Below are 576,716 nucleotides of genomic sequence, written 5' to 3'. Positions count from 1 at the left end.
GCATTTCTGTGGTCTGTAGTTGTTCTCCTCCTAGCGCTTTCTTATCTCAAATAATCATCAGGGAGGCTGTTGAGCAGGTGTGTCCCGGGCTCCAGAGGCAGCTCCAGAGGCAGCGCCACGGGGTGACTGTGCCCCACTTTGGAGAATCATAAAGATGGTTCTCTCCCCTCCCCCAAATTTGGGAAGGACTTGTGCTTTGGAGGGGTGTCGGTTGCTGGTCACCTGAACAGAAAAAAACGTTTTCACTACAGCTACCAGAATCCTTTGAGTCTAATTAGACACACCTGCTCAACAGCCTCCCTGATGATTATTTGAGATAAGAAAGCGCTAGGAGGAGAACAACTACAGACCACAGAACTGCAGCTGAGGGATTTAACCCTGTTATTACTGAGTACCTGATTTGCAGCAAGGGATCTAACCCTGTTATTACTGAGTACCTGATTTGCAGCAGAAGGGATCTAACCCTGTGAATATTTGTCCATTTTGGGATTTGACCCAGCTACTTATTATATTTTTTGCAACAGGTTCAATTGACCAGGACCGGGAGTGCGCGCCTCACCCACCTTCTTTTTTGTACTACATACTGGATCAAGTCTGAGTCCCCCACTGCCTTCAGAATTCCGCGAATACGGATATTATTACGTCTGGACCTGTTTTCAGCATCCTCCTGCCTGTTTTGTACTTGTTCCATTTGCTGTTCCAGTTCCTGTACCCTATGCGCCAGGATGTCATGTTCATGGCCCTGCTCCGTTAGCACTGTTTCGACCTCATCGATCCTCTTTTCTGCTGCCAGGACTCCCTTGTTGAGGTCCGAAATGGATTTAGCCAGGTTACTTGCGCTCTCCTTGATATCCTTCTTAAGTTCCTGCAGCATTTCTAAGAGATCCGATTTCCTGATAGGTGGGTCTTCCAAAGTTTCAGGTCCCTTTGCAGGAGGGTGATGTACCTGAGCTAATGCTTGTACCTGGTTGCGTTTTTCTGAGTCCGATGTTTGAAACATCGTCTTGATGTCGCCAGACCCCTGTCCTTTGGATTTCGCAGTTTATCTGGACATCGCAATCTGTATCCCTGAGGTGATTCGCCTCAGTGCTGAGTCAAAACAGCGGGTCTCTTGTCTCCTTACCTCCGTCGCTTCCCGATCAGGGGTGTCTTGAGGTACTATTTCATTAGAGCAGCCATCACGATCGACTCCAGGGTTCTCTGCCTGCGCCTGCCAGAATCTTCCTTGCTTTCTTTGCTTGCTGTCAGGACCGGAATGGGCTCCCAGTGGGGTCCCGGTGATACGAACTTCCGGTGTTCTTAGGTGACCGGGATCCTCTCCAGCTGGAGTATTTATTCCTCCAGCGTGGGGGTATTGGAGCAAACCTCCTTTCATGGGCCTCTGCATCCGGAGTTAACGCAGCTCCTCCTCCCCCCTTCGCGGGTCCGCTCCAAAGTCACTGGACTGGACGTGTATTAACAAACCCCCGCGTGCAGGGCTATACTCGTCCAGCAGATCCTCCCGCTCCTCCTCACCTTCAGTGCAGGACATGTATTTTGGGGCTGCTAAGTGTGTAAAGTTCTACGATCCCTCTCCGCCATGCCACAGTTGTATTCCCGCAAGTCTCGAGGCGTCGGGTGGGGGGAGGGGACCAACTGTCAATGCGCGGCTTTATCAACCCCCGTATTTCGATTATTTTTGCCTTTTCGCCTTTTCACGGGGCGCGTTGCTGCTGTTGGTACCTCTGCAGAGCCATCAGGTCGTTCGGTGTGGTCTGATGATTATATCCCGAACGCCAGGTAGTTACAGGTCCGTCAGCGCTGAAGCGCCTTTCCGTCCGCCATCTTTGTTGCGTGAGGTGTCCGCATCGGAAAGTTCAAATAACTTCTTTAGCAGTGGTTCAAATGCGTTCCGCTCTGACACATCTGCTCTCCTCGGTTTCCGACGTCGGTCAATAGATTCTGGTGGCCCGCATGTTTAATTTTAAGGGTATTAGGGGTTTGAGAAGGGATTGGGACCGGGAGCTCAACGAAGAGGCATCCTACGGCGTCCTCGGCTGGCCACGCCCCCCAAGTTACATCATTTCTACAAACATTTCTATAGTTGCATTGAAACCCATGTTAGGAATGTTCCAAAGAGGAGGGGAGGTAAGGGAGAGTAAACAGAGAGAACAAGAACAAAAACAAAATATAAATAACAATTGAACCCCTACTGTCATATATCGCATGCAACTCTAATTAGAATCCAATACCCTCTTGGCCTCTTGATGGCTTGATTGCCTTAACAGAAACACTAAAATGGGGACTCCAGGTCAAGTCTGTCCACGGCCATACCTGGAAAGCACAAATATATATAGGACAACTAAGGGGCCGGGATAAGCAAGCTTCTTTAGGTGAAAGGCAAGACAGACATTTTTATTTAATACATAATGTTATCAACATTGATCAGTTTGCACATCTCACAATTGGAGGTGAATAAATTCCATTCACATCCACAAACACGTTTGTAAAATAAATGTATTAGTTCTAAAAACTCCCATATGGATTGTAAAAATCTCATAATATGTATCAAAATTAGAATAAATGCATAAAACACAAGATACAATAAACTTAATGATTCATATTAACATTCACAGTGCATAATAATTCATAATAACATTCACAATGCATAATGCAACAAACTCAAAACCACTTGCATCACTGACTACTCCATCCGTACTACACTCGTTCAAATTCACCAAACTAAACACACCTTGATTACAATAATTGTCAAAAAAACACAAATGTAAAATTTAAACCACAAACATTAGCAAAATTAACATATTCTAGCCAGTAACAAACAACAAAGTACTGCTAAATATAAAGTTTCCAATAACTCGAAAACTTGACTTGTCACATTAATTCATCACTGTTCATGACAATAATCAAAAGTCCAACATGTTTCTTTCCATCTTAATTATTAAACTTTTTTTGTGGAAATTCATCAGGGATATAGAAGGTCTGAAGTCATCAGAGCGGAATGAAACTAGATTCTTGCAATATACTGAATACAACTGCCTTTGCCTGACACCTAAATAAGAAAGCAAGAGTTACTGATCTCATACCAAATACCATTAATGGGTTCAGTATATATCTACTACGCTCTATAAATGAGCAAGCAGCAAAAGGCCATAAAACCCTACAAAACACACATTCACCTTAAAGTGGTCACTAGAATCGGTGATCGGACCAACAGAGCACAGAACTATATAAATTTTGTTCTCGCCCAATGTACTGTATAAAAGAGTGAAATAAGCTAACCCTAAGAATGGCGTAAAGCATAACTCTGTGTAATAACCAATTACACCAATAACTAGGTCCCACTCGAGATGTTAGAGTAGAACAGTAAAATCTGATAAAATGGACAGAAACTGCCTACTTCCTAATATTATGGTATTTGAAAGTAGACAGACACCAGAAATTCGTTCATCAAATGAAGCAATCAGAACTGCCAATACGGACCCTATGATAATGGTCATCCTTACCCATATATCAGAATAAAAAACGTACGTTATATAAAGCTGTTCTAAATGCGCAGATATGTAAGTAGTTAGAAATGCCACTTACACTACTGCAAAGCGAATGCTGGTCAATCGGCTGTTATTGATAGTCGCTTGGAGTTTCCCACACACAAGCGATGTTAACAGTGAAAATACACCCTGCGAATTGCCTTAACAACCACCTGATAGTGCCATGCTTGGTAACATGCCTTTAAACAAAAGTGTCACCTGTTTTTGTGATGGTCCACTCTAATTGCCCTAATACCACTGTTCCAGATCAACTGTGGTCTGGCTCTCTCACCACCATCACCAATAACCTCTATGTATAATAAGTGCGCTGCTGATTATTTTAAAAGATAATCATTCACCTAAAGTGTAAGCTTAAACATTCCTTACCTACAAAGAGCAGATCATCGCTCCAAATGCTAGATCATTTGCTCAATTGTACCTTGGCTTGTTTGCTAGGCCACCCGATAACAAGTGCAAAATGATGTGGACATACTGTTAGTCTCATTCCCCCAAACTAGGTATTTGACTATATGACCCATGGACGCCTTTCCACTTACCTCATTGGGTAAGAAGAGCTGCTCGAATTGGTGCTGTGTTCAGGAGGATTTGAATCTTGGGTTGCCTTGTTACTGGAAGTAAAATGCCTGTCCTGGCAAAGATTACTATACTGACGGTTTGATACATTTCATGTTTTTGTAAGTACCATGATAAGTCATTCCTGATGGAAAGTAAATAAAAAATATTTAGACTAAATGATTTATTCCCAACTCCAAATAAAATGCGGTGTCATGATAGGCAAACTGCATATAATTAAAGGCACATAGTGGTAAAACGGGCTGGGAAGGGGGAAAATGTAAGGAGGGATATTGCCTCACCTGATATCAATTATAAGGGACCTCTTTCCGGCTCCCCCACACAGCGTTCTTTGTGGCAGCTGGCGGCCACCATATTGAAATCCTCTCTTATACTGGATACAAATTACTGCCGGCAACGTGTGATGTCAAGCGTTCTAAGACGCAACGCGTCTATAACCCTATGTAAGCAGATCCCTGAAGCTGAGACACTTGTCATGAATGCTGTTTAATGGTTATATGCCATCCTAAAATTATGCAAGGGACTGCGAATGTTAGTCCGCATTTCCAAAATTACTTATTCCATAAGCCACATCCTCTCTCCATTAGGACACCTCTCTTTCCGCTGGAGGGGAAAATTGTTTGTGGTTTGCTGCGCTCAAATAAACATATAATGCCAAGGGGACTGTGGCCTCTCGGTCTCCTTTGTCCTTTCTAAATAACAATGATTGATACAGATTCCTTATCTGACTGAATCTTATGTTGGACTAAAAAGGTAGGTTTTGTCAATGGCAGTGAGAGCACCTTGACAAAAGGGATCTCCATCAACTATCCCACATTACACCCTAATTGGTTTATGTCTCACTTGACACATATTTAACATTTAAAAACCTCGTAACCATGTTATTTACCTTCTTGGCAATGGGCTCTACATCAATACCATACCCCCATTCCAGATTCTAATATTTGACATTAACTTCAACCAATTAGGTGAACTATTCAATGACACACAATTTTACATACATTCAGAGGAAGATTCCCATTTCATGGTCTGTGTTTAATCCTTTTGTTACAGGCCGATATTTACAAATCATCATTGCTTCCATTTGCCTTAATCGTTTCTCTCTGTCTCCTCCTCTCAAATCCAGATGAGCAAGGCTTAGTCCTACAAATCTGATTCCCACCTTATCGCCCAATTGGTGCTTCAACAGCCAATGTACCGAAGGTGTTAATCTGGGATCATCATTTCTTAATATGTGTAAATGTTCTCTGATCCTTATTCTGATTTATGTTATTGTGCTGCCTATATACACCAATCCACATAAATAAATAATTGCATACACTGCATATTTTGACTTACAATTGATAAAATCCGAGATTTCAAACGGTTCCTTTAAATTCATGAAAATGTTCTTTGTCTCCTTCCCATATTGGCACACACTGCACATACCACATTTGAAAAACCCTGTTTGTTTATGCTTAAGCCAAGTTTTAGCTTTTTCTATAGATTTCAAAAAAGATGGGCTACCCGCTGTTTTAATTGTCAGTGCCCTTGTATAAACAAAGTAGGATTCTTATCAATATATTCTGATAACTCTGAGGCAAGTGATAGTGTATGCCAATGTTTTTTGGACAATTTGTAAACAGTATGGCTGTCCTTCGAGTACTTGGTGATCATTTTTACCCTTTTATCAGTGCTGTTTTTATTTTTGTGTATGTATGACCAAGAAGAGCCGCAGAGGGGCAGGAGGGAGGGTTTGCATGTGAATCCATGCCAGACCCATGCTGCAGAGCAATAGTTAAATGTAAGTAACTTGTTCCTTCTCCAGCATGGGGTCTGGCATGGATTCACATGCTCCTGAATAAAGAATACATAGCAGTACAACATTACACAACCACAGGAGGTGGCAAGGGTCAACAAAAGCAAATACTCTCACCTCCGAAACAGGCTCCCCTTCAAGCGAACAGGTCGGGTAGCACTGCTTGGCCGTCTCTGGACTCCTCTCTGGAATCCCTGTTGATGCAGTAGAATCTTGTGAAGGTGTGTGTGGACCTCCACGTAGCAGCCCTACAGGGACACACCAGACAGAAACACTGTCGTTGCAACGATCACGCTGGTGGAATGGGCTCTCGGACGGCTGAGCAGCGGTCAGTTTGCCAACCGGTGACAGTGATGCAGCCGGAGAGCCACCTGGAGATGAAAGCCTTGGACAAGGCCTTCCCATGGTTCACAGAACCAAAGTTCACGAATAGTTGATGTGTCTTCCATAAAGTCTTCGTGCGTGCCACATAGAACTTCAGCACACAAGCCACATTCAGCAAGTGCAAAGTCTTTTCTGCCGGCGACAAAGGTTTGGGAAAAACCACAGGTAACACCAAAGGGTCGTTGAGGTGGAATTCCGACAGAACCTTTGGCATGAAGGAGGGGTGTGTCTGCAGCACCACCCTCGTGTCGTGAAAAGTCAGATAAGGCTGTTTGCAGGAAAGGGCCTGGATCTCACCTACCCTCCTGGCAGAGGTGAGGGCCACAACAAAAGCCGTCTTCCACGAAAGGAACTTGAGAGGGGCCTGATGCATGAGCTTGAAGGGAGCCCCCATGAGCCTCATCAGCACCACGTTGAGTTGCCACGCCGGGGCAGGGGCCTTCACTGGCGGGAACGATCGCAACAGTCATTTGAGGAACTCCTTGACTATACGGTGGGACCAAAGAGAAGACCTGGTGTAGCGGGAGATAGCCACCATATGCACCTTGATAGAGGAGTGTGACAGCCCAGCCTTGGCAAAGGACAACAAGTACGGAAGAATCTGCGGAGTCGAGACACTCAGAGGGTTGATCTTCTGCGTCTGGCACCACATTGTGAAACGTTTCCACTTGTGCACGTAGCATTGAAGAGTGGACGACGCTCTGGCCCTGACAAGGACCTCCCTGCAGTCTGTCAGCAGCTCGTACCTTCCGAACTCTAAGACTGCAGGAGCCAAGACTTCAGGTTCAGCGATCCGGGGCAGTGGTGTAGAATTGTGCCTCCTTCTCTGGCGAGTAGATTCACAACCACCGGCAGCTTGACCAGGGGCGACGCTGGCATGCCAAGAAGATCCGGGTACCAAATTTGTCTTAGCCACGCCGGGAGTGACCAGGACAATCTTGCATCGGCACCGTTTGAGTTGATTGATGACTCGCAGCAGGAGGCAATGGGGGGGAACACGTACAAGAGCAGGCCTTCCCACGGGATGGAAAACGCATCCTGCAAGCTCCTCGGCTGGTGGAGCCTGCTGACGAATCTCTGGCATTTGGAATTTGTCATTGTCACTAACAGATCGATCTGGGGTCTGCCGCATTTGAGGAAGAGGCTGTCCACCTGGTCCTGTTCTCACTCATGGCAAGAGCGCAGCTCCCTCTGAGGGAGTCAGTGTTGGTGTTCCTGACTCCCGCCAGGTGAAAAGGGATGAGGAACATCTCTTGGGCGATGGCCAAGTGCCACAAGTCCTGCGCCTCTCTGGAGAGTGCCGGGAATCTGGTACTGTTACGCTCACCTGGTATCCACGGGGACGCCACACGATATTGGATGGAGGTTTTAGCGCTATCCCGGACCCCTCTCTGCTTGGTTATGTGCCAGATGTTGGGTAGCACCTAAAACAGGAGAATGGAGTGTTAAGATACTGGTTCTGTGATGGGAGGACTCCCACCTCCCTCTGGTACAAATCCCCTCCCTTAGGGTTTTTGCTCACCTTAGGTTTTTGTGCGTTGAACTCTCCATCAGGCGTCTCTATGCAGGGGCGCGTGGTGGGTGCGGGCGTTTTTGTGGACCTAGTTGCTTCACTGGTCCGTGTGCCCTTATGTCGGGTGCAGACAGGCTGTGACTCCGACTCTGCTTGCTGTCTTCCAGGTGAGTTATAATGTCTTTTCCGTCTTTATTCTGTCTCTTTCTTTCCCTCCGTTTTCTCTGTCTTCTCGGCATCTTGCTCCTCTACGCTGTTCCATAACAATGTCTCTTTTGTTTTCACAGGGATGGTTGCGATCTCGGAGTTGCCGCGCCGATGGCGAAGACCACGGTGAGTTATTGATGCACGGAGCGCTGCACTGTTTATTGGTGTTAATTGCTAACCTGTGTTCTCATCTCTTCTTTGTACAGGTTGCGGTTATGTTCCGGAGTGATGAGCGATCGAAGCGCTGCTTGCCCAGGTAAGTGCTTTATTAATGCTGACCTTGTTCCTTCTCCCTTGCAGGTTGCAGTGAAAACCGGAGATGGGCGAGGTAAGAGAAGCGCAGGGTGCTGCCAGGGCTCGCTGCTTGCCCAGGTAAGAATTGTTATTAATGCTGTCCTTGTTTCTTTACCTTTGCCGGTTGCGGCGAACTCCGGAGATGGGCGAGGTAAGCAAAGCGAAGGATGGTTTCAAGGCCGGTTACTTCACAGGTAAGTGTTCTTGCTTGCTAATGCTGTTCTTGTTCTTCCAGGTTATTAATGGAATCCGGATCTAGGGCTTCAGGATCGGGCCGCCAGAGAAGCAGATGAGCAGGAGCTGGACACAGTGAGCATTACCCTGCAGGTGTGCAGAATAACGTGAAGTGTGTTCTGCAGTTTGGGTGTGGTTTAAATAGCGCAGGTAAAGTAGTTCCAGGCCAAGTAGTTCCAGGCCCAGCCACACCCAAACCACTAGACCGCATGACTTGGTTCTAAATAACTGAGCTGTGTAATAGGCCTCCATGTTGGATTAAGGACCAATACTGGTATTACTTTATTCCAGATAATGAGCCTGGCACCAAAGGCACCAGGACTGACTCCATGTATGTTTCTGATGCAGTTTTAAGGCCCTTGGGGCCCAGTGTGAAGGGCTTTAGCCCCACTGCTGCCAGGGGGCTGTTATACCTGAGGGGGTCAGGGGCATGGCTCGTGACAGGTACCCCCTTGCTTCCTGATGTAGAACATTGTGGTGGTATTGTCTGTGAAGCCCCTCACCACCTTGCTCTTGAGGGATGGAAGAAATTACTTGAGGGCCCAGAACACTACCCGCAGCTCCAGGACATTGATGTGGAGATCCCTCTCCTCCGGTAGTGGAGATGTCTGGTGTGCGCTTCCCAGCCCTCCAGGGAAGCGTCTGTGGTAACCGTCTCCTGGTATGGGTTGCTTTGGAAATCCGTGCCCCTGGTAATGTTGGAGCACATGCCCCACCACCTTATCGCTCGACGGAACTCCTCATTGAGAACAATCTTGTCTGCGAAGCTTCGGGACACCTGGATTCACAGAGCGTCCAGTAATTGCTGAAGGGGTCGCATCTGCAACCTGCAGAGTCAGATCAGGTAAATTCATGACGACATCATGCCGAGCAGCGACTTGATGGTCCGCACCGTGGTGGTCTTCAGTCCCAACAGCCTTTGCACCTTGCCCAGCATTGCCACTATCCTGTCTTTCGAGGAGGCTGCCAGGCAGGAGACTGTGTTCAGCCTGGCCTCCAGGAATAGCGCGCCCTGCAATGATATCAAGCAGGATTCTGGATAATTGACGGAGAATCTCAGATACGTCAGCAGCCCGACGGTCCTCTTTGTGTGTTTGATGCCTACTTCCCTGAACTTGGCGCGGATGTGCCAGTCGTCAAGGTACGGGTACACATGCATGCCTTGTAGACACAGATGGGCCGCCACTGGCACCAGGCACTTTGTGAACACCCTGGGCGCCGACTTCAGTCCCAAGGGAAGGGCCTTGAACTGGTAGTGCCTTCCACGTACCACGAAGCGCAGGAACTTCCGATGCTTCTCATGGATATGGAAGTATGCCTCCTCCAGATCCACCAACAAGAAGTCTCCTTCTTCCAGTTGGCCGAGCACGTGCTGCAACGTGACCATCCAGAATTTTTGGGACTTGAGGTGTTTGTTGAGGCGCTGCAGGTCTAGATTGGGCCTCCAGCCCCCGGTCTTCTTCTTTACTAAGAAGTATCTGGAGTCCCGGAGTCGCTTTGGAAAAAGTTCTATCACCCCCTTTTTTAGTATGGTCCGTACTTCCTGCAGGAGCTGAGAGATGTGCTGCTCTTGCCGGGCCACCGGTGGTATCCGCAGACACTTCTACTGGAACTCTAGAGTGTGTCTGTGGGCGAGAGCATCTAGCACCCATCGGTAGGTGGAGATCTTTTCCCCCTTTCGCTGACAAAGCCCGCCAGCCGGCATCCACTAGGGTGCAAGGGTGGGGGCCCGAAGTCCCGGCGGCGGTTGATGAGGCGGCATAGGGTGCCATTTTCTCTTCTTTGCCGGCAGCGGGCCTGTTGCCGGGGGTGCCATCGGCATCCTCTTCTGGATCTCCGACACCAGTGTATGCAGAGTTGAAAGGATGTCCAGCGATATGTCCCTGGAAGTTGTCGAGGGGGGGGTTGGGCTTGCTGGGCCCAGCGCCTATGTCATCACCGGCATTCCTGCCATCAGCGTCGTCGTCCCCCTCGGCGTTGCTGCCGCCATCATCGTTGGCGTTTCAGATGTCGTCGTCATTCCCCGTGTCCTCCATGACCGTGTGAATGGACACCAGGCCCTCCTCATCCGAGGAAGAAATATCCGTGCCCCGGAGCAAGGTTGAGGCCTCCCACTCCTCCCCCCCTTTTGCAATCTGAGGGGTCTGTCTCAGGCTTAGGGATGGCATCCTCTTCTCTGGCGTTTTCTCCACCGGCTTGGCCAAGGCCTACTGCCCTGAACCGGGTCACCCCCTTTCGCCTTCGAGAGGGTGGGCGCTACCAGCTCACCCGACGGAAACAGACTTGTAGTGCTTGGCCTTGTCTTGGGCCCCCATGGATGGAGCGTCCTCAATGGACTAAGAAGCCCGCTCCCTGGTCCGGCCAGTCCTGGGTGAGGTATGCCCCTCCTTGCTGCATGGGGTAGAGGCCTTGGCATTGAGCAACGCCGCCAATCTACTATGAGGATCCTTGATGGTGCGCTTGGAAAACCCAAGGCACATTTCACAATCCTCTTCCTTGTGGTACAGATGGAGACAGTAGAGGCACTGGGAGTGTTCCTCAATCCGCAGCTGGAGCAGAGCTTGAAGAGGGAGCCTCCCTTCCTTCTACTCCACCAACATGGTCCAGTGCGCGGTGTAGGCCTGATGGCCTTCTGGAATTTTTGATGGAACTCTCAACGATTCTTGGCCTTGAGGCGTGTTGAAAGACGCAGACAAACCCTGCTTGCCAGTCAAAGGAACGAAAGAGCACAGAGGCTCTATTTGACAAAAATAGGAACTTTTTATTGAAAAAGCGCAAAAACGTACAAAAGCTCTCTGAGCAAAATACGAGGATGCTCAACACTTGAATGTGCAGTAAAAATTTGAAGATGGCTGCCAGAGGAGGGGCTTAGGGAGAGGGCAGTCATTGGCTGTGGACAGTATGACCCAGAGCTCAGTGATTGGTCTATAGGAGAAAGACAGTTTGTAAGTGAAAATGAAACTGTTTTTTCTTTTACCGAGGATTCCTCTCCTGACGATGGGGAATATTCATGAGCATGCAAATCCATGCCAGACCCCATGCTGGAGAACTGGAAGAATATCTGAGAGATTGTGAGGTGTTAAAATCCAGGTTTAAGGTGAGAGGCTATAATGAAGTTACCATGATTTAAGCCAGTAAGAAAGGATTGGAAACTGCTAGAGGTGAGCTATTGAAACCAAGGAGAAAAATAAAAACAATAATGACAAAAGGGTAAAAATGATCAAGTACTAGAAGGACACCGACAATTAGAACAGCGGTTGCCCATCTTTTTTGAAACCTATAGAAAAAGCTAAAACTTGGTTTAAGGATAAACTAACAGGGTTTTTCAAATGTGATATGTGCAGTATGTGCCAATATGGGAAGGAGACAAAGAACATTTTCATGAATTTAAAGGAACCGTTTGAAATCTCAGATTTTATTAATTGTAAGTCAAAATATGCACTGTATGCATTATTTATGTACGTGGATTGGTGTATGTAGGCAGTAAAATAAGATAAATCAGAATAAGGATCAGAGAACATTTGCACATATTAAGAAATGATGAACCCAGATTACCACTTTCGGTACATTGGCAGTCGAAGCACCAGTTGGACGATAAAGCGGAAATCAGATTTGTAGGACTAAGCCTTGCTCATCCGGATTTGAGAGGAGTAGACAGAGACATTATTAAGGCAAATGGAAGCAAGGATGATTTGCAAATATCGGACTGTAACAAAAGGATTAAATACAGACCATGAAATGGGAATCTTCCTCTGAATGTATGTAAAATTGAGTGTCATTGAATTGTTCACCTAATTGGTTGAAGTTAATGTCAAGTATTAGAATCTGGAGTGGGGTATGTTACTGATGTAGAACCCATTGCCAAGAAGGTAAATAACATGGTTACAAGGTTTTCCAATGTTAAATATGTGTCCAGTGAGACGTATACCAATTAGGGTGTAACGTGGGATAGTTGATGGAGATCGCTCTCACCGCCATTGACAAAACCTACCTTTTTAGTCCAACATAAGATTCAGTGACAATTGTTATTTAGAAAGGACAAATGAGACAGACAGGCCACAATCACCTTGGGTTTATTTGTTGAATTGAGCACGGCAAACCGCACAAATTTTTACCCTTGAGCGCAATGAAAGGTGTTCTAATGGAGAGAGGATAAGGCTTATGGAACAGGTATTTTCGGAAATGAGGACTAATATTCACAGTCCCTTGCATCATTTTAGGATGCAATATAACTATTAAACAGCATTCCTAACAAGTGTCTCAGCTTCAGGGATCTGTTTACATACGGTTATAGATGCGTCACACGTTAGAACACTTGACATTACACGTTGCCGGCAGTAATTTGTATCCAGTATAAGAGAGGATTTCGGTATAGCCGCTGCCAGCTGCCACGAGGAACGCCATGGGGGGAGGCTGAAAAAGGTCCCTTATAATTGATATTAGGTGAGGAAAGATTCCTCCGTACTTTTTCCGCCTTCCCAGCCCGTTTTACCACTATGTGCCTTTAATTATATGCAGTTTCCCTATGATGACACCACAAATGATTGGATTTGGGGTTGGGAAGAACTCATTTAGTCTAAATATTTTTCATTTAATTTCCATCAGGAATGACTTATCATGGTACTTACAAAAATATGAATGGAATCACACCGTCAGTATAGTAACCTTTGCCAGGTCAGGCATTTTACTTCCAAGGCCAGTAACAAGGCAACCCAAGATTCAAATCCTCCTGAACACAGCACCACTTCGAGCAGCTCTTCTTACCCACTGGGGTAAGTGGAAAGGCGTCCATGAGTCACATAGTGAAATACCTAGTTTGGGGGAATGAGATTAACAGTATGTCCACATCATTTTGCACTTGTGATCAGGTGGACTAGCAAACAAGCCAAGGTACAATTGAGCAAATGATCTAGCATTTGGAGCGATGATCTGCTCTTTGTAGGTAAGGAATGTAAAAACTTACACTTTAGGTGAATGATTATCTTTTAAAATAATCAGCAGTGCACTTATTATACATAGAGGTTATTGGTGATGGTGGTGAGAGAGCCAGACCACAGTTGATCTGGAACAGTGGTATTAGGGCAATTAGAGTGGACCATCACAAAAACAGGTGGTACTTTTGTTTAAAGGCATGTTACAAGCATGGCACTATCAGGTGGTTGTTAAGGCAATTTAATCCATTAAGAGGCCAAGAGGGCACTGCATTCTAATTAGAGTTGCATGCGATATATGAGTGTAGGGGTTCAACAGAACTCATTGTTATATATATTTTGTTTGTGTTCTTGTTCATCCTTTTTTCAATGCAACTATGGAAATGTTAGTAGAAATGATGTAAGTTAGCCCTGATGAAAACCTTTGAAAGGTTGAAACATGTGTTGGCTTTTTTTCTGTGTTAAGTTAAAAGTAATATGCTATTATCTTTTCTGTGGCAAAATAAAACCAAAAAGAGAAAGAAATGTAACACTAATTGTGTGTTGGAACAAAACTATGTTCTGTGGTAAACTATTTTTTTTCAATTGAAGTGAATATGTGGTTATGGCGCTGTATGTGGATCTTTCAGAGTTTACTTTCAGATACATCTGAAGACCATGGAAATGACAGTGCCACAGCGTACCCATTCCAATAACAAGGCAGATGAAATAAAACAATTACAAATTATATTTATCTAGGTATACGTCTTGCGCTAGAGAGGTTTGTACACCTCCCACTGTCCTGCACTATGGTCATATGACTGGACCTCCCTATATATCCGAAATTAACCTGTGAGCCACAATTGGTGATGCCCATTGGCCAGCTCATTCCACTGCATTCATACCTACAAGTAACTGCATAACGACTGTAAGATATGTACTCTGAAACAGTCCTCAAGTCAGTCCTGCTTGCACCGGGGTAATTTGTGTCATTTAAGATATTTGCTCCTAGGTAGGGGGTGGGGGAGGCGGGGGCACATGTACGATATTTGCGCTGGGACCTTTGATCTTGGCAAGGGTGAACTGCGGGTACTTGAACTTAAGTAGCATCTTCTGTGAAATTAGCTATCTGATGGGTCCTGCCCCATGATAGCGGTCCATTATGAAGACAACTAAAATCTGTGCTTAAAGGTGTGCTATGGGTAGGAACTGATTCTTCACTGCACCGGTTAACGGTGGTCTGGACAGATGCCATCTAGCAAACTGCAGGTATAATGGAATGAAGCCTCACCACTGCCCCACCATTAACATGGTTCATGATAATTGCACTTGATATTCGCTGCAATACTTCAAATGCCTTTTGGCTTCCAGACCAGGGGTAAGAGGTTCAAGTTGCAAGCTTACTAACCAGACCTAAAATGTTACTAGCCACCTGTTGAGAAGATATACGCCCGACACTCAGGATGATTGAAGGCGAGTTTATTTATTCATCGGAAGACCCCCACAGCGCAGGGCGTGCCCACACCGGTTTCTCTTCAACCAATCTCCTGTGTTGTTCTTGAATCCCCATGGGGAACTCCAGAACGACATGGGAGACTAAATCACAACATCTCCCTTCTGGACAATGCACAAGAGAAAACAGAACAACAAAACGGGGGAAGAGAGCAGAGAGGTGGGGGGGGGGCAGGGTTGTGGCAGTGAAGTAGGTGGAAGTATGAATGTATACATCCGTCAATAGTATATACTGTCACACTTGAAATTGGTAAAGATCTTCCTGGTCCTCAGAGGCATCCTTTTGGCGGGGTTATTATCATATGCCGAATGTGATTCTATTTCACGTTTCAGTGATCCAGATTCAGGAACAAGACGTGCGCCCTCAGAGGAACATACCACATCGTCAAAGGACCATCTTCTTTAATCATCCAAGGTAACACACTTCCTATCCACCTTTTCCACCACCTGGGCATCTGTAATTTTGGACAGGCCTTTCAGGACTTCCTTGGGTTCCTTCACGCTCACCCATTCTCCTACTTCAACTCACTTGCACCCTTGACACGGTCATAATACTCTTTATACTTCCTCTGCCTTTCTCTCTCTCTGTTGAGTACGTCCACAATATCGATCTTTTTGATATTATTTAGGGATAACCATGGCTCAGTCTGTTGCATGGCAACCTTCCCCTCATCATAACAAACGGCTCCACATGTGTTGTGGAATGGGGAGTCATTCGATAGGCCCCGAGAGCCTCCTTAAGTGTGTCTTTGCATGGCAGGTCATTTGCAACTGCTCACTGAATTATGCTTTTAACAAATCGGTTAATGCGCTCCACTAGGCGTCCATTCGCAATGTACGCGGATACAGCAATGTGAGTCTGTGATCAATTCCTTGATCTTTCAGAAAAGAATGCATCTGTACAGAAACAAACTGAACTCAATTGTCGGTTACTATCTCCTGTGGGTCTCCTTCTCTGTTGAAAACATCTTCCAAAAGCCTTGCAATTTTTGTTGACGTTACAGTGTTCTCTATTGCGCCCCATTCAACCTATTTGGAAGTATAGTCTATTAGCACCATTATGTCAATCCTGTGTTTTCTTACCGTCCGGCAATGTCTATGGCTAGTTTTTTACAAACGAAGTCTGGACCTACACTTGTTATAATGGTGAAATTTGACTTTTCTTACTTTTGTCACTATGGTCACATGCTTGGCAGTTCGACAACGTCGCTTAGCATAACAGGCCACCAATATGTCTTCTTTTGGTGAGATTTGTTCCTATGTGGGCTTCATGCACCAGATTTAGAATCTTCTCCCTCAGGAAGGTCGGGGGAATGATGCAGTTCCCCCAGAATATACACAGCGCATTCTCTGCAATTTCGTCTTGTATCTGGGAGTACTGGTTGAGACTAGTACTGGTTTCCTACTCTGTCCCACCATTCATGAATAGCTTGTCATGATAGTTTCTGTTCAGGGTCATATGTGGATGCCTTGATCCATTCTCCTTTTGAAATTCCTAGCTCAATGTGTGCAATGATGCACTCTCCGTCAATTTCCTTTCGTTCCTGTACCTATTTATTCCATGGTAACCTCGAAAAGCAGTCTGCTATTATGTTCCCTCTACCTGTTGTATAGAAGACTTTTATGTTGCACTGCATTATGTCAAGAATCCATCTACGTATACTTTGGGAGGCTAGATGCAGGTTTTTAGAGTTCAGAATATGGATTAAAGGTTGGTGATCAGTTTCTACAAATACAGGTAAGCCCCATAGCAAAGTTCTAAAGTGCTCCAAAATCCAATTCACCCCCAGTGCCTCCTTTTCGATCATGGAATAGTTCAACTTTGCTGATTCTAAAACTTGTGAGGCAAAGGCAATGGGTATTATACCCTTATCTTGTATTTGCTCGAGTGATCCGCTTAGCCCTATATTGTTGGCATCTACTGTAATGATATTGGAGGCAGTCGTGCCAAACATCTTCAGGGTTGGAGCCTCATTTATTACTCTTAAAATGTTAATGTTCTCTAGCTCCATTTGGCACTCCTTTGACCATAAGAATCTTGTTGACTTTTTCATCACTACTCTCATGTGCTGGGCCCTACAAATTTGGAGTAATACTCCGCCAGGCCCAGGAAACTGCGCAACTGGTCTTTGTTGTTAGGAGCCGGCATGTTAGATATGGTTTCTACTAAATCTCTCTTTGGTTTGATCCCCTCTGAATTGCTGATATGTCCTAGATATGTCACTTCCTTTACTTTTAATTTGCACTTGTCAATCCTCAGTGTGAGCCTTTTCTCTTGTATTACTCGTAGGACACCCAATAATTTGGCATCATGTTCATCTTTCGTTAGTGTCACTATATGGTTATCGCCTTGGAAGTAATATACTCCCTCTGGGCCCCCAAACAGTTGTTGCATCAGTCTTTGAAAGACTGCTGCAGTCGATGCTAGACCAAACAGCATGCACCGGTATCTAAATGCACCTAAAGGTGTGACAAACTATGTTAAACGTTTTGAATCTTCGTCCAACATTATCTGGTGGCATGCTGATGACCAGTCCAGTGTAGTAAAGTACCTAGCTGGTTTCAAAGTTACTAACATTTCATTTATTTTCGGCAGGGGATGCTCATCTATCGAGATACTGACATTTAGGTTCTTGAGATGTACACACATTCTTATAGAATTGTCACTATAGAGGATAACTACTCTGAGGATTCAATGGGCTCAATGATGTTCTGTTTGCACAATTTTGGCAACTCCTTTTTTTTAAAGCATCATTCTTGCCAATGGGAATGTTTCTTACCATATGTGTGACTGGTTTGGCACCTCTCTTCTGCACAATTCTATGTTTGAAACCTTTGAGCATTCCAATTCTCTTGTTAAACACAAGGGGGAATGATTTGGCCAAACCTTCCTTGGAGCGAAAGTCTTAGTTTGTTATGCACAGGCTTGGGGTCACCTCGCCTGGGTGTATTTATTAATAGTTACTCACATAGTCCCCTTTCCCCATACTGCATGGGACGTCCCTCACTAGGGACAGAAGACAGAACCTTTTTCACAAGAAAAACCTTCTTCGCCTTTAAATTTAGTGGCGCGCAGGGGTGCGGCCCTGGGAGCATGCGCTCCCCTGACTCCGCCCACCGGCACCACTCCTCAGTCCCCATTGACGCGTCGACAATATTAACATTGCCTAATGACACCCGTGATATTAGGGGGGAGGATGGTAGGACGTATGGAGGAAAGGGTACTATGGACTAGGAGTACGTTAGTTACTACGGTGGGTAACTATTAATTACTCCTACGTCCCATACCCTTTCCTCCATACTGCATGGGCGATTACAACTGAATGTAGCCCCAGGGTGGAGAGGTGACCCTCTTTAAGAAAACAAGTTTCTTAGAACCACCTGTCCGAAAGCCGCATCTGACTTAGAGCCGGCGTCCAAACAGTAGTGCTTGCAGAAAGACAAAGGGGTGGCCCAGGTGGCCACCTTGCTGATGACCTGCCACGGAACCTGTCTCTGGAATGTGACGCCCGTGGCCTTGGCTTTGACAGCGTGGGCATGCATGTTAGCTGGAAGTAGTTTGTACTGCCCCTCATAGGTCTCTTTGATGGCCGAAGCCATCCACCTTCCTATAGAGGCCTTGACACCCCCGAAGGTGATAAATAGAGCATCCGACTTGTGGAAGCTCTTGGTCCTGTCCAGATAGAATTTCAGAGCGCGTCTGACATCCAGACAGTGCAAGACCCTTTGAGCATTGTCCTTAGGATCAGCGAAAGACATAGGTAACACTATCTCTTCATTTAGATGGAACAAAGAGACTACTTTAGGTAGGAACGCAGGGTGTGTTCTCAGGACCACCTTATCTTTGTGAAAAGTAGTGTAGGGTTCTGAAGCCACCAGTGCCTGTATCTCGCTGACTCTGTGAGCTGAGGTGAGAACCACCAACAGAGCTGTTTTAATAGTGACCAGTCTGATTTCCGCAGTGCGCCCAACACTACATTAAGATCCCACACCGGGTGTGGCTTCTTGATGAGCTTGGTGAGGCCCGCCAGATGTCACTTTACCACCGGGTTGGAGGAGAAGACCTCTTCCTCCGAATTCCTGTAGGCGCCAATGGCTGCCAAGTAGGTGCGGCATGTGTCAATTTGCACCCCTTAGTGAGCAAGGTGTGCAGAGAAGGAGACCACCTCGTCTAATGTGCAAGCAAAGGGGTTGATAGTCTGCCCAGTCACAGAACCCAGTCCATTTACTCTTGTACTGGCTCCTAGTAGCCTTGCTCCTAGCACCCCAAATGATGTCCAGGTTAGCCTGAGACAGGCTCATGTGTTTCAGTGTGACCTGCTCAGGAACCGCGCTGCAAGGGCTAATTTCTATGGAGCGGGGTGGATGACCCTGCCCCCCTGCTGCAAAAGAAGGTGATCTGGGCCCAGCTGCAGGTGAATGGGGGGGGCCTGTCCGAGAGGCTGAGGAGCTCCGAGAACCATGGTCTAGCCGGCCACCACGGAGCTATCAGAATAACGCGGATGTGACATGATTCCCTTATCTTGCAGATCACCCTGTGGACCAGGGTTGTGGGAGGGAATGCATGCACTGTCATGCCGTTCCATTGTATCTGGACTGCATCGCCCAGGGTGCCAGGACCCAGCCCCTGCCAGGACGCGAACTGCGAACTGCTGGCACTTCCTGTTGGCCCAGGAGGCAAGGAAATCCACCTGAGGATGCCCCCATCTGCTGAAGATCCTGAGCAGGACCTGATCGTTCAATTGCCTTTCGTAATTGTCCGCTGCCAGTTTGCTGAGCCTGTCCGCTTCCAGGTTGGCCTCCCCCGGGAGGTGGATGGCCATCAGGTAGATGTTGTTCTCCAGGGCCCATTCCCACATGCCGACCGCTAGGCTGCACAACAGAGGGGACCTGGTGCCACCCTGCTTGTTGACATAGTACATGCTGGTGGAGTTGTCTGTTTGGATGAACGAGAGGAAAGCTTTGAGAGCTAGCCAGATAGCCTTCAGCTCCAGCTATTTCATGTGAGACTATGAGACTCCTGCTCCTGCTGGGACCAGACTCCATGGACACTGTGGCGGTCCAGGGTGGCCCCCAGCCTTCCAGGGAGGAATACGTGGTGATGGTGACCTGAGGGACCGGCTATCGGAAGGCCTTGCCCATCCTCAGGTTGCAGTCCCTGGACCATCATGTGAGGTCCGGGTGGAGAAAAGGAAGAATGCTGACAAGCTCTGCTTGAGAGCCCAGCTTCTGACTCCATGAGGCTATGACATGCAGCTGCAATTTCCTCATCTGCAGCTGAGACTTCTTGAGGTTGATAGAAAATCCCAACTCATGGAGAGTGGTCATAAGAGCAGAGAAAGTGTGATGCACCACCTCCGGAGATCTCGCCCTGATGATTCAGTTGTCCAGATATGGGTAGAAGGGTTGTCCCTGAGCGCTGAGGACGGCCGCCACTGCATTCATTAGTCTGGTAAACACCCTGGGGGCTGAGTTGAGGCTGAAGGGTAGAACCTTGTATTGGAAATGGCAACCCATGATCCTGAACCGGAGAAAGGATCGATGAGGCTGCCAAATAGGGACGTGTAGATAAGTGTCCTTCAGATCCAGGGAGCACATCCAGTCTTCCCTGTACAGTATCTCTGCTATGAGTGCTGGCGTAACCATCTTGAATTTTTGAAGAGGGAGAGAGAGGTTGAGGGTGGAGAGGTCCAACACAACTCTCAAGCCAGACTGGTTCTTCTGTTGTATGACAAGAATCCTGGAGTAGAAGTCCAAGCCTTGTTGGGAGGCTGGGACTTCTTCCACTGCCTGGCTCTTGACCAGCGACTGAATTTCCGGCAACGGTTGCTGTCCCAATCTTTGGGAGTGGAGGGGATGAGGGGGGAGGAGGGAGGAATCAGTAGACCGTACCCCATGGGCACTACGGATAGGATCCAGGGGTCCGCAAACTTCGGACACCAAAACTGTGCGTGAAGGGCAAGCCTGCCCCCCACCCGAGACACGTGGGCCCTAAGGGGCACATCATGCCTTCTTTACCTCTGAGGCTGTTGCAGAGGAGGGGGACTGAAAGAAGCCCTTGCTCTCCCCATTTTGTTGTTTGCGCCGGTGCTGACTCAGAGAACAGTCAGGCTGGCTAGACCTCTGTTCTTGGAAGCCGCAGAACCCGCCGAACGCCCGCCCCTTATCGAAGCGTTGATGCGACTGGTTGTACGCCTTGGCCGTGGCCTTCGTAAGGATAATGATTTTGCGGTTTGGGAACTGTTTTTCTCTTTATCTAGCTCCTCATTAGTGGTGGAGTGAAAGAGGTCACCACCCTAGAATGGAATGTCCAGTATGCGTTCCTGGACGTCTGGGTTGAATTTAGTAGCCCAAAGCCAGGCAGTCCTTCTCATGTCCGTGGCGAATCATATGGCCCAGCCAGAGGTGTAATGTGGGCCACAGTGGACTCCATGATGTTTTGTTCCACCAATTTAGCCTATGCCAGTCCCACCTTGAAACGTGCCTGGCTTTGCACTGGAAGTTCTGGAAGGAAGTTGGCTATTTCCGGCCAAAGCCTCTGGTTAACGGCTGCCAGCATGGCATCCGCGTTAGATTGATGAATCTGCAGTGAGGCGTTGGAATAAAGCTTCTTTACGTAAGCCTCCAAGATCTTCTACTTCTTGCCGAAACAGCGCAGAGGTCGAGATGGCCAAGGACAACTGAGGCTTTGAGTAGAGTGACCCCGCAGCTATCACGGAAGAGTTCGGTTGGGGATGTGCCGACAGCAAGAGAGGATCCCCCTCCATTTGCCTATATTTGGCGTTGAGGTGCCGATTGATAGGCTGGGCTGAGTGGGGCTTAAGCCGCCCATTGTTGGTCAAGGCGGCAACGTCCTTCTGCATCAGGATCCCCATTCTAGCCATGGAGCATAGAGTGAGGACCTTGGGCAGGACCCCCGCCTCTGGTTGTTTGACCTCGGGTTGAGGTAGCGCCAAGTACTCTGCCAAACCTGCGAGCCGTTCATGGAAGGCCTTGGCTGGCGACAGCATGTCAGGGTCCTCTTCCTCGTCAGTGCCCACCAGCGTGTCCGGCTGGTCCGGAGCGGGTGGAGTGCTGGGTGCCGAGGGCTGTGGTGTGGGGACCGGAGCCAGAGGCTGGTGTTGAACCGCCTGAACAGTGGGAGGCAGGGGAGCCAGAATCGAAGGAGCTGGCAAGGCCAGCAGGGGCTGCGCAGAGGCCTCCAGCGCTAGATCCATAGGAGGAATGACTATAGGCACAGGCGGAGTGGCCGGAGGGAGCATGTCCCTGATCACATACCGAAGGATGGCCCCCATCTGAGGAGATCACATGAGAGTGAGGAACTTTTCAAAGAACCTGTCCTCCCAGGCCAGTGGGTTGGCAGGTGATGTTGATGGGATAGCGGGCGGCTGCTGGGGCCGGTGCGTTCTCTGTCTAGCCGGTTGTGGAGTAAACCTGCCCTTGTAACTCATTCTCCCACCTGCTCCGCTCCAAGGGGTGGTATCGGACTAACTGCCATTTTGTCTGGCACGGTGGCCATCTTGCCGAGCTGCTTGCCAAATGCCAAAGTCGTGATGCTTGGCTCACTGGGCCCGGCCTCTTGGCGGTGGAGCATGAGACCTACCCTGCACCTCAGGACGGGGCCTGGTAGGCGTGTTACCCTCGTCAGTATCGCCGGTAGTGCTGCGTGCAGGCACCCCCTTGGACATCTGGCCGGTAGTAGGCCATCGCCCCTCAGGTGTACATCCGGTAAAAGAACCTTGCGGTCCCTCAGCACTGTCTCCAGAAGGATCTAATGACCCCTTGGCCTGATGGCCGTTAGCTGAGATGGCCTCGGTACCAGTGCTGGTGCGAGAACCTGGAAGGTTCCTCCCGCTCGGGCATTTCTTTGGTAAGGAGTCACACTTGCAGGCTGCGATGGAAAAAAGCATCCCTACCTTGGGCCTTGACTTATGTCTGACAGAGGTGACTTCTCGAAGAGTTCCCTCGACCGAGCTAGCCTGTTCTTTAGAGCATGCAGTGTATATGATATGATATGGCATTTATAAAGCACCTATACACAAGTAATAATAATAATAATAATAATAATAATTTGACATTTATATAGCGCTACAAACCCTCAGGTATCTGAGCGCTGCTTATTATTACCCACGGTGTGTGGTGCTCATTTATCGACCTCGGAAGGATGAAAGGCTGAGTTTGGCCCCACCGGGATTCGAACCTGCGTTAGCAGATACTGCACCAATGTCAAAGCAAGCGCTCTACTCGCTGTGCCACTTGACCGGCTGTTTCAAGGTGCGACGTTTAAGCGTGTTTCATGCGGTACAACCCTCCCAGCCTTGGTCGGGATAAGGCAGTGGAGGGAAAGAGCGTGGGGATCAGTCGTAGGGAAGAGCCCCTCGCAGGCTGGACACCTGCTGAAGCCTGTGTTAAGACGGATTTCTGAACTCTGTCCTGGAGGGGCAGAGGTTCAGAAGGCCAGCCTAGTTTCTTGGAACAGGGTAACCTCTGGACAAGCCAGACCAATCAGGGTAGCGATCGCGGCAGTCAAGACTAGGTCTCAAGAGGGGTGAGGGTGACTGAAAGCCCGCAATGAGCACACAAAGCAAGGACACTTACAAATTACTCCAAGCAGGTGTTATATTAAAAATATATACACATTTATTACAAGGCCTTTGTAACATTGACCGTAGCGAGAAATCACCATAAAACTCAAGTAAACCAACACATACCAAACCAATACAATATATATACAAATGCAAACGAGTCTAACGAGTTAGACGCACGAAATGTGTAGACCACCTAAATGGGGAGGAAAACAGGCAGTGCGAATAATAATTAGACCCAGTCCGCCTTCAGAGGCACCTAACTAAAAGGAAGTCTAAGCCCTACGAAGAGTGGAGCCTTGTGCTCAAAAGTACCTGCACACGCTGGTGCCAATGGGCAAAAAGGGGAGTTTCTTCGAGGGAATCAGGCAGTTTAGTTCGGTGAACAAATGAAGATGAACAGAGCTCCGCGACTCAAGCGCAGCCTCCACTGTGGGCAGAAGCAGAGCGCGAGTACGGAAAGGCGTGCTGTTAGACACAGCGGGGAAAAGCTATGGGCTACTGCAGGAGGGCGATCAGTTCCTAGCGATGCTACTCACCGGTCCCCGATGCAGGCAGACCCAGGCTTCTCTGCGTCAGTTTCGGTGCTGGCAGGTTCAGATACGAGCAGGGGACGTCTCGGCGTCGTGTAGATTCCGCAGCAGCAGAAGTTGAGTTGAGGACGTCCCAAACGCAGTGAACCCGCACAGTTTGTTACCACAGCAGGGCAACGGAGCGGCCGTGTGTATTTCAGCCAAATGTACACTACTCACTTCAGACCTGGGAATTCCAAGTGTACGAATCGTGTGAGAGTGACAAGGACTCGTAATACAACACAACCTGACGGCGGTTACAGAGCAAGACTCCTGGGTAGGCTGGTCAGTCTGCTGGATGGCCCAGAGACACTTCCGAAGGCTTATGTGCAGGAGATGGTGAAGATGCCGAGAATAGTTGTTCTCACTATTCCAAGGGTCGAAGTACCAGTACAGGCCTTCTCGTTCGATCAGAGGTAGAAAGGGTTTCACCAAGCGACAGCAGTGCAGAGGAGCAGTCCTTCAGCGGGTCACCAGCGATTCCTCGGTTCAGCCTCGTGGTTGCAGGATACTTGGCTCCTGTATTCCTTTGTTCGTGAGAACTCAGGAGATCGACATGGTAGTGGTGTATCCAGCCCCCTCTTATCCACGGTTCCCTTTGCGCCAAAACGGAGGGGACCCAATGGGAGACCTGCTCACAAAACACTCACACCATACGTGGACCTATCACGGACCACGGAGGTCCCAAGCATTCACACCACCCCAGACTCTCTGGCACCCAGGATGTGTATTGGGACCAGACATCCCAGCCCACATCCTGGAGGCACACACAAGGCGTGTAGAAGCCCGTGGAAGCATCTGTGTTTCACGGGAAAGTACATGCCCAAATAAGGAAGGCCCTGGGGCGGCTCGACCTGGGGAAGGTGAAGGGGGCAAGACGGTCAACGGACAGGACAACGAGCCTCGTGGTCTGGCCATTTTGGGAGCCAGGCCACCATTTTGGGCTAAGCGCAAGAAACGCGCTTAAACGCCAAAAGGAGCTCAAAAACACAAAGAAACGATTGCTGCCACCAGTCCCGTCCATGATTCACTTGCACCGTTCGTTATCAATCCAAAGAGAGTATCTATGGCCTGTAGAAGGCTAGAGACCCAAGAGAGCAGTAACTTAGCTTACAGTGCCCTCTTGTGTCATGTTGCGCGAAAGCTGCAACATGATAAAGAAACTACGGAAAACAACGTTTCCCGGTACTGACTGTCTTAAGGGCATGTCAGTTTCCCCGTAAGAATGGAGCGAAAGCCCAGAGGAGTGCAGCAGAAGGCTGCACTTCTCTGGCAAAGTCTAGATCCTGGTGAAAACAACAGCAAAAAGTTTAGGGGTTGCCACATGGAAGGAAAATTACCCACAATTAAGAAATCTTTCCTAACAGCCTGCTGATGTCGATATGTGCCAGGGAAGAGCATGGCGACAGAGGACCGAGTACCCGATTTTCTTTTTTTTGTATAAATCTTTTTATTATTTAAAAGAAACATACATGAACCATACTCACATACATAGACTTCCTTTCAGATGACAATTTGGATGGAGATGCCCGCACCCCTGCCTACAATCAACAGGACTGCGCTCCCCAATGTACCCACCCCATAGTTCCATTAGCTCCTTTCTTCCCACTTACCCCATATTGTGGAGACTTTCACTGGGCACCTGTGTGCCGTGTATATGCGATGTTCCACTGAGGCACATGTGTCCATATCCACCATCCATTGGAACAGTGCTGGGCTTTCAGGAGAGCCCCACAGATGAGGCAATCTTCCACTTGATCAGTCCAGCTGCTGTGTAAATAAATAGCTTTTCCCATTTGTTAGCGGTATGCTCGTCAGGTATGCCCAGCAGTCATAGCTTAGGGACCAGTGGCACCTCTCTCCCCAGTACTTATGCTAACTTATTGCAGCATCGCTGCCAGTACCCTTGAATTTGAGGACATCCCCATATAATGTGTATGAAGGTTCCCTCCCCTTCCTGGCATCTCAAATTGTTTGGACTGGAGGCCCGCTCCCGGATGTACAGTGCCACGCTAGGATAATACACTCTGTGCAGTATTTTGAGCTGTATTAAGCACATTCTAGAAGCGATTGCTATTTCCCTGGGATGCATCAGTGCTAGAAACCAATCCTCCGGGTCAATGGGGCCCACATAAGCTTCCCATTTCTGTTTTAAGGTGGCCAGATCTGAGGTGGCAAAAGCCATTATGGCATTATATAGTGTGGATGTAACCTTGCTGGGTACCCTTTCCATCAAGAGATTACGTTCTATAGGAGTAAATTGTGGTATAGTCGCAAATGAGGTCATACACTTGTGCAGTCATGGGTGATTTGTGTATAATGGTAGTGTTCCGTCGCCGGGAGGCTGTGTCTTTGCCGGAGTGACTCAAAAGATATCAGATCGTTCTCTGCGAGAACATCCTCGACCACCAATATATGAGCTTCGGCCCATCTCGGCCATATCGGCAGTTTATTCAGTTCGCTTAGGTTGCTACTATTCCATAGAGGCTGCACCTGGGTCACTTTGTGGTCCCAGCCAATGTGTTTATGTGCTCTCTTCCAGACCATAGTGATGTGCGCAGCTGTCATTTGCGGGGGTGGTTTAGTGAGAGGTTGATAGAGTATCGCTGAGGGTGAGGTGTTTGGCCGACTCTGTACCTCAGCTTTAATATGAGGTAGTTCCCGGTTACCATGGAGGATGTCGTTAATGACTGACATTTGGCTCGCCCAGTAATACATTTGTATATGTGGTAAGCCTATGCCTCCCTCCCAGACCGATCGTTGGAGTGTGCTGAGAGCAATACGTGGGTGTCCCCCACCCCATATGAGATCCCCGAGTAGGCAGTCTTTCTGGTGGAACTCTGAATCTGAGATCCAGAGTGGGGCGTTCTGGAGAACATATAGAAACCGGGGCAATGCTTGCATTTTAAATAGGGCCGCTCTGCCCAGCAGCGTCAGGGGGAGATGCCTCCAATGCCTAACATCGCCAGCGAGTCGGTCTAACACTGGGTATAGATTGCGAGGCGTGTACTGTGTGAGATCTCCTAATATCTGAATGCCTAAGTATCGAAAGCATTCACATTCAAACTGATGACCGAGTACCTGATTGATAAAAAGAAGATAAAAAGACAGAAGAAAGTATCCGGGGAAGAGCGCGTGATATTACAAGGCTGAAGCCAAACCCAGGAGTGCCGGTGAAATCGGCCTGTTCCCGCCGATGCAGAAAAAGGTGACTGGGGGGCAGAGTCATAGGGAGCGCATGCTCCCAGTGCCACTCCCCGCACACCTCTAAATTTAAAGGGGACAACATTTTTTTCTGGTGAAAAAGATTCTGTCTACCGTCCCTAAGGAGGGACACCCCATGCAGTATGGAGGAAAGGTGACAGGACGTAGGTGCATGATGGGATGGCAGGAACAAGCAGCCCTCCAGACCACTGGCAAACCATTTTCAGCTGCATACAATCTGCAGTAGGTTTCCCTGTCTTTGAATTTTAGGTGGACCCACTTGTATCCGATGAGGTTAATGAGGCTCTTGCCATATCCCGTGGCTCTGACATTTGTAATCCTCAGGTCTCTTAGTTGTCCTTTCAGTTATTTTTCATATGCGAGAACATCCACCATTGTGTACAGCGATCCTGTATCTACAATGATTTCTAGTGGTATGGTATCGAGTTTCATGCATTCCCATGGTCCATCCTAATTACTAGAGTTTACAGTAAGGATTTGAACAGAATCTCCTTCCTCACAGTTTTAGATGTTCAACAAGCTGCTGGGACTGCCTATTTTTTGTAGGGCTCTGATGGTGGAGCTTTTTGGGCCACCCGTTTCTTCTGGGATTCTAATGTGGGAACCGATTCTGTCCTTCCTCTGTTTCTTCTGCATACTCTCCCATAATGTCATATGTTCCCACATTTAAAGCCCTCTCTTGTCACTGCTGGGCACTCTTTCCCTCCATTAAAGTGTCTGTTGCGCCCGCTCCTACCACATCTCCATGGTGTGCGAGTGTTTAGAGCAATAGTATTGCGAGTTATCTCTTTCTTTCCTTTATCTGGTCATATGGATTTGATTCATGTTGATGCCATAGACATCGTCTTTATTAATGCTACCATGGCATCTTCGCATTCTTCATCATCTTCCACTTGCACCTTTTTAATTTCTGTTGTGTCTTATTTATGTTGGACAGCTTTCATGCACTTATCACCCAACTTCATTGTCCTCACAATCTCGATCGCCTGGTCCAACATTGGATCTTTGGCTTGCGACAGCATTTGCTGGATGTGTGGATCTGTGGTGAGTAGCACCATGCATCAGCGACTCCTGTATATCTGCATGTTACCGAGAGTCCCCTTAGAGCTGCAATGTATGGGTCTACTGTCTCTCCTTTATTCTGCTTCCTGGTGAATAAGTGATACTCTCACAAACCACGTTAGTTTTGTTTACAACATTTTTTTCTAGTTAAGCTAGAGCAGTTTCATAATGGCTGCTTGTACTGGAACTGCGTGAGTCACTTACGCCATCGTTGTTCAACACATCGGGAGAGTAGGGAAAATTCTCAGAGCTTCTGCTGCAATGCAGTTCAGCAAGGTGGTTTCTTTAAGGTCATCATTGAATTTAGCACCCCAATGGCTCTTATTTATACCTGGAAAGAGTCTATCCATTGTTTCTATGGTGTGGCGGGACTGCCTGGGTTGATGAGGAACGGCCATGGGGCAGGTACATTCTGCATCGTCGGTTATGGTTGTTGTTTGTTGTGAGTATGCCACTGAGAGTAAGTCACACATTTTGTACGTTTGCTACTTTCAGTTTATTTAATCTTGTGTGCCTCCCTTTGCTTCTGTAATTGGCTGTTCTAAATGTAGTCTACTCCAAATGATTGTCCTTCTTTTAGCCTTTTTATCTCCTCCTTTTTGTTGTATGGTGCAATTCCTTCCCTTTGTTTATGAGCCCAGTGTGAGTTAGAAGGACAGATTACTGGGACGGAAAAGCTGCACGAACACTTGATCGGTTGCGATGCATGTTGCCATTACTACCAGCCAAACAAAAATGGCCACCACACGATGATGCCATAAGGTCCTTTTCTCGTGCTTTACCTATGCGTTGCATGCAAGCATCCTGTCGCTTTATTTGATGCGTGCTGCGTCGTGTGTGATCCTTAGACCGCTGCTGTTCCCCCTCTTTGACGATATGCACATGCCTGATTGGGCTGGTGCTCATTGTAGCGGGCTGGAGACTACTTCTTGTGGCACATTGGTTGCCACGCAAATAAACCGGGTGACATTGCTGGTTGCAGGTGCCTGGGGGACCTCCTTACTCCAAGCTGGATCTTGTTGTCAAAATGTTGAGAAGATATGCACCAGACACTTCGGATTATTGAAGGTGAGTTTATTTATTTATAGGAAGACCACAGGGCATCCCCACACCGGTTTCACTTCAACTGCTCTCCTTTGTCGTTCTCGAATCCCTGTGGGGAGCTCCAGAACGACACGGGAGACTAAATCACACCGTCACCTCAATTTTACACAAACAGCAAACCATTTCTTACTTGGCAAAGTCAATCATCACTAGCCAACGGCTAGAAGCAAGTGAACATGTTGCACTTTGGTCTCTGCACCCAGAATTAACCCACTCATTCGACTCTCCATCATCAGCAGAGGTTGATTGAACACATCACCCCCTTACTGAGGCAAACTACCACCACTAGAACTAGACAACTCTCCCGCCATCTTCTATAAAGGTTCCAGGGAATTCTATTGTTTGGGGGGAAGTGTATCACCAGTCTGGATACACACCAAGAGTGCCCTTTGCACCTAGAAAGAGGGCTAAGAATGTACACTAGCCATGCATAATTGACTCTTGGTGAGCAAGAAATGGTGTGATGTACGTATATGTAGAATTACGACGAGTGACTCTATGCCAGGTTAGTGGCTAGCAACTAGAAATATTGCCCCTTCCCTAGAAATATCAGGAGACCCTTCTGCTCCATAACATTGTTTTATGTGTAGTGCAATGAAAGATGCCCTTGTTAAATTTAAGACTGCATGTGGCCTCAGCAGCACATCAGGCTTCCAGTAATCAATATGTTCTTTGTTGGTAATAGCTGCTAATGCAAAAAAAGGTATTCCTGTGAGCAGCCCCTTTAGAATTAATTTCTCACTTGGTACTTAGTACTCACTTGGGGGCACATTTACATAGTCTTTTGGAACAGATGTAGAACAGAATGCTACAAATGTTTCTCATACACAATATTGCCTTCTAGCGCTGTGCTTTTAATAGTATCAACAATTTTATTAACAAACTTTAATAGAATATACTCCCTTATAGTGTCACATGTTCACAATTATGCAGTTTTCTTACTTGCACCTGACAAATTAAAAACCATACAAAATAAGTTACATACTTATAACAACCAAATAAATATTTGTCATCAGTTGCTGTACTTTCTTATGACATGCACGTAAAACAGGTGGAAAGTCCAATTTGGAAAGAAAATCTGTTTTAAGAAACATTCTGGAAAGATACATATATTTAAATATCTAAACTTTTCATATCAGACTAATGTAGGATGCTATATTTGCATTGATTCCCCGAAGAATTGTAAACATGTGACACTTTCCATAGAATTAGGTTAGTATTCTCTATTGAGAAAAATAATACTAACCAAGTAATAGTCTTTATGGCTTGTATCTGCTTAGAGTCACATTCTATGCTTAGCCGCCATCATGAAGTATTGCATATTTTTGTTCAAATTCGAAAATCTGGGCATCAACAGGGGCATGCCTATCATGCTATCCCTATATTACATATACAGGGACCCACAATCCTATGTTCCCCGATTGTTTTCCTACCCTGAACGAATATATATGACATACATTACTTACCATAATCGTATTTCTGATGCTTGTATCGGATTAGATTCACATGTTGTGCATAGGCCTACATCTAGTGGTAGGTGCAGAGTATTGCATCTTGTTTACAAAAAGGGAAGTCAACTGGGCTTGCTTGTAATACTATCTCTGTGTAACATGTATTGTGCCCATGATCCTTCACGCGTTGAGGCCCCTCTGATTGTTTTGTTTCTGACAAGAGAGAGCATGAATCGTATGCACCTTCAACACCAAGCGGGAGGAAGGGCAGGTGCTTGTGAATCTAAGCAGATACAAGCATCAGAAATACAATTACGGTAAGTAATGAAAGTCTTCAGAGGCTTGTGTATCTACTTCGAATAACATGCTGCGCATAGATTAGCAAGCATTACCCAGAGATGGTGGTGGCTTGTTTCAAGGTACAGCGGCAAAACGTTGTCTTAGCACCACTTGAGCCACCTGTGGGTCAGTCTTAGACATGTGAATCTAAGAAGTAGTGTTGTGTAAAAGTGTGAATGGAACTCCAAGTAGCTTGCTGTAAATGACATCTAAAAGTACATTTGCAATGAAAGCTAATTATCCCCTGTGCCTCTAGTAGAATGAGCTCTTTGCAAAAAGGGTACAATTTATTTTGAAAGTGAACAACATTTGTACGCATTTCACAATCCATTTTTAAATGGCCAATTTAGAGGCAGGATCCCCTTCTCTTCCGGTGGCAATGGAAACAAAGAATTAATCAGTTCACCATAGTGGTTTTGTTTTATTGAGGTAATACATGATCCCGCTCCTTACATCCAGTGTATTCAGTTCTATGCTGAATCTGTGGGATTTCGGGGAAAAAGGGTGGAAGTTCCATATACTGGTTGACATTAATTTAGTAGAGAAACGTGGAGGTGGATGTATGCACAAAATCACTTTGTCCTTATGGATGGAGAGAAATGGGGCTTGAACTGAGAGAGCCTGCGTTTCACTTACTCTCTTTATAGATGTAAATGCCACGAGAAAAGCAAGTGAGACACTTCAGACTGGTTTCATGCATTGGCTCAATTAGGGCCCTTAAGTTTATTAAAACAGCATTCAAGTCCCATCCAGGAGTTGGATTAGAAACTTTACTTTGAGAGGTGTGTAAGTAGAAAGAGCAGCTAGAATTACTCTTAGCGAATTAAAGACTAGCCCTGAATCTAATAGGTAAAGAAGGTGTAGAACAATGTGAGAAGGTGTGCAGTCAATAAGATTGGTGCTACGTGATTTAAACCAAATCATTAAACGTTTCCATTTGTTGATATAGCAGTGTCTGGTATTAGGTTTACGTGTCTCTTTAAGAATGTCCATGCACCTTTGAGGCCTATTTAAATGTCCAAACTATGACTTCAGGAGGCAAGCTGCTGAATTCAGTGTCTGAGGACCTGGATGTAGTGTTGATCCCCAATTCTGGACAGCATGTTGTAAGTGCATGGCTTTTTGACTGGAGGACAAAGACATTGGCCCTCATTACAACACCGGCACTAAACCATGGGGCTATCAGCACCATGGTTGGTGCCGGTGTTGTAAGGAGTCCGCCATGGTGAAATGGGGAAATACCGCCGCATTCCAAGGTTTTGTCTGGGGATACGTGGAGACGAACTTTGGGTATTGCACATTCTCCAGTGTTGCGAAGAGATCCATCTGTGGATGAGCCCAGTTTGAGAGGATGCTGTGAAAAAGGTCTGCATTCAACTTCCATTTGTGTTCTACAGGAAGTTGCAGGTTTCTGCTGAGCACATCTGCCAGAAAAGTGGGTTCCCCTGGAACATGTTTAGACAGGAGGAACAGCTTGTGTTTCAGCACCTAATTCCATGTGTTTTGGGCTAATTTATTATGTTAATGGGTCTTGCACTGCACACTGTCACCACTTGCGTGGTCTCTTGGTGCTCTGGCAGATCTGCAATGGGAGGGGTTTGGGGCTTTGTTACTAGGGTTAAGATGGAGAAGCTCAAGAGAGCTTTGATGTGCTGTTGGCAGCTTCAGTTCGGAGAAACTGGTCACTGAGAGTTGGTGCGTTTTCATTCTGTAGCCGTCATGTGATGTTGAGGCCTGGTTGTGTTTAGTTCAGAGTTTGAGGGCAAGTATGCAGAATGGGGAGTTTTTAGTATGATAGTAGCAATACATTTCCTACCCCCCCAAACACCCAACTGCATTACATTGCTTACCCCTTCCCACCCCCAACACTCCATCCAAGTGTGACCCATTAGTGTTCCCAGCATCCATCTAAGTGTGGTACATTTGCTATCCACAACAATCCATCTAAGTGTGGTACATTTGGACAGACCTGGTGAGTGTGTCACACCCTGTTTGTTTAAACAAAACATGGCTGTTGTGCTGTCTGATAGGGCTAGAACTGTATTCCCTTGTAGCTGATCTTGGAAGGCTTGGAGAGCTTTGAACACTGCTAGAAGCTCAAACAGGTTGATGTACTTGTTTGCATGGAACTGAGTCCATGGCGATGTGCTCCCCATCCGATAGGGAATCATCTGTGGTAAGAGTGGCCTCTACTGCAGGTGTGGTGAATGATTTCCCTTTTCAGAAGGCTCTCCCTTGACCACCACCCCAGGGACAGTATGAGAGACTGCTTGAGACGATTGTCTTTCAAATCTCTATTCAACACATTCACGGGCGTCAGGCACTAGGTAGATGCAGGTAGCCATCATTCCAAGCAGGCGCATGGTCTTGCGTACAATTATCGGACAGCCAACTACATATTGTGGGACCTGAAATAGCATGTTTGGACTCCCTCATTGGAGGGAAAGACAAGACCATCTTCTGTTAAAATTAAAGCACCAAGGAATTGTTTTACTTAAATGGGCACGAGACTTGATTTTGTTTTCTCGTTGATTGAGAACCCCAGATGCTACAGTAGGTTGATTGCATCTTTTTTTATTTATTTTTTAGAAGCACTTGGGAGGGTTGCCTGCAATTAGACAGTCATCTAGATAAGGATACACTGGAATGGATTTTCTGCAAAGGTGGGCCGCCATCACCACTAGAACTTAGCCCTTGGTGCCAAGGTAAATATTTTGAATTGACAGTGGATGTTTCCCACTTTGAACCTGAGGCATTTCCTGTGTGCTGGCAACATTGAAATATGAAAGTATGCATCTTACATATCCAATGTTGCCATGTAATCCCCCTGCTTGAGAAGAGTGATTACTTCCTGCAGTCATCATCCTGAATATTTGTGGCTTAACATACTTGTTTGCAGGATATAGACCTAACACAGTTCTATCGCTCCATTTTGATGTAATGTGGCAACCTGCGCTTGAGCTGGTGTTCTTGTGACATCCTTCTGGTCATTGGCGTGTGGAATAAAATGAGATCCCTGGATTGTTATCATTAGAAGAATCATAAGACCCTCTGGTAGAGAACCATTGTTTAGTATTATCCCCTTTAGGAATCCAGTTATTCATGCATCCTGTTTAGCGTTTCAGTTTTGAGTAGTAGATTATTGAAGTAGACACTATCCACATTATTAAACTGCCGCCTTGGTAGGCATTTGCAATTTCCTTATAGATTGACATGTTATGTATTTGAAGAGAGAAATAGGCCCTGTTATATGAAGGGTTTGCTTAGTTATGTTATGACAGAAAGAGATGCTTTTAGGATGGTATGTTATGCATTATAGTGCTCCATTAGGAGAGAAACATGCTAGACACTTTGCCATTTGCAATAGAGTGACACTTGCACCATATTTTAAAGTGCCATGTAGTGTTTTAGAGACACGGTATATTTGCAGCATTGGCAGTTAAAGAATGATTTGCTATGCATTTATGTTTGCATTAGAAATAGCGCTTAGGCTGAGAGAAACGTATTGTTTGCACTACACACACAGGCATATTTGAAATGCCATGAAGAGCCATTTAGTATGATGGCATTGTTATGCTTTGTAGAGACACATTTAGAGATATGTTTGACATGTATGTTTGTTGAGTATGCACTTAGAATGAGTTTGCATTATGTAGTTAGCGCTTGCATTGTGAGATAAATAGTAAACGCTAGGAAGCATTTAGCGTGAGGCATTTGAATCCATTTTGATGGAGACACACAGAAGTTGCCTGCGCCACTGGGCACAGCGCGAAGATTGTTATGGAACAGTGTAGCAGGAATTTGTAAACATTTGCTTAGCAGACAGATAACACAAACCCTTGTCCGAAAAGGGAGGCTAATCAGCTTGAGCTCTTAGCTTCACAGAGACAACACAAGGGTAGGGGCGATAAAGAGAGCGACATGGAGAGATGAGAGAGAGGTGCTTTTCACACAAGGAGTTGCTTTGAAAACGGGGACTAAGAGAGTATTTCGTAATGCAGACAGAGCCAACAGTGGAAGTGAACGGAGAAATAGGGAATTAGATGGTGTTTTTCGCACCAGACACGGAAGCCCAAGGCAGAGAGATACGATGTTCAATGTCACTTTGACACTCTTTGACACAGGACATGCCGTGAAAGTACACACAAGCAGACTGGCAGGCATTGTTAATGCTGACACGAAGGGAACAGACATTCTTAGTACAGAATGTATGTAACCATAGAAATAGGTACGTCATTGGAAACTATATCCAGAGCTGGAGAGAAAGGAGAGTGGCGAGTTCGAGGTAGTTGCTGTAGTTCGAGGTAGTTGCTGAGAGTCTGATGGAGGATGCAGCTAGAAACTGATGGAGTTCATTCGAGCTAGCTGCTGATGGAGTTTGGATGGAGAATGCAATACTGAGAATGAGAGAGAGCTTGTCAGAACTTGGCAGAAGCAGTTGTGTGACAAGATCTTGGGGGCCTGCCACGGCTGACTGACTGATTGAAGAGAGTATCGGGAAGAGGAGAGACCTGGCTTGACAAATACAGAGCTGGAGACAGAGAGATACACAAGCAAATGGAAAGTATGGCTCATGGCTAGACAAACTGATTGATTACATTTTGAAGGGGTAACTTTGCTGATGGGTTGGAGAGGACATGACATCTGAAGGGGAGGTGCCCGAGCCAAATGAGTGGGGATAGAATGGTGTGCCATGGAGTTTGGGAAAGGGGAGATCAGACAGGGATAGTCTTAAAGAGAGTGAGTGTGAAGCATGGTGAGGATTGGTGTGGATTGAAGAGAGGTTTGATTCTGTATGAAGGAGAGGATTGTTGGATGTTTGACGCTTGTACGAAAGGCTTGTATTTTAGACTGCATTAGAAACACATGCATTAGGAACCTGAAAGGCTTATAGTTATTGCATGGTAAATTTGCACCAGAAGTACAAAAGGTGCAAATTCGATCTTGGCTAGAGTTTTAGCATTGCCTGAATTATGCTTTGGTGTGCCCAAATAAATGTATTCCATTATTATAAATGAATCGATTCATGTGTTGTTCTTTGTGTCTTGTTATTTGTGTCCACAGTAGTAAGATAGGAGTATGTTGGTATTGTGTTGGTATTATTTGTTCTGTACAACATGGGTATGTTCCTAGAAGTAATCTAGGAGTAGCACAGTGGAGGTTGGGGGGGTATAGGCGCTACATACACCTCCCCTAGGGGATTGTTAGTGATTGTCTGAGACCGGAGCATGCTTGCCCAGTGGGCGGCGAGACGATGATAGGGCTTTATTTTGCAGACTAACAAATGGAGGGGACACCCAGATCTTCACTAAATGCTGACTGATGAGATGGGATTGCAGCTGGCTTGTTGATCCACTTATCGGGTTTTGCGGCAGTCGAAGTTTGAACATCATGTGCAACTGTGTTTTGTTTTTTGTTTTTTTCTGTTAGTTCGTCGTGGGAATAGATTTTTTTTTTGTTGTTTCATGTTTTGTCTATCTTGGGGATGTTATGAAGTTAGAGCATGCTGTCCACAATTTTGTTCATCGTAGGAAGGGGAACATAATTGTCTGACTGTCCTTTGAATTGCCGGAATTGGTTGATATTAGTTGACATTTGGTTGACATTGACCAAGAGCAGTATTTCATGACTGGCAATGTTTTAGGAATAAATGTACATTGATTCACCGAGCGAGAGAAACAGTTTTTTTCTTGAAGGTGCTTGTGGTACACTATTTGGAAATCCGCTGGGAATGACACTTTTTGGTGAGATCTGAACTAGGTTTTGGTTTCCAGTTGGATGAAAATTTGTGGCACATTTTTTGGCAAGGTTGCCATAGACTAGATCCATTAGTTTTAGGAGAAAGTCTTGGGAACTTATTTTAAAAAAAAAAGATTTTTGAAACTGCAGTATGAGCATATTTCTTAGTGACCTGAAGGCAATGAGAAATCGGCTTAGAAGTATGCTTGAGGCCTGGGGAGAAATTTCACCGGCACCAACCATATGAGCAGTAACTGGGAAAATGTCCCAGCAGCAGCTGCAGAAATATGTCGTACCCATTGAAAAATTAATTGAAATGGGCAGGAACAGAGTTCCTATATTGTTCATGGGAGAGAGAGTTACCTCAGAATAATGCATAGAGGAGTGCCTATGACATTGTTGGCAGTAGCAGTGTTTTTGGCCTACGTTTTCGAGTGAAAAAAATATTGTCTAATGACATAAATATTTTGATAGCATTTAAGAAAAACGTTGATAAAGAGAATTGCGTTGAAACTGGGTGTTTTTAGATTTTGGATTGTTTGATTTTCGGAGTTTTGTATGAGTGCATGGGAAAGGATGTTTGTTGACATTAGAGATTGCGCGGAACTGGCACACTGTTTATTTGAAGCTGGAAGCAGTGTATTGTAGAATGAAGTTTGAATGTGAAATGTATTGTATGTGAAAGAGGCTGTATGAATGAAACTGTTTTGATTTTTCAACATGGAATTATTCAACGTTGTGAATACTTAATGATGAAAAATAGGGGAGGGTGTGGCTAGAATAAATGTTAGGCCTGTATGGCTATTGAGCTTTGTAAATTAGTGAGCCAGAGACAAGAAGGTAAGGTAACCAATAGTATTTTATTCTTACAGCACACCAATGGTTATATGGTTGGGTACAACCGGTCTTCTCCTTAGCCAATTAACTTCAGTTAAAGTTCATAGCGCAAAACAAATAAAGGGTCTTTCAGACTGCTCGAAACAACAAACTCAAGGATTGCACTATTGCTTGTCCACAATTGAAGTTCGTAAAGTTCAACTCAAATATGTATTATTCCAACTAATTGCAGTTCATAACGTGGAGAACACAGGAATGGCAGCCTTTCCTTGTTCGAAAACAGCCGTTTGTACCTTGAAAATTCCTGGAGTAAAATCCTCTTCTTAAAGCATCATGTATTCAGGACTGGAGCGTTTTTGCTCCACACGCCTGTATGGTTCAGAGCTTTCTTGTCCAAGCTCTGCTGCAGGCTTCCGGAGCCAGCCATTCATCACTGGCCTCGGGCTGGAATTCAGTAAATAAACAAAGTTTCCTTTTTACGCTGTTGTGACTCAGGCGTCTTCATCTGCTGTGCAGTCGGATTTTGACTACAGGAACGGTAAGGGACACTCCAGTGCGACTTCCTTTTCCCTCTAATACGCCCACTGAAATGGGGTACTGGCCTCGTACCGTTCAGAGTCCACTCTGTCAGCCCCCTTCCACTCCTGCAAAACGAGAGACACGTTGAGCTGTCTTCTGATGCTCCCCAGCAATTAGCGTTGGGCGTTCCCAGCCATGGGCTCCTTACACCTGAGGCTAATTCACCTCCTCCCAGCTTCAACTTCACGGGGTTAGCCTTGTATTTAACCCCCGACTGCCCGGAAACCCCCATTATATGGAAACGTGCTTTTTCGTCTTCCTTGTCTGATTTCTATTCCCATTTTCTGGCTTTTGTTTTGATTATGTATCCGTTGGGGCATTCTGGGATAGGTAGCGTGTGTCTTTTCTCTCGTGTCTCTTAGATTTGTTTTGTCCGGTGTGATAGTTGATTGGTGGAGCATTCTGGGACATGTAGTCTGGGTTTTTAATTGTTCCTGCATGTCTCTTAAACTTGTCATTATATGGTCCGGTGTGATATTAGACTCATACCCCTCCGTCTTGTTTTGTTCCGTATTGGCCGCTACTGTTTCCCCATCACATACTCCCCCCAAAGACTCATGCCGTTCGGGCATGTCAATGGCTCTGGATAGATAGTCCGCCAACAATTGATACCTTCCAGGTTTGTGAACTGTTATGAAGCGGTATGGTTGCAAAGTCAAAAATCACCATAGGACTCTATGGTTGGAGTCTTTCTGTGTTGCCAACCATTTCAGTGGAGCGTGATCAGTAAAGAGGGTGAACCGCTTTCCCAATAGGTAATACCTTAGTGTCTCTACTGCCCACTTAATTGCTAGGCATTCCTTTTCAAGAGTAGAGTACGGGATCTCATGTGGAAGTAGTTTCCTGCTGATGAAAGCTATAGGACATAGGTCTTGTTCGGTACCCTGTGATAGTACTGCTCCCAAACCACATCCTGAGGCATCTGTTTGCAAATAGAACTCTTTGGCAAAGTTAGGACAATGTAGAACGGGTTTGGAGGAAATCATTTTTATTAACGTTTGAAAAGCCTGTTTTGCCTCAGGGACGGTTTGTTTTCAGAGCGTCCGTAAGGGTGGCTGCTATGGTTGAGAAATGAGGCAGGAACCTCCTGTAGTACCCCACGAACCCTAGAAAGGCTCGAATTTCTTTTCTTGTTTCAGGCATTCTCAACTTTTGCATGGCTTGAATTTTGTCCATCAATGGGGTTACAATACCACCCCCAACCTCATAGCCCAGATATTTGGTGGTTTGGGTAGCCAGTTTTGATTTTTTTGGGTTAATGTGTAAACCGGCCTCTTTTAACGCCTGTATTACTTGGGTTAAATGAGACAAATGTTCATTCCACGTTTTACTGAAAATTATAATGTCATCTAGATATGCAGCTGCATATTGTTCATGAGGTCTCAGTATTTTATCCATTAATGCCTGGAAAGTAGCTGGAGCCGCATGTAGCCCAAAGGGCAAAACCGTGAATTGGAACAGGCCCTGGGGTGTGGCAAGCGTTGTTTTCTCCTGGTCAGCAGGTTCGAGGGGAATCTGCCAATAGCCTTTTGTCAAGTCTAGGGTACTCAAGTATGTGACCGAACCAAGTCTTTCTATGAGCTCATCAATTCTGGGCATTGGATACGCTTCATACCTCGAAATGGCATTCAGCTGCCTAAAGTCCATACAGAACCTGGTGGAGCCGTCTGGTTTTGGCACTAAAACGACTGGAGAACACCTGGCGCTTTTTGAGGGTACAATGGTTCCTAGTGCCAGCATCTCTTCTATTTCCTTGGCGATCTCCCCTCGTTTTGCCTCTGGAATTCGGTACGGTCTAAGGCGTACCGTTTTCCCTTCCTCCGTGGGTATGGCATGGGTTGCCAAATGAGTTCGCCCTTTTATACCAGAAAAGGTTTTGGCTACTGGGTTCAATGTAGCAAATAATTCTGAGCTTTGGTTCTCATTCATTTGTTCCCCCAATTGCACATCCTGTAGGCTACTAGTCTGGTTTGGGACCATTTGTTCTGGGACGGACATATCTGATAAGGTTGAACACAGCACACTTTGGGTTCCTTCTTTCCACAGCTTGAGTAGATTGATGTGGTAATTTTGATATTTGTTTTTCCGTTCGGGTTGTTCCACCTCATAGTTTACTGGTCCCAATATTTTGGTTACCTGATAAGGCCCGTGCCATTGGGCCAGCATCTTGTTTGTGTGGGTATGCAGTAGTACCAGTACCTTGTCACCTATCTTCAAGGATCTGGGTCTGCTTCCTTGGTCATAATACTTTTCTTGCCTTTCTTGTGCTCTACCCAGGTTTTCTTGAGCGTAGTCCCTAGGTTTCCCCAATTGCTCCCTCAGGTCGTGAACATAGTCTGTGAGGGATGTTTCTTCTTGTTGTTCCCAATCGTCCTTTAGCAATCCCAGCACCGACTTGGGTTGTCTCCCGAATAACAGCTCAAACGGGGAGTACCCTGTGGACGATTGGGGTGTATCCCTTAGAACCATTAGCACCCATGGCAAAACCCGTTCCCACCCCAATCCATTAGGGCTGGTGGCTCTCTTTATCATCTGTTTAATGGTCATGTTATATCTTTTCACCAAACCATCTGTCTGTGGGTGGTTCACAGAGGTTTTTAGGTGAAGTAATCCTAGGGTTTTGCACACTTCCTTCATTACAACTGACATGAAATTGCTCCCTTGGTCTGTCACGATCTAAATGGGTATTCAAACTCTAGCAAAGAAGGGTAATAGTACATCGCACACCTGTTTAGCTGAGGTTCCTCTTAAAGGGAACGCCTCAGGGTATCTGGTGGCGTAATCCACTATTACTAAGAGGAACCTAAATGCTTGACTAGAGGGTTCTAGTGGCCCTACTATGTCCATTCCTATCCTCTGAAATGGCTCCTTGATCAGGGGCATTCATTGCATGGGTACTCGGGCTGGTGTGTGGTTGCTCGTTTTCTGACATATGACATACTCCTGGCAATATTTTGCTATATCCGTGTATATCCCAGGCCAGTAGAAGTTCTGTAACACCCGTTTCCCCGTCATGTTTTCTGCTAAGTGACCTCCTGTGGAATGATCATGTGCTAGCTGAATCAGTGTCTTCCGATATGACTGGGGAACCAACAGTTGTTCCTTTTCTTCGTTATTTGTTCCTCGGGTCACCCTATAATATAGCCCTTGTTTCTCCTTGAAGTATGGAGTGGTAGATGGGGTTTCCCTTTTGTTTAAGGCTTGTTTACAGGCTCGTTTTAGGGTTTTGTCTAGACCGGATTCAGTCCGGAAGGATGGCAGATGATCCCCCACTCGCCAGTCTATGAGGGCAATATCCTCTTCTTTTTCCCCATTCTGTTTATTCTTCCTTTTCTGGTTCTTGGTGGGTTTTCTCGGTTTGTGAAAAAGGGGCTTCCTTTAACCATTGATCAAACTCAGGAATGTCTGTCCCTACAAGGATGGGAGCGGGAAGGGTAGGGATAATGGCCACTTTAACCGGTAGTTCCTTCCCCTGTAACCCTAATACCACTTCTTTTGTTGGGTACCCTTTAATATCCCCATGTACACATTTAATGTCAATAGATCTCACCTGTCCTGGATCTGGTTCGCTCACATGTGGTTGTATGGCTGTCTGTCGACTTCCGCTATCCATCATGGCTTGTTGTGGATGTCCATCCACTGTTACCTCTATCACATAGGGCAGCTTCTTCCGATTTCCATGCTGTTGTAAGGTCCCTATTTCCATGGGTTAGGTCTTGTTTCTCTTGGCACAAAACCGGGCAATGTGCCCCCATTCCCCACATTTAAAGCATTGGGGCGTCTGTCCTTTCATTAGGCTGGAGCCGTTATTGGTTTTCAGTTCAGGTCTTGTTCTCTGCGCCGGGGCGCCTACCCGGTTGTTACCGCGCAAGGAGGGAAGATCATGGTGGTGCCTTGCTGGTATCGTTGTAACATTGCGAGGGGTTCCAGCTTTTTGGTAGGCCGTGGCCACATCAATAGCTTCAGACAGGGTCAAGCGGTGATGTTGCTTAACCCACCTCTGGATGGGCCCTGGTAAGTCTTCAATGAACTGCTCAAGCATTATCTTCTCTTGTATTTGCCCAATTGTGGCTGTATTGGTTTGAAACCATTTCTCTGTTAGGTCTTGTACTCTGTAAAACAGCTGCCTTGGGTTTTCGCCGTTTTTTAGTCGGGTTTCCCGGAATTGGAGTCTATATGACTCATCGTCCATTCCTAGTCTCTCCAGTACGGACTTCTTGATGTCGGCATATGGGGTGTCCTCGTTAGGATTGGCCGCCTGATAGGCTCCTTGCATCACTCCAGTGAGAAGGGGCGCCAGAAAGAAAAACCATCGGTCCTGGGGCCATTGTGCTGGTCGAGCTATTCGTTCAAAATTTACAAAGAAGAAACTGGGATCATCTCCCACCTGGTATTTTTGAAGCACAGTAGGGGGTATGGCTGGATGTGACCTGTGTGCCGCTACTGAATCCCCCAGAATCCTCAGGGCTTCCCTGCCCTGCTCTTGGGCTGCAGTTTGTACTTGTAGAGCCTGTTGCAGGGCTTGTCGGTCTGCTTGGGCCTGATGACCTTGCACCTGCACTAGTTGTTGTAACTGTTGTTGCCCCTCAGCCAATGCCTTTATGACTGCCTCCATGGTTTAGGGTAGACTTGTCTCTGTGAATCCCACCGCTGCCACCACTGTAAAGTAGTGAGCCAGAGACAAGAAGGTAAGGTAACCAATAGTATTTTATTCTTACAGCACACCAATGGTTATATGGTTGGGTACAACCGGTCTTCTCCTTGGCCAATTAACTTCAGTTAAAGTTCATAGCGCAAAACAAATAAAGGGTCATTCAGGCTGCTCGAAACAACAAACTCAAGGATTGCACTATTGCTTGTCCACAATTGAAGTTCGTAAAGTTCAACTCAAATAAGTATTATTCCAACTAATTGCAGTTCATAACGTGGAGAACACAGGAATGACAGCCTTTCTTTGTTCGAAAACAGCTGTTTGTACCTTGAAAATTCCTGGAATAAAATCCTCTTCTTAAAGCATCATGTATTCAGGACTTGAGCGCTTTTGCTCCACACGCCTGAATGGTTCAGAGCTTTCTTGTCCAAGCTCTGCTGCAGGTTAACTGTGCCAGCCGTTCCACACTGGCCTCGGGCTGGAATTCAGTAAATAAACACATTTTCCTTTTTACGCTGTGGTGACTCAGGCGTCTTCATATGCTGTGCAGTCGGATTTTGACTACAGGACCGGTATGGGACACTCCGGTGCGACTTTTCCCTCTAATACGCCCACCGATATGGGGTACTGGCCTCGTACCATTCAGAGTCCACTCTGCCAGCCTCCTTCCACTCCTGCAAAACAAGAGACAAGTTGAGGTGTCTTCTGATGCTTTTAACCCCGGTGTGTCTCCTCCCCAGCAATTAGCGTTGGGCGTTCCCAGCCCTGGGCTCCTTACACCTGAGGCTAATTCACCTCCTCCCAGCTTCAACTTCACGGAGTTAGCCTTGTATTTAACCCCCGACTGCCCGGAACCCCCATTATATGGAAACGTGCTTTTTCGTCTTCCTTGTCTGATTTCTATTCCCATTTTCTGGTTTTTGTTTTGATTATGTATCCGTTGGGGCATTATGGGATAGGTAGCTTGTGTCTTTTCTCTCGTGTCTCTTAGATTTGTTTTGTCCGGTGTGATAGTTGATTGGTGGAGCATTCTGGGACATGTAGTCTGGGTTTTTAATTGTTCTCGCGTGTCTCTTAAACTTGTCATTATATGGTCCGGTGTGATATTAGACTCATACCGCTCCCTCTGGTTTTGTTCCGTATTGGCCGCTACTGTTTCCCCATCACAAGCTTTGACATGGAAGTGACACAGACATGGAAATGTAGGATGTGGAATGGAATTGAATGAGAAATATAGTGTGACAGTTTTTAATGTGTAGCATTTCTTTTGAAGCATGTGAAATTATTTGTTTTGTTTTGAGAAGTAAATAGATGGCATTTCAGGAGTCATGCATTAAGCATGCATGCATTGAGCAGCATGGAGAGGCAGGCATAGTTAATTAGATGCATTGACACATTGATAGAACTAATTGCAGACACAGAGGGAACTAGCATTGATGTCTTTTGAGAGACATGGAAAGGACTAGCAATGTGCACTTCAATGCTGTCACACCGCTTCCTACTAAGCCAAAGACACGCCCCTCCGCTTCTACCACTAAGCCAAAGACACGCCCCTCCGCTTCTACCACTAAGCCAAAGACACGCCCCTCCGCTTCCACCAGCGCCCCCCAGCACACACGCATAGATTCATGCACAGCATTACCCACTCACGTTTCACACAACAGGGCACGGCGTGACATGTTTGGCGGAGCTGGCGTTTATCGCCCTTCACGGCGGTGGCAAACCAAGTGGAGACTCCTTCAATCCAGGAACTCGCTTCCTTCGCGGAGACCAGTGCTGCCCAGCACGTCACGGATCATGTGACTCTTAGTTGCCTAGCAACGCTACAACACTTTCGGTTCACTTCCACGTGATACCGTCACGTGCGTTACTTCCAGGGATAAAAAGAGTTCGGAAACCGAAGGCGTTGCTTCACAGCTGTTTCATCTAGGATCACGTGACGCTCTCTCTTCGCTCTACGGACCTGTTCTATTGCCGACCTACGCTTGCTCCACGGATTGTCTCTGCTTAGCCCTTCTATGACTCTGGAACTTTGGATTGCCTATTGCCAACTTACGCTTTCTCCACGAATTGTTCTTGCTTAACCCTTCGCTGACTCTGGAACTTTGGATTGCCTGTTGCCGACCTACGCTTGTTACACGGATTGTCCTTGCTTAACCCTTCTTGGCTCCGGAACATTTAACACCCGTTTTCTGACCTCGGACTGCCTGGAATTCTCTACGGATCACGTGTTTTCACTAGGACCTCAGTCCTACAATAGGTGGTTACCTGCTATACCTTACAGCCTCGTCCAGCTACAGGCTGAAGGTTCACGCCTCTTTCAAGTCCTCACAGGTATTCCAGTGTTTTGATATTTACATACGAGAATATTGTGTCTTGCTTTCCTGCTTACATAACCACTGTACCTTGCCTTACAGCGCTCAAGGGGTTCTTCCGGCTGTCCCGCCTCCTGGTTTGGGGACTTCCACCTGTGGCCTTAATAATCACGCTGATAGTGTTTCTGGTGTTGTCAGGGTGTTTCTTGGGGACAGAGGGGTTGTTTATACTCTACACGACCAACGAACTTCGTAACAAATGCACAATAAGAAATGCTGTTTTATTTTTTGGCTTTGAAACCACCTGAAACTGATTTAGACTGATGCTTGCACTTTTGTTTTCCTTGCATGAAATGTGGAGACACCTTGACCAGACCGAGATTGCACAGACCGAGATCGCATTGATGACCAGACCAAGAAAAGCAGTGAAGCTTTGTCTCTTGAGTGAAAGAGATTGGGCATTGATCGATGGTGCTTTGAAACTTGCACTTTGCACTCACATTTAACGCTGGCTGGCTGGTCCCTCATTTGAAGAGCATGGGACTAGCATAGCATGGAACTGGCATGGCATGAGCTGGAATACTGGCAACAGCATGACTTGGCGAGGAAAAAGAGAATTTGAAGCTGGAGTTTGGCCTATGCCAAGGGCCAATGTGCATGGAATTGCACTGGAGAGTAACCACCTGCAATGTCTTGCAAACACTCTGAATGAGTGCACCTGTGCTTTTGTTTGCACCCGCCTTTGTTCCCCAAATTTGGGAATGGAGGCCTAGGGAAAAGGGAGCGTATGCATCAATTTGCATCAATTGAAAGTTCTGACACACGGTTTTCCCGGTGCTACCTGTGGAAAGGGCATGTGTTGATCACCCCATGGGGACGAGTGGGGCACACATGGTACAGACATTTGATGCTTGCTCCTGTCTTTTTGGAGCTCTGTGCAAAATCTCATTCAGCTTGCTGCCATTCATTAAGCAGGCCAGCCTGAATTGGCTTGTACACATTTCTGCTATTTTAGCATTGATGGGCTTGAACACTTTGCCGCTTCATGTTTGTTGGCGTTTGTTGCTGTGGAGAACTTTGCTACCTGAACTTTTGCTGAACACACTGATATGCTCATAGTGAACACATTATCCGATTTGTGAACACTTGCTTCGTTGACACTTCATCTTTGTTGACATTCCTTGGCTGAACCTTTTTCATTAGAACTAGATTTGTGCTGACATGAAACTGCGCATATGTGAGGACACAGATACCTCATGAGTGACCTGGAAATACCTTGGACTGGAATATAGAAACTGAATTGGCCTATATGACCAATACTTTGAATGTATACACTGATATGTATGCATTGATCAATGGAATGTTTGGCTATTGACATATGTACTGACCTTTGATACCTGTGAAAGGGATTGTCATATTTTGGGCTTGAAACATTGAGATGGAAACACCTGTATCTGCAGCACTTATGCATTGATTCTATGCATTGCATTTTCGTTTTGAAATTTCTGCTTGTAGAGACACTTTCACACCTTTGGCTTGTAGACACTTTTTGACTTCTGACTTTTGGCTTAACTTTTGACCTTTGACATTTGGCTATGCTGTTCGGATTTCTGACACATTTGCAGTTATGCATTTGATATGTTAGCTTGCCAATCATAGAGTGAAATGCTTGCATTTTGGTAGCAAAAAGGGTTTTTTGCATCATGAGAAGAATGCTTTTTCCCTTTCGCAATTTGCTTGGTAGACTGCCACTATTGCTATGTGATGTATGACATATGTTAGACATTGTTATGTTATGATTTATCTAACGATAAAAGGAAAGAATTGTGGAATGAAATGAGATGCTTGGATTGTTATCATTAGAAGAATCATAAGACCCTTTGGTAGAGAACCATTGTTTAGTATTATCCCCTTTAGGAATCCAGTTATTCATGCATCCTTCTCTAACTACTTCTCCATTGACTATCCTGCTCTCCTCACTAAATCTGGTAGGAAAAAGTTTAAAAAGGACATCCTGGTCTCCAACCCAGGCCTCCCTATCGTTGACACCTACACTAGCGCCTCCTCCAAGTAAACTCTCACTGACATCCTCTTTTTCGTGCCTTCGCCTGACCTATGGACCCTTCATATGGTCTCTGTGCACTCTCCTTTCTCCTCTTCTCCCATTAATGGTGGCACCCATTGGGATGTCCTCTTGGCCCCCTTCCGCTCCTCCAAGGCCATCATTAATGTCTACGCTAATGGGACCGTCTTGGTCCAAGGCCCTCAGGCCAACCTTCACCTCTTTGATAGACGCTTCCCACGCCTCATCAATTTCCCTTCCTCTCCTGCTGTCCCCCCTCCACTGTCCTCGGCTACCTTGCCTCCACCCTCCCTCCCTGCCCCCTCTCGTGCTCCTTCTTCACCTCTGCAGGGCGTACCTCTGATCTGTACCCCTCCCCGGAAGTCCTTCAAGGTTGGCAACCTTCTCCACATTGCCAAACTCTTGCTCTGCCATCAAACATTCCTCTGACATCTGTCGCCTTCTTGAGGAACTGGACCTGGACGTCCTTGGTCTCACTGAGACATGGTTCATGGACAGCTCTATCACCAGCTTTGACACACTCCTACCTGACGGTTACAAGATCCACTCCGTGCCCAGGCCCAACCGTGCTGGGGGGGTGTGGCCCTCATCTTCCCCGAGTGGATTCCTGCCACTGTCTCTCCTACGCAGACCTACTCCTCTTTTGAATGCCTTGTCTGCCGACTCTGTCTCTCTCCTAGCCATTCCCTTACCGTGGCTACTATCTATCGGCCACCTGGTCAAATTTCCTCCTTCCTCTCTGAGTGGGCGGACCTCTCCTCACTCCTGTCCTCAACCAATCAACTCCTCTTTCTTGGAGACTTCAACATCCACCTGGATGCCTCCTGTCCCCCCTCTGGACTTTTTCGCGACCTCTGCGACTCTCTCTCACTCTCTATTCTCCCGTCTGGGCCGACCCATTCGGCAGGGCGCACCCTTGATCCTTGATGCTCTGATCCCTTCTGACCTTCCCCTCTCTGTCCCTCTCTCCATTCCTCTCTCCTGGAGTGATCACTTTCTCCTAACCTCCTACCTCACCTTCCCTACCCCACAGGCAAAGCCACCCTCATCACTGCCACCCTCCTTCTCGGTCATCCGACCCATGAAGTGCGTGTCAGTTGAGGCTTTCGCTGCCACCTTCTCGTCCTCCCTCCCCCTTCGGCTGACTCCCACACTGACACAGCCCTCTCCACGCTCCACTCTACTATATCTGATACTCTTGATATCCTTGCCCCTGTCATGAGAATCCGCCTGAAGCCCAAAGCCAAATGTAAGTCCTGGTATGATTCGGATCTTGTCACCCTAAAATGCAAGTGCAGGGTGGCAGAGAGGAAATGGCGTGCTTCATGTTCATCCTCTGACAAACTGGCCTGCCGCCTGCTCCAGAGGCAATACCGGCTCTCCGTTCTCACCAAGAAGAGAGCCCTTATCCAAGCCTGCAACTCTGCGGCATCTAACAATTCGACTGAACTCTTTAAAATCTGCAAGGAGCTAGCCAACCCTGCTGCAGTCTCTACCTCTCCTGTCCCCTCCCAGGTCCTCTGCACGGCACTGGCCTCTCACTTCATCTCTAAAACTCGGGATATCCTGTCCTCACTCTCCTCCTATCACCTCCCTCCCTCTATTCCCTGCTCTTCCTCTGGCCCTTTTGCAGCCACCCCCCTCCCTCCTTCTCCGCCTTTCCCCTTTTCTCCGCTGACGAGGTTTCCAGACAAGTCCGATCTATGAAAGTCTTGTCAAAACAGGTTCACCCCTGTTCCTCCAAAACTATCAAGGACCACATTGACTCCCTGGCTCCTGCCCTGGCTGACTTCTGCAACCACTCCTTTGCCTCTGGAGTCTTCCCATACCCCCTTAAGCACTCCCTTGTGCACCCTCTTCTTAAGAAACCCTTTTCCGACCCCTCCTGCCCAGCTAACTATCGCCCAATCTCCATCACTCCCTTCCTGGGCAAGCTCTTGGAGAAACTGGCCATCTCCCAGCTTAATCTCCATGCTGAATCTGTTGGTAGTCTTCATGACCATCAGTCTGTCTTCAGAGCTGCCAGAAGCACAGAAACTGCTCTCCTGAACATCCGTGAGGACCTGCTCTCGAACCTTGACTCCAACATTCTGTGTGATCTCATTTTGCTTGATCTCTTTTCTGCCTTTGATACCGTCAACCATACCATCCTGCTCAACCGTCTCCGTGATAACCTGGGTATCACTGGTCAGGCTCTGGCGTGGCTGACCTCTTTCCTCTCCAATCGACCTGCCCAGGTCCAACTGGGGTCCTTCCTCTCTGACATCTTTTTCTCTACCTGTGGTGTCCCCCAGGGATCTAACTTCTCTCCCTGGCTGTTCAACCAGTGTCTGGGACTCCTTGCCCACCGCATCGCCGCTCTCTGCCCCAACTTTCAGTGCTATGCGGATGATACCCAGCTCATTTTCAGGCTACCCTCGGCCTCCTCCTCTCCTTCCCTCATCTCTGACTGTCTGTCTGCTATCCAGGAATGGTGTGCCGCCAATGACCTCTGCCTTAATGCCAGTAAGACTGAGATTCTACTCATCGGCACACCCACTCCCTCCTTCCCTTCAGCTCTCTGGCCGGCCTCACTTGGCCCTCTTCCTGCTCCTACCAGCAAGGCAAAGAACCTCGGGGTTATTTTCGACTCCACACTTTCCTTCTCTCCTCACATATCTGACGAATCTAAGAAGTCACACTACCAGCTGCACCTCCTCAGAGGCATTCTTCCTTTCCTCTCCTTCCCCCAGAAGCTCACTGCCTCCCGAGCCCTGGTTCTCTCGAAGCTGGACTACTGTAACAGCCTCTATCTAAATCTGCCTGCCTCTACTCTCCGCCCTCTGCAACTTATCCAGAACAGGACTGCGAGACTTGTCCTTGGCCTCAAGCCCAGGGACCGTATCTCTCCAGGACAGAAATCTCTACACTGGCTCCCAGTGGCTGCGAGGATTAAGTTCAAAACCCTCTGCATTGTCCACAAGGCCTTCTGGGGCCTGGGGCCTGGGGCCTAAATACCTTCATCTCTCTCTTCCTAAATATCTTCCTTCTCAAGCTCTTCGCTCATCCGTCTCCAACTCCCTCAGAGTCAGCCGCTTCTCCAAGCAACGAGTTGGGGGTAGATCTCTCTCCTCGGCAGGGGCCTCCCTCTGGAAGAACCTTCCTGCCTCCCTGAAACTTGAGGAGAACGATCTCCGGTTCCGGAAGCACTTCAAAACGTTCCTCTTTGCTTCTGCTTTCTCTCCCCTTCTCCCCTGCTAAATTCTTGACTGAAACTGCACTGAATCTGCAATTGGGCCACTCTCACCTATCTCGGTCCTCGGCCCAGCCACTCTCCACCTGCACTGCCTCCCTGGCAACCCCTGCACTGCGGGACTGTCTCTGTATCCCTATGTCATGCCTGCGCCATGGGTGCATACATTTGCGATCAATATGGACGTTTTTTTCCATTTGCGAGACTTTGGTGCTTTTCTATTTTTCCCAACAAACTACACTTACCACAATGCACTTGGCTATAACCATCTTTTCCTGGCCATTCCTATTTGCCATATTCGGAACTACAATCCCCAGAAGCCCTAGGGATCTGCTCTCCTTCCACCAGCTCAGGAACAGAGAGGGAGGAGGCCGATTGTCTGCAGGTGTGCAGATCCAGGTGCAACCAATTAGCCTGCCTCTGTGCTGGGCTGGGCGGTATAAAAGCTGCTACCTGCAGGAGCTCAGTCTCTTGCATTAAGTGTCCTTCCAGCACCTTTTTGCTTCGAGCTACGGATCTTGTATGCGGTTCCTCCTTACTCCGGCTTTGGATCCAGTGCCCTGCCGGGCTCTCTTCATTTCAGTTGATCACGCTCTGCTGCTTTCCAGCCTCCGCCCTTGCCCTGCCGGGCTCTCTGCTTTGCAGCCGATCACGCTCAGCTGCTACCTTCCGCCCTGGTCTTCCAGGCGCCTGCCCTGCAGCCTGCCTCACTCCGGCTGCCTACAGCCCTTGTCCTCTGGGCCCCCTGCTCTGCAGCCTGCCTCACTCCGGCTGCCTACAGCCCTTGTCCTCTGGACTCCCTACCTTGCAGTTTACAGTCCTCTGCAGCCTTCTACAGTCAGCGGCCCTGCTCCTCTGAGCTTACTCCTTGCTGCCGGTCCTTCTGGCTCCTTGCCGCGCAGCCCGCTTCCCTCCGGCTGCCAACAGCCCTTGTCCTCGGGGCTTCCTACCTTGCAGCCGATCACGATCTGCTGCTTACTAACTACAGCCTTTGTCCGCTGGGTTCTCAGCCTAGCAGCCCTCTAAAGTCCTCTGCAGCCTTCTACGGTCAGTGGCCCTGCCCCCCAGGGCTCACTCCTTCACTGCCCTAAGCCCTTTCCCTCTGGGCTCCCTACCTTACAGCCCTGCTCCTGTGGGCTTGCTCATTGCTTTCCTGCTCCTCTGAACTCTCAACCTTGTTCCCTACTGTCCTCTGCTATCCAATCCTGTTATAAGACTTTCCCTTCATTTCCTTCTGCTAGTTTGCCATCAACTTCCTTTTCCTGGATTTGTCTGTAAGTATCTTCTTTTGTACTGTTTGTAGACCCTTTTGTACAGAGCTTGTCTGTTGGTTTCCATCAGGCAACCTCTGCCCCTTCCCTTGTCTCGTTTCTAAGTTACAGACACCCTTAGCTGTTGTTCCAAGCCATGAGCAAACAGCCTGGGCCTCTGTTATAGCAAACTGTGCAGAAGGCTAGAGTTTTTTTCCTAAGGTCCGTGGAATACTCTTTTCCTATATCTGCATACACCCCTACAGGGAATCCATTCTGTTCTACCTTATTCCTTGCTACACTTGCCTACTCTTCGTTCTCATTACTTTCGCTGTGTGTGTACTTATCTGTCCACCTTACTTCGGCACAACCACCCAAACCCTTCCTGGGTGTCCTGTGCCTCTCTTTACAGGGTGTCATCCCGTGACACCCTACAGCCCCCCTTCCCAGCACTTGTCTGCACTTGCCACCAGCTGGCCCTATTATTTATTTGTTACTCTACTTCCCTGTACTGCACTTTCCACCCTCCCTTTCCCCTTGCACTTTTCCTTTCCCTCCACCCATGCACTTGCGCGATCTGAATGACACTTGGCCTAGTAGGATTGTTGTCTGTCTTCCCTTTGTTCCCCCCTCCCTGCCTCGTCGCGCCTTGAAACACTTGTATATAGGCGCGTTACAAATGCCATATCATAGCTATTCAGGTTTGAGTAGTACATTATTGAAGTAGACACTATCCACATTATAGACTGCCGCCTTTGTATGCATTTGCAATTTGCCTATAGATTGACATGTTATGCATTTGAAGAGAGAAATAGGCCCTGTTATATGAAGGGTTTGCTTAGTTATGTTATGACAGAAAGAGATGCTTTTAGAATGATATGTTATGCATTATAGTGCTCCATTAGGAGAGAAACATGCTAGACACTTTGCCATTTACAATAGAATGACACTTGCACCATGTTTTAAAGTTCCATATAGTGTTTTAGAGACACAGTGTATTTGCAGCATTGACAGTTAGAGAATGATTTGCTATGCATTTATGTTTGCATTAGAAATAGCGCTCAGGCTGGGAGAAATATATTGTTTGCACTACACACACAGGCATATTTGAAATGACACGAAGAGCCATTTAGTATGATGGCATGGTTATGCTTTGTAGAGATATGTTTGACATGTATGTATGTTGCGTATGCACTTAGAATGAGTTTGCATTATGTAGTTAGCGCTTGCATTGTGAGAGAAATCGTAAACGCTAGGAAGCATTTAGCACGAGGCATTTGAATCTATTTTGATGGAGACACACAGATGTTGCCTGCACCACTGGGCACAGCGCGAAGATTGTTATGGAACAGTGTACCAGGAATTTGTAAACATTTGCTTGGCAGACAGATAACGCAAACCCTTGTCCGAGAAGGGAGGCTAATCAGCTTGAGCTCTGAGCTTCGCAGAGACAACACGAGGGTAGGGGACATGAAGAGAGCGACATGAAGAGATGAGAGAGAGGTGCTTTTCACACAAGGAGTTGCTTTGAAAACGGGGACAAAGAGAGTATTTCGTAATGCAGACAGAGCCAACAGTGGAAGAGAATGGAGAAATAGGGAATTAGATGGTGTTTTTCGCACCAGACACGGAAGGCCAAGGCAGAGATACAATGTTCAATGTCACTTTGACACTCTTGGACACCGGACATGCCGTGAAAGTACACGCAAGCAGACTGGCAGGCATTGTTAATGCTGACATGAAGGGAATAGACATTCTTAGTACAGAATGTATCTAACCATAGAAATGGGTGCGTCATTGGAAACTATAACCAGAGCTGGAGAGAAAGGAGAGTGGCTAGTTCGAGGTAGTTGCTGTAGTTCGAGGTAGTTGCTGAGAGTCTGATGGAGGATGCAGCTAGAAACTGATGGAGTTCATTCGAGCTAGCTGCTGATGGAGTTTGGATGGAGAATGCAATCCTGAGAATGAGAGAGAGCTTGTCAGAACTTGGCAGAAGCAGTCGTGTGACCAGATCTTGGGGGCCTGCTACTGCTGACTGACTGAAGAGAGTAGCGGGAAGAGGAGAGACCTGGCTTGACAAATAAAGAGCTGGAGACAGAGAGATACACAAGCAAATGGGAAGTATGGTTCATGGCTAGACAAACTGATTGATTACATTTTGAACGGATAACTTTGCTGATGGGTTGGAGAGGACATGACATCTGAAGGGGAGGTGCCCGAGCTAAATGAGTGGTGACAGAATGGTTTGCCATGGAGTTTGGGGGGGATGTCCATCCCTGTCCCCCCCCCCGAATTATGCCCATGATTAGAATGCAACACCATCTAGTTGTTGATCAGACACTCACACAAACAGTTTTGAGTTTGGGAAAGGGGAGATCAGACAGGGATTGTCTTAAAGAGAGTGAGTGTGAAGCATGGTGTAGATTGGAGAGAGGTTTGATTCTGTATGAAGGAGAGGATTGTTGGATGTTTGACGCTTGCACAATAGGCTTGTATTTTAGACTGCATTAGAAACACATGCATTAGGAACCTGAAAGGCTTATAGTTATTGCATGGTAAATTTGCACCAGAAGTATAAAAGGTGCAAATTCGATCTTGGCTAGAGTTTTAGCATTGCCTGAATTATGCTTTGGTGTGCCCAAATAAATGTATTCCATTGTTATAAATGAATCGATTCATGTGTTGTTCTTTGTGTCTTGTTATTTGTGTTCACAGTAGTAAGATAGGAGCATGTTGGTATTGTGTTGGTATTATTTGTTCTGTACAACATGGGTATGTTTCTAGAAGTAATCTAGGAGTAACAGTGCACAAGGGGCTTGAGACATGGAGGTTGGGGGGGGGGGGTTAGGCGCCACATACACCTCCCCTAGGGGATTGTTAGAGATTGTCTGAGACCGGAGCATGCTTGCCCAGTGGGGGGCGAGACGATGATAGGGCTTTATTTTGCAGACTAACAGGTGGATGGCAATGCTGTGTTTGTAGAAATTCTATTGACTAACCGTTTGCTACGTTAGTTAACACCCACTGAACCAAGGTTATTTCCTCCCATGCGTGGGTGAATGGTGTAATTCAACCTCCCATTGGAGGTGCAGGGGAGGGAACCCTGGTGTGCAAGTCATTTATTGGCGGAGATAGGTAGCCTCTGGAGGCTGAACTGCTACCTCTACCTTTGTTTTGCCTGAACCCTCAGCACCGTGTGACGAATACCACAGGTAAGAACTTGAGGCGAAATCTGATTGAGCGGGTCTGGAGAAGGCTTGAGAACGAAACAAACAGCAGGTGTTGAACACTCTGCATTGAACATTTGGTTTATTGGAGATTTGTCTCAAGATCTTTATGCATCATGTTCTTTTTTGGCTGTCTCTAAAGCTTCATCTTCAGCCTTTCCAAATAAGACTAATTCTACAATCAGTTTATTAGAGTGGTTTGTGTTGCTGGTTTGAATCCAGAATTACAGAGCCATGAGTGTCTAACAAAAGTACCTTCTCCAAGGATTCTGCCTGCTGTCTCAACATTCAAGGGTATTATTATTATTTTTTAAATATTGTGCGTAACTGGTCTACCCTCTTTAATAATGTTTTGTAACTGAGGCCTTGTGGGCTCAGGGACATAACCCAGATTGTTTTGAAGTAACCCCCCATTAAACATTGTTGTAGCTTGCCAAAAGGGCAGTATTATTAGCAATGCGTGTTGAGTAGGTGGCTGAGGCAGTGACTCTCTTCCTTAAATCATAAAGTTGTTTTCACTCTATCTGGAGGTGCGTCTGCATTAGTTAATGGTGTCCCAACACCTTTTCAAGTGGTAGTAACTACTAGTGAGTTGTGTGTCAGATGGCCTCAACTATACAGAGGGTCAGCTGGTGCAGGTTTAAACATCTTCTCTACTCGAGGGATAAACACCCATGTGAGGTATGGTGTGAGTAGGGAAGGTGCAATGTTCTTCTTAATTGAATTTAATAAGGGAATAGACTGGCTAACAGCCTTCTTGTCTTTCAAAATGTCTTACACAAAAATCAGGATCTGAAACTGTTTCCAGAGTTTGAATATGGAAGTGTTCCGCTGCTTTCTTTTTCATTTTTTTTTTTACTCAGACTATTAAAGAGAAGCTGATCTATTGGAGATCAGTCACCAGGCTGATCTACAGTATCATTGTTCCCAAATATTTCTGGCTCATCATCATGAGTGAAAGTGGCTGGCCAAGCACCCTGATCAGTGTCCCCCTTGGCATGTTCTTTGATCTTGCTGATAATATAGCTCACCCTGGTCTTCCTTAAATGTATTAGATGTGTCTTCAGTAACATCAATAAAAGAATGTACAGGAGAGTGGTGAAATCTGGGATATTTGGGAGATGGTTCACCCTCTTCCAAAAGAAGGGTTTAATTAGGTTTTTCACCATAAAGGTGACAAACTTAGACACCTTGGGCCTCATTACGAATCAGGCGTTAAGGGGTTAACGGCGCCGTAAACAGCACCGACCCTTAACGCCTGATTCCGAGGTCCCTTTGCGCCATGGTGAGTTTAACGCCTGCTTTCTGCAGGCGTTAAAATCCATGGCGCTAAGGGACCATGGTGCTAATTACGCCACCGTAAATTACGGTGGCGTAATTAGCGCCTTCCCCACTCCCATTATGCCCTATGGGGCAAAAATTGGAATGGGGAAGGGTAAAATGGGAAATGGGCATTTACCGCCCCACTCACCTTGGAATGGGGCGGTAAATCCGCCATCCACCATGGTGTAAAAGTAGTTTACACCATGGTGGTAAGGACCCAGGCGGTAACTTACCGCCTGGGTGGTAATGAGGCCCCTTGTCCATTATAAGTTCAAATCTCTTCTTGGACCATGTACGTGTCCTTAGGGTTTCAGGAAGTGGAAACACAATGTTCTCTGGGTCTACAGTTTTCTTACAATGCAGGGAACTGGACAATGTTTCAGTAACTTTCGTATAATCAGAAGAAGTTACTTGTGTAATAACAGGAGAACTAGAAGCTTAGTGTGTTTTTCACCTCACATTTCGACTTAGAATGATGTTTCTCGGATCGGAGAAAAGATCAATGACGGTTTCTGTGTGGCAACATGCATTTCCTTTGTCTTAAAGCCATGCACTGAGCGCAACTGCAAAAGCACAGAGCTTCTAACGCAGAGGTTAAACAGCATACAGATGTTTCGACAAAAGTGTAGTTGCTGTTGAAACTTCTTATGATCCCAAAGGCTGGCTTCAGGTTGTGTGCTTATTTGTTTGCATGTGTGTGCCTTTGTCACCAGAGGACTTCCCTGTAAGCAGCAGGGACATAAGGAAAATGCTTTGGCATTGCTTGGCCCACTCTTGCTTGTGTATCTGCACAACAGTGTTGTCTAAATGTACGTACTGAACTCCATGTTGCAGCCTGAAATATTTCTCAGCAGGGCCTTAGCAATGAAAGCAGAAGCTATGATATGATATGACCGTTTATTTATATAGCGCCTATACACAATGTGTTTCAAAGTGCTTCAAGGCTATGGAGGGAACAAGGGAAAATACAATGACATTCTTACAGGCCATAAACAGTAAGAATGCGAAATTAACTATCATACTCGGCCTGACGACATTTCAGATAGTGCAAGAGCTAAGACATAGATAAGGAAGAAAGGGGTAGAGTGGGAAGGAAATGGAAACAGACAGGCGACTACCATACTAGACCTTACAACATTTCTGGTAGAGACAGAGAAAACAAAAGGTGAGAGAGAGCGGTGCAGAAAGGGAGGGGAGGAATAAAACAAGCGACTATCGTACTAGGCCTGATGACATTTAAGATAGTGTTGGAGGGGGCAGGTGGAGGAAAAACACAAGTAAGGCGGAGGGGGGAGGATACAGACGAGGGTACTAAGTCCAGGGACAATTCTGATAGAGTAAGTGCATAGAAGAAAGTAAGGGGAGGAGGGGAGCAGATAAGAAAAGGGGGAAAATGAGAGGAGGAGAGATCAGAGAGTAAGCAGTCAAAAAGAGTGCAGAAGCAAGAGGGGAGTGTGAATACAATTGCAGAAGTCAGTAGTAACACATAATGTTGCAAGCCTGGATACAAGATGAAGATGGGAACAGCATGATTCAGGGCCACCATGAGAAAAGGTGACGCACTGTGAATCAATGAAGTCCATAAAAGAAAAAATCCAGCATTGGCCACAAGACGACGATGGCGAAACCAGAATGTAAGAATTTATCAGGACAGACTCCTGCAGAAGTAGGCTGGAGGGGGTGGCAGGGTAGAAGAATCAAGCAAAACAGGCAACACCTGTGTGCGAGAAGGGGGGCACAAGGGAACATCACAGCGGGACCATAGGGGTGGGGATGGCCTGTGGGGACAGAGGGAGTAAACACATATTGGTGCCTGCTTAACTGCAGTCTGAGCAGCGGTTTGGGTCCTGGATCCTCCTGGTCCAAACAGGAATTGCCCTTTTCTTTGTCTGCCCTTCGCTTTGGACGCCCAGGTGAGACATGCCCTTGATCTAAGAGTTAAGAGCAGGAAGGAAGAGGCAGGGCTAAGAAGGTGGGTGGTGCTTAGGCCAGGTGACCTAAATCCACTTGCACCTGCTCCCCATCTGCAAAGGAAATGAGGCTGGAGAGCTCCTTAAGTAGGGAAAAAGAGCAGCAACCAGATGGGTGGGGTTTGCTAACTGGCAAAAAAGAGCAGCAACCAGGAAGGAACCAAGTGGGCGAGGCTTCGGCCAGGTGACCAAGATCCACTTGCACCTGCTCGCCATCTGCAAAGGAAAAAAGAGGCAGTTTGCTTTATATGTTAGCGAACAGCAATTGGGTACACTTGACAATCCATCTCCATAGTGGCCTTAGTTACGTGGTCCGGCTGTCCCTGTTGTGCACCAAAGAATGTACTTGATTTCCTCTGTTTTATTAAGGTAGAGCATTACTGCTAAACAAAAACTGTGATGGCTGGAAGGTTTAAAATGAATCTTTTTTTTATTTATAGCAAGGCAGGTCAGGTTACAAGAATCATTGCATGGCAACATTGCATATCAATAGTAGGTCTACAAATCTGCATCTCCCCCCCCCTTATTTCAGCTTCCTCTGGCCATAGCCTCAGCCCACCGCCCAAGCCTGGTGTGTGTCCCCTTGATCACTCAGAGCCCATCGGGTGTTGATCGGTTTGAATGTCAGTGTGGGGAATCGTTGATCATAGTCCAGTACTGGGGCCCAAATGTTCCGGAAGAGGTACAGGGCCCCCGCTCTCGCCGCGGTGACCTTCTCGGCGATCAAGATGTCCCAGAGTTTCCCCCACCAGTGAGTCATGCAGGGACCATCCAGGGACTTCCAGAATCGGGCCAGCACCGTCTTGCCCGCTATGAGGCATTGCGTTAGAAGCTTTGCCCTGTTTCCAGAGTGGGGACAGGTAATCTGTTCGATGGTCGAGAGACACCTGGTCCAAAATTGCTGGATCTTGGGGCAGGCCCACCACATGTGAAAAAAAGGGCCTGGCTGAGCGCAGCCCCTCCAGCAGGAGGGATCCACTTGTGGATTTATGTGGTGAAGTCTGAGGGGGGGGGGGGGGGGGTAGTACCATCGCAGGGTGAGTTTGTAGGCACATTCCTTATTGGTGACGCAGGAGGAAGAAGAGTGGGTGCGGGTCCATATATCTACCCACGTTTGGTCATCAATCGGATGACCTAGGTCTGCCTCCCACTGGGCCATATATCGAGTTTTTGTCACCAGAAAGTCCCCCATGAAGCGTCTGTATATGGTCGAGGTCCTGCCTCTGGCTGGCAAGACTCTGAGGGTTAGCTCAAGGAGCGTCGGGGGCGGGTGGCCGCCTGGAGGGTCTGAGGATGGGAGCACCAGTGGCGGAGCTGGCAGTATGTAAATCTATCCCCCTCCTGGAGCCGGAAGACCTCTTTGCATTGTTCAAAGGTAAGGGGTTTATTCCCAAAATATAGCTGTTCCAGAGTTTCGTGGCCCCCATCTATATCCAATTTTGGAAGTTACGGGGATGGGCCCCCAGAGAGAAATTTGGATTATGAAAGATCGGTGAGAGAGGGCTTTGGCCTCTCGGGATTCCCTTCCGTTTCAAGGCCCAGCCCCAGAAGTTTAGGGTATGTTTCGTCATCCGCATAATATTTTTCCAGTGTTCCCTGAGGGGAGGCTGGATGTGTGGGAGGAACTGGAGGGGGAGCGGAAGTTGAGCTTGTTCTAGTTCCACCCATCTGGGGCGGGCTGTGCTTGTTTGCCAGGCGTGGATGTGTGCTAACTGTGCCGCTGCCCTGAAAGCCTGTAGATCGGGAACCCCCAGGCCTCCAAGCATGGCATTACCAATCGGGGTCCTGTGGGGGATCCTGGCCTTCTTGCCCCTCCATATAAACTTTGGCATTTTGCTCTGTAGGTCTTGAAGGGCCGGAGTCGGAATGGGAACGGAGAGGGAGGAGCAGGCGTAGAGGAATCTCGGAAGCAAGGTCATTTTGGTAGCTGTGATCCGGCCCATTAATGAGATGTCTTGCGTGGTCCAGTGCTTCAGGTCTCCCTCTAGTCCACGAAATAATCTGGGGAAGTTCACCTGGTAGGTGTCCTTCGGGTTCGCTGGAATGTGAACTCCCAGATAAGGGATGGACTGATCCCGTCACTTAATTGGACACAGTCTAGGCAGCGCCTCCCTTTCCTCCGGTCGGAGGCCGACTCCCAGGGCCACTGATTTGGCAAAATTGACAGTGAAGCTGGTGACCTCCCCAAAGTTCTTTATTTCGGCTAGGGCATGCTTTGCTGAGGTGCTAGCTTCTGAGAGCATTAACAGTACATCGTCCGCGTATAGGGCAATTTTATGTTGAGATGGGCCCACCTGCGGGCCCTTGATAAGTTCATTCTGCCTGATCCTCTGGGCGAATGGTTCCATTGTGAGGGCGAAGAGAAGGGGAGACAGCGGACAGCCTTGTCTTGTCCCGCAGAACATGGGGATCGGGGCTGAGAGGGCACCATTGATCCTCAGGATGGGGGCCTTATAGTTGGCTAGGAGCATGGACCAGAACATCGGGACGAACCCAAAAGTTTCCAGGATATATTCCATGAATGACCAGTCAACTCTGTCGAAGGCTTTGGTTGCATCCAGGGCCATTAGGGCGAGACCCTGGGAGTTTCGGTGGGAAATGTCTATCAGGTTCAGGGTCCGCCAGATATTGTCCCCCAAAGATTGGTGGAGGATGAAGCCCGTTTGTTCGGAGTGGATAATGTCCAGGAGTATGAGTGATAACCGATTAGCCAGGATCTTAGAGTACAGGTTGACGTCAATATTCAGTAGGGCGATGGGTCTGTACGAGGCTGGGTCTCTCGGGTTCTTCCCTGGCTTAGGAAGGAGGACCGTCACAGAACCCGACCCCTTGAATGAATTGAAAAGAGATACCATGTGGGGGATAAGTTGGGGTTTGAATATTTTATAAAACCTAGGAGAGAACTCATCTGGGCCAGGGGCCCGCGATTTGAGAGCCTGGATAGCTTCGTTGACCTCGTTGTCGGTTATTGGAGCCTCCAGCTGCTCTCGCGTGGAGTTGGGGAGGTGTGGCAGGGCGGCCTTTCGCAGGTATGCTTTTTGTTTGGATCGATCACGTGGAGGTGCTGTCATGACCTGGGTTAGGTGGTCCGTAGCTAATTGTAGTTTCATCAGCTCCGAGTAGTGAATCACCTCCTGTGGGTCTCGGAGCACTGCAATGGTGTTGGTGCATCTCATTTTGGCCAGCATGGCCACCAGAAGCTTGTTAGCCTTGTTGTTTTTGGCGTAATAGAATTGTCTGGTCTTAGCCAATATGTGCGCAGTATGCTCAGCGTAGTGGGCCTCCAATTTCTTTCGGGCTGATCGGAGAGCTCGTTGAGATCTGGGGGCCAGCCACTTTTGTTTTGGGCTTCCTCAGCTGACCGCAGGTCTTACTCCAGGGCTTGCCGGATGTGTCTCCGGTCTCGGTGGAATGCTACCCCTTGGGCTATCAGGGCTCCCCGAACCACAGCTTTCATTGAATCCCAGTTGTTAGCAGGGGAGGTATCTGAGACTGGGTTCTCCTCAAAGAAGTTCCTGATGGTGGTAGCAATTTTGTCCCTGATTGACATGTCGTTAAGGATCGGGTCGTACAGCGTCCATCTGCGTGGGGCGTTAGCGTTGGGGCTCTGGATGCGAAGTTCCAGTACTATCGGAGCATGGTCCGATAAGATCCATGGGCCTATGGATACTTCATTGGTGAAAGCGAGAGTTTGGGGGGAGGACAGGAGGAGGTCAATTCTGGAGAGTGTCCGATGGATGAAGGAGTAGTCTTTCTCTGTGGGGTGAAGCACCCACCGCGTATCCACCACCTCCAGGCCAGGGTTCTGAAGAGGCGCAGGAGGCTGAGGGCCTGTGCGAAATCACCAGGGGTGGGGGGGTGTGATTTGTCTCTGGTGGGGTCTGGTACCCCATTGAAGTCCCCTCCTATTATTGTTTGGCCTTCTACAAAGCCCGAGAGGGAGGAGCCCAATGAGTCATAAAAGGTCGCCAGCCCCGAGTTGGGTGCATATACAGATACAAAGGTGTAGAGGTCCCCTAGCAGGAGGCATTTGACGGCCACGAAGCGGCCCTCTGGGCACATCATGGAGTCCAAAATCTGGGGATGTAGGTCCTTCCGGACCAGGATCGCCGTTCCCCCCTTCTTGGTGTCTCCCGAGGCAAAAAACTGGTGTGGATAGGCGCTGGATCGAAGACGACCAAAGTCAGCCGGGAGGAGATGAGTTTCCTGGAGTAGCGCCACCCCAGCCTCCTCATCTTGTAATTTCTGAAGGATTGATTTACGCTTAGGGGGGGAGTTAGGCGCATTAATGTTTCACGAGAGGCATCTCAGCGTCTGACACTCCAGGGTCGGGGATCTGGTTACTCCCTGCTCGGGGGGTGGGGGGAGATACCAGGCTGTCCATTAGTTGCCATCATAGGGGTGATTTGGAAGCGACCTGTGCTGCACTTGCGGTTTTAACAAAGGCCCCCAACAGGAGGCCAACTTTTTAACTGGCGGGGTGGGTAACATTGTGGGTGTAGCCCCACCCCTGGCCAACAGGGCCAATTGAGACTGAAGGAATACCATGTGTATCCAAGGACTTTAAAATGGAACGGACCTTGGAACGGGCATAAACCGTGGATGAAGCCCCCCGCACTGGGGGATCGTAGATCTGTGCAGGGCCAAAGCCGATGCTTTTAGATTGGCCATGAGGGCGATGGGCGCCTGGGCAGATGAAGCGGTGGCGGAAATTTGACATAGCTCAGGCTCCAATTACCTCCTCCTGTTGTTTCGGGAGTCCCTGGCCCACGAAGATCGCCTGGGTTGAGGGGGAGGAGGGGCTGACTTAGGGCTTTCCGATGCTTCCGGGCTCGGCGAGGTGGCTCCCTCGGGGGAGGCCTGGTGCATGATCTTAGTGGCATCTTCCAAGTGGGAAATTTTCCGGAGAGAGCCATTGAAGGAGAATTGCAGTGCCGTGGGGAAGAGCCATCTGTACTTGATTTGTCGCTCCTGGAGAAAGAGGGCCAGGGGTTGGGGAGCCCTTCTTCTTTGTAGAGTCAGAAGGGAGAGATCCTGGTAAATCTGAATAGGGAGGCCTTGGAAGGAGAGCTCATCACGAGAGCGGCTGATGGCGGAGATGGCTTCTTTCGTGGAGAAGTAGTGGACTCTTGTGATGACATCTGGAGGTAGGTCCGAGTCCACTCCTCAGCGCGGGTGCAGTCTGTGGGTCCGATCCAGCAAGAGCTGGGATTTGTCTAGTTGTGGGAGGAGGGCCTGGAAGAAGTCTCCTATGTAATCTGGCAGATTTTTGTCAAGAACTGAGGATGGAACTCCCCGGAGCCAGAGATTGTTACGGCGTGCTCTGTTTTTCAAGTCCTCTTGTTTGAATTCGAGGATTTCACACTTGTCTTGGAGAGCTCTTTCTGCTTGCTGGATATCTCCCAATGTGGTTGCCTGGTCTTGGGAGCGGTCCTCCACCTCACCCAGCCTCTGCTTAACCTCGGCCACCCTGTGATCAGTTTGCTCCAGTTGTGATGTGGTGGTGAGCTCTGACATACAGGACTGGAACCCGGCTTTAATGTCTGCCATAAAAGCCAATAGGTCGCCCCTGGTGGCTGTGGTGTCTCCCCCCCTCTTGGGAGGTCGGTAGGGTAGGCTTAACAAGTTCAGGTTTATTTCCCCTGTCTGGAGCGGTGAGCATGATGGCAATGTCTGCGTTTTTGGTTGTTTTCGTCTACTTGGACATGGTGGCGGACCGTGGGGTGGAGGAGGAGCTGAAAAAGTCTATCACGCGTTCAAACACCAAGGTGCCGGGTTGAGAGACAAGGATGCTGGTCCTAGGGTCGGCCAAAGCACGACAGCTTAGTGTGGAGCTTTGTGCGGAGGACAAGTCCCCTCGGTCTGGTGGAGGGCGGAGGTAAGGTACGCAGGTCTCAGGAGGCAAACAGATTGCCCAGCACCCACTTGGATCTGGCCTGAAGAAGGAGCGTGAACAAAGCAGTGGGCCGGGGCACCCCAGGAAGTGAGCAGCCACCTCTGGAAATGTTCTGAAGCTGGGGGAAATTCCCTATCCAGAGACAGGGGTTGCCAAGACAGGGTGCCCTAGTATGGGGGGGTCAGCTCAGCATTGCCTAGGGCCGTGAGCGGGAGCATCGGGCTGGGGCTCCAGGCGGGCGGTCTTGTTGCTTAGTAGGTCCAGCTACCCCCAGGAAGTGGCATGAGAGGCTGAAGGCCCAAGACAGCGGGATGAGTAGGCCGTGGGGCCAGGGAGAGGGGTGTGCGGGTCCCCCACGACGGCCAGGCAGGGACCGCCCTGCGTATGGGAGCCCAGCCTCAAGTCCACAGATGGAGAAGATGGTGGGAAGGGGCCTCCAGGTCCCAGGCCAGGGAGGAGGCGTCTGGTGATGGCATGGGCCGGGGTGCCCCAAGAATGCAGCGTATGGGGTCCAGGACAGTTGAAAGACACCCTCCGGTGTGGATCAAATAGCGAGGAGCGGAGATTGGAGCGTGTTCTGGGACCCCGCCGGGGGAGTGTGGGGGCAGCCCCGCCATTAAGAGATGATGCGCGCCTTGCGGGCTCCTATGAAGAAGCCCAGGAAAGATGTGAGGTGGGCCCCCAACCCGAGCCTCATCCCCCAGCAGCCCCTACCTGGCAGGCACCGTCCGTGCTGTTGTCCGCTCCGGCGCTGGAAGCGAGGTGCTGCGTCCCGCGGGGTCGCGGCGAAGCGTCCGCTTCGGGGAGGTCGTGGGAGGGAGAGCCAGGGGGCCAGCTGCATGGTTCCTCCACCCCGGATTCAGGAGCCCCAGCGGGCCGAGTCGCTGCTGGGGGTGGCTTCAGGCACCGTCACCCACACCTCTGGAGCTGGGGGAGAGGCGCGGCCGCCATTTTAGATGATCCGGCACTGGAGTCGGCCCATAGGACCGAGGCGAATAACTTTGCTTCTGGAGAGCGTTACGCTCCCCACTTCGGCCCATAGGTGCCCCAAGCGTTCCGACGCCCTAGGGATCAGTTGGGCTCCGGCACAGGTGGGTGGGACCGCATTAATGACCAAGTTGTGGCGGGCTTCACACGGCAGGTCTCAAGGGAGCAGCCACATCGATGGTGCTCAAGCCACGCCCCCTTTCAAAATGAATCTTAACCTTTGCCATTGCTCTGGGTAACCCTCGAGACCATTGTTGTTTGCCTGCCAAGCCATTACAAAAGAGGAAAGACCATATGCAAATCAGGCTTGGTTCCACCCCAAAAGTGCCAGCCCAGCCTGAACTGCTTGGTCACATCTCTTCTGCACAAGAACACAAGCATCCCCAGGCATGTTTCAGCCTCACTGGGCATCTGTTAAGAGTAGTGTGGGCCTCTAGGCCCAGCAGGCTATTGTCACCCCGAGTGAGACAAGTATGCTCAGACATGGGTCCTGCGACTAGAGACCCAGGCTTCACCTCACTGATAACACCCAATGAGCGAGAAACATGTCTTGGAATGCTTGTGTCTTGTGCAAAAGGGATGTGGCCTAACTATTCAGGATTGACTGCCCCAAGGAAGGAAGTTGTAAGTGTAATAGTTTGTGTACAACCTTGTATTAGAGTGGAGTCTATGGGGTGTAAGGGTCTTTTCACAACCTCCCTCCCACTTTGTACATTCTGCATGAAGGGAATCTATTGCTCATCCCATCGCAGGAGAAGTCCCCTTGTCTTTCCTCTGATGACAGCGGGAAGAAGCCATTGGATGACACATACAGACGCCATTTTGTGCCTCCCCAAACTCCATCTTTTTACTAGGCCGCACAATGATTTCCAAAAGCCATCTCTCCCAGCGTTCAGCACCGCACACAGACAGCCCAGACACCCCCACCACCTCCTCCCCTGTCTGGGCTGCACAAGCTCCTTTCCTACGAAAGTACAGCCATGTATAGTTGCAAATCGCCTGTCTCCTTCTCCTTCCTCTGAGCTCATTGCCCTGTGTGTGACCGGGGCAGATATTTACTAGTGTACTCATCCATCTCCACAAACCTGTATGTGCCCTCTTAACCCCCACCTTCGTACCCACCACTCACCGAATCCAGACCCCTCTGTCCCTTTGATTCTGATACACATCTGACCCCCTGGAATGACCAGAACAAGCACACACCAGTCTTCAGTCTCCCCTGCACCATATATCCCATGAAGAAACAACACCTATTAATCTGTGTCATGAGGCACCAAGCAGATCAATCCCCTTTGTGTTGGGCACTGGGATTAAAGAACTATGTTTTACTGTTCCTAGAGGGCAAAGTATAAGCTGGATATATAGTTGTTAGCTGAACTTTATAGCACCTCCACTAAATGTTAGAGTTTAATGTGATTAGTTGTTTCTAGCCTTTCTTTTCTCTATGTTGTCAGAATAAAGAGATTAATTAGATCTGTGCCCGACGCCTCTGTTATGTTATGTGGATTTATAAAGCGCAGCGTACGCGAAAGGCATCTTGGCACCAGGAGGTAGCAGGTGAAAAAAAAAAAAAAAAGAAAAGATGAGTCTTCAGAGCACGTCTGAAAGCCAGATGATTAGCAGTAGCACGGAGAGCCCAAGGAAGTTGGTTCCATGCTTTGGCTGCGGCCACCGAGAAGGCGCGGCCTCCAGTTCAAGTGCATTTGATGCGAGCAACCAGAAAGAGTAGCGCAGTCTGGGAGCGCAGAGGGTGGTTAGGCACATAGTGGATAAACTTCTCCTGCAAATATTCAGCTCCAGCCTTATAGAAGGCCCGGTGAGCAAGGCACATAGATTTAAATAGGATCCGTTGTTCAATAGGGAGCCATTGTAGCTGTCGCAGGAGGGGGGGGGGGCATATGCGAGCGTGCTGGTGGGCGCAATATTGCGTGTCCAACAGCATGAAGCATGTGGATCCGATTGAGCAGATAGTGTGGTTGGCCGAAGTACAGCGAGTTACAATAATCCACTGTACTGAGAACCAGTGCTCCAACCACTGGAGAATGAACATGGCCCAGGATTAAAGGGAGGACCTTTCTCAAAGTCTGCAGTTTGAAATGGCCGGCTTTGCAGATAGCGCACACTTGCTCAGTTATCATCAGAGAAGATGAGAACTTAACTCCCAGATTTCTCACCGTAAGAGAAGGGCGAGGGATAGGGCCAACAGACGTGGGCCAGAACTCCACAGTCCAGTAGTTAAGGGGGTGTTTGTCCCTACCACCAAGACTTCTGTTTTACTACCATTAAGCTTGAGAAAGTTGGTAGCCATCCACGCACCTAAATCTTGAAGACAGTTCCTAAGACGGGCTGCAGTGTCAGACCAAGAGAGGTCCAGACATACCAAAATCTGCGTGTCATCTGCGTAGGAATAAAATTGAAAACCGTGAGATAGAATGAGAAGAAGCAGTGGGCGGATGTAGATATTAAAAAGAATGGGCGTAAGAGCCGACCCTTGTGGAACTCCATAGAACAGTGTGACTGATTTCGAACAGTAAGGAGGCAGAAAGACCGATTGGTCCAAAAATCTTCAGCACCTGGCCCCTAATGCTGCGTCCGACAAACAGGATATAAGTGTAGAATGATCAACCGTGTCGATTGCAGCCGAGAGGTCAAATAAAAGCAAGACTCCCACCCCACCCTGATCAACTAGCAGGTGAGGTCATCGAATACAGAGTTGAGAACTGATTCAGTGCCTCTCCCAGGATGGAATCCAGATTGAAAAATATCAAAGTAGCCAGAGGATTCCATATAAGATGAAAGGAGGGGAGAGACCTATGCCTCTAACGTTTTCATCATAGATGGGAGAAGGGAGATGGGACGAAAATTTGCCAGGACAGCAGAGTCCAGAGAGGGCTTCTTCAGGAGCAGAAGCACTCAAGCGTGTTTCAGAAAGTCAGGTATGAGCCCCTCTTGAAAGGATGCATTAATGGCTGTTGTGATTTCAGTAATAATATCAGCGGAGATTGCTTTGAGCATGTCTAAAGGGATGGCATCAGCAGGAGATGGCTTTCGAAATATTCTGTTCAGAGACCACAGGAAAAGAGACCCAAGAAGCAGTGGGAGTAGGGGGTCAGGGAAGGATTTGTTTTTTACTGAAGCATCCAGTTTGACTTTGATGTCTTCACATATGACGATAATATTGGAATGGAAAAAGGAGGAAAGATTTACACAGAGCTTGTGAAGGCTCAATAGCCAGAGTTGGACGAAATAGATAGAGATTGCACTAACTCAAAAAGCACCTTAGGCTTATTGACAGCGTCCTGCTTTTTTTTTGCAGCTAGAATGGCTTTTTGATAAGTTGTTAGAGCACAGTAAAAGATTACTTTTGTATCCTTCGGATAGCTGGCCCTCCAATTACGTTCAGCTTGGCGGCATCTAAGTTTGAGTGCTCTGAGCTCATCCGAAAACCAAGGTTCGGACACATGGGCTCTTTCCTTACGAAGCTTGGCCGGCGCAAGTTGGTCAGCAACGGCCAGGAAGGACACACCCAAGTTCTGCAGCGTGCAAGAATTAGGCGGAGCAGAGCGAGAAAAAAGTGCAGCTGATAGTGATATGATATTTTATTTCTATCGCGCTCGTAAACAAGTGTTTCAGAGCACGACAGGCAAGGGAGGGGAACAGGGGAGAACAAAACAGCGATCTTACTAGGCCCAGTGACATTGAGAATGCACAAGTGCATGGGAGTGGGTGGAGGGAAAAGTGCATGGAAAGGGGGAGAAGTGGAAAGTGCGAAGCAGAGGAGAAACAGATAAATAACAATAAATAAATAATAAAGGCAACAAATAGTTTTAGTGCAGCCACCAATTTGCAAGTGCTAGGTTTAAGGCAGCAGACAGGGTAGGTCTGATAAGTGCGGGAAGAAAAAGGGGGGGCTGTATGGGTACAGATACAGAGCCCAGTACAAGGGGTGGCCCGGAGGCAGTGCGGGAGGGTGGCAGGGTGAGCAGGTACCTGGGCCCGGAGGACAGAGGGTGGCCAGGTGCACAGTGCCAAGAGAGAACAGATCAGCAGAGGAGAAGGGGAGCGAAGGCAGAAGAAAAGAGGAAGGTCTTGAGGTGCTTCCGGAACCGGAGATGGTTCTCCTCAAGTTTTACAGTGGCAGGGAGGCTGTTCCAGAGGGAGGTCCCAGCCGAAGACAGAGATCTACCCCCAGCTTGTTTCTTTGAAAAACGACTGACCCTGAGGTAGTTGGCGGTAGAGGAGTGAAGAGCTCGAGAGGGGAGGTATTTGCGGAGGGATAGCTGAAGGTATTTTGGACCCAGGCCCCAGAAAGCTTTGTGGACAATGCAGAGGGTTTTGAATTTAATCCTTGCATCCACTCAGAGCCAATGGAGAGATTTCAGAGCTGGAGAGATCCGATCCCAGGGCTTGAGGCCAAGGACAAGTCTCGCAGTCCTGTTCTGGATTAGTTGCAGAGGGGGGAGATTAAAAGCAGTTAGATTGAGAAAGAGGCTGTTAGAATAGTCCAAGCTAGAGAGAACTAGAGCTTGGGATACCATGAGTGTCAGTAGCGCTCTTGCCCTCGTAGTGTAGCCGAGGAATTCTTCTTGCCAATCTACCAAACTAGTCAGTACAATGAACAACCAGAACAATTGATTGGCGGAAAGATGGAATGCCAATGAAGAATCCAGAACCGCATGGAACAGGATACTGGAACGGGATGTCTTCTCAAGGTGTACAGGCAAGAAACCCTAGACAGCTGCAATAAGTGCAATAATCACACAGATGCGACTCTATGCCAAAAATGCAGACATCAAAATAGAAACCAACCACTAACCTGTGCGGTTCTTCAGAATCTCCGAATCTCCGAATATCCCCAAGCAGGAATAAGAATTAAGGTAGTGGCAAACCCAAAACTAAAGGACCAGGAAATCAATCCAGAAATGAAGGCAAAGCAAGAAGCAGGGTGAAGATCCAAGCTGAATGTCCAAAGAGCAAAATCTAACCCGACGGCACGAGGACGCCTAAAGGTACATTAAAGGCAGTCTCTAGTCCGTGTACCAAAGGTGCAGAGTTCCAATGCAGGAGAAAAAACGGTAAGCGGGAGACAGTACAAATGAGTAGCAGGGCAGGTCCGTGGACGGTCCGAGGTCGAAAAGCAGGGCTGGCAGCAAAAGTACAAAGGAGTAAGCAATGCAGGTCCGTGGACGATCCGAGGTCGATGAGCAGGACTGGCAGCAAAAGTACAAAGGAGTAAGCTATGCAGGTCCGTGGACGATCCGAGGTCGATGAGCAGGACTGGCAGCAAAGGTACAAAGGAGTAAGCAAGGCAGGTCCGAAGGCAATCCCAGGTCAAGAAACAGGAAAACAAGGCAAAAGGGACAAGAACCTGGATACGAGAGAAAGCAAGCCGCTAGAATATAAGATTCAGAAGCACCGGCAAAACGCACAGGCGTGGCTTAAATAATAGTCACATGATCACTATACGTCTTTCAACGTGTACGGGGAAAAGTGAAAGACGTGAGAGGACGCCATCGTCTCCATGCCAACTTCCAAGCTCCCGGCAGACGAGGTCTTAAAGGGACCGTAACCACCGTTCGTCAGCAAATACGAGAACCACAAGTATTAGGTCTCGTGGAAGCCGTGGAAGCCGGATAATTACGGCGTCCTAACACTGATGATTTCTGCCGATACTTGACAGTTTCCTTCCCCAAAGAGGCCCCCACAGTCCGAGATTTCCAAAAACGGGACAACAAAACCGGGGCATGTATGTTCTCATATGGTTCCCAGGTGCGATCCACCGGACCATAACCCTTCCAGTCAACATAGTAGAGTCTTTTACCGTTCCGAACCTTGATGTCCAAGATCGCTGAAACCTCATACTCCACAGCACCCCGAACCCTGACAGGTGGAGGATGGGAGGGAAGACTGGTATCAAGACGGCATGGTTTGATCAAAGACACGTGGAATACTGGGTGAAGTTTCCACGAACGTGGGAGAACCAAACGCACCACTGCCGGGTTAATGACATGCGATATAGCATATGGCCCGACAAAACGTGGAAGCAACTTCCTCTGACCAGGCAGGCGTAAGTTGCGTGTAGATAACCACACGTTCATGCCTGGGAGATACACCGTAGCGGGGGTACGATGCCGGTCTGCATAAAACCTGGTCCTGTTCTGAGCCTCCAACAACTGTCTTTTAACCTGGACATGGGTGCCGGAAATGTCCCTAACACAGGCAAGGGCAGCAGGGTTGTGAGCCGGCAGTTCAGGGGCAAGAGGCAAGGAACGTGGATGTTGTCCATAAAGGGCAAAGAAAGGAGAAACCTGTGTAGCAGTGTGGAGCGAATTATTTTCGGCAAATTCGGCCATAGACAGTACCGAAAGCCAATCGTCCTGACGCTCAAAGATGAGACATCTTATATACTGTTTCATAGTAGCATTCAGATGTTCGGTCTGCCCATCCGTCTGAGGATGATAAGCACTTGAAAACCGAGCTTCAATACCTAAAGCAGCCGACAAGGCTCTCCAAAAGCGTGAAGTAAACTAAGGACCGCGGTCGGAGATGATTATAGAAGGAAGACCGAACAACCTAAATACATTCCGCAGAAAGAGATCTGCCAGTTTAGGAGCAGTAAGGATCCCTTGACAAGGTACAAATAGTGCCATTTTGGTAAAATAGTCGATGACCACCCAAATAGTATCAAAACCTTCCACCACAGGTAGTTCCACAACGAAATCCATGGAAATGGAGGACCAAGGGCGATCTGGAAGAGGCATAGGTTGTAGCAAACCCACAGGTTTGCCATGTGATGTCTTACACTGAGCACAAACCGAACATGTATTTATGTAATCAGTAACATCCTGCAATAAAGATGGCCACCAACACCATCTTTTTAGTAGATCAACCGTCTTCCTAATACCTGTATGAGCAGCCAGAGATGAATCGTGGCACCATTGTATAGCAGTACGTCGCGTCCCTAGAGTAGGCAGGAATATTTTACCCTGGTTATAGGGCAATGAATTTATGATCTCCAGTCTGTATTTGGCTACTTCTGGCGGATCGTTTCGAAGCCATTCCTGTATACAGGACTTAAGTGAAGGACGTAAAGAGCAACCACACACCACCTGAGTGGGTAACAAAGGTACACCAGTGGCGTGAGAGGATTTGGCGGGTCCATGTAGACGAGAGAGAGCATCCGCTTTAGAATTCTGAGGACCAGGACGATAGGAAATAGTGAAATCAAACATTGAAAAGAATTCATGCCAACGAGCATGCCGTGCAGTGGTGCATTTCACTGAGTGAAGAGCCAAGAGATTCCTATGATCCGTGAACACCTGAACAGGCACTTGAGAACCCAACAAATGATGCCTCCAAACCAAGAAGGCGTCCCTGATAGCCAACAATTCGCGCTCCGTGATAGTATAATTCCTTTCATAAGGCGTTAACTTTCTGGAATGAAAGGCTACTGGATGTAAACCTGCATCATCTGTGCAATGTTGGGACAGGATAGCACCAAAGCAACATCCGAAGCATCAGCCTCGACTATGAACGGTTGGGTTGGGTCCGGATGCTGGAGCACCGGTGCTGAGGTGAAGGCGGACTTCAGAGAATCAAACGCCTGTTGAGCCTCCCCATTCCAATGGAAAGATCTCTTAGAGCTAGTCAGAGCCGTAAGGGGACAGACAATGGCTGAAAAGTCTGGAACAAAACGTCAATAAAAATTTGCAAAACCTAAAAAGGATTGCAACGCCTTCAGATTGTTGGGAACCGGCCAATCCAGAATAGCAGAGACCTTAGATCTGCTCATCTTGACTCCTTTGTTGGTGATGTTAAAGCCAAGGAACTCGACCTCTTGTACGTGGAAGAGACACTTTTCCAGTTTAGCATATAAATGATTGTCCCGCAGACGTTGTAAGACTCTACTGACATGAACAACATGGGTTTCATGGTTGGGGGAGTAAATCAGAATGTCATCTAGATAAACAATCAGATATTGATCCAACATGTCATGAAAGACTTCATTTATGAAGAACTGGAAAGTGGCGGGGGCGTTACTTAGACCAAAGGGCATTACAGTGTATTTGTATAGACCGTATTTAGTTTTAAAGGCGGTCTTCCATTCATCCCCTTCACGTATGCGTACAAGGTTGTACGCCCCACGTAAGTCTAACTTGGAAAAGACCTTGGCCGAGCCGAGCTGATCAAGCAAGACGGATATCAGAGGAATCGGGTATTGGTTCCTGACCGTGACAGCATTCAAGGCCCGATAGTCGATACAAGGGCGAAGGTCTCCCTCCTTCTTTGGAACAAAAAACAGAGGGGAAGCTGCCGGAGAACGCGAAGGCCGAATGAAGCCGGATTTTAAAGATTTGTCAATGTATTCCTTAAGGATGACATCCTCCTTGGGTGTTAACGAATAAATCCTACCAGATGGTGTCTTGGCCCCAGGAACCAATTCTATAGGACAATCAAAAGGCCTGTGGGGTGGAAGGATTTCTGCCCCACTTGCGTCAAAGACATCCCGATATTCTCGATACTCTGAGGGTAATTGAGTGTTAAGAACAGCCCCTATCGTGGAGGCGGAATCCACGAGAGCATGGCTTGGGCTAGAGGTTTTCTGAACTGATGTCAAACAGAACTGGTCACAATGTTCTGAAAGGAAGTTCACTTCCCCCGACTGCCAATCCACCACGGGGTTGTGTAGTTTCAACCAAGGAAGCCCCAGGATAACTTTAAGCTGTGGGGCGGCAATCAGGTCAAAGGAGATCTCTTCAGTATGCCCACATTCCGTCCTCATGACCAAAGTAGCAGTACGCTCAGTCACTAGACCAGAAACCAGAGTTGAGCCATCGACCGCATTCACGACCTCGGGGCAGTCTTTGGAAACAATCTGTATACCCAGCTCTCGAGCATAATCACCGTCAATATAGTTCCCCGTGGCACCTGAATCCAAAACAACTGGAATCACCCGCCTACCGAGGGAGGTGGAATTAAGAGTGACGGATAAACAGTAAGGTGTAGACATGAGGGGGCTGCTGCAAGAACCACCCGGCAACTGAACCCCTTCTATTGCCGGGCTTTCGCGTTTCCCTGTTTCTTAACAGGTTTCTTAGTACATGATCGTAGTAAATGATCTGATGACCCACAATAGAAACAAAGGCCGTTCTTTTTCCTGTGTTCCCTTGTTTCTGCTGACAACGGTCCCTGCAATGCTCCGATTTGCATTGGTTCTGAGGACCCGGTGGCAGGATTTGACGTGGCAGTCGTAAGAGGAGGAAGCGGTCTCCGTTCCCCCCTTCTCTCTGCTTGTCTAGAGTCAATTTGGAGTACTAAGTCAACCAATTCAGAGAACGCTGTAGGGATTACCGGTACCGTGGATAGAGTATCTTTAAGGGAATCAGACAACCCTTTGTAAAATAAGGATGCCTTCTTCTCCTCTGGCCAATTAGTTTCGGCACCCAATTGATTAAACTTGGCTAAGTAAGCCAACAGGGTAGAAGTTCCCTGCTGTAGGGCCAATAACTGTAAATCGGTTGCTTGCGTAGCATACCGCGTATCAAAAACCTGACTCATAGCCTCAATCAACGCGTCACAATTGTACAAGAGGTGACTGTCCTCTTCCAATAGTGGATTGGCCCATGCCGCCGCCGTACCACCCAAGTGTGACAATAAGAAGGCCGCTTTAGTGGTTGAATCTGGAAACGAGGCTGACCTACATAGAAAGTGTAACCTACACTGGTTAAGGAAGGTTCGATAGGCCTTAGGGTCACCTAGAAACCGCTCTGGTGGAGCCAAGGGAAACTGAGCAGTCATGTACACTGGCCCAGTGTCAGAACGGGCAGGAGATAGCCCAGAACCCGATGCCACAGCGGGCGAAGGCGCCCCAGCACCGGTGGGCTGAAAACCAGCCTGTAGCTCATCAATGCGTCTTTCGTTGGCAGCATGGGCATTAGCCATTTCACTGCGTAGATCCGCCACCAATTGCATGATGGCTGTCAAAGACTCATTGGCATCCATTTATATAGAAGGCTTCTGAATATGTCAGTAGCGCTCTTGCCCTCGTAGTGTAGCCGAGGAATTCTTCTCGCCAATCTACCGAACTAGTCAGTACAATGAACAACCAGAACAATTGATTGGCGGAAAGATGGAATGCCAATGAAGAATCCAGAACCGCATGGAACAGGATACTGGAACGGGATGTCTTCTCAAGGTGTACAGGCAAGACCCCCAGACAGCTGCAATAAGAGCAATAATCACACAGATGTGACTCTATGCCAAAAATGCAGACATCAAAATAGAAACCAACCACTAACCTGTGCGGTTCTTCAGAATCTCCGAATCTCCGAATATCCCCAAGCAGGAATAAAAAGTAAGGTAGTGGCAAACCCAAAACTAAAGGACCAGGAAATCAATCCAGAAATGAAGGCAAAGCAAGAAGCAGGGTGAAGATCCAAGCTGAATGTCCAAAGAGCAAAATCTAACCCGACGGCACGAGGACGCCTAAAGGTACATTAAAGGCAGTCTCTAGTCCGTGTACCAAAGGTGCAGAGTTCCAATGCAGGAGAAAAAACGGTAAGCGGGAGACAGTACAAATGAGTAGCAATGCAGGTCCGTGGACGATCCGAGGTCGATGAGCAGGACTGGCAGCAAAAGTACAAAGTAGTAAGCTATGCAGGTCCGTGGACGATCCGAGGTCGATGAGCAGGACTGGCAGCAAAAGTACAAAGGAGTAAGCTATGCAGGTCCGTGGACGATCCGAGGTCGATGAGCAGGACTGGCAGCAAAGGTACAAAGGAGTAAGCAAGGCAGGTCCGAAGGCAATCCCAGGTCGAGAAACAGGAAAACAAGGCAAAAGGGACAAGAACCTGGATACGAGAGAAAGCAAGCCGCTAGAATACAAGATTCAGAAGCACCGGCAAAACGCAAAGGCGTGGCTTAAATAATAGTCATGATCACTATACGTCTTTCAACGTGTACGGGGAAAAGTGAAAGACGTGAGAGGACGCCATCGTCTCCATGCCAACTTCCAAGCTCCCGGCAGACGAGGTCTTAAAGGGACCGTAACCACCGTTCGTCGGCAAATACGAGAACCACAAGTATTAGGTCTCGTGGAAGCCGGATAATTACGGCGTCCTAACACTGATGATTTCTGCCGATACTTGACAATGAGCTTCTGGGGGAAGGAGAGGAAAGGCAGAGTACCTCTGAGGAGGTGCAGTTGGAAATTCAACTTTTTAGAGACCTCAGAGATGTGGGCGGAGAAGGAAAGGGTGGAGTCAAAGATGACCCAGAGGTTCTTAGCCTCGTAGGTGGGGGCAGGAGGAGGGCCATGGGAGGCTGGCCAGAGAGTGAGGGGGAAAGGATGATGAAGGTGTGCCGATGAGGAGGATCTCCGTCTTGCTGGCATTCAGACAAAGATCATTGGCGGCACACCAATCTTGAATGGCAGTTAGGCAATCAGAGAGGGAGAGATGGCAGAGGGCAGCCTGAAAATGAGTTGAGTGTCATCAGCGTAGCACTGGAAATTTGAGCAGAAAGTGGCAATGCAGTGGGCGAGAGTTGCCAGGCATTGATTGAAAAGCCAGGGCGAGAGGTTAGACCCCTGGGGAACACCACAGGTAGAGAGGAAGATAGATGAAAGGAAGGACCCAAGTTGGACCTGGGAGGGTCGATCTGAGACGAAAGAGGTCAGCCAATCCAGAGCCTGATCAGTGATACCCAGGTTTTCACAGAGACGGTTGAGCAGGATGTTATGTTTGACCGTGTCGAAGGCAGAAGAGAGATCGAGGAGGATGAGGACAGAGGGAATGTTAGAGTCAAGGTTGGAGATCAGATCTTCATGGATGTTCAGGAGAGCAGTTTCCGTGCTTCTGGCAGCTCTGAAGCCAGACTGGTGATCATGGAGACAGCCAACAGAATTAGAATGACGGTTAAGATGAGAGATTGCCAACTTTTCCAGAAGTTTGTCAAGAAAGGGAGTAATGGAAATTGGGCAATAGTTAGCTGGACAAGGATCAGCTGTGGGTTTCTTGAGAAGAGGATGCACAAAGGCATGCTTCAGAGGGGAGGGGAAGGATCCAGAGGCAAAGGAGCAGTTGCAACAAATCAGCAAGGGCCAGAGCGAGGGTGTCAATGTGGTCCTTGATAGTTTTAGAGGAACAGGGATGAACCTGTTTTGATGAGGCTTTCATAGATCGGACTTGTCTAGCGACCTCGTCAGGGGAGAAAAGAGGAAAGGACAAGAAGGATGGTGGGGGATGGAGGGTGGCTAAAGGAGGGTCAGCAAGCACAGATGGGGAGGGGAGTGGAGGGGTGTGGGTGAAGAGGGTGGAAAGGATGTCCTAGGTTTTTTAATGAAGTGAGAGGCAAGGGCATTGCAAAGAGCCTGGGAGGCAACAGGCGGGGTAGAGACTGCAGCAGGGTTGGCCAGCTCCTTGCAGATTTTAAAAGAGTTTGGCCAGGTTCTTAGATGCCGCAGAGACACGAGCTTGAATGTTGACTCTCTTCTTGGTGAGGATAGAGAGTCGGTATTGCCTTCGTAGCAGGCGACAGGCCAGTTTGTCAGAGGATGAACAGGAAGTCCTCCATTTGCTCTCAGCCGTCCCTACACTTACGTTTAAGTGTAGCTAGGTCAGAGTCATACCAGGAATTGCACTTGGTTTTGGACTTCCAACAGATCCTCATGACAGGGGCAAGAGCATCAAGCATATCAGAAATTGAAGAGTAGAGCAGAGACAGAGCTGTGTCAGGATGTGAGACAGCCAAAGGTGGAGGGGGGGGAGAAAGTGGCGGCAAAAGCCTCAAATGAGACACGCTTCATGAGCCGGATGTCCGAGAAGGTAGGTGGCAGTGTTGGGGTAGGCCAGGCTTGGGGGGAAGACAGGGAGAGATGAGCGGAGAGGAGGGAGTGATCGCTCCAGGAGAGAGGAGTGGTCAGAAGGATGGAGAGGGGGAGGTCAGAGGAGATCCAAGACATTGAGTGTGTGCCCTGCAGAGTGAGTCGTGCCAGGGGGGAGGATGGAGAGGGAGTCGCAGAGGTCACGGAAGAGTACAGAGGAGGAGCAAGGAGAGTCTAAATGTATATTGAGATCACTGAGGAGGAGTTGTGTGGTAGAGGCCAGGAGGGAGGAGCAGAGGTCTGCCCACTCAGAGAGAAATGAGGTGATTTGACCAGGAGGCCGGTACATGGTAACCACAGTAAGAGAATGGGTAGGCGAGAGATAAAGCCTACAGACAAGGCACTCAAAAGAGGAGTCTGAGTGGGAATGATAGAGGCAGGAATCCACTCAGGAAAGATCAGGGCAACCCCCGCCCCACCGGACCGGGAGGATCTGGGTGCTGAGAGGATCTTGTAGCCATCAGGAAGGAGAGTGTCAAAGCTTGTGACAGATTTGGCCGTGAACCATGTCTCAGTAAGACCAAGGACATCAAGGTCTAGTTCTTCAAGGAGGTGGTAGATGTCAGAGGAGTGTTTGACAGCAAAGCGAGAGTTGAGAGTGGCAATATGAAGAATAGTGTAGAGAGATCGACCTTGCACCAGTTCCTTTTCAAGGTGGGCAGTTTAAGAGGGCGACGAACAGGGCTGCGAAGAACCACAATGAAGGAAATCAAGTAGTGGTCAGACCAAAGTACAGGACAAGAGGAAGTGATAGCAATGAGTGACTTGGGAGCACAAATAAAATCAAGTAAATTGCCCAACTGATGAGCGGGCGCTTGAATGAATTGAGGATGATTAAGATCACTCATAAGAGAAAGAAAGAGTTCTACCTGGGTCGCCAAAGTGGAGTTGGCAGGCAGAATTGAAGTCTTCTAACATCCATAGATTAGGGTGGTCGACTTGGAGAGCCGATACCAAGTCAGGGAAGTCAGAATAGAACGTGGCATCCGACCCAGGTGGGCGATATATCAATAGGACAGTTACGTGTCGTTGAGGACGATACAGATATAGTGGCAAGAAGACATTCCATCTTCAGTGAGTGTACTGGTAGCAAATAGGAAATATTAAGGGAGTCTTTATGTATAATTCCCACAACCCAAAACGTTCCCCTACAATTTTAATCTGACCCTTCTCCCATCAGTCTTTCCCTCCTTTAATTCTTCCTGCAATCGATACTCACGTGTCCGTGGTGGTCCGAGAGCCTCCGTTTGCCTCTGACCTTCATCCCTCCCAGATGAGCCCAGCTGTGAGAAGCAACAGCTCTGCACCAGCCAATCAAGCTGCACCATCTCGGTATGGCCCATACTGCAACTTTGTAGTGGACCAATCACCATGTACTATTCATCATCTATATTGTTTGTCACGGATGACAAGAGTTGTTTATAAAATGTGTTTCTGTATTGTTGGCAGAACACTCTCAGAGCAGCAGAGTCCTCTGCATGCATCTTTTACCTGATATAAACTTTGTTCAACTTGCAATCTATCTCCTGGTCTCATTCCCTACTGGGGTGTGTCCATTTATTCTGAGTTTGGGATCTGCGTTTGGTGAATGACCACCTTCATTTGGTGACCCCTTACACGTGATTGATCCGGGAAGACCCCTTTACTCTGCTGCAAGATCTGGGGCACTCCCATCAAGACCACCGCTCCAGATCAGGTTCTGTGGGTTCCGTCTTTGCAAATACCCAACTGCTCGCCAGAGAGGGCGACTGCTTGGTTGGGGGAGGCACCCCAATTGTAGATATACCACAAACAGAGGCTCCCGGGCCACCACGGACATGCGAGTATCAATTGCAGGAAGAATTAAAGGAGGGAAAACTGGTGGGAGAAGGGTCAGATTAAAATTGTAAGGGAATGTATTATGGGTTGGATTGGTTGTGAGTGAGATTGAGTGATTGTTGACTAAGGTTTCTTTTTCTTCTTTGTATGGCCATTAGGTTTTTATATAAGTTGATGAAATAAGAGGCGGTACTGGAACCTAGCTCCGAAAGGGGGTGGAAGGCGGTGCCGCATAGTACTGTCTCTACCAGTGCAGGAATATAAGTGAGGAAAAAGAAATACTTAAGAGTCTTGTATATTGAATAGACTCAGTAAATAGCAGCAATTCTTTCTTTTGGTAGCGATAAACGATTTTTAGAGGCCAGCCAGAAGGGGCCAGGGTGAGGTGAATGAAGGGGAAAATATAGCATTCTTGCAAGAGGGTATAAAGGGTTAGCATAAATACATGTTTCACGTTTTTCGTTGTCCGTATGGTGCGTCAGTTTGTCAAGTCAACTTGTCAATTGGTTTATGTTCTACATATGAAGTGATCAAAGCAATATAAGCCACAAGAAAAATGTTTTGAAATGCAATTTGAAAGGTTGATGCTAGAGATATCAAATTATTGCAGTATCGACTGTGGAGACTGACACAAGCACCCAGACAGAGGGAAGAAATCATGGGAGCAGATACACCACATCTGCCAACACCTCCCCTTGTATAGCGAGAAAATAAAAAAATATCATGGGCAGCGGCTAACAGAGTTTAAGGGGGAAGGGTCATCTCATATATGGCCAGAAGGAGGGTCTTTTGATATGGTGGTGTTGGACCTTGTGGCAACACACTTAATGGCCAAATATAAAGGAAAGCAGCTCCAAAATAGAAGGGAAGTATTGGATCTCTGGCGGATGTTTGAAGAAATGTCTCCTGCAAATAATAAGGAAAAGGAGTCACCACCTGTAGTGGTCACAAATCCGGAGGGAGGGGGAAAGAAGGAAGGAGAGGAACCAAAAAAGCTCTACCCATTGCTGACAAAACCCGCCGAGGGATATTTTGACCCGCTATTTCTACCCCAACCAAGTGCACCCACTATGCCGGGAGTAGCCACCTCCCCCTTATGACCCTAAAGGTTTATATGGCCCAACAGACACACCCCCGACCCACATAGGATGTGTATGGGAGGACTGGTCCAGGAGACCCCCTACCATGCCTCTTCTCCCCCAGTAAGGTTCATGGCTCGCCGGGTGTCCTTCCTGCCACCAGGGCCCAGGTGGTGGGTGGGGCACTGGCAGAAGACATTGACCAAACCTGTTCAATTTAGCTAGGCCCTAGAAACCATTTTGTATAATAAAAATGGCTTGAGCCCTGCGCACCGCCGCACGGCCCCCACCCTTGGAGAGAATCACTCATCCCTGTGGCCACAGCTTCCTGGCAGATCCGCTAAGAGCCCGTTCCCACGAACAGACAGACATGAGCTAGTGTTAGATACCAACACTAACATTTCACCTTCCGCAGTGTATCGCTGTTTCCAGCATGACCCGGCCAGCAGGGCCTGGGTGGAAAAGAACTGTACAATGGTCCCCTGACAAAAGCAAAGTCCCCAAATACTAATGAGCAAACCACCTGTGATGAAAGCGTTCTCCCCACAACCTCTCTGACTAAAAACCTGTAAAATATATGAAAATGGCAGGATGGGTGCCCATATGACATTAGGGATGAAGCACCCACATCCCTGTAGCTATGTGCAAATGGTAAAAGCGTCCCGGTGGTTTTTCATGTTATGTGTGTTATCGAGAAGACTGCACCCCACGGTCCCGCGCCAAAACTGAACTAATGCTGCTAGAGTGCAAAGGAAGACAAATGCAACCATACTGAGGGCTCATGTAAGGGGTGCACGAAAATGCACCATATGTGTGTCTGAGCCCACTATGTGCCACTGCCGCCAGTCTCAGTGGCGGGTTGTTCCCGCGTGCTCCACCAACCTTACTACTACCTCACTTACCGCGCATGTATAAACATATAACAAAATGTTGTAGTTGTTAAAAACGTAGTGTACAAGTAATGTGCTCAAATTGGCCATATGGATGGCACTAGCAATGTCAAAAACGTGAGCTTTGAAAAGACTCACTGAGTACTGTATATTATATGAATGTTTATGTCTCTTCCATCTAAAGTCTGCAATACACGAGGAAAATACCTTTGTGAGCACATGCAAAGCCATTCCCCCTTCCTCCCAGTGAAGCCTGCCAGACGAAAAAGCAGAGGCCTGTGCCGCGCTGCTCCACCTCCCCCAATTCGGCTGGAGCCGCTTCAAGCATTCGCATTCCCCCGCAGCACCCAAGGCCACGGCCTGCCACCTGACTTATTTACAACCCAGCAGTAAACCCCGGCCTTAAAACACAGATCCAAAGGCGCCCTTTCTTAGACTCCACGACCCGCCGGCTCACCTTAGGGTAATGGCCCCTGTAAAATTAGGACACCCAATATTATGGCAACATTACAAGAACACATCCATAATGACTTCTAACAAGACATGATGACACAGACCGCCTGTCCCATGCCCCGAGACCTAACCCCACGACCTCTGATACCCGGTCAATAGGATGACAGTAACCATGTATTGACGAATCGCCAACAGACCCCACTCCAGGTGCATTCCTCCTGTGTTGCATTAACCTGTAGAATAACCTATTGGAAGATTTACCAGGGAAGATAATATTGCAATGTTGAATGATTGCGGTGTGCGTGGCCCTAGGGCAGGAAGTCAGGAAAGACATTCATCTCCGACACTGATCACGGTTGGCACAACAACACCGTCCGGATGAGCCCAGCTGACCTGCCAGGCCCAGCCCAACCCACGAGGGTAACCAGTGACGTCCTCCAGCCGCGGCAAACCACATCGCAGCAGCACCTATAGCTAGTCGTCGCCACCCAATCCCCACAAACTCGTGCCCCCTATAGCATGTAGGTTCTTATGATGTTTTTTGTAAATATATACGCCTGTCTTTGCTATTGTCAGACAGAGCGCTCTCGGAGCTTGCAGAGTCCTTTGCATGGCCTATTTTGATTGATAAAATCCCATTTTAGCTCACCCGCACTTTGTCCTGGCCTTATTCCCATCCCGGGGAGAGTCCATTATTGTCTCTCATTGTGGGGAGGATCGTGCTATCTGGGGACGCTTGTCTTCAGTGGTGACCCCGAAAGCGTGATTTTAACTTCTCTCCTAATAAATATATATATATATATATCCCTACCGTCCCCTTTGGCACGAAAATCTCCGGTCGAAAAGGGATATGCACGGTGCGCCGGCTCCGGGAGGCTGCCCGCCAACGGCGACTGGTACGCTCAGAAGTGCGCACTCACCAGAGAGGGTACGGGATCCCGGTTGAAAAATCCCCTTTGAGTACCGCTCGCCGGAGCCGGGGCTGACCGTTGAGCAAACGGCAACACTGCCTGGACGGACCCAGTTTCGGAGACTCTCGGTTCAAGACTGGCACGTGAGTATTGAGTGCGAGAGACCTTAAAGGGAGCATGGGAGGAAATATAGGACGGGGAACGAGGCTGGTTGGAAGGGGGGCACTTTGGGTCTACTAAAGACCATCCTAAACTTTCTTTGCTTTTTCTTTGCACATGGCCATTAGGACTAAGAGGTGAACAGAGATAAAGAGACGGGAACCTAGCTCCGCAAGGGGGTGGAAGGCGGCGCCGCATAGTGCTATCTTGACTAGTACTGGGAATATATGAAGAAGTGGAATATGAGATAAAGGTGTCTGGTAAAGAAAGACACGGAAAACACATTAGTGACTGCTACTATTTCTATTTTCTCTCTGGGTTTACGGGTAAATCAAAGTGGGTTAGTACAAACAAAGATATAATGTAAGTAGAAAAATAATTTTACTCCAAAATTAGTAGACAAATATATATATATCAGACTAAGACGGACAGGGACCGTTGGCAAGGGAGGACAAACTGGGCTGTGAATAGAGTGCTGTTTATGAGTGTGTATGCATCGTATATGTTAGAACATGTTTGATATGATAAGTATGTAAGGGTGGTCAGGAATACGCAATTGTGGTACGGTTACGGTGTGACCAGGAGAAATATCAGAAAGAAGAGTAATGTAGTAAAGCGAGTGTTCATTTCGTTGATCTGCTGGGTTCAATTGTCACAGTTATTGATGGTTTGCTCTTGTACGTGCCCCCTACAGAGTATAGAATAGAGGCTGTGTGCAGCCATTCTCATACTGTACAGGTGGCGGGAAAACACGCCCATGCGCAATAAGACATAAGTACGAGAGTTCATATGGTGACACGTCCATAGTAAGAGAGAGACAGACACACAGAGAGGTACACTAGCGTCCAGCAAGTACGAAGTATGGGGGCAGAAACACCCTTATCACATATTTGTAAGAGCCTACCGGGGTACGCAGAACGGATTAAGAAATATCATGATCAGTGGATCACAGAGTTTAAGGGAGAAGGGTTACCTCAGATATGGCCAGAAGGGGGGTCATTTGACAAAAGCGTCTTAGATATGGTAGCCACATGCATTTGTTTGAAATATAAGGGGAAGCAACTGCACAATAGGAGGGAAATATTAGACCTATGGAGACTGTTTGAAGAAATACCCCCTCCTAAGAAAAGGGAATCAGATACTGACCTACCATCTACTACTGACAACCCATTGCTGATACCAAAAGATGACAAGGTACTTTCAGAAGAGAAGCCCCCGATTGAGGTAACTAGGTTGTACCCAATGCTAAATAAGCCAGTGCCCGCAGAAGGATATAGCGACCCAACTTATGTACCCCCAACGACAACCACTATCACTCAAGGGCCAACTGCACCACAACCATACGAGAGTCATAGAGAACGAGAGCAGGTAAGTACTCTGAGGGTGGATATAGAGAAATTGACAGGGGATCTAGAATCCAGACTCTCTATAGCCAAAGATGAGCTCTCGAGAATTAAAAGTATATGTGAGCGGACTGCAATCAGCACCGCTAGATCAGAGCCTGCATCAGGAGCGCAGAGTGAGAATAGGACATTTGGAGAAGGATGGAAAAAAGGAGAGATACTGTTTAGGATAGAAGAAGAACCAACACGGATAATTGAACTAGAGGGAAGAGAGGGGTGTACTGGTGACGAGGTGAGGACCACAGGAGGCAGAGAGGAGCTATTGTGTGATATAGGGGACGACTTAGAAGAAGGTGAAAGGCTAAGTGTGGCAATGGGAGGGGGAAGCGAGGAGTTGGATGGCGCATGCTCAATGAGAACGATGGACGAGGAGTGGACAGGGCGACTAAGGAACAGATTGGGAAAAATGGCACCATTAGGAAAATCAGGAGTAAAGATGAGTGCAGATACAACGACAAAGGGGAAGCTACAACTCCCATTGATACATAGAGGAGGAGGGAGACCGAATTACATACCCTGGGCTCAGATGGATAAGGCCAATTTGTTAAAATGATTGCCCCCGCTATCAGGAGGGGCAAGCAAGTGGATATATGCCTTTGAGAAACACACAGCCGGGGTACCTCTAGCAATAGGCGACGTGAAGAGTTTGCTAGTATCAGCAGTTGGGGATCAAGCTGACAGAGTATGGGTAAAAGCTGGCTTCCCAGGAGTGACGTTAGACTGCGATCGTCATGATGGCGCCTCTTTCAATACAGTACGTGCCAGGGTGTGGGATGCCTTGCGGGAAACGTTCCCAGATACCCCAGATTTACAGTCGGTAATGCAATGTACAATGAATGACGGGGAAGATGCTATGGATTACATTTTTCGAGTCCAAGAGATGTGGAGAACCGAAATGGGCACGCCCTGGTATCAGTCAACATCATTATTCTATTTTATAATAAAGAGGGGGCTCCCAAAAGAGGTGCAAAAAGCACTGCACAAAATAGCAGGTATTGAAGCAAAAGGTTGGCCCGAAATTCAGAGCATAGTAGTTCACCACTGCAAACGAATAAGGGAAAGGGAAAAGGAGGTGGCACAGAGGAGATTGGCAGACGAAGCGAAACTAGTACAAACAAAGCTGGTGAAGGTCGCCGCAGCAGTAGCCGCGCTTCCACACAGTAGGGAGGGAGATGAAGAGGAGGAGGGGCTGGTAGCAATACAGGGGAGGATGGCAATGAATTGGGCAGGAGTAGGATCACGGCAGTGGAACGAGCAGGAGCAGAGTGGAGGTCCGCAGTGGCAAGAGTGGGCCCCTCGAGGGGGACGAGGTGGGTACAGGGGTCGAAGAGGGGGTGGACAAGGGTATGGGGGAATGGGAGCAACCGGATGGCAGGGTCCCAGGGGTGCACAAGGAAGTTGTTGGAACTGCGGGAGGTGGGGGCACTTTTCAAGAGAATGCAGGAGTAGACCAAACAACGGGTTCCCGGAGGTAGAACACTATGGCCATCCTCATCCGGGGAGCCCATATGGTCTCCCAATGGGACAACAACAAAGGGACCCAGGGCAGGGGTACCCTGAGCAACGGCAGGGACACCAATACAGAACACAGAATCACCCACAGAACAATGACACTATGCACTACACTCCAGGCAACCCTTTCACGACAACAGCAAATGGAGCCCCAGCACCAGCCCCCTATAGTGGGGTATCAGTAGTTTCAGGGAGCGTGTTCAACCAGGGGGGGGAAATGAGACACCCCGCATAGGACAGCCCACAGAGAACACTTGCGTGTCCTGTCTTATCTACCACCTACGATGCAGCAGAGGAACTATTGGTAGGGGCGCAGATAGGAGACAAGCAGTTCATATTCATGCTGGATTCGGGAGCGGAGAAATCATGTATTAGGGAGGGCCGGTTTCCGTTATCTAACCGGAAGTTAGAGACGCAGGGGTTCTCTAGGGCTGTAATTGAAGTTCCTTATACAGAAGCTTTGGATGTGACAGTGGGGGGTAAAACTGTAAAAACACCCTTACTGTACTACGAGCAATCGCCAATAAACCTGCTAGGGAGGGACCTTCTTAGCAAGCTTAACATGACAATATCATTCACAGAAAGAGGAATAGTGTGTTCAACACCAGGAATATGCCCATTACGTGTAATGCTGGTAAGTACAGGCTCAAACAGCGGCTCCGGAAATACGTGGCCTGCCAGTGGATGAAAGGATGTTTATTGAAGGTTTGAAAATACTGGGCCAAGTATTTCCTGAGCTAAAAAGGCTGGATTGGAGAATACCCGTGGAATTCATCTTCCGCCCAATAGTGCGCCCAGACATAACACCAGGGTCAGTGGTATCATTAGACTTGCATGCTGTACAGGTGTCAGCGAAAAGGATTGCGGTAATTGGGATGGACAAAGATGGATGTGAATGGCGCACTGTACTGTGCGTCAACGCCAATATTGCCCTACGAGACTTATCTGATGAGGATCTTTTCTCCGATTCAGACAATGATGGCGAAATAATAATGGAAATAGCAATGCCCTGTGACATTTTGATTGAAGCTAGGCAAATTCCCGTTCAGTTGATGGCGGTAGTGGGAACACCACTGTCATTTTTTGATGATGACATGCGACTGGTGTCAAAAAATGTGTGGACCACGGGCCCCCATGATGTGGGATTTTTGCACGGAGTGACGCCAGTGGTCATAAAACTCAAACAAGGGGCAACCCTGCCCCGAGTAAAGCAATATCCATTATCCCGTGAGGCGGAGGAAGGAATAAAAGAGACAATAAATGCATTGTTAGCTCAGGGAATAATAGTGCCCTCAAACTCACAATGCAACACCTGCATCTACCCGATTAAAAAAGCAAAGGGAGGGGCTTGGAGGATGTTCCAGGATTTACGTCCCTTAAATGACGTCATACAGAAAGAGTTCCCTTTGGTCCCGAACCCTGCTTCAATATTATGCAGTATCCCAAAAACGGCATCACATTTCACAGTGGTCGATTTGAAAAACGCATTCTTTTCCATCCCCTTGGCAGAAGAAAGCAGATACCTGACAGCATTCACGTTTGGGGGGAAGAGATACGAACATTGTAGACTACCACAGGCGTACTGTGAGAGCCCAAGCATCTTCAACCGCATTCTACACGAAGACCTCGGTAATTTATCGGTTGAAAGCACCATCATTCAGTATGTAGACGATCTGCTCATATGTGCGCAGAAACATGCAGGGAAGACTCAGTGACACTCCTGTCACTGTTGGCAAACAAGGGATACAAAGTGGACAAGGAAAAGCTACAATACTGTCAGGAAGAGGTCTTCTACTTAGGGCAGCTGATATCGAAAGACGGAAAGAGAATAATCCCTGACAGGGTAGAAGCAATAAGATCAGTAAGAGAACCCACAACAGTGAAGGAGATGCAGAAATTCTTGGGAATGTGCAATTATTGCAGAGCATGGATATTAGATTATGCAGCCTGCACGAGACCATTACTGCAAGCACTCAAGGAGGCACAACACGAGAACAGGAAAATAGAATAGTCAGAAGAGATGAGTGGCTCATTCAAGTCACTAAAAGAATTGATTTCGAGTGCTCCGGTACTCGCCAACCCTGATTATGAACGCAGGTTTTTCCTATTTTCACATTGTAAGGGAAAACTCATGACGGCTGTACTGACACAAAAGACTTCTCTAGGACACAAACCGTTGGCTTACTATAGTGGCACCTTGGATGCGGTGATGCAAGGACATTTCGCGTGCGAGCAATCTCTCGCCGCCGCCGCGTTCGCCATTGAAAAAAGTGCCACAAATGTAATGGGATGCCCTGTCGCATTGTTTGTGGAACACTCATTATTTGCAATACTTGAGAGGTCTAAAAGTACACTGATGTCATGATGCCCGCTCCCGGGGAGCCGGTTCAAGCCCTGCATCCCCTAAAGCGGACATCCAGTCCCCAAGGAAAGACCCAGCAACCCCATGTAGGGGCCCTTTGGATTATGGGAGTGCTTGGGTGCACTTACCTGATGCAGACCATGCTGCAGGATCCCGGCCTCCTTGAGGCCTGAAGGGAGCTACTTTACCTGTGGGACTAATTTACCATCCGGGCATGGTCGGGGAAGGATACATACCTGATTGGAGGAAGGATACATACCTGGAACTTCTTCCAAGGCTATTTAAACCCCACCCGAACAGCCACACGTGCTTCGCGTTGTTCTGCATCTAGCAGCTGGACGCTCACCGTGTCTGCTCTTGCATCCTGACTTCTGCCACGCCTGCCAGCATCCTGGATCACCTGCAAAGGAAGAGAAGAAGAGAACAGAAGAAGGAAAAGTCCTTACCTGCTAAATCCGCATCCCAGAGACATCTCGCCGACCATCCTGAAAAGGAAGACTTTTATTTAAAAGCTCATCGCGACGATCGCTGCAGCGCCGCTTTCCACTCACCTTTACAGGGAGCCTCCATGTTCAGCAGCGACCACCCGGATTCGCAGTCACGCCCCAGCACCTAGGGAGAAAAAGGCAAGAACAAAAGGTGAGAGAGAGAAGGGAATAAGGAAATCTAAATCTCAATGTTAAGACTTACCTGTTGATTCATTCCCTCTGCATTTCGGGTCTGCGCCGCATCCTGGCATTTCCAGAGCCAGGGAAAAAGGAAATCAGCATTAATGAACGAATAAAAAGACATTACCAAAAAACGCTCATTAAAGACTTATCTGATTTCTACAAGGATTTCACCTCTCATCTCGGGTCGGTGCCTGTTCCATGGCATTCCGTACCCCGGCCCCTATGGGGAAAAAGACACTAGCATTAGTACATTAATGCACAAGGGGAACCTCTTATCAAAAAACTTACCTGGAAGCCAAGCAAGTTTGGTTCTCACCAATCCGAAAATCCAGTGAAGTAACTGGATACCAACGCGCCCCTGCATCAGAAGCAGGATGGAGAGCTCGTCCTTCCAGACCCTAAGGTGAGACGCTACGGGGAATCACAGAAGGGTTTCGAGGAGGATGAGAGGGGAAAGTGGGAGGCCGATTGCATTACCCCACAGACAGTTAATCCCCTATTTTCGCCTACAGAAGGATACTTCTGCGAGCCAGACAAGCCAGATTTGGGGGCCCGGTCCAGACCGTCTTCCGAACCCTGCGCATCACCTTAGAAGAGGTCACAGCAACCCAGACTAGACCAGCACCTCCGTGGGAGCCAGGTGAGCGTCACAGAAAGCGAAGCCTTCCTACAAATTCCCACCCAGGCGCTATGGAAACTTCTGAGACTGATCAGTTGGCCCAATTACTGGGGGAATTACGGGCCGAAGTACATGCCGCTCGTCAAGAGACTAATGCCCTCAGGAGGGAATTAATAATATCAAAGGAAAGAACTGATGACCTGGCCAGACAGCTTCTGCAAGGTCAAGCTGGGCAAACTCCTCTACCCGGTTCCGGAGGGAACCCCGCTCCTGTGGTTTCCAGTAACCCTGTGCAGATTAATCTACCCGGAAACATGCCGCTGGCCCCACCCGAACGCTTTGCTGGGGACCCCAAACGATTCGCCGTATTCATGAATCAGTGTCGTTTGCACTTCCTATGCAAACCTGGGGCCTTCCCTAATGATCAGACCAAGGTAGCCTTTGTATTGTCATATCTCAGGGGCTGCGCTGCCGATTGGTCAGTTCCACTGGTTACTCAAGATGACCCGATTCTCCGTGATTTTCAAGGGTTTCAAGCAAGCATGGAAAGGTTATTTGCTCGACACTCTCAGGGGCAGGCTCTGGATGATGAACTTCTATCCCTGCGACAGGGCAATCAGGACCTCCTATCCTATATTGCAACCTTTAATACACTAATTGTGGAAACAGGATGGCCAGAGGATAAAAGAGTCACGTTGTTTTATCGAGGCCTACGCGGAGAACTTAAAGATGTCTTGGCCCAAGTTGTAAATCCGCCCCAAGAATGCACAGAGTATATAGACTTAGTGGTCCGATTGGATCACAGACTTCAAAACAGAAAAGCAGATCGGTCCAGGTTTGAGACCCGGGTGTTGGTCAAGACCCATGCTAATCCCAAGGGATTTGATGTCTGAGCCTATGCAAATTGGAGGGGTTAAATGACCCTTAACTCAAAAGGAACGTGAAAGGAGGCAGCAGTTAAAATTATGTCTTTATTGTGGGAATTCTGGACACTTTCTACGAGATTGCCCGGCAAAACCGCCCCGAAAGGCGGTAGGAGCCGCTGATAAAAACCATGAAGACTCTGTTTCGGGAAACGACTCCGCCCGACAAGCGTAGGGGTCCGCTTGCCGAGCTTGAAAACTAACTCTCAGACCTCGCATTTCATTGTGCAATTAAGGCATACATCGATAGTGGGGCTATTGGAAACTATGTGGATCGTGAATTGGTCTCTAGGATTATACTTCCCTCTCCGTCCAAAAACCAGCAAAGATGTCATCACCACAGTCGATGGAACTGAAATTGCCTCTGGACCGGTAACACATTCCACTACTGAGGTGACTCTTATTGGTCCCGACGGCCATCGGGAGGGTGTTGTGTTTGATGTAATCAAGGCTCCACAGTTTCAGGGTATTCTTGGAATCCCTTGGTTAGAGACACATAATCCTCAAATTGATTGGCGAGCTAAGAGAATAACCTTCCCAGATTGTACACAAACCTGCTACCCAAAAAACCTGAAGATTAATCTAGAATCTGTAACCTCTGCCTCCATGCAACTACCTCCGGAATACCTAGACTTTCAGGACGTCTTCTAAAAGGAACAGGCCAACACGTTACCTCCTCACAGATCGTACGATTGCCAAATCGATCTGGTGCCCGGTGCACAACCCCCTTGTAGCAGAATTTATGCCCTTACCGAACCTGAGAACCTGCATTTGAGACAATATTTGGATCAATACCTAGCTAATGGTTTTATTCGCCCGTCAAAGTCCCCGGCATCCTCGGCTTTGTTCTTCGTGCCCAAAAAAGAAGGTGACCTTAGAACTTGTATCGATTACCGCGCATTGAATCAGATAACGGTTAAAAACCGTTATCCTCTGCCTCTGATCCCTGAACTCCTTGACCAGGTGAAGGACGCTTGCATATACACCAAGTTAGATCTCCGGGGGGGCTTATCATCTGGTACGAGTTAAAGAAGGCGACGAATGGAATACTGCCTTCCGTACTAAATACGGATTATTCGAGTACCAGGTGATGCCTTTCGGATTGTGTAACGCGCCGGCTGCCTTCCAATACTTCATGAATGATGTCCTTCGGGAACTCATCGATGTTTGTGTGGTCGTATATATCGATGACATTCTGGTGTACTCCTCTTCGGAATCTGATCACAGAAAACACGTCAGAGCAGTACTTGAAAAACTACGCCAACACAAACTATTTGCTAAATTGGAGAAATGTGTTTTCCATACCACAGAAGTCGAGTTTCTAGGTTTCATCCTGACACCCAAAGGAGTCCGAATGGACTCAAGAAAAGTGGATGCCATCCTCAAATGGCCATCACCTAGCTCTGTAAAAGGGGTTCAAAGTATGCTCGGCTTTGCCAATTTCTATCGCAGGTTTATCCCGGAATTTTCACGCGTGGTACAACCTATTACTGCACTCTTGAGGAAAAATAAACGTTTTGAATGGTCTGAAGAAGCCGAGCAGGCCTTTCAGGATTTAAAAGCTAAGTTTACCTCCGCACCTATATTGAAACACCTGCGTCCAGATCTCCCTGATGTCGTCGAGACTGACGCATCCAACCTAGCCATGGGAGCTGTCCTGTCCCAAAGAGATCCCGAAACCAACCAACTGCATCCCGTAGCATTTTGGTCCAGAAAATTTTCAGCACCCGAGGTTAATTATGCAATCACTGACAAAGAACTGTTAGCCATTAAGTCCGCTTTTAAAGCCTGGCGGCATTATCTGCTTGGCGCTCGACATACCATCACAGTGATCACTGATCACCGGAATTTACAGTATTTGAAAACCACCAAGGCTCAGTCATCACGGCAGCTCCGATGGGCTTTGTTTTTCGCTGAATTTGATTTCGTGATTACCTATCGACCTGGCTGCAAGAATGGCAAAGCAGACGCTTTATCCCGAATTGGAATGGGAGAATCTGATACAAACTCAGAACCAGTACCAATAATTCCCGAACAGAGGATTCTAGGCATGACTTCGTTACAGACGCTAGAAGACATTCAAGCCAGAGTGAAACAACTCCTGGACCCTACAACCTTACAGGATTGGATACAAAAGGGATCAGACTTTACCATAGATAATGGTTTACCTTATTTCCGAGGACACTTATTCCTGCCACATAAGGAATTACACGAACAAGTTATTTCCGGTTATCATGATACATTAATAGAGGGACACCCCAGTATTGCCAAGACAGAGGAAAAGGTGAAACGACAATTTTGGTGGCCCTCTTGGCGAAAAGATGTTAAATCTTTTGTGATGTCCTGTGGTGTTTGCGCCCAAAATAAAAGTCAAAAGAAAAGTCCAGCCGGTCTCCTTCAACCTCTAGACATACCGCCAGCACCCTGGCACACCCTATCAATGGACTTTATTACAGACCTGCCTCCTTGTTCGGGGTACAATACTATTCTGGTAATTGTGGATTTGTTTTCCAAAATGGCCCACTTTATTCCTTTGAAAGGTTTACCTTCAGCTTCTGTCCTAGCCAAAGAATTCCTCGAAAATATTGTTCGGCTACATGGATTCCCATCTGTACTAATCTCTGACCGGGGAAGCCAATTCATTTCCCACTTCTGGCGCAAATGTTGTCAAATGGCGCAGATCGACGTAAGATTATCGACCAGTCACCACCCTCAGACCGATGGTCAGACCGAGAGGACAAATCAGACCCTTGAGCAGTACTTACGGTGTATGTTACAGCAATCTGAAAGCAACTGGAAAGACATTCTTTGGATAGCCGAATACGCATATAATAATTCGGTACACTCTGGAACTGGCCACAGTCCTTTTTATACTTTGTTTGGGCATCACCCTCAAACCTTGATTCACCTCAGAACCTCGGAATGCCTGCAGTAGAACATCTGCATTCTACAATTACCCAAGCCTTCAAAGAGGCAACTATGCATTTACAACAAGCCAAGAGAAAATACAAGGAGAATGCTGATCTACATCGGAGTGAAGCACCTCAGTATCAGATTGGGGATCAAGTGTGGTTAGCTACCAGACATTTACCCCTCAAAGGGCCTCGAACTTTTAACCCGAAATATCTGGGACCTTATTCTATTACGGCAATAATTAACCCAGTGGCTGTTAAACTTGATTTACCAGCTAGTATGCGAATTCACCCTGTTTTTCATGTGTCACTTCTGAAACCAGTGGTACCCGGAACCCGACTACTCAAACCTCCAGAACCTATTCTAATAGATGGGGAGCCCTTATTCGAATTGAAGAACATTTTAGACTCAAAAATGTTTAGGTCAAAACTGTTCTACCTAATTGATTGGAAGGGGTACGGACCTCAGGAGAGGTCGTGGGAACCCAGCGACCATGTGCATGCACCCCGATTAGTCAGGAAATTCCACCGACTCTTCCCAGACAAACCAAAACCCCCGGAGGGAACAACCTTGGGAGGGGCCTGGGGGGGTGGGGGGGGAGAGGGGAGTGCTGTCATGATGCCCGCTCCCGGGGAGCCGGTTCAAGCCCTGCGTCCCCAAAAGCGGACATCCAGTCCCCAAGGAAAGACCCAGCAACCCCATGTAGGGGCCCTTTGGACAGTATCCTGGCGCCTATGGCGCCAGGCTCATAAAAGACATCAGTCCTGGCGCCATAGGCGCCAGGCTCATTATGGGAGTGCTTGGGTGCACTTACCTGATACAGACCATGCTGCAGGATCCCAGCCTCCTTGAGGCCTGAAGGGAACTCCTTTACCTGTGAGACTAATTTACCATCCGGACGTGGTCGGGGAAGGATACATACCTGATTGGAGGAAGGATACATACCTGGAACTTCTTCCAAGGCTATTTAAACCCCACCCGAACAGCCACACGTGCTTCGCGTTGTTCTGCATCTAGCAGCTGGACGCTCACCGTCTGCTCCTGCATCCTGACTTCTGCCACGCCTGCCAGCATCCTGGATCACCTGCAAAGGAAGAGAAGAAGAGAACAGAAGAAGGAAAAGTCCTTACCTGCTAAATCCGTATCCCGGAGACATCTCGCCGACAATCCTGAAAAGGAAGACTTATTTAAAAGCTCATTGCGACGATCGCTGCAGCGCCGCTTTCCACTCACCTTTACAGGGCGCCTCCATGTTCAGCAGCGACCATCCGGATTCGCAGTCACGCCCCAGCACCTAGGGAGAAAAAGGCAAGAACAAAAGGTGAGAGAGAGAAGGGAATAAGGAAAGCTAAATCTCCATGTTAAGACTTACCTGTTGATTCATTCCCTCTTCATTTCGGGTCCGCGCCGCATCCTGGCATTTCCAGACCCCGGCCCCTAAGGGGAAAAAGGAAATCAGCGTTAATGAATGAATAAAAAGACATTACCAAAAAACGCTCATTAAAGACTTACCTGATTTCTACAAGGATTTCACCTCTCACCTCGGGTCGGTGCCTGTTCCCCGGCATTCCGTACCCCGGCCCCTATGGGAAAAAAGACACTAGCATTAGTACATTAATGCATGGACACAAGGGGAACCTCTTATCAAAAAACGTACCTGGAAGCCAAGCAAGTTTGGTTCTCACCAATCCGAAAATCCAGTGAAGTAACTGGATACCAACGCGCCCCTGCATCAGAAGCAGGATGGAGAGCTCGTCCTTCCAGACCCTAAGGTGAGACGCTACAGGGAATCACAGAAGGGTTTTGAGGAGGGTGAGAGGGGAAAGTGGGAGGCCAATTGCATTACCCCGCAGACAGTTAATCCCCTATTTTTGCCTACAGAAGGATACTTCTGCGAGCCAGACAAGCCAGATTTGGGGGCCCGTTCCAGACCGTCTTCCAAACCCTGCGCATCACCTTAGAAGAGGTCACAGCAACCCAGACTAGACCAGCGCCTCCGTGGGAGCCAGGTGAGCATCACAACTGACCACACAGCGAACAACTGCCTATGAGATAATATTGTCTAGCGCCAATATCAATGTGATACGATGCAGAACAGTGAATCCGGCAACATTCATTACAGAAGCATGCACACTGGAGGACATGCAGGAACACAACTGTGCAATTTACACAGGGGGAAAGAGGGGAGGACACGGTGGTGTGCGAGAATGCCCTGAGCGAGGGGGAGGTGTACTTTGTGGATGGGTCAGCATCAATTGACATGGACACGGGAGAGAGACATGTGGGGATGACGGTGGTGAGATTAGAAGATGGTGAGTATGAGACACTAGTGCAGTATCGCCTTCCATCCCATTTCTCAGCACAGGCAGCGGAACTCATTGCATTAATAGAAGCACTACACGCAGCTAAAGGGTGTGCAGTAACAATATACACAGATTCAGCTTACATGACGACCTCAGTACATGGGGGTCTGGCAAGATAGGGGCGGAGGGGGTTTCGAAGAGCAGATGGGACTCCAGTGCAGCATGCAGAATTGCTGAAGGAATTAATTGAGGCCCTAAAAGACCCAACAGTGGTAGCAATAGTGAAGTGCCAAGCACACACGTTCAACACAGACGTTGTGTCTTTGGGGAACGTGGCAGCGGACGCTGCTGCCAAGGAAGCTTCATATTTTGAAAAACATGAAACAGGTGAGTACATGCTGCAGCACAAGACAAACGAAGAGCTCCCAGAAGGATACAATGTGATGCCCATATCACAAATACTAGAGTTGCAGGAAGGAGCAAGTGGCGATGAAAAGATGATGTGGGTAAAAACAAGGGTGCAGCCAATCAGCAACAGACTTACTCTGGCGACAAAATAACTCAGGAAAAGTGGTAATTCCAGTAAAGCTGTTAGAAATAGCGTTTCAACAATTACACTTCCTAGCACACAACACGAAACAACACATTGCAGCAGAGATACAAGAGGAGTGGTTCGTGCCCTGTCTTCAGGAGCACATATCTAGATTGACAATGGAGTGCACAACATGCCAGATATACAACTCTGGAATGACATTACGTACACTCAGGGGAACAATTCCAAAACCAATTGGGCCTTTCAGAGAGCTACACATTGACTACGCAGACATGGGAGAAAGGTGTAATGGGGCACGCTACATGATTGTGGTTGTATGCCCGTTTTCGAGGTGGGTGGAAGCAGGCCCATGTGCACGACCTGATGCTAAAAGTGCTGCAAAGTTCCTAGTAAGGGAAGTATTCCAACGCTGGGGAATTTGTGACGTAGTTCACTCAGACAACGGCACTCACTTTGTGAACGAGCTCTTCAAAGAAGTAACAACACTATTGCGAATAAAACATAAATTGTGCTCGATTTATCATCCTAAAGTAATGGCGTGGTAGAAAAGATGAATGGCCTGTTAAAAGGAAGATTATCAAAATTGTGCTTCTCATTAAAGAAGAACTGGATTTACTGTTTGCCCCTTGCGCTGTTTGAGCTGAGAAATCAGCCAAGCAAGGACCACCATTTGTCCCAGCACGAAATAGTGACCGGGAGACGAATGCACACAGCACACTCCCCACGGCGCCAACACTCAGACGCGCACAGAAGCGCTGCGATATTGGGAGATGAGTTCACAGACTACCTGAAAAAGCTAACTAGGGCACCGCGCGCAATATCAAAGCAGCTCTCCCCACCATTCACAAGGGAAGAAGGGAACACAACGGAGTCCCTTACGGAACCTGAAACACCGGTACAACTGATGCCGGGAGAATTCATTTATGTCTGGAGCTTTGTGCGCCGGTGGAATGCACCACGGTTCCACGGACCATACGAAGTGGTATTTTGTACTCCTACGGCTGTAAAAGTGAAGGGCCTTAAGTACTGGATACATTTGACGGATGTACGAAGGGCATATAATAGCGCGCGGGAGGAGTGGATGAGGGGGCACAGACAACAGCAAGCAATAAAAATGAAAATAATGAGTGAATGTGAACAGGTGTGCGACGGAAATGCACCTGATTGAGAAAATTGATGACAAGAAAAGTACATTTAAGGGTATCTATAAAGATGAAAAGATTGATAAAAAAAATGTGAACTTATATGTAAATAATAATGTGATACAAATGTGTAGTGTCTGCTCCCTTGTCGGTACATCCCCAACCCCACTCCCCTACCCACTTCCATTCCCCTTCCATGATATCTTGGCACTGGTAGTGCCAACAAAATGTTTACATGCATGCACTTAATGCACTTTTATATCTCAAACAGGACCTACCATGGCAACTAACGGGCAGCCTGCAACGGATAGATTTATTAGATATAGAGAATTGTTAGCTGAGAGATGTAGTTATTCGTATGAGTGTGGATTGTCAATATGCATTACATTATTTTTTACAATGATGTTTGGCCTGGTTACGTATTGGTTCATAACGTTCATCTCTATCGAGATGAACGAGGGGGGATGGATTAACGGGACTAATGTGACAAATGAAACAGCAATTGTAAATACTAAAGAAGGTGATTTTTTGGTATGGGATGGAACTAAACTGGTATGGGGATATTACACGACGCCATCCAATGTTGCTATCTCGCATAATGAAGGTCTGCCAAAGGTATCTAATTACAATGCCCACAGTCTAAATGATCGTAACCCCTCTGCTATATCCTGGTTATATAACACCCCTACCAGCAGGCCCACTCCCGTAACAAAAAACACACTGCCAGAGAGCATAAAGAAGGAGAATGAAGAAATGACAGCGAGATATGAAATACTGTATGATAATTGGGCAAAGGGGGGGGAGGTAGAAAGGGGAGCCCACGCTGTCCATCGCCCATGAGGCCGGGAGATACCTTAGAAAAAGGAATAACAGACAGAGAAGGGAGGCGGGGAGGAGGAAATATGATGAATATTATGGGTTAGGATTAGACAAAATGGAAGACCCACGTCATCCCCACCAGACAAATAAATGGTATGCGGACATGAGTGCAACGGCTAAGCAAACAACAAATGAGAGCTGTTATGTCTGCTCCCTCATTCCCCATGCTTCAGGTACACCTAAAGTATTGTTACCGAAAGAGTTGCCTATTGTCGATGCCCAGTGTCTCCTTCATCTCATTTTGTGCAGAATTAAGAACACCTTCCAGGCACATGAGGTAACTATCAGGATGCTGCAGAACGAAAAGACCTGTTACCCAAAGGCAGTAGGAGTGGTCTGTTTGGAGGAGCCATTTTTTATAATACAAGGGACACTTTTTTCGGACAACAAGTGGAAGGACGAAGAAATAATGTGCAAGGCTGAAGCACTGCGGGGTGTGGCACCAGAAAAACTGCAATGGATAGAAGAGGCATGCACACCCGTAGGGAAGGAGCACATCTCAAAATTGACTTGGGTAACGGCCATCGAGAAACCCTTCAAGCTGCAGAAAGAAATAAACTATGAACTGTGTTTCAAGGGGGACGGGAGAACCACCATGGGGGCAAACAAGAACTGTAACAAGACCCTCACCATCCCAGATATGAGAAAAGGGACAGCGGCCCTGATGGATACCTATTGGGTATGTGGCAACCAAGCATACCTGCCCCTCCCACAATCCTGGGGAGGCAGCTGTTCATTGGCCACCCTGCACTCCGCGCTAATGGTGATACCAGAAAGCCACATTGATGCGGGCAAGGAGATGCGAGGAAAATCTCAACAGAGTGGGGCCCCACCAACTGCAGAATCACAAGTATATGTCCTGTCCTCCGGAAACAAGGAAGGGGCGCTGTCCCGAAACAGACGGTCATCGAACTACATATCCAAAGCGTCATCAGAACTGCTGGCACAGATCCCGGATAGATATCGATTATTCAGCTCTGCAGAAACGTTCTTCGCCTCACTCATCCCAAGCATCCAGGCGCGAGCAAACGCAAAGTGGCTCCAGATCACACGTTGGGAACTGATCCAATTGGCATATGATACTGAAGAAGGGTTTAACGTAATAAAAGTAGAACTACGAGCACTGCGGCTAATGACCATGCAGAACAGGTATGTCTTGGACCTGTTGACAGCAATGGATGGAGGTGTTTGCCGAAAAATTGGAAGTGCCTGCTGCACTTTCGTACCTTCTGAAGACGCAGATAACGGCTCCCTGTCCCATGTGATCGAAGCAGTACATAGCCTAGGAGAAAGAATGAGAATGGAAGGAGGAACAGAAGAAAGTACATGGTTCGACAATATCTTCTCCTGGGTCCCATCATGGCTGGGAATGACTGTCAAGTTTTTGATGCCAGCTGTAGTGTTCCTCCTTTTCATTTTCTGCCCATGTCAGGTGGGTCTTCGATGTTGTGCCAACGCAGTACCGAATGGTGCAATGATGATGGTGACAATGGGCAACGCTCGCGGTACAATAGAAACTATGCAGGAAGCACAGGTACAAACGGGTACAGATTACATGTCAAGATTCCAGATGGTGCCCATGTACCACGACAAGGACATAGTAGACAAGTTATGGCACACTACAATCAAAGAGCCCCGGGTACTCGAATGGTATGAGGAAGTGTGGGTGGACCTAGAAGGGGATAGCGGTTGTATATACCTGACCTGTACCCCAGATGAATATGCTAGGAGAGGTGAAAGCTTGCGAGGGGTGTGCAGGGCATGGATGCCCATAAAAGGCACCCCTGCATGGGATGACGCTATAGCTGACGAGGAAGAAAGCAGGAGGTTGGAGGATTTAAAGTATTCGTTACCTAAGTAACGAAAGGGGGGAAATGTATGGGAGGACTGGTCCAGGAGACCCCCCTCCCATGCCTCTTCTCCCCCAGTAAGGTTCATGGCTCGCCGGGTGTCCTTCCTGCCACCAGGGCCCAGGTGGTGGGTGGGGCACTGGCAGAAGACATTGACCAAACCTGTTCAATTTAGCTAGGCCCTAGAAACCATTTTGTATAGTAAAAATGGCTTGAGCCTTGCACACCGCCGCACGGCCCCCACCCTTGGAGAGAATCACTCATCCCTGTGGCCACAGCTCCCTGGCAGATCCGCTAAGAGCCCGTTCCCACGAACAGACGGACATGAGCTAGTGTTAGATACCAACACTGTAACATTTCACCTTCCGCAGTGTATCGTTGTTTCCAGCATGACCCGGCCAGCAAAGTCCCCAAATACTAATGAGCAAACCACCTGTGATGAAAGCGATCTCCCCACAACCTCTCTGACTACAAACCTGTAAAATATATGAAAATGGCAGGATGGGTGCCCATATGACATTTGGGATGAAGCACCCACATCCCTGTAGCTATGTGCAAATGGTAAAAGCGTCCTGGTGGTTTTTCATGTTATGTGTGTTATCGAGAAGACTGCACCCCACGGTCCCCCGCCAAAACTGAACTAATGCTGCTAGAGTGCAAAGGAAGACAAATGCAACCATACTGAGGGCTCATGTAAGGGGTGCACGAAAATGCACCATATGTGTGTCTGAGCCCACTATGTGCCACTGCCGCCAGTCTCAGTGGCGGGTTGTTCCCGCGTGCTCCACCAACCTTACTACTACCTCACTTACCGCGCATATATAAACATATAACAAAATGTTGTAGTTGTTAAAAACGTAGTGTACAAGTAATGTGCTCAAATTGGCCATATGGATGGCACTAGCAATGTCAAAAACGTGAGCTTTGGAAAGACTCAATGAGTACTGTATATTATATGAATGTTTATGTCTCTTCCATCTAAAGTCTGCAACACACGAGGAAAATACCTTTGTGAGCACATGCAAGGCCATTCCCCCTTCCTCCCAGTGAAGCCTGCCAGACGAAAAAGCAGAGGCCTGTGCCGCGCTGCTCCACCTCCCCCAATTCGGCTGGAGCCGCTTCAAGCATTCACATTCCCCCGCAGCACCCAAGGCCACAGCCTGCCACCTGACTTATTTACAACCCAGCAGTAAACCCCGGCCTTAAAACACAGATCCAAAGGCGCCCTTTCTTAGACTCCACGACCCGCCGGCTCATCTTAGGGTAATGGCCCCTGTAAAATTAGGACACCCAATATTATGGCAACATTACAAGAACACATCCATAATGACTTCTAACAAGACATGATGACACAGACCGCCTGTCCCATGCCCCGAGACCTAACCCCACGACCTCTGATACCCGGTCAATAGGATGACGGTAACCATGTATTGACGAATCGCCAACAGACCCCACTCCAGGTGCATTCCTCCTGTGTTGCATTAACCTGTAGAATAACCTATTGGAAGATTTACCAGGGAAGATAATATTGCAATGTTGAATGACTGCGGTGTGCGTGGCCCTAGGGCAGAAAGTCAGGAAAGACATTCATCTCTGACACTGATCACAGTTGGCACAACAACACCGTCCGGATGAGCCCAGCTGACCTGCCAGGCCCAGCCCAACCCACGAGGGTAACCAGTGACGTCCTCCAGCCGCGGCAAACCACATCGCAGCAGCCCCTATAGCTAGTCGTCGCCACCCAATCCCCACAAACTTGTGCCCCCTATAGCATGTAGGTTCTTATGACTTTTTTGTAAATATATACGCCTGTCTTTGCTATTGTCAGACAGAGCGCTCTCGGAGTTTGCAGAGTCCTTTGCATGCCCTATTTTGAGAGTCCATTATTGTCTCTCATTGTGGGGAGGATCGTGCTATCTGGGGACGCTTGCCTTCAGATGCATCACTCAAAACGTAGAAGACCAAATGGCCAATACCCAAGCGGAGTTGTCCCGACTAAGAACCCTGTGTGAAGGTACACTACCGCTGCCAGGTGGAGGGCAGACACCGCCGCCACCACCATCAAAACACTCCTCAAATAATGAATGGAAGTCCAGGGACTTTCTCTTCCGCATTGATAGTACCCCGGTTAAAATAGTACGAGTAGAGCAGGGAAGTGAGCAAGTAAGTACAGGGCAAGGTAGCGTGACATCTGACATGGAAGAAGAATGTTGGAGCAATATTGATGAGTATGAGGAAGGAGCGACAGGAGGGGGTCTGCAAGTACAATGGCAAACACCACAGGTGGGAGGGGATGAAGAAGGATGGCAAGGAAGGCTCAGGAACAGGATAGGGAGAATGACGCTGACAAAGAAAAAAGGAACAAAGGTAAGTAAAGGCAGGGGAAGAACAAATCTACAGAGGCCCCTCATCCATAAAGGGCAGGAAGGCCTCACTACGTGCCTTGGGCGCTGATGGATAAAACCAATTTGTTGAAAGCAGTACTCCCATTTTCTGGGTGTGTGGGAAAATGGATATATGCCTTTGAGAAAAACACTGCAGGGGTCCAATTAGCCACAGGGGATATCAAGAGCTTGCTGGTATCTGCAGTGGGTGATCAAGCAGACGGGGTGTGGGTTAAGGCAGGGGTCCCGGGAGTAACAATGGACTGTGACCGGCATGGTGGGGCGTCATTTAATAACGTGAGAGCACAGGTGTGGGATGCACTGCTGCGAACCTTCTCTGACACCGCCGATTTACACTCAGTGATGCAATGCATAAAGGGGGACGAGGAAGATGCTGCGCAGTTCATTCTTCAGGTGTAGGATATGTGGAGAGCGGAGACGGGCACGGCCTGGGACCAGTCAACCTCCCTCTTTTACTTCATTATCAAGAGAGGCCTCCCGAAGGAGGTACAGAAGGCCCTTAATAAAATTGCTGGGATAGAAGCCAAAGGTTGGCCAGAAATACAAAGCATTATAGTGCATCATTGTAGGAGGATAAAAGAAAGGGAGAAAGAAATTGCACAGATAAGACTGGCAGACGAAGCCAAACTTGTACAAAATAAGCTGGTGAAGGTTGCGGCAGTAATAGCCGCACTACCCCCAGAAAGGCAGGGAAACGAGGAGGAGGGGCCGACAGCGCTCCAGGCTAGGAGGGCAGCCACATGGCCAGTAAACAGTCAGGAACAATGGGCTGGCGAAGAGCAGTATGGAGGGCCCCAGTGGCAAAGAAGACCTGGAAACGGAAGAGATGGCTACCGGGGACAGAGAGGTGGGTACGGAGGACAAGGGCCCAGAGGAGGGGGGACAGGGAGCATATGTTGGTCATGTGGGAGGTGGGGCCATTTTGCAAGGGAATGTCATGTTCGTCCCATGGCATATTTTCCAAATGCACAGAGATTCAATAATGAACAGCAATATGGTAATCATCACCCAGGCAGTCCGTATGGGCTGCCCATGGGGGGTTATGGACAAGAGGAACAGACTGACACCCGGTTCACACAAGGGCCCAGAGCGCCACCACAGGGCACACAACGATTAACACGCCAAAGTCAAATGGGGAACATGCACAATAATCCTTTCGCCATCAACACAAACGGTGCACCAGTGCCATTTCAGGGAACAGCTATGGTTGGGGATAATGTATTCTCTTTTCCAGGGACAAACGCACACCCAGACTAGGACAGCCCACAGAGAGCAATTGGGTGTCCAATCATATAAACTACCCTACATCCAGACGAGGAACCACTGGTGGGGGCAGAGATAGGAGACAGACAGTTCATCTTCATGGTGGACTCAGGAGCGGAAAAATCATGTCTAATGGAAGGCAGATTTCCGCTGTCGGGCAAAAATGTAGAAACAAGTCATTCTCTGGGGCTGTGGTCGTGGTTCCATACACTAAAGATTTGGATGTAAAGATAGGGGGGAAGCAGTGCATGCACCCATATTGTACCGCGAAGACTCTCCGGTAAATTTGCTGGGGAGAGATCTCCTTAGTAAGCTTAACATGACAATTTCCTTTACTGAAAGGGCCATAATATGCTCCACCCCAGAAATATGCCCCCTCCGGGCAATGCTGTTGATTAACACAATAGCAAATGAAGTAGCTGTCCAAGGGGTGCCCACTAATGCAGACATGTTTGTGTGTGGGATACAGGTCCTGGCCAGAGTGGTGCCCGAAATAATACGAAAGGATTGGAGAGTACACTCTGACTTTGTTTTCTGCCCTGTAGCTGTCTCTGAAATATTACCAGGCACTATCCTCTTATTAGATCTGCAGGGAGTACAAGTATCAGCTGGACGTATTGTGGCAACAGGTCTGGACAGGCACGGATGTGAGTGGCGAACAGTATAACGCATAGACCCAAACATAGCGTTGCATGATCTAACAGACGAGGATCTGTTCACTGACAATGACAATGGAAATATGCATGCCATTTGATATAATGATCCAAAACAGGTGAGTAACGAACCCCCTCATGGCCATTGTCAGTGAACCAGCGTCATTTTTTGATGAGGATAGGCAGCAGGTACCCACAAATTTATGGACCACCAACCCCCATGATGTAGGGCACTTGCAAGAGGTAACCCCAGTAAAAAGTAAACTTAAACCTGGTGTGGTGCTACCTGGGTGAGACAATATCCCCTGTCAAGAGAAGCAGAGGAGGGAATAAAAGAAACAATGCATGCACTTTTTCAGCAGGGTATCATTGAGCCATCAGATTCTCCTCGCAATACGGCGATTTATTTGATTAAGGAAGGGAGGGACCTGGAGGATGGTGCAGGATTTACACCCACTTAATTACATCATACAGTAGGAGTTTCCCCTTGTCCCAAATCAAGCATCCATTTTGTGCAGCATCCCAAAGAAAGCCACACATTTCACAATACCTGACTGCATTTACCCTCGGAGGGAAAAGATATGAACATTGCAGATTACCACAGGGATACTGTGAGAGCCCAAACATTTTTAACAGAATATTGCATAAAGACCTTGGCAATATTGATGTTAAAAGCACAGTAATACAATACGTAATACAAGCTTTTGATTTGCAGTGAGAATAAGGAACAGTGCAGAGCAGACTCGATAACATTACTGAATTTGTTGGCACACGGGTACGGGGTGGACAGAAGGAAGTTGCAGTACTGCCTAGCGGAAGTACTGTATCTGGGACAACTAATATCCAAAGATGGCAAAATAATAATCCCAGAGAGTGCAGCAGAAGTACGGGCAGTGGCTAGCCCCCACACAGTGAAGGACATGCAAAAGTTTCTCGGCATCTGTAATTATTGCCGAGCATGGATACTTGATTATGCGGCATGTACGAGGCCCCTACTACAAGCACTGAAGGAATCACAAAGAGATAGCACAGCTATCACATGGACACCAGACATGCACACAGCATTTACAACACTAAAATAACTTATTTCTACAGCTCCCGTTCTAGCGACCCCAGATTATGACCGGGAGTTCTTCCTGTTTTTACACTGTAATGGGACACTCATGGACAGCTGTCTTGACATAGAAGACATCCTTAGGGCACAAGCCATTGGCCTATTATTGCAGCACCCTTGACTCCGTGATGCAAGGGCACTTTGCGTGTGAACAAGCTCTTGCAGCCACCGCCTTTGCGATTGAAAAAAGTGCAACCCTAGTAATGGGGTGCTCGGTCACACTGTTTGTTGAACACTCCTTGTTTGCAATTCTAGAACAGTCTAAATCTACACTTACGACACAAAGAGCAACATCTTAAGAAATAATACTTTCTAGCTCTAACATTCACATAGTACGCTGCAAAACAGTAAATCCAGCCACATTCATCACTGAGCAATGTTTGGTAGAAGCCATGCAAAATCATGATTGTGCGACATACAAGGGGGAAGGAGACGACATTCCCAAAGCAAGTGAGAACGCCCTAGAGGAGGGTGAAGTGTACTTTTTGGGTGAGTCAGCATCTGTTTGCCCAGAAACAGGTGAAAAGCATGTGGGTGCAGCAGTAGTAAGACTGGAGGAAGGGGAGTATGAGGTCATCGTACAAATGCATTACTCAGCACAAGCAGCAGAACTTGTAGCACTAATTGAAGCAATGCATGCAGCAAAAGGATGTGCAGTAACTATTTATTCAAATTCGGCATATGCAACCACAACAGTACATGCCGGATTGTTCAGGTGGAGGAGAAGAGGTTTCAGAAGGGCAGACGGATCCCTAGTACAACATGCAGAACTTTTAAATGAACTGATAGAAGCTCTAGCAAAACCATCAGCAGTGGCTTTGGTAAAATGCCAAGCACATACCAATAACAGTGACATAATATACTGGGAAACGCGGCAGCAGACGCTGCTGCAAAGCAAGCAGCATACTTCCGAAAGCCCCAAACAGAGCATTTGCTTAAGGGTAGCATGAAAGAGGAAAAAGAAGTAGGGTATAATTCACTGCTCATCGCACAAATAATCGAACTACAGAAAAAGGGCCCCAATGGAAGAACAAGAGATGTGGTCAAAGAGGGGTTGTATACAATTGCCCACTGATCTCCTTTGGAGGCAAGAAACAGGAATTGTAGTAATGCCTGTGGAATTATTACAGCTTGCATTCCAACAACTACATTTTCCAGCGCACACAAGAAAACAACACATAGCTGCTGACATCCAAGAACAGTGGTTTGTCCCAAATCTCCAAGAACACCTTGCTAAAATGACAATTGAATGTGTAACTTGTCAGGCATACAACTCTGGGATGACCCTCAGGACACTGTCCCGCCCCATCAGACCTTTTCGTGAGCTGCACATTGACTAGGCAGACATGGGAGAAATGTGCAATGGAGCTAGATACTTGATAGTGGTGGTCTGTCCCTTTGCGAGCTGGGTGGAAGCAGGACCCTGTGCCCACTCAGATGCGAAATGCGGGGCAAAATATTTGGTGAGAGAAGTGTTCCCGCATTGGGGCATTTGTGATGTTATACGCTCTGATAATGGAATGCACTTCGTTAATGACATCTTTAAAGAAGTAATGTAGGTGTAAAACGCAAACTATGTTCTATTTACCACACGCAAACGGGGTGGTCAAGAAAATCAACAGCCTCCTTAAAAGCAGATTGTCAAAGTTATGCCACACCCTCAAAAAGAATTGGGTATATTGCCTGCCCTTAGCATTATTTCAATTACAAACACAACCAAGCAAGGACCACCACTTGTCCCTGCACAAAATAGTAACCGGAAGACGCATACAAACACTGCTATCCCCAATAAGAAGAGCATCAGGCTGCCACAACCCTAGGGGAGAAATTCAAGGAGTACTTGACACAGCTTACACGGGTGGCGAGGAGCATAGCTAAACAAGTAGACCCACCCTTCACTAGGGAAGGCGAGACTGACACAAGTACTAGAGCAACAGACAGCTCCATGACACAGTTAATGCCCGGGGAGTTGTTCTATGTGCAGAGTTTTGGGAGGAGATGGAATTCTCCAAGATTTCACAGCCCTTATGAGGTGATATATTGCACACCTTCTGCAGTGAAGGTTAAGGGCCTGAAATATTGGGTACACCTCTCTCACATTATTGAAAGCCCATGGCAGCGTGACAATAGAAGAACAGTCCAATGCACAGGAAATGGCAGTTCCCTAAAGAGAATAAATGGGTGATGACAAAATATTTGAAAATCACAAAGAATGTGATACCTGTGTAAATAAAAGAATGAATAATTGATTAAAATGTACAAAATTGAATAATAATTATGTTATTCTCGCTCTCTTTCTATGAAATTATATGTTTTTTATAACTGAAAATGCACTTATTTCACTCTGTAGGTACACACATGGCAGAAAGGAGGGCCCTCAATGACAACGCGACAGAGATAGTTAGCAGTAGGGGCAATGTTAGTGCCACTAGAGCTTACTCGTACGAATGTGGCCTCTATTTACGGCCATTGTATTTTCCACGCTATTGTTATGTTTAGGTCTTTATTGGGGCATATCTTATTTTAGGTGACATAAAAGAATTGGGGGTTGGGGGAAAACTGGTGCAAGAGGGAACACAGTTAATATGGGGTGGTGTGAAATTGATGTAGGCCCACAATACCTCAACAAATCTCACCTCACTGCACACAAATCGCACAATCAAAGCCTCTCAGTCTGAGTATTCAACAATTAATAGTGATGAGAATGTATTACATGTTTATAACGAGAACCAACCAATTTCTGATGCATTAACGCTGTTATACGCTCACCCACAGACAACCTTTGAACCTCCTCAAATGAAAACCACATCCACTAGCCCTCAAACACCCACCCCATGTACCCATCCTATCACACAGAATTGGCAACATACTTATGATCAGAGATTAATTTAGGCATTTTCCCTATCCGCTATAAAGAATTATGAAGCAACGCAATGGTCTAGGAGGGAGTAACAGAAGGAAAAGGGAAACGGAACAAAAAAGATGATGCATATGATGGCATGGCCTAGGACTGAATGCAGTAGAAGACCCCCGTCACCCAAATCAGTCTAACAAATGGTACTCTGACATGAGCACCATGGGTAAACCAGCAGCAAATGAAAGTTGATATGTGTGTTCCCTGATACCTCACGCATCAGGAACACGTAAAGTCCTAATACCCCAGGAAAACCCCATATCAGATGCCCAGTGTCTCGTTCATCTTGCACTTTGTAGAATTCAAAGTACCTTCCAGGCACACACAGTACCGTTACAACTGCTTCAGAACGAGAAAACCTGTCACAGCAAGCCTCAAGGAGTACTTTGCGTCAAGGAACCATTTTTTGTCATTAAAGGGACAATGTTTGCAGAAAACAGATGGCAAGAGGAAACGGTGATGTGCAGGGCAGAAGCACCATGGGGGTTGTCAGAAGAAACATGTCAATGGGTTGAAAGAACATGCACTCAAACATGGTCCCAGCACATTTCCAAACTGACATGGGTGACAGCTCTCGAAAAGCCAATCAAGACCAAACGCGAAGTACAATACAGACTTTGTTTCCACTGAGAAGGGAAGGTGCCCATGGGCTCAAACAAACATTGCAACAAAACGCTTATCCTCCCCGACATGAAAAAAGGACAAGCTGCATTGATGGACAATTATTGGTTATGTGGCAAGCAGGCTTACTTGCACCGCCCGCCGTCATGGAGGGGTACTTGTGCCCTGGATACGCTGCATTCGACCCCGAAAGTGATTCCGGAGAGCCACGTCCAGGGGGAGAGGGTGCCCACCAGAATGTCCCTGGTACCCCAGTCAACAACCGAAGAACCCCCCACATATGATGTGCTGTCGGAGGACAGGCTACAAGACAGAGTGTCACGCAAAAGAAGAGCATCAAACTACATCTCTAAAGACTCTTCCAATCTTGTGCCACAGATACCGGACCAGTTTAAGTTGTTTAACTCAGCAGAGACATTTTTTGCATCACTCATACCAAGCATCCAGGCACGCGCCAACGCCAAACGGTTGCAGATTGTGAGGTGGGAGCTGATTCAGCTAGCAAACGACACTGAAGAAGGGTTCAACATCATCAAGGTAGAACTCAGAGCCCTGCGGTTGATGACAATGCAAAACTGCTACATCTTGGACCTCCTCACAGCAATTGGGGGCAGTGTTTGCCGAAAAATCAAGAGTGCATGTTGCACATTCATGCCTTCTGCAGATGCTGACAACGGGACATTATCACATGCGATAGCTGCAGTACACAACCTCTGAGAAAGAATGAAGGAGGGAGGGCGCTGTGCATTCAAGCGACTCGTTCGATGCCATGTTTGATTGGGTAACATCCTGTTTCTGGTATGCAATGAATCTGCTGGTCCCCATCATAGAATTTTTGCTGCTGATTTTTTGTGTGTGCCAGGTAGGGGTTCAATGTTGTGCAGAATCTATGCCTAGTAGTGCAATGATGATGGTGACAGTGGGCAACCCAACAAAGGTACCTCATGATGTGAAAGATGCACAAGTACTAACCGGGGATAACCAAGAGCCCAAATACTGCATGACAGCAGTATACAACACAGAGGATAGAGTGGATAACTTGTGGCACACAACCATCAAGAGCCCCCATGAACTAGAATGGTAGAAGGAGGTGTGGTTGGATTTAGCTGGGGATGGTGGGTGCATATACATGACCTGCACTCCTGATGAATATGTAAGAAGGGGTCAGAGCCTAGGATCTGTGTGTAGGGCGTGGATACCAATAAAGGGAACTCGAGCCTGGGATGAAGCACTAATGGAGGCAGAAGAATGTAGGCGCATGAATAGCCAAGGGTATTTGTTACTTTAGGAGTAATGAAAGGGGGAATGTAAGATGAAAGGGGGAATGTAAGGGAGGAAGGGTCTTTTCACCCGCCCCCTTGTAAATTCTGCATGAAAGGAATCTATTGCTCATCCCATCGTGGGGAGACGTCCCCTTGTCTTTCCTCGGATGACAGCGGGAAGAAGCCATTGGATGATACATACAGACTCCATTTTGTGCCACCCCAAACTCCATCTTTTTACTAGGCCACACAATGATTTCCAAAAGCCATCTCTCCCATCGTTCAGCCCCACCACCCCCTCCCCTGTCTGCGCCGCACAAGCTCCTTTCCCACAGAAGTACAGCCGTGTATTGTTGCAAATCGCCTGCATCTTTATCCTTCCTCTGAGCTCATTGCCCTGTGTGTGCCATGGCAGATTTTGACTAGTGTACTCATCCATCTCCACAAACCTGTATGTGCCCTCTTAACCCCCACCTTTGCATCCACCACTCACCAATTCCAGACTCCTCTATCCCTTTGATTCGATACACATCTGACCCCCTGGAATGACCAGAGCAAGCACCCACCACAGTCTTAAGTCTCCCCTGCACCATATATCCCATGAAGAAACACCACCTATTAATCTGTGTCATGAGGCACCAAGCAGATCAAACCCTTTCGTGGTGGGCGCAGGGATTAAGGCACTATGGTTTACTGTTCCTCGAGGGCAAAGTATAAGCTGGATATATAGTTGTTAGCTTAACTTTATAGCACCTCCTCTAAATTTCAGAGTTGAATGTGATTAGTTGTTTCTAGCCTTTTCTCTATGTTGTCGGGAAAAAGAGATTAGATGATCTGTGCCCGAAGCCTCTGACCGTCACCCCTCCCAGATGAGCCCAGCTGACCCACGTGCTGCGAGAAGCAACAGCTCTGCACCAGCTAATCAAGCTGCACCATCCCAGTATGGCCCATACTGCAACTTTGTAGTGGACCAATGACCATGTAATATTCATCACCTATATTGTTTGTCACAGATGACAAAAGTTGTTCATAAAATGTGTTGTTTCTGTATTGTTGGCAGAGTGCTCTCAGAGCAGCAGAGTCCTCTGCATGCATCTTTTACCTGATATAAACATTGTTCAACTTGCAATCTATCTCCTGTTCTCATTCCATACTGGGGTGTGTCCATTTATTCTGAGCTTGGGATCTGTGTTTGGGGAATGACCACCTTCAGGGATGGAGCATGGAGTGTAAGCAAGTGTCTGACCAGTTCATCTTGCATCCCCTAGTTACCTTTTCTCTGTATGCAGAGATGGGGCCTTTTAGGTTCTGTATACAATTACTAAAGAGACGTCCCCGAATGCACAGGACCCAGGGAGCTAAACAGTAGTACCAGAAGTGCCCCTGGCATACAATTTCATCTCAACCTATCATTTATGTTAAAAAAAGTAAGAGATGTCTGCATTTCTATTTATTAAGTGGAATTTTCACACTGAATAGATCATTTGTACAAAAACATTTATTCAATAAACATCTTTTAATTTATCAATGAATATTTTAAATCTCATAAGAAAAACAAAGTAAACTGAAGTATGAGCGAGAAAACAAATCAATGTCAAACATAAGCAAAGAGGTCCCAGGATATAATGGAAACAAGGTTCCTGACAATAATTAAGTAAATAACCAGGGTCCATGTCCGAACGTGCTATGGATTCTGATTTTGTGAAACTGTTTTCAAATGTTAATAGTGGACCATTTGAGTATAGGCTTGAACAGAGAATGTCCAAAATATATTGAGGCGTTACCTAATAGAAATATAGTTAGGCAGAACTAATTAAATTCAATAACACCTCAGTATTGGTCCTAGAGGGTGGAATAATGGGTATACCAAGACATGAACACCCCTATGTGGGGAGGCTGCTATTGAAGCCACAAAATATTATGTTCACTTGTGTTAGCCTGGAAGTGATTACATATAACTTTATGAAATCTTATAATAGGATCCATTTTTTTGAACCTACTCTTTTATGGGAAGTTTTAATCAATTTTGATGAAATGACTATCCCATTATAAATTTGATATGTATGTATCTAGTCATTGAATTTTAAAGTATTGAATGATTATGTGGTGTATATACAAGGCCGATTTTAGCTGGAAGTAGATTATAAATAAAAAATAAATAGCCCCTTAGGCCATGGAGCCCGGTTATTTAGACACTAAATTTGTGTAAACATACAGGAGATAGTTACTCCTTTGTTAATGCATCTACAAACCGTGTATGAATTACAGGGCACAGTAAGTCACAAATAAACTTTGTTATTGTCAGGAACCTTGTTTTCATTATATCCTGGAACTTCATTGCTCCATTTTATTTTTGAGCATAGAAATTGGTCTTTTATTGTCTATGTTTGTAGCACTACAAATGATTTGGGAAATCAGTATGTTGGTTTCTAAATTAGGAATTCACTGTTAATTCTGCAGTAGGCCATATTTATGACATTGTTTTCGCTCTCATAGTTCACTTTGTTTTTTCTTTTGAAATGAAAAGTAAAATTTAGAGAAATGAAAAGATGTTTATTGAATAAATGTTCTACTAATAAACTATTCAGTGTGAAAATGGCACTTCATAAACAGAAATTAATCTTACCTTTTTCGACCATAAATGATAGGTTGAAATGAAATGCCAGGGGCACTTCAGGTACTACAGCCTTTCAAGTTCTGGTATGGTGTGAAAAAGCTGGTTCTAATCAGAAGTTCAAATGGTGGCCAAAATAGGAACCACCTTTTGTTTTAACACCATTGGTATATTCACGAGGTATATAGTATCATGATTTTTTTAAAAAATATTACTGTGATCTGTTCAAATGGAATGATGGATTAAACTCTTTTTTACTGATAAAAGAAGATTGATGGTTTCTTTATCTGATATTTATTCTTATCCTACTACACAGGGGTATGGAATCTGTTCTATACATTTTGGAATGTTTTATTAGGGGAATTATTCCTTGAAGGTCGTTAAGCAACCCTCTAGTCTCCACTTTTGGTATTGGCATTTTGTATGGCAGCATTGCTGTGAGACGTATGGCAACAATTTTCTAGTGCTAACTGGGGCTCACTGACCACCGACGTTGCTGTTCTAGGTCTGGTGGCTGCGGGAAGATTTTCAGAAGGGTCTCTTTTGAACATCTCATTATGTAGAGGAGTGCAGCATCTCTATGTATATATTGCGGCCCTATCGTATACCTTTTCTAATCAAGTATTCCCGATGAGAATGATGCAGCTACAATAGTTAGAGGAACGGACCTGTGAGGGGGGCGTTTGCTTTAAATTGGCCACCTGGGAAACCGAGTGAATGTAACGAACCTCAACCGGCCGGCGTACTCAACAAACGAAACAAAGATGCCACCATAAGTAAGTGAGCTGGATTGTAGTATCTTCCAGGTACACAGCCGATTTTAACTATGTTTACCAACGCCGTTTACTATTTACTAACGGAACTTCCACCTCGGTTTACTCTCCAGACAAGCACCTTTAACAGGCAGCCACGCCTCCGATGAGTGGCTTAGACAGCGAGGCTGCTTGACAAATGAGAACAGTACACAGAATAAGTCGACCGTGTTTGAATTTAAGTGACAGAAATAACAGCAATAAAACCTAAAGACAGCTGTACAATACATTTAAGATTTTACAGTTGGGTGAGTGAACACAGTTGCACTGATTAACGTTGCTGTCTAATTTAAGAATTTATACTCTTTTTTTTTTTTGCTAAATGAAATGCAGTAAATAGCCTAATTAAGTAAGGCTTGAAAAACGGGTAATAAAAGCCAGATTTTTCTGTATTGTAGACCCTTTGGTAGTCGGTGAAGACAGACATGAAAGGCTACGGAAAAGTTACTTGGAACTCGAAATGTCAATTTACATGACAAGAAACAAGTTTAGAGAGAATTTTGATGTTTATATACCTTTCCAGATTTGTATTAACAATGTGAATATTTTAGGGGGTGTTCCCCTGATGAAACTCCAATTTAACTGTTTTGAATGAGTATGAAAGGGAGCGAAACATGTCGGGATTTTTAGAAAGTGACTGAGTGAATTAAGCCACATGAGGTTGCCCGAGATACCAAACAGTTCTAATCAGAAGTTCAAATGGTGGGCAAAATAGGAATCACCTTTTGTTTTAACCACTGTTATATTCACGAGGTATATAGTATCATGAATGTTTTTAAAAAAAATATTATTGTGATCTGTTGAAATGGAATGATGGATTAAACTCTTTTTTACTGATAAAAGAAGATTGATGGTTTCTTTATCTGATATTTATTCTTATCCTACTACACAGGGGTTTTCAATACTTGACCTATAGGAATCTGTTGTATAGATTTTGGAATGTTTTATTAGAGGGATTATTCCTTCTAGGTCGTTAAACAACCCTCTAGTCTCCACTCTTGGTATTAGCGAAAAAAATGTCCACTGTGGGATGTCCCCATCTTTGCAAAATCTGTTGAAGTGTGATTTTTTTGAGGCATTGCTTAGGTAATCCGCCATAGAGTAATCCCCTCTTCTGATCCACCAGTTCCATATGTTCTGTGCCAGAAGCGATATAACTACAAAGTATGTTCCCCTGCTCATACACAGCAGTGTAGCGTTAACGAACACTGTGTAATTGTCTGAGAAGATAATACCATCTTGATGGTCAGGCATACAAACAAGTTTGCTTCTACCTTTCCCCTCAAACCACGCTCCCTGGTGTGCTAGTTCAGCAGTGCAAAGCCTTCCTCTGCCCCATCCTAGCAGTGATGCATCTATAGTGCTATTTGTACTGGAGGTTGTCTGAATTGCCTTCCTTTTAAAAGGTTTTGTTTTGCCCACCACAGCAGAGCACTTACATTCTCCTTTGTTACAACCACTAGATTAGGGTTGTCAACTGCAGGCTTCAAGGACCGGAATCCTGATGGGTTTTCAGGATATTGCTTAATATACATGAGAAGGAATAAGTTACTTACCTATAACTATTGCTCTCCAGCATGGGTCTGGCATGGATTCACATGCTCTTGAATATTCCCTGTCATCAGGCCAGGAATCCTCAGTAACAGAAAAAACTGTTCACTTTCACACACAAAATGTATTTCTCCTATAAACTAATCAATGCACTCTGGGTCATACTGCCCCCAGCCAATGGCTGCCCTCTCCCTAAGCCCCTGCTCTGACAGCCATCTTTAGAATTAGTAAGCACGTAAAGAGGCAGTATGATCAAGAAGAGCCGTAGAGGGGCAGGAGTGAGGGTTAACATGTGAATCCATGCCAGACCCATGCTGGAGAGCAATAGTTATAGGTAAGTAACTTATTCCTTCTCCAGCCTGTGGCCTGGCATGGATTCACATGCTCATGAATAAAGAATACATAGCAGTACAACATTAAACAAACACAGGAGGTGGCATGGCTCAACAGAAGCAATTACTCTTACCTCCGGAACAGGCTCACCTTCAAGCAAAGAGGTTGCGTAGCACTGCTTGACCGACCCTGAACTCCTCTCTGGAATCCCTGTTAATGCAGTGGAATCTTGTGAAGGTGTGCGAGTCACGACCCTTACCCCAGACTCCCCCCCCCAAGCCCACTTGCCAGGTAAGGTCAGGGTTCACGACTCCATCAAGGCCTTGGAGGCCTTGCATCCACTCCCAAGACTCTCTTGGAGTCAGTCCTGGCACCTCTGGAGCCAGACTCATATTCATTATGGAGAACATGCTTGAAGGGGGACTACTTTTCATTAAGCCTGCAGTTAACATGGAGGCATTCGCATAGCTTGGTTCCTAAGAACTAGGCTATGCGGTGTAGTGTTTTGGGTGTGGTGGCCTGGGACTACTTTACCAGGCAACAGAGCACGCTTTGCGTTACTTTGCAGACTGCAACGTGACGCTCACCGTGTCCTGTAATACCCGCGAGCCTCAGAGCAACGAGCCTGCAGAGGAGACAAAAGGAACATCTTTAACCAAATCTTACCTGCAATCGCCATCCTGTCGTCCGCTCTCCAGTAAACAGCTTCTTCTGGGCTCCGCACACCTACCGGAACGAAGCGACCTGAAAAGGAAAAGGAGAAAGACAACATTAGAAAAGACATATTCCCGGCATCGCTTAAGCCCCAAACATTATAGGAAGCTTACCTGGCTTTTCTCCTTACGGCTGGCATCGCTCCGGAGTTCCTCATCCGCTGAAAAAGGACGGCGACGTGTAAGGAAAAGAGGAAACACAGGTTAGCAAGGCAAGACAAAAGCAGCACAGCGCATTACTTACCGCATTACAGCGCGCATCCCGCGCCATCATTACCGGCGGTGCTCAACCAACCAGTACACCACGCCGAAGCTCCCACACACCTAGGGAGAAAGAAAGGACATTGTTAATCACAAAAGAAAGGCAGGCAAGAACAATCCGCGCTATACAAAAACGGCTGCAATATGACCTACCTTAAAGACACTTGAACGGGCACTTGCCAGTGAAGTAACTCGGTCGCCCACGTCCACTGAAGACTACGCACCCTTCTAAGAAGGCAGGACGGAGAGCACGCCTAATACAGCAACAAGGTGAGCAGAGGGCCTAAGGGGCTGAAGCCAAAAGGGTGTGGTGGGGGGATACTTACCTGAGTCGGCCAGTTTTCAACCCAGCCCTCCTGTGTCCTCAGGCTAGACCTCCTCCGAAAACACAATCCGGAAATTGGTAGAAGGTTGCGGAAACCAGCTGAATGGCTCCCCCGTGGATACCAGGTGAGCGTAACAGTGCGTGGACCTCCATGTAGCAACCCTGGAGATGTCCAGCAGGTGCACACCAGACAAGCACGCCGTAGTCAGAGCAATCGCTCTGGTGGAATGGGCTCTCGGACAGCCGGGCAGTGGTCAGTTTTCCAGCCGATGACAGTGCATGATGCAGGCAGAGAGCCACCTTGAGACTGAAGCCTTGGCCAAGGCATTCCCATGGGTCACAGTAGCAAAATTCACAAACAGTTGGGAAGTCTTCAGAAAACTCTTTATGCATGACACACAGAACTTCAGAGCCCGAGCAACGTCCAGAGAGTGCAAGGTCCTTTCAGCCAGTGACAAAGGTTTCAGAAAGAACAGGCTCGTCGAGATGGAATGCCAACAGAACCTTTGGCATGAAGGAGGGGTGAGTTTAGAGCACCACCCTTGATTCGTGAAAAGTCAGATGAACAAGTTACTTAGCCCTAGTAAGATTCTTTCAATTGGATGTTCCTCCACATATTCCTCACCTTATGATATTTATCTCTCCAGCTTTGCTGCTTCAGAACTGTGGGCAGTGTCGTCAAGTCGATGTCCCTCAAGGGCCTCTGTTCGACGTCACCATCAGTATAGGTAGCACACGCAGCACCCGTTGGCTTGAGTTCCGTTCTCTCCCCCCTTCTGAAGAGGCATTACCAGGCGTACCCTAGACCATAGGCTGCCAGAAAGCGTAAAGTGTAAGCACACATAAATTGTACAGCAGGTTAGGCTGGGAGGGGCGATGAGGAATACATGGGAGGAACATCCAGTCGGAAGAACATTACCAGGGGGTCAGTAACTTGTTGTTCGAATGGACTGTGTCCTCCCACATATTCCTCATTTTATGATAGACTCCCAAAGCAGTAATAATTTGGAGGTGGGAGTACCAATTAAATTTAGATATAATCATAGACTGAACGATGGCTTTTGCAAAATGTCCCCCCTGACTAGACAATGAATCCCGACAGTAATTTCTTATAAACGTATGGATAGACGACCAAGTGGCTGCTGAATAAATGTCATTGTTTGGGACACCTCTTTGAAGAGCAGCAGAGATTGCCATGCCCCTTGTGGAATGTGCCCTTAGGCCTTCCAGCAGGTCCTTGCCCAATAACCTGTAGCAATAACCAGCAAAATTCATCTGGCTAGTGTTTGTTTATTAACCCCATGGCCCAATTTGGGACCAGTATAGCCAATAAATAGTCATCTTGACAAAATGTACCCATTCTGGAAATATAAAAACTGAGAACCCTTTTTGGGTCCAGTCTATGTAGCCTCTCATACTCCTTTCCTGGATGAGGAGGTGGATAAAAGGTTGGTACGGTAATTTTTTGTGACAAGTGTATAAGTTTGTCTTTATGAAACACTGTATGAGGTGGTTTGCAAGAAAGAGGCTGCAACTCACTTACCCTGCCGGCTGACATTGAAATAAGCAAAACGGTTTTTAATGTCAAGAATCTTAAAGGACATGATGTGCCACACTCAGGATTCTGATCTTTAGCTTGCATCGCATCTAGATAGAAATGTGATTGTTAGCATGTGCCACACTCTGGATTCTGACCTTTAGCTTGCGTCATATCGAGATAGAAATGTGATTGTTAGCATGAGCCACACTCGTATGGAATTCTGAACTTTCGCTTGCGTCGCATCTAGATAGAAATGCGATTGTTAGCATGTGCCACACTCGGGATTCTTAACTTTATCTTGCGTTGCATCTAGATAGGAAAGTGATTGTTAGCATACAACAAACTTAGAATTCTGAACTTTAGCTTGCGCCGCATCTGGATAGAAATGTGAATCTCAGCATGTACCACACCTAGATGGAATCCCATAATTACAAAGACAGCAATGCCAACTAACCAACTTACTAACAATTTCATCCCTCTGCATACACCTCTCAAACTCTTACCAAACACAACCACAAGCCTTTAAACGCAGCAATCCGCACAAACTTCACAACACTGCAACAACAAAACAAACCACACATAGACTTGCACAACAGCACATGACGACTACCGACCGTAAAACACCCCAAGTCCAGCCAACGGACTCACTGGGCTGAGGCTGCCAGCAGCACATCACTGCTCTCTTGCACTTTTCCAGCTTATTCCCACTAACCCACCCCCCTCCTCCCTTTTTCAGAACGCGAGAGCGCCAAGGGACCACTCCGGTGGTGATAGTGCGCGGTACAGATATCCTTTAACATGTGTAAGGGCTCAAAGGGAATACATGTTAAAAACTTTAACACAAGATTGAGGTCCACATGCAGGTACATTGAATGGAACTGGTGGGTATACATTAGTAAGGCCTTTTAAGAATTGGACAATCAGAGGGATTAAAATATGAATCCTCCTCTGAGGAGCCCTTGAAAATGGAAAGCGCGGCTAGGTAACCCTTTATAGTTGCTAAATGTAACAGAAAGGAAAGCACCGTAGGTGTGTCACATAGAAAAGGATCCACATTCTTATCCATGCACCAGTTGCTGAACTTGTTCTAACGGCACAAAGATTTGGTTGCTGGCCTTGTGGCCGAAAGCAAAATCTCCATTTACGTCATCCGGGAGGTCCCAATCCATGTATCTCAGCCTTTCAGAAACCAAGCATGAAGGCTGAGTATCTTGACCTCTGGACGGAGAACCCAACCTTCCTCTTGCGAGAGAAGATCCTCCCTTTGTGGAAGACGTATTGGGGGGCAGATGGACAAGTACAGAAGGTCCGGGTACCACATCCTCCTGGCCCAATCTGGAGCAACTAGGACAATGGATTTCCCAAACGTTCTCAACCTCCTGATCACATGAGGCATGACGGGGACTGGAGGAAACTCAATACAGGAGTGGAAAATCCCAGTCCACCACAAACATCTCCTAGAGCTCCTCTTGGGGGAAATTCCATGAAGCAATACTGTTGCACTTCTCATTGACACACCGGTCGCAAACAGATCCACTTGAGGGGTTCCTCAAAGACTGAAGATCTCTTGAAGGACTTCCTGAGCTAGTTCCCACTAGTGTGAACCTGGATATTACTGAGCAGGCCCTGGCCTGGCTGACCTCTTTTCTCTCGGATCGACCCTCCCAGGTCCAACTTGTGTCCTTCCTATCATCTATCTCCCTCTCTACCTGTGGTGTTCCCCAGGGGTCTAACCTCTGGCCCTGGCTTTTCAACCAATACTTGGCAACTCTGGCCCACTGCATTTCCATCTTCTGCTCAAATTTCCAGTGCTATGCTGATGACACTCAACTCATTTCAGGCTGCCTTTGGCCACCTCCTCTTCCGCTCTCATTTCCAATTGCCTAACTGCCATTCAAGATTGGTGTGACGCCAATGATCTTTGTCTGAATGCCATGATCTTTGTCGTCTTTGACTCCATGCTTTCCTTCTACGCCCACATCTGTCTCTAAAAAGTCAAACTTGCTACTACACCTCCTCAGAGGTACTCTGCCCTTCCTCTCCTTCCCCCAAAAGCTCACTATCTCCCAAGCTCTGGTTCTCTCTAGGTTGGACTATTGTAACAGTCTCTTTCCAATCTACCTGCCTCTGCTCTCCGCCCTCTGCAACTAATCCAGAACAGGACTGCGAGACTTGTCCTTGGCCTCAAGCCCTAGGATCGGATCTCTCCCGTCTGAAATCACTCAATTGGCTCCCATTGGATGCAAGGATTAAATTCAAAACCCTCTGCATTGTCCACAAAGCTTTCTGGGGCCTGGGTCCAAAATACCTATCCCTCCGCAAATACCTCCCCTCGCAAGCCCTTTGCTCCTCTACCTCAAACTCCCTCAGGGTCAGCTGTTTTTCAAATAAAATTACTGGTTGCACTACCACTATTGCCTCTTATTTATTTTATTATTATTTATTCTGTTTCTCTTTTGCTGCACATTTTCCACTTCTCCCCACTTCTGTGCACTTCTTTCCCCTCCCTCTCTCGCGTTCTCAATGTCACTGGGCCTAGTAAGATCGTTTCTTTGGTTCTCCCCTGCTGCCCTCCCTTGTCGCGCTCTGAAACACCTGTGTATGAGCGCAATATAAATAAAATAATTCAATGCTCTGCCTGCTCAGAGCGTCCGCCACCATGTTCTGCTCTCCAGCTCGGTGAACTGCAGACCGAGAGATTCCTTCTTGTATTGCCCAGAACCAGAGCTGCATTGCCTCTCTACACAGTGGTAGTGACCCCATACCTCCTCTCTTGTTGAGGTAGTACATGGCCACCATGTTGTCTGTCATTATCAGGACATTCTTTCCCCGTACAGAGGGCAGGAAGGCTTTCAGCGCTAGTCTGGTCGCCCTCAGCTCCTGGTTTAGACTCCGATGGAGACCAATGACCGCTGATTGTCAGATCGTTGGTGTGGGCTCCCTCACCCCGTGAGTGAGGCGTCCATCACTACCATTATCTCTGGCCATGGTTGCCAAAAAGATTCTCCCTGGAGAATATTGTCTTTACAAGCCCACCACAAAAGGTCCTGAGCAACTCTGCAGAGAACTTGCAGGTGGACTGACATCTTGCCTGAAAACTTTGACCACCGAGTCCTGAGAGCCCACTGGAGGGATCTCATTCTCAGGCGAGCCTCTGGCACCAGGAAAATGCAGGATGCCATGGGACCAAGCAACCTCAGAATATCGAAAGGCTGGAAGATACTGAGGAAGTATCCAGGACTGCTCCAATAAATTGGAGTCTTTGGGATGGTATCATGTGGGATATCTTGAAAGTGAGGGTGAAGCCCAGTCTGTGGAAGAAGTGGCAGGTTACAGAGATTTTCCTGTACTTGCTCGGGTGAACAAGCCCTGATCAGCCAAGCGTCCAAGTAGGAGTAGATGTGAATTCCCCCCGCCTCCTGCCCCTCTCGCGAGACTCACAGCCACCACCGCCATCAACTTGGTGAAGACCCTCAGGGCAGGTCAGCCCAAATGGCAGAACTCGAAACTGAAAATCAGGACCACCAATTGCGAACCTCAGGTACTTTCTGTGCTCGAGATGGATTGGCACATGAAAGTAAGCACCCTGAAGGTCCAATGATACCAACCAGCCTTGGAGTTGGAGAGCCTGAAGGGTCTGAGAAAGGGTAACCATCTTGAACCTGTCCTTCCTGAGGAACTTGTTCAAGTTTCTTAAATCCAAGATGGGTCTCAATACTACATCCTTTTTGGGGATTAGAAAATACAGGCAGTACCAACCCTTGTTCCTCTCCGCTACGGGTACATGTTCTATTGCACCTTTCTCAAGCAGGGTAAAAATTTCCTGCACAAGGAGCTAATCTGGAATTTTGACAGTTGTTTCCCGGTGGATGATCCTGAGGCCTTTTTTGAAAAGAAAGGCAGTAAGCTTGGGCCACAGTTTCCAATGCCCAAGCATCTGAAGTAATGCCCCCCCTCCATTCGTTCCGATACTGAGAAAATCTGCCTCCCACCGGGGTCTTGTGGGTCAAGGCCTGAGAGTAGTTTAGAGGCAGCTGAAGGTAAAGTTGCTGCTGCTTGGGTTGACATTGCACCTCTCCCTCATCCACCACGAGGGAATCTTCTCTGACCCCTTTGACCAGCTTGTCTTCCAAGGGAGGAGAAGATTCGAAAGGACTTATCCCTCCAAGAAGATGAGCCTGAATAGGGTTGTTGATACCGTCTAATGGTGGCGCTAAGGGATTTAGCCGCTGCCAACGCCTTCAAGGTCTGCAGCTTCTCCAAACTCTCATCTGCCTTGCTGCCAAACAGCCACGAGGTATCAAAGGGCATGTTGAGTAGTCTTGCCTGCACATCTGTTGCAGGCCCAGACTTCAACCACGCAAATCTGCGTAATACTGTACTAGTAGCCATGGATCAGCTGATGCTGTCTGCAGTAGCCAAACCGGACAGGAGACATTCACTCATTGCCTCCTGACAATCGTTAATGATTGCCAGGAAGCAGTCTCTTTCTTCACCTTCCGGGATGTGTTCAGCCGCCATAGCAACATAGTCCCCACAGGGTAAACATAAATCTAGACAATGGACAAGTCACATTAGTGGATTTCAAAGCCATACGACCCGCATTGACAACATTTCGCGCCCAGGCATCTACTCTCATGTCATCCCCGTCAGGAAGGATGGAAGGGTAAGCTGACTGCCTGGTAGACGTAGCCACCTGAACCACCTAGCTTCCAGGTGTGTGATGCTTGGTAAGATATTCCGGGTCACTGCTGGAAGGTCTGTACTTCATTGCAAAGTTTTTATTTACTGCAGCCGCAGTTTCCGGGATCTCCCAATTAGCAAACACTCTTTTCTGTAGTGCCACGTGGAAAGGTCAAATTGGGTCTATGAGGACCCTACTCAAGATGTCAGTCATATCATCTCGGTCGAACGATGGAGTAGGCCTACTCCATCCCATAATTTCAATAGCCTTCCCCATATGTTTTCGGTACAATGAGTTAGCATGCTCAGAGGGGCCAGGCCTGCCAAATTCTAACTCTGATGAGGTATCCAAACCACTAGCTGACTGGAGATTATCATACAAATCTCTTAGCCTGGACTCGTCAGATAGAAGTTCCTCTGGCACTTGGGGGGTGGGAGGGTGCCAAACTGAGACCAAAAGGTATTTTATATGAGGAAGATCAACCCTCTCATGACAATACATGTATGTATGGTGACAATGTATTGTGGAACCTAGTCCTCTCTCCCACTATACAGGACTCTCAAACCTAGGTATTGAGCGGAATTGCGAATGCAGGTTACGAGACATATAACCCACCAACCAATAAGGTCAAATTTCTGCATGCTTAACTCATAAAACCCCACACAATCACCTCTCACACAGAAAACGGCACACGCTTCACCATACTGCAACAACAAACACATAAGCCGCACCAATAGCACATGAGGACTGACATTGATCCAATACTCGCACCCAAGCTCAGCTCACATTGAAAACCAAACTGAAGCTGCCAACAGGACACCATTTCTCTCACTGTCCTACTCCCTCCCTACCTTACTAACTTCGAAGAGATTTCTTTTCAACTTCCCTTCGTCATCCTTATGCAGAGTGACTGGGGCATGGCTCTTGCTTTTCATTTGAGGGGGGTCAAGGCCACATTCTCGAAGATTCATATCATCTCACTACGATATGCATCCCACTTAGCAGGGGAATCAGATTTCATAGGACACGCGATAACCTCAGTCGAGGAATCACTGAAGGTGATCTATGATGCCCCTTCTTGGCCTTCTTACAGGAAGACTAAGAATGGCACGATCGACTCCTCGATCAGGACCTTTTTTTGATTTTTTCCATCAGAAAGAATCCCTCGACTCATCTCTCCCTCTTCGAAGGCTACTTCAACGCTAACCTCCCCACCACCAGTTTACCTCTACGCTACCTGAGAGCCTTCTTGGTCATCGCCTGACAGACGCCAGTCGGTGCCATAGTGCCCGGGGCCCCTACACCACAGACACACGCGATGGGGGTTAGTGATCGACATTTTCGACCTGCAGTCCTGGCACTTTTGGAAACCCGACATGGGTGGCGATGGAGTCCACGAAGAAGACATTTTCAAATGAAAATCTTTCACTGAAGCACACCGTAATTCGTTCGAAGCATTAGCTCGGAAAAACAGAACTGAAGCCAACAAGCACTGCGTGCACTTATACTGATGGCGATGTCGACCATAGGTTTGAGGGATATCAGCTCAACAACACTGCACACACCGCCCTCCGTCGAAAATCTTTTCCTAAGCAGCAAAGCTGGAGTCATAAGATGAGGAATATGTGGGAGGACACAATCCATTCAAAATGGTGGTTTGCATGATAGGGCCTGGATCTCCCGCAACCTCCTGGCAGAGGTGATGGCCACGAGGAAAGCCATTTTCCATGAGAGGGGCCTGATGCATAGGCTTGAAAGTGGCTCCCATGAGCCTCGTCAGCACCACATTGAGTTCCAACGCCGGGGAAGGAGCCTTCACCGGCAGGAAGGATCGAAACAGTACTTTGAGGAATTCCTTGACAAGACAGTGGGACCAGAGAAGATCGTCCTGGTGTAGCAGGAGATAGCCGCCAGATGAACCTTGATAGAGGCTCGCCAGCCCCGCCTTGGCCAAGTAAGTAAGGAATAATCTGTGGGGCCGTGATCTTCTGCGACCGCCACCACGAAACGTTTCCACTTGTGACCGTAGCACTTAACAGTCGAAGCTCTGGCCTTGGCAAGGACCTCCCTGCAATCCGTTGGCAACTCATAGCCTCCAAACTCTAGGGCTGCAGGAGCCAAGCCCTCAGGCTCGGCGATCCCGGGTCATGATGCATGATTGCACCTCCTTCTCTGGTTAGCAGATCCACAACCAATGGCAGCTTGACCATAAGCAATGCTGAAAGGCTGAAAAGGTCCAGGTACCTCGGCCACGCCAGGGTAACGAGTATTATCCTGCAACAGCACTGAGTTGATGGATAACTCGCAGCAGGAGAGGCAGTCGGAGGTTTGGGGGGAAACCCATACAGGAACAGGCCATTCCAGGGGAAGGAGAACACGTCCCCCATGCTACTCGGCTGGTGGAACCTGCTGGCAAATTTCTGGCATTTGGAGTTCGCCGCCATCGCAAACAGATCGCGTTGGGGTCTACCCCACTTGATCACGATGCTGTCCACCATGTCCTGGCGCAGTTCCCACTTCTGGCAGGAGCACAACTCCCTGCTGAGGGATTCAGCAACGGTGTTCTTGACTCCCACCAGGTGAAAGGGTATGAGGAAGTTCTCCTGGTCGACGGCCCAGTGCCACAGGGTTTTGCAACTCTGGAGAGCCTTGGGGATAGAGTATCCACCTGCTTCCCGATGTAGAACATTGTGGTGGTGGTGTTGTTGTCCATGAAGACCACCACCACCTTGCCCTTTAGGGATGGACGGAAAGACTTGAGGGCCCAGAACATTGCTCACAGCTCCAGGATATTGATGTGGAGATCCTTCTCCTCCGGCACCGAAAGGCCTCTGGCATGTAGACATCCGGTGTGGGCTCCCTAGCCCTCCGGGGAAGTGTCTGTGGTGACCGTCTCCTGGTAAGGGTGGGGGAGGAGGTTTGGCATATATGCCCCACCATCTTATCGCTCGATGGAACTCCTCATCAAGGGGGATCTTGTCCGTGAAGCTTCCCGACACTTGTATCCAGCGGGCATCCAGGAAATCCTGAAGAGGATGCATCCACATTCTGCAGAGTCGAATTAGGGAGATGAACAACAACATCATGCCGAGCAGCAACTTGATGGTCTGCACTGTGGCAGTCTTCAGTGACAACAGCCGTTGCCACTTTCCCAGCACGGCTGCTATCCTCTCCACCAAGGGCAACGCTAGGCAGGCAACCGTGTTGAGCCTGGCTCCCAGGAATAGAACGTTTCGCGACAGCGTCAAGCAGGACTTTGGATAGAGGTACCCCAGCTCTGTCAGTAGCTGGACAGACCTTTCCGTGTGTTCGACGGCTACCTCTCTTGACTGGGCCCGGATGAGCCAATCATCCAGGTACATGTGTATCCCTCGTAGACAGGCCACCACTGGTGCCAGGCACTTTGTAAACACCCTGGACACCGACTTTAAACCGAAAGGGAGGGCATTGAATAGGTATCGTCTTCCCTGCACTAAGAATCGTAGGAACTTTCGATGTTTCCTGTGAATGGGGATGTGGAAGTAGGCGTCCTCCAGATCCAGCGACGTCAAGAAGTCTCCTTCCGCCATTTGGCTGAGCATGTGCTGCAATTCTGAATTTTTGGGACTTGATGAACTTAAGACGCTACAGGTTTAGGGTCAGTCGTTTCTCCAAGCAACAAGTTGGTGGTAGATCTCTTTCTTCGGCTGGTGCCTCCATCTTGAACAGCCTCCCTGCCTCCCTTAAACTTGAAGAGAACCATCTCTGGTTCCAGAAGCACCTCAAAACCTTTCTTTTTGCTTCTGCTTTTTTTCCTCCTCTCCTCTGGCTGTAACCGGAATTGCACTGGCTACCTGGACACCCTCTGATCTGGGGCCCAGGTCCCTCCCCCGCCGGCGGCACACACCTGTACTGCCCACCTGGCAACCCCCACACTTGGGGACTGTTTCTGTATCCCTACAGTCCCCCCTAACAGCCCTTGACACCTGTTGTCTGCACTTACCCACGCACTTGCCACATGCTGGCCGTTACTTTATCTATTCTCATGTACTGCACTGTCCCTGCCCATTCCCACGCACTTGTGCGATCTGAATGACACCTGGCCTAGTAGGATCATTGTCTGTCCTTCCTTTGTTCCTCTCCCTTGCCTCGTCGCACCTTGAAACACTTGTGTATAGGCGCAATATAAATGCCATGTCATATCAGAGCACTCTCAAAGGACTTACAAGCCCGGTCCTCGAACCGGCCAATCCAGGGTTGGGCATGACCCCGCTTGGAGCCGGAGGTCTTGGCGCTGGGCCACCCCACCAGTCTACTGTGACAAAAGGCAGATTTCACAATCTCCTTCACTGTGATCCGGGTGAAGACAGTAGAGGCACTGAAGGCTTTTGTCCTCCACAAAAACATCCTGAAGTCTGCATCAAGAGCAGAGCTTGAAAAGGGAGCTTCCTTCTTCTTTCTCTTCTGACATGGGTAGGTGCTGAGTAGGTCCTGATGGCCTTCTGGAAACATCTATGAAACTCAACAATCCTTGCATGTGTGGGGCGATGAAATTCGCAAACTGCTCGTCAGCCTAGGGAGAGAAGAGCACACGGACACGACATAAATGTTACTTTTTCTCGAAAAAGCACAAAAAACCATTGAATGGCTCATGGAGCAACACTCGGGAACTCCCAACACTTGAACGTGCTGTAAAAATCTAATGATGGCTGCCAGAGGAGAGGCTTAGGGAGAGAGCAGTCATTGGCTGGGGGCAGTATGACCCAGAGTACAGTGATTGGTTAAGAGGAGAAGAACAAGTTACTCTCTTACCTGGTAACGTTCGTTCGATGGGATGGTTCGATGACGTATTCCATATCTATGACAGCAATCACCACAGCTGTGCTGCTTCGGAAAATCTTTCTGCGTCCTGCGTCGATGACGTCGATACGCCGCCCCCGAGGACCTGCTCCGTCGGCCGACATCACTGGATGTTATAAGTAGGACGCATGACGCCCGTAACCTCAGTTGTAGTTTTTTCCCAGGACGTGTGGCACCAGTCTTCTGACAGTCTGACCACACAAAGCCTTGCAGAAACGTAAGCTGCAATTGCATAAGAAATTCTGTAGCGGGGAAGGCAGGGAGGGAGCGACATGGAATACGTCGTCGGACCATCCCATCGAAAGAACGTTACCAGGTAAGAGAGTAACTTGTTCTTCGAGGGGATTGGGTCCTCCGACGTATTCCATATCTATGACAGACTCCCAAAGCAGTACCAATGCAAGGAGGTGGGAAAATAATTTAGAATACAGAAATTTAGAATGCCCAATCAAATTGCGGAGCAAAGGACCGCCTTGCCAAAGGCCAGATCCTGCCCACGGATGGAATCGAGGGAGTAGTGACGTACAAAAGTATGGACCGAAGCCCAGGTGGCTGCATCACAGATGTTATGAATAGGAACACCCCTCTGTAGGGCAGTAGAGACAGCCATACCCCTGGTAGAATGGGGCTGCAAGCCGACCGGTGGGTCCTTACCCGCCAAGCGGTAACATTCAGAATATGCCAGAATAATCCAGCGAGACAAAGTCTGCTTAGTCACAGCTTGTCCCAAACACTGTCCAGCGTAACCAATGAAGAGTTGTTCATCCACTCTGACCCGGGACATGCGTGAAATATAAAAGCTTAAAGTTCTCCTAGGATCGAGCCTATGGAGCCTCTCCTCTTCCTTAGCAGGATGCGGAGGAGGATAAAATAACCTTCTGGCCTAAATGAAATTCCGAAACCACCTTCGGAAGAAAGGAAGGACGAACTCTAAGACAACCCTGTCCTTCTGAAATACAGTGAAGGGTGGCTTAACTGAAAGTGCCTGTAACTCACTCACTCTGCGAGCGGAAGTGACCGCAACCAAAAATACAGTTTTAAGAGTTAACAGTCTCAAAGGGCACGAATGCATAGGCTCAAACGGAGCACCCATCAGAAACTTGAGGACAAGGTTCAAATCCCAACCGGGCACCTGGAAAGGTGACGGAGGGAACACATTAGTGAGCCCTTTCAGAAACTGATAAATTAAAGGGATTTTAAAATAAGAACACTCTTCAGACGAGCGCTTAAATATGGACAGCGCCACCAGGTAACCTTTAACGGTACCCACTTGCAAGCCCCTGTGGGCTAAAGAAAGCAAAAAAGACAGAACCACAGGAATGTCACATGAAAACGGATCCACATTCTTAACCCTGCACCAGTCGCAGAACTTTCTCCAACGGCAATGGTACAGGGACTTTGTTGCGGGCCTTCTGGCCGAAAGCAACACCTCCATCACGTCTTCAGGGAGGTCCCAATCCTTATACCTCTAACCTTTCGGAAACCAAGCGTGAAGGTTGAGGGATCTGACCTCTGGATGGAGAACCTGACCCCCCCCCCCCCATCCCGTGAGAGCAGATCGTCTCGGTAGGGAAGCCGATGTGGAGGGCAGATGGACAAGTCGAGAAGGTCCGGGTACCACGTCCTCCGGGCCTATGCCGGAGCAACGAGGATCGGGAACCGAACCTTCGTAACCTCTGCAACACTTGCGGGATGACGGGGACTGGAGGAAACGCGTACAGCAGTGGGAATGACCACTCCACCACAAATGCGTCTCCTAAGGCTCCTCTTAGAGGAAATTCCAGCGAGCAGAATCTTTTGCACTTCCGGTTGACACTGGAGGCGAAGAGATCCACTTGAGGGGTCCCCCAAAGGGCAAAGATCTCCAGGAGAATCTCCTGAGCCAACTCCCACTCGTGAGAGATCGCGCTCTGCCTGCTCAGAGCGTCCGCCGTCTCATTTTCGTCTCCGGCTAGATGAACTGCCGAGATCGAAACTTCCTGCTGGATTGCCCAGAACCAGAGCTGCATCGCCTCCCTGCACAGAGTAAGTGACCCTGCCCCCCCCACCCCTTTTTGTTGAGGTAGTGCATGGCCACTGTGTTGTCCGTCAGGATCAGGACATTCGTTCCTCGCACAGTCGGCAGAAAAGCCTTCAGGGCAAGCCTGACGGCCCTCGGCTCCAACAGATTGATATGGAGTCTGGACTCCGACAGAGGCCAACGACCGCTGACGGTCAACTTGTTGGCATGAGCTCCCCATCCCGTGCGAGATGCGTCCGTCACAATCGTCACCTCCGGCCAGGGTAGCCAAAATGGAGCCCCCTTCATCAGATTGCCTTCGACGGCCCACCACAGACGGCACCTGAACAGGGTCCGACATCCTGCCGGAGGACTGAGACCACTGGAGCTTGAGTGCCCATCGCAAAGATCTCATCCGCAACCTGGCCTCCGGCACCAGAAGAATGCAGGATGCCATGAGGGCGAGCAATCTCAAGAACTCGAATGCTGGGAGACTCTGGGCATGCTGAAACTTGTGCACCATCTGCTGAATGTGATGAGCCCTCACCTGGGAAGGAAAACACTGCCCCAGGGACGTGTCGAGCACTGCTCCGATGTACTGGAGCCTTTGAGTAGGCGTCAAGTGGGACTTCTTTAAGTTGAGGGAGAAGCCCAGCTTGTGGAGGGAGTAGCAGGTGACGGACAGATGATCCAGGACTTGCTCGGGAGAGCGCGCCCTGATCAACCAATAGTCCAGGTAGGGGTAGACGTGAATCCCCCCTTTCCTGAGATGCGCTGCCACCACTACCATCAGCTTGGTGAAGACGGAAGACGGAGGTCAATCCGAACGGCAGGACCCGAAACTGAAAGTGCGAGTCACCAACCGCGAACCTCAGGTACTTCTTGTGCTGTGGATGGACCGGCACATGAAAATAAGCGTCCTTGAGGTCGAGAGACACCAACCAGTCCTGAAGTTGAAATGCCTGGAGGACTTGAGAAAGAGTAACCATCTCGAACTTGTCCTTCCCGAGGAGTTTGTTCAAACCGCGCAAGTCCATGATGGGTCCCAATCCCCAGTCTTTATTGGAAATCAAAAAATAAGGGGACTAGCATCCCTTGTTCCTCTCCGCTACAGGCACCAGTTCTATGGCGCCTTTCTCCAGCAGGGCTTGAACCTCCTGCACAAGGAGCGGATACGGTCGCTGCAACAAGAGATTCCCTGGTGGATTGTCGGGAGGCCTCTGCCGAAAGGGAAGACAGTAGCCGTGCGCTCTGATCTCCAGAACCCACACATCTGAAGTAATGGCACACCATTCGACAAGATGCTGCGCCAGCCTTCCCCCAACCGGCGAACCATGGGACATGGCCTCATGACGGAGCTGAAGCGGCTACGGCGTTGCCCGAGGGCAAAGAGGCAACTGCCCAAGCGGCCTTGGCACCTCGAGTACCCTGCTTTCCACCTCTGGCACTCCTACGGTGGCCCCTTTGACTGGCAGCTCCTCTTGCTTTACCAAAGGATGAGTAATACGAAAGGAACCTCCCCTCCATTTCTTTCCCCTAGGACGAAAAGGCAGAGGTTGGCGAACTGCAGCACCCAACGACTTCGCTGCACCTTTGGAGGTCTGCAACCTCTCAAGGCTCTCGTCATCCTTGCTGCCAAAAAGATGTTCATCATCAAAGGGCATGTTGAGGAGCCAGGCCTGCACATCAGGAGCAAACCCCGACTTCCGCAACCAAGCAAACCTGCGTATTACGGCGCTCGCCGCCATGGACCGGCTGACGCAATCTGCCATGTCCAAACCTGACTGAACGGCCTCACACATGGCATCCTTGCCATCCTGGACCATAGCAAGAAAACCATCCCGCTCGTCCCCTTCGGGAATATGTTGAGCCGCTAAGGAAACACAGTTCCACGGAGTGTGTGTGAAACGTGACAAGGCACATACGGAGTTGGCCGCCTGAAGAGCCATACCCCCTGAAGAAAACACTCTTCGCCCAACCATCAAAACGCTTGTCGTCCCGATCAGGAGGGATGGTAGGATACGACGCCTGCTTTACTGGGGCCGTAGCCGCCTGCACCACCAAACTCTCCGGAGTGGGGTGCTTGGTCAAGTAGCAGGGGTCGCTACTGGCTGGGCGGTATTTTTGCAGCAAAGACTTGCCCACTGCCGGAAGACTCTCTAGAGCAGTCCAAGCCGCCGCCACCCTCCTCTGTAGAGTCATATGGAACGGCGGTACCGGGTCAGTTGGTGGACCTTGGTCGAGGATATCCGTGAGGTCATCCTGAAGAAAATCCCCTGGGGGAGCAGACCACCCCAAGTACTCGGTGACCCTAGACATAAGGCGCCCGTATGAGGAGTCGGCATGGGTGCCAGGCTTAGGCCTACAAAACTCCACCTCCGGAGGTGTCCAGACCACTGGCGTTGTGCAGGGACTGACTTAGGTCCTCAATCTGGCTATGGCCCGAGAGAATCTCATCTGGCACCGTATCAGGAACCATGCCATCATCAGAGCCCTCATCCACCTCCGAAATGTACTCAAGCTGGCAGTAAGTGGGCACGGAATGGGGAACAAAGCCATGCTTGACCTTGGCCAGAGCCTTTCTAGGGGGTTCCACTGTGCCCCGGGGTACCCCCGTCGAAACAGCCTCAAAAGGCGTCGAGTGAATCGGCATCGACGCGAACGGGGCGCCGACGGCATCAACACAGGCCTCCAGGGCTCAGCCCCGAGAGTGTCCCTCGACAACCTGGGCGCTGATGGCGTTGACGTCTTCCTCGGAGGGGAGCCTCGGGAGAGTCCCTCGACGACCTAGGCGCCACAGGCGTCGACGTCTTCCTTGAAGACATCACAGGCTCACACTGTCTCGAGCGCATCGAAGACCGGGACCTGGAACGGGCATGACTAGAACGATTGCCCTTGTCCGAGCGGGACCGCTCCCGCGAATCGTGCCAACCACCCGAGCCCGAAGGCGTACGAGCAGTGTCTCTAGTCCGATCACGACCGACCCCACTCGGAGGCGCGGACGGACCAGTGCCCTGCGATTCGAGACTCGCTAGCGTTTTCTTACCGAAGGAAGCCCATGCCTCTGGCGTTGCATGCTTGGTGGGATAAGTGACCCGCCGACGGGCGGAGTCCTCGGATGAGGACGGGGAAGGCGACCGATGACGGCGCTTCCGGGAGTGCCTCGAAGAGGCAGAGGAGTGGCGGGACCGAGACCCACTGGACTTCCGACGACGATGCAGTGAGTCACCCCTCGAATCGTCCGTCGAAAGCCCCACGGACCTCGACTTCCAGGGCTTGGACACCTTACCGGCCGACAGTTTCTTCTTGCGCTCCCGCAAGGCTTTGGACGTAAGCGACTGGCAGTCGACACAATCATCCGTGTCATGGGCCTCCCCGAGGCACCAGAGGTAGACATCGTGCGAGTCTGTCACCGACATCTTGGACCCGCAGTCCCCGCACTTCTTGAAGCCCAGACGCGGGGTGGAAGAACAAGTAGACATCTCGAAGGACTTTTACTCCACAAACGAACAGGTTCGAAGAACCGAAAGAATAGAAACTCCAAATAGTCGAGGAGCGCCGAGATCTCCGAAGCTAACACGTTTGCGGAAAAAATGAAACTGAGGCTACGGGCGTTGTGCGTCCTACTTATAACATCCAGTGACGTCGGCCATCGGAGGAGGTCCTCGAGGGCGGCGTATCGACGCAGGACACCGAAAGATTTTCCGAAGCAGCACAGCTCTGGTGATTACTGTCATAGATATGCAATACGTCGGAGGACCCAATCCCCTCGAAATACAGTTTGTAAGTGAAACTTTTTTCTTTTACTAAGGACTCCCAGCCTGATGGGGAATAATCATGAGCAGGTGAATCCATGCCACCCCCATGCTGTAGAAAAGTGTTTACATTTAGAATTGTATGCCAGTCCAGATCATGCCTATCAAGGGTTATCCAGTCTATCCACCACGTTCATGGCATTTGATGCCCGAGTTGGACAACCATGCACTAAGAATCGTAGGAACTTTCGATGTTTCCTGGGGATGTGGAAGTAGGCATCCTCCAGATCCAGCGACATCAAGAAGTCTCCTTCCTCCAGTTGGCTGAGCATGTTCTGCAACGTAACCATTCTGAATTTTTGGGACTTGATGAACTTAAGACACTACAGGTCTAGGATGGGCCTCCAGCCCCCCAATCTTCTCTCTGACCAAGAAGGTTCTGGAGTAGACTCAGGAGCCATTTTGGACCTAGCTCTATCGCCCCTTTCTTTAGCATGGCCTGTACCCTAAAGCAGAAGCCAAGGGATGTGCTGCTCCTGCTGGTTCACCAGGGGGATCCACTGACACACTTATGCTGAAACTCCAAGGTATGTCCATAGGCAAGAGCGTCCAGCAGTCATCTGTAGGTGGAGATCTTTTCCCACTCGCTGACAAACCCAGTTAGCCGTCCTCCCACCGAGGTGCATGGATGGGGGCCCAGACGTCCTGGCCAGTCCTGCATCGGCACCTGCGTTCGACCTTGGGGGGCGACGACGGCACTGACTACCTCCACCGAAAGTCTTGGAACAGCCTTAGTAGGCCTCCTGTGTCGTGGACCAGGAGGGTTGACGGTACGATGAGGAGCTTCCACAAAAACCTTTTGTCGATCTGCCCATTTGCCGCCAGAGGCGCGAAAGATGGAGCGTTGCTGCTAGAGTACTCTGGGCACATGCAGTCTCCATCTTGATGGCCTGCAAGGATTTGTCAACGGCCTTCCCAAAGAGGTTATCCCTGTCGAAGGGCATGTCCAGCACCCTCATCTGGACCTCCTTACAGAAATTGGTGGCCTTCAGCCAGCCTCAACGACCAAGAGACACCGTTCCCCATCCGTCCGAAACCTGTGTCGGTTATGTCCAGGACCACCGTGATGGAATGGTCCAAAGCCACTCCCCCTACCCTGGAGGAGTGCGATCGCCGCCACCCGCTTGTCCAGAATTGGGGCCAGTTTGTAACACAGTTCCCTGTCATACCAGGCTAGGATCGAGAGTGCGTTGGCTGCCTGGACGGTCAATGCCGCATAGTAGATCACCTTTCTCCCCATGGCGTCCAACTTCTTCCCCTCACTATCCGGGGGGATGGAGGACAGTGAGTTAGACAATATCTTCCTCGCAGCCACAGACAGAGTCCAGTGACAGTTGGGACCATAGGCACTTGGGTGTGGACTCCGGCACCCAGTACTTTTTCCCTAGCCTGTCCTGCTTGCCCAGGGCTGGATTCTTCAATAGTGCCAGGACTTCCTCCCAAACGTCATTCAGGAGAGGCACTGCCATGATGGTCTTCCTTTTTGCCTTGCGCCGCTGGTAGAGGAAAACTTCCTTCTTCGTCTCAGTTGTCAGCTGGAAGAGCTTGGACGCTCTGGTGATCATGGCATGGAATTACCACACCTCATCCGGTGAGGATGCCCTTGGCTGCGGCAACCCAACCGATGTGACAATGTCATCATCAGTAATGGCCTTGTCCGTCCCCCTGTCTGGGTCCTTCCATGGGGCAGGGGAGGTCACCTGGCACAGGTGTGGTCGTTGATCCAGAGTCGTCAGATGGTGTTTTCGCCAGAAGCTCATCCAGGGGCGGGGGTCACACAAACATGTGTGAAGTCTAAAGGTTTTCAAGCGATACACCTCTTGGCAGAGTTGGAGCAGTAGGCCTACTAGGTTCCACGCCGTCGTCCCACACATCCGCATGGACTCCTGGTCCTCCTTGTCCGAGGAAGAAAATACTGTGTCTTGGGTTACAGCCCGAGGCTTCCTCACCCCTCCCCCTCCTCTCCCCCTTTTTTTGTTGCATCCTGAGAGGTCAGAGCCAGGCTCAGCGATGGCATCCTCTTGTCCAGTGTTTTCACTGCCTCAGTGGTAGGCATTCCCTGGGCGCAGTCAGGGCTACTTTCACTGGGTCCCCTTTGGCTTTCGTGAGAGGAGCCGCCACCATCTCGATCATCAGCAACAGTTATTGCACCACTCGGCCTTCTTGGGCAGGCCACCTTTTCTTCCACCCTAGGCTTCTTGGGCCTCTCCCACAGTTCAGCCAGGTTCAGCAATTTCCAGTTTTGAGCAGCTGGATCGATGGCTGGAGATGGAGGCAGATGGTGAGGTAGATCGTGCCCGGACCATCGAGGCACCCCGCTTGTACAGCAACCTGTTCCCACCTACAAGGCTAAAGACCTGTGTCATCTTCGACTCCACACTTTCCTTCTCTCCTTACATCTCTGACGTCTCTAAGAAGTCAGACTTCCAGCTGCACCTCCGCAGAGGTATTCTTCCTTTCCTCTCCTTCCCCCCAGAAGCTCACTGTCTCCAGAGCTCTGGTCCTCTCTAGGCTGGACTATTGCAACAGCCTCTTTCTAAATCTGCCTGCTTCTACTCTCTGCCCTCTGCAACTTATCCAGAACAGAACTGCGAGACTTGTCCTTGGCCTCAAGCCCAGGGATCGTATCTCTCCAGGACTGAAATCTCTGCACTGGCTTCCAGTGGCTGCAAGGATTAAGTTCAAACCCTCTGCATCCTCCACAAGGCCTTCTAGGGCCTGGTGCCTCAATACCTTCAACTCTCTCTTCCTAAATTTCTTCCTTCTCAAGCTCTTTGCTCATCCACCTCCAACTCCCTCAGGGTCAGTCGCTTCTCCAAGCAATGAGTTGGTGGCAGACCTCTTTCTTCGGCTGGTGCCTCCCTCTTGAACAGCCTCCCTGCCTCCCTTAAACTTGAGGAGAACCATCTCTGGTTCCGGAAGCACCTCAAAACCTTTGTTTTTGCTTCTGCTTTTTCTCCTCTCCTCTGCTGACCTCCTGGCTGTAACCGGAATTGCACTGGCTACCTGGACGCCCTCTGATCTGGGGCCCAGGTCCCTCCCCCGCCAGAGGCACACACCTGTACTGCCCACCTGGCAACCCCCGCACTTGGGGACTGTTTCTGTATCCCTACAGTCCCCCTATCAGCCCTTGGCACCTGTTCTGTTGTCTTCACTTACCCACGCACTTGCCACATGCTGCCCGTTACTTTATCTATTCTCATGTACTGCACTGTCTCTGCCTCTTCCCACACACTTGTGCGATCTGAATGACACCTGGCCTAGTAGGATCATTGTCTGCCCTCCCTTTCTTCCTCTTCCTTGCCTCGTCGCACCTTGAAACACTTGTGTATAGGCGCAATATAAATGCCAGATCATATCAGACTTGCGTTGCTTGGCCTCATCTTGCGCCCTCAAAGGACTTACAAGCCTGCTTCTCGAACCGGCCAGTCCTGGGTTGGGCATGACCCTGCTTGGAGCCGGAGGCCTTGGCGCTGGGCCACCCCACCAGTCTGTGGAAAAAAGGCAGATTTCACAATCTCCTTCTCTGTGATCCGGTTGAAGACAGTAGAGGCACTGAAGGTGTTGTCCTCCACAAAAACATTCTGAAGTCCGCATCAGGAGCAGAGCTTGAAAAGGGAGCTTCCCTCTTCTGACATGGGCAGGTGCCGAGTAGGCCTGATGGCCTTCTGGAAAAGTTTATGAAACTCAACAATCCTTGCACTTGTGGGGCGATGAAATTCGCAAACTGCTTTGTCAGCCTATGGAGAGAAGAGCACACTGATGCAACATAAATGTTCCTTTTTCTCGAAAAAGCCCAAAAAAACATTGAATGGCTCATGGAGCAACACCCAAGGACTCCCAAAACTTGAACGTGCTGCCAAAATCTAAAGATGGCTGCCAGAGGAGAGGCTTAGGGAGAGAGCAGTCATTGGCTGGGGGCAGTATGACCCAGAGTACAGTGATTGGTTAAGAGGAGAAATACAGTTTGTAAGTGAAACCTTTTTCTTTTACCAAGGGCTCCCAGCCTGATAGGGAATAATCATGAGCAGGTGAATCCATGCCACCCCCATGCTGTAGAAAAGTGCTTACATTTAGAATTGTATGCCAGTCCAGATCATGCCTATCAAGGGTTCTCCACCATGTTTATGGCATTTGGTGCCCGAGTTGGACAACCCTGCACTAGATTGTCCCGATCGCCAGTTACCCGAGCCCACTGACCTGAGAGCCATTGCTGTATTGTGCACACATTTAGGCATTCATGATTGGATGATATTATACCAAGCATTTTCTTCATTTTTCTTACAGATAGCTTTTTCCCACCTGATGTTTTCACATACTTTTTTAATAGCCTTAAGCTTAGCACTGGTCTTTATTTTCTATTCCCCAAAAAGAATGAGTCCATTCCTTTTTTACCAATGTTGACGTACAGGTTCAAATGGCATTCTTTTGTTGGAAGGCCTCAATTTCCTTCTGCAGTTCCAGGTGTTCTTTTGGCATTTTCCTGCCTTGTGGAGGTAGACTGGATAGAGCATCAAACTATGAAGTACCGTTTGGTCACTGCATCCAACACCCACTAGTCTGATATTAGTCCTCCCATGCATGGGTGGATATTAGTCCTCACATGCATGGGTGAAATGTTTTATGGGTCCAATTGGAGATGAAAGAGGGGCCCGGAATCTTCAAGTCATTGCTTTGGCGCAGAGGATTAGTCTCGATTGTCCCCTTTGGTTACCTCTGCATGTGTTTCAGGAAGGCAAAGAGTATGATATCCTGGTTTTGACACCCGAATACCAACTTGCTCAGAGCTTGTGCCTGGCTAGTTGTGCATATGTCCAGGAACAAAAGGACCATTTGCTGAGAACCCACCCTTTGAAATGTTCTCTACGAGACTTGTCCCAGAGGATGTCCATGGGGGACATGAGGCTCTTCAAAAAGTGAGTATGGTGACTGATTTCATCAGAACATGCATTTGCAATATATGCTAATGTAGCATCTCGGTGGCCAGGACAATTTGTTCCTCAGGGTAGAGCTCAGCATAAACACGTTTGAATACCACTGGTCTAAAGGTGTCATGATCCCTTTTTTCTCTTTCTGGAACCTCATCTTCTGCCACCCCAAATAGGCAAGTTTCCTCTAGTGGCTTGTCTAAAAGAGAAGTCCACATCTTTGGTTTGACATCAGTACTCATTAGCCATGCATGTCAACAACAGCTGCTCTGGTTATTTGACAACCTGCTGTAGAGGAGCAGGTAGCTGCAGTCTCACTGGGCACCATTCCTTCACCAGTTATACAGCAATGGTTAGAGAAGGGAATAGTTTCTTACCTGTAACTCCATTTCTCCAGCATTGGTATCTTTTATGGATTCACATGCTTAGAATATTCCCCGTCGTCAGACTGGGACCCCTCGGTACACATATATAGCCTTTTCCTATAGGTAAACTTCTGACACTTTTGTGTCCTATCTATGTCCTTTTAGGACCCGCCTACGCATGCTCCATAGGCCGTCCCAGTATAAGAGACCCGCTCCCGCGGCTCCCCTTCAGATTTCGGCCCCTCCAAAGTAGGAAGGGTTAAAGTTATCAAGCAAATACATTGCATTCCGGGGAGGTTGGCGGGCGCATGTGAATCCATGAAAGGTACCAATGCTGGAGAAATGGAGTTACAGGTAAGTAACTACTCCCTTCTCCAGCATTGGATCTTTCATGGATTCACATGCTTAGAATAGAATGTATAGCAGTAACATCTGAAACGGCGGTGAGAATGTAATATACCCTCACCATAATACACAATGCATATGTACAGCATAGGAATAAGTTAACTCATATAACCTTACCCACATAAAGTATACTGTCATCAAAAGGTAGAAAACCGACTCTCCACAGCGTGGAGCTTACCTTACTGAAACAGATGGCGCAGGACATGTCTTCCAATCTGCACCTCGTCCGCATGCTGCCTGGCAAGGCAGTAGTGGCGGGTAAACGTGTGGGGGACTGACCATGCCGCAGCCTGGCATATGTCTGTCAGCGAAATTCCTGCCCATAATGCTGCTGAGGAGGACGTTGCTCTTGTAGAATGGGCTCTAGGATGCCCTTGCAGCGGCCTTCCGGCCTTGGAGTGGCAAAACTCAATCGTCGATGAGACCCATCGAGCCAATCCTTGTTTAGAGATTGCTTTACCCCTCGTCGACGGACCATATGCGATGAACAATTGTCGAGTAGACCTGAGTTCCTGAGTACGATGTAGGTAAAATTTCAGAGCCCTCTTAACGTCCAAGGTATGAAGAGCTTTTTCTGCTGCCGATGATGGGGTCGCGAAGAAAGTAGGGAGAACAATGGACGAGTGTTTGTGATACACTGTCGGAACTTTTGGGGCAAATGTAGGATTAGTTGCCAGGATCACCTTGTCCTTAAAGAATCTCAAGTATGGCGGGTCTACGACCAGCGCTTGCAGTTCCGAGATTCTCCTAGCTGATGTGATAGCAATTAAGAATGCCAACTTCCACAACATGAATTTCATGTCCGACGTGGCCATAGGCTCAAAGGGCGGTTTCATTAAGCCTGCCAACACTGTGTTGAGACTCCAAGTTGGAGGGAAACGTTTCACCGGGGGAAAAGTTTGAAATAAACCCTTCATGAAGTGTTTCACCAGTCTGTCGCTGAATAGAGGAGACGACTGTCTCTTCCTCGTGAACCTTGAGATGGCCGCCAGGTGCACCTTTATCGATGTGAAGGATAAACCACTCTCCGCCAAGAGAAGCAGGTAAGGTAGAACTTGTTCCGGCGTTACCGTCAACGGTTGTAGGCCTTGCTGTCCTCGACACCATTCACAGAACCTCCGCCACTTATAGGTGTAAGATTTGTTGGTAGAAGGGGCTCGAGCCGCCTGCAGAATTTTTTGACAATCCTCCGAAACGTCTAAAGCGCCGAACTCCGAAAAGTCAGGAGCCAGGCTGCAAGGTTGAGACTGTCCGGGTCGTGATGCCACACCGTGCCTTTGTCCCGGGACAGTAGGTTCGGGACTCTCGGAAACGCTATTGGATGTTCCAGCGACAGGTGAAGCAGGTCGGAGAACCACGGTTGCCGCGGCCAATACGGTGCCACTAGAATTACCCAGCAACTGTATCTGTGTATCCATTGTACTGTCCTCCGTATGAGGGGGAACGGAGGAAAAGCATAAAGGAACAGGTCTGTCCATGGGAAGGAGAATGCCTCCCCCATGGAGCCCTCCTGAGGCCATCCACTTGCGAATTGCTCGCATTTCTTGTCCTTGGTTGCGAAAGCGTCCAGAGGGGGGGGTGACCCCATTTCTCGAACACTTTCATCAGCTGAGTTGTGTCCATTTCCCATTCGTGTATCTGGGCCATGCTTCTGCTGAGGGAATCTGCTTGCGAATTCCTCACTCCCGGGAGATGGTGAGCCACGATGGAAATCCCGTGCTTCAATTCCCAATGCCATGTTTTCTGGGCCTCTATGGAAAGAGTTCTTGATCGCGTCCCTCCTTGTTTTCTCAAATAAAACATGGCCGTCGTATTGTCGGTCAGTACTCGTGATCCCTTGATGTGTGGTAGGAATGCCTTCAAGGCCCATCGTACTGCTCTGAGCTCTAACACGTTAATGTGTAGGGGTGACTCCGTTGGAGACCAGCGACCCTGCGTTTGAAGAGTACCCATGTGAGCTCCCCATCCGGTTAGGGACGCATCCGTGACTATGGTTCGCTGAAACTCCGGTTCCTGTAGGGGTACACCGTTGTTCAGATTGTGGGAACTCTGCCACCACTGAAGGGTCCGAAACAGCTTGTCGTCGATGGTTATCTTGTCTGACCACGATCCTTGGGCCTGCGTCCATCGGTCCGCGAGGAATTCCTGGACTGGCCTCATGAATAGGCGACAGTTTGCCACCAGATGGATGCAGGACGCCATGGCCCCTAGGACCGAAACGTATTTCCTCACTGAGAGCCTGGTGGTTTGTCGTAGTCGGCTCGCCAGCCGATTGAGTTTTGAGGTTCTGTCGAGAGAAGGCTTCACTAGCCCCAACTGGGTCTCAAACGGTGCCCCCAGGAACACCAACGTTCTTGATGGCCGCAGAGAGGATTTCTCGAAGTTTATGGCAAATCCCAGCTGTTGCAGAAGCTGCATGGTGGCTTGCAAACTTGTGTTGGTCGACGCTGGGGAGGATCCCCTTACCAGCCAGTCGGGAAGAACCGTGAACTGGTAGTGAGTCCGCCCTATTACAAATCTCAGGAATTTCCTGTGTTTCTGACACATTGGAATATGGAAGTACGCGTCCTGTAAATCCAGGGACGCTAGAAAATCCCCTTCTTGAACGGCACGGATCACTTCCTGCAGTGTGAGCATTTTGAAATTAAGGCTCTTTAAAGACTTGTTGAGATTGCGTAAGTCTAAAATGGGACGCCATTTGCCGTTCGGCTTTTTTACGATGAAGTATCTTGAGTAGACTCCTTGACCTCTCTGTGATGTTGGAACTAATTCTATCACGCCCTTTGCTAACATGTGTTACCTCTTGTTGCAGTATCCTCAGATGGGAATGAGCGGTGAACGCAGGTGGAATGTGCGGAGGGCTGTGCTTGAATTGTAGAGAGTGCCCGTTCCTTACAGTGTCCAGCACCCATGATCCGTCGTTATTCGTTCCCATTCGGCGACATATGCAGACACTCTTCCCCCCCAGAACAGTGTGTTGACTGTCACTGCTGATCTTTATTTTGTTTGTCTCTCGACGACGACGGATAGGATGGTCTCTTCCTGGACGTCTGGAAGTTCCGGCGTCGGTTTGCCGTTTGGGAAGCACGCCTGTATCCCTGGGAGGGGTAAGCCGACCTGCCAAAGGATCTGTCTCCAGACGCAGAGAATCTGGAATTACCTGAAGCCCCTCTAAAGGGACGAAAAGACTTGTAGCTTCGGCCACTCTGGAGGGCACCCAATGAACGTGCCGTGTCCGAGTCCTCTTTCATTCCCTTTAGGGCCTCGTCTACCTTCTATCCGAATAGAAGGTCTCCCTCAAAAGGCATATCTAATACTTTGTATTGTACCTCTGGTCTGAAGTAGGTACACTTGAGACATGACTGTCGTAATACGACCCCATTATTGACTTGCTTGAAGCCTGACTCAGCGAGGTAGACCGCGATGTTTATTGCGTGATTGGAGGCTTCCTCCCCCTCTCGGACAAGTAACATCGCTGCCTTCCTATGCTCTTCCGGAAGATGATCCAGCAACGGCGCTAGCCTGTGCCACATCTCTCTGTCGTATCTGGCTACAATAGCCAGAGAGTTTGCGGCCTTTACTGTGGTTGCTCCCACGGATAGCACTTTTTTTCCAAAGGCATCCTGGCGTCTTGCTTCGTTTTCAGGCAGAGTCATGCACTTGTGCTGGGCCTTCGCCTTCCTCGCCGCCGCTGCCGCCGACACCACCGAATCTGGCGTTGGTTGGGAGGATAAACACTTGGGGGTAGACTCTGGAGCCTTAAACTTTTTCTTGCGGCGTCCTTTCACTGCTGGCTCCGAAAAAGGGTGACGCATTGTCTGCAACCCCTCCTTCCACACATGGTCTAGTATTGGTATTGAGAACACAGACCTCCTTCTCTTACCCATGTGGTCGAACAAAAAAACAGTCCTTTTTCTGTTCTTCCTGGGACAAACCAAATTCCTTACACGCCTTCTCCATCATAGAATGGAATGATGCTATGTCGTCCGGAGGGGACAGGTGAGCTGGGCTTCTTGGGGTTTCTAACTCCACCTCTGACTCCCAGGTGGACCCCTGGAGGGGGATGATGAGATATCCGACATGGCTCCCCTGTCAGATTCCGACTCTGGCAGCTCACCTTCCTCTTGGGGTGCCAGTGTTGAGATTGGTGTGCGTAAGTGCGTCGGTGGACGAGACGGGCCCGGCTCGTCGACGGGTGACACTGGCAGGTTTACCTGAGGTAGTCTCTGGTCCAACGACTGTTCCAAAGACTGAAGCGTGGACAGAATTTCCAACGACGAAACAGATTGAGGATTGAGAAGAGGGGCAGATACCGGTATACCGGATCCCCTCGTCGACAACTTGTCAACCACTCGTAGCCCGAGGTCTGCCGGGCCAGCTACTCTTCCGCTCTCGTCCTCCCCCGAGTACAGCGACACAGCCTGTTCTTGCAATAAAGTATCCGGGGGGATCGGATCAAAAACTTCAGGCCTCCAGGCTTCCTGTAGAATCCCCGTTGACGGGGTCACCGTCGCAGTCGGTGGGACGGTGGATACCACATGCGTCAGTGGCAGGGTGGAGGCCGATGACTGGACCGCCGTCGACGACGGTGACTTAGCAGGTGGTTTAGGCGGTCCCGCCTTTTCCACACTTCGCCTGCCTTTACTCGACTCTCGACTCGAGGTCGATCTATGGTGATCGCCCGAGGAGGATTTCGGCATTTCCTTGTCATACTTTTTTGATGAAGATGACTATTTTTTTGACGAGGATTCTCTAGCTGAATGACTCAGAGATGATTCTTTTTCCGTCGGTCGAGATTTCTTCGCCGGTGGTTCCGACGAGGCAGCGCGCTGTGATGTTTTCGCCGACTGTGTGGAGCCTACCTCCGAAGGGGGGTATGCCCCCGCTCCATCATTGAGCCATGCCACCAGCCGTCAGTTTCGGTCTTTGAGGGTCTTTTGAGAAAACCCTTTGCATATGTCGCAGTTATCAGCCGAATGATGAGGGTGGAGGCAGTATATACAATCCATATGTCCGTCCCCCTCGTAAACTTTTTTCAATCCGCACGTCGCGCATGGACGGAACAGCGCTTTTCCTGACATGGAGGAAAAATTTTCTCAAACTCCAATTCCAGTAGACAACCTTGTACAAAATAGAAAGACAACGCGAGGAGATCCCACTACTTTGGAGACGGTTGAAATCTGAAGGGGAGCCGCGGGGGCGGGCCTCTTATACTGGATTCAATGCTGGAGAATAGTAGTAAATGAGAGACGCCCCCCCCCCCACGTGTCATTCCCACACCGCAGCAAGTGTACGAGGGATGTTATGCACTCAAGACAGCCGTACAGAATGTACCCTCACATTGAACCAATGGAAGGATGCCAGCAAACACCTATGGACCTAAAGGGCCGTGAAGTGATATCTGATGAGAGCAGAGTGAGGTCATGAAAAAATATGAACCCATGTTAAAGCAAAATGAAAATACTTAAGAGTAACAACGCAACTAAAGCACGAACTGATGCATGTACTCCAAAGCTAAATTAATCAGATTACAAATATGAAGTTACTGATCAGTAACTGTAAATACACAATAACACAAGGTAGAAGGGAAACACATAGAAGCTTGCTACAAAAAAGGTATACAACGTGGCTAGGAAGGCCATGGTAGGAAAATGGACGCCGATTCACGTCTGATACAACCAAGCTAACCCATACAGACCAAGGCAGCAAGATCAGGAGATGCAGAAGAATAGTTCCGTGTGCAGAACCAAGTCAAGGTCGGTCCAGAATAAAAGATGCTATTTCAAGGAATAAAGCACAGAGGACAATGGGAGTTACATGGATAAGCTTGGTTAGAGTTTGAGAGGGATGAAATTGTTATTGGATTGGTTAGTTGGCATTGCTGTCCTTGCAATTATTTCTAGGTGTGATGCCTGCTATCATTCACTATTCCATCTGAGTGTGGTGCTCGTTAATTTTCAATATTCTGTCTGTGTGAGGCAGGCTAGTGATCACGATTCCATTCTAGTGTTGCACTTGTCATCATTTACAATTTAATTTAAGTGTTCTAGCATTCACATTTCTGTCTAGATGCGACACAGGCTAAGGTTAAGAAATTACAACTGGGTGATTACAAGTGAGTGTAGCCCTAGGGTGGAGAGGAGACCCTCCTTAAGCAAACAGGTTTCTCAAAACCACCTGACCGAAAGCTGCGTCTGACATAGAAGCAACATCCAGACAGCAGGGCTTGCAAAAAGCCAAGGGGGTGGCCACCCTACTGATGACCTGCCACGGAACATGGCGTTGGAACGCAATAGCCATGCTCTTGGCCCTGGTAGCATGAGCATGCAAATTAGCCAGAACTGGCTTGTGCTGCCCCTTGTAGGTCTCCATGATGGCCGCAACCATCCACCTAGAGATGGAGGCCTTGGAAGCCCAATAACCTGGCCTTGCACCTCCGAAAGTGACAAAAAGGGCATCCGACTTGCAGAAATCCTTGGTCCTGTCCAAGTAAAACTTCAGAGCACGTCTGACATTGAGGCGATGCAACATTCTGAGGTTCATCCCTGGGATCAGAGAAGAGAGTAGGTAAAACAATCTCCTCATTAAGGTGGAAGGCAGATGAGACCTTGGGTAGGAAAGCAGAGTGCATCCGGAGGACCACCTTAACTCTTGTGAAAAGTGGTGTAGGGCTCAGAGGCCCCGATCTTGCTGACCCTGCGCGCTGTCTTGCACTCGGAGTGTGCCGAAAAGGAGAGGACATCATCCAAAGAGCACTTGAGAGGGTCAATCTCCTTAGAGCTGGCCCAATGACAGAATCTAGACCATTTGCTCTTGTATTGGCTCCTGGTAGCTTTGCTTCTGGCACCCTGTATGATCTCCAGGTTAGCGTGCAATAGGTTCAAGTGTTTCAGAGTGACTTGCTCTGCAACCACACCTTGAGGGCTAGCTTGCGAGGAACAGGGTGGAGGACCCGGTTTGCCCCCCCCCCCTGCTGTCACAGGAGCAGAGCTGGGCCCAGCAGTAGGGAGGCCTGTCTGATAGGCTGAGAAACTCAGAGACCCATGGGCTCGCCAGCCACCAGGGCACTATCAAAATGATGCTGAGGTGGCACCATTGTTTTATCCTGCAGATCACCTTGTGGACCAGGGCGTGGGCAAGAAGGTGTACGCCCTCATGTAGTTCCACTGTAGCTGTAGGAATCGCCCAGGGAGCCGGGGCCCTGCCAGGAGGCAAACTGCTGGCATTTCTTGTTGACATGGGAGGCAAACAGATCCACTTGGGGGTGCCCCCCATCTGCGGAAGATTTCCTCCAGTACCAGGTTGTTCAATTGCCACTCATAACTGTCAGCCGAGTCCGTCCACCTCCAGGTTGGCTTCCCCCACTAGGTGGACAGTAATGAGGTAGATGTTCTCCAGGGCCCACTCCCACATGCTGATTGCGAGGTTGCAAAGTGGAGGGGGATCTGGTACCACCCTGCTTGTTCACATAGTACATGCTAGTGGAGTTGTCCATCTGGATAAGTACTGTCTTGCCCTCTATGAGAGGGAGGAAGGCTTTGAGGGCCAGCCATACAGCCTTCAACTCTAGCCAGTTGATGTGGGACTCCTGTCCCTGCCAGGTCCAGACTCCATGGACGCTGTGGTTGTCCAGAGTGGCTCCCCAGCCCTCAAGGAAGGAGTCAGTCGTGACCGGAGGGAGAGGCTGCCGGAAGGGCTTGCCCCCGCCATAGGTTGAAGTCCGTGGATCACCAGAGGAGGTCCAGGTGGAGAGACATGGGAATGTCCACAGGCTCAGACTGTGAGCCACTCTCCCTATTCCAGGAAGCTGCTAAGTGCAGCTGCAGCCTCATCCTGAGGATCGCGTGGGGGATGGCCAGGAGGACTGTCGCCATAATGCCCAGTAGGTGTTGGTACCACCAGGCCGAAGTCACAGTCCTGGAGAGGAAGTGAGTAGTAGCTCTTTTGATGGCCATGATCTTGTCCTCTGAGGGGAAACACCATATCGGAGACGGTCTCCCAGATGAGGCACAGGAATGTCAGCTTCTGTGTGGGTTGCAGCTGAGACTTCTTGAGATTGATAGTAAACCCCAGGTCGTACAGTGTATTCATAAGCACAGAGGAGGTGTGAAGAACCGCCTCCAGAGATGAGGCAGTGATGAGCCAGTCATCGAGGTATGGGTAGATGTGGTGGCCCTGGGCCCGGAGGAGAGCCGCTACTGCATTCCTCAGTCTGGTGAATACCCTGGTGGCTGAGTTGAGGCCGAAGGGTAGAACCTTGTACTGGAAATGGCAGCCCATGATCCCAAAGCACAGAAAGGACTGATCAGGCTGCCAAATCGGGACATGTAGATGAGCGTCCTTCAGATCCGGTCTCCCCCGTTCAGTGTCTCTGCAATGAGAGCTGGAGTAACCATCTTGAATTTTTGTAGAGGTTAGGGTGGAAAGGTCAAACAACTTAAGCCAGCCTGGTTGTTCTTATGTATGGCGAAAATCCTAGAATAGAAGCCCAATCCTCTCTGGGAGGCTGGTACTTCTTCCACTGCCTGGCTCTCAACAAAGGACCGGACTTCTGCCAACAGTTTCTGTCCCAATCTGTGAGGGAGGGAATGGTAGGTGGTTCCCCCGTGGAGACTACAGATAGGATCCAGGGGTCCACAGAATGTTGGTGCCAAAAATTGCACGCAAGAGGCAAGCCTGCCTCCCTATACCCCTCCACCCTCCATCCCCCCCCCCCCCAGAGACGCATGGACCCGAAGGGAGGTGTCATGCCCCCCTCACTTTTGTTGTTTCCTCCGGTGCTGACTCTGGAAAAGTCAGGTTGCCTGGACCTTTGTTCTTGGAAGCCTTGGAACCATCCTGGCGCCCACCCCGGGCATGGCCTTTGTAAGATAGACTTAGCAGTCTGTGAGCTGTCCTTTTTTTAATCTAATTCTTCTTCCATAGAGGAATGAAGGAAGACATTACTTACCTGTAGCTGTTGTTCTCCAGCATGGGTCTGGCATGGATTCACATGCTCATGAATATTCCCCGTCAGGCTGGAAATCCTCAATAAATAAAAGAAGAAAAAAAAATACGTTTCAGTTTTTTCTCCTAAAAACCAATCAGTGAGCTCTGGGGGTCATACTTCTCCCAGCCAATGACTGCCCTCTACAGAAGCCCCTCCCTCTGGCAGCCATCTTCAGATTCGGTAGCACGTAAAGTGGCAGTAAGACCAAGAGAAGGTAGGCAGGAGGCTTTGCATGTGAATCCATGCCAGACCCATGCTGGAGAACAACAGTTACAGGTAAGTAACTTGTCCCTTCTCCAGCACGGGGCCTGGCATGGACTCACATGCTCACAAATACATAGCAGTTCACACATGCACAACCACAGGGGGTGGCACTCAACATAAGCATCTCTTACCTCCTCACCAGGCTCACCTTCAAGCAAACAGGGTGAGCAGCACTGCCTGGCCGAGACTGGACTCCTCCCTGTCGACACAGTAGAATCTCATGAAGGTGTGCGTCGACCTCCACATAGCAGCCCTGCAGATGTCCAGCAGGGGCACACCAGACAGGAACACTGTAGTTGCAGCGATCGCTCTGGTTGAATGGGCTCTCTGATAGCCAGGCAACAGTCAGTTCCCCCAACCCATAACAATGGGTGATACAGCCAGAGAGCCATCTGGAAATGGAAGCCTTGGAGATGGCCTTCCCATGGTTCACATGGCCAAAGTTCACAAAAAGTTGTGACATCTTCCGGAAACTCTGTACGGTCCACGTAGAACTTCAGCACTCTAGCCACATTCAGCAAGTGCAAACTCCTCTCGACCGTCGACAAAGGCATCGGAAAAAAAACACAGGCAAAACTAAGGGCTCGTTTAGATGAAAGTCCGACAGCATCTTGGGCATGAAATAGGGGTGCATCCGCAGCACCACCCTCGTGTCATGAAATGTAAAATAAGGTGGCTTACAGGCCAGGGCCTGAATCTCACCCACTCATCATGCAGATGCGATTGCCGCAAGGAATGCGGTCTTCCACGACAAGAACTTCAGTGGAACTGTCTGCATAGGTTCGAATGAGCCTAATTAGCACCACATTGAGTTGCCACACCAGGGCTGGAGCCTTCACCGGCAGGAACAAAACAATCCCTTGACAAACTCCTTAACCAGATGGTGAGCCCAGAACAACTGTCCCGGAAATCTGGTGTAACGGGAGATGGCTGCCAGATGAACTTTGATGGAAGCATGGGCCAGGCCTGCTTTGGCTAACAGGAAATACTGCAGCACCTGCGGAGCCTTGACTCGTAGAGGGTCGACCTTCTGGTGTTCGCCGTTGAAAATGGGGGAATTCACCATCTGCGGAACAGGTGAACCACTTGGTCCTGCCAAAGCTCCCACTCATGGCCAGAGCACAGCCCCCTGCTGAGCGAGTCAGCAAATGTTCTTCACTCCTGCCAGATGAAATCGTATGAGGAACATCCCTAGGCAACAGCCCAATGCCATAGATCCTGCGCTTCCTTGGAGTGCCAGGGACCTGGTGCCCCCCACTTCCTGATGTAAAAAACATTGTGGTGGTATTGTCCGTGAAGACCCGCACCACCTTGCCCTTCAGGGACAGAAGGCAAGACTTGAGTGCCCAAAACACTGCCCACAGCTCCAACACATTGATGTGCAACATTTTCTCCTCTGGTAGCCACAGGCCTCTTGCGTGAAGACTTCCAGTATGAGTGCCCCATCCTTCCAGTGAGGAGTCTGCCGTGACCATCTCCTGGTGCGGTGGGGCCTGGAAATCCACGCCTCCGGACAGATGAGCGTGAATTCCCCACCACTGTATCGCTCGACAGAAGCTCTCGTCGAGTGTGATCTTGTCCTCAAAGCTTCCCAACACTTGTATCCAACTGGCGTCAAGGAACTCCTGCAGGGGACACATCTGTAGCCTGCACAGCCAAATGAGGTAGATGCATGATGACCACATGCCGAGCAGAGACTTGATGGACCTCACCGAGGCGATCTTCAGGACCAACAGACATTGTACCTTGTCCAAGATGGCCGTTATCCTCTCCTCCGACAGAGACGCCAGGCACGATACTGTGTTGAGTCTGGATCCCAAAAACAATTGCAGGACGTGCCAAGTTCACCAAGATCCCCAGATCCGTCAGGAGGCAAACAGACCTCACCGTGTGGTTGACGGCGATCTCCTTCGAGCTGGCCCGGGTGAGCCAGTCATCCAAATAAGGGTAGACGTGAATCCCTGTAGCCGCAGCTGCACCGCCACTGGCACCAGGCACTTGAAGACCCTTGGTGCCCACTTCAATCTGAAGGGAAGGGCCTTGAATTGGCAGTGCTTCCCTTGAACCACAGGAACTTGCGCTGCCCCTTGTGGCAGTATGCATCCTCCAAGTACAGCAATAGGAAGTCCCTCTTCCAGCTGTGAGTACGTGCTGAAGAGTGACCATGCAGACTTTTTGTGACTTGATGCATTTGTTTAGTCGACAAAGGTCGAGGATGGGCCTCCAGCCCCCAGTCTTCTTTTTGACGAAGTACCTTGGAGCGGCCCCTGTGGTTCTCCTGGGTCGAAGAAAAGGGTGGCTGGCGGTAAGAAGAGGAGCCCCTGCCAAACCCCTTGTAGGATCCTGGGGACTTTCTGCCTGAGGTCCGAAATGACTGCTTTCGCTGCTGAAGAGAGCCCAAAGCAGGCGCTGTCTCTGTGTCTGTCTTTATGGCTTGTAGACTCATGCTCAGCCTTCCCGAACAAATTGTCCCCGTCGAAGGGCATGTCCGGCATCTTCGACTGAAAGTCCTACTGGAGGTTGGTGGCCTTGAGCCAGCCGCGACAACGAAGGCAAATGCTGTTGCCCATTTGGCAGAACCCTGCATCGAGGATGTCCGTGGCCACCGTGATGGCGTGGTCCGACGCCACCTCACCTTCCTGTAGAATATCTAGCACTTCCAACCTCTTGCGGTCAGGGAAGAAGTCCAGGATGCGAGCAATCTTGAACCACAACTCGCGGTTGTAACAAGCCACTATGCAGACAGCGTTGGTGGTCTTGACGGTAGTCGCAGCAGAATAGATGACCCGTCATCACATGGCATCTAACTTCTTGCCCTCACTGTCCGGATGGGTGGATGCCGGCGAGGCTAAACCAATATTTGTGTTGCCTAGCGCACACCTAGGTTTAAGGTTTTTTTACAGGATTTGTTGAAAATTTACGGGGTGCCGGGGAGAATAACAACCTTGACACTGGGTTGTTTTAACCTATGTAAATCCAACAGATTGTCCACAAGATTGTGGAACTCTCCCGTCCCCTGCACACCCTTTATACTGTAGAAACAGTCAATATTTCTATACAATGGTAATATTCAGTTTCTTTCAGAAAAAAGAAGAAATTAATGAGAGAGGCTAATTCATGACACTATTATAATAAAACAGAATGATGGGGACCATCGGTTTTAATTGAATTTTAAATTAATTGTTATAGATATGAATTTCAATTCATTCATCATCCAGTCTTTGTAAACATAATAACATAAATGTGTTCATTTTGAAGTTACATTCAATATTATAATACAAGGGCATACAAGGTACTCATCACACTTTCTATACAATAGGCTTTTCACATGGTATATCCACAGAAAGTAATGATGAATATTTTCTCGACGCGTTTCGGGGTGTCCCCTTCTTCAGGAATTGATAGCCCTCTTCATTGCCGTTAATCTTTGTTTCGTCTATAATGTATGATACAATGATCAAATTTTAGATTCTCACTGATAACTGTCATTTAACTCTTGGGAGAAATTTTTAATAATAATCACCTGGATGTTCAATGTGGAATATCCTAACTGGATTTATTATCAATAGCAATATCAGCCCAATAATGGTTATTCAACCTGTAGATGTGATAAAAAGACAATAGGGAAAGCTCAATTAAAAACGGGATCTTAATTCATGAAGGAAAATCTAGTCATGTAATATCTAAGAAAAAATATTACCTTTCGGTATTTCTGTAAAAAGCTACTACATCCATGGAATGGGTCGCTGTGGTATGTAGAGAGTCCTCAGGTACGGAGGTAGTGCAGTAATGGGCGATTCCTCCACTCGTGTCTGTAAAAACACGTATATATACTATATTAGATACACGAAAACAATGGGGTGGGATCATTCTGTGGAGAGTATTCTGTGAAGGCCTCTAGGCTCATGATATGCAATTGGGGAGCTGTTTACAAAGGATTCTCTTACCTCCTTCCTGAGAAGATGGCCGGTGCTGTAGCTCGAACCGTTCTACACGGTTTTCGCTAAAGATGGCCACTATTTACATTATGACGTCATCACGTCGAAGCGTGACGACGTCACTATGTTTAGAACGTCAGCGTGTGACGGGAAAACAGACGTCATACGGACATATTTTAGAAAACAATGTGTAATTAACCAATAGTATATAGGTGTATATCTATACTGGTGCAGGGAGTTTGAGTCAAATGAAATAAAGGTGAAAAGAGTCGAAAGATAAATGTGAGGAGTGTCTCATGTAACTTCTGGGAAATCTATTGTTTACCACGGACAAAAGTTAATCGAATATTGGACATCCGTGTGTTTACTATTTCAAGAGAAGCATGCTCACATTCTATGGTCTGTAACTTAATACATCCTATGTCAGTAAAAAATCATCCTAAGTGAACTGAACAAATTCAAAAATGTATTTAACAGCAATTGATATTGTATCCACACTGGGTTTCTGGTTGGGTCAGGGGAAACAGTATTTAGTTACAAAAATGAGGCTAAACTGTAATCTTCGTTCATCCCATTGGGAGCTAGACTGTTTAGTCTCTCTATCCAGAAGATTTCCCTCTGGTTCATACGTCTGGCATGATTGCCACCTCTTGGGGCTCTGTTCACAATTTCCAAAATCACAACCTTTAGTTGAGAAATATTATGTTTCTTTATGGAAAAATGTCTTGCTACAGGTGAGTTAACACTGTTGGTACGTATGTTACTTTTGTGTTCATTCCAGCGCTCCTTGGCTTTCCTTTGTGTCTGTCCAACATAGTAAATGCCGCATGGGCAGCTTAAACCATAAATGATTGATTTCGTGTCACAAGTGGCAAAATCCTTTAGTGGGATTTTTTGGCCATTTGATGGGTGTCTTACATAGCTTCCCTTCATTATGTTGTTACAATTGCCACAACTGAGACAGGCAAACGTACCTATTTTCCTCTTGGTGAGGGTTCTTTGATTGTCCACTCTCGGTCTTTCTGCTTTAACTAGGCTATCCCTGAAGTTCCGACCCCTCTTGTAGGCGATTATGGGTGGTTCAGGAAATAGTCTCTTTAGTTGTGGATCCAATTTGATTATACCCCAGTTCTTCTTGATCATCCTTGTTATGTGATGACTCTGTGCTGAATATCTTAAAGCGTAGAGAAATGGGATCTCCTTAGATCTATTTCTTGATATACGGAGGTCTTTCCTCTCCAATGTGAGTGTTTTTTCTTCTGCTTTCTTGATGATAGACTCTGGATAGCCTCTTTCCTTGTATCTTTGTGTCATCAATAGGTTTTCATTCCTCAGGGTGTCAGTTGTTGAGATAATTCTCTTTAGTCTAAGGAATTGACTGTAGGGCAAATTATTCTTTAAATGCGTCGGATGATGGCTCCTGAAGTGTAACGTGTTGTTAACATCGGTGGGTTTGTGATAAATATTGGTGATTATCCCATCTTCCCCAATCTCTAGTTCAACGTCCAAAAAATGTAGTTTAGGGGTTCCAATTTCCATCGTGAATTTGATTCTGTCGTGGCCTGAATTGATGTATTTTAGGAATTCCTCTAGTTCGTGATGTTGTCCTCTCCAAATGACGAAAACATCGTCAATGTATCTTTTCCAGGTGATGATTTTTTTGCTAAATTTTGTTGGTATCAAAATCCTCACATTTATCTTTCGACTCTTTTCACCTTTATTTCATTTGACTCAAACTCCCTGCACCAGTATAGATATACACCTATATACTATTGGTTAATTACACATTGTTTTCTAAAATATGTCCGTATGACGTCTGTTTTCCCGTCACACGCTGACGTTCTAAACATAGTGACGTCGTCACGCTTCGACGTGATGACGTCATAATGTAAATAGTGGCCATCTTTAGCGAAAACCGTGTAGAACGGTTCGAGCTACAGCACCGGCCATCTTCTCAGGAAGGAGGTAAGAGAATCCTTTGTAAACAGCTCCCCAATTGCATATCATGAGCCTAGAGGCCTTCACAGAATACTCTCCACAGAATGATCCCACCCCATTGTTTTCGTGTATCTAATATAGTATATATACGTGTTTTTACAGACACGAGTGGAGGAATCGCCCATTACTGCACTACCTCCGTACCTGAGGACTCTCTACATACCACAGCGACCCATTCCATGGATGTAGTAGCTTTTTACAGAAATACCGAAAGGTAATATTTTTTCTTAGATATTACATGACTAGATTTTCCTTCATGAATTAAGATCCCGTTTTTAATTGAGCTTTCCCTATTGTCTTTTTATCACATCTACAGGTTGAATAACCATTATTGGGCTGATATTGCTATTGATAATAAATCCAGTTAGGATATTCCACATTGAACATCCAGGTGATTATTATTAAAAATTTCTCCCAAGAGTTAAATGACAGTTATCAGTGAGAATCTAAAATTTGATCATTGTATCATACATTATAGACGAAACAAAGATTAACGGCAATGAAGAGGGCTATCAATTCCTGAAGAAGGGGACACCCCGAAACGCGTCGAGAAAATATTCATCATTACTTTCTGTGGATATACCATGTGAAAAGCCTATTGTATAGAAAGTGTGATGAGTACCTTGTATGCCCTTGTATTATAATATTGAATGTAACTTCAAAATGAACACATTTATGTTATTATGTTTACAAAGACTGGATGATGAATGAATTGAAATTCATATCTATAACAATTAATTTAAAATTCAATTAAAACCGATGGTCCCCATCATTCTGTTTTATTATAATAGTGTCATGAATTAGCCTCTCTCATTAATTTCTTCTTTTTTCTGAAAGAAACTGAATATTACCATTGTATAGAAATATTGACTGTTTCTACAGTATAAAGGGTGTGCAGGGGGCGAGGCTAAACCACCCAAGGACTTCTTCCTGGCTGCCGCAGACACCAGAGTCCGGAAAAGGCTTGGCCTGTAAGCACTTGGGCGCGGAGTCCAGCATCCTGTACTACTTCTCAAGGCGATCCCTCTTCGCCAGGGCAATGGAAGGGTTCTTCGAGAGAGACAAACCCTCATCCCAAATGTCATCCAGGAGTCAGACCGGGAGGATGGTCTTCCTCTTCGCCTCCCAGTGCGGATATAGGAAGCCCTCCTCCTCCAAAGTAAACTGAAAAAGTTCTGACAATCTGGAGATCATCAAGTGGAACGAGCCAATCTCATCCTGCGGTGAAGATCTGGGCGGCGGAGACAGGCGGTCCCCTAACCTGCAGTCGTCCTTGCCAGTCGTTGGCGTGTCCAAGTCCAGGGGGAGGGTATGACGGGGCAAGGAGGTGGAGGGTGCACCCTCTTATTGGCCAGGGATCCCGTCAGTTTAATAGGCATCCTTGTCTGAATCTCAGAGACCAACGTATGTAGTGCCGAGAGGACGTCCACCGAAAGGCCTCTAGGAGGTACCCAAAGTGTGGGTGGCAGCTGAGGTGCAGGTGGAATAAGTCGCTGGGGCACCAGCTGTGAGCCCAGGCCCCAGTTACCCTGCTGCTCTTCCTCGACGGTGTCCTCACCATCGTCACCTTCCTCAGTGCGCTCGTCATAGGGCCTGCTCTCTACATTACCCTTCCTCCTGGACGGTTTGGAGACCAGTGAGCTCGTCCTCAGAGAAGACACCTGTACCCTGGAGGGCCACTGCCCCCACCTCCCCCCCCCCTTCTTTGCATCCAGCGTTGAAGATGACGGGCATCCTCTACTCCAGGGTCTTCTCTATGGGCCGGAATACAGCCTCCCTCCTGGGAGGAAGGGACACCTTGGTCTTAGGGGTCACGTCCTGCGGTACCATCTTGGTGGCTCTCGCCAGAGATTCCACCACCCCCTCAATGGAAGGCTGGGTCTTCGCCAGGTGCACCTGAGCCTTTTCCTGGTTGGTCAGACTTCCTCTTGGCCGAAGATCCTGAGCGTTGACTGGTGACAGAGGCAGGAGACATTGAACGCGCCCTGGCCACTGAGGAGCCTGTCACAACAGCGCTCCCGGTGGCAATGGACTCTCGGTGCTTAGCCTTCTGTTGGACCCCCGCAGGAGGGGTGCCCTCAAATGTCTTAGAAGTCCGCTCAGCCTTCTTGGAACTGTGAGAGGCATGCTGCTGGGACCCACTCCGAGCAGAGGCCTTGGCAAGCCTTCATCATGCAAGGGACCATCTCCTGGCAAAACGCACATTCTTCCTCCTTGTGCTTCGGGTACAGACAGTAAAGGCATTCGGAATGCTTGTCTGAAAAGACATTTCATGAGCCGCAGCTGGAGCAGTTCTTGAACAAGGGAGCTGAATCCTTTTCCTCCAACATGGTCCACGCGGCATAGGCCTGAAAGAATCTTCTGGAATCTTCCACAAAGAAACTCAATGAAATGCACCCTTGAGGGACACTGAATAATTCAAAAACAGGTCCCCGTTAATCGGATACGTTGAGCGATGGGGCAAAAGGGTCGATTGAATGAAAAATAGTGAAACACTTTCAAAAAGCAAAACACACAGTAAAAGCTTGAGCGCTAAACACAAGGACTCCCAACACTTGAACGTGCGGTAAAAATCTGAAGATGGCTGCCAGAAGAGGGGCTTATGTAGAGGGCAGTCATTGGCTGGGGGCAGCATGGCCCAGAGCTCAGTGATTGGTTGTTAGGATAACGACAGTTCAGAAATAACTGATTTTTTTTTTCCTTTACCAAGGATTCCCAGCCTGATGGGGAATATTCATTATCATGCAAATCCATGCCTGACCCCATGCTGGAGAAGAGGTCACTGCCCTCAAATAGGTGGTCCAATATGCGTTCCTGGACGTCTGGGTTGAACTTTGTAGCCCAGAGTCAGGCCATCCTTCTCATGTCTGTGGCGATGCAGATGGCCCAGCCAGAGGCATCGATATGGGCCACTGAGGACTCCATGATGTCAGATGCTACCAGCCTGGCTTCTCCTAGTCCTGCTTTGAAGCAAGCCTGGCTTTGGGGGCGGGAGTTCCAGGAGGAAGTCCACGATTTCCCACCAGAGCCTTTGGTTATTAACTGCCAGCATGGCATCGGTGTTGGCCTGACACAGGTGCAGGGAGGCATTGGAGTACAGCTCTTTCCCCATACACCTCCAAGATCTTCTCCTTGCCTAGCAGCGCCAAGGACGAGGTGGCCGAGGATGACTGAGGCTTAGAATAGCGTAAAGCTGCAGCAATCACCGAGGAGTGTGGCTGAGGATGAGCCGAAAGCAAGAATGTATCCCCCTTTAGAGGCCTGTACTTGGCATCGGTTGACAGGTTGGGCCGAGTGCAGCTTGAGCCACCACTTCTTGGCAAGGGCAACAATGTTCTTCTGCATCGGTCTTGGAAGGGGGGGGGGGGTGGGGGAGGCCTTAGCACGAGGCCTTCTGCCAGGCCCCCTCCTCGGGCTGCTCAACCTCAGGCTGAGGAAGGCCCAAGTATTCTGCCAGGGACGCAAGGCATTTATGGAAGGCCTTCACTGACAATGGTGTGTCAGGGTGGTCCTCCTCGTCTGTGTCAACCTGAGTGTTCAGAGGATCCAGAACTGGTGGAGGGGTACTGGGTGCCATGGGCTGCAGTGTGGGAAACAGAGCCTGTGGAACTGCCAGTGGCACGGGGGCCAGAGCAGGCACCAGTAAAGGAAGGACTGGGGTCTGAGGCACTGGAGCCATTGGAGGAATGACTAAGGGTACCAGTCGGGTGACCTGCGGGAGCATGTCCCTGATAGCATCCCAAAAGGATATATCCCATCTGGGGCATTTGCATCAGCGCCAGAAACCTTTCAAAGAACCAGTCTTCGGAGGCTGAGGAGGTGGCAAAAGCCAACTGTTGGCCAATTAAAAGTACACAGAATTCATGAGAGGGGTTAAGCAAGTCTCTAGGGGCCAAGAGAAGGAAGTGCATCCAGCATAATTAAATCAAATAGAAAATAAAAGGAAGAAATGGACAAATTTGTGGTCTGCTAACATAATTTCAGAGAACAGAACAAGGGATATTCCTTAGGTCTCAGACAAAGATGGTGTGCTTAGAATCCCTTGAATGTTCCAGGCCAGTGAGCAGTCAACAAGTAAACTACAAAAGGAAGACTTTGGCTTACTGCCTACTGATGAGGTGATGGACTAATTGGGGAGTAGTCAGACAGGAATCTAACACCTATTTCGCTTATGTGCTGCTTAGAGTCAAAAGTGCAAGGTTGGAATAGTATGCCAATCAGTGGGTTTGAGGGACAACCTAACAAATGTTGCAAAGACCAACCCACTTATAATCAGTATGTATGTAGAGGGTTGTGAAGGTTAGCAAGTGCCACACTTCATAGAATTGTGAAAATGAGCTGTGCCAGACCCAGGCAGAATTGTGAATAATAGCAACTGACCCTTAAGACCGTCACATCTAGATAGTGCGTTGAAAGTTTACTGAGTTGTCTACCTCTTAAAGACTGTCATAGCTAGATATTGCGCCCAAGAGATAGTGTTGCATACCATCCTCTTAGCCTATCAAATCTAGACAGTGCACTGATTTTACTGCATTATATTCTGCCTCTTAAAACGGAATCTAGATAGTGCGCTGAAAGTGTACTGAATTGAATTCTACCTTTAAGGCTGTCACATTGAGATTGTGTGCTCAAAGTTAGTTTACTGAGTTCTATTCTATCTAAGACAGTCGCAGCTACATAGTGCACTCAAAGATTACTGTGTTGTACTCCGCCTCTTAAGGCGGTGTCACCTCTAGAAAGTGCACTGAAAGCTTACAGAGTTGCATTCTACCTCTTCGGACAGTGTCACATCTAGATAGTGTGCTCAAAGATTACTGGAAAGTTTAATGAGTAGTATTCTACTGTGACTGTCACATCTAGATGGTACGCTCAATGATTCCTTTGTTGTACTCTGCCTCTTAAGACTATGTCACAGCTAGATATTGTACCCAAGTGATAGTGTTGCATTCCACCCTCTTAGCCCATCTCAAATTTAGATAGTTGCACTGAAAGTTTACTGTGTCGAATTCTACCTAGTAAGACTCACATCTAGATGGTGACCCCGTCTCGCAAGTATCCACCTCTCCAGATCCCTAGAACCCCCCACTCCCTCCAACACCATCCTCACTCAGTCCCCACCCCCACACTAGCACCCTCCTTCTCAAGCCACCCCTCACCCCCCCCATCATTCCTTTCCCCAACTACATGCATAGAAATCTCTCTTCCACCTCACTTCTGCATAACACCACTTGCCCAATCGCCTACCACCACCCGGCATCCAACTCTAAAATCAGAGCCACACTGCCACGCCAACCACCTCCCTCCTCGGAAGCCCACTACCCCCACCTTCCCACCCAGACCCATCACTCCCCTCTCCCATCGCTTCTGAACTCCCAATACATCACGCCACCCCACTCCCCCCTGCTTCTGAGAACTCCCAATACACCACGCTGATAGGCCCTGAAGACCCTCGCGCATGGAAACATGGCACAATCACCATACATTAACTGATACGTCAGACACGAGGTTCAATTCCCAAAATCTAGGGTTTATTGCAAAGCAAATAGTCAGTCGGCCGACTGGATCTCACGTCTCGCAACATGCGTCACCCAGACCTCGTGAGACGCAAGAGCGTGAGCATTCTACAACATATATACAAAAGGACCAGCATACAATCAGTTTGTGACACATCAAAACCGCAAGGGTTCGGTGATTGACAATTATGACCCCTTCTAAGACGTTTCTTTGTTAATCTATATTGGTTGATTTAGCAATAGTTGAAGTTTGCAAGGCACAGACAGGATTCTTTGTTACAGGGAACATAACGCTCTTGTTCAGTGGGCAATCTGTGTTCGTAGGAGAGACAAATTCCAAAGCATGCTATCTTCTAGTTTCTACTTGTTGGCTAGGGGTCAGCTTGATCTAAGAGGGCCCAGAAAGGGGGAGGGAGGAGAATAAAATTCATGCCCTTAAGGGCCTGTTTCTACAGTTTCAGGGAGACCACCTGGCTTGGTGATTAAATGCCTCTCTGCTCACCTTCAAGGACGTGAGGGAGGAAAACAATGCATTTCTGTCTGGGCTGGTCTCTCAACATGTAACTTGTGGCCTTGCTCTGTGCAGGAGCACAACAAAATTAAATTATTTTTTGCAAAGCATTTGAACAGAAAAGCAAGAGAAAGCAAAATGGCGGATTCTGTGGGCACAAAATACACGCTCTATGGTTATGCTGATGATTCTGTAACTGGCAATGCTGGGAATATGATGCGATTGGTTTTCGGCCAACATAATATACCATCTATTCTATGGTAGGGTATTTTCTAGACTAACGCCACCACCCCTCCCGCCCCCTATCAAGCACTAAAATCAGAGCTGCACTCTGACACGCCAAATATCTCCCTCCCCTGAACGCCATTTGCCCTTCCCCACCCAAACTCCCCCCCTCCACTGAACCCCATTCCCCTCCCTCTAACCGCTATTGAAAACCCCAATACCCCTCTTCATGACACCCCTAATCATACTCCCAAGCCAGATAAGCCCGCTGGCACTCTAAATAGCTCAAACCCCCATCTTCCACCAACCAGCAGTCATCCCTCCCCTCCTTCCCCCATACCTCAAGTCCCTAACCCACCACAGAACTCAAACAATCTCCCTCACAACCTCAACACCTGCCAACAACCCCCCACCATATCCCATCCTCTCTAAAAGCAGCACATCTCACCCTCACGAGAGCAGTACCTGCATCGCCTTCACCTCATGCCTACTGCACAAAAACCCTTGCAGTAGAAAACGAGCCTTGTCCCCCTCCATGACCGTCTACTCATCACCACTTCTACCTCTACCCAACCTCTCCCTCCCCATTACTCCACTGCCCTGCTTCCACCCCCTCTTTTGACTTCTCTCCCTGCACATCGGACTCCCCAAATCCTTCCAGATTCACTCAAGACTCCCCAAGCCCACTGACCTGTCCACTTGCCCACCCCTCTTAATCTCTACCCACATCCCTCACATCCTCCTACGCCAGCCTACTCTTCCCAACCTCAACCAACTTGCCTCCACCCATCGTCACCCAGAGCCCACCAACATCCTACCTCACCTCTACCCCCTTTCCCTGCCTCATTGACCCCGAGCACCCCACCCCTCCCGCCCCCCACTCACCCAACAACCTCCATGACCACACCCCACTCCAAAGTCAAGTGCATCCTTTTTAATGCCCACTCTGTAGCGAAAAACAAGACACATCTTCGACCTCTCTGACAAACCTATCACGGAAACTTGGTTCTCCGGCGACATTGCACATTAGGCATTCCGCCCTTATACTCCCTCATTCCACTCAAGAGGAGGCGTCATGGCAGTCCTCTTCAAATCAATTCTCCATCTCACTTGTTGATTCTCAGACATGTATTCCATCATGCAAATCCCTTCAAACTCTCACTTCGTCCAACTTTCTCCCACAGCTTCCTAATCATTTACAGACCTCCTGGTTACGACCGACATTTCACAACCAACCTCTGACTCTGTAGCCACCATTCAAGTAAATCACCCCTCCCTGACTCTCCTAGGAGACTTCAATACCTGGTTGGACATTCACACCAACCCCATGACCCATTCACTGGTTGACAGTCTTGATGCGCTCAACCCCTCCCTTCATATGAACAGTCCAACCCATTCTAAAGGGCACACCCTAGATGCCATCTTCAGCTCCCATGACCTGAAACATCTAGTCCCCCTCGTTACCAATTATCTGGTCCAACCACTTCGTGTCCAACCACTTCGTCATCCCTTTCTCTATCCTCTCCCCTGCAACAGCCCCCACCACTCAACCCACCGCACCCACCCCCTTCACCACAAATGATGGAACCAAAGATCGTCCCTGACCTAGCCAAAGCCCGACCCCCTCCAATAACCCCCAGCCCCAACAGATCCTTAACCAGACTCCGACTCATGGCTCAATGATTCACTAAATCTTCTCACCCTTCTTCCTCACACCTCGGACCATTTCCCAAATGGTTTACTCTCGAACTGAGTAAGGCCAAAAAAGAAAATCTCTGGAACGCAAATGGCGAGCAGAAAAATAAAATAAAAAAAAAAACTCAGCAGATCCACTTTCGCCTTACACCATTGCAACTACAAAGCAGAAATCCAGAAAGCCAAAAAAAAGCCTACTACAACAATCGGATTCTCAACTGTGGAAACCGCAGCAAAGAACTACACAGAATCATATCAGAATTAGTCAACCCCACTTGCACCGCTTCCCGAACAGCCCCATCACAATCGCTCTGCGACTCTTTCCCTCCACTTCTACACCACCACTCTCGCCAGGACGAAATCCCTTAAACTGTCTCATTGCCCTGCCCCAAATACTGACCAATCCAACAACCCACCCCTGCAGCCGCCTCAGCCCCCTCCTTACCCACCTTTGACTCCTTCAAACCAATCGCCAGAGAAGAATTTCTTGACCTATCTGCTACCAAACCATCTGGTTCCCCCTAGACCCCGGCTCAGTCCTCAAAGAGATACTCATCCACTTGTGCAAGAGAGCATGCAAGAACCATTCTAAATGACTCCCTCAACTCTGGACTCTTTGCCAAAGCCTTACAAATTGCACATGTCAAGCCTCTTCTGAAGAAAAACATCCCTTGACCCCAAAAACTACAGACCTATCTGCAACACCAGATTACTTGCAAAACTCATCGACCAAACAGCATTCCCCCAACTAAAGGTCTTTGTCCAATCCAACCACCTCCTCAACATCACCCAATCAGGCTTCAGACCACCATATGGAACAGAAACAACTCTGGCCTCAATCTGGGACGATCTTAAGGTCACTGCAGGATGTACTGCACTAATTCTCCAAACTGTCTGCAGCCTTCAACACGATTAACCACTCAATCTTCCTGGACCGTCTCCACTCCCTTGGAATCCGTGAAACTGCTTTCAAATGGATCATCTCCCTCAACAGTAAGGAACCAACCCTCTCCCCTTTTGTCTCAGCTGCTCTCAGACATGCACCTTGCTGTACTCCATCAGCTCTCCTATTCAACCTCTATAGGTCCACCCTTCCTGGAATCATCCACCTGCACAATATCTTGTGCTACAACTACACTACAAATCGTCCTTAAAATCCACAACTCTGACTCAACTCCCAGCCAGACCTCACAGCCTGCCTCCTAGATCTCAACCATTGGATGACTATAAACCACCTACTCTTAAACCCCACTAAAACCCAAATCATAGCGTGTGGCAACACTGAGCTTCTACCTCGCCCACTTCCTTGGCCCCCTTCCATGGGCCATCACCCCCACCTCCTCTATCACAGTAAAAAAAAAACCTTGGATGCACTATGGACTCTAGCCTCTCCCGACAGGTCAACAACAGATCAAAATGTTGTCACTACTATCTCAAAATTCTCAGGCACATTTTTCCCTACCTCACCTTCCCGAACAGACTTGCCGCTGTTATGCCTATATAGTCGAGACTGGACTACGCCAACTCGCTTTACCTAGGAGTCCTGGCATACCTCCTTAATAAACACCAAAGAGCGCAAACCGCTGCTGCTAAACTGCTCCTCGCCCTGGGTCCAAGAGACCACAGCTCTCAGAACCCTCCATTGGCTCCCAGTTGGACGAAGGGCCACTTTCAAAACCCTGTGCATCACTTATCGTGCAGTGCACAAGACCGGTCCGCTATACCTGCAAGATAAGTTAAAACCTTATCTCCCACCCTGCATCCTAAAATCAAGCTCTGTCCTCCTTTTAGTGATCCCAACCACTAACTCAGTCAGGGTTAGAGGATCCTCTTTCTCAGCATTGGCACCAACTCTGGAACTCACTTCCACCACACATCCGACACACCCAAGACAATGACATTACACATACTAAAAACATGGCTCTTTCCAAAACACCAACAACCTTAAAGATGCATCTGCTCTCCCAACAACCCAATGACTAAATACACAATGGCACTCCCAACCTTGTCTTCAATGAATACGCCAACTGATTTGGCTACAGACAACCGTAAATGAACACTGTACAATGATCTTTGATCCTACCCACAGGATGAGATGGTTGAAGTGGATCGATGAAATTGATTGAATGGCTCGACGCATGTAGAACTGGAATGAATGGAAGGCATGTATATGGACGAAACGGATGAGATGAAACTGATGGGATAGAATCAAGCAAATGGATTGGATGGACGGCATAATGCATGCAGAATGAATGGAACATATGTCTATGTAATTGATAGAGGGAATGTATGTATATGGAATTGGACGAAATGGATGGAATGGAAGTGATGGAAGACATCGGACGAATGGATAGAATGAAGAAATGGAAGAAACGGATGGATTCAGTGATGGACTGGATGGAATTACCCTACCCTCTAGTTCCCGTGTGTGCCCACCATGCTTGTTATATCCCTATGTCCCTTCCTATCGCTGTAAGCCCAGCCCCCTGTCGCTGTGTCCGTGTGTCGCTGTGTACTCTGTCTCGTCACCCATGCCGTTGCTATTTATCCGTATACCCCCCTCCTGTCACCGTAAAACCAACCCACTGTCAGTGTCCATGTGTTCCTACCATCCTGTTCACGTGCCTGGCTCGGGCGCTTTAATGATGAACCATCATATCACTATGCCTACTCTTATACACCATCACACCTAGAACAAACCTGATAAATTCAGCTTAGCTGTTCACAAACACTACCCGACGAACATCTCATCACCCTAATAAAACGCAGCTATTCCATGACATTCCGGCCTAGCTGCTCACATAGCCGTCCTTCAGGTCTAATGCAGCCAAACCCAGTCTGGATGTCCACCCACCAGACTGCAAACACATATCTTCACCACACCTAACACTAGGATGCAGCTACCATCCGACAATTACATTGGCTGCACACAACAGGTGCGCCCACTCACCTAGGACACCATCTCTAACCTGAACTGCAGTTCCCAAGAGCGTTCAACCTACCAGCGCTTTGAGGTCATACCAAGGATATAGAGCGCTATATAAATGCCAAGTAACTTAACAGGTAGTTCAAGGAGTGCCCTGCAGTTAAGGGGTAGCCAATGATGCAGTCATTTTATATATTCTATAAGTAGATGATCCCTTAACCAATCCTTCCCCTCGATAGGTTTTGTATTTTGCCAAATAGAATGTCAGATGACACATTGCGGTGCAAGACCTCCGGGTAATGTTTGCAAGTGTGCATGCATATCAGAAGTCTGCCAGTTGACCGTACTTGATTAAATTGAGAATAAATTAGTGTTTTGCCATATTCTAGTAATCTGTTCAGTTATTTGGTCTGTGATGTTTATTTGTAATTCCATCTACCACACAAGACGCTTCACTATTACCCACAGACACTGCTATTTCAACGGTGTCTAGACTATCATTTATAATAACGTTTGCAGGAGTCCCCTGATGAATTACAAGGAGCTTTCTGTAAAATCAGAGATCTTCTTGGCCAAGTCCTCGTTGTGATCACATTTCAAGTGGGTAACATTAGCAATCATATATATATATATATATATACACACACACACATATATACACACACATATACACACACCTATTCTTGTTCCAGGACCGACTATGGTAATAGTAACTGGTTAATTTGCAGAGCAGAAGTTACAAATGTGTCGAGGACAGATTGTTCCTTGATGTACATGAGATCTGTTGGCGAGTGTCTCTCCGCCCTTTGGTTTACTGCCTTAGTCGTGGCTGGTTTGAGCAAATATGGGTGGATTCATCTTTGCGGCAAGAAGAGGAATCCAGAGACACCCGCTACATAAAGGTTGTCTAAAGTCTACATCACAAATAGATTCCTCAGCAAGTATCCCAAAGCAATGTACTGCATCCGGTGACTAGGTCTGTATAAAGAACATGTCTTCAGTAGGGGATGACCACACTGATGGTTCCTCCTTGTCCGGAGAAGCCCTTCTGAAATAATCTGGATCCACATCTGAATCAGTGATCTTGTCGAACTCCAGCTCAGAACGTGTCCTCTTGAGCTAGCCTGGTCCTGGAATCTCATTGAAATTCACCTTGAGGTAGAGAAAACCCTTCCCGATCGGTTGCATGGTTTTCCATTAAGACAGCCTTTTTAGACAGTCTCCAATATCCTTCATGGAATATTCTGACACAGATGGGCACCCTCAGACAATGCCAATGTAATTTGCCTCTGTCAAAATGTTTGATGTACACTACCCCTGTCCTCATTCTCCCAATCCTCCAGATTCAGAGAAGTCAACATTTACTGCATCGATTGCCTGTGGGTACCCTTTTCCTTGCTTGTGTATGCATGCTTTTCCTTCTGTGTTGAGGACGATTGCCCTTGACATTTGAGTTGTAGTGTTGCTCCATTTGTGTTGATGACAGCATCTGCTTTTTTTCTCTACTTCCATCCTGTTTGTGCTTGTGTTATAAACATCCACTCCATCACTAGGGCACTTGTCAACCCGTTTCAGCAAGCCGTTTGAGCCGAGGATTGGATGTGAGGCTTTCCCTACCTGTGCCTGTTGGGGGTCAGAACCAACCACCACACTTGATACCTGGACCTCTAGCTCTGAGGCGTATGTTACCCAATGTTATCTGCACTCAGACATGGGCTTACATTTTTACCACGCCTGAAGCTAGCATCTGCATTCTCAGGGCTAAACTACTATTTCACACCATAGTGTATCATGACAGGGGAACTTGGAATTGCACCATGGGCAGAACTTACATTGTATTCTCTGCAAGGGGATCCAGGTTGACACAACATGTATATCTCCCACCGCTTTCCCGCATGTACACCAACAGTGTAATAGCCACTCTTCCGATTTTAGGCTGAAAGTGGCAGTGAAATGCCACTCCAACTAAAGGTTCTGCAAACAAATGGCAGGTGATGGGGTGTTTGACAATCTGAGGAAATCAGCAGGTGAAGGATTGTGCTAAGTATATGTAGGATACGGATAGTGTGACAGGAAAGCCACCGTCGACTCCCAGTTTTTCAAATTTAAACAATCTATAAAATCCTTCGAGACAACCACTACGGGGACACATACAGACCTTAACAGTAAAGGTAATTAATCAAAACAAAGTTAAGTGATTCAAAAAAGTTCAACAAGACGAAAATCTTGGTCTGCTTAAATGCAAAACATTTATTGGGAGTGTTGTACAAAAAACGTTTCCAGTCAATATGTACTTTACAAATCATTGATAGACATTTGGCATGCATATTGGTCTCAAAATAAAAACATTGAAATGATAAAAGTCTAGATTTTCAAGGTTTTAAAAAGCTCAGTGCGAACATCGCAAGCTGTTTTATGTTTCATCCACTTTTGTTCGTAGGTTTAATTTTAAAAACCTACATTTTAAAAACTGCCATACAAAAGCTCTTCTACAGTAGAATAAACTGGTTTACAGTCATGGTAACCACTGTATATATAGAAAATCAGCTACAATATAACTTGATAAAAAATTACATTAAAATGAAAGTGTTGGTTAAGAAAACAGATCAAATAAGGTAACAATCCTACAACATGTAGCCAAGATTCACCTGGAATGGCTTATTGCTTTATAGTTCATTCCAACTGCTTTTTCAGCCAACAAACAAGTTCTCATGACCAATCATGAGATGAATGGCTCATGTCAAGGGCACATAACTTTAGGCCAGTAGAGCATGGGTGCACAATTGCTATGGTACATTTGGCCCTGAAGCCGATCAAGTCCCATACATTGGGCCAAATTATCAATGCAAATATGCAGGTGGTGGGGAATCGGTTCACAAAGAGTTTAAAAAAACATGCTTTTAAGGTGACATTATTACTTTTTCATTGCAACACATTATAGCTAGCCCTTTTAAAAATGCACATGACGCAAAGATAAAAACTGTACCACTGAGGCTTAACACACCCGATATGACAGACTTAGTGACTTGATTGAGTCAGGCAGCACTACATCATTAAACTAATTTGACTTGGAGGGCCATAAATATGCTCCTAAAGGGCTGCATTTGACCAAAGGGCTGCGTGTTATGTACCATGGTAGTAGGTGGTCATGAAATTATGCAAATTACCTGCACCCATTAATTATGCTAATGCACTGCAGGTTACTTTGTATATTGAACAGACTACATTGGGCAGTCTAAAAATACTACAGCTTGCCAAAAGTAAATGATTTTATTCTGTGCTACCATTGTTGGCAATATGAACACCAGAAACCAATATATTCAAATTAATTCTAAAACCATGTGGTTAAATCTAATAAAAACACGGGGAATTGAAAATTGTTGCATTTGCACATTTTGGAAGGACCAATTTTTACAGTTAGCCATAGCTAACTTTTCACAGCTTCGTTTTTGTGGCAATTTAAGCTAGGTTATAGTAGGTGCTCTTGAAAGTAACTGATTTGTGCTGGCTTTTTCAGGAGAGCACATTATACCTAAGCAATTACATGCAAAAATGTATACAGACCTAAAATAGGAAGCCTAAAGCCAAGCATGTGAGGGGAAATAAGAATTGTTTCCCAGGCTTTTTAAAACGTGATATGGTTCATTTTAGTCCCATTACTATATTATTTTTATCTTACAATCTTGCATTCACTTTTATCCACCACCTGGTTTTCCTGTAAAATCAGCAATCTGTAATACATTAATCTAAAGCCTTCACAATGCATCTCAAATGAAAAGGCCATTAAAAGCGCAGAGGTGTTATCAAAACGGAATATTCAGTGACATTGTCCTTGGCAGCAAGGCATGCAAATGCTGAACATTTAATTTAACGCACGTTGAAGGATTTGTGTACTAAAAATGCAGTAGTGAAAGGACCCACAAAAACTCAAATATTACTTTTCTTTCTGGCAAATACGGCATCACCCAAATAGTGTGCGAGTGACTATTTGGTTTGAAATATGGCTCAAATTATTTACATCGTCAATAATTACAAAATGGCAGCTCAAACAAGCTTTTTTCAGAGGTCACTACTGAAAACCGAAAAACTTAGCCAACTTAATGCAAAAAGGGGACCAGTTGCTTAAGATTTAGATCCAGACGAGGCACTCAGATTTAACCAAGACACAGCTTCATCTAGGATTCATGCGTTTGAAGCACGGTTAGCCTGAAAGTACAGCTGGTATCCAAAATGCAGGCAAGACTTCTGAAATGACTATTTACAGAGTCCGACCAAACTGGCACTTTATTCTGCTCAAAACACGAGCCACTTAACCAATGCTTCTGTGCCTATTTTAGTACACCGGTCTTCCTGCCTCTAGAAAAGTGATTTGCATTCAGTTTCCAGACCGGAGTGATTTATGATGCACATAAGGCGCATCGGCTTGAGACGATTCCAGGATACTTAATACACGACTGAATCAAATATAAATACGGGCTTGCAAATATCACGTCTGCATTTCATGATACAGCTGTATGCAACCCGGCAACGTTTTTTAAACTTTCCTTTTATGCAGGGCTCAAAATGTGTCTGTGGCTATCGATACTCCTGGCAAGTAATACATTGTTTGCTGTACGTGTAGAATTGAAGTGGCGAGTGCCTATTGCTGGCTAGTAGCTGGCAACGTGAAATATTTCACCCTGCTCATATGCAAAAACCATTCTGCTAAGTCTGCTCTGAATCAGAAGGCATCCGAACATAACGGTTAGGTAAATAATCCCGATTTAAGACTACCCACGTGGTTCAGATTAGGGTTCCATAATCAAGGAACACCAGAAAAACAGTTTTACGGAAATCAGGCGACTTGCCAGGCCAATACAAAAAAAATAATTTCGTTTGTTCATCCTGAAAATAGGAAGCCCCTGCAACCAACATGCTGCCACCAAGGTTTAAAGAACCTTGATCATTCCCATGTTAAACCTCCGAACATAATGAACAGCATTGAAGCTTTTGTTGAAGGGATTTATTTTATGTTATTGGTTTCTTTAAAATATTCTATATTCTCAGACAACAAAATGCCCACACGCCACTAATCAATGGCAAATAAAATGGTGTGCTGCGTGCATGATGACTGGCACTCCAGCCAGGGGGCAAAAGATTAAACAGGATTATATCACGCAGATTTACATTTACCACTGATCACATGACTTCAAGGAGGCTCAAAAACATTTGTTCACAGTTTAAAATTACCCAGTGTGTAATTGCTACATAAACCTCTCCAGCAGGAGCTCACAATATGTAGTCATTTGAGAGAGATTAAAACGCTAAACCAGTTCAGGGCTCAATGGAGATCAGCGATAAATCAGCAGGCAACCAAAACAGCCAGACCTTTCCTGAGCTTCAATGTGTACCTGCGTTTGCAAATGACAGTTCAACATTAACAAAACTAAAAGAGCAGCCATAACATTTCTAGACCGCAACAAAGCAGCTTACAATAATTCTAGGCCGTAAATTGACAAATTGTTTCATACAAAGTTTATGAAGCATTAAAACTGAAAAGAAATAACTGCAAAACCCACTTGCTAAGCTGAAAACCACCACTACATAAACAAGGGTGTAAAGCATTAGAACGTTTTCCCAGATTATCCTTTGCTGCAAAATATGCTTTATGCGTCAGTGGAAGCCTATTTTTAGTTAAGCAAGCAGCCTATTCACTTTCTTTCAAATGACCATGTTTGGCACGTTTGATTTTTAGATTCTCGACCACACCAGGTAACAAATCTAAAGACTGGATTCCAAAATTAGAAAAATCTGGAAGGACCCCGATTGACTAGTTCCATTCATGTGGTACAAAAAACAAAAAAAAGAATTATCCTGCAAGACTAAACTTAACTTCAGCCTCCACTACTCAATCTGAACAGGAGCAGGCTACGAAAAAAAGTTTTAGCAGCAGAACATTGGTTAATAGTTTTAAATAAGTAGGGTTAATTGTGAAAAACGTTACATCCTCAATGTGAATTAGTGCACTCAAACCAAAAAAAGAACTCACGTATTACCATTGCTTCTGACCAGGACGTGTTGCTTTAGGATAATGTGCCCTTGTGCCCCCACTAAACGCTTAGGCATTTAGGATTTTAATGAAAACGTAGGTGCTGGACTCGGTGCACTGAAAAGTGATGTGCTTCAAAGCATGTTAGTTTCCATACGTTGCCCAAGAACATGCTCATTATGGGTGAGAAAGGTACATTGCTCCCACTTAGATGATGCTTGGATTCTGCAGATATTACCACAGTGCCTAACATGATTGTGCTTTCCAAGTTAACCTTACAATGGGAACTCGTCACTTGTTTGAATCTCATTCCTGCACTTAACATGTCCTGTGAATATTTAACAGATGTTAAGGAAAGATCCAACTCAGTTGCAAACTGTTAAACCAGAGTGTCAAGCACCTAAAAAATGTAAAATGCACATCACGTGATCCTTAGAAGCAATGTAGTGTAGCTTTGCTTAAATGGCCTTTGCACATGTCTTGAGTGACCAAACAATTGGTGACGGGTGGTAGAAGAGAGGTGGCGCAATACCAGGTTCAGAAATTGGAAATCTGCAGTGGTTTAGCACAAGAAATTACAAACCATTTTGCTACTAAAAATAACCTAGCCAACTATCCTTTCAACTTAAATCCTAAAAAGCTCTGAAGAGCACGTTTCATTTCTCCAGTAGAAACAATGTTAACGATGCATCACCTCCATCAGAGTTTGCATGGCAAAAGTGGAGTTAGACAGGAGTACAAGTCTTGCTGCATTATTGCAGAAAAAGTAGCATTTCAGGGACCAACTATGTTTGTATAAAATTATGCAAAGTATTTTTCAAGTTTGATTGCAATACTTTTGTATTGTTCTCCAAGTGGTTCGAGAAACTGCAGATCAAAACATCTAAGATTCAGATAAAGTTGGTGCTTCATGGGGCACAGCTGGAGGTTACGATTGAGCCAATACACATATTCTACCAACTCCAGTGAGCCAGTTTAAATGCTAGAATAAGCTGTGGGCAATATAAGAGCCAACAGAATCAAAAACAATGTTTCATTACCTTTAAAAACTAAAATGATGCAGTACTTCGCAAAGCAAATTTAGTTTACTTGTAGAATAGAAAACGTTAAAAATAGGATATAAATATATTCTTACATGTGATGTTTTAACATGGTTAGCGGGAAAAACTTCTGTACAGCAATTGAAAGGTGAATTATAAAAATAGCAACCCAATCACAACAGCTGCAATTTGGGAAACAATTACATGTCTGAGAATTTCAATAGGCTATAATTTACAAATAGCATGATTATACAAGACACTGAACAATTTACCTAAACAGGTGAAAATGACAGTCCACACAAATGGCCACTCATTTATAAAACACTAATCATTTGGGTGGAGTTTTACCTGGTAATCTCTACTTAGCACCATTGACATTCCTGAATATTCGGCATCCATTTTTGACCCGTTACTTTCAGCACCCTACTTGCATTTCAGCAAGTTACTTTTCAAAATGGACTAGATGAGATCTGGGAGCCTAACATTTTAGAGTAAACATTTCAAAAAGCCACCCAAGACGACATAAGCAACTACCCAAACATACTTTAAACAGTGCGTAATGAGGAGGGCAGACTTGCTATTGAGAGCTCAAGTACAAATGGTATCATGGACCCCACTCACATATTGAGACAGGTGTTGAACAGGTGGTTCAGAGGAAATTACAATTAAAACTGTCGGCAGAAGTCTTCAAAATGTTGCAGTAAAAGGAGCTAAAAGGAGTTAAAAAGTTCAATGGGCCTGCTCAGGTGTCAAACTGGAGTAGGTACAAGAGTGGGTGAAAAGTAGCTTGATAAACCCTACTGTATTTAGTTACTTTAAAGCATGGTCATGCCCATTACACTTCACAGCACTGGATACAGTGGGTAGGCAGAGGCTAACACCCCAGTTCATTGCAGTAATGTTTTACGACCGCTTATATACATTTGGGACAACACTTAAACAAAAAAGTATGCCAAACTTCTATGCTTTGTTGGGAAGACTACCCTTTAGTTTGTTTCCCCCAACAATTGTCATACTGACTCAGTATCGCTACAAAGGCAAGAAAGGAGCCGAATGAAGTGGCAAGTCACTGTTCTGTGTATTATATTTAGCAATGCATATTAACAGGTTCCTGGTTTTCCCAATGATACAATTAGTGTTTTATTTTAGTTGCAAATATTCCTTGCATTGAAATCAATTTTGGATTCAATTCAGTTTAATATCAGAATAGTCATTAAGATATAGCACAACTGTCGCAAACCAAGGTTTGAGAGCTAGCACTGAGAACCTATCATGATAATGGTGTGAGCCCCATGTTTACACTGCTGTCAAAGATCCAAATGTATATAAAAAAAACCAAAATAAAAGTGGTGTAAAAAGACAAAAGAAAAAACAGTTCGTAGAGATCTATTTTCGCTGGCTAAGCACGTGGATGCTCAAAGCAATATAAATGAAGCCAGCAACGAGGATTCTGCTCCATGAAATCGTGCTCCTTTCTTTCCTCGAAAAACTATTTTTAGAACAGTGTCAATAAAAATGATTCATCATCCAATAGTGTTTTCTGGAGGATTGAAGGACGAGCGTTTAAAAGCTGGCAGTTTCCTTGAATTAAAACTTTTTTTTACAAAAATGTAACACGAGTAAAATTATAAAGGAGACATACAAAAATAGTTCAGTGGCTCCAGCGGAGAAAAATGCAAACAAATCAAAGTCCTCCAAAATGTCATTGAAAATTTCTTTACATCACAAAACAGCCTCTCGATGTTGTCCGGGGATCACCCTAAAAATAAAAGATACAAGTCCTCATTAGAACATGGACTTCAATCAAATAGATTTCAATGTAATCCAGCAGGCAAACTAAGCACCAATAGCATTACAAAACACCCACTTCTGCATTTTCAATGCACTTCAATTAACAGTGCAGTAACTAAGGCAAAGGAACCTTATTTGCCTACAGACACTTACAGATTAAATAAAGGTAAATCCATACGACACTGAGCAGGACAGCTTCCCGCTGGTGAAGCATAGAGCTTGACAATATCCAAGAGCTTTTAAGCCTCCAGGAATAGGTACCTGCACTTAAAAGTTAAACTGGACAATGCCCCCAAATAACGTTTAGCCCTATGGGCTAAAGGGATACAAGGCGGAATATAATCCAAAAGGTGGATGTGCTTAGTCCGCAAGAGATTTCTAGGGGAGCTCAGATGTGGCTTGGTGCATTGGGGGAAATCTACATTAGTCACATTTTCTTAATACAATTTACTAAGGAGGAACCAGCCCTGCTCAATTCAAGATTGAGGGGAGAACCTGGAATCAGAGTGCTTCGACGTTATTGGCAAGCACGCCAATGCGTGTTCAATGTCAAGTGATTTTCTATACTCTGGCCTGGTGGGCAGATTTATAGAAGGCCAACCTATATTGTGACAGGGGAGATGTAGCCAAACCAGTTCAAGGTAGCAGTGACGAGGGTCTAGGCTAAGTCTCAATTGCTGAGTATGTGAGGGGTCCACAATGAGTACACACAATGGGAAACCCAGATTACACTTAAACAGCATATGACAATGCATTACTTACCGTAAAAGCATTTCTGATGGTTGTATCTGCTTAGATTCACATGCTGTGCATAGGTCCGACATCCAGTGGTCACTGCGGAGTATTGCATTTTGTTTTTCGTAGTCGAAAAGGGGACCGTCGACAAGGCGTGTCTGTAACACTATCCCTATAGTGACGTGTGTTGTACCCACAATCCCTCACACGTCGAGGTCCCTCTGTTTGTATTTTTCTGCCCTGAGGGAGCCTTCTAGACGTGAGCGAGTACAGAAAAGAGAAATATAGGAAAGGATGTCTATGTTCCTTCCATCCGAGCGGTGAGGAACGGCGGGCACATGTGAATCTAAGCAGATACAACCATCAGAAATGCTTTTACGGTAAGTAATGCATTGTCTTCTGATGTTTGTTAATCTGCTTAGAATCACATGCTGTGCATAGACTAGCGAGCAGTACCCGGAGTTGGCGGTGGGTTATGGGAAGGAACAGTAGAGAAAAGATGTCTTAATACTGCCTGTCCCACCTGTGAGTCAGATCTAGTGTGCATCTAGACAGTAGTGTTTTGTAAAGGTGTGCACAGAACTCCAGGTAGCCGCTTTGCAGATGGACTCAAGGGGAACATTTGCAATGAATGCTATGGAAGCCCCAGTGCCTCGAGTGGAATGTGCTCTTGGCTTGAAGGGTAGTTCTCTCTTAGCAAGAGTGTAACAGAGAGTGATGCATTGAACAATCCATCTAGATATAGTGGACTTAGAGACCGCATCTCCTTCTCTTCCTGCTGCCACCGAGACAAAGAACTGATTAGTCTTTCTCAGTGTTCTGGTTCTTTCCATGTAGAACATGACCGCTCTGCGTACATCTAGTGTATGCAGACTTTTTTCTCCCAAGCTGGAAGGGTTTTGAAAGAACGTTGGTAGTTCTATAGATTGGTTTACATGGAATTTCGAGATGAATTTCGGTGCAAACCTTGGGTGTGTGCGAAGAACCACCTTATCCTTGTGAACTGTTACGAAGGGGTCTAGTACAGAAAGAGCCTGTAGTTCACTTACTCTCCTAATGGAGGTGATAGCTATTAGGAAAGCAGTCTTAAAAGTGAGGTATTTAAGAGTTGCCTTGTGCATGGGTTCGAAAGGAGTGCCCATGAGTCTAGAAAGTACCACGTTTAAGTCCCATCCGGGAGCTGGGTTAGCTATCGGGGGGTGTATTCTCTTTACCCCTTCCATGAAGGCCTTGATAACTGGTATCTTCCACCACGACACTAAGTTGGGAAGTGGTGTATGCAGAAAGTGCCGCTAGGTGGACTTTAATGGAATTAAACACTAGACCTGAATCCAGTAAATGGGTCAAGTACAGAATAATGCTAGTGGCAGAGCAGTCAACCGGGTTGATGTTCTTACTTCTACACCAGATGACAAATCTTTTCCACTTGCTAGAATAGCAGTGGCGAGTATTAGGTTTTCTGGCTTCCCTGAGGATGTCCATACATCTCTGAGGGAGATGTAAATGTCCAAATTCTATGATCTCAGGAGCCAGGCTGCTAAGTTCATGGTCTGAGGGCATGGATGCAGTGTCCTGCCCTTGTCTTGTGACAGCATGTTGTACGGGCAGGGAAGTTTCATTGGGGGAGATGGGGACATCTCAATCAAGTGAGCGAACCATGGCTGCGGGGCCACTAGTATCATGGTAACCTGCTCCTGGTGCATCTTGTTCACCACTTTGTTGAGGGGAGTCGGGGGAAAGGCGTGAACAAATTTCCCTGACCATTGAATCAACAGACCGTTCCCCTTGGACTGGTTCTGGGGGTACCTGGAGGCGTAACTTCGGCATTGTGAGTTCTCCAGGGCTGCGAACAGGTCTATTTCTGGGAATCCCCATTACGTGAAGACGTCTGAGACTATGTCTTCGTGCAATTGCCATTCGTACTCTTTGGGCAGGGGGAAGTCTCTGCTGAGTTTGTCTGCTAGCAGATTGAGTTCCCCTGGTACATGTTGTGATAGTGGAGAGCCCACTTCCATATATTCTGGGACAGCTTGGACAGTCCTGGAGAGTGAGTGCCCCCTTGCTTGTTGAGATAGTACATGGCTGTGGTGCTTTCTGTGAGGACCATCACTGTCTTTCCTTGTAAGTGTTCCTGAAAGGCTTTCAGCGCTTTGAACACTGCTAGTAGTTCCAGCAAGTTTATATGCTTGGATGCTAAGCTCGGAGTCCACACTCCGTGAGCAGTCTGATGGGATAGGTGAGCCCCCCCCATCCTGTAAGGGATGCGTCTGTGGTTAGAGTGGCTTCCACTGCGGGTGTGGCAAGTTTTCCCTAATAACAGGTTTTCCTTTGTCCACCACCGTAGCGAGAGAACCAAGGCCTGCGAGACCACCACTAGATCGTCCCCATTGTCCGCTGGCCTGACACCACTGGCTGTAGAGCCACTCTTGCATTGGGCGCAGGCGCGCGTGAGGTACCAAATAAATACATGACGCCATCATCCCTAGCAAGCGCATTGCTTTGCGTACCGTCACCTCTCGCCCTGCCACATAATGGGGGATCTGAAACAGCATGTGTTGGACCCTCTCGTTGGAGGGGAAGACAAGGTCGTCCTTTGTTTGAATTAGAGCCCCTAGGAATTGTTTGATTTGGCTGGGGTCTAAGCTGGACTTCTTTTCGTTGATGGAGAAGCCCACTTGGGACAAAAGGTCTACGGTCTTTTGGGTATTGGAGAAGCATGTTTCGTAGGAATCCCCTGTTATGAGCCAGTCGTCGAGGTAAGGGTAAACCGGGATGGATAATCTGTGCAGGTGGACCGCTGCCACTGCCAGTACTTTCGTGAATACCCTTGGTGCAGATGCTATCCCGAAGGGTAGTACTCTGAACTGGTAGTGTTTGTTCTCTATCTTGAACCTGAGGTATTTTCTGTGCGCTGGCAACATTAAAATATGAAAGTATGCATCTTTCATGTCTAGTGTTGTCATGTAATCCCCTTGTGATAAGTGGGATTACTTCCTGCAAGGTCACCATACGAAACTTTTGGGGTTTGACAAACTTGTTCGCTGGCCGCAGATCTAATACAGGGCGCATGGTTAAATCCTTTTTGGGTACAAGGAAGTACACTGAATAAATACCTTCTGTTACCTGAGATAGGGGGACAGCCTCTATAGCTTCTTTTTTCAGTAGCTCTTCTACTTCTTGAAGAAGAATAGTGAGGTGTTCCGGTGTCATGCGTCGGTTCCGTGGGGGTCTGTATTTCGGGGAACCGTTGAATTCGATGCAGTATCCGTGGGCTATGGTGGATAATACCCAGCGGTCTGACGTTATTCCCTCCCATGCTGAAAGGAACGATGTTAGCCGGCCCCCGCCCGGTGATGCATGGGAGGGGACCCGAATCTTCGGGTCATTTGTTGGTATTGGGTGTAGGGCCTTTGGAGCTGGAGCCGCGACCTCTTCCTTTGCCACGACGTTGGCCTCTTTGACTGAACTGGGTGCTTTGGTTAGAGGGCCAGTTGGTAGAGTAAAATTGATGTTGGCTTTGCTGCTGGCGTTGGCCACGAAAGGAGCGTCTATTGCCATAGCTGCGTCTGTTAGGTGGCCTAGAAATTTGGTCAAGAGTCTTGATGGTATCAAACTCTTTCTTCGCATGTTCTAGTGCCTCATCAACTGCTTTCCCAAACAGATGTGTTTGTTCTATGGGCTTATTTATCAGGGAAGCCTGGGTTTCCGGCTTAAATCTCGAATTGCGCAGCCAGACATGGCGTTTGAGAAGTATTCCCTGAACCAGGGAACGGCCAGCCGTCTCTGCGGCACCTAAGGAGTTTTTTACGATGCCCTGGTTTACAAGAGTTCCCTCTGAGATTATAGCTAGCAGGCGTGAACGCAGGGGTTCTGGTGCGTCCTCTGCTTCGCTGCGCAGCTTGCTCCACTGTGCATCTGCGTAGCTAGCTAGTAGGGAATTGTTATTTGCAATCCTAGTAGAGAAGGCGGCGGAGGTCGTGATTCTCTTCCCAAGTGCGTAGAGCTTCTTGCCCTCTTTGTCAGGTGGTGCCTCACTAGTGGATAGTGGTACCACCGCTCTTTTTCTTGTATTAGTAACTACAAGGGAGTCCGGAATAGAATGTCCCCTGATGTGCAAAGTGTCAGAGGACGAAGGGCTGAAGAGCTTTTCTATCCGAGGGTTGACCCCTCTGACTAAAGCCGGATTGGAAAGGGAAGGAGTTATTCTTCTCCTTATAGAAGCCAGGAGCGGAATAGACTGACTGACCGGGGCTTTTTCTTTAATAACTTTTTCTACAAAGTCTATGTCCGGAAGAGTCTCCCCGGTGTCTATTTCAAAATGCGCTGCTTCCTTGCGCAATAGTGCATTAAGTGAAGGTTGGACATCTATGGGGGAGGTGTTTCCAATAGGTGAGTCCTTGGGAGGAGAAGGGTGAAAGACATCAGGGTCTGAGTGCACTGATGGGGATTGCCAAGGCTGCACTGATGGGGAGTGCCAGGGCTGTGAGGTAGCTGTATCTTCTTCAAAAGCTCCTGCACTAGTGTAAGGGTCTTCTTCAAACCTCTCTTCCTCATCTTCTTCCTCTCCACCTAAACGCTCATCTTCCTGGAGGTATTGCTCCTCTTCAGTGAGGTCATATGCGTCTGTAGAAGGGGGAAACAGCCTAGGAATCTTGACCCTAGGGTCAACCTGGGTCCATTCTCTTGGTCTTTTGGGTGTGGGTGGGTTTTGGCTACCCAAAAACCTTTCCATTTTTTCCATACAAGAATGGAGTCTTTCAAGGGTCTCATGGGGAACCCCTGAATAGTCTAGAGGGGGGAAATCAGTGTTTTCACCTTCCAAACGCTTAGAACGCTCCCACAACGTCGATGAAAGGTTTCCGTCGCCCTCAGAAAAGCCCTCCGGTAGTTCAGAAGTGCCTTTAGATGAAGGGGGCAGTTCCTGGCTACTCTTGTGCTTTTTCGGCGTTTCTATATCTTTTGGTGCGGTATTCGACGTCTTTCGTCGTCCGCTTACGTTTGTTCTCGGAAACAATTCTCGCCAGGCTCTCGACGACGAGTTCGTCAGTCGAGGGTTCTGGAGTCGGCGTTGCCTGCGTTACGCGTTGTTTCTCGACGGCCGCTCTATGGAGCGTTACGTCGGATGTTTGAGGTAGCGCCCGTGTTAGACGAAAGCCCAATCGCTGGTCGCGGCTGCGTTTGCGGGTGGGGCTTGAGACCCTTACGGTCTGAGGTCGACGCCGGAGTGACCTGCGTCCCCTTTGGCGCTGATGGATCCTTCGTCCTCGACGAAGAGCCGTGGGTTGTGTGCTTAGGCCTATGGGGTCTGTGTGCGTCCTTGTCGCCGGGGTGTTCATCCCCATAAGCAGGGCGTGAGCCGAGCCAGTCGGGGCCGGACGTTGAGGAGCGCGAGCGCTCCTTCTGGGGGTTAATGACTTCCGAAACGGACGTCGAGTTATCACCCTCCTCGTCACTTTCTGTAACAGCAGCGGCGGGTGAGGAAACTGACTTCGACATAGCGTAGTCCGCCCACCTCTTAACTCTCCGTTCTTTAAGAGTTCTTGGTTTCAAGAGCTTACAGGCCGCGCAGCTGTCCTCTTTATGATCGAGGGGCAAGCAACGATTACAGAGCTTGCGTTTGTCCTTCCAAGTGTATTTGCCCCTACAGCGTGGGCAAAACTTAAAAGGTGTCCTCTCCATAGCTGAGGCAATAAAAACTGGTGATAACCCCAAGGGAAAGATAGGGGAGAAAGAAAGACATTCTCGACGAGAAGAGAAAAGTTCAAAACCCCACTCTCCCTACTGTATGTTGGCCGGCGAGGCCTGGCCACGTGTTCGGCACCGCCGAAGGATCTCCTCCGTCTCTTCCCCTCCGTCGAAAACTTGCTCGGCGGAGAAACAGCTTCACAGCTAACGTCGAGGGGAGGGATCTTTAACAATAAGTATATATTAAGGACCGAGGTCCGTAGTAAGTGTTTTGCGATGTCTCTCTAGGAGCTCCGCGTAAGGCGACCATAAGCTGGGCAGAAAAAAAACAATCTGAGGGACCTCGACGCGTGAGGGATTGTGGGTACAACGCACGTCACTATAGGGATAGTGTTACAGACACGCCTTGTCGACGTCCCCTTTTCGACTACGAAAAACAAAATGCAATACTCCGCAGTGACCACTGGATGTCGGACCTATGCACAGCATGTGATTCTAAGCAGATTAACAAACATCAGAAATAAAGTTATTTATAGCCAAAGACTATGTAAAATGACAGGTAGAAATATCACAACACTAATAGATTACATATATGCAGTCACTGGTTGAGGGCATAATACAAATCAAACCCCTGTAAAATAAAGTAACGATTTTCTTAAACTCCAAATTAGTTAACCCTAACTTCAAAAGTCCTTAAGTTGTCTGGGGCCTTATGCCCACAAGTTCAGGAAAGTTTGACAGCTTGTGAAGCTGCTAAAAAAAAAAATTAAGGTAGGGTCTCTGGGGTCCAGTGAACAATTACAAGGGTTAGAGGACAAAGTAGTCTAATAGGAGTGTCCCCAACTTTCGGAATGCTTGTGCCAGCAAGCTATGGTAAAATCAAAGTACATTAAAAGTTTTGTAAAAGTTAGGAAAACTTGGAGCGTTTAGGGGCAACTGTAACTTAGCCCCATACTCCGATTCTTCCCCAGTCTTGGCAGGTCAATGGAAGGAGGGTCTGAGGTTGCTTTTCCCACTTTCAGTCGCAGTCCTCGATTCGCAAGGGTTGCAGGTTCGGCTGAAGAATGCAGCAAAACTCGATGCAGGACCCCTCTCAGGACTGGACTTGGGCCAGGTACGCCATTTGACAGTGGTCAGTCACTGCAGCATGGCGACGCAAATGACCTCACTTGTCACGGTCAGACTTTCCCTCCTATGTAGAGTTCACTTGAAGCTAGAACTGTGGAATTTCGGGGAGGTCAAGTCTCATCGGACAAGCCAAGGATCCCCAAGTTCTGAGTCATAACTCGGAACGGCGACAGCATGGTAGCTTAAACTCTGAGCTGGTCAGACACAGGACGGTCCCAGGAAACATCCGAAGGCTGTTCTTTGCAGGGTACCAAACAGTCATCAGGAATGGATGTTGCCTCCACTAAAAGGATTGCAGCTCCTTTGCAGGACAGCTGAAGATCACAATCAAGATAGGGCTCCACCAGAAAAGCAGTAGAAGTTTGACACCAGGCCTCCTTCAGACAGGTCTCTGTTGACTTCACGGGTCTCACAGCTGGACAGGAGTCTTGGCTCCTTCAGATTACATCAGGATCTCTAGAATGGGTAGGGGTTTCCTTATCCAAAAAGCCAGGTAAGAGCCGAAACTACCACTAGCCAAAAGCAGGACTAGCCACACCCCAGAAGTGGTCCAATCAAGACCACTGGTGGGAACACTGATGCATAACACCCGGACACAAACTAGTTTGTGAATTGGGACCAGACAGTCCCAGCCCACATCCTGGCAGCAAAAACAGCCCTCCAAAAGCTTTTGCTTTCCCAGGCACTGGAAGTAAATAAACAATTTCCTGGCCGCATAGGCCAGGAAGGCGGCTAAAGAACAAGTGAAAAACAATGTGTTTGGACATTAGCCACAGTTATTCGCCAAATGCAGTAAGGGTAAAACCCAAGCACCCGGATTATTTTTTTTTTTGAAAAAGGTAAAAAGTCACTGCTGCAACCAGCTTGTACATTTAGCACACCTAGCGTAACAACATTAGTGTTAGTCTACAGCAAAAGAAGTGGACCCCATTGTACCACATTATCACAAGACTAAGGGAAACAATGTTTCCCAGTAGTGACCATTTGAAGAACATGTTAGTTTCCCCATAAGATGAGCAAGAGACGATGTACTGAAGCCGCTGGGTAGGTGGTCAATTGGGACATCAAGTTGAGGGAGAATCCCAGCCTGTGAGGGGAGTGGCAGGTGACCGAGATGATCCAGGACTTGCTCGGGAGAGCGTGCCCTGATCAACCAATCGTCCAGGTAGGGGTACATGTGAATCCCCCCTCCTTTCCTGAGATACGCTGCCAGCACCATTAGCTTGGTGAAGACCCCCGGGGTGGAGGTGAATCCCAACGGCAGGATCCGAAACTGAAAGTGAGAGTCGCCGACTGCGAACCTCAGGTACTGCTTGTGCTTGGGATGAATCGGCACATGAAAGTAAACGTCCTTGAGGTCGAGAGACACCAACCAATCCTGAAGTTGAAGGGCCTGGAGGACTTGTGTAACCATCTCGAACTTGTCCTTCATGAGGAGCTTGTTCAAACCACGCAAGTCCATGATGGGTCTCAATTCCTCCCCCCCCCCCCCCCCAGTCTTTTTTCAGGATCAAAAAATATGGGTAATACCATCCCTTGTTCCTCTCTGCTACAGGCACCAGTTCTATGGCGCCTTTCTCCAGCAGGAATTTGATTTCCTGCGCAAGGAGCGGATCCAGACTCTTCAAAGAGATTCCCTGGTGGATTGTCGTGAGGCCTCTGCCGAAAAGGAAGACGGTAGCTGTGGGCTATGATCTCCAGAACCTACACATCTGAAGTAATGGCACGCCATTCTACAAGATGCTGCGCCAGCCTTCCCCCAATCGGCGAACAATGGGATATGGCCTCATGACTGAGTTGAAGCGGCTGCCGCAGTGCCTCAGGGCAAAGAGGCAATTGCTTGAGCTGACTTGGCTCCTCGAGTACCCTATTTTCCACCTCTGGTACTCCTACGTTGGCCCCTTTGACTGGCCGCTCCCCTCGATCTACCAAAGGACGAGCAGTATCAAAAGGAACCTCCCCTCCATTGCTGTCCCCTAGGACGAAAAGGCGGAGGTTGGCGAACTGCAGTGCTGAACGACTTCCCTGCAGCCTTTGAGGTCTGCAACCTCTCAAGGCTCTCGCCAGCCTTGCTGCCAAAAAGACGGACACCATCAAAGGGCATGTTGAGAAGCCGGGCTTGTACGTCAGGAGCAAACCCGACTTCCGCAGCCATGACATCTGCGCACCACGGTGCGCGCCGCCATGGACCGGCTGACAGTCTGCCATGTCCAGACCCGACTGAACGGATTCACACATGGCATCCTTGCCATCCTGAACAATGGCAAGAAAACCATCCTGTTCCTCCCCTTCAGGAATATGTTCAGCCGCCAAAGAGACAATTCCACAGAGTGAGTGAAATGTGCTAAAGCACACATGAGTAGCTGCCTGTAAAGCCATACCCCCGGAAGAAAACACTTTCTTCGCCCAGCCATCAAAATGTTTGTCGTCCCTATCGGGAGAGATGGTAGTGTACGACGCCCGCTTTGCCGGGGCCGTAGCCACCTGCACCACCAAACTCTCTGGAGTGGGGTTTGGTCAAGTAGCAGGGGTCACTACTGGCTGGACGGTATTTTTTTGGCAACTACATGCTCACTTCTGTGAGACTCTAGAGCAGTCCAAGCCGCCTCTATCCTGCTCAGTAAAGCCATATGAAATGGCAGCACTGGGTGGACACTGGTCAAGGATACCCGTCAGGTCATCCTGCAGACAATCCACTGGAGTACTCCGTCACCCTCGACATGAGGCGCCTGTACGAAGATTCAGCATGTGAACCAGGCTCGGGCCTGCCAAACTCAACCTCCAGGGAGGCATCAAAACCACTGGCGTTGTACAAAGACTGACGCAGGTCTTCCAACTGGCTATGACCAGATAGCAGGTCGTTAGGAACCTCTTCAGGTACCAAACCTTCCTCAGATCCCTCATCCACCTCAGCTATAATCCAGAGGCTGGAATAAATCCCTGGATGAGGGCACAAAAAAGGTTCAAATACAGGCCTCTGACTTCTTCAGGGCCTTCCTCAGTTTTCCCACTGATGCACGGGGTACCTCTGGTAAAGCATCCACAAAAGGCGTGGAGGGCTTCGACGGAATCTGCGCCGATGGCTTCAACATAGGCCTCGAGGGCAGTTCCCCAAGCATGTCCTTCAATGGCCTTGGCGCCGATGGCAAGGACTTCCTTGGAGGCGCAACCTCGAGAGTCCCTCGACGGACATGGCGCCGATGACTTCTTAGAAGACCTCACAGGTTCCGCCAGTCTCAAGGGCTGGGACCTGGAGCGGGCATGGCAGGAGCGCTCCACCTTGTCCTATCAGGACCACGACCACCGGCCGGCACGAGCGGAATCATCCCTTGACTAACTCCTTGACCAATTGGTGCAACCTCAAGGACGGTCGTCCAGGGGGATCTGGTGTAGCGGGAGATAGCATCCAGATGAAACATGGAGGCGTGGGCCAGTCCCAATTTCGCCAACGACAGCAAATATGGACGTACCCGAGGATCTTTGACCCTAAGTGGGTCAATCTTCTGGGAACAACACCAAATAGCAAATCTCTTCCACTTGAGTCCGTAGCATTTCAAAGTAGACTATGCTCTAGGCTTGACGAGAACTTCCTTGCAGAATGCCAGGAGATCATAGCCACCGAATTATAGTGCTGCAGGAGCCAGCCCTTCAGGCTCAGAGACCCTGGTGAAGAATGGAGTCTCCTCCCGGGCAGGAAGATCTGTGACCACTGCAGCTTGACTGGTGGTGCCGCTGAAATACTAAGGTCTCGTTACCAGATCTGCCCCAGCCACGCCGGTACGACGAGGATCATCCGGTACAGACACCGTTTGAGTAGACGGATGACTCGAAGCAGCAATGCATACAGAAAGAGGCCTTCCCGAAGGAATTGGAATGTATCCCCATGTGCCCCCTGCTGGCAAACCTGCAGCACTTTGCGTTTGTCGCCGTCACAAACAAGTCGATCTGGGCATTGCCCCATTTTCTGAATAGATTCTCCACTAGGTCCTGCCAAAGCTTCCGCTCGTGGCACAAGTGAAATTCCCTGCTCAGTCGGCGGCCGTGTTCCCGACTCCTCCCAGATGAAACTGAACGAGGAACATCCCTGACCGACGGCCCAAGTCCTACGGTTCTTTGTGGAGTGCCGGGGGCCTGGTGCCCCCCTGCTATCTGATAACATTGTGGTGGTATCGTCTGGGAAGACCCACACCACTTTGCCCTTGAGGGACAGCAGGAACGATTTTAGGGCCCAAACCACCGCCCGTAGCTCCAGCGTGATGTTGTGCAAGGTTTTTTCCTCCGGCAGCCACAGGCCTCTGGCGTGAAGACTTACGGTGTGGGCTCCTCATCCTTCCAGGGAGGCATCTGTCGTTAGTCTCCTGATGTGGTAAGGCCTGGAAAACCACGCCTCGGTCAGATGAGAATACAAGCCCCACCATCTTATCGCCAGACGGAACCCCTCGTCAAGAGCGATCTTGTCCTGGAAGCTTCTGGACACCTGAATCCAATGGGCGTCGAGGAACTCCTGAAGTGGCCGCATCCATAGCCTGCAGAGTCTGATGAGATAGATGCAGGACATCATGCTGAGCAGAGACTTGATGGCCCTCACTGTGGCGAACTTCAGAGCGAGCAGCCGTTGCACCTTGCCCGGGATGGCAGCCACTCTCCTCCGATGGGGACGCCAGGCATGACACTTTTGAGCTGTTTTAGGATCCCAGGAACAGCGCGTCCTGCGATGGTCTCAAGCAGGACTCTGCATAATTCACTGAGAACCCCAGATCAGTCAGTAGGCCGACGGTCCTTGCCGTGTGGTCGACTGTGATGCTCCTTGTTAGGCAAGATTGTATGCAGTACCCTTAGGGTGCACTACAACAACCCTGACCACCTGGCAGTAGTAACCCAACCTTTGGTACAAGTCTGTACTACACAGGTTGGTAATGTGGCCCAATAGCCAGACTTATCTCAAAAGGGGTCAATGTGAGCTGTAGAGGAGTTGGAGGTTCACAGTGATAAGTATTCAAGCAGACACAGCGTTTCTTGATAAAACAATTATTAATTTACCAGTCAGTTCAACAAGTTACTCTTACCTGTAACGTTCTTTCGATGGGATGGTCCGACGAGGTATTCCATATCTATGACAGTAATCACCGCAGCACAGCTGTGGTGATTACTGTCAGATATGGAATACGTCAGAGGACCCAATCCCCTCGAAAATATAAGCCTTCTTCAGAAGGGAGCACTGTAAAACACCACATAAATATACGTCAAAATTACACAATCTTAGTTCAAAATCAGTAAATACCCATTTGGTATGGCATACAGCAGAGACCTACACCCACAGGTGCTAGGGTGCTGTTGACATTAATGTATTACTGTTGGCATTCAGAATTAGTAAGAGCATGCAAGATACCAAAAATATTTAAGCAGGCAATACTTTCAGATGCCCCATAAGTCAGTTTAAAACAGGCTGAGCCAAAGTCAATAGTCTATATGGTCTGAAGCACTTTGAAGATGGGTAGAAGAGTCTTTGCACAATGTTTCAGAAGTCTTTGAAGAGAAAGATGAATCAATGTAGGGACACAAGCCGTTACACTTGCGAGTGGTAGAAGATGCAAGCAACTCTAGTAAGACGCAAGTTTAGACTTTGTACAGTACCTTTCAAATGAAGAAAAGATGCAGCAGAGGACTTGTTCCTGTGCAGCTCTCAGTCGGGGGGGACAAGAGTGAGGACGTGGGGGGGTTTGTGGGGGGGACACCTGTACTGCACTGCACTGGGACTGTCAAAACTCGCAATTGGCAAACTTCACTTTCAGCGTTTCAGCTCCTTGCAAATGGCAACACTGTGGTTCCTGGCTGCCGAGATGGACCTTCCTTGCTTCTGGGTTCCTGCACTCTTGAGGGGGCTCGTGCAATCCTGCTTCCTGTGAGTCGGGAGGATCTTCCTGGAGCTCTTGACCAACTTACACACTAACTGGTGTTCCTCTCCCTGGCTCTACGGTTTCCAGCAGCAACTCTGGAAATTCAACCAGCTCCGAGGTGGATGTCCAGGTGGCTTACTTTGAAGTTGATTGGTCCCAAACTCAAGGGGAGAAGTCGCCCTTGCAGGGGCTTCTCTGTCGATGTGAACTTGGCGTTTCGGCACTGCTCAGGTCTTCACTGGGCAAACCGGTCCAGGAGTTGCAGAAGGTGTCTTGTGCAAGTTCTTCTTCGGTTCCTTCATCCAGTGGTTGACTGCCTTCCAAGCCAAAAGACTTGCCTTTTATTTATTTAAATTTTTTATTCCATTTGGTTTAATCAGAATTTAAAACCTTTACAAAATTGACAAAATGAGTAATAAAACAGTAAAACTAAAACAAATCATTAAAACATCCAACAGAAAACAGTCATTGAGTAAGATCCAATATGTAAAAAAGAATATTTGATAATTCTGAATTGTTAAAAAAATAAAGTTAGAACTTTGATACAACATAAGGAAAAAATGTATCAATACAAATAAGTATTAAGTATAGCCTAAAGCAACAACAACATTTTCTGACAAATTCAATATTTTTCGATAATGCCTAAAATTAAGATTTGTAAATCGCATAGCGGCCCGGGGGCATCGAGTTGCTATCACAGAGGGTTTGCTTAACATACATAAATGAGTCAAAAAACATCACAGCAAATTGACAATGGGTGCATATATAAAGCGATGGAAGGTGTGGTAGTCAGTTACAGCAACAGGCGGTGGTGAGGTGGCTAATTGAACTATTTAGTTTTTAGCAGTTTGCGGAAGACTTGATGATTCTTCATTTCTGAGTGCAGTGGGAAGAGCGTTCCAATTCTAGGGGGCAAGATGTTGGAAGCTGGATCCTCCAGCTTTTGTTCATTTGAAGGTGGGGACATAGATCTGGTTCGAGAGATGTGTTCTGGTGGGTCTAGCTGTAGGGTTGCGGGTGATCCTTTCTAAGAGGTAGGGAGGTGTGAGATGACAGGCACTTGTGGGTGATTGCCATTGCTTTGAAGAGGATGTGTTCTCCGATAGGGTAGCCAATGCGCCTCTAACCTGGCCTGTGAGACGTGTTCCCTTTTGGGAATGCGCAATGCTGCTCCAAGTGTACCGTTTTGTTTTATTTGGAGCTTTGAGGTTTTTTGCTGATGTGCCAATGAAGAGTACGTTGCCGTAGTCTAACTTAGTGCCTACTGTGGCTCTGGCAATTGACAAGCGATTTTTGATCGATAGGAATGGCTTAACTGCATTCATCTTTGTGGGGAGGGCTGCAGAGGAGGCTATGGAACTGACCTGGCGTGCTATGGAACTGACCTGGCGTGTTAGGAGTTGAGGTATACCCCTAGGATTTTTACTGATGAGGATGCAGCAATGCAGGTATTGTCTTAAATATAATGTGCTGTATTGAGATGAGTGTTTTAGTGCCTACCACAAGGATCTCTGTTTTGTCTCCATTAAGACAAAGACCATAGGCTGCTATCCATGTTTGGATGGCTGTGTAGATTTTGATTAGCGCGGCAACGTCTTGTTTGTATATGCCGGTTAGGGGGAGAAGGACTTTGGCATCGTCAGCATAGTTAGTGTAGGCTAGGTCATGCCGATCCAGGTCATTAAAAAGGGGGAAGGGTAAAGAAACTGTACGGGGTAGGTGCAGTGCATGAACCTTGTGAGACTGCAGTGTATGGTGGTGGGAGGGGCGCATGGAGAGTCAGAAAATGCAGAGTTCCTTTGAGGAAGGAGTCAATCCACGCTGTGGCTTGGAGAGAAGTGGGCAGTATTTGTTAATTGCATGCCGAGGATATGATTAACAAGGTCACAGGCAGCGACAGATCTAGCAGAAGTGCTGGTTTGCCTTTGTCCATGATGTCGCTCAATTGGATTTTAAGATCAAGGAGGGCAGATTCAGTCCCATGGCCTGGGCGGAAGCCCGATTGCCTTTTGCCTAGGATTTTGTTTTCTTCCAGGAATGCTGGATTTGAGTGTAGGCCACTTTGTCCAGAATTTTAAGCAGGAATGGGACGGTGGTTATGAGCCTGTAGTTGGCCATTTCAGGGTCTAGAGGGTTTTAGAGGGCAAACCCATGCTTCTTTTAGACGGTCAGGAACTGTGTTGGTTTTGAAGGATGCATTGCTGAATGTTTTTAGAAAGGGGGCAAGGGTTTCTGAGCAGTCCTTGATTAGTTTGGCTGGGCAAGCATCACCTTTGCAGTCCGATGGCTTAATTATTGTTCAAGTCTATGACTTCTGTTTCAGAGACCTCCCTAAAAGAGAATGGTGTTATATTATCAGAAGTGCCTTTGGTATCAAGGCAGGGAGCTGGACGAGTGTTTGGAGAGGATTTTGTGATGCTCATTTATTTTCTTTTGCAGTAGCTCAATTTTGTTTAACAGAGCTGTCTATATGCTGGTACACCATGCTTTGTCTTTAACGATCTCCTGAGATTTGGTGGCTGGAGTGGATAGTTCTTTGAAGATGGCAAAGACTTAAGACTCGGGGGTGGTGTTTATGATTCGTTCGTTATAGAAGGATTTGGCTTTTAATATTGCTAGGGTCTTGTAGGAGGATAAGGTGGAATCCTGTGGGGAGCCTAGCCATTTGTTTAGAGCTTTGCGTTTTTGGGTGCGCAGTTCTTTCAATTCAGCAGAGAACCAAATATTGCAGCGTTTGATTTTTTTTGTGGCTTTTTTTACTTTGTAATGGTGCGATGGTGTCGACCGCCATGGTCAGGGTGGCTTTGTAGCTGTCCGCCAGTACCGACGGGTATGGGGGAGGTTGGTAAATTGAGTGTTAGTGAGTTTAGGTGGGGGAGGATTCTTTCTTTGGTAAGGTTCCGCGCACTTCTGGCTAATGCAGGTGGAATAGGGCTGAGATTTTTAGAAGCGTTTGCACTAGTCGGTATGTAAAAGTGATCAGACCAGGGGGTGCGAGTGTTGGAGCCAACATCTATACCACAGTTGTGGTCTACAAGCCAGTCAAGGGTGAGCCCTTTGCAATGGGTGGGTGTGGACATTTTATGGAGGAAGCAGATTTCCTGTAGGGCCAGGGCGGTTGGTCTTTCTGAAGTCGCAGATTGAAGTTACCTAAAAGAACAGTTTAAGGATTTGAGGTTTTCACCTAAGAGATGGACGAGGTTATCATGGAAGTCAGCTATAGGACCTGGTGGTCGGTATGCTAGATGGGTGACAGTGGTGTTGGGGGGAGATGGAGATCTTGGCAGTGAGGGAGTCTGTGTTGTCCCCGAGGTTGGAGGGGATTTGCCCAACTTCTAGGCAGTCTGACTAGGAGGGTGACTCCACCCCTTTGGATGTGTGCCTGTCTTGTCTAAGGATAGAATGTCCATGTGGGAGGGCTAGCAGCTTCCTGGAGCCAGGTCCGACTGCTAGGCTGTCAAGGTCGACATTGGTGATTAGGTCGTGGTTTTCCATGGCATGCGCTCGGAGGGATCTGGCATTAATCAGTGGTTTGCTTTTAGCAGGATGGGTGGGTGGGACGTGCAGGTGGTGAGCAGGTTCTGGGAGACAGATGTGGTTAGGGACATGGTATTACAGTGAAGGCGGGCGCCTAGTCTGGCGTTTCTTTTTTCAACAATATATTTTATTAAGCATTTCAACAAAGGCATACATGTACAATGACATCAACATGGTATTTAGTTAAGCAATTAGTTATTAAGCTGGGTCATCAACCCGCGTCACAGTCCACTACAGGATAGTGGACATTGAGGGGGATTGCTCCACTTCACTGCATCTCTGTATATTGTTTTTGGTTACCTCTACATCTCACCTCCATCTGTGTTATAGTACGGGTTGCTTTGCAGCCAGCATGTTAGTGGGGGTCTTCTGGTGAGAGCTGGGTATCTTTGAGTAGTCCACAAGTGGTGCCCACGTGTTTAGGAATGAGGTCAGATTCCCCGAGAGAATCACTAATCTTTTCCGCCACTATGATTTCCCAACATTTAGACCCCGAGAGCGGTGTAGGGGGACCCACCCTCTGCATTCTTCCGGGCCATAGCAATATTTAGTCTGGCGTTTAAGCTGAGGGGGCATGGAATCAGTGGAGTTTGGGGAGGCAAAGCGAGTGGTCCATTCAATAGGGGATATGTGATGAGCGCTGACGGCACTGTGTGTGCCAGTCCTCAGTGTTAGTTTTGAAGTGACAGGCAGTGAGGAATTCGGTGGGTGCTAGTGAGGGAGGCAGGGAGCCCGCCATGGTGAGCGTAGCTCTCCGTGGGGGTGCATCGTGGCTAGGTGAAGCAGGGCTAGTGTATGCAGAGTGAGCGGTTAGAGCGTGTGCAGTACAGCTTTCATGGGGCTCAGGTACAAAATGCAATTATCGAGCAGGGTGCAGCAAGTATGGGTAGTGCAAACAATAGTGCTCAAGTACAAAGATGCCTTTTTTTAGAGCAGCGTGGAGCAGGTATGGGTATGTAGTTTAGATACATGGGGCGCATGATTACACTGCAGACTGCAGCAGGGCAAACTGGTGTAGTTTAGAATGGACCAGTACGTCACAGGCGTGCAGCGGCTGCAGTACTTTGATGCCTGCTTTTGCAGCGTGGCACTAAGCTAGCAATGCGAATGCAAATGGTTGTAGGTGGGAGCAAAGTACGAAGAAAATCTTTTAGAAGCGTCGTGGTATGATTACGTTCGAGGTGGGGTGAGTGGTCGTGCAGCAGTACTAGGATGGGGCAAAGTACTCACAAGATGCAGGGTGGAGGTGATCCGACGGTTGACACATCCGACGCGGACATGCGCAGACAGGCAGCACCCTTTGTGTGCGTCCTTCGTGTGGCGCCGGCTCATGCCTTCTGGTGATGGAAGAGGGTGGCAGCCTATGGGCTTAGTGCTTGTTGCTTAGCGATGGGTAAACAGTGGCCATTTTAGGGTGGTCCTTGTGGGGAATGGCGGGCGGGGAGATGTTACAGCCACTTTGGGTGGGCTGATGGCATGAAGTAGCACTGTGGCATCAAGGTGGTAGCAGGGTAGGCAGCATATGTTTACCAAGAATAGAGGGAGGCACATAGCTCGATGATCGGTTGCAAGAGACTCGCGCAGGGGCTCCCGCAGGGCTCCAGTAGCAGTTGCGGGGGGCCCTCCTGATGGTGCAGGGGGAGGGCGCAGGCAGGCATACAGTTCAGTTCTCCCTTTCATTCTACTCTAGCTGTTACTCACCCAGCAGGGTGGCTGTCCTTACTGGACAGTCAGCAAATCAGAGTGCATTTGGGTTTCCCAGGAGACTAAGCACACAGAGTTTCATCTCCCTCACTTCCTGCCTACCCCAGACACCCTGGAGCCAGAGGTGGGCTTCATTCGTGAATCTCGCCAAAGGCAAAACGAACAAAGGGACCAAACCTGGTTTGGCGCGCAGGGTAAATCTCAAGGACCTTTCCACAAAGAAATGGCAAAAAAGAACCATTTGGCAAAAATGGCCCCTTTGGGTACTTTACTGCAGCGCAGTAAATGCACACTACGGTAGTAAAAACAAAACCACTGCCACCAGCCATACAGTGAGGAAATGGTAACAAAAAGGTTACAGGAGAACCTAGACAAAGGGGATACTAGGTAACCCCTCCAGCACCCTATCGTAAGATAGTGTGTGCTGGGTCTAGAAAGTTACAAATGTAAGTAAAGTCAATTTCACTTTACTGCTCTGGGAAACCGGGAAGTCTTAGATTTCCCAAGGTTGAACTGTCACTGCACTAAAAGTGCTGTGACACAATGTAAAAGATGATACCTATTCAGTTTGTCAGACTCTACAACCAAAAGAAACAGTACAAATAAATAAATCACATTAAAATACGAGCGTGGGAAAAGGGGTCTCCAAAGTAGAGGGAATTGGCACATTTCTGAGAATTCTCTCCAGGGAGGTGTCAGTCGTCGCAGTTTCCTGATGTGCCGGGGTCTGGAAGGCCCCACCAACAGATCGCTTAGCGGAAAGTCTCATTGAGTGAGATCCGTCTTCGGAGCTGCCCGCCGCTTGCATCCAACGGGCATCGAGGAACCCCTGCCGAATCCTTTGGAGGCACCTCGCTTGCCCCCGGAGTTCCGTAAGGACGACCGTCGTTGAACACCCAAGGCCCAAGCCATCTTGGTGTCCCCTTTGTTCCCGTCGAAGGGCATGTCCAGAACCCTGGTCTGCACGTCTGGCGGAAGTTGGTGGCCTTGAGGCAATCGTGCTGGCGAAGGCAAACGCCTTTCCCCATCTGACGAAAGCCGGTGTCGGCGATGTCCGTGGCCACCGTAATGGCGTGGTCCGGCACCACTTCGCCTTCCTGTAGGATTTCCAGGGCCTCAGCCCTCTTGTTGCCTGGGATGAAGTACAGCAAGGGAGCGATTTTGAACCACAGCTTCCTGTCGTAGCGTGCCACGATCGCGAAGGCATTGGCTGCTTTAATCGGCGTTACCGTCAAGATGACCGGTCCCATGGCATCCAGCTTCTTCTCCTAGTCATCCGGCGGGGATGTTGAAGTTGAAGCAGTCGCCCCAGCCGCTTTCTTCTTGGCCGCCGTAGACCACTGAATACAGGGACGGTTGTGCCCTGGGGCCCATAGGGGTGGAGTCTGGTAACCGGTACTTCTCATACCGGTCTCTTAGCAGGAGCCGTGGACGGGTTCTTCAGGAGTGCCAGCCCCTCGCCCCAGGTGTCACCCAGTAATGGACTGAGAGGACAGTCTTCCTCTTGGCCTCCTGCCATTGCTAGAGCAAACCTTCCTTCTATTCTTCAGGGCAGAGCCTGAAGAGCTCAGATGCCCTGGCGATCAAGGCGTGGAAGGAGCCAATTTCGTCAGGGGGCGGGGAGGTGGCAAAGGGAGGTCCATTCAGTCACCACCATCGTCGTCGTCCGTCCCCGTTCCAGTCTCATCCCTCGGGGGAGGGGACGGGGTGAAGGCTGGAAGGGGGAGGAGGATGGACTCTTCTCCGCTTGTTAGGCGGGCTCCCCGACAGACTAGGCCCTGCTGGGTCGTCAGTGGGGGGTAAGGGCATCCTGGTCCTTATATCCGTGCACAGGTTCTGTATAGCCATCGAGATAGCTCCTGAATTGTCCTGTGGTACGGCACTGGCTGCAACAGGACCGATGGTTGGGGCATGGGGTCCTCCGCGGCCCCATCTTCCTAGTCAGCTCCCCGTTGATGATCTCGTCGGCCTTGTCAGGATCCTTCCCATGGGCCCTGGATTCCTCGAACTTCTTGTCCAGGATCCTTTGGATGCTCGCCAACCCACCCCCCGAGGTGGTATCTGTCATTCATGGCTACCGTGCACCCCGCCTCTTTCTCCTGCTGGTGTTTCATGGGGGCCATCTCTATGGGCAGAAAAGATACCCTCTGGGGTGGCAGGGAAACTCTAGCCCCTGAAGTCGTCTCCACTGGGGAAGCCTCTGTAGGTTTCACCAGGGCCGCCACGACTCCCTCAATCGAGGCCTTAGCTGGGTGAATCAGGGCCTTCATGACCTTGTCCATGCCTGAGGCCTTCACCCGGGTTCTCCGACTTACTCTTCACCGAGCCAGAGCGTTGGCTCGTTGTTGATGGTGTCGGCGATCATGCGCCCTGCATGGCAGCCGAGGAGCCCGACCCATCGGCGCCTGCGGACTCAGTGCTTAGCCTTTTGTTGCTCCCCTGTCGCCGGAGCGCCCAAAAAGGTCTTAGAAGACCGCTCGGATTTCTCCTCAACCACTGCTGGGCTCTTCCCCTACAGCCAGTTGGTGAGTCGAATACGACGATCCTTCATTGTCCGTTCGGACATGTTCTTACAAAACGCAGTCCTTCTCCACGTGCGATTTGTCGTGAAGGCAGTAGAGGCACCGAGAGCGCTCATCCTCAAAGACGTTCTGGAGTCGGCATCCAGGGCAGCTCCTTAACAGCTTGGATCCAACAGGCATGCTTCCTTTGTCCTGGGCCATGTCCATGCGGGGTAGGCCTCAAAGATCTTCTGGAATCCTCCGATAAGTGGAAAACACGATGAAAAGATGCCCTTGAGGGGGCGTAGAAAATTCCGAAAACGGGTCCCCGTTGATCAGAAGTAGAGTCGGTGGAGCTTGAGGCTCCACTGACTGAAAATATAAGAGTTAACTTTGAAAAAAAAAAACGCAAAACGCAGTAAAAGCACGAGAGCTACAGCACAAGGACTCCCAACACTTGAACCTGCGGTAAAAATCTGAAGATGGCTGCCAGAGGAGGGACTTCGGTAGAGGGCAGTCATTGGCTGGGGGCAGTACAACCCAGAGACCAGTGATTGGTTACTAGTAGAAAGGTAGTTCAGAAACAAAACAAACAGATTTTTTCTTTACCGAGGATTCCCAGCCTGACGGAATATTCATGAGCATGTCAATCCATGCCAGACCCCATGCTGGAGAAATAAGATAAGTAAAATAAAGACGGCCAGCTGGTGGCAAGTGTATGGTAAGTGCAGACATAAGTGCTGTTAGGGGGGCTGTAGAGATATAGAAACAGTCCCAAGGTGCAGGGGTTGCCAGGGAGGCAGTGCAGGTGGGCAACTGGCGGGCTTGGGCCCCGAGATCAGAAAGGGTGGCCAGTTAACCAGTGCAGTTTCGGTCAGGAATTCAACAGGGGAGAGAAGGAGAAAGCAGAAGCAAAGGATTGTTTTGAGGCGCTTGCGGAACCGGAGATAGTTCTCCTCAAGTTTCAGGGAGGCAGGAAGGCTGTTCCAGAGGGAGGCCCCTGCCGAAGAGATCTACCACCTCGTTGCTTGGAGAAGCAACTGACCCTGAGGGAGTTGAGGCGGATGACTGAAGAGCTTGAGAAGGAAGGTATTTAGGAAGGGTTGAAGCTATTGCGGCCCGAGGCCCCAGCAGGCCTTGTGGACAACGCAGAGGGTTTTGAACTTAATCCTTGCAGCCACTTGGAGCCAGTGCAGAGATTTCAGTCCTCGAGTGATACGATCCTGGGGCTTGAGGCCAAGGACAAGGACAAGTCTTGCAGTCCTGTTCTGGATAAGTTGCAGCGGGCGGAGAGTAGAGGCAGGCACATTTAGATAGAGTGTTACAATAGTCCAGCCTAGAGAGAACCAGGGCTCTGGAGACCGTGAGCTTCTGGGGAAGGAGAGGAAAGGAAGAATAACTGAGGAGGTGCTGTGACTTCTTAGAGACGTCAGATGTGAGGAGAGAAGGAAAGTGTGGAGTCGAAGATAACCAGGGTTTTTTTGCCTAGCAAGTGGGATCGGGAAGAGGGCCAAGAGAGGTCGACCAGAGAGCTGCAGGGAAGGAGGGAGTGGGTGTGCAGATGAGTAGAATCTCAGTCTTACTGGCATTAAGGCAGAGGTCATTGGCAGCACACCACCCCCGGATGGCAGTCAGAGATGAGGGAAGGAGAAGAGGAGACTGACGGTAACCTTAAAATGAGCTGGGTATCATCCACATAGCACTGAAAGTTGGGGCAGAGTGGTGATGCGGTGGGCAAGGAGTGCAGGTATTGGTTTAACAGCCAGTGAGAGGTTAGATCCCTGGTGGACACCACAGGTAGAGAAAAAGATATCTGAGAATAAGGACACAAGTTGGACCTTGGAGGGTCGGTCTGAGAGGAAAGTCGTCAGCCAGGCCAGAGCCTGACCAGTGACACCCAGGTTATCATGGAGACGGTTGAGCAGGATGGCATGGTTGACAGTGTCAAAGGTAGAAGAGAGATCAAGCAAGATGAGAACACACGGGGTGTTAGAGTCAAGGTTGGAGAGCAGGTCTTCACGGATGTTCATGAGAGCAGCTTCCGCGTTTCATGTGTTAGACAGCACCCTCAGTGCAGCAACACAGGGAAGACTTTCTAGGCTGTCGTAAGGTTTAAATACCTTCTCTGGGATAAACTACCGTTTCCCAGAGAATGTAAAGTTAAATTGACTTCTAGTCTTTATAAATTCCTAGACCCAGCACACACCATCTTACAATGGAGTGCTGAAGGGGTTACCTAGTATCCTCTATGTCTAGAAACTCATGTAGCAGTCAAATGCTATCCTTTCCTATCGAAATGGCTGGTGGCAGTGGTTTAACAATGGTAGCTTAAAATCATGGGAGCCATGTTTTTCAAGATGGCGTCTGAGCCCCCTTTGTTCAAACAGGTCCCGGTCTTTTTCACCATTTCTATTTGGAAAGGACCTTCCAGAGTTTGTCTCTGCATGCCAAACTAAGTTTGGTACCTTTGTTCCTATGCCTTTGGCAGGTTTCAGGACTGAAGGCTGACTCTGGCGCCAGAGTGTCTGGGGTGGGCAGGAAGTGAGGGAGGTGCCCGTAACTCCCTGTGCTTAGTCTCCTAGGAGACCCAAATGCACTCTGGCGTGATTGGCTGTCTGGCAAGGACAGCCACCCTACTGGGTGAGTGACAGCTAGGCTGGAATGAGAAAACGGTTTTAAAAGGCAAGTCTCTTGGACTGAAAAGCACAGTCGACCACTGGAACTTAAGAACTGAAGACGAGCTCGAAGGATGGCTGCCGCAACTACTGGACCGTTGGTTTGCTCAGTGGAGCCCTGGTGCAGGTCTGAAGCCAAGTTCACCTTGACAGAGAAGCCCCTTCAACAACATCTTCCTTTGAGTTGGTGGGAGCAATCAACTCGTAAGCCACCTGGATACCATTCTCAGAGCTTGTTAGGATTTACCAGGGAGAAGGACACCAGCTTGTGTGCTTGAGGAACAGCAACCAGAATCTAAGATTTGGCAGCTTTGTGATCCATCCCTATGAAGTGCCGGAGTCCAGACGTCCTCCCTCTTGTCCCCACAACTGAGGCGCAGGAACAGCGAGATCTGCCAGGCACAGAAGTCTTCAGATGCATCTTTTTCTTCAATATAAAGGTACTGTGAAAACCCGACCGAGATAACTTATCACTCACCGCAAAAGTTTGTGGAACTTTTCAAACTTGCAGGCCTTGTCAGCTTGTGACCAGACATATGAACCTTTCTTCCGTAAACTACTTCTAAGAACCGTGACAGACTTTTCCGTTTTAAATACCAGAACCGTTTTTACTTATACAGGACACTAGTCTTGTGACTTTGGCCTATCTATTGCATTGAATCAACTCCTCTGGTGAACTCAAACTATTTGCACTGTTTTAAAGTAACTAATATTAGTTTTATCAACGTATGCCTTTTTGCTCCTACTTGAATGCTATTTTGCTCAGACTTCAAGGGAGCTCAACTGCTTATTAATCAGTATTGTAGTATAATTTTGTGCGATATTGGTTGCCTCCTTTAGTGAATGCTTTCTAAATGATTGTGTAAGAATGCATTACCGTAAAAGCATTTGATGGTTGTATCTGCCTAGATTCACATGCTGTGCATAGTCCGACATCCAGTGGTCACTGCAGACGATGGCATTTTGTTTTACATAGTTGAAAATTGGACGTAGACAAGGCGTGTCTGTAACACTATCCCTATAGTGACGTGCCGTGTACCCTCAATCCCTCACGCGTCGAGGTCCCTCTATTTTATCTGCCCTGAGGGAGCCTATTAGATGTGAGTACAGAAAAGAGAAAGGTAAGGGTGTCCATGTTCCTTCCATCCGAGCGGGGAGGAAGGGTGGGCGCATGTGAATCTAAGCAGATACAACCATCAGCAATGCTTTTACGGCAAGTAATGCATTGTCTTCTGATGTTTGTGAATCTGCCAAGAATCACATGCTGTGCATAGACTAGCAAGCAGTACCCGGAGTAGGTGGTGGGCTGTGCGAAGGAACAGTAGAAAATAGAGGTCTTAACACTGCTTGCCCCACCTGGGAATCAGATCTAGAGTGGGCATCTAGACAGTAGTGTTTTGTAAAGGTGTACAGAACTCCAGGTTGCCGCTTTTCAAATGGACTCCAGAGGGACATTTGCAATGAATCCTATGGAAGCCCCAGTGCCTCGAGTAGAATGTGCTCTTGGCTTGAATGGTAGTTCTCTAGCAAGAGAGAAACAGTGATGCATTGGACAATCCATCTAGCTAAAGTGGATTTTGAAACTGCATCTCCTTCTCTTCCTGCTGCCACCGAGACAAAGAACTGATTAGTCTTTCTCAGGAGGTCTAGTTCTTTCCATGTAAAAGAAGACAGCCCGGCATACATCTAGTGTATGCAGGCTCTTTTCTCCCAAACTTGAAGGGTTCTGAAAGAATGTTGTTAGTTCTATTGATTGGTTGACATGGAATTTAGAAAAGAATCTGTGTGCAAACCTAGGATGTGTGCGTAGAACCATCTTATCCTTGTGACAAAGGGGTCTAGTATAGAGAGCGCTTGTAGTTAACTCTCTCTCCTAATGGAGGTGATCGCTATTAAGAAAGCAGTTTTAAGAGTGAGGTTCTTAAGGGATGCTTTGTGCATGGGTTTAAAGGGTGATCCCATAAACCTGGTAAGTACTACATTTAGGTCGCATCCGGGAGCTGGGTTAGCTATAGGAGGGTGTATTCTCTTTACTCCCTCCATGAAGGCCTTAATAACTGGGACTTTCCACCAGGACACTGTTGAGAAGTGGTGTATGCGGAAAGTGCAGCTAGATGAACTTTAATGGAATTTAAGACCAGACCCGAGTCTAATAAGTGAATCAGGTAAAGAACAAGCTGTGTGGGAGAGCAGTCAACTGGGTTGATGTTCTCATCTCTGCGCCAGATGACAAATCTTTTCCATTTGCTGGAATAGCAGTAACGAGTGTTAGGTTTTCTAGCCTCCTTAAGGTCCATGCATCTTTGGAGGGAGTTGTAAATGTACAAATTCTATGACCTCAGGAGCCAGGCTGCCAAGTTCAGGGTCTGTGGGCATGGGTGTAGTGTTCTGCCCTTGTCCTGTGACAGTATGTTATAGGGGCAGGGGAGTTTCACTGGAGGAGATAGAGACATTTGCATCAAGTGAGCGAACCATGGCTGCCGGGCCCACATAGGGGCCACTAGTATCATGGTAACTGGTTCAGGGTGCATCTTGTGCACTATCTTGTTGAGAAGGGGAGTCGGGGGGGGGGGGGGGGGGGGGGAAGCGTAAACAAATTTCCCTGACCATGGTATTGATAACCGTTCCCCTTGGATTGGTTCTGGGGGTACCTGGAGGTCTAATCTTGGCATTCGGAGTTCTTCAGAGTTGCGAACAGATCTATTTCTGGGAATCCCCATTGTGTGAAGACAATGTCTTCTTGTAACCGCCATTCGTACTCTGCGGGCAGAGGGAAGTCTCTGCTGAGTTTGTCTGCCAGCAGATGGAGTTCCCCTGGTACATGTGACAACAGGAACATGTGTTTGACAGCCCACTTCCAGATGTTCTGGGACAGCTTGGACAGTCCTGGCGAGTGAGTGCCCCCTTGCTTATTCAGATATTACATGGCTGTGGTGCTGTCCGAGGACCATCACTGTCTTCCCTTGCAGGTGTGCCTGGAAAGCCTTCAGTGCTTTGAAGACCGCTAGCAGTTCCAGCAAGTTTATGTGTTTGGACGCTACGCTTGGAGTCCAAACTGTGTGCAGTCTGATGGGATAGGTGAGCCCCCTATCCTGTGAGGGCTGCGTCTGTGGCCTCCACTACGGGGTGGCTAATGGTTTCCCGGTTAGAAGGTTTTCGTTCGACCACCACCGTAGCGAGAGAACCAAGGCCTGCAAGACCACCAATAGATCGTCCCATTGTCCGCTGGCCTGACACCATTGGCTGTTGAGCCACTCTTGCATTGGGCGCATGCGCAGCCGAGCATGGGGTACCAAATATATACATGATGCCATCATTCCTAGCAAACGCATTGCTTTGCGCACCGCCACCTCTTGACCGGCCACATATTGAGGGATCTGAAACAGCATATTTTTGACCCTCTCGTTGGAGGGAGAAGACCTTTGTTCAAATTAGAGCCCATAGGAATGGTTTGATCTGGCTGGGGTCTAGGCTGGACAACTTCTCGTTGATGGAGAAGCCCAGTTGGAACAAAAGGTCTCAGTCTTTTGGGTATTTGAGAAGCATGTTCCGTAAGAATCCCCTGTTATGAGCCTATCGTCGAGGTAAGGGTATACTGGGATGGACAACCTGCGCAGGTGGGCCGCTGCCAGTACTTTCGTGAATACCCTCGGCGCTGACGCTATGCTGAAGGGTAGCACTCTGAACTGGTAGTGTTTGCCCTCTATCATGAACCTGAGGTATTTTCTGTGCGCTGGCAACATTAAAATATGAAAGTATGCATCTTTCACGTCCAGTGTGGTCATGTAATCTCACTGCGAAAGTAGGGGGATTATTTCCTGTAGGGTCACCATGCAAAATTTGAGGTTTGACAAATTTGTTCGCTGGGCGCATATCTAGTACAGGGCACATGGTTAAGTTCTTTTTGGGTACAAGGAAGTACACTGAATAAATACCTTCAGTTACCTGTGACAGAGGCACAACCCCCTATTGCTCCTTTTAGTAGCAGGAGTTCTACTTCTTGAAGAAGAATGGCGAGGTGTTCCGATGACAGGCGTCGTCCCCTTAGGGGTCTGTACTTTGAGGACCGACTGAATTCTATACAGTACCCGTGGGCTATAGTTGACAATACCCATTGGTCTGATGTTATTCCCTCCCATGCTGGTAGGAAAGATGTTAACCGGCCCCGACCGGTGATGCATGGGAGGGGACCCGGATCTTTGGGTCATTTGGTGTTGGTAGCTGGGGACCCTCTGGAAGTGCAGCCCAGACTTCTGCCCTTGCCACGGCGCTGTCCTCTTTGCGTGTACTGGCCACTGGTTCCCTGAGTAGAGGACCAGTTGCCTGTAGTGTACTGCTGTTGCTGCGGTTGTTGGCGTTGCCCTTGAAAAAAGCGTGTTGCCAAATCCTTGCTTATTGGGAGGACTTGAGATTTGGTCTAAGGTCTTGAGGGTGTCTAACTAGTCCGTTGCAGTCTCCAGTGCAGCGTCTACTGCCTTCCCAAAGAGGTTAGACTATTGGTTTGTTAATGAGCGACGCCTGTGTTTCTGGCTTAAAACCTGAATTGGGAGCCAGACATGACGCTTCAGAGGAATTCCCTGCACTAAGGAACGGCCAGCCGTTTCTGCAGCATGAAGAGCGTTTTTAACCTCTAGTTAAAACTCTAGTTAACCAGAGTTCCTTCCGTTACTGTGGCCAATAAGCAAGTTCTTAAGGGCTCAGGAACCTCGAGGTCTTGCCGTAATTTTCCCTATTGGGCATCAGCATAACTTGCCAGTAGTGTAGTATTGGCAATTCAGGTTGAAAAAGCTGCTGAGGCTGTAATTCTTTTACCCAGGTCATAGAGCTTCTTTCTTTCCTTTTCTGGGGGTGCTTCACTGGTTGACAGCAGAACCCCCACTCTTTTCCTTGTGGTAGTTACCACCAAGGAGTCCGGAATTGAGTGACCCCTAATGTATAATGGGTCTGACAGAGGGAATAAACAATTTTTTCAATTCTGGGATTGACCCCTCTTACCAGTGCAGGTGTGGACAGCAACGGAGTAATTAGACTCTTAACTGAGGCGAGGAGGGTAATGGTTTGACTAGTGGGAGGTTTTTCTTTAATGATCTTTTCCACAAAATCAGTATCAGAGGTAATTTCGCCAGTTTCAATCTCAAAATGCGCTGCTGCCTTTCCAAGTAGCGCATTGAGGTGGATTGATCATCTATTGGTGATGTATTCCTGACCGGTGTGGTCTGAGGAGAGGGAAGGTTTAAGAAGTCAGGGTCTGTAGAGACTGTTGGTGACTGCCAGGGCTGTGAGCCACCTTCATCATTCCTCGAAGCCCCCCCACCCCCTGTCAGTGTTTTCCTCAAAACCTCATTCTGTTCCTAGGTTTTGTTGGTCTAAACTATTTAAGAACTCATCTTCCTGGAAGTGAGTCTTCTTCAGTGAGGTCATAAGTATTCATGTCCTCTTGGAGGGGGTTAAATAACCTAGGATATTAAGCCCTAGGGTCCTCCTGAAGCGCCTCCCTTGGTCTCTTAGGCGTTTTATTTTCAGGAGTGGACATAAATCTGTCCAGCTTGTCCATACATGACCGGAATCTCTCAACAGTCCAGTATGGTAAACAAGAACAGTCTGGAGGCGAAAAAGGAGGTCCCTCTGCCTCCACACATCTAGGTCTGTCCCATAATGTCGAGGATAAAGGTCCCTTCGCCTTCTGAGAAACCTTCTCGCAGGCTAGGGCCTTTCGACGGCGGGAGCGGTCCCAGTCTTCCTTTCGGCATCCTCTGCGCTTCCCTGGCCTTGTGAGCGGTTTTCGGCCGTGTCACTCGCCGTCCGTTTCTGGCCGTCCTTGGAAACTATACGCGCCAAGCTCTCGACGATTAGTTTATCCATCGAGGGTTCGTCTGGCGTCGTGCTGGGCAGTGCCGAGTCTTTTTCGGCGACGATGCGCTCTTATGCGGCGCGTCGCCTGATGTTTTGGTGGTAGCGCCCTTGTCTGCAGGTAGCCCAGTTACTAGTCGCAGTTGCAGGGAGGGCTTGCAACCCTGTCGGCAGGTAGCCCAGTTGCTAGTCGCGGTTGCAGGGAGGGCTTGCAACCCTTGTGGTCAGTGGAGGTCGCCGGTAGGCCCGCCATCTCCGTTGGCGCTAGGGCTGTCTTCGAAGACGTGCCGTGGGTTGTGTGCTTATGTTTGTGTTTTCTGTGTTCGTCAGTGTCGCCGAGGAGTTAGGGCGTGTGCAGAGCTTGTCGTGGCCGGGGACAGACGAGGAGCGGGACCGCTCCCTAGAAAGGTCTACAACCTCCGGCGCGGAAGTTGGGTTATCACTATCCTCATCACTCTGCGGCGGCGGGTGAGGAATCTGACCTAGACATAGCGTAGGTTGCCCACCTTTTGACCCTGCGGTCCATTGAAAGCCATAGGCTTAAGAAGCTTACAGGCCGCACAGTCCTCTTTGTGGTCGAGGGGCAAGCAACAGTTACACCGTTTGTGCTCGTCTTTCCAAATGAATCGCAGCGTGGGCAAAATCTAAAGGGAGTCCTCTCCATAGCTGAGGATACAGTTAAACGTGATAACGACCCCGAAGGAAAGGGAGTGTAAATAGAAAGGCATTCTCAGACAGAAGAAATGTCCCACGACCCCACTCTCCATACGGTCTTAGGCTGGCGAGGCCAGGCCACATGTTCAGCAGCGCCGAAGGATCTCCTCCGTCGAAGTCACCGCCGCCGAAGTTCTTATTCGGCGGTGAAACAGCTTGTCAGCTACGTCGTCGGAGATTTCTAATATACATGTTCTTAAATAACGACCAAAGGGTTGAGTAAATGTCTTTGCAATTTCTCTCGAGGAGCTCCACGTAAAGGCGACCAATATCTAGGCGGAAAAACAATCCGAGGGACCTCGACGTGTGAGGGATTGTGGGTACAATGCACGTCACTATAGGGATAGTGTTAGACACGCCTCGTCGACGTCCCCTTTTAGACTACGAAAAACAAAATGCAATACTCCGCAGTGACCACTGGATGTCAGACTACGCACAGCATGTGATTCTAAGCAGAACATCAGAAATTGCTTTACCAACAAACCTTGAGTACAGTACTGCTAGCTCACATTCCCTCTCGAGATAATCCTGGCTGCTCAGCTCGCTACCAAAAACTGTGGTACATACTTATACCAAAGGTTGGTTTTGTTTACACCTGTAGTCCTAGTTGTGTGTAGTGGTCCCAGCGGGTACTGCATACAAACTTTGCCTAGCACCATCCCATTGGAACGAGGATCTGCCTCCTAGCTGGAAGCAATTGCAACTTCCTCTGCACCCACACCCCCAGAAACCAGACCAACGGCAGAAGCAGCCAGAGCGATTCAAAGCACTCTAGTGGTGCCAGTGGCATGGTGACAGTACATCAGAAAAAGTTTCCAATTTCCCATAGTGCTTTAGTCTGGAACTGTGTTCATCCGCTTGGCTTTACCAAAAATTGCTGAGGAGACATGCAAGACTTCCTATCCTCCCATTTAGGGAGGTACCTGGAAGTTTAAATGTTAAGGCACTAGGCCTAGTTTCCTGGAAGGGAATGACGTTATAGGGGGTCTTCTAACGAGCTAGTTAAATGGTTACCGTGTCTAATACATTTTTTTGGTTAATTTTGTAGCTATGCAAGGACAGAGTAACCTCTACATAAAACACCTTACAGTACAATAAACGAGAACAGTTGTGACAAATGAAATACTAGGCAGCCGCTAAGATGCTCCTGTCTCACCAATGGCACTAAGAGTACTATTCAGCCTGGGAATATTTATGAAAGGGGTGCCACTTAGGCGGCCCACATGCTCTATCTGGCACCTATTTTCTTAACGCAGCAAATCTTTGATATTTGCTCTGGTCCTGTCCCTTAAAGGACAAAAATGTTTAAAAAATTCCAGAGATGAGAAATGTGACATTAGATTTGCAGTTCAAAGCCCAGAGATTTTACAGATGAAACAGAGTAGGGAATAGTGGCTGAGGACGCAAAGGAGATCATTTCATTTTGGCGAGTTGATGGCTCCGATTGTTCAGATGGTGGACATCCTCCAGGAGGGATGCCTCATGCTGTGTCCCCTCCGTTCAGATACTTCATACCATCCCAGATACCAGACCTGCCAGATGTTCCATGCAGATTTTCAACATGGGAGATATGAACCAAGCCAACACAGGGTCACAAACTGGTGGTCAGAGGTATGATGTGGAGGGATAACAGATGCAAGCTCATGTAGGAGTACAGTCTTGGAGATGGAACATTAGTTACTAGAAAAATCAAAATCTGGCCTTTTAATTTAAGGAATCAGATTAAGACATGGCTTTCATTGCTGACATCAGGTTCACAAAATCTAATTCAGAAAGGCCTTGAAAGTATAAGGAACCGATGAAGGGCTAACAATAGTTGGGAATTAAAAATCAATTATGTTTTGAATGCTTACAAAGTAAGAATTAAAAAGGTTTCCTTGATGAGTAGTAAAGGAAAGTGCCCCAAGAAGGGAAGGATTTTTACAGTGTTGGATTACCTTCAATAGTTCTCTGGGGAGACTTGATGCATTGGCAATGTGAATCTGAAAATAAGAGGATTCACCATCAATTGTGTTATATTAAACAGACTAAAGTTGAAGCAATGAATTACAGGAGGTTTTATGCCAGCGTTTCAATGCATTGAATACATTCTGCCTAAATTGCAACAAATGCCACGTAGAATGGCGAGATTCGCTTGCACTGAAGGTGCAAGCATATAAATCACAAAGAAGAAAGGAGTGACCTTCAGAATTTTTTTTTGCAGAAGACTTCATGAGAGGTCAATAAGTATCAGCCAAAGCAAGCAAGACCAAATCAATGATTGTGTTGTGCAAGCAAAAAAAAAAACAAGGCATGCACGTTGCAAAGGGAAAGTAATATCAAAGTGATCCAACCAGTTGAAAGAAATGAGTTGCATGTAAATTATAGCCTCAGTTGATAATCCAATGCAAAGTATTTCCTTGATGAGCAGCAGAACATACTTGCAATCAAACTTTAATGCTACATCTACCCAATTCTTCAAATATAAGCTTGTAGCTTAGATATTGTCAAGTAATGGCCTGAAGGAAGAAATTATACTAATCTTAATTTTCATCTAAATTTGGTTTTACTGAAATTCCCTCAGAGGCATGCAGCTTTCATGTTCACACACTGGATCAATGGTGATAATGTAGAGCGCACAACTCTGCACCCAATTTTAGTGCAAATATATGCTAGCCCATCAAGCCCTGCTGTTTTTCCATTTTAGATAGCCAAACCAGCTGATTTAAATTCAGCATAGGGTGTAGCGTAAGATTTTCATAGCAATGGTAAATCTTCCTGACCTGTGTCACCCCCAGAACGTTTTGCTTTACTGGTGGATTTCCTTATACATCCGAGTGGGAAACCTTTTTCCACACAATCCTTTACTCTTTTTATAGGCAACATGTTTTAGTATTGCCAAAACATTGTCAAAGAGGATAGGTGCCTGTTGCTGGGTTGCCCTAGGGGCTCCCCTTTTAACTTTCTCTGGTTAACCTTGACAGAACTACAGTTCAAGGGTAGAAAGGATCTTTGGTTCTCTTTTACATTTTATTTGGCGAAACCAGCACACCCCACCTTATATATTGCAAGATGCAATGTATCCTCTTTCACACAAAAACGAACAATTCTGTCACATAGACAAGCTTACCTTCAATGGCTGGTGGCTGCGATACCCTTTACTACTTCAGTGCACCTTTATCGCGGGCTGTGTTCACTGCTGCAGTAAAGGCACCCAAGGGTGCTCATTTTACCAAATTGGTCCAGTCTTGTTTTTTTCGCCATTCATGTTTCTTGTCCTTCCTTCCCCCGACATCAAAGACGGGAAATTCCTGTGTGATTATTATCTTTGGCGCGAGTCGCCTGGACTCCCCACCCAGTCTCAAGGCAGGCAGTGAGGGACGTCCAAAACTCTGCAGCCCTTTGTCTTCCTCCTGGCCTGAATGGGGACAAATCCCAGTGGGGGGCTGAAAATATTCTGAACCAGGAAGCTGAAGACAAGTCGACCACTGGAACCAAAGCCGAAGCGGATGAAGGACGATGGGCAATTCCGATGTTCATTGTCACCAATCTCCTCTTGGATGGTGTGGATGGAAACAATGTCTTCATCGTACGAAGAAATATCCGTGCACTGTAGCTCTTCCACACCTTTCCCCCCCCTCTCTGGGTACTAAGGGGTCTGCTTCGGGCTAAGGTCTGGCATTTTCCTCTCCAGTCTTCTCCACTGGTTTGGCCGAAGCCTCCCCTGCCTGGGAGTAAGAGCCAACCTGACCGCCACCAAGGTATCCTGCACCGGGTCAGCCCTTTTTGCTGTCGAGAGGGCTGCAGCAACCAGTTCGATAGAAGAGGTTTTATGGCCTGATGACCTGGGCCATGGCTGGCAGGACAGACACCTTGTCCTGCTTGGCTTTCTCCAGTTTCTCACAACTTCCCCGGGGTAGCTGACTCTCTTCGACGAAGAGCTGGAGTGATGGCTGGAGATTGAGGCTGATGGAGACGATTAATGCGCCCTGACCGTCGCAGGACCCGCTTGCGCTGCGACTCGACGGAAGCAGCCTTGCAGTGCTTGGTCTAGTCTTGGGCCCCCACGGATGGAGCGCCCTCAAAGGACTTAGAAGCCTGGTCTGGCTGGCTCCGGATGAGGCATGCCCCAGTGGATCACATGGGTAGAGGGCCTGGTTTTGAGCCACGTCGCTAGTCGGACGTGCTGATCCTTCATGCGCTTGGAGAAGCCACGGCAGATATTGCAATCCTCTTTGTGCGTCAGGTGAAAATACAGGCACTGGGAATGCTTGTACGTGAAAACATTCCACAACTGGAGCTGGTGCAGAGCTTTCAGAAGGAAGCCCTGTCATCCTCAGACATGATCCAGCGTGGTATAGGCCCGATTGCCTTCGGGAAACTTCCAAGAAGAAAACACTTGTTAAAATTGCCTTTAAGGGGCGATTAAAGAGGCCGAAAAACAGATCCCTGTTAAATCGGATGAACAAACGATGGAGCACACATGCTCAACCGAACAAAAAAGGGTTTTCCTAGCCAAAAAAATGGATAAAATGCAGAAAGCTCTAAGAGTTAAACATGATGACTCCCAACACAAAAGTGCAGTAAAAATCTGAAGATGGCTGCCAGAGGAGGGGCTTAGTGAGAGGGCAGTCATTGGCTGGCCAGTAGCTACCCAGAGCTGCTCAGTGGTTGGTTTATAGGAGAAAGTATTGCATCTTGATTTTTGAAAGTCGAAAAGGGGACGTCGACATAGGCGTGTCTAATACTATCCCTATAGTGATGTGTAGTGTACCCAAAATCCCTCACGCGTCTAGGTCCCTCTAGTATTCCCGGCCGGACAGAACATTCATGAGCATGTGGATCTATGGTAGACCACATGCTGGAGAACTGATTTATTTATCTGGGCCTACTTGTATATAAATAAACTATTTATTTTTACAAGTTTCTCTTTGGACCATTTGTATTACAATTTCATGTATACTGATTCTACAGCCCGCTCCCTCCTAAAATAAGCCTGGCTGCTTGGTCAACGCTACCCTGAAATAAGGTGGTACAGCCTTATACTAGGAGTGGAGTCTTTTACTGCCTCAGTTGAATGGTTTTACTTAGCCCTTAGTTGGACTTCAGAAAAATTGACATTGGTGTAAGGCAAAATTACAGCACAATAAACATTTCAAGTAGAACTATTGCTATCAAAGATAAAACTTGTTCAACCATTCAAAACTTAATGCCTCGTTTTTCAATTGTCTTGGCATGATCTCTTTACATCTTTACCTTTCCGATATTAAAGTCTTTAAATATAGTTTGGGTGTTTTAATTACATAAACTTGGCCAGCTGGCAGCTTTCAAAACCATGTGGGTTATAGTTCCAATATTCTGCACACATCCCCCAATTTAGTTATCCTACCCTCCAATTATTTTGGGAGTCCTACTGGTAATCCTGTTGATTCCCTGCCCAGGCTCCAGAGTGTCTGAAGGAAGGAAACTAGGGCGGAGGAAACTCTGCAGACCTTTGTCTTCCAGCCAGAGTTTGAGAATCTTGTTCAAACTGGGCAGCTTGCGGTCCTGATGGGATTGCCAACCCCCAACACAACCCTCCCCCTAGACGCACCCTCTCCCCCAGTTTGAATGTTGCAAGGTTCTTGATTGGCTGGGTTTCTGCATAAAAGTCAGATGCTGGAAGCTGAGGAGTAGTTTGCCGACCACTGGAACCAAAACCGAAAAGGAAGGAACAAGTTACTTACCTGCAACTATTGTTCTCCAGCATGAGTCTGGCATTGATTCACATGAATATTCCCAGACAGGCCGGGAATACTCGGTAAAAGAAAAGTTTCACTTATAAACTATTTCTCCTCTAAAGCAGTCAAAGTACTCTGGGTCATACTGCCCCCAGCCAATGACTGCCTTCTCCCCAAGCCCCCTCTTGCAGCCATCTTCATATCTGGTAGCACCTATAGTGGCAGTAGGACCAGGGTCTGCATGTGAATCCATGCCAGACCCATGCCGGAGAACAACAGCTACAACTAACATGTTCCTTCTCCAGCATGGGAGTCTGGCATGGATGGATTCACATGCTCATGAATAATGAATACACGGCAGTACAACATTACACAACCACAGGCGGTGGCAAGGCTCAACAGAAGCAATTACTCTTACCTCCGCCAACAGGCTCACTGTCAAGCGAACAGGTTGCGTTGCACTGCTTGGCTGACTCGGGACTCCACCCTGGAGATGCAGCAGAATCTTGTGAAGGTGTGGGTAAACCTTCACGTAGCAGCCCTGCAGAAGTCCAGGAGGGACACCAGACAGGAACGCAGTGGTTGCAGCGATCGCTCTGGTGGAATGCAATTGAAAGGCCGGGCAGCAGTTGGTTCACCAACCGATGAGTGCGTGATGCAGCCGGAACGCCACTGTGAGATGGAAGCCTTGGACCATCACATGGTTCATAGGACCAAAGTTCATGAACAGTACTCGTGCCACGCAGAACTTTTGAGCACGAGCAACGTCTAATGAGTGCAAAGTCATTTCCGCCGGCAACAAAGGTTTCGGAAAGAACACAGGCAAAGGCAAAGGCTCATGAGGTGGTGTTCCGACTGAATCTTTGCATAAAAGAGGGCAGCACCACCTTCGATTCGTAAAAAAGTCAACTATGGCTGTGCAGGAAAGGGCCTGGATCTCACCTACCCTCCTGGCAGCGGTCATGGCCACAAGGAAAGCAGTTTGAGAGGAACGAGAGGGGCCTGATGCATAGGCTCGAAGGCCCCCGCCCCATGAGCCTCGTCAGCACCATGTTGAGTTCCCACACCAGGGCAGGAGGCTTCACTGGCAGGATCGAAACAGTCCTTTGAGGAACTGTTTGACGAGACTATGGAACCAAAAAGATCGTCCTGGAGGTCTGGTGTAGCGGGAGATAGCTGCCAGATGCATCTTGGAGGCATGCACCAGCTGCGCCTTGGCCAAGAACAGGTATGGAAAAATCTGTGGGGCTGTAACCCTCAGAGGGTTGATCTTCTGCGCACGGCACCATGTAGCGAAGTGCTTCCACAAGTTGACGCTCTGGCCTTGGCAGGCCGCTGGCAACTTGTACCCTCTGAACTCTAGGGCTGCAGGAGCCAAGCCTTCTCGTTAAGTGATCCCGGGGCAGGATTGCGCCACCTCCTCTGGGGAGCAAATCCACAACCACTGGCAGCTTGACCAGAGGAGATGTTGCCAGGCTGGGAAGGTCCTGGTACCAAATTCTGCCACAGCCATGCCGGGGCGACCAGGATCATTCTGCTTCTGCACTGTTTGAGTTGATCGATTACTAGCAGCAGAAGAGGCAATGGAGGGACAGAGTATAGGACCATGCCTTCCCGGCCTTCCCAGAGGAAGGTGCACATGTCCCCCATGCTCCTCGGCTGTGGTTAGTCGCTGCAAACAGATCAATCTGGGGTCTGCCCCACTTGAGGAAGATGTGGTCCACCTGGTCCTGTCCAAGTTACCACTCGTGGAGCGCAATGGTGTTCGACTTCCGCCAGGTTAAAGGGGAAGAGGAACATCTCTTGGGCGATGGCCCAGTGCTACAAGTCCTGTGCCTCTCTGGTGCACGCACTTCCGGAGGTAGAACATTGTGGTGTTGTCCATGAAGATCACCACCACTTTGACCTTGAGGGACGGAAGGAAAAACTTGAAGGACCAGAACACTGCCCACAGCTTCAGGATCATGTGGAGATCCCTTCCATCCAGCAGCCACAGGTCTCTGGCGTGGAGACATCTGGTGTGTGTGCTCCCCATCCCTCCAGGAAAGTGTCAGAGGTGATGCACAACAACATCATGCCGAGCAGCAACATGATTGTCTGCAGCGGTCTTCAGTGCCAACACACATTTTACCATGCCGAGCAAGGCTGCTATCCTTTTCCGAGGGAGCAGCCAGGCAGGAGACAGTGTTCTGCAATGGTTATCAAGCAGGTCTTTGAATAGTTGATGGAAAACTGCAGATCCGTCAGCATCCAAACAGTCGCCTTCGTGTGGTCTACGGCTGTCTGCCTTGACTTTGCCCGGATGAGCCAGTCAAGGTATGGTTACACGTGAATTCCTTAGAGAGTTAAACGGGCCACCACGGGCACCAGGGACTAGGTAGACATCCTGGGCACTGGCTTCAGTCCGAAGGGGAGGGCCTTGAATTGGAAGCATCTTGCCTGTACCATGAAGCGCAGGAACTTCCAATGCTTCTCATGAATGTGGAAGTATGTGTCCTCCAGATCCAGCAACATCATGAAGTCTCCTTCCTCCAGTTGGCTGGGCACGTGCTGCAACACGACCATCCTTACTTTTTTGAACTTGAGGTATTTGTTGTGATGCTGCAGGTCTAGAATGGGCCTACAGACCCCGGTTTTCTTCCTTACCAAGACGTATTTGGAGTAGACCGGAACCCCAGATTGGAACCAGCTCCATCTGCCCTTTTCTTATTATGGGCGTACTTCCTGCAGGAGCAGAGGGATGTGCTGCTCCTGCCGGGCCACCGGAGGCATCAACGGACACTTTTGCTGTAACTTTAGTGTGTCAGTGGGTGAGAGCATCCAGCCTCCATCTGTGAGTGGAGATCTTCAGCTCGCTGATGAAGTCCGCCAGCCAGACTCCCACCGGGATGCATGGGTCCGGGCTAGACGTTTTGGCCAGCTGTCTTGCTTTGGTGCCTGCGTGCCACCTTGGGGGTGACAAAGTTGGCCACCTCCACCGAAAACCTTGGCACATCCTCTGTAGGTTTCCTGGTTCGTGGACCGGGAGGGTTGATGGTACGGAAAGGACCCTCTGCCAAACCCTTTCAAGATCAGCTGGACTTCCTGCCGGAGGCGTGAAAGGAAAAGCAGTGTTGCTGAAAAACGCCCAGGGCACGGGCCATCTCCGTGTCAGTATTAATGGCGACTTGTTGACGGTTTTCCCTAATAGGTTTGCTGTCAAAGGGCATGTCCAGCATCGCCTGGACCTCTTGGCAGAAGTAGGTTGCTTTCAGCCAGCCACAACAGAGGCAGACCAGCCCCCCCCCGCCCCCCATCTGTTGGAACACTGTCCGCGATGTCCAGGGCCACTGGTCTGATGCCACTCCCACCTCCCCTTCCTGGAGGATGGAGATCACCTCAATCCAGAATCGGTGCATCATATACCACAGTTCACCGTCGTACATGGCTAGGATTAAGTGCGTTGGCCGCCTTGACTGGATGACGCAGAGTAGTGTAGATCACCTTTCTTCCCATGGCATCCAACTTCTTCCCCTCGCTATCAGGTATGGAGGATGCAGACAAGGGGGTTAGACAGTTTCTTCGTCGATGTTGCCGAAACCACTGAGCCCAGGGAAGGCTGCCATCGTAGGCACTTGGGTGCGGGACTCTTCACATGGTACTTTTTCTCCAGCCTAAAAGTCGTCCAGCAGAGGTACCGCCATGGTCTTCCTATTGGCCCCGCACTGTTGGTAGAGAATATCTTCCTTCTTGGTCTCTTCTGGCGTCCCTTGACATGGAATGACCCCACCTCATCTGGCGGAGAAGCCCACCCTTGGCTCCAGCAAACTGCCACCGTGGGCGATGTAGCCCATAGTCGCAGTGTCCCTGGGGGCAGGGAGGGAACATGTGGCGCATGTGTGAAGGTTGATGCGTAGGGTTGCGCTTCCTCTTGTCGGCAGTTGATCCGGGACCGTTGTCTGCATATTTTTAGGGATTTTGACACTAGGGTGTGTAGGGTCGAAAAAAGGATGTCCAGCGATGCATCTCAGAGGGGGTTGGAGCGGTAGGCCTACTGGGCCCTGTGAAGTCGCCACCATTTCTGCCGTCCTCTCCATCGGCACTACCACCGTCATAATCCCTTATGTCGTTCTGGATCATGTGTCTGGACACCTGTCCTCGTCTGAGAAAGAAATACCCATGCCCTTGAGTACGGTCTGTCCCGCAGCCCCTTCCCTCCCACTTTTTTGCATCCTGAGGGGACGGGTTCAGGCTTGGGAATGGCATCCTCTTTTCCAGTGATTTCTCCACCAGTAAAGGCCGAGGACACCACTGGAAAACTCCAGGGCACGGACATTTCTTCATCCGAGGAGGATATCCTTTACATCCGTGGGTGCTGGGCCCAGTGACCCTGTTCCCCAGGTTCTCCTAGGGATTTGTAGCGGGATATCCTCTCGGCATGCCACACGCAGGGGAGATTGCCAACACCCCTAGTGACCCCGCTGACACTGGGGCAGCCACCAGCTAATAGGCGACACTACTCCATTCCAACCGTTGCTACTTTTATTTATGTATTTAAATAAACCATTTATATTTAAAATACATAGTGTTTGTGGTTATTTGGACCACTTGCATTGCAATTTCTTTGTACTGATTTTACAGCCCTCTCCCCCTCGTAAAATGAGCCTGGCTGCTCCGTCTACGCTACCCTAAACTCAGGTGGTACATCCTTATACTAAGTGGAGTCCTGTACTGCCTCAGTTGAATGGTTTTACTAAGCCCTTGTTGGACTTCAGAAAACCTGTACCAACAGCCACTTGTCCAGTTGCCAAAAACATTTGTACATTTGTCAGGGCCTAACCATTAGTCATAGCCAATCCTATTATACTAAATATCAGATCATGAGCAAACTCTAGATAGAGGTTGCTCATTAAGTGTAAGGCTCTTTGCTATAAGGAATGCCAAGTATATACAAAAGTCTTATCACCAGTCTGGAGGGGGGGGTGGGGGGGGGGAAATCAAAGACATAGCCCCTATTCAACCTACCTTCACCATACAGCCACAAAAGGTCTCGATTTATCTGTTAAATTGTATGGCATGGTGCAACTTCAAAAATCACAAGTACACCTTGGGTTGCTCTGCAGCAGATTTTCCAAAAGGTATGAAAATTGCCCCTAAACATTATGCAAAGGCAATATTATTTGCAGTAGAACATGGTGATTGAAAAGTAGCCAAGGCTCCTTAAGAGGGTCTTCCACATATATCAATAGCAAATGAGGGAACGTTATAACAAAGGGACACTACATTGAAGTGAAAGCTACAAATAAACCATTTTCTGAAAAAAATTGTGGAAGCTGCAGTACATTTCAGCAAGCTGTTTTTGGATCAATTAGTTGCCAACTTAGTTTTGGGTGTCAGATCTTTACTCCGGCAGAAACCCTCAGACTGCTAGTGCATCAATGGGGTCAATGCTGATGCAAATTCATCAATGAGGGGGGAATCCCCCCACACAATCAGCATGGGCTGACCTACCTGCTGGTGAAAGAGGTCCTCATCACCGAACTCTGCTTCATCATCTTCATCCTCTTCTCCATTCTCAGTGGCTTTTGATACACTTCTTACTGCAACTTCCTAAACAGGGAGATGCATTTTTAACAATGCATTACACACCTTTTAAACACTGCTGGCAGAACATTACTTGTTTGGTGGTGTGCATTTAAAAAAGTGACTCAACAGGACCACTACTGTGTACAGTCCACCTTTTTCCATACTCTGAGTTCAGTCTATGGATCACTACATAAGCCATTTTTTCACCACTAAAATATATTTCTTTGGCTGGATCATGCAGCAAATGCCATCCAGTTTGGGCCCACTCTCCAACAGCCAACCCTTTTCATACGCCTAGACCGTACCAGACTAAGCTTTTAGAGGAGAAGATTTGGGAGCTACAAGTACTGTGGTCACTAGTAGCCTACCCCCTACCGCCAGCCACACACTCTTTGGAGGGAGACTACCAAGCAAGAGAACAGGGGGCAGGGGGAGGGGACATTGCTTGGAATCCATGTGGCTATGACATGACCACTTTAGATATCCTACCTGTGGAAAGCCACTGAAGTAATCTTTGTTCTTAGAGTGGGTTTTGAAGGTCCTTGTGAGGAAACTGCTGAGATGCAAACCAGCAAATGAACAATGGTCCCCACTGGATTAGAATCACATTTGGGGGTAGGTGGGGCCACTTTGAGGGTCCTCCAATTACCATTTTTGCCGTCTTCCCTGGTTTAACTTTTTTGTGGCTAGAAGGAAGTCTACTGAATTCCCCTGGTCAAATCAACACTTTCAGCTAGAGTGCCTTGAGTAGCCCATTTGGCTACCAGGACAGAAGTGCTTTTTAGCACCCCATTTTGGTCCCAGGATTAATCTGTCACATTAGTGTGATGTGAAGTAATGGTGGAAGATGTAATTTAGTTTTTGCTTAATCTGGGGGTCTAGTCAGGTTTACTAAATTGGTAGCCCAAGGCAGTAGCCACTCTGATACTAATGTATTTAAGCCCTTTTGCCACAGCTACTTTATTGGCAAACTAATGTGCTCCTCTGGTGCCCCCTTTGCTGCACATGCGAGGTAGAACCTGCCTTGTTTTTACCCATAACCACAGTAGACTTGTTGGATTCAACACACGCCCTACAAACAAACATTTTGGGAACTTAGAAAAAGGAATCCCTGCAAATCACTGCCATTGGTTACCATGGATAGTTTGCATCTATTACGGCTGTTAAAATGATATTATAGGACCTGCATTGGGACAGGACTATTGTACATTTTGAAGTAATTATAGTATGCATGTTTGAGTCATTTGCACCCTTTAGGTAATGAGCGCTTGGTACTCATGTTTGGATTCTCCATATTCACGGGTATCTGAGGTAGTAAGAACACTTCACACATGCTGGGCAGTTTGATCCCCTGACAAAAAGCATGTATGACAATGCATTACTTACCATAAAAGCATTTCTGATGGTTGTATCTGCTTAGATTCACATGCTGTGCATAGGTCCGACATTCAGTGGTCACTGCGGAGTATTGCATTTTGTTTTTCGTAGTCCAAAAGGGACATCGACAAGGCGTGTCTGAAATACTATCCCTATAGTGACGTGCATTGTACCCACAATCCCTCACGCGTCGAGGTCCCTCTGTTTGTATTTTTCTGCCCCGAGGGAGCCTTCTAGACGTGAGCGAGTACAGAAAAGAGATAAAAGGAAGTCTATGTTCCTTCCATCCGAGCGGGGAGGAAGGGTGGGCGCATGTGAATCTAAGCAGATACAACCATCAGAAATGCTTTTACGGTAAGTAATGCATTGTCTTCTGATGTTTGTTAATCTGCTTAGAATCACATGCTGTGCATAGACTAGCGAGCAGTACCCGGAGTTGGCGGTGGGTTATGAGAAGGAACAGTAGAGAAAAGATGTCTTAATACTGCCTGTCCCACCTGGGAGTCAGATCTCGAGTGTGCATCTAGACAGTGTTTTGTAAAGGTGTGCACAGAACTCCAGGTAGCCGCTTTGCAGATGGACTCAAGGGGAACATTTGCAATGAATGCTATGGACGCCCCCGTGCCTCGAGTAGTGTGCTCTTGGCTTAAAGGGCAGTTCTCTCTTAGCAAGAGTATAGCAGAGAGTGATGCATTGAACAATCCATCTAGAAATAGTGGACTTTGAAACTGCATCCCCTTCTCTTCCTGCTGCCACCGAGACGAAGAACTGATTAGTCTTCCTCAGTGGTCTGGTTCTTTCCATGTAGAACATGGCCGCTCTGCGCACATCTAGTGTGTGCAGAGTTTTTTCTCCTAAGTTGGAAGGATTTTGAAAGAACGTTGGCAGTTCTAGACTGGTTTACGTGGAATTTCGAGATGAATTTCGGAGCAAACCTTGGGTGCGTGCGTAGAACCACCTTATCTCTGAACTGTAACGAAGGGGTCTAGAACAGAAAGAGCCTGTAGTTCACTTCCTCTCCTGATGGAGGTGATAGCTATTAGAAAAGCAGTCTTAAGAGTGAGGTGTTTAAGAGATGCTTTGTGCATGGGTTCGAATGGTGAGCCCATGAGTCTGGTAAGTACCACGTTAAGGTCCCATCCGGGAGCTGGGTTAACTATCAGGGGGTGTATTCTCTTTACTCCCTCCATGAAGGCCTTTATAACAGGGATCTTCCACCACGACACTGAGTTGGGAAGTGGTGTATGCAGAAAGTGCCGCTAGGTGGACTTTAATGGAATTGAACACTAGACCTGAATCCAATAAGTGGGTCAGGTATAGAACAATATGTGTGGGAGAGCAGTCAATCGGGTTGATGTTTTTTCCCCTGCACCAGATGACAAATCTCTTCCACTTGCTAGAATAGCAGTGGCGAGCGTTAGGTTTTCTGGCTTCCCTGAGGATGTCCATGCATCTCTGCGGGAGCTGTAGATCTCCGAATTCTATGATCTCAGGAGCCAAGCTGCTAAGTTCATGTTCTGGGGGCATGGATGCAGAGTCCTGCCCTTGTCTTGTGACAGCATGTTGTAAGGGCAGGGGCGTTTCACTGGGGGAGATAGAGGCATCTCCATCAAGTGAGCGAACCATGGCTGTCGGGCCCACATTGGGGCCACCAGTATCATGGTCACTTGTTCCTGGTGCATCTTGTGCACCACCTTGTTCAGAAGGGGAGTCGGGGGGGAAAAGCGTAAACAAATTTCCCTGACCATTGCATCGACAGACCGTTCCCCTTGGATTGGTTCTGGGGGTACCTGGAGGCGTAACTTTGGCATTGTGAGTTCTCCAGGGTTGCGAACAGGTCTATTTCTGGGAATCCCCATTGTGTGAAGACGTCGAAGACGATGTCTTTGTGCAGTCGCCATTCGTACTCTTCGGGCAGGGGGAAATCTCTGCTGAGTTTGTCTGCCAGCAGATTGAGTTCCCCTGGTACATGTTGTGACAGTAGGAACATGTTTTGTTTGAGAGCCCACTTCCATATATTTTGGGCCAGTTTGGACAGTCCTGGAGAGTGGGTGGCCCCCTGCTTGTTGATGTAGTACATGGCTGTGGTGCTGTCTGCAAGGACCAACACAGTCTTGCATTGTAGGTGTTCCTGGAAGGCTTTTAGCGCCTTGAACACAGCTAGTAGCTCCAGTAGATTTATGTGTTTGGATGCTACGTTCGGAGTCCACACTCCGTGAGCAGTCTGATGGGATAGGTGAGCCCCCCATCCTGTGAGGGATGCGTCTGTGGTTAGAGTGGCTTCCGCCGCGGGTGTGGCAAAGGGTTTCCCTCTTTCCAGGTTTTCCTTTGTCCACCACCGTAGCGAGAGAACCAAGGCCTGCGAGACCACCACTAGATCATCCCATAGTCCGCTAGCCTGACACCACTGGCTGTTGAGCCACTCTTGCATAGGGCGCAGGCGCGCGCGAGGTACCAAATAAATACACAACGCCATCATGCCTAGCAAGCGCATTGCTTTGCGTACCGTCACCTCTCGACCGGTCACATATTGAGGGATCTGAAACAGCATGTTTTGGACCCTCTCGTTGGAGGGGAAGACGAGGCCGTCCTTTGTTTGAATTAGAGCCCCTAGGAATTGTTTGATTTGGCTGGGGTCTAGGCTGGACTTCTTTTCGTTGATGGAGAAGCCCAACTGGAACAAAAGATCTACAGTCTTTTGGGTATTGGAGAAGCATGTTTCGTAAGAATCTCCTGTTATGAGCCAGTCGTCGAGATAAGGGTAAACTGGGATGGACAACCTGCGCAGGTGGGCCGCTGCCACTGCCAGTACCTTCGTGAATACCCTTGGTGCCGATGCTATGCCGAAGGGTAGCACTCTGAACTGGTAGTGTTTGCCCTCTATCATGAACCTGAGGTATCTTCTGTGCACTGGCAACATTAAAATATGAAAGTATGCATCTTTCATGTCCAATGTTGTCATGTAATCTCCCTGTGATAGCAGTGGGATCACTTCCTGTAAGGTCACCATACGAAACTTCTGGGGTTTGATAAACTTGTTCGCTGGGCGCAGATCTAATACAGGGCGCATGGTTAGATCCTTTTTGGGTACAAGGAAGTACACTGAATAAATACCTTCCGTTACCTGAGATAGAGGCACGACCTCTATGGCTCCTTTTTCCAGCAGTTGTTGTACTTCTTGGAGAAGGATGGCAAGGTGTTGGTGTCATGCGTCGTCCCCTCGGGGGTCTGAATGTTGGGGAACCGTTGAATTCGATGCAGTATCCGTGGGCTACGGTGGAAAGTACCCAGCGGTCTGACGTTATTCCCTCCCATGCTGGAAGAAAGGATGTTATCCGGCCCCCGACCGGTGTTGCATGGGAGGGGACGCGAATCTTCGCGTCACTTGGTGTTATTGGGGGCTTGGGAGCCTCTGGGGGTGGACCCCCGACCTCTCCCTTTGCCACGGCGATGGCCTCTTGGGCTGTACTGCCCACTATTGGTCTGGTAATTGGTGGCAGGGTACTGTTGCTGCTGATTCTGCTGTTGGCGTTGACCACGAAAAAAGCGTTTGTTGCCGTAGCCGCGTCTGGTAGTGGGCTTAGAGATCTGGTCAAGAGTTTTGATAGTATCGAACTCTTTTTTAGCCATCTCCAGAGCCTCATCCACCGCTTTCCCGAAGAGGTTTGAGTCTTCAACAGGTTTATTTATTAAAGACGCCTGTGTCTCCGGTTTGAACCCTGAGTTGCGCAGCCATACATGTCGTTTTAGGATTATTCCCTGAACCAGGGAACGTCCCGCTGTCTCTGCAGCATCCAGAGTTCTCTTTACAATACTCTGGTTGACCTGGGTTCCTTCGCCAATAGTTGATAGCAGGCGTGTACGTAGTGGTTCCGGCGCTTCTTCGGCGTCTTTGCGCAGTTTGGCCCACTGCGCGTCTGCATAGCTAGCTAGCAAAGAATTGTTGTTCGCAATTCTTGCCGAAAAGGCAGCAGAGGATGTGACTCTCTTTGCAAGGGCATATAACCTCTTGCCCTCCTTGTCAGGTGGTGCCTCGCTGGTGGACAGCGGCACCCCTGCCCTCTTCCTTGTATTAGTTACTACAAGGGAATCCGGAATGGAATGTCCCCTGATGTACAGCGGGTCTGAGGGTGAAGGAGTGAAAAGTTTTTCAATTCTTGGATTAACTCCTCTGATTAGTGCGGGTGTGGATAGCAAAGGGATGATTCTTCTCTTCACTGAAGCGAGGAGGGGAATGGTCTGGCTGACCGCGGGTTTCTCCTTAATTACTCTTTCCACAAAGTCTATTTCAGGCGAGATCTCCCCAGTGTCCAGTTCGAAATGTGCTGCTGCTCTGCGCAACAGGGCATCGAATGTGGGCTGATCGTCAATGGGAGACGTGTTTCTAACAGGTGAATTGTCAGGAGGATTTAGGTTCAGGACATCAGTGTCCGAATATACTGATGGGGATTGCGAGGGATGAGAAGGTCCTCCCTTCTGGATTTTCTCCGAAGCCTTCTCCTACCATGTCTGGGCTGTCTTCCAGACCTTCCTCCTGGTTCTGTCCCTCTTCATCGTCCACAAATTCATCCTCCTCCTCCAAGTATTGTTCCTCACCAGTGAGGTCATACACATTATGGAAATCTGAGGCTGTGTCCTGCTGGGGATTGAATAGTCTCGGATATTTGGCCCTGGGGTCTTCCTGATGCCCTTCTCTTGTTCTCTTGGGAGTAGGAGGGTTCTGGGTCTTCATAAACCTCTCCATGCAGAGATGGAGCCTTTCCATGGTTTCATGGGGTACCCCTGAGCGGTCTAGCGGGGGAAAATTAGTGTCATCTAGCTGAAAACGGCTCGACCTCTCCCATAACGTCGAGGAAAGTGTCCCGTCGCCTTCCGGTGTGCTGGGATTCCCCCCGACTGAAGGGGGTAGTCCCTGTCTTTCTTCTGGCTTTTTCGGCGTGTCTTTCGACCTTTGCGTAGCGCTCGATGTGTCTTTCGGCGTACGCTTCTGGGCGTCGGCTACAACGATCCTCGCCAAGCTCTCTGCGACTCGTTTGTCAGCGGAGGGCTGTGGTTTCGACGTTACGGGCGTCGATCGTTCTACGGCGGCGTGCGCTCTCTGCTGGTGCGCTCCGGCCGATGGTTTGGGGGCGGCGCCCTTATTTGCCGAAAGCCCAGTCGCTGGTCGCGGCTGCGAGAGGGGCTTCGAAACTGAACGGTCCGAGGAGGCCGCCGGTGGAACCTGCGCCTCCTTGGGCGCTGATGGTTTCTTCGACGAAGAAGAGCCATGGGTTGTGTGCTTATGTGTGGTATCGTGTGCGTCAGTGTCGCCGGGGTGTTCATCCCCATAAGCAGGGCGTGAGCCGAGCCCGTCGGGGCCGGGGACAGACGACGAAGAGCGCAAACGCTCTTTAGAGGGGTCTACGACTTCCGTAGCGGAGGTCGTGTTATCACGTTCCTCGTCACTGTTGGTGGTAGCAGCGGCGGGTGAAGAATCGACCTTCGACATAGCGTAGGCCGCCCACCTCTTGACCCTACGGTCTTTTAGAGTCTTTGGCTTAAGAAGCCGACAAGCCGTGCAACCCTCCTCTTTGTGATCGAGGGGCAAGCAGCGGTTACACCGTGAATGCTTGTCCTTCCAAGTAAACTTGCCCTTGCAAAGCGGGCAAAACCTAAAGGGTGTCCTCTCCATAGCCGAGGCAATAAATTGTGATAACGACCCCAAGGGAAAGGAAGGGGAAAAGGAAAGGCATTCTCAGAAAAGAACCAGAGATGTCCCACGACACAACTCTGCCAACTGTTTTTAGCCTGCGAGGCCAGGCCACGTGTTCGGCAACGCCGAAGGATCTCCTCAACTCGTCCCCTCCGTCGAAGATCTTGCTCGGCGGAGACAGCTTCACAACTGCGTCGAGGGAGGGATCGATGTGTTATATATTAAATAGGAAAACGACCAAAGGTCGAGGAGATGAAATCTGCAATGTCTCTCGAGGAGCTCCGCGTAAAGGTGACCAGTAGCTGGGCGGAAAAAAAACAATCTGAGGGACCTCGACGCGTGAGGGATTGTGGGTACAAGGCACGTCACTATAGGGATAGTATTTCAGACACGCCTTGTCGACGTCCCTTTTCGACTACGAAAAACAAAATGCAATACTCCGCAGTGACCACTGGATGTCGGACCTATGCACAGCATGTGATTCTAAGCAGATTAACAAACATCAGAAACTAACTAACTCTGCTGTGTATACTAACTCTGCTGTGTATACTAACTCTGCTGTGTATTCTTCCACCAGGTAGTTACTCAATGTAGTGTAAGGCTCTGTGGTACGGGTCCTCAGGCAGGCTTTTACAAATTCTCAACAATCCCACTAGATCAGAGTTCTTACATAAGAACTGATTTACCAGTACGGTCGGTAAAATGAAGTTACCAAAAGCAAAATTCATATTTGGTCCAATGCCGACACCCCAAAGGAAGCCATGCAGTCAAAAAACATTTAACTGCAGTTTATTTGTAGTGTCAATTAAAAGTTTCAAATAGGTATAGTACATGCAGATTATACTGGTCCTTCACAAAAGCTCTGCGCTAGTGCGAGTGGGCTAGTACATTTGACGTGCACAGCTTAGGCACAACTCCCTGACTCAAGTATTACTAGTGAACTTAAGCCCAGTCTCTCCAAATGGTAGCAGTGCCAGCGGCACAGGTCTAGCACAATGGAGTAGATGCCAAATAAGAGAAGGCACACACAATTACTATAAATATGTATAGAAAGGAAAGTCAAAGAATGCTTCGTTGTAAAAGGATCACAATGTAGTTGGGGATCATTTTTGCGAGCTCTTTAGAGGAAAAATCCTTACTGAAAGAAGGACCAAGTTACTTACCTGCAACTTGTTGTCCAGCATGGATTCACATGCTCATGAATATTCCCGGTCCGGCCGGGAATACTGTTAAAAAGAAGTTTCACTTTCACACAAGCCAATCACTGTACTCTGGGTTATACTGCCCCCAGCCAATGACTGCCCTCTCCCCAAGCCCCTCTGGCAGCCATGTTCAGATTTGGTAAGCATGTACAGTGGCAGTATGACCAAGAAGAGCTGCAGAAGGGTAGGATGGAGGGTTTGCATGAGTATCCATGCAAGACCTACACTGGAGGATAGTAACGTGTCCCCTCTCCAGCATTGGGTCTGGCATTGATTCACATGCTCATGAATGCCATACAACATTAAACATGGGAGATGGCAAGACCCTGGACTCTCTGGAATCCCAGTCTGCAGTAGAACCCCGTGAAGATGTTTGTGTATAGCTCCACACATTAGCCCTGCAGATGTCCAGCAGGGGCACACCAGACCGGAACGCCATTGTCGCAGCGATTGCTCTGGCGGAAAGTGCTCTCTAATGGCCGGGCAGAGGTTGGCCAACCATTGACTGATACGGAGAGCCACCTGCAGATTGAAGCCTTGGACAAGGCCTTCCCATGGTTCAAAGGACCAAATTTCAAACAGTTGAAATGTCTTCTGAAAACTCTTCGTGCACACCACAAGCAATGTCCAGCTAGTGCAAGGCCCTTTCAGCCGGTGACTAAAGCTTCGGAAAAAACACACATGCAACACCAAAGGCTTGAGGTGGAATTCCGACAAACTTTGGCATGAAGGAGCACCAGCATAGTCATGGAAAGTAATAGGCTGTTTGTTGGCAGGATGGGACTGGACCTCACCCACCCTCCTGGCAGAGGTGATGGCCACAAGGAAAGCTTTTTACACAAGAGAAACGAGAAGTGCCTGATGCCTAAGCTCGAAGGGGGTTGCCACGAGCCTAGTGAGCACCACGTTGAGTTCCATGACGGGGCAGGAGCCTTCACCGGCAGGAAAGAGCGAAAGAAACAAGTTACTTACCTGTAACTGTTCTCCAGCATGGGTCTGGCATGGATTCACAGTCTGGCTGGGAATCCTTGGTAAAGAAAAAAAGTTTCATTTCTGAACTGTCTCCTAACAACCAATCACTGAGCTCTGGGTCATACTGCCCCCAGTCAATGACTGCCCACTACCCAAAACCCTCCTTTGGCAGCCATATATAGATTTGGAAGCACGTAAAGTGGCAGTAGGACTAAGAAGAGCCGTAGAGGGGTAGCACATGAATTCATGCTGGAGAACAGGTAAATAAGTTGTTTTTCAGTATGGGGTCTGGCATGGATTCACATGCCCAACCACAGGAGGTGGCAAGGCTCAAAATGAGCATCTCCTACACCCTCACCAGGCTCACCTTCAAGCGAACAGGTTGCACAGCACAGTCACCTCAATGTAGCAGCCCTGCAGAGGTCAGCAGGGGCACACCAGACAGGAACGCTGAGAGCCACCTGGAAATGGAAGCCTTGGAGAGGGCCTTCCCATGGTTCACAGGACCAAAGTTCACAAAGAGCTGAGAGGTTCTCTCGAAACTTTTGTGCGGGCCACATAAAACTTCAGCGCTCTAGCCACATCCAGCGAGTGCAAAGTCCTTTCAGCCGGTGACAAAGGCGTCAGAAAAAACACAGGTAACACCAAGGGCTCGTTTCGATGAGTGACGGTACCTCGGGCATGAAGGAGGGTTGCGTTCGCAGCACCACCCTTGTCTCGTGGAAAGTCAACTAAGGTGGTTTACAGGAGAGGCGCCTGGAAATGCACACCTCCGGTCAGATGAGCGCGCACACCCCACCATCTCATCACCCAACTGACCCTCGTCGAGAGCGATCTTGTCCTGGAAGCTGCGACACTTTAATCCAACGGGCGTCTAGGAACCCCTGCAGTGGCTGCATCTGTAGCCTGAAGAGTCGCAGAGACTTTATGGCCCTCATTGTGGCGATCTTCAGAGCGAACAGCCGTTGCACCTTGCCCAGGAGGAGAGTGTGGCGGCCATCCAACAGTGACGCCAGCTATTACACTGTTGAACCGGGATCCCAGGAACAGCACTCCCTCCGATGGAGTCAATCAGTACTTTGCATAATTCAGAGAACCCCAGATCCATCAATAGACGGACAGTCCTCGACTTGTGGTAGACGGCAATGCTCCTTGAGCTGGCCTGGATGAGCCAGTCCAACTAAGGGTAGACGTGGATCCCTTGCAGTCGCAGATGTGCGCCACCGGCACCAGGCACTTTAAGACCCTTGGCGCCAACTTCAATCTGAAGGGAAGGGCCCTGAATTGGTAATGCTTCCCCTGGACGACAAAGTGCAGAAACTTGCAGTGTCCCTTGTGACTTGGGATGTGGAAGTACGCATCCTCTAGGGCCAACGACAACAAAGTTTCCCTCTTCCAGCTGTCCAAGCATGCGTTGAGTGACGATTCGGAACTGTCGTCTGAGGTCGAGAATGGGCCTCCAGCCCACTATCTTCTTGCTCACGAGGAAGTACCTTGAGTACACTACAGAGCTGCAGGGACGAGCTCCATAGCCCCTTTCTTTAGAATGGCCTGAACCTCCAGCAGCAGCTGGGGAGGTAGGTTTCCTGACAGGCCACTGATGGTATTTGGGGACACTTCTGTTGAAACACCAGGGTGTGTGTGGGTGCGATCGTCTAGCACCTAATAGTTAGCAGAGATGGTCTTCCACATGCCGACATTCACCAGCCAGCCTTCCACCGGGGTGCACGGGTGTGGGCCCAACATCATGGCCTGTTCATTCTTGCTTGGATGTCGACGTCCTCCGAAAGCGTTGGTCTTGGTCTCCTAGGCCGACGAGCAGGAGGGTACGAAGAGGAACTCCTGCTGTAACCCTTGGAAGAACAGGGAGACCTGCCTCCTGGGGATCAAAAGGACAGCCATCGCTGCTGTAGCGTGCCCAGGGCACGTGCCGTCTCCACCTTGATGGCCTGTAGAGACTAATCTACAGCCCCCCCCGAAGTGATTGTCAAAGGAGATGTCCAAAACCCCCGTCTGAACATCCTGTCGAAAGTTGGTGGCTTTGGGCCAGCCACGACGAAGGCAAATGCTGTTGCCCATCTGGCGGAATCCTGTGTCGGCGATATCTGGCCACCGTGATGGCATGGTCCGATGCCACCTCGCCTTCTTGCAGTATCTCCAGGGCCTCCGACCTCTTGTCTGGGAGGAAGTCCAGAAGGGGAGCGAGCTTGAACCACAGCTCCCGGTCGTATCGTGCCACGATAGAGGGCGTTGGCGGCCTTGATGGTCGTCACTGCAGAGTAGATAACACGTCGTCCCATAGCATCCAACTTCTTTCCATCGCTGTCTGGAGGGGTGGTTGCAGAGACCAGTGGTGACAGTTGGGCATGCGAGCACTTGTGCACAGAGTCTGACACCCTGTATTTCTTCTGAGAAAAGCCTTCGTCACAAATGTCATCCAGGAGTGGGACTGAAAGGATGGTCTATCTTCACCCCTCGGCGCTGGTACAAGAAGTCGTCCTCCAGCACGAGCTGGAAGAGCTCCGAAGCTCTGGAGATGATTGCATGTAACATGCCTACCTCGCCCGGCAGGGAGGATCTGGACAGCAGCGACCGGATGTCCCCTATCCCACTGTCTGTGCCCGTCATGCCAGGATCTGTCATCCCTTGGGAGAGGAGAGGGCAGCAAAGGGTGGCAAGGAGGCAGTGGGTGCCGCAGGCAGGGCCATCGACGGAACCAGCATCATCCTCTGCATCTCGGATACCAGAGTATGTCGAGTAGAGTAATGTCCAGAGGTCTCTAGGGGGCTGCTGAGGCAGAGGTGGAATAGGAAGCTGGGGCGCAGTAAGAGAGCCCTCGCCGCCCTCCGTCACCTTCGATGGTGTCATCTTCATCGCCCTCACCTCATCGTAGGGCGTGACCCCGACGTTTCCCTTGTCGCCTTCATCCTGGATGGTCTGAAGGTAACTAGCTCCTCAGAGGAGATATCTGTGCCCTGGAGGACCTCCGTGCCCCCCCCCCACCTTTCTTCGCATCGAGGTGGAAGACGGAGCCTCAACCGAGTGTACCTGGGCCTTGACGGTCAGGACCGGACCCATGTCCTGCTTGGGTGGGGAGTGGGGGGGTGGAGCAGGCTGGCTTTGGACTTCTCCTAGGTCGTTTCCGGGGCCACCTTGAGTTTGCCCGGATGGTCTGACTTCCTCTTGGACGAAGATCCTAAGCGTTGACTGAAGTCGCTGGAGACTGACACGCCCTGGCCGCAGGAGCTCCTGGTTCTTAGCCTTTTGTTGGACCCCTGCAGGAGGGGCGCCCTCAAAGGACTTGGAAGCCTGCTCAGCATTCCTGGATCCAGGGGAGGCATACTCCTGGGACCCACCCAGTGCAGAGGCCTTGGCCTGTAGCCACTTCAGCCGGCTACGCCAATCCTTCATTGTGAGAGTCGAGAATTCACGGCAAAATCCACAATCTTCATTCTTGTGCGTCGGGTACGGGCAGTAAAGGCACAGGGAACATTTATCATCCCTATAAACGTTCCGCAGTCAGTACAAAGCTTGAAAAGGTGGGTGAATCCTTCTCATCCACCATGCTCCACGCAGTGTAGGCCTTGAAGAATCTTCTGGAATCCCCCATGAAGAAACTCGAAATTCGCACTTGAGGGGTGTAGAATAATCAAAAAACTGATTAGTCAGAAGGTTGATCGATGGCGCACAGGTGCTCGATTGCCCAAAAAATAGAGTAAAAGTCTTCCAAAAACCAAAAAACACTGTAAAAGCTCGAGAGCCAAGCACGGGGACCCTCACCACGAACGTGCTGTAAAAATCTGAAGATGACTGCCAGAGGAGAAGCTTAGGTAGAGGGCAGTATGACCCAGAGCACAGTGACTGGTTGTTAGGAGAAAGTTCAGAAATAAAAGATTTGTCTTCTTTTACAGACGATTCCCAGTCTGACTGGGAATATTCACGAGCATGTGAATCCATGCCAGACCCCATGTTGGAGAACACTAACAAATTATTGAATATTTCTGTAGATTCCCGTCTTGGAATTATTGGAGATCAATTGCCAAAGTAAGGAACAAGGTGAATCCCTAGTTTCTCAACACTGGCTGGCACTACCGCCAACAGCGTGGTGAAGACCCTCATGGCGGAGGTAAACCCGAAAAGGGTAATTGGTGTTCTCTATAACAAACCTCAGGCACTTCGTGTGCTTGGATGGATCAGCACATGGAAGTAAGCGACACTAACCAACCCTGAATTTCTAGGGCCTGCAGGATCTGCCAGTGTGTTACAGTCTTGAACTTGTTCTTCCCTTGAAGCGCCCTCATGGGTCACTGATCTCAGTCCTTTGGGACCAAAAAATAGTGAGTACAACCCCATTAGTTTCCTTGTAGAGGAAACCTCTGAGGAGCAGTGCTGTGGAGCAGGTGATCTGGGCGGAGGTGGTAAGGCTCAGGAGGGTGCTTCAAAAAAGGGATGCAGTAAGCCCGAGACTACCTGAAACACATCTAAAGTAATGCGCACAATTATTGCAAATGGTGTGACAGACGCCCCCCCCCCAGTGTACCATGGCGGAAGACTAACAAGGTTTTGCAACAGAGGATGCACTGCAACCTCTGGAAGTTCAAGGGAATAGTCTGACCTTGGTGGGCAGCGGATTGCTTGCCTTGGTCCACAATAGTAACAAATTGTTTTGCCCTTCCAACGGGTTGGATGTTGTGCAGGTTGCTTATTGCCTACCGTAAAGACTTTTCCGCAGCCTTGGAAGCCTGTAATTTTTCAAGGGCCAAAAAGGTGTGTACCATCAAAAAGGCATGTCAAGCAGTTTTGCTTGGATGCAGATTGTGAGCCAAGCAAATATTTGCACAACTTAACTCGTTATAGATCTTCTGACAGTTAGTCATGTCCCATTTGAAGGGACTGGCACATGGCTTCTTTTCCATCTTCCACAATGTAAAGGAAGCCTTTTCTCATTTCCCCTTCAGGGGTGTTCTCTACCGCTTGAGCCATTACAGACCATAAATTAGCGTGTGCTCACACAGCCTTTAGCGCCATGACGCCAGAGGCAAAAACCTTTTTAGCCAGGGAGTCATAACATTGGTCATTCCTGTTGGGGGTGGGGTGAGAAGAGGGATAGCGTCATCTTTGTTGCAAAGAGTTGCAGCCGGTACTACCAGACTCATGCTGGTGGTCTGTAAGGAATTCTGTATAAAACAAGGCTGGTCTGCATTTCTTATTAAATCTGTGGCCAACTGTCCCAGAGGAGGAAGACTTCCATAGCTCAATGAGGGGATTTTTGATGGCATTGTGCAAGGGAAGGACAGTTGTGCCCTTGCCTAGAAGGTCTGTCAATTCACATTCAGAGAGGTCACTGGCTGGGGAGTTCCAATTGAAGGCAGTCACCTTTGCCATCATTCTCCTAGAATCGGCTCGAGGATCTCCTTGTGGGAATTCCACCTCAGGTGTCCAAGCCCCTTGCGTCGTGCAGGGCAGAGGCTAGATCAGATGGCCTTTTTCCCCCCTCCTGAAACTCATGCTGAGGAAGACCCAACGGCTCAAACCCAAAAGGGAGCTGGGTCATCAGCATCGAAAAGGTCCTGGAAAGAGGATATAAAATCCCTTCTACACTTGGAGTAAATCTAGTCAAGGGATCTTCGACAGTCTACAAATGCATTTTTTTTACGGTGGTGCACCAAACCGTATCAGCCTCCGGTGGCATCTACAGTCCTCGAATCAAGGATTTCACCGATCTCAGGATGTTTGGTGCACAATGTGGTTGCTGAACAGTCGTTGCCGGCTTTGTCGGGTGCGGTCACAATTTTCTTTTTCCTCCAGAGTAAGAGAACAAATAGGCCGGCTTTCTCAAAGTCCTGCATCATGTAGATGCAAAATTCATTCCACTTCTGTTGAGGTGGATTTAAATGGGAAACATACCAGTCTTTCTGGAGAAGTCTGGACGAATGCCTCCTTTTCTTTGATGAACAGGAACGATGGGAGTCGCTCCTAGAGGGAGATCTTTTACAGTGCTAATTCAACCGTTCATTTTTCCGTTCTCTGGCAATTTATTGGCCGGGGAGATTTTGCGCCTCAGATGCCTTAGTTACTTACCTGTAACTGTATTTCTCCAGCATTGGTATCTTTCATAGATTCAGATGCTTGAATATTCCCCGCCAGACTGGGAATACGAGGATTCCCAGTCTGACGGGGAATATTCAAGCATCTGAATCCATGAAAGATACCAATGCTGGAGATAATTGGCGACCAACAACCCAGGGCCAATTTGGAGGGTCGCCGTTAAGGCTTTAGGTGACAAATTGACACGAGACGCAGTCTGCCACAATTTTTGCCGGTACCGAGAGGATCAGTGATTGACATTTTAGTGCTGCAATCATGGCAGTAGACTAAGAAATATATGAATTAAAAAAAAAATCAAAGGACTTTTTTGAAAGTGTGCTAGAGTTTCACCCTGGTTAATTTCCAGAGTAGAGTCCTGAGAATGCAGGAAAAAAAAACCAATAGGTCATGGGGCAATGAGCACGCCATTTGTACTGGAATCGACATCACACCCAGTCACGAAGATAACTCAATGACCACTGATGCCAGAGCGTACAGCGTCCCCTGCTTGAATTCGAGAGATGCAAAGCGGGAGAAGTTATCCAAGATGAGGAATCCATGGAAGGACAATGCATAAGATCGGTTGGGGAGTAAAGTGGCGGGAGAAGTCTCCAGATTTAAACAAGTCTAAAAGAACTTCAGGGAGAAATGATAGCCAAGTATGTAGCACTTGTGGAAAACTAAGGCCAACAGTGTTTGCCAACTTAACAGGCAGAAGTGCTGGCAAAGAATTCCTTTTTCAAAGAAATTAGAATAATATCTGCCGTGATCTCAGGCTATACACAGAAGGTGGGAAGACAACATTAATGCCCAAAAGATGAGGGGCCATGCAGACAAGAGGCCTTATACGTGCCTCAACAGGAGACGCTTTAGCAGAGGTAGCACTTGGGGTATAGTTTGCCCAGGCCCGAGGCACACAACCAGTTTGGCTCACACAAGAGTTGAGGGTAGTGGCATGGCCAAGGAAGCGGCGGTTGCAATCACCAGGAAGCCATGCATCTAAACTAGGGATGAGGAAGATGCCAGTTCTACATTAGTGTTAACATCTGTATGCAGAATACTCAGGACAGGCAGAGATGTGTGCTCTGGGCAAACTACTAAGTGAATGGGTGGTAGGAAAGGAGGAGGGGCACAGGTGGAAATCTTTTGCAAACTTCCACCATGACCTAGACCAGGAGTTTTTGTCAATGGCTCTGAAACTGCAGCACCAACACTCTTTCCACTGCATTCTACATTGTTGACTGATGTGCTTGACAAAGCGAGGCCTAGGCTGCACAACAGAATAGTACACATTGAACCTTGGTGACGGCACATTATCCGCATTTGCCTCTGGTACTAAGCAGATATACTCCGTTTTATTAGATTTCCACCCCTTTACTGAGAAACTGAAACCTGCCAGGTTTTAGCCTTTTGTAAGCAGCCTTGGAATGTCTTGTTTTAGTCATTCACAGGAAGCCTCGGGGGTGGCTCTACTGGTCCCAGTCATAAACCAGTCTGTCACTGTGCCAGAATACACAGAAAGCAGTTTCCTTGCCTGGCACAGCTTTTTCTGGTCAATGATATCCTATAGGTGCTATGAGAAGGCAGAGTGAAATTATCTTCCTCCCCATCTGGAGGTACCATGGGAGAGTGCCAACAGACTGGATGGGCAGGGAGGGCTCTCCAGTGCAGTGATAAACATTCCAAAGGACGTGAGGGACCACCACAGGCACCATTCACTGCAGCATGCACTCAGTATCCATTATTTGGTTTCATAGGTGTTCAATTAACCAGTGCCTCGAAGGTCAAGCACCAAGTGCTTCGCAAAGGACACGTCACCTAAAACCCAATAAATGTGCACTCTCACTAGGCTAGTGATAATGGAGGGTTGGTGAGTAAGACCTGGTGTGCTGTGTAGAATTGAGGTGGCTTTAAATCGCGAGCTAGTAGCATGCAACTTTCCATTTTTCACCCTGCCAATATCATAAGTTATCCAATTGGAGGAAATTGTAGGGAAGGTCCACAAGTCCCAGAGTCTGCTTCTGTAATTTCTTAGCTGTGTTCAGATGGGGCAGACCATCTATCTCAGCTTGTTCAAAGACCTCCCCAGGCATATTTCTGGTTAGCCAGAACCACGCCGAATTGCCTAGAACATTTACTGGAGCTCATTATCCAGTGATTTTAGTGAAAACAAAATGATATCATTAAAAACAACAACAAAAACGAATTTCATAAAGAAGATTTGGGGTAAGGGGTTCTATATCTGGTGGGTAGGGGGTATTTAACATGGAGCTTGGGGGACATCGCCCAAAAAAAATTATACCTTCAAGGTTATTTTGGGTTAAAGTTTAATGCTTCATTTTTTGCATTCATTAAAATATCTGGGCTTCAAATGCTTAATTTAGACTCATTCCAATGCCATGCAGGTGTTTTGACCTCCTCCACCATTGCATTACCACCCTCTCCAAAACACTTTGCCAAGCACATTTGAATGTAGAAGAGGGAATGTTGCAAAATCAAGGGTCCAGGAGAAAATCAGGTTTGAACGGAATGCACATTCTAGCAGCTGCCATTCAAGTACATTTAGTTATTTCAGCACCCACAGCAGAGCCTAAAGCAGTAAAAGGGATTGGAAACAAGTCCTGGTGTTTTTGGGGCAGGGAGGTGAATTCCATACGAGAAAAGCACATGCAGAGAAGGGACCCTAACTGAAGAACACCAAGTGCCAGAGCCTGAATAATAGAATAGAAGCCAATGCCATGAGAATGGCAAAGGCACTTGGTCGACATCCTTCCTAAGAGATCATCCCATATATCCAACCATGAAATCCTTTATTGGAAATTGTCCGAGGGTGGCACATTAGTCACTCCCACCAGCATAACTCCAGCAGAGAAAACAGAAATCAAAATACACAAGTTAATAGGAAAGCATGCCTAGAAATTTGGCAAAGCTGGTAAACCAAATATGTATCAGACCACTATTTCAGACTCCTCAATGAAACAGCCAAACCAACAGACAAATATTGCATAGGTCACCCTGCCCTTTCCAAGCTCTGGGGAGGACAATTGGCAGACATTGGGTTCTGGCAAATTTAACTCTTGCAATTAAAATACATTTCATATAGTTAATCTGAACGCAGTACCTCTCCATCAGCATTGACCAGATATGTCCGGATACTGGATCCTGTTCCCCAGCTGCTTTGGCCCTTCCACAAAAGGACTGACGGTGGGCTATGGGTAACTCCTGAATCTGCACCATAAATCTGAGGAGTAAAACCAAATGAGTGATTGTTAATTGTACAGTAAATAAATTACAATCTAACAGAAATTTAGATTGCTGGAAAATGGAGATAAAGTTACTCCAGGTTCACAGATCGTCCGAAACATCCCTAAAAGGAAAAAGTATGAACCATGAATGAGAAACTGACAAATGTTACTTACCAGTAATAGTCAGACTTTAATCTGCTTAGAAAAACATGCTCTCTATAGTCCACCATCCAGTGGTTGGCACAGAGTAACCGGGCTTTAACAGGGGCGTTCCCTATCCTGCTCCTACATGTGCAGGTACAGTCATTTGTAAGGGTTGTGTATGAAATTGTATATTATGTATGGCATGCATTGCAATTGTAATTGATAGAATCACATGCTCTGCATATGGTCCAACATTTAGTGGTAATCACGGACTATCGTATCTGTCTTTCGAAGATCGAAAATGGATGTCAACCTGGTTGTGACTATGCCTAATATGACATGTAGTGTACCCAAAATCCTTCATGGTTGATGTCCCCACCAGTTTATTTCTGCCTTTCTGGTCAGTCACTTAATGCAGAGCTAGTCTATCAAGTTTATATTGCTATTGCATCTTGACGTTTTAACTGGCAAACATCTTCTAAGGCCGTTTGACTGCTCGACATCCTCAACAGCTGTTCCCGTTTCGCCATTTCTACACTCTTTTCTTGGCCCTCAGGCCTAGCTTCACAGTGGGGGCACATTTCTTAAGCCCCCCCCCTTCCACTTCTGTCTGGGTGCCTATTCTCTACAATGGAGCCAACAGTTTTTAAATTTTGCCTGAAACAGCAAATTCTCCTGGAAGGCCACCTAAGAGTACTATTGGTGCCTCTTGACAAGTGGCGCTGCAAGGCATGTAAACTTAGCAAAAAACCCCGAAAGACAGGTGCACCAAGCGGTGGGAGGCCTAGGCCATGCAAGCTGAGAGTCACTCCTGCTGTTGCCTCAGACGAGGAGTCTATTGTCAGCCACAGCTCCAACTCAGACGCTGTACACACCTGTGGAGTCTTCCAGAGCGTCCTTCCCCGGCCCGGATAAGCATGCCGAACAGCAGTGCGATGGGAGTGCACATCCCCAGAGACAAGCACACACCATACTATGAAACCTGGGGGTTGTGTGTTTAGGTTTAGCTCTGACTCGAAGACAGTCACCTGCCAAACGTTGACGCTTACTGAACCTCGCGGTTCAGAGCCTGCTGTGTTCCCGCCATCGTGGCCTGCTCATGGCCCCAAGACTTCAACTCTACTGGGTGCCTCCCATAAATCTTTGGCCCTTGGTGCGATAGCATCGAAAGATGTGCCAAAAACTGGCCCCCCTTTCCAAAACACTTCCTTAGCTTCCGGAGAAGCGCTCTAATGCCCATTCTCTGAGCTCTGGCCCTATTCTCCAGCCTTGCCCCCAGTAGCAGGATCCTGTTACAGTAACTCCATCCTTTCCTCCCCCACATGAATCATCTTCCTTTGTGTGATTAGGGAGAAATTTGAGGCCTGAATGGAGATTGTCTGAATTATCAACTTTTCAGACAAATTTGAGGACGTTCAAGAGGCATCTGCATATAGATACTTGCCCTATATCTCGCATGCCCCCCACTCTGAAGGTGCAGTTTTCATCCCCTGCCCTAGATATCTACCCATGAGTATCTTCAAAGAAGACCAGTATGATCTAGATGAGGACATAAAGTCCCAGCTCAAGTACCAATAACTGGGCCCCTGCTGATGAGGTGCCCAATACCCCGGCCAATGAACCTGACCCAGACAATATTTTCTTGGATGCTCCTCCCGTCATTCAGCCCCAGGACTCTTTGCCCATTGACACATTTTATTCAACACCCTCCTAAGGAAGGCTGCTGACCATTTCAAGATTGTAACCCAGGAAGCACCAGCACTACCAGACAGATTTCGTTGAGGATAGCTTCAAAGTAAAAGTTCCTGTCAGGCTATTACTCTTCTGAACTCTGAAGAAGCACCTTCCGCTCCGCCCCCCCCCTCTTTACTTACACCCTCACTCAAGTGGACCACCTGTTAGGGAGAATTCTCATTTCCGAGCCAACTTGGAGACCCCAGGCTCTTTTGCTGGACTTTAGGACTTCTTCATTTTAACCCTTGAGAGCCCTTCTCACTCATGTGTTTTGACCCCGATTTGGATTAGGTGTTTTTGTTTTTGGAGTCTGACAAACTGCATAGGCATCAACTTTTTGTATGGTGACAGCACCTTCAGAACAGACGGAGAAATCCTTTAGATTTCTCATAAGGTAATAAGGTTAAAATACCTTTCCTTGTGTGAACGAATGTTCCCAAGCATAGTAAAGTGTAATGGACTTACCTTTTCCCTTTGTAGGTCGAGCACGCCCCCATCTTATGTAGAGTACTGGGGGGTTACTTAGTAGCCCCTTTTCCTACCTACTATCTAACTTTTGTATGTTACCGTCACTACTTTAAACGGCTGGTGGCAGTTTAATCTTCCTAACATCGTGCTTTTCTTCCGCAGGCTGAAACCTCAGCTGCAGTATAGCACCCATGGGTGACCATTGTGTCAAAATGGCCCAGTCTTTTTTCACCATTTTGTTTGCAAGGTCTTTTTTGGGTTTTACTCCGCGTGCCAAGTCAGGTTTCAGCCCTGTTAGTTTTGCCTTTGGCAGGCTTCAGTACCGATACCCGCACCTGGCTCCAGTGTATCTGGAAGGGCAGGAAGCGAGGGAGGGTCCGAATCTCCACGGTCCTTTGTCTTTAGGAATACCTGAATGCACCCAGTCCGCTGAAAGGACAGCCACCCTGCAGTTTGACAGCTAGGCTGTGCATGAATGGGAGAAACCTGCTTAAAAGGTGAGGGTTTTGGGATCGATGACAGTCGACCACTGGGAAGACTAACCCGAAGAAACCGTGAATGAAGCTTGCTGGATTCTCCTGGACAGTTGAACTGCCCGGTGAAGCCCTGCTGCTGTGCTGAAACGGTTTCTATTGACGAGATTTTCCGGAAGGGACGACTTCCCTTGGGTTAGTGGACCCAACTAATCCCGAGACGAACTCCAATGGACCATCTTCCCTGACTGGCTGTACTTTGCTGCTGTAGAAAGTGGGTGCCAGTGGTCAAGAAATCCATTGAGTGCAACTGTGATCCAGCCAAAAATCGCCAAGAGCCTCTGCAGGACCCTCCAGAAACAGGACGACCAGAGCTCTAGTCTCCTCACCAGAGTGCAGGACTCAAGGAGTGAAGGAAACCCAACCGGTAGCCAAGATCTGCAGTGGTGCTGTTTACCAAGCGCTGAAACCACTAAATGCCACTGATCCGAAAGAGAGCCCGTAGCTGCTGCTGACCGCCGAATTGCTGTTGCAGGAGTCGCCAGGCATCCTCCCTTTTGTCCCCACGAGGCCCTGGAACCAAGGATCTGCATCGCTGCAACCAGACAGAAGCCAGCTGGACCACTTCTAACCAAAAGGTACTGTTGTGACTTAGGGTACTTGCCTCTGTGTCGCTAGCTTTGCTCTTAGTTGAGATTTGCAGTAGCTACCATGCTAGTGTGGATTTCAGCTCTACCCATTTCAGCTGTACCCATTACAAGTGTAACAGCTTGTGACCAGACAGTGATTTTTCTTAAACAAACTTTGTGCAAGACTTACTATCTAAGAAGTGCCTCAGCTCAATAGACTTTGCTCCAGTTGACTTTAGCTGTCCTGTCTCCCTGCAGACTCTTCTAATCAATTTGACTGATACTTACTGTCCCTCATAAGTGATACATTGGTTTTAAACTAAACATGCAGGGAAAGGTTTTTATATAGACTTCATTGGAAGATACATGCTCTGAGAACCACCAACCTTTTTGCTTTCTCGAACCTTTCCTTTCTACAAACCTCAATCTACAAAGTGTACTAGTGATATATAAATGCCATTGCTGTACTGGTTAGTGAAGTTGCCTCCGGGTGAAGTGTGTAAGCATCTTTAAAGAGTATCTACTAGCTTTGCGTTGATTCTGGAAAAGTATTTAAGTATATTTGATTGTTACATACATTGCCCTTTAAAGCATGCTTATTTAAAAAGTACTGTCAAATAATTATTTAGTACAAAAACATTAAGTACATACTTGGCTACTTGTATTGGGGGATTCCATTGCTACAGCTCGAGCTCACATTAAACCCTTTTGAGATAAGCCTGGATGCTCAGACACTACCAACTTTTGTAGTACAGGCCTATACCAAAAGGCGGGTTACGTAATAACATGCAGATAAATGTGTAGTCTCGGTTAGGGAGAGTTCTCAGAAATGTGCTAATTCCCTCTACCTTAGAGACCCCCAGCAACTTTGCTGGATTTTTAGGACTTGATTTTTTTTTACCTGGAAAGCGAGACCCCATTCCCCCCCCCCCAATGTGTCACACAGCACCTTCAGTGTAGTGACACAGGCAAGTCTTTCAGATTCCTCAAAGATTTAAATACTTTCTCTGCGATAAACTGTTTCCCAGAGCAGTAAAGTGAAATTGACTTTACTAACATTTAACTTCCTAGACCTAGCAAACACTATCTTCCAATAGAGTGCTGGAGGGGTTATAGTATCCCTTTGTGTAGCTTCTCATGTAACATTTTTATGTTACCCTTTCTTCACTGAATGGCTGGTGGCACTGGTTTACTTTTTACTACCATTATCAGATTTTACTGCGGGCTGTGTTTGCAGCCACTGTAAAGCACCCATGGGTGCCATTAGTCATAATGGCCGGGTTTTTTGGCGCCATTTCTTTGTGGAAAGGTCCTTCTTGAGATTTACTCTGCCCGCCAAACCAGTTTGGTCCCTTTGTTCATTTTGCCTTTGGCAGGTTTCACAAGTGAAGCCCACCTCTGGCTCCAGGGTGTCTGGCGGGGGCCGGAAGCAAGAGAGGTGCCCGAAACTCCCTGTGCTTAGTCTCCTAGGAGACAGGAATGCACTCTTAAGTGATTGGCCGGCTGGCTGTCAGGCAAGGACAGCAACCCAGCTGAGTGAGCTAGGCAGAAATGAATGGGAGAGGACTGAATAAAAGGCAAGGCTTTTTGGCTCGGAAGGTAGTCGACACTGGACGAAGGAAGAGGCGCCTGCTGCAACTCCTGAACTGTTGGTTTGCCCGGTGAAGCCCTGCTGCTGTGCTGAAACTCCAAATTCATATCGACTGAAGCCCCTGCAAGGACGACTTCTCCCTTTGAGTTGGACCAATCAACTCCAGTAAGCCACCTGGATATCCTCTAAGCGGGGGAGTTGCCACTGCAGTCACTGCTGGAACCGGATAGCCAGGGAGAGGAGTTTGTGTGCGTTGCTTTTAAGCTGGCCAAGAGCTCCAGGAAGATCCTCCGGACTCCCAAGAAGCAGGACTGACCGAGCTTGAGCCCCAAAATGCAAGGAAAGCGCATCGACAGCCAGGAACCGCCATGTTGCTATATTGCCACTTGTTTTGAAGATTGCCGGTTACAAGTAGTGACCGCCCCATTGCAGTGCAAGAGTCCCCAGAAGTCCTCCCTCTTGTCCCCATAACTGAGGCACAGTGAGATCTGCAGAGCTGCACAGGAACAGGTACTGTGAAGTCTAATAGAAATTACCTCTTGTTGTGTAGCCACTTGTCCTCGTTGGAGACTTGCTTGCAGCTACTTCACAAGCCTAATCAGATTGTGGCCCTATTTTGATTTTCTTCTATTCTACAAATACTTTAGACATTGGAAAAGACTTTCTAGTTACCTGCAAGAAGGGCTTCAGTTACCTTAACTTTTGCCAACTTAACATTTGCTGGTCTGGCTCCCTGAATGACTTCTGCTTGTGATCTGCCTCCCTTCCAGGAAAGGGTTAACTGACTTTGCACAAGTACTTCATACTTATGAATAGCTGAATACTTGTTTTATTCTGAACTCTCCTCTCTAACACTACTCCAAGAATATTCTAAATGCAACAGTGATATATGAATGCCAACAGCACCCTAGCTATTGAAGTCACCTGAGGGTGTAGGTAGTGCCTGCGTATCATCCCAAATGGGTATTTGCTGATTTAGATAAGTGTATTTTTGAAGTGTGTTGCTTTATACTGCTCCCTTCTGAAGGCTTATTTTAACTGACGATACACACTAGGTTTCTTGATTAAACAGTTTAAGAGTTTTTGAATACTTGTCACTGTGAATCTGTAACTCCCCTACAGCTCACATTGACCCCTCTTGAGATAAGCCAGGCTACTCGACCACACTACCAACCTGTGTAGTACAGACTTATAGCAAAGGTTGGGTTCCTATTGTCAGGAGGTCGGGTTGTTTTAGTGCACCCAAAGGGTACTGCATACAATCGTGCCTAACACCAGGTAGGGGTAAATGTGGATCCCTGTAGTCTGAGATGGGACGCCACCAGCACCAAGCACTTGAAGACTCCGGGCGCTGACTTCAGCCCGACTGGCAAGGCCTTGAAATGATGCTGCTTCCGTTTCCCCTGAACGACAACGCACAGAAACTTGAAATGTCCTTTGTGTATGGGGATGTGGAAGTATGCACCCTCCAGATCAAACTAGAATAGAAAGTCCCTCTACTCCAGCTGGCTGAGCACGTGCTGCAACGTGACCAATTCTGAACTTAACGTATTTGTTGAGCGGTCATAGGTCAAGGATGGGCCTCCAGCCCCAGGTCTCCTTTTGTACGAGGAAGTAACTCGAGTAAAGTCTGGAGCCCTGCAGTCACCGTGGAACCAGCTTCATCACCCCTTTCAGTAACATGGCCTGAATCCCCAGCAGCAGCTGAGGGACATGGTTTTCCTTTTGGGACACCAGTGGTATTTGCGGATACTTCGTTGGAATGCTAAGGTGTGTCTGTGGGCAAGAGCACCCAGCACCCATCTGTCGGTGGAGATACTCTCCCAAACGCTGACGAGGGTCGCCAGCCGGCCACCCACCGGGGTGCACAGGTGTTGGCCCAACGTCCTTGACGGTTCAATCTTGCTTGGAGGTAGACTGGCTGCCTTGCGGACCCCGGCGATGTCCTCCCCTGAAGGCCTTGGAGTGACCTCTAATGGCTTCCTGAGTGCAGGAATGGTAGGGCTGACCGCACGACGAGCCCCTCTACCCCCTGAAAACCTTCGAAGAGCGGATAGACTTCCCTCCTCAGGAACGAAAGGACAGTAGTCGTTGCTGTTGGGTGCCCAAGGCATGCTCAGTTTCCGCCTTGATGGCCTGGAGAGATTCATCCACAGCCTTCCCTAACAGGTTGTCCCCATCAAAGGGCATGTCCAAAACCCTTGTCTGGACCGCCTGTCTAAAGATGGTGGCCTTGAGCCATCCACGACAGCAAAGACAAGCTCTGTTTCCCATGTGCTGGAAACCTGTGAGCGCGATGTCCAGGGCCACTGAAGGATCCCCAAAGCCTCAACCCGCTTATCATTGGGGAGGAAGTCCAGCAGTGGGGCCAGCTTAAACCAAAGTTCCCAGCTTGGCCACAATCGCAAGATTTGGCAGCCATGACAGTCATCGCTGAGTAGATCACCTTCCTACCCATCAAATCCAACTTCATCCCCTCGCTGTCTGGAGGGGTGGATGAAGGGGAGGAAGTATAGCCAGATGATTTCTTCCTGGTGGCTGCCAAGACCACCGAGTCTGGCGACGGTTGAGACCGTAAGCACTTGGGCACAGTCAAGCACCCTATACTACTCCAATCGGTCCCTCTTCGCTGGGGCTGGAGGTGTTCATCAGCAGAGCCAGCCCTTCGTTCCAAACATCGTCCAGGAGCGGCACCAAGGGGATGGTCTTCGCCTTAGCCCCCCTGCGTTGATATAAGCTGGAAGAGCTCTGATGCTCGGGCAATCACCACATGGAAAGATCCAACATCCTGCGGAGAGGCTCGGGGCATGTGTAGGGTCGAGAGGCTGTCCAGTGAATGTCTAGGTGGAATCAGCGTTGTTGGCGAGCTGGGATCTGGGACCTGGTCATCCTGGGGCCCCTAGTTGTTGCCTCCATCGATGGGAACCGTCATCGGCCCCCGTCGTGGGGTGAGTCTACAGCATTTTCCTAGTCATTGCCCTCCTGGGCAGTGTGGATGGAAACCATCTAGTCTGCAGCCGAAGAAATGTCTACCTTGGAGGCCCTCGACGCCACTGCCCCCGCACCTCCCCCCTTTTCAGGTCCAGAGGGGTCAGTCTCGGGCTGAGGTCCGGCTTCCACTTCTCTGGGGGGCTCTCAGCAGGCATGCTCCTAGCCTCCCTCCTGGGAGGAAGCGGTTCCGCCCCTACAACCTTCAAGAGACCACCACCACCACCACGAGGTAGGGCAACTGTTTTGTATGGGGCACCTGGGCCTTCACAGAAAGCCTAGCCTTTGGCCAGTTTGGCCTTTTCCTTCCTGGCCGTATCAGACCCCTTGTCTCCCTTGTCCCTCTCCGTCGTGGGTGTGTTGGATACCTCCCGGGGCTAGTTAACTTCCTCTTGGATGACGATACAGAGTGGTGGATGGAGACTAAGGCCGATTGCGCCCGGACCGTCGCTGGACCTGCTGCACCAGCGATGCTGACAGAAGAGGACTCGCAGTGCTTGGCCTTGTGTTGGGCCCCCACAGGTGGGGTGTCCTCAAAGGACTTAGCAGCCTGCTAAGGTTTTCCGGATCTGGGAGATGCATGCCCCTGGGTGGCAACTGGGGTAGAGAGGCCTTGGACTGCAACGACACTTCAAACGTAGTTGTTGATCCTTCAACATGTGCTTCGAGAAGTCACAGCAAAACACACAATCCTCCTCGGGTGCAAGCAGTACAGGGAATGCTTGTCCATGTACGCAAACCACAGTTGAGCAGAGCTTGAAGAGGGAAGCGCCACCCTTCTCGTCCGACATGATCCACGCAGTGTAGGCCTGAATAATCTTGGAAGCCTCCAAGAAGAACACAGCCCTTGAGGGGTGATGAAAAAAAAAACAGGTCCCAGTTAGTCAGATGGAACACATGGGCTCGATTGACCGACAGAGTTCAACTCTAAAAAACGCAGCAAAAAGCTTGAAGAGCAAAGTACGAGGACTCCCAACACTTGAACGTGCGGTAAAAATCTGAAGATTATCTTCAGAGAAGGGGCTTGGGTAGAGGGCAGTCATTAGCTGGGGCAGTATGACTCAGAGCTCAGTGATGGTTTATTGGAGAAAGACAGTTTGGAAACAAACTTTTTTTCTGTTACCGCAAACCCAGCCCCAGCCATGCCAGACCCCATGCTGGATAAGTGGAAAGTGCTGAGCAAAGGACTACAAGTAAATAAATAAAAAGCAACAGTGGTAGTGCAGCCAGCAAGTGTAAAGTGCTAGGTTAAAAGCAACAGACAAGGTGAGTCTCATAAGTGCAGAAAAAGAAAGTTGGGGGGGGGGGGCAGGCGGGCTGTGCAGTCTGTAGTGTTACAGATACAGACCCCAGTGCAAGGGATTGCCAGGATGCAGTGCGGGTGGTTAGCAGGGTGAGCATGTACCTGGGCCTGAAAGTCAGAGATAACCAGGTGCACGATGCAGAGACAGACCAGATCAGCAGGGGAGAGGAGGAGTGAAGGCAGAAGCAAAGAGGAAGGTCTTAAGGTGCTTCCAGAACCGGAGACGATTCTCTTCAAGTTTGAGTTGTAGGGCTGTTCCAGAGGGAGGCCTCAGCCAAAGGCAGATCTACCCACAGCTCATTTCAGCAAAAAAGTTTTCTACGAAAGTCTGCCCAAATAAACTGGCTGCCCTTGGGCTCTTTAAAAGCTCTTTAGCGCTCAAATAGGTCATGCTTTTCATTTACAGTACTTTGAGGAACCCATGAAAACTTGCTTCTTAACCAATACATGGAATGGGACTACATTTTAAACCTGCATCACAAAGATGTTACATGTACACATGCTGAACATAAATGAAAGTGTACTTTGATAGTCTGCCTCAATATCAAGCTTGATATTAGAATGAAATTAGAGTAAAAGCTAGTGATTGTGCCCAACAACAACTTAATAGGGACAATCACATTCTCACCTAGTCAGAGGTTTGCAGCATTTGAGACGGCAATAAATTGGAGACAAAACATTAAAAACCTGTGGTTTGAACATACAATTGCTACATACATATTTGAAGTGGAAAAAAGCTAGCCTCCTAATCACTCAATTAACTAAAATTAGAGGGGAAAACACCATACCTTCACAGTCTGTCCAGCCTTTAGGGTATATTTGGGAGTAAATTTGTAAGCCATCTCTTCACCATCTCCAATCTGTCGCTTTAATCTCCAGTTACCCAGCGATTGATCCTAAAAAAACATGTATGCAGGTTACACCGATTCCAATTAACATTCTGGTGCATAAGATACAGGAATTGAAAGTTCCTAATGGAGTCTACCCCACACTGTTAATTGAGCAACTTTCAAATACAACAAAAGTTTCTCTTAAACAACTTGAGGCAATTCTGGTCGTTTAGGCTTAAAGGAAAGGTTCGGTCAAAAATATTATTGCCCAGAAAAATGGCCAATAATAAAAAATATCTAAAAAATATATTTTTTAAAGTCCGTATGTAAAGTATTGAGCAAATGGATGGCGCCTGTGCTTGCCTTTGCGGCACTAATGAAGCAAAAGCCAGCCAGCTGTAGTAAACAAAAGCTACCACTGGGTGGCTTTTGCTTCATTGGTACCGGATTCAGAGGACGGAGACCAGAGACTACAGGCAGGAAAGCTTTTTTTTTTTAAATAAGCACCAGCTGTGTTTTTTTTCCTAAGTTTTCCGCAGCTTTAAAAACGTATTTATGTTTGCGGTAGCTCCAAGCTGAAGCGACCGCAAACAAAGATACGTTGTGTTTAAAAACGCTGCAGTTTTTCTTTCCAAGTTTCCCGCGCTCCTCCGAGCCAGAGGAGCCCGAGAAACTAGAAAAACCTGCAGCGTTTTTGAATCACAACCGCGTTGCGTTTCTGCCTGCCGTGGCTCCCACCGGAGACCCAGAGGGAAAGCCAGGCAGGCAGAACAATGCAGGCGTTTTGAAATGCTTCTCACTGCAGCAGCTTTCGCTGGGAGTCTCCTGCCTTCATTTTACGTTTTCTGTGCTTCCCTGGGCTTGGGGAGCATAGGAAACTAAAATGAAAGTGAAGGCAGCCTCCTCAGCTCTGCTCTGGCTGCAGTAAGCAAAAGCTCCCAGTAGGGGGCTTTTGCGGCTTGTTTAGTGCTGCAAAGAGAGCTGAGGAGGCTGCCTGAAATCACAAAATGGATGCTCCCATGTAAACACTTTGAGCCTCGTTTTCTCAGTGTTTACTACATAGGACCTTCCATTCAAAATCTGCCTAAACTATGTTTTAGACTATTGCCAACCATTTTAGCAATTCATATTTGACCAAACCAGTCCAAAAAAAAAAACTGCAGGGAATAGCATGTCTTTGTTGGAAGGCTTAACACCAACAATTACCCAATGACATGAATAAACCTTTCATAGTCATGGTTGGCAATGTAATGCCTCCCCCTCTTATTTTCTCCAATAAGTACTCTAGTCTGGGACTAAAGCCTGAAAAAAACGCTTTTGGAAGACTGCTATGGAATGTGGTGTGGCTGTTGAGACTTTCTACACAACACTTCCCCATAAATAGGCCAAGAAAAATGGAGCAAAACAAGCACCAAAGGCGACCGTTTTGGCTTGGCTAGGCATGGGATCTGCATTTGGCAGGCACTTCCATAATAGTACCCCCCCCCCCGGCCATAAGAGGTCAAAAGCTGCCAAATGACGGTAGTACCTGGGCACATTCTGCAAATTCTCAAATGCCCATCTAATGACCATACAAGATGGACAGGAATTTTAATAGGCCCAGGTATTATCACCATTTGGATTTCAGTGAGGAATGGATGCCGTTTATAAACCATATGGCTGAAGAGACACGTAGTACAGTTCTATCAACGATAGATTAATTTAGTGCCTTTCAGGAAGTAGAGCTAGACTGAACCATAGGTGTGGGGGTATATTTTGGGCAGGGCACGTTGTGGGTGGGAATGGCCACTAAGGCCATCATGGGTAGGTAAACCTACAGGTTGTGTCTCATCTTGATAAGGCGTCAGTTTCAATGCCACATAACAGCAAGAACCAAATAGAGCTACTTTGATATTTAAACAAATAGGATTCAGTTGAGAAAAGCCATAACACCATGCAATGATCTAAAACCCAGCCAAGTCATTTTCCTTTTAGCCATGGACATTTGAAATTGCACGAGTTCCCATTTAAGAGTGATTTTGTTTAAATGACGACAAATACATAAAGGCATTTTGCTTGTCCTCAGCAAACAAGCAACTTGTGAAATCTGATTCATGCATTCAAACAATCCTAGCCTCTTCATGCATATTGCAAACTTCTAATGCACTGTTATTGCAGGGCAAAAAAAAAGATAGGTGTGGCTTATGTCAACATACTTGGAAACAGCATAAAATAGGTTGGACAGATTTAGTTAACTTATTCACTATTCCAGTTCACATCCCTCTACTACACATCCACGAGCAGTACAATTACCTTGTCAGAGTTATTCTTAAGTTCAACATATTTTCCCTCAAGATCTATTTCTTCAATGCTGATGCTGCCAACAGCCTTTGCCTGTTGAGACATATGAAAACTACTGCTGCTACCGCTCGCACCAGTGCCACTCATGCTAGTTGCAGAGAATGTGGCTTCACCAGCCCCAATGCCACTCCCTGAATGGAGGCCACTTCCTGTATGTTCTTCCATCTCCACACGTTTCCTTTTGGTCCGGGAAGAACGAACAGCAGTTGAGCTGCTGCTGCTTGAGGTCGCTCGGGAGACAGTGACCCGCGAAGAAGGGCTTGGCGACAGTTTCAGCCTGAAAGAAAATCATTTTTAATAAGATATAAGACGGTGGCTGAATTAAAGTTACTGCATGTTTTAGTATACCGTTTAACAAAATGGTGCTGAAGGTTAAGTAGCTGCATTAAGATGAATTTTCAGAACCAGCCCTGTGGGACGTTTTTCTGAGGCCACCCTAGCTAGTGAACAGGACGCTTTGGCCCATCAAGGTAGGATGGAGTAATAAGGCAAGACTTTAGGATCAACAAGGTCGTGCAATTGTTCTCGCTCCCTGGACCCCTGCCCACTTGCTTCCTGGTGCCCGTTGATCCCCAACCTCCCATTCAACCCTCCACCATTGTGATTGGGCCTCCAGAACCCTTTTAAGATCACTCAGGGCAGCCAATGTCCAGTGTTTGCCTGGGAAGCTGGCCACCATCAACCAGAAGCAACTGACAAGTTAGTACATTACTGTATTCCATTATAGCCCTACCACTATTGCCTTACATAAAATAGTACACCCTTGTCAGCTAGGAAGTAACTTTATCAAGCTTTGTTTCGAATTTAGGCTTTCCTCCCAGCTCAAGTGTCTCAAGTTTAGAAGTCTCCATTTACTGGATTCTAGTTGCATCTCCATTGCTCTGCTCCTATCTAGATGCTTTGCTTGGTGCGTTGCATAAAAGTCTGCATTTCCACAGCTATATATCTTGAATCGAAGTAATTTTGCCTGCTTTCACCGCATAGCTAAGGAACAAGTTTCTTACCTGTAACTGTTCTCCAGCATGGGTCTGGCATGGATTCACATGCTCATGAATATTCTCAGTCAGGCTGGTTTGGTTAAGAAAAAAAAAAGTTTCACTTCTGAACTGTTTTCTAATAACCAATCACTGTGCTCAGGGTCATAGTGCCCCCAGCCAATGACTGCCCTCTACCTAAACCCCTCTGGCAGCCATCTTCAGATTTGGTAGCACGTAAAGTAGCAGTAGGCCCAAAAGAGCCGCAGAGTGTTAGGCAGAAACCTGTGCAGTTCCCTCAGGGACCACTGCAAAAAGTTTAGGACTACAGGAGTTAACAGTAAACCCAATTGGTAGCAGTCTGCACCACCCAGATTTACCTGGTAGCTGTGGCTGAGCAGTCAGACTTCTCTCAAGAAGAGTTAGGCAGTACACAATAGGGCAGGTAAACACAGTAGAACAAGCAAACACTGACCAGAGCTTTGGTGTAAAAGATATATAATTTATTTTAAAAACACATCTATAGAAACACACTGGCACTAATATCAAGCAAGTTCAAAAACAGTCACTAAAGTATATACACTCCCTTAAAAGAATAGACAAGTCTTAAGTAAAGCGCCACTTAACGCAGATGGCACTCTAATAATTCGGTTACAAAGGGAGAGAAAGGCAGAGCATAAATTGAAACAGATCCCAACACTTTCAAAAGAACACAGCAAGAGAGGAAGGCAGAATCAAACTGAAGTTCAGAAAGCCGGATATACTTTGAGCATCAGAACGAAATGCGTCCAAGGTCCCACGGTTGAAAAGCGCAAAAAAGTCTCGAAAAGGTTTAGAAAGAAGTTGGACCAAAAGAAAGGGACCAGTTAGATGGTCAATAGGCCAGTCTAGAAGGTTAAGGATTTACTGTCAACTTGTAGCAATCTATAGGAAGGGAGGCCAGGCGAACAGTACCTTGAACTGGTGAGAACACTCAGGCGAAAAAGGAAAGCAAACTGGTTGTCCCCACCAGCTCAAGGGGAAGAGACTCTCCGGCAAGATCTCCTCCTCTGTCGTCGGGAAGTGGCGAGACGGTTCAACAGGGCTCCACCGGTGGTGTCGTTGCAGGTCGGCTCAGCTTCTCCCTCTTCGGATCTTTCAGGTCCTGTGGCGACTTCTGAAGTTCCAGTCCTAAAAGCCCTGCTTTTATGCAAGAAACCCCCATTCATTCAGCCTAGCAATCAAACATGCTTGGGCCAATCACACAAGAGTGCGACTAGAGTTGCCAAGGCAACTCAGTCCAGGGTGCCTAAACCCCCTCCCACACCCCCTGTGGTACCCAGACAGAGTGGCACCACTTTTGGAAGCTTCTGTGGAGAAGCCCCCCAAAAAGTGGAACAAAGGGCTCGACTTGGGTTGGAGTCACAGAAGAGAACACAAACGCCATTTTATAATCGAGTTCTGGCAAAAAATACCACCCGGTGAATTAATATTAAATAACCCGACGGTATGTTCGAGGCTATAGGAATTAAACAATAAGTTGGTAGCCTCGAACAATGGCAAGATCCCATAGAGATATATTCACGGTCGAATATAAAAATAGTATCCACTGCCACCAGCCAAAACGCGATCAGGGTGGACGGAGACGTGCCCCCTAGAACAACAGACCACGGGCAATCGAATTGCCCCGACCAGTACATCCACAATATGATGGTTTGTACTGGTTTCTGTTCATAATTTGAGACTAGCAAAGCCAATGGTGACTTTACATGCCTTGGGAGACAGTCAGTCCCAGGGTATGGAGTCTATGGTGGGGTGTCACTATGACACCCCTGCTTCACGGCACAGAGGGTGCTGTGTAACATAGTAAAAACACATGAGACCCTATGGAGTAAAAGACCCCATAGCCCATAAAACACATTAACAGTCAAAGGAACCCCTCAAATCATGTCCAAGAGTGTGAGGAAAAGAGTCACTCTTGGCAGGAGAAAAAAAAAAAACAACTCCAGAAATCCAGCACAGCTGCTGGGGGACTCACTAGGTTAGGAAATTCAGCCTAAACAGAGAATTCTCCCTAACACAGAGGGGTAGGCGGGAGGGTTTGCATGTGAATCGATGCAGCAAGTGCAAAGTCCTCTTTGCCGGCGACAAAGGCAACGGAAACACCACGGGCAACACCAAGGGCTTGTTTAGATGAAAGTCCGACGGCGCCTTGGGCATAAAGGAGGGGTGCGTCCACAGCACCAACCTTGTATCGTGAAATGTCAAATAAGGTGGCTTACAGGACAGGGCCTGAATCTCACCCACTCGTCGGTCGTGCAGATGTAATGGCCACGAGGAACGCGGTCTTCCACAACAAAAACCTCATTGGAACGGTCTGCATAGGTTTGAATGGAGGGTGCATGAGCCTAGTCAGCACCACATGGAATTCCACCGCCAGGGCTGGAGCCTTCACCGGCAGGTACAAACGGAACAGTTCTTTAATAAACTCCTTAACCAGATGGTGCGACCACAGCGACAACCGTCCCGGCAATGTGGTGTAGCAGAAGATAGCCGCCAAATGAACTTTGATGGAAGCATGGGCCAGTCCAGCCTTGGCCAATGACAACAAATATGGCACCACCTGTGGAGCCGTGACCCATAGAGGGTCAATCTGTGCACAGCACAGAACGGCAAACTTCTTCCATTTATGTCTAGCATTTCAGCGTGGACGATGCCCTGGCCTTGGCAAGCACATCCGTGCAGTTCCGCCAGAAGGTCGTAACCCCCAAATTATAATGCTGCAGGAGCCAGGCCTTCAGGTTCAGCGATCCTGGGTCATGGTGCAGGATTGCACCTCTGTCCATGGCGTGAAGATGTACACCCACCGGAAGCTGGACTGGAGTGGCCACTGACATATCAACAGGGTCCAGGTACCATACCGGCCTCGGCCACACCGGTGCGACGAGGATCATTCTGCACTGGGACTGTCGCATACAGAAACAGGGGAATGCAAATGTGCCCCCCCCCATGCTCCCCACTTGTGGAAACCTGCTCTGGCACTTGGTGTTCGTCGCTGTCGCAAATAGATAGATCTGGGGATTGCCCCAACTGCGGAACAGGTGATCCACTTGGTCCTGCCGAAGCTGCCACTTGTGGCAAGAGCGCTGCTCCCTGCTGAGCGAGTCGGCGACTCTTCACTCCTGCCAGATGAGGAACATCCAGTGGGCAACGGGCCAGTGCCACAGGTCCTGCACTTCCGTGGAGAGCGCCGGGGATCTGGTGTCCCCCTGCTTCCTGATGTAAAACATGGTGCGGTTACTGTCCGTGAAGACCCGTACCACTTTGGCCCCAAGGGATGGAAGGAAAGAGGGCCCAAAACATGTCCCGCAGTTCCAACATGTTGATGTGCAACGTCTTCTCCGGTAGCCACAGGCCTCTCGGGTGAAGACTTAGTGTCCGTCGTTACTGTCTCCTGGCGAGTAGGGGCCTGAAAATCTACACCTCCGGACAGATGTGCGCCAACTCCAACCACCGAATCACTCGACGGAATCTCTCGTAGAGTATTCTTGTCCTCGAAGCTTCCTGATACTTGTATCCAACGGGCGTCGAGCAGCTCCTGCAGCTGACGCATCTGTAGTCTGCACAGCCAAATGGCGAGCAGGGACGTGATGGACCTCACCCTTGTGATCTTCAGGGCAAACAGTTGTACTTTGCCCAAGATGGCCGCTATCCGCCATCTTATCAGATGAGATGCCAGGAACGACACTGTTGAGCCGGGATCCCAGAAACTGCCCATCTGGCAATGGAATCAAGCAGGACTTTGCATAGTTGAACGAGCATCCCCTTCGAGCTGGCCCGGATGAGCCAGTCGTCCAGATAAGGATAGACATGAATCCCTGTAGTCGCAGCTGCGCCGCCAGGTACTTGAAGACCCTTGGCACAGACTTCAATCCGAAGGGTAGTACTTCCCTTGCAACACGAAGCGCAGGAACTTTGTGTCCTTTTTGAATGGGGATGTGGAAATATGCATCCTCCAAGTCAGACGAGAGGAAGCCCCCCCCCCCCCCTTCACTTCCCCCTCTTTTCCAGCTGTCTGAGCACGTGCTGAAGAGTAACCATGCAGAATTTCTGGGACTGGATGTACTTGTTTCTTCGACGAAGGGCCTCCAGCCCCCTTTCTGACGAGAAAGTACCTTGAGTAAACCCCGGTGCCTCTTCGGGACGAGCTTGATCGCCCCCTTTAACACAGCCCGTGCCTCCAGCAGCAGCAGACGGATGTGGTTTTCCTGACGGGCCACTGGTGGTATCCTTGGACACTTCCGTTGGAACTTTAGGGTGCGTCTGTGGGCAAGAGCGTCCAGCACCCAACGGTCGGTGGAGATGGTCTTCCACATGCTGACAAGTTCGCCAGCCGGCCTCATCAGGGTGCACAGGTGGAGGCCCGACTCCATGGCCGGTTCAATCTTGTTTCAATGTCGAAGTGCCGCCTTGGCGGCGACGTCCGCCTCCAGACTTGGCGCAGCCCCTGTAGGTCTCCTTGGCCGATGAGCTGGGGTCTGACGGTAGGACGAGACACCTCCACATCCCTTAAGAGGAACTTTGGGATTTCCTTCCAGAAGTCCAAAAGGACGGCCGCCGTTGAAGGGTGCCCAGGGCACAAGCGGTCTGTCCGCTTTGATGGCCGAGAGACTCGTCCACAGTCGTTCCAAACAAATTGTCCCCGTAGGGCATGTCCAACACCTTCAACTGAACATCCTGGTGGAAATTCGTGGCCCTCAGCCAGCCTACCCGAAGGCAAACTGTTGCCCATCTGACAGAATCCTGTGTTGGCAATGTCAGTGGCCACTAATGGCATTATCTGAAGCCACCTCGCCTGCCTCTAGAATCTCCAACGCCTCAGCCCGCTTGTTGGGAAGGAAGTCCAGAAGAGGGCCATCTTGAACCAAAGTTCCCTGTCGTAACACGCCACAATGGCGAGTGTTGGCGGCCTTGATGGTCATTGCCGCCACTGAGATCACTTTTTGCCCGATGGCATCAAACTTCTTCCCCTCACCTTCCAGGGGGTTGGGATGCTGCCGAATGTCCACTGAGATATCCCCAGGTGGCTGCTGGGGTGGAGGCGACGGGGACCAGGGCGTTGGCGGTTTAGGCTGATAAAGCTCTGTAGTCATCGCCATGTGGTCACTCGTAGTCAACACCCTTGTTGGGATCTCCCCCCCCCCCACCCCCCAATAGGGCCTGAGCATCTCCCCTCCTAGAGGACCGGGAGGCTGGTGAGCTCTTCCTTCTGAGGAAATGTCCGTGCCCTGTAGGGCTACCACCCCCCCCCTCCCTTTCTGCGACCAGGGGGAGACAGTTTCGGTGAAATGATGGGCATCACCTTCTCCGGAGTCTTCTCGATGGGCTGGAAAGGAGACTCCCTCCTGGCAGGCAGGGATACCCTCACTTTAGGGGCCGTGCCCTGCGAATCTGCCTCAGCGGCCTTCGTAAGGGACACCGCCACTACTTCGATGGAAGTGTGGGTCTTTGATGTACCTTCGGCTTAGAGGGAGGGTTGTGACCCCGCTCCCCCCCTTGGGTCTTCTCCAAAGGTTTGCCCGGATGGTACGACTTCCTCTTTGAAGAGCCTGGGCACTGGCCCGTGGTCGATGGTGCCGTAGACGGTGAACTCGCCCTGGCCGCCGAGGAGCCAGTCGCAACGGCGCTCCCAGAGGCAGTGGACTCACGGTGCTTAGCCTTATGTTGGGGTCCCTATGAGGGAGTGCTCTCAAAGGTCTTAGAAGACCGCTCTGATGTCTTCTGTGCAGCGGAGGCATGCTGCCAGAACTCACCCAGAGCAGGGGCCTTGGCCTGCAGCCACTCATTGAGGCGCTTGCATCGGTCAGCCCGCGTGCGCTGCACCATCTCCCGACAAGCCACGCAGTCCTCTGCATGCGCCTGGTCCGAATGCAGGCAGTAGAGGCACAGGGAATGGCCATAGTCTGAAAAGACGTTCCGTAGGTTGCAGCCGGGGCAAACCTTAGACGCAGAGTCCTTCTCTTCCACCATATCCACGTGGTGTAGGCCCCAAAGAAGCTTCTGGAAACCTCCAAGAAGAAACTGGATGCAAATCTGCCCACGAGGGGCGCTGAAGAATCTGAAAACAGGTCCCGTTAATCTGAAAGTTAATTGGTGGTGCATGAGGCTCGATTGACCGAAAAAAAATAAGAGTAAAACTGAGTAAAAGCTAGAGAGCTATAGCACGAGGACTCTCAACACTTGAACATGTGGTAAAAATCTGAAGATGGCTGCCAGAGGAGGGGCTTAGGTAGAGGACAGTCATTGGCTGGAGGCAGTATGACCCAGAGACCATTGATTGGTTGTTAAGAGAGTTCAGAAGTGAAACTGAAACCGATTCTCTTTACCAAGGATTCCTGACTGGGAATATTCATGAGCATGTGAATCCATGCCAGACCCCATGCTGGAGAATGGCAATATTAGTTAAAACTCTAAACACTGGGAAAATATCTGCTGCCATCAGACCTTCTTGGATGCATCTTTTTATACAGAGGAGTGTGGGGCTTGTGGGAGACGCAGGGCAATACCTCTGAAAAGCTAGCAGGGATTTTCCCCCCCAACCACACCATTATCTGATGGAATACTCTGCCCTTCCCTTGACAGGTGAAAGTCCCAGCAAGCCACTAGGCAGAGCAGCTGAGCATTTCAAAGTCAGGTTTCCGAGCTTGCTGCCCAACATACTAATGTTGTAGAAATTGGTATATGCAGTTGTCCAATTAAGGAGCCCTTCTCCCAAACCAGAAGTTCTTGCCGCTCATAACCTTAAGCAGGTAGCTAAACATAACATTGAGTTTCAAGCTTGACCTTTCCCTCATCTGCCAACTCACAAATGCTTTAGTTCCTCATGGGAACATTTCATCCATTTGAGGCAGAGCAAGAGCAAACAAGGGTATCGACAGTTGGCATTGTGAGCTAGAGAAAGTGACTGCAAAGGTAGGAACAAGTTACTTACCTGTAACTGTTCTCCGGCATGGGTCTGGCATGGATTCACATGCTCATGAATATTCCGTCGTCAGGCTGGGAATCCCCGGTAAAGAAAAAATCAGTATCAGTTTCGTTTCTGATCTGTCTTTCGTAGTAGTAACCAATCACTGATCTCTGCGTCATACTGACCACAGCCAATGACTGCCCTCTACCTAAGCCCCGCCTCTGGCAGCCATCTTCAGATTTCGTAGCACGTGAAGTGGCAGTATGACCAAGTGAAGAGCCGCAGAGGGGTAGGCGGGAGGGTTCGCATGTGAATCCATGCCAGACCCATGCTGGAGAACAACAATTACAGGTAAGTAACTTGTTCCTTCTCCAGCATGGGGTCTGGCATGGATTCACATGCTCATGAATAAAGAATACATAGCAGTACACACATGCACAACCACAGGAGGTGGCAAAGGCTCAACATTAAGCATTACATCAAACTCAACATTAAGCAATTCTTACCTCCTCACCAGGCTCACCTGCGCAGCACTGCTTGGCCGACCCTGGACTCCCTGGAATCCCGATCGACGCAGTAGAATTTCGTGAAGGTGTGCGTCGACCTCCACGTAGCAGCCCTGCAGATGTCCAGCAAGGGCACACCAGATAGGAACGCCGTGGTAGCTGCGGTCGCTCTGGTGGAATGGGCTCTGACGGCCAGGCAGCGGTCGGTTTGCCAACCGATGACAGTACACGATACAGCGGGAGAGCCATCTGGAAATGGAGGCCTTTGAGAGAGCCTTCCCCTGATTGACAGGTCCAAAGTTCACAAAAAGTTGTGACGTCTTCCGAAAACACTTCGTGCGGTCCACGTAAAACTTCAGCACTATAGCCACATCCAGCGAGTGCAAAGTCCTTTCAGCCGGCGACGAAGGCGACGGGAAGAAAACAGGCAACACCAAGGGTTCGTTGAGGTGGAAGTCCGACGGCACCTTGGGCATGAAGGAGGGGTGCGTCCTGAGCACTACCCTCATGTCGTGAAAAGTCAAGTACGGGGGCTTGCAGGAAAGGGCCTGGATCTCTCCCACTCTTCATGCGGAGGTGATGGCCACAAGAAACGCTGTTTTCCACGACAAGAACTTCAACGGAGCCGAGTGCAGAGGCTCGAACGGAGGTCCCATGAGCTTGGTCAGCACCACGTTGAGCTCCCACGCCGGGGCCGGAGCCTTCACCGGCGGGAACGATCTGAACAGTCCCTTCATGAATTCTTTCACCAGACGATGAGACCACAAAGACGTCCGCCCCGTGGTTCTGGTGTATCGGGAGATCGCAGCAAGATGAATCTTGATGGACGCGTGCGCCAGTCCAGCCTTGGCCAGCGTCAGAAGGTACGGCAGTACCTGGGGAGCCGTAATCCGTAGAGGGTTAATCTTCTGTGCGTGGCACCAGACAGGCCCTCCCAGGGGAACGAGAAAGCATTGCCCATGCTCCTTGGCTTGCGAAACCTGCTTCCGAACTTCCGGCACTTGGAGTTCGTCGCCGTCGCGAACAGATCGATCTGGGGTGTGCCCCACCGTCGGAAGAGGCGGTCCACTAGATCCTGTCGTAGTTCCCACTCGTGGCACGAGCGCAGCTCTCTGCTGAGCGAGTCGGCGATGGTGCTTTTTATCCCTGCCAGATGAAACTGCACCAGAAACATCCCTTGGGCGACGGCCCAATGCCACAGATCCTGCGCCTCCTTGGACAGGGCTGGGGACCTGGTTCCGCCCTGCTTCCTGATGTAGAACACGGTGGTGGTGTTGTCGGTGAAGATCCTCACCACCTTGCCCTTGAGGGACGGAAGAAAGGACCTGAGGGCCCAAAACACTGCACGGAGCTCCAGGACGTTGATATGGAGGGACTTCTCCGTCGGAAGCCAAAGGCCTCTCGCGTGCAGATTTTCGGTGTGCGCTCCCCACCCTTCCAGGGAGGCATCCGTGGTCACCGTCTCCTGGTGGCCGGGGGTCTGGAAGTCCATGCCCGCCGTCAGATGCGCGCGGGTGCCCCACCACCGGATCACTCATCGGAAACTCTCGTCGAGTGTGATCCTCTCCTCGAAGCTGCCCGTCGTCTGGATCCAGCGCGCGTCCAGGAACTCCTGCAACGGGCGCCATCCGGAGCCTGCACAGGCGGATGAGAAATGCAAGACATCATTCCGAGGAGGGACTTGAAGAACCGCACCATGGCCGCGTCTGCAACCAGCATCCGCTGCACCTTGCCCAAGATGGCCCTCGTCCTTTCCTCCGACGGAGAGGCCAGAAGCGACACTGTCGAGCTTCGCTCCCAGAAACAGTGCGTCTTGCGCGGGCACCAGGTGGGACTTGGCGTAGTTTATGGAGATTCCCAGGTCCGCAAGTAGTTGGACGGTCCTTGCCGTGTGCTCCACGGCGAGCTCCTTCGTCTTTGCTCGGATGAGCCAGTCGTCCAGGGAGGGGTAGACGTGGATCCCCTCTCGGCGCAGCTGCGCCGCCACCGGTGCGAGGCACTTCAACACCCTGGGTGCCGACCTCAATCCGAAGGGAAGGGCTCTGAACTGGTAGTGACGCCCTTGGACCACGAACCTGAGAAACTTTCGGTGTCCCTTTAGGATGGGAATATGGAAGTAGGCATCCTCCAAATCCAACGAGGACAGGAAATCGCCCTCCTCCAGTTGACCCAGGACGTGTTGGAGGGTGACCATCCGGAACTTCTGTGCCTTGATGAATTTGTTCAGTCGTCGTAGGTCCAGGATGGGACGCCATCCTCCAGTCTTCTTCACGAGGAAGTATCTTGAGTAAACTCCGAAGCCTCTTTGGGACGAGCTCGATGGCGCCCTTCTTGAGCATCGCCTTTACCTCCAAGAGAAGTTGAGGGACGTGATCTTTCCTGGCCACAGGGGGGACGCGCGGGCACCTCTTTAGAAACTAGAGCGCGTGACCCTGAGCTAGGGCGTCCAGCACCCAACGGTCGGTGGAGATGGACTCCCACACGCTGACGAAGCTCGCCAGCCGGCCTCCCACCGGGGTGCTTCGGTGGGGGCCCGACCCCACGGCTGGTTCAGTCCTGCTTCGACGAGGCTTTGCCGCCTTGTCCTCCTTGGCAACGACAGCGGGGTCCGCCTGACTTGCCTCGTCCCCTGTAAGCTTCCTGTGACGACGAGCGGGCCGCTTGACGGTAGGTGGAAAATCCGCCGCTGGAACCTTTGGAGGAACCCTGTTTGCCTCCGCCGCTCCGATAGGGCGGCCGCCGTTGCTGGAGAACCCCAAGAGCCCGGGCCGTCTCTGTGTCCGCCTTGATGGCTTGAAGGGAATCGTCCACTGTTTTCCCCAAACAGGTCGTTTCCGTCGAACGGCATGTCCAATACTCTGGTCTGCACGTCCTGACGGAAGTCAGTAGCCTTGAGCCATCCACGCCGCCTAAGGCACACGCCGTTGCCCAACTGGCGAAATCCAGTGTCAACGATGTCCATCGCAATCGTAATGGCGTGGTCCGACACCACCTCTCCTTCCTGCAAGATCTCTAGGGCTTCCGCCCTCTAGTCTGGTAGAAGTCCAGCAGGGGGGCCAGTTTGTACCACAACTCCCTGTCGTAGCGGGCTATGATAGCCAAGGCGTTGGCCGCCTTAATTGTCGCCGCTGCTGACGAGATGACTCTGCGTCCCATCGTGTCTAATTTCTTTCCCTCGCCGTCCGGCGGGGAGGTTGACGTAGAGGCCGCGCCGCACCCCACCCGCTTTCTTCCTGGCCGCCGCGGAGACGACCGAGTCCGGGGTCGGCTGTGCCCGAAGGCACAAGGGGGCCGCGTCCGGGGCCCGGTACTTCTTCTCGTACCGATCCCTTCTAGCCGGCGTCGTGGATGGGTTCTTGAGGAGGGCGAGGCCCTCATCCCAAATATCGTCTAGCAGAGGTACAGCGAGGACCGTCTTCCTCTTGGTCTCGCGCCGTTGATAAAGGAAACCTTCCTTCTCTTCCGGGCAGAGCTGGAAAAGCTCGGATGCCCTGGCGTTCATGGAGTGAAACGATCCAATCTCGTCGGGCAGGGAAGCCCGGGTGGTAGGTGACGGGAGATCCTCGTCGTAAACCGCGTCGTCTGTACCCGTCGCAGCTGTGCCAGTCCCTGTATCATCCCCACGTGTCGTGGACGGGGAGGAGGGCTGAACAGGGCGCGATGGCTGAAAAGGAGGTGGAGGATAAATCCTCCTCTTAGGGGGAGGGCTCCCAGAAGGGCCTGGGCTCCGGGTCCCCCGTCGGGAGCGGTTCCTCCGTTGGTGGTAACGGCAGTCTTGTCCTTATCTCGGAGCATAAGGACTGTATAGCCAACAAAATGGCTGCCGAGTTGTCTTGCGGCACTGGTTGAGGGAGATCCGACGGGCGATCAGGAGCCCCGTCGGCATCCTCGACGCCCTCGTCTTCCACGTCGGGGTCCCTCCAGACAGTATGGCTTTCCACGCCAGAGCCGTGGCCTAAGACTTCGATCAGCTCCTCCTCAGAGGTTGAGGCCGAGTCCACGACGACCTCCTGCCCCCCCCCCCTTTTTCTTCTCCGTCGGAGGTTTCACAGGGGTCCTGTCTATGGGCATGAAAGAGGACTCCCTCCGCGGTGGCAGGGAGATTCTGGGCCCCGGGATCGCCACCAGTGGTGTAGCCTCCACAGGCTGAGCCTGGGCCGCCGCGACTGTCTCGATAGAGGCCTTGGCCGGATGGATCAAGGCTTTCACCAACTTAGGTGCGCTCACTGCCTTCTCCTTGGGGAGAGGGTCACCCCCTCCGATGGGGCCTTAGGGCACGACCGAGGTCTCTCCAGGAGTCGCCGGGTGCTCGGCCTTCCTCTTACCCGAGCCAGAGCGTTGGCTTGTGGTTGATGGCGCCGGGGAGGATGCGCCCTGCCTGGCGCCCGTAGAGCCTGACCGTTCGGCGCTCCCGGTGCCAGCGGACTCACGGTGCTTGGCCTTCTGTTGGACCCCCGTCGCCGGGGCGCCCTCGAAGGTCTTAGAAGACCGCTCGGACGACTTCTTCTCGCCTGACGGGCTCTTTCCTTCCAGCCAGTTGGCGAGACGTTGATGGTGGTCCTTCATGGTCCGCTCCGACATATTGCCGCAAAACGCACAGTCCTTCTCGACGTGCGTCTTGTCCTCATGTAGGCAGTAAAGGCAAAGGGAGTGTTCTTCCTCCTTAAAGACATTCTGAAGCTGGCATCCAGGGCAGACCTTGAACAGCTTTCCGGGCGTCGAGCTTCCCTTCTCCTGGAGTCCTCTAAAAGCGTGGCTCGACGTAATCTTCACCCTTGAGGGGCGTAGACGAATCCGACACGGGTCCCCGTTGATCGGATGAAGAAACGGTGGAGCTTGAGGCTCTTTTGACCGAAAAGAAATTCTGAGAAAAAACGTGAAAAATAGCACTAACGCTGGAGAGCAATAGCACGAGGATCCCAACACTTGAACGTGCGGTAAAAATCTGAAGATGGCTGCCAGAGGCGGGGCTTAGGTAGAGGGCAGTCATTGGCTGTGGGCAGTCATTGGCTGTGGTCAGTATGACGCAGAGATCAGCGATTGGTTACTACTACGAAAGAGATCAGAAACGAAACTGATACTGATTTTTTCTTTACCGAGGATTCCCAGCCTGACGACGGGGAATATTCATGAGCATGTGAATCCATGCCAGACCCCATGCTGGAGAATGCACGTTTTGTTGTGAGCCCTACTCACCCACCCACTTCTCCTCAAGATCTACCATCTTACACTATGTAGCAACCCCTGGCAGACAGCTGCCCCAGATCTAACCATAAGCAGAAAAACTAAGCGGATATTGAAGAGTGTGATGGCGCCAACAAGACAAAGTATTGTAGTAGTCATTTATATAGCACCTTTTCCCATTGAAATGGCGCCAAAGCACTATGTTAAGGGTTGTTGGAACACACCTCAGGGACCGAAGTCCAGGTATGGAGAAAGTTCAGTGGAGGCTCATTATGTACCCAGGTAGATCGGAATTTGTCATAGGTTGTCTCTGTACTCTAATGGTAGAGGTGTTGAGGCAAGTCTGGGATTTCAGTGCAAAGCAGTTATATGACCAGCTAGAGCGAATTGGTCATAGCCGTAGCTGCATGCTAAAGTGTGTGGATGAATAGTGGTGCATTAATACATTGAACTCTGATGGAGCTCATCTTTGAGGTCGCTATGCCCGCTCTTCTGTGGGGAAGCAAAGCCAGCTACCTTTGTAGACCATTATAGGCATAATGGACAGGCTATCCCTCGGTCAAGCCAAGTGCAATCGACTGGTTTTCCTAGAACATCTAGGTGACAGACCTGCTATTGGGAACCAGGATAATGGGATTGTCTATGCACGAGGCTTGTTACCTTTATAGTCTTACTACAGGTCTACCAAATTCTCCATACACTAAGCAAAGGAGTCTACTAAGGGCGATAAAGGATACCAGTCTAACTGCTGTGTGTTACAAAGGCTAACCTAAGCAGTTATAAATGCAATGGAGGATTACCCACTAGGGATGTCACGGTATTAGTTTTACGACGGTACAATAACCTTCTTGCCAAATGACGGTATATCATGGTTATCGCGGTATAGCAGGTGGAGTTAACTAATCTTAACAAATATTTTCTAAAAGGTCATAAATTGTCAGGTTTATCACAAACAAAACCAGGCACCCAGGGCCAGAATTGGGCTTTTCAACATACTTTCCACTGAAATGCCACCCCTTGCTTCCACCAAACACAAACACGTGTGGAAAGGGGGGGGGGGTGGCTGCTGCAACTGGCAAAGCAAACTGAATAGCTTTTCTTAAATGGTCTTTTAGACTTTTAGCTCCCCCCACTGGCTACTGGTGAAGATGAACATGTTGCCATCTTGATAATCTGCATGCCACAGATCAATGGAGTCTGATGGTAGTATACGCTTGTGCGCATACACACACTGTTACAGCATTTAGTTTACTTCCGGGCCAAAAAGTGTTCAGTAATCACAGACATGTTACCCTTTGGTATGGCAGCAGGGAATACCCACAGAGATGATTACATTTCGCAGTGTGACTTATTATATGTAAATTCAATGAAAGAACCAGGCAAATCCCCCATTGTCATATGTTTAGAAAACATTATCCATTATAAATCCCAAAGCCACCAACCCAAAGTCCCGGGAGGATAGCTCAGCGGCAACGTGCGTGCCTTGGAAGCAAGACGACACGAAGCAACACAGGTTCGATCCCTGGGTCCGCGCTTAGAAACCTCTGGGTGCTTAAGTGCGTTATAAATACGCAACGAAGACAAAAACAATTACGCAACTAAATAAACAAAACCAATTTCTTTAACAGCGTCTCGATGCCCGCAGGCTGTATGAGCACTTCAAAAAAAAATGTACATAAAAAAACCCTCTTCCTTCTTGGCACTATTTATTCTTCCTATTGCTAACATTGCTTTTGTGTCAGGCACGTGTGGTTTATGGAATGGCATTAAGAACTGCTCAAACTGAAACTACTTAGCAGACGGCACATCCAACAGTGCAAGACCAAGACCGTGCTGCACTTGCTTACTGCAGCCTTTCCAAATCAGATTGAAAAGCCCACTTAACGGTATAACGGTATAAACAATGTGACGGTTATTGTTCAATTAAGTGGTTCACTGTATCTTTAACGGTATACCGTAATACCGTTATATTCCTATTACCCACCTTTATCAGAGCTTCACAGTCGTGCTAGACATTTGATGTAAATGCTCTAAAGCAGATGTTTAATCGTGTGCAAAACATGTACTGGGGTAGAGTTGGCAGGGTGGGCCACCGCAATCAAAGCTGGCATCCGCTGGTGGGTTTGTGTATCAGAGGTGGTCAGTGACTTGTGTTTAAGTGCTGTAGTCTCAGATCTTGGGCTCTTCCCTATGATAACATACTCCGCGTTTCCCTACCAAACCCATAGAATGCAGATTGCAACCCAGGAATTGGGTACTTCCAATCTGCACCAAACACCACCACAGGTTTCACATCCACCTCTCTCAATGTCCATTTAATTAGCCCCATTTCCCTTCTTTGTAACAATCACATGCAGAGGCCATCAACAGTGGCAGAAGGACATTCTACATGGTCACTTACATTGAGAAAGCTATAGAAATACCCAAGGAAAACATGATGAGGTACCCCTAAAGCATACATTTAAGGATTTGTGCAACAGTAAAGGAACCTTGCAAGGGGGACAAGTAGCCATATAGGCTAATCAGTGCCACCAAAAGAGAGGAGCAAGGAAAAGGCTACACTTGGCTCAGTACAGAGTTAACATATGAAAAAAGGTGCGGGATGGTGGGAGAAAGCTTCAATAGAAACCTTCTCCATCAAGAGGCCCCTTGTTCATAATCTGCACAAAACCAGGTTTGTGTCCCACACAAGAAATACTGCAATCATCCTAAAAATGTGAGCTGAAGTCAAGGAGAGAGTAGGTACACATTACATTTCAGAAATTGCATTTGCTTGCCAGAGCTAGGCACCTTATAGCCAAGGCATGTTTTAAAGAGGTCTTCCAAAAATTGTAAAAAGGCCGACATTTGGCAGCAACCAATCCAGGAATAGTCTAATCTCATGAGCATTACTTCGTTAAGGTTACTACAAACGTTCTGCAATCCAGTCTTGAATAAGTGCATAGATAAGTCAAGTCATTCAAGAGGATACTGTCCCATTATAAATGGTTTCAACAAATGTGTTTTCGAAAGGATGACGTTCATAAAACAAAACAGCTGCCAATAACATTCCTAATGACACCTTATTCAAGCTGGAATTATATTTTATATAACAAAGTGCCAATATTGAAATTGGCAACAGGAACAGATCAATCAACTTAAATTCAAACTAAAAATGTTAGCAGTCCCCCCACAAGTGTTTAGTATAGGATAAAACGCTGCAAATAACTGCCTACCGTTCTTCCTCTCCTTCCAGAAGTTTGCGGTAAGCGCTGATCTCCATGTCCAAAGCCAATTTGACATCAAGCAGGTCCTGATACTCATTAAGCTGCTGCTGCATCTGCTCTCTCATATCAGTCATCTCTCGTTCCTTCCCATCCAAGATCTTACGATATTTGTCACGCTCACTGTTCAGTAATTCTTCCAGCTCACGAATGCGATCTTCTGCCGCACTAGCCTAGAAGAAAACAAGTGGGTTTTAAATAAGGGCTGCTTAATAGCATCATCAATGCAGTCTTTACCTAAGGCATTAGTGTGAATGAGGGTTGGGGAAATCACAAGTAGCATTGTTCCTGGGGATGGTGTGAGAAGTTTTTTTTTTTAGGGGCGTAAATCACTTAAGGAATCTATCTGCCCTGGGACTGTTGTGAACATGAGTCGAGAGGGGTCTAAGCAGTGGTGTATTGAACTGTGGGATGGTCATTTTTGGGGAACAAAAGGGCAGGCATGTTTTGGGAGTGGCACGCTGAGCGGTGTGCATAACTGACCATTTCGAAAAGAGTTGGGAGCAAACCAGATAGAGACCACAGATTCATACATTGGAGAATGGTCTTCAGATTCAAACAGGAAAACAATCAGCCTAAAGGAGCTCAAAGGCTAAAGAGCAATATGTCTCCTCCCTTTAGCGTAAGCCTATTCCCATGCCCTCCATTTTGAGGGGCAGAACTAGTCAGACAGGTCTGACTTCTCCCCCACACCCTCTTGTGTCTTCAGATCCCTAGCTTTGCACATAACTAAACGAAACCAACAGATTCGATAAGCGCCAAATATACAGAGGGCACAAAAGGGACCTGGATAAGCACTTCCTCTGAGGCCATAGGAGACCAACTAAAACAGGGTTATCAGCCAGGCAAATGAAGGAGTCACTCAAATGTGTGTTTTGATAAGTTTACAACTACGAGTCTTGGTACCTGCACTTTTGTTAAAAGATTTTTACTTGAGACCACCAGGGGGCACAGGCGAAATAGCAGCCCATCGTTCGCCTCTCTTGCAGGCCGACATGAAAGTGCGATTGATGCACCAAAGTTAACTAACCCATCCAACGCCACCGGAGTGCATTTGAGAGCCCCCCCCCCCCCCCCCCCCCGGCACCCGGCGGGTGAGCACGGGCAGCAATGCATGAAGGAACTGTGCGATCCAGGGACAGTGCCCAAGATCCTGATCAGTTGGCTCCAGTGTTTGAAGGTGGGACTGGGTGTGCAATCGAGGCCGCTGGCAAGGCCGCTGGCAAGGCCGCCCCAATCTATGCAAGCAGCAACCCAACATGGCAAAGAAGTGCGGCATCCCAGTGAGCCAAGCATTCGGGCAGCCCAGTCTCTGGCACAGTGGAGGAGCAAAGAACCAAAGCAACCATATTCTCCCTAAGCGGCGCCCTGAAGCTGCAATGAAAACTGTACGTTTGTGTGGTAGAAGTGAGGACCTGTCCTCAGCCTGTGTCCCCCTCGGCAGCAGCCATCTATGGAGCAGGAGCTCCCTGGACCACTGCAGGAGCAGTGAGGCAGCCTGATGCCATCCCGACGCTACGGTAAGCGTCCCGATTGCGGATGCTACCCCACGCAATAACGCACTCTCCACGTGCGTCGGAGTTCCATCTACGTTTCTCCTGGAATCACCCCATAGTGCCTAATAGCACCCTGCCTTCTGCCCCAAGGCCCACTGGTGTGCACCCACAGTGCTTTTGCAGAGGACACCATTGCCCAACACGAGGAAAAAGCCTTCAAAGATGGCCGCCCGCCGCAACGGACAGCCTTTGTGATCCTAGTAGCCCCAGGCTCCCCCCGACCACACCGATTGGCCGCCAGGCCTTTATCTGCAGCCTATCCCGTGAGCCAGCAGGCGGAAGCTGGCCCACGTTCAGCAAGGCCCAAGGAGACAAGGCCAGGACCTGTCACCAGCCGTCATGCCAGGACCCCTGCCTGAACTACACCGACCAACGCTACTCAACTCGAAAGGTAACACTGTTGAGATCCCAACCGCTGACTCTGCATTCCTGTCCCTAACATTTAACTATTCTGACTACTGCCCGCTACTGTCTACCGCACGTGCTACTGTAAGCACACCACTATGCCATGCACATGCTGATCACTCACAGTGAGCATGATTAATAACTGTATGGGTAGCCCGGCTGCCTATACCTAGCCACCGTGTGGCCCATTCTTAGCCACCGTGTGCCTATACCTAGCCACCGTGTGCCTATACCTAGCCACCGTGTGCCTATATCTAGCCACCGTGTTGCCCATTCTTAACCATTGTGTGCCTATATCTAGCCACTGTGTTGCCCACTCTTAGCCATTGTGTTGCCTATATCTAGCCATTGTGTTGCACACACCTAGCCAAAGTTGATTGATAGCTGATCGCTGCCCTGCACTCACCCATCATGCCCAACATCACACCCCCACCGTATGCACTCACCCCCCCACACCCTTCCTTCCATCCTTCTTCACTAAACCCACAGATCACAAACCAAGCACACCCTCGACGCGCCCCAGAGCTACTAACTCTAGAAATCAAATACTAGGCCTCCGCTCCAGATCCTCACCGCAAACCCAACCAGGTAAAACTTAACTTAAACCAACTACAGAATACCACAAAAGGGCCACCACTAAGAAGGCAGCCACTGGGCAGAATACCACCCCACCTCCACGCCCAGATTTACAATGTGCATTAATTAATGCCAGATCCCTCCCTGCCCACGCTACCGCTACTGAAATTCATGACCTTCTAACCAACACCGACCTTGACATTCTCGCAATCACCGAAACCTGGCTACACAATGCCGCCGACCCGGCCATCTCCCTAGCCATCCTTAGACAGGACAGAACACTATCCACACGGGTGGGGGGGGGGGACCCTCCACTACACTAGCACAGGTTCTCCAGGAACTGGGCTTTGAACATAAAGTACTCCATCCTACCCATAACAAAGGACGTACTCTTGACTGGTTAGTTGACCACAACTGTGGCATCGACATCAGCTCCATCACACCTACCCCATGGTCCGACCACTTTCTCATTCACTTCCTCATCCCCATTCCTAACAACTCGGGAAAAAAAAAACCTCAAGCCAGCACCTCCAGCCCTTGCCAGAAGCGCCAAGAACATCACTAAAGAAAATATCCTACCTTACCTAGACACCCTCACTTCTAACCTCCCTGTTGCATCAGACCCAGCTGCGCTGGCGGATATCTACAAATCCACCATTAGCACTGCCATAGATACCATTGCCCCTCTACAAAAGAAAAAATCTAAAAATACCAAACACTCAAATACCTGGTTCTCAGCAGAACTAAAAGAATTACGAACCAAAAAACGCAAAGCCCCAAACCTATGGCAAAGCGCGCCCAACGCATCCTCGCTATCCTCCTACAAATCACTGGCCACCCAATACAAAAAAAAGGATCATAGCAGCCAAATCCGCGTCCTACAATGAAAGAATCTCCAACGCCTCCTCTGAATCCAAAGAGCTTTTCGCCATCTTTAAGGAACTATCCACACCGGCTACTAAGTCGCAAGAGATTGTTAAGGACCAAGCTTGGTGTAACACCATACAGTCCACCCTCAAACAAAATTGAACTCCAAGCAAAAATCATAGACCACCACAAAAATCTCACTCAGCACAACCTATCAGCATCCCATACGGAAACTGTGACTGAACACAAAGACTAAGCTCTTTACTCCTTTCAAATTTAGAGAAGTTTCAGAAAAAGAGGTAGACGACATCGTCAACAGAATCAAACCTTCTAATTGTAAAGGCGACGCCTGCCCTGCTTAACTAGTTAAAGACTGCGTAGAAACACTAGCACCATTTCTTAAAACCTTCATCCTTCAACGTCCTTCAACTCAAACTCAGTCCCAACCAGCCTAAAAGAAGCCTGGGTGCGCCCTCTTCTCAAAAAACCCAATCTAGATCCCGAAAACGCCAACAACTATAGACCCATCACAACCGGTCCCTTTCTGCTCAAGATCCTCGACAAAGTTGCCTAAACACAAATACAGGAATACCTGGAAGAAAACTGCATCTTAGGAAAAAGACAATCGGGATTCCGCCCGGGGCATGGGACTGAATCAGCCCTATTAGACCTCAAAATCCAACTAAATGACATCATGGACAAAGGCAAACCGGCACTCTTGCTCCTGCTCGACTTATCTGCCGCCTTTGACCTGGTCAATCACGATATTCTAGGCACGCAACTCAAAAATGAAGCCCACTTCTCGCCAGAAGCCATCTCTTGGGTCAAATCATTCCTCGAGGGACGACTTATGAAAGTCTTTTCAGACTCTGCAAGCGCTACCCCCACCACCATCCACTGTGGCATCCCACAAGGGTCCTGCACTGCACCCACCCTATACAACCTCTTCACCCTCCCACTGTTCAATGACTTGGACCGTCGCCACATAGCATACACCAATTATGCTGACGACACGCAAGTCCTGCTCCCTCTCACAGGGGTCTATGAACAAGACGCAGCAGCATTAACCAAGACCTATACAGCCATCCAAACCTGAATGGCAGCCAACGGCCTCTGCCTAAACGTGGACAAAACAAGAGATCCTACTAGTTGGCACCAAAGAAACACTAAAACACTAAACAAACTCCCACCGCAGTACAAATCCTTTAAAATAGATAACTCCACCATCACAGTCTCCACTGCAGTAAAAACGCTAGCAGTATACGTTGACTCCACTCTCTCCATGACACGGCAAGTCAATGCCATAGCCTCCTCTGCCGCACTCACCACGAAGATAATCAACGCTGTTAAACCCTTCCTATCCACTAAAAACTGCTTGGCCGTAGCTAGAGCCACAGTAGGTACCAAATTGGACTATTGCAATGCTCTCTTCCTGGGCACGTCTGCACAAAACCTAAAAAAAATGCAAGTCACACAAAACAATGCTCTAAGAGCAGCCCTAAGCATCCCTAACATCTCCCAAGCCAGGAAAGAAGCCCACTGGCTACCAATAAAAGAACGGATACTATTTAAATCCATGGCCATCACCCACAGAGGCCTCTCAGCCAAGGCTCCGCCCTATCTTTCTGAAAGAATCACCCTTAACACATCCACTAGACCCACAAGGTCACACATGACCAACCAGACCTACATAACCACATTCAAAAGAAGCAAAGCCGGGGGGTCTAGTTTCCAACACTTGGAAAAACTGGAATGCTCTCCCCACAGCGCTTAGGAACGAAAACCCTTACCACGTCTTCCGCAGACTACTCAAAACCACGCTGTTTAACTCCACCCCACCGTCCTAACTTTTTTCACAACCGTATATAAATAAGCACAACTGTATATAAACATGCATATATGTTCAGCAATGTACTATATCCATACCATGTTTTCCTGTAACAAGAATGCTTTCAGCGCCACAATGCCCCTGGGCAGATGTGCGCTATACAAATCCAAATAAAAATAAATAAGTGCTCCAAAAGCTGCAGCAAGTCCAGGTTAGGTGCGAGCTGGGTGTCTAAATCGGAGCAGCGACCGAGGAACCCTCTAGTGACGGAAGCGAGCAAGGCACAATCAAGCGAGGCCTTTATTGCGGGGGTTGGCCAGGGGGGGGGGGGGGGGGGGATGGTTTATGTCTCAGTTATAGTTCCTATAACTCATACTATGTGAGCACAGCATTTTAATATAGTGTCTACGTTTTAATTCTTATTTCTTGTTCCTGCCCCCCCACATGTCATTTACCAATACTGTACTTTGTAACCTCCCTCTTCCTGTCCTTTGCAAATTGAAGCGCCTAGATGCACATGGGTGTGGTGCGCGCTACTAAATAAATTGATTTTAGTGAGCCAGCACACCCCGCCTTGTGTGCAGTGCGAAGGGGTTTGTTGGTGGGAGATTACATGTATTCCCTTGCTTACTTAACTGGTAATATTTGCGTTACAATTGCAAGTTTACGTGAATGGCTGGTGGCCTTAATTACTTAGTTTCATTACTCACACCTCGGTAATGCACAGAAGGGCCACCATTCTGCTAGAATGGTGGGCTCCTTTTTTCACCATCTGGTTAGCTTGTGTGAGGTCTTCCCTGACATTCAAGGCAGCAACGACCTCAGTGAAGTTTTGACTTCAGCGGGAATCCTTTGTATTCCACTCCAGATGCTCCAGTGTCCAAGAAGGCAGGAAGGGAGGATTACAAAATGCAGCCCTTTGGATTTTACCTTTCCTGAAAGGAACCAAGTCTCAATGGGGGGGGGGGGGGGGGGGGGGGCATGGCTGTCCTGGTCCAACGGCCTAGACCGCCCCCTTACTGTAAACTGCAGGGAGAATTTGCAGAAGTACTGTAGTTCCTTATAAAATCAACCTGGAAGCTGCTGACATGCCACTACTGGAGCAGATTCCGAAGACATCTGTAGCAATTTCCAGCGACCAGAGAGCCTGCTGTGTCACTGGAGCCTGATGTAACCCTTCCAATCGACCTGGGGATCCCAAACAATACTCCCATCAAGAGGCTGGTGAGACCCCACTAATCTCAAGCCCTGCATTTTGAGTCATCACATGACATGCAACCTTGCTGGGCTGCAAACCGCCAATATCCTGGGACCTCAGACTGAGTGCATGGTCTTCCGTCCAAATCTTGCTGAAACTTGGGACTCCTGCTGGATCTTCAGAGACATAAGTGTACCAACAGGTTTTGCATTCCCTGATCTGCAGAGCTACAGTCGTAAAGTTAATACTTGTCTTAAGAGTTGCTTGAAGCGCCTCAAAAGTATATGGTTTTACTTACCTATAACCCCCTTAAGTGCCAAGGGCGAGGTATCCCGTCCTTGGCACTTAAGGGGTTAATGAAACAGAAAACGTTAGAAGGCATTGAATGGCGAAATTCCAAAATTACCAAAAAGGCCTTGGCAATGAGGGAACCCATGGCAGTTAAAAGGTTAATAGCTAAACGTGCAACAGAGTTGTGCTTCCCATGGAACTGCTTAGAGCATTTCGAAAATAATCATAGGGTCAATTACTTATCTTGAAATGCATCGTGTCTTCAAGTGTAATTGGGTTTTGTCTTCCTTGAATTGCTCATTGCATTTTAAAACAGTTGGTGTTTATACTAGCTTAAGGCCCTTCCAGAAAGTGATTACTAGCTCTGAAAAGAGTTCTAAAAGTAATGTTGCCAGGAAAGGACTTTTAAGAGGGTTGGTTTGCGATTACATAGCTGAGTGTCACTGCATGACTGACGGGGCCAACTACCAAAGAAATACTGATTGGATTTGAAAAGTATATCCAAGCTGGTCTTATTTGCCAACAATAGTATATTACTATCCTGAATGTATAACCTAAGGTTTGACTCAACCTGACTTGCTTCTGGCTCCTCCAAATAAGGTTATACCTTGGTTTGCATACCATAGCTATTGGGTTGGTTTTTAGGATTGTGTTTAGATGATGTTATAGTTCACTTATTTTGGACTACTTGCATTTAAATAAACCCTTTATTTTTTACAATGCATAGTGTGTTTTATTTGGGCCATAGGTATGCTACAATTTTAGCACCAAGCTACAGCCCCCTCTCCCTCCAAAGATAAGCCTGGCTGCTCAGTCTACCCTAACAAATGTCCAGTCGGTATAGCCTTATACTAAGTGGATTTATATACTGCCTCAGATGTATGGTTTTATGAAGCCCTTAGTTGGACTTTAGAAAAATAGTCCCAACAGTACACTGGAGAACTAATGCATTAAATGCAGCTTAACTGTGGAAGCGAAATTATATTACAGCTGCTACCAGCCTACTCCATGATAAGTGTATTGTGATGTAATCAACCTATGGCCATGATGGCATGCTTAAAAAGCAATCCATTCCTAGAACTATAGGCTCTACCACAGGACAGCACATCAAAAAGGACTGCAGTGACAGAGGGACTTTAAGTCACGTACCTCATATTTAAGTTCAAAGATACATGAAAAGAAAGTTTAGGGCTCCCATAACACCAAAAATGGAATTCTGTTCAGTGGAACACTGGAACAGAACTTCATGACGGGTAGAACATTGTTGCATTTTGAGAAAACATTACCAAATGTATATCTTTCATGGCAAATTGAGTAACTCAAGGTAAAAATATCTAACATGGCTGAAAACCAAATGCACCAAAAAGCTTAATACATTATAGCCTTCTATAATTAAAAAAAAAAAAAAAAAAAGAAAAAAGCTAAACAAGGCCGCAGTACCTGTTTCTGCAGGCTGGAAAGCTGGTAGCTGAGGCTTTCAATCCTCATTCGGGCTTCCTTCAACTCCTCACGGGCAGCACCAGCCATCTGGTCATTGTGGTCAGAGCTCAGCTTGGCATTTGCTAGCTGTAGGACATAAAATTATGTATTTAGCAAGTATCTTCATCACATAGTGAACACAATTGAATTATATTTGCACACTTGCTTCAATCTACACTACAGAAACAGGATTACATGAGTTTTGCAGAGCTTGCAAGTACATAGGCATTTTGTTATTTTGTTTAGAGTGTGGGCCTAACTGAGACTAGGCAGAGCAATGTAGATCAGTGGTTTAAGAGGCAGGTGTGTTGGAAAGTGACTAGAGTTTTCCCGCCAAAGCACTTTAGAATTAGGCAAAACTTGACTTAGGCGGTATAATGGGGGAAGAGGTACTGGGAAGGCCTTTTCATGCAAACATTCATGCACAGACATGGGCAGGCACTGAAAATAGGTAGTCATTGTTTAAATGTAAGGCGCAATTAACTATCAAAATACATTTGTAATGACAGATCCTATGCTAATTAAGTGCTATAGAGGAGTCGAGCTCTGTCCCAGAAGGAATGTGACCTGCGCTAAAAATGGATTGCATGGCTCATGCAGTGTTGCGTCACTAAGGCTAGCACTGGCAGAGCACACGTGACTCACCAGCTGTGTCAAAGGGCCCATGCAGACAAAAAATGGATTTAACATGTTCGGTCCACAGAATGCAGAATGGGACAGATTATGAAATCAAGGTTTAAAGGAGATTACAGGACCAGATTAAAAACAGTGAGATATGGAGAGAATGACAGGAAAATGTTTGATATAAATGTTCATAGGTATGAAGGAAAGCATGAGCTACAGTATTTTTGCATAGGCTAGTAAAATGTACAGTAGCATGCTCTGAAAAACCACTGACGAAGAAAGGAGGACTTGGAGCATCCCTTGTATGGAAACAGGCCGGTTTGGGATGGAGCCATGGCCTGTATCCATTGACAACTGCAGCAACGCAGGAGTATATAAATCCCTGCCTGGCATCATGTAGGCAGAAGAAAGGAATGATGGACAGAAGACAACCGTTCAGGGAGCAGAGTTCTTTGCTACCATCCTCATTCTGCAAGATTAAATTATCACCACAAGATACTGTTGGCTGTACTTCCCTAGAGGGATTTATTTATTCTGGTGAGAGTAATTCGGGACACCCTTACACCGCTTTACCCAACAGTTCAACAGAAATATTAATTAGTAGGGACGGCCACCAGGGGAGGACATTTGGGCTATTTATGGTGCATGAAGGAGCTCGTTGGAGACTGGCACCTTTCTGAATTGCATGAGGGTGGGTGCGAGTCATGTTGAATGGTACGATCTTCAATAGCCTGGGAGGACAGAACCAATTCAGTGTTGATGCGAGATCAGTAGAAGCAGGATTAAAAGCCAGCGCCCAATATCAGGCAAGTAACAGTTATTTGAAAATTCCGCACTATTTACATGCGGTTTATAGTGATGGCATCAAATGCCTTAGCATCTAAAAAAAAGCAACGAAAAAATAGAATGCTTTTAAAAATATTTTGTAATGGGGTCCCCCACCCCCGTTTTCTTACCCCTTAAATCAATTATAGTTAAGATAAAACCTTTACCTATGAAAAAATGCATCCAATGCATTTTTCGATGCTTTGGCATTAAATTGTTTACAATGCAATCATTGGATACCTTTACATGCCTCTGCCTACATTGACACTTTCTGCACCCGTCCATCTTCTGAAAGTGAACCCCAATTTACAGGAGCACCCCTTAAATATTTTGGGGTACCCCCTGATCACGCTTAAAACCAAGAGTAAATGCACCCCTCTAGGGAATTAAGGCCATGAGTCTATCTTGCAAGAGACAACCAATTTTAATCTTTATAGATCGTGAGGATTGGGGGAATGGCAGAGGACTGCCATTTCCGACCAGCATTCCGTCGTCCGTGGCTGGCTCCCAGGTCGTGAAGACTGGTGCTGGGCCTGGAGCTTAAATATGCTCGACTTGGTTACTGGATACCGGCAGAGCTCATCAAAAACTGTTCTTGCCATATAAGGGATTCTGCAAAGTGTTCCTTTCTTTATCAGCAATTCCTGCCAGCCAAGCTACTTAACATATTAATACCTTACATAGGCACTGCAGCCCTGCAGATTTTGTTACAAACTTTGAGGCTTAGCCCTCAGTAAACACTAAACATTTGTATAACTAATTTTCATTCATACTCCACACATCTTACTCCCATTTATATGTGGTCCCACAATCTCTTTAAACCTAATTTCATAATTCTGTATGTCGTGCATTGACTCTACACTTTGATTCTTAGTCTGCATGGGCTTTTGATCAACAGGAACAGCTGCTGAGATACCGCGTGTTCTCTGCCAGCCTGTCTAGCACAGGCTTAATTCACTGTGTGCTCTGAGCAAAGCTAACTACAATTTAACAGTTTTACAAATATATCCATCTAAATAGTTATTTGCACCATTATATTTCAATCCCAACTACCTTTATTTAGTGACCCTCACCCCCGGCCGACCCTTGTAGTGCTTAGAAAACAGGTCTTGCCTAATTCTAAAGCACTTGAAAGTACTAGGCTCCTTCCCAACATCAACTTCCAGGCCTCTACCGTACCTGGCTTTGGTGTCTCTCCCACCCTCTTTGCCGTCCACCCCCCTTCCCCGATTGGGTCCTCAGAGGGAGGTGCTTAACAGTGACTGCCAGGGTAGAACATTATGGTGGCTTTGTCCGTGAAGACCCAACACCTTGCCCTTGAGGGAAAGAATGACTTGAAGGCCCAAAACACTGTCCGTAGTTCCAGAATGTTGATATGCAACGACTTCTCCGATAGCCACAGGCCTCTTGCGTGGAGACTTCCGGTGTGTGTGCCCCATCCTTCCAGGGAGGCGTCCGTCGTGACAGTCTCCTGATGAGATGGGGTCTGGTAGTCTGAGCCTTTACTGCTCGACGGAAATTCTCATTGAGAGAGAAAGTCCTCAAAGCTTCCCAATACCTAGATCCAATGGTCGTCGAGGTACTCTTGCAGTGGCCGCATCCGCAGCCTGCAATCGAATGAGGTATATGCACGACGACATGCCGAGAAGAGACTTGATGAACCTCACCCTTGTGATCTTCAGAGTCAACAGCAGTTGTACCATGCCCATGTTGGCTGCTAGCCTCGCCAACGGAGACGCCAGGCATAACACTGTTCAGTCGAGACCCCAGAAACAGTGCATCTAGTGATGGCACCAAGCAAGACTTTGCATAGTTCACAGAGAACCCCAACACCGTCAGCAGCTGGACGCTTTCCGCCATGTATGCAACAGCGATCTTGCTCAGATGCGCCCATCGTCCAGATAGGGGTAAACATGGATCCTTGTAAACGCAGCTGCACCGCCAATGGAACCAGGCACTTGATGAAAACCCTTGGCGCCGACTTTAATCTAAAGGGAAGGGCCTTGAACTGATAGTGTTGCCCTTGAACCACGAAGTGCATGAACTTGGTGTCCCTCGTGGATGGGGATGTGAAAGTAGGCATCCAAGTCCATCGACGACAGGAAACCCCCTTCCAGCTGCCCTAGCATGTGCTGAAGGGAAACTTCTGGGATCTGATGTACTTGTTCAAGTGGCGGAGGTCCAGACTGGGCCTCCAACCGCACCGCGAGTACACTCTGGAGACTCTGCGACGAGCACTAGCACGCCCTTCAGCATGGCCCGCAACTCCAGCAGCTGAGGGACATGGTTTTCCTGCCTAGCCATGGATGGATATGAGGACACTTTGTGGAATTCCAGAGTGTCCATGGGCCAGCAAGCCCAGCACTGGTTAAGTCCTGCTTTGCCGTGCAGGCGCTGCCTTGGGGACCACAGGCCGTCCCGTCTGCCTTGATGGCCTGGAGGGACTAGTCCACGGTCTTTCTGAACAAGTTATCCCAGTCGAAAGGCATGACCAATATCTTCGACTGCACCTCCTGGCGAAAGCTGGTGCCCTATAACCATCCCTGCAGACTAAGGCAAACACGGTTGTCCATTTGGCGGAATCTTGTATCGGCAATGTCTGGCCACAGTGATAGCATGGTTCGCCTTGCTGTAGGATCTCTAACGCTTCGGCTCTCTTGTCCTTGGGAAGGAAGTCCAGGAGGGGAGCAATCTTAAACCAGAGCTCCCTGTCGTAGCGTGCCACGATGGCGAGGGCAGTGGCCGCCTTGGTTGCTGTCGATGTGATGACTCGTCATCCAATGGCAACTTCTTCCCCTCGCTGTCCGGGGGAGAGGAGGGTGTTGACACCGCTGAGCCAGGGGATTTCTTTCTCGCCGCTGCCGAGACCACTGAATCTGGGGAAGGCTGGGACCTCAAACACTTAATCCGGCACCCTGTACTTTACCGGTCCCTCTTCGCCGAGGACGGGTTCTTGTTGTCCAACAGAGGGATCGACAGCATGGTCTTCCTCTGCCTCGCAGCGTTGTTACAGGAAACTCTTTCTCCCCTTGGGGGTCAGCTGAAACAATGCGAGTCCCTAGAGATCATGGCATGGAACGAGCCCATCTTGTCGGGTGGGGAGGCTCTAGGCGGTGGAGACGGGAAGTCTAACCCGCCGTCGTCCGTGCCTGTTGTCGCTGTGTCTGTATCCTCCTTGGTGGAGAGGAGGGGGGGCAATGGGTGAAAAGGCAGGGGAGGGGACACTCTTCTTCATAGGCGGCGCACTCTATGGTCCCAGCGCCGCGGGATCCTCCGTCAGCAGAAGGGGCATCCTCGTCTTGATATCGGAACACAAGGTGTGGAGTGCCTGGAGAATGTCCACCAGAATGTCTGCTGGTGGTTGCTGAGGTGGCAGCCGTGGTGTGGGTCCTCCAACTCCAAGGCCTGCTCCTCCTCGGTGTCATCGCCACTCTCAACGTCTCCTTCCTCTGGGTCCTTCCCATAGGCCTTCGCCTCGACAAATTTCTTCTCCAAAACAGTCTGGAGAGTGGAAAGCTCCTCGGAGGAAATGCCTGTGCCTTGCAGGACTAGTTTACAGGGAGATGACGGGCATCACCTTCTCTGGTGTCTTCTCAATAGGCTGGCAGGGAGACTTGTCTTGAGGCCGTACCCTGCGAACCCGCGTCCTTCCTAGGGATGGCACCACACCTTCAAGAGGCCTTCACCTTTGGAGGGGAGGGTCAGCGCCCTGCTGCCCCTTGTCCTTCTCCGACGGGTCCTTCTGGGGCTTCTCCAGAAGCTTACCTGGGTGGTCCGACTTCCTCTTTGCCGAACCGCCTTGAGACACCCAGTGAGTCGCTTGCACTGGTCCTTCAGGGTGCGGGGGACCATGTCCTGACAAAACAGTCCTCCACGTGCCACTGGTCCGAATGCAGGCAGTCGCAGCACACGGAGTGCCCATTGTCCAAGTAGATGTTCCGCAGGCTGCAAACTGGACAAAATATGAACGGAGGTGTTGCGTCTTCCCCCTCTGCCATCTCCACACAGGGTAGGCCTTGAAGCTTCTGGAATCCTCAAAGAAGCAACTACGAAAAGTCACCATTGAGGGGCGCTGAAGAATCCAAAAAACGAGTCCCCGTTAAATCAGATGATTGAGCTTGAAAATAGAGTAGACCTAGAAAAGTCAAAATGCAGTAAAAGCGAAAGAGCTAAGCACGAGACTCCCAATGCTTGAACGTGCGGTAAAAATCTGAAGATGGCTTCCAGAGGAGGCGCTTAGGCAATCATTGGCTGGGGGCAGTATGACCCAGAGACCAGTGATTGGTTGTTAGGAGAGAGAGTTCAGAAGTGAAACAAATTTTTTCTTTACAGAGGATTCCCAGCCTGACGATGGGGAATATTCATGAGCATGTGAATCCATGCCAGACTCCATGCTGGAGAAGTAAGAGTCGTCCTTGCATGGCTTCTCTAGTCAACGGGCAAGCCAACAGTCCAGGAGTTGCAGCAGGCATCTCTTCAAAGTTCTTCGGACTCCTTCGCTCAGTGGTCGGCTGCCTTCCAAGCCAAAAAGCCTTGCCTTTTATACACGTTTCTCCCAATCATTCCAGCCTGTCAATCACACAGCAGGGTGGCTGTCCTTGCCAGACAGCCATCCTGCCAATCACCTTTGGGTGCATTCCTGTAACCAAGGGGATTAAGCACAGCGTTTCGGGCACTTCACTTCCTGCCCCTGCCAGACATACTGGAACCAGAGGCGGGTTTCACTGGTAAATCCTGCCGAAGACAAAAACAAACAAAGGGCCAAACCTGGTTTAGAGCGCAGAGTATCAAGGACCTTTCTGACAAGTAAAGGCGAAAAAAAGACTGCCATTTTGACAAAATGAGTAGCCATGGGCGCTTTACTGCAGCTACAAACGCAGGCCACAGTAAAAAGTCCCAATGGTAGTTCAAAGTAAACCACTGCCAGCCATTAATCGTAGAAAGGGTAACAAAAATGTTATGAGAAACCAGACAAAGGGGATACTAAGTAACCCCTCCAGCACCATATGGCAAGATAGTGTGTACAGGGTCTAACTCTGTGTCGTGCTGAATCTTTTTTACTCTCCATTGGTTTGTGAAGGGCAGGAACAGCTGGCAGTTACCTCGGGCTTTCTGCTAGAGCTAGCCGGGCCCCACGCAATGCATGCAGTATTTTTAGCACATGCTGCATACTTTCTGGCAGAGAGGCCGCTTTAAGATTTGATTTTAAAACTACACAGAACATTTACATGTTTTTTCAATTAATGGTTATTTGCACCTTATATTTTATATACTACCCATCTTTATTTAGTGACTTGCCATGCCTGTGATTATTTTTGCAAGAAAAAAGCTTGGTGCTATAGTGCTGCGAGAGGTCTTGCCTATTTGTAAAGCATCTGAGGGGTGCAGGAAGGCGCTAGCTCCTCTCAAACAACTCCATAACCAAAAGAAAGTGTTTAAACCACAGTAAACTACACGAGATAGTGGGGAAAAAGGACTCTCTCCAGGTTAAAAATTAAGAAGTCCTAGAGTCCAGCAAAAAAGTGCTGTGGGTCTCTTAGGGTAGAGCGGAATTAGTCCATTACTGAGAATTCTCCCCAACCCCTCCAATATAGGACTTCACCCTCTGGCCAGGTGAAGTTGAACCATAAAACACAGCGTGAAATGTGAAGATCAACCATGCACCACACTTGGATAGAATTATGGACATTAGTCATTTGTCACAACAGAAAGGACAGTGTAGATTAACCCCATACAAGAATTTAGCGAGCAGCCAAAGCACAAACACCCTGCTTCTACTTCCTCAAACACGACACGCCCACTGGGCTAGCCAACCTATAACCGAGAACACACCCAACACAACAAAATTATTACTGTTATACTGTTAATGTTATATGTATCCTGTTAAAATGTGCAGCGTTTGAGTAAAGCGCTATATAAACATAATACAAACAAACCCAGACATTGGACCTTACCCATACAGACACAATAAGCCAGTGTGCACAACTCCCATCAATTTACACAAAACAGACACCGCAACACAACCACCAACCACACAGAAAACATCCCAGGCACTGGACCTTACCCGTACGGATACACACCAGTGCATGCAACCTACCATCTACAAGCCATTGCAGAACTACGTGAGCACCTGGAGACCGCCCTTGGGTGGTATTGGTGCGCGGTATAAATCAACATAATCGGGATTTCAATGTAAATTGTTTGTACTAAAACAGCAGAAGCAAGTGAAACAATTTTACTAAAGTGTCACAGTAAACGGAAAAATACATGTTGAATACCTTTATATAGCAAGGCCTTTGGCAGTTAAAGCTATAAAGACAGTTTGGGTTATGAACACTTTTCTGTACAGACATGATCGCAGAGTAGGAAGAGCATACGTTTTAACAAGTTTTATTTATTTTCATTTCTAAAGCACTCTAAACCTGTGGGAATCAAGGCACTGGTTGCAAGATTAACAGAAAAGGAACCACAATGTCAGATGAAGTCTCAGCCTAGGGCTGGGCCTTGAATCAAGAAGTGTCTTGAGGGGTTTACAAAAGGTCAAATTAGATTGCAAGGGGTAAAGAGCTCTTGCTGGCGAGGACTGGGAAGCTCGTCCCTACAGTTCTGGATAGTCTATGTTGGGGTGATGAGGCAGTGAGCAGATCAAGTGCGTCTTTGTGCTTTTTTGATCTTTTAGGACATTTAGATGGGGCAGCGTTCAAACTGCATTTATGGATGACGGCTAAGGTTTGACATGCTCATTGATGGGGAGCCAGTGAGCATTTCTTCTAGCCTCCGATATGTACTCTCACACTGGGATGTTTTGGGCAGCCCTTAGTGCATTTTTCTGAATAACCTGGAGTTTGTTAATGTTGCGAGAGGAGGTGCAAGCGAAAAGGGCATTGCAGTAGTAGTCTTATGCTGACAAATGCTCGGGAGATGGCGAGGCATCCGTCAGTGGAAAGAAACCTGAGGCTTGACATACTTGTTTGCAGGGAGTAGGTCTAAGACAGGGTGCATGGTTAGATTATTTTTGGGCACAAGGAAATAATTGAATAGATACCCTTGTTTACCAGAGGCATGGGAAGGGACCCGAATTGGAGTCATTTGCTGGCACGAGAGCCTCTTCCTACCCCTTCCTTTGCCAAGCTGAAATCCCTGCGGTTGTGGGGTCTGATAAGAGCTGAACACTCCCTGGCCAGAGTACAAGGGTGATCCTCTACTGTAGGAACCCCCAGCAGCTTGTGAGAATATTGCCTACAAAAAGACTTGGGTACTGAAAACCCTGTGTTGCACATACAGCCTGCTATTGGTTTCAGAGCTTGTTTCATGCTTTTTCTTTGCCGCCTCAAGAGTGTCATCCACTGCTTTGCCAAAGAGCAGACTCCTCAATGGTTTGAGAAGTGAGGCTTGCATCTCGGTTTAAGCCTGGAATTGTTCAGCCAAGCATGGAGTTTTAAAAGAGTTCCTTTGCCAGCACAATGCAAGCGGTTTCCGCAGCATCAATTGTGTTCTTGAAGATATTTTGCTTGACCAGACGTCACTCCTGCAGAGCGCAAGTAGTTCCGATTTAGTTGGTTCAGGAACATTCTGAAGACCATCTTATACAAGGTCCCACTGGACATCATTGAAGCTGGGAAGCATAGTGGTGTGGTTGGCAATGTGAGTGCCATAGGCTGCAGAAGTAGTAATTCTCCTCCCTAAAGCAGTATATTTTAATCAGGTGGGGCCGCGGGTGAAGACAAGGGGTTGCATGTTTTCTAGGTGTGTTGACCACCAGGGATTTCCCAAATATGAAGTGGATCAGAGAGCGCAGGCCGAAAGCATCAATGCGCAGATTCACTGCTCGAGTAAAGGAGGGCACAAATAAAGTGACAATGCACTTCTTAATGGAGGCGAGTGCGAATAGCCTGGCTGACCAGAACTTTCTCTTTGAGGTGGTCTTCCACAAAGTGAGTTCAGCACAGCTTCCCGATTAATTTTAAAATGACTTGGTGCCTCTCTAGAGAATGTTATTGAAGAGCAGCTGGTCGGCAATAGGGGAAGCCTCCCTGAACTGGCTTACAGGAGGGGCGTCCAAAATAATATCAGGCTCTACCTCATGAGCAGGGCTAGTGGACCAGTTTTCCTGTCATCTCTATGAAGCCATGTGCATGGATCTTGGGAAATAGGGAGGTGGAACATCGAACATGTCGCCTTGATTATACTGATCATCCCGAAAAATGTCTTCAGAAGGATCAGGTAGTTTCAGGAGCGCCATAGGTAGTTTCAGGAGCGGCATAGAGGGCAACAGGGGGGCTGAAAGTCAGAAGACTTACAGGGCTTAGGGCCCTCCTCTAAGGAATGAGACCTTTTAAGAATCACAATTTAGTTGAAAAACCAATACATTCAGCGACCATGTGTTAGGTAACAATTGATGCAACACAGACTACACAACACTTATCTGCTTGGTATTAGGTAACCCACCTTTTGGTATATGTCTGTACTACACAAGTTGGTAGTATGAGCAGCCAGTCCCATCTCAAGAGGGGTAAATATGCGTTGTATAGCTTTAGCATTGAAATCCGGAAATACAAGTATCCAATTAACACTTATGGTCAGTTTTAAATGAGCATTCTTAAGCTACAGACAAAGATACCAGAGTACCTTAGGTTAGAAGAGGATCTGCAACCAGGACAGAAGCAAGTTTGATCCTGTGTTCCTAGGCCTCAGTCGTTGGGACAAGAGGGAGGACGTCTGGAGGACTCCTGCAGAGCAGTTTGAGGTCAGCGTCAGCTACAGGATCTTCAATTCAGCAGCACTTCGCAGTTTCGTCTATCGGCAAATAGCACCACCACAGATATTTGACACTGGATGGGCTTCCTTCAGAGTCCAGCACTCTGGTGAGTTGACTAGCTTGTGGCGTTCTACTTCGTGAGGGTCCTCAGGATCTTCGGTCTGGCTTAAAGACATTGCACTCCACTATGGATTTCTTTACCCAGGGGAATCAATTCCAGCAGCAGCAAAGAAGTACAGCCAGCTGAGGAAGGTCTTCCAGCAGTTTGTCTGGGGATAGTTGGTCCCATCAACCCAAAGAAGTCGTCCTTTCCGGAGCTACTCTTGTCGACTAGGAAAAGGAGCTTAAGCACAGCAGCAGGGCTTCATCAGGCAGTTTAATTCTCGATTCCTTAGTTTGATTCTTCGTCCAGTGGTCGACTGTCTTCAGTCCAAGAAGCCTCGCCTTTTATGCAGGATTCCCCCATTCATGCACAGCCTAGCTGACACTCACAGCAGGGTGGCTGTCTTTGCAGGACAACACAATCAGGACTGGGTGCATTCAGGTTGCCCTGGAGGCTAAGGACAGGGGTTTTTGGGCAACTCCCTCGCTTCCTCCCAGAGGTGGGCATCAGTATTGAAGCCCGCCAAAGGCAAAACAAACAAAAGCGTTAAACCTGGTTTGGCGTGCAGAGTAAAACCCAAGAAAGACCTCACAAACAAGTAATGACGAAAAAAAGACTGGGGCCATTTCGACACAATGGTCACGCATGGGTGCTATACTGCAGCTGAGGATTCAGCCTGTGGTATAAATGCACAATGGTAGGAAAAAACTACTGCCACCGGATAACCTTGACCTCCTAGCAGTCACAGAAACCTGGCTACATGACAGCAGGCCCAGCCCTCTCCCTAGCAATACCCAAAGAGTACCAACTACTAAGACTAGACCGCCCTAACTCCAGAGGTGGTGGCTTAGCCATCATCGCCAAATCCAACCTGAATGCAAGGTTAACACTGCCCACCTTAAATTCCAGTGAACTCCTGGCCGCTAAATTACTGATATCCCCATGCCAAACCCTATTTATCTCATTTACATGCCACCAGGCCCTTATGCCTTTTCGAACAGGAATTATCCAGCCTGTTAGCGGGCAACAAAAAAAAGTAATCCCAGACAATGATCCTTGGCGACCTTAACCTAGGTCTTAACGACCCAAATGACAAGCGCAAGCAGTCGCTACCGTGCTTGAAGGGCATGGCCTCACCCAAAAAGTCCTCACCCCCACCCACGACAGAGGGAGAAACTAGACTGGGCAGCCACTTCAACTGCCCTATCATCACTAAAATTACACCCCAGCCTTGGCCTGACCACTTCCTCATCAATTTCTACTTAACATGCCCAGAATTGAAAAAACAATGGCACCATCTGTTCCTACTAGATCCAGAAAAAACATCACACCAGACAATATCCCACCCCTGCTCCTCCCAACCATCAATGCCTTGCCATTTGATTCTGACCCAGGCACCATGGTTAAAATATACAACACCATGGCCAAAGCCACCATCGCCCCACTGAAAAACTGTAAAAGTAAACAATCCCACCTTAATACTTGGTTCATGCCACCTTCCCCCTCCTCAAAAAGAACTGAGGCTGGAAAAGAGGAAGCTTGAAACTGTACGGCATCACTCAAACTGTGCGCTACGAATTATAAGAAAGCAATCATCCAAGCTAAAATAAGTTTACGACTGAATTTCCAAAGCATGCTCCAATACAAAAAGGAACTATTCGCAATCTTCGGCAAACACCTAGCATCAGCCGCCCACTTCTCATGTGAAGCTATAGCATGGGTCCAATTCTCTCGACAATAGAAGTATGCAAGTCTTCTCCACCAGACCCTATCCAGACAACATGTGGAGTCCCACAGGGCTCCTGTGTCTCGCTAACGCTGTACAATATCTTTACTAAACCTTTATTCGACAGACTGGGTGTCACCTACACAAATTATGCAGACACCCAGATCCTCATCCCTTTTGAGCAATTTCACTACGGATACAGCTTTAGTAAACAAAATGTACACCCTCATTCAGGCATGGATGGCAACCAATGGCCTCTGCCTGAATGACGAAAAAAAACAGATACTCATTCTAGGCTCAACCTAAAAAAACTCGATTCCAACTACAGCTCCTTCAATATAATCCCCGTCGCCAAAGAGGTAAAAACCCTTGGTTTCTACTTGGACTCCACTTTGTCCCTAAGGAAACAATTGAACTCCCTGGCCTCATCCACAGCCTATACCGGTAAACTTATTAAAGCATGCAGACCCTTCCTCTCACCAGCTAGCTGCATTATGCTAGCCAATGCACTAATCCTCTCAAAACTGGATTATTGCAGTGCACTTTATACAGGCACAAATAAATACATCAATAAACTCCAAACCCTACAAAACAACGCACTCAGAATGGCCCTGAACCCCCCCAGCTAGAGAGCACATCTCAAATGTGCAGAGAAAATACAACTGGCTAAAAATTTGCGATAGGATCACCTTGAAAATTGTCACACTAGCATTCAAATGTCTGAACAATGCAGCCCCCGCCCATACCTTAGGGATAGAATAAGAAAAACCACTGCACGACCAACCAGAACAGCCAAACCCTTTCTGCCTCCAAACCCCTAGATTCCGACCAAAAAAAAAAAAATTATTATTCATCGCTTCCCTGTGCAAGCAGCCCAGTACTGGAACAACCTACCAGTTGAACTAAGAAGGGACCAGCCCTAAAACAGCTTCAGGCACCATACCCGCACCTGGCTTCGACGCCGCAACCTCTGAAACCGGTGACCCTGAGCATTGTGATCTGATGACTAGTACCCCTCCACTCTTACATGTAAAATGTACATAATGTATTTACTGTATATCATTTGTTACCTTTCCACCCTTACATGTAAAGAATGTACATAATGTAATTACTGTATACAATTTACGTTACCAACAACCTGTAATATGCAACCTGTAACCAAGTTCTAAGCATTCTTGTTCTGTGCACCCAGCTACCCAAGGGTTTTCTGGCACCCTATAAACAAACCAGCCATTTAAAGTAGTGAGGGTAACAGAAAATGTTACAGGAGTAAGTAGTAAACAGGGCGTTTAAGTAACCCCCCCCAGAACTCCACGAAAGGGGCGGTTTGCTTGACCTACAGAGAGAAAAAGTAAAGTGAAGTCAATTTCACTTTACTATTTTTGGGAACAGTAGTTGAACAAGAAAAGGTATTTAAACCTCAAGATAAATCCTAAAGTATTTCTCTGTGACACTGCGCTGAAGGTGCTGTGTGTCACCATACAAAATGTAGATGCCCATGGAGTTTGTCAAACTCCAAAAACAAAGGAAACGCACAATCCAAATCAGATAAAAAAATACATGAGGAAAAAAATCTCACTCTAGGGTCTTAGGTCCAGCAAAAGAGCTGGGGGTGTCCAAGGTTGAAGGGAATGAGCACAGAAAAGAATTCTTCCCAACAGTCAGTAGGGCTGCATTCAGGTATGCTTGCCACTAACAAATGTTAGGAGGCAGTGAGAAAGGGGATAAAGTGGTGTGTGCAAATCTCAATATAAAATGTCGAAGGTATATAAAGAACCCTCAACCCATGGGAACATTAGTTCAAGAAAATAAAGGGACGCCCCAAGGGGCACCACAGCAACACTGCAGTGTTGTGTGCTGCAACAGTGAAATGTCTACGCCAAATTGAGCATGTCTCCAAAAATAAGGTATGAAGAGGCAAATGCCTCCCATAGTTAAAAAGGTATGAATGGGGGAAAGTGCCCACTCACCCAGGAACATTGAAGAGAAACCCACAAGTCCGGCAAAAAGTACTTGAGGGTCTCATGTGAGGGAGATTTGGCATAAACTAAATTAAGTCTTACCCAACACCCCTCAGTCTGAAAGTTCTCCTACTAGCCTAAAGGAATTCCAGCCTTAGAATTGGGGAAGCAGTTGGTTCTCCATTTTACTGGTCTACAATAGGTACAGAAACCAGGCGGATTTACCATACATCTGTTGCATTTAGTAAAGCGCGTTTGTTCAGTCTTGCATCAGAGCCTTCCAAGTAGTGAAAAGGCAAAAGTATAGGTACTGCAACTGATGGCACCAACATTTGAAGGAACTAAAGTCAGCAATTCTCTTGGCAATTGTATTGCCTGGCATCATTTGGATAACACTTCATGTAAAGAGCCAGTTTCGACTGGTGGTAAGCATCAAATATAGTCACCTCAACCAAATGATCTTTGACCTTGGTCACCACCACAAAAAAAGTCAGAAAAGTCTATACACACTGAATTGCTGCCATTCCGTTGGTGTAAAGAACTGAATACGTCAACCTTACACAACAAAAAAATAGCAGAATCAACCAATGCGTTTTCACAGGGGAGACAGTGTGACCCTTCTGCAATGTCCAGCTACAAGAAATTTTTTAAGACTTCCGTTGGAACTTTGGCAAAATAGTACTCCCTGAAGAAGCCAGACATGTTTTGGCGAGACAAGCAGCGTCCAAAACTGAATTGAGAACTGCATAGCACTTATGATTTTGCAGCTTGATCTCCATTATAGGCTCACATGAACCAAACATCCACACAGTAAAAGATTTACAATACACCAGCATTAAGCAAATGTTGGAATGAAGGATGACATTCATTCAATGCCACATTGGAGTAAGAACCCCTTGAGTGAATGTCCACATTAGTTATTCAAAACATTCAATTGTTATGGCCAACCCCTCCCAAAGCAAAATAACACAGCAAGTAAAGTTTACTTCCACATCACAAGTTCCAGGAGGGTGCTAATAAATATGTTATTCACCAGGACTTTGATATTTGAGGACACCTCCATTGCAAAATAATGTTACTGATTGCTCAAGTTTAGTGCCCAACCCAGGAAACAAGCAATAGCTTACTTTAGCCTGGAAAGTTTGCTCCAATTCGCTCTTGTACATTCGAACTTGTTCATCATGCTGGTTTCTCAATTCCTCAAGTGCCTGTGCAAGCTTGGATTCATAATCAAAGCTGTGGCCTGTGTCAACCTCAACCATTCGCCGTTCTTGACGCCTTCTCGTCTCACGAGATTCCTGAAGTTAAATAACCAAAAATGTTTAAAACCAGCTTAAAAATTACTGCACTGAAAAAACTTCAAACGTGGGACCCAAAGGCGCATGAAAAGTTATATCCATTAAGCAAGCATTCATTAACAGTACATGCATAAAAAGGTTTGAACGAAAATGTGATTTAGAGTCGGCATGAAGACATCACAGAACACTAAAAAATTATAATCCATGCATATTGGTGACACATAGCAGCAAGTACTCCTGGGGATACAATTTGGCCATTTTATGAATACGATTGCAGCTTTAATACAACTGACATGGCTTGCAAATGGAGCATGGCCTCATATGACGTCATTGGAGATTAGCTTTTCTCTCTAAATGAAAAATGTTAATGCATGTGTAATAGTGTTTTCGTACCTCTGCATACACACTCTTCTGGAAGTCAAGTTCTTCCTGCAAACTCTGACATCGATTCTCAAAGTCCACCCGCATCAGCGTCTCTTTCTCCAACTGTTTTTTAGCCACAGCAAGAGCATCTTCTGCCTGTTGAAAAACACGACAATATTAAAACACTATTCCCCCCATTTACCCAGGTCTCAAAATCTGTTCTTGCTGTCAACGAATGGCTAGCGATTGAGTCTTAGCAAGCAACAAATGGTGTGGTTTGTGCATCTGGAGAATGGGGGGGCGGGGAGGCAGGGGCGTGTAACTTTATGCCTGGCAAGTAGCTTGAACACTTTTATCACTTAAAGGCACTTTTCCGTCCGTTAAAGAACATTTCAGGAGCTCCATTTGATCACACCTTCATACTGCCGACACGAGAGGTCGAATTCCAACACCAAGCAAAAAACAGTGCCAGAAACTGGCACTAAAGTTTCTATCCCTTCAATGGAAGATTTCAGGACTACGATCAATGGCAGTAACCTCGAAGTTCTGCCAGAATACCATTGCTCCCCCAAATCCACAGCCCAATACCCCCCAACGTGCCCAATATTCAATTTGCCTAGTCTTCAATGCTACAAAAAAATCATTGCATGTTTTTAAAGAAAAGGTTTTAAAAAGATTGCGAGACTTCTACTTAAACAGGACTGCTGACCACAAACATCCTGGCAAACTACTGGCCAACTCCTAACACCCGTCACTGCAAAAAGCCATGAACGTTTATCGGTCAACACAAAGCAAACAACCCACGAGGCTCAAAACCAAATCAGACTGATTTGCAACCTGAGACACCAGGACACTGAACACATACTGCTTCAGGATATCAACCATAAACTTGTGTAAAACCGCTTTGTCGAGCCTTTCACCGCTTTTCAATATACGCATTACCCCTGTGTTCCCATTCTTGAAATTAATTTACTCTGGCCACACACTTCAACAAAGACCATTCCCAAAAAACAAACTACAAACATCGACAATTAAACATACACAAGATCTTAGGAGCTACCTCCAGCATGTTAAACCATGCACAAGGAAAGTGAAAGACAACTCATCCACCCAACACCAGGCCAATGCTTGGACTGAAGAAATGGGAACTATCAAAAACCACAGCCTCCACATGGCCAGCACCCACACATTAGGCGCAAGCCATTGCACAAATACCCTCTTCCAACTACAAACGTTGATGCATGTCATACCACAAAGAAAAGTCTCCTTGTACTAGACAGTCTACATGCAGCTCCCGGAATAAGACTCAAAACGCAGCCACTTGACTCCAAAGATGGGAACAGCACCTCAGCCTTCTGAACAGAAGAAGGGGCTAGAATCCACCATTAGGAATTTCATTGAGCGCCAACGAGTTTAAATTCAGGGAGGAAAGCCAGAAAACCTAGCAACTCCAAGTAATGCAAATACTAGAACAGCCGCCCCTGATTTGCCTAAAGACTAAGCCCGTCCCCCCCCCCCCATTCCCCCAAAGACCAGGCCCGCCTTAGACCAATTAACAAAGTTAGCAGATATTGGCAGCTTAAACTGAGCCAGATGCACAATCACTAGATCAACCAAATTACATCACAAGCAAACCTAAAAGATCCAGGACAAAGGTGGAATCAGAACAAAAGACAGGATGCTCACTGGATCACCTACATGCTGTAGGACACTACAGCATTCAAGGAAAATTTTAATTCTAGCGGTCGGGCTGGTCCCACTTGCCCTTCCCTGAAAGCAGAACCCAGAATAATAACTCCTGAGTGACAATTGTCTGATCTACATTGGCAGTTTTTTTCCTGCAAACTATTAAGTCTAGCATTGACACGCCTATTGAAGTAGTCAATTGCTATTCTCCCTTACCCCCAACTTAGTGACTCACCTCTTCACTTAGTCCACATCTCACACGGAAGCATATACATACATCAAACTTGCACATAGCAAAGCCACTGCTCATACCTTTAGCTCTTGACAACTCCATCCCTCCCATCAGCTAAGCTGGTTAGGATCTTTTTGCAATGTTTCTACCATTGACATCAATCGAGCCCAAAGCTAGGATTGCAGCCGGAATTGATGGAGTTTAGTAGTCTGCTTTCCCCCTGGCTTAACATTTGGCAACTTGGATCATGAGGCTACCAGTGCAGGAAAAGTGTCCCCTATAAGATTCCTTTATGGTTTTAATGTAGCCCACACCAGTTGAGTAGTTAAGTGAGATACCTTGCACCCCTTTTTACTAGGGGTGTATCGAATAGTTCATTTACTATTCGGCCGAATAGAACAGGTTTGCCCAAATAACATTTCAATGAATAAACTAAGGCATTCTATGGCATGGGTATTCATGTTGATTAATTGGACACATCTCTGTAAGCTTATTCAAGACAAATACAAAAACAGATCTGGAAAATAAATACAAATCAGATTTGGAAAAAGCCCAAGTCTACTTTACGGTTACGTCACTCACTAGTAACATGTAATGGGAAGGTCATATTTCAGAAAAACAATTTTATGCTAAGAGGCTACTTCTGTGTTCAGAATAAATATCTCCAGCCGTACCGAACATTCTCTCGCTGTCCACACTGGCAGGAGGCAGTGCCAAGTATACACAAGCAACTTTAGGAAAACACCTCATGTCCCACCACTCTAGCGGGTCTGCCATTTTAGGGAGCAGCGGTTCACTCAAAAAGAGTGAGCTCAGTGTCCATGGAACTAATGGCTTGACTCACACCAGCCATAGACTGCTGACCAACACTGTCCCAGAAGGCCCATATGCCACATGGTGGAACACTCTTCTTGGGTGGTGGCCTCTTGCAGGTCAGGGTCTGCAGGTTACCCCACAGGAGGGAAGGTCTTTTCACAGAGGGCTAAGGCAGTAGAGTGGATTGCACATTTCACATTGTTGGCCACAACACCGAACATTTTAAATTTGAACCAAGGATCGATACCCGTCACACAGATAGGTATAGCCTCAATGTCTTAACCTTACCCTCTACAGCCTTCAATAACTATCTTCACACCAGTGTCCCTAACCTCACCAGAGCTCAGGTAGGACCTTAAATCTTTGAAAGCAGGAACCACCAAGGGTATTTGTACATACATGGATACATGGAGCAAATCTCATTTGTGAGCGCTGCAAAGGGTGCAAACAAAGAAAACATTTCCTGCCAAAAGCCACTGGCAGGTAGAAAGATTCGACACTTCATAGTCCTACACACAGTACAAACTTACTGTCCACCTGTGCACTACCAGTCGCCTCAGCATCAAAAAGGACACGTTCCACTGTGTTGACACATCTTGGATTAATTGCAATTCAAGGAACCCAAGATCTTTTTGCAGTGCGTGCAAGCGGGACGTGTCGGAACAGGAACGTTTGAAGTGGCCAACAAGTGTTCTTGCATGTGACACATTTGCACAAAAAGGCAATCATGGAGGCAAAGCAGTAGGGCGTGTGCAAAGCACTGCACACAAAAATCTGCTTCTCTGAAGGCCTTGCACATGTTGGCTGCATTATCACGGAGAATCACGTGCACTTTAGAATGGCTAATTTGCCACCTTTCAAGCATTTCTTGGAAAGCTAAGCCTATTTTGGCACCAGTATGGCTTCTGCCAAAAGCCTCACTGCACCAAAACTCCATGCCTTTTCATGTTGCTGGCTAGCCAATGTCCTGTTAAGCTCATAAAAGAGCTCACAGTATTATCAGAGGTCTACAGTAAATGCTATTTTCTCAGCACTTGAAGCAATACACTGGCGCACTTTTTCATACAGGTCGAAAAATATTTACGTGACCTGGGCTCCACATGAAGTAAATGCACAAAACCTACTCCCTTAATCGAAAATGGTTGCAAGTCTAATGCTATCATTTCACCAATACTGTAATGCAGTGTGTGCAGAAAGGAAGTGCTGTCCAGAGGCCACACTTGGTTTTTTACCAGACAATCTCTAATGGACAGCTGTGACCATGCCCTCTTGCACTTTGCGGGAGTCACATTGCTGTTGATTGTTCTCTTTTTTCCTTTCATATTGAACAGTCATTGTGATGCTTGGACGGCAGATGGTTGGTCAGTGCTGATGTGCTGCACTGTCTCGAGTTTCCACAACCTCAAGACAATCGCAAAGCACACAAACACTGCCTCGAGTCATCCATTTTAATGGTAAAGTAATGCTACACAGGGCTGCTTTTCTCCTTGGTGCTACTCATGACGACAATGAGGGGGTTCTGCCGCTTTGTGCCAGGCATAAGGTTTCTGCTGACCAAACGGTTTTTAGAGCCTTTTGATCATATTTGTGTCCATTCATGAAGCTTAGCTTTTACGTTTTACACTCACTCAAAGGTCAGTCTTTGTTCACTTGCATGGGTTTATTGCTAGGTGAGTATAATTCGAAGGAGATGTTTGAAACTTGCAGCACATATCACTGTTTATGGTGACAACACCATTTCATCAAAGGCGCTTAATTTGTCAAATGGAAAGTTTCAATGTGCATGGCCGGCCTCTTGGTGGCAGCAGTGTGCCAAACATAGTGGGTCAAGTTCTTCCTGCAAACTGACATCGATTCTCACAGTCCACCCGCATCAGCGTCTTTCTCCAACTGTTTTTTAGCCACAGCAAGAGCATCTCCTGCCTGTTGAAAAAGACAATATTGAAACACTATTCCCCCTATTTACTCAGGTCTCAAAATCTGTACTTGCTGTCAACGAATGGCTAGCGATTGAGTCTTAGCAAGCAAGAAATGGTGTGGTTTGGGCTCATCTGGAGAATGGGGGAGATTGCAGTGGAGGGGAATGGGAAAAGTGCCATAGGATCAAGGGACGTTGCATCCAGTAGAAGATCCCCAGGAGCTGCAGATGCGAGGAAGATTCCGTTTGGGTCCAGGATCGGAGTGCAAACCTTTCCAGAGAGGAAACGCAGTAATCACTGATGCAGGGCTCTTCAGGACACTATCAGATGGGAGATGGCTGGTTCCAGCAGGCGTCTTTCCAGTCACATACAGAGACCGACCGACTTCCAGGACTAGCTGGCTACTACCGAAGTGCCAGACGAGCACGTGGCAGGTCGACGCTTCCGGCACGACAGCCAAATTCAGAGCTGGCCAGTCCACTGGGTGGTCCAGGGACGTTACCTGGGGCTCCAGGAATGGGAGAAGGCAGAGAGCCTGGTTGGTCCCACCAGTCCAAGGGACAAAGCACCAACGAGAACCTTCTGAGATCAGCTAGTGCAGCAGGGCCAGTTGCTGGAAAGTTCACCAGGCTTCTTCAGTCTCCAGTCAGATGCAGAACTATACGGGATACTTCTCAGTTTCTGATCTGCTGGAATGGCTTCAGGACTCATCCTAAAATTCAGGTGAGTGATCAAAAGCCCTCCAATAGAAAGGACCAGCACTCAGTCAGCAGTGATCCAGTCAGGGACCACTGGTTTCTTTGCGCACACACTAGTCCCAATACGCAAACTGGTACCAGCAAGTCTTGACAGTCCCAACCCACTTCATGGGTCTACACACAAAGGGCATGCACTGTATTGCAAAAGCAGCAGCTTTTCCTGGCACATGCATGACCATATTAGGGATTTCCTGACTTGGGAAGGCAGGAAGGGCAAACAAAAAGACTAAGCAAAAAGTCATGGCACGACCATCTTTGGTCACTAGCCACTGTTAACCTAACGCGAATGTGCATACTACAAATATAGTAGGAATGGTAAGTGTACCATTCATCAGCTTGTAATTCGACATATTTTAAAGTAACCAAAAATCCAACAGTATATATAAAAAAAAGACTAAGGTGATACCAAAGGTAACCCCATTTCCACTGCACTGAAAGGTGTAAGTGTAAAACAAAAAGTTACCAGAGAAGGTAAAAAACAAAAGGGAGTTTCCCCAGTACCAACAGTCTGAAGAACCAGTTATTTTCCCTATGACAAATGAGCAAAAAAGACCAGAGAAGTTCGTCATTTTAAAAATCAGGGCTGGTCAAAAACAGAAGCAAAACATTTGGCGGTCCATAGAATATGGAGGGCAAGTTGCCTGATAGAGCAATCTTTCTCTTTCCTTAACCGTCCCCCACGTGGTTTACACTACCAGTTAATGCAAACTTTCTAAATAGGGAGCAAGTGATGTTCTCATAGGTAGGCCCAATAGCATAATACATTTTAGAAGTCCAGCCCTTTTCTACACCAAGTCTGAAGATCTGTTAGTGGTTCCAAAAGGGTCTGAAGGATGGAGGCGAGTAGCCAGAAAGACACTCGGATTATGCAGGTAAAGTACACATTTTAGTCAATGCAAGCCATACAGATCAATGGAACATGGGTGCCTCTAGTCCCGTTCCGCTTTGAAGAGGAGCAACTACCACCCCTGGGAGTCTTCAGGAGGGTACTGGATCAGCCCCGGATACCGCAAAGGGAAGCAGCACTTTACGCCCAATGCAAACCTTGAGGGAAGCAGAATAGATTTAAGCAATCTCAGCCCCAGGCAATAGCAAAATCACTCGGAGAAGCAAGGCTCACAGTCACAGGGACGTGGGTTAAACGCCAGTAACCCTTCCTTGGTGGTAGTTAAAAGCCTCTTGTGGCCTCAGACAGGAAACCTGGATTTGGTTTCACAAAAAAGGGACCCTGGAGGAGATCTTCACAGATGCACTTCTTGCACACACCCAGGACAAGGGACACTTGGGTTTGAAGTCCGGTCACCATGCAGGCACGTCTCCTAATGGAGGGAAACCTATGTTCTATAGTTCCAGCAGAGCCTTGAAAACACCCACGTAGTTCCTGCTTTTCGGGATGCCGTGAGGAAGTCCAATCAAAGGAAGCTGGCTAGTTTCAGACGTTGCAGGGCAAATGCAGCAGTACACACTCTGGCAGAAAACTGGCAACCAACCTCGAGCAGGACAGATGACTGGTTGGGTCCAACAGACTTGGGGAGTAAAGCACCCCATAGAAGTCTTCCCGTCAATTAGGTCGATGTGCACAACTAGTTTCTACTGGTCACTGGTGCAGTCCTCTGCATCCCTAGTAGTCTTCAGATCTCTCCTGGTCCAGTGGTCTAACGCATGTTCCAGGGTTAAGCTGGTCTCCTTACATATTCAGACAACGGGTTGGTGTGACCCCCAACCCTCCAACAAGGACACAAGCAACATTCAAACTTGAAGGTGGTTGTCCAATGGGGACAGTCTGCCTTCCAAAATATTCCCCGACAGACTCCTAGAGGAATGTGCATTGGGGTCTGTGCGACCCCTCCCGATTTCCTGCCAGCAAACTTACCAGATTGTTACCATTGTTCTCAAGCTCATGTACCGTGTAACTGGTTTGAAACAGCGCCTTGATGCCCCTGGGCTTGAGTGCTGTAAAAACACAAAGGGGAAACTTCACAGGCTTTCTGCGAGAAAACTGCAAAGGTGCATGAAGGAAAAGGTTCCTGCCCACCTGGGAAGGAGGACTGGCAATGAAGGACAATCTAGAACAGGCCATCCGACAAGGGTAAGTCATCTTATGCGGTCACCCATTGTGAATTATCACGAAAAATAAAGTAACTACTGCCATCAGCCTGTTCAGGGGGTGCCTGGAAAACAATATGGGGCCTGCTTGGAGCAGTTGCGTCTCACATCAACTGTACCTCCCACCCTGGGATCGGGCTGAAAGTTGCTGCTATGCCCTGGGGTCTCTTCACAGCTACAGCAGCTCCGATGATGACATCTAAAGATGCTGGACCTTAGAAGATCGCAACAGTTGACCTCCTCCAAGCCAGAAACACTCCAGACGCCAACTTTAGCCACTGCACCTACAACATGCTATCAATACAGCAGAAAAGATTCCATTGATTGGGTGGCTGAGGGGCGGTCATCTAGAAAATCAAGCATACCGATTTTTGCGTTCCCATCTAGTGAAAATCGTATAGGTGTAAAGTCCTCTCGCTCATGACTGTTGGGAAGGATTATTTTTGCTGCTTTCCTCAGACTTAATATATCACCTATACACAATGCGTTTCAAAGCGCTTCAAGCCAAGGGAGGAACAAGGGAAAATACAATGACATTCTTACAGGCCATGACTAGTAAGGATGTGAAATTAACTATTGTACTCACCTGACGACATTTCAGATAGCTCTTGCACGAAGACATAGAAAGGGAGGAAGGGGGAGAGTGGAAAGGAAATTAAAACAGACAGGAGCCTACCATACTAGGCCATACAACATTTCTGGTAGAGCCGGAGAAAACAAAAGGTGAGGGAGAGGGGTGCAGCAAGGGAGGGGAGAACCAGCCACTATCGAACTAGGCTTGACAACATTTCAGATAGGGCTGTGAGGGGGCGGGGGAAGTGGGAAACAAGTAAGGGGAGGGTGGAGGTTGCTATCATAATAGGTCCAGGGACAATTCTGATAGCGTTAAGTGCATAGAAGGAAGTAAGTGCCACTAATAGTCCAAGACCATCAGTACTTGAGAATGAGTTTGTGAATGTCATTTGTTACAATTGCACACATCACCTTACAGTTAAGTTTAGTTAAGGTCATTTGTATCCTTATAACTATGGCTTTTTTTGGTTACTTTTACAATATGCCCTAGAGAAGTTGTGGCAACAGTGATATTTTTACTGTTAGTTATTTTACTCGTGCAATTTTGCATTTACTGTAACAGGCTACTAAAGGGGGGTAAGCTTGTGCCATTTTGCTTATTCATTGGCCTTCCTGCCTTCTCAAGTCAGGAAATAACTTAGATGGAATGCCAATCCCAGTGAAAGCTGTGGCTTTGGCAGGCTTAGGGGACAGTTTCTGGGGGGACAGGGATTTTCTCGTGCCAGCCAACACTCGTTGCCCGAATGTGTTGCTGGGCAAATGTGGCCAGTGGCTATCCATGATTGGATAGCCACTGCCTGTTGGAATGGTCCAGACACTTCATTGGTGGGTTAAGACATGCTCCTATCTTAAATCCTGGATAAAGAAGGGCTTCTGCAGCATTAGATAGATTATAGGAGCCAAGACGCTAAAGGATATTTATACCATGGCGGATCTGAAAAGCAAGAGTGTAGGATAAGTAAAAGGACTGAGGGGAAAGACTCAGGAGAGCTGTTTGCAGCTTCAGTTCGGTTTACTCCGCTTGGTGAGCAAGGGTGTGATTTGTTCAGTCGGTAGCTGTTGTGCTCTGTGGGCAAGGATGTGTTTCATTTTTGTGGTGTGCGGTTTGTTGTGCAGTATAGGTATGGTTGTGTTAGGTTTTGAGGTGTAAAAAGATGAGCATTTTAGTGGAGGCCCTCCATCGTACCTCCTACATGATGTCACCAAGGGCTCAAACCTCTCTCCCAACTTACAGTGCTTCGCAGATGACAGTTTCTTCAAACTCCCTGCTGACCCTCTTACTTCCTCCATTGTCCCATACTGCCTATCTTCAATACAGTACTGGTGCAATTCCAACGATCTCTGCCTCAATGCCAGCAAGACAGAGATCCCTCCTATTGGGAAACCTGCTGCCACCCCCCGCCCACTTACATTAGCCATCCTCTATGGGCCCCTTCTTCACCTGAAGCCAGAAACCTTGAGTTATCTTGAACTCCTCTCTCCTCCCTCCCTCACATTCAGGACATTCCCAAGTCGTCCCACTTTCAATTCTCACTTTATCCCCAGAAACTCAAGGTTACCAAGCCCTGTTCTCCCTAGGCTTGACTAATGCAATAGCAGTCTCTTGAATCTACCCTATTCTCTACGATCTACGACGCGCCCCCCTCCAGCTAATCCAGAATAGGGAAGCAAGACTTAGTCCCTGGCCTCAAGCCCAGGGACCGCATTCCTGCCCTAAAAACTGGCTCCAGGTTGCCGCACAGATTTCAACATGATCTTAATTCCCCCCCCCCCCCCCCCCATCCCAGAACTCTACATTCCTCTAGTACAGGATATGGGCTCATGCGTCCTTCGGGGCCCACACCTTATTGCCTCAGCCCACCCACAGCACTTGCCTTGGCACCGACTGGCCTATGCCACTGTAGGCCTGTACTTACCTACTTATTGCAGCACAATGCTGCCTAGCACTTACTACACTGAGCACTTACTACACTGAGCACTTACATCTGGTGCTCACCCACAAGCACAGGCACTCCAGCACTGACCCTACCACTTTCTCCTCCCTCTTCTCTCTGCACTTGCACGCTCGAAATGCTCACAAGGCCTATTAGGTACGTCTTTATCCTCCAGTGTATAAACGGTTTCCAATCTTGCAATCCCATTTTCGCGCCCTATTGACCTGTGAGCAATTTGAAATAGCTTAAGTGCCTAAAATGCACAATAAATAAAAATGGCTGTCTGATATGCGACCCTGCTAGTGTTACATATTGTGGTGCTCTAGGGGGACAGTCTCCCTCCTTAGGGTTGCAAGTAGTCGAAGGACTATCTAGAGGCAGTGCCCCCCACCACCCAGTGTCTGGATTTATTTCTGCACCTGTTTTGCCTTTTGGCTTATACTGGTGCGCACCTGCCACCTCTTTCTTTGTCCCCATCAGGGTGCATCAGGTTGGGGCGGGTGGTACCTTTTCCCTGTGCTCTTGATCTACCTGGTTCTAGTGCTTTTATGTTCGCTCGTCACTCTGCGATTCATGTCCCCTCTAGCTGTGGTTCAAACGAGGGCGCTCCCATCTCCCTCTTTACACTCCGTTATGGCCCTCCATGGGGACCCGGGTTTCCCTCCCATTTGGAAGTCTCTCCCAAATCCCTGAACTGGTCGTGGTGTGATTTGTGAGGTGGGTGTTGCTCGTTCGTTGCAGCTGCCGACAACCCAAGGACAACCCCTGAAGTTGGCCAGCATCTACTCTAGTGCAGTCTTGGTGAAGCCATGGTCCTCACGATTGAGAAAGCCCAGGTTGGTGCTTTGATCCATGAACAGTGGCAAACAGCAGTCTCGAGGATCCAAGTCTCAGATGTGTCCCTGGACTGACCATCTCTCTCCTGGGCTATCTCGCTGCAGCAGTCACTGTACCAAGTGCATCCTTGGAACTTAAGGAGCTTTAACTCCTGCATTTGCAGCCTTCTTGATTGAATGCAATCTGTGGTGGGCCTGCTCCTTTGTTAATTGGGGAGGAAGGGTAGCCCAAGGGGCCTGTTGTTGCTCGTGGAAGCAAGACGCAGTGCAACAAGTTCGAATCCTGCGCTTAGGAAGCACTCGACGGTATTAACCACATTACAAATGAATAAAAATAAAATAAATTGAACATAGCCAGTCACTGTCCGACTGCAGTGACTCATGTTGCAACTGTCTTGTTGTCCTCCACGATACCAATCACAGAAGATTAAGGATGCTGCAACGCCAGCAGTGGTCTGGAGAAGTCGATAGGGGGTGGAACACCCCATCCTTTTTCTGTATCCACCCCAACATTCTCCATATGGTTCCATGATGTAAATTACTATCCCTAAATACTTTCCAGACTTAGTGGAGGCCAGTCAAGGACCCGATTTCGGAATTCCATCTTAAATCTGTGCTCTGATCTGGCCAAGGATCCTCTAGGATGACCCCTTGTGGGATTGGGAGAGTACCCCTAAATATTTTTACTTCCCTTCGAACGCAGTTTTTTATTCTTTGTTGCCTTATCCTGCCTATTTGCTTTGCCAATGCGGGGTTAGGGGAGCTTAAACTACTGTAGTACTGGGCCAACTTAACTGCAAGAAAATACTTCCGTCATATGGCCTTATTGAACGTAGTACCAATGTGAACAGTGTAGTTAAAACAATGTAGTTAAACTCAACCTCCATATACCCTGCTGTAGAATTATACACGCCCAAAACCAATTGCTTCATTGGGAGGGAATGCAGAAACAGAATTTGGACTAGATCAGATAGAGATTTCTGCATCGCTAAGTAGGGAACAAAAAGATGGGTTGGCTACATGTCCTATAATGGTACCAAGTGTGGTGTGGTTCAAGCTCCCGAAGGGATGAGAGTTAGGACAGTTTATAAAGTCCACCCAAGTAAGACTTTATAAGACTATCCCTTGGGCAATGCAGAAATTCCAACTCTTAGTATAGACCTGTACCACTCCATGCACTGGTAGGTGGCAGAGCAGCCAGGTTCATCTTGGGAAGGAGAGAGGAGGAACAAGTTACTTGTAATTATCCAGCAAGGGTCTGACATGGATTCACATGATCATGAATATTCCCCGTCAGGCTGGGAATCCTCAATAACAGAAGAAAAAAAAAAAAAATGTTGTTTCGTCTCCAAACTGTCTCACCTATAAACCAATTACTGAGCTCAGTGTCATACTGCCCCCAGCAGTTGTGTCATGGTATTGGTTTCATGGCGGTATTATAACCTTGTCAAATTACAGTATATCGTGGCTATCGCGGTATAGCAGGTGGAGTTAGCTAATCTTCAATATTTTCTTAAGGACATAAATTGTCAGCATACATATTGAAACTTGTCTCTGCACATTTTTAGCTGATCCTCCAGGAATGTAAGACAGTGGCAGATTTGGTCTTTCATGACGCTCACGTGTTGATCGCCTTGAATCAAAGTAACTAGTGGAAGTGTTAAAATGCACTTTGAGCAAGAAGCTTGCTGCTCAGTCACAGGTTATCGCTTTGAAAATTGGCCTTGACCTGCATTATTTTGGTACCACATGACATGATCATGACCCCTTGCTGCGATCAGTCATAAAAGTTTTGACAACACTATCCCATTAAAGGGAGAACAGTCACTCATGTGAGGTCTGAAAGCCCATGTCATTGTGTTTGTCAAAATGTCTCAGCCAACACACTCACCTAAAGGTTGCATATTGATCAAATCACTATAGCTTGTTTACCATCTGGTGCATTATAAAGGTCTGATGTTGGAGTCACCACTGACCATGTAATCCTAACAGGACAGCATTCAGTGGGCGTGTTCATTTCTTTCTTGAAGTACATGTTCATTTACCTTCTTAAAGATAGGTGGCACAAAAACTTTGAAAATGACAGTTATACATATCAGCACAAGTGTGGCCTAAACCACCACAGCCCCATCATTACCATTTCCCCCAGGTCTGAGCAACCTTTGTCATGCGAGTTGAGACGGAGGAATGCTTTCATGGGTGGTGTCACAAATCGAGGATAGACTTGAGAAATAGCTCACCCCCATTGCTCTGGATAATTGAATGTAGAATCTGTCCTGCCTGCTTGAGTCCAGTGCCATATGCATAAGGCAGGTGAAGGATCAAGCGAAGCAACAACTCTAGTGCCAACGTGTAAATCTACAGAGGACAGGGGGGGGGGGGGGGGGGGGGGGGTCAGTTTATATAGTAGCACAAAGCGCTGGCAGGCCCAGTGTTCCTACAGTCTACAGAGCCAACGTTCTTTGTGGACATGCATCAGAAGGGCACCCAGTTCATTCCCTTTGAGTTCTGGGATGTGCAGGTCACCCATCTTTCAAATTGGTGGGAAAACTACATATCTGCTGATCTTTAACCCGCCTCTACTGATCACAGAGAAAGAGCGGTCGCAGCATCAAAGCTGCATTTACTAATGTGGCCTCACTTTCCCTATGCTCTTGTCTGCCAAACAACACATTCCACAGTGCAATATCCAGAATGCGAAGCACTTGCTTACGGCAGCCTTTCCAAATCAATTTAAAAGCTCACTTAATAGCTGCAGGCCCTAAAACGGTATACTGGTATAAACAATGCAACCGTTATTATAGTTCAATTAATCTGTTCACAGGTAATGGTGTAACGGTATACCGTTCTACCATTACACCCCTACGAGCCAATGACTGCCTCCACCCCATCCCCCCCCCCCAAGCCCCTCTGGCAGCCATCTTCAGATTTGGTAGCACGGAAAGTGGCATTAGGACCAAGAGAAGAGCTGCAGGGGGGGCAGGCGGGAGGGTTTGCATGTGAATCCATGCCAGAACCATGCTGGAGAACAGTTACAGGTAAAACTTGTTCCTTCTTCAGCATAGGGCATGCGCAACCACGGGACCACGGGAGGTCGCAAGGCTCAAGGGAAGCAATCCATTACAGACTCACCAGGCTTACCTTCAAGCGGCTGCGCAGCACTGCTTGGCTGACTCTGGACTCCTCCATGGAATCCCTGTTGACACAGTAGAATCTCCTGATGGTGTGAGTCGACCTCCCCGTAGCAGCCATGCAGATGTCCAGCAGGGGCACGCCAGGGCACGCCGGACAGGAGCGCTGTAGCAGCAGCAATCGCTCTGGTAGAATGGGCTCTCGGAAGGCCAGGCAGCAGTCGGTTTGCCAACCGGTGACAGTGAGTGAAACAGCCGGAGAGCCACCTGGAAAAAGAAGCCTTGGACAGGGCCTACCCATGGTTCATGGGAGACCATCTTGCAAACTGGGCAGATAACTTCGTAGCGCTGGCTGACATCTAAAGACACTGGAAAGTGCAGCTGACAGTGTCACCCCGGCCCCCACGCAAGGCTAAAGCACTCCAATGCAAACTCCTGGTTTACAGGTGAGCAAATCCTGAAAGCTGAGAAGCGCCAGGCGGATGCATCCCAGGAAAAGCACCAAACTGGCACCCACAAGCTTTGTTTACATCCATTACCAAGTCTTACAGACTAGCCATCACCCAGGACAAGGCCACCTCGTACAATGACAGAATTGCAAGAGCAAATAAAAAGGAGCTCTTCATCATCCTTGAGGAACTGGAAGCCCCAGCACAAGCCCCTCCAGTTATATCAAAGACTTAACCTGGTGTGCAAATACCCAATGGCCACCATCCAGGAAAAATATTGCAAATTTCTAGCAAGGCCCAGCATCCACATTGCCACCTAAACAAAGACCTTTAATTCCTGCCAGGTCTCAAAACAAAGTGGGTACCATCTGTAAAAGTCTTAAACCATCAAGATGTCGAGGAGCGAGGCCACGTCGATATTACAATCTGGAAAAACGCCAGGCCGTTGATGAAACCTGGCAAAAATTTGGAGGGGGGGAGAATAATGGCATCCCCTCCATAAAATGTTTCTCTGGGCCCGAGAACAGGGCACCCTTCCACCAGACCTATGTAAGGCTACAATCGTAGTTATTCCCAAATAGGGCAAACCTCCTGAATGATTTTTTCCCATAGGCCCATATCGCCAATAGTGAGGCCAAGGTCCTCGCCAAACTCCTGGCCAATCGACTACAATCGGCCATTTCCACCCTGATCCACCCGGACCAATGTGGCTTTATGTCGCATAAGGTGACTCGAATTAATCTGCGACGCCTCCATCTCGCACTAGAACAAGCTCCTATTGCCTGATTGGCAATTGATTTTGAAAAAGCATTTGATCGGTCCTGTGGGACAGGCTTTGGGAAATTATTCGACGCATGGGGTTTGGGGACACTTTTCTGGGCTGGGGAAAAAACAAAAAAAAACTACACAAACACGCAGAGGTCAAGGTGAATGGGTGGCCCTCTCAACCCTTCCCTCTTGGCAGAGGTATGCGGCAGGGATGCCCTCTCCCCCTCCTCTTCGTGCTTGCGATTGAGCGACTAGCTTTGTGGCTTCACCAGAGCGCAGCCTGGACGGGATTCAAATGGCCGGAGGGGTATGAGGACAGGGCGACTATATGCGGATGATCTCCCGATATATTTGTGAGACCCAGTCCAAACTTGCCCCATTGTGACATAGATTCGCTTTGGCGAGTACAGTGGACTAAGAACTAAATGGGGGGAAAATCCGCCCTTTTTCCGGTAGGGTGGCGTACCGGCTATCCCCCCACCCCCAAGATTACCCATACAAAGTAGAACAGCGCGGCTTTGGATATCCGAGGGCCTTGTTACGCAACACATAATTTACAGCAGATATGTTTGTCAACGATGTTCAGCACTAGAAGCGTCTTCCCCTAACACTTATGAGCAGAGCTGCACTCTTCAAGATGACCCTCCCAAGAATCCTATACACTCTTCAGATGACCCTCCCAAGAATCCTATACGGCTTGCAGAGTGCTCCGCTCAAGATCCCAAACTTGACTGGGTAGAGACCCTCCTTAGGGAACTGCTATGGGGTGGAAAACAACCCTGCATCGCGTTAACTACGCTCCAGAGAGCGATTCGGGAGGGTGTCAGGGGTTCCCCTCCCCCAACCCTACTATCTGGCCTCACAGCTGGCAGTGGTCAACCTGCTCCACAGTGACTGGCAAATGCCCCATAAGTGCAGAAATTACTGCTTTTCAGACAGTTTCATCTGTTATACCAACCTCTTCCAAGACCCCCACCGCCAACAACTGCAGCACATATTACCACCATCTGGAGGCAGGCACAAACTTTTGTGGGATGGAAAAACAAACTACCCACTGCACAACCCCTGTGGCATAATAGCAATCTGACCGAGAATGGGAAACTCGAACCCTGGCCTAAGTGGATAGGGGCTGGGATTACGAAGGTTGGGGATATCCTTGTGGATGGGAAAATGGCCTTGTTTAAAGCTCTCCAATTCAAATTCCAAATCCCGACTAACGAGCGATATCACTATAAACTGGCTCACGCCCTGAAAGCTCACATGCCAGCAGATACTGTGCCTGACTACACACCCATAGAATGTAACATACTCCCAGCATACATCCCCATTAGATGCACTTCTATTCTATACAATGCTATGTCCTCCTTCACTACTATTGACCTGAATAGTCAAAAAGCTAAATGGGAAACAGATGTGGGAATGATAGATCCAGAGGACTGGATTCAGGTGCTAATGCATACTGGACATCGCCGAGGAAAATCTTATACGGTTGGAAACTGGCTCCAAACCCGGACTGTCTCCAGTGTGAAGAGGGGACTTTCATACGTATCCTGTGGGGATGCCCACTAATCCAAAGCTTCTGGAATGCATGTTGCAATGAACTAGCTAAGGTTCTGGCCTGCACTGTACCGTTGGATCCGAGGGGGCTACACCTGAGCGCGCCCGACGAGAGTGATGCTACTAGGTGGGAGAAGCAACCACAGCAACGGGGCTGATGAAATGTAACATTGCACAAAAATGGGGAGCCCCAGAACCCCCGACACTGGATCAGTGGGCAACAGATATGGACAAATGTGCCATGGTGGAGCATAAGCGTTTACAATGCACGGGGCTGCCCTGCTAAAGCTTCAAAGATATGGGGGAAGTGGGAAGAAAGGGAGACTTAGTGTCTCCTGGCGTATAATGCTAGACTTTAAACAATATACAGATGTGTTTGCATGAAGGGCTTCTTGTGATTGATGACAAATTCAATGTTACTTGTTTATTGGTGGACATGCTTGTCCTAATTGTGTTTGTTGCTTAAATACAATAAAAAATGTTTTAATTAAAAAAAAATAAGATGTTGAGGAGATACCTGCCCTGCCTCTCAGATGTTTCATCAATGCTTCCTTCTCCTCAAGTGCAGTTCCGACCTCACTGAAGATTGCACCCAACCCCCTAAAAACCATTGCTTGAGCCTTCCATGCCAAACTACCGACCAATCATGACAGTCCCATTCCTGCTTAAGACTTCAGATAGGGCTAAGCTGCCTTTGACCTGGTTGACCACAATATTCTGATACCACCTCACCAGAGCAGCTAATTTCTCAGCCAAAGCTACGCCCTAGGTAGCCTCATTCCTGGCCGACAGAAAAAGACTTCTCAAAACCACCTGAGCGCCCCTGCCTCCCTCCCCTCTACCCCCCCCCACCTCTTGCGGAGTGACTCAAGGTTCATGTATTTCGCCACCACAAAAGATTTACTTAGCCCTTATGAACATCTTGCACCAACCATGCTGACACAAATTCTCCTACCCCGCACTGGCAACTACATAGAAGACTCCCACACCACAAACTCAATCTATTCTGCTATCCAGGCTTGGATGATACTAATGGCCTTTGTCTAAATGGTGACAATACAGATCCTGATGGTCAGCCACCATCAGTCTTAAGAAACATCACCCCCAATATCCTACCTTCAACATAGACAATCTTCAGATACGAGTCTTGACCTCGGTAAAGACCATACGAGTTTACTTTGACTCCTCACTCTTCCCGACACGTCAGGTCAACACCATCACGACATCAGCTGCCTACATGCCAAAGGTAATTATTGCTGCGAGACCATTCTTAGTCCTAGCTGACTGACTCAATATCACAAGAGCTATTGTCAGAGCCAGACTAGATTATTGTAATGCCCTCTTTGCTAGCACATGTTCCCACAACATTCACAAATTACAAGTGATCCAGAACACAATGCCATCTTTGCAGCTCTTAACCTCCCCAAAAGAGCATACCTCTGAAGCAAGGAGGAACACACACTGGCTCTCAGTCAATGAAAGGATTCTTTTTCACACACCCATTAAACTCTGCTCCACCATACCTTGCCTAAAGCTTTGTTAAAGCCCAGTCTTGAGAGCTTGCATTCACAGACTGGTCCTGCCGAAATCTAAACGAGCCAGAAGTGGAGATGCCAGTTTCCCCTCTGTAGCCGCTTTTCAATGGAACACTCTCCCCCACACACCTGAGGGCAGAACAATCGTATTGGGCCTTCAGAAAAGCTCTGAAAACGTGGCGTGGCTTTTCCCCTAGTGGACACTACACTTCATTTATATGTTTCTTCCTCCCTCTGGGCCACTGGTTGTAACAGCTTCTTGATGCCCTTGGGGTTTGCGCAATTAATGTAAAAATAAATCACTGTAAAAATAGTGTATTTTATATACACGGGCAAAAAGAATTCTTTAGAAAGGCAAATACTATTATAGGTCAAACAATATAAAACCAACACAATACTTCTGGCAAAGTAAACCAAAGTATATAACACATTTAGAACGGCAGTATGCAATTAAAGTTAATCAGACCCCATTGGTAGCAAACTTACACTTCTGTTTCAAGCATCAATATACTTGTACTACTAACATTACTTTCTAGAATAGTGGAACAAAATCCAAAAGTAAATACATTTGTAATACTTTTCAGAATGGCAATAAGCAATTTATAAGTAATAACTTAAGTACTTTCGAACACTTGTTATATTTTCTTCACAGATGCCTGATAAACAGTCCTTCCCTAATATAGGGCACGAGTGTTCAGGCATACAGGGGCACTGGGGGTCCAGGGACCAGCTGTAGGCGTAACAGGAATATGCAAAGAAATGCAAGTCAGTGTTCCAGAGGATTTTTTGTTTAACAAGTAACAGACTTTAGAGTTGGTAGAAGTGTTCAGGGATTTCGTAGAAGGCTCCTTAGATGCATTCCAGCGTTCGGCCTGGGCGAGCCACCAACTACACAAATCACCACTCTAGTCTACACAGGCCGGACATCGAGATGCGTTACCCTAAGCCCCAGTACCTCAGCAGTCAGTGAAGAGCTTGCAGACTGACGCCTTGACAATGCAGCAGCACCATTCCCAGTCTCTGGATTCTTGGTCGTGGTGATGAAAGAAAGGACACTGGATGGGAAATGGCAGCAGTCAAAGGCACTGTTGTCTGATTAGCCTCACTATTTAGGTCCAGCACTCTGGTGAAGGGACTTCAAGGAGTGAATCTTGCTTCTGGGAGGGGTCCAGGAGTCCGCTGAAGTTTCAGTGATATTAGTTTACAAGAAATGGTTGCTCAGCACTCAGCCTCGAGGTCCCATTGTATTGGCAGTTTGCAGCCCAGAAGGTCACACCTCGTCGTGGGATGGCTCAAAATGCAGGTCTTAAAACTGATTGGTCCCACAATTCGAAGCGTTGAGTCAGCCTCTTCAGCACTCCTCTGTCACATGTTAAGGGGTCAACAGTTACAGCAGTCTTCTCTCCACATTCCAGATGCAGGCAATTTAAACCAAGAACCCAGCCAATCAGCACATAGGCTAGTCAAACTTTCAGGACAGCCAGTCGCTCCTCCTGGGCCCCCCCCAACCTTCACAGAAACTGTGCTGTCTTGGTGGGCTTCACAAAGTGTTCCCGCAAAAAAAAAAAAAAAACTAAAAAAAAGAACACGACCACGCCCCTCCCAGAAGGCAGGACAACCAAGCGAAAATAAAAAAAATAAATACATTCTAGATGGATGGCCCCTCCTGTGCATTACTGCGGCTGGATTTACAGCCTGTGCATAAACACCAAAGTCGGTATAACATGTCCAGTGCCACCAGCCATAAAAGGAATGCACGACACTCCAGGAGCAGTAAAAAAAGGGGATACGGTGGATCCCCCTCAGTAAGGTGGGGTGTGCTGGGAATTATAGACAGGAATGGGAATTGTAGATAGGATAACAAGTCTATCGCTGGGAAGAATAGTTTACTCAAGGGGCTCTCCAGCAACACTGCACAGAAAGTACAGTGTGCTGCCATAATAAAAATGTAGATGCCCAAAAAGGTATAGGAAAGTATGAATCCAAAAATAAAGTATGGAGTCACAAAAACGACTTCCATAGCAGGAGTGAAAAAGGGCGCGGGGTGGGGGGGGGGGGGAACGGGACGGGGGACGACGACGACAAATCAGATTAGGTACCCACAGAAAAATATTCCACAAGTCCAGCAAAAAGTGCTGGGAGCCTCACAGGCGAGTGAGATTTAGCATACATATGAAAATCTAACTTGACAATGGGACAGGTGTGCCCATTACCTTCTTATTCGTTTTAGTGGAACCACAGTGGTTGGCAATTCGTGGAACAGCAACATTGTTGCACAACACCTTCACCTGCATGTGGGCACCACCAATAGAGATGTAGCAGTAGAAAGGCCGGGACAACGGTGGGGTATGGTGAGAAGCCAGGTGTACATCATGCTGTAGATGTTAGGTGTGGCGGGGGGGCTGGGGGGGGGTAATCTTCTACAGCCTTTAGCTACCCAGCTGTTTAGAAGTACAAATCCCTCCAACTTTAGTCAGCATAGTTACAGGTGAGATGATGGGAGCAGCAGGTTACAGAAACTTGCAATACATATAAAAACAGCAGCAATAAAGTGGTTCTATACAGGCAATTATGGTGCTCTCAATAGGGAACAAACACCATGAACAAGTTTCCTCCTAAAGGGACAGTCTTATTTCACAACAGATCGTTTCAGATAACATGGTGTAACGATTTTTCTCCTCGATAACCAAATAAGATGCGTGATTGCATAGGTGGTAGGACCGGAATTCAGATGGTATGTTTCCTAACAAGTGCTTGGGGGGGGGGGGGGAGGGGGGGGGAATATGTGGTGGGATGCGACCCAGACCTACTGCAAAAATATTCAGGTGGATAGGAGATGGAGGAATCCCTTAGGTGGATTGATCAGTTTCTAGTGTTCTACCAGCTAGGGTGGAGGGTCACATACAATTTGCTGTTCGCCTGAAGAGCAGGTTTGTGATCGTGTGGATTCTTAATAACTTCCTACCAAACAAAAAAAAGGCAAAGTGTAGGACTTTTTGGTATGAGAGACTGACGAATTGGATTAAGCTTCAGTGAATGTGGGCTTGGAATTGAGAGTTTAAGTTATAAAAAGTGTCAAAATAAATAGATTTGATGCCCACACAAATCTACAGTATATCAAGAAAGGCGTGGAAAGGTTTCATGGAGACGGACATTTAGGGCAAAGCATTTTAGGCATTGCCTTAGTTAAAGTTAGTTCCATTTATTTATAACTATTTTATTGGAAAGTGTATGAAGGCTGTTTTTGCAATTATATGATTGACATGTGGACATTATTGGAGTTTATTTGGGGGATGTCCGGTTTCTTTTGAATGCTGAAGTTGCCATTTTGGATCATTTTTTACGTTATAGACTATGAAACCAATACAATTTCAATACCAATAAACTAGAATTGACAAACCATACAATGGCCTCAGGTTTGCTCACAAAAAAGGACATTGTATATTCATAAATTTAAAAAAAAAACATGGGCATGAAACAGGGATCGAAATTAAAACAGCCGTTGGGTATCCAGCATGGACCATGAGCTACCACTGGGGAACGAGGAGCTAGGACATGGCATTCCACTTATGTAACTTCCACAGAAGATGCAAACCTATAAATGCCAAATGTGTATGCCTTACGCATTAAATGTTGAATACGTGTCCTACTGTTTATCAATTGTCCCAAATGCACCAAGTTAAATTCCCATAGCCGTGCTTGTTCTGCATCAGTAGTTGTTGGTTTCAAGATAACCAGGCTCTTCTAGCCTCAATATCGAACCCTGCATGAGCGATTTGCAGTTTTTTTTAAAGTATCCATTCACCAAAGTCAAGCAATAAACAGGCATTTAGAAGAGCATTTCACTACGAAATCGACACGCAACCAAAGTAATTAAATTTGAAAGTCTGCAACAAAATGGCCATCTTTGCGAGTTAATACTTATTGAAACAAATGGAGCATATCTCAAAATCTACCTTAGCAAGTTGAGCCTGTAGGTCAGCGACATCTCCTTCCAAAGTTCGCTTCTCATTGAGGGCAGTGTTGAGCTCTGCTTCACTACGGTGGAAGAGTGCTTCGAGATCTTTAATGCGGGCAAGAGCCCCAGCCAAATCAGATTCTTTCTTTTTATAACTAACATGGGAGAAAAATTGTAGAATTTGGTTCACAGGTTAAAATGAAAAAGAAATGTAAAATGTTTATTTGTAGAGTGCTTATGCACAAGTGAAGTGCTTCAAGGCGGGAATAGAACAAGTCATTCTTAAGCCTTGAAGAATCCAAATGTTTTACAACAGCTAGCATGCTAGGCCAGAGGCGTATATACTAGGGAGGTGCTCGACACAGTGAGGGGGAAGGGGGCTAAGGGGGTAAAGAGGGAGAACATTCCAGATTCACACTTTAGCAGCTGCTTAACTGTGGGTACTGTAACACGTGGGGCTTGAGTTACAACAAAGTCTGCATCACCACCATGACAGAGGAACAAACGCTACTACACACCGACTAGTCTGATCAGTCATGGCAATCTTCATTGCAATGCATTCAATTTAATCTTCCATGCATCGTCAAATTATTCTGCCAAAAGATACATCACAATGCAGCCGCTAATTTCTACATTTTCACATTCAATCCTTCCTACACTACACTACACCCCCCTCCTAAAAAAATCACTTCCAAGAAAAATCTAATCAAGTTATGGTTACCACTCCCTCGGGACTTCCTTTCCATCAAGGTCTCTCTCCACCTCTTGCCAATTATATTCAGCACCAGCCATTCCCTTGATGACCATCAGTTCGATCCTTCACTCCCTCAGTCACAACCTTCAGGGTGGATTGTCCCAGTCGGCCAAAAATCAGGAGGAACATTGCTGCTTAAGCAGCATTAATAGTGCAAAACCCACCGTCTACTTCAAACAAGGAATCACTTAGCAATGCCAACTAATCTCTCCCCACTCATCCTTGCAAGCTACCCATAAACCTCCAGTCAATGATTGCCCCTACCCCAACTAATCTCTCCACTCAACTACACTGCTAGCAAATTCTCCAAAATCCTAAGCAAGGGGGAAAACTATCTTGCCCTCTCCCACATCGTCCCCTCCTGCACAGCATCTCCCAGGCAGAGCACTTGATGTGATAAGTCGTTTATAACACACCTGTGTTTCTAGGGAGGACAAGACAAACGATCTTACTAGGCCTTGTGTCATTCAATTCGTGCAAGTGGGAGAACGAGAAGTGCAAGGGGAGGGGTGTGCAAAGGATGGGGAAGGGGAAATAGGGCAGCGTGGCTCTGGGTAAGTGCCAGGAGGCAAGGGACTGTAGAGTTTAGTTACAGCCCCCAAGTGCATGGTAGGCCCAGAGGCAGTGCAGGGGAGACTGATCAACAAAGCCTGGTACCCAATGGGACTGAGGGTAGCCAAGCAACCAGTCAGTGCAGCAGACTGGTAGGTCAGGAAGGTCAATCGGGTAGAGAGAAAGCCGAGAACAGCTGCTTCTGGAACTTAGGGTGGTCCGGCTCAAGTGACGGGCAGGGAGGCACCTGCAGAGGAGAGATCTACCTGCCACACACTGCCTGGAGAAACGGAGTCAGAGTTGGAGGTAGCTGAGCAATGGGCTCAAGAAGGAAGGTATTTAGGAGGAGAGCGCTCGATGTATTGTGGGCCCAAGCCTCAGGCCCAAAAAGGCTTGTGGACAATGCAAAGGGTCTTGAATTTGATCCTTGCAGCCAATGGAGTGATTAAGGGCCGGAGAGATACGGTCCCGGGGCTTAAGCCAAGGATAAGTCTTGCAGTACTGTTCTGGATTATTTGCAGAGGGTGGAGAGAAATGGAAGGGGAATGTTGCAGTAGTCCAGCCTAAAGAGAACCAGGGCTCTGGAGACAGCTTCTGGAGGAAGGTAAGAGTACCTTGGAGGCAAAGCTGGCAATGGGACTGGGACATCCGATATGCGAGGAGAGAAAGTGACACCAAGGTTTTTATTTGCCTCACAGGAAGGCGAGGGTAGAGGGCCCAAGGAGGGCAACCAGAGTGAAAGCAGGTGCAGGGGTCCAAATGAAAAGGATCTCAGTCTTACTGGCATTAAGGCAGAGATTGAGGCGCACCAACAGTCAGGAATGAGCAAGGAGAGCCGAGTCATCTGCATAACACAAAGTTTGAGGAGAAGGTAAGGTAGAGATCAAGAGGGCCAAAGGGGTCAAGTAAAGGTTGAAAAACCTGGGTGAGAAGATAAGAGCCCTGGGGAACGGCACAGGTGGAAAGAGGTGGCAGATCGAAAGGTACCAAGTTGGACCTGTGAGGGGCAGTCCAAGAGGAAGGCCAACCACTCAGTGCCTGACCCGTGACACCCAGGTCCTCAGTCAACTGGTCAGGATGGTGTGGTTGACTCAAGGCAGAGGAACGATCAAGGAGGATGAGGACAGAAATGCTGTAATCAAGGTTAGATCAGATCTTCAAAGGTGTTCAGGAGAGAAGTTTCCGTGCCTCTGGCAGCTCTGAGGTCAGACTGTCATGGAGACAACCAACAGATTTGGTGTGGAGAGTAAGCTGGCGAAAGATCAGATGATAGTTAGCCGAACAGAAAGGATCGGCAGATAGCTTCTTGCTTGATTGTAGGACATCTTCTTGGACAGGGCATGATTGTAGGACATCTTCTTGGACAGGGCAGAGACTGTATTGCCTTTGGAGCAGGCGGCAGGACAGTTTGTCAGAGGATGGCACAAAGCCCCCCACTTCCTCTCAGCCACAATGCACTTGCGTTTCAGGACAGCAACGTCAGTCATACCAAGAATTGCAATTGGAAGCAGGCTTCAGCCAGATTTTCAGGACAGGGGCAATGCTGTCCAGAGTTTTCCAGATAGATGCAGATTAGGGAGGGCTGTGAGTGCAAATCAGCCGCAGGAGTAGGAGAAGCAGAGAAAGTAGAGGCAAAGGCGGAATGACCGCAAAAGGTAGGTGGCAGTGCTGGAGTGGGGTTTGCCGGAGGGATGAAAAGTTTCAGGTGAGAGTAAAGTAGAAATTGTCACATTTTGAGGTATGTTATAGCAGCATGGCGGGCAGACTTCTGTGCACTCAAGTGGGAGTTGGAGGTAGCCCTTCATATCGCCACAGACATGTTCAACTGATCTGTGTATGGATCAAATCGCACAGGTATGAATTCAACACCCTAAGCACTCTTATTTAATTTCTAGAGCTATGACACAGGGCCCGGAGGCCTAGGCGCTCTTAAAGTTATGAGTAGGCGGCCCACATTGTTTGATCTGAGGCTACATTGGTCCGGTAGCCATTCAAGCTGGGCTGCCAGGTAGGCTGGACTCTTGCCATACAAGCAGACATGCGAAATGCAAAGCTGCAGAACGTGACATTTCCACAAGAAGCCAGTGTAGTGCTCTTGACATTTATTTTACATTTTCAAAGCGCTCACACAGCCCACAGGCATCGAGGCGTTGTTACAGGAATTCTCTCTTTTTTTTTTAATTGGGCAATTGTTTGTCTTAGTTGCACATTTATAACGCACTTAAACACCCAGAGGTTTCTAAGCGCGGACCCGGGATCGAACCCATGTGGCTCTGTCTTGCTTCCAAAGCGCGCACGTTGCTGCAGAGCCATCCCCTCGGGACAACATGATCGGTTTTCCGCAGACCAACTACTACCGCCGCCGCAAGAACTTGACGACTTGGCTCTCCTTTGCCAGCGCCCAGTAAGACACTGGCACAGTAGTCAATAAGTCTCCCAATTATAGCCATGGCTATGGTTGCATAGATGGTGACATCCAGATTTGGTCTGACTTGAGCCAATAGTTTAATATAGTAGGATGTGTGACACTAGGCAACTGATATGTTCCCACATTGAGAGCTCTTGGTCAATGGTACACTTTTCACAAACTTTGTTTTTTTTTTTAAAGAGCCAAACTAAAAGCCTGGGGACAGGCCAATCACTACAAAAAGATTGAGCACCCCTTTTTAAAAACGGGGGTTTTGTTCTGGCAACTACTTGCGTAGCATTCCACTGATTAATTTATTTGGGTCTTCATCGGAAAGTGATCTCTTATGGTCACCTCCACTGAGATGGAGGTGACCATCTTGCAGAGTGGTGATACCACCACTTACAGGTTTTCACATGCACATCGGTCTTCATGGCAATGTACCCTGATGAAGGCAGCAAGCATTACTACTGAAACAATTTAACTGCACGCTTATACACCTTTTCAGCCTCGCCGTCTGGCCCCATTTTGAAGACAACCGTCCAGATAGTCCGCCATTTCATCACCTGTGCCAGCAATAACGAAAATCTTATCATAGCTCAAAGCAGAGTGCTTTTTTGACCAAGTTTATTGCATATGGGCACACCAGTAAGGACTCAGACAGGAATTCCCCCTACTGTCGACCATAATTCAAATCTGTGAAAGCTCATCCAAATAAGAAACAGACAAAAAGTTAAAGGTTTGCCTCTTGTGTGTACGCTAAACTTGCAGCATGCTACATACTTGCCCATGGTTCCCCCAAGGTAACCCTCACCTGCGGGGTGATACCCAACATTCAGGAGCGGGTTTGTTTACCCTGGACAACCAGTTATGGAAGGAGACTAGCAAATGGCGGCCCAGCATAAGTCTGCGGTTCTCGTTACATGATCAAATGTACAAACGGGTAGCGTCCTTTACCATGTTTGGCAACTTCTTGTTGTAAATTGCACAATCCCATCCTCTGCCACCTCGCTCGGGTCAGTGCAGTCTAACTCAGGTTACATTCTGCTGAGAATATGTTTAGTGTTTCGACATTAAACATACCGTATTGGAAAACTACACAAAAGAATACGCAAGGCGCAATTCGACATTGGCAATAAGTAACATTGCTCAAAACAATAGAAGACCCTTGGTAAAAAGAGACCCTTACTTTACTTCCCTCACCCCACCAGATTGAGAGCCAACAAAGAAAAGACTCACCAGCAGGGTCAGACAGTCAGAACTGCAATATGGGGGTCCGAGAAGCAAGTTCTGCAGCAGGCAGTTTCCAGAGCAAGGGACCCACGGAGAAACCAGTGCAGTAGGGACCCTAAGACATTCAGTGCGTAGGGTCTGTGCCAGAGAAGCATAAAGGTGAATGTATGGCTCCTCAATGTAGTCCATGGGCTCGGAATTTGGCTTTCAAGGATGAGCTGGCTTAAAAAGACCCAGTGTTATAGCTTTGCTCCGGCAGACCAGAAAGATGCCAGTTAGAAAAGCAGTAAACTGTCGGACAAGCCCCTCGAGCACTCCAGATTTGGGGGGGCAGGCGGGAAATGGACACTTGCACAACGACCTGGGATGAAGACAGTCCAGTCCCTTCAGGGTCCCGGGAGCAAAAGGGGAGACTAAGCCATCAAGTAGTTTGTAGATGGGCAGTGATGCAGTTCTTTCAACCAGTCCACAGGAAAGGACAGTTGCTGCTAGTTTATTCTAGGGTTCTGGAGAGGCAGAGCTGCACGGTTTAATTCAGTGGAGTGTCAAAGTGCACTGCTAGTTTGTACTTCCAAGAGTGCAGGTTTAGAGTTTCAAGAGTAGACAAGCTGAGCGAGCGCTTGTTCTTCTTCTTGCTGATAGATTTTTATCCATCAGCGGTGATTTTTGGATACCGAGGCTTAAGCCTCATTACTCCCATCTTCTCAGGTTGAGTGTGTAGTCGTGGGTTTGTATTCTTCTTGGTCTGTCTGGTCTTGTCACAGTAGGGCTGGTTTCACAGGGTCTTCGCAGTGATAGTGGCAAAGGGCTCCGCATATACCCCTCGAGAGACAGTGGGTGAACAGCGCACCGAATCAAAACACTGCATTAGTCAGTAGTTTGCGCAGGGCGTACCATCCTGCCATGCACTCATACAGAAAGAAAAAAAAGGGGTGCCCGGGAAGGGGTTTGTCGGGGGGGCACACACTAGCCGCATCACACTAAAAAGTCGCCAAACCCATTACTGCACCTTTGCCTGGAAAGAAATGTGGACTCCCCATCAAACCAAAAAAAGGAGAGCAGGGTGTTGTCCCCGCTTCCATTAGACAGGTGCGGGGGACAAGAAAAAATAAGTTCCGACCCACGTTAGGGAGGCAGCCAACGTTGCAGGGATAGAGGGGAGGCGGCAAGTCAGTGAACGTAAAATTGAAACAAACATTTCACAAAGGCAGGGATCCATGTTGCTGGCAGCCGTTTAGCGCCTGCTTGTAACCCAGAGCCTATTTAGCGCGAAACAGTTTGCTAGTATGAACTAGTTTGAGCTCCACATGCTAACTAGAGCCAAACAACCATGCAGAAGGCTTCAAAATGAAATTGAAAGTATGTCACTACCTTTTTTTGAATGGGGTATTTTTCACACAAGTTAAAATATAGTTTATGTTTGAAAACATGCCTTTGTAATCATTCTAATTGCAACCCAAGAATTAATGCAAATTACATACATTAGATCAACTTCCTGTGACCCCTGCTGTTACCTAGTACCCCGTATTAAGGCATGTGGACATCTGGTGTAAATGCTTTGTGTATATTGGGAGTAGATATCCGTTTTTGAGGAGTAAAAGTGGCTGGTACATCACTTGTGTACAATATGAGCTATTTGAAAGGTGTGTCCAGATGCTCATTCATACATAAATTACATACAAGGAAAAAAACTAAAAAAGGCGTCTAGAGGACAACATGAGTAGTAAACTGAACACTGGGGAGGGCCCCCCAACACAGGGGAGGGCCCCCCCCCCCAAATGAATCACTTAGAAAGATGATTCCATTGCCAGGTTTTTAATTTTTAACCTGGCCACACTTGAAGGGCTTCCGATTAGCCTCATAATGTATTAAGTAGGCCATGGGTCCATTCAAAGACATTCAAGTCATCATGACTCATAAATGGATAAGTATTTCATCTGAAGTCTTTTTTTTAAATTTTATTTATATATCGCTCCCCACCCAAGGGTATCTGGGCGCAGATGAACAGGTTACAGTCAAAATACAGGTGAACAACATTACATTTGGTGTGGTACATCATATAGCGTTACAGTTATATTGTACAAGCAGACATAATGGGGCAAATTATATTATGCATGTAGATAGTCAGTGGCAAAATAAAAGACATTTATTTCACAGTCAGTTGTATAAGCCTTCTTCAGAAGGGAGCAACACCACTTCAAAACACTCAGACGATACCCATTGGGGATGGCACACACTTCCTACACCCTAAGGTGACTTAAATAGCTAGGACACTGCACATTGTTTTATCACCGGTACATTTAGAGCAATGTTGAATTTGGTGTAAAGATAGAAGTGGGAAATAAAGGTTTACAAATAAGTCACACAAACAGAAAAGTAATTTTAAAAACCTTCCAGTGTCAAATAAGTTTAACACTTTCCTGGGGAAAAGATAAAGCACAGCGTCAAAAGTAAGAAGAGTCTCTCAGGGAGCCAAGACAGTCAATGTTAATTGCACAATGTCAAGAAGAGCTGAAGATCTTTGCAGGTAGGTAAAAAAAGTCTGGCACTTTTTTTTTTTAGAAATGTTTGTAGAAAATAGAACACTTGAAGGGCCACAAGCATGGAAGCTTGCGAGGGCAAAGCTATAGCAACTCTGCAAGGTAACCAAGACAGGTCTCAACTGAGAGCAAGTAAGGCAACACAACAAGAGGCTAGTTCTTACACTTTACAGTAACTGGTTAGAAGAAATGGTTCCAGCTGGCTTCTGTTCCTGTACAGCTACGCAGATCCTGTTCCTGAGCCTCAGTCGTGGGGACAAGAGGGAGGACGTATGGACTCATGCTCTACAATGGGAAGGCCAGCAGCAGCAATGGGCAAACTTCAATTCAGCGGTCGTCCTTTGTTTCAGCTCATCACGCCTGGCAGCAAATAGCAACACCACGATTCTTGGATACCACTGTGTAGTTTCCTCACATCTGGGATCCAGCACTCTTGAGGTGGCTCAGGCTTGGTCAGTCCTGCTTCAGGGAAGTTCCGAAGGATCTTCCTGCCGCTCAGGTCAGACTTTAAAGCAACACAGAATACAAAATGTAAGTAAAGTCAATTTTACTTCACTGCTCTTGGAAACAGTTTCACCAAGAGAAGGTATTTAAGCCTTTGGGAAATCTAAGATTTCCCTGTGCCATTGCACTGAAGGTGCTGTGTGTCACAATGTAAAGATGATGCCTGTGGAGTTTGTTAGAGTCCAAAGTCAAAAGAAACAGAATAAATCACACAAAAAAACATGAGCGATAAAATTTCTTAAAGTCCAGAAAAGGGAGCAGGGGGTCTCCAAGGTAGAAGGGAATCAGCACATTTCTAAGAATTCTCCCTAACAAGGGCTATCAGTTGTTACAGATCTCTGAACAGAAGGGATCCAAGGGGCACCCGAGTGGTGGGTTATCAAGTTGGGTTAATTCAACCTTGAATTGGCACATGGTCCTGAGAGAAACCAGCGTATTGGACTGCCAACATCGGGTCATGTATACAATTGGTGGTCCTCATTTCCTGTTTATTGTGGATAAGCGATCCAACTCCACGATCATGGTCAACAAGATATGTAAATCGGTAACCAGCTGGGAAGGATAGGATCAATTAAACAACTATCGCGGGCGATCTGAATTTACAAGTGGAACCCCTGGCCTACCTGAAGGTGTGGGACTAGGATGCAGTGTGGCTTATATACCATCGCACTTGGCTGCCCAGCCAAAACTAGTCCATGGCTCACAGCTCGCACATTTGATGCACTAGCAATGGGTGTTTTTGTGAAGACCAACCAGCAGCCCATACACTTTTTTTGGGCCCTATGGTTATTCCTTGATAGATTACATTCTAGTAGCTCTTGGGACTTGGAGTATATAGCAACGTTTTGAGGTTCTCGATAGACAGGAAAGCAACCATCGACCGCATCAACTATTCGCTCACTCCCCCTCCAATTCTCCCTCTTCCTATAAGGCATTGCCAACCCAAGTAATGGCAGTTAACGGGGTATTCTAGAAAAGGTGTGATGTGGTTGAATCTCTTGAAGCAGGATATTATCCCAGACCTCTATTAGGCCACCCTTCTGTATATCGAGAATATCTGTAGTTCCAGCTTAAATGACCATGGGATCCTTTCCGATTTTGGGATGGTTATCCTGGACAGCCTTCCTCTCGTAACTCATGAGTGCGAGGGTTAGTGCGATCTTGAATGTATCCAGGCCAAGCAGCTTCTGGTGGATTTTGTGTCCTCCTTTCCGTCCATTTATAAATCAAATTATAAAAACTCAGTTTTACCCATTTATACATCTAAGCATTATAAAATACAATAAAAAAGTGCACCCATGAATGCCAACGATGGACCTAGCAGAAGCCCATGACAATGGAGACTGTCACCTTTTGGAAGCTGCCCTCTGGAATGGAGGTTAATGGGGACACGACTATGTAATACATGACCGAACCATTTTTCCAATATATATGGGGTGGCCAGGATGGTTGCAAACCCAGTAATTATGAAGGGATTTTGGAGGGCTGTATGAGCAAGTTGACCATCGCTCTGGAGCATGTTTTAGGGCTATTAAATCATTGAAGGGTCAAAGCAGCAGGTCCTGATAGGATCACTGGACATCTTTAAAGATGAGCCAATACTTTGGGTGCCCATTTTGTTTAAACTCTTTCTGCATGCATAAACCTGGCTACTGCACCAGAGTCTTGGCGGAACTCAGAAATAATCCCATTTCAGATCCGGGGTTGGGGGGGGGGGGGGGGGATGGGGGCGATCACCCACTGTAAATTCACCTGATTTTTTTTTCTCTTGACAGCTGCGCTCAGGGGTTTGATATGCTGGTCTAGAAGTAGCGTCTTGCGTTAAATGAAATTATATGCAGTTTGTTGATTTTCAAACAGCTTTTGGCGGTGTACAGCACAATCTCCATTGGCAAGTGCTAGTAAAGAGAGAAATGCCATCCAAGTTGATCTCTTGCACCCAACTTGGTAAGGCATGGGCTAGCTGGCAAAACCACCCCACAGTTAGATGACACTAAGGGTCTTAGGCAGGAGGTGCATGTTGACTCCCCTGCTTTAGAATTTCTAAAACGATTTAGACCCCTCCCCCAAATGGGTGTAGACATTTACCACTGTCTACTTTTTGCAGACTACCACATTGTTGGCTTTTAGCTTTGCATGCTGGGACTTGTGGGTGCATATACTTACAGTGTGAACACAAAACTAAAAGTCCCAGAGTGCAATGGGTGAAAGTGACCACCCATATGGCACGCCCTAGGCAGCCAGGACAAGCATAATAGGATAAGCAATGGATTTCTTGACCACCCAATCCCAACACCGCCTCCATCGAAGACTTCACGGACTAGTCACCACCGTGTCTCACACATGCCAACATCATCATCTTCCTCTGCAACCTCAACATCCCTGGCAACCCAGTCCATAATCTCCACTGCTTGCTCTACACTGAATCTCACAGCACACAATAGAACCAATTCACAGGAAAGGTAGTAACCTCATCGCCCCCACCATCCATCACAACTCTCCAATGCCGTTTAACTAGTCAGACAATCTGCCAATCCCCTCTGACTTAGTCACACCAGACAAGCAAACCCACTGGATACCCAACCAACAAGGCCACAGATAACGCAAGAACTTCCCAGTGGAGGCTCTCCCAGAACAACTCGCCAAACTCACTTCATGTGGGCAGATCCAAAAAAGGTTTTAAAAATAAAACAAACACCACCCTCACAGCAGAAATCAACCGCCATAACCCAGTGTAACAATGCACGCTCACGTCTAAACCTTTCACACCATGGTACACTCAAGAGCTCAACGTCTTCAAACAAACCTCACCTTGCTCGAGGAACTCTCTGCAAGGCCAATACTACCAGAACACCATGGCCAAGGTCAACAGTAGAGCCTTCAAAGCAATAGCAATCAAGCACATCAACCTCCTGCCCGACCCACCAGTACTGTTCTCCATCGAAAGAACGTAATCAACTCTTATTTCAACAACATCAACATGATCAGCCATGATATGGCAACAGACACCAAAGCTACAACACAGCAAACTACACAGTCCATCTCATAACCACAACTACCTAGATAACTAAACATTCACTATGGAAGACCTCCCTTGCCAACCTAGCATCAGCCGTGGCCACATACGCAGAAGTCATCCTCCCTGCCTCTGTACTCAAGACCCTTTCTACTAAAGCACTCATCCCATATACGACAACCATCAACAGCTCCCTAACTCAAAAGGAGCCCCCCCCCTCTCGACCCTCAGGCATAGCAAATCCCCCTACTTCAAAAAACGAACCTAGACCACCTCAGCAACTACTATCCCATCACACATCCCTAGGTAAGAGCTTTAAGAAAGCAGTAATTGAGCAACTACAACACATTGAAGTCAACCTGATTCAATCCAACCAATCTGGGATCAGACCCAGATGCAGCACAGACTACCATAACTGATCAATAATGCCCTTAAAACTCTCAATGATGGCCACCCTTGCCTCCCGGGTCTCAGTGACCTCTCAGCAGCCATTTGACACAGCAAACCACCAGACACCAACAATCTACACCACTGCATAGGCACCAGCGAGATAGCCCCCAGCTGGCTCAAGTTGTATCTTTCTAAGCTTGTACAAATGTTTTCCTCCAAATCTCCAACTGTACCCATCATCTGTGATGTCCAGCAATGGTCCACACCAGCCACCGGATTCTTACATTTATACATGGAACCACTTTGAACACTCCTCGCTCCACACATTCACCAATATGCAGAGGACATGCAGCTCAAGACATATCTAAGACTTCAGGGCCTGCCTCTAATTGATGTCCAGTGCTTCCCAGAAGCTCAAACCTCTCCACCCCCCCCACAAACATCCTCCCTACGCCTCATCAACACTTCAAAATACAGACATGGCTCTCTGCTGTGCACCTTGGGGGCTTCGCAGCTCAACTGGCTACCTATGCCCAGGTTCCCCTTGGGTTTGACATTGAGATACCTCTACTTCAAACAGCTTCATACCAACTTTCTGTCCTGCAGAAAAACCAAGCCCTTAATCCGATCTGCTGCCCAAGCCATGGTCCACCCAGACCTGGATGGTGGCACCTACCCTGGCACTGCAGAGCTACACCACAACTCAAAGGCCTCCGCAAATTCAACCATATCACCCGACCCTCAAACTGCACCGAGTCTGGCAGCAAGCCTACATTATCTACAAATCAGTCACCCTGAAGTCCCCAAGCTACCATGCTGAGAAGTGTTACCTCTGTCTGATGCATACGATCCACCAGAAGGACATGCCGGTGCAGAAAGGAAAGAGCCAGAAGACAGGCAGTCTACGCCCCCATCAACTCCAGACCCGCCCACTCGATCCAACAGTTCAGGAAGGAGCTAAAGACCCTCCAGGAATGGCTCCTTCCCAAGAGACTGATCTGATCCCAGTTGTTTCCTCTCCTGGTTGCTTGTAGATCCATTGCCGACCACCCCCCCTTCCCCATCGTCCCTCCTATGTTTCTCAGCTCACCTCACCACGTTCCCTAAATAATTGTAAAGTGCTCTGTTGCTTCTCGAAGCCAGGTCCGTGCTCACTAAAAATGTAATCAAAATTACCATAGCTACATGTTAAGCGTTATGGGATGGCAAGAACTTCTGGTTCAAACAAGGGGCACCCTTCGCCTTCCTTAGCCTGCAAACCAGCACACTCAGCCACCTCAAACTGCTCATATTCTGTGCTCCATAGCCAGCTGGGACTTGACCTGTCAAATCAGTGTTATATAAGGTATGATATGATATATGGCAACTCATTTATAAAGTGCATGTACACAAGTGATATGGGAGGGTTACAGAATCCCTGGCCGTTTCTACCAGAAAACGTTTCTCATATGCCTCCACAACCCTGGTGCTCAAGCAGATCCTTTACTTCAGTTTCAGAAAGTTGCAACCCTGCAGGAAGATCGGCAGGAAAAATAACTGGATTTGTGGATCCCTCAAAGTGCCCCAAGAAGCTGGATGCACAATCCTTGGAGGAGCAAATTACAAGACTTACTTTTTAGTGACCTCGTCAAGATCAGATCTGTACTTCCCAAGTTCAATTTGGAGCTTAGCCCTCTCCCTGGCTGTCTCGTCCAGGACACGTCGAGCATCTGCTAATTCACCCTCATAAAGGGACTTTATCCCAGTTACCTACAACAAGAAACAAAACAGGCATTTTAGTTGCAATCGCCAAATGTGATTTTAGGCCCAACCCCTTGGGTATCACAGCGTAGTTACAGACATCTTAAAGTATAATTATGACAACTTGTAAGATACATGGACAAGACTATAGTAGATTAAGATAGACAAAACAATCCATCAGATTGTGTGATGTGTCATGGGAAGCCAGGCACACTAGATGTTCGACTGAGTGTGGAATAGTCATTGTTCAAGGATAGAGAGAATATACATACCGCGCGCGTGCACACACATCCTACCTTGGATACCACTGTTGGTATGTGCATGGGAACACGGAAATACATCTATACACACACCCAGATAAAGAGATGCCACGTTCAATTAACACTTTCCCAAAGACGTAATTGGCACTGAAGACTGAGCAACAGCACAGAAAAAGAGTGCAATAAACGACGAGTTCAAGCAGGCAAAAACCACCACAATGGATCCTTAAAAGTTTGGCACGTGCCTGAAAATCCACAAGGAAGAGGACCACTTCACATTGTGTGTACTCCGACATGGGGAGGCAGGGCGCAAGAGATCAGGACATGTGACGGTAAACGTAATTTAAAGCTACAAGAGTCAATATAGCCATCTTTGGGCTGTGCAACTTGATCTTCCTTCCAGCACTCCAGATAAGATTTGGAAGCATTTTACTGCCCATTGCATTTAAAGTTGGGAGCAAAATGATTTTTAACGGGGGCAAGTCCCATTCCCGAAAGGAGTATTTTATAAGTAAACATTTTTTGTGATAATAGTTTTTGCTCCTAGCTATTCACGCACATTAAAAAGATAAAGCTTTACCTCTTTGGGCCAGACAGTAACAATAGTCACTATTGATCAAAACAGACCCATGGAGCTGTGTGTGAAAGGGGTGGTGCAAGCTTCTGCGAGTTCCCCATTTTTCTTTTTGCACCTTAAAAGTGGTCGTTACAACCATCTGTGGGGCGCTTCCTCCACCTTTCAATCTCAGCTTTACACTATATCAGGTGTCCGCAACCTTTCGCCCTGCAGATGTTTCAGCCTACAAGTCCCCTCAACTCTAGCCAGCATATTCAATAATGATGGGCCATGGTAAAAAAAAACAGTCGTGTTCCAGACCCTGCATTACACCCGCAAACACAAAAGTCCGTAGTAATGTGCACACAAGAAACATTCAACAAAATATTAAAAAGCCATGGTGTGCTGCGTGGCCTGCAACAATGAAGCAATATTCATTAAAGATCTGCGACTCTTCCGGTATCTAAACATCCCTGAGATAATACATTTTCGATTCGATTCTTGCTTGTAAACATACACTCTAGTGTGACTGTCACAAATAACCTAGAATGATATCAGCACAGCACCCCGGCACATAAGTTTGTGCACATCAATAACTGGTTCAAAAGTACCTCTCCTCCCACAAGCTGCCCCTTCCAAAAGAAATTCATGCTAAAACTGCATGGTTGCTATATAAGAGTACTTCATACCACAGGATACATTTTGACAAGAGCGCATTGACCATATATGAAGAAACACAGGTCTTCTCGCTCTGCTATGCATATTAAACTTCTCTCCTGCATGATAATATGGGAGATTGGTTTTTCGTCTTAAGCATTAACACCAGGCACACAGAAGTTATATAGTTTTCTGCGTTTGCACAAGTAGCCATGCTTAAAACGTTTGTATTCCGATAAAGATAAAATTGTATTCTGCATAAGAATAATTTGCGAGGTTTACACATTTTCAGGTATGCCGTTCAGTTTTTTTACATTGGAATTACAAACATTGCGCATTGATGACCAAGAGTAAAATGGTGTTAGTTCCCATATGTAGCAACAGGGATCGAAAAGAAGATTATGTGCGGGAGCTAAAAGAAGCTCGTGTATACAACAATCTTTCCAGCAGACATCAACATTTGCATTAGACACCAACCATTGGCTAGAGAACTTATGTCGAGTAAGAAATGCTGTGCGGTGTGGATGGAGAATTGAGCACGTGGTTGACTTTTATGCTTGCCAATTTGAAATGTTCACCCATGATCCAATCACCTAATGTGCTTGTATATAGCATCTCCCAAATCTACCTTCCAGGGTGAGAACAGTTTGGGGATCATTTAAATAGCTCCATGGTGTTCAAGTGCTCAAATATACCCATTCAGCATCACAAACTTGCAGTTGACAGATAATTGACTTTTGGAGAGAAATAAATGATATGCTGTGTGCGCGTGGAGGCTGCAGGTGGCAAGTGTTTTATGCCTGGTCTATAGCTTGCAAATTGAAATTATCTGCGACTTGCAATGGATGTGTGTATGGAAAAAATTGGTCAGAAGAATCAAGAGATGTTGCGCTTGGTATAACATTAACTAGGCTTACTGAGCTGCAAGCAGGGGCTAATAAGAAAGCGGATGTTTTTAACCTTGCACAATGTCATTTGAAAGGGTTATGGTAGGATGTTCTAGTCAAAATGAGTTTATTAATGTAGCTGCTTGAGAGACAAGAACCCCCCCTCCCCCAACCATCAAATGCCCAGTACAGTTACTTACATAATTCGGCTGATGCCAATATCGAGCGTAATAGTTCGTTCTGGGGCAAAAATTCAGGGTGTAAACTACTTGTCAGCCATAAAGTCACTCACCACCTCACACAGAATTTCTTACTCGCCAAGCATCAAATATCATTAGCCAAAGAGTTAGTGGCGAGTGCTAATTTTGCCCCCTTCCATTACATACAAAATTACAACTAATCAAAACATCACAATGTCCGTACATTATTGTTGCACTGGTCTACTTTTGCCCCATCACTGCACTGCCATTTGTAGAATAACCCTTCGAGTATGAAGGTAACTTACAGTTTGTGCTGGGGCGCGCGATCTTCCGGAAACCTTTATTATTAATCATGGGGTCCTTCGGGTTGACTGGCTCTTCTCCCAGGGCCAATCATTTTCAGGCTGGCTGGTTGACAGCTACTGTCCCCGTTACTTCCAGTGTGCCCCAGGGATTAATCCACTGCCCCATGTGTTATTTTACACATAAAGACAGCCACAGCTCATTTTGTCGAGGAGGGCATCTCTATGCACCAGAAGACAGATGCCATACAGGACGTTGCAATGCCGAAGAGTTATTTGGAACTTAAATAAGCTCAGGCATCCACTCCTTAAGTCAGAAAGACAAGTAGTAATTTAGTGAGCTGCCAGCCAGCCCAATTGGTGATGTTCCATGCATCTCCCCATCAACCAAGCCACTAGGGTTTCTGCTGAATTCGTCCCGTCTCTATTCTCGTGTCCCGTGGAATGCTCAAGTGTGCAGCTTCATGTTTTGCAAAGGGAACAAAATGGTAACCGTTTCCTTCCTTCATTGTAATCATCCAATACCATTACAAGGCCGCATCAGGCGCATCCCAATTGGATAAATCCGTATGTCACTCAATCATAAAACTACCTCTAGTTCATCCTCTTCTTGAAAAAGCCGCCCCCTCCCTGCAAACGTGTTGCTTATTCAAGGGAAGCAATAGCATGTTTGTGCTGCCCGCTGTCACGGATTGGATGACCCACATTAAAATAAACCTATAAAAAAGGCATAATCCCAGTATGCTGGTGCCAGCCGCCGCGTTGTCATTTGTAAACACCTATTTCTATGACCTGCTGTTGTGGCCTGTAGCAGATGTTCTACCAATCAATCCACTTCAAGTAGCCCAGCCATGACGAATACAAGGGGCAGCCAACATACCCCGAGCAGAGATCTGAGAGAAGGCAAGTTTGAAAGTGTGTGTACGCGTACTTCAGATCGCATGCAGCATGTGACAGTGTGTATGCTTACGTGGCGCTATGAATGCTTCTGGGTACAGATTTACAGTGGAAATGCGACTATATTCTATGGAAACATCAATACGATATAATTGCCAATGCATGCAGATAAAGTTATAATGCTCATATACTGTGACGAAATACCAACTTAATGTTCAGAATGATCGCCTTCTCTGGATGTTGGTGTATTGGCAACACACCCGGACTTGAATGCGGGGGAAGGTGAATATATCTGGATAACAAGCAGTAGGACGGGCCATTGCGGATCCGTGCAAAATCTATGTTACGTTGCAAACCTAGCCCTCAGCAGGTGAGGTGGAAATTGAATCATTTTAAGAAAATATTTCTTCACAGTGCAGCATGATTAACCGTAATGCCATGACAGGCACCGCCGTTTGTATGTAGCTTCATCGTCCCAGTTGTAGACACCGCACAGCACCGAGGGGATAGTTCATGCTGCAGACAATAAGGTAGTGCCAGTGCAACTGACGGCCCCCAGAAACGGAGTGTTATCAGGATATGCGGTGACCAAGACGACACGCGTAGGGTAGATTGCAACATACAGGTTTCCCGACGAAGATAGGCTGCAGCCCGATAAATTATAGCACCTCCCCCAACAAATGTCAATTCCTGTGTCGTTGGGGAAGCAGGCCCCCCCTGTGCCAAAAAGAACCTGCTTGTGAAACACCTTTTCAACTACTTCTCGAGTGCAAAACCTACTCGGTGGCAAAATAACCGTGACCAGGCTTTCCACCGGGGATGTTTGGGGTAATGTGGCTAAGCCTCGGCATCCAACAACCCCACTGAAAGATCAAAACTGTCATCAAGATAAAGAACGAGACTTCCCCCGAGTGATAGTTGCCTAGTTGGATTAGCAGGTAGTAGTAAAATGAACCCAAACAACTTCGGGAAACCAGCTCAGTGTACCGGACAGCCTACTCTGTTCCTAAGCCAACTATGGGGCGCACGATGCCACGGATTTACCGTGGGAAGAAGCAGTTTTATAGATTTGTACTCATGGACGTGATAGTCCAATGCCGAGAGGAGGCAGCTAAAGGAATAGCCTGCAGTTGCTTTAGGGCGGTCGGTGGCCAATCGTATACCAAGAATGAGTTTATGGGCCGTCACATTCGGTCGCCCTGCCCCCTTTTATTCATAACACAGGAGAACGAACCCCAAAGATATCGCATTAGATCAGGACTTCACGATGATTGCACTAGGGGAAATGCATAATCGGTTGCGTCTCCCAAATGCAAAAACGGATTTCTACATGCATATATCTAGCCAGAAAGCGTGCATTAGGTGAACTTTGTAATTTCAAATAAGCAGACACGTAATTGCTTCTGAAACACTATTTGCAGGCGTCGATCTCAAATATTGTTACATAATTTCCCAGTAACTCAAAATACACAGAGTTACGATCAAATTAAATGTGTACGACAAATGCCTGCCAGAAATACACTTGAGATACAGTAAGAACCAAGCTCAGTGGGTACAGTACTCTATAGTTGACCTAGAAGAAGTTCAACTATACAACTGACCTTTCTGGCTATGTGCACGCTATTGCTTTGTAGCAGTTACGTTTCATAGATTCGAGTTCAATTTGCAGTCACTTTTAAGCCGGTACGCTAAACTTCAATGGCTCCCAACAGCTCTAAAAAAAAAAAAACATACGACCACTTTCCCCAGTGCCCTGCTCAGCTCTACCCGCCCACTGATTTAGTGTCCAATCAAACAAAGAAACACTCACCCCGAAAAGCAACCCAGAGTTTAAATCGTGTTAACGATATGAGCTTGCTTCAGCGCACACATATAACGGGAACAGTTCAGTTCTAACAAGGCTTGCACCCAGAGATCCACTTTTTAATCACTTACAGGGCTAGCGTTTTCAGGAGGCGGGCTTATAAACGTGTGCACAATAGTGAACCCCTCAACCGCATAAAGTCAATCCCAACCAGAAAAGAGACCCAGCACGCAGTGTTGATTAAACTCTAAACTGCCCCCACTGTGGCGAGCATATCTTAACCCTTCAAATGGCAATTAAACGTGAACACACAAGATGACGTGTATTCACATCCATTCCAAAAAAGGAAAAAGACAATTCACCGCGCCATGCATCGTTATTACCCCCCCCCCCCCTTCACTTCTACGTACTACCACTCAAAACTGCCTATAGTGCCCCCTTACAAACTGTCTCCTTCGATGCAGCACTCTCGTCTCGGGTGTAAAACCCACTCATGCCGCTACCACGCTCACACATGGAGCCTGCTCACCTCGCGTGTGGTAACCTCCTCCTTCTCGGAGATCTTGACCATGAGACGATCGTTCTCCAGCTCCAAAGATCGCACACGGTCAATGTAGACAGCCAGCCGGTCATTCAGGTGCCGCAGCTCCTCCTTCTCCTGCAGGCGGGTGATGCGGGTGGGCGAGAGTGGGGTGCCAGGCCCGGCGGCGCGGCTCGGGGTGCTGCTCCTACTGGACATGCTGCAACCGGAGCTATCACAGGATACAAGGGGGGGTGCGTCCGGAGAAGACAACAGGACCAAGATAAAAAAATACGCGATGGCGCCTCTATCCAGCCAGTTGCAGCAGCCACCTCAGGCTCCGCCGCTCATTCAATCTCCCGCCCGCCTGAACGAATAGAATCAGAGCGCGGGCAAAAACAAAATGGCCTCAGGTCTCCAGCGCAGGCGCGCCTACAATAGGCAGAGAAAACAGAGAGCCGACCTGCAGCCACGCCCACCAAGGAAAGAAGGCAAAGAAGCCCATTCAAAAATGTCCGTTTTCAAAGTCCTGCTTTTTATTTCAACACCAGTTTCTAACGAAAAGAGGAGTACGCCATTCAAGCGGTCCTCTCGCAGAGGAGGTTCCACCTAGTTAAAAAGAATACAGTGCACAGTACCTATAAAGGGCGCTTTTGAGATATGTGCCACATTAAATATCACATTTATCTACCAAATATTGTCATGAAAAGTTTTTCACGACTATTGTACATATTACGTGTTTTAAAATCACGAAAGTGTGACGAAGAAAAAAGATACAGATTAAAAATCGCCACACTTTTGTATTAAACATGTATTTATTATGGCCGATCCGTGGTAATATTGGGAAAATCTCATTGTAAAATGGCTACCCATCATATCAATACGTGTCTCAAAGGGTGCAGTCCAAGATCGCTATAGTCCTTCATTGATTTGGTGCCCGAGTTGCCAGCGCCTAAGCAAGCAGCGGGCTTTTTATCCACACCTACTTGTACTCCCCACCGCCGGCACAGCAACACGGAGTACTGGAGCTTTATGTTAGAGAAGTGGAACACGGGCGTCCATTTTGTGGAAGAGATGCCAACAAAGTCCGTTTTGTATTAACTGTTTCCAAGGCTGATGATATTTTATGGATAGCCCTGCTATAAAATGTAAGCATTTACTTCCAACGTTCTTCGTCTTAGTACACCGTATAATGAATTTTAAATCGTCGAAGTAGTGGAATTTCATGGTAGGTATTCATTGTTATTAATCAAACACACTGAATTACCACTTATTTTTGGTAGTGCTACGCTGTATGCATTTTCGGACGTTTCCCACCCATATGCTATAATGCCCTCGCTTTTTTTCATTGATTACTACGTACGGACGTGTTTCGACCTGGGAGAATTAACAAGATTGTTAGCATTTTTCCTTAACACGGGATTGTTGGTGTGAATTTGAAAGCTAAGAAGTGCTTAAAATAAAACAAAAATATCGCTGCACTTGTGCTTGTGGTGGCGTCTGCTGACAAAGACCACCCTTCGTTAGCCCCGCCCAGTCATTGTCTGGTGTAGGACGAGGAAACGGCGATCCTGACTGCACAAAAAAGCTGTCGTCTTTTGCAGCAAAAGCGGAAACCGGCCCTGACTTTTTTGCTATTACCTTCCACGTTCAATGTCCAATTTCCTAATGCCCGAACTTTACTTTTGATGCACTTGCCAATTTTAAATTGAAAATGTGCCCCCTCCTGGACGTATAACCTCTCCCTCCGCCCACAATCCTTAGTCAATTGCAAGGCTCTTCAACCTCTCAGAGGCAGCTGACCTTTAAGGGGCAAAAGTATTCTATCCACGAATATGTACTGGGCACACAATCACATGGGACAAAGTAGTTGTGGTTCACTGGGCTCCGCTCGTGCACTGCTGTGGTTGCCTGGCGGCAGATGAGCCAATTTATGAATTTCCTGGGGGTGCCCAGATAGAGAGAAGTGACATCACCGGCACTTATATCACCACATTTGTACTTAGTCGCCAACTTAGTAAAAGGGAGGTGCACCATTCCTAGGTGCGGGCATAGGACTGTGTATTGTTGGGAAGGAAATGAACCTTTCCAACCCCCCCAGGTGCATTAGGTTAAGGCAGCTCCCATAACCACACTTGCGATGTACCAGGGCGGAGGGGGCCGTGATAAAAAACCCTGCACAGTAACAATGTTAAATATAATAAATGCATAGATTTCATGTGCACATATAAAGAGGCACCAATTATACATGTTATCCCAAAAATGAATGTGCCCTGCAAGGCCACGGGACAACACGAGGCGCCTCACTGCACATTCATCAGAGCCAGGTCAAAAGCAGACATCCAACCCCCACCCAGCCCTCCAGGAGTTATGACACCCACAACTGACCCAGTCCAAGATCCCTGAATTCTGTGATAGTAGGTGACCTTAGACCACCAACCATAAACCCAGTTGTCATAAAAGATCTGAAAGAACTCAACCATTTCACCTTCTTTCATAATGACACACTGTAATACGAGGTACAGGGAGGAATCCATTATAGTCCAAAGCGAGGGTGGAAACCTTGGGTACGGAGAGTGTAATATGAACTGAGAGAAGAATGTGTGGATCTTGAGCCTCCCCCTGTGCCAGTATCCGCAAGTTTCCCAGTTGCTCGCCATAATGATAGAGTAGCATTGTCTTACAATAGTAACTAATGAGGAACGTGACTTTCATTCCCTGGAGAGATGAGCCCAGCTGACCCCACGTGATGAAGACGGACAGGGCTGGGGCCAATTGCAGCCTGGCATCCCCTATGGAGCAGGCCGCCCATGTATATATAGGGTCTCACCAACCAGCCATGCAGGTTTTTACTGTATGTATGATTTGGTAATGACGATGTGTTGCCATATAAACTTCTGTTTATACTATTTTTCGGCAGAACCTTCTGGAGCAGCAGAGTTCTTTTCTGGCATACTTATTTTTTGTGCTATTAAACGTGTTATCCATGCAGGAAAGCTCTTGCCCTTTTTCCCCTAGTGGGTTGTATTTTTTCTGGCATGAACGTTCAGGGGCATGCCTTCAATATGCTAAAGTCAAGTAAAACGAGATGCAAGCATTCCAGTAAGCCATCACTACCCCAACTCCACCCCTCTATAATCATTCAGGTTGTGGCAGCCCTCAAAAGGTGGAGCACCACCACTAGGATGGAAGAACAAGAGAATGACATGATCGCCAAACAGAAGGATCCGTTGCAAGGAGTACCACCACCATCACCAAAAAATGTTCTGAATTCAAAGGAAAACACAAACAAGTAAAGACATTTCTTGATGAAAAGGGTAACAATGCTTTGTCATGTTCAACATCATACCCTGCAAATTTGTCATCTACATTGTGGAGTGTCCTTTTAAGTTGCTATTTGTTGGCAAACAATTTGCCAGGTAAGAGGATTTTGGAACACTTTGTGTATCCGTAATCGGGTACCCGAAAAACCCCATTGGGTCATTATATACGCCTGGGGCACACCGATAAAGATTTGTCTTGGTTTGTGATACAGCTGCTGAAGCCGCAACCCGGAGGGGGCGATCTGACAGCCCAACTGTACAAACTCGAACAACGTTGGATATATAAGCTCAACACAATCAAAAACAGCCTTAACATATCGGTTGAGTGGAACAATTTAATCTTCTCCTGACATTTTAATCTGCCTCTGACAATATGGCACAACATGACACTCCACATGTAGACAGGGGCTTCCATAGAGTTGCTTGCAGAACTTTAATTGAACTACGCTGCAAAATACCCATGACTCGGTACAATCACAAAAATGTATACTGGTGATGTCTTAAAACATATAGGTCATGTATTATGCATCGATTTTCTACTAAGATAAACAGTGGCATTTACATACCAAGTCTGCATTTTCTGGAGTGTATTTATATTGTAAGACACTATTGTTCCCAATGATTTATTCAATGTGGGCACAGGTTGACACCTCATGAAGGAGACCCCCCATATAACCAACCCTCACATCTCCCCTTCCCTGTGCATTTGTCGGTATTCCTTAGCAGTACTTTCAAATTCAACTCCCAGACTCATGGTTAATGGGTACGGGCATGCAGTTCTATTGTAGTTAGGATTTGTTGCCAGCTTTTACATTCTAGCTAGATCCGGTCACTGCTGCATGCCACTCCATTACAGAGAGGTCAATTACAGGCTGTCCATATCATGCAGGATGGTTGGGTTTATCAGAGAGCTTGATGGCAAGGGCATCGTTTTCAGTACTTTTAGGTGTCGCGAGGAGTGCAAGCACAGTGGGCTACATAAATGTCATGGTTTTTTGTTTCCAAGCCTAGGCAGGTCTGTGGGGGAATGGTGTAGGTGAGTATGGGGGCGGGGGAAGCAATGTTCCAGGATCAGGGGTTGGTTGGACAAGATGGCGAGTTAAGTGTGAAAATTCTGGGGCCCGGGGGTGTTGAGGGACTGGGATTTGCGGTACCGTTATTAGCTCTGAAGTCCCTTAGCCGGTCCCGTCCTTAACGCCAGGTCAGACCAGGCGTTAAGGACGGGACCCGCTGAGGGACCTCATAGTAGGGCGCTAAGGGATTACCGGCACCGGTGACCTTACCGGTAATCCCTTAGCGCCTACCGTGTAATGAGGCCCAAGGTATACTATGGTTCTATGGTTCCTATTGATACTCACAGTCCACTTTTAGTTTGGATTTTGGACAGTTAGCACTCTGGATCACCACACAGATCTGGTCTAACACAGGACAGTCGGACAAAATCAGCGGGACAGGGTCAGCTGGGCAGGGACTGGATACCAAAGGATAGTTCTTCTGGACTGGTAATTCGGGTTACTGGATCAGATAGGGTATCAGGATAGCAGGATGGCAGCAGCATGCAGTGAGTGGCAGCAGGCCAGGTTAATTCTGGATGCTTCCCAAAAGACCACAGCGTTTCCCTTGGTAATTGGGATTATTTTAGAATTGAGGCCTAGCAGAATCAGCAATGCTTGGCCCTGTGGTTGGGATCTGGAGTTTAGATGGATAAATGCAAGATGAAGACAGTAACAGACAGGAATAGAACGCCGGCGTAGGAAATCGGGAATCAGTGTCTCTGTGTGTGCTATCAGGGGCCCTTATTTATAATGCAAAATTACATCATCAAGGTAGAGGCTGGGCAAAGTTAACTACGCCCGCCCCTAAACTACTTGGATTGGCAGGGGAGCTAGTCTCCGCATCACTCTCAGTTGGTTGGATCTCTAAAGGGATGATGTCAGGTTTATGAGGTGAGGTTTACAATGTCCCAACACTCCCACATTTACTTTACTTCAAATCTGATTTTGCCAAAAACATACATTTATACACTTGCAATCTCTTGGCAAATTATACCCACATGTTACATATGATGTGCTGCACAGATTAGTCCCACCCTCCAGTCTGTGCAACCTTGTTTCGCCTTTCTGATACATTTTGGTAGTTTTACACATTAAAGATTTGGCCTAAAATTCCACAATTTCATACACGAATGCGAATGGTCCCCAGGGATGTATGTACAAAATTTAATGTTTGCCACATTAATACTTTCCTGGGAATCTGTCATATTTTGTAACTTCTGTTCCCCATGCGGCAATAAGTTTTACCAAGTTTTAAAAGATAGCCCACAAAATTAGGTTTAAAACTGCAACCTTTTAAAGTTTTTGCTAATTCTTGCTTCAGAACTAAGTCATTAAAGTTTCTTTGTAACATAGTATCTGTAACCAAAAAGCAGTCCCTATTTTAGTTGATCCTGATTTTTTTTTTTCTTCCTTCAACTGCAAGCAGCGGTCATTGCCTTCCAGGCAACTGGGTTTCCAGTCTTAATTGAAGGTTTTATGGTCCCTTCACACTTGACAGGTGAGTGTCCCAGGTCTGCTATTGTCCCAGCCTGGACCAAAGACGAATGTCTGATGAGCATGTGAACTTTCAATGTCCTATCCCATTCAAAGTTTTTCAAGCTGGCACTTCGCACCAAAGTGTCCTGGATTTAGGGTGTATCTCCCTTCCTTGGAGGGGTTTCATAGCTGGCAACTGGAATAACAGGTTTTTCTGAGAGCTTGCAACTCCAGCCTATGTGTTTTAAACTGTTTAATTTCTTACTTTGGGTCTTGAATTAAACCAACCCATGACAGAAGATATCCTATGTGTGTATTGTCACCACTAACATAATTCCTTTACATTGCTAAGTAAGCAGGCTTTCATTAACAATTGAGTTTTAAATAGGTCATTTTTTTCTCTTCAGTCAGCACAGCCCATTTTTTCACATGTGTTAAAAACTGCTATCATTTCTTTCTTTAATTCGTTTTGCAGCTCCTCAGATTGCCACTGTCTTGGCAGCCATAGTCATTTTCCTTGCAGCAGGATTTTTATCTAAAGTATAGATACATTTATCCTTGACCTGGCTCAGAGAGTAAAAAGACTCTTTGAACTGCTGCGCCTGGATACATTTTGTGAAGAAATAAACGCGTGTTCCCGTGCAAGGGAAAAATGAAGCTGCTTTTGATTTCTCTGAGAGTTGGTTTGACTAGGCCTTTTTGCTCACAGTGGTTTCAGAATGACAGGTGGAACTGGCATCAAATCAGCATTTTGAAAGGGTGAAAATGTTTCATTCCGAAGGCACATTTTTGGCTTTTGCAGCAATGCAGTGCTGCCGGTTCACTTGATTCCATATATATGTCTCAGAACACAGTGGCATACTTTGTCAGTGTGTCCCCTTGTTCTGTTTTGCCTGAAGTGTGTGAGGCAAGATGGTGCAGCCATTTTTCTGTTGCTGCCAAAACGCAGTTTTGAGGTCCTGGTGCACACAGGAGCCAGCGCAGCCAGGTTGCTGTTTCTTGCACAAATGCAGCTCAGTGATGTGGGGCAACGCGTTGAGTGGGTCAATATATCCCACAATACTGCCACAGGCCAGATAGGGACACAGTATGGAGCCAAAAACAAGGGACCATCCATATTACATTTTCTCTCTAGCCAGGAGGGCACTCAGCCCCAAATCTATACTCCCAGCGGGTGCCCGGGCCATGGAGCACCCACACAGTCGGCAACCCTGCCTGGCAGGACCCCTTTTATTGAACTAGCACTGTGACGTATACTGTACCGCGGCCTTAAAGAGACCACATAAGATTCCTCCTTTTTCAATACCCAACTTTTAAAAACAACATAAATAACAACATTGTGATCTCCAGTCACTAACAACATTTTGCATCACAGTTCTGTTTTGTCCCTCAGCCATTTACAACATAGTCCTGTAGGTATGCTGGCTGGCATCTGGATTCCCTTACTGGATACCTCTGTGCCTCTGCTTGCCCATGAACCCTCTCTCTCTAATATTCTCCTCCACCTTGATTAACCAGGACGATGACTCCATCCACAGGTTGCTGGTCGTCACTCTCATCATAGCTCCCAGTCCCCACCATCCTTGGAAAAGGGCCATCCCCCTCCCCCTTGATGACCCCTTCCTTCTACAATGATGGGTGAGCCAGCCAGTTTCTGAAAGAAACAAGACTTTCTTGTGATCGTGTCCTGGCCGTGAGGTGTTGTCACCGTGGATCCTTTGACATCAACAACATAAAACGGATGGGGTTTGTACGTGAGCGATAACTTCCCAACGGAATGTCGGGAACACACCAACACTGCATCACACAGTGCTAGTGGGTAGTCGTCTAAACTCCTCCTACAGATTTCTTCCTCGTTCACCCTTCTTCTCTCCTCCTGAACCATCATGTCATTTTTTAGGGAGAATTCTCAGAAATGTGCTCATTCCTCTCTACCTTAGAGACCCTCAGCAACTTTGCTGGATTTGGACACTTGAATTTTTAACCTGGAGAGAGTGAGACCCTTTTTTCCCACTCTCTCATGTATTTTAATGTGATTTTGAACTCTGTTTTTCTTTTGGTTGTGGAGTCTGACAAATTCCATAGGCATCAACTTTTACATTGTGTCACACAGCACCTTCAGTGCAGAGGCACAGGGAAGTCTTTCAGATTTCCCAAGGTTTAAATACCTTCTCTTGGATAAACTACTGTTTCCAAGAGCAGTAAAGTGAAATTGACTTTACTTACATTTGTAACTTTCTAGACCCAGCACACACTACCTTGGAATAGGAGGGGTTACTTAGTATCCCCTTTGTCTAGCTTCTCATGTAACATTTTTATGTTACCCTTTCCTCAATGAATGGCTGGTGGCAGTGGTTTACTTTTAACTACCGTGGTGTGCATTTACCGCGGGCTGTATTCGCAGCTGCAGTAAAGCACCTGTAACGCTCACCTGATTCCCACGGAGGCGCGGGTCTTGGCAGGAAGGTGTCTGTGACTCGAAAAGTGATGTGCAGGACTCAATTGGCTTCTGGGGTCGTACCTCTTCGCACTGTGTGTCGAACTCGAAGGGTGAGGTTTCTGCAGGTGAAAGAATATGGGGATTAAAGGTCTGGGTTGTTAAATGTCCCTATCTCTCTCTCTCTCTCTCTCTCTCTCTCTCTCTCTCTTCCCAGCTTGTCTGTAGAGCCCCCCCTCCCAGGTCAACGTGCTCACCTTAGATAGGTGAATGCTGGGCTCTCCATCTGCGTCTAGTGCAGGGTGCCGTTACCAGTTCCTTCACTGGTGAAACATTGGCCTCTTGACTTCAGAGGATGGTTACCGTCGTTGTCTGCACAACCGGTAAGTTTCTGGACACCTTTTGTCTTTATAGTCTTTTAATGCGTGGCAGTGAAGCGCCTGGAAATTCGTAAGTATGGCAAGCGCTCTAACTGTCTCTTTCCTTGCAGATTAGTTCGTGTTTAAGAGACGCCGGAGTATTCGCAGGCGTTTGATTGCGACGAGCGTGATGGGCGTGAGTAAGTACCTGCTTAATGTCTTTTTCTTTGTCTTTGCAGGTGAAGATGCAGCGTGAAGAATCCGGAATGCACAGCGTGCCGGTAAGTATAACAATGCTGTTGGTCTTTGCAGGCGAAGGTGCAGCGTGAGACACGGCCGCTGCCGATGGATCAGGTGAGTAAGCACTGCGTGTAAAGTTTGTCTTGCTAACCTGTTGTTTCTGGTCTTTTGCAGGTGCTGATGTTGATCGGGTACCGGAATGGTAAGTATAATTCTTGCAGGTTCAGGATCAAAAGAAGAAAGGCTGGAACAGACTCGGTGAGCGTTCTGCTGCAGATCCGGACGTTCAGGACTAATGAGGACCATGGGTATCACGAAATGCGAGGTCACGGGACAGATCTTTACGCTCGGCAAGAGGACCTCTACTCTTGTCAGGCGAGGTCGTTTCCCTGCTCAGAATTTGTGGTACAGGTATCCGCGGCTCCTACAGTCTTCTTAGCTGGTTTCACTGGACAGTCCCGAAGAAAGTGTCCTGAGTTTCCGCAATAGAGGCATAATTGCAGCTGCCTTCTTCTTTCCCGCTCTTTCTGGGTTAAAGGTCCTTTCATGCCCCCTATTTGCATGGGTTCCACAGTGTCAGCTCCCTTATTCGAGGTCTGTGGTTTAGAAAACACTCGGGTATCAAATCTGGAACAATCTGCCTTCCTGTTCTGTAGTCTATGGTCCAATTGGACAACTAAGTCAATATAGTCAGAACATTCTTGTGGAGGATTCACAACTTGCGCTAGCACATCCTTGAGCTCTCCACGCAGGCCTCTGTAGAAAAGCGTTATTCTCTTGTCCTCGGGCCATTGTGTTTCCACTATGAGTCTATTGAAAGAGGCTATATAAGTCAAGAGGTCTTGATTACCCTGTCGTAATGAGAGAAGTTCATTGTCCAAGGCCTGCCCTTGTGCATGTCTTGCGAACAGTTTCTCCATGCTGGACTGGAAGGCCTGAAAATCATGTAAAACCGGATCATCCTGGTTGACTAAAGGGATCGACCAATCTGCAGCGCTGCCACTGAGATAAAAAAGCACGAAAGCCACCTTGGCCAGGTCTGTTGGGAATGCAGCTGGTCGACATAAGAAGTGCAGGCGGCACTGGTTGATGAACACTGCGAATTTCTTTGGATCACCAGAAAAGCGTTCGGGCGGAGCCAAGGGCACATTACCGGGCAGATTGATTTGTACTGGATTTGAAGCTGATGCAGAACGATAACTCCCTCCTGGAACGGGCAAAGGTGTCTGTCCTGCCTGCGTTTGTAACAACTGCCTAGCAAGGTCCTCTGTTCGCTCCTTGGAAATTATCAGTTCTCTTCTTAGAGAGTTCGTTTCCTGACGAGCTGCATGTACTTCTGCTCTTAATTCCCCAAGCAACTGGGCTAGTTGATCAGTGTCTGAGGTTTCCATTGCGCCTGGGTAGGAGTTTTGTGGTGGGCTTCGCGTTCTGTAACGCTCACCTGATTCCCACGGAGGCGCGGGTCTTGGCAGGAAGGTGTCTGTGACTCAAAGTGATGTGCAGGACTCGATTGGCTTCTGGGGTCGAACCTCTTCGCACTGTGTGTCGAACTCGAAGGGTGAGGTTTCTGCAGGTGAAAGAATATGGGGATTAAAGGTCTGGGTTGTTGAATGTCCCTATCTCTCTCTCTCTTCCCAGCTTGTCTGTAGAGCCCCCCTCCCAGGTCAACGTGCTCACCTTAGATAGGTGAATGCTGGGCTCTCCATCTGCGTCTAGTGCAGGGTGCCGTTGCCAGTTCCTTCACTGGTGAAACATTGGCCTCTTGACTTCAGAGGATGGTTACCGTCGTTGTCTGCACGACCGGTAAGTTTCTGGACACCTTTTGTCTTTATAGTCTTTTAATGCGTGGCAGTGAAGCGCCTGGAAATTCGTAAGTATGGCAAGCGCTCTAACTGTCCCTTTCCTTGCAGATTAGTTCGTGTTTAAGAGACGCCGGAGTATTCGCAGGCGTTTGATTGCGACGAGCGTGATGGGCGTGAGTAAGTACCTGCTTAATGTCTTTTTCTTTGTCTTTACAGGCGACGATGCAGAATGAAGAAATCCGGAATTCGCCGCGTGCCGGTAAGTGTAACAATGCTGTTGTCTTTGCAGGTGAAGATGCAGCGTGAAGAATCCGGAATGCACAGCGTGCCGGTAAGTATAACAATGCTGTTGGTCTTTGCAGCCGAAGGTGCAGCGTGAGACACGGCCGCTGCCGATGGATCAGGTGAGTAAGCACTGCGTGTAAAGTTCGTCTTGCTAACCTGTTGTTTCTGGTCTTTTGCAGGTGCTGATGTTGATCGGGTACCGGAATGGTAAGTATAATTCTTGCAGGTTCCGGATCAAAAGAAGAAAGGCTGGAACAGACTCGGTGAGCGTTCTGCTGCAGATGCAGAATAACGCGAAGCACGTTTCATCAATCGGGTGTGGTTTAAATAGCCTTGGAGTGATGAGGCGTCTTCTTCCACGGCCCCGCCTAGGTAAGAAAAGAGTTCCCGCTTCCAGAAGAGATCCAGTGCTGTATCCAGGGAGTGGAGCTGCCCCACCCAGGTAAGAAAGTAGTCCCTGTTCACAGAGGGCTTCTAAGAGGCTGGTAAGTAAGCAGCATGGTCTGCCGCAGGTAAGTCCACCCAAGCACTTTCACACCAATGATGAGCGCGGCGCTTCCAGTGCCGGGACCGATGATTCTGATGAGCCTGGTGCCACCGGCGCCAGGACAAGGTCCAAAAGGTTCCTGTGGGGACGGGCTGGTGCCTAGGATTAGGGGCCTGCTTTCAAGGACGTTGGGCTGGTCCTGGATCCTTGGAAGCAGTGATCATGACAGCACCCAAGGGTGCCATTTTTGTCAAAATGGCCCCAGTCTTCTTTTTTTGCCATTTCTTTGTGGAAAGGTCCTTCTTGAGATTTACTCTGCGTGCCAAACCAGGTTTGGTCCTTTTGTTCATTTTGCCTTTGGCGGGATTCATAAGTGAAGCCCGCCTCTGGCTCTAGGGTGTCCGGCGGGGGCAGGAAGCGAGGGAGGTGCCCGAATCTCCATGTGCTTAATCTCCTAAGATATAAACAAAAGGGGGACTCCAAAACGTACAGGCACTCAAATGGAGCAAACGGACATCTATAAACACAAGGGTCTGCGTGAACATACAAAGTCAAAAAATATCATTTGTGGAGCTAACAGTATTATTCTCCTGGTAGCCTAAACAATAGATTAAATCAAATTCAATATTTTAATTTACTGGTCTCTCACCAATCAAAGTAACCTTTATGAGAAAAAAAGGGGGGAAAAGTACATTGGCATAAAAAAATGTATAAACGTGCTTTAATTGTTAGTTTGTAACAAGACAATGTGTCAATTTAAGAAGTACATACAACATGAAAACATACAAAAACAATGCAATTTACAAAGAGAAAAAAACAGGACTATTTAGTCCATACAATCAATGCGAGCAGAATTTATGCAAAGGTTCACAGAAGTAGGGGTACACCCCCACTAGGAAATAAACATGGGAACCCAATATATGGGAACTGACAAAAAATGATTTGGTGTTAGCAAAACAGTGAATACATTTTAAATCATAAGAGTTTTCCGAGATAGCTAATAAAACTTAAACTATCCCTAGCTGACCCTTACTTGTCTAAAGGCTCAGATTAAACAATTTTGTGAAAATGGCACAGTACATGCGCCAACCAGAGCCTGATTATGGCTACAAAAATATATATATCACACAGAATATTGTTTGCTAAGCCTAATTTTGGCTAACCATGTAAACAATGTCGCACAGTGCTGTGTGGTAAGCCAGATTTTGGCTGAAAAAAAATTTCGACATATACAATGTCACCCAAACAGTCATTTATCTGCTGTGTTGTCACAGGCTGAAAGAGACAGGAATGCGGTCTTAGGTTATTGACCGGCTGGCTGTCCAGCAAGGACAGCCACCCTGCTGGGCGACTGATAGCTAGGCTGGAATGAATGGGAGAAACCTGCATAAAAGGCGAGGCTTTTTGGCTTGGAAGGCAGAGTCGACCATTGGACAAAGGAATCCGAAGAAGAACTTGAAGAGGACACCTGCTGCAACTCCTGGACCGTTGGTTTGCCCGGTGAAGCCCTGCTGCTGTGCTGAAACTCCAATTTCGTTTCGACTGGAGAAGCCCTGCTAGGATGACTTCTCCCCTTGAGTTGGTGGGACCAATCAACTCCAAAGTAAGCCACCTGGACATCCTCTAGGAGCTGATTGAATTTCCACTGCAGTTGCTGCTGGAACTGAATAGCCAGGGAGAGGAACACCAGATCATGTGTGTTGCTTTTAAGCTGGCCAAGAGCACCAGGAAGATCCTCCGGACTCCCAGGAAGCAGGACTGACCGAGCCTGAGCCACCTCAACAGAGTGCTGGACCCCAGATGCAAGGAAAGCCCATCTCGACAGCCAGGAACCGCAGTGTTGCTATTTGCAGTACATGCCAGGAGATGAAACACCGACGTGCCACTTGTTTGAAGATTGCCGGTTGCAGTCGGTGACTATCCCATTGCAGTGCAGGAGTCCCCAGACGTCCTCCCTCTTGTCCCGACGACTGAGGCCCAGGAACAGCAGGATCTGCAGAGCTGCACAGGAACGGGAGCCATCTGCTGCACTTTTCTTCAACCTAAAGCTACTATACAGTCTAAGAGAACTTACCTCTTGTCGTGTAACCGCCCTTGTCCTCGTTGGAGATTTGTCTTGGTTGCATCTGTGAAGTTGCCAACAGCTTCTTTACCTCACAAGCCTAATCAGCTTGTGGCCCTACTTTGATTTCTTCTTAGTCTACAAAGACTTCTAAAACATTGTGCAAGACTTTTACTTACCTGCCAGAAGTGCCTCAGTTCACTTTGACTCTTGCTAACTTAACATTGGCTGGCCTGACTCCCTGAATGACTCTTTTCTCCTCTGCTTATTTGTCATGTCTTCCTTCCAGGAAGGGGTTAACTAAATTTGCATTGGGGATTACCAAAAGTACTTACCTGCTTCAGAATATTTGTGTGATCTCTTGTTTTGTTCTAATAACCCTTTCCTTTGACCTACTCCTTAATCTGATTCTAAATGCAACAGTGATATATTAATGTCCCCAGCACCCTAACTATTGAAGTCACCTGAGGGTGTAGGTTATGTCTGTGGGCCATGCCAAAAGGGTACTTACTATTGTAGAAGACTAAGAGTGTGTATTTTTGTGTGTTGCTTTATATTGCTCCTTTCTGAAAAAGGCTTACTCTAACTGACAGTTAAATAAATTAATAATTGTTTCATCAAGACACCTTGTGCGTAAGAGTTTATTTGAATACTTGTCACTTTGAATCTCTGTGTTACTCCCCTACAGCTCACATTAACCCCTCTTGAGATAAACCTGGCTGCTCAGCAAACTACCAACCTGTGCAGTACAGACTTATAGCAAAGGTTGGGTTCCTATTGCCAGGAGGTCAGGGCTGTTGTAGTGCACCCAAAGGGTAGTGCATACAATCTTGCCTAACATCATCTATTACTTCTGGGGCACAGCTTTCATGTTCAGGGATGAGACCGCGGGGCGCATCTTTGAAACAGGACCTCTGCTGGATGCACACCTGTGGAGCAGTGAGGCGTGGTCCGATAATCGAGCAAGAATTGATATAGAGCTCTTTTCACACATGTGCCATGTCCGTGCGCTATCCTGAAGACCTTGTTGGGGGTCTGTATAAATCATCCTACCTCCCCATTTGCTCTGGGCCAGACCGGGTTGATCTTCCTGTGATGGACCCCACAGGCACACAGGGACTCTGAAAACCCTTCACTCTGGAATTGAGGGCTGTTATCAGAGCTCACATCCATTGGTAGACCACGATTAGCAAAGATCTTCTCCATTACAGGAAAAACGTCAGAGAGGGCTGTGGACGAGACAAACTCCACCCCAGGATACCAAGACCATTGGTCAACCATCACCAGACAATGAGTATCTCTACTTGTGGACCCCAAGTCCATGTGAACACTTTCCCAGGCGTTACAGCCCCTCACCATCAACTCAATGCGTGGTTCTTTTTGTTTTGGAGATACCAGACGCAGGCTATGATGAATGTCTCAACACGATCTTCCAGGCAGTAGAACCACACTTTCATTCGCAGGCGAGACTTCGTTTTGGCAGTTCCTTAGTGACCATGGTGTGCTAAATCCTGCACTCTTGGTATTAGTTTGGTGGGGACCACCCTTTTTGACCCTTGTAGTAGTAGGCCATCTTCAGTGAATGTGAGTTCACTCTTGACACACCACAATTGTTCTAGGGCCATTTTGGCATCTCTTGTTCGCTTGTCGGGGTATGCCAGCCCCCCCTCCATGCCAAAGTTGTTCTAGGGCCACTTTGGCATCGCTTGTTCGCTGGTCACGGTTTGCCAGCACCCCTCTCCACTCGCCCTTCGTTACTGCTTCTCGCAATATTTGAAAGCACTCATTTTCAGATGCCAATTTAAGCTCTTACACAGACATCGAATTGGGAATTGTGGCTTCAATAATCATGCAACCATCATCGCTCCCTGAGTGATAATCCAGTTACATTGTACTCCTGGAGGGCCAACATCCACTTTTCGATGCAGGGCTGGGGCATTGATGAGGAGCCAGCTACAATGGGAAAGGGTTTATGATTCGTGACCACTTGCACTGGCTTGCCGTATACATACAGGTGAAGTGCCGGCACCCCCCCCCCCAAAACAGCTAAAGCCTCGCTCTCTATTTGCCAGTGGCACTGTTCTGTAGTTGACAGTGCCCTGCTTGCGTAGCCTACAAGTTTCAAAAAAGGTAGCAGGCGCTCCTCTCCAGAAAGAACATGGCTTGATAACCTGTTCTGAGATGAGTGTTTACAGAACACGCTTTTTGCTCACTGTACCTTTCACAGATGGGAAATATCCATATCAGTCTTTGTCCCGCCCACATGGGCAGTCCAGCACCGAAATGCTATGGCAATTCCTCTCTGAACAAGAGTACCAAAAGCAACCCCATACACGTGTTTCAGCCTTGTTGGGCCTCATCAGTGAGGTGAAGCTGTGCCTCGCTGAGCACAGTGAGCAGGGAGTCCACGTCTGGTTGCCCCCAGGTAACCCAGGGTGACCAACCCCAAGTTCCTTGGAAATATTTCAAAAAAGGTAGCAGGCACTCCTCTCCAGAAAGAACATGCATTGGCATGATAACCTGTTGTGAGAAGAGAGTTTGCAGCACACGCTTTTTGCTCACTGTACCTTTCACAGATGGGCAATATCCATTTGCATATCAGTCTTTGTCCCGCCCACATGGGCAGTCCAACACCGAAATGCTATGGCAATTCCTCTCTGAACAAGAGTACCAACAGCAACCCCGTACACGTGTTTCAGCCTTATTGGGCCTCATCAGTGAGGTGAAGCTGGGCCTCTCTGAGCACAGTGAGCAGGGAGTCCACGTCTGGTTGCCCCAAAAAGCATAGCAACGGTGCTGGTGCTTCCGTGGGCCCCACCCTCCTAGAGTCCTATGAGACTCTCTGGGAAAGGGGATTAACGAAATTGCCAGCGTCTGACTTCCAGGCTGCCGGACTTGGAATAGCCTGGTGGCACTGGGAAGTCAGGCGCCGGTAATTGTTTAGGGGTCTGGCAGCAACCCGCCGGTAGCACTGGCAGGGTTACCGCTAGACCCATAATGAGGCCCATTGTGTTTAAATGTATATTAGATGTGTTCTAATTCTTCTTTATTAACATTCTCAAATACTCACAGTTAACGTCACATTTACATGTTTGGAAAGCACCAGTTGGCCCTAGGAGCCAAAGGTAGCTCATGGTAGGTGTTGGTTTAAAGCTAACCAGGCTTTACTATGCTAGAAGCAGGAGCTAAATGGCTCCCCTCATTTTCAAACCCTTCAGGATATCATTGCTAATATTGATTGCACCATGAATGCCACCCAACTCTCCCCTCACTAAATTCTGGAACACCTTGGCTGCTGATGATATCCCAAAGTTCAACCTTTTGTATCGGTGGAGGCCTTTGTGGGCGGTGCAGGTCGTAATATATCGAGAGTCCTGGAAGAACTATCTGGTGATAGCCTGCCCGTAAGTCTAACTTTGAAAGGAAAACAGCACCCGTAAATCTGCTACAATGTAATCTATGGAGGGAGTGATGTGCCGCTCCCTTTTTATCGCCTTGCGGGGGAGGCGCATGTCAACACTGATGCACACTGAGTCAGGCTGTTTGGGCTTGTGAGCCACAACAATTGGGAAAACCCACTGGGTGGGACCCTTGACTGGTTCGATGATGTCCAGCTGAACAAGTTTCTCGAATTCCTGCGCTACTTTGTCCCTTATGTGGAGTGGTATTCGTCAGTGTTTGAGGGCCACCGGTTGGACCGTGTCGTCCATATGCAAACTAATTGGCTTGCCTTTTATCTTGCCGATTCCTGAGAACACATCCTTGAACCTCTCAATCAGGGATTGCACATCCTCGATGAACACCCTAAATGGGAATTTTACTTTTTTAAGGGCTTCAGCTGCCGCACACCCTAATAGTATGTCATTGCTTACTTTTGTCACAAAGAAACTGTCTTTGATCCTTGTCCCTTCATGTTGCACTGGTGTAACAAATACACCCTCAAGAGGCAAGGGTGTATTTCCTCCAAAAAGTGTATATTTGTTTGTGTGAGTTGTCGAGATGCAGAGGCTCCTATAGGGCTTTGTAAGGAGAGTCAGCCATAACATAAACCAATGCGCCTGTGTCGATCAGCACCGGGGTATCTGTGTTGTGGATGTGCACACATTTAGGTTGACATTTTCTTTTGCTTGTTATCTCCAGTACACTTAAGATAAAGAATACGTCTTCCTCATCCCCCTCTTCTATTGCCCGCTCATCTTCCTTCTCTGCCAGCTCAACCTGTGCCACTTTGTGACCTTTTCTGGAATGGCTGCCTTGGCCGCTCTTGCCTGTTGGGTGCGTGAATGGGACCGCAGCCCGGCAGACCCTTGCAAAGTGGTTGGGGGTGCCACATCTCCTGCGGATATGACCCTTGGCTGGGCATTCTCCTGAGTGTGGCAGTTCATATCCACATTGTGAGCATATGGATTACATTGTAAGCATATGGATGTAGGCTCAGTGCATGTGTCCTCCTTCTGCCAGTTCGCTTTCTTACTGGGTCTGTTTCATGGATGTTTACTTACTGTAAGGGATCAAAAGTAAGAGTCGGACACAGTGGCATTATGTTTTTGGTCACAGAGTTTTATTAAGATGAAATAACAAAAGGGTTGGGAGAAAATTCTACCTTGCCCTAACTCTACGAGGGGTTTCCCTGCCTCGACCAAACGGAGGGCCATCTGTGTCAGGATGTTCAACCAAAAAGCGTACTCCGTCCTGTGTCCAAATCCCTAAACTGAACCTTACACGCGAAGCTCAATATAATGTGCAACTCTGGAATTTCTTTTTTTTTTTTAAACTTTATTTTTGCATTTTAGTAAACATGTGTACCAATAAGCCCAAACAGTGGGCTACTAACATGCCGCCGTTGCCCCCCTCACGCCCGCCCCCCCACCCTCCGGCAGTCCCATCACACAACAAGCAGTTAGCGCATTTGAATTTGCACAGGTGAAGTCTGTGGTGGCTGATCAGATGTCTCAGTTGGTGCTGCGCTGGAGAGGAGGTGCGAGATGTACGGGCCCCAAATATCTGGGGGTCTTGCGTGGTGAGGCAGTGTCTTTATAAATTCTGATTCTGTTTCTTGTCAGTATGTGATGTCTCTCCTCCAGTTCGCAAGAGTGGGGGGTGTGCCACGTCCCCACGCCATGGCCACTCTTCTACGTGCCAGAACCAATAGCATGCTTGCCAGTTTTCTAACGTGTGAGGACAGGGGTCTCGTTAGGCCAAGGAGTGCCACTAGTGTGGAGTGTTCCACCCTCTCGCCAATTATTGTGTCAGTTTCGTCGAGCACATCTGACCAGAACTTAGACACTGTTGGGCAGCTCTACGCTAGGTGCAGAAAGTCAGCATCCGGGGACCCGCATCAGTCGCAAGATGCATTTGACCCGGGGTGATGTCTGTTTCTCTTTTTAGGGTTATAATAGGTTTGGTGCAGAAAGTTAAAGTGGATTTGTTTGAAGCGGGAGTTGAGTGCCACTTTTTGAGTCTGTTGTAAGATATAGTTCCAGTCATCATATAGAATGGGGGTTTGAAGCGTGGTTTCCCATCTTGCCTTCGTTTTGGGGTTCGAGGGAAGAGTGTCCATGAGCAGGGCTTTGTAGATAGATGAGACAAGTCTGCCTTCCCCTTGTGCCTGAATGGCTCGGTGCAGCAGCTGCCATGTGGGAGGTTGTGGGAATGATGGGATGAGGGCCTGCAGGGTGTACCGCACTCTGAAGTACAAAAAGATATAAAGGGAGGATGTGCTACCCCTCTCCTTCGCCTGCTGGGGTGTTATGAAGGTGTCTTGTATGAAGAGGTCGGCAAGTGTATTTATTTTGCACTTGTCTGCCTAGATCAGATACACTTTCTCGGCGGTGAGTGGGATCCCGGGAATGAATTTCGCGGGTAGAAGAGGAGAGTATCTAAGCTGAATCTTGTACTTTTGAGCCATTTTCCGCCTTATTGTGTAAGTGGATTGCACTATGGTCAGCGTCGTGTGTGGCACAGCCTATTTGCTGATAATCACGGCCCTTAGCAAGTTGGGTGAGGCTAGTGCCCGTTCGACCTGTACGTGCGGTCTTACGAATTGGGGCTCATACCAGTGGCTGAGAAACTGGGCTTGTGCTGCCCAGTAGTACCGTTCTAAATCGGGTAGAGCTAGGCCACCCTTAGTGACGGGAAGTACGAGGGATGAGTATGCCACACTTGTGGGTTTGCCCGACCACATGAGTTCCAGAAGTAGGCTTCTCAGATTACCCAGGAAGCGCCGGGACAGCAGGATGGGGATGTTGGCGAAAAGGTACAGGAGTTTGGGTAGGATTACCATTTTTACCAGTGAGGCTCTTCCCCAGAGGGTGAGTGGTAGAGATTTCCACCTGTTCACCTTATCTCTTAATGATTTCAGTGTGCTTTCGTAATTGTCTTTGAATATGTCGTGGTGGTTCAGGGACACTTTGATTCCTATGTATCGGACGTGGGCTTTCTCCCAATGGAAGTTAAAATCGTCTTGCACTGTTTTGGTCATTGTGTTCAAGGGAAAAAGGATCGATTTAGATTAATTGATTTTCAACCCTGATACCAGCCCAAACTTAATTATTTCTCGCATAATCGGGTTAAGGTTTTCGTTGGGGTTTTGCATGAACAGGACTATGTCGTCGGCATAGAGGGATATTATTAGCCGGTGAGGTCCTATTTTAAGCCCTCTCTGGATTTGGCGTTCCCTTAGGCCCGCTGCTAAGGGCTCCATCACAAGGGCGAATATCATGGCGGATAGTGGGCATCCCTGCCTAGTGCGCGCTGGAGGTTGATATGTGCCGAGCGAGTCGACCCGAGAGTGATCGCTGATAGGGGCTGATTATAGAGGAGCGAGATCAGCTTGATAAACTGTTTCCCAAGTCCGAGCTGCTGCAGCACGGCGAACAAAAAGGCCCACTCAACGGAGTCGAACGCCTTTTCGGCATCCAGCAGCACCGCTACTGCCTGCTGTTCAGGGTCGAGTGCTGCCAGAACCCCGAACATTCTACGTATCCCGAATGTAGTGTTTCGGCCAGGTACTAATCCCGCCTGATCAGCGAGTACCAGTGCAAGCATTAGCGGGAGAAGCCTATTAGCGAGGATCTTGGCCAGGATTTTGTTGTCCAGATTAATTAGTGATATGGGGCGGTAGGACTTACAATCTTCGGGAGGCTTGTCTTTTTTGTGTAGTAGTATTACGTTGGCTTCTCTTAATGTCTGTGGGAGAATGCCAGATTCGATCGCTTCTTCGAAGACATTTAGCAGAAGAGGTGCAGTAAGAGGGGCAAAGTGTTTATAAAACTCACAAGTTAGCCCGTCGGGGCCCCGGGGGTTTGGATGGCGGTAGACTTTTAATGGCTTCTTGGATCTCTTCTAGCGTTATGGGCTCGTTCAGCGGCTCACGGAGTTCCCTCTCCACCCAGTACAGTTCTGTGTCGTTGAGGTAACTCCGGATCGCATCGGGATCCGGTGGGCTCCCGGCGCTGTATAGATCTTGGTAAAATGCCCTGAATACTTTGACTATGTCTTCTTCTTTGTGCAGCATATTTCCCTGCGGTGTCCGGATGCTGTCCACCCTTGTTGGCCTTCTGTCTGCCGTTATAAGGCTTCTCGCCTTCGCCGTATTGTCTAATTCTGTGATTGTGGCCCAGAAATTTAATCTCCCGTTCAGCCAGGTTTCTGAAGTTCAGAAGTTCTTTTTTCAACATCGCCTGGACGTGATCTGAGTTGTGAGCTGCTTGCTGCTTTTCCAATTCCTTCATGTGTGTTTCGCCGGTCCCTAGCTCGCGTCTGATAAGTTTCAGGATTCTGTTTTCTTTGGCTAGGCAGACGCCTCTTACATAGCATTTGAGAGATTCCCATAGCACTCCGGCAGAGTTGACAGTGCCTTGGTTAATGTCAAGAAAGGTGTTGATTTCCTCGCTTAGCTCGGTGGCGAATGTTGGATTGGCGAGCGATCTGGGTTTGAAACGCCATTGGGGAGGTCGTGGTCTGGAAGTCGGCAAGCAACATTCGAGTTTTACCGTGGTGTGGTCTGAGAAGGTTTTGGGGAGTATTTGGCATGTGCCCCATTGCCAGTTGCTGTGAGCTGAGACTAGGAGATAATCGATGCGGGAGTTCGTATTATGAACACTTGAGTGGTATGTGTAGTCTCTGGCTTCCCAATTCTGGATCCTCCATATGTCCGATAGGTCAAACGCTTTGCAGATCTCCTGCACTTGTAGGCTGGCTTTGGACGGATGCGTGGTTGTTAGCTGTGATTTATCTTTCTGTGGGTCGAGATAAGTATTCAAGTCGCCTCCCCAGATTATGGTAGCGTTTCGCACTTGCGTGAGGCGGTACAGCACCCAGTCAAAGTTGTTTGCACCATCTGTGTTGGGGGCGTATGAGTTGACGAAAACCACCCCCTCTCCCTCCACCATGCCCTGAGCCAGAAGAACCCTTCCCTCGTTATCTCTTTCTGTTTGGATCAAGCGAAACCCCAGCGAAGTGTGAAGAAGAATTGCGACTCCCCTGGCATAGGATGAATATGAAGAGAAGTAGCGATGGCATCCCTAGCTGCGGGCCCACAGGTGCACGTTTTGCGGTAAAAGGTGGGTTTCCTGAATCATTGCCACCTCGATCTTGTGGCGTCTGAGTAATTGCAGGATCTTGCGTGTCTTGGCCGGGATGTTGCCCCCTCTAATGTTCCAGGTTGCTACTTTGAATGTACCGGTGATGTTTTATATGGCACCCGTTTGCAGACATACCAGAGGCGGTGTCCCGACACTTGGGACGGCTGGATCGCGTGGGAGCTGCGTCAGGCGGGAGGGCTCGTGAGAGGCGGCGGCGGGGCTCTGGATGAGGCCCGCGGTTAGGCGATGGCGCATGGTGCGTGTTTCGAACGATAACAACAATAAAACAATTTTCCTTGCACGGACAACCCCAACTCGTCCATTTGGAACCCCCCCCAACTGGAACACAAGGTGTGCTGTGCACGGGGCGCAGGTGGCCTTCTGAGGCTTAGACCCCATCCTCCCGTTTGCGAACATTGTCCTGATGGCTTGATACCTTCTTGCTTTGGATCAGTGTCGCGGGTTGTTTATCACGGCGGGTCTCTCCCCGCTCTTTCTCTGTTTGTGGCTCCGGGCATTTGGTTTGCGGATTTACATCCCTGTCGGTCGAGGTACAATGTGGCTTCTTCTGGGGAGTTGAAGAAGTGGGTGTTTCCCAACAGTTGAATGCGAAGCCTCACCGGGAAGAGCATCAAGTACGTAATTTGGTTGGCGCGTTGTCTTTCTCTGACTGCGACTATCCTGATGTTATTTCGTCTGGAGCGGCCTTCCAAGTCCTCGTTTTTGGCGAGAACGGTTTTCATTTGGACCACAAGCGTGGAGACACGGGACGTGAGTGCTGATGTGCCGTCGTCCAGATCTGACACTCTCTGTTCGACGGAGTCGAGCCTGTCGCTGTGTTTGTCGAGCCGGTGCTGCAACAGGTCCACCTTGGATGAGAGCGAGTCTATCTTGCTGTCCAGGCCGCCTATCCCAGCTTTTAGTTCCATCAGGATTTCCCTAATGTCTGTTTGTTGCTGCAGCTCTACCTCCAATTGATTATTCAGGGATTCTGGGCGGTGTTCCAGTCTGGGCGTTTTAGGTGCTGGGCCTGCATCAAAATTGAGTCTCTTCTGGGACTTGTCTGGCTTCCCCATCTTGAACTTGGCTGCGGTGTCGGAGCATCCGATTTTCGGGTGCAGCAAAGGCTCGGTCGATGCGTGCGCAGATGAGGCCTGCGGTGAGGGTTCAGATTTAGCCGCTTTGTGCCGTGCGAGGGGCCGAGACCCAGCCGAGCGGGGAGTCGCTATGGGCCAAAAAGGCAGGGGCGCCGCAGAACGACCCCAATTTGTTGGCGAAGCGTAGTCCCGCTGTTCCGCTTGTTTTGCGTGCTTCTGTGAGCCTCTGCATGCCTCCCGCCCCTCACCTGCGGGGAGTCCGCTCCGCCACTGTCCTACTGCTGGCTGTGAGTCGTTCCTCAGGGCCGGCGGGGCAGCGCCCCGGTTCCGAGCAATTCCCACCGCGGCAGATCCCGCGGGCGGCTTCTGTCCGTCTGCGAAGGATTTTGGTCAGGCGGGTCAGAGTTTCCAGGCCCCATGCAGTTCGTGGTTGTGCGGGGCGCACTACTCAGCGGATTTCTCGCGGAAGTCGAGTCCGATTCACTCCGGATTTTCGGCAGGGGTGAGGTGCTGCGCTAGGATAGAGTATTTCTTGCGGATTTAGTGGTTTCGCCACAGGATTGCCGCAATTAAACAGGATTCATGCGGGAGGTAGCCGGGAGCTCACAGGGGAGCGGCCATCTTGGTAGGCCCTCTAGTGCCCTGTCAGCCTGCAAGTATATGCAACTCTGGAATTTCTGTAAGCTATACACTTATAGCTTTCTTTCAAAGTTCCAAACATAAAATAAAGTTTGAAGGTGCAGAAAAGAAAAGGAATACAGTTTTACTAGGAAAAGGGGTCCTCCTTCCCCTATGTTGCATCTGGTCTTCCACTGTCTAGCCGGTACTTCTGGAAAGAGTCAATAATGTTCCACTGATTCACAGGGGTATGACTCTTCCTCTGCATTTCTCCTTTCATACAATGTTTTGCTTTTCAGTTTCAAGTGGGATGACTCCTCCATTGCATCTACCTTAAGCACACAGTTCTTTTGAATGTTTCAATCTCTCATTCTCTGTATCTCAGTTATCCTTAAAGGGGTATGGTTGTTCCCTCTGCCATTCTTTGTCACTGTCTACAATTTCAAGGAGGAGGTCTGACCCCTACGTTTTCTCAATCCTTTTCCTACCCCTGATGCACTCTCCTGCCAGGCTACTTGCAGCTTTATTACTTCTCTCATTCTCTGGCTCTCAATCTTTCAAAGAGGTATGGTTCTTCCTTTTTTGTATTGATGGCCACTGTTTCACAATTTGAAGGTGGGGCCTTGAACCTTGGGGTTTCTCAATCCTTTTGCTACCCCTGGTTTACTTTCCTGCCAGGGTATTCGCAACGTTGTTACTTATCCTTAAAAGGAGTATGAGTCTTCCCTTTTTATATTGGTTATCAGTATTCCATAATTTCAGGATGGGGTATTTACCCCTGAGTTTTCTCGCTTCTCTTCTTACCCCTGGTTTACTCTCCTGCATGGGTAACGCACTTAGGTGCAGGTCCCAGACGCGCACACTCCCTGGTTTACTTTCCTGCCAGGGCTTTTTATCTCCTCTCATGAATGTGAGTCCCAGACTCACTGTTTGCCTAACTTACTATCCAGCCAAGGTTTTTCCATTCGCCATTCACTCTTTCTTGCATCAAGGAAATAATGTTTTTCAAGTACTGGGTCACCGACCCTTTCTTAACATTGTTCATATTCGTATGAACTATTCCAGTTCCTTAAATTAGGTTCTGTCGCGCTGTCAACAGTGCAGAGTATTCACTCTGAAGTGCCCTGGTGTCCAATTTGCTCTCATTGGGCTTAACAGGCTTCACTGGCGGGTTCAGCGTTCATCGCATCTGTCTTCTTTGCTCTCGGCCTGCTGACTGGGTGTGCGTCCCGTCAGCCACTTGATTCCTGCTGTCTGCCTCTGCTTTTGGCAGCTCCATCTGCCTGTGGCAAGAATTCAGCAAATTCCTCTCAGGTCGGTTTCTCTGCACGCCGTTCTCCTCAGCCTCCGTGCTGCGTCCTGCAGTCTGCTCGCCTTCGGTGTCCCAAACAGCGTCAGAACAAGTTGGATACAGCAGTAGTCTCCGTCTCTCCTGCACATTCTGTTCAGCGGTGCCAGTTTTAAATGTCCCGGCATTGGTTAGGATTTTCCAAAGATTAGAGCGCAGCATTGGCTTACCGATCCTGGTCATCCTCATTACTCCATCCCTCTTCCTCTGCCCAGTACTATAAAAGGAGGCAGGAAGTAAATAATATTCTCGGCAATGAGAACCCAGGAATTCTCTATCTACATCACAATAAGCCATACACGAACTTTGCAAAGGCACATGGGTGTCATTAAGAATTACAGATGAAGGATTATTCAGATTCAGTATTTTTCTGTCTCCCTGCAGTTTGTCCTCCCCTACGTGGTCCTCTTGCAGATAGCCACCTCCAGGGTCAGAGTCAGGTACCTTCTGCCTTTCCTTGGATACGTAAGAGAAGCTTCCTTCCTGGGAATCAGTGACGATGTTGCTAGATTTGTCACACTACTGTACACACCTCTTTCAGCTTTACCGTCTTCATGGCGTCATTTATCTTGGATGTTCTGTTGGTGGCAAGTTTGTGCGACCGGCCAAGCTCTAGTATGTGAGCCAACGTGATTTAAGGCTCTTGCAGGATCTTTTTCCTCATCTTTACTGATAGGCAGCCCTGAATTAGCTGTTGACGCACCTCCTCCCCTTCGTTGGCCAAGAAGGCCAGCTGGCTTAGCCTCCCATGGAACACATAAGGTGTCTCATTCACCCTCTGTTTTGCTGACCTCATCACAAATCTTTCATAGTCATTATTGACCATTGGATGTGAAGTATTCTCTCAGCGCCGCTGAAGCAGCATATGAATTGTCGGCCGGTCGCAGGATCTTGAACACCTTATGCGCCGCTGGGCCAGCGCAATATAAACAGTGGATTATTTGGTATGATCATTCAATTCCCCAGTGGCATGAAAGTACATTTCGAGTCTTTCGATCAAAAGATTCCAGCATGGACCCTGGCTTGATTGAGAACCCACAATGTAAAACTCGGTGGGTGGGTGGGCAAGGGTGCCAGCGTCTGGGACAATCTCCTCCTCATCTGTCATGGTGTCAGCTCACCACCAGTGCCTCTGATAAACACAACCCACTCCTTTCCACTGCGTATCAGGCGGCGAGAGTCCCTTGCAGACCCCTCACCAGGAAGTATTCTTGTGTTCCTGGGTGTCCATCCCAGAGAGGTAAGCCCCTGTTGTGTGCATCTAAGATGCGTGTGGACCGCACTAGAGTGGCAATATTTCTATGCTGCACCTGTACGGATACTCTATGGCCCAGCGAGAACTCCACTACCCCAAGTACTCACATGCCAGTCCTGGACAGCTTGTATCTTTTTGTTTTATTCTTCATTGCTCCATACATGGAGCAACAGGCAAATCAATGCCGATGTCCTCGAACATGTACTGGGCACACAGTAAATGGGCACTGTAAGAAAGGGATAGTATCAACAGCAAGACAGACACAAGTGACCTGGCAGAAATCTATGCAAAACCTCCAGGAATGGTCAGGTTTGTTGACTAATACGATAGGGGAGGACCATGGGCTTGAAGAGGGTTTGATAATATTCATTCTTAACATTTTATTCACTTCCTCCACCACTATCCGTATGCGGGCCTCAGGGAGTCTATAGGGTTTCAGATGAACCACTTTTCCCATAGGTGTTCTAATGTAGTGATGGGTGCCTTTCACTCTTCCTGGTTTCTCAGAGAATACATCGGGGAATGAGATAATTACATCTTTCAAATCTTCTAGTTGCTGCCTAGAGAGTTCTTGAGGAATTACTTCAAAGTTGTCCATCTCTTCTGGCAACAAACAGGATAGTATTGTGGCATTGGTGGCAGACAGGCTTTCCTTCCACTCATTTACATGATATAGATGTACCTTTTGTTTTCTGTCAGGTCGTGCTACCTTATAAGTACATGTTCCTGTTCGTTCCAGTATTTCACATGGCCCATGCCACTTAGAAACAAGCTGGTTTTCCGAGGTAGGCAAGCGGACCAATACTTTCTGTCCTACAGAAAACAATCTCAAGCTCACCTTTTTGTCATAGGTGGATTTTTGCTGGAGTTGGGTCTTTTCCATATGAGTATAAACTAGATTCTAACAAGTTTCATATGCTCTCACAGTCTGGTAGTGGTCTGCGAAAGGGGGAATGGGTGCCTCTTCACGTTCTTCCCAGATCTCCCGGTGCATGTTCAGGACATCTCTAAATTCTCTACCATAAGCATCTCTACCATAGAGGAGCTCGAAAGGAGAGAATCCAGTAGATGCCTGAGGGGGTTTTCTCACTGCAAAGAGTGCCCAGGGGCTCATACGGTCCCAGTCCGTCCCATCCTTATCTACCAAACTCCTAAGGATAATTTTAAGCATTTTATTGAATCTCTCTAACAAATCATCTGTTTGGGGATGGTACACCACAAGGTGGTAATATGGAGTAGCTCCTTGACTTCCCCCATGAGCTTGCTCATAGAATTTGAACCTTGATCTGTCAGGATCTCCTTAGGAAAGCCAACCCTGGAAAAATATGGGAGGAGGTGCGTTAGAATTTGCTGGGTGGTATTGTTCCTTTTAGGGAATGCCTCGGCGTATCTGGTCGCGTAATCCACAATCACAAGGACATATTTGTTACCCAATCTAATGTTTCTAAAGGTCCAATGATGTCCATCCTGATTCTTGAAAAGGGACCTTGTATGATTGGCAAAGGATTCGGAGTGGCAGGCAAGGGGATGTGAGTACTGGTTTTCTTACATATTTCCCACGTTTGAATACACGCTTTTATATCAGAATGGATACCTGGCCAGTAAAAATTCCCGCAGATGTGTGCCTGTGTTTTGGATTGTCCAAGTGTCCCCCGGTCAGATGGTAATGTGCAATCTCTAGCATGATCTTTCGGTGGGTTATGGGGATTACTAACTGGGTTTTTCTCAAGCCTTCTGTGGAGGTTTCCTTTCTGTATAGCAATCCTTGCTTTAAGAAGAAGAAAGGGCTTCCCTTCTTCACACTCTCTCCTTCGGGAATTGCTTGTAAGAAAGCCTCAGTGAGAGCTGGGTCATTTTGCTGGGTGAAGGCTAGGTTGGGACAATGGTAGGTTTTTCTCCCTTTTTCTCTTCAGTGCTTGATGGTTCGTCAGCTTCCCCAAAGCCTAGGGTACCTCTCTCCGTTTCTTCTGGTTTACTTTCTTAAGAAATTAGGAAATAGAGCTTTTATGAGAATTCCTTGAGCAATTCTGTCCTCACAATGAACTTTATATGGGATCTTGCCATGGTTCTGTAAGAGAACCTTTATGTCTCCTTGGAAGTTGGGATCGATGACGCCTGATAGGACGTCTATGCTGAACTTCCAGGCCAGGCCATATTTTGGGGCCAATCTTATATAACACCTGGGAGGGGGGTATCAAAACTAAGTCTGTGGGAGTCATTCCTCTTTTTCCAGGAGGGATAGTAGCCTCTCTACTGCTACAGATATAGAAGCCTATTGATTCTTTCGTGGCAACCGATGGGCAAGCTTCTGAAATTGTAGGGTTCCCCAATTTGTTTCAATTGAGTCACATCCCACTACTGACACCACCTGTAAGGAAGGCATGGTATCAACAGTAACACAGACACAAGGGACCACAGTTCAAGGGTGTTTATTGAACTTGCACTAGGGTGTAATAAACACCTATCTAAACCTAAATCTATAGATGGGAGCAAGCTACGACCATCAAATAATAATAATGCAGTCCTAGTGGAGTCTTGTCAAAATAAAAGGGCCTATACTAAAAAAAAAAAAAATATTGCCAATCCTTACCACTAATTTACAAATAATGTGGGGTAATGTTCATGAAAAAGAAAAAAGTGTTCACAAAATAATGTCAGGATGCTCACCCCGTTGACCTCCATTCCCCACGTTTTGGGGCAAGGCGGGTCACTTGAGCAAAGCACACACTCTGATTCCTGCGGAGCAAGGATACAGTTCCATTTTCCCAGTTCAGGATCTTCTGTGTCCAAGTCTCTTTACTTCTCGCAAGTCTCTTGATGCAGAGGGCCTGCTGTACCAGAAACAAAACGCAAACTCTCTCTTCAGTATTCAATTTGGGTGTTCACCCTGGATCCCCATCAGCCGGGCTCAGATCCTTCTCACAAATAAAAAGTTCAACGTTGTACCCCCCTCTTCTGGGCTCAGCTCCCTTTCAAAAACAAGGTTCAGACAATTGTTTTTCAGGTGTCTCTTGGTTATCCCCGAACGCCTCTCTGCCGGGCTCAGATCCCTTTCCTTTGTTCAATTAGCCTCCCTCAGCCGGACTCAGACCAATTGTGAAGTACATTAAACTATCAAAGACTTTCGAATGTGCACAGGGTTTAGCTTGACCCGTTGCATGACCACTTCGATCTCAATATTTCTTTCTCTCACACTCAGCATCTCTTGGATGCCTAACAGAGACTTTCGAATGAGCAAACCGGTGGCGCCGGACCACTCTTGTATGGTATCCTTTCATGGCCTCCCAAAGTTCAATTACAAAGTTTAACTATTTCCTTTGGCTTCCAATTGTATTCACATCGCTCATCCCAAACGCCTCACACACGGTCCCTGTTATACAATGTTGCTGCTTGCAACCTTAGTTCAAAAAGTTGTTTTGGTATCAGTCTCTCCGACTCACGGGCTGTGCTGTCTTTTCTGACACTGCTTTGTTGTTGGAGCCAAGGACAGTACCACAGCAGCAATCGCTCCTCCCTGCCTTGGTTATCAACACGGAAGAGCCCCGGGTACCCCCGACACACTGTGCACGTTTGATCAGCCTTAGTTCCTGGTCTTCGGGTTCTTACTTTCCAAGGTTCACAAAAGTAACGGTCTTTACAGGTCAAGTGTGCTTCCCTCCTTGCAACCCACTCTGGTCTCGCCATCTTTCTCCTGGTGTAAAACTTCCATCTTGGAACTGCTGTTTCCTCATGTTTTGGCCTCGCTCAGAGTGTGCTTTCGTGCTCCGCGTTTCATATGTGTGGGGAGGTGTGATGGAAGTCAGGTGTGTATAATGATCTGTAATTGCCTGACCATGGTGTTGGGACATGTCAGGTATACGGCTCTGGTGTTAGTACATTGTCATTCACAGGGAACTGTCCGTGAGAAAGTGTTTGTGTCAGGAAAGGCGGGGGGGGGGTTGAATTCCTAGGTGTCCTACCTGGTAGGATGGGGAAAAAGGTGTTACAAGGAAGGGGCTACCGCGTCTCATCCTCCAGTGTCCCACTACCACTCCCTGAAGACCCCTCATCCAGGTGATCTTCCTGCACTGGTCCACCCCCAGGAACTGGATCCAAAAGCGATGGCCGTGTCCTGGCCACCTGGATGACAGATCCCCGGGCACTAGCGGGTGAGACACCTTAAGGTTTCTCACAGCACACCATAATCACATGGGACAAGGTGGTTGTGGTTCCCTGGGCTCTGTTCATGCACTGCCGTGTGTGCCTGGTGGGGCCCCTTTTATTGGACTAGCACTGTGATGTATACCACACGTGGCCTCTGCCCCATAAGTGAGGATTGGTTGATGTTGGTTTCTGGAAGATGGTGCAGGAGCAGTATTTGGAGTGGCATCCTGCACCTGGGAATAGATAAGGATAGAAAGAAGCAGAGTTCCCTGTGTGTTTGGACGGAACGCTGAGGTATGGAGCTCTTGCTCAGAGCATCCCCATTCTTTGGTTGTCCACGTTATGATGTATAAACAAGAGTAGTCCGCATACATACATGGTTTCCCTGTCCTGTATCGGTTTCTTGTCCATAAATCATAGTCATTATGTATATGGCTTCTGTTGGTGGCAGATTTAAGGCAAATGGCCCCCGTGGGTATAAATGACAGAGGGTCCCAGGTGGTCCGGTCATGGAGGCAGAGCCTAGAGTGGGCAGAGTTGCACAGCGATTAACGTTAGGGACAAATGCTGGATTTATTTTAAGTTGTGTGTTTTTTTTTTGTTTTTTTTTTTACAGTTTTCTGTGTTTGGAGCTGTGATTCTAGCTAGAAACTCAACAGGTTTTGCTGTCACTTGCGGTACTATTGAATAATCAAGCCTGAAGCTAATGTCGGAAATTATAGAGTTCAAGGCAATAGGCAGCGGGAAGTGACATTACAAGAGGTGATGTCATGGGATAATTCCTACAGCATGCAGAACCATCTTGCGCATGTCCCCAGTGGTCATACACCACACACTTGAAATGTCATTGAACATCACATACTTAAAGGAGTTCACCTTTTCATATTAAAGCATACCAGGGGTTACTTTTTTTGTAGGTGCTGCTTGTGGCAATTGTGAGACCCCTTAACTCCAACCCACCACTTCCATATCTCCTCCAGCTCCACAAGGCCCTGCTGCAGGGCAGTGAAAGGAAATGGAGAGGGAATAAGGGCAGGATAGTGAGGGAGAAAAGTAGGGACGGGGAAGGCGACATGAACACTGATGGGACAGGACAGTGGAGATTGAAGGAGGAGGGAAGCGTGAGAGAGAGATTGAGAGTGAGGGAAGGCAAGAGATAAGGTGAATGAAGAGAGCCAGGTGAGAGTAACAGGGTGAATGGGTACAGAGATTGAACGAGGGCAGGATAAAGGGGCAATAATGAATGAGGGGCAATGCAGGTTAAAGAGGATTAAATGGAGGGGAAATAGAGATCCGGGGGTTCAGGAGTGTAAGGAGAATGGGGAATAATGGAAGTCTAAAGAGTCATGGAGAAATGAAGAGTGGGGGAGGGCAGGAGAAAGGGAGAGAAGGGAGGCAAGTGAGTGAGGAGTGGAGGGCAAACAATGTGAAGGCAAATGGTGTTTGACGTGGGTAAACGAGGGAGGGAACAATTGAGTGAAGGAAGGCAGGTGAGTATTCGAATATCAGCAAAATGAGGAAGAGAACAGGATCTTTATAACAAAGAACCTTTGGCAGAAATGGAGATAGAAAAAGGCAGGAAGATTAAGGGAATGTGGCAAGAACGGGGTGACGTGTTCAAAAAGAGCAGGAAAGAGCGGGATAGTAGAGAAGAGATGTCTAGTAAGGAAAAAAGAGGAGGGCAACACAAATGCTGTATGGGAGAAAAAAGAAGCAGGAGGGAAAGGAGTAAAAGGGGAGAATATTTGTGATGTAAGCTGGGCAGTTGATTGCCCTAGCTGGCCAGTCACAGCTGCAATAGATAAATGAACATGGAACAATTAAAATGCAGCCACTTAGATAAAGTTGTATTAAAATGGGCCAAAAAGATACACATGGTTGATGAAAATACCCTTTGTGTGAGTTCTCTGTGTTCACCTTATACCAATTTGGCAGCTAAACAAGCCCAGATGCAACCCAATGTCGGGGAACAGGGCTGGGTGTGTCTTTAAGGTGGCCAACCATAACACATTTTGCAAGACTGTCCCAATTTCATGGGCCGTGTCTGGCCCACAGCCAGCTCGGGACAGAAATAAGCCCTGACTTTTCTCCTCTGAAACAGGATCAGCTGTCCAAAGTCTTCCCAGCTCACACTTTTGGTGTGACAGGTAAGCACAGCACCTTTCCCAGTGCTCCCCCTCTGATCCCCCAGGTTCAGCTTTGTGTCAACCTCTTTTCAATAAACCAATTAGAGGTTGATGACACAGACAGGGGATCCAGGGTAAGTACTGTTGTCCCTTAAAAGGTGTGATTGGTAGGTGATAATGGGAGGGAAGTATAATGCTGCATGCTGTGTAAAATAATGGCTCACGCAGATAACCTTATATTAAATTCTCTTTCACTATGAATAGCTTTTTAAAAGCGAATGATATTGTTTTTGGTCCACATTCCTTTGCAGGCTGCTATGATAGTTGTGCATTCAGGCTGGCGAGAAAAAAGCTATACATGCATATTTGCTTGACCTATTTCTGTAACAATGTATATAGTGTCAGGTTGGTTTCTTAGGTGATTTGTGTACTTTTGCAGGCATTGATTGAAAAACAAATGATTTCATATTTGGAAAGCTAAACCATAAACAATATTTATGTGACCTATCACTTGGAAAATATGTAGTCAAGTGCTTTGTCCAAATAGTGATTTCACCACTTTAGCAAAATGTGTGATCCTGGGCAAATCATTTAATCTTACTTTGCCTGATCTGCTGACATTGGGTGTCAGTAGCAGTGATTTAGTTTGCATTTATTCCTATGGAAAAAAAACCCTCATGGTTTACTAAACTATTGAGTTGTTGCATATTAATAAGAGTGAATATGTATATATTGCACAGCACATTCTTTGGCTTACATGTGAAAACTTATTTTAATGTCTTTACCAATGGTGTCCTAGAGTATTGAAGACTGATGTCACTGATTGTAATGTTATTTACTGTGATGTCGCTTCTGATCATTTCAGTCCATATCGTGCAAATTAGGGTTTTGCATATCTTTTGCTGGAAAGGTCCGGAAGACAATTTAGAACATATCGGCGCTTTGTACGCCAAACCGTCGCACAGTGTTGTGATTTTGTTGTTATGTGCTTGTCTTCAAGAGCCTCAGTGGGGGGTGAGGAGGCAGGACAAGCAGCTGTCTCTATGTTACTACACAGCAACGTATTTCTTTCTTTCATGGAATTAAATGTGCACTTTGTCTTGTGTGCATGTTACAGACTGCCCTTTGCTAGCTGCTGTCACCTTAATTGAAGAATTTAAATGTGTGCTTTGCAGCAGATTACAGACTGCCTTTGATAACACTGCTGGATCCTGGGTTCTATCAACTCTTTGCCTTTTACTTTGGTTTCAGGGCAAACACCTTGCTGACACTTCAATTACTAACTTTGCAGTGGCAGTTTAGTGGTTCAGCTCTCCGCCCCGTGAGATTAAAGAGCATTCCTTTGTATCCATTCTTATTAAAGACCCCAACAGTGCCACAGACTGTGCCCCCCTTAACTATAGGCAAGTGCAGGCCAATCATATTGAAATGGGCCCCCACAAGCCCTGACAAATGTTTAGCCGGGCCATGTGAGTGAGCGGTACGACTGCTATTTTGTATTCCACTGTGCCTGACTGCCAGCAAGGAGGGATGAGGGCGTGTGTTGTGGCTGATGTGAAGAGATTGGGAAGGTGGCAGACCAGGACATGGGATGGCCCGCTCCCCCTTTGTCGATCATCCGAATGCTAAATCCACCTTTGGCCGTGTAACGGATATACATGAACTGGCATGTAGCCCTTGTGCAAGCGAAGGTGAAGTAGGCACTTTGTGTTTCTAAGCGCTAAAGTGGGAAATAAAGCACAAAGAAAGGAAGACATAAGAAATAGCTTTGAACACTGCTGCACCTGAAATCGAAAGCATTTAGAAGAAACCTGTTATTATGCAGGAGATGGCAAAGTCACCACAGTAGTGGTGGTGTATTCTCTCTCTCTGTGTGTTTGAGAATGGTTTGACCATTGCATAATGCAACACCTAAAAAGAAATATATCATCTTGCAACAATAGACAGTTGGAAAACATTCAGGCATCTCCTGGAAATATAAAAATTGTTTAGCATCAGACCACTAGAAAATATAAGGATGATTAAACAACAGAAATAAAGCAAAGTCTGGTAAACATAGACCTATCAACCACAGCAAGGTTCATAACCCCTAAAACGTGAAATATGTGTATTTTGAATGTAAAATAAGTTTAAGCCCCAACAATATTATTAAAATATATCCCACCAACGATATCTTAACTCACATTCAAATCTTAGATATTCCAATATATTATGTTGGGAAAACATAATGACTGGTATTATTTCACCGGCTTCCTTTCAGTTACATAAACTGCCTGTTGAATTCCACCCAAAACAAAAGGAATTGGACAAGTATTATCCCACCCAACTTGCTTTTAGTTACACAAACTGGCTGCTGCAGTCTATCAAAAATAAAACGAATTGGGGCGCCAAAAGGGGCGCCAAAAGGGTGAATACAAGTCTGCCAGGCTCTTTGTGGCCCTGGGAACTCTTCCTTAAGATTTACTATACCACGGGTTGCTTTGTAGAGAGGGTTCCTTACAGATCCTCCTGAGGGGAAGACCAACCCTAAGGGGCGATGAAGAAAATAGATTTTTCTATCACTTTTCTTCTATGGACACCCGTTGGGTGACTTTAGGTGTCCATTGTCTATTTTGCATTTTACATTTCCTAAATTTGTACAACCTTCTTTACTTGGACCACCACTGCAGGCCACAGATGGCACTGAGGTTGCACTTTTTTGCTTTTCATTTACTCAACTCCTCTTTCTTCCTTAAATCACTCCCTCCTAACTCTGGGGCTGAATTCCCTTGTCACCTGTGTTTTATTATGGTGGCGCTCTCCATCCTGTACAGGTGCACGTTGGGATGGAGAAACAATGGTAACTTGGGTTGCTGATGAACTCTATAGCTTCTTGCCTTGAAATGTCTATTCTTTTTAGAATGAGTCTTTGGGTAAGTAAGCATGTGAAGATACTGTAATCTTTAAGGGCTTGAATTGATTCCGACGTTGGAGAAATCTCTCTTTCTAATTACTTTTGTTCTTTTTCTCCTTTTCGCAGGTTCTAGGAATTCGGGGAAGATTTATGGCTGCGGATGGCTGCGGAGTTACTCAAGATGAGAAACCGTTTTTAAAACATAAGTTCACTAATATGGAGTAACTGCAGCCTTCAAGGCGGAACGTGGTAACAACTGTGAGGTGAAGACCTGAAGAACCTTCAGGAACGTAAATGCTTCTCTGTTAAACTGTTAAGTTTGTTTTTTAATTGAATCCCTCTTGTGCTGTCTGCAGGTTTTCGGGAAGCTGAGGAAAAAACCATCGGAAGATGCGGTGGCTGTGGAAGAAACCTCTGACTGAAGATGCTGCGGCTGCAAGGGAAAAAACTACTGACTGAAGATGCTGCAGCTGTGAATTAAATCTCTGACGGAAGATGCTGCGACTGCGAATTAAACTTCTGACTGAAGATGCTGCGACTGTGAGCGAGCAAAAGTTATTAACTGAAGATAACAGCATCAGCAATAATTTCTCTCGGATACGTCTCTTCTGTGAACTATGGTACTCTGTAGCTTTTCGTAAAACGAATGTCTCTATTATCTCCTTTTCTTCACAGGTTCTGTTTGGAGAAATGCCAGTAGCATTACCCGCTGTCAGTGGAGCAGACGCGAAGAGCGTATTCCAGCGGAGGCGGGCTTAAGTAGCTCCTCTGCAAATATGAATAGAACCGTGCTGCTACTTGTAAATGGGTTTTGCGGTGGCCATGTTCAGTGTATGAAATTACTGTTGAACATCACGGGAGTCTATGGAAGTATATGCTGTAGATGGTGTAAATGCCATATGTGCCAGGCTAACACCCACCTTTGACCTGCTGATTGAAATAATGTTCTCTGCCTAGCCTGACTTCCTAAATGAGGACTATGCTCACTGACTGGGATCATGACAATGAGTTTTGGAAGGCTTGAGACCTCAGACCCTTCCTCACAGGGCAAAGGGAAGAGGGCAGAAACCACCCCAAAGTGACAGCCAATGTGAACAGATGAGTACCTTAGGAGCATGCAAGCCACACTTGTGCCACAAGAATCATCTCTGACCCAGAGTCCCTGATCTCGATCAGTACCCAGGGAACAAACGCCCCTCTGGCCAGGACACAGTTATGGCAACCACTGGCAGAGCCCCTCGAAGAGGGAACCCAGAGCAGAACTGTACCAACTGTGCATCTTAATGAGGCAAACAGATCCAGCATTAACACACTGAAACTCCTGCAGATGAGGTCAAAGACAGACTGGTGCAATACCCTACAAGAGGTAGGGAAAACCCTGCTCATACAGTCATCGGGGATGTCGACGCCCCCCGACATGAATCACTCACAGAGATAGCTGGTCGCACTCTGCCTAGCATCTCAACAGGAATGCCAGTGACTCCAGCAGACGGGACCTAGTGCCACAAATACCATAACTGACGAAGCAGCCGTCTGCTCCAGAATTGCAGACCCATGGACGGTTCGATACAACGTTAGAAGAGCTTTAAAAAACGCCACCAGTCTGCTCCCTCAGTGAATGAGTGAGTGGTCTGCACAGTCAACCAAATTCCCTGAGTCCTTTGGGACTGCAAAACAGCTCCCCATCCACGGCCACTTGCATCAGCAGTAATTATGTTTGCATGGCATGAACCAGTGCAATTCCTCGCAGAAGAACGGCAAAGACCATCCACTAAAGAAGAAGAACTCGCAGTTCTGGGAAAAAGGTTATCCGTGACTCATTAGCCTGAGAATATGCGTACCAACAGCAGTGCAGATGAGACACCGACAGACTCATGTGAAGCCTTGCCCATGGAAAGAGCAGGTAGTATTCTGCCCAGCAGCCATGTGAACCTACACCAGGAGCACTTCCCGGCCGTAACCCAGTCCCTGACAGTGGGCCCCACAAATGTTTCTGCAGATGGACCGCCCAATTCAACGGCTGCAACACACGTCCATGTACCATCCAAAAGTGCGGCCACCGCGTACTGAAGATATCAAGAGCCGGATCTGGGTTGTTTGACCGTGGTAGAATTGTTCGCGTCGGAATTGACCATAGTCAATTTCGCTGCAAATATAATTTTATCGCAGCCAAACTCACCAAATGTATGTCCCTCGAACCCCCAATACATTCCCCCGATTCACCCTACTTACCTGTTTACCCTCCGCTGCCTCTCCTGACCCTGCTGCGTCAGTTCCGTCTCTCCAACGCGGGTCAGATCCGATGCCACCGGTTCCCCTTTTCTTTTTATTTTGCATCCCTCGCCTCCAATCTTCAGGAAGCGGGGGACACGCCTGCAACCCCTCCAGGGCCTAAAATAACAAACACAGGGAGCGGGGGACACCCCCGCAACCCCTGCTCCCCATGTTCGGTATTTTCTACTCAACTTGATTGAATCAAATCGATCGAATGGTACTGGCCGAATTTGCTCAAATGTACCATTCGATTGATACCCAAGAGCCAGATCCAAGTGAGACACCTCCAGGTCAAGCAGGAACCCCAGGTCCTGCAGCATCCAACACGGCATGCCCATGTGCTTGACCAACAGATCCCAGGAGAAGCCTTCTAGGTAGAGAAAAACCAGTATTCAACTGGCGTGAATAGCCACCACTGGCCCTGATACCGCTGTGAAGACACTAGGAGCAGACTGGAGTCAGAACAGAAGAGCCCTGAACTGGAAGTACCTGCCCAGGAACAGAAACCTTAGCTATTTTGGATGAGACCATCAAAAGGGCATAGGAAATTCTGTATCCGTACAATCCGGAGATGTCAGAAAGACAAACTCCCATAACAGAGAGAGCGATCCCTGCAGACCCTACATCTTAAAGTGCAGAGACTGCTCTACGACAGTCAATCTCGTTAGGCCCATCACCACCCATAACTTGCCACAGGGGTTGGCACCACAAAGAAGACAGAGGAGAAGCTTTGAGCCCCTCAAACAACTTGAAATGCACTGTTCGTCCACAAGACCAGAATCTCTTGGTCATAGTCTGAGCATCCGAGCATAATGCACCCATCTGGAGATGTGAACAAGCCCTGGGGAGAAACAGCACACAATCGCGCACCCTCATCGAACAATTCGGGACACCCAGATGTCAGAGGACCTTGTCCCCACTCACAGGCATGAACCACTGTATTCTGGGCTACACAAGGCAACAGGCTTCCGGTGAAGATGGAGAGGAGAAGGGTTAGCCAGACTGCAGAAGAAACTAGGAACGACTTCCAAGAACACCCCTTCGACACCAGGTTCCCAACCTGTGCTTAGCATCCGTGTATTGGCGAATCCCGTCAGCATGCATATTAGTTGTTGGGAAGGGAGCAAAGCCATCCTACCCCACAAGGTACTTTAAGGTGAGTTGAGCCCCACTGAAAGAACTATCAATAAACCAGGGGGAGGAGGGCGTCCTGAAAGTCCCCACACAATCATAATATTGTATGCAATTTAGACATATTGCACGTATATAAGCAAACGCCATTTATGTAGATACCAGTAGCCAAAGTCAAAGCACAGGGCCTGCACAGCCATGCAGTATTTAGTGTGTTAGACACAGGCCACAAGCCTGAAGGGGAAATCTGAATAGGCCCAAGTGCTATGAGAGAAGCCCACGCCACCATTTTCCACAGAAGCTCTTCTTTGTTGTATGATTGCTGCCAATATGTTTGTTCTAAAAAGAATGTGCCCTGCAAGGCCATGAGACAGAATTGGGTGCCTTGGTGTACATGTTATCACAAATAGGCAGAAGCAGGCCTACGACCCCACCCAGCTAACTACAAGTTTTGTCCCCTACAACTGCCCTACTCCCAAGACCTCTAAATTCCAAGGTACCAGTTAACCCCCAACCATAAACCAATCAACCATAAAGATCTTAGAGTATGGTTGTCCCACCTTTATTTCATAATTACATGGTTTGTAGTGCGAGATACAGAGAGGGTTAAATTATAGTTCAAAAGCGAGGGTGGAAGCCTAGGGAGCTGATGACGCAAGCAGGAATGAGTGAAGTATGTGTGGGTCAGTTTAACCTCAAAACGTCCCCTGTGCCAGTCCCCGAGCCTGCCAGGTGCACTGTATAATGATAGAGTAGTATTGTTCACAAATGAAGCTAATTGTTTCTTCGGCCTTGGTTTCTTGGAGCCCTTGGAGACGACAAGCCCAGCAGAACCCAAGTGATGGAAAACGGATGGACTGGGCTGGGACCAATAACCTGGCATCCCTTATGGAGCAGGCCGACCATATATAGGGTCGCACCAACCAGCCACACAGGTTTTCACTGTATATGATGATGTCTTCTATGATGCTGTGTCTCCTTATAAAATTCTGCTTGCACACTTTTTGGCACAATGTTCCATGGCAGCAGAGTTCTTTGCTGTTGCAAAAAGAAAACATATACTTGTTTTCACTTGCAAGAACATAGTGGGCATTTATTTGCTAATTTCCTTCAACCTTAGAGTCCCCCAGCTCTTTTGCTGAGCTTAGGGCTTTTTAATGTTAACTGCTGAGCGAGTGGGACCTTTTTTTCTCACTCTCTCATGTGTTTTTCCCTGATTTGGATTTCATGTTTTCACTGTTTTTGGAGTCTGACAAACTCCATAGGCATCTGCATTTTGTATAGTGTCACACAGCACCCTCAGTGCAGTGTCACTGGGAAATCCTTTGGATTTCTCTTAAGGTTTAAATACCTTTTCTTGGGTTAACGACTGTTCCCAAGACTAGTAAGGTGAAATTTATCTTACTTACCTTTCTACTTTGTGGGTCCAGCACACACCATTTTATGTGGAGGGCTGGGGGGGTTACCATGTAGCCCCTTATCCTACTTTATCATGTAACATTTTTTGTTACCCTCAATGGTGGCAGTGGTTTAATTTTTACTACCAGTGTGCTTTTTTACCGTAGGCTGAACCCTCAGCTGCAGTACAGCACCCATGGGTGTCCATTTTGTCAAAATTACCCGTCTTCTTTTTTTTGCCATTTTCTGTTTGTGAGGTCTTTCTTTGTTTTTTACTTTGTGCTTTGAGACAGGTTTGATCGCTTTATGTGTATTGCCTTTGGCGGGCTTCAGACCTGAAACCCGTCCCTGGCTCAAGTGTATCTGCAAGGGCAGGAAGTGAGGGAGGATCCTGAAACTCCTGTGTCCTTTGTCTATAGGTATGCTTGCACGAAACCTGTTCTGATTGGCCCACTGGCTGTTCGGAAAGGACAGCCACCCTGCTGTGTGTTTGACAGCCTACGCTGTGAATGAATGGGAAAACTTGCTTAAAAGGCAAGGGTTTTGGGACTAGAGGCAGAGACGACCACTGGAAGAAACATCTGAAGCAGAAATCGTGAAGAGAAGCCTGCTGCAACCTCCTGGACCTCAACCTCCTTTTTGTGTCGACAGAGAAACTCTAGACAGAATGACTTCACCCCTTGGTTTAGTGGGACCAACTAACCCCCAAGACGAACTCTGCTTTGGCGCAATCCCCGACTTGCTGTGCCTCTCCGTTGCTGCAGAAGCCCAATGCCAGGGGTCAAGTGTCCATAACCGAGTGCAAAGTCTAATGCGGAACAAATCGGGCCAAAAGCACCAGGAGCCTCCAAAGGACACTCCAGAAGCAGGAAATCCTGATCCGGATTCCCCTCACCAGAGTCCAGGACCGAGGGAGCAAGGAATGTCCAACTGGAAATATTCAATCTGAATCACTGTGCTTTTTGCAGAGCGCTGAAACCACGAAGTGCCGCTGAATCGAAGAGAGCCCGTAGCTACCGAAGTTCTTTCCAAGTACTGCCGCAGGAGCCGTCCAGAAATCATCCTTCTTGTCCCCATGACTGAGGCTCAGGAGCCAGGGTCTGCTTGGCTGTAGCAAGACGGAATCCAGCTGGACCACTTTCTTCAAACCAGAGTTACTGTTTGGCTTGGGGTACTTGCCTTATTGCCTTAAATCATGGTTTCTCACTTGAGAATTGCACTTGCTAAACTTTCTGAGTTGATTTCAACTCCCTTTTGCACCAGTTTAACAGCCTGTGTTCCTACAATGATTTTCTGAACTATCTGACTTTGTGAAAGACGTTTATCCATGAAGTGCACCAGAACTATAGACATTGTCCAATTGACTTTGGCTGTCCTGGCTCCCTAAAGGCACCTTTCTGAATTCATTGACTTTGGCATTGCTTGCCCTTCAGTAGGTTGTAATTTGTTGAACACTTTTACTGCTGGGAAAAGCTTACCTAGATTTCATTGGAGGATTCAAACTGTCCTCACTTGACAAGAAAGTATGTTCTAACCTTTACATTTTTTCTTAACCCTTCCTTTCTGAGACTCAGAATCAAACAATTATATTGGTGTTATATATAAATGCAATAATATCCTTGTTATTGAAGTCACTTCAGGCTGTAGGAGAAATGTATTCGGATACGAAAGAGTATTCAGCAACTTTATTGATTTTGAAAAGTGATTCTGAAGTTTTCTTGAACTGTTACAAACAATTGCCTTTTTAAAGAATTCTTAACTAAAACTATGTGTAAATAAACCAATAATTATTTATAACTGAAACCTTGAGTTTAGGTTATTTGGTTACTTATATTGATTTCACCTGTACAGCTCTACAGCTCACATTTACCCCTCTTGAGATAGGCCTGACTGCTCAGTCACACTACCAACCTGTGTAGTACAGACCTATACCAAAAGGTGGGTTACCTAATACCAAGCAGATAAGTCTTGTGTAGTCCCACACAGTGTGACTGCACCAATTCTTACCTAAAAACATGTGCATAAAGTTACCAAATGCATGCGTCCCCTAACATAGATGTACCGAATGGGCACAGGAAACAGTTTAACACATGGCAATCACAGCAAATGGCCAGTGAGCACGTACACGCGCCAGGGGATGCAGGTGAACACACCAATGCACATGCATGAAACGTTCATGCCGACACATGGATACATGAGAAGTGTAACGCTCACCTGATTCTCGCAGAGGCGCCGGTCTTGACTGTGCGACTACCGTATCTTCAAAGGTGATGTGCAGCACCCGGTTGGCTCTTTGGGCTGGACCTCTGTGCCCTGTATGCCTGACGTGCAGAGTAAGATGTCTGCAGATAGAAAATACGGGGTTAATGAACTGGGGTTATTGGGGTGTCCCTATCTCTTTCCTCTTCTCCTCTCCTGTAGACCCCCACAGGTTAACGCTCTCACCTTGGGTAAGTGAATGCCGAGCTCTCCATCTGCCTCGGGGCAGGGTGCTGTAACCAGTTTCTTCACCGGATAGGTAGCGCAGGCCTCTTGACTTCAGAGGACTGCTGTCCGTCGTTTACTGCACGAACGGTAAGTGCCAAGTAACTCAAATGTCTTTAAAGTCTTTAATAATGATGTCTCTTGTTTTGCAGGGTTCCGGCGATGGCGGATGACGGGCTGAAGTGCCTTGAAGATGGAGCCCGTGTGATGAATAGAAGCGCCTGGAAGCACGTAAGTAAGCGCTTGTTGCCAGCTTCACAATGCGCTCTAACTGTCTTTTTATTTTGCAGGTACAAGTTCGGAGCGGCTGCAGGGTGCCGGGATACCCACTGGGTTAGATGTGGAAAGGAGTAATGGCACGTGAGTATTAAAGTTCCCCAATGTCTTTAAACGCACCTTGTTTTGTCTTTCAGATGCGGGATGCAGCGCCGACGGCCTCCGGAGCGTGCGAAGAGTTGGTAAGCTTTTGTCTTTCAAATGCCGGAATGCAGTGTGAAGACCTCCGGAGCGCATGAAGAGTAGGTAAGCCTTTGCCTTTCAGATGCCGGAATGCTAACCTGTTCTTTCTTGTCTTTATAGGTGTTGCTGAAGACTGGATTCAGGATGGTAAGCCTTTTTCCTTAGGCCCAGGATCAGATGCAGAAGACACGATGAGCGTTCTGCTGCAGAGGATACAGAATAACGCAAAGCAAGATTCATCCACCGGGTGTGGTTTAAATAGCCTCCTGTAGTGCTTAGGTGTCTCCTTCCACAGCCACGCCTAAGTAAGAAAGAGTTCCTGGTAAGAAAAGAGTTCCTGCCTTCCAGAAGAGTTCCAGTGTTCAGAATCATGGGAGTGGCTCCAGCCCCACCCAACAGGAAAAGTAGTTCCAAACAGAAGAGGATCAGAGGCTCAACTGGCAGGCAAGTAAGCAGCATGGTCTGCTGCAGGTAAGTCCACCCAAGCATTATGAGCCCGGCGCTTCCAGCGCTGGGACTGGGCATATTTATGAGCCTGGTGCCACTGGCGCCAGGACTGGGTCCAAAAGGTCCCCATTGGGACTGGTTGGCACTCGGAACCTGGGTTATGGATCTGCTTCCAAGGGAGTTGGGAAAACCCTGACCTTTTGGAAGCAGAGATCATGACAAGAAGCATCCTATGTGTGCCAAGATAGTCCATGTCAGAAAGTGATGATCCACCACACCTACAACAACATCCCACCTTGGCAGGCCAACAGGCAATGTGTACATGCATGCACTGTGTACACCCTCAGTAGTTACAGGAGCACTCATTGAGCAATACCACCCAAGCTATCGACCGAAAATATGCATCTTTGGGACACACACAATGTTATATAAGTGTAATGCAAGCCCACCGACCTGTCTACTAGATGACTAACAGCATCTAATTTCATTCCCAACAGGTACACACACAATCCACGGAGAGTGACGAGGCTGGGCCCTCAACTGCAGGTACATCATCTACCCCCACCCCTACACAGGCCAAACCACTCACCTGCAGGAAATTACATCAGGGCAGGGCTGTAGCACATGCACCACCAACACCACTACCTACCACTGCTGTGGACACACCAGCAAGACGTGAGGGGGACAGCAGATTCCATTGACATGCCACATCCACCACCTGTAGTGGACCACACCAATGCAGTCCCAGAAGTGGGTCACAGACCTCAGGGGTCCAGCATGCCATCATCCCCATCACGTGGAGTGCAGCCACTGGCACATTGCGGCAGGGGCCATGTCCCTACCATGGATGAGGAAGAGAGGAAGGAGGAGAATGACGACTACATGGCCAATACCATACCATGCTTCAGCCCAGAGCCGCCACAAAGCCCACACAGCCCACCAGCACTGCTTGTGACCAAGATGACCACAATACGAATGAGGCTGGATGGCATTGAGAGGCAGCAGGCAGCCATACATATGCTTGCGGGCCAGCAGCTGCATGAAATGCAAGCCATGCGGGACTGCCTGCAGGGGTGTACCCGCAGGATTTCCTGGTCACTCAGCCATGCCACCGCAGCCATGGTCACACTGGGACAGAGCGTGCGTGAGTACACAGATGCAGCCTTCGCCTCTGCTGAGTTGCTCAAACAGGCCATCCAGCAAACCCTGCAGTACATCCGGGAGCAGGGTTCTGAGCAATCCACCTATGTGACCCACACAGAGGGCTACCTACCCAGCACCCCAAGGCGCACCGCTCACTGTGCCACCTCACTGCCCAGGAGAAGGGCCCCAAATATGAAATGACAGGCGGACACTCCGGAATGTTTGAGGATGGGTCATACGGGAGGGTGTTTTGAATGTGTTTTCAGGGTGGGTCATTGGGGAGGGTATTTTGAAGGTGTTGTGGTGTAGGTTGTTACATGTTGCAAGTTGCAAGATACAATTTTATTCACGTGAAGCAATGACCGGACATTCCTTATTGTGTGCAAGTGTTTAATGTACACAAGAAAATAGATATAAACAAAAGTGCACTGGGAGTGCAATTTAGTGGCTTCATCAGAAGACGTTTTCAATAAGTTCCTGGTGAGCCAGTCACCCGAGCTTGGACTTCACACGCTCAGTGCGTGCATGTATGGCACCTGCAGACACCAGGTCATCCTCCTCGGGGGTGTCATGGCTACATCTGGGGGTAGGGGTATGTTGCGCTGGATGCAGATATTATGCAACATTGCACATGCCAGCACAATCAGGCCCATCTTCTCCGGCCTGTACACAAATGCACCCCTGTCATGTGTAAATATTGGGAGCAGGCCTCCCACAAGCCAAAGGTGCACTCAATTGACACCCTGGTCTTGACATGGGCTTGGTTGTATGCCACCTCTTGTGGCATCAGGGGATTCCTCAAAGGAGTCATCAGCCACGGAAGCTGTGGGTATCCAGAGTCCTATGCAAGGGGAAGAGGCAAGGGTGTCAATCATGGTGATGTGTGGATGCGTTGCCTGTGACAGCAGCATCTCAAAAGACAGTCTTTACATGCATGTCCCATGCGTCATCGCACTACACTATTTCACATTCCAGCCCTTGCATGTGGAGTCAATTACTCAGGAGGGGCGTTTGGTCTGTCATGGTAAATCTTGCACACAGCTCATAGCCAACACTCGTAGGTTTCAGGGTCAGTGATTGACAGGGCAGCATGTCATGTTGGATGGTTTGGAACTGTGGATTGCTCCCATACATAGTTCCTGATGGGGGTCTGGGTTACATATGCATGTCATCTGTGTGGATCAGTAGATGGATTTAAATACATGGTGCCCTGGTTAAAAGGCCAGTGCCATGTCCCGCAGTTGTAGTTTATCAGGATGTCATTACATGTATGGCAGTGTTCTTCAGGCCTTGACATGAAAGACACCCCATGGGCTCAATTGGTGTGGGTGATCCCTACCCCTGGTCGTCCCCCACGCAACTCAGCTCACACCGAGGGCGTCTCGGGCTGGGCAGGGTGTTCAGACTTCTTGGGTGCCGTAGTAGCTACTTATGTATATTTTGTAATGTGTAGTTTGACTTTGCATAGATGGTAACAATGGTCATTGGGCATTTTGCCATCTGTCATCTTCACACTTCTTTCATGGCTCTTGGGGCACCCCATGGACATACTTTGGACACCCCTTTTGGGCCAGCCCCCAACCCCTGAGGACTATGCATTTAGTGGAATGTGTGATGTTGCATTCTTGTACCTGTAGTTCAGTGTGGTGGCTGGCCTGTTGGGGCAGCATGCCTTCGCCATTCACTGCTGCATTGTAAGTCATGTCCTACTCCCGCGTGTTACAGTATATCATGTGTTGAGTGTGCGGGTGGGTACTGCATGTATGGGGCCTTGTCAGGGCATGCAATCTCTATGTGTGGGTAACCCCTCCCCATTGCATGACACTTTTACAGTAAGGTTAGTGTGATGGAACATGTACTCGCCCAATGCCCTGGTCCATTGGCCTCTATGCCCCTCCATATACACTGGCAGCGTGCTGTTCCACAGGACCATGGCATCATGGGTTCATCCTGGGAACCGGGAACAACAGTGGGTGATCATGAGGTAGGCATCACATGTGACCTGGACATTAAGTGAATTGAACTGCTTCCAGTTCCTGTAAACCTCCTCCGAGTCCTGAGATGTCACCAGCTCTACATGCGTGCAATCCAGGGCTGCCACCACATTGGGCATGCAAGCAATGGCATACAATTCTGCCTTTGTGGCATTCGCCTGTGCCTGGGTGGTGGGGAGTGCAATATGCTGTCTCACATGCCACAGCAGTGCGTCTAGCACCTGAACCAGCACTTTGGAGAATGCAGGCTCCGGAATGCCATGCAGCTGGCTCACAGTGTGCTGGAGCATGCCCTTGCTAAGGAAGTGCAGGGCCAACACCAGATTTACCAGCAGTAGTATGGCTGTCCTGATGCCGATCATGCTCCATATGTCATCCTGGATCTGGTTGAGGAGGTCTTCAATGGTCTCCCTGTTCAGGCGGTAAAGGCTGAGGATGTGCGTGTCAGTGAGGGCCATGGTGTAGCCCTTTCACAGAATGGGCGCACGCTGTAGAGGAGCAGCCAAGTACCCCTACTCTAACTGCCCGTCTCTATTACCTATAGAGTGGAAACCAGAGTATGAGACGTACACGGAACAGTACCAATAAGAGTACCTATACCTAAGAAGACCTGGGAGGCAAGGTACCCATTGAGAAAACCGTGCCTGCATACAAGACAATATGATGGTGTCAAGACTTGATGGTCGTGTAGACGATGATACCTCCGTCTCCAAGTACCACTCGAGCAAACAATGAGTTACTGCCCGAGCGATCCTTGAGGCCACAGGTGGTGAATGTCGTCAGCCGGAACCAGGAATGCCGGAAGATGCCCCCCTCCCGACCACTGTAAGGCAAACAAGTGGGTTAGATAATAAACACAAACCCAGACCCGAATACTTAATGAATCTACAAGGGAGCTTACCCTGAGTAATTGGTCGGAACCCAATGTTGGTGTAGGGAATGTTGTCTGAGGCAGCCGGCAGAGGTTGACGACAGGGTGGCAGCCTGGCAAGGCACTTGAGAAGGTGTAGTCACCACCTGATGCAGGAAACTTGAAACTATGAGCCAATCGGGTAGAGGAGTCCTGAATGGTACGTAATCCAAAAAACAGAGTCAAAAGCTGTAACAAAGGGGAAATCCAACAGCAGTCCCGATGGGAAAACCGAGGTCGTGTCCAGGAGAAAGCAAGTTCCAGCAAAGGTACAAAAAAGATAATCCAAACCAATCCGAGAGAGGAGCCGAGGTCGTATCCAGGAGGTAGCAAGTTCCAGGCAAAAGTACAATGAGGGGAAGAACCAAATCAGTATCCAAGAATCAATCCGAGGTCGAGGTAGCAAGGTTAGTCCGTAGAACGCCAAACAGGAATCAGCTGTGAAGTGCTGAATGGCAGTCAGCGCGTCGCTTTTGAACACTGAACCGCAATCACGTGATTCCGTCACGTGATCGAACGTGCTGAGAAGGGCTCCCCAGGCATCGGAAACGGAGACGTTGCAGGACGCCTGTGGTGCGTCTCCACGGCAACTGCCAATGCCGGAATGGGAAACGAGGCAGAAGTCGGCGTTGACGTTCCTGGCCAACCCCTTGCCGGCAGGCCTGCAGGTGAGAGCGTTTCCTGACACGTGTGGGGACCTGGTGTGCTTTATGTGCCTGCCGTGTTTTCGTGGTGGTGGGGGTCGGGTTTCGGGGTGTGTCAGAGGGGAGCGTGGATGGGGGCGTGACAGAGCCCCCCCTCAAGGGCCCACAACCCTATGGGCTTGAAGGGTGTTCCCTGTGGAACTGAGCCACCAATAACGGAGCATGAACATCAGAAGATGGAACCCAGGACTGTTCCTCAGGACCATAACCCAGCCAGTCCACCAAATATTGCAACCGCCCCCTAACAACCCGGGAACCCAGAACAGCGCTAACCTCGTATTCCTCTTGGGAAACCACAGAGACAGGACCGGGAGTTGAAACAATGTGTGTGGTATCAGGACGAGGCTTGAGGAGAGATGTATGGAAAACAGGGTGCAGCCTCCATGAAGCGTGGACATTGAGGTGATAGGCCACCGGATTCAGGACCTTGGAGACCCTATATGGGCCGACAAAGTGGGGCAGCAGTTTACGACAACCAGATATATGTAGATGACGTGTAGACAACCATACCCGATCACCCTGTTTGTATGCTGGGGCATCTTTTCTTCTTTTATTAGCGGCAGTCCTCATCGACACCTGGGCCTCCTGAAGATGGACAAGGGTTTGGGCATGTACGGATGCAAGATCTCTGACATAATCGTTTGCCGCAGGGGTACCGGTACGTTCTGCAGAGGCACTGGTAAGGTCAGAATCAGAAAAGGGCAGGGTACGTGGATGTTGGCCATAGAGCGAGTAAAATGGAGAAAAACCAGTGGACGAATGCAAGGCATTGTTATAAGCAAATTCCGCTAAATGCAGTGAGTCAAGTCAGGAATATTGGAATTGCAAAGCCAAACAACGTAAGTACTGTTCCAAGGCCTGGTTTACTCTCTCGGTCTGACCATCGCTCTCTGGATGGTAGGCCGAAGAGAAACGGGCATTTATGCCTAGTAGTTTGGTAAGGGCTACCCAGAAACGTGACGTGAACTGAGACCCCCGGTCTGACACAATGACGCATGGCAAACCGAACAGACAAAAAACAGACTTAAAGAACATCTGACCCAATGAGGGAGTAGTAGGAATGCCTTTGCATGGTACAAAACGGGCCATCTTCGTATACGCGTCTACCACTACCCAAATAGTATTGTAGCCTTGTATACGAGGTAAGTCTGTTATTAGATCCATTGACACCGTATGCCAGGGTTTCGGGGGTATGGGTAACAGTTGTAGTAGTCCCAGTGGACGGCCCCTCCGAGTCTTGCACTGTGCGCATGTAGAGCAGGTGTTAACATACGTCTCGCCGCATCGATGGCCACCAGCACCAGCGTTTTAACAATTCTAGGGTACGTCGCTGACCTGGGTGGCCATTGATAAGAGCATTGTGGGACCATTCTAAGGCTTGGTTGCTAGTGTCACTGTGGGCAGGAACAGTTTTCCTTGAACAAAGGGTAACCCATCCTGCATGACGGGATCCCAATCAGTCAATACCTGGGGATGATATGTAACCCATTGGCGTATAGCCGTTAACATAGGAGGGGTGGAGTGCAAGCACACACAACATGGCCTTTACCGAGGAGCGTTTCAGGATATGACGGAAGAGGAACCCCCCAGGTGAACGGGACAGGGCGTCAGCTTTACCATGGATCATCCCAGGTCTGTGCTTGACAAGAAAGTCATAGGCGGCAAAAAAAGGTGCCAACGGACCTGTCTACTATTGACACACTTCAGTGATGCTAGGTCCTGTAGGTTTTTGTGGTCCGTGTAGACTGTAGTCTGATGTTTTGCCCCCAGTAGATGGTGTCTCCAGACTAGAAACGTGTCTCTGATGGCTAGGAGTTCCTTTTCAGTGACCATATAGTGTGTTTCGGTCGGTGTGAATTTCCTGGAATGGTAAGCCACCAGGTGTAGTGCCCCGGTGGTGGGACATGGTTGGGACAAGACGGCACCTAACGCAAACGAAGAGGCATCCGCTTCTACGACATACAGGAGCTCCGCATCCGGATGTTGCAGGACTGGAGCTGTGGTGAACGAGGTTTTGAGGGTGTCGAAAGCTGCTTGATCTGTAGCGGTCCAATCAAACAATACTGCGGGACTGGTCAATGCGGTTAAGGGGGCCACAATGGAGGAGAAGTTTGCAATGAATCTTCTGTAAAATTAGCAAACTCTAAAAAGGATTGCAGTTGCTTCAATGTGACAGGGACCAGCCAATCTGTGATGGCTTCGACTTTGGACCGGTTCATTGTTAGCCCCCAGGTGAGATGTGAAAACCCAAGAACTCGACTTCGGCTGTGTGAAACAGACATTTCTCGGTTTTAGCATATAACGAGTTCTTTCTGAGTCTGGTGAGAACTTCTCTGACGTGAAGGACGTGTTCGGCAAGTGTTTGGGAGAATATCAATATGTCGTCCAGATACACCACGACATAAACGTCCAGAATATCACTGAATATATCATTTACAAACCGTTGGAAGGTGGCTGGGGCATTACAGAGGCCAAAAGGCATCACCAAGTACTCATATAACCCCTGGCGAGAGCAGAAAGCTGTTTTGCACTCGTCGCCAGCGCGCATATGAACTAGATTGTATGTTCCCCAGAGGTCCAACTTAGTATATATTGAAGCATTGGTCAGTTTGTCTAACAGGGTACAAATGAGCTGGATGGGGTAGCGGTTTTTTATGGTGATCGCATTCAGACGCCTGTAGTCAACACATGGGCGGAGATCTCCCTCTTTTTTCGGTACAAAAAAAATTGGACTGGCCACGGGTGAAGAAGAAGGCCTGATATGACCTAAGTTAGAGCGTGGTGAATGTATTCCTTCAGGGCCGTTTCTTCTGATGGTGATAATGAATAAATGCGTCCCTTGGGAAGCGATGCCCCGTCGATCAAATCAATGGGACAATCATATGGCCTGTGAGGGGGCAGCACCTCGGCAGATGCTTTATCAAAACTGAATGAAAATCATGGTACTTTGGGGGTACTCCCGACATAGTGGCTCCAACCGTATGCGTTATTTCGGGAGGACCACCCTCCACTACAGGGACCAAGTGTAGCCCCCCAAGTGCCCTTCCCGGGTTGTTAATGTCTTCGTCTTCCAATAAACAAAAGTGTTGGCAAACTTCTGATTCAAAGGACACCTGACCCGTATCCCAATCGATGAGTGGGTTATGCCTTTTCAACTAGGGAAGGCCAAGGATTATCCCGAACTGTGGGGTTGATATCAGGTCGAAGGACAGCTGTTCTTTATGATTGCCCTGGATGATCACGTCCATCTGAGCGGTCTGTTGTTTGATCGGACCGGAAATGAGAGAGGACCCGTCCACAGTCTGGACAGGCTCGGGATGTGTCTTGGTCATCAGTGGAAGGTTCATTGCTTTGGCCAAAGAAATATCAATGAAGCAACCGGTAGCCCCTGAATCAATGACAATATGGACTGTGTGTGAACATTCTCTAGCAGGGTGAAGCACTGCCTGAACGACTACCGGTCTTACTGGGCCGAAGGAAGGAACCCCGGGGTTGTGAACCAAGCTCGTCTTGTCCCCTGTACTCAAGGACAAGCTTTCTGAAAACCCAAAGTCTTACTCTTTGGGCGCCGTGGGCACTCTTTGACAAAATGACCATTGAGGCCACAATAGAAGCATGCATTGTCGGTTCTCTGACGTTCTCTTTCTGTCTGGGTGATGGGACTTCGTAGACCCCCTATTTGCATGGGTTCACCTGCGCCATCTAGTGAAGAGGGCAATGGTTTTGCTAAAAAACCAGACTCCGCCCGACGTTCGGACTTCCGAGCGTCTACTTGGAGGGCTAGTTTTACTAGGTCAGAATATGCATCTGGAAGGGAAGGGACGACAGAAAGAGCGTCCTTCATAGTGTTGCACAGACCCTTGTAGAACACCACGGCTTTCTTGTTTTCAGGCCATGAAGTCTCGGCTGACAATTGGTTGAACCATGTGATGTATTCTATTAAGGTCTGTCTACCTTGGGATAATTCCAGTAACTCTAGATCTCGGGACTGGGCTTTATACCTGGTGTCAAATACCTTGGCCAACTCGCTCACCAGGAGATCAAAATCGTAAAGGGCCGGGTGATCGTTCTCAAGGAAAGGATTAGCCCAAGTAGCAGCAACACCGGCCAGGTGGGAGAGCAGGAAAGCAGCTTTTGTGGTGGAGTCATGGAACACCAATGGTCGACAAAGGAAATGAAGCTTACACTGATTGATAAATGTGCGATATTTCCTGGGGTCTCCCTGGAACTTCTCAGGTGGTGCCAAAAGGAACTGGGTAGGCAATACCACGGGAGCCGGTAGTGTGGAGGGTACGGAGGGACCCGGGGTTGGGGGTGCCTGGTCACCGAATTCGGCATCAGTCGGTAGCGGGTTGCGGGTGCTTTGGATATTGTCTAAGCGGTGATGTATCGAGGTGGTAGCAGCCGCCACTTCGGTTCTAAGGGATGCAACAGCTTGCATTAGAGCAGCCATGGCATCCCCGGCAGCGGGTTCCATCGTCTGGACGACCAAAATGGCTTCACAGTCTGTCAAGACTTGGTGGTCGTGTAGACGATGATATCTCCGTCCCCAAGTACCACTCGAGCAAACAATGAGTTACTGCCTGAGCGATCCTTGAGGCCACAGGTAGTGAATGTCGTCAGCCGGAACCAGGAATGCCGGAAGATGCCCCCCCCCCGACCACTGTAAGGCAAACAAGTGGGTTAGATAATAAACACAAACCCAGACCCAAATACTTAATGAATCTACAAAGGGGCTTACCCTGGGTAGTTGGTCGCAACCCAATGTTGGTGTAGGGAATGTTGTCTGAGGCAGCCGGCAGAGGTTGACGACAGGGTGGCAGCCTGGCAAGGCACTTGAGAAGGTGTAGTCACCACCTGATGCAGGAAACTTGAAACTATGAGCCAATCACGTAGAGGAGTCTTGAATGGTATGTGATCCAAAAAACAGAGTCAAAAGCTGTAACAAAGGGGAAATCCAACAGCAGTCCGATGGGAAAACCGAGGTCGTGTCCAGGAGAAAGCAAGTTCCAGCAAAGGTACAAAAAAGATAATCCAAACCAATCCGAGAGAGGAGCCGAGGTCGTATCCAGGAGGAACCAAGTTCCAGGCAAAAGTACAATGAAGGGACGAACCAAATCAGTATCCAAGAATCAATCCGAGGTCGAGGTAGCAAGGTTAGTCCGTAGTCTGTAGAACGCCAAACAGGAATCAGCTGTGAAGCGCTGAATGGCAGTCAGCGCGTCGCTTTTGAACGCTGAACCGCAATCAGGTGACTGATTCCGTCACCCGTCACGTGATCGAACGTGCTGAGAAGGGCTCCCCAGGCGTCGGAAACGGAGACGTTGCAGGACGCCTGTGGCGCGTTTCCACGGCAACTGGCAATGCAGGAACGGGAAACGAGGCAGAAGTCCGCGTTGACGTTCTTGGCCAACCCATTGCCGGCAGGCCTACAGGTGAGAGCGTGTCCTGACACGTGTGGGGACCTGGTGTGCTTTATGTGCCTGCCGTGTTTTCGTGGTGGTGGGGGCCGGGTTTCAGGGTGTGTCAGAGGGGAGCGTGGATGGGGGCGTGACAGATGGCCATTTCTGCTCCTGAAGAAGCAGAGACTGTATAATACGTCAGTGTATCCTGTGAAAAAAAGTAAGGGGGGGGTTGTTGCGTCTAGTGCAGGACCATCACCCAATAAACCAGATTGTAGAGGCCGACTTCCCTCTAGTTCCTAACCCGTCTACGATCCTATGTAATATACCTGTTGAAGCACGATATTTCACTGTGATTGATTCAAAAAATGCACTTTTCTCAATACCCTTGCACAAAGACTCGCAGGATCGGACATTGTTTACGTTCAGACAAACTCGCCTGAAAAGCACTCTTTTACCACAGGGGTATTGTGAGTCTCCATCGATTTTCAAAAGAGTTCTTCAGATGGGTTTAAGCAATATTGCTTTAGAAAGCATTGTGTTACAATACATACACAAAATTCTTGTTTGCAGCACCTCATAGGAAGAGTCCAGACATGATTCTTTCCAGCTGATTATACTCGCTGACAAAGGATATAAAGTTGACAAAGAAAAAGTTACAATATTGTCAACAAGAAGTGTTGTATATTGGCCAATTGATTTCACATGAGGGAAAGAAAGTTACTCCTGAGAGAGCTGAGGCTATTTAAAAAATAGCCAAACCACACACAATAAAACACATATGCAGAGGTTTTTGGGATTATTTAATTATGTCAGAGCATGGGTCTTTGACTACAGCTCATATATAAGGCCTTTATTGCAGGCTCTAAAGAAAGAGCAGGCAACGCAGGGAAAAATCGTGTGGACTGAGGAGATGGAAGAAGGGTTTGATGAATTGAAAAAAGCAATTTGCGTGGCTCCAGTTTTAGGGATTCCTAATTATGCTGAGGAATTCTTTTTGTTTTCGCATACAGATGGCACTGTTATGACAACAGTGCTCACGCAGAGAACCATGTTGGGGTACAAGCCCTTTGCATATTACAGTGGAATCTTAGACCCAGTAATGAGAGGTCATTTTCTGTGCGAACAAAGTTTAGCAGCCGCCAGGTTTGCTATAGAGAAAGCTGCAAGCATAGTGACGGGATGCACCATGAAGTTATTTGTAGAGCATGCACTATTTGCCATTTTAGAAAAACCAAAAGGCACGTTGACATCTGAAAGGGCTTCTGCCTGTGAGGTAGTCATATCAAACCCAGCGATCAAAATAGTTTGATGTAAAATAGCGAATCCTGCCATGTTTGTAACTGAGCCAGTGACAGAAGGAGAACCTATACACGATTGCGCAAACTATGAAGAGTTCTATGATGAACTTCCTAGAATAAAAGAGAATGCATTAGCAGGAGGAGAGATTGGTTTTATTGACCGCTATTCAAGGATCGATCAAAATGATGGACAGAGGTATACAGGTGCCACTGTGGTAAAGCACATGGCAAATGGGGTATTTCGGGTGCTTATTAGTACTCGATTGCTGTCTCATTATTCAGCACAGGCTGCACAATTATTGGCTTTGATACTCATGATCGAGAAGCATGCAGATCAGAAAGTAACAGTGTACAGGGACTCTGCCTATGTGATGTCAACGGTGCACGCAGGGTTAGCACGTTGGAAAAGGAGGGGCTACCTCCGAGCAGACGGCACGCAAGTGCAGAAGGCCCCTAATTGGATAGGCTTATTAAAGCACTACAACTCCCAGAAGGCATAGCAGTCATTAAATACGCAGCCCACACTAAAGGGGCAGATTTTATCTCACGTGGAAATCAAGCAGCAGACGCTGTGGCCAAGCGTGTAGCAATAATAGATAAAGAGATGATTAATGTTGAAACTCTTAGTGTGAATGACAAAAATGGTTGTTATGATGACTGTATCTAAAGGATACAACCACTTGTCAAAAACAAAGTTAATAGAGGTCCAGGGGGAAGCAATTCAAGAGGAAAAGAATTTGTGAGCACAAAGAGTGTGTTCTTTAAACGGCTCTGAAGCATTGGGGTGACAGGACAGCACTGGTAAACCGGTGATGCCTGTAGCCTTATTAAGGGTAGCGCTGGAACAGCTACACTACCCCGCGCATACAACCAGGGAGAATCTCACTGCAACTATTGCTGAGGAATGGTCTGTGCCAAATTTAGCAGAACATGTTACATTCTTTGTAGTGAACTGTATTGTGTGTCAACAATTCACGGCTGGGCATACACTGCGCAAAGTTAGAGGAGTCATTCCGAGACCTAATGGCCCTTTTCAGCACTTGCATATCGGCTATGTCGACATGATACACGTATGTAATGGATATAGATACCTGATCGTAGTGGTGTGTCCTTTCTCAAGATGGATAGAGACAGATCCGTGTACACACCCAGATTCCACTTTTGCAGCTAAATTCCTAGTGCGGGAAGTATTTCCTAGATGGGGAGTATGTGAAGTTATTAGGTCAGATAACGGTCCACATTTTGTAAATCAGATTTTTGAACAGATCAGCTTGTTGCTTGGTATAAAGCACACGTTTTCTTTGGTTTATCATCCGCAAGGAAATGGAATCTGTGAGAGGCTCAACGGCCTGCTAAAAGAAAGAATAGCCAAGTTGAAGCTTACCTTGAAGAAAGGGTGGTTGTATAGCCTACCACTGGCTTTATATGCTTTAGGGAACCAACCAGGTTCTGACCACCATCTCACGCCCCACAAAATAGTGATGGGGAAGGAAATGAGAACACCCCTAATGCCTTCATCCAGAGTTAGAAGTGATGCTCAGCCAACTGCAGACCTGTTAGGAATGGAATTGCATGATTACTTGAACTGTATGACTTCCAGTATTTCTGTCATTTCAGGACAGCTGCAGCGACATGGATGTAGGGCAGTACAGAACACAGAAGGAGATGCTTCGACAGACCAATCTCAGAAACTTTGTGTTCCCCAAGTATTCCCTGGAGATGCAGTTCTAGTCGAACCCTGTTTTAATGGTGCATTCACTGTGGAAGACGTCACGCCGTCTGCTGTCAAATGGCAGGCGTGTTTGGATTTTTCTTGGGGACATGAAAATCTTTGTTGGAGAAACTCCTCTGCCCACACCCCTACACGAAGCAACTACAAGCATCGGGGAAGAACCACAGCACGTGCAGACAAGATCGATGATGAGGAAGAAGGACGCAGAAGCTGACAAGTAGAAAGACAAAGAATTTATTGGACTGTGGCTTGGTTCGGGTCACTCCCTTTAAGCCATTGATAAAAGGGTGAAGGAAAGTAAATTCAAACACTTGTGCATATCAGTTGCAGGGTTAAGGGAAGATCTGTATCTGTGAAGCCACAGCAGCTTATTGACTTTGGACTGAGGCATGCTTAAGCCTTGATAAGAAGAGGATTATGCCAGATTTTGATGGTGGATACAACAATTGGAAAAGGGTACAATACCCAGATTCGTTTGACACCGAGTTCCTGTTTGGATTTACCTATGGTGTCACCCAGTGATGACCTTCCTAGGCACGTTCTTACTTATTTCGAATTGGTGTTGCGCTCTTTCCCTTCGTTGGTGGGGAGAAATACTCGCATTCCAGCTTTCTTGCTAAATCCTAAGAATGGCCCAATTATAAGAAGATTGCTCATAGTCATCATTGAACAATTCTTGCAACTACCAGAGTAAAGCGAGGAGAGTACACATGCCCCTATCAACTGATGCAGCTCATAGACTAGTCAGTGTGGTGTTTTTTCATCTGATTGAGGAGTACCTGCATTTAGTTGGAAGGCATACTGATGTGCTCACCTTTCTAAGGGATCTGAGAAACACTGCAAATCTGAATGTGATCTTGGAAGGCATTATTATCCAAGTGAGCATCTATTCTGAGCGAAATCACAGGTCGGTGTAGAAACTTTCCTTCGAGGGACAGATCGAAAGGTTGCTGTTGAAAAGGAACTCTTGATTCACACTGAAAGAAATTCAACATGTCATCTGGGCTGAAGCAGATTCGAGGCATAGATTTGGAGATAATCTATGTCATTGAGCTCGTTTAAACTTACTGAGGTCGTTTTTCTTCATACTAAAAAGGCATCTACAGTTCGGCTGGTGAAAGACTGATTCCGGAGACACAGAGAAAGTTGTTTTTGTCATCCAGTAAGCAGACAACTGATCTAGAACGAGTTGCTGAGTCAAGACAGTAGCTTCCGGAAGCAGTTCACAATGCTGATGTATTAAAACTTGAGTTTTTTCCTTCCTTAGGTAATCGAGATGGGGAATCTAAGCAGCAACATAATATTACCGCATGAAGAGAGACGCTCACGTTGTCCAAGAAGTAAATGTTGTATGTTAACGTACCACTGTATCATTTACACTTCCATTGTGTTTATAATTGTGCTGCTTACATTGACTGTATGAATGGTGTTGTATATTGGTGAAAATGGAGCTCAGACTCCTGTGCATGTTCCTGAGCAGAAGGAAAATGTATGCGTGGCAACTGCTAGGCAGCCTAGACCCTATGTAGCCATTCCTGTTCCAAAGAAAGATGGCAAATTTCCTGATCTTGAGATGGATGTCATTAACAATCATTCACAAGCGAAGAGTGTCTCAGAACTTATTTTTGGACACCAGAGAACGCTTGGCAAGACAGGCATGACAAGGGGTTGTTAAAGGGTGAGCCTGCACAAGTAACACATGCAAAAACACCGGTCCAGTGACAATTTATCCAAAAGCAGTTTCAAGAAGAAGATCCCCGATGGAGATTATGCGAGACATTTTCATGCCTAAATGGGCTGTTGAGCAGATGAGACGTTCTGAACTTTCTCCAAATCAAGGAGCACATGAAGGTGTAGTCCGTCCACGGATGAATGTTCCTGTGATTACTCCAGTCAGAAGAAGCTATGTTGGTACACTTCATGGTATGATCATGGAAGTTCACATGAAAATAATGAGACCTAAAAGAAGCGCACAGAAAGATAATTATGAATTAAATGATTACCTGGACAGCACGGCACACTTGGGAAATAACATATGGTACCAACACATGAAGGAAGTTAGGAGAAGAACATCAAAAGAGGAATGCTTCGTATGGGCACTCCTGCCATACAGCATGGGGAAGTCGAAAATCTTCATAGCTGTTAAAATAGATGTTCGGACAGCACATTGTCTTTCATACGTAGCACTTTGCAAAACCAGAGGCCAGTTCATGGGTCGTGATGCTTCTCTCAAATGGGCAACTGAATGGACAGATCCAGATGAAGACGATGCCAAAACGAGGAATCATGTGGGCAGATACGAAAAACCTAGAGTAAAAGGAGCTGAAATTAGACGGGAAGTGAATAAAAAACTGAAGACCGTAGGAAAATCTGCAGACGATATTCAAATTTGGAAGAACAGAGGTCAAATGCAGATCTGGGGACCAGTGTTATCACCAGAGGGATGGGAAAAAGGAGTGATGATCTGTAGAGCTTGGGTGGTAACTAATCTTCCTGAATTGACTATTTTGAATGCACAGGAGGAGTGTAAACCGTTATGGCCAAGACTTTCTGAGCTGTTCATTTGGGTCAAAGACAGAGGAGGACCCTTACAGATAGTGGGCCTCATTACACGGAAGATGGTAACCATGGCGCTATTAGCCATGGTTGCCGCTGGTATTTTACCGAGTCCGCCATGGTGAATGGTGGAATTACCGCCCCATTCCAAGGTGTGCGGGGGCGGTAATTCCCCATTCACCATGGCACTTCCTCATTCCCATTTTTGCCCCCATAGGGCTCAATGGGAATGGGGAAGGCGGTAATTACGGTACCGCAAATTGCAGTACCGGAATTACCTTCAGAGTCCCTTTGCGGTCCCGTACTTGACGGCTGGTAAGTATGGGACTTACCGGTAAGGGTTTACCGGTAACGGTAATCCCTTACCACCATCTGTGTAATGAGGCCCAGTGCCTTTGGAAAGCTCAAAACTGTGCTTCAGAAGTAATGGTACAAGAAAAGTTGGAGAAAATCAGAAATGCTATCGTATCTTTGATACACTGGGAATGGTGCATGGAACAGCAGTAATCATGGATCATTGTTGGGCTTGTGGATCCAAGGCATACATAAGGCTACCTAAAGACTGAGGAGGAATATGCACATTGGTGAATGTCCATGTTCCAGCATTAGTGATTTCAAAGAGTGGTCTGAATCTCAACAATTTTCCAAAAGCAGATGCTCACCTGAGGAAGAGGAGATCTGTGGAGCTGATAAAGAGAGAGAACTACTTTTCAGCCAAATCAATAGAAGCTTTTGACTCTATCCCATATGAACACAGACTGTTCAGCCAGACTTCTTAAGTGTTCATGTTGATCTTCATGCCAAGAATCCAGGTTTCAGCAAATACCAAATGGCTTCAGAGAACCAGATGGGAATTGCTGCAGACAATTAGTACTACTATAAAGGGATTCAATGTAATAAGAGAAGAGATGAGAGCCATAAGATGATGACTCTCCAGAACAGATACCTCTCGGACATGATCACAGCTATGGATGGAGGTGTTTGTGCAAAAATCGGAGAATCATGTTGCACATTCATACCTTCTCATGATGATGAGAATGGAACCTTGACAGAGGCCATAGACATACTGATGAAACTCCATGGCCAGATGATAGATGAAGTAGAAGACATTGCTGATGACAGCTGGTTTGGATCACTCTTCTCTTGGGTTCCACAATGGATGGCAGATATGTTCAAGTTGCTTGGAGCCCTGATCGTGTTGATATTGCTTGGAATTTGTGTGATCAAGATAATAGTCTCACAGTGCAAGAAGACAGCAAAGAAAGCCATAGGGATGAAGATTATGGGCCTCATTACGAGTCCGGCGGTAACTGTGCTGGAAATTCCGGCAGGTTACTGCCGGACTCGTATTACCATTCTGCCTCTGTGATTGCCGGAATCACCGGGGCATTACAACCCTGGTGACCCGGTAATTCCGGAGGCGGAATTCTGTTAATACCCATTCCCATGGAGTCCAACAGGACTCCATGGGAATGGGGAAGTGGAAACACCGGCACCATGCTGTAATGGTGCCGGTGTTTCCATGTCTGCCTCCAGGCGGGTGGTGTTAAACCCGCTAGGTCAGACGTGGCGGGAATGACACCTCCCACCTGCAGGACTCTTAATCAGCCGGTCCGGAAAGAACGGTGGTGGCAGATTTACCACCACAGTTCTTTCCGGACCGGCTGACTTGTAATGAGGCCCTATGATTGATGTTGAACCGCTATGGAAGCCGAAGGAACTGACAGATGAAGAGATCAGAGACTTTGTGAAGGCCAGTATCCATGCACCTGAGGGAACAAAGTTCCTGTACCCAAAGAACCATACGAAATATGTGGGAAGATGGATCTATTGCAGTCCAAGTGGACAGTGCATGCTCATGACATGGAACAAGGATGAGCATGTGAAATCAGCAGGAAGTCTGAAGGGAGTCATAAAGATATGGATCCCAAAGAAAAACGTCTTCAGACAAGGATGTCTATATGTGCAGGATGATGAGGAAGTGGTCAACGAATCGCCCAGAGGGGGGAGTGTAGAGGAGGAGCCAAGTAACCCTACTCCAACTGCCCTGCCTCTATTACCTATAGAGTGGAAACCAGAGTATGAGACGTACACGGAACAGTTGAACAGACAAAGAGTAGAGCGTGGACTCTGTGCAGTACCAATACGAGTACCTATACCTAAGAAGATCTGGGAGGCAAGGCACTCATTGAGAAAACCGTACCTGCATACAAGATAATATGATGGCCATTTAAATGAGATTCCTGAAGAAGCAGAGAAGATTAAAGGCAAAGATCAATGGTGACGTCACAACTGAGATGACGCACACAGAAGAGATGCAGAGGCCAGAGAATGTAGATATTCGATAAGGCATCAAGAAAGTATCAAGGATAAGTGAAATCTTGGGATCAAGGTGAAGAAGCTTATGCCACAGAAACAGATGAAGATATTAAGCTAGTTTAAACGTGTACAGATGCAACAGAAACGCAAGCAGCAAAGTAATCTTTAAAGCTAGCTTCAAGCTTTATAGTAAATGAATTGCAGCAAGCGCCAATATATTCAGATGCATATGGATCAGTAAAAAAAATTATGTTTCCACTATGCATTATAAGAAGTGCTGAATGTTAAAAAGAAGACCTCATTTCAGGGTGTCGCAGTGAAAAAGTTAATTGGATTTGCAAGTGAATCTCAGCAGGAGGAGTTGGATGAGCCAAAAAGCCAAGGTCTTATGAGAACTGGCATTGGCTGACATTGGATACAAATCGTGTGAAAGAACAGAGACTCCTGTTCGGAAGACTTGAGCAAAACAAAAGAAGTCAGAGGACTAATAATATTAAATACAGGAAAACGCTCGATTTCATGGTATCCAGTCACGTGGAAGTAGGAAGTTGGCCAATCGAGGTGGTCACACCTACGCACGAGGGCAGGATGTGCCCGCACTCCTTACATTTCTCAGAGCACAGTACAAACTCAAGGCCAAACCTCAAAGCACTAATTGATACTGGACCATTTAGGTGATGATGGATTGATACATTAATTGGTGGGAAGCTAGTGTTAAGTCGAGCCCACCAGCACCTGGACGTTCAGTCTGCATGCTGCTAGACGTAGGTGGAAAAGTACTGACGGGGGCTAGAAGCCAACCAATTGTAGAGGACCATGTAGTTAAGGGTCCTATAGTTTGTGTAGCTAATGGAACGTTGTGTATTTAGTGACATTTATAGTGGCCATTTTATGGGGAGGGCTTAGTTGCCCAACCTGATGTTAAGTACCCTATCACTCTCCTTCACGGTTCTATGCTGATATGGAAATTATACTTGGATATTCACTTAGAGCTAATCACTCCCTCCGATAGGTTTTGTAGTTTGCCACATAGGATGACGTTGGTAATGGCGCAGGTCAGCATGTCACTCATGACGATTTTGCATGATAAAACCTCAGTTTTTACTAAAGATAAGTTGAGTAAGAGGATCGAGCGAATGCTGATGTTCTTTGTACTCCCTGTTTTGGATGCTTGATATTAAAACAGACTTCCTTTTGCCAAATTACCTGAGTCGTCTTGATTATTGATGTATGAATAAAATCTGCAACCCCATCCATCTCCAGGGTATTGCTACTCACCTTAAAGGGCTGGGCAACCAGTTCAACTCCTTGCATGGCGTCTCCTCTTCACAAAGCTCCTTCTCCTCTGTCTCATCATTCTCCTCCTCCTCTCCACTGCCTGTTGTCCCCTCTGGTGGTAATCCACCCCCTGCAGCTCCATGTTGGCCTGGAGCAGCTGCGTGTCAATGCTGACTGTGATTAGTGGCAGCATGGTGGTGCAGGGAAATCTGTTTGGGGAAGGTGTGGCCTTTTTGTACTCTTCCTGGATGCATTGGGTGCACCTGTGGCCTCATTTCCATCACCTGTATGTCTTTATTGCCTGGTTCCTGGTGTAGGTATCTCCATCTTGACTTTGATGGTATTACTGGTGATAAACGGCAGTGTTACCCCCTTTTCCCGACTCGTAATCGGACGGTAATGGCGATGTGCCAGTAACACCGGCACTAGTGGCGCCACCATCGGATATTCTGTTGCACGTTTTACCAGTACCAGTATTTTTGGTGATGGAAATACCAGCGCTGGTAATACCGCCATGGTATTGCCACCAACTCGTACTTCGCCGGAATGGTAACTGGCATTACTGCCACTTTTACTATATAACTGCAACCTCGTTATGAGCCCCTGTGTCTCTTGCTGGTCAAATGCAAACTGTCAATGTACATAAATCTAAGGAGACTGAGCATGCTGTCTCGGATAAAAGCCCACCTATCTAGGCCTTGAGACATTTGGCTCATGCGAGTGCAGTAACAAGAAGCATGGAGAGGTGGTGAGGTGAAGGTTAGGGGTGAAGAGGGAAGAAGACAAACAATTTTGAGCGTGCAATTGCAGTAACAGAGTACATGAAGAGATGACCATAAAAAAGACCCCTGGCTAATATAATTCAGCAGGATGTTGCACCATGGTGTGGGACTAATGGGGTGTGGTGCAAGGCTTTGAGGTGGCCACATGGCCAATTTGGTTACCATTTACTCTTGATCAGCTAATGTGACGTTTTGATTTAATTGGTTCACTGCCATCGTCATGTTATCATATCCAGGTATACCAAGTCAGATGGAATGTTGCGAGTCTTGGACCTGCACCTAAATTGGAAGTTTCATGAAAGGATAACTGCTTGCCAGGAGAGTGAACCAAGCAGTTATTTTGCAAATCTGGGACCCGCACACAATATAAGTGAATACACTCCAGTCCAACACTTCCTACACTTGGCAAAGGGAGTGTGCCAAGTTGGTAGTATAAATAGGAGAAGCAGAAGTAGGATATTCTTGTAAACTGCCTACTGACATTTCTGCAAGTACAGGCCTGAGCGGCCTCAAAAGGAGAAAACACTACAATAAGGCATCTAGGGGAAAGGATTATGACCCTAACGCTGGAGACCTACAGTTTTGAACATTTCTTTATTTGTGCCACTTTTTGCCCAAGAGACTGGGAACCTTTCTGTTACTTGGAACCACAAAGAACATTTTTACTTTTGGAAGAGATCTTCCTTGCACAGTTGGTTTATGTTATTAGTACTAGGAACAGAAGTAGGCTTTTTGAGACACAATATGGACAGACTTTATAATTTGGACATTCTGGCAATTTCATGAGTTTTGTTAGGGGCATGGAAGCCCCTCTCAGTTTTAGGGACAGAGAGGCATTTTTCCAACCCTTTTTCATAGAATAAATGTTTCTGCCCAAAACCATGCCACCATTGTGTCAGAGTCTTATTTCTGACCCCTCCCATATGGCGTCAGTGTGGGATGAAAACTGGTTGATACAAACTGGGGCACCCTTACTTTTGCCAAACGTATTGTGTGGGCTAGCCCTCTCTCAGTCGACACTAAGGAGTCAATAGGATTTGATCTCTCCAGCAGTAGGTAAAGAGTCCTAGAACCCAGTGAAAGACAACTAATACCAAAGGATTTAGTAATGATTCCCCCTCTGGGACTTACATCAGATTGGCCACAAAGTCTGGTCTGGCATGGTAGTTTTGCCTAGATCTAATGGTGGGGGTGATTGACCCAGACCTTAGAGGGGATATCAAGATACTATTACAGAACAATGGGAAACAACCCTATCACATCAAACCCGGGGACAAAATAGCTCAAAGTGCTTTGGAAAAAGCCTTTATAGAAATGATCAAACTGGAAGATACAGAGAGAGGAAAGAAGGGCTTTGGCAAGGCAGATTTAGAACCAGAACGTACCCCTGCACTGAGAATGGATCCCCACAGTGAAATGTACACAGAAATCATCCCTGACCTGGCCTTAGCCCAACAGAATAACCCAGTCTTAGCAGAGGCCTTCCTCAAAGTAATTACCTAGGAAGAGGGAAGAACTAAAGAGGGTCCCTTTTGTTTTCTTAAAAACGGGTTGCTGTATAGGGGTGATGTTGGACCAGATGGGACTACCCGCTCCCAAATTGTGGTACCATGTAGCCATAGGAGATTGGTTTTAGAGATTCCACACGGCCACCTCACAGCTGGACATGTAGGGTTTGCTAAGACTCCGGCATAAATACTAAATCGCTTTTACTGGCCAAAAGTGTATGCTGAGGTTACAATAGTTGTCTTGACTTGTCCACTTTGACAAAAGACCAGTCTTCATACCCCACCACCAGTTCCCTTCCAGACACATCCCATTATTGACATACCCTTTTCAAGGATAGGAAGGAACATTGTGGGTCCACTGGAGCCTTCCAAACTGGGAAATCGGTATATCTTAGTCATACAGATTAGACTATGCCACTAGACTTCCAGAGGCTTTTCCTATGTTCCTATGAGATCAAACATGACCCAACAATTTTCAAACACCTACTTCCTTTCCTATCCCAAGTAGGCTTTCCTAACGAATCAAGGAACAACTTTCAGGAGCCGGCTTATGGCCAAGTAAATGAAATTCTATAGATAAAAACCATCAGAACCTCAATATATTACTCACAACCTGACGGGTCGGTAGAACTATTTAATAAGACCTTAAAAACTGTACTTAAGAAACTGGTAGAGGCTGATGGTAAACATTGGGACACTATGTTACCTTGGGCACTCTTTGCTGTTTGTAAAAACCCCTAAGCCTCCCTAGGTTTCTCCCCATTTTAACGCCTATATGGTTCAGACCCAAGGGATGTTCTCAATATGTTAAGAGAAATATGGGAAGAGGCCATGTTACCCTTATCCTAGACTGCACAACGCTTAAAAGGACATATGGCTGCCGTTAGATCTATATTACATTCACATCTTAGTAAATCCCAAGAACACCAGAAGGCCAACTATGACCAAAATACTTTGTGACCTTTCCTTTTCTGTTGGTCACAAAGTGTTGGTACTCCTTCCAACCTCCGAACATAAGATGCTTTGCCGTTGGCATGGTCCCTATGAAATCCTTGAACAAACAGGACCCTGTAATTATCGGGTGTCACAACCAGACAGGAGGGCCAAAACACAGATTTATCACATCAATCTGTTAAAGGAGTGGAGGGAGGATCCAGTTGAAATCACTTTGGTTTCGATGGCCAGTCTCCTCGCAGAAGAAGCAGATGGGATTAATTTAATTCTTACTAATTCCTATTGATCTATCACCAAATAAGAAACATGATATTCAGACTTTGTTAAACCAGTTTCCTGACATTTCTGACAGGGAACATGGGAGAGTAAAAGGGTTTTTCCCCTACATCCGTACGCCCCCGAATAAAGTTGACAATCTAAAACCCTAACGAATCCCAGAAGCCCGTGGAGAAATAGTCCAGCAGGAAGTGGACAAAATGTTAGCTTCTGATATAATAGGACCATCACAATGTCCCTGGTCCTTCCCAATAGTCCAAGAAGTGAAACCAGATCATCCATGGAGATTTTGCATTGAATTTAGAAAGTTAAATGCATTATCCCAATGACAACTATCCTATGCCCAGCATTGACCACCTTATTGATCGGCTGGAATGTGCATTTTTTCTTTCCACGATTGATCTAACTAAGAGCTATTGGCAGGTACCAGTGAATCCATCGGACTGGGAGAAGACAGCTTTTCCACTCCTGTTGGGCTATTTCAATTTAAGGTTCTCCCATTTGGTCTCCACGGGACATCCTTGGCCTTTCAGCGATTAATGGATCTAATTCTCCTGCCATTATGTTTTTTACAGGGCCTACTTGGATGACAAAGTCATTCATAGCAGAATTAGGAAATGTTATGAATCGGAAGGTGTCATCACTTCTTTTTCGGCGGTGACCTCTCTCCATGTGGCCAGGAGACGGCAGGCACTACCAGATCCTGACCCTGGGTTTGGCTATATGAGGGAAGGTCACACGGAGAGACAACACCAAGGGAGTAACATGACATCATCGGATGAGAATGGTATCCCCCTTTTACTTTTGAGGATACCCCCATCCATTCCCCATGCCTTAATGGCATATTGTTAAACCTCCCCTCACCCAAGTGGGAAGGTTACTGAAAACACTTTCCCATACTCTGTACACAAGTCATAAAAACCAGACTTGCCTTTTAAAACTACTGAAAACCTTTTTCCAGACTTTTCATACAAGTCATCAAGAACTGACTTCCTTTTTCCTAAATACGAAAATACTGGGATGAAGAATATGGGCTGAGTAATGAAGATCAATGGAGGCCAAGAGCACAAGTTGCGCTCTAGTTGTTGCAAGAAAAGGCAAGCTGCTGGAAGATTTAAACCGCCAGACCAACAGACAGAGAGATTCTGGCTGAGGAACTCTAGTCCTCTCAGTGTCGACTGAGGGACTGCATGGCTGGTGTGAGGTCTGTGGAGCTAACCGGCTCACCGAAGGAACTGAGGGGGAGATGACTGAAGGGGATGGTACGCTGTGAGGATGCCAGAAGCAGACACAAAGAATCAGAGCATTTGCAGGTACCAAAAGGCAGCCTACTGTGAGAAACCTGAAGGTGTCTCACCCGCTGGTCCCCGGGGATCTGTCATCCAGGCGGCCAGGACACTGCCATTGCTTTTGGATCCAGTTCTTGGGTGGGACCAGTGGGGGAGGATCACCTGGGATGCGGTCTTCGGGAAGTAGAAGTGGGACACAGGATGGCGAGATGCAGTATCCCCTTCTCTGTAACACCTTTACCCTATCCTACAAGGTAGGATACTTAGGAACTCAACCCCCCGCCCCCTTTTCTAACACAAACACTTTCTCACGGACAGCTCATTGTGAGAGAAAACGGAATAACACCCGAGCAGTATACCTGACATGTCTCAATACAATGGTCAGGTAATTACTGATCATTACACGCACCCGACTTCCTTCACACTTCCCCACAAGGATAAAAGGCTGAGCTTAAAAGCACACTTTGAGCGAGGTAACGCACACGAGGAAGCACCAGTTCCAGATGACAGTTTAATACAAGGAGAAAAAGGGGAAGATCGAGGAGGATTGGAAGGAAGTGCCCTTGACCTTTTCAATGAAAGACTGTTACTTTCATGAACCTTCGAGAACAGTAAACGTAAGACCAGGAGTCAAGGCTGAAGAATCCTGCATTGTGTGTCAGAGGTACCCGGGCTCTCCCGTGTCAATAGTCAAGGCGGGGAGAATCATTTGTCATTGTGGTACTGTCCTTGAATCCTACAACAAAGCAGCGCCAGTGAAGTCAGCACAGCTGGTGTGTTGGGAAGGCTGATACCAGACCGGTCTGTGTTGAAGCCAAGGTTGCAAGCAGTAACATTGCATAGTGAAAACTGAAAAGAACAGTGTATGGCGCGTATGTGGCAAGCGACGCAAATTAAACAGCAGAGGAGTGATTGAACTTTGAAGCCAAGATACAATACCATAGACTGAGTGGTCCAGTACCACATGGGTGCTCATTCGAAGGTCTTTGTTAGGTATCCACCTGAAAGGTGGCAATTGCAAAAGTGATAAAGAATTGTGAAATCGAAGTGTTCCTGCAACGGGTTAAGCAAAAGCCTGTGCACAATCGAAAGTCTTCGATAATTGATGAAAAAGTATATGAAGTTGATCTGAGCCTGACTGAGGGGGATCTGAGCTCTGAGCCTGACTGAGGGGGATCCAAGGTCTGAGTCTGACTGAGGGGAATCCGGGATCTGCGCCCGGCCGGGGGGGATCAGGGGTGAACCGTGAGTCACCCGAAAAAGAATATCTTATTCTGCAAACATTGTGTTAAGAGGATCCGAGCCCGGATGAGGGGGATCCAAGGTGAAGAACATTGTGTTAAAAGGATCTGAGCCCAGTTGAGGGGATCCGGGGTGAATAGTGAATCGCCTGAGAAATTGAGTATTGTGAAAATCTGAAAGAGGAAAATAACTTGTTTGTTTGCTGCATCAGGCCCTCTGGATCAAGAGACTTTGAAAGGCAAACAGACTTGGGCACGGAAGGCCCTGATACTAATGTTTGAACTACACCCTCGTGCTAGAGAAGTCAGAGACTGTGCTAAGCTCCACTGTACCGCCTTGTCCCATGCTGAAAACATGGGGAAGGGAGGCCAACAGCCTGAACTTCCTGACATATAATTTTGTGAACACTTCTTTCTTTTTTTCTTAAAATTGTTTCCCACACTGTTTGTATTTAGAGGTAAGGATTATCAATAGGTTTATTAGTATAAGCCCTTTTATTTTGACAAGACACTACTAGGACTGCATCATTATTATTTGATGGTTGTATCTTGCTCCCATCTGTAGACTTAGGATTAAATAGGGGTTTTTCAAAACCTTTTAAGTTCAATAAACACCCTTGAACTGTGGTCACTTGTGTGTGTGTGTGTGTGTGTGTGTGTGTTACTGTTGATACCATGCCTTCTTTATATTACACACCGCCTGAGCCCGAAGAGACGCTTAACGGAAGAGTGGGAGTGCGATAGGCACAGAAGCTACGAAGCAGAGGTGGCGCGATATAACGGAATACTGAAGAGCTGCAGGCTTGCCGCGGGAGAACCCATACATGCTATCAAGAGCTGGTGAGCCCACCCAAGGGAAGCAGGGACACCGGGGTGTATTGGCAATCCTCTCAAAAGCAGATAACATTGAATGAAGCCTATGAGAAAGAGCGAGCAAGTGAATATTACTTAAAGAGACAGAATGAAGGAAGTATATAAGACACTGAACCTCATTACAAGGTTACCGGACTGGCAAACTACGAGTTCTGCGAGCGGGTGCCTTTTAGCCCACCAGGTCTGACCTGGCGGGTGGAACGGCACCCGCTCGCAGACCTGGACGGAAGCACCGGCACCATTAAACAATGGTGCCGGTGCATCCGTCCTCCCCATTCCCATTGAGTCCAATGGGACTGGAATGGGAAAGGGGAGTAATAATTTCCGGCGCTCTGCAATGGGGGATTACCGGGAACGCTGGGGCTGTAATGCCCTGGTAAGTCCCCATTGCCAGGCGCTGGGAAAAAAATTACTCTGGCAGCAGCCGTGCCGTTTTTACCGGCACGGCTATGGTCGGTCTCATAATGAGGCCCACTGTCAAGTTTGTAAGTGTATGCTGTATACCTATAAGAAAAGCCCTTGCAGAATAGTATACCAGGCAGAGTCAAGACAGTACAGAATAAACATAAGAGACTATCAAGTTTATAAATGTACACAGTGCATATATGAGAAAAGCCCTGGCAGAAGAATATACCAGGCAGATTCAAGTGACAAGAATATACATATGAGAAAAGCCCTATCAGGAGAATATACCACGCAGATTAAAGCTACAAGAGTATACATATAGGGGAGTATACCAGGCAAGTTCACGTCATTAGATAAAAGCCCTGGCAAGAGAGTATACCAGGAAGATTCATGTCACAAGAGAAAAGCCCTGGCAGGAGAGAATACCAGGCAGATGCAAGCTGCAAGTGTGTTCATATAGGAAAGCCCTGGCAGGAGAGTATACCAGTGCATAAAATCAGTGTGTCAGCGTTTTTTCGGCATTCCTGCGGCGCTCCCGGCAGCCGCGGCTGTGCTTGCGGCTGTGTCTCCAGACCACCTCACGACCGCAAGGAAAAGCCCAGGTAGGGCCCGCCGCGGTTGTATAGTGCACCGCGCACAATGCTTATGAACATCCAGGCCCTAAGGTCCTAAGGTCCTGGAACAATCCAGAACACACTTGCCGCAGGATGGCTGCTCTCAAAAGAAAAACGGGCATTAAGCCATTATCAAGTATAGGCACGGTGGGTCTAGGAGACTCCACGACCCTCTCTCCAGTAGCCACCAGAGACCATGTACTTGAGGTCCTGGCGCTTAGTAAGCGCAGAAGATTAAGAGTGCAACATAACCAGAACAAACCCTTAATTTCTAAAATGTCTCCTTCTGAGATAGATATCTCTTCATGCAAAGTATCAGAGTCAACACGGGTCATGGACAGACTCTGTCCGAAGGCAAGCCACCCAGTACATACACTATTGGTTAGCCCTCTCAGCCCTATGGATGACAGGGGGCCTGTACTGTCTGTAAATGCACCAGTAGCTACAAGCCCTGAGACACCTCTAACTCTACCATTTCCTGTTTCTCAAGGGAGGGACATATCTAAACCTGTTCAACCCGAGCACATTGCACCCTCCCAATGGCCTGTGCTTATGGCCAATATTGCAAAAGAGCTAATCCTTTGTAAGGAACCTTTCGATCTCGGTCTCCTGGTGGACAACTTAAATGATTGGGTAGCAGCTCTATGGCCTCTGAAGGTAAATTCGGCCTCTCAGACCCATGGGCCTTTTAGTGGGAACACACTGACATGGGCCCCAAGGGTAAATACTGTCTGTCAAACATCCCCACAAAAGAAAATGATTGACCAAGGCATGATAACAGATGTATGCACCAAAGACTCTCTGGGATCATTTGGGCCACCTCTGTCAGACAAGGAAAGAGCAAAACTCTCCAGCGTAGACTCTACACAGGAAATTGATCCACCTTCATCTTCACAGGAGCCAAGTGCTGACCCTAAGTGGTTATTCAGCCCATAGCCATGAATGCCAAATTGAGAAGGCTATCTTCACGCAATCTACAATGCCATTATTAAGAAACTCAAACTCGTCTGACTTTGTAATGGATAAGAGCAATGTTATTATCACCAATATTCAGAAAACCAAAGCAAAAGAGTCCGAACAATCGTTGCGACACAAGATTCTTGCATGGCTGCACCAGAGAACAGGCCCAGGTGTAGTCAGACTCAATGATTTACTGATCATTAAAAGGATAGACCTGAGTGACTGGTACTCATTTCCCAATAGTGACTGTATTTTAATGGGCTGTGGGATGAGCTCCTTACCCGCGTATCTCAGATGCTGCAAATATTTGCCTAAAGGGTCATCGAACTGCAATTTAATTCTCTGATTCCAGCTGGTGATGCTAGTAATTTGTGTGATCGTTTGGTCTATTTCCTTCTACCTTGACCCTTTTTGTTACTGTTGTATATTTTGTATCTTTGTTTTCTGTCATGTCTGCGCCCTCAAGCGTTTGGGTTAATAGGTGCGCAATATAAATAATAAGCATAAACATAAAATACATCACCTATGGAAATCTTGATAAGGATACAGCAGGACTGGCAAAAAGATGAGTTAAATTATATCAAAGAGGAGAGAAAACCTGGCAGGAGACTAAACCAGGTATTGTACCAAGATACAGACTAACAGCCAAGTTGTTTTGTGTACCTATTGTGTTGTTGATCAAGAGAATGATAAGGAACTAATATTCTTGAAAGTATAAAACAGAGTGAAGAGAAATCCAGAGAAAGGGAACCACCCTCTGAAACAAGGACCACTATCATTTTGGAACTTTGTGTGAGGGGTTTACGCATTTCCTTTTTGAACATTTATACACTACTCAAGGACAAAGACAGTTTTTCTTTTCACCTCAGAGTTGATTTATAGAATGTGAGGGCCAGAATATTTATTTGGACACAGGACATTTTAATTTGGACATCTTGACATTGGACGGACCCTTAGTTTTGTTTTAGGTAGGGAAACACCTCTTAGAGTAGGAACAGAGAGGCATTTTCGAAACCCTTTTCATTTGTAATAAAAGGTATGGCCAAAACCATGAGTCCTTGTGCCCGTGTCTCATTCCTGGTTCTTCACAGGAAGAACACTTGAGATACCTTTACACGATTACCAGAGCCCTGAGGAAAGGTGGTCTTACTGCTAACCCAAGAAAATGCCATTTGGCTCAGTCTGCAGTCAAATACTTTGGGTTTTCTGTTGGTAATGGGCTCTTACAACCCCAAAGGAAAAGCAGTACAGGAGACCATGGTACCAACAACTAAATGCGACCTGAGAGCCTTTCTAGGAATGGTAGGATATTATAGACGGTTCATACCGTTGCAGACAAATTAAAGAACGCAGAACCCCAAAAAATCAAGTGGGACAAAAAACAATCAGGTTTGCTTTGATACTTTAAAGTTTATTCTTTGTAGTGCGTCGGTGTTTAAAGTACCTAATCTCGCCAAAGAGTTTATTCTTCAAACCAACACCTCACAGACTGGTCCAGGGGCTGTCTTGTTCCAGGAATACGAGCAGGTAGAGCACCCGGTATTGTGTATCAGTAGGAAGCTCTTTCGCCTAGCAAAGTATCATGCGACAATTGAACTGGAGGCTTTAGCTATCAAGTGGGCGGTGGGGTATTTGAAATAACTTACCGGTACAACATTTTGACTCGTTACTGACCACTCCCCCTCACTTTGATGAGTCGCCATGAAGATACATGAGTCCCAGACTAATCTGCTGGTTTCTTGATCTCCAACCTTATTGCTTTCGAGTGGAACACAGAAAAGCTAAAGAACAGGGTCGACATTTTGTCTCGTGTTCCAGCTGGAGATGAAGAAACCAGCAGCATAAGGGGAAAGGTATGTGACGAATCTGAGGATATCATCCCTTCTCCCTTAGGGAGAGACCTTTGCCATGGAGCAAGGGCAGTGTGCCCACAGTATAATAGTCCCCCTGGGGGTGGTGCACCAAGGGAGGATCACATGGTGGAGGTACCCCCTTATGGGATTAGGGACAAATATATTCAGAGAATATGTTATGCCCCTGCATTAATACCCATAAATCTCTCTCCATGTTCAATCCTCCCCTCTCTTCCCTTCTTTTGATAAAGCCAGTGCCCTCATTATGAGTTTTCCGGTATCCCGCCGATAATTCCAGCGGGATACCGGTAAACTCACCTACCGTTTCCACCACGTGATATCCCAGTGTACAAGCAACAGAAACACTGGTAAATCCCCCTTCCATGGAGTCCAATAGAACTTCATGGAGGGGCTTGCCGGTATTTCCTGCACCAGAATTCCGGTACAGGAAATACTGCCATGTATTTGCCGGCTCTTTGCTGACGGTATCTCAGTGAACCCTCAATGATGAACTTGTAGTTTCCCGGTGCAGTAAAAGTGCCAGTGCCGTAATTACCAGCACTTTTATCAGCAGGTTTCCTTCACCGGGAAACTTGTAGTGATTGCCAATATCTGTTATAGTCAGGTTAGTCAATCTAACATACTTCACAAAGTTCAAACCTTAGAAAATGCAAAGTATGTCACATCTGACTCTATGACATGTACTGCGAAGAAGATGATCAGGAGTCCAAGGATCACTATGGAGAAACAGAATGATCATTTTAGCTTCTCAATGACTGAGCAGAAGAAGATGATCAGGAGTCCAAGCATCACTATCGAAAAGCAGAATGAGCACTCTAGTTTCCCAAAGAATGTGATTGGCCCAAAGCAACTCCCTTTCACAACGCAGGAGTTTAAACATCAAACAGCTGAGGTATAACAGAGAGACGCTCCTCCTCCGAGGAAACTGGCAAGTCGTGCCACATCCAGGAGGATGAGAGCCAGTTGGAGATTAACCGAGAGCGGAGGAAGAGGAGAATGTGAGCAGGGTCCCAGAAGCCAGGAATGGTCACGTTATTGCCCACTGGAACCTTCAGGTGCCCCGAGCACCAGCAAAGCGCCCAGCAGAGAGGACGCACTGCTGGGAAGAAGCATATATCAGGAAAGCCACATGTTGGCCACAGCAAAGCCCCGAACATGAACAGAGCCTCTAGAGAAGCTGCAGCCGCTCCAGAAACACCAGTACCTTCCAGTGGGAAGCAAACAAGTACGTTAGTTACCCGAGTGGCGCAGGAGGTCTGGGAGGTGAAGGGTTGATGGCGGAGGCTGGGACCCTGGGAACCGAGTGTGAATCTGGGACATGCACCCATTTGAAAACCCGAAACAAAAGTAAATCCGAACATTGCGAGCCTGGGACCCGCACCCATATGAGAAACTGAAACAAAGCCAAACTGAATATTTCAAGTCTGTGAGCTGCACCCAAAGAGAGATAGCCTATGTTGGAACTGTTACTTGGCAGGAGAGTAAAACAAGCAACTGTGAATCTTATGATTCTGGGACTCACACCCACAGAGGGACAGTTCATGAGAGGATGAAGGCTTGGCAGGAAAGTATACCAAGCCGGATTGAAAGTCTGGGACCCGCACACAAATGGGAAGTTTCAGAAAAGGATAACTGCTTGGCAGGAGAGTGAATCAAGCAGTTATATTGCGAGTCTGGGACCTGCGTCCAAAATAGGTCAAGAAAATACAGTGCAACATATCCTACACCTGGCAAATGGAGTGTGCCAAGTTGGAAGGGTAAATAGGAGAAGCATATGGGGAATATTCTTGTGATCTGCCTATTGACATTTGTACAGGCAAGTACAGGCCTGCAGGGCCTCAAAGGGAGAAGAACACTAAAATAAGGAATCTAGGGGGAAGGATTACGACCCTAACATTGGAGACCTACAGTTTTGAACATTTCTTTATTTGTGCCACTTTTTGCCCAAGAGACTGGGAACATTTCTGTTACTTCGAACGGCAAAGAACATTTTGACTTTAGGGACAAATAAAACACATAGTGGGGGCCAAAGAGCAGCAACCGCCACCTAATGCTCAATGTATTTTCACACACTACAGACAGAGGTTATTCTTGAGATTCTATTTATAACTTTTATTAAGCAGCCTATAGCTCGCTAAATCTCCCTATCTGCAATTTTTCAATACACTAAAGAGGGAGGAATACAAGTTATAGAACACTCCTCAAGTGTTCTTTGGGGTTTTTGAGATAGCTAGCAGGAGGAAGAAAGTAGTGAGCCAGATTAGGGACAGCCTCTTATCTATCCTCTTTCCTAGATACGCAGCACATCAGCGCCAGCTAGGAACAGAATATCATCTGCAATACATATAGATAGACTTTCCAACAGGGAGATTTAGCGAGCTATAGGCCGCTTAATAGACGTTATAAGTAGAATTGATTTATTTATTAACATTTTTAAAGCGCTGGCAGCCTGTAGGCATCGTGGCTCAGAATCTCAAGAATAACCTCTGTCTGTAGTTTGTGAAAACACAATAGGGACGGGACTTTATAATTTGGACACTGACAATTTCATTAGTTTTCTTAGAGGCAGGGAAACCCCTTTTAGTTAGGGACACAGAGGCATGTTCCCAACCCTTTTTCATATAATCAAAGTTTCTGCCCAAAGCCAGGCCACCATTGTGTTCGAGTCTTAATATTATATTATAATTGTTTTTTTTTATAATGTGCTTAATAACAAAGAGGTTTCTAAGCGCGGACGCAGGATTTGACCCTGTGTTGCTCTCCGTCATCTTGCTTTGAAGACGAGTTTGTTGCCACTGCTTCTGACCCCTCACACTGCCTGGTATGTCAAATGCAGAACAGTCAAATAAGAAAACAACAAAGGACTGCCATCCGGTATGCACCCATATTTCACCATCCATACGCCCTGAGCACAGGTTATAAAGTCGACTGACTCACACATGTAATTATTACTGAAACACACTGCTATCCACGACAGAAATTTCAAATGTCCAAGCACGAAAGGTAAACTGGTATTTTTCAAAATTTATTTTACAGTGCAAGGATGGCCTCATGGACCAAGCTTCCTCGTCTTCGTTCTTTTTACCCGCTACAAAAAAAATACATGTTTGCATTCATTAGGATTAAACATTTTTGAAATGGCTGATTTGCTCTTTTCTATAATCTTCCCATTCTTTAAATGTAATGTGATTTTCTTTGGTGCAACAGAATTGTGTATTATAAAAGCCCAACGTTTTTTATTTCAGGACTTGCTTCGCCTATAAAAATGCTGTCTTGCATTGTCATGGGATATCCCAAAACCACACATGTCAAGATACCCGGGACGCTACTACATGTTTTCCCAACAGATGTCGCACTGGTACAAAAATCGCTGCTCACGTGTGGCGTTCAACCAAAAGGTAGCCACACCAGTGATGTCTTGGGAGATGTGCAAGGAAATCGATATTGCACTTGCAGTCAAAATGTTACCACTGGTCAGCAGCATTTGCAAAGAAGGGCCGCCACAGAGGTGCCTACTGTCTTTGTGCAAGACCATGGATACGTGACTATAATATACATCAATGACTTGAAGTCATAAGTAATGTTCCATTCGCAGTATTTTTTTTTATATTTCTATTTCCACGTTGCCTCGTGGCCCATTTTATTTCCTGACCAATGCATGAGCCTTAGCCAGCAATTTCTGTGTCTGTTCCCTCCAACATATTCCACTAAACGCGTCATTCCCGGTCACAGCTATTTTGCACTTTATATAAAATAGTATATAGTCATTTCGAATTCTCATACGGCATCGCTCCAATATCACTCTGTACTCACCAGGCCCAGTTATATTGTGCAGTGCTTAGGCGTAAGCGCTCGATAGATAAATACAAAAGTGTTGCCCCATCAAATTTGCTGATGTCATAATGGTGATATTTTCTCTTGGCCCCTTTCTTCTCTCTGACACAACAGGAGATTGGGACATTAAGGGATCTCACAGCACCCTCCACCCCATCTCTTGGAGCACAGGCATGTCCCAGTGGGTTGCTTTGGGAATTGGGTAGGTCCATCCCAGGCATTACAATTGACAGGAGGCATGTCACTGGTATTTGTCTGGGTAGTCCGAAGGCGGGTTGCCAACTACTTACCAATAAAATTTTGTCCTTGCGTATTGTCCCATTCATTTAGCTCTTGTGCTTAGTTTCTTTGCCACACACCTGATTTCACTTGTTATCCATCGGAAGAGAAGACCTGGACCATTGTTGTTTGCTTACCCCATGAGAAATGTCACTCTAGGCATGTGTGCCGGTCAAGGTTGTTCTGTGCATTGCTGTTCATTTTTCAGGTGCTTTTCAACTGGGTGTTATCAATTCACTTAAATCTGCCTTGATATTGTCTGGGCTCTGTAAAAGTGTGTTCCCATCTAATGTTCTTGTGTAATAAATGTTTCAATGTTTTTTTTTTCTCCTAGATCTTTTCTGTGATTCAAGAGAAGAGTGGGAGGTCAGATGCTTTCACAGCCCCCTCAGAAACATCTAAAGTGGTATAGGTATGTTACTCTTTGTTGCTTTGTATCTTAGGGATATCTGTTTATGGGTTTACAATTGAGAACAGCAGAGGCTCTCATTTTTGTCATGGTAGTGTGAAGGCCTATTGGAAAGCATTCCCCCATCACCTCTGATTGTGAGATAATTGTGCCATCTTCTCTTGGACCCTCTTCATTTCGTTGCAACCGGAGAACACTGTGATAGTGGCTCTTATGGCATCCAACAAAAATGTATCCAACAAAAATGTAGTCAGTGAAAAAGTCGTGGTGAAAGTACCTCTGCAGTGAAAAAGTTGCCAAGCAAAACGTAGTCAAAAATGCAGCTGAAAAGTAGCCAGAAATGTAGTGCTGCTTGGGTAATTGTTTGGGTTAAGGAGGGTTTAGGGTATCAGGTAATATTTTCGCCACCAAAAATATCGCCGTACATATGGTCGTCGGGAACGGCCATAGGCGATATTTTTGGTGTCAAAAATATTAGGTGCAGGGGTGTCCCCCGCAGGGTCCATGTGTTATTTTCGCCGCAAAAATATGGCGAAATTTTTGTATGCCGATATTTGTGCGGTGAAAATATCACATAGAACCGGGTTTAGTGGCTTGTGATTGCCAGGTTTAGGGTTAAGATAGGGGTTAGGGTAAGGGTAGGGCTAGCATTTGAGTAAATATGTTTGGGTTTGGTTAGTGATTAGGATAGATTAAGTGGCAGGGTAAGTGTTTTGGTATGGGTTTGGGTACATGTTAAAAAAAGGGATACAGAGAATTGTAAGGGCTGATGATATTGGTGTAGAATAGCAGTTAGGATAAACCTAGTGGTTAGGGTAAAGTAAGCATTAAGGTAAGTGTTAGAGTTGCATTTAGGGTAAGGTTAGTATTACAGCAAGGGTTTGGGTAAGGGCTATGTAATTTATGGCGAGCTGTGATGGGGTTCACTGTTCATTTTCTATTTATTTTGCATTCAGTAATATGCAAATGACATTCATTCAAGGGTTAGTTCTGTGAGAGTTCAAGGTAGGATAAAACTTGTAATTAGAGTCAGGGAGGTTTCATTATAGGGTTGGGTCATATTTAGGGCCACAGCCTCGTACTTTTGTGTATTTAAAAATACCTTTGTAGGCGACCTTATTACTAGCAACATTTTCACATGATATTTTCCTGGGGATATTTTCATATCAAACCACTCTAATCTGGTCCATCTGACATATGCCAGGGAGCGCAGATATGCCACCATGGTTTACTTTGTGATTTATGGGGATTCCCTGTCTGCAAAGTGAGAGCATGCATGTTACTAATATATGTCCATGCAGTCTCTGGCCTACTGAAATATATAGCCCCATGCCATTTCCTTGGGTAAGAATAGGTCCTTTGACACGTGTCTCTTCAGTTCTTGTCCCACACGAGGCAATCATGATGGCCACTCTTTTCTCTGGTCCATGCAACACTTCCCATGAAGCACAGGTGCATAGCTAGAAGATGTGGAAGAGGGGTCCTTTTATTAATAATAAATAAACATAAGTACTGAGGGAAACAATGAGGGTGGGGGGTCACTTTGTAGGAATGCTTGGGAACTTCCCATATGAACTTCAGCCATGAATACCCCATTCCTATTTCATTGTGCCCAATGTGTCTTTAGCTTTTCTACTGTTAGAAGACTTTATTAGTCCCCCATTGTCCCATCTCTGCAGAAGACAACTATGGGTCCTCAAAGTATGCACAGTAGCAAGGTACAGCTATGCTCCATTCCCACTGTGTCTACTGTATTATGGTGGGGCTCACATCCAACTGATCTGGCAAGTCTACAAACAATAGACATTTGTGTGATGCCAGAAGCTGGGGCCGGTGAGCGCGCGACCAACGCCCAATACGGTAGGACCAGAAGGACTTTCCCGGAAGTATTGGCCACCCCCTCCTAGGCTACGTTCTACCAGAACTGTATCATTGTCATGTCACATTTATTCATGGACAGTGACAACGGACTCAAAGGTTTACGAATTGCTCTATTGTTCCTGGGGAGGCAGGATAAACGTGCCAGAAGACCCAGGAGAAGGCTGTCTTTATCCTTCTGGAATTAGGTGACCATGAGGCTATAAAAGATACCAGACCTGGAAGGAGGGATAGGTTAGTTAGGTGGGTTTTGGTCAGAGGAATTGCTATGCTGTCTTCCTTGACTTGCAAGCCAATGAATACATCACCTGTTTGCCATCATCAGAATTAAGTTGTGAGACTGATTTCTTCCACACAGCCAAGTTTCCATTTAAAATACGTAACTCCAGGAGCCAGTCATGATGTTTGATATTGCATGCTGGGACTTATAGTTTTGTTTTCCAGTAGCAGTATGCAGTAGGAAAAAAGCAATGTGTAGCAAGGTGAACATAACCGCATTTATGCAGCCAGTACAGATTAACAAGAGGCAGGTTTGAGTGCGTTAAAACATGCGACTCAAGGTATATGGGCTAAATACTAATGTGTTATTCTCCCACTAGAAGTACTTATTGCCAACTTGCTGGTGTCACTTAAAGTTACACAGAATGGGAACTACAGAAACCTTTGGACGGTATCCCTTTCTAATGGCGAAACGGTGACCGTCATTATTATGGATGCCCGATGCCAGTGTGACCCCACTGTCAACATTATTTTCAGCCATGCAACAATACATCAGCTGCGAAACACAGGTGAAGCGTTGGCCATCGTGATAAGGAAAAAAAGAAAACTCCATCCCACTACATTTGCAGTTCCAAAGAATTAAAACTGGTTCTCGTCACTCTGTATTGTGGATTACAGAAAAAATACCAACAAGCATAATACCCCAAAATACCACCAAGCATACCCCCATGAGCAACATGGTGGACTTTTCAGAAATTTTACAGATTCAGAGACATTTGCATAAATACGCCAAAGACATTTTTCAATTGGTCTTCGATTTTTGGAGCAGTGTGGTTTCCAACATGCAAAACAAATGATGTCATGGTACTTTATTATGCTGCTCGGACTGCTTTCTGATATCAGTGGTGTATTTCTGCAATAACATGTTAACTGCAAATCCTCGCATTACATTTGCTTGTCAAGAGCTTTAATTATTCTAGAAGTGATATTACTGAAAAATCTGGTTGGGGGGATACACAGAGAAAGTCAACGTTGATACGCATTCCTGGACAGTGTCTAACGCATTTGCATGGCAATACTTGATCACTTTACAGTGTAAATGAGTTGAGAATACGTTTATCTCCAGCGTCTGCATACGTCACCAACCGGGGTGCATTTGCTACAATGTATTGCTGCATGAGGCATTCACACTTAGCGAGATCTTGTCGAAAATAATGTGATTACAAGATATTCATGGTGAACACGTGCAGGTTACAGTGATAAGAAATATAATTCATGCTCCCCCCAAAAAATAATAATAAAATGTTGGTGGTATCTGGCCGGTAAATCTGCCCAGATTCCACCAAGCTGTATTAACATTACCACCACTCGGTCTGGCAGTATTACAGACGCATTACAAGTGGTGGTGGTAGTGTTAGTCTCAATTCTTTATTTAGTGCATAGGACTCAATGGGGCATTTTTGGCGGAATTACTGCCGCAGTAATTCTGATGCAGTAATTCTGTCAAAAATGGGCAGAAAGTCCGCGGATTTACCTCCAGCTCATAGCTGGAGGTGAATCCTCCAACGTTCCGCCCACCTCATAGTTGGACATTGCAGTAATGCAGCAGTATATGGTAATACTGCTGCATTTAACCCGCACCGCCCAAATCATGATGAGGCCCCATATATATGTAGTGCAGAGTGGGTGTAATGGTTTGTGGAGAAAAATCACAGATTGTGACCATTCCTTTAAAAGGCAAGCTAGTGGAGAGGCCTGCACATAGGTTTATGTGAGTCATGAGAGCAGTATTTCATGATTTGTATTATCTAGAGCTTTCAAGGTAAATGGCAATTACAGTTCTAGCATTGAACACCCGTGAAGAATTGCTGCTTGCATGCCTTGATTCCAAATCCCCAACTGTTCTCATCCTACTTGATGTCTCCTCTGCCTTTGACACTCCATCCTCCTACAAAAGGCTTCATGATACCCGTGGTATCTCAGATCGGGCACTGGACTGGCTGACCTCCTTCCTAACTGACTGCTCTTCCCAAGTCATCCTGGGTACCTTCTCCTCCCCTACTTCCTTTTCCACCTGTGGTGTCCCACCAGGGTTCTATCCTCTCCCCTAGGCTCTTTAACATCTATCTTACTCAGTTGGCACTCCTCATCTCCTCCTTCTCCCCCAATTTCCAGTGTTATGCAGACGACACACAACTCTTTTTCAAACTTCCTGCTGAGTCTCTTGCACCTTCCATCACCCCTGACTGCCTATCTGCCATCCAGGCCTGGTGCACTTCCAATAATCTGTGCCTCAATGCCAGCAAAATGGAGATCCTTCCCATTGGGACCCCGGCTCCCGCCTTCTTCCCTTCACTCTGGCCTTTCTCCAAGGGCTCTGCACCTGCTCCGTCTTCTGAAGCCAGAAAGAGTCATCTTTGACTCCTCGCTCTCCTTCCTCCCTCACACTCAGGACATTGCCAAGAAGTTCCACTTCCAGCTCTTCCTTCTCCAAGGAATTCTACCTTTTTTCATCTACCCCCAGAAGCTCAATGTTACCCGAACCCTGGTTCTCTCTAGGCTTGACTATTGGAATAGCCTCCTCCTGAATCTTCCTTCTTCCACTCTGTGACCCTTGCAGCTAATCCAGAAAAGGGCAGCAAGACTTATCCTTGGCCTCAAGCCCAGGGGCTGTATCTCTCCTGCCCTAAAAAGTCTTCACTGGCTTCCGGTTGCGTCACGGATTAAATTCAACTCCCTCTGTATCATCCACAAGGGTGTCTGGAGCCGGGGACCACACCATCTGCAACTCTCGCTTACTAAATATTCTCCCTCTAGACCTCTGCGTTCCTCTGGCTCCAACTCTTTGTGTCTAAAGCGTTTCGCTAAACAGAGAGCAGGATGTTGATCGCTTTCCTCAGCTGGCTCCCTTCTAAGAAACGGCCTCCCCCTGCCACTGCGTCTTAAGGAGGACTTTCTCAAATCCCCGAAGCTCTTCTAGAATTTCCTTTTTACCTCCTCCTTCCCCCTTCTCTCCTCTGCTAATCTCACAGTTGCTTGATTGGTGTTCAGGGCCCTTATGCATCCTCTGCGCTCTGACCTCCCACACCGAATCGCCCCCAGCTTCTGTCTATCCTCAGCACTTGCCTCGACACACCCTCTGCCCTGGAGACTCACACTTACCATACCTTGCACTTCACCTGTTGCTCACCCAGGAGCACGGGCATCCCAGCACCTATCCCCAATCTCCCCTCCCTTCTGCACTTGCACGTTCTGAATACACCCAAGGCATAGTAGGTTCGTCCTTTTTCCCCCTCCACTGTATATAATATTTGTATGTATTTTTATTTGTCGCATTCCGACGCCCCTTCCCTGTTGCCCTGTGGGTGCTTTGAAAAATAATTTACTTGCAGTATAAGCGCCTAACAAGTGATCATTAATTGATGTAACTGTGTGGCCTAATGCAGTAACTAGTATTAGAGGATTTCGATTATTTGTACACTGCCAATTTATTTTGTGTAAGTACGCATGGAAAACCTATCCTCTAACAAATGCATTAATACATTGCTTAGGTAGCTCATACAAGCAAAGTGATAATATCTAGCATGACAATAAGGCAACGTTTAGACAAATAAAAGCTGTCCACAAGAAAGGATACACAAACCTGGATTATTTCCTAAATCAAAAAATATATTCGCACATGACACCCACCCCATCGGACTTTCTTTATGCCAGAAAGCAAGTAATTACACTCTCATTTGTAATATGCATATCATGTTGATTCCTGGGTAGGATAGTGTCGGCTCCTGCCTGCGGGACTAGTACAGTATACTTTAGCATTAACTCGGTCTCTCCTCCAGGGGAGAAACACATCTATCTGTAATGATGATGACACAAATTCTCAAGTGCTGTTGCATTTCGAAATTGTAGTGCCCATTAATGTCATGTCACCACTTCTTTAACTAACATAGAAAGCAGGGCCATTTCGAAAGCGGGCTGGTTTGGCAAAGACTGTGTAATGCCAAGGAAAAGATCATTTCTTGTGTTAAATCTACCATTGGAGTCGACAAGATCAACCTATGCTGCATGAGAGCGGAGTACAAAAAACGAATTGTAAGAAGAAAGGGGGAAGTTGTACGTGATAAATGGCTTGCTTTGCAGAATGCCCTTGACACAGGGAATAGTAGTCTTTTCTGGAAATTGGTGACTGACAAGGATCTAAAGGGGAATCAGGGGAATACTATTGATCTTTTTAAGGATGAGGTAGATGTGTGGGCTCCAGTTCTCTGTAAGGTGTTTAACGCCATTCTAAAAACAGGCCTAATTCCAAACTCATGGCGGCGAGCTGTAATAATCCCTCTCTATATAAAAGGAGGAAGGGATCAGCCGTCCAATTACCGACCAATCTCACTGTTGGATGGGTCAGGTAAAATATTTGCCAGTGCGATCCTAGGTCATCTCCAGGTTTGAGTAGACAGCAATAACATAATAAGCTCCCATCAGGCTGGGTTAGCGAAGGCAGGGGCACAGTGGATTAATGCTTTTTATTATCACTTTTGAAGCAGAAATAGACCGTTTTATTTAAAACGAAGTTGTATGTCACTTTTTCAGAGTGAAAAACCTCTTTCGATTCAGTTTCGAGAAATAATCTTTGGTAAATCCTTTTAACCTGCAATGTTCCTAGAGAGTTAATTCGAATAATTTTAGCATTGTATCTCATAACTAAGCTTGGGTACATCACGGCCTAGTTCGGTGAATTAATTAAGAGTTTTTGATGTGTAAAGGGGCGCGAGACAGTGATGTGTCCTGGCACCCCTCCTTTTTAATATATCTGTTCAGGAAATTCTTGATGTTCGATTAATGGAGTGCTAGGACTGTCCTAAAATGAACCCAGCAAAATACCCTGCACTTTACTATGCCGATGATTGCGGTGATCATGTCAAAAACTCCTCCTAGTCACATAAAGGCGTTATCATTTTTTTCTTCTAAGTGCAGAGAGTTACACTTGGAGTTAAATATTGCAACATCTACATTTATGACTTTTTCTTCTTGGCCAAATAAATTGAAGCAAGTCTCTTTTAAAATTAACAACATCCCACTTGAAGGAGTTAGGAATTTTGATTACCTGGGAATTAGGTATCATGAATCGGGGAGTTGGGCCTCGCAAATAGAAAACTGTGGGATGTATTGACCCACTAGGCTCTGCCCTGCAACATCACTGTGTGCTGCTTTCACCAGAACCAACAAAATGGCAGAAAAAAAGCCCTATGCGCACAAAACCTCTGAGAAGTGCGCAAGGAAATTGGAAAATTGGCTGCCAATCTACTTTGCCTGTGTCAGTGGTAGAACAGGAGACCGCACTGCCAAAACCCGTCATTGGGCTGCCCACAGAGGGAAATGGAACTACCTGAAAAGGCAGTGCTTCCCTGCCAGGAAAACCAGAATTGCTCTAAAATCTGTTTTTCCTTAGCTGTTGAAATTGCAGAATAATGGTTCCCAAACATCAGTAAAGATCCAACATCCTTGCTGGGTGTTAACCATCACCTTATTTAAGGAATCCACATAAGCGCTCTATGTCCGGAAAAGCAGAATCTATCAGAGAATATCCACATTAAAAAGGGTGCTTGCCTGGGAAAATCTGTCAGAAATGGGCGCAGTACCGGTGGCTGCCTGTATCAAAGCTGTCATTAAAGTACACTGGCAGTTTAAACCTGTACATTGAAATCAAACTGTTGAAAAGAAGTGACTTGCCATCAAAAGCAATATAGGTTGCCACGATTTCATCTCTATGTTTTAAAAAGGCTGGACTTAGAGATCTATGTGTCTATTTTTGAAAATGTAAAGTTTATTTTAGCAAAGACAATTTTAAACAAAGTGAGTAAAGTAACCTCTGATGCCAGCCACAGAACTTCAAAGGAAAATTCCACAGCGTGACCCAAACAAAAGGTACCTTCCTCTTGCGCTCCTCCCCAGGAACTCTCAGTCAGATGTTAATGAAAAGGGGAGGGGACTTTGCTCTGCTGCCCCTGAAAGAGACAAAGGGTTTCCTGGACTGAAAAGAATATGCGGATGCAAGTGTCAACAGAAAACTCCTGCCAGAGGAAGAGAGGCGGAGATTGCTCTTGGCCCACTAAAACTTTGGGGGCGGGCCAGACAGATATGTGTATTCTTAAACCACAAGAAAGTATCTTTTTGAAAAAGACTGACAGAGAACTGTGCAAAATTGTAAAAATCTGTAAAATATAGTGTTGTTAACATGAAAATTCTGGTCACATTTTGAAACTACTCAGAACTCTGTGCTATGTTCAGGGACATGACTACAGAAACAGTGGTTTTGTAGCAATTGTGATGATGCTAGAAATATGAAACTTCACAGGATTATGCCCAGATGTCATGCGCATATATGTATAAAAATGTGGACAAATCTGACATTGGGTACCCGACCAAAAGCGTTAAAAAACAGTCAAATCCGAACCGAAGCTCTCACCGAGATGGGACTCGGATAAATACTTGCTCTACTAAAGATGTGATGTAAATATGTTATTGCTAGCAAGTTGGTAAAATTGTAAATATGCTTTATATAAAAAATAGATTTACAGTGCAGAAACAAAGGGGAGGTTCTCCCTCGATTGTAAAATACAGCATCATCATGACACCAGATTTTCTTCTCAAATCAGGGGAGAGGACAGACCCAAACCAATAGGATTCCTAGAGGGTGTGCCTAGTATAATTCAGCCTAGCCACCCCTTAGGGAAATACATAAATATAGACAGCTTAGGACCCAGAGAAACACACACAGATTCACCCATCAACTGATTTCTGGCAGAGCACTTTGCAAGAGAAATCCATATCCAAGACTCCAGACTCCTGACTCCAGAATTCTGAAAGCAGAAAGGCCCATTTCCAAAGCTGAACCCTCCTCAGCTTGGCCTTTTAAAATCCTGAAACCAATTTTACCCCAGGCCTCCAAGGGGAACAGAAAAAAAGAACAGCCTGGCTGAGCTGTGCTGCTTTCTTGCTCCAAACTATTGCCAGAAATCCAGAGATCCAAGCCAATAGAGCAGAGCCATGACCAGATAGCTGCGAACCAGAACCAACCCGTCAGATCCAGTCCAATTTCGCTGTGCAGTGTCCAGAGTGCAGTGCTGAGTGCCAAACCAGAGCGCCTTGAGTCCAGTCCGATGTGCTAGCAGAATTCCAGTCCAGAAAATATCCCTGACCAGATCTCTGACGGGTCCATTCCAAACAGTGGTTGTGAGTATCCTAAGCATGGGATTGTCGCTAGCAAATATCTTATCAATAAGTAATCCTATCCAAACCCATTCTATTATATCCAGAACTGCATTGTAGATAATCCGTTGTCTTACCTGAATCTTTCTCTCATCCCTATAGTCCTTTGATAATAGTAGTGTTAAAATCATCTTTGCGCTAATATATTTGCTGAAGAAAGACAAGCGTCTCATCAGGTAGAAACCATCCAGAGACGTCGCTGGGTTGGTGGCTGTGCTGTCGTGTAGTTTGTGGCTTCATTGACTCCCTAGTATAAGAAACTTGTTTGTAATTTTTTTTTAAAAGCGCAACCTTGTTTTACAAATTTTGACTCTTTCTGAAAAAACCGACCTCCACAAATACCTTCATAACTTCCTCACTGTGCATGTTAGAAATGAAATTTAAGTGTCAAATTGAAGCTAACATCCTCAGCTTTCCAAAACCCCATTCCCACTCCTTCTAGTTTTTCCGTAATTGCGCTTCTCGCGCATGGAAAAGTTTGCCGCAAATTTTCTTTTGGCTCAATTTCTTCACGTGTAAAACAGCTGTTCCTTGCATCCGACCTCAGAATTAAGTGTTCAATCTGCTAGTGACTCAATAATCATTGCTAGTGTTTATCTGAAACCATGCAAAGCGGCTCCCACTAGTTTTTAAACCAATTCAGTGAATTAAATCAATGTTTCTGTGTTTTTAACCATTCATTCAAAGCCACATTCAAAAGCGACATTCAAAGGTGTTTGACCCATTTGCAGTCATTCCTGTTTCTCTCTGAGTTTGCTGGGGGGGGAAATTGGGATTGATACTGTGTTGTTGAATTCTGTATTCCTGAAACCTGTTTTCTCTCCTTCCATCTCTTTATGTTGCATATTGGGGGGATTGAGTAGTGTGCAGGGGGAAAGAGTATCACTTGCATTTTGATTGAACCCACACACAAGTTTTATTCTATGCTGCATTATTTTTCCTATCCATACTTCTTCTGATTAAAGAGATTGTTGATTGTAACATCACCCATTGGTGATCATGGTATAAATATTAAATAGTGTGATCTATACATATTGTGCAAATCCATAAAATAAATCTTTTAACTTTGTAAAACAGCCTGCTTCCTGGTTCAGTGAGACCGGGGCGGGGAATTCAAAGAGAGGGGCGTGATATAAGGGTACATAATTCAGTAATAAAAGAACTTATAGACATAAATAAATAATTAAGGGTTCCAGCTGTGCATCACACGCTAGGCATTGACTTAGGTAGAGTGCCGGGTTGAAATCACTTACAAAACTCTCTGCTATCAGCATGATCCAAAATAATGGGGCCACTAACACCTTCTTTCTGGAGCATGGTAGCGGAGTTATCTCCCCTGCTCTCGATCTCTTTCAAAAACAATCAGTGAGAGCAGCCTACTATGGCTCAGAGGTTTGGGGGCATACTAATTTACCAAAATTATTTGTATGTGAACAGAAGTTTCTTAAGAAAATCTTACTGTTACCACAGAGCACTCCTGCATCTCCAATCCATCTTGAGCTTGATACTTTGCCCAGCTGGAGCACAGGCAAAATATAATCCTGTTAGATACTGGGTGAGATTATGGAGCCAGGAAGGTCTGGAACCATGTCGAGAGGCTCTTTTCCATGTAATGAGTCTGAATGGAGGAAAATGTGCTAAGTGCTCAAATTATGTAAAGAATTGCCTAACTGATTTGAACCTTAAGAGATCTATGCGATGATCCAAGAAGTTGTATAACAATAGGGAAAAGGAAGCTTAACACTGCTGTTAGCTGCCTGTTAAGAGAGGAATTAATAAGCAATGTGCTAAAACAAAATGCAGGTTTCGAGTATGTTGAATACAGATTGTCGGATGGTGCTAATCTATATATTGATATTATTTCTGCGGCGTATGGAAGATCACTATACTTTGGTTTTAGACTGCGGATATTACCAGTCACAAGTCTCACACAGTCATAGAAGGACCGTGGGTCAACTTTGTGACCATTGTGTGAAAGTGCCACCGAGAATGTAACACATGTTTTGTTAACTTATGAAAAAATTCTGTCTTTTAGGAAAAGATATTTGAAACTTGTACTAAATTCGGCAGGGATTAGTCATTTAAGAGAGGCTTTGCTCTATCTAACTCAGTCCCACAAACAATGTGTTGTATTTTCTACATCTAGATACATTCATATAGCTTGGTTACTAAGAACAAGAATTCTGAATAAGTCTAAGAAGTAAGATATGGGGGCTAATAGTTAGATTAGTCATTTTACACATCAGTATGGTGAGTAGTTCATTGGTGCCGTTTGCCCTCAATTGTTTTTATTAACCAAGGCTGCAAGCAGTGTTCTCCTGAAGCTGACTGTTGCTTACGTAAAATGAACCATATTATTGTAATGAACAGTTCTTATTGACTGCTAATAATGCCATTTAAAAAAAAATTGTAAATGTTTTTATAATTTATATTACAGTTTGTTGTTATGCTGTATTGCTGTTAATATTTGTATGCTCTCGTTCTTGTTGCTTTTATGGTTTTGATGCCGAAATAAAGCAATGACTGACTGACGAAAAATATTAGTGTTCCTGTGATTACATAGTTCCATATTGTGCACTACTGTGTCTATGCTCTATATCACATTGAGATTTCCCCAAAATAGCACATTGCATTGCTCCATAAAGTCCTCCTTTCTATATTGTGCTCTATTATGTTCCTATTCAAATATTCCTAAAAAAGTGCATTGCATAGTGTGATGTATTTAGCAATGTCATCTTCCGTATGGCCAGGGATGGGCAGCCGCTAACTGATCCCAACCCTGGGGGTGGCTGTCCAAGGGAGGATCCTATGGGGTGAGAGAACCATTAGGGCAGGGAAGGAGACACACTGGTAAGGTAATGACATCCCCATTTACACTCAGAACATTACCTCCCCAAACTCCTATACCTTTATGTCTTATTGCGGTGTAGACCCAGTTCAACCACCTTACACACATAGTAGAACTTGTTCTAACATCTTCTGTAAAGATACTGAGACGAGGAAGAGCATGGGAGCAATACAGAGCATGGAACTGCAGATGCGCTCTAGTTGTTTGTGGAGTACAGAAGGTAGCACAATGTTTGAAAGCAGGAAGCATCAAGATGGAAGGTGATTCACTTCACATGATGCGGGTCAGGAAGCGGAGAGAAGCCAAGCTGTCAGCCAGCCAGCCAAGCGCAGAGACGCCAGACAAGAGCAGAGAAATCTCCCTATCTTTAGCTGGAACCCAGAAAGTGGAGAGCGAGGCAAAGCCAAGGCACAGAGAGACATGACGGCAGAGGCCAGCCAAGAGACATCAAACTGGGATGTGAGGCAGTGGAGAAGCTTTGCTCTGGCAAGGGAAGCTGGCGCATCAGGCAAACACCTTTCTGCAGCAAGGACGAGCGGCTCGGACCACAACTGGGAGCTGAACACGGAGGACCCAAAAAAGAGCAGGGAAGACCGGGAAGCCCTCACAAGGTTGGTGAACACACGGTGGGGGATTGGGACACCGGGTTGTGCTCTGGGAACAGATTACTCACCGAAAGTGGGGAACATAATCCCACAGTTTGCATATTAAGTGTTCTGAATAATTCCAATGCTTGGGGAAGTTAACAGACAAGTACACAGAAGGAAATAACAGTCAAGTACTATAAGAATGAGGCACTTGGGGAAGAGGCATACCCCCCTTGTATCCTTAATTGTGAAGATTGGGAAAGACCTGTTAGGAGAGTACACCAGGCAGTGTGATTGCGAGTCTGGGACCCGCACGCAAATACAGAGAACATTGTAAAGTACTGGCAGGAGAGTATCCCAGGTACAGTGAAGGTGAAGGTTCAAGGGAAATCTTATGTCCATTGGAACTGAATATTATAAAGACCTGGCAGGAGAGTAAACCAGGCAGTGTGATTGGGAGGCTGGGACCTGCACCCAAATACAGAGAACATTGTAAAGTCCTGGCAGGAGAGTAAACCAGGCAGTGTGATTGCGAGTCCGGGACCTACACCCAAATAAAGAGAACATTGAAAGGTCCTGGCAGGAGAGTATACTAGGCAGACCTATGGGAAGTCGGAAACCCTAGGGAAGGCAATCATACCTTTTTGGGTAGAAAGGTGAATAAAGTGTGGAAAGCATGGAGGAGAAAAGAATGTTGTGAGTGTGTAAGATCCAGTGGAAGGGAGCCATACCCCCTGGCTTGGTTAATTGCATATGCAAGGCTGTGAACTTAGACTGTGAAGAATGTGGGAAACTCAGGGGAAAAGAATTACAGTTAAAGGTTGCTGATGAAAAGAGAAATTCCTTGACTGTCTGAATACCAGGCGAAGAGAGCCACATCCCCTTGACAAAAAGTAGGACAAATTGTGAGAAGCCCCTGGGTGGCACAGCAAAGTAAAAGAACCCCCACACGTGTGTGAAGTCCAAGGAGGGGAACTGGACCCTCGCTGGGTTTGAAAAATTATATTCTGAGAGAAAAGCAACAATAAGAAGAAAGTTTTAGCAAGGGAATACACCCAGTGAACTGATTACAAATCTGTGGCCCATCGCCCATTATCTAATAGTCTGTAGGAATCAACTTCTTGGGTGAGAAAATGGCATACTGAGGAAATGAAGTAAAGGGTAGAAAAATACCCTTTTTATTGATGTTTTTATAAACTGTAAAGAGATTAGTAGAGGAGCAACACTTCCCGAGAAATTGTGAGTGAGCAGACAAGGAGAGTAGAAATTCAGGGAGAAGGAAAACCCTCCCTCCTTGCTGAGGATTGTGGAACTTTGTACATTTGTTTGTGCACCTTTTTTGGAACTTTGAGTTTGAACTTTGGGAAAGCTATAAATAACCAGTTAAGAGACTTTATCCCTTTACACATTTCCTTTAGTTTAGCTTGTAGGGTTCAGGATAGGATTTTGGACACCGAATGGAGAACTATTTATTCCTGGACATTCTGACACTGACATCCTTAAGTTTCAATGAGGCAGGGAAACCTCTGTTAGTGATAGGGTGGGATAGGCCGTTTTCCAACCCTTCTTTTAATTTTATAAAAATCTATAGCAATCATCATAATGCCTCTGTGTCCGAGTCTTACTCCTGATTCATTGCAACAGTTTCAAAATTGCACTCAATTATTTTTCACAACTAGGTATCCATACAATAGCACATTGCATTGTTCATACTGCACTCCATTGGGTTTTCATAATATCTAGATAGCCAAGAGAAAGGCCATTGCATTGTTACCATTTGGTGTTTCCAAAGGTATTCACATCTAGGCATTTGAAAAAAGTGCACTGCATTGTTTCTATATTGTCCTATTGTTACAGATGGCCTCAAGAAGGAGCACAGTGGTCTCCATAAATATCTGTGGGCGCGGTGGAGCACGGAGTAACAGAACGTATCTCGGCTTACTCTTTAGACCGGCACCATACCTTATCACAAGCTGTTTGCTCGGTGAGAGGCACTAGCGGGGAGGCTGTGAACTCCACTGGAACTACACACAGAGACTGTCAACCGTGATAGAAACAGTTATCTGTACCGATGGAGGGCCACACAGAGAGCTCTTCTATTCTAACGCAAAGGTGGCAGAACCCCACACCCAGGGTGTTTCCGGATGGGTGAGTGAACGTAGTCATTATCACTGGCAATGCTATGTTAAAGCAAGAGATTCATACTCTTTGACGCGTAGTAACACGCAGTCACTAGCCTGAATTTAGGAAGCGCCAAAAAACGGGTAATTGTAACCCCTTTTTTCTGTGTATTGTAGACCCCGTGGCAGTTGGTGGATACAGACAGGCATGACCACGCAACATTAATTTGGAACTCGAGATGTCAACTGGAGTGGCAGAAATCACGATATAGCAGAAGATTGATTTTTTAACAGTGTAATTTTGGTAGACCTGTAATAGCAATGTGGTTATTGTATGTAGTGTTGCCCTGAAGAAACTCCCATAATAACTATTTTGAATGAGAATGAGAAGGAGCGAAACATGTCGGGATCTATAGGAAGTGAATGAGTGAATAAGGTCATTAGAGGATGTAAAATAACTTTTTAATTGTAATTAGAAAATCAAGTGGAGAGCTAATTGTAAACTACCGTTTTTTTGTATACACTACTACTTTATCTACTAGCTATTTAATAACACAAATGTTCTATAAAACTGTGAACTGCACAAATGAAATGATGGAATAAACTCTCTTTTTTATTGATAAAAAAAAGTAGAATTGGTTTGCAGTCTGTAATAGAAATGTATCGAGTACAGGTGTCAGCACGCTTAATGATAAACAGCTGTACACTACTAGATGTTATAATGACGGACACTGGTTATGACACTAAACTACACAGGGTTCTACAATGCATGACCTAAAGGAATATTTTGGTTTTTGTATTCTTGTTAGATTTTAGGGGGACTATTCCTTTTGGGTCGTTAAATTACCCTCTAGTTTCCACATGTTATTCGGGGCTCATTAATGGACATCCCTCTATCTCTCGTCTCCCTGGGGCTTTGCCCTTCCTAGTGCATCTGTTCCTAAACCCAAAGATGGCCACTAGAGATAAGTAACCCCTACTATCTAAGGTCTGACTGGGTATTGGTGAGGGCATTAATGCAATCACCTTATGTATCTTACTCCCTCTGGGGTCTTCCTACCACTTTCTACTACTCTACGCTACTCTCCCATACCACTACACAACACTCCAGCCACATCTTCTCCCACAGTCACACACCTTTCACTCGCCTACTCGCCTCAACAACATACTCACATCCCTATTCCACCACTTAATCTCACTCACCTTACACGCACTCTCACACCCAAGTCCCCTTTCTCTAACCAACCATTACACCACTTTGTGCATGCTTTCAGCAATCCGCCTCAATCCTCTGCTGCACCATCCTTCCTCTACCTGGTTGCTTCATCTACCTGAGGGACGTCATTTGGGGGACACCAGGTGTCGCAACTGGGCCCCTGAGGTCTCCCCTGCAACCCTGTGGTCTCCCTTGCTACCCCTAAAATAAAATCTTTTTTTTTTTTAAATGTAAGATCCTGGGCTGGCTATGGCCAGCGCCATGGGGAGTGGGTGGCTTTCTTGTGCAGGCCTCTTTAAACAAGGGGTTGCACAAGTGTAACACTTTGAGCAGTGACCCTAAATAAGAAAGAATTAGAATAACAAATAATTGGTCTTTCTGGAATTCTATACAATAATTGCTACACTCATTAACGGTTTATTTAAGGCACACTTCCGGGGGTGAGTCAATGATTAAGTCTGTTCTTAAACACCTCAACTCAGCCTTTCGATAAATGAGTACCAACACAGGTTGGGTGATATTGTACGTATAATTGTTCTAAATAAAGCGCTTAAGCATAAGTGCTTTAAAATAACACATCATTATCATTTGGCCTTGGACGTTTGCTTTCATTCACAGTAATTTGGCAATATGGGCCTATACACGCTGATATGAACGATACATATGGTGATGCATTCTTGTATGAAATGTATATCACATTATAGTGATATCATAACCATATTTTTGTTGTGTACTTAGTGTACTTGTGTACTTAGGAACAATGCTATATGATAGCATTGTTCATAAGTAACCCTTCCTGTTTTGCCAAGAAGTGAAAGATTGTGTTCTATCGCTTCCTGTGATGCCACTTCGGGGTTGGGTCAAATGACATCACTTCCTGTGATGTCATCAGAGTTGAAGGGTCATGTGATGCCACTTCCGCTACCCCTGGCATTTTGGTGAAATGACATTCCTCACCCCAACATGTGGAATAATCACTGATCCCCAGCCTGTGATCTCTTCCCATGTGACCAGGCGACGGCAGTCGCTACCTGATCCTGACCCTGACCCTGGGGGTGGTATTATGAGGGAGGATCACATGGGAGAAGATGGCTGTCGGGGAGATGTGGTGACCGCATCATGAGAGACGCAGTATTCTTCCCTTTTATGTGAAGGAGACCCTCTAATTCCTAAATTCCTGTTGTCCTTATACAAAACCTGTCAGGCTCAATCCTTACCTCTTTGCTTCTGGACTCCTTTGCTGGGAAGAGGTAAGGCCTGTCCTTCCAGGTAGCACCCGTGCAACCTGATTACAGGATAACAGGTAAGCATTACGGCCACCCTGAGAGCCAGGTCCCAGGGAAAAACACCTTTGGGGGGGTAAAACCCCCTTGAGTGGGGAAAAACCCCTAAGGTGCAAAGAAGATGTTCCAGGCAGGTTTGGTAATCCGAGAACTTGTCTTTGAAGAAACCAGGAAGAAGACTCCAGTTATCTGGTCCTGTTGCAGATCCAACAAAAGAGGGTAATACCCGGTGAGGCCTGAGTGCAGCCAGCTGAAGGCAAGGGCAGCTTTGTTGACAGGCTGAGCAATACGTAGGAATACCCCTGCTGCACCGTATCAAGGAGCAGGAACAACAGAGGAAGCAGAGGCTCTGAGGAAGGTAAGAAAAGGGGGAGAGAGCGAGAGAGAGCGAGGAAAACCAGGAATGAGGAACGGCAGCGATGTGCAGAAGGGAAGCCAGCGCTACGCAGAGGAAGCATGAAGGAACGGGAAACCAGGAATCCCCAGGCAAGGAGAGAGAGAGCAAGACATACACAAGGTCGCAGCAAGGCAAACTAGGGTTCCACAATTCAGAACAATTGCAACATGAGGAGCCTTCCGTGAGCTATCTACTTATTTCCGGGTATCAGACGCCGCCAAACTTGCAGGCGTGGTAATGTCACTGCATGGCATGAGCGTCTGGGCGCCATTTTGGATTGGGATGCAATGTGAAAGCGTTTCTGAAAAGAATCCCGATCAGACAAGCGCCAGGAAGGTGAAAGCATGACATCATGCCCCCTTCTGTACTTAGTTCCCCACGGCTTCCAAGCGTACTACTGATGAAACCTATGAACTAGGCAAGGGGCGTGTACATTGCCCAATGGCTCCCAGGATGGTTCAGAGCTGGAATACCCCTCCCGATCTATCAGATACTGTAAGGCCCCATGATAGGACCTGGAATCACATATGTTGTTCACTTCAAATTCCACTGAGTTAAATTCACAGGGAGGAACAATGTCTTTCTGAAGTTTCCCCTCAAAGGCCTTCAGCAAGGAGACATGGAACACAGGGTGTATAGGACTCCAGTTACGAGGTAGCTTCAACCTGTAAGCTACGGGGTTGATTCTTTTCAGGACCTTAAAGGGACCAAAGTACTTTGGTGCAAACTTCCTGGGTTTGAGTCTTCTGGGGAGATACCTGGAGGAAAGCCATACCAATTCTCCTCCTTTGTGTCCACTTGTATCTTTCCTCTTACGATCAGCAAATCTTTTAGTCCTGTCTTGTGATTCTCTGAAGGCTTGAAGAGTCTCTCGTTGTACTGTACAGAGTTGTTCCAAATGTTGTTCTACTGAGGGCATCAGGGTGATCACTGTGGAGATCCTCGGGAACCAAGTGGGATGGTAACCATATGAACAATAGAATGGCGACTTGCCAAGAGCGGAATGAACCGCGTTATTGTAGGAGAACTCTGCTACAGGTAACAACATGAGCCAGTTGTCCTAGGAAAAATTGGTAAAGCACCTTAAATATTGTTCAAGTGTCTTGTTTAAGCTCTCTGTTTGCCCATTAGTTTCAGGGTGATAACCAGATGACTTAGCTCTCGAGATCCCAAGTTTCCAACACATGGCAGCCCAAAATCTAGATGTGTACTGTACACCTCGATCAGATATGATCGTGTCTGGGAGTCCGTGTAAGCGGAAAATGTCTTTTAGAAACACAGCACTCATTTCTTCTGTCGTTGGAATCTTTTGTAACCCAAAAAAAACACCAGCTTGGTGTACATGTCTACGGTAACCGTAATCACAGTACAACCGTGAGACACCGGGAGATCTACAATGAAGTCAGTCTATATCTTTTGCCAAGGACGATCAGGTAACGTGGGTGAACAAAGATAACCGATGGGCAGCTGACAGGGTGTCTTGTTTTGAGCACAAACTACACATATTCTGATGAACTCTGTCACGTTAGGCAGGGTAGGCCACCAGAAATATCTTTGTAACATTTCCAAGGTTGCCTTTTGGCCTCGATGATCTGCTACCAATGAGTTATGACCCAGTTCTAGGATCCTCTAGGATCGAAAGTCAGTGTTTGGCACATAAATCGCAGAGCGATGGTAGAACAAGCCGTCCCGGAGAGTGATCGCCTTCTTGAGTTCTTCTGCTGGGGGTTCGCAGACGGTGTCCTTCTGTGGTTGTTGTAACCATGTTTCCACAGAACACACAAAGGTAGTAGTGAGAAACATCTTACTGTGACACTCCTTTTCTGCAATGTTAAGTCCATTCCGGTATAACAGGTCTACTATGACGTTCTTGGTTCCAGGTATGTATGTCATAGCCAAGGGATAATGCAAGAAGAAGTGTGCCCACTAGGCCCGTCTACTGTTTTGTCATTCTAGGTTCTGTAAGGCCATCAAGTTCCATTGATCGGTTTGTATCTCGGTGGGTGTTTGGGCTCCGAGGAGTAGGTGCCTCCACTCAGAGCAAGCCAATTTAATGGCGAGTAGCTCCTTTTCCAGGACAGAGTAGTAACATTCTGCCAAGGATAGAGTTCTTGAAAAAATGGCTTTCTGGTGTTCTTCATGGTTCTCAAATGTTTGTTTAAGGACTGCGCCAACTGTGGAGTCAGAGGCACCTGCTTCCAGGATAAAAGCATGCTGGTAATCTGGTTGCTTTAACAAGGGTGCTGTCGTAAATAGGAGTTTTAAGTCCTCGAAAGCATTTTGGGCAGTTGTAGACCAAATTAATCTGGTGTTTTTCTTTAGCAGAGATGTCAAGGGGAGAACTGTACTGGAGAAGTTTTGGATGAATTTTCAATAAAGATTGGCCATGCCAAGAAACCTTTGAAGCTCCTTGATTGAACAACGGGGAGGCATCTGCAGGACAGCTGTAACCTTTTGGTTTTTCATGGACACCGCATCTGCAGACAAAATGTACCCCAAGTAAGACACAGAAGGGACATCGAAGTAATATTTCTCCAGCTTCACTTTCAACCGTTGAGTCTGTATCCTCTCCAAAACCTGTAAACGTGTTGTTCATGTTCTTCTTGGGTCTTGGAGAACACCAGGATGTCGTCTAAATACACCACGACAGAATGCATCAGTAAATCTGCAAAGATATGGTCCATGTATCTCTGAAAGACTGCAGGGGCATTGGCTAAACCAAATGGCATAACATGATACTGGTAGTGACCAAAAGGTGATCAAAAAGCGGTCTTCCATTCATCCCATTTTGTGACCCGGATCAAATGGTGGGCGCCCCGAAGATCCAGTTTGATAAAGATCTTTGCATTGTGAACCACCTCTAGGATATCTGGAATGAATGCTAGGGGGTATTTGTCTTTTTTTGTGATATTATTCAGGCCATGATAATCGAGGCACGGTCTCAATTAGGTCGAGTCTTTCTTTGGCACGAAAAACAAAGACGCCCCTCCTGAAGACTTGGATGCTGTGATGAGTCCGTTCTGCAGATGTTCATCAAGGTATTGCCGCAAGGCTTGTTTCTCCACTGGTGAGAGCAGAAACATCCGACTGAAAGGTACACTGGAATCTGGAAGAAGATCTATGGCTAAGTCATAATCTCTATGCACTGGTAAAACATTTTGTTCCTCCAAACTGAACAACTCCTGGTACTGTTCGTACTTGACCGGTAGTACTGTGGCTATTGATGACACTGAGGTAGGTGCGCTAAATGGTATATCCTTGGAACTCCTGTGGGCTGGAATCACACAAGACAGCATACACTGCTCCGAACTCAAAAAGAGTGCCCTGGCTGACCAGTTTATGTAAGGATTATGTTTGGCCAACCAAGGTATGACAAAGATAATGGGGTGATGTGCAGTTCAGATCAAATCAAAGCAGAGCTCTTCCTTATGTTGTTGAATCGTCATAGAGAGCGGAATGGTGTGATTCAGGATGGGTCCACTGGACAACGGAGAACCGTCAACGCCTTTCTACGGGTACCGCTGCATCTTTGCTTTCAGCAGGGATCTTCATTCGGTTAGATCACTCCTAATCCATGAATAAACCTGCTGCTCCTGAATCCACCATCGCTGCCATGGCTATCTCATCCTGCCCAGGTAAGTACAAGCATATACGAAGAACCAAGAGTTCCATTCCTGGAGTCCGTTCTGTGTTGAGGTTCTTGGGACGAGTCAAAGACTCCCAAACGCAGGTCCCAACTACGAGCGGGAGGCTGTTTCCCGACCTGCAAGGGAGAGCTAAAGGACAAACTCTGACCAAACGGTCGCTGGATGCACAGTACATGCACAAGTTGTTGACTCTTCATCTCTGTCTATCTTCGTCGGTCAAGGGCCCTCGTGAAGTCCCTATCTGCATGGGCTCTTCTTTGGATTTGGGTGCCGGAGCGGATGGGGTTGGAAGAGTACGAGGAGGCAGGCTCTGGGCCCGTTTTCTTTCTAGCTTCTGTTCCTGAAGTCTATAATCAATCTGGAGAACCAGTTTAACTAGATCCTCGAATGAAGCAGGATGTGGTATCTGGGCGAACTCATCCTTCAGCTCATCGGATAAACCTCTCCTAAACAGGGTTACACAAGCTTCTTCTGGCCAAACAGTCTGTTGGGCAAGTTGCTTGAATTTCGTCACATAGGTTAGTACATCCAAAGTTCCTTAAGTGAAGTCCAGGAGGGAATCTTGTTTAGTATACGTAAGTTCCGGGCGATCAAAAACACTAAAAAATGCTTCTATGAACCCCTTGAAGTCATCCATAAGTGGGTTACCAGAGACTACCAGAGGGGTTTCGCCCGGGACAAGGCACTCCCAGTCAAGTGGGTGATTACAAAATCTGAACGATCAGTGGGGAAGGTAGCCTGCCTAAAGGTGAAAGCCACTGTGCAAGCATCCTTGAATTCCCTGAACGTTTTTGGTTCTCCACTGTATTTCTCAATGGCCGGACCCGGTACTGAGATTGATCCATTGGTGAATTTCCTTGGGCCAGGGCCTGACGTAACACTGCATTTTCCGTTTTTAAATTCTGGACTTCTAGGGATAAACCCTCGACAGCAGCCATGAGCTCCTGCACCTGCTCCATGGCTTTCTTCTTCTCTTCCTTTTGCTTTTGGCGTTGCAAGTTGTCAGGCTCAGTCCATACCTCTTTGCTTCTGGACTCCTTTGATGGGTAAAGGTAAGGGCATGTCCTTCCAGGTAGCCACTGTGCAACCTGATTACAGAAGAACAGGTAAGCACTACAGCCACCCCGAGAGCCATGTCCCAGGGAAAAACCCCTTGAGGGGGGAAAAAACCCTAATATGCAGAGAAGACGTTCCAGGTAGGTTTGGTAATCCTAGAACTAGTCTTTGAAGAAACCAGGAAGAAGACTCCAGTTATCTTGTCCTGTTGCAGATCCAACAAAAGAGGGTAATACCCGGTGAGTCCTGAGTGCAGCCAGCTGAAGGCAAGGGCAGCTCAGCTGACAGACTGAGCAATATGGAGGAAAACCACCGCTGGACCGTATCAAGGAGGAGGAATAACGGAGGGAGCAGAGACTCTGAGGAAGGTAAGAAAAGGGGGAAGAGAGAGAGAGAGAAAGAGAGAGAGAGAAAACCAGGAATGAGGAACGGCAGAATTGTGCAGAGGGGAAGCAAGCTCTACAAAGAGGAAGCGAGAAGGACCGGGAAACCAGGAATCCCCAGGCAAGGAGAGAGAGAGCAAGTAAGACAAAAGGTCGCAGTAAGGCAAACTAGCGTTCCGCAATTCAAAACAATTGTAACACGAGGTGCCTTCCGTGAGCTATTTACTTATTTCTGGTTATCAGACACTTCCAAACATGCAAGCTGATGATGTTACTGCATGGCATGAGCGTCTGGGCACCATTATGGATTGGGACGCAATGCGAAAGCGTTTCCAAAAAGAATCCTGATCAGACAAGCGCCAGGAAGGTGAAGGCATGACAAAACCCCTTATTGACAGACATTTTAGGCAGGATAACATTCACACTTCATATGTACATAATACACACATAACACCTCCTGTCTCTGATGTTTTTCTGCTAAACAAAAATCCGAAACAAAATCACCTTTGAAGTCCTATAAAACCTATGGACTCCAACTTCCAATAAAGCGTCAGGTATTGAGACGATGAAGAGGAAAAAGGAGTTAGTATGGATCAACAGAGTCACTATTCTAAACACTCAGACTACTACGTGGGACATTTAAAAATGGTGTCATCATCTCTAATGCAGAGAGAAGCTGAACGGAAGGAAGCAGGGCCACGGCAGAAGGCAGAAGCACGGGAGCAGACCATGCTGATGAGAACAGGTGCTTTTAGATTCCCGCTAGCAGGCAGTGCTGATGAGAACCAGTGCTTTTAGATTCCCGCTAGCAGGCAGTGCTTACTGGCGTGGCACAAGGCCACAGAAGATACTGCAGGCACCTGGAGAGGACCGTTGGGTCACTGGCAACAACAGCAGAGCTGCCAGCAGCACAGTCAAATCCAAAGGCAACAGGCTTACCGGCGGATGCATGTGGAGACAGCAGAGGAGCTGAGAGAGGGTCTGCAGAGTGGAGAACGCCATCTCTAGGTGAAAGCTTCACTGCAACAACGGGCCACAGGTCGGTGGAACTGCAAGACACCAGTGGGTCTGCCCAAAGCTGTTGGGGAACCCGGGCCATATATAGGCGTGGGAACCACTAAGAACTTTATTTGAACACCGACCAAGTAGAAACCAAAGGCAGAATTTGCACAAATCCTCATGTATGAGATGCTAATATTGGGAAGATTGGAGCATGTAATGCCACAAGCAAATGAATACTATTGAAGAAGTCAAAAGGGTGAACTTGAACAAGTCTCCATATACGAAATATTGATATGGGGAAAGTTGGAGCAAGTGTTTCTAAAAGCAAATGAATACTAAGTTGTTATGTTATGTTATGTTATATAGATTTATAAAGCGCAGCATATGCCAAAGGCATCTTGGCGCTAGGGGGTAGCAGGTGATAAAAGAGTACTAGAAGAGAAGAGTCTTCAGAGCGCGTCTGAAGGCCAGATGATTAGCAGTAGCACGGAGAGCCAAAGGAAGTTGGTTCCATGCTTTGGCTGCGGCCACCGAGAAAGCGCGGCTACCAGTTCGAGCGCGTTTGAAGTGAGGAACCAGAAGAAGTAGCGCAGTCTTGGAGCGCAGGAGGCGGCTAGGCACATAGTGGACACATTTCTCCTGCAAATACTCTGCTCCAGCCTTATAAAAGGCTTGGTGAACAAGGCACATAGATTTAAATAAGATCCGTTGTTCAATAGGGAGCCAGTCTAGTTGTCGCAGGAGGGGGGCCATAGGCGGGCATGCCAGCGGGCGCAGTATTGCGCGGGCAGCAGCATTTTGAAGCATTTGGATCTGATTGAGCAGATAGTGTGGTTGGCCATAGTACAGTGAGTTGCAATAATCCACTGTACTAAGAACCAGTGCTCCAACCACTGGGGCATGAAGATGGCCCGGGATGAAGGGGAGAACCTTTCTCAGAGTCCGCAGTTTGAAATGGCCGGCTTTGCAGATGGCGCCCACTTGCTCAGTCATCATCAAAGGGGATGAAAACTTAACTCCCAGATTTCTCACCGTAAGAGAAGGTAGGGGGAACGGGCCAAGAGACGTCGGCCAGAAGTCCGGGGTCCAGTAGTTGAGGGGGTATTCGTCCCTACCACCAGAACTTCAGTTTTACTACCATTAATCTTGAGAGAATTGGTAGCCATCAAAGCACCCAAGTCTTCAAGGCAGTTCCTAAAATGAGCTGCAGTGTCAGACCGTATGAGAGCCAGACGTACCAGGATCTGCGTGTCATCTGCGTAGGAAAAAAATCGAAAACCGTGAGATAGGATGAGAAGAAGCAGTGGACAGATGTAGATATTAATAAGAATGGGAGACAGAGCAGACCCCTGTGGAACTCCACAGAACAGCGTAACTGATTCCGAGCAGTAGGGAGGCAGGAAAACCGATTGAGACCGATTGGTCAGAAAATCTGCGAACCAGTTCAGCACCTGGCCCCCCAGATTCACGTCCGACTAACGGGATATCAGTGTAGAATGATCAACCACGTCGAACGCGGCTGAGAGGTTAAGTAAGAGCAGGGCTCCCACCCCGCCCTGATCAACCAGACGGTGAGGTCATTGAATACAAAATAACCTGAGGATTCCATAAAAGATGACAGGAGGGGAGAGACCAACGCCTCCAAAGTTTTCATCAGGGACGGGAGAAGGGAGATGGGACGGAAGTTTGCTAGGACAGCAGGGTCCAGAGAGGGCTTCTTCAGGAGCGGAAGCACCCGAGCGTGTTTCAGGGAGCCTGGTATCAGCCAGTTAAAAGGGTGAACTTGAACAAGTATCCACATATGAGATGTCAATGTGGGGAAAATTGTAACAAGTAGTACATTGTCAAGAAAGTATAGACAGTAAATGAATACATTTTCTATAAAGAAGGACATTGAGAATATCAAAAAGGAAGCTTTGGTGAAAGAAGTAGATCAGACAGTAAGCATTTGGGGAGAGGATTCCTGGCAGGGGAATATACCAGGAAAACCACTTTAAATATACAGAGAATACTGACATTGTGGACAGATACCTGGCAGGAGAGTATTCCCAGGGAGCTGTAAAAATCAGATAAAAGGATGTCCTGGCGGATCAAGCTCCAGGAAAATCTAAATGAAAGAACTAAGTTAATTTAGTGAAAATATACCTGGCAGGAGAGTATACCAGGGGCTATTGTTTTGAAAGAGACATTGGGCCTCATTACGACTTTGGTGGTCGTTTTTTTTCGGCGCCCGGGAATGGGCAATTACGGGGTCATTACGGATGCTTGAAAGAGACTTTTTTGTCATCCTTGCGAAGTGATTGTTTGAAAAAAAAACACTTTAGCCATCCTCAAGAAGTGATTATTTGAAAGAGACATGTGTTGCCATCTTTAAGGAGTCATTATTTACAAGGAACACTTTTGCCATCCTCCCTAAAACATCCAGGGGAAGGGAACTCTCCCTCTGGATCCAAGGATTATTTTGTTGGATTTATTTATTTGTTTTTGATCACTTTTTGCCAAACGTACATCAGAGACACTTTCCATTGACTTTTATTTGTTCAGCTTTAGTGTGAGAGTCAGATTAATGTTTTGGACACAAGGACAGTGTATATGATTTTGACGACGAGACACAGACTGATCTTTAGTTTCAGTTTCCTAGGTAGGGAAATTCTCTTTAGGATAGGGACAGATATGATATACCCAGAGGTTTCTAAACGTGGACCCGGGGATCGAACCTGTGGTGCTCCATGTCGTCTTGCTTCCAAGGCGAGCACGTTGCCCCCAAGCTATCCTCCCGAGATAGGCCTTTATCCAATCCCTTTTATTTCAATAAAGATGTCTGATGTTGAAAACGCTACCACTTTGTGTCCACCTATAATTTCTGTTAGTATATACTGCTGATTTTTTCCTACTGTCTAAGTTCGGCCTTTGCTTTGAAGGAAAGCCTAAAGCCATATGCCTTATCTGCTTAAGCTCCCTCAAGGACTTCCTAGACTGGCCCTTACAATATCAGGTTAGCCGCCTAACAGGGATTTTAGGTTTTGCCTTGCAGATGCTGGCCGACTCGGCCTTCTTGCTATCATGCCATGTGCTCCTTTCCCTCTCTCTGTCTTCTCACTACTTTCCTTTGTCCAATTCCACCCATTGCTTTCCTTCTACTCCTTACGTCTTTCTTCTCTCTCCCTCTGATGTCTCCCTCTCTCTGTTCTGCTTCCACCCTTTGATGATACAACTCCCTCCTCCACACCACTATCCTCCACACTACTACTCCCTCCTCAGCACTTCGAAACCCTACTCTGCACTACTAGTACCACTCCATCCCACATTCTAAACTGTCACACTTCTTTCTCTCTCTCACAGCCACTTTCCACTCACTCCCTACACTCCATCTAAAACCCTCCTTCACTGACCTTGTACGCACACACTCACCACTCAGCAACTTTCTCTCACCAATCAATACCTCATCTTTTCCGAAAGTCACCTCCACGCTCCAATCCACCATCCTTCCTACTGCTGGTCTCTTGATCTACTACCTCCTTCTCCTCTGATCTCCCCTGAACAACTCACAACTTCCTGCTTCATTTTACCTCTGCAATCCTTCCCATTTTTCCGTGGTTGGATTACTGGCCTGTCTTCCCACCCTGAGAGGTGTTACAATCACAGGAAGTTACAAAGAGCAAGTTAAGCCCTGCCCCTTTTCTCGCATAGGGCTGCCATGCTGCAACAATAGCGGCCCATCCTGCAAAGTGTCAGAGTTCGGGTTTGGGTGCTGTATTTCGGTTACCCCCAATGTAAGTGCAGTCCATTTGAGTAACTGCTGCCACACTATAAGTCAGTCACTGCTGTTCTGCGGACTGGGGCTGCAGAGCACTGGGTGGCCGCCTTGGAAGCCAGGTAGTTTCTCAGGTTCTTTCTTCATTGGTGCTCCCTCTCTGTGTTAGCTCTGTGGCTCAGATAGATTTAGACGGATCATGTGGGTGCACTGATGGGTTGCCATTCAGCGGGTCTCCCTGTACTGTTGTTGCTTCTCATGTTGCTCTGGAAAAGAAAGATAAAACTTGGCCAGCACTTTCTTCAGGGGTATGGGGTGGTGCAATTTGGTACTGCACATGTAAAAATAAGCGCTTAGGGAGGGGACAAGAAATGGATCCCTCTCAACTGCCACTGTCCCACTTTGGGTTATGACTGGCTCTGGGTTCCACTCTGGTAGGCCCTCCATCCCAGCCTGCAATAAGATTCATAACCCTTTGTTACAGGATTACGTTACTGACCATGTCACAATTGTTCTATATTGCGCCCTATCGTGTTTCACATCTAGGTTCCCCCAAGCAAATACATTTGATTGTTTTCTAGATTGTACTCTGTGTTGTGTTCACACTCAGGTATTACTAAGAAAGCCTATTATATTGTTCTATATTGTGCTCTATTGTGCTTCACATCTAGCTACCCCTAAGAGAACGTATAACAACATATTTCAACCACCCTCACTCACTGTACGCCGACTAAACCCGCCAACACAAATGGCTAGAGAAAACCCTATGCCCCAGTTTAAACACTTCAAAAAACGACATCTCTCGAATCAACTTGCAATCCTCAGTAACCCACCAAAGCACGCCAAGAAGCCAAACACTGGAGGACTCCCATCTGGAAACATAATGCCTCTGGACCTGAAGCCTATCATTCTGTTCCTGCAGTGCCTGAAGTTTGCAACTGGAAGACTCCCCCTCTCTGCTCCCATCCCTTTGTTACCCCAAGGAGAAAGGTCTCTGTTAAGTCAATCTGGTGTTCCAAATTCCAAGGTCAAGCAGGGCAGATAGGTACAGCTTGTCCTGAAACACACACTGCTTAACTGTCAGTCATGTATCACTTTTTCTCAGTGATGAAATATTTAACAATTATGTCATGCTTACTCAAACCCATCATCAACATTCTCCGTTGTCAGCTATTGGCATTTTGGGCAGTGTTTGCTGCAGCCAGGGGCGCCTTGAGGCCACTTTGAAGGTTACAACGAGGGCACACAAACTCTTAGGACATTCCTTCCACTCCCAAAAACAAGTCACTCATGTGAACGCTTTTTTACCATAACTAATGTTGATGCTGCTTGCTTTTCTGGTCCTCATATCCTCCCTCCATGTCACCCACTACCTTCCTTACCTCTCCCCTTTTTCTCCCCCTCACAACCGGGTGTTATATGTTAGTTTTTTTTTTAATGTTATACTACTTTTTAATCCCCCATATATGTACAAATATGTTTTGCAGAGCACCATTTCGACCCATATTTTCCAACCTTTCTCAGTGGAAGAACCTCCCCAAACCCCCTTCCGAGGGTTGATCTTGCTACGTTTTCCGGTGTGGTATAATATGGGGGACATTTAAAAAATCGAGGGACACTTTTGGTGTCCAGTTCACCAGCTGCTTATGTGATCCCCCTCTTTAACTATTCACTTTCATCTGGCCTATTTCTTCTTCCTTTTAAGAATACTAATATTCTCCTGACACTTAAACATCTTTTTCTCGACCCTTCTCTCTCCTCAAAGTGTTTTTCTTTCTCTCTTCTTCACTTTCTTCCTAAACTCCTTGGAAGTGCTGGACGCTCTCAACTAAGGGCCTCATTATGAGCATGACGGTTCGGAAACTCTGTGTTTGCTGGTAGAGGCTGTGAACTACCAGCAAGCATAACCTGCTGGAAGTTCAGGCCCCTGCCGGCATGTTTTTCACTGAAGCACCGGGACCGTTGCTAACGGTGCCGGTACTTCAGGGTTCCCATTTCCATAGAGTCCTATGGGACTATGTGGGAATGGGAACTTACCCTATCACCGCCGTTTGTGATATCCCATTAGCACCAGGATGTCAGGCGGCAGTAACAGTAATACGGGGTTGGCAGCAACCCGCACGGCAGGTTACTGCCAACCTCGTAATGAGGGTATATGTGTCAGCCTTGACTCTAACTCTCTTTTCCCATCACTCCAATTTGGCTTCCTCCCAGCTCACTCTACTGAAAATTCTCATTTGCATGTTACTAATTTTCTCACTTCCTCTTGTGACTCTAAGCAATCCTCCCTCCTTCAAAGTATGTGTATTGTATTCAAGAGCCTACACAGGCCAGAATCATCTCCTTTTACAAACAAACAAAATGTTTTCATGGCTAGACAGGGTCTCCGAATTAATCAAGCTAATACAATAACCAGTCCATCTATAACAAAGAGTGGAAGGGTGGTTGATCTTTCCTGGTTAGGCAGCAAAAATGTGGAACACATTACCTCGAGTGTTGCATAGTAAAACCAACTTGCTAAAATTCTAGAAACATCTGAAAACATACTTATTCAATCAGAGCTGAATTGTGTATATAACATCTTGAAAGCTTACATCTCTTTTTGAGCTTCAAAATGCTTTCGGGTGATAGATTGCTTTACTAAATCACTGTTAACATAACATAACATAACATAGCATAACATTAATCTTTTGGACTCCTATGTGGCTTTTGATACAGTGCATCACATTGTTCTTCTCTTGGCATTCCTAGTTCTGCTCTTTCTTGGTTTTTTTCTTATCGTTCTAGTTGCTCTTATCCTCTGTCTTCATTGCAAAAAGATGCAGGCCAAGCAGGTAAGGACGAGGAAGAAACACGGGCAATTGAGGCAATGGCCCTTAACAAAGACGACCTACAGAAGTTCCTGCTGGGGATGGAGGAAAGGATTACAGCCTCCTTTCAACAGCAGATTAAGAGCTTGAAAGAAGACCTTAAAGGCTTGTTAAAAGAAATAAGGGATGATATCAATGCACTGGGGAGCAGGGTAGACGCAGCGGAACAAGTAATGTCCTAAATGGAAAAGGAGGTGCACCAGAACTCTGTACTGCTGGAGCAGATGGCTGTGGCAACACAAAATCTAGAAATTCAAGCAGAGGACTTGGAAATCGACTCAAGACGCTTGAATATAAAGATTAAAGGCTTGGCGGAAGCGACCCCAGAGGTGGACTTGAAATCTACTTATGCAACAAGGCTTTGCCACCCAGTTGACTGATAGCACCCCAGAGGAGATCCGGATTTACAGGATACACAGCGTGGGCCCGAGAGGAGCAGTGAAGGGAATAGGCCAAGCGATGTCCTAGTGGCCCTGGAATCATGTGAGGAGAATGAAATAAGCCAGAGGGCCGTGAGAGGGCAAGAGACGATCACAATAAATGGCTCAGAAGTAAGCCTATTCCATGACTTGACAGCATCCACTCTGTGGAAAAGGAGGGTGATGGGATTGTTTACAAGGACATTGCAAGAAAAAAAAGGTCCTTATAAATGGACCTTCCCTTTTGGCTTGGTGTTCCCCTGGGAGGGAAGACAACAGAGAGTAACTACATGTGACGAAGGAATAGCTGTCCTGGGGTTAGAACCTGAAGAAGGGACCCCGGGGGAGAGATACCGAGACACACAACAACAGGGGCCTAAGCCATGGGAATGGTCAACAGCGCATGGGAAAAGAGGAGATAAACTGAAAGGTCCCAGACCTAGGGAATGAAGAAGAGGAGAAACTATATAACCCCGGTCCAAGAGTGTAAAAGGTGGGCCCGTGTATGGTATCCATGAGGAATATGGGGCGTACACAAAGGGTATAGTCAGGTTTTGCGGCGAGGAAAATGTATCATGGTCTAGCCTGGCTGAGAGGGGAAGGGCACCACTTGGAATCTTGCAAAGTTAAGCTAACCTTAGGGGTCCTGGTTAAACATGGGTCAGTACCCACTAGTTGGGAAGTGTCCTCAGACACTGAGTCAGACCCGGAGAGGGGAGGGATTAGGGAGGTGGGGTGCGGAGGTGGGGTGGGAAGGGTGGGGGAACCGCCTTAAGGGGACACCTACAAATGAAGAGGAAAGGTTACACTATGTACCCATGGGAAGGGGGAGGAGAAGAGGAAAGGACTAGGTGCTAACCTAGATAAAGAGAAGTAATGCAGATATATTCTTACTTCAGGAGACACATATTTGGAAAGAAGATAGACACAAGACACAGATACAGCATTTTACACAATTGTACCAGGCAAACGCCTGAAATAAAACAAAGGGGGTAATGGTGGGCTTGAAGAACACACTAGGGGCAAACATACTCAAAATACTGGCAGACCCTAATGTGAGATACATATATATGTTCAGACGCATATAGGAAAAAGAGACATGACCATTGGCACTATATATGCCCCTAACACAGGACAGGATATGTTCCTGTGCCAGACATTGGGGAAATTAGAAAGGTTCACGAGCGGGGAAATCATTATTACAGGAGACTGTAATATGACCTGGGACTCGGAGATAGATAAGAGCGGAGGGAGTGCTCATAGGGGCTCACACCCATCAGTGGCAGTGAGAGATTGTATGGAAGGGCTTGCAATGAGAGACCTATGGAGGGCAACAAAAGGGGCAGGATCCAGGGTATCTATGCTTCTCACATGTGCATCACACCTACCCTAGAATAGATTATTCTTGGGGCACTCCTGAACTACTCGGCTCGCGAACAGACATAGAACTTCACCCAATTTGCCTATCCGACTACGGACCAATGAAGATACTTCTTGGGGGGGGGTTAAGGGCAAGAAATCCACTATGGGCGTGGAGGTTCCCAGGGGAGCTGATTAGGGACCCAGTGTTACGGTAAATGGTGAGGGGTAAAATAGTGGAATACTTTGCACTCAATGATATGGACAGAGTTTCATTAAGGATGGTTTGGGATGCCTTCAAGGCTGTACTACGGGGAGAGATGATCTCCCCAAAAGCCTGTAGGCACAGGGAGAGAGACAGACTGGAGCAAGAACTGGAGGATGTGCTGAAATAGGCTCAGTCAGCTTTGGCAGGATGGAAGAACCGGGAGAATTATAACAAAGTAAAGGAAGCACAGAGACAGCTGCGGTTATTGAACACAGCAAAGGTGGAGAGCGCCTTGCTAGAGCTTAAACAGTGTTATTACTTGGAAGCCAATAAGACGGACAAAATGCTGGCCAGGCTCTTGAAATAACAGAAGGGGCAATGTAATGTGGGGGGAATAAAACAAGCTGATGGCTCATTAATAACGGAATCGGATGGGATAACCCAGGCCTTCGCATCTTATTATAAGGAGCTTTATTCCTTGGGAAACAATGAAACACAAAATATACAGGCATTCTTAGAAGGGGTAGAGCTACCCAAGATCAAGGTGGAAGAGAGAGATAGCCTAGAAAGGGTAAGTACGGTGCAAGAAGTGGAAAGAGAAATTAAAAGCCTGCAGAGCAATAAATCTCCAGGGCTGGATGGCTACACTGGGGTGTTTTATAATGTGTTCTGCAATGTGGTCCAAGGGTTCCTGCCAAAATTGTTTAACACGTTTTGAAATGGGGCTGGAGTGATGAGCTCCATGACAGAGGCGAAGGTGGTCTTATTCTGAAAACCAAACATATAGGCCTAGCGCTACTGAATGTAGATGCCAAAATCTACTCAGGGATTCTTGCAGAAAGGTTAAGGGGGTTCTCCCAGGAGTCATAGGGCAGGTCCAATCGGGCTTCATAACCGGGAGGCAAACATGGGACAATACGAGAAGGTTGACTCACCTACTAGAAAAATTAGAAATTAAGCAAATCCCGGCCACCTTTATCTCGCTAGATGCTGAAAAAGCGTTTGACAAGATGCAGTGGCCATACCTCTTTCAGACGTTGGAACAGATGGGTTTTGGGCCTAAATATATCCAAATGGTGGGGGCAAACTATAGCAACCCCTCGATCCGATTGATGTTAAACATTCACATCTCAGAAGCAATACCTATAGAACGGAGGAAGAGGTAGGGTTGCCCACTGTCTCTGCATCTGTACGCTATTTATTTGGAACCTCTTTTGGCGCCAATTAGGCAGAACCAAGACCTTAAGGGTGTTCCATTTGTGGGGGAGATGCACCAAACGGCAGCATATGCAGATGACATGTTATTAACTCTAGTGGACCATGTGAGGTCCATTCCGGCCTTATTGCGCATTCTTAAAGAACAGGAAGGACTTTCGGGGTTGAAAATAAATATGAGGAAATCAGAAATGTTGTAAGTGGGACTCCATGAAGATCTAGCCATACAGATACAGAATAATTCCCCATTCTGCCTGGCGGGTGGAAGCCTAACATAGTTATGCATAAAATTGACAAATAAAGTGTCAGGGTTATAGAAAGCCAACTTTCCGGAGTTAATCAAACAAACACAGATAGATTTGCGAAGTGGTCTCCATCGCAGATGTCCTGGTTGGGGCAGATAAACACAGTGAAGATGGGAACCCTCCCGAGGGCACTGTACAGATTCCTTACACTCCCAATTGCGATTCCGAATAGTTTCTTTAAAGAAATGAACACATTACTTTCTAGATTCATATGGCAAAACAAACGCCTAAGGGCAACTTTGGATCTATTGATGCCCCTGAGACAAAGGGGTGGAATAGGGCTCCCAAATCTTCATCAATATTATGAAGCAGGATAACACAGATAAGATATGGGCTCGCATGGACAGAGCAGTGGCTGGAATGCCTCTGACTGGTCTGCTCTGGCTACTAGGGAAGGAGAGGCACTGAGTGCCAGGCACAGTAGGGTCCTGCACACGACATGCAATGTTTGGGATAGGAGGATCAGGAAAGGGCAGTTATCCACTATTCCATCTCCCTTCACCCCAATGTTTGACAACCCCAAATTCCCCCTGGGCATGGTGAAAGGCTCATTTGAAAGATGGAAAGAAAAGGGATCTTTGAAGATTAGAGATATGGTTTGGGAGGGGGAAGTTATGTCATTTATGGATTGCAAGTTACAGGTGGGGGTGTCAGAAGGGGATAGGTTTGGATACACCCAACTGAGACAGCTCCAAGACAAGCGCCCAACACACTAGAAGATGCCTCGAACTTAACAGAGCTCAGCCATGGACATATATCTGGACAATTTCCACCATGAGTTGCGATGATAGTAAGGGCTGTGCTTCCACCTTTTGCATCTGGAACCTTAAATGCTGAGTTTCACTTGCCAATTTTGATTTGTAGCTAATGATTTGTAGCTCATTGGTTTGGGAACATGAAGAATTATTATGATTGGTAAGGAATATTGCTGTTGATACAGTCTGATATATTTCTTGAAGCACAAGGTTGTGGTGTATACACTGAGACACAGAAAGAGATCATCTTCCACCACAGCTTATTGTATTACAGCCCCTCTATATGCTCGGGGGCTTTTTCTGAATAAAACAGCACGTAAAATGCACGTATGATAACAAACAGGAGGAAGGAGTATAACCTGTAGTTGTGAAAGGCTTTTACCGCCATAACTGCGAGGCATTCTCTGGCCGTGGGATTTGAGCCAGCAGTGTCGTCAGCTGTGTTCTTCTCAGGAGGGGCCTGAACTGGCATGGTAAGCCTGAAGCATCACTCATTCCACAGCTCAGCTCTGCGACCTCGCTTGGCACGGGTGTTCAGCCTGTATGCCTGTCTGTAGGCCAGTCTCATTGCATACGATGTGCCTCAAAGAAACCAAAAGAAAATGCAGTATCAAAGTTGGTGACAGTCACCAACTGATGAATTCAAAACTAAAATCAACATTTTACAAAGCATACATGGCCCAAAACTGGACACACACACACACAAGTGAATCCTAAAAAATGGCAAATCCAGTATAGCCGCTGGACCAGATGTATCCCTACCCCATTTTATAAATAATTTACAACACCTTTAGCCCTCAAATGACACAGCCTTTTAAACTATTTCATCGAAAGTGGTAAAATAACCAACTTTATGGAAAAAGCTGCCATTGTCATCCTTTCAAAATCTGAGAAAGGCCCACATGTGCCTTCTTGCTACTCACCAATCCCTCTACCTTATACACATTATAAACTATTTACGTAACTACGTGTAAATGGACTACCACCAGTGTTAGACAACCTCATACCCCCAATCCAAACTGGTTTCGTAAAAGGAACACTTGCATGTGATAATACTAAACCGTTTGAGGATGTGTTGAGGTTGCAAATCACTCTGTAGAGCCGGCGGCAGCGATTGTATTAGAGGCAGATAAATATTTTTGCTAAGGCCTTTTTCCCTTTTCTGCTTGAAACTCTTCATTACTTTGGATTTGGACCCCACTTTTCTAGAATGGAAGCCATTTTATCAAATCACCCAACAGCATCCATCCAAATTAACAACATAGTTTCAGCCCCCTTCTAACTTACCAGAGGAACACGACATGACTAACAAAGTGTACATGCAAGTTTGGGGAAGGGGAGACGGCCTGTGTGAATAAGAAGTCCTGGCAGGAAAATATACCAGGCAATTACAAGTGTCTGAACAGCAGAGGTCCTTTCCATGTTGTAGTCTCTTGCTGTTAGACTGGAACTAGTGCCTGAAAAGCCTTCTGGCTGGGCATAAGTGCTGCAATGTGGGTAAAAACCTTCTAACTGGCAATGAGTGCCGAAAACGAGAATGAGGAGTGTAACATGCCCTCTTTCCCTGTGGTTGCAATTGTGTGCATGTAGGTGTGTGCAGTGGTTTGCTCCTCTGCTGGGGCTCAAGACTGACAATACATCAGTGTATCAGAGTGTACCATTAACACCAACAAATCCAAAATCATACCGCTGAACAACTATTGCTTTTAAAGCGGCACAAACTTAAATAGCAGAAAGACATAACAAAATACTTATGAATATGGTAAAATAAAGACCTACTACAATCCGGAATCTTTAACTGTTGTCACAAATGGCTTCAATAACTTGAGGCCCCAGGTATACAGTTTATGCATTTTAATAAATATCTGAAAGACTTGACTTTAGAATGACTGTTGAAAAGCCAGAATAAGGGGTTCCCTGGTATCACTCTCAAACTACCCGTAGGCCTCCTTCACCCTAAACCAGCCGACCCTACTTCTCCAACAGGATGCGATGAAAGACTAGAGACAGATAATCCTTACTGTCTGGTTTCTAACCTAGTCTTTCAGCAAGGGCCTTAATGCTGTAGCTTTGTTTACCTTATACTTGTCAGGACTTCCTAAGGGTTCCCTACTCTGAGGTATCTCCAGGCTGGGTTCCAATGATGTTAGAATATTTTTCTACAGCCTCTATCTCTCGCTCCTTTTTTCTCTCTCTCCTCTACCTGATCTCTCTCCTCACACTCTCTCCTACTCTCCATTTCTCCGCCTTACTTCTCTCTCCCTCCTCCCCCTTCCATCCTCCTAGGTCCTCTAACTCCCTCTTCCTTTGCACGCCCTCTCTCTCTCTCCCTCTCGCTACTCCTACTTTCACTCTCCCTCTCTCTGCCTCCTTCTTCAGATCTTCTCGCACTTCTACCACTTTCTCCCGCCAGTTCTCCAATCTCCCCACTACACCTGCTTCCTCTCTCCTACTACCCTCCACTCCTTTTCTGTCACATGTTTTCTATTTTCACTGTGCATCACTCACGTTCCACTATCTACCTTCACCCCATCCCTAATCTCATGCTCCCCTCTCTCCTCACACACTTTCACACATACACAACAATCGCTGCAATCACTCGCTCTCTCTCTCTCTCTTTCTCTCTCTCTCTCTCACTCGCACACACACACTAACTCACATGTACTTTCATCCAACACCTCCACCCACTTCTCAGCACTCTCCTCCACTGTATGGCACCTGGTTGCTCGGTTCACCACCTCAACTGTCAAACTCACCCAAACACTCCTCATTCTTGCATCTGAGTGAGGGGCTTGTATACCCCTCCCTGTTTAGGTAATTACGCCCTCTCCCTTTCTCCAAGGTCGCCTGTCCTCTTTGGCTAATATTCCCCTCTGCTTCCCAATGGGGCTGTGCTTTTACAATGAGAGACTTGAAGGTTTGTTGTCATCCTTGTCCCCTTTCCATTTGCTGTCATTCTCACTTGTTTCTTGGCTGGGAGCTGCCAGGGCTTGTGGCAATGGCCTCTGTCTCTCTCCGTCCTGTGAAGACTGCATCTTTGCGGATTCTACAGCACTCGTCCATGGAGTGAGACTTTCCACTTTCTCCTGGTCAGCTCGGACTGCTGTTGGCACAGTAGTTTCTGGATGCCATAGTTCTGCAAGAAAGGGAAAAACCTCTGCCCATAAAAATGTAGGCAGACATGGTGGCATATACAATGGTGTTGTCATGAACCTGTATTCATGGAAGCTTTGGACTAAATAGAAGCACTGCCATTGATCACCCATTACTACCTTGCTAACGCACTGCCACGCTCTAGCCTTTGATCCACCATCATGAGGTCTCTATATGTTTGGCTCGCTCTGCCCCCTTCCTCGCTGTGCACAGACGCTGTTTTCTGCTTTCTGCGGTTCCTCTCCTCCCTGCTTGCCCTGCCTTCCTGGATACTAACCTCTGCTGTTCTCCTTTGGTCCTCACTACTCTCCAGCTTGGCTTTCCTTGATCTATGCTCCATTCGCTGCTTCACACCATCTCTGTTGTGCATTGTTACTAACGGACCCCATTGATCCTGCTCGCACATCGCTGCTATCAGTGTTTTTTTATGCCTCACAGCTTTTTCGCTGCAGACGGGCTGTTTCCAGACAACTAGACTCTAACCCCCTTTGTTACTACTCTCAGGGCATAGTGGCAAACTCCTGGAACAGACCCTATAGCTTCGACAGGAAGGGAACATCGAAGCTGCGACCAGAGGATGCCAAATAAAGCCACTCCAAACCGTCCGCCTCCTCCTCCTCAGGAGATAGTGAAGACGAGCTCGGTTTTAGTTGTGAGAGGTATCAATAGCTGTACAACGGAAGGCATGCCCAGGCGTGGTCAGGGCCTGCCGCCCCCTTTGCCCCAACTCCTCCCTCTGGGGTAGGATCGGCTCTGGCATAGGCCTTGATAGGCCGCCTACGCCAGGTTGGTATGTGTAAAGACCCTGACCTGGCCAAATATTGAAAAGATCCTCCAAATAATTAAATACACATTAGAAGCCTGGTTGCCCAAACAGTTAACCTGGTGGGGAAGGGTACAAAGTTTAAAACTAATAATCACAACTTTAGTTAATTACACCTTAGCAATGTTCTCCCTCTTCTTTCCTAAAACCTTTTTTAAAAATTGGAGAAATTAATAAATCAATTTATCTGGAATACTAAAAGGGCAAGAATCTACCCCTGGAAACTCAGATGCCAAAATCACTTGGGTGGACTTAATCTGCCAAACTTTGAAGAATATGAGTTTGCATTTAAAAGGCGGCATGGTCTCTCTTGGTTCAACTGCTTTCCCAACAGCTATAGAAAGAGCCAGGGACTCCCACTTCCAGCTAATGGCCCTGCCCGGGCTTCATTACAAGTTTGCCGGTCCCGAAACAATGGCACCGGTAAGCTTGCCGGTACTGTTATTTCCAGACCGACAAACTACGAGTTCTGTGAGCGGGTGCCTTTCAGCCCGCCAGGTGTGACATGGTGGGTGGAACGGCACCCGCTCGCAGACCTCAATGTATGCAACAGAACCATTCATGAATGGTGCCGGTGCATCCTTTCTCCCCATTCCCATTGAGTCCAATGAGACTCAAATGGGAATGGGGAGTGATATTTTCCGGCGCCCGGGAATGGGCAAATACCAGATCAGCCGGGGCTGTACTGCCCCAGTTATTGCCCATTCCCGGGCGCCGGTAAATTCATGTCTACGGCGGCAGCCATGCCAGTATTTACCAGCACGGCTACCGCCAACTTCGTAACGACCCCCATGAAAAGAAAAGGCATGTCAACATAATTAACCAGTCTATAAGCATCTGCCGAAAACATGAGAGTCAATTGCGAAGACTATGGGACTCCAAAATCAGAATCCAAGTAAAATCAATCTGCCTGACAAAATGCTACAAAAGGACATCCACCTCATATGCGACCTCTTTAAAGGTAACACCTCTCTTGAATCTGAAGATCTTATAACCATTTGCAGGCTAGAAAAGAATGAAATAACCAATTCCAAGTCCTTAATCAGAGTAATCTGCACTCAATCAGAACATTAGCTGTCCTGGGCTCTTGTCCTTCACGAATAACTTCTCTAGACCCACCACACTACCTCACACATATACAACTGGTGCAATAATATCCACAAGACATATATTTCGGGGAAAACATGTAAGTAGAGAGTAGAGTGTCCATCTCCGACACCTAAAGACAAGTAATTTGGACTATGGCGACTAAAGCATTTGCCTCTGTATCACTATCACAAACAAGGTCTTTCATGCTACATAAGCTATTCTGGACATCATAAAAACTACAGAAGATTAAGACCTTGGTCTCAGAGTCATGTCATAAAGGTACTCTTATACACCTTTTGGGTGAATAATATTCCATCAATTCTTTCTGGGAAAAAGTAAAGACCACGATTTAACAACTCTTGAACATATCATGCCACCATTCCAGCTCAATCGTCATTCTCTGCTGAATGGTGGTTGGATATTTGTTATGGAATGAGATGCAGAAAGATGTTCATCAATCACTCTTGCCCCTTCAAAAAAATGTAAGCAACCTAGGGTCTTCACAAGAGTCATACATCAAGAACCCTATTCATAACTACAAAGTTCCAGACCTTCAACAAAACCACCAGACTAGTGCGACCAACTGCCCTACCCACACTTTCTGGAGACTTCTTCTGGGTACTCACCCATCTGCCACACTCAAACAATGCAATAAACATTTAACGTTATTTCCCCACCAAAATAATTCAACCTGACTGAATAACTATGCAACTCCTGAATCCCAACCAATTGTATCCATATTACATTGCCTGGTTATGATCTAGTTCTTTACATACCCGGCAACCCTTTGTGTTCCCGCAGGGCAGGTTAAAACTGATTTTGTTTTTGGTGGGTAAGAGCCCTTGAAATACATGGATGGGTTAGGTGTTTGGTGGGTGAGTGGACTGATTCCAAGGCGGGTGACACTCGCCAAAAGCATGGGAGTTGAAAGGTCTGTCTTTAACGTTAAGTCAACCTACTCTGATGTCAGTGCAAGATACCATTTTACAGGCTCCTGACTGTTCTGACTCCTATTGTTGTTAATTTGTCTCTATTAATAGACTTAATTTTACCATTAAACTGTAATTGTCCATCCCTTTTGCACTTCTAATATATGTTACCATGTTTGCACTAGCCTATAATTTCAGGAATCTAACTCACTCTAATTTCAACTTGATTCTTTTTCAACCCAGGTTTTATTACAATACTATATTGTCAAGTTGTATCGATTGATCTATTTGTGAACTTTTAGCAAGTGAATAATTATTTGAACAGAAAAAAAAGATGGCCACAGTGAAACATGGAAAGGGAGTATGAAAGCTACTACTGGACCCTGTGCGCATAAAGGCAGATGATTTTCCATACCAATGTTCAGGAAAGTCATGATTCTATTAAAGAGACAGAGGCAAAGTATTATGCTGCTCCATCTTTAATGCCAGAGAACAGCATCCTCATACAACTTGAATAAAACATCCTATAGTTCTTTATACTGAAATATATTTCCCAGGAGCACCCAGAAGAAATTAGTAGCTTAGCAAAAATAATCATGTGACAGTCGACACCAATCACAATACACTTGGGGCATATGTCTCACGGCCGGAAACCACATGCTCTTATTTGATGTGAATAATCCAGAAGTCTTGTCTGCATTTTCGTACTCCAAAGAACATATTGAACTGCTTAAAATCGGCCCACCGAGGCTTTCTGACCTGCAACCGTACAGAAAAAGAATTATCATTACAGCTGTGTGGGCTCTTCATGTTCAGTCCATTTCACAACTGGAAACTATCACTTACAAACTTGCACTACATAATCATCCAAAAGACATTATATTTGTAATTCTTTAAGCAGTAATCATTTTCATAGAAACAGTTAATACATTTGTATTGCTTGTGACATTAAGTGTTTACACACTTTTTGCAAGGGTATGATAATATGTTGTCCTGTGTCTTCAATAGAAACATGGCTTTGGTGAATGATAGAATGGAGCATGTGTATTTTGTGGTAACAGCAGAGGCTCGTATTATGCTAGTTCAAAGCTTACTGACTATTAATGAAACAACTTGTTCAATTGGCTTGAAGTAGAGTCTTTTAAAGACCGAATCCCTTGACCAGCCTGCTGCTTTCATTACATCCTCCAACCAAACACATACAAAAAAGGTCCTCATGGCAATGTGCACCGAATCCATGGGTGCCAATTCCAGCCTGTTCCATGGTCCACCTGAACACTCTCACCTGGGTAGCACATAAAACTGCCTTGTGAGGTTTTGCAACACCTATTAACAATTGAGATTCCCTGGGTGACCTAACCTCTGTTGTTACCTGCTCATATGCCTTGTGGCACTCAAAAACACAAACCATAGGTTGATCCGGAAAAGCTGTTAATATGGAACGTAAGTCCTTCAGAGGAAAAACTCCTGTTTGTAATTTACAAGGCCCTCACCTACGAGACTCTATTATAAGATATCATGCATAAAAGCATAGTTAGCTAAGCCAACAAGGCTTTCCTAGACAATTGATCATTATCTGACCGGCTCAAAAAAGAGTGCACCTCTTTATTGATGCCTCACAACGCTGAATATTTTGGCGTCAGCAGTCTTACTTGCTGAATGCTCTTCATTCAGCTCTTTATGAGAGGATGCTCACCAATAGGGGTTACTTCCACTATAATGGGCCCTGGCGAAATTGCCAATCTTCATACATCAACTGTCCTGTAGGCTTTGTTTCCAGCCACTAATTCTGCTAGGAAATTACTCAGTGTAACCACATCTACAGTAACTGGATGTCTACCTCTTGCCATGCACCAACGATTCCAGCTACCCAAAACTGCCTTGTACATTCCCTTGTCCCCGGGGCCCACGTGCTGCAGATGAAGTGACCAGGCTCATCTGAAAGTGTTGGTATTCACCAGGTGTGCCGGAAATCATTGATGCTAGCAAGGTCTGTGACCTGTCCAGGACCATCAAGTGAAGGTTCCATGATGGCTCCTGCAGAATCTGTGGCAGGAGTATTGGAGTCTTTACTTAAGAGTTCCGGGAGATCTGGAAACCAATGTTGTGTTGACCTAAAGAGGGTAACCAGAACCACTCTGGCCTTATACCTGTGAATGAAGGCCAGTGTACAAATAATCATCATGAAGGGAGAGAAAGCATACTCCTTTGCTGGTCCCCACTGCTGCAGAAAAAAATCTTTTTTCACTGCCTTTGTGTCTGGCCTCCAACTGAAGAATCTCTCCAACTGACAGTTGGTCCTTGAGGAAACAGATCTGTCACATACAGTCCCCAAATCATCATCAGCTGTTGAAGACTTCCAGGTGAAGTTCCCAGTTGCTGCCATCTCTCAGGAACCTCGAGTTCCAATCCACTACTGTGTTAGCCAGACCGGGTAGGTAATCCACTGTTACTGAAATGTTCTCCTCCAGACAATAGGGCTAAAAATCTTTGTCAATCGACTCCAGAAATCTTGATCTCGTGCCATCAAGGTGATTGATATATCTCATTGCGGAAATGTCCACCTGGAGGAAGACACAGCACTTCACTATCTGCAGTGTCAGTGCTTTGATGGCGGAAAATCCTGCTAGAAGTACAGGCAGTTGATATGTATCTGGGGTTCCTCTGGTGCCCACATGCCGGTGGTCATCGTTCCACACTGGGATCTCCAGCCTGACCTGCTGGAATCCGACTCTATCACCACATCCCGGGAACTACTAAAAATCGCTCTCCTGTTCAAGGCTTTCATATGGTCCATCCACCAGCACATCACCATTGGCGTCCTCAGATATTGGAACTAATTTGTCATACCCTAGTGCTCTGTGCAAGTGCTGGATCTTTAGCCTCTGAAGAATTCAGTAGTGCAGAGGGCTGGGAAATACTGCTTAAATTGAGGATGGCAGCATACCCACTAGCATGGCTACGTATCCAAGGGACATGTGCTCCTCTACCATCATTAGCCTTATCTCCTTGTGGATTGACAGTATTTTGTGTGTCGGAAGGCTGAGTGGAGCAATACTACATCGAACCCCAAGAACTCCATTGTGTGGGCTGCCACGATCTCCGACCTCTCCCAATTTATCAGGAACCCCAAGTCCTGTAATAGGAATTCTGCCGAAGCCACTTGCATTGACAAAACCCACTGCTCTCGTTAGCTGTCCCAGACGGCTATACAATACTTAGACAAGACAGAGACAAAATATGAGGCAGGGGTATTGCCATTATATCCATAACATACCTCTCTCTGAGACCTGCTCCCCCCACCAAAATCATGCAATCTTGCATAGTCATCACTGTCAAACTCCTGCTACTCAACTCACAGACCTTCACTATTCACCAAATCTATAGAGCCCATGGCCCACTTGGAACGTTTGAGGAGAACATCTACACGCTACTCTCGAACAACCTTAAAACCACCACTCAACTATTACTACTAGGCAACTTCAATTTAGGATTGAATGACCCTTTAGATAAGCACGCCATAACTACAGCTAATATCATGTCCGAACTTGGCCTATCCCAAAAAATCAGCGAACCCATCCACAATAAAGGGAGAACCCTAGATTGGGTGGCTGACTACAATTGCACGGCAAATATCAAAACTCACCTAAACAAGTGGTTCACCCCACAGCTAAGAGACCTACGACTCCTAAAGAGGAGCTGTGAAACTGCCTGGCGCTTACTCCCTTCAGAAGCCAACAAATCCAAACTAACTAAAATCTCATCCCAATATAAAAAGGAAATCTGCTTGGCCAAACGCAACTCCTACAATGGACGTATCTCGAACGCCAACTCCAGCATGAAGGAACGATTCATCATATTAAAAGAATTAGAGTCTCCTATCCCCACACCTGATATCTGCATCAAAAACAAAACATGGTGCTCAGATATTCAACAGGCTCTCTCCAACAAAGTAACCACCCTCCAAAACAAAATAGCAACAAAAAAAAGCATCCCTTAACTCACTATCCCTGTTGAACAACTTAGACCCGCCCCCAGTGAAACATTACCTGACGTTCCCGCCAGATTCCACTTCACAAAAACATCTAAACCTGAGGTAGAAAAAGTCATTCTCTCACTTAAGCCATCTAATTGCCCATTATAAAAGACGCTGCAAGAGTTCTTGCCCCTTTTATATCTAAACTCATTAATGCCTCTTTTGCATATGGCATCATCCCCACGAAACTGAAGCAATCCTGGGTGCTCCCACTGCTAAAAAAGCCAACCTTGGATCCACAAATTCCTACCAAATACCATCCGATCACGACTGTACCCTTCTTGCTCAAAATACTTGATACGGTTGCTTATACTCAGATTCAAAAAATATTTGGAATTCCATAAACATTTGGGAGCAAGACAATCAGGCTTCCTCCACTACATGGTACGGAACCCTCCCTCATCGACTTGAAAAGACAGGTTGATGAGCTAAGAGACAAAGGGAAAACAGCACTCCTCCTACTGCTAGACCATTTTGCCGCATTTGACCTCGTGGACCACAAGATCTTATGCGGCCACCTGGACTCTGAGGCCCACTTCTCCAAAGAGGCCATTAGCTGGATAGAATATTTCCTGAGTGACAGAACCATTAGGGCCTTCTCCCCTTCAGCAGCTGCTGATCCTATTCCTATCGTGTGCGGCGTCCCCCAAGGCTCTTGTGTCTCCCCTACATTATACAACATATTCACTAAGCACCTGTTCGATGATCTGGACCTTCTGGATATCACCTACACTAACTATGCAGATGATACTCAGATTCTCCTCCACTTTCCCGGGATTTGGCCTTGGTGAATAGGGTGTATCTCATCATCCAGGCATGGATGGCGACCCACGGTCTATGCCTGAATGATGACAAGACCGAGCTTATCATCCTGGGCACCCACACCAACCTTAAGAAACTAGGCCAGGAGTAATCAGACTGCATCGTCTCGTGTTCAGGCCGATCTTGGTTCAGAACGGCTCTTTCTGAACTTTGGATGTTTTAGCTGAACTTATGCGTGGCTAGTAAACGCATCATCTTGCTGAACCCGGAGAAACCATGCCTATAAAGCCAAAATAACATGTTCACTGCCCAGTGTTTGACATTTTCCAAACGGCTCAACCCACAGTAAATGGGGGCAGGGGTCGGCAGAGGGGCTGGAGACTGGGGAGTCCTCTTCCTCTCCCATCCACCTGATGGTATGAGTGAATTATGAATGTACGAATGCCAGAGAAGATTTCTATTAAATTAAATTGTCCACAAATAAAAATAAAAAATACAAAGAAATTGATGGGAACCTCATCAAGGTGGTAAAGGAGGTAAAGACCCTTGGCTTCTACCTCGACTCCACCCTTTCCTTCGGCAAACAAGTGAAATCAATGGCCTCGGCCACCACCTACACCTGTAAGCTCATTAGGACCGGCAAACCCTTTCTGTCGAGTGACAACTGCATGATCCTTGCCAGAGCCCTAATACTCTCCAGGCTAGGTTATTGCAATGCCCTTTACATCGGCACCAATAAATCAATCATTCAGGGGATACAAATCCTCCAAATCGATGCCTTAAGAGCTACACTTGGTGTGACCAGAAGATCACATATCTCAGCGACTAGGAGCCAACATAACTGGCTTTCAACTCACAATCAAATCCTACTAAAAACAGCATCCCTCACCCATAAAGTGCCAAACAATGCTGCCCCGAGCTACCTCATGGATAGACTCCTCGGGAGAACATCCACCAGACCTATGAGACTTAGTAACGCCAACTGCCTCACTATCCCCAGATTCAAGATGGCTGAAGTAGGAGGCAGCAGCTTTCCCGTGAAAGCAGCCCAACTTTGGAATTCTCGGCCACACCCTATTAGAGAAGATCAACCATACCTGAACTTTAGACGCAACTACATTAACTTGCTCAAATCCACTGACCGTAGGCTGGACCGCTCGGCTACATACACCTCTGTACTGTATCTGTATATTCCCTCAAAGTACTTCTTAACTTAGGCCTGATGTATATATGTATTATTGTTGCTTTTAACCTATATATATGTTTTTATTCCTGATGTATATATGTAATACCCCTGCTCATAACCTGCATATATGTTTTATTTCAGCTCATAACTTGTAACTCTGTAACCTAATCCTTGCATTTTCTTTAACTGCTGTGCCCTGATACCTCCGGGTCTGGTGCGCATTAGAAATGAATAAACAAACAAACAAACAAAAGCTCCCTGTCTTGTGAAATTAGAATCATGCTGTCTAGGTAGAGGATCATCCTTATGCCTTGCTCGTGAAGCTTGGTCACCACCAGCTTGAGAACCTTCGTGAAGCACCAGGGAGCGGACGCAATCTGAAGGGCATACTTGAAAACTCTGAAGTCTGTCCTGCTCATATAAATCACATGAAGCGCCTGTTCACAGGGAAGATCGAAACAGCTAGATATGCGTCCTTTAGATCCAGCTGAGATTAGCCAGTCCCCGGGCTGCAGCAAATCCTTCAGGAGGTGAATGCCCTTGATTTAAAATGCCTGCACAATAGGTGTACAGTGAGGCCTCTTAGGTTTATCACTGACCTTACTTTGTCTCTCCTTTGCACCAGGAAGACATTGCTGTGGAAGCTGTCCCACTGATGGGCGACTGCCACTATGACGTTCTTCTTGACCAGTTCTCTCACCTCCTCATCCATTAATTGAGTTTCTTGTGCCACAAACGTGATTATAGGAGGAGGAAGAATCGGATACGGCTCTGTAAGAAACTCTAATTGGAAACCTTGCCTGCATCTCCAGTGAGCTTGCACCACCTCTCTACATCAAGCACTAATATGATGGCTGTACTGTCCCCTTGCTAACTTGTAGGAGCTGGTTGTTGATTCTGTACCCTCCATCCTGTTCCTCTTCCGCAGGAGAGGAAGAAATGGCGTGTGTTCCAGTCTGCACCTCTGCCGATTCCTCCACGTCCTCCGTGGAACCTTTGTTGGGAAAAATGACCATCCCCATTCCCGACAAACCCCGTCGAAAACCTTTGAGCTAATAACTTTTTCAAAGACATCTGCACTTAGTCGAGTGCTCTACATGTGCCCACGAACCTGTTAATTTCCTTGACAACAGTGTTTCTGAACAAGAGGCCTTAGGTTTTTTCTCCTGACTCAGAAGTGGCGTGCTCTGCCAATTTAGAATCAATTTTGATTAGTACGCTCCTGACCATATCAATTGCTCTTTGGGTCCAGCCCATCAAAATGCTCAGGTCTATGGAATTCCCTCCATCGTATGCTGGTAAGATAGCTCAGCGGGTTAAGCGCTTGCTACTGTGAGCTGTTTGTGATCTTCAGGCCACAAGTTTGAATCCTGGCAAGCCCAACTCAGCCTTTCACCCTTCTAAGGTCGATAAATGAGTACTACCTTCAGTTGTGAGATATTGTACATAAACATCTTCTATGTGAAGCACTTTGGCTTAAGCGCTATATTAAATTATTCCCTGCGCTTCTTTTGGTTCCCAGTCTATCCCTGTCTGTCGAGACCTTGCTTCAGGTCCTTTTCATATTTCACCAGGACGGTTGTTGTGCAATAATGAGGCACTCTTGCTTGGGTAACTGCTTCTTTTTATTCACAGTCTTTACAGCAACTATTTACAACCAGCAGTTAGTTTACTGCTATCTAGTCCTTAATGTCCCTAAGGTCAAATTAAGTCTCTTTGTGCCAGGGATTCTTCTCCCCTGATGGTAGAGAAGCATCAGGAGATTCTTCTTTCCTCGGTACCCTGCGCTGGAGAGAGTCGCTGTTGCTCTCTCTCTCTGTGCTTCCCACACAGAGCATCTCGCAAGAACTTGGCACTCCCAAGTCACGAAGCAGCCTCTACATACCTCCCTTTGATAAACGAATTGGAATTACTCAATTACACAGTCATACTTCGCTGGTCTTCTCCGCTCTCTCCGGGGCCAAGTCTCCTTGTCTCCCCTGTCTGGTGTCATGCTACCTCCTTCGTGGCTTTGGTCGAGCTGCACTGGATCCAGCTCAGTCTCGATGTGGAGCACAATATGTGAGTCTAAGGCAGATTTCTGTTACGCTCACCTGATATGTCCCGGGGGTATCTGGAAGGCTCTGAGATCTGGAACCCTGGATGCATATTTGCCCAGTGCTGAATAATGAATCTTAGTTATTTGTAGGGTGAGCTATCTGTCCTGCGTTTCTTGTGCAGGGGCACTTGACGTTTGTTGGCGAGCTGCCCGAGTTGCTTCACTGGTGCAGTACGCCTTACTTGGGCCCAGGCCTGCTGTGAACCCAAATCTGCTGGTAGGCAAGTAGGTTTGTTAATTGTAAGTCTTTGTTCTGTTTATGGTGAGAATTTGTTAATGTCTTTATCCCTTTCTTTTCAGGTGCGAAGTTCTTGATGCTGGCGTGCCGGATGGAGAGGCACGTTTCTAGGTAAGAGAAAGCGCGAAGCGCAGCGCCTTTATAGTCTTTTAAAGCTAACCCATGTTTTCTTCTTCTTCTCCTCACTGGCCGCTGTGGTGCTGCGAGTGGATGATAGCGTGATGAAAAACAGGCCCCCGGAATCCGTTAAGGTAAGTACAGCGCTGTGCGGTTGTTTAATATTGAAAGCAAACCTGAATATGTCTCTTTTCCTTTGCAGATGTTGTTGTGGTGCTCCGGATGGAAGCGTGGCGTAGCGCGATGGAATTCAGGTAAATCTGATGGAATTCGATGTTTTGGAAGCGTGCGTTCTAATATTGTTTTTTCCTTTCTTGTTATTGCAGGTCGCAATGTTCGAACAGCAGCTGTGGTAGCGGTTCACCGGAAGTCCTTAAGCTAGTACTCACAGGTGAGTGATGTTTCTTCTTCTCTGTGTTTCCACAGATTGCGGCCCAGTTGAGATGCTGAGTGCTGGATGGTGTTTTCTCAGGTAAGACAGAATAATCTTGTTCTTGTTCTTGCAGGATCACTGCAATCTGTGTCTGGTCATCTTCAGCTTATATAAGAATGTCATCATGGAAGTAAGAGACATTGCCCACGTTGTGTAACATCATCCGTGAAATGCAGAGGCTGCAGATGACAACCCAATTGACATCCTCGTAAACTGATACGTGCCGAACGGGGTGATAAACGCCATTAGCGGCCTTATTTATTTTTTACATTTATAAAGCGCACAAAGCGGCCCTCAGGCATCGTGTCGATGTTACAAGCAAGGCTTACTTAGTTACCTGAAGCAGAGGGAGAAAACATAAGACAACGGCCCTCATTACAAGTCAGGCGTTAAGGGTTTAACGGCACAGTCGGCGCCGTTAACCCTTAACGCCTGATTCACACTTTAACGCCTGCTTTTTGCAGGTGTTAAAGTCCAAGGCGCTAAGCGACCTTGGTGCTAATTACGGCACCGTAATTTAAGGTGCCGTAATTGGCGCCTTCCCCATCCCCATTATGCCCTATGGGGTAAAAATGGGAATGGGGAAGGGCAAATGGTGAATGGGGAATTACCACCCCACTCACCTTGGAATGGGGCTGTAATTCCGCCATCCACCATGGCGGAATCCGGCATGGACCATGGTGCTAATAGCACCATGGTCCACCGCCTGACTTGTAATGAGGCCTAACGTGTCTGTGGTTCGCGGTTACAGTGAACCAAATACCAGGCTGGTACAATAAAAACATGCAGTGTACCATGATGGACAGGGGACTCTCTGATTCAGAGGTTACAGGGGAACCTGAAGATAGAACTCAACAACAAATAGATCAAATACCTAAGGGCCCTTAAGGTCTAGAGAGGGCAGAGCTAGTTAAAGAGCATGGTTTTGAGTGCTTGCCAAAGGCCATGTGAGAGGTCTCATTCCTGAGGGTGTTTGGGAGGGCATTCCATTGTTTTGGGTGAAAGAGAAGCTGGCCCTGCCTGCGTTGGCCCTTTTGACGGTCGGGATGTACAGCTAGTTGGAGTACTGCAATCTCTTGGGTCTGGAAGAGCTGGCTCTGACAACTTTTTCATAGAGATAAGAAGGGGCTGTGAGCATGAGAGATTTGTTGGTTATAGCTAGTGTCTTGAAAATTATACAATATTTGACAGCGAGCCAGTAGGCAGCACGCCTGGCCTGGAACATATGTTCTCTCTTGGGAATATTCAGTGCGGCTCAGGGAGCATTGTTTTGAATAATTTGAAGTCTATTCAAATTTTTGGCAGAGGTGCTAGCATAAATAATGTTGCAGTAGTAAAGTTTTGCCCCAATAGTAGCTCTGGCTATTGAGAGGCAGTTCTGCTTGGACAGGTATGGTTTGACTGCATTAATCAATTTGGTTGTGAATGAGGCCAAGGAGGCAATATCACTTATCTGGCGTGTCATGGAGAGAGTGGAGTCTAGGTAAACCCCCATAGTCTTTACTGACGGTGAGACAGTAATTATTGTGTTATCTATCGTGAAGGCGCTGTATTGTTTATTCAATTTGCTAAGAGTTTCCCTGGGGCTTCTAAGAGGATTTCTGTTTTATCCCCATTGAGGCAGAGCCCGTTGGCTGCCATCCAAGCTTGGATGGTGGAGTACATCTTGTGCAATGTCTTGGCATCTTTTTCATATGATCCAGAGAGTGGGAGGAGGACCTGAGTATCGTCAGCATAGTTTGTGTAAGCTATTCCGAGAGCGTCGAGTTTGTCGAAAAGAGGTTTGGTGAATATATTGTATAAGGTGGGTGAGGTGCAGGAACCCTGGGGGACACCGCAGTGGATTGTGGTGGGGGCTGCACAGTCCTAGTCGGAGAAGACTTTCATGGCTCTCCCTTCAAGGAAGTAGGTGATCCAAGTAGTGGCTTCAGGAGTGAATTGTGCTGAATTTGTGAGATGTCTGCAGAGGGTGTTATGGTCCATAAGGTCAAAAGCTGCAGATAAATCAAGAAGGAGGAGAAGAGCGGGTTTGCCTTTGTCCATTATCTCAGCTGATTGTTTTTTTGGGTCCAGTAGTTTATATTTCGTTCCATGTCCACGGGCGGAAACTTGATTACCTCTTTCCTAAAATGCCGTTGGATTCAAGGAAATGCTGGATTTGGTTGTTTGCCGCTTTATCAAGGATTTTTAAGAGGAATGGTACCGTGGTGATGGGACGGTAGTTGTTGGGGGAGGAGGGGTCTAATGAGGGTTTTTTCAAGAGAGGGCGTATCCAAGCTTCTTTAAGGCAGGGTGGGACAATGCCTGTTGCGAAGGAGGCATTTATGAATGCAGTCAGAAAAGGTGCAAGGGTGTCAGCACTTTCTTTGACGATATTGGCAGGACAGATGTCACCCTTGCAGTTGGACGGTTTTATGTGTTTGAGCAGGGCTAAGACTTCAGTTTCAGAGACATCTCTGAAGGAGAAGAAGTTCTTATCCTGGCAGAGGGTGTTTTTTGTGGGTGATAAGGGCAGATCCGGCTTGGGCAAGGCTTTATAGTGGGCTTGAATTTTGGTCTGCACAAGGTCTATTTTATTGATCATGGCTGATTGGATACTAGAGCACCAGGCTTCATGTTTGACAATGCTTTGGGCACTTGTGATGGGAGTAGCTGGTTCTCTGAAGATAGCAAACATCTCTTTGGATTCAGATTTAGCATCGGTTATTCTGGTGTTGTAGGAATTGGCTTTGGCTTGGATGATGGCTTTTTGTATTGGGTAGACAGTTTTTTGAAGCCATCCTTAGAGGAGTCTTGGGGATTGGATTGCCATTTGGTCAGTGCGTTACTTTTGCGTATATCTAATTCCTGGAGTTCTGATGTGAACCAAGAATTGCCGTGCTTTGTCACTTTGGATTCTTTAGTTCTAGCGGAGCTATGGCGTCAATTGCTTTTTTGAGCGTGCGGCTGTATAATTCTGCTTGAACCCGAGGGTCATTACAAAAAGGAGGCTTGAGGCCTGGAATCTCCAAGAAAGGTTGGAGGTTGTCTTTGGTTAGTTTGTGTGCACTCCTAGCGAGTGCTGGTGGTGTGGGTGTGTTTGGTTTCGTGATTGTGGAGATGGGGATGGTGAAGTGGATGACGTGGTGGTCGGTCCAGGGGTTGGGGGAGTTGGAGCTGCTGGAGGCTGAACAGTTATGGTCAGCAACCCAGTCTAGGGTACGTCCTTTGGAGTACGTGGGGTTTGTTACCCGTTGCACGAATCCCATGTCCTGAAGTTCCTTGGCAAGAGCTTTGACTTGCTTGTCCTTGGGGTCATTAAGGCCCAGGTTAAGGTCACCCAGTAAAAAGGTTTTCGTGATGGTTTTTAGGTTCTCATCTATGAGATGGAGTACGTTTTCCTGAAAGTCTGCATAGGAGTCTGGGGTCGGTAGACAGTGTGGATGGTAAATGTGCAGTTGGGGGAGTGGGAGAGTTTAACAGCTATGGAATCGGCATTCCCTTCCAGTGTGGAGTTTACTTGTCTGAGGGGTAGTGATTCTTTGACTATGATCGCTACTCCACCCCCTTTCATCTGCAGTCTGTCCTGCCGGTGGAGGCTGTAGCCTGGTGAAAGAGCTAGGGAAATAGCAGGCCCAGCTGCTTCATGGAGACATGATTCTGTAATGGCCAGGAGGTCAAGGTCGAGGTAAGTGAGAAGGTCACGGATTTCGGTGGCGTGGGAAGGGAGCGTTTATGAGGGAACATTGCAGTGGGCAAGGGAGAGAACTTGGCTTGGTGGTAGGAGTGCCTGTGGGTGATTTTAGTTGAGTGATGGTGGGTACTGTCGGGATAGAGGGGATCGTGTGGTTGATGGCGAGGGGTGGATGAGCCTGGGGTCTCGCCTGGTTCTTCTTAGGGAGCGGCACGGGCCCAGCAAGGCATGTTTTTGTAGAGGATGTGGGGGCAGTAGGGAGCAAGAGGTTGGAGGTGGGAGCACATTTAGGGGGGAATCCGTGAGCATGGGGGCGGCGTAGAGTGAGGAATGCCAGCCCAGCATTAGGTTTCTAAGATCAGTTGGCCTCGGGCACATTTGGTATTGTTGGGGTTTGGTGCGAGAACTAAGCAGTTAATCTGTGGGCCAGATAGTGAAGGGGGCTGGCTATGGCATCGGCACACGCAGTGTGAGCATATGTGGGAGGGTTAGAAAAGGTGGGTAGGAAGGGAGTAGGGGGGATGTCCTCTGACCTGGGAAGCGTAGAGGCCATATCACAAGGGAAAGTGTGGGGGGCGAGTGACATTAGGCTGTGGCCAGTCATGTAGCTTTAACTTCCAAACAGTGTAGTGTTCACAACAAATACCTAAGCAACGTTACAATCATATGGTAGTGTGGCAGACAATACACCTGAAGCCCTTAGGGCGATGCAGTCACACCTGAGGTCGGAAGGGCAATACAGTAACAGGGAATACTTAAGCAATCTTATTTAAACAGGAGGTTGTTGGTTAAGCTTCCAGGTATGAAACAATGCAGTGTAACAGTAGTGAGGGCGCACAGCAGCGGCAAATAACAAATCTAGGGCCCAAGCCATGATGCAATAACAGGGTATGGCGAGGCAGTGCTGTATTTAAAAAAAATATGTACATCGGGCCAGTAGCAGTCGTAAGGAGTCACAGGGCGGCAGCAGACTAAGTACCAGGGGACCATAGAGACATATAATCTCGAGGAGTGGCTGAGCAGTGTTACTCTTCCCGGATGTTGTTGGTTTAGGAGGGGTGGTATTCCGGGTATATAATAATGCATTGTTATAGTAGATGTCGGTGCACTGCAGGCAGTTAGCCGATCTGTCGACCACGCTTTAGTGCCAACCCAAAGTGTTGCAGGGTGGTGCTGTAATCTACAAAAGTATTCGGAAGTGCAGCAGACTAGTGGTAGGTCACGGAGCCGGTAGTTGGCAAGCAGTATTAGAGAGGTTTATACGGTCGCAATGAATAAAACAGAACTCTCCCCAAGCTACAATGCATATCGAATGTTCAAATCACTAGCAATAAGCACAGTGGTGTCCCCACAGGATAGCGAGACCTGCACGGTTAAATACAGTACAAATAAATACATGGGAAATAAGTACAGATTGTTGCAGAACTAGGCATCAGTTACAATGACACAAAGGATTTGGCAATCAGGGCAAGACAATATAAGGACCTGTCATGAGAGGTACGATGAACCACAGACATAGGGCCTCATTACGACCCTGGCGGAGTGGGTTTACGCCAGCGTTAATCGCGGCGGACCCGTCCGCCCTACTACGAGATTCCGTAGCGCCATGGAGCGTTTTCCGCCTGGTTTTTCCGGGCGGAGAAATCCATGGCGCTACGGGACCTTGTTGTTAATTACGCCACCGTATTTAACGGTGGCGTAATTAACGCCTTCCCCACTCCCATTATACCCTATGGGGCAAAAATGGGAATGGGGAAGGGTAAAATGGGGAATGGGGATTCACCGCCCCGCCAAGGTCGGAATGGGGCGGTGAATCCGCCAACCCCCATGGCGCTATCGGCAGCTTTCCGCCGTGCCCCATGGTGCATTTTGCACCGCGATTTCCGCCAGGGTCGTAATGAGGCCCATAGTAATAGAACATAGGGATCCTTAGAAGGGTACATATTACAGAAATATGGAGCTGCAGTCCCTCAGGTGATTTGGCTCGATTTAGAGTGGTGACCAGCTGCCAAAGGGTGCAAAGTGGATTTTCAGTGTTCCAAAGGTGTATATGCACGAGAGTATGGCTGGCATCGTTAAAAGTGGTCAGCGGAAATCAGCCAATTGCAGGATTGGTACTTTGATCATAGTAGGGCTTACATGCGGTGTGAACAGTTGAAGGAGATGAGCCGACATCTGTGCGGGCTCCCGGAGTCTAGAGACTGTTGGTGGCTGTGGGCAGTGGGCGGGTGCAGGGCTAGGGGTTGAATATTTTTGGCGAGTGTACTATTAATAGTGCGCTAGGGGGGTATGCACGGAGAGATGTGGTGCGGTTGCTGGTGCCCTCAAATAGTCAAACGGGTAGTTAGCAGTGTAGTGTTTCACAATGGCTTACCAGATATAGGGCCTCATCACACGGAAGGCGGTGAGCCATGGCGCTATTAGCGCCATGGCTCATGCCGGTAAAATACCGGCACCGCCTTGGCGGAAAGGGGATTTACCGCCCCATTCCAAGGTTGGTGGGGCGGTAAATCCCCCTTCCGCCATTGCCCTTCCCCATTCCCATTTCTGCCCCATAGGGCTCTATGGGAATGGGGAAGGCGCTAATTACGGCACCGCAATTTTGCGGTGCCGTAATTAGCTCCGAGGTCCCTTAGCGGGTTGGTTTTTAACGCCTGCAAAAAGCAGGCGTTAAAGCACCAACCCGCTAAGGGACCTCGTAGTAAGGCGGTACTGGTTAACGGTCACCGTTACCATTAACGGTGGCCGTTAACCATTACCGCCTTCCGTGTAATGAGGCCCATAGTCAGTTGTGGTACGTTGGGACGGTGAGGCGCAGCACTACAGTTCTGCTCCAGGCTGCTTCCGGCTCCGACAGGCTCAGACAAGAGCCTTAGTTCAGTGGCCTTTGTTTGGGCCTTTGAGTTTCAATGGCCTTTGTTTGGGGGCTGGCTTTCACCTGCCGGCATTTCGGGATTGGATGAAATGGACCAGGTCAACCAATCTGCATCAGATCCTCGGGTTGATGGTGAAGAGAGGTGCCAGTGTTAGGCAGTGGCCATCATTGCTTATGTTAACCCTCATGGTTAACTCAGAGAATATTTTGAATACTGGTGCAATTGAAGCTTTGTCATATAGGCGGTGCAGCAGATAAGATATTTAACAAACAAATGATGGAGCTGCACGTTCCGAACAAGATGGTGCTGTTAAACAGCTGATCTAGCTGAGAGCATCATAAAGCCCACGGGCTTACCTTCGATCCAGATAATATTCTGGTGTGAATGAAGGCACTGCTCCTGCAGCGCGTGGTGAGCTCCTGCTCCTGGGTGGGATAGCTGGTTCTGCTCCTGCTGAGGCTCGGACAGGAGCCTTAGTTCAGTGGCCTTTGTTTGGGCCTTTGAGTTTCAGTGGCCTTTGTTTGCCTTGATTCTTTGTGCAAGTATATTTGGTGGTATGCTTTCCTCATGTCCAGTTTGGAAAACACTTTGGCCTCCTTCATCATCAGGATCAGTTTGTTTATGCTGGGGAGGGGTAGCTGTCTGTGATGACCTCCAAATTTAGACTGTGAAGATCTATGCATACCCTCAGATCATTTGAGTTCTGTTTCTTGATCTACACTACTGGGCTCAACCACTCAGAGGACACCACTTCTTCCATGGTGCCCTCACTCACCATCTTCTACAACTGCAGCTCCAACACGTTCCTTGCCGTCGCTGGCATGGGACGAACTTTGTGCTTTACTGGAATTGCATTGGACCTGACCATTATCTTGTGTACTAACTTCTTGATTCTGCCATGCCCATCGGAGAACAACTTGGGGAATTATTCTTTTGACATTGGGGCTCCTCCTGCATTTACCACCATCACTTGATCCTCCATGCTGTGGTCTAGCTTGATTTTGAGTGTTGCTTGGTTGTCCGACCCTAGGACTTCTGGGCCTTCTTTGACAAAAAATACTCTGGTCCTGGTTTCTCTCCCCTTGAATTCAATGACGCTGTTGATGTACCCCACCAAACCAACTGAGGCACCTCCGAATACTGTGGGCTTATGTTTTGTGTTTAATACTTCACATTGTCTCTCCCCACCATCTCCTTGTATGTGTGTATGGGTAATATTGTCAAATCCGACCCTGAGTCGGATATCACTCTTGTCTCCTTAACGTACACCTTGATGATGCAATGTGGCTTTTCTCGCCTGGCTCTCTGTGCTATTAAGCATTATTATGGTCAGTCTTCCTTCCTCTTCAGAAAAACTGTTTCTGCCCGCTTCCTCTTTTACCTCGACGGATGCCACTTTCTTGCCGCGCCATTTGCATTCAACTGCAATGTGGCCAAACCTTTTGCAGTTGGAACATTCTTTGTTTCTTGGTGAGCATTCTCTATTATTTGCCAAGTGCTGTGTGCTGGCGCATCTATGACAGTTAAGTGGTTCCCTTTTTCCCAACTTCACCTCTCTGAACTCGGATGGTGTTTTGTTTTTTCTACCTCTGAACATCACTGCTTGCCTTTACATTGCCATTGAACTTCTGGGAAACTCCATGCGTCTCCCTATAGTCTTTTCTACTGCTCTTGATATCTCGATGGCCTTGTCCAGTTACAGTTCTTTTTCCAGGATGAACTTGTCCTAAAATGTCGTGCTGTTCATGTGTACAGTGAGCATGTCGCAGACCATGTCCTCTGCAATGTTTCCGAAATTGCATAGCGCACCAATTCATGCATTTTTGTGACAATCATCTACTGGTTCAGCAGGCTACTGATCCTGTGTAGAACTGTGTTCTCTTTGTTGGAAAATCTCTTGGCGATTTTCCTCACCAGTTCCTTGTACACATTGTCATGGTCACCCATAATTATCTGAGGCGTTAAACTGGTTAACACCCTCTGGGCTTCTACCACCAATGCGTTGAGAATCATCGCTCTTTTCCTCGCAGCTGTGAAGTCCACACCACACACCGCATCTCCGCACGTGGCAAACAGGGGCTCCCACTGAGGCCATGGTATCATAGGCCTACCTGGAGATAGTAGGAACGGTGGGGGCGGTGTCGTGCCTTGCACCGTGTCATTTGTGGGTTCTTTACTACCTCTTAGTCACCATTTATGTTGTGCAATAATGAGGCACACTTACTTGGGTAACTGCTTCTTTTTATTCACAAGCTTTACATCAACTATTTACACCCAGCAGTTAGTTCACTGCTGTCTAGTCCTTAATGTCCCTAAGTTAAAAGGAAGTCTCTTTGTGCCAGGGGTTCTTCTCCCCTGCTGGTGGAGGAGCGATGGGAGATTCTTCTCTCCTCGGTGCCCGCACTGGAGTGAGTGTCTGGTGCTCTCTCTCTCCGTGCTTCCCGCACAGAGCGTCTCCCGAGAACTCGGCACTCCCAAGTCTAGCAATCACTTACTACATATCTTTGAGCCCAACACTGGCCTTAATGCCATCTGCTTGCTTGAATGTGGACGTGGGCACTCCATACCTGCCTACATTTGGAAATGCCCCGCCCACAGCCACACACGACTCCGCCCATTTGCACACGGATACACCCACATGCCCCGCCCCCCTGTGAGTGGAATGCCCTCTTATATCACAATAAAGCATGCCAATTTCTTCACACGTTCTACTTCTATCACTTCGTAAAAAGAACACCAACATTCCTGAGATTCCAGGAACTTTCCCAGAGACCCGGAGAAATGATTCTATGTCAAGACCGGAGGCTCGGATTATGCTTACTCTACAACTTTACTGTTCAGCAGCAAAGAAAACATTACCAAAGAACATGAATGCAAATCTAATAAAAACTACAATAACCATGTTTTTCTGAGCATTTGTAGTTCATTTCTATTGGTCCTCAACTGACCAAGTGATAGTTCCATAAACCAATAAACAAGTCCTCAATGAAACAAAACTCCTGTCCTCTTTCCCTTCCTCCTCTTTCTTTGCTGCTCGGCAGCGATTTAAGTACTTTTTTCCTCAATATAATGGTGTGAGTGTTGGTGTGCACGGATTGATATTACTTTCACTTAAAGTGTGAATAGCGTGTTACGGTGTCGAAGGCGGAACATTCCGCAACGTGCAGGCGGCTCTAGGGAGTTGCGGCCGCGACGGGGCTGGTGCACCGGCGGCCGCAGCTCCTCCGATCCGTCAAAGAGGGCACTACAGAACGGAAGGGAGAGCGCGACGGGACCGCGTAGTTCCGGCGCTCTCTCCTTCGTTTCTATACTTCAGAATATTGCGTTTGTGAGAGTCACGGGTGAAAAGCCTCAGAAAGAAAAAACGATTATTTTTTCTCGATACGAGCTATCAACAGCACGCATCGCACGAGCGTAGCGTCCTGTTTTACAGGCTCAACAGCGCCCCTGCAGGCAAGCTCTTGATACCGCACCTGATACGGGCACAGACCCAGGTAAAACCTGTGAATTTAATATTATCTTATATTTAAGATATAAACAGAACCAGGGAAGTTATATAATCTGGCAATTTAATACACAATCTGACCCTCTATACTGAGAGGACCCTGGTGTATATATATACATATTATATATATATTATTCATAACAAATATACCACTCCCCAGGGCCTGAGAATCATGAGTTCCTCCAGTGATGAGGGGATGGCTGGGGTCAGCCAAAAGAGGAACCAATCGGATATGACTGATGTATACCAGACAGCTCTGGGGGCTTCACTGGGACATAATCCTCAGCAGATAGCGCTGATGGAGGACTGGCTCCAATTCTCTCAGGGCATGGAGGAGGTCAAGTGCCTTAAGGCACGCATGAAATCAAAAGGGGGCAGTAAATCAGCCCGTAGGGCGGAAGAAGCCCACACCCCCCGGGCTCCCCACCGAAGAAGAAAGGTGGTAAAAGAAAGAGAAAGGGTAAGACGGTGCCTAGCAGGGCACGAGAGTCATCCTCCGATTCCTCAGATGAGGGTGAGAATGATTGGGAGGAGGAATACCCAGAGGAAGAGGAAGTGTTATCAATATCCTTATCAGGGGATGAGAGCCATGAAGCGTTAAAGAAAAGGAAGAAGGAGGAGGATGTTGCCGATGAGGGGGATTTTGATCCGGAAGCACTGATCCATCCCAGATCATCAGAATGGGAACCCCCCAGAAGAATTTCGGCATACTTAAAGAAACGCCTGAGGGCGCCTTTAGCCAAAGAGGCTAGAAGCAAGATGAGGGCGGAATGCCCCAGACCACTCCTCCCTGAAGGGGTGGCAGACACGCCGGTAATAGATGATAAAATGATAACCTTTATGAGCAGGTTTACTAAAGATGTGAGGAAGGGCCTTGATAGATCCTGGCGTTCGTGTCAGGACAAGATGCTTGATATGACGGGACCCCTCACAAAGATTCTCCAGATGGGAGAAGAAGCGAAGATAAAAGGGGAGCCGATAGACCCGGCAATCCTTATCGGATGGGCCCAAAGGGCGATATGCATGTTAGGGAACGCTAATCATGCTATAACCACAGAAAGGAGGAGATCTTTACTTGTAAAGATCGACCCAAAATTGAGCGAGTTAGCCTCCTCAGAATCCGCCTCATCGGCGAAGGGAAAGTTGTTTGGGGACTCCTTTATCAAGGAGCTCACCAAATTTGTAAACTCCTATGCAGCTTTATATAAGGCTCAAGCTTCTCTTAAGAGAGTTTTCGGAAGGCAGATTTTTGGACGGGCCAGCAGAGGAAGGGGTCGTTCGGCTGGCCGGTTCCAATACAATCGATCCTACCAAGACAGAGCACAATGGAGAGATTATGAGGAGCGCAAACAAACACCTTTCTTCCCATCGAGAGGTAGAGGAAGAGGAAGAAACTGGCGAGGTGAACGTCAGCAAAACAACCCAGGTGAGATTACCAATCCCACATCTTAATACCATAGAAGTAGGTGGGAGAACTGCTCAGTTTTTAAAGAATTGGTTGATCATATCGGGGGATTCCTGGGTGATTCAGACCGCTCAAGGCTTCTATATAGATTTTCTAGATACACCTCAGCAGGAGAAGCCACCAAGAGGGATAGTATTGAACAGGGAAGACAAGATATTACTGGAAAGAGAGTTGAGAGGTCTGGAAAGCAAAAGAGCTACACGCCCCGCATCAGATCAGTCAGAAGGTTACATAAGCAATATGTTCCTAGTAAAAGGGAAACACAAGACAAGACCAATAATCAATCTAAGAGGTCTAAACGGTTACGTAGTGTACAGACACTTCAAAATGGAAGGGATACACCTACTAAGGGATATTCTAATTCAAGGAGACTGGCTAGCCAGGATAGATTTGAAAGATGCATACCTGACTAACCCCATAGCAGAGGAACACTGCAGATTTCTGAGATTCATCTGGGGGGAAACGACATGGGAGTTTCGATGCCTACCCTTCGGCCTAGCATCGGCACCATGGTATTTCACCAAGATTATGAAGCCAGTTGTATCACACCTCAGGGCTCAAGGGATAAGACTCATAATATATCTAGACGATATATGTCTGATGTGCCAAGAGAAGGAGAAATTGGTAGAACAAGTACAGTTAACAATAGACTTATTAGAAAGCCTGGGCTTTATTATAAATTGGGAGAAATCCAGCTTAGTTCCAATTCAAGCAATGGAGTTCCTAGGCTTCATAGTGGACTCAAATCAGGGAACCCTCAGTCTACCCATTCACAAAGTGAACGAGATCAAGAAACAGCTGAAACACACACTAGCGAAGGGAGAGATATCTCTGAGGGACATTGCGAGATTAGTAGGGCGCCTAGCGGCATCAATACAAGCGATTTTTCCAGGGCCACTTCATTACAGAGCACTCCAGAGGTTGAAGATTTATCACCTCAGGAAGGGCGCTTCATACGAATCAAAGGTGAACATTTCCCAAGAAGTGAGGGGAGAGTTGAAATGGTGGCTCATTCATATGGATGCATGGAACGGGAGAGCCATATTTGGTTCATCCCCGGACCTGATCATAGAATCCGACGCCAGCAGATGGGGCTGGGGAGCCCGTTGCGGAAACCTGTCAATAGGGGGCAGGTGGTCGGATCAAGAGACGAGTCTCCACATCAACTGCCTGGAATTACTAGCAGGGTCTTTTGCAGTGAAATGCTGGACCCAGGAGAAGGTTCAATGTTGCGTTCTGCTGAAAATGGACAATGTCTCGGCAGTCAGATATATCAACAGACTGGGAGGGACAAGATCCAGAATTCTTGCAGAACTGGCAAAGGAATTCTGGGAACTTTGTCTGGAAAGGAGAGTTTCAGTGAGGGCAGAGTACCTGCCGGGCCAACAGAACGAAGTGGCCGACTGGAACTCCAGATACCTCAGAGACACCAGCGATTGGAAGCTGGACGAAGGGGTGTTCCAGGAACTAATGTCTCAGTGGGGTCCATGCCAGATCGACCTATTTGCATCGAGATTGAACAGACAATTACCCCGGTTCTTCAGCTGGAGACCGTACCCGGAAGCAGAAGCGATGGATGCTTTTCTGCAATCCTGGGGCCATCAGAGGAACTACGCGTTTCCTCCGTTCTCCATGATAACGAGGACGCTTGCTCAGGTGAGACGTCAGAGTGCATCCCTAATCCTAGTCACACCGGATTGGAGAGGTCATGTGTGGTTTCCCAGTCTACTGGAATTGACTTACCAGAACCCACTGGCTTAACCCAATAGGGAATTAATCATTCGAGATCCCAGAGGCCTCAGTCACCCTTTGGTGAAGTCAGGAGGACTCAATCTCTTAGCGTGGGCGATTTCTGGGGATCTTGGATTTGGCCAGGACTATCGGACGAAGCTGAGAACATCATTAATGAATCCTGGGCCCCAGGGACACATAAGGCTTATAGATCAGCATAGATTAGATGGAGTAGTTGGTGTTTGGAGAGGAACATACATCCCGATAGAACGGATGTAGTTCATGTAGCAAATTTTTTAGCGCAGATGGCAGCGCAAGGTAAGGCATATAGGACCATTAACACGGCCAGATCTGCGATATCGGCTGGGCATCCTAGAGTTGATGGCTTAGCGATTGGGGAACACCCATTAATTTGTAGACTACTAAGAGGAGTAAAGATGATTAAACCTCCTAGCGAAAAATATAGTCAATTATGGGATGTAGATAAGGTCCTGAGATTTTTTTGACATGGCCAGATAATCAGGATTTGACTCGTAAAGCAATTTCAGGAAAGTTAGCTATGCTCTTATGTCTTTTAGCATGTAAGAGATCTTCTGATGTTAGAGCTCTGGAAGTTAATAGGAAAAGTATATCCCCTAACGGAGTGACTTTTCTCATTTCAAAGAGGACCAAAACAGGATTGAGATCTATTTCATATGAATCGTTTCCAAACCAACCAAAATTATGTCCAGTCAGATGCCTAGCGGCATACGAAGATATGACGAGGGAAGTAAGGCCTCAAGGGATAACTCAATTATTGATAGCAATTTGTAAACCTTTTAAAGCGGTTAGACCGGCTACCATAGCCAGATGGCTTAGGTGGGTGATGGCAAAAGCAGGCATAGATATTGAGAGGTATGGCGCCCACTCAGCTAGAGGAGCGATGGCTACTAAAGCATATAATATAGGTGCTAGAGTGGAATACATTATGAGGTCTGCGGATTGGTCGAATGAATCGACTTTTAAAACTTTCTATTTTAAACCCATGGAAAGTGCAACATCGTTAGTGGTAAGTAAGCTTTGAACAAGCATAATCCGAGCCTCCGGTCTTCACATAGAATTCATATTTTCCACACATTCGTTACAGAAAGTCATAATTCTATTAAAGACACGGAGGCGAAGGATTATCCCACCCGATCAATCGTAAGAATGAGATGTTTACATATCATGTTTCTGTTGTTATTTATGTAATGAATCATACAAGAGGTATAATAACTATGAAGATGTTGCTAATAATCAATGGTTATACAGGTTATTACTAGATGTGGAATTTACAATTGACCCACCCTGTATCGGTTTATAGTCACCTTTCTAATTTATGTTTCTTTAGGGACGACGTCAGATAGCAAACAAGCAGGAAATTGAGGATGGAAGAGAATATCAAAGAAGTAAAGAACTCATCCTCGCAAGGACAAAGAAAGAGGAGGAAGGGAAAGAGGACAGGAGTTTTGTTTCATTGAGGACTTGTTTATTGGTTTATGGAACTATCACATGGTCAGTTGAGGACCAATAGAAATGAACTACAAATGCTAAGAAAAACATGGTTATTGTAGTTTTTATTAGATTTGTATTCATGTTCTTTGGTAATGTTTTCTTTGCTGCTGAACAGTAAAGTTGTAGAGTAAGCATAATCCTTCACCTCCGTGTCTTTAATAGAATTATGGCTTTCTGTAACAAATGTGTGGAAAATCTGAATTTAACTTCCTGAGTCTCCGAGAAAAATCCGGAGGTTAGGCAGGTATGGGGCACTCAAGGCTGTTTCCTGGCGGGGTTCCCGCTTTCGCTCTCTGAGTGAGGAAGCCGTTCGTGCCCAGGTAGCACCACGATCCTGCCTCTTAGAAAGCACTTGCTTACAGAAACAATAACGCTACCAGCTCTGACACGCTTCTCGCACCACCAATGTCACTATTCACGAAAAACAACTCTCACATTTCAGTAATGCATACAACATTGGAGGCTACTTATCTGTCTCTGAGCCTCGAGAGGACGTAGTTTCCAGCCAGAGACATTTATGCCCCGAGTGATTGGTGTGGGCTGTCGCTCAAGGCTGTTTCCTGGCGGGGTTCCCGCTTTCGCTCTCTGAGTGAGGAAGCCGTTCGTGCCCAGGTAGCACCACGATCCTGCCTCTTAGAAAGCACTTGCTTACAGAAACAATAACGCTACCAGCTCTGACACGCTTCTCGCACCACCAATGTCACTATTCACGAAAAACAACTCTCACATTTCAGTAATGCATACAACATTGGAGGCTACTTATCTGTCTCTGAGCCTCGAGAGGACGTAGTTTCCAGCCAGAGACATTTATGCCCCGAGTGATTGGTGTGGGCTGTCGCGTGATTTTTGTTAAACTACCGATTTCTCCTGGGTGTTCTTGGGAAATGTAGTTTGTTTAAAGAGTTATGGGAGGTTTTATACGAGTTGTTCTAGATGATTTTCTCTGGCATTAAACATGGAGAATCATAATACTTAGTATGGCAGTGGAAAATGAGCCTGGGGTCGAAGGGGGGCGTGGCCTAATGGCGGGTGGAGTAGGGCAGCATGGGGGTTACCTGCCAGCTTGTTTGGCCACACCCCCTTAACGAGCCCTGGATCTTTATCTGCTAAGACTTTCCTGGCAGGGGACAGCACCTCGCCTTTTAGGCCTTAATGGGGCACTGCCCCTCAGGGAAGCGTCACCATTTTCCCAAAGCCTGAAACTCCTGCAATGAGCGGGAGCTTCAGACTTGAGAAAAAAAAAAGCTTCTGCTTCCGGCAACCTCACTTTTCTTCTATAATGGTGGTGCCGGCCCACAGCCATCTCTTGCTTGAAGGGATGTCTCGCAGGTGCTGCGCCACCATTATAGATTAAAGGCATTTTCTCTGAAGCCTGAAGCGCTGGAACATAAGCGAGAGCTTCAGGCTCTAGAATAAAAAGCCTTGTCCTGTAGCGGCCAGGACTTGCAGGGGAGATTGGAGAGCCCTGGCAGGGCCCCAACTCAGAGCGAGATTTCTGGCCTGCTTACCCTGGCCCACTTAAAGCATGGATAATACTAGCCTCCCAGCTTGCCATAAAATAAAAACGTTGGTGTGTTGAGCCCTGCAGAATGTTCAGAAAGCAGTGCCGTACCAACGGTTAAAGTCCAAATTCCTAGCACTCTCACTGGCTAGCAGACACACACCTAAATTAGCTCATCTTAGTTATTGGAATTTTCTATCTGGGCCTCTCCTTAATCCTGGCTGGATGATGTAACACTGAAGGAGAATGAAGGAAGTGTCAGATGGTAGGTGTTGCTCACTCGGCCAAAGTTCCAGCATATCGACCCTCTTAGAATCTTTCAAGGGCTGTTGGCATTTATATAAGTACCCAATGTTGTTTTCACTTGAACATTGCAACCTGCCCCCGATTTGGATCTGGCGTAGTGAATAATTACACCCAGAAGTCGATAAAGCTCATTTACATGCACTAGTGAGACCAGAAACCCAATGATAATCATGTGCAAGAACATGACTTTCCACATATTATGAAAATTGAGATGATGATATTTTTTCCCATTTTTTTCCAAGACATGATTGCCAGGAGAACGGCTTCTAACTGATAGAAAATGCCAGACTCAATATTTGTCATCATTGAGACCAGGTTTGTGTCATGAAGGTAAAACCAGTGTTTCAAGAGTCAAATCTCAAGTAATTCCGTAATTCATGAACCATTACACAGGCAGCGAATCAGTGGTGTCAGCTAGAGGGAGGGAAGGGGCAGATGAGCATAGCTTGAATGTGCAAAAAGGGTAATCCACGGTCCGAAATTGAGGGGAGCTGGGAGCCCGGTTAGCTTGACACCAACAGCTACCATGAGCTACGTTTGGCTCCCCAGGCCAGCTGATGCCAAACAAACACACCTATGTGAATTTAACTCTGTGCGTTTGGGACAATCTATAAATAAACATTAGGACACATCTATGGACACATCTATAGGACAGTCAGAGCCATAAATCATGGAAAAGATTATATGTTTCCATCTTATGTGGAATTTAGATTTGCAGAAAGCCACACACTAGTTCCTCGTTCCTCGTTCCCCATTGGTAGCTCCTAGGTATGCAGCATTAACAAGTGACCAGAGGAGCTACCACTGGAGAACCTTTTCTTAAAAAAAAAAAATAGACTCAGTACAAGTACAAAGTAGAAACATGTTCTCAAACTTACAGCCACCAGTTGGTTTCTGAAACTTGGCGTATGTTTAGTGTTTTGTAAGGACTGCAACTATTATTCACATCTTGCATAACAATATGATCTGCCTGGATATGGGCCAATGCCCTAGACCAGGTGACTAGCGCACCATTAAAGTCCTTAAGAGAGACAAAAGCCATCTTGCTAGGATCCATGTCAGCTTTGAAAAGCTCAGCCACTCCTGTTTTTAGGATAACATCACATTGCATTCTGGTATGTGCAGTCTTGTGCTTATTGGGAAATTAACAAATCAAGTACTGTACATGATTATAGAATGATGTGAGCTTAAAGCCAGAACAGGCAAACAGCTAAAATCACACAACTTGCCATCTTCATTTTGTCATGAAATCAATGTAATTATGCTGCACTTCCAGTAGATAAGTCCTTTGTTTCCCTTCCTTTATACTATTGGTGTTTCTTACTCTTAGACGACAGGATGGATGACCTGAGAGCATTTTGAAGACCAATCTAACAAGACAGTAATTTGAAACCCAGCCACGCATACTAATCAATTCCCCATTTGCGTTATGTTATGCATGAAGGCTTGTATAGCGTGCCAAGCTACCACTGTAATACTGTAATACTCTCAGGGCCCTTTTCTTAAGTGGGTGTTAATTATCGAAAATCTCGTAAAAAGTGGTAACAACATTTTCGGTAACTAACACCTATTCTGAAGGTGGCGCATTCTTCCGAAGTCGGACTGAATGTGCCACTTTCGGAATATGGGTGCCGGTTGCTAGAAAGGGCTGAAAACCGACCTAGCAACCGGCACTTTCGTTATCTGTACTTTTGCATGGGTATTCTTGTGGCACTTCTCCAATTTCCTAAGTGTGTGAAATTGGCGTCAAAGTACAGTACCAAATTTGTGTCGTACAGGAGGAGTGCCACAAGAAGAGACTGCTCATGGTGACGGGTTAGTACTTTTAAGTACTGTCCCCTGTGCAAAAATCCCTCATACCTTTGCTTGCACAGAGCCCACTCTACTGCACTGCTTTCCAGATAGCCCTTCAAAAAGCAAAAAATTAACAATGCACACTCATGTGCACTGAGGTTCGGTTGTGATGTTTAAATAAAAGAAATGTGGGCCATTTAAGGTATTGCCCACAATGCCAGGACTTTAGAGCTTCCCTCATCTGTTATGCTCTCGGCAATAGTTTAGTTAAATAACGAATCGCTCGTTATTTAACGAAAGTGCTGACGAGATTCGCCAACCCGCCCGTTACCGTAAGAAACACACAGATTGGGAGCAGACGCCCAGGCCCACATAAGAATAGCAGTAGTGCCTAGGCGTCAAGAAATGGCGCAGTGAGTTGTGCTATTTAGCACCTCACTGCCAAAATGTGAATTGGGGCCTTAGAGTGCTTTGGTAGGCCAGAAGAAGGAAACAGACTCGTTTCTGTCAGATGCACCAAGTAGTTTATAGTAAGAAAATGGTAGGTCTATCCTTATTCTATGGCTTTCCCTACCTAACAAAACTAACAAGTGTGCTCGTCATGAGTAGTGAAGTCCAAAAAGTAAACAGTCTGTCCTCTGTCTCAAAACAAATATATTCTGTCCCTACCACTATGGAAAAACAACAAACGTTCAGGAGAATTAATCCCTTCTCCTGGATAGGCAGGTTGGCACTAATACATGATTTTAAAATAGATCTTGGCTATTTATTGCATTAATTCCTTTAGTTCTTGTTGGAGCCTTATCCACCCTCCTCATGTCCCGTTTCCTTTTCTAGATTAATTTATTCTCCTCGCTGTATTTGGGTATTCACCCCTTTTGATTCCGTTTTCTTGAAGTGTCTCTTTAAGGTTCTTTTTCCCCAATACGTTTGAGAAACCCAAATGTCCCTTCTGTGTGTCTTGAATCTTTGTATTCCTTTGGTTCCTTATCTCCTCATAAACAACATGTTTTACAGATATCTTCTCTTGGCTTGATCAGCTGACTTTCGCTTTGGACTGAATCGGGTATTCCAAACCACTGTGATGGTTTCATTCCTCAATTTCTGTCTTGCACTGCTTAGTGAGACAGGTTCCAGTATAACTCTCTTTCTTAGGGTTATTCTGTTTCATAATGATACTTGTCCCCTCACTGGGACGAGTAGACAGAATTCCAAAGTTATTCTCACTATAATAACCACTTCTTGTCTCATTAGGACGAGTAGGCTGAGTCTCGTAGTTATTCTCAATCTTATAACCACTGATTGTGTCACTGGGACGAGTAGACTGAGTCTCGTCATTATTTTCACTCTTATAAACACTGATTGTGTCACTGGTATGCTGAGTCCCATAGTTATATTTACTCTTAAAAACACCTGTTGTTTCACTGGGATGAATAGGCTGAGCCCTGTAGTTATTCTTACTCTTATTAATACTGGTTGTTTCACATTTGACAAATTTGCTGTGTGTGTCCCTGCTCCCCGTACGTATCCATTTCAGGGTTTCCTGCCTCTTCCATTACCTTCTTCCTCACAGGCTAGCGTCACCAGATCTCTCTTGGAGATCGGGGCAGCTCTAGGCGTTGGAACAGCTTCTGCGTTCACACCGACTCTTGTTGGTTCTTCTGTGTGGCCCTGTGTAGCCACAGCAGCAGCGGTCTTGGGGCTGTTTGTGGAGTGAACAGTTCACCTTTCCCAGACCACACCACCGCTCACTCGGTTCTCCTTTCCTCTTGGTTCTCATCCTCTGCATGATACATTTCTCTGTTTTCTACATTCCAATTCAGTATGCCCACTGGCCAGGTCCTCACGACCAAAGATCTCTCGGTATTCAGCAGCTCCCAGCTTTTCCAGGTTCGAACTTCCCAGGCTTTACACTCCAACATTAAGTTCTTCTTCCATTTGTATATCCATGTTTTGGGGCCTCCCGAGTGTAATATCAAAGTCCTTTCTCTCTCTTTGATGAGTATTCTCTCTTATTCACTTAGGCTTCTTCGTCACAATTTGGTTGACTTTAGACCATGGAGTGATCTGTATTACTTGCTAATTTCTCTTCTTTGTCTCATTGTTTTTGGCACTCTAACTAAAGGAAGTATGTGAACATATCCTTTACATACACTCTAACACAATGTTCAATTCTGCCACGAGACCGAATGAGATGTTGAGTGGCTTCCAACGTAATCAGTCACCCCACTAGGATACAGCTAGCCTTGTTGGGCTATATTTTTACAATATACAGACGATCAGCTCTTTATGAGGAGTCATACGTTTTCCTTCCCCTTCATTACATATAGTGTTCATATGAATTGTGATTTTTAAAAGCACTTTGCACTTACTGGTTTCTAAATTTATGAACTTGTTGACTTTGAGATGTGGATCATTGCACTGGTTTGTGTTTGTGCTCCCGACTCTGGTTTTAAAAGTTTGAATTGATTCTGTTTTTTTTGGATATTAATAAAATGTGTTTATGCTTTTTGAAATACCTATTTCCATATGTGTGCGAAGTGTGCATCTAGGATTCATTCTATATGAAGTATAACGTATAGGACGTTGTGCTGGAGTGTATGTATAGCATATGTTCACCGACTTCTTTTTGATAGAGTGTGTTGTACTCCCCTGGCTTCAAGTAGTGTGTGCCCTTCCTCATGTGAGTGTAGAGGAACAGCTGCATACCTCTTCAGGAGACACTGCCCCCCTTCCTCCCATATTTTGGAGACATGAGACTGTGCTGTATTTGATACCAGCGTTGTGCCAATACTGCAGCGTGTGTTCGAAAGAAGATACCCGTTAAGATAACCTTGCCGAATGTATCCCCAAAGTGATGACAATCTAAGGGAGGAACTCCCTGAAGGAATATGAGAAAGAGCAAAGAAACTAATCTAGTGACGTCTTAAGAAGTATGCACGACGTCCCGAGATACTGACTGAAGAGGATGTATAGATCCTAAAGAAACTAATGATGAAGTAAAGCATCAAGTGAACTTTTAAATACAAAGAATAAGATTACACGTGCACAAAGTGCTGTCGAAAATCAACCGTTCAATAATTGTACAGATGCTGAAACGCAAGGTAGACTAAGTCATCATAGGAGTTGGCTGTACGTCGTGAATAGAATGCAGGCAAAGCCGCCATTATATAGAAGCTGGACATCAGTACCATAAATTCAGTAAGCCAGGACCCATGAAGCGGGAAGGGAAAACAGTGTCGCAGCAAGAATAAGCAGAATCGTGGAGCTGCAAGGCGAGGTTGTCTGGCCTGGAGTCAAGACTGAAGCAGCCACGGGCAGCTATCTATTCTAGAAATGAGAGAACATTCAGAGGATAAATCATCCCTTGTTAAGGTCCAAAAAAAGAACACGAGTACTATGTTTAATTCATTTGGAGCATTTAAAAACCTACAAAATGGACCAAATCATGGTCTCCTGTCACGTGAACCAAGCTCGAACTTAGAGTCCCAGAAATGATAGTGAGTACCCTCACTCCTGTGCATTCTCAAAGACAAGGATACTTTGCAAGGCCAAGTACAAAGACAATCTTCATGGCAGAAGGCATGGGTGATGAGAGATTCTGGGCTAATTGGGTGGGGAGGTAGTGTCATGCCCCATCTCCTTGCACCTGGGTCTGAGCTTACGTGCTGCTAAATGAACCAAATGTTCCAGACATGGCACAAGCATGCCAACCAATTTTAGTAGTCCATATAACGAAGGACCTTATAGTTTGAAGACCAATGAGAAACAGTGAATCTAATGTTTCTGAAGATGACATGCTTTAGAGGTAGGCATATGTTTTCCACCTGACAGTGGACAGCCAATCACAATCCTAGCTCCTATGGAAAAGTATACTTAAATGGTTCCCGTAGCCATTCCCGACCCTTGATAGGTTTTCCACTATTGCCACGGAGTACGATGTCACCTATGATGTATTTTTGGTATAAAAACTATTGTTGTGTAAAGATCACTGAGAGACTGAGCGTACATCCGTTGAGGTTCATTGTAAACTCCCTGTTTTAGATAATTATTAATAAAACAGTACTTTGCCATCTTCCTGAGTTGGTTCTGTTATTTGGTTTCAGAATTATTCTGTGTGATCCCATCCATTACATATGCACGTTTCTAAAGGACACTAAGCTCACCAGGTGAAAGTCAAGGTGTGACCCATTTTTTGTGATTTTCAGACATTTCTTGAAGATGGATGTTAGAGCTAACATTACAGTAACAAACAGTGGCTTGCTCTGATGTACTTCCTTGAAGCATGGAAGTTATTGATGGTTCACCAGAGAGGATTTCAGGGAGTTCCTTGTCGGAATGGGAGTCCACTGTGAGGTCGCACTTACAGCCATCCCTAGGGGGGAGGTTGCATAGCGGGCTCACCTCCCTAGCCTCACAAGGAAAGGCTCCCCTCTGGGAAACATGACAAAACCCTGCGATTCATCACAGTGCCTAGGCTTGTTTGGAAACAAAATGGTGCAATCTGATAACGCCAGAGTTTCCAGACCTTAGACTGTGGGAGAAAAGAAGTGTTGGAAAGGCAGGAAGATGGCGAAGCGGTGGAAAATGGGAAAACTGGCACCGACGAGAGAGAGAGATGCCGCATGGGAAGTATGTTTTGCGATAGCATGGGTGCAAGTCAGTCCTGTTGGTGGACCAGAAATGTGTAATGCCAAAAGGAGGTGTGTCATCAAGTGTAGCGATAAATCACACTGTGGTTCAAGGTCTTTTTGAGTGTTGAAGATAAGCGCACAAAGTAATGTTTGGATACATGAAGCCCTTCATGTATCGGCAACACCAGTGGAGTTTCGTAGCTTATATGCGCAGGTGCACATTTTGGGTTTTACCACAGGGGAATTTCAGAATGTTAATTCTGGCTTTCCTAAACGTGGCCAGGTAAGAATAGATCGCATAGAGGTGGAATGTTGGAGGAAAACAAGGGTCAGGGAGGGATAAGCCGTCTGATTGAGTAGATAAAATGTTGCCAGCCAGGAACCTCAGGGACAAGTTATTTTAAGGATATTGTAATTGTTGTTGCAGTTGTCCTTTTATTGTTTATATGTTATGTAAAGACCTAACTCATAGGACAGGGTCCTAGTTTGCGAAAAGTAAAGTCCGCCTGGAGATATTCAGACAGTTTATGTGGGCGCATCTGCCCCCAGAGTCTGTTCTACTGGATAATGGAAACAAATGAGAGAATTTCGACTGTGCATAGGTAGCAGCTTATAGGAGACATGCAGAGGTACCCGACCAAAAGTACGTGCAGTCAGTCCATCCCAAGCTTCATGAATGTCCAGTGCAAGCTTCCAGACCATTAGAACAATATTTATCTATTTATTTATTTATTTGCATTTTTAAAGCGCTCACACAGTCCGTGGGCATGGAGGCTGTGTTACAGGAATATGTCTCTTAGTTTGTATTTATAACGTGCTTAATAGCCGGAGGTTTGTTTTTTTAAAGCGTGGTCCCAGGGATCGAACCTGTGTTGCTTCCTGTCGTCTTGTAATATAGTTGGTGCCTGAGATCCATAATAGAAATAGGCAGATATTACATGAGTTCATTTTTGTTTGGTATGTCCGGTAGAGCCCGTCATAAATAGCAGTTATGCTCCATGAAATGGAAATATCTTAAAACTAGTCTTTGTCAACTACTGAGCCTTCAGGGCTACATACACTTCACCAATATGTGTGCTCTCCTGTTCCCGAAAAGAGCAACTACAAGCAAGGTGGTCCACACTTCAACAAATAGAGTCCTCTGGAATGAACTGCTAGGCTACATCGCCACTCTGGGCAAAGAGATCTAGGCACGCCGCTTTAGAGTACTCCCTTTCATTTAAGGTTCATTTCCTTTTCTAAAATTGGGATATCATCTTTTAGCTTCTATCGGTTGCATCATGTGCTTCAAGATGGCCTTGCGAGAATTTCTACGTGCCCCTAATTATTGGAGACAGATTGTACCGTTCTGTGATGTCACTACTGTCTCAGTTAAAGTGATTGCCTTAAGAATGAGGCTGCGGCACAAATAATCTAGAAGTTGGTATCCAGGCACAGGGTATTAGTTTCAATATGATTATGCAGCCAACATTGTTCTCTGTGGCAAAACTAAAGCTGCAAGTGGAGAATGGGAAGTCTGAAGCTTACAAACTCCAGACTGTGCAACCAGAAAGCATAGGATCACAGTCAGGCTTCCCTACTATGTGATCCTTGGCAAATCACTCTTCCTAAATGTGCTGTATTTCCTTTGGCTACCACAACAGGGATCACCTAGAAGGGATTCTGTTAAGCAGGTACTACACAAAAAGTCTAATTCATACAAGGTTTAATCGACTACTTTGTTTACTCAATGATAATTAACAATAATTATACACGGTTTATTAGACTACACTGTTTGCTCCATGTATACAATAATGTTGACAATTTACATAGTGCATACAAAAGGCTGTGGCTTGCACCTGAAGGGTGCTCATTGCACATGGGTCTGTGTTGTGTGTGAGCCACTGTTCTCTCCTAGCAGAACGTGAACTAGCTGCATCATTTAGTGTACAAAGTTGCAAACTTGGGGCATGGGCTCTGACTGTGTAAGGAGTCTGCCAACACGATGTCATGCTCTCCCATGGTCAAAGGGGTGTGGCCAGGAGGACCCCCCTTAGTACCTAGTTTGTCCGTTGAGCCGTAGGGCGCACACTGATCTTGGGCATGGGTGATGCTTGCACAGAACTGAGGCTTGCCTCCGGGCACATATGGCTTCAGATTTTCTCCCCACTCACCCACTATCCAGGAGGATATGTGGGAGTAAACCTGTCACTGGCAGCTTACACACAGATCTCTGCAGGAAGTAGAGAACGCAGTCATACCTTACTCATAATATTGCAACAATCTATTCTATGGGCTGACCTTCTTTAGGATAGGTGAAAACATAATGCTTGGCACATGCGGAATGTAAGTCTGTAGGGGAAGCTGAGTAAAACCAACAAGTGAATGATGTGAAGGTTTGCATTAATCATAACCCCTATCATTGTTCTGTGCAGCCTTCCATACCATCATATTTTAGCCCGACAGTGCCATTACAGAAGGGGACAGATATATGTATAAATCAGTCTTAGTCATGTCACCAAATGGTGTGGTCCAGTATGAACTGCTAGACCATGGGTCGTCTGCACAGGAACATCAGCATCTCCAGCAACGTTTTGGCCTTGTGGTCTAGCAGTACAGTGCCTAGAAGGCTTCCCAGAGCAATACCAGGGGTTATGATTAAGTTAAAATATTGTATCCGTCACGTTTTGATGTAGGTTTGTCTCCTTGTGTGAAAGTGTATGCTCAGATGTGGGTCCCTTTCGTGCTATGCATTGGGATTCAAGTTGCACCTCAATGATAAGGTGAAACAAGGCTGGATTACATAGGCCTAGATAGTGCGTTTCCACTAGGCAAGAGCTTGTACTGTCACATCCTCTGGTACTATGTCCTATGATACCACATCCTCGGTTGTCATTCCCAAAGAAACACTTGTGTACAGGCGCATTGTAAATGACTTATGATATCATGTCAGTACCTGTGACATCACCGGATCATAGGATGCCCCATAAGTCCCCACAGTTTTTTCAGGAATTGACTCCCTCTAAAAAAAGGGTGTTTTCCACAATGTACACTTCTATGACTTGCCCCATCCAGCAGTTTCCTTTCAGCAGTGGGAAACGAGAGCTAGACGTGGGAGTACTTGGACTATAAATGGATGCAACTTTAGATCACACGGGACTGAATGTATATGTTGAATACAAATGGTGACAACATCCACCCATAATGCTTCAAAAAAGGAGATCCCAAGAGGAAAACCATGACAGTGGCCATTTGGTTTATCCGTTGTTAGGCGGTATTGGTAATGGATTGTATGTCAACTACTGTGTCAAAGACTCACACAAGTTCAACAGACAGCCTTCCCCTGTTCTTGAATTTGGCAGCTCGTGGCCGGGCAAAGTCGTCTCATTCCATTAAGGAGCTGTAGACCTTCAGACAAAATTCCCATTCATGGATTAACAGCTGTGCGAAAAAGTCAGTTAACAGCTGAAGCAATCACTCTCTTTTGTTCCATATAGAGAGTGGATTATGTTATCTATAGCACTATTCCGGATGTACAAGCTTAAAGCATGTGCTTATGAGAAGAAATAGTGCCCATCACCCAGAAGGACCGTGGATCTATTCTCTGGTATATCTATCAGTGCAATGTCATGGGGCCCACACTATACAGAGAGCATTTTCTTGTGGTGCAGTACACCTGTTGGCAGGTCTTTCACCTAGCCATTCAAGGCATGCCAACAAACACGGGGACACTATGCTCATGGAATACACGGGGAAACTCTCCCCTGTTCGACGAGCCATCACCTGAATTTGATTTGTACCAGATTGTGAAGAGGAAGGACCTCTAGCTCACAACAACCGGTAGCCGGTTAACGAGAGCAGTCACGAGTAAGTACCCAAATGCGGTCGCGGTCGCAAATTGCTTGAATGAGACCGCCAGACATGCAACCCTGGCCGAGACTCAGGAAGGAACGGTGTCCGCGGTTCAGAAATTAACTGCATATCAGAACTTGACAAGGAAGCAAACGGCGGCTGCGGTGCGGAATCCGACCGCGGATCACGCTTATACAACGTGTCGGATGAAACCGATAAGAAACACAATACACCCAATACTGCCACACAGACTTGGGGTTGGTCGGATAACACGGACCCCGACCATGAGGCAGCAATAATACCCGCTCCCCGGGCCTGTTACTTACTACACTCACCTGAAGTTTTTCTCAGCAACAGTCAGAACCAGACAGGAGGGACATGGGATAGTGTAGCGGAGCAACCCTCGACCAGAGAGAAAGGGGGCAGGGCTTCAGGGAATATTTATAGACTTGACAACAAAGATGCCTCTGATTGGTTGATTAGTGTTTTGTCCCTATATAAGAATGAAACTGACAAAGGACTGTGTGTGTTTCTTCCACGCTCTTTCAGAACATTTGACCTGAGGGAGAGAGAGTCACACCAGAGAGGCTCTGGGCCTATGAAGATTGAAAGGAGGAATTTGAAGACTCATCCATACCGAAGAAGGCTGAACTAGTTTTTTGTTTTTGTTCTCTCTTTCACCTGAATAAAGGATTTAAATTTTCTTTATCCCTGCCTTCCTGCCTCATCATTACAAATTTGGTGGCAGCGGTGGGATAAGGCAACGCAATGGAGGCTATTATAAAGGCGCTGGCGGAAGGACAACAACAACTGCAGCAGGCAATACAAGTGCATTCTCACCAAGCCCAAACTGATCGTCAGGCGTTGCAGCAGGCTTTGCAATTACAAGTCGCCAATCAAGATGCCTTAAAAAAAGTGACGGAAGCGGTGGTTGCTAGAGGAAACCCCATGGCACCAAAAGCAGTCTTACAAAAATTCCAACCTGGTGAGAACCCCTGCTATTTTTTTACTAACTTTGAGAGGGTTGCCAGGAATGCTCAGTGGCCAGTGGAGAAGTGGGGACACTTCATAGCGCCATTGCTAACCGGAAGCATGCAAGTGGCCTATCGGGCAGCCAACCCAGCCGGAGATACATCTTACACAGAGATAAAAAGGACAATCCTAGAAAGGATGGGAATGGATGATGAAGCTTATCGAATAAAACCACGGGAGACCAAGCTTGAGCCGGGGGAAACCCCCAGACAACTCCACTACCGCATCCATGACATCACCGACAAGTGGTTGAAACCCACCAGTAGTAGTGTGCAAGAGGTAGTATACAAAATAAACCTGGAACCGTTTACCGAGGCACTTCCACCTCTCATGCAACGATGGGTAAAGCAACTACCAGAAGCTATAGATATCACCTCCGCCTTCCAGAAGGCTGGTACTCCCAGATGTGGTCCGCCAGATATACCCAGAGCTACGCCCATGAAGGCAACAGGAGTCGGAGAACTAAAAACCCCTAGGGGAGATCCAAAAACAGTGTCCTGGCCTAACATAAACCGACAACCACAGTGCTTCGATTGTGGCGACTGGGGACATATTGCAAGGTTTTGCCCCAGGAAGGTCAAGCCGGCTGAACCTATGGAGATCGGGTTCCTACAAGGAAAAGAGTATCGCAGAAGTCGAGATCCCTACTTCCTAGATGTGAGAGTAAACGGAACAAACAGACAAGCCCTCCTTGACAGCGGAAGTGAACAGACAGCAGTCCGACCAGAAGTAAGTGGGTCAGGGGGAGGGGCTGTGTCACAAATCCCAATCAAGTGTGTACATGGGGATATTAAGATCTACCCCTCGAAAGAGGTAGTCATAAAGGTAAAGGGGGTTGAAAACAAGATGAAGGTTGCCGTCATGCCCCACTTACCCACCCCGGTTTTATTAGGAACAGACCTCCCTTCTTTCCAAGACTGTTTTCAAGAAGTTGAATGGTTACAAAATGCTCCCTTCTCCCATGTAGACATCGGGGGTAACTCAACCCACAGACCCAAGAAAAGCAGGAGTGAAGTCAGACGAGGGAAAAGGGAGTGGAGTGAAGGAACTAAATATACAGGGTTCATAGATTGGATGCCAGAGGCCAAGTGTCCCACATACCGCAGTGAATTAAGAACCGACCCCACCTTGAAAGTTGCATGGGAGCAATCTATTCCTTATCCCGAGAAGGGACTAACCTATCCCTGGTTCAAATCCGCAAAGGGTTTATTATATCGAGTGACTAAGGATCAACCAGATAGCGAACTTGAACAATTATTAGTGCCCCTGAGTTACCGAAAGACCGTAATAAAACTGGGCCATGACGATACTACGGGAGGCCATCTGGCCAGAGAAAAAACCTTGGAGAAAGTGTTAAAAAGGTTTTACTGGCCGGGGCTCTATAGGGACATTGGGCGGTATTGTGAAGAGTGTACAGTATGTCAGAAGACCAATCCCAGGCTACCTCCTAAGGCCCCGTTACAACCTATGCCGTTGATAAAGGAACCCTTCTATAGGATTGGGATTGATATCGTGGGACCTCTGGAACCTAACAGTCACGGCCACAAGTACATCCTAGTCCTTGTAGACTATGCCACGAGGTACCCCGAAGCCTTCCCAATGAGAGGCATTAGTGCAACTAATGTGTGCAATGTCTTGGTACCTTTCTTTGCCCGGGTTGGATTACTGGCGGAAATCATCACTGACCAAGGAAGGAATTTCATCTCTGGGGTCATGCACGCCGTATGTAAACAACTGAAAATACGGCAACTCAGAACATCGGTATACCATCCTCAAACAGATGGTCTCGTAGAGAGATATAACAAAACTATTAAACATATGTTAAAGAAGATCACTGAACCAACAGGTGCAAACTGGGATAGAGTTCTACCGTGGGTACTCATGGTGCTCAGAGACACTCCCCAATCCTCCACAGGGTTTTCCCTGTTCGAACTGTTATTTGGACACAAACCCAGAACAGTGTTAGACATAGCAAGGAGTGAGTGGGAAGACCAGGAAGAGGAAATACCACTTACCGATTATGTCTTAGAATTACGAGAAAACCTGTCCAAATTAAGGGACCTGGCACAAGATAATCTGGGAAAAGCCCAGATAACCCAGGAGAAATACTACAACCGCAACTCCAAAGTACGGTCTTTTAAAAAGGGAGACAAGGTGCTGGTGTTGTTACCTACATCCTACAACAAAATGTTGGCTCAATGGAGAGGACCTTATAAAGTATTAGACGTCTTGGGCCCAGTGAACTACCTGATCGAACAACCTGACAGAAAGGAGAAATCAAAAAACTACCACATAAATCTGTTAAAAGAATGGAAAGAAGCCTCAGACAACCCTATCGACGTCAAAACCATGAACATGACGCAGGCCAGTAATATGCACAATCAAACAGCCCTTCAGTCAGTACAATGGGGGTCTGAATTGACAGAAAAGGAAAAGAAGGAACTGCTGGAGATACTTACCGCAATAGAAAATGTATTTTCCTATGTACCTGGAAAAACCCACCTAATAGAACATAAAATAGAGACCCTCCCAAACCAGTTTGTGAGGGTACGACCATATAGGTTACCCGAAAGCAAAAGAGAAGCGGTCCAGAAAGAGGTGGACGAAATGTTGAAAAAGGGAATCATTGAACGATCCACAAGTCACTGGTCATCCCCAATATATTTTAGTTCCAAAACCGGACGGATCTACTCGGTTTTGTATGGACTACAGAAAATTGAACAGCATATCAACATACCAAGACTACCCTATGCCCCGCGTAGACGAGTTGTTAGAAAAGCTGGGCGCTGCACATTATCTGACTACAATAGACCTTACCAAAGGTTACTGGCAGATCCCTTTAAGACCGGAGGACAAAATCAAAACTGCCTTTTCAACACCATCAGGATTGTACCAGTTCATGGTTTTGCAGTTTGGGCTGCATGGAGCGCCGGCTATGTTCCAATCCCTTATGAATCAAATATTAGCACCACATGGGGAATATTGTTCAGCCTACTTGGATGATATAATTGTATATAGTACTTGTTGGAATGACCATCTCATACACCTTCAGAAAGTAATAACAGACCTCGATGTGGCAGGGTTGAAAATCAATCCCAAGAAAACAACTATAGGGGCACAACGTACTAGGTATCTAGGGTACCTGGTAGGGGGAGGACAAATTAGACCACAGTTGGACAAGGTGGATGCCATACTGAAGCTTCCTGTACCGAACAATCGCAAACAGATACGTGCCTTCCTAGGGTTCGTAGGCTATTACCGGAGATTTATTCCCATGTTTTCATCAATAGCAACACCCTTGACAGAAACCTTGAAATCATCCTACAAACGGGACATTCACCCCGATCCTAAAGCGCTCCAAGCTTTTCAACAGTTGAAACAAGCAATTTCGGTGTTACCGGCTTCTCAGGTGCCCCAACTTTAAAGAGGAGTTCTTTTTACAAACAGATGCCTCGGGTTCCGGTCTAGGAGCAGTACTTTCCCTGGGCACTGACGAGGACTTATATCCCATTGCTTTCATAAGCCCGAAAATCCTGAGACATGAAGAGACTTACTCTACAATCGAAAAAGAGTGTCTAGCCATCAAATGGGCAGTGGAGACTTTGAGATATTATCTACTGGGTCGAGCATTCACAGTTTTTACGGACCACGCACCCTTACAGTGGCTTGCAGTTCAAAAAGATTCAAATCAGCGTGTTCTGCGGTGGTTCTTAACTCTACAAGCATTTTGTTTCAAAACCATTCATAAGCCTGCTGCCTTCCAAGTGGTCCCAGACTATCTATCAAGAAGTGTTGATCGTCCCGAACGGCTCGATTCTTCGGGGAGGGTTTGTGAAGAGGAAGGACCTCTAGCTCACAACAACCGGCAGCCGGTTAACGAGAGCGGTCACGAGTCAGTAACCAAATGCGGTCGCGGTCGCAAATTGCTTGAACGAGACCGCCAGACATGCAACCCTGGCCGAGACTCGGGAAGGAACGGCGTCCGCGGTTCAGAAATTGACCGCATATCAGAACTTGACAAGTAAGCAAACGGCTGCTGCGGTGCAGAATCCGACCGCGGATCACACTTATACAACGTGTCGGATGAAACCGATAAGAAACACAACACACCCAATACGGCCACACGGACTTGGGGTTGTCAGATAACACAGACCCCGACCATGAGGCAGCAATAATACCCGCTCCCCGGGCCTGTTACTTACTACACTCACCTGAAGTTTTTCCCAGCAACAGTCAGAACCAGACAGGAGGGACATGGGATAGTGTAGCGGAGCAACCCTCGACCAGAGAGAAAGGGGGCAGGGCTTTGGGGGATATTTATAGACGTGACAACAAAGATGCCTCTGATTGGTTGATTAGTGTTTTGTCCCTATATAAGAGTGAAACTGACAAAGGACTGTGTGTGTTTCTTCCACGCTCTTTCAGAACATTCGACCTGAGGGAAAGAGAGTCACACCAGAGAGGCTCTCGGCCTATGAAGATTGAAAGGAGGAATTTGAAGACTCATCCATACCGAAGAAGACTGAACTAGTTTTTTTTTTTCTCTCTTTCACCTGAATAAAGGATTTTAATTTTCTTTATCCCTGCCTTCCTGCCTCATCATTACACAGATCATCTGCTTCCAGGAAACCTGGCTTTCCAATACCCCATGTTGTGATGGTTTCTTGGCATTCCTCAACCCAGCCCCAACAAGATCAAAAGGAAGACCAACATCAGGTCTATTAACACTAATCAAGATCGACCCTGCATGGTCTATGTTGCAAACCACAAATATGGATACAAAATACAGTCATAAAAATAAAAGGAGGTTTAAACTCTGACCTCTCAAATCTCCACCACGAAAGAAAAATCTCAATTATGAACCTGTATTGGAACCCTGCTGCAATCAACGACGAAGCCTTCTTAGATGGTGTCTTTTTAACAATGGACAACCTCATCCTCAAACACGCAGGAATTGAATTAATATTATGCGGCGATTTAAACCTACATCTATGGCATAAAGACGGACAACCTATCCCTAATGGAAAACTAACAATACGAGCTAAAAAATGGACTAAAGAAACTAACATCCACAACCTTCTAATTATCGATTACCCGATGGACAAGACAAGCAAGCTCCTACCCACCTGGTCCCGAGGCAAATCGTCCACCATAATCGACTACATCTACCTCTCGAAAGAACTGAGAACCACAGTAGAAACAGCCAGTATAATTACAACGACAAAGAGCGATCACAATCAGCTAGTGATACATGGACAAAACATTCTACGAAAACCTCACCCCATTCGACCCACTCCGCTAGAAGTCTGCACAGCTGGCAGAAAACTTTGTATAACTGAACAAACAACAATCTCACTCACAAGACAATTCCTGCAAACCACTCTACCTGACGATCAGAAACTAAACTATCAATGGCTACGCCAACCGTACTACAAACCAGCTAGCCAGCAAATCATGAAGACCCATCGACACTGCTACAACAAGGAGCTTACTAAAAGGAAAAGGGTGCTGAGAAACACTGTGCGACAACTAAAGAAAAGAAAAGACAAGGATTTGTTCATTAAAATAAAAGCGGCCAAACAAAACTACAACAACTGGACCAAAACGCATCGTATGACTCTACTACAAGCAGATGCAGAGGCAATTCTAGAAACGTATAAAACACACAACCTCCGAGATCTATGGAATCTGTTGAACAACAACTCAGCACACCAACAAAAACTGAAAGGAAATGTGACAGAACAACGATGGATTCAACACTACACAAACATATACAAAGCTCGGCCCTCAGAAACCGAAAATAAACCCAGCAATACAGACGGCAAAGTGGACAGTAACCTGTAACTACCAAGACATTTTAGACATGATACAAAAACTCAATATATCCCATGCTCCAGGCACTGACGGGACTTCAAACACGAGGATCAAAAAAAATCCACACTCGTGGGCCAACCTCATGAGTAACATCATCACACTCATCAATAAGCTCAACCGGATACTGTCGTCATGGAAAACTGCAATCATTGTGCCCATCCACAAACAAGGACCGAGAGACGACAAATTTCCGCCCAATTGCGCTACTTGACCCTCTTGGGAAGCTGCTCGCATCGATCCTTCTAAAAAAACTGAACCAGTGGGCAAATGACACACAACGATTTTCTACAAGACGAACTGGCTTCACCCCAAACGTGGGCACAAACATCAATTTACTTCTTCTAAATCTGATTAAACAAGAAGTGATTCATAATAAAACAAGAATCTTTGTGGCATTGATAGACCTTCACATGGCCTTCAATGGAATATCCCGGCAAAAACCTTGGCATAAACTTGAAAAATGGAAATGTCCTATCGACATCTTGGGACCAATCAGACAACTCTACTCAAACACCTCCATAACAATACGACTCACAAGAGAAGGCCATACAACACCGAAAATATCAGCTGAAAACGGACTAAAACAAGGATGCCCTCTAGCAGCCACACTATACAACCTCTTTACCACAGACATTGACATTCACCTACAAACGGATGCCCTCAACCCTCCAATGCTCAACTCAATACCAGTTAAAATCATGACATATGCGAACGACATCATCCTCCTGGACAAGACACCCTCAGGCCTACAAAATAGTCTCTCTCAGCTAAACCACTACATGAATCTCAATGAACTTACTATCAATACAAAGAAGACAAAAATCATGCAACTTAGCAGAACGACCAAAAACAATGCAAAACCATTAAAAATCAATCCAAACGGAAACCAGCTTGAGGAATTCACAACATTCAAATATCCGGGAATTCACATAAATCAATCTAAATCCGAAAAAGAATGGACAGCGAAACTAGAACAAAAGATCCAATCTCTGGCAAGACAAGGATGCATGATCCAGCGAAATTACGGCAAATATTCATTTAAACCCATTACAACATATTACAAACAAAAAGTGATTCCAACAATAGCTTATGGAACAGAAAGCCATGCTAAACGCAACGGATTACGGCTGGACAAAACTAGAAGCTTCCTTCTGGCGCAAAATCCTACATTTGCCACCCTCTTTCCCTATGTCCAGAATCAGACATAAAGTAGCTATAAAGTCCATCAGCTCAATTGTCCTATGGAAACAACTAGATCTATACCGCAAGCTGCTCACGGATGAGAAAACACAGGCAATTCAAATCTTAAGGTGTCATGATGGAGCAATGAACAACACAATCCTTGCCAAGTTGAAAGACAATCTTGAACAACATATGAACACAGAAGAAATTTCCCATTAAATGCTCACTTTACATCCTCAACACGCAAAAATAAAAATAATGAGAAATGACTGGATAAAAACCATCGGAGAAAAAACAAAATACAACCTGAATGTACAATGTAAGACAGACATCAGATCCATCAATGAACTGCCAGCCTACTTGACTATCTTTCCTGATGCCAAAATGCGAGCAATATACCTGAACATCCGAATGAACACAATACCAACGCGCTCTTATCTGGCCAAAACCAGACAAATTTCACCCACAGAACATTTCTGCCGCTTCTGCTCAGACACGCAAAAGTCAGAAACGCTTTTCCATCTGTTACTGGAATGCAACAAACTCTCTGAACAAAGATCCAGACTTGGCACTTATTACAAGATTAGAGAACAGACGATGGAGACTGAAGAAAGATGGACGGAGATGCTAAATGGCAGATCAAACAAACTCATTTTCACAATATGCCAATTTTTACAGGAAATCCTAAATATTGGCAAACATGCAATGAATTGAAAGGAAACTTTGCAAAATTGGAGACAAAAGAAAAGTTTAAAAATTAAACTATAATTTTTAAAAAATAAAATAAAATAAAATAAAAAATAAACATGTCTGATGACCAAGCACAGGCGATGTAGCAACTTACATGACAACATTTGGGAGACAAAACATCTGGGTGTGAAAGAAAAGTGCACAGATTCTGCACTTAACACTAGACCTGACAGAGACGGTACTTACTCAAAAAACTAAAGTGTTACATTGAATGTAACTGGACGTAACTCTGTTACCCTCCTTTTCAAAGTAATTTCCACGAATCAGCCCATTTTTGCAGGGATATAGTAGTATTCCTGCTGAAAAGTGCAACAGAGCCCTGTTTAACGCCTGGAGCACAACAGGAGAAGGCACGTCATTATTGACAGTAACTTTGAACGCGGGGATCCATTCCTTCAAATTAATCACGTGAGGGAGGGCAACTCCACCTGGCGCTGCGTTCACTTTATTGCCGTTTAGTTTCAGCTTTCGTTTACTACGCAGCGTTTCGTCTTATTGGGGTCATGCTCCACCTGTGGCTTACACTCGAGGTATTTTGTTCGCGTCACAATGCAATGAAATTCAAAAACCGCATACAGCGCGAGGCTCACCTCGTGGGTTTTATGGCTTGGCATTGTGTAGTAGTATACTTGTAGCTCTGTGGCTCAGATGACATTCAAATTATAACATAGTTCAACAGGTTAAGGAGCCTGCTGTAGAAATGTGTGTGTTGCCTAATTCGCAGAGTTTCAAATGCCTTCCAACCCCTTGGGGTTTCTGTTAGGTATGGACATCCAGCCAACCGTAGATTAAGATAACTCTTTATTTAAGTTATATATATATATAATAAAAGGACCTCTAGCTGCATAACACTACAACTAGGCACACAGGAAAGCAGCAACGGATTAACTTAGAATACCAACAAAAGTAAACAGCAGCATCATAGCAAAATGGAATGTTCTCTTATAGTATGACACACCTCCATTCCAGGCAACATTGAATAGACAGGGCTGTATTCTTTCCATGGCAATACTTACTTTCCATTGTTATTGGACACAACATTTAACTTGCTTATATTTCTATATCTTGAATCTACATCTTAATTGACATATATGTATGCCTCATAAAAGCTACACCATAACACATATCCCTCCTTTATTTTATTCAAAACATCATCCACCCCTTTTCAGAAAAGCAACACGATTCAAGTTCCACACTTGTCCTCCCACTACCCGAATCGCTCCACGCAGCACAGCAATTACCTTCACAGGATCGGAATATAGTGCTTCTCCTTTCTTCTTCAACACCCCTTTCTTTATCCTCACCATGTCACCACATTCAATTTTCAATGTTTTCTTCCCTCTCCTTGCATTCTCCCGCCCTACCATTCCTTTTTTTTCTTTTTCAAATCTTTGCTCACACCATCTACCACATAGTCACTTTCCCTGCTTCTTCCCAACCATGGTGGACTGACCACCGTGTTTGGTTTGCGTCCTCTCATCAACTCGAAGGGAGTTATGCCAGATTCTGAATGAGGTGACATGCGCAGACGCAAAACTCTGTCCTGGATTGCAACTTTTCTATCACATCCTGTTTCATTTGCCATCCTAATACTTTCCATGATACATCTATTCATTCTTTCCACACATCCACTTGTTTCCGGGTGATATAACTCAGTCCTCTTGTGTTTGATTCCTGACTCTTTGACATATTTTGCAAAACAACCACCAACAAATTGAGGACCATTGTCAGTCAGAATGCTTTCAGGGACACCTTCCCTAGCAAATATCTGTTGCAACTCCTTTACTAAGGTCTCTCCAGTGGTCTCCCTTACTAAACTAAACTCACACCAGCGCAAAAATGGATCAACTAGAACAAAGATACATTTTCCTTTTCCATACCCTACATCAACTGGGCCCAGGATATCCACTGCCACATCTCTCCAAACTCCACCTGGTACTTCTACCTCTACCAGAGGCTGTTGTCTAGCAACTTCTCCTTTTCCAATCTTTGTACACATAGGACACTCAGCCAGTCTTCTTTCTATGTCCCTATCAAATCCAGGCCACCAATAAACGTTACGTAAGATACTTTTTGTTCTGCTAATGCCAATGTGTCCTACATGAGCTAAATCAGTAATTCTATTTCATAACATTTTGGGAACCACAGCACGCTCCCATCTGAATAAAATACCATCTACCACACTTAGTTCATTCCTGACCTCCCAAAATGGGACGGTATCATCTTTCAATTCTGTTTTCTTGGGCCATATACCCGAATCCACATATGTATTAAACAACTTTAAACACTCGTCCTTGTCCATTTCCTCCAACCATTCTTCCTTGGACACTATGCCCTCAGTATTAATGAAAACCATTTCCATTTCCATATTCTCACCATATGAATCACTTTCATTATCCTGTTTCCTTAACCTTGACAAACTATCTGCTAGTATGTTTTCTTTACCAGGAATTACTTTAACCACAAAACTGTGACATTGCATGCGGGTAATCCATCCGGGAACACTCCTGGACACCTTATCTAGGTCTTTATTCTCTAAAATTTCTTTCAGTGGTTTATGATAAGTGCACAACATAAAACATGTTCCCCATATAAAATTTCTGAATTTCCCAGGACGTGGCAGGTCCAGGGTTTGGGTGTGGCAGGCCCTTACAGAAGGAGAAGAGGTTTTGTACAGTTTGGTTAGGTGAGTTAGATGTTGTTTTGCTCAGAGTGAGCAGGTTGTGCTTGGGGGTGGCAGCCCTGAGGTCCTGGGGGGCAGACCAGGACAAAAGGTGAAATTGTTTCTCGAGGGTAAAATTCCTTTTTATACACACTGATGGTTATAATTTTCCTTTTCATCAAGGGAGGGGGATGTTGTGGTATCCTAGCATAACATCTGCTATGTGTGCTGTGTGTCTATGTGAGTGAGCAGTGGAGCTTGGAGTGTTGGTGCGAGACCTGGAATGGGGTGAGTGTAAGGGTTCCAGGAAAGGACGGTTGAGGGACTGGCAGGGAGAGAGCCAAGAGAAGCAGAAGCACATCACCTTATCTCCTGTCTTACTTTCCCACTGTAGCTGGAACAATAAAGAAGTCTTTACCTTTTTATAATCCTGGCTCAGGTGTGGTTCCTGAGTTTCCTGCCTGTGTCTTTACCACACCAAGATACATCATTTGGCGACGAAGGTACCACACCAGAGCCAGGTATGTACGGAAAATTAAAGAATAGCAGGCATACAGTTTCAAACACGCTCTGGATGCAGCGCGAACAAACGCAGGGCCGGTTGGGGCAAGGAGGGGGCTTATGTTAATGCGCAGAGACACAGGGATGAAAGGAGAAACCACTTACCAGGCTGCTACAACGTTCGGGGGAACGGAGCGGCCGCACAAAGCACGGTGGATCAGGGCACTTCAGTTTACCACCGGTGCACAGAGGAGGTCCTGGCTCACTCGTTGAGTAAATCCTCGTTGCCAATGTTAGGTACATCCAGACAACCGTAGTTTAAGATAACTCTTTATTTAAGTTATATATATATGATAAAAGGACCTCCAGCTGCATAACACTACAACCAGGCACACAGGAAAGTAGCAACGGATTAACTTAGAATGCCAACAAAAGTAAACAGCAGCATCATAGCAAAATGGAATGTTCTCTTATAGTATGACACACCTCCATTCCAGGCAACATTGAATAGACAGGGCTGTATTCTTTCCATGGCAATACTTGCTTTCCATTGTTATTGGACACAACATTTAACTTGCTTATATTTCTATATCTTGAATCTACATCTTAATTGACATATATAAAGCTACACCATAACAGTTTCCAATGTTATAAACCTTTCAAAAGTCCACACAATGACTGTTGTTAAGGCATAGGTAGCACCTGTTATCTGCAGCGCTATGTGGTGAACCGCAACACTGCGGGTTGAAGGCTGTGGGAAAGGCGCGCTGTCCTGATATGGCTTCACCTGCTTACGTGTTACAAGATAACAATATTCTTGGCTTGGTAAAACATACTGAACAAATGTGGTGCATGGCCCACCGGCGGCGTGCGACGCTTTGCTCTAATGGAAGAACATACCACTTGTTCCCCTATGTTGTTTTGTTGGAGCGGGGTGTCGTGTGCTGCCGGTGGATAATGTGTTGCATTGTTTCAGTGTGTTTTAACTCGAAAGACAAACATGTGAATACATTTTTGTTTACAATTCTAAAAAGAGCAGTAGTCTGAACATTTGTTAGAGAACTGTGTGTCAAACCATGGGAGGTCCAGCTCAGCCCTTCAACCTTCCAGGTCCGTTTCACAGGTGTAGCGCAAGGGCCAGGATGGTGATGCCTTTATAAAGCGCCAGTGTTCTATGTCAGACTGGAAGTCTTATTAACATTCGAGGCCCTTTGAGTGCAGGTTGTTTCTTTTTTTGTATAATGGTAAAACATCCTTGAGGCATCTTGCAGCACTGATACCTGTATTAGGCTGGCTAACTGTGTAGTTATCCCGGGTAGAGGTATCATGGCTGCAAGACCCCCTAGCTGCACTGTTTATTAGCTGGCTATACTTGACTGATTGTGGTTTATTCATGTGAATTGAATTGTTCTCTGTATATGAATTGTAAAGGTTTGATTATTAACCATATACAATAAATAAATAACAAAGGCATTAAAGACTCTGGAGTAACAGTAGTGCTGTCTCTCACCCTTGCAGGTAGGCACCAGCCGGTCATGGCGCAGTCAGCCGCAGAACACAACCTGTGGTTACTCACTCATTAAGCAGCAGGTAAGTGGGACTATCCTGGCTTCGTGAGAAATGGTTCTGTGGATGTGGCGGATTGACATCTGTGAGGGCGGATTAACCTGAGCATTTTTGTTTGTTGTTGTCCACAACGGCAGGAGGTCACCAGCAGGGAATCCGTGATGACTCCATTTGATTCATCACAATTCATCACAACTCCCGGAATGCAGGGCTTGTCAATATCTGCGTGCATTTTGGACTTTGGACTTTAAGTCCCAAAGTGCAACATTTCACTTGGCATTGATTTTCTGGGTGCCTTTTGTGCGCGGAGACTGCAATTCCCATTGTGTAACACTGCTCTTAATATTCAGTTTCTCAATTTCTTTAGGACCTTGTGCTTCAAGACCACCTGTGCTGTGGCATTTCTCTTGGTATTCACTTTTTCAGTGTCTGTTTGGTCCACGGTGCACCAGTAAAATACATTCTCATAACCTTGTGAGCTGGGAAGCCAGAGTGGCCGCAAAGCCTGTGATCTCACTAATAAGCTTTATTTTTAAATTGCCAGATTCGAGTTTCTTTATCATGTTCGCCCGGATGGCATTTTGTGTCCTAGAAAAGTTCCTTGGTGATGTTTTGGGAATATTACTCCATTTCGCAAAATTTAGTATCATGCCTCTATATTTCTTTTTGGATGCTTTGGCATCTCCTCCATGGTGTTCCCCAGAATACAGCGCCTGGGCTCTCCTTCCAAAAACACAGGGAGGGTCACCACCTGGGACCAGACCCAGCAAAGTCATAGCGCATCCTTACTGCACACTGTGGGCCACCTCTGCTCCAGGCTTCTACAGCCATGGCCTCTTTCATGTCTCCACCGCTTCTCCCCCTCTAAGGTGTCGCTTCCTCTCCTTGTACCTCTCAGAATCTCGCCCCATTGGTGGGTAATCCCAATACCTGTTCTCACTGGTCTCGTTGGCCCACTAGCCCTCCTCACTCATCAGCATTCTCAATCTCTGACCTCTGGGCACATGGTCCAGGAAGAGACGGTTACAAAAGCCTAGGCCACCATCTTGGAATTCATTACCATTTCTCTCCTATAGATAAGTGTTCTCTTTACCTCCAGCCTATCATGGGTAAATGGTTATATTTCTGCCCCTGACAGGGATTTCATGTAACAAATACACTCCACACCCTGTGTATTTCCAATGCTAAATGGAGTTGTATGTGTGTTTGTGGCTCTATCGGGAGGCATCTCATGACAGGGCCTTGGACTGCAAGTTCCACTTTGCAACACTGCTTAATATGCTCCATTTCAGTAATGGCTGAGCAATCTTGAAGATCGGGTTCCAGCAGCCGCATATCTTGCTGACCTCTGCTTCTCTAATTGCTGTAGGAACCTTGAAAATCAGGTTTCAGCCCCCAGGACCACTTGTGACACTAAATCTCCTGGCGCTATTGCCACACTAGAGTTTTGCTTTATTCCTCCCATTGTCAAAGCCCGAGCGAAGTTAAGGGCAATGTTCTTTCTACCTACTGTTTCACTGTGCTGCGAGCCGCGAGTATCCTGACACTCAGCAACATTCTTCATCCACTCCATATAAGGGGTACGAGGACATGGAGCTGCAGCTACAGCTACACCAGAGCCAGCAAGCCAGCGTGTGTCCTGAAGTGCCGTGGACCAGCGGACTCAAAGTCCCATCAACCATCAGTCACCAGCATTGTTGTTAATACAGAGCTTTCACCTTAAGAAAGCACAGACTGTGTGCTCAGCCTACCGGAATCCTTGCATAAATAACAAGGACCCTTGCGGCGTGAAGCCCGAGTGAAGTTAAGGGCGATTTTCTTTCTACCTACTGTTTCACTGTTTGCTGCTTTGCTGTGTGCCGGGATCGGTCGCCATACCTGTAACTGGAGTTACACGTGGCGATGGGTCAATAGCAGGAGCAGCCCCAAAAAGGCGTTTGCTGTAAAAAGGAGGCAAGTCAGTGGCACGCAAGAGAAGGTAAAGTTAATGTTCACTATTTGCCTAACTGATTATTAAAAAAAAAAAACTTCAGCTCACTTTGGCCAGTTTGAACAGCATGTCTAGAATTGTATTATCTCCTGCAATTGAAATACTTAAAGAAACGTTGTCCCACGAGAACCTTCTTCAGAATCAGGGGGATGGTCTACAAACATTACCACTCTCGCCGCTAAATCCTATTAATATCAATGTCATTCAAATACCCCTTTTACATAAACAATTGTTCACTGACCTTACAGCTGTGGAAGACGAGGTGACGGAGGTTGCTTGCTCGTTAAAGAGTAAGGACGGGGCGCCTCCACCACTTTCAGCCAGTTCTCAACTAGCCTCTTCGTCTCCGCTTACTTCCCCCAAAGATACTCAGGCTACGTGCAACGGAGCAGAAATACCTCCAGTTCCACCGAGCTTAGAAGCTGGGGGCTGTGGGAATGTTGATTCTGTTCCAACTTCAAGGAACTTGTTTACTTTCGGAACTCAGCACCCGCTCAGTCAGAAATTTTCCAGTTACAATTGATCTGCTAAAAGCTGGAACCCAACGGGACTATCATCAAACCTAGGTTCCTATCCAGACATATATGCTTAAAGTCATAGTCCCACAAATGTAAATACAGGGGCTCAGCACAACAGGGCCCTGGATTCAATCACTGCCCCGCCAACAATTGGCCCACCACAGGCGGGTTGGGCCAAGCGTCTAAAGGCGCACTCCAATGATAATCTCGCCCACCAATGTTTTGTGCCACAAAAACCCAGGAAAAACTTCAGTAAAAACTCACAAGTGGAAGCCCGACAGCAGGCTCCATTTCCTAGTAAAAGACAACGCTGTATAATTCCTTTGTCAGACGAGGATCGTTTGTTGGATTTAGCCGCCGCCCAGGTTGAAGAGCAGATGCAAGGAGTGGAACAAATTGACGCAAAAATGATTTCGGCATTTCCTATCACTATGTCTCCCTTCATGAAATTAATTGAGACTCAGAACGAACAACTACGAGACAACACTACAGTCCTCGCCATGCTGCATTCAAAGCTAATTTTCGTTGAAGGATTCATAACAGCTTTGCAGTCCAATCTGGACAAAAATACAGACCAAATTACTCAAATTCTCAAGAGCATATTGGAACCTATTATCCTTCAAAAAGAAAAACGTTGACCAGGCAGGCTAAGCTGTTATTCCTTGTCAATAAACGGACAAACAGACCCTTGCGCAGCGAAGATTCGGCATCTTCTATTGTACAAGACCCTCCAACTGGAACCACGTCCGAAAGGGACGACTCAATAGGATTAGTGGCTACAAAAGATGCTTCTACAGCAACAAATAAAGATCTGGTGACTAGACCCAACATAGAGATCACAGAGCCTGTTCCTAACAAGGCAATAGCCGGCATTCAGCCTTTGCCGGTTAATAACGTGATGGGTACTTACAAGGGTCCGACCAAAATTTAAACCCATAACAAAGGTCTAAGGATGGTACACAGTTCCGGATATGGTTCTCAATAAAAAGGGAACCAATACCTATCCGAAGAAACACCAACCTTCAGAATTAAAGCCTTCAGAAAAAATTGTAGCCACGGATCCGACACAAATAATAGGAAGGTCAGGCAAAATAAATGCAACCTGCCAAAAAATATACAAACCCAAGGAAGAGGGGTGAACGCTTTAAGGTCCATGCCAAACACAAAAAGACCCCAATCTAAAACTGGAACAGATTCAGACACTGCCAGTGAAAAGGAATATGAATATGCTTCATCTACCAGTGACATGGACCATGAGCTGTTGAATCTGTGTACTTATTCAGAAAAAAACAGGCCCAGGGATTGATGAGCCCAAGACTCACCTTCAGAAGGTCACAAGCGGTCTACCCCCAAGGGTTTTGATAACTCCGAATGTCACACCCAAGGCCTCCGTCTGGGTGCCAAAGGAAAATGCGGGTGGGGACTCCAACAGGCAGGAGGGAACAGAACCCCGGCCAGTGACTGGGGAAAAGATCCCGACAAATCCTAAATTGAGTTCTCAACTAAAGAACAATGTGGAAATCTCTGACTATTCGTCGGACTCAGGAGAAGACAATTCTCACACTAAGCGCAAGATAACCTTCTTGACAATGGAGCAAAAGAGATTGTCACGACCCTCAGCCCTGATTCCCACTGGCAAGCCCATTGGCCAGGTGGAATCAGGGCTCGGATCACTAATAAGGCCTGGCATCCACTTCTCAGGCCCTCTTGGGGCCAGTCCAGGCGCCTTTAGCACCAGGCTCATCAGTATCAGTAAGGAAAGACATCTGCTTGAGTGTAACTCTTACCTGATTCTCGCAAAGGCGCCGGTCTTGACTGGGTGACTACCGTATCTTCAAAGGTGATGTGTAGCACCCGGTTGGCTCTTTGGGCTGGACCTCTGTGCACTGTATGCCTGACTTCAAGAGTAAGATGTCTGCAGACAGAAAATATGGGATTAATGAACTGGGGTTATTGGGGTGTCCCTATCTCTTCCCTTTTTTGCTCTCCTGTAGACCCCCAAAGGTTAACGCTCTCACCTTAGGTAAGTGAATGCCAAGCTCTCCATCTGCCTCGGGGCAGGGTGCTGTAACCAGTTTCTTCACTGGATCGGTAGCGCAGGCCTCTTGACTTCAGAGGACTGCTGTCCGTCGTTTACTGCACGAACGGTAAGTTTCGAGTAATTCTATTGTCTTTAAAGTCTTTAGCAATGATGTCTCTTGTTTTGCAGGTTCCGGCGATGGCGGATGACGGGCTGAAGTGAGTTGAAGATGGAGTCCGTATGATGAATAGAAGCGCCTGGAAGCACGTAAGTAAGCGCTTGTTGCCTGCTTCACGATGCGCTCTAACTGTCTTTTATTTTGCAGGTACGAGTTCGGAGCGGCTGCAGGGTGCCAGAATATCCACTGGGGTTGATGTGGAAAGGAGTAATGGCACGTGAGTATTAAAGTTCCCCAATGTCTTTAAACGCACCTTGTTTTGTCTTTCAGATGCAGGATGCAGCGCCGAAGGCCTCCGGAGCGTGCGAAGAGTCGGTAAGCTTTTGTCTTTCAGATGCCGGAATGCAGTGTGAAGACCTCCGGAGCGCACGAAGAGTAGGTAAGCCTTTGTCTTTCAGATGCCGGAATGCTAACCTGTTCTTTCTTGTCTTTATAGGTGTTGCTGAAGACTGGATTCAGGATGGTAAGCCTTTTTCCTTAGGCCCAGGATCCGATGCAGAAGACACGATGAGCGTTCTGCTGCAGAGGATGCAGAATAACGCAAAGCAAGATTCATCCACCGGGTGTGGTTTAAATAGCCTCCTATAGTGCTTAGGTGTCTCCTTCCACAGCCACGCCTAGGTAAGAAAAGAGTTCCTGCTTTCCAGAAGAGTTCCAGTGTTCTGAATCTAGGGAGTGGCTCCTGCCCCACCCAACAGGAAAAGTAGTTCCAAACAGAAGAGGATCAGAGGCTCAGCTGGCAGGCAAGTAAGCAGCATGGTCTGCTGCAGGTAAGTCCACCCAAGCATTATGAGCCCGGCGCTTCCAGCGCTGGGACTGGGCACATTTATGAGCCTGGTGCCACTGGCGCCAGGACTGGGTCCAAAAGGTCCCAATTGGGACTGGTTGGCCCTCGGAACCTAGGTTATGGATCTGCTTCCAATGGAGTTGGGAAAACCCTGACCTTTTGGAAGCAGAGATCATGACAGTACCCCCCCTCAAGGCCCCTCCCAAACCGGGCTTCTCCGGGGGTTTTGGCTTGTCAGGAAATGTTCGGTGAAATCTTTTGATTAGGCGAGGAGCGTGGACATATTCAGCAGGTTCCCAGGATCTCTCTTGGGGGCCGTAACCTTTCCAGTCAATTAGGTAAAATAGTTTAGATTTGGAGATCTTGGAGTCCAGAATGATTTTGACTTCAAACTCGAGTTCTCCATCAACTAGGATGGGTTTTGGAGATTTAGTTAGTCGGGTTTGAGGTTGCACGGGTTTTAATAGAGAGACGTGGAAGACCGGATGTATCTTCATGTGAGGGGGCAAGTCCAACTTGACCGCTACTGGGTTTACTATGGTAGTGATGGAATAGGGACCAAGGTATCTTGGGTTGAATGTGCGTGGCCCTTTTAGAGGTAGATATTTGGTGGATAACCAGACTTGGTCCCCTACTTGATATTGAGAGGCTTCCTTCCGATGTTGATCTGCTCCTTTCTTGTATTGTTCTTTAGCCCTTCGAAGGTGAGAAACAGCTTCCTTAAAGGCTTGGGTGATTGTAGAATGCAGGTAGTCTACTGCTGGTGTTTCAAGATCTTGGAGGGGATCCAACTCCGAGGTTCGAGGGTGACTGCCGTACAAAAGAAAAAACGGTGTTTTCCCAGTTCCCGAATGGACAGAGTTATTGTAGGCATATTCGGCTATCCAAAGGATGTCTTTCCACGTTTTTTCAGTTTGTTGCAGCATGCAGCGTAAATACTGTTCCAGAGTTTGATTGGTCCTCTCGGTTTGTCCGTCGGTCTGAGGGTGGTGACTGGTCGATAGTCTCACATCAATTTGAGCCGACCGACAGCAACTTCGCCAAAAATGAGAAATAAATTGACTACCTCGATCCGAAATTAGAACCGAAGGAAAACCGTGTAGTCGGACAATGTTTTCAAGGAATTCTCGGGCCAGAGTTGCTGCTGTTGGCAAGCCTTTGAGCGGAATGAAATGCGCCATCTTGGAGAATAAGTCCACGATTACTAGAATCGTATTGTATCCGGAGCATGGAGGTAGATCGGTGATGAAGTCCATAGAAAGCGTATGCCAAGGGCGAGGTGGGATGTCAATAGGGCGTAAGAGGCCTGCTGGTCTTTCCTTTTGACTCTTGTTTTGGGCGCATACTCCACAAGACATTATAAAGTCTCTGATATCTTTTTTCCAAGACGGCCACCAGAAGTAGCGCTTGATCTTTTCTGAGGTCTTGGCCATACCGGGATGACCTTCCATTAAAGAATCGTGATAACAGGAGATTACTTTTTTCTGTAAATCTGTGCTGGGTAGGTATAATCGTTCTTGGAAATACAATAAGTTGTCCTTTACTGCAAAGTCCTTTCCCTGCAGATGCCAATTCTGTATGTCTGCTGGAGTTACAAGTTGCCTGGCTTTATCCTTAACTTCCTCTATGGATTCTGTGGCGATTACACCCAGAATTCTTTGTTCGGGAATGATTGGTACAGGTTTAGGGTTGATCAAGTGTTCTTCCACTCCCATCCGAGAAAGGGCATCAGCTTTACCGTTCTTTGTACCAGGTCGATAGGTAATTATGAAGTCAAACTCGGCAAAGAATAATGCCCAACGGAGTTGTCTAGAGGATTGGGCTTTTGCGGTTTTCAAATATTGCAGGTTTCGGTGATCCGTAATCACAGTAACGGTGTGTCGGGCCCCCCGCAGATAATGCCGCCAAGCCTTAAAGGCAGACTTGATAGCCAGAAGTTCCTTGTCAGTAATCGTGTAATTGATTTCAGAAGGCGAGAATTTGCGGGACCAAAATGCCACGGGATGCAACTGATTGGTTACCGGGTCCTTTTGTGATAGAACTGCCCCCATGGCAAGGCTTGAAGCATCAGTTTCCACGATGTAGGGGAGTTCGGGGCGAGGGTGTTTTAAGATTGGTGCAGAGATAAATTTAGTCTTCAAATCCTGGAAAGCTTGTTCCGCCTGGGTAGACCATTCAAAACGTTTGTTTTTCTTTAACAAGGCAGTGATGGGCTGGACTATTCGAGAGAATTCGGGGATAAACCTGCGGTAAAAGTTAGCGAAGCCTAACATGCTTTGCACACCTTTTACGGAGGATGGTGATGGCCATTTGAGAACTGCATCGACCTTCTTTGAATCCATACGTACTCCGCCAGGTGATAATATGAATCCCAAGAATTCAACTTCAGTCACGTTGAAAACACATTTTTCCAACTTAGCGAAAAGTTTGTGTTGACGCAATCTTTCGAGGACCATTTTCACGTGTTTCCGATGTTCAGATTCCGATGAAGAGTAAACGAGGATGTCGTCAATGTAAACAACAACACACACATCTATGAGCTCTCTGAGGACATCGTTCATAAAATATTGAAAGGCGGCCGGGGCATTGCAAAGTCCGAAGGGCATGACCTGATATTCAAATAGCCCATACTTGGTGCGGAAGGCAGTCTTCCATTCATCGCCCTCTTTTACTCGTACCAAGTGGTAAGCTCCTCTAAGATCCAGCTTTGTATATATGCATGCTTTTCTGACTTGGTCCAGGAGTTCAGGGATCAAAGGTAACGGATATGTATTCTTAACGGTGATCTGGTTCAGGGAGCGATAATCGATACAAGTTCTAAGGTCTCCTTCCTTTTTTGGAACAAAGAACAAAGCTGAAGAAGCAGGGGACTTGGAAGGACGAATAAACCCATTTGCCAGGTATTGATCCAGGTATTGTCGAAGGTGAAGGTTCTCAGGCTCGGTGAGAGCATAAATTCTACTACAAGGAGGAGTAGATCCAGGTATCAGGTCTATCTGGCAGTCATAAGACCTATGAGGAGGTAGAGTGTTAGCCTGATCCTTCCGGAACACATCTTGGTATTCAAGGTATTCGGGAGGTAACTGGGGAGTCTCTGAAGAAATTGCTGCCAGTGCAAAACCAGGTGGAAGGTGACAAGTAGAGACACATTCTGGAAACTGGACCGTTCTTGCTCGCCAATCGATCAGAGGATTGTGTTTCTCTAACCAAGGTATTCCTAGAATAATCTGAAACTGAGGGTCTTGATCACATCGAACACGATCTTCTCATGGTGTCCATCTTGACTTACTAGCGTCACCTCTTGAGTGGTATGCGTTACTGGCCCGGAGGCTATCTCTGTACCATCCACTGTAGTAATGACGTCCTTTACAGCCTTGGGACAAAGAGTTAGATTCATCCTCAAAACCATTTCATGATCCACATAATTGCCGATGGCACCGCTGTCGACGTAAGCTTCAATTGCATGTAATCGATCCGGATTATCAGGGCTAATGAGGACCATAGGTATCACGAAATGCGAGGTCACGGAACTGGTTTTCACGCTCGGCAAGAGGACCTCTATTCTTGTCGGGCGAGGTTGTTTCCCTGCTCAGAGTTTGTAACTTTGGTAACTGCAGCTCCTACTGCCTTCTTGGCAGGTTTCACCGGACAGTCTCGAAGAAAGTGCCCTGAGTTTCCGCAATATAGGCATAATTGCAACTGTTTTCTCCTTTCCCGCTCCTTTTGTGTTAGAGGACCTTTCAGACCCCCAATTTGCATGGGTTCCCCGGAGTCTACTCCTTTGGAAGGAGTTGGCGGTTTGGAAAATACTCAAGCATCAAACTTGGAACGGTCGGCCTTCCTGTTCTGCAGTCTATGATCTATTTGAACGACCAAGTCTATATAATCCGAACAGTCTTGTGGGGGATTCACTACTTGGGCTAAAACGTCTTTGAGCTCTCCACGTAGACCTCTGTAAAACAGCGTAATCCTTTTGTCCTCAGGCCATTGAGTTTCCACTATTAGTCTATTGAAAGATGCAATATAAGCCAAAAGGTCTTGATTACCCTGTCGCAACGAAAGAAGCTCATTGTCCAAGGCCTGCCCCTGTGAATGTCTTGCGAACAGTTTTTCCATACTAAGCTGAAAGGCTTGAAAATCATGGAGAACCGGATCATCTTGATTAACTAGAGGGATCGACCAGTCTGCCGCATTGCCACTAAGGTACGAAAGTACAAAAGCTACTTTAGCTTGATCAGTTGGAAAGGCTGCTGGCTGGCATAAGAAGTGCAACCGGCACTGATTGATAAATACTGCAAACCTCTTTGGGTCACCAGAAAATCGTTCGGGCGGAGCCAGAGGTACATTCCCAGGTAGGTTGATCTGCACTGGATTCATAGAGGATGTTGAAGGAAGATTTGCCCCTGATGCGGGTAACGGGGTTTGTCCGGCTTGTGACTGTAGCAATTGTCTAGCAAGACCGTCTGTTCTCTCCTTGGAAATAATTAGTTCCCTTCTTAGAGCATTCGTTTCCTGACGAGCTGCATGCACTTCTGCCCTTAGTTCCCCAAGTAACCGGGCTAGGTGGTCAGTATCCGAGGTTTCCATAGCGCCTGGGCGAGAGTTTTGCGGTAGGCTTTGCGTTCTGTAACGCTCACCTGATTCTCGCAGAGGCGCCGGTCTTGACTGGGCGACTACCGTATCTTCAAAGGTGATGTGTAGCACCCGGTTGGCTCTTTGGGCTGGACCTCTGTGCACTGTATGCCTGACTTCAAGAGTAAGATGTCTGCAGACAGAAAATATGGGATTAATGAACTGGGGTTATTGGGGTGTCCCTATCTCTTCCCTTTTTTGCTCTCCTGTAGACCCCCAAAGGTTAACGCTCTCACCTTAGGTAAGTGAATGCCAAGCTCTCCATCTGCCTCGGGGCAGGGTGCTGTAACCAGTTTCTTCACTGGATCGGTAGCGCAGGCCTCTTGACTTCAGAGGACTGCTGTCCGTCGTTTACTGCACGAACGGTAAGTTTCGAGTAATTCTATTGTCTTTAAAGTCTTTAGCAATGATGTCTCTTGTTTTGCAGGTTCCGGCGATGGCGGATGACGGGCTGAAGTGAGTTGAAGATGGAGTCCGTATGAATAGAAGCGCCTGGAAGCACGTAAGTAAGCGCTTGTTGCCTGCTTCACGATGCGCTCTAACTGTCTTTTATTTTGCAGGTACGAGTTCGGAGCGGCTGCAGGGTGCCGGAATACCCACTGGGGTTGATGTGGAAAGGAGTAATGGCACGTGAGTATTAAAGTTCCCCAATGTCTTTAAACGCACCTTGTTTTGTCTTTCAGATGCAGGATGCAGCGCCGAAGGCCTCCGGAGCGTGCGAAGAGTCGGTAAGCTTTTGTCTTTCAGATGCCGGAATGCAGTGTGAAGACCTCCGGAGCGCACGAAGAGTAGGTAAGCCTTTGTCTTTCAGATGCCGGAATGCTAACCTGTTCTTTCTTGTCTTTATAGGTGTTGCTGAAGACTGGATTCAGGATGGTAAGCCTTTTTCCTTAGGCCCAGGATCCGATGCAGAAGACACGATGAGCGTTCTGCTGCAGAGGATGCAGAATAACGCAAAGCAAGATTCATCCACCGGGTGTGGTTTAAATAGCCTCCTGTAGTGCTTAGGTGTCTCCTTCCACAGCCACGCCTAGGTAAGAAAAGAGTTCCTGCTTTCCAGAAGAGTTCCAGTGATCTGAATCTAGGGAGTGGCTCCTGCCCCACCCAACAGGAAAAGTAGTTCCAAACAGAAGAGGATCAGAGGCTCAGCTTACAGGCAAGTAAGCAGCATGGTCTGCTGCAGGTAAGTCCACCCAAGCATTATGAGCCCGGCGCTTCCAGCGCTGGGACTGGGCACATTTATGAGCCTGGTGCCACTGGCGCCAGGACTGGGTCCAAAAGGTCCCAATTGGGACTGGTTGGCCCTCGGAACCTAGGTTATGGATCTGCTTCCAAGGGAGTTGGGAAAACCCTGACCTTTTGGAAGCAGAGATCATGACATTGAGGAACTACTTTATTTAGGCTTTCAGCCAACATGGAGGCATCCACATAGCTTGATTCCTAGAACCAAGCTATGCGGTGTAGTGTTTTGGGTGTGGTGGCCTAGGGACTACTTTACCTGGACTACTTTACAGTGGATATTTAAACCACACCCGAACAAGACAAAACGCTTCGCGTTACTTTGCTTCTAGCAACGTGACGCTCACTGTGTCCACCTTTCTCACGAGCCTGGTGAATTCCGGACCTGCAGAAAAACCAAGAACATCGTTAACAGCAGAATCTTACCTGCATTCATCATCCATCACTGCTCGCAGCTCCTGAGCAGCTCTGTTGGTGGAGTTCACCGCCCGGATCGAAGGACCTGACAAAAGGAGGAAGTGGAGACATTACAACCACAAAGCTCTTAAAGACTTACCTGGTTGGTTGCTTTTCGGCCGGCATAGCTCCGGAACTCCATCTGCGCTGGGAACTCACTGCGGCCTACGAAAAGAGAAAAGCACAGATCAGTGAGGACAAGACATTGCTGCGCTACGCAAAGCGCCTCCTTACCGCATCATAGTGCTATAGCGTGCCAGGACCAGCATATCCAGTTCTCCAAGTGGACACTCCGCGCTCCTAGGGAGATACAAAAAAGAGACATTTAGAACAGAGAAAAGGCATGCAAGAATTACGACGCCATCAATCGCAGTAAGACCTACCTGAAAGACACTACAAGGGCAGCAGTCAGTGAAGTAACTGGACCGCTCGCGCCCACAAAAGACAATGCGCCCCTGTCCAGAGAGCAGGACGGAGAGCCCACCGATTCCAACAACCAGGTGAGAAGAGAACCTGGAGGGGCTGGAAACACAAGGGACGTGGGGGAAAACTTACCTTGGTCGCCCAGTCCTAATATAGTCTTCATTTCCAGGCAGAATCCCATCGACACCAAGACCACACCAGGGAATCATTGAGAAGTTCACCAACGATCAACTGGCTGGGTGGCGTCCCCGTGGATACCAGGTGAGCGTAACAGAACATGAAGCCTCACATAAATAATCCACCTGGGCGCCATGGAAACATCAGAAATCGACCAATTGGCCCAATTGTTGGGGGACTTTCGTGCTGAGGTTCATTCAGCCCGACACGAGACTAATGCACTCTGGAGAGAACTAATAGTGACCAAGGAGCGCACTGACAAAACCAGCAGACAATTCTTGCAAACGCAGGCTGGGCAGACTCCTCTGCCTGGAGGAAATCCACCGATGCAAAATCCTATCTCACCATCTTATACCCCCACACCAGTACAGATCACGCTGCCTGGAACAGTTCCCCTGGCACCACCAGAAAGGTTTTCTGGCGACCCACGGAAGTATGCAGCATTTATAAATCAGTGTCACCTTCACTTCCTTTGTCGCCCTGGGGCATTTCCAAATGACCAAGCTCGGGTAGCTTTTATCCTATCACACTTGAGAGGAAGTGCAGCGGATTGGTCGGTGCCGTTGGTGACCCATAATGATCCGTTATTACAGGACTATGGGGGGTTTCAGAGAGAAATGGAAAAACTGTTTGCTCTCCATACCCAGGAATAAGCAGTGGATAACAAACTTTTATCCCTCCGGCAGGCAGGGGAACCAAGACTTGTTAACATACATTGCGACTTTCAATAGACTGGTTGCTGGAGATAGGTGGCCAGAAAACAAAAGACGTTATTCCATCGAGGCTTACGAGGCGAATTAAAGGACGTCTTGACCCAGTTAGTTGATCCCCCCAAAGACTGTACCGAATTCATAAATCTGGTCGTGCAGCTAGACCATCGGTTGCAGGACCGAAAAGCAGACCGGTCCAAAGCAGACTCTCGAGTAGTTTATGATCGGCCTAAAGACAATGCGCCACAGGGGCCAGACAACGCCGTAGAACCCATGCAGATCGGAGGGATAAGACCTCCATTAACAAAACAAGAGCGGGATAAAAGAAGACAACAGCAACTTTGTTTGTATTGTGGAAAACCAGGACATTTTCTGAAAGACTGCCCAATAAAACCCCCAAGGAGGACAGTCGGGCCACAGAAAAGGATGAAGTTAAGGAATCGGAAAACTACCAAGCTCGGCAACCGTAGAGGTCAGTTTGTCGAGTGATGAGAAAGAGCCACTGACCTCACACTTTGCGATACCCGTGATCTTAATAAATCACCAACAATCGTCAAAGATGCATGCCGTAGAAGCGTACATCGACAGCGGAGCAGTTGGGAACTATATAGATCAAGAGTTGGCAGCAGAGATGGGGCTCCCTTTGTGTTCTAAGTCTACCAGAGACAAGGTGACTACGTGGACGGGACAGAAAGCGCCTCCGGACCAGTAACCCAGTGCATATCAGTAGTAACCTTGCTGTGCCAGGATGGACATCGGGAGTGTATTTCGTTCGATCTTATAAAGGCACCTCATTTCCGGTTGATACTAGGGATGCCATGGTTGGTTGCTCACAATCTTTTGATAGACTGGCGGGCACGGAAATTAACCTTCTTCAGCAACTGCTCCCTAACTTGCTACTTTCCTGACCCGGAACCCGACTCCTGTGTCTCCAAGACTTCCAATACTAGAGCCTCTACTCTGGGAGTAACGAATACTTTGCCAGATGAATATCGTGACTTTCAGGACGTATTCCAAAAAGACCAGGCTAACACATTGCCGCCGCATAGGCCTTATGATTGTCAAATTGACTTTACTCCTGGGGCACAAATCCCTTGCGGCAGGATCTACGCTCTTACTCAACCAGAAAACCTTCACCTGAAATCCTATTTGGACCAGTACCTTGCAAACGGATTTATCCGCCCATCTAAGTCCCCAGCAGCCAGTCCTTTGTTCTTCGTACCGAAAAAAGGAAGGGGACTTGAGGACCTGTATTGATTAACGCGCAATAAACCAGATAACCGTGAAGAACCGCTACCCCTTGCCTTTTATCCTGGAAATGCTAGACCAAGTCAAAGATGCCCAGATCTATACCAAATTAGACCTTCGGGGAGGATACCACCTGGTCCGGGTCAGAAGCAGAGATAAGTGGAAAACCGCTTTCTGTACCAAATATGGCTTATTTGAATATCAAGTCATGCTTTTTTGCTTATGTAACGCTCCCGCAGCGTTTCAATATTTCATGAATGATGTCTTGAGAGAACTGATTGACGTTTGTGCCTTAGTGTACATTGATGACATCTTGGTCTACTCTGCCTCAAAACAAGATCATATCAGGCATGTTCGTTCAGTCCTCACCAAGCTCCGCCAACATCGTTTGAATGCAAAGCTGGAGAAATGTTTTTTTCACATCACCGAAGTAGAATTCCTTGGTTTCATCCTTTCGCCGAAAGGCATCAGAATAGACGTACATAAGGTTGACGCTATTCTAAAATGGCCATCACCAACATCTCTGAAGGGGATACAGAGCATGCTAGGCTTTGCAAACCTTTACGGCCGGTTTATCCCAGACTTCTCTCAGGTTGTGCACCCGATCACAGTACTGCTACGAAAAAGCAATACAAAATTTGCTTGGACTGAGGAAGCAGAAAGAGCCTTTCAGGAACTGAAACAAAGGTTCACCTCCGCTCCAATCCTGCGGCACCCGCGTCCAGACCTCCCTTATGTCGTAGAAACTGATGCTTCCAGTATGGCAGGTCCTTTCACAAAGGGACCCAGAAACTGGCCAGCTGCATCCTGTGGCCTTCTGGTCAAAAAAATTCTCACCCCCGGAAATGTATTACGCTATCACGGACAAAGAACTGCTAGCCATCAAGTCTGCTTTCAAGGCGTGGCGACACTATCTTCTGGGAGCTAGACACACCATTACAGTGATCACAGACCACCGGAAAACTGCAATACCTCTAAACAGCCAAAGACCAGTCTTCATGCCAGTTACAGTGGGCCCTCTTCTTCGCCGAATATGACTACGTGATCACCTTTCGACCAGGGGTCAAGAATGGGAAAGCTGACGCCTTATCTCGAATGGGCATCGATGAAACAGTGTATACCACTCCAGACCTGGTACCCATCATACCTGAAGACAAACTCTTGTGTATCACAACAGCGTTATCACCAGCCGAATTACAAAACAAAATCCGACAGTCAATGAACCCGGATGCTTTCCTCGCATGGCAAACTCAAGGAGAACAATATTGCATCAAGGATCAGTTACCTTACAGTGGAGGGGAGGATGCGGAGCTAGTACTTAAACTACAGCAGCGGTGTGCGGAACTTTGGGAAAGGTTCTGCAACCTTAACTATAAGAAGTATGTTCAGAGGCAGCATGCAGGTGGGGACAAAACGGCCGCCTCTTGGCGTGGCTATACAAGAGCGAAACCCTTAGGCCCCCGATTAGGACGATAACCAGAGAGGGTGGAGAGGTAGCGGACACCCAAGAAGGAGTCAATGAGGCATTCTTGGATTATTACAGGGCACTATATGAGGACAAAGGGGGGGGCAGCCGAGAGGAGATAAGGGAAACTTTAAGAGATATTGGATTACCTAAGATTAGTACCGAAGAAAGAGAAGAGCTGGACGCACCGATTACTTTGGAGGAATTGGATGAGGTGGTGAGGCAGCTGCCCTCCAGTAAGACCCCTGGAGCGGACGTACGTCCTAGCGAATTTTATAAAGCATATAGAGAGGAGGTACTCCCCCCCATGCTAGAAATGCTTAATGAATCGTTTAAGGTGGGCCTGTTGCCGGAATCGCTTAGAGAGGCGATCATAATACCGCTCCCTAAACCCAACAAACCAGGGCATAGCTGTGGCTCCTACAGACCCTTGTCAATGCTGAATCAGGACGGCAAGATATTGACGGCGGTCGAGGCTAATAGATTGCGGAGAGTTATTAGTAAATTGATACATCCGGACCAAACAGGTTATGTCCCCGACAGGAATATAACCCACAACCATAGGCGACTCCACCGGGTGGTTGAATGGGGGAACAAGAGCGAGGGTGAAATGGTGGTTGTGTCCTTAGATGCAGTCAAAGCTTTCGATTCAGTCAGGTGGTCGTGGTTGCTGGAGGCCCTGAGGGAGTACGGGATGGGGACGTGCTACATTAGGTGGGCGAAGTTGCTGTACAGTGAGCCACTAGCTAGGGTTCGTACAGGAGTGGTGATATCCGAGAGGTGGCAACTTAGCAGAGGCACCAGACAAGGGTGCCCCTGGTCCCCGATGTTATATATGCTGGCCCTTAAGCCCCTGGCAGTATACCTTCGACAACAATATGACATGATAGGCATCGAGGTAGGGGGAGAGAAACACCCAATATCCCTGTATGCTGACGACTTGCTATTATATTTGAAATATCCGGAGGAAAATCTTCAGTATATTCTGGAGGTAATGGGAAGGTATGCGGAACTGTCTGGAATAGTGGTGAACCCCAAAAACCGAGCATATTCCCATTGGGTAGCTACAGAGGAACCGTTCCGGAGCGGTTGCCAGTGTTGCCGATACCATGGGCGGTTGGTTCCTTCCGCTACCTCGGAATAGATGTGTATCACACGGTAAAGGAGTAACATTTGCATAACACCGAGGTGGCTGTGGGAAAAATCCGTAAAAGCATGAAGTTTTGGGAGAAGTTGCCGTTGGCAATGATGGGACGGGGTGCGATGCTTAAAATAGTCGTCCTGCCTAGGCTATTACATTTTTTCAGCAATATTCCGTATATGATACCTAAGAAGTTTTTTGTTAAGCTCAATAGTATGTGCAGAGACTTCCTATGGCATGGCACCCGGAATAGAGCGGCGCTATGGAAGTTGCAGAATTTCCATGAGAGGGGGGGTATTAAGCTGCCTAATTTTGAGGCCTATTATGTAGCTGGTCAGTTGCAGTATGTGGTCAAATGGCTCTCTGATGAGGCAACTCCTGAATTTAGGCTATTTGGACAGGACTGCACTCCGTTTTACCTGAAGGAAATTATTTGGTTGCCTAGTTCAGAAATGAAGGAGCGCCCGGGAATGATGTTCCTGGGGTGGAAGATGTGGCGTAGAATATGCCGAATGATGGAGGACCCGTACCCGTGTTCCCCTCAGGTGCCGTTGGTTGCTTTGGCAGGGGAAGACAAGCAAATAAGGATGATAATCAGGACCTACTGGGAGTCGGTCGGGCTGGTTACATTGGGGGATGTTTGGCAAGAGGGGACCATTAGGGATTTTGAAGCACTAGGGGAAGAGGCGGGCTTGCATAGGGGCCCGTATGTCACGTACCTAAGGCTGGTGCAGAATATTCGTAAAATCTGGCCTGAGACTGTATTGGCGGAGGAACCAGAAGCCACTATGGGGACAATATATGACATATCAGAAGGGGGGCATGAGATCTCCATATTGTTTGAGATGGTGATGACTTGGGTTGGGAAGGAGTTGACGCATTTGAGGTTGGATTGGGAAACTGAGGTGGGAGCACAGATGGAGGATGGGATGTGGGAGCGTGCTATGGGATACCACAAGAAGGTGTCAAGAAATGCTAGATTACAACAAATACAGTTGTATATAACGCACAGAGCTTATATGACCCCGATGAGAATATCTAAGTTCGGAAATGCGGGACGACAAGCGTGCCCAAAATGCGACAAGGAAAATGCTGATATGACACACATGTTTTGGTCTTGCCCATTGATTGAGAGTTTCTGGGGAGAAGTGGCGCAAAAACTAGCGGACAAAGGGGTCACGCTCATTATAGATACGGCCTGGGCCTGCCTGTTGGGAGGGTTTCCCAGACCAAGGAAACTTAAACATGTTGGGAAATTGAAGGACTTGGCATATGTGCTCGCAAAACGGAGGATTGCCATGGGATGGAAGCCGTGTCATAAGCCACGGGTGGAGGTATGGTGGCGGGAATTGCAGAAATGGGCGGAGGCTGAAACAGTGGTATGGCAGGAGGCATGTAGCATGAGTGGGGAAGAAGAAGTGGGTACCCTGATGGTATGGAGAGTATTAATAGCAGGACTGTTTGGAACAATAACGGATTCTGCAGACTCAGAAGGAGGTGATATCCTGCCACACGTAGCAGATACGGAAAGTGAAGGACAAACAAGCTCTTGAGGGGGGAGGGATTGGGGGAGCAGTGGTCTTGACTAATTGATGTTCATGTGATTGTTGCAAAAAGCGCAGCCAGTTTGGCTTGTATTGTTTGTTTGTTTTAAAAATTAATAAAAACCGTTTAAAAAAAAAGGATCAGTTACCTTATTTTAGGGACTGGCTATATGTACCCGAGAAGGAGTTACAACAGCATATCATTTCAGGTTATCATGACTCTCTGATCGAAGGACACCCTGAAATCGCTAAAACTTTAGCCAAGGTAAAAAAGAACTTTTGGTGGCCTACCTGGCATAAGGACATTGTCCAGTATGTTCAGTCCTGCGGCGTCTGTGCACAAAATACATCACAGAAACAGAAACCATCGGGTTTCCTACAACCACTGGACATCCCTCCCGCTCCATGGCACACTCTTTCCCTCGCCTTTATCACTGATCTGCCACTGAGTCAAGGCTTTAACACCATTCTTGTAATTGTGGATTTGTTCTCAAAGATGGCACATTTTATTCCTCTCAAGGGCCTCCCGGACGCATCCACCCTAGCAGAAGTATTTCTGGAAAACATTGTCAAGCTGCAAGGCTTTCCATCAGTTCTGGTCTCCGATTGAGGCAGCCAATTTGTATCAAATTTTTGGAGAAAATGTTGCACAATGGCACAGATTGACGTCCGGCTATCCACCAGTCACCACCCCCAGACAGACGGCCAAACCAAGAGGACCAACCAGACCCTCGAGCAGTATTTACGTGCATGCTGCACCATGAATTGAGAGATTGGAAGGACTTACTGTGGATAGCCGAGTATGCATATAACAACTCCGTACATTCTAGCACGGGCCAAACACCTTTTTACACCTTGTATGGCAGACATCCACGTACATCAGAACTTGACCTTCCTGCCAGCTTGGAAATGCCTGCACTAAAGACTCTTCATACAACCATCACTCAGGTGTTCAGAAAGGCAAAGGAACATCTTATTCATGCTAAAAAAAAACAAAAGCACTTCACCGACCAGCATCGGAAAAAGGCCCCAGACTATCAAGTAGGAGACCAGGTTTGGTTAGCTGCCAAAGACGTACCCATCAAAGGGACCCGGACCTTCCATCCTCGATATTTGGGACCCTATACCATCAAGGCAATTATCAAACCACCAGCCGTCAAATTGGATTTACCACCTAATCTACAAATCCATCCGGTATTCCATGTGTCCCTCTTAAAACCAATGTAACCCGGTACACGGATCAAGACACCACCGCAACCTATACTAATAGACGTAGAACCAGAATTCAAAGTTAAGGGCATCCTGGACTCTAAGTACTCTAGAGCCAGGTTGTACTATCTCGTCGACTGGAAGGGGTTTGGGCCTCAAGATAGATCCTGGGAACCCAGTGAGAACATCCATGCACCACGTCTGATCAAGAAGTTTCATCAGAACTTCCCAACTAAACCTGGACCAGGCAGGAGACACACCTTGGGAGGGGCCTTGGGGGGGAGTGCTGTCACGACCCTCAGCCCTGATCCCCACTGTAAACCCATTGGCCAGGTGGAATCAGGGCTTGGATCACTAATAAGGCCTGGCATCCACTTCTCAGGCCCTCTTGGGGCCAGTCCAGGCGCCTTTAGTGCCAGGCTCATCAGTAAGGAAAGACATCTGCTTGAGGAACTACTTTATTTAGGCTTTCAGCCAACATGGAGGCATCCACATAGCTTGATTCCTAGAAACAAACTATGCGGTCTAGTGTTTTGGGTGTGGTGGCCTAGGGACTACTTTACCTGGACTACCTGCATGGTAAATGGCAACCTTAAGGGAGACATACCAGCGGCTGGAACATGGAAACGGGGGTCACAAACAAGTACCATTGACTATATTTTTGCCACAGAAGATCTTTTGGCTAAATTGATTTCTCTGCAAGTCCGAACAACGGACTCAAGTGACCACAATCTTCTCAAGCTCAAATGTGTTGACTGGGCAACCAGCAATACATTAAAGGGCTATCACCATGAAAACCGGACCCTTGAGGTTACATCGGGAGGAAATCGACTCCGGATAAATAAAAGAAATCTGCCCTGCGTAACATCAACTTTGTTGGCCTTGAACCATGACCCGCACTGTAACAGAGGAGGTATTTTACAATATCCAGACTTTCTATTAGTTTTCCGTGAAAAGCAGAGAGCCTTTAAAAGGCCTAACTTTACATCTAAGTATGCCTATAATGACCAGATTACTGTGAGAAAGCGAGAGGTAAACAAACTGGGGAGACTGGTAAAAAAAACAGAAAACTCTCATAACCTAGCACTACGTAATAAAGCTAAAAGTACCTTTAAGAACTGGTTATATCAACACAAACAATTAACCTTTCAATGAGAAGCTGAAAGAATGCTGCAGCTAACCACTCAGAAAAACACAGCAGGAGTGTGGAAGTTAATTAAGGAACTGAAAACTCCGGAGGGTGCGAAAATTACAAATTCAGTCTCCGCAAAAGTGTGGGAGCAGCACTTTAAACACCTGTATGCATCAAAAGGGGGGGAACCAAATTGAGCCATTAATTTGCTCCGACGCGCCATGGGACTTTGAATTTGACTACGTAGAAATACTCAACCTAATCCATAACTCAAATGTGTCGAGGGCGGCAGGCCCGGATGGGTTGACCAACGAGATTCTGAAGAAAGATCCTGCAGGGTGGGCATCTTTTATGCTAAAACTGTTCACAACGGTGACAAGGGCAAAGAAACTTCCTTCCTCTTGGACCCGCTCCATTGTTGTTCCTATCCTCAACAGGGGACATAGGGCCAATCCATGCAATTACAGGCCTATCACCCTTCTTGATGTGATAGTCAAGATTTTCGCAGCAATAATCTTGCAGCAACTCAACGAATGGAGCTCGAAGTCAAACCATCAGGATCAGTGGCAGTCAGGTTTCCGAAAAGGTATTGGCACGAACCTAAACATCGTCATTATAGACATATTCAAGTGCATGGTCCATCAGAAAAAGATAGTGCAATCTACATCGCATCGATCGACCTGGAACAGGCGTTCGACTCAGTCGACCGTAGAATCCTGTGGCACAAATTGAAGAAATGGGGCTGCCCTCAAGCATTAACAGAACCCATGGAAGAACTGCACACGAACACAAGTCTTAAAATCAGGCTGGACAGAAAGGGTTTACTATCAGATGAAATTCGTTCTGATAATGGGTTAAAGCAGTGTTGTCGTTTGGCGCCAGCAGTGTTCTGCCTTTTTTTATCCGACATGGCCGAAGCTTTTGTAAAACCGAGATATTTTCCACCTAAAATTGCTGGCCACCCTGTGGGTCGTCTACTCTTTGCAGATGACTTGTTACTGCTTGATCAAACGGAAATCGGGCTGCAGAGACAATTGACGGATTTGTCGCACTACATTCATGCCAATGCATTAAAGATAAATGCTAAAAAATCCAAGATACTGATTTTGGGTGACAACGGCAGGGCCAGGAAGCGGAAGTAATGGTCATGGCTACTGAACGGTCGGTTCAATGGTATATCTGGGGACAACTCTGAACAACAGCTCGATCGATGCTCCAGGAATTCAACATCTCAGAAGTAAAGCCAAAAATCTAGCATCACAAGCGCTTCTCATTAAAGGGCATTACTGTAAATTCTCGCTGGTACCAGTTTTGGATTTTTATAAACTAAAAGTGGCGCCAATACTCACCTATTCAGCAAAGGCTAATCTCTTCATGGAACCCAAAAATTAGAACCGCTTGGAAAGCCTATTTTGGAAAAGGGTTCTGGCCCTACCGAACTCAATACCCATTGAACGGGTACAGAGGGAAATGGGCCTGACATCCTTATATTCCATGATGGAATGGAAGTCTCTATCATTCATGAGGAAAAGTCTCGAACCACCAGGAGTGAGTGGGTTTTCCATTATTAAGGAGGCCATAGAAGGGAAGCAGGTTGAAATTTTAAAGACCTGGTATGAGTCGTGTTCTGCAATTCTGTCCAACATCGCCCTCTCGGGAAAGTCACTTATCGAAAATCCAATGAGGGTTAAGTGTAAAGTACTAGACTTGGATTGGATCCGGACCGAGTGGACAGTGAAATCATATAAACTGTTTGCTGATGAACCAGAGGAGTACTACAGAAGAGGCTTTGTGATGCCCTACTTGGCTAAATTTCTGTCACAAACGGAGCAACAAAACCTTTTAAGACTTCGTCTGAATCTACATCCATCAAGGGAGGTCATAGCAAGGAGAACAAAGGCCCAGGAAGTGAGAAACTCGACCTGTCGACTGTGCAACAAAAATATGGAGACCTTACAGCAACTAGTACTAGTGTGCGAGCCCTTAAGTTCCATAAGAAATCAACTCCCGGGGAGATTCCTTGAGGAATCACCATTGAAATCGCAGGAGGACAGGTGGGCTTGCATTAGATTGGGTGGTCGCCTCTCCCTATCACTAGCTGCACTCCAACTAATCAAGAGAATCTTCTCAACCATGGAGGACAAAGTGATTGTTTCGACAGGTTGAAAAAGCTCTATCACAAAAACTCCTTTCTCCTTGCTTTTTAAGTTCTTTTTTCTTTTCCTTTTCCTTCTTCTCTTTTCCTTTTTTTTACTTTTTTATCTTTTTCCTGTTCTCTGAGGATTTGGAGGAGTAAACGGACCTCTCGTGACTACGTTACCTTATGTTTTGTGATTCGGGTTGTTTTTCTTATTTGTTTCCATCTGAATGTCCTTGATTGTTACCAAAGTTTTTTACATACTGTTGCATCAAAGGTTTAATTAAAAATAAATGATGTAAATAAAAAAAAGATATATGGAACAAATAGCGCATCCTCACTGCACACTGTGGGCCACCTCTGCTCCAGGCTTCTACAGCCATGGCCTCTTTCCACTGCTTCTCCCCCTCTAAGGTGTTGCTTCCTCTCCTCGTACCTCTCAGAATATTGCCCCATTGGTGGGTAATCCCAATACCTGTTCTCACTGGTCTCCTTGGCCCACTAGCCCTCCTCACTCATCAGCATTCTCAATCTCTGATCTCTGGGCACATGGTCCAGAGAGAGAGGGTTACAAAAGCCTAGGCCACCATCTTGGAATTCATTACCATTTCTCTCTCATAGATAAGTGTTCTCTTTACCCCCAGCCTATCATGGGTAAATGGTTATATTTCTGTCCCTGATAGGGATTGCATGTAACAAATACACTCCACACCCTGTGTATTTCCAATGCTAAATGGAGTTGTATGTGTGTTTGTGGCTCTATCGGGAGGCATCTCATGACAGGGCCTTGGACTGCAAGTTCCACTTTGCAACACTGCTTAATATGCTCCATTTCAGTAATGGAGGAGCAATCTTGAAGATCGGGTTCCAGCAGCCGCATATCTTGCTGACATCTGCTTCTCTAATTGCTGTAGGAACCTTGAAAAACAGGTTTCAGCCCCCAGCACCCCTTGTGACACTAAATCTCCTGGCGCCATTGCTACACTAGAGTTTTGCTTTATTCCTCCCATTGTCAGAGCCTCTCTGCTGATTCTCCCACAAGCCTCTTTCCCTCTACTGCTCTCAGTTTGCCACTGTCTTGCATGTACTTATCTTGTGAATCTTTGCAGCTCTAGAGCACGATATCTGAAAGCTAAAAGATCTATTAGGCCTAGAGCTTTGGGCGATTTGTCTCCACCTCACTTGCCTTATGTCTGTCTTGCATATTTGTCTCTCCTTTGCTGTGTGTTAAATCTTGTGTTTCCCTGCCTTTGTCCTGCATGAATGCATGCTTGATAGAATGCCTGGTGAAATGTATGCCTGTGGAATGTTGTGATGTGAATGCCCCTGGAGATTCTGTGTTTGTCAGTTGGAGAGAGCCTGGTCTAGACTAAGGGGGCTGGCGGATGTTCTCCCTCTATGTAACATACCTGTATCTGTCAGCCTGAACCTGTACCTTACAATCTAAGTTAAGGGCTTACCTTCAGAGTGGCTCCTGACTCATCTGTACCACAGCAGGTCTTATCACTGTGTCATCACATTTCCATGGTGGCTCAGTGACTTTTTCTCACTACTGCCAAGGGACTTAGTAACAGACATGCTGTGCTTCCCCTCATCTCGGCAGGCTTTCCACTGCTTGCTCTCACCAATCGACACAATAGCTGTATCGGGGCCTTTTCACTCTTGTTGTACTTTGCTTTTGAGTCTCTCGAACACTTTGCAGACCAACTCCTCACTCACAGTAGTCCATCTTCTAGTCTGTGGAGAAATGAGTAGTAAGAAGTATGTATGGAGTGGACAGAAAGACTTCGATCAGTGACCTTGTCAGAAGGACTTCCTCACACACACTCTCACCGTCCACATCTCGCCTTGAGCCTTGAAGTTGAAATGAGTGTGGAATGGAGGCAAAAAGTCAGAATTTGCGTGTTTCTATCAGCTCTGATGTTCAACAGATAAATTAAAGTTTTGTAATGCTAGCAACCATCTCAAGATGTGGGCGTTGGTATCCATGTTCCATGATTACCAGAACAGTGGGGCATGATCTGTGAAAAGAGTAAAATGTCTGCCTGCTGAATAATCCCTGAGAGCTTCTATTACTCCCTTAATGGTCATACAATCCTGCTCAGTGGAGGAATAATGGTTCTCTCATGGGAACTGCTTATGGCTGATATCTAACAAGGGCTTTATCATCTCCCCTTCGATTCTATGTCAGCCTGCCCCCAGTCCTACTCTATAAACATCAATCTGGAGTATAAATGATTGGTTGAAATCCAGGGTGACCACCATGGAGGGATGACATAGAGCCCTGTTAAATAGTATGGGCCTCATTACAAGAATGGCGATCCAGAAATAAGGGTGCCGGTAGCAACGTACCTAGACCCTTTCCAGATTGCCATACTACGAGAATGCCAGTAGGGGCATGGATCCCCCGGCAGGCCTGACCTGTCGGGAAATCAGGCGCCTACCTGCATGTCTCTCACTGAAGCACCGGCACCGTTAGCAACAGTGCTTCAGTGTTGGGGATTTACTGTTCCGCCACCACTTGTGGTATCCCAGGGGCACCAGGATATCAGGTGGTGGAATCAGTGTTACAGGGATTGAAGCAACCCGCCGGCACCACCGGCGGGTTACCCCCAACATCGTAATGAGGCCATATGTCTCTTAATATGCTGGCCCAGTTGGAGAACTGCAGATTGCACCTCTTATAGTAGCTAATTAGCCTAAAAAAACATGAGGGCTCATTACGACCCTGGCGCTAAGTGGTTAACGGCTCCATAAAAGGCTACGGCGCCGTTAACCATTTAGCGCCTTACTATGAGGTCCCTTTGCGGGACCCGACCTGAACGGCTGGTCTGGCCCAGGCATTAAAGTAGTGACCCGCAAAGGGACCTCGCAGGCAATTATGGTACCACAATTTGCGGTACCGTAATTGCCGCCTTCCCCATTCCCATTGAGCCCTATGGGGCAAAAATGGGAATGGGGAAGGGCCATGGGGAAATGGGGAAATACCACCCCGCCAACCTTGGAATGGGGCGGTATTTCCCCATTTCCCCATGGCGGACTCGTTACAACACCGGCACCAACCATGGTGCTAATAGCGCCATGGTTTAGCACCGGTGTTGTAATGAGGGCCATGGACTTTCTTTTTCTCTGGCAAGGTAGCATTTTGAATGGTGTGCAACTTGGTGACTTGAGGCCTAATCACTCCATGGCCCATGTGATGTCACATAGGAGGTGATAAGACACTTGGCTGGATTGACATCTAAAAGGCTAAAACATACCAGCCTCGGGTGCTTCAAGGGTTCTACCCAGGTGGCACTATGGATAATCAAATAATCCTCCATAGTATATATGTTGATACAATAGAGCACCATAGAGATAACATGTAGCCCAAATGGTAGGACAGCAAACTGAAACAGATGTTGGGGTGTTGCAAATGTGGTGTTCTCTTCATCTTGCAGAGATAGAAGCACCAGTTGTCACGATGCCAAGTCCATTTCACAGAGGCCAACTCATATGTTTTACTTCAGACAGTTTAATTTGAGACTATGTACAATCTTGGCCAACTCAAAAAGGGGTAAAAATGGCAAACAAAGTCATTATGTGTTTATATGTTCTTACAAAAATCCTTCAAGGTGTCTCCCTCATGTCCTTGACAGTCCCTGTTATAAGGGTTATTCTAGCAATTGAGGTAGTGGTCGCAAGACTGTTACTGCCGCTGGGCCATGGCATGCGCAGTGTCCCTCTGGCTTTGCAAGAACTTGTTTTGCAGTTCTAGGCCCCTTTGCAGTAGGTTTTATTGCATCTCCCAGAGATAAGATGTGCCAGGAGGGTGCATGAAGGTGCATGATTATCTCGATGTATCAGGGCCATGAATCTACTTCCATCTTCACTGAGTCAATGCCCACTCATACCTATGAGCCTGTTGCAAGACCTCACCTTTAGGCCTTGGGGTGACTGTCCTCCTTGACATTCCAAACATGGTTGCTCCTCCACCAAGTTCTATAGAACAAATAGAGTTGTGTTGTCCTGCTTTCTGGCAGTTTCACTCCCTATTGCCCCAGGGGAAAATCCCACCCTCCCAGCACTTTCACCCTGCCACATGGATACTGTGGCATACCAAGAGAGAAAATGGCCATGTTTCCTTCTTGCTCCTTCTCCTATCCTCCAACTATCAATATTTCCTCCTTCCACTGTCTCTGCCTTACTTTTATTTGACATTTTTGTATTAAGGTTTCGTAGACACCAAAGGCAACAATATAAACATAAACAAACACAAAAAGAACCCAACAACTGGGCAAGTAACAAGGCACCATAAGCATCGGATAACACATATCTTGAAAATGGGCACAAAAACAAATGGTAAGAAGGGCAGAGGTATCTAAATTGCACAGTGCGGAAGAGTCAACACCGTACATCCCATGGAACATATTGAATTAATCAGCACGTCAACAAATTAAATACGCTCAAGGGGGTTTATCATCGGAGCTGGGTAACAGATTCGCAGTAGGCTCATTCATGCCACTCTTCATGGCCCTGCACCATTCCACCGTCCCTGCCGTGGAGCACCTCAACCAATCTCTTCACCACTCAGTGCTGCAGGGACCTGCACTCACCCTCCAAGACATGGCAATCCTGCACTTAGCAAGAATGCAGGCCAGGTCCATAACCTTGACTACATGTTTAAGTTTGTCTAGGCGGGGGTATACACCCAGCAAACATTCCACAGGGGTCCACTGGTATCTGCACACCCCTGTGGCCTCCAGTGTTTGTTGAATTTGGAGATAGAAAGAGTGCACCCTAGGGCACAGCCAGAACATATGAAGTCCGCAGGCTCACCGCCACATCAAGGGCATCCAGAGGACGCTTGCTCATTAAAGCCTGCAACCCTGTGCGGGGTCAAATGTGTCCTGTACAGGACATTCAACTGCAACAGGCGGAATCGTGTATTCCTACAGACCTTTTTAGCAAATAGTAATGCTGCTTCCCACTGCCTATCCTCTAGTACACATGCTAAGTCCGTCTCCCATACGTCTCTAGTTTGTGCAGCTCGAACACTCGCACCCGCAAGCAGACTCTGGTATGTACGTGTCATGGGTTTCCACCTGTCCTCCAAACCATATACATCAACAGTATCATTTCACTCTTATGTTCCTCAGGCCATATGGACCACTGCAACCTGGCAAAATTAGTAAGCCTCATGTATCACAAAAAGTATCTTTTGTTTACCCCATACTCCACCTCCAGGAAATCCCTTACCACCCCATCCATAAAAGTGTCTCGCTAAAACCCAACCCTTCCCATCTCCGGAATAGTGACAAGTCACACTTGTCCTGGCACAGGCTCGCAGAGAGAGGGATATTCGGGGAGTAAGCACACCCTAATCGTATGCCCTTTTTAATTCTAAGCCAAATCTTCCTCCCCAGGTCTAATATGGATGGCCCATGTGTAAAGCAGCCCTCTGTGAACCGTAGGGCCTCCTTAAGAACGACGGGCCTCAAAGCGACACACAGTAGGGAGGTGTCCAGAGTTACATCATCCGCCAACCATTGAGCTAGGTACTGTGCCTGACCTGCCAGGTAGTACATCTCAAGCCATGGCAATTGAACTCCACCATCATCATATGGCAAACTCAGCGTAGATAGATTCTCACCCCAAAGAAACCGATTTATAAGAGAGTCCAAAGTTTTAAGAGATGAGCGCAACATAAGGAACATGACATTAGCAAAGAAATGCAATAGGCGAGGAAACACCACCATTTAAACTAGCGTGGCTCTCCCCATCAGTGAAAGTGGCAATAGCTTCCAAAGGTCCATGGATGCCGAGATCCCTTGTACAGCCATGTTATCTATGTGCATATGACTAGCCAGGTGCCAGATGCCGATCCCAAAATATCGAAAGGATCGGGTTTCCCACGGATCCCCACCTCTGGCAGTTCATCACGACTACAGGTACAGGGTTTTTCAAGCAGGAAAATACAGGATTTCTACTTTCTAAAGGAGATGCCAGTAAGTTTTGCAAAATTATCCAGGACCTCCAACACCATGGGGAAGTTGTACACACGGTCATCCATATATAAAAGACAGTCATCGACGTACAGTGAGAACAGATGGTGCGTCCCGTCGACCAATATCCCGGCATCTGCAAACTCAGACAGCAGAAACACTGCAAGTGGCTCCAAAGCTAATATATACAACATCTGCGACAGAGGGAAACCCTGCATGGTACCTATGTATGTTCCAGGCTATGGAGACATGTTTACCCGTACCATTCCTAGCCACTGGCACATAATAAGACAGCTTTATCCATCGGGAGAACCCAGCCCCAATCCCAAATCCATCTAATACAGCATACATCCAATGCCAATAAACAGAGTCAAAAGCATTGATGGCATCCAACGAGATCACTGCATAAAGCACATTGTGCGCCTGGGACCTATCAATGACATACTGGAGCCTGCGCAGATTCAACGACGCACTCCTATGCGGGACGAAACCAGCCTGCTCACACTGAATTAGAGAATCAATGACACGCTTTAGTCGACCAGCCAACAATGCTGTAAGGAGCTTAACGTCCTGACTGAGCATCGACAAAGGCCTATATGAGATACAGAGGCCGTGTGGCTTCCCAGGTTTAAGAACCGGTACAACCGTGGATTTGCACATGCTAGCAGCCAGGATACCCGTCTCATAGGCTTCTTCAAAGACTTGGAGAATCACTGGTACCAGCACGTCGCCATAGGCTTTATGAAACTCAGACGGCAGTCCATCCCCACCTGGGGTCAAACCAGATTGTAAAGATATTATAATACACCGTAGCTCATCCTCGGTTATGGGTGCTTCCAGGGCTGTAGCCTGTTCTGCTGTGACATTAGGTAGATTTATATTCGCAAGCATACAGTGAACCTCATAAGCATCCACCACACCATTCACACCATAGAGTCCCTGATAGTATCTACTAAAGACATAATTAATGGCCGACTGAGACCGCCAGGTTTCACCACATTCATCAAGAATTTCAGTAATGACATGCCTAGGCTTCTCATTCATACATAGCCATGCTAACATGCGACCAGTATTGTCTGCCTCTCCATGCATCCTTGACGTATATTCACCAAAATCACATTTTCATAGCCATTCCCAGGTTCCAGTGCACATTACGTGCAGGGGCAGCGGGGCCCTCTTCACTGCAGTCTTCTCAATCTCCTATATATTATCATCCAGTCTACTCAACTCGGAGGCCAAGGTTTTCCTAATGCCCCTGCCTCAGCAATCACTTCACAACATATTACGACCTTCAGATCCTCCCAGACTGTGCTCCAACTAGTCACACTGCCCATGTTAACATCCAGATATTGCTGCAGCACCTCCACCAAGTGACCCTAAAATGTATCATCAATTTTGCCCATGAGGGTCCAGGTTACTATCAGCGGGGAATGATCAGAAATGGTCCTGTCAGCATATGGTGCGCTTACAAACTCATTCAGGCATTTCCTCCCTGTGAATTGGTAATCGATCCTAGTATGGACTTTGTGTTGTGCAGAGTAGTAAGAGTAGACTTGAGCATCTCTATTGAGAGTTTGCCAGATGTCAGCCAAGGAGAGATCCTGCAACATGGTATGCAAGGTTGTGGCCGCAGGAGAGGGTTGGGGAAATCTGCAGTCTGACCTATCTAGTGCAGGATTTAGTGTGCAATTAAAATCACCCCCACCCCATATCCAAAAGAGACCCCTGAGATGTATCAACCTTTCATACAGGGTCCGGAAGTAGGCAAAGCCATCATGGTTTGGGGGATAGGAGTTGATGATACAGACCTCTCAACGTTCAATAAAGCCGCGCACAACTATAAATCTGTCCTGGTCATCAGTTTCCACCTTAATAAAATTGAATGGTATGGTCCCAGCAACCCACAGCAGGACACCCATAGCGTATTTTTAGTATGACAAACCATACCCTATGCCCCCCCACTGAGAAACCATTGTAGTAAGCTCCTCTCCTAACAAGTGTGTTTCTTGTAACAGGGCTATGGAAATTTGTTTCCGCCACAGGTTGGAAGCAAACCAGAGTCTCCTCAAGTATGCAGACATCTCCCAGACGTTCCATGATATCATCTTAAGTGTAGTCATCCCTCAAGGAGCAAAGGATCCCTCCCCCACATAACCCACGCATGCAACACCTGAATAGGAGGCACCTGGTTCCCTCCCTACCCTGGCAGCATGACCCCTCCTGTGTCCACCCCTACAACCTCCCGCCCGTGTGCATCACCCATATCCCTTGGTCAGTCCCCCCTACCGTCAAGTTGCCCATTTGTGCACATGCTGCACATCCATTGCAGGCCCACATCCAGGGCTGCAGTCAATAAGCACCTAGTTTCAGGGGTTCAGAGCACATCCCTGCACCCTAGATGGTGTTCCTTGTCCTCAATAGCAGTCCTCTATATTAACATCACCAGCTTCATGGGCTATCCTTATCTATTCGCACTACACAGCGCCACCAAATGCCCAGGTAAACACCACTCTGCGGGCTGCAGCAGGTCGGCAAATGCCATCAGGCAGACCACCGGCACCCTGCGCAATCCAGGCCTCACATCGCAGCTCCACCGTAGGGCAGTGCACGTCACCCACGCCCCTCAGTTGGTAGTTGGGGGGGTGCCTCCCCAGAAAGCACAGAGGCCAGCACCTCAATCCACATGGAACGGCACGAGACGCCAGGGCTTCCGCTCCTCGGCGCAGGTCCCCCATCAAGGCCAGCTGCACTCGCCCATTCAAATCAGTTGGAGCCCGGCAACGGCCGCCATCGTTGCTGTGGTCGCAGCAGTAAAGTTACACCAATTACAAGCAAACGGAATGGGCAAACTGCTCAAGAGTCGGCAGTGTCGCGCACTAGAATCTCCGACGCTGCATCACCGAATATTAACTTCTTGGCATAGGTGCAAAGAATCTTTACAAGATCGATCACAGGAGCTCTGGCAGTTCACTCCTTACAGCATTGTGGCAAGCCATTCCCCCCTCTCTCTACCTTACATTCTCCAAATTGTAATGCCTCTCTCTCTCTTCCACTTCTTTGTTAAGATGGATTTCCAAACTCTGATCTGGTGGGCAGAGGTTTAGGAAGCCATCCTAGTTTAGTGGAACAGGGAACCTTCGGACAAACCAGCCCAATCTACGCTAGCTTGGCAGGCGGTCAATACTAAGTCTCAGGAGGGGTGAAAGTGATCGGAAGCCCACAATGAGCACACACAGTAAAATTCCACAGAATACGCTTAGACAGATGTATATTAAAAATACATTTATTATAGGCCTTTATAACTAAACACAAATAAACCGGGGGCGTGGCCAACTGGCCATGGAATAAGACGTGCCCGAGAGAGTTGCTCCTGGGATCCGACAATGATTGGTCTTGAACATGCACTAAAAATGGATAAGCTGCTTCAGAAATAAAGGCACGGGTGTCTGAAGGGGTCCCCTGCCACAACTGCAAAAGTCAAGCAAATCGGGCTAAATAAAAGAAGTGAAATCAACTTTAAAGTATCTGGCTGCACTAAAACGAAGTATCCAAGATGGTGGAGTACAAAGGGAAAACGGCCGCGGCAACAAGGACAATGTTGCAGCCCTGATCGAGACAAGGATAAGGGAGCACTGCCCCTTGGATTGTGTGTGGGTCTGTGCGCCTGTAGCGGTGTGCGGACTGCTGGGCAGGATGCAGAGCCATTGTAAAGGGCTCTGTGAGACGAGCGGACCCAGGCTGCGGCTACGTTGACTGCACGCTCGGAAAGGGAAAAGCGCTTGAGGACTGAGCGCCTCCCTGTCTGTGCAGGATCATCGGGCCCGTGGCTCCCTGCCGTCCGTGGGTAGGCGAGCCGTGGGACACGAGAGCTGCACATGAGGAGCAGAGGTACGTGGCGAATCCAAGAGAGAGCGCCCGCGAGTCGCGGGAACGGCGGGGCGCAGAAACCCCAAGATCGCGCATCAAGCGCTACACGGATATGTAGCGCCCGTGCGTGTGGGACCGGTGAAAAGAGGCTTGCTGTCTCGATGGACCAGTGCTGAACTGCAAGAAGGACTGGCGCTGCTGGCTGGTCATTTCTCCCACGAGAAAAGCAGGATCAGGCGAAACAGCCAAAACAAAGGTTGCCAGCATGTAAGTGGGGGCATAATGACACAAGGCATATAATGAATCGCCTCTTGCTTTGTGCACCCAACACCATGTATCGGAGTTACTGGGGCGAGGAGGAGCACGCACTGAAGGACAGCTGTGTGTAAAGGCTGTTATACTGGAAGGCTAGTGGCGTGCGTGGTGCATACGAGTGGCACTCCAAAATCAAGATGGGGATTTGCTGAGTGAAGCAGCTCTGGAGCTGTGCTGAGGGTGGGAAACCAGCGAGGTCCACTGGAGGTACCCTCCATGGGCACATATGGGGCTTGGGACCTGAGGCTGAGCATTGACTGTGGCAGCAACCCGCTGTGGGGGGTGCCCTTAGAGCACCTAGTGCAAATGGAATAATACCACTGCGCTCATAATATAACAGTGCCGGAGGCCGACGGAGAGAGGAGGACTTCCTGCTCTGTCTGAGGCATATGTCGGCGTGGACACTGTGCCACGATCCCCGAGGAACCAAGCTAAGGCAGATAGCCTGGAGAGGGCACATGCTGCGCATCAAGAGTTGACACAGAAAAGCACATATTGTTACACTGTGCTGAGTGGCAGAAAAGCCAATTGGAAACGTGGGAGGACATAACCCACTCGAGTACGCAGCTCAACGCACACGAATCTACGCGGGGCACCCCAAGATAACTGCCAGGGCCGGTAGCGATTTGCTGACATCACGGCGCAGCCGGGTAATAGAACTGCTGCGCCATGACCAGAGCGGCCAGAGACATTCAATTCAGACCACAAGATGGCGGGGAGAGTGGTCAAGTTTAAAAGCAAACAACCCACTATGGATGCGTTTGCCAAGTCACAGCAGTCTCCAACGATGTCGGCACACACGGGCGCAAGTGTACCCACGGGATGCTCCCAGGGGACTGAAAACCACCAGATATTGACGGCCATAACGGAACTAAGAGACTCTTGGGGTATAGCAATGGCGGATCTAAGAACCTCCCTGGAGGCCAAGATAGACGCGGTGGGGATAGAATTCAATCTGCTGCGACAAGACGTCAGGGCGCTGGCAGACAGAACGAGTAGCCTGGAAAGTGCAGTCAAAACTAACACGACCACCAGCACTGACAATGCAAAGGAAGTCCACATACTAAAGCAGCAAGTGGCTAACCTGGAAAATCGCGCAGAGGAGGCCGAAGGAAGGGCGCGACGGAATAACATTTGTGTGGTCGGTTTGCCGGAAAGAGAAGAAGGCCAGGGCCCTACGGATTACGTGGAGAATATGATCCTGCAGGAAATAGGGGCCGATAAACTCTAACAGGGATTCACAGAGCCCTCATGAGGAAGCCAAAGCCTGGAGCCCTTCCCTGTGAAATAATTGCCAAGATACTGAACTATAAAGATCGTGAGAAGATCTTGGAGTACTTCAGAAAAGGGGGGGTGATTGAAAGAGCCTCGGCTACTATCACAGCTTATCCTGACTATACAATGCTGGTCCAGAGGCAGAGGTATAGCTATGTTGCGGTGAAGAGGAGGCTGCGCACGGCTGGCATCAAATATATGCTTCTGTACCCCGCAAGATTGAAAGTGTTGTACAAAAGTAGAATGCTCTTCTTTGATACCCCAGAGGAAGCTGCTGCATGGCTGGACCTACAGGGCTGCCCGGAACAAGAGGTGGAATGGGCCAAAGGAGAGCAAGATAAGTGACTAAGACACTCTATATATGCTGGCATAACACACAGCAAGGTATCCCAGTAGAGACTTGATGGAGACATTGATAGAGGTGCAGGGATGGGTAGTGTTGTAGCCAGGTTAAGATGTCCCTGATTCTGCTGGTGTGTAATGGACTGGAATATAGAACATTAAATATATGAGCAAACTGGATAGTAGTATGTAGCGAAATTGTATCATATATGAGCGGCAGAATTCAGGCACCTTATCCCCCAAGTGGCAATAGAAATAGCAGGATAGCCATTAGGGCGACCTCACCCTGCTGAGCCTCCAGTACAGGCTATTGCCAGAAAGAGCTAGATGCGGGGGTGCCTGAGATCCAGGGATGGAGCTGGGCAACAGTTGGGGGGAGGAGGGGTAAAGTTGGGGAAGGGAGGGGAGAGCGAGAGGGGTAGGGGTGTTTGGGGTGTTTGTAGTTAGGGGCAGTTTGAAAGGGAGAATGAGCCTATATAGACGGAGATGGAAGTGTGATCTGGACTTCACCAGTGGGAGGGGGAAGGGAATTCTAATGAGCCATGGGAGACCTTAAAATAATTACGTGAAATGTCAGGGGACTTAATAACTATCTAAAGAGAAACAAGGTTATGTTGTACCTGCGCAGCCAAAAGATAGACATTGCATTATTGCAGGAGACTCACCTGACACGGGAAAAGATGGAGATGGTTGTGAAGCATTGCAAAGGGGTGGTGGCGGGCTCGACATATTCTGTTTGTGCTAGAGGAGTGCTCATTTGGGTGGTGCCGCATGTCCCGTTTCAACTGTTGCAGGAAAAAGCAGAAACAGATGGGAGGATGGTCATACTGAGGGGATTGGTGGAGAATAGGGAGATAAACATTGTAAATACATATGCCCCCAATCAGAATACGGCAGTATATTTCAGAACTCTGTGTATTAACCTCAGCATGGTTATGGGGAGTGCGGTGATCTGGGGTGGGGATTTTAACTGTGTATTAGACCCCAGGATAGATAGATCAGATGGGAAGTTTGATAGACATGCCCCTGCGGCTTAAGTGTTGCAGACACTACTAGACGACTTTGGCCTGGCATATGTGTGGAGAATGAGACACTCCCAAGACAGGCAATATTTGCACTATTCAGCCCCGCAGCAGTTACATACGAGACTGGACTATGTCTTTGCTACGTCGGAGGTAATAACTGAGATTACTTAGGCAGAATATAAAGCGAGGGTCCTCTCGGACCACTGGCCCCTGATGCTCAGATGGCAACACTGCCCCCCAAGAGCAAGGATTCCGACATGGCACCTCCGGGCAGAGGCACTTAAGGATCCCTTCTTTAGGGAAGATATAAGGGAGGAGATTATAAACTACTTTGAGACAAATACGGGTAGTGTGGACTCGGCAAGCACATTATGGGAAGCCTTTAAGGTGGTGGTGCGAGGTGTAGCCATAGCGAAATCAAAGGGCCTGCAAGGTGGGATCTTGGCTGACCTACAAGAAACAGAAAAGGAACTGGAAAAGGCATTGAAGGGGGGAGGTGACACAGACAGAGACATGGTGCCGATACTTAAACTGCAGCAGAAATGTGCAGAGCAATGGGAAAGACTGTGTAACCTCAACTATAAAAAGTATATAGAGAGGCAGCATGCAGGAGGGGATAAAACAGGAAGGCTTTTGGCATTGTTATATAAGAGTGAAACTCCTAGACCCACGATTAGAACGGTAACGAGGGAAGATGGGAGTGTAGCGGACATCTAAGAGGGAGTTAACCAGGAGTTTTTCAGATTATTATAGGTTACTATATGGAGATAAGGAGGGGAGTAGTTATGGGGAGATACCAGAAACACTAGAGGACATAGGGCTGCCCACGATAAGTGTTAAGGAGAGAGAGGAGCTAGATGCACAGATTACTTTGGAGGAGTTGGGAGAAGTGGTGAGGCAGCTGCCTACTAGTAAGACTCCAGGGGCGGACGGGCTCTCAAGTGAATTTTATAAAGTATATAGGGAGGAAGTGCTCCCCCCAAAGTTAGACATGCTAAATGAAGCGTTTGAGGTGGGACGGCTGCCGGTGTCACTTGGAGAGGCGATCATAATACCGCTTCCCAATCCCAACAAGCCTGGGCATAGCTGTGGTTCCTACAGACCTCTGTCGATGTTGAACCAAGACAGCAAGATATTGACGGCTGTCTTGGCACACAGGCTGCAGAGAGTTATTGGCAAACTAATACACCCCGACCAGACGGCTATGTCCCGAATAGAAATATAACTCACAATGTTTTTTTTCCGGCTCTACCAGAAATGTCGTCAGGCCTAGTACGGTAGTCGCCTGTCTGTTTCCATTTCCTTCCCACTCTCCCCCACCCTTCCTTATCTATGTTTTAGCTCTTGCACTATCTGAAATGTCGTCAGGCCGAGTACGATAGTTAATTTCACATCCTTACTGTTCATGGCCTGTAAGAATGTCATTGTTTTTTCCCTTGTTCCCTCCCTTGCCTTGAAGCGCTTTGAAACACATTGTGTATAGGCGTTATATAAATAAACTATCATATCATATCATATCATATCAATCACAGACGGCTCCAATGGGTTGTTGAATGGGGAAATAAGAACAAAGGCGAAATGGCAATTGTGTCCTTGGACGTGATAAAGGCCTTCGATTCGGTCAAGTGGCCATGGCTGCTGGCAGGCTATGGTATGGGTCCTGGATACATAAGGTGGGCAAAGATGCTATATAGTGAACCGCAGGCCAGGGTCAAAACAGGATCAGTGGTATCCGAAAGACGGCAACTTAGTAGAGGCGCCAGACCGGGGTGCCCATGGTCCCCAATGCTCTATATACTAGCTCTGGAATCCCTAGCAATATACCTTCGACAACAATACGATACCATAGGTGATCTCCTTATATGCAGATGACTTGCTGCTGTACTTGAGGCACCCGGAGGAAAATCTCCAGTACATCATGGAAGTGATGAGAGATATGCAGGGTTGTCTGGCATAGCGGTGAATCCTCAAAAATCCAGTATTTTCCCGCTAGGCAGTTATAAGGGAATCCCTTTGGGATGTTTGCCGGTGCTACAAACACCATGGGCGGTCAGTACTTTCCGATATCTTGGGATAGACGTGTACCACACAGTGGAAGAAGAGCATAGGCACAATACCGAGGTAGCTATTGAGAAAATCAGGAAGTGTATGCAGTTCTGGGTGAAGTTGCCCCTAGTAATGATGGGACGGGGGCAATGCTTAAGATGGTGGTCCTACCTAGGCTCCTACATTATTTTGGGAATATTCCATACCTGATACCCAAGAAGTTCTTCACTAAACTAAACAGCATGTGTAGGGATTTCCTGGGCATGGTACCCGGAACAGGGTGGCGCTATGGAAACTGCAGAACTTGTATGAAAGAGGGGGGATAAAACTGCCTAATTATGAGGTTTATTATGTAGCGAGCCAACTGCAGTATGTTGCCAAATGGCTCTCAGATGAACAGACCTCCGAATCTAGGTTGTTTGGACAGGATTGTGCCCCTTTTTATTTAAAAGAGATGATCTGGCTGCCCAAGACAGAAATGGAAGAGCGCCCTAAAATGATGATGCTGGGGTGGAAGATGTGGCGCCGGGCATGCCAGATGATGGACAACCCATTCCCATGCTCCCCGCAGGTACCACTAGTTGCACTGGCAGGGGGAGATAAGCAGCTGAGGATGATAATCAGGAACCACTGGGAGTCGGTGGGGTTAATGATGATGGGAGATATCTGGCGAGAGTGGACCATCATAGAGTTTGCAGTGCTGGGGGAGGAGATGGGGTTACACACGGGCCAGTAAATAACATATCACAGAATGGTGCAGAGAATTAGAAAAACATGGCCCGAAATGGTACTGGGAGAAGAACCAGATGCTAGCATAGACACAATTTATGATATAACGGAGGGGGGGCACGAGATCTCTAGACTGTACGCGACTGTACGCGATGATGATGTCCAAGGTTGGGAAGACATTAATACAACTAAGACTAGACTGGGAAGCGGAGGTGTGAACTGCGATAGAGGATGGGATGTGGGAACGTGCCCTGGGGTACCACAAGAAGGTGTCAAGAAATGCAAGACTAAAACAGATACAACTATATATCATGCACAGGGCATATATGCCACCCCAGAGGATATATAGGTTTGAAAATGCTGGAAGACAAGCATGTCTTAAATCCGACGGAGAAAATGCTGGCATGGTACACATGTTTTGGTCATGCCCAGTAATTGAGCGCTTCTGGGGCGAAGTAGCACAGAAACAAGCGGAAAAGGGGGTCACGATTGTTATTGATACAGCTTGGGCATGCTTGCTGGGGGGTTCCCCAGATCGCAGAAACTTAAGCATGTTAGCAAATTGAAGGATCTAGCATATGTGCTTGCAAAAAGAAGGATTGCCATGGGATGCAAGACATGTCACAGGCCACGGGTGGAGGTGTGGTGGAAGGAGTTGCAGAAATGGGCGGAGGCAGAAACCATGGTATGGCAAGAGGCGAGCATTGTAGGGGGGGAGGAGGAGGCGGGAACTCTGATGGCCTGGAAATCATTAATAGCAGAATTGTTTGGAACAATGCAGGATCTGACAGAATTCATTGAATGTGAGACCCAACCAAGCGAGGCAGAAACAGAGAGCGTGGAATAAATAGATTCGTAAGGGAGGGTGAGATAAGGGGAGCAGTGACCAAAATTAAGCAATGAACAATTAAGCTGTTGATATTTGCACTGTGTGTTTGGTTTGTATTGTTTTGTTTGAATAAACCAATAAAATTATTTTTTTTAAAAAACACAAATAAACCACAGTAATAATAAAACAGTTACCACACACGCTTTTCACTATGTAACATGTATAGAAAATGCGTTTAGCCTAATGTGGATGAAAGCGGAGAAAATAACCCTAACCTGCAACAGAAGAGGTAGATTCAACACAGAATAGGTAATTCTTCGAAGTCGATCCCTAATTTATGCAGTCCAGCCCTAAGAAGTGAGGAGCATTATGCTCAACAGTAAAGTAGTGCGTTAAAAATGTGTGGTTGTGCGTAAATCAAAAAGCGGGTTCTCTTCAGGGAGCTGCAGCTGTTCAGGAAGTGGGTTGAGGTGATGAAGAATGAAGCCCTAATCCTCGAGGGGGGTCTACCCTTGCAGGCAAAGTGACTTTTTCGGAGTTCGGGAATAGCTGGGGAGCGCAGGCTATCCCTGCTAAGTTGAGTATCTTTTCATGGATTGTCAGGCATAAAACAAATGGATATGCCAGGTGGCCACCAGTAAGTGATGAAAGTACTCACCTAGCCTCAACGCAGTCTGGGCCAAACTTTTCCAGTCTAGTCCAGTCCACTAGTAGGTTTCACCCTTGCAGTTACAAGTCGCCATCGCTCTCAGCAGCTGCGCGACAGGACGATCATCCGTGGCGGGACAGTAGCCATTGCTCAACACTAGAAGAAAGGAGAAGGATAGTTCCAGTGCAGCATGTCTCAGGACACGGGCGGGCAGATCTGCAGGCACTTACAGTGACAGTCCCCACAGTGGGGTGACACTGGGACCGCAAACGCTCACGGTATGGTGAACTCTCATAAATCGTGGCCCAGAGGAGCCAGGACAAAGAGTTTTGACGGGAAAGGCCCCAGGACCAAAAGTTTGCGATTCCAATGTCTTGAGACTCAACTCGGGATGGTGGCGCTTCTATCCGATACCCTGGGTTCGAGCTGGATGGCCCAGGAACACTTCTGAAGATGCTCTTTGTGAGGGTAAGCAGGAGGTGCCGAGGTTAGATGGTCCCACTACTCCAAAGGGTCAAAGCGCCCTTGTAGGCCTTCTTAGTATTATACAAAAGCAGGGCTCTGATGGGACAACAGTGGGGTCAGGGTGAGGTTACAGCAATAGAAAGTTGGCGAGCAGAAAACAATGACACTCCAGAATCCATTAGCTGACTAACCCTTACCCGGAAGAACAGACTTCTGAAAAGTGGATGCAGTAGCAGAGCTCCTTCACTTTAACAGCAAGGGGAGTGGAAACGATGAACTGGTAGGGCATGTTATACCTGGGGTAACTCCACCTGCATATGAAATTCTGCACGTAGACCAGTTCACCTGGAAGTAACGGTTGAGTGGGTGAGGAATCAGGTTTTGCAGCAGCTGCGGCGCCCAGTGTTTCCTCTGATCGAGGTAGTGCGATCTGCCGAGAGACAAATTTAATGGCCCTTGTTAGGGCAGTTAAGTAGTTGTTAAATTCTTCTCCTTACACAGGAGACAAGGGTGTGCGCATACGACGACCAGTGACCACCCCATGAAGTGATAAAGTGATAAATGGTGGTCTTTGCAGGGTTGTGTATGCAAACTGAAAAGCACCAATGGCAAACAGTGCACCCAGTTCTTTTTTAAAGTGTTGCAAAACTTGGATGGCTTGCTCTTCAGTAGGCCGTTGATCCTCTCCACAACTCCATTGGCCTGAGGGTGGTAAATGGTGCACATTCGATGTTAAATACCAAGTAATTTTGTAATCTCCTTAAATAATTATTTTAAAAGTATGTGCCGTTGTCTAATCTTAATACATTGCACACACCCCATCAAGGAAATAGCTCACGTACTAACAGGGTAATTCATAGATTTCAGCGCAGAGGCAGCACACGCATGCAGCGCAGAGAGGTAGCGTGCACCAGCCATTTGCGCTAAACAGCATTCTGGCGCACCGCGTATTCATGGAACATCAAAGCCATTTTGAGCGCTGGCGCAGAGACCATCCTGCAGCGCCAGGTACGCCCCAAGAACGCCCCTTGCACAAGGATAAGGCATTGAAATCCCCAATTCAGTGCAAAGGGCCGCGCTAACCCTGCACCAGTTCACTGGGCCAGGACAGTGCATTTGGGGGGTGCGCGGGAAGTTTCACACGCGATAGGGCTTGGGCGAGCGGGGTACGTCTATTCTGAGGGGTGCGCAGGGAGTATCACACGCGATAGGCCTTGTGCGAGCGGGGCACGTGTATTCTGAGAGGTGCACGGGGAGTATCACACGCGATAGGGCTTGTGCGAGCAGGGTACGTGTATTCTGAGGGGTGTGCGGGGAGTATCACACGCAATAGGCCTAGTGCGAGCGGGGTACGTGTATTCTGAGGGATGTGCAGGGAGTATCACACGCAAAAGGCCTTGTGCGAGTGGGGTACGTGTATTTTGGGGGTGCGCGGGGAGTATCACAGGCGATAGGCCTTGTGTGAGTGGGGTACGTGTATTTTGGGGGTGCGTGAGGAGTATTACACGCTATTTCACTGGGCGAGCAGGGTACGTGTATTCTGAGGGGTGCGCGGGGAGTATCACACGCGATAGGGCTTGTGCAAGCAGGGTACGTGTATTCTGAGGGGTGTGCGGGGAGTATTACACGCAATAGGACTTAGGTGAGCGGGGTACGTGTATTCTGAGGGGTGCACGGGGAGTATCACACGCGATTTCACTGGTCGAGTGGGGTACGTGTATTCTGAGGGGTGCGCATGCAATTTCACACGCGATAGGCCTTGTGCGAGCGGGGTACTTGTATTCTGAGGGGTGCGCGGGGAGTATCACACGCGATTTCGCTGGACGAGCGGGGTACGTGTATTCTGAGGGGTGCGCGTGCAGTTTCACATGAGATTTAGCTGGGCGAGCAGGGTACGTGTATTCGGAGGGGTGCGCGGGGCAAATCACACGCAATAGGCCTTGGGCGAGCGGGGTACGTGTATCTTGGGGGTGCGCAGGAAGTATCACACGCAAATTGGCAGTGTGAGACCTCCCAGGTGTGCCCTCTTCCCCCTCCCCAGGCCCTTCAGGCAGCCCACACCACAGGGGACTACTCTGCACCCCAGGCCATGCCCCGCAGGCAGCCCATCCACCTTGGGAATGCCCCGCAGGTAGCCCATCCACCCTGGGCATGCCCCCCCAGCCAGCCCACATGTCACCATGCACCAGTGAGCACCAACTCATGTCCCCCTGCACCCCCCACCCAGCAGTGAGGGGCACCTGCCAGCAGGCCCCAACTCATGTCCCCCTGCACCCTCACCCACCCGGCAGTGACAGGCACCTGCCAGCAGGCCCCGACTCATGTCCCCCTGCACCCCCACCCACCCGGCAGTGACAGGCACCTGCCAGCAGGCCCTGACTCATGTCTCCCTGCACCCCCACCCACCCGGCAGTGACGGGCACCTGCCAGCAGGCCCCGACTCATGTCCCCCTGCACCCCCACCCACCCGGCAGTGAGGGGCACCTGCCAGCAGGCCCCGACTCATGTCCCCCTGCATCCCCACCCACCCGGCAGTGAGGGGCACCTGCCAGCAGGCCCTGACTCATGTTCCCCTGCACCTCCACCCACCCGGCAGTGACAGGCACCTGCCAGCAGGCCCCGACTCATGTCCCCCTGCACTCCCACCCACCTGGCAGTGAGGGGCACCTGCCAGCAGGCCCCGACTCATGTCCCCCTGCACCCCCACCCACCTGGCAGTGAGGGGCACCTGCCAGCAGGCCCCGACTCATGTCCCCCTGGACCTCCACCCACCCGGCAGTGAGGGGCACCTGCCAGCAGGCCCCGACTCATGTCCCCCTGCACCCCCACCCACCTGGCAGTGAGGGGCACCTGCCAGCAGGCCCCGGCTCATGTCCCCCTGCACCCCCACCCACCCGGCAGTGACAGGAACCTGCCAGCAGACCCCGACTCATGCCTCCCCCCAACACGTCATCATGATCCACAATTATGGCCCTCATGGCCACCAAAATCCCAACACACTGCTGTGCCTGTGCCCTGGCTCTTGATGCCTGCACGTCCTCCTACTGGTGGGGTGCAGTTGTTGGTGTGGCCACCCCTGCTGGACCTCCGACTCCCGACTGTGGCAGGGATGTGTCCTCCACCAGCCTGGCTGCTGGGTCAGAGGCAGCTCAACAGGGTACCCAGGTGATACATGGGCCGGAAGATGGCACGGAGTACGACTGGCGCATAGGGGGTTCAGGTGAGGATGGGGTCGGAAGAAGGTCCAGCAGACGGAGGAATCCAGTCCTGGTGGCCCGTCCCAGTAGGTCGACGCAGTCAAAGAGGCATCCGAGATGACGTGCAGTGTCTTCACGAAAACACTGCAGGTCACCTCGCATGCCTCATTGACGCAACGCCATCCCAGCCAGGACAGGCTCAACCCGGTCCCGGATTGCCACGTCCGCAGGGAGAGGAAGAGCAGTTGTTGTGCGCTCATCCCCTCCCTGAAAACGGGTCTGGGCGTAGGCATCCCTGCTGGTGCGGGATGATGCAGTCACAGGATCGGGGACAGGATTACACACAGGTACCTCCACGGCGGCCTGTGCTGCCACCTGTCCCTGCCCCTGGACTGCACCACTCGCACCTGTGGAATCCCCCCTCCAGACCCTGTGTGTGTCCCTTCCACGGCCTCCTCCTTAACCAAACCCCCCACCAACCTGGATGACTCCGTGCCATCTTCCTCCATCGGACCCTGTGGGGTCTCAGCTGCCCCTTCTGCTGCCAAGGAATCCACCACCAACCGCCGTCTCTTGGACCTACCCTCGGCAGCTACGGCCACGGATGTGGCACCAGACTCCTCACTCCCCGACGAGATGACAACCTGGGAGGGGAGCTAGGCCTTGCGTCTCCGGCTGGCGGTGCGACCCCTGCCGCTTTGCTCCACAGCACCGTCTCTGCCCTCTTCATCAGTTGACGCTGCAGACAGGGAGAGATAGAACACAGGCATCAGGGCACTGTACAATGGTCTGATACACACCTTACAGTTGTACATGAGTGGCAGTGTCAAACTTCAAACATGGTATCACACTCCCCAACACACATGTCATTTCAACTCACACACGTGAGCACATCAACAGGAATGTTGCACCAAGCAGCACCATCCATACACAAACAACATCATGAGCTGCCGAAGGTGAGCCTGACGTCACATGCAACACGGGGAGTGCAGAACACATGCACACACGCCACCAGACATACATGCATCTGTACATCTCCACCACCTGTCGCTGTGATAACATCCCCATCCATGTCACATCTGGCAATCAGCCTCCTACATGTCAGTGTCACATGCATCCATGGTGTATCACAGTTGCACACTTGTCAAATAAACACACATGCAAATGTACATAGTGCAGATACATGCAGGTGGAAGCAGCATCCATGTGTGACACCACAACCATGCCACAGTACATGCACAGGATTAAAAAAATGTGTGCACCCACACCTGCATTTGCCAAGCATGCTTACCAAGACATACACCATAGATGTGTCTCACACATGAGAGGACTCACATGCAGCAGGCTCATTTCCCTGTACATACACATGCATACATGGCCCTACATAGGCATATGTACAACCTGCACACTCCTGCCACACCTCAACATGCACAGCATCCAATCAGTACACATGTACACTTACCGCTCGACTCCAGACGGGTCACCCTCTCAAGGACCTGGAGGTGGAGCGCGGGGCGTATACATTCCAGGACCGTCATTTGGTTGTTGGTTAGGCGGACCCGGCACCCCTTGGCATCCGCTGCCTTCAAGAGGCGCCGGGCCTTGTTGAGGGTCCTGGACCTGAAGTCCTCCCAGCGCTTCTGGACGTGTTGAATGTCGCGGACTGCCACCCCCTCCTCGTTGATGGCAGTCACGATGTCCATCCAGATCCTCTTCCGTCCTTCATTGTCGGCGCCCGAACTTCCAAAGAGGGCATCATACTGCCCAGGACTTGCTCCACCAGGATACCAACTTCACTGGCACTGAAGCTGGTAGCCCTATGCCTCTCTGGCTGGGGGTTGCCAGTGGTGCCAGATGGTGTTGTGTCCGACATGGCAACCCCAGATGCAGGTGTGGGTGGGCAACTGAGTCCTGGGGCTGGGCTGTGGAGCGATGGTATCCCAGTCGGGAATCTTCAGTTCCAGCAGGGGTGGTCCCAGCAACTGCACCCCTGCAGATGGCTGACGTGCAGGCACCAAATAGCAGGGCACGCGGGCAGCAGGCAGCAGCAGATGGGAGGTGGAAGCGTGCTCAGGGCTCTCGGGGGCAGGAAATGGCCTTATGGGCAGGAGCGTGGTCTTCCGTGTGTTGTTGCGTGGCCAGCTTCATACGGAGTGATTTGGCATGTGAAAAACTGCACGTCAGTGTGTAATTCGAGGAAAGGCCCTTAGCGCGTAAGCGCGTCTGTGATGTGACGTGCAAGGGCGTTTCCCTCAACACGGGTGCCTGTTGATTGTACACGTGCAAAAACTCTACGTCTGGGTGTGACTGCGTGCAATTGGAGGAAAGGGCCTTAGCGCGTCCGCGCGTAAGTGACATTGGACGTGTGGGCTGGCTTAAAAGGTACGCGTAGGACGCCATTTTCTTGTACGTGCTTTTTGTGGAGAGCAAGCGGGGGATTCTTGTACTTCTTGTCAGTTCACACGCAATAACTTCACAACGGTTCCAGTTCGTACTCCCTGTTTACTCAGACAGCGTTCAATTCTTCTTTTGGCAGGGGTGTTGCCAATGCGCACATGCGCGTCTTTTTCATGTTCTTTTTCCAGGCAGACGGTGAGTCGCGCATGTATTTTCCAACTGTGGTTGCCCCCGTGTGTCGCGTACCCATTCAGAGGTCATTGTAGGCTGCGTGTACCACACGTACGCTTATTTTTGTGTTTCTGGGTGCCACAGCGTAGTGCGGGTTCATTTTTCCACGCATGTGCTCTACCAGGGGTTGCGTGCATGTTAAATATTGTTTTCGGGGTGCCTGTGCGTTACGTGACCCGTTATCTTCCCCCAGGGGTCACAGACAGCCTTGCTAGAGCACTAGGGTACGAATTCCATCTAGTACCCTACCCCTTCCAACCCAATTGCCCAGGACAATTGTTTACTGCAACTCCCATACGCACACAACATCAGTGCCATGGTTGGGAGGCGACCAAGCAGTAAGGGAGGCAAAGGTGGCCGAGCTCAAAGAGGTGGGCGCGGTAGGGGACATGGCCAGGATGTACAGGGTGGCCCAAGAGGTCAGTGTGTGGAGGACCAATCAGGGACACCTATGCCCCCCCTCAATGGTTGGGGGAAATGTAGCTGACACCATCCCAGCTCAGCCCTTGTTAAACCGGCCCATATTGTCAACAGAACCGGCACAGGATGACTCCCAGGCTGACTTCCGTGTCACCAAGTCTAAGCCACGTGTGGCGGTGAAAGTTGCTGTCACCAGGCCACGTGGATTTGGGGCAGCAATGTCATCTGCTGCCCCAAGTAGCCAGGGTGAGGAGGCTGCAGGAGCAGCTGCAGCTCAATCCACCCCAGCTCCGAGTCTCCCAGCCGAGACAGTGTCGGTCCAAGTCCATCACACTGAGGTTGGTCCTGCCAACATCACCCTGCAGCCAATGCCTGCAGTGAGACCTTTGGTCATTGTGCCTTTGGAAACTTCCAGTGCCCAGTCCACCTGCACTTCTGCCCCTACCAACCAGGTCCGCACCACCTTCCAAAAAGAAGAAAAGTGCTCTTGCAGTACAGGCTGGGACCCCAGACACGGCTACACACTCTGGCACGTCAAGGAAGCCTAGTTTCACTGACGCCAAACTAGATGCACTTGTGGGCTATGTGTCGGCCCATAGCCGCGAAATGGTGGTGACTGCAGGGTGCAAGACTACGACTGCTCAACGTAGGGCCCACTGGCAGACCATCGCGGACCGCATTAGTTCCCTTGGATTTGTGAAGCGCACAGCTGATGATTGCTCTAAGTGCTGGAATGACCTGAAACGCAGAGCAAAGAACAAGCTTGCTTCAAATCATGCCTCTTCTCTGGTGACTGGCAGTGGGTCTCCACCAGAGGAGGAACAACTCACTGAACATGAGTCTGTCGCTGGAGGCTTCATCACAGAGGATCAGATCCAAGGCGGGGGAGACCTACCAGATCTTGAAGCAATGTCCGGTGAGTGACAAAATATGTGTGTGCAATCCATGTGTGTGTTGCTTGGGTGATGTGCTCTGATTGAGTGCCAGGTGAGGCTGTCTAGTCATGACTGCTATGGGTCACCCATGTGGTCCCTCAAAAACATTCCCCGGCCTTGTGTTTCCCTTTCACAGTATCCCTTCTGACCACAGTTCACTTTTTGCACATGATTAATCCACTTGGCCTTCAGCTGTCCTCTTGCCACAACATTGTTCATGCTCTTTTCCTCTTCATTCAGCCTGACTGATGAAATGATTAGCATATTTACCAGACATTTTTGTGGCCTACTGTCCCAAATGTGACATACTTCTGTCATTGATTACACCACACAATGGCCCACATTTCTTGACTTATTAGGGGAAACATTTCTACTATCAGGCTGATTGAGTAATGTGCACCTATACATGACCTGCACACTATCATTTTGGGGCCCTGTTTGAATGTTGAACATGAAAATTGTATCCTCTCATGTCGAAGTGACCAACCATTGATGTATCCATGTGCCTGCCATCACTGCATCAGTGAACACTGGCTTTGTTGCAGCGTGTGGCACATGCATGTTATCTCACTCTAATTTACATTTTTTATTTCATGATGTCCATCTCACATGGATGGGTGACAGTACTGATTTGCTACCATCTGGGTGTCCTTGTCAAATCTGCCATGGCTATGGTACGTGTCGTCTGTGTGCTGGCATGTGTCATGTATGTGGATTGTCCATACCACTCACAGGCTAATGTTTGATGCCAGTGCAATCCAGCATGCAGCACGTGTTAGTTTTCCATCTTGCAGTCATCAGTGTGTGCTTTTTGCCGCCCCTTCCAAATCATTGACAGTGCATGCATGCCAAAGTTATTGTCATGTGGGACATGTGTCATTTATGTACTGCATCTCTGCCTCGTCAGGCCTATGTGTGCGTGCTATGGTGCTCATGCCTGTTTCCATTTGTTATCTTTCATGTATTTGCAGATGAGGCACTTGATGCTGTTGAGGAGGAGGAGATGGTGCAGACACAGGAGGAATCACGGCCACAACTGGGCACCAGTGGAGGACGTGGGGTGGTGGTTGGTGAAAACCCATTTCTCCTACAGACCATGCTGTCCACGGGTGTCTCTGGGTACACCTCCGGAGACCTCTATGAATCAGGTGCTGAATCGGACATTGAGACATATGTGCCGTCGCAGGTGAGTGTTTCTGGCAGGGATGTTGTTCTGTCCAACCCACCTGCACCGGGGGTAGACCCCTCTATGGGGATTTCAGTGTTGGAAAGTCCGCCTGTGGCGGTTACAGATGCAGGGTTACACGCCACAATATTTGCTCCTGTTCCTGGGCAAGCAGATCAAAGGAGGAATGCAGTCATGCAGCCTCAGGCAGTGCCAGCACAGCAAGGTGCACATCGTCTTGCCCCAAACAGGTGTGGTGCCCGCCAACGCGGTGGCCGTGCGCCACCAGGCAATACTGCGTGAGAGAACTCCATGTACAGTATAGCAGCACAATAGGGGGCATTGTGTGAAATGATGGCTCAGGCAATGGATAGGGTGGCCACTTCCATTCTCCCCCCTGAAAGGTAGATGGAGCTCCAGCAGCAGGCAACAGACTCCATTTGCCACTCACACAGGGAGGACATGTTGGCTTCCAACAGGGACCGACGGGCTGGACTGGAGACTCTGTGCACAGCCAAATCTGTAGAGTCACAGGCCCACAGGGAAGCCCTAAGCTAAGAACACAGGTCCCTCAGAGATACTCTGGGTGAACTTGAGGTGTCCCGGAGTACAAGGGCAGAACAGCAGCTGGGGCAGCTGACACACACACTCTCAGCTGAGCTCCAAGCAACACGTCAGGAGATCCGGGCATCACACAAGGCCATGCAGGCAGAAATGCGTGCTACCAGTGAGGTGCTGCATGGGGATCTCCGTACCATCATCCTGCAGAACCAAACCTTTCACACCCGCATGCTTGCTGCCATGCAGGAGCATGCCAGGGCTTTGCGTGGGCGGCCTCCCATATCACGACCACCTTCTGATGTACAACTAGAGGGTGGGGACAGCGACGGCAGTTCTCCCACTGTGGCATAGCCGTGCAGGCCATGAGCCCATGGAGGTGTTTTTGTTTTTACTCAACATCCACGCATGTGGGTGTTGGGGTGCACCCTGTACCTCGTCCCTCCTGGGTTGCCTCCCCCCGGTCCACACATGGCCATTTTAGATTTATTTTTATTTTTAAACAATGTGGTGCTTTGTGTGGCTCCCGTGTGCATCCACTGTGTTTTCCTGCTGGGCACATGCAGGCTTGTCCTGTCTTTGAGTTAGATGCTTGGGTTCCTGACACACACACCCCTCCTGCTTCCCCTTTCCATGGGCTTGCAAAGGGTGTGACCAAGTGATAGTAACTTACACAGTGACATTGGGCTCCTGTAAGTTGTGTGGACAGTATGTGGTCAAAACTGTGTATACATCCCTAGTGGGTATTGTTGTGGAAATCTCCACTGCATGGTGGATTTATGTATGGTTCTATATACCTGACTTTTTCCTTATATACATGTACCTTCTTCATGTCTTAACAAGGCCATCTACTTTGCAGATGCAGTCCATGTTGTATGCAGTTCACTGATACATTTGCCTTCCAGCAACAATCTGCAGTTGGAAGGGGTCGATGTGCTGCCTTAGTCAGGTTGTGACACTTGCACTACTTTTATTTTTTTATTGTAATATATTGCCACTGTTTGACCATGTACTGATGTTTTCTCTTGCTGGTATTTGTTCATGTGTGTTGTTTTTGTATTAATTATTGAGAGCAAATTGTCTGTAGCCTGTTTCCATTTAGGACAGTGCACTTTGTGACACTTGTGTCATGTGTTGTGCATTCATTTGGTGGCTTTCACATTGCATGCCATGCCATGGTGTGCTGGGAGGCGTTGGGTGACATGACACTATTTTCATGTGGTATTTTGCAAGGGGGTAGTACTTCATGCTGCACGAATTTGTGCCTTTTTGTGACACATCATTGGGTGTCTTTGAGTAGCTAGGGATGCACACAATGTAGCACTTCCAGGTGAACAATCGCAGGCTGGTATGGTTGTGACAGTTGACTGTCCCTTTTGTCATTATCATTGATTGCGAGCTGGTATGTGCCAGGCCTGTGTGCACTCCGCAGGGGTGGTATTTTAGGTGAAGTAATTTGCTGCAAGCTGGGTCCAGGCTGCCTCACCACGTGCCCTTTCACCTCCCATGCGCAGCGGCCGTGCATGTGGTTGAGGATGTGGGGACACCACCATGTTCACCGGCATGGTTGCAACGTTGTGCACGACACATGCTGCCACTATGATCCTGCACACTATTGGGGGCACATATAGCAGCTGCCCACCAGAGCGGTCAAGGGAGAGAAAGCGTGACTTGAGCACTCCGGGTTGCAATATGTACTGTGTTGTATCTTACCTCGGGTGGTGTGGTAGGGTTCCGAATTGGTGTCATCATGTAAGTGCTCAGAGGGTAGGCACTGTCCCCTGGAGAGGTGATAATGGTTGTCATTAGTGGGGTTTTCCCATTTCTCAGTTTGTGACATGCATGGATGTGCAGAGGCATTTATACTCACCAGTTAGCCATGTGTCGCTATGCCGGCCAACTTCCAGGTCCTGGTTTAGGGGTGACATTCTTAATATGAAACTATCATGGCTGGACTCTGGATAGTTGGCATCTGCTGAGGTGATGATTCCCTTGGCATCACATACATCCTGCACGTTGATGGAATGCCAGTGCTTGCGTTTCTGATAGATGTGCTCAGTGGCCCTGGGTGGACATAGAGCCACATGGGTGCAATCAATGGCACCTAGGACTTTGGAGAAGTGCGCCACCCCGTAAAATTGCTGGACAACAGCCTGCCTTTCTGCAGGTGTTCTGGGCATGTATATGTGCCTGCGGACTGATGGGCGTGCAGTCATGATGGCCAACACCTGGTGTAGGCAGCGTGACTGCGTGGCCTGTGACACACACCCCACTATGGCACTTGTCTGCTGAAATGAACCAGTAGCCAAGAAGTGCAGTACATTGAGCACCTTTTCCAAGGGGCTCGGTGCTTGCGAGCACAGGGTGGGTGATGTGAGGTCATCCTCCCACTCCCTCACCAGGTCTAGGATTATGTGTGGTGGAAGCCTGTACCTCCCATACACCTTGTCATCAGGCATCCCAAAAAGGCTGGTCCTGGGTAAAAAAATGTGGGGCCTGGCTATCCTCCTCCTCCTGCGGTGTCCCACGACCACTGCTGCGAGGAATGGTATATTCATCTTAGCGTCTGAGCTTGTTTGGTGTTTGCACGCACTTTTATGCTGCACGGGGCCACTTACGCCTGCTTCCTGCTGGCGTACGTGTTTCCGGATTAGCAGGTCTTTTTTGGCGCACGCCTTTCCCCTGTTCGATTCCATGAATACGTGTTGTTAGCGCGCGTGTGGGCGTTGCAAGCATTTACCTCCTGTACTTCCCCCGTAACGCCCACATTTTCACGCGTTGTTCCCCATTCTGCGTTACGCCCCATGTTCCGTCCACTTTTCTTGTGTGCGCTACGTTATGTGTGCTTTCCCTGTGCACGTAGCGCATGCCGTTTAGTGACGTGTGCGCCCGCCACCCACGGATTTGGCGCACATCTCGGCTTTTACTAGCGCAGCGCATTCCATGAATCGATCAGCGGCTGCGTGCGCAGCTTTGGCACGCGTGCGCTGCGATTTTCGCACTTGCGCTACCCTTTTCGGCGCACATTTATTCCATGAATTACCCAACATTTAGCTGCGCATTTAGCATCTGGATGTGCACAAGGTCCCGCCTTCATCCATCGGGACAAGGGGCAGCTGACAATGATCAAATATCGGGAGCCATTGCACCTCTAGCGCATATACACGTAGTCGATATGCAACTCACGGAACAGCTCGGTATGGTGGGGCAGAGTGTCTCTGATCATTCGCAGTGTCATTCTTGTGCTGTAAATGTGACATGTAACACAGCGGATAACCATATTTGCTAAATGCTCCTGGAGATTTGGAACAAACCAGTCGTCCTGTATGTCTGCAGCGATGTGCTGCTTAGAGACATGGGATGGGTGATGAAGCTGGTCAAACGCTACTATTAATAGCGCATGTGGCATAACTGCTTTCCCCATTACCTCCTGTCTCAGTTGCTTTTCCCCCTCGGGTGCTCGTCCCTGCAACTCAATAATCTGTGCAGTTAGTGCATTATGGGAGACAGGGGGCTGCTCGATGTTCGGTGCTAACACAGGGTATTCTGCTGTTTGAGGTACTGGAAGGTAAGCAGCCATTTTGGCCGCTGTGTTTGTAGAGGCGTTTCTGACGAAGATTTCATCTGTGTTATTGGTGTGCGCAGCGTTTTATATGACCGCCACTGTGGATGGTTTTGAAAGCGTGAAAATTAGCCTATCTAATAGCGCAGCATGTTGAACCGGGGACCCGTCAGCCCTCCTGAACCCCCTCTTCTTTCACTGTGCGAGACCAGAGTGCACCGTTGTAGTGACATATACCGAATCTGAATAGATGGTCATGTTGCACCCCTGTGACGCTTGTAGCGCTTCTATGAGAACTATGAGCTCTGCTGCCTGAGCTAACAGGTGCATTGGCAATCTCTTTTGCACTAATGTGTCGTATTCACCGTCCACCAGGCGCACTTCAGCCGCCCCAGTGCGTCTCAAGCCCATGCCTTGGTCAATTGTGGCTGACCCATCAAAGAAGGGGACCTCCACCTCTCAAGTGGGCTATCTTTTGCTTTGGGAAAGTCGTCCTCCTCCCCCTCATAAAACACACAATCATGTCGGGCCATTTCTTCCTCTGTGCACATTTCATTCAGAAACATAGCAGTGTTTACTGTTTTGCATTTTACAATGTGGATATTTGTGCTGTATAGGATGATCTCATAGGCATACGCTCTCTGTGTTGTTAGAGTGGACTTTCACCTTTTCAGGATAGAGAACACTGCGTGCTCCACTATCAAGGTGACGGAGCACCCCATTACTATAGTGGAGCTCTTTCCAATTGCAAATGCTGCAGCAGTGAGTGCCTGTTCGTATACAAATTGTCCCTGCATTACTGAGTCTAGCATGCTGCTGTAATAAGCCAATGGTTTGTGGCCCATCATGCTTTTCGTGTTAGTACTGCAGTCATGAGCTGGCCATTCGAGTGAGAAAATAGGTTAAACTCCTGAGTGTAGTCTGGGGTGGCTAATACTGGGGGGGGGTAGATATTACTTCTTTGAAGGCATCAAAATTGACAAGCATGTCTTCTCTCAATACAATCTTGTTATCAGTTTTTTGGACCTCCTTGAGGCCCTGCAAAAGGGGCCTAGTGTAGGCTGTATAGTTGAGTATCCAGGCCCTACAATAGTTACACAAGCCTAGGAACTTTTGCATCTCCTTCACTGTGGTGGGCCGTGGAGGGCGCGCACAGATGCAGTGCGATCAGGTATTATTCTTCTTCCGTTCACAGATATTAATTGCCCCAAGTACTATGCTTCCTGCAGGCAATACTGTAATTTCGTTTTGGCAACTTTGTACCCCTTGCAGGCCAAGAGCTGTAACAGTGTTATCAAATCTTTCCTACACCAGTGTTCATTGTCACTGCACACCAGCAGATCATCCACATACTGGATGATCGTGCTGGGTACCTAAATATTTCCTAAGTCTGCATGGAGAATTCTGTTAAAAATGCTCAGGGACTCACAGTACCCTCGAGGCAGTCTTGTATGTTCATATCTCACCCCTACTCCCCACATGTGTAAAAGCCGATGAGGTATTGTGAGTCAGTGTGCAGTGGAATGGATAAGAAAGTGTTTTTGAGATCCACCACAGTAAAGTGTGTCGCTGCCTTGGGGATGTTACAAAGTATTGTCGCAGGGTTTGGAACCACAGGAAATTTGGCCTGTACTATGTCATTTTGGGGGCGTAAGTCCTGGATCATCCGCCAACTGCCCCTTCACCTTTTTTATAGGATAGATAGCCGTGTTGCATGTGGAGGTGGATGGTACTATTATTCCCTGGTTTAATAGGGCAGTGATGGTGTCCCTAATCCCTTTCTCTGCCCCCCTAATAGGGGGTACTGTCTCACTCAGGGCAGAATGGCATCTGGCTTCAGTGTTATTCACACCAGGGTCTCTCCTTGTAACACCCCTACATCATGGGTGTTCGCGGCCCAAAGTCTTTCAGGTACCTGTTCTAAGTCTCCATCAGTGAAGTGGGGAAGGCGGCAAGGGCCATGAGGGGACACTGAACTTTCCGGTACTGTACCATAATTTTACAGGGCATAGGTAGCCAATACAATTTCACCATTGTTAGGTTTGTCTTCAAACAATTCCACATTGGTAACCTCCCTAAGTGGTACTGTAAAATCAATACAGAGCACTGTGCGCCACTCGCACCCATCATGGTCAATCCCTATAACAACAATTATTTTTGCAGAAACCACCAGACCTTGCAAATCTAGGGACAATATTGTTCCTGCCACTAACTTGGGGGTCACTACAGGGCAGAAAATGAAATCAGCTGGCACTTACCCAAAATCTTTGCCAATTTGGGGCACCGCCTCAAGAAGCTCTGTCATCCCGTACACAAACATGTCTGGGTCCACGGAATTCTGCAAACCACTACTTCTCCCAATTATGAAAACCATTGCACTCATTGAGCACATTCCTGGGATGGCACCGACAATCCCGCTATCTGTAAAGGAAATAGATTCAATTTGCTAGGCAGGTTGCGGCCCAACAAGTTTATTAGGGAACTTTCAGAGTATAACAGGGGAGCCCTCATCACCTTCTCCCCTATTTTAATGTCAATCTCTTTAGTGCATGGAATTGTGGCGACAGCCCAAGAAAAGCCCTGTGTGTCAAGAGTTTTACCAAGAAGATTGAAGCAAGAAATGAGACTATACATTAGATTCAATGACAGTGAAATGTATTCATGTTTACATTTTGTGGCCAATTTTAGAGTGACCCATACATTGAAATTTAACTCTGCCATTTTTATTGATTTCATAAATGTATCTATATTCTGCACAGAAAATAGGTCAGACCCAGGTTTCCTTTCAGAATGTATACCCATTCATGAAATCAATAAAAATGGCACAGAGAGTGTAAGTATATGCCAGCCATGTCCAGTCATGGTGGGCAGCCATCACATGATTCCCAAAGAAATCTGCGAGGTTTTGCAGCTGCAAAAAACATATCAACTTCCACAAGATATCAAACAACTCTGCCTGCATAAAAATGGTATGCATATTTCTTACATGGAGGTAAGTGGGATGTGGATGAAATCTGTAGACACTGCCTCCTGTCCCCATAAGAGACCAACGACAAAATCACACGTAGCGTAATTCACTGTCAGTAAATTATGCTGGATCTCTTTTTGCAAAAGTGTAATTTGGCGTTTACACTTTAACGTAAGCGGGTCCCTGCTGCCAACTGTTGGTCACTTGCACTGCAGGGTGGAAATGTAAAGGGCAAAAAAGCAGCATAGAAGTGTGTATGCCACCTTTTGCCTTTCACATTTGACTCTGCAGTGCAAAATGAGTAAACGCTGACTGGCATGCCAGGCATTGATTACTTTTGATTATGATAGTGGCTTGCCATGCTCACAATTAAACGCTTTAGGACAACATTATACTGCTTACCATGCTAGTACCATCAGGGCTTTAAGTGGGCAGGGACCAGCAGAGCCGAGCCCTGGCAGTCTCCAGAAAGGACTTCTGAGCTGGCCCCTCCCCTACTAGCACCAGCCATACTGACAACTCCGGCAGTCGAAGCAATGCAGTTACACAGAGTGCTTGTAGGTGTCAGCACTTTGGAAGTACTGACATTTGCAGGCAGCCAGTGTAACCGTGACTTCAGCTGCCAGGGGACTCTGAACTCCGAAACAGGAGGTCTTGAGGGTCCAGTATATCCTTTTCTTCCTGAGTAAAAGAATTTTCATGCAGCATGAAGCCTTTTAAATGAGGCTTCATGAAGCGTGATAACTCTTTACTCGGAAACAAAAGGAGAGACAGGTCGCTCCAGCCCTTCTCCTTTTTCTGAGTCATCTCACAGCATGCAGCCCTTTCATTCAAGGAGCCTGTGGGTTTTAACCATGCAGAGCCTGGAATGAGAGGGCTGCCTGCTGCACGAGAGCTGGGGCACACTGGGGTCAAAACTTTGGTGCGCCCAGCTCAGAGGGAATGAATGCACCAAAGGTAATAATACCAGTGCGTCCCAGCTCCCCTATTTTCACCAGCCCCCATTTGCGAGGGGGGAACTCGTGCTTGGGGGTGTGGCCTAAGTACACACATACTTAGGCCAGGCCGCAAATGAGAACCCACGTTGATTTAGCATCCCACTTAATCCACTGTTCCATGCACTCCTTAGTTAGCGTTTACAATAAAGCATTACTCAAGACTTTTACGCCTTTCATTCACGTTACGCCATAATTGAACATAAACTCTGCAATGGCGATATCAAAATGAGCACCTATGCGTTTTATCCCTGTAAAAAATAGGTATGCAGTGTTGTAGCAGACATTTCGAAATCACATATTTTTACACGTCCATAGAAGTCAACTGGGTATCACCCGCCAGAAACAAAATCACCTTTTTTTAAGCCTCCCAGGCAACTGAAAAGGTTGGAAGTTATGCATTTCTCTCCGGTCGTGAAGAGCCACAAATACCGCGAATGATTGGCGACCTGCTGAGCGGAGGCGGCAGTATGGCTGTGCTTCGCGTGCCACCCGTATACAGCCCATTGAATTGCGGGGGTAAAGTTAAACATATTGATCTAGAATACAGAACATTTTGCCTGCAGAAACATTTGTGCCATCAAACACTCACACGGATTGTCCCATACCTTGATCTGCTGACAGCCTTTACATTTAGAAACGGTTTAAATGTTACAATATTATGAGTATGTACATTGTATTAAATGCAATAACAGGCTCAAAGTCAGGGCGTACAGATTGGCAGCAAAACGTTTTAGCGCGTGTGCAGGGCGCAGTCAAACGTAACCCCGCTGCTCGCCCCTCCACTCCAGGGACCAGGCAACGCCCGGTGCTCTAAATCTGACCTCAGTATGAAATCAACCCGCGCATAATTGTGTATCGCAGAAAATATGAAGCCAGGCAGCAGCGCTGCAATTGGTCAGAGCGAACAGCAACAAGAGTGTCTCAGAGCAGTTACGAGGCGGGGCATTTGCGTCGCCAAGTCACCGCCCATGCTCGCAGTTTTCGAATTCTGGCGCCTCTCTTGGAATGAATAAACCAACCGCTGGGGGCATTCTGCCAGCAGTTAGAGCATGTGTTTGTGTACAGTCTGCAGATTCCGCCCCCTGACAGGGCCGGATTGTCCGTCACGTGACTCACTGTTGCAGCCCTCTCAGATTTTCAGACATTTGAAATCTCTACATTCCGCTCCAGTGTACAGTAAAGAATCTTTTTTTAGTTATGTATGTTTTTAAAAATCGAAGACGTTGTGGAAATGCCGCGCATTCGTGCTAGAGTATAGGAAAACGACAAAAGATATTCGCTGTTTGTTTATACATGTGTACGCTTGAGAATATTTTTTTAACGAATTAAACCTGCAGGGTATGAGAGTTACAACCCGGTACAACAGCTGTTTGAGTTCCTTTGTTTGTAACCTGCTGGCCAGTAAAATTGTTTCAAACCCGTTGCTGCTTAGTACCGAAGCGCTGGCAGTCTGTAGGCGCCGTTTAATAGGCAGGCAGGTTGTGGAATCTCACAATCCGTTTTAGGATATAAATTGCAACACTGGCTCGTGAGTCTTCGCGAAGCATGATGCAGGGGGAGGGAGGGCGTTTCAGAAGTTGGCGCTGTTAGATTGCCCACTGAGACGCTCTTATTTTTTGCTAGTTTGATGCCAAACCAGCTAGAGTTAGACTTTAGATAGTTCCTGGTTAATGTAACTGCTACTTAGTTCAGTCTGTCATATCTAGGTCACAGGTTCTTTTTTAAAACATTTAATTTGATTTAGTTGATCAACTTTTCAAATATAAACAAAAGTACACGTTAATACAAAACAACAAAAGGAAACAAGGAAATAAAATACCAAGGGTACAAAAGATAACATATTAAACATTAAAACAGAAACAATAAATGAAAACAAAATACTTTACATTTCACATACCTTCCGGATAGTTTAAATACGATATCAAAGGAAAAAATAAAAAAAATAACCAAACTGAACACCTCTCAAGGGCCATAGGGACCCCATACAACATAATTTGAGACTGCTACAACAGGCAAAACCATTCTTAGATATTGGACTATAGCAATCTGTACTTTTTCTCTTGGGGTCGAAAACATAATTTGCCATTTGTAGTCACTTGAGGTGCGAGTGTGAAAGGTGATAATATTCTGAAAATGTCTTTCTCTCACCAACATTAGAGACAGACAATCTACTAGCAGATGTTGCAGAGTTTCTTTTTGCTGAACATTGATACAATATCTGCAGTAGTTTTGTTCCTGTAGGATCAGTTTCTGTCTATATAATACATCTCTCGTACCCCATAGATTAACCACAGGTTCTGTGCTTAGTGAGTTAATGTACCTACTGCAAAATGTGTATAAATAGGTTGCATGCTGGAATACCAGTATTGTGAATTATTGGTTTAATGCCAGTGCTAAAAATGGACAAAATTTACTGGGGGAACCCCATCCTGCGTCAGCATGAGACATAAATACAGATTCGGGCTGTTTCATTGTTTGAGTTTGGGCTCTTGAGCAAAGGACGACTTTCAGATGCAGTCTGGAAAGTCGTTACTGTGGAGTGCCCTCATTTAAGAGGCAACAAGTTTCTGCTAAGGACTCGGGCAGTGTCACGTGTCTGTACTACATGATTAATGCAATAAAAGGGACGAGCGGACAAGATCATCAGACGCATGCCTGCTGTGTGCGTTCTAACGAGCCGCGCCAGCGCGGCATTCCAGGCAGAGGACCTGCCCACACAGAGCCCTTCAAATATGGCAGAACGATCCTGGGCCAACCAGCGGTGAGTGTCCTGGGCCCCTGTCATCAGAGCTTTTGAAAATGGAAAGATGTGCGCACTGTCCTCGCGGAACCCAATAAGGTTCCCTGGTCAATCTGCGGTGAAGAATTAAACGCTCTGTTTGTGAAAAAAGAGTGAAAAGACCATTGACTGTGCCAGTGCCCGTTTTGAATATTGTGGATAGACCTATTCTTATGTCACCAAGAAGAAGGTAATTGATAGGTCAGCTGGAATGTTGTTCTTCGAATATCACATACATCAACTGCAGTATTCTCAACCCAGCAGTAACAAATGCAGAGAAGTTCTGCTTTTGAAATCCGGCCGTTATGGCAACCAAAGTAACATTACAAACTGCTGGGCGGTCCTACGCTGTTTTGCTTCCAATAAACGTGCAGACTATGCGCGCTCACCTCATGTGCTGTGCTGTACAGCAGCACATTTATCTACATGTCAATGTGGACTGTTGTGGTTACGTTTCCAGGACCAGCAATGAAGAACTGCAGTATGTGCTTCTGAGTTTTCTAAGGGATCGGGTACAAGTACACTGCAAGCACCAATAGACGTCCAGACCTAGGGCTATTGGTGAGAGAAGTTTGTGCCTGAGAATGTAACATCAGCAGCTCCTGCCCGGGGGAGGAAGTGTGCAGCAATTGCTGCTACTACATTTAACAGAACAATCTCTGCCTGGGGCAGGGGGTGAGGTGGGGGAGAAGAGCGGCTAATGCCACTCAAGTAATATGATACCTGCTGGGGAAATGTAGCCCAGACACCCTGCCACTAATGTCCCCTGGCTGCCCCACTATCAATGGACTAGGCCGATTGGTCCCCGGTACCCCTGGGGGCGGCTTTGCTGGCTCCTGAACTGTGCTGTCAACTGTCCTGGACAGATACTAGTGCACGTTTTGAACTGGTTTCCTGTAGACCCGCAAGAGTCCAAAGAGGACTTGGTAAACCTGTATTTTGATGCTGTGAGCCTGCATGTCTTTTATATGCCTAAATCAGTCTCAGTAAGAATATTTATGTGAACGGGTGCTCCTGCAGATTGTCGGCATGCTCTATATGGTGCCAGTAGCTGACAATGGTGTCATTAGGTGGTTGGGGTTTCCATTCTCGCCTGGTGAATAAAGTTGTCCCTTAGATGGCGGCGTAACTGCCAACATGCCCCCAACCCCAACTATCACCCTCAATGTTTGTAAGGCTTGCTCAGTATATGTTTTGTGTTTGCCACGATCTGAGTCTCAATGTATGTGGCCATTGTTTTGATCTTATGATTCCAAGTAGTGCTGTTCATGACTGTTTCGATGATGCTTGTCGTTGTTTCATTTGTTATGAAAAAGGAGGAATGTGGCGTGCTCCCCTTTAAGAGGTAATGAGTCCCAGCTAAGGGGTCGTGCGTGTCACGTGTTTGTGAACCACATAATCAATGCAATAAAAGGGGCGAGCGGTTTCCCGCTCGTCAGTCTAGATCACCAGACTCCTGACTGCTTTGTGTGTTCTTCCACGTTGCGCCAGCGCTGCTTTACAGGCAGAGGGCCTGCCCATGCAGAGCCTTTCATATATGGCAGAGTCCCTGTGTGGTAACTCTTTCACTCCCATTGTGTTGCTGTATGACCACAGTCTGATAGATTTCTCCTCTGGCCTGTGTGCCCACGGAGCCAGGGACTGTGGTGATCCCTGCCACTGGAAGGGTGTGCGTGTCTGCTGGGAGCCCCCAGCAATCCTCAGGCTGACCGGGTGCCTGTGTGCCAGCCTCCAACTGTTACTGAAAGTGAGTTTGCTGGGTGACCGCCAGCGATGGTCTGGCTGCCCGGTGAGACCACAGGTCTAGCCATAACAGTGACGTATCCCTGCTCCGCTGAACGTATTGATGCACACGTTCAGGTGACTCGAAGCATTTAGGGGCCAAGAGCTTCCTCAACCTTGGGGGTAGGGAAGTTGGATCTGTGTCTACACAGAACAGTGCTCCAGCAAGACCATGTTTGTGTTTAATGCACCACTTGTGATGGTTTCAACAACAAAAACGATGCAGATTCACATTGTACGACGTGCTTACTAACACATGCAGAATACATTCTGTTTTGTGCAGCAAATGCAAGTATGACTGGCACACAGAACATTGGCGTCAGAAGAGCAAGCTTCCATCAAAAATGCAGAACAAGTACAGCAGTCAGCACCAGTTATGCAAGTTTCACTCACATGAAAGAACATTTGTGGCACATGTAGTGCCTGTTTCATTCAGCCCAGTGTGGTCAGTGGAGATGCAGTGGCCAGAATCCTACACGGGGTGGGCTTCCTCCTTTAAAAACGATATTTCAAATGTGAGGATTTCCTTTTAACATGTTGCCATGGAAAATCATGAGTACAGTTAGATTTCGAAGGACTTCTGGGGAATCAGAATTCTGGGAAAACCTTAGAAAAACCAACATTGTTTGGAGATTCCAGCCTGAATGACAAAAGCATTTTTCAGTGGGAAAATCCCATTTGATAATCCCATTTGACATTTTCTGAAAAGCTATGCTATGGAACAGTCCTCGGAAATGCAAGGATTTATGACATAGGTGACAGCACCGGGGTGACACATGCCCTTACTCAGGAGAGCCACACTGCTGGTTTTCCCTCCGCCCCCCATTGTGGGATTTACATTTGTAATTGGAGGGTGAGTTGGATCCTGGGTACCTGCATTGACTACAGCAACCAGAATCCCCCGAGGCAACACTTGGTATTAATCAGCAACACCTGAACAGACTGCCTCCCTGAAGATTGCAAGAGGCATGAAAGCGCTTGGAGGAGAAGATCAACTGGACTGTGGAAGGCATACTAAGCTGGGAACCAGAGTGCGCCCCTCGCCCCCCTTATTTGATAAAAGGATTTATGACATACTGCATCACATTGAAAAGCATGACTATCCGACAAAGTCTCACACAAATCAAATGTTGGAAAACACTATATTGCTCAGAGAAATTAGCACTTGAACATCTTTGGAAAATCCAAGGATTTCCGATAGATGAGTAGAATAGGCCATTTTAGCTAACAATGTGCACATGTTGCTACGCCACCTGGTAGCCATTCCTGAAAGTTTACGCCCAGCTCAGAGCTAGAGAGTAAAGCACTGCAGATATGCCAATTAACTGAACATCTTGTATTTTTGCTCCATGTCATTGCATTGAAAGGCCTGGATAATCCAGCAAGACTCAGTAGTGTGCAGTCCCCAAGCTACACTAATAAATAAATAAGAAAGAAGCAAACAATAGGGCAACCAGTGGAGAGGTTTTTTTTGCCTTTTCAGGAATACCTCTATAGACAATATTGTTCTCTTTCCCCTTTAATATCAGTCCCCGTCCCAGTGGTTTTATTATTCTTCTCTTTTAGCAGACTTTGGTTAGAGGATAACCCTTTTACTTGTTTGCCCTGTACAAGTATTGTCCTATATGAGCTGGACTGGTGGATGTGCACCAGGATTGCCGTCTATGAGGCTTTTCTGCTGCCCTGAGTCAATGGGGCAAGCCTGTTGACTAAAGCCATTGGATTGCACCGTCACAAGTTGATTTGGACAACAGAGCGTTCAGTAAGACAGGAAATGGTCATGGGGACAGAGGTCCTGCACCCGCCGCCTGAGGTGGCAAGACCATAAATCTTGTGGTGGCCATATTAAACTGGAAGTATTAGTATCATACATCATTTTCCGCCATTGATAGTTGAAGAGGGAGACTCAAACGTTGTCCTCACTGCACGTGTGGACGGAGGTCAAAGTGTTGCCCTCGTGACCCCTACTCGACTTGGATCCCGAAGGCAGAGAAATGACAGATGCACATCATTCCTATACCCTTCATCCATCATCGATGTATCGTAGATGTGAGAAACGTTACTCCCTCAGACAGCCATTCAGAATATACCCAACTGACGGTATGGAGGAGAGAGAGTTGTCATCAATCGAACAGGTTGACAGACTATAACTCGAGAATCTAATGACGTCATCACTGACATCTCGACGTAGGTGCACGTAGACATGAAATACATAGGCGCACAATATATATATATATATATATATATATATATACTTTGCCAAAGCAGAAACAGCAAGATGCAAGAATACATATATCCAGCTTGCACATGCTTAATTGCAACTAACATGGAAAGCCATAAGAGCAAATATGGAAACTATATGTGTGCTGAAGTAAATGAGGAACAGGAGACAGAGTTCGAATGCATGGAGGGGCTGACAGCCGGGTTCCGCTAAAGGCAGGTAGACAGAGTTTCCATCACAGACACGGTATACACCGTAGCCAAGGGCAAGCAGATATGGAAGGTTTTTAGTTACCAAGCCGATAAGGCACCTGCAAGGAATGCAGTCTAAAATCCTCATAATTACAAGCAGAAGAGCTCCATTTCGTGGTCTTTACATGCATGCCCTGGGAGAGCAGGACAATGCCTATTCACTCACGGGAGATGGAGGGAAGCTGTTCCCATGGACTCACAGGTGGAAAGATACAAGTGCTGGTCAACGTTAACAACTGAATGTACTCTCTCAGGTTTAGGTGATCAGAGATGGCAATATGATGGAACACACAGCACATCTGTGCTAGTTCCCACCGCCTTGAAAAGGTACACCCAGTCTAGTAGCTGTCCAAGGTCCCAAGGCTGGGAAGACACATTTTGTCCAATCCGTAGTTACCTCTCCCGTTAAGACATATTAAGCTGCAGGGATCAATAGATTCTTTACTTTCCAGCAACTTTGTATTTGTTGTAGGTGGAGGTGGTCCCAGGAGGAGCCACCAGTTATGGCGATCCAATAATCAAACTAACTCCTATATAGTGTGTATGTATTACCCCTAAACAGACCAACTCGCATCCCTGATAGGTTTGGGGACGTAACCTATTTTATGCGACGTCACCCCTGGTTAAAACGGGGTGACATATGGTTGGAGGATGAGAGCTCTGGAAACGATATGTTGTTCTAGTGTGATCCCTGTCATTTTCGTTGGATAATATAGACAGTCAAATGTTCCCTATGGTTGAGTCTTCTGTTTGAGAGGCAGGATTTTGTTGGGGCCCAAGTATCCTTTTGTTGGTAATCGGGGTGACTGCTAGATACCCCCTGTCGCTCCTTTACAAGTGGAAGCAGAGGATGATCGCTCAGACCTTTTGTCATTAAGCCCGCCTATTCTTGCTGCATTTTTTAATGACTGCGTAGAGACCTGCGAGGACTGACACTCAAGACTACGCATGGCTTGGAGGAAATTCCTGCCCATTCCCCTTGGGACGCCAAACAGACCAGACGGCAGAGTGGCAGATTGTGGGAGAGTCGGTGGCCGAGGGGCTTCAGCGAACCACGGAGTGTAGCATAGATTCAACTATCAAAAATCAGTCCACTATAGATTCAACTATATGGCAAATATGTGTAAAGGGAAAATGTTCCGCTTAGCATTATTATTCTATGGTTTTGCATTATTGTGTTTTTGTGTAAAGGTTACCCGTTCTTTAGGCGGGCAGTGTAGGCGGTCAGTTTAGTTTACAGATGAAAAGTAGTATAGAAAGGTTACCTGTATCCTAAGCATCAGCTTGGTTTAGAGATGAAAGACACTCAAAAGTCAAACAAAGGATATCTGTAAAGTTAGGCAGTTTATCTTGATTAATTGTTGATTATGTATGGTTACCGGTGTATAGGTATTAGCAGGAGAAGCTAGCTTATACCATGGAAGGTGGTGTCCTAATTTATCTCTTGGAGATGTATTCCCATAATGCCGTGCTAGGGCAGAGGGACCACCTGATTTTGAGGATACACTGTCTGGAAGGAAGACGTGTGTTACGTCATGACTGTCATTATGGTTTTGTGATTAAAGACATATATAGTGAAGTACCAGGTATCAAGGGCTTTTTCATCTAGGTAATTGGTGACATCACCCGCAAGATTGTTGAAGAGGACCTGGGTTTCCCACAAGGTTGTTGAATAGGACCTGAAGCATGCAGAAAGTGATGGATTTCATCTGTTAAACTATTGCTTGGATCAATGAGAAGTGTTATGCCATTGGGCAGCACTTGAGGAGCACATGAGTGGAGTTGTGGTTCAGGCCTTAAGGGTGTAAAATGCAGCCTGTGCAGAGCACAATCTTGTTGATGGTGGTAAGCGGGAGAGGTGGGCGAAAAGCTTTTTTGTATTGTTATGGTCAGGAGAAATGAGATTAAAAGTGGTATCAATTATGTCAATTGCAGTTAAAGTGTCAAAATCCCGATTTGAAGTCAAGTATTGACAAGTACTAAATAACGTGATAAAATGAGGGATACACCCATTCAACATTTGTGCAAGTCCCTCCGTGATATCTAGATGAAATACGCAAGTATAGCGCGGAATGGACTCGTGATAACGAGGGCAAATCGGCAAAGCCATGGCCCAAAGACAGAAGCTTTTGCAGCAACCTAGGACCACATATTTACATGCAGTGGCCAAAATTAAGTAACCAGAGGTTATGTTAGAGTTATAGAAAATGTTTCAGAAGGAGGAAGGGGACCCGATCCAAAAGCATTGGAGCTGAATCAACGTGATATGGAAGGCAAACAGCCTTCGCCACCCCATTCTCCTCCTCAAACCGGAGACGTTGATGTAACAGCAGAAAGTCAGGGATTTTACCCCTTAACCCCTTAAGTGCCAAGGGCGAGCTATCTCGTCCATGACATTACGTTTGTGTTGCCAAGGATGAGATAGCTCGTCCTTTTTGGCACATGTGCAAACCAGGGATCGCACAAAACTGAAATCCAACCCCCGTGCTATGTGAGGAGGAGGTTCCTCCTCACGCCCCGGGGGTTGAATTTCTTTCAGTTTCACAGCGGCAGCCATTTTCGGCTGCCGCAGTGAAATTGAAAGGAGCGTCTTCACCTTTCTCCCCCTCGATCTGTGGCACTATTGTGCTGTTCAGATCGAGGGAGGTGTCGTTGGAAAGGGGAGACTCTCGTCTTTCCAACAACACCTTTTTTTTAAGCATTGCTGGGTGCAAATCGGGTGCAGAGCGCTCAATCCGCGCCCAGCAATGCCACTAGACCACCAGGGATCTGTTTGTGATGTGTGTGGGGAGAAGGGACTGCTTACTATGTAAGCAGCCCTCTGCTCCCCAGCCCCCAAAGCATGGGGCCACATATATTGTCCCCGTGGGGGCAGATGGGTGATCATCTGCCGCAGGGAAGGGGGGAAAAAAATAATAAATAAATAAATAAAAAAGAGATTGGGGTTGGGGGGCCACTAGACCACCAGGATTTGTTTCACAATGAAAGGGGGGTGGCCCTCTCTCCCCACCCTAAGTGGATAGGGGGGCACCTCATGTAGCCCTCCCTGGGGACAGATTTCTGCCCCTAGGAAGTGCTACATGAGATGCCCCCATCCATCATATTGGCAGAGGCCCCCTCAAGCCTGGGGCAGTGCCCCCCCCCTGGGGGCAGACCACACTCATGTGCCCATCTGCCCCTAGGGAAGGGGAAAAACAAAACAAAAAATTGAAAAAAACGATGATTTGGTGGCGTCTGGGGGGATGGACACTAAACCACCATTGATCAAATATAATGAAAAGGGGGGTGGCCCTCTCCCACCACCCCAAGTGGATGGGGGCACCTCATGTAGCCCTTCCTGGGGGAAGATCTCTGCCCCTCGGAAGGGAGGGGTACATGAGATGCCCCTCCATCCATTTGGGATGGGGGGAGAGGGCCACCAGAAATCATGCCAAAGGCCCCCCCCCAAGCCTGGGGCAGTACGTTTTCCCCACCCCGGGGGCAGATGGGCACACTAATGTGCCCATCTGCCCCTAAGAAAGGGGCAAAACAAAAATAAAATCTAAAAAAATAATAACTCGTTTTGGGTGGGGGGGCCACTAAACTACCATGGATGTTTTTAGTGAAAAGGGGGGTGTCCCTCTCTCCCCTGCCCAAAATGGATGGGGGACATCTCATGTAGTCCTCCCTGGGGGCAGGTTGCTAGTGCAATCTGCTCCTAGGAAGCAGTACATGAGATGCCCCCCCATCCATTTGGGGTGGGGGGAGAGGGTCACCAGAAAACATTGGGATGGCCCCCCAATGCACAGGGCAGTACGTTTTGGCCACCCGGGGGCAGAAGGGCACACTAATGTGTGTTTTTAGTCAGAGCATGGAGCAGTATGTTGTACCCACCCTGGGGGCAGATGGGCACAGTAATGTGCCCATCTGCCCCAACGGAAGGGGCAAAACAGAAAAGAAATTATAAAAATATGCATGAGTTAGTTGGAGGTATGGATGGGGGGGGACACTAAACCACCACAGATGTTTGCAATGGAAAGGGGGGTGGCCCTCCCCCAACCCAACATGGAGGGGGGCTCTCATGTAGTCCTCCCTGGGGGCAGATTGCTAGTGCAATCTTGCCATCTGCCCCTAGGAAGGGGGACATGTGTTTTTACTGGGAGGTGAGGGTCAGCAGACACCGAGGTATGGCTTGAAAGGGGGGCCGTGATCGGAGAGTAGTAGTTATGATTCGTTTTTGCTGGGCTAACCATAGGTAACAAATGTTTTTTGTTTCCTTTACAGCTTTTTCTATGTGAGCAGCTGCAACGCTATTAATTATTCTACGGTTAGGGGCCATTGTCAGTGGGGTGGGTGGGACTGGGGCTGGATTGTTGGTGGTGTCGGAGGGAGTGGGCCATCTGGGGAGGTATTTTGGTGAGCTGGGACACAATTGCAGGGTCAGGCCACCAATTGTCCCCCTTGCCAGTGTAACATTGGTGTTTCCCTGGGAGCGGCTGTCTCCCATGTGGGTTGACCGTCCGCATGCCCAGGCTCCACCTCTGGCTGTGCTGCATTACAGAGGTCACCTCCGGGGAGGAATGGGGATCCTGCTGGGGCTCCCTGGGACTTCTGCTGCAGTTGTAGATGGTCAATCCACATGGGAGACGGGTGCCCAAGGCCAGGTACGGGATCCCTAACCATCGCGGTATTCTGGCTGGCCTGCGTTACAGCTTCTCTCTCCGGGAAAGGACGGTTAATGTCGCGGGCATCTTAGGAACCATCGCTGGGCTTGGGGACATTATACCCACATGGGAGTCAGCCGACCCAAGGCCAGGGACATGACCCCTTACAAGCCCGGAGTTCTGGCTGGGTTGCGTTACAGCTTCTCCCTCTGGGAAAGGCTGGGGAGCCTGCTGAGGCTCCCTGGAACCGCTGCTGAGCTTGGGGATGGTCAAACCACATGAGAGACAGTCGCCCAGGGCCAGGGACATTCCCCCTGACTTTTCTGGTGCTCTGGCTGGCCTGCGTTACAGATTCACCCCCTGGGAAAGGTTGGGGACCCTGCCAGGGCTCCCTGGAACCGCTGCTGGGCTTGGGTACGGTCAAACCACATGGGAGACAGCCGCCCAAGGCTAGGGACATCACCCCGCTCATCGTGGAGCACTGGCTGGGCTGCGTTGCAGAATTCCCCCCTGGGGTCGAAAGGGTACCCTGCCAGGGGCTCCCTAGCGCTGCCGCTGTGCTTGGGGACGGTACACCCACATGGAAAACGGATGCCCACGGCCGGGGACATCACCTAAAACCGTCCTGGAGTTCCTGCTGGCCATCCTGGAGCTCTGGCTAAGCAGACTTTCCCTCAGGGAATGGACAGGGACCCTCCCAGGGATCTCTAGGACTGCCGTTGGACTTGTGGACGGTCGACACTTTTTCTTTTCCACCAAGGTAGGTGCACCCACACATGTGAGGTACTGTTTTCATCCGGACACTTGTGGGAATGTGGGAAGGTAGAACATGTGTTGTTGGCGTCGTGTTTCAGTAGTTTCCAGGTGGGAAATGTCTGAAAGTTGTGTTTATTTTCCTAAATTAAGGACTTTGCCGGGGCTTGTGGTTAATACATTCTAAGGCGATTTGCACAAGCCAGACCTCTGTGGATTCCCACAGGTGTCTTCTTTTCTGAAATGCATGGGGTTCCCTGTTTTCCTTGGTGGCTTCGTCACCCTAGGTCCAAATCTGTAGGTTGTCCACAAGAGCAAAATCCCACAGAATCTGCTCTGCCGAAAGACTTGGGGTTGCCAGTGGTTTAGCCTTTTCCCTTTGTGCCCAGGTAGGTGCACCCACATGTGAGATACCGTTTTCGTCAGGACACCTGTACGAACGGGGTAAGGTATGACATGTGTTGTTGGCGGCTTGTTTCGGTGGGTGGGCAGAGGGAAATGGCTGAAAATTGTGTTTTTTTCCACCAAATTTCAGACTTTGCCAGGGATTGTGGCTAATAGTTCTGTGGCGATTCGTGCAAGTCACACCTCTGTGGATTTGCACGGGTGTCTTCTTTTCGAAAATGCATGGGGTCCCCTGTTTTCCTTGGTGGCTTCGACACCCTAGGCCCAAATCTGTAGGTTGTGCTAAAGAGCAAAATCCCGCAGAATCTGCTCTGCCGAAAGACTTGGGTTACCAGTGGTTTAGCCTTTTCTCTTTGCGCCCAGGTAGGGGCACCCACACATGTGAGGTACTCTTTTCGTTGGGAAACCTGTGGGAACGCGGGAAGGTAGGACATGTGTTGTTGATGGCGTGTTTCGTTGGGTCGGCTGAGGGAAATGACTGAAAATTGTGTTTTTTCGCCAAATTTCAGAATTTGCCGGGGATTTTGGGTAATAAATTCTGGGGCAATTCGCGCAAGTCAGACCTCTGTGGATTCCCACGGGTGTTCCCTGTTTTCCTTGGTGGCTGCAACACCCCAGGCCCAAATCTATAGGTTGCCCACAAGAGCAAAATTCCTCAAAATCTGCTCTGCTGAAAGACTTGGAGTTACCAGTGGTTTAGCCTTTTCCCTTTGCGCCCAGGTAGGTGCACCCACGCATGTGAGGTAACCTTTTCATCGGGACACCTGTGGAAATGTGGAAAGGTAGGACATTTGTTGTGTTTGCATGGTTTTCATAATGTTTTCAAACATTTGCTGCTGCACTTTGTCACACATTTCCCAAATGTGACCTACATTTAGTTGTTGTTTTAGGCACTATTCACTTTTGTAACCTGCACAAGTCACCTATCCTTCAAAAGGTCTGCCGGCGCTTTTCCAAAAAATTTATTTGTGCTCTTCCTCACCACATTTGTTTTCTTTACTTGAAGATGCTACGTATCAGTTCGTAAGCATAACAAACCTGTGTACCATGGCTCAGTTTTTGGCTTGTGATATTGCTTGTTTTGTGAAAACATTATGAAAAATGTGTGATTTCCTAACTGGAAGAGTCAGCGGAATGTAGCGGGGCATTGCTTTTCTCAAAATTCACAGAAGCCATTGCCGTACCGGGCCAACCATGTCCACCACATACCTTTTTTCTGTCATTTTCCCGATTTTTCCCCAAACTATGGAATTTTTCCCTACATAGTTGTTGCCTGACCTGCACAAATCACCTCTTCCTAAACTTGCAATTTTGTCTACTTTTCAGAAATGTATAACCTTTCTGTCTTCCTATTCAGTTTTCCTACCATCCTCTACCATTCCATCCGCGCATGTCCTATTGGAAAAAAAGGCAAAATCGCCTTACGTCTCACAAAATGGCTGGTAACCATATCAAAATATGTTTTTTGGGTTTCCACTCAACCTGTACTTGAAAGCCCGGAAAATGGCGAATGCAGCACAGCCAACCCTTTGTTCCTAGCTCCTACAAGGAAAAAATACCACATGCTTTTTTGTACATCATTTTATTGGCATTTTCTGAAGAAAAAAAAATGTTCTCCCTTTTTGGTTATTTACTATCACCCCCCTACAGCAAACTAGGATTCCTTGGTGGCGTTACGAACACCTGCATGTGGGAAATAAATTGGCCATAGTCGGCCGAGATATATCATGTAACAAAAAAGTTACAAGGGATTGAATGGGGACATACCAAAATCAACAAAAAAGTCCTTGGCACTGGGGTGGAAACCCCTTGGCAGTTAAGGAGTTAAAGGAGATGAGAGCAGCAGCAGGATACTTTTGCACCTTCAATGTATGACACCGAAGGCACACTTAGTGGTGCAAGGCAAGCGAATAAAAAAGCGCAGGATAACAGTGGCGAATGTAAGGAGCGCAGCGACTGCAAGCGAAATTGAAGGAAAATGACATGGTGAAGACAGGACATAGCAGGGGTCATGAAACCATAGTTCTGCCAAACCAATGGCTAGGTGGACAGATATTGCTTAAACGGGATGAGAAGGCCACACATGAGATGGGACATACAGGAGAGGAAGCTCCGAATCGTAAAGATACGCAGAGGGAAGGTAAGGAATGGGCAGAAATAATGGAGGAAGTACAGAGAAGAGAAAGGGAAGAGAAGGAGGAATATGATAGGTTGAAAGGAGAGCGAGAGTGAACAGAAGAAAGGGAGAAAGAGGAAAGGGAAAAGGAAAAGCAGAGAGTTGACGAAACAGGGAGAAGAAAGGCTGAAAAAGTGTAAGAGAGAGACCATTACAAATAAAGAGAGAGAAAAGAAGGTTGGAAGTCGAGCGACTCGTTAAAGAGCACCGACACAGAGAAGAAGAGGAGGATAGGAGACGTGAGCGGAAAAGATACGAAAGCAAGGAGAGAAGTTTTAAGAAAGCAGTGGACATTAAGGCGGACCTGACACATCTTAATAATGATGACGGGGAAGGGATACGAAGAAGAGGAGGGGAAATGAACGGAAGCAGGAGAGCTATTTTGGGCGCCGCGCAGGTACCCCAGGGCCCTCTGTGAGGGGGGAATTCAGTTCTACAGATCCTGCAAAAGGAAAATGATGGGAGAAAATGCTGTTATGGAGGCTTGGTTTCGAGGACGAAAGAGAAGAGGACAGTGACAGTAGTATTGAAATCATGTGGTCTGATGAAGACAGACGCTAAAATGACGATGACGAGGGGGAGAGGCCCCACTGACGCTGCAGGGAAACAAGCCCTGACAGAGACACAGTGTGGGGAGAAGGGAAAGACGGGAGAAAAGAAGAGGGAGAACCAGAGGGATGACCGGAGCGTCCGAGGGACAGGTCACATAGTGCAGACGAAATTACCCCTGCTAGGACGGAAACTGACAGTGATGACAAGCGCATTTACAGCTACTAAAGATGTGGGGAGACCGGACGGAGAAATGAGACTGACACCTTCCTTAGAGAAGGGTGGCGGACGACCTCAGTATATACGTTGGCAACAGATGGATACGGATAATTTAAGATGCAAGCTACCTTTGTTGATGGCTTGCACTGGGAAATGGATTTACGAATTAGAAAGACTGACAGCAGGGATGACATTGGCAGTGGGAGACATGAAGAGCCTATATTCGACCACTCTCTGGGAGGTTGCGCACGTTGTTTGGAAAAGGGCATGTTATCCCGGAGTGACAGCACAAAACACGACGCACAATGGCGCACTGTTTAATAACTGTGGAGCAGCCATATGGCAGGCTCTAAGAGTACAGTACCAAGACACATCTGACATAGGTGCGATTATGGCACGCAAAATGCATGAGAATGAAGACCCACTTCAATATATTCAGGAGATACAAGAACGTTGGAGTTTCGGGACTAGAGAATGCCTAAGTAACTGTCACAGAGTTCCCACCTTCTCACCTGACACCGATCCTTGCTGGACTCCGTGGGCGGTGTCTTCTTGCGGACAGACCTGGACTTGAATAAGGCTGAGTGAGTCTCTTCCAACTCCAGCGTGCGTTTATGATTCCGGGATGCAGCGATTCGGGAAACGGAGAAGATGTGCTGATGGCGCACGAGTCCAGGAAGCAAGAGGAAAAGGGAAAGGGGCAAGGAATGGAAGTAGAAAAGCTAGGAACCAGGAAAGCAATACCGCGAACTACGGAGCACACGTCTGATTGCTACTTGGCAATAGCATTGAGACGCGCGGAGCCGTGGGGGTGCGGTCTATTAGTAGAATACGTTACGTCCAACGTATAGACCGCGGAAGGCGTGTCACGCTGGACGGCCATGTTGGGAGTGTCAGGGAATGCAAGGCCCATTGTGATAAGGACCAGGAAGACCAAAAGGGGCACGTCCTGTGGGTCATGACAGTAACAGGGTTTGGGTACCCAATGCAACAGGGTGGAGACGGGCTTAATGAAGGACAGAAGAGACCCATGGTGGGTCCACCACAATGCTGGACGTGCAGTAGAATAGGTCACATAGTGCGACTGTGCACGAGCAGGGGTGGAGTCCAGCAGAATGGGGGGGTGACATACCAGCCAACATATCAGATGAAACAACCAGACTATTATGCCCAAGATCACACGCAGACATAGACATATGCACCGCAAAAGGCACCAACACAAGGTGCACCGGTACAGTCACAACAGCCCATGGTGCGCACACCACAGACACAAGAATACCTGTAGGCCACCACAACCAGCACGGCAAGCACCACCACAGCAGAAAGTTTTAGCCACCAGACACACAGACTCTACAATGCAGACTCCCATACGGAAACTAGGGGGAGCGACCGTGGTGGGGGCAACCCTTTCACATGGACAGGGATGGCTCTATACCCACACTAGGACATCTCACAGATGGACCCGATGTGTTCAATCCTATCCGTTACACCCGACCCGAATGAGTAACCAAATGTAGTGGTGACCATCGGTGACAAGACATTCTCCTTTATCGTAGATACGGTGGGAACCAGATCCTGCATTAGGGAAGGAAAACACCCAATGTCAGGCATTGCCATGAATGTGCAGGTATTCTCTGGGGCTAAGGACTTGGTTCCTTTTACTGATGAGCTTCCAATTTCTATAGGGGAACATTACCGTACCATGCTATTGTTATATTCTCGACAGACACAGGTCAACATAATGGGTAAGGACATGATGAGCCGACATAACATGACCATTTTATTCACCGAGCAGAGGATAGTATGCTCAACCCCAGGAATTCACTACACAAAGAAATTAGAATTTATCCAGTCATTTTCTGGGCAGACTGTACACAGGGGTTTGCCAGTGAACCCCGAGTTATTCCAATATGGAGTGGAAGTACTATTAGAAAGGCTTCCAGGAATAGAGGGAAAACTGCTTTGTTTACCCAATGTATTTCTGTTCTGACCAGAGTTGCTCTTTGACGAGAATGAGGGACAAGTGTTCCTACTAGAACTAGATACAGTTATAGTGAGGTACGAGAGGATAATACTGCATGGGACTGATGATACAAGATGGGCGTGGAGAACAGTAATCACGGTAGATGGGCACAAACTAACTGACTTGACAGATGAGGAATTGTTTTGAGACGATTATTCAGACCTTGAGACAGGGGGATTGTACCGCAGAGAATGGCCTTACTGAAAAATGCACCACTACCATTTCTCGAGGAAGACCTAACGGGAGTAACGATCATTTTATGGATCAACAGCCGTATGACATTGGCCTGCTAAAGGGAGTAGGAGCTGTTAAAATCAAGCTTAAGCCAGGGGCAATCTTGCCAAAGTAAAACAATATCCTTTGTCTAGGGTGGCAGATGGAGACCTTTTGTAGGCAATCTCCATGTTACTGCAGCAAGGGATCTTGGTGCATTCAGAATCACAGTGTAACACGGCTGCTGAAGAATCAACAGGGGGATTGTTGCATTTTATTCAGGACTTCCGCCCTTTGAACCTTATTGTTGAAGCAGAGTTTCCATTAATTCACAACCCAGCAACGCCGCTGCTCTTTCTGGGCTTACCTTCCTACCTTCTTGTGATAGTAACTGTCCAATGTACAACACCTCGCCTTGGCAATATTGCAGTTTCACCTTGCACAATTTATAACCCTTTGCTGTGAACACTGTCAGCAGCTATACTGAATCTATTTGACACTGTTGTTCTGATCTACTACAGGCCAGTATATCGTCCACGTACCAAATTACTGTGCTGTCCAGATGTATGTTCCCTAGGTCCATTTGGAGGACCCCATTAAATATATAGGGTGATTCACAGTACCCCTGAGGAAGTCTCGTGCGTTTCCACTTTTTATTTCTACATAGAAACAATGTCAAATCCTGTGATTCCTCACGAAGTGGTAAAGAGAATAAAGCGTTCTTCAAATCTGTTACCGTAGAATGGGTAGCTTCCCTCATTGTCACAAAGGACCTTAGATATCTGCCGGGGGGACCCCTTTGCTATCCACGTCTGAATATGTAGAAAGGTGTGAGCCATACATCTCCCCCCACCCATGCAGCATTTACTTTGTCAAAATCTGTTTTAGTCAGATGTGTTACCTGAAGCACAGCGATCTGAATCTCCCATCGATTTAGGGACCCCAATATTTCTCTCTGTTTGCTAGCCTGTCCCATCCATCACACATTCCAAGTAAGTGTCGTTTGGCTACCCATTTAAATGATTGTTTCCAGCCACACCAATCTGCCACCCTTTTGTTGTTCGGGTACCTTCCCGTTAGCTGTTCCCGTTGAGTTGGATTTCCCACTCCCCCGTTCGACTCGACCCACACCTTTGCTGTCCAAGTTTAATAACTGCCTTGGGCTTTGCACTTCCCCCGCAACCCCAACATACCCCCACCCCACTATCGCCCTGAAAACACTTAACCAACTTAGAACCTTTTTCAATACTCCTTCTGGAATGCATGGTTGACAGTCTGTGCTTGGGGTAGATGCCATCCACCCCCGCTCTATTAGGCGGACGAGGGTGGGAAGGACAGGTGGGAGGAAGTCATCTTCTGTGGCAGAAGTTGTGTTGTTCTTGCCGCCATATCACATCCCCCACTTTTCACCACCATAGTTCAGTCTGTGCAGTCTTCTTACAAGTTACAGCGTTTGGTTTCTCATCCATAAACAGTACAGGAGTTCAAGTTAGACGGATCTGGCAGATGACTTGTGTTGGGTGTCCTGACCCACGTTTGAGCTATCATGCTGCAACATTTGGTGCTGTGGGCTTAGAAAATCCAAGATGGCCAAAAAGCCAACATGTACGCCAGAATAGGAAAACTGTGCAGTACTGGCATGGAAAACATCATGATGGCCAGAACTTCCCAGAAAATGCACAGGGAAATGCATGAAGAATAGGCTGCCACCCATTTTTGCCTATGTTGTGAGCACAGGAGGGCACTGCCTAAAACCACCATTGGGCTACCCACACAGTAGCCCGAAACCATTGGGAATGGCAATGCTGATTGCCAAAAGCAACCTAGAACTGTGGGAAATTCATTTTCTTAAATCCCAAAAATGGTTGCATTACCAGTACTCACCACTATCAGAAAGCCGGCGTTTTAAAACCACCAGACTTGTGTGTAAAACTGAACAAATGAAACAAAACCAGACCAAGGAAGGACTTGCTAAGAGGTGGATACAATGTAAAACTATACTCTGAAATGACTTGAAGGAAGTCATTATTTAATGTGTATGTAAAAATCGTAAGTGATTTAAACTGGGGGACAAAAAGTGACATTTTATCTGAAACCTGGCTTAATGAAACTGAATTCTGCCTGACATCTACCCCCACAGGAGTTAAAACCTGCTCAGCCACTCTTCCCCTTGCCAAAAGGAGTTGTCACCTCTCTGATTAGATTAGGGGTGGAGCAGCTACAGGGAGTTGAACAAAGGCCTGTCCTGGGCCCAGGCAGATGGTTTATTAGGGTGGTCGTAAATGGCTTCCTTTTGAACAAAGCCCTTCCTTGACTCAGGCAGATGGTTTATAGGGGAGGTCGTAAAGTGGCTTCCTCTTGGCAGAAACGGGGAGGGGCAGCCCCTCTGAGGACAGGCTGAGCTTAAAGAAAGTGGATAGACTGGTTTCTCCACCATGTGACCTGGGAAGACACACCCCTGTTGGCCAGAATATGATTTTAAGAAAGATGTATAACTCAAGATGCGGACTTCTCAAAATTGATACCATAATTCTTGTGATTTGTCTGCACACATTTTAAGAGGTTTTAGGACCTGGTGGTATGATCTGAGGGGTTGCTAGCGAAAAATAGGGTTTCACTCCAAATGTCCGCATGTTAAATATCGGACACTTCATCGATTAATGTCCATACTCCTTGCGCACATGTGTGTAAATTTGGGTAAATGTCCGATATTGCAAAACCAGTTAAAAAGTGCAAAATGTTGCCATTTCTGAATGCAAGCCCCCAGGAAGAGCAGCGTTTGAACAGAGTATACCTCATGTGATATGTGATGGGTGCATGTAATTTTAAACAACTGTGTATCTGTGCAATATGTATTTGAATCAAATATAGATTTGTGGGCAAACTGACCAGGGGAGGATCCTCTGACCCATAAAACCTACAGCATCACCTTGACTCACATTTCCTTCCCCCAATCATGGGAGAGGGGAGAATTGGGCCAATGACAAGTAGAGAGGGGTAGGCTTTGCTAGGCCCAGGCACACACCCATTTTCAAAACACATAAAAAGAGACTGCTGGGACAGGTAGAGACATTCAAATCCAGTTGCTGCAACGTGCTCTGCCGGACCACACAACATCCAGAAGATACCAGCTCCAACACTTTAAAACTCCAAAGAACTTGATTCAGAACTCAAAGCAAGGGCCTAAACCCACAAACTGAGAACTCTTCTCAGCAGGC

At 47.4% G+C, this 576,716-nt stretch overlaps 1 protein-coding gene and 4 long non-coding RNA genes across 10 annotated transcripts; 2 read left to right on the top strand and 3 right to left on the bottom strand.

Moving 5' to 3' along the window:
- Positions 1-152,518: 152,518 nt before the first annotated feature.
- LOC138577101 (uncharacterized) lies at positions 152,519-153,826 on the bottom strand. The gene is made up of 2 exons (XR_011303975.1): positions 153,093-153,826; positions 152,519-152,990 (listed from the first exon to the last, which is right to left on the bottom strand). It is a non-coding gene; the product is annotated as an uncharacterized lncRNA (long non-coding RNA).
- Positions 153,827-155,022: 1,196 nt separating this feature from the next.
- On the top strand, positions 155,023-156,116 carry LOC138577090 (uncharacterized). Its single transcript, XR_011303974.1, has 2 exons — positions 155,023-155,719; positions 155,807-156,116. It is a non-coding gene; the product is annotated as an uncharacterized lncRNA (long non-coding RNA).
- Positions 156,117-168,422: 12,306 nt separating this feature from the next.
- Positions 168,423-330,447, bottom strand: LMNB2 (lamin B2). 4 transcript variants are annotated; one of them, XM_069649600.1, is made up of 13 exons: positions 330,040-330,430; positions 323,820-323,956; positions 310,810-310,966; positions 288,584-288,709; positions 288,020-288,190; positions 272,857-272,982; positions 264,648-264,868; positions 247,775-248,099; positions 245,441-245,548; positions 235,199-235,318; positions 216,673-216,771; positions 207,421-207,465; positions 168,423-175,025 (listed from the first exon to the last, which is right to left on the bottom strand). In XM_069649600.1, the coding sequence occupies exons 1-13, from the start codon at positions 330,247-330,249 to the stop codon at positions 174,984-174,986; spliced, it is 1,887 nt and encodes a 628-aa protein (XP_069505701.1). In that variant the 5' UTR covers positions 330,250-330,430; the 3' UTR covers positions 168,423-174,983. The 4 variants fall into 4 exon arrangements, with proteins under 4 accessions (XP_069505701.1, XP_069505703.1, XP_069505702.1 ...); XM_069649602.1 differs by lacking the exon at positions 330,040-330,430 and adding an exon at positions 326,813-327,246; XM_069649601.1 differs by lacking the exon at positions 207,421-207,465 and having other exon boundaries at positions 330,040-330,447.
- LOC138577058 (uncharacterized) lies at positions 327,591-473,025 on the top strand. Of its 3 annotated transcripts, none has more exons than XR_011303970.1 (4): positions 327,591-327,712; positions 335,835-335,906; positions 408,377-408,454; positions 472,725-473,025. It is a non-coding gene; the product is annotated as an uncharacterized lncRNA (long non-coding RNA). The 3 variants fall into 3 exon arrangements; XR_011303969.1 differs by lacking the exon at positions 472,725-473,025 and adding an exon at positions 410,929-418,803; XR_011303971.1 differs by lacking the exons at positions 327,591-327,712; positions 472,725-473,025 and adding exons at positions 330,903-331,178; positions 410,929-418,803.
- On the bottom strand, positions 449,771-556,197 carry LOC138577079 (uncharacterized). Its single transcript, XR_011303972.1, has 3 exons — positions 556,090-556,197; positions 553,777-553,939; positions 449,771-449,994 (listed from the first exon to the last, which is right to left on the bottom strand). It is a non-coding gene; the product is annotated as an uncharacterized lncRNA (long non-coding RNA).
- Between the last annotated feature and the right edge of the window lie 20,519 nt (positions 556,198-576,716).

Source organism: Ambystoma mexicanum, chromosome 1p, assembly GCF_040938575.1.
Source record: "Ambystoma mexicanum isolate Mex_15411 chromosome 1p, UKY_AmexF1_1, whole genome shotgun sequence".
In the NCBI taxonomy this organism is placed as follows: domain Eukaryota; kingdom Metazoa; phylum Chordata; class Amphibia; order Caudata; family Ambystomatidae; genus Ambystoma; species Ambystoma mexicanum.
This window is presented reverse-complemented; position numbering and strand designations above follow the sequence as displayed.

Excerpts from the sequence above, each read along its gene's own strand:
- LMNB2 (XM_069649600.1), bottom strand. The coding sequence starts at position 330,249 with ATGTCCAGTAGGAGCAGCACCCCGAGCCGCGCCGCCGGGCCTGGCACC. Across the intron at positions 264,869-272,856 it reads TTTCCAGCCTGCAGAAACAG|GCTAGTGCGGCAGAAGATCG; the intron begins GTACTGCGGCCT and ends GTTTTCTTCTAG. Across the intron at positions 216,772-235,198 it reads TGGTCAATGCTGATGGAGAG|GAAGTTGCAGTAAGAAGTGT; the intron begins GTACTGCGTTCA and ends CTCCCTGTTTAG.